Source organism: Girardinichthys multiradiatus, chromosome 20, assembly GCF_021462225.1.
Source record: "Girardinichthys multiradiatus isolate DD_20200921_A chromosome 20, DD_fGirMul_XY1, whole genome shotgun sequence".
Taxonomy (NCBI): Eukaryota; Metazoa; Chordata; class Actinopteri; order Cyprinodontiformes; family Goodeidae; genus Girardinichthys; species Girardinichthys multiradiatus.
In genome coordinates this window covers 11,328,046-11,904,761 of record NC_061812.1, presented here as the reverse complement: position 1 = coordinate 11,904,761, position 576,716 = coordinate 11,328,046, and the positions used below count along the sequence as shown (strand labels likewise).

The following is a 576,716-nucleotide window of genomic DNA, read 5'->3' as shown; positions in this document are numbered from 1 at the left end:
TTCTCAGTTCCCTTGATTACCTGCCTTTGTCTTTCCCCAGTATATTAGTTGGTTTGGTGTCTCTCTTCATTGCTGGTTCCTTGTGTTCGTCACTACCCCTTTCCCTACCATGATTATGCTTTGTTTATGCTTCGCTTGGAAACTTATGCTACGTTTTGCCATAGTACCTGCAGTGTTTTGTTACGTTTTTGACCTTTTGAGAATAAACTAAGATGCGGCTGCCAAGCTCTTGTCTGCACTTTGGTCCGACCCAAAATCCCTTTTTGACAATATAATTATATAATTCATTTGGTCATTACATGTGCAATGGTACTTGAAACAGTTCCACAAATTTTGTTTTTTTTAATTGATTCTGAACAATGGTGGAGATACGTAAAATAAAACAAATTACAAACTGAAATGACTTCACAGGGGTTGGCTTATTTATAGCTCTGATGTTCACTTAACATTTATAGCTGCAGCACCACAACTTTTTTGATCCCACCTACTTGGCTATTGGAGCCGCATTAGTAAAACTTTAGTTAATTCAAGTTTCAAGTTTACTATGTAAACATTTAGAACTAAGGTCCTAATGTGAGTTCTGGTTTGTTCATCCTTTTATTTTTTTATATAAAGTTTAAACAAATTGATTCATCATGATGTAATCTGCCAGTTAGCATTGATTGTCACCCTATAACCATTTTTTACCTATGTTCACTTGGACTGTACCAGCAAATTGTCCTGGTGACCTCTTACCTTCAGCAGACAGCTGTGCAGTAACAAGAGTGGGGGGGCCTGGATACGTTTGGTAGGTGCTGGACGATAAAGGGGCTTTGTGGAAAAAAATATGAGATTTGGTCGTAGAGTAGGTTGTATTTTGATCTTGGAAAGGTTTTTCATGTTGTCAGTGAAATCTAGGAGAGGGTAACCAGCACTCTTGAAAAGATGCCTAAGTTCCTAAAAAGTTTTGAGGTTGTCAATAAAACACTTTATTTTGCAGTACAACCTTTTTTAAGCCATTTTTTGACCATCAGCAGTCTGCTGAATCTTTCATCTCCACGGCTGTCGGTAAAGGTCCAAAAAAAACACCTTGATATTGAGACCTTGAGACCTTGTTTAGCAAATGAACAAAATTCTCTTTTAAGATTTCCAATTTTTGCTTTAAACGTTAAGAGCTCCTGTGTGTATGATGAGGTTTTTTACTGTCAGATTCTCATCTGTGATCATCTATATTTTCAGAAACCATAATATTTACAAAGCTAAGTACTTTGTGTTTTTCTTGCTGCAAAAGTGTTCAATCTCATTCATGGCTCCATCACCCACTATTAGAGTTTGTGGCCTGGTGGCTGGCTCTTTTTGAAACCGTTTAGGAGGAAACAGTTCAGGACACAGTGGTCAGTTAACTCTCATTTACATCAGCCTGCTATTTCTTGGTAGTGCTAGTTAGAATCATCAGTGGGGTTGTTTCATTTCCATACCCAGCATTTACCTTGACATTTACTTCAACCAAATACATTTTCATTTCCATCACTGCTATTTTCTGGAGAAGTTTGTCCCAGTCTGAGAAAAAGTGATGCATCTTGTGCTGATTAGCTTGTGTTGCCATGAAAATTGCAGCTGCTCCTAGCGCCATCTGGTCCTTCTCTCAAAAGAGATTAAAATGAAAAATTCTTGGAAAATATCCTCTGAAACGTTCCTGAGTGTCACTGATTTAAAGTAGTTTCATCTAACTTTTCTGTAGTTTTTGGCTACAGCAAACAGAGAGCTAGGGGTGGAAGTGTCCAAGCAGGCAAAGAGCAAAAAACGGACATATCAAACATCTAGTATGGCAAAAATAAATGTACTCTGTTCTATAAGATTTCTGTTAGAATTTACAAAAAAATTTATTTTGAATTTAAAATGTTTTCATTTATTGAATTTTTTTTCTCACCCTATCTCTAAGGGAGTGCCCGGCCACCCCACGGAGGAAGCTCATTTCAGCCGCTTGTATCCGGGGTCTCGTTCTTTCGGTCATGACCCAAAGTTCATGGCCATAGGTGAGGGTAGGAACGTAGACCGACCGGTAAATTGAGAACATTGCTTTTTGGCTCAGCTCTCTCTTCACCACAACGGACGGGCACAGTGCCCTCATTACTGCGGCAGCCGCACCGATCCGTCTGTAGATCTCCTGCTCCATTTTTCCCTCACTCGTGAACAAGACCCCGAGATACTTAAACTCCTCCACTTGAGGCAGGAACTCCCCTCCAACCTGAAGGGGCCATCTGGCCATCCGGGAGGGGCTCGGAGTAGAGCCGCTGCTCCTCCACATCGAGAGGAGCCAGTTGAGGTGGCTCGGGCATCTATACCGGATACCTCCTGGACGCCTTCCTCGGGAGGTGTTCCAGGCACGTCCCACCGGGAGGAGGCCCAGGGTACGGCCCAGGACGTGCTGGAGGGACTATGTCTCTCGGCTGGCCTTGGGTTCCACCCGGAGGAGCTGGAGGAGGTGTCTGGGGAGAAGGACGTCTGGGCGTCTCTGCTGAGTCTGCTGCCCCCGCGACCCGGTCCCGGATAAGCGGAAGATGACGAGTACGAGTACGAGAATTTTTTTTCTTGATCTTTACATTTCAACTGTGTGTAACTTAAGCAAACTAAAGTTATTTAGAATGTAACCTGAATGTGGTGAACTGTTGCTTTGTCACATTCCTCCTGTAAGAATTATGATTATTGATTAATTAATATTTATCAAGAATTATAATTTACAATCATAATTTGAGAAACATTTATTTCTTAACCAAAAATCTTTACTTACGAATTGAAATCAGATATGTCCTCTGGTGTTGTAATTGTGGCTCAAAGCCCTTAATAATTACAATTATTAAATTCTCAGTAATCATTGATAACTACGTATTACTAGAGGTTACTGTTAAATCAACCGTTACACCAAAACGTGGGGAACTTTGACCTTATTTTGACAGACAAATCACTCTTGCTCAAAATAAACACAAACGCTTTCTCTTTCTCTACGTGAATATTTATTAAATCAACAGCCCTGATATACCTTGCTCTTCCGAATCAATAATCTTCACCTAATCAAGCATGCAAAGTTCTACACAAAAGGGGTAAAAAAAACTAACTAAACAAGATAAAACAGCATTGAGTGTGTATGAAAATCATGCCAGCAGTTGTGGCAAAACAAGAGGAAATATGGTGCTGAACGGAGCTTTGGGTGAGTTTCCACCATGAGATTCTAGCAGTCCAACTTTCAAATGCACCTGAGTCGGCTCTTAGGTGTTCAAACAAAACAGCGAGACACACACAGCTTCAAAGCACAGCGGCTTTCAGAGTCCCACAGGAATCAAAGTTTCAATAAAACATGGCATGGACATACAACTTAGAACACATTGGACTATAAGGGGCGATTCTAAATCGCCCTAAAGTCCTACCCTATCCTGCCCAAGCTATTTCAAATAGAAATGAAATGAAACGGGTTACTTATTGTTGTCTTCTGTGAAGAAGGGGGAAGAGAGAGAAGGGGGGAGTTGTTGTGCGTCCGCGATTAACTCGTCAGGAGAGCGGTCAGTCTTCGTCCTCTGGCCTCCTTTGGCGAAAGAGGAAAATATGTCTGACCATCAGTAGTCGACTGGAACAAAGACAAGGATGGCAATTTCGACTCCTTGAAACCTCCTTGGGGTTTTTGGTCACGTGTTGAATTCACGTTTTCGATCGGTAAAGTGAAGTTTCCTGGCCTTCCTATTCCAGGAACTTCTTTCATGAATTTTCTTCTTCTTGGCCAACGGGGGAGAATGAATGAAAGTCCACATGGGATTTTCTTCTCCAGAATGATGTGCTTCAGTTGCCAGATACCGGTCCAGTTTCCAGCATGAAAAGCAAAGCTGAGAGATATCTCATATGGTTATATAGTCCACTGTGACATCAGAGCTGCGACGACCCCTTCCTATCAGCCGCGATTCCTGCTGGGAGTTGTAGTAGCAGACTATCCTGGAGTACAAAATGGCTGATGACGCTGGAAGGCATAGCAGCTCCAGCAGCATACAAACGGTCCAACATTCAGCAATCAAATGGTCCAACACTCCATTACCATTGCCATTGCAGTGTTATAAGCCTAGAATGTATGACATTTGCAAAAGTTAGTTCTTAATGTGTCTTTTTCCAAAAAGGAAGGTAGAGATGTATAGAAGAAGTATACACATGGCACAAGTTGTTCTTGCTGAGCTTGATTTCAACATTTCAGTGAGCTTGAGTAAGCACGTAAGCCTTTTATCCTACAAATGAAAATGTTAAAACAAGAGGAATAAGGGTAACCAGGCGATTCAAAATGGTAGACTGCCTGAAGCAGAAAAAAGCAGAAAAAGAAGTTTATTTCCAAAGGTTTAGGGGGACAGAATTTACATGCAATCCTGGATTTTGACTAAAACAAAATGTAATCTACATTATCTTTCCATTACTTATTTATATTCACGTCAAATATTTGTCAAAATGTATATTTTTCTTTCTTCTAAATTTACTTGCTCAGGCCCTGTGATAAGTGGATAGGAAACATATTTTTGAAAAGATTGTTCTAAATAATCAGAACTAATTTTATATTGATAAACTAAGATGAACTGAAATGTAAACATTGAGACCACAAACTGTAAAATATTAAATGTAACTTGCTACTTCCATAATGCAATACAAATATGGTATCTAATTTAATTGAAAATATTGTGATGTATTATATTCATAATTACTTTGTTTCTGTGACTCGCTAATAATATATATACGGCAGACATTCTGTTGTATTTTCCATGAGAATGTAGACAAAGCAAGTCATACTTTGAAGCCTACTGGCAAATATTTTCCATAAAACGTTTTAAGGTTTCAAGGCAAAGTGTGACCTTTTTTGAATTCACGTTTCTCTAAAGGTCTGAGCACAATCAAAGCTAATTGAAATACTTTTGATAAGTGGGATGGTTGTAAGGACATGGGAGCTAGTTCCCATGGGCACTGTGAAGCACCTTGGAGCTCTAATGATGTAAACTAGTGGAACAGAGTACAGTAGGCAGTGGCATCAGGGCTTAATTGTTCTTTCAACGAGACAGCACATGCAGCTCTTCTCTGTCTCCAGGACTCAATGAGAAACCAATGTGCTGCAGTCAACTTACCTCTTTGTGTGTTGTGATGATAATTTGAAATCACTTGAGTGTGTACTGGTTTGGAGTTGTTCAAGTCAAATCAAGGTCATCACAATAATTGTTTGTGGTAATACTGGTTTAAGGGAATGGGCATTTCAAAAATAAAAAGAAAGCACAGTCCTGTACGTTCGTTCGTTCGTTCGTCGTCTTCCGCTTATCCAGTCCTGTACGATAAACGGTAAAAAAAAAAAAGTAACAGTAATGTGCTGTTTTGCTCTACTTATTTCTTTCCAAAACTCCAACTGCTTCAATAATAATAGCCCTAATACACTCTCATAATTAAAATCAACTTTTGAGCTCTTCTGTGTATACACAAATGATGAACTGAAGCAGATTGTGCACCTACAGGTGCAATATGCTATTTAAAACTGAATATGTTGAAGCATGAAATAACCTTAAAATTAGAAAGAAATGGTGTTTAATGGTGTTTTTAGCCTTTAATATATTAGATGATTAGCAAATTTATGTTATTTTATATTTGTGAGTATTTAAACTGTTTGCTTGATCTTTGTTTTATTATAGTAGGTTTTAATCAGAAAGTAAATAATTGATTAATTTAAGATGCCATCTAAAATAATTGGTAAAAGCTGGTGAGAGTTTATTTTAAGTTGTACTAATAATTGTCCCTCTCATTCTGAACTTGTTGAGGGAAATATCACTCTGTTCTGTTCACCTGTTTACAGAGGGATGGATTCAGGGAATAAAAAATATTTTTTTTCTTGGAATTGCCAAGCCCTTACTGCCTAGTCATTAACAGTGGAATGTTTTCTGTCTCAGCTCTCTGTAGACTTCTATGAACCTTCTCGATCTGTCAGTCTAGTGTCAAAATACAGCCGCTTAACTGATGTGTTCTGTAGATTTACACTTGAGAATTTATCACCTAGTGTGCTAGCTTTACATAATTCAATGAGAAGGGAGAGAGAGACTGCACTCTGAATGCATACAACATTATATTCGCACTGCCATATGACAGCACAGCCATCACAGCGTCTCTGTTAAAACTCTACTTTGGGTAATAGGATGAAGAGACCAATCCATAGCCTCATTATGGTTTTGCTGTATTTCATTCATTCTTTCAATTGTATTTCCTGCATTAATTTCATTGTTGTTTTCAAAAATGTTACATATATTTACATGTGGAGTCATCCACATGAAGCTTATATTTAACACCCACTCAGTCAATGGAAATATGCTCAACTGCAATAAGAATATAAATAGCAATATCTGTACATGTATTAAACATGCTAAACAGCTGTAACAGATGTAATGTCAGACCTTAATGGGTCTATAACCCCTGAAAATGTAAACACTGCAATGCCAAGATGTTTACTCTTGTAACTCATTACCATATTTCACACTTTGTTATATGTTTTGCAATTTATATTTATTTTATAGCTATAATGCAATGACTACTGGAATTCAACACCAGCAAAATGTTGGCAGTGTTGTAGCAGGCAAAGGGGATGTAATATAAATGCATTTTGGTTTGTTATTGGAACTACAACATTGTATATCTATATAACAGTTATAAATTAAAATAAACTGTAGTTTTTCCAAAAAACTATAATTAGGAAGATTCAAACAAGAAACATAACACAAAGGCAAAAGATTTTTTCTGCGCTCACATAGAACTTATTGCACATTAGGAGGCACAGAAACATTTTTCCAAGAAGTGTGTTTTACTTGGCCTGACATGGTTGCATTTTTCTGTTTCACCATACTTATATGTCTACTAGATATATAAGTTGTTTTGGAAGCGTATTTTCTAAGTACCTGTAAAACATTCACAGTTTTTCTTCAAGAGTTTTGTTTCCATTTTGGAAAACTGCTTACTCTTCAACCATGTGAGACAACTGTATAAAATAAATATTACACCTATCTAAATACGTTTATTGTGCTCCTTACAGTCTCATCATTACAATATGTTACAACTACTGCTTCTGCCCTAAGTCTTGATGGGATTTTGATCTCTAAAGAAAGACAATGCTTCATTGATATCTTCCGGAGAGGCACATTATTTATAAATATATATTTATTATATCCTTGATATTTATGAATTGGAAATTGACTATTTGTTATTTATGCAACAAGAAGAATTGCATTTTTTATGTACACTGTGCAAAAAAAAAAAAAAATGAAGGAACACTTTTTAATCAGTGTAGAACATAAAGTAATTTAAACCTCTGAAATATTGATTTGGTCATATGGAGCTAAATTGGGGCCATAAAGTTTGTTCAAACGAAAAACATTTTAACCTAAAAAATAAAAGTTTGTTCAAAAGAAAAACATTTGAACCTGAAAAATTATTTTAGACCTCCCCCCAAAAAATTGGAAAACTGGAAAAAAAGTTTTGCAACTGAAAAAAAGCCAGATGTGAAACTGGAAAAAAAAAAAGTTCAAAACTACTTTTCAAATTCAAGTTTTTTTTTTTAAACTTGCAGATTTTTTTTTCGGCTTCAAACTTTTGGCCCTGGCTGCATGGTGGCGCAGTTGGTAGCACTGTTGCCTTGCAGCAAGAAGGTCCTGGGTTTGATTCCCGGCCAGGGGTCTTTCTGCATGGAGTTTGCATGTTCTCCCCGTGCATGCGTGGGTTCTCACCGGGTACTCCGGCTTCCTCCCACAGTCCAAAGACATGCCTGTTAGGTTAATTGGTCACTCTAAATTGCCCTTAGGTGTATGAATGAGTGTGTGCTTGGTTGTTTGTGTGTTGCCCTACGATGGACTGGCAACCTGTCCAGGGTGTACCCCGCCTCCCGCCCATAGACTGCTGGAGATAGGCACTAGCTCCCACTCGACCCACTATGGAATAAGCGGTAGAAAATGACTGACTGACTTTTGGCCCTGTTTTGGTGTGTGGGGCGGGGCCTCAGATCACGGGGTGTGGAATCATGACTGACAGCTCAACACAGCGGCTGAACAACATATTCCCAGCTGTTGCATTCAGGGACCGTGGGAACTGGAATTATTTGTAATACATCATCGATATTCTATATATATGTGATTGGTTTTGAAAGATAACATGCTTCACCGATAGAAGCAGCTTACGTGAATACACGACGTGCATCTCAGAGGAGAAAATATGATCTTGACAGATTTGCACAGCATTTTAAGTCCATGTTGGAGATTTCCCATACTCTCAACATCAAGCAAAAGAACTGCCAGACTAAGCGGCGGGAATGAAACCAGATGCAAAATGAGCCGGTATTTTCTGAATATGCTTGCATAATTAAGCCTGGACTTGTTTTCACATGGACTGGACTCGGGTTTCGGTTTCTGGTGCATTTTTGATTAAAACGTGTTTGGTCTCCTTTTAGTGAAGTGACTCACAGCCAGGGGCAAACTGGCATACAGGGCAACCGGGGAAATCCCCGGTGGACCGCTGGCTTAGGCATTTCTTATTTGGTGAATGTTTAGTTTTTAATAACCGGCTTTCACAGACGCAGGGCGCTGAGCCGGTGGTTCACGGGCTGAACCACCGGCCCACCGCCCTGCACAGATGCAGGGCTAGCCCGACATCAAGTACGGAAGAGGCGACAGTTTCTGGGGCACTGATATTTTTCTGGACCATTGTGCCCTAAACTATGCCATATCAACCTCTTAAGGATAACCTTTTTTTATATGACTCATAGCAGTTTTTCCCATTTATACCATAATGATATAAAGCATAAATTCTAATGTTTCCTTTTTGTTACAATAGGATAAGAATGCTCATCGACACACATTACAAGGATAAATGGCCCAAGGTTTGTCATAAATGACCTGTGGCTGGGGCACTGGGTTTGATGGTGGAGCAAGCTGTAACTGGTTTGATTAGATTAAGTATGGACACCCGCTACTACACAACCTACCAGATAGACATCACAATGGTGACACATAGTCTACTGATAAACACTGAGGAGGGAACATCCATTGCATTGGAGTGCCAGATATAAAACTACATGTGACCTTCTATCGGGGCTCTTCTTCATCCTTTCACAGACGCAACGGTCCGAGACGAGCCTCGGCACTCATCTTTGTAATCATTCCTCTGCCTAATTTAGATTAAAGGAGCTGAAAGTTAGAAACTGTTTGAGAGTCGTTCCTTTAAGAGTCAGTGTTAGATAGAGTGTGATCACTTCTGGGGACCAAGGATTGGAGAAACTCCGAGAGGTCTGACCGCCAACAGGGTGCGGTAGCTCGGACAAACCTCTCCTCTGTTCCAGTCAGGCAGATCAGCTCTGCTGTGCGCTGGCGAACAGCTGATCTGTAACACATGAACATGCGCTGCAAGGTGGAGACAATAAAGAGCGGAGATCAGAAAAAAAAGCCTGCGCTACTAAAACAAACAGTCGCACTTGTTAAAAACTATATATATATATATATATATATATATATATATATATATATATATATATATATATATATATATATATAAATATAAGTGAACCACTGTTCCACTAAGCCAGCGGTCCACTGGGGATTTCCCCGGTTGCCCTGTACTTTGATTTTTCAGGTTAAAATTTTTTTCGTTTGAACAAACTTTATGGCCCCAATTTAGCTCCATATAGTTAGTTATGTATTAGAAGGGGGAGTGAATCAGTGTCAGCTGTTTTGGTGTTAATGAAATTAACAAAAGGTGCACTAAGGGGTAACAATGAGACGACCCCTAAAGGAGGAATGGTTTTGCAGATGGAGGCCACAGACATTTTCCCCCTCCTCATTATTATTGACTATTTTTCAGTAGTTTTATGTTTGACCAGGATCAGTGTCACGACTGGTAGCATCAGGCAATACCTGTACCCTACAGAGGTTGCCCAGGCAGTCCAACTCCACCAGGATGGCACGTCACTAGGTACCATTGTACAAAGGTTTGCTGTGTCTCCAGCACAGTCTCAAGATCATGGAGGAGATTCCAGGAGACATGCAGTTACTCCAGGAGAGCTGAATAGGGCCTTTGGAAGTCTTTAGCACATCACCAGGACCGGTGTCTGCTCCTTCATGCAAGAAGGAACAGACACTGGTCTTTGTAGGGTCCTGAGTACTGCCAGGGCCCTATTAAAGTGACCTCCAGTTGGCCCCTACCGTTAATGTCTCTGACCAAACCATTAGAAACAGGTTTCATGAGGGTTGCCTGGGCCAGATGTCCTCTATTTTGCCCTATACTCACTGCCCGGCTTGACTGGCATTTGCCAGAGAACACTGGAGTTGGTTCGGCACTGCAACCCTGTTCTTTTCACAGATGAGAGCAGGTTCACTCTGAGCTTATGTGACATGAAATAGTCTGGAGAAACTGTGGTGAACATTATGCTCCCTGCAGCATTGTGCAGCATTATTGGTTTGGTGGTGGGTCAGTGTTGGACTGGGGAGGCAAATCCATGGAGGGACACTCAGACATGTACAGGATAAACGATGGTACCCCTGACTGCCAGTAGGTATCAGGAAGAAATCCTTAGAGCCATTGTTAGACCCTTAGCTGATGCAGTGGGTGCTGGGCTCCTCCTGATGCATGATAACGCCCAGCCTCATTGCTATGAGTTGATATTTTTTCATTTTCCATATCAGTTATCATTTATCAGTTATCATTCCGTATCACTTTGGATATCTAGCATTATTTTGTTTCCCAAATGAGAGCTAATGTATTTTTAAATTGCTCCATTATTTATTTTTTTTATTACATTCCAACATAACAGATATTTCACATTAGAGGTGGACAAGATTTTGAAATGATTTATTAGGCTCTCATTTTTTAACATTACAAAAACCTGACTTTTTAACAGGTTTGTGTAAACATTTGAGTGACACTAAAAAAGAAGAAATATACAACAGTGAGCTGCCATGAATGACTAAATAAGAAAAACAATGCAAACTTAGTGAACACCATTTATAACAACTATATGTTATACAACCAACAGTAAAATAAACTTACTTTAAAATAAAACAATATATATTCAAATCTTAAAATAAATAAAAAATAAATGAGAATATAATTATTTGTGTTATAATGTTGAATTGGGGCAATATGTGTCTCACAGATAGATAAACATTTGTACCACATGTTTTACATTTCATATAAAACTTTCAAAACATAAAATAAAACAAAAAAAAGCTTGTAACAAATAAATGTTGAGGAACCAACTTACTTACATGAATATGTAGGCCCAGATAATACCCAATTCAAAGCTTAAAGACATCTGGAGATAGACAGACAAACCAGTTTTTGTGGAGCAGTACCATCCAAACCATTGGTTAGATTCAATGGTACAATCATTGCCGTAAATGTAAAGTATTAAGAAGATCACAAATGCTTCAAAATCACTGATGTGTTGGTAGAATCACACCATCTCTAGTCAGTAGTATTTGAAAAAGATCACTGACGAGTGTCTGAAAGGTACCGGCAGTTCCAGTCAGGCTGAGAGAAGATCAGCAGATTGTTCTTTTCCATTGTTGGATCATTATGACAGCTGTGGTCCCAGGCTGTTTGAGCCAAGTCTGACTGACAGGGTTGGTGCCATGGAGCTGACAAGCTTAGCACATCCATTGGCAGATACAGATGTCACCCGCACCACAGGTCAATCTTACAGCTGCAAATGGAGAACAGGGTGGTCATCAACAGAGGACCAGGAGAGACACGGGGCAGACTCAGAGGGAAGGAACTCAGAAGGCGGAACACTAATCTTTTTGGAGTTACTAATGGGGGTCATAATTAAATTGAAATATTCTTAACAGTGCATGTTTTACTCACAGCTCAAAAGTATGCTAGATGTGCTGCAGGCTGAGCATGCTAATAAGTACACATGGCATGTATTTGCTCTATCCTCCTGTCAATGCTGGAAATGTATGGACATGTTTCAATCCAGGAATGGGCCACCAATTTTCTAGAATATAATGAAGAAGTTGTAAAAGCTGCCTCAGACTAGCTGACTCGTGTGACCTAATTAGATGTGACAAAGTTCAGCATCTCTTGGGGATTGGATTAAAAACACGGTGTGAATTGAAGAGCGCTCAGACAAAATCGATTATGACACTAATCCCTGATGAATAATGAATATGGTCATTTACCAAGAAGGCTGCAGGAGGAAGTCCAGTATACGATGAAAAAAAAGATGCTTGGAGAGGAAAGCTGAAATGAACCATTTACTAATACCTTCTCAGTGTGGATAATATGTCATGCCCCGAGGCACCATCTTAAAACCTTTATCAACCCCTGGAAGCAGATGAGCATTGGGCAAAGCCATTTAACTAATACAGTTGAATATGTGTGAAATACTTGATGCAAAATACCTAGTGACACAGGTAAGTTGCCTGCTCCTTAGGGAGGATATAAATTCACTTCCCTGAAGCTGCTGTTCTTAAATAATTTAAGACATAAAAGACTTTGTGAGCGATGTGTTGACTGAAAATCAATTGAATGTCCACAGTCTCATACATCTCTTTCCCAGTGTTGGCACCAGCACTTCTTTAAAATGGTGCAATAGGTTTTTCCTGCAGGTACTCCTTTCAGGAAGTACTTTATGTGTCCAGCACAGGGTAATACGTCACACAAACAGAGTCATTTAGGTGATCCTGAATTTGCCCTTTTAGTGACAATAAAGATTTTTTTTCGATTTGATTCTTTTTTTTGTTGTTGTCAATTATTAATTATTGATTGAAATTAAATAAATGGAGGCGCTACCTTGAGCTTAATCAAAATCCAAATCCTTCTATAAAACACTTGATACAATGCTTGACATTAACAGATAAACCTACACTGCAAAACCTTTTCCTAAATGTTGAAGTGCTGTTTTATATGTGAATAGAACATGCAAAAGCAATGAAATTCCTGAAATCATGAAAAAAATATATTTTTTATTAGTTGTGTGCAGCAGTTGCTCTTCTTTGCAGCAAGTTTCTGGCTTTAAATCCCGCTCAGGGGCTTTTCTGCACAGAATTTGCATGTTCTCCTTGTGCATGTGTGGGCTCCCGTCTGGTACTCCCCTCTTCCTCCTATCGTCCAAAAACATGTGCGTCATGTTACTTGGCCTCTCCTAATTGCCCTTAGGTTTGAGTGCGTGTGTGTAGGGTTTTTTGTCCTGCGTCTCTAACCGCTAAGCCCCCTCCACGCACACACACACACACACACACACACACCATAATCGTGGCCTTGCAAGGATTAGGTGGGTTTGAGAATGGATATGGAGTTCATGTTGAGCTCATGTTACCACTTCCTTTACAATACATTGTCAAGCCCCTCTTCTTTATTTTATAAATGCAATAGAAGCACGCCGTATTTGTGAGACTGTTTAGCCAGCCTGATTTCGTCTGGTCCTTTTAGATGTTAAAAAAAATGGTGTCATATTGCATCAAACTACAAGTACAGGCCTTAATGAGATAATCAGCTTAAATTATGGTATTTCAAGTTAATTTGGAAAATGTTTCATTTGTAAAATACAGGCTGATTATTTGTATTAAATTTGGTCTTACTTGCCTTTTAACATTTACACAATTATGCATATCAGAAAGAACACTCTGACATTTTTTCAAAACTGGCTCATAAGAGGAACTCACTTAGGATCAATGCTGTATTAAAAAAAAAACTTTAATGCTATAACAGGACTAATAAAAGTCAAATTCACAAAAGTAACCCACACCCCACACAGGATATGACACAGCAGCATCACAATCTTCTTTAGGGCTTGTTGGCAAAATTATCTTCATTTTACAAAGTATATCTACAAATGAATGAATGGAACCATAATATAGGGAAAAGACAAAGGATAAATTCCTGCTTTCATCATTATAAATATTTTATTTTTTCAATCAAGATTTCAACAATGATTCAATATTTGAGTTGAAAGAAATGCACACGTGCTAGAATCAAACTGAATTGTATGCATACCTGATTATAAATTAAAATGGGGTACAGAAGACTATTTTGTTCACACTTTTGCATCTCTGCACTCTAACCAGTGGGTTCACGAATAGAGCAGTACTCACTCGAGTTGTTGCATCATAAGAACTAAACACATTGTGTATCGACAGTCCAGTGTGTGACGGAGGTTATTAACTGAAAGAAACAAACAAATGTACACAGACTCATAAGGAAGATCTAGCTTTGCGTTTTCACAAAAAAATGTAACTTGCACATAAATGATTACATTCCTTTCCTATGTAATGATAAATGTGACATTACTAACAGTCATGGAGTACTGAGAGTCTAATTCCAGACAGAGAAATATTCATGCTACACCCAGTATGTTTTTGTTCTCAGTATTTATAAAATTATGTTTTGGTTTCAGAAAGAAAAGGTTCCTGTTTGTGTGTTCACTTAAGTCTGGGGGTGGCTTGTAAGCTCAACTTCATGTAAGGGTGTTGATTTTGATTTATTTCTGCAGGTTTGGACAGAAACATTTCACAGAGTATAATTCTGCCTTGCAGAGACACCAAAATGCAGTGAGGCAAATTTTCGAGGCCTTAGACGTTCCACAACGTCAAAGCGCTGATACAAGCATTTCCATCTCAACAATGGTTGTAGTAATTTAAATGATTTGACAGGTACATCCTCTTTCTTGACAGAGGCAAGCTATTACAAAGAGTCTGTGATACACATATGTGCTGATCTGAGGACGCTTTGCTGGATACACAAACACATAAAGCTTTCCTTTCGGGTCTATTATTTTGAATCTGCAACCAGGGCCACAAAACAAATTTGACTTTGATAAGGCGACAGGTAGACTTCACAACAGATGCTCAAATATATATGCTGTTTCCTGGATTAGCTGGCTGCTTGGTGAGAGAGCCACAAGGGTCAATAAATCTGGCCACCATTCTGCATATGTCAAATTAAAAATGCGGTCTTCCAAATTAAAAAACTACAGTTTGCCTTTTTGTTAATACTAGCAAAAAGCAGTACCTCTGACTGCTATGCAAGCATTGCCTTGATTGTTATTTTAGTAATTTTCTCTAGAATTAAATAATTAATTAGAATTAAAGAAATGTCAGAACCACTGTAAAAAGTGACTACATCACTCAAATAAATCCTCTTTATGGGTTTAATTTGATAGAGGAACATCTGGTCAAAGTTCACATTCAAGAAAATTTTAATGTTTGGAAATAAACCACCAGGATGACTAAAAGGGATATACTGTATTTTTAGCCAAACTAGTAGCATGTCACAGCGTTGTATTAATGTACTGACTACACACACAAACACACAGTGATTCTCAAACGTTTACACAGCCAGGGTAAAAAAAAACGACACCATGAAAAACAACTTAATTGAAAAACAAACACAATTATACTGGGAAAATATAAAAAATAAAACAGCTGCAAAATTATAAGTGTGCACACCCTTAAATACTTTGTTGAAGTACCTTTTGATTCATTCACAATGGTCTTAATTGGAGTCAGCATCACATTTTCAATTTACATTTGCCCACTCTGACTTACGACGTTTCTTGTCAATAGCTCTCATCAGATGACTCTGCAGAATGTACGTAAAATGTTGACATAGGCTTGGCTAAGCAGATTTAAACCTTTAATTTTCATTATGTGAAGACATTTTATTGTGTATTTGGATGTATGCTTGGACTCACTGTGAGGCTAAAAAAAATAAATTTCACCTTAGCTTTCCAGCACAAAACTTAAAGTTTTGGGTGAAAACTGGCTGGTATATGGAACTGCTCCTAATTTATTTAAACTTGATGAAAATCCCAGTTCCATCGGCAGAAAGGCAATCCCAGATCAGATGCTACTATTACCATGGGCATGCTTTCTTTTGGAGATAAGCAGTGCTGTATTTTGGTGGCACATATACCCTTATAGAATTGTGGTCCAAAAATTTAAGTTTGGCTTCTTTAGAAAATAACACATTTTCCCACAAACGTTTAGAATACCTAGATGTTTTATTTCAAAGATACCACTTCTGTCTACAACCCTAATTCTTAGTCTAGACATAGAAAGAATACAGGAGTTTGCTGTCACATGTAGAGCACAACCAATATTTGGCAGAAATTCTTGCAGGTTCTTCATTGTTGCTTTTTACCTCTTGGTAGCCACATGCATGTACTTTTACAGTATTGAACTAGCTTGCAGTTTTTGTTATGTGACTACTATCCCCATATAATCTCCAACTGCTGAGGACAATGTTTACCACAGGGTAACACAAATACAAGCAAACTAGTACACAAACGAAGTTATGTGTAAAAAATTGGAATAACACAAGTACTTAAGGAAATGTATGAAATAATTTGGGTTGGAACCTTTTTGATAACCCCAACTTTTAGAAATCTCATGTAAAGAGAAACTAGTTACATACATTGTTCAGTGTGATTTTGTCCCATTCTTCAACACCACCTGTCTCCTAGGCTTGAAGGCTTTGGCACCTCTTCTTTTATCTTCAGTTCTTTCACTAGATTTTTAATTGAATGCCAGTCAGGTGACTAACTGGGCCATTCCACCAGTTTTATTTCTGTCTCTGAAACCAAATAAGAGTTTCCCTGGCTGTGTGTTGGGAACTATTATCTTGCTTGAAAATTCACACTTTTTTTTATCTTCAAATTCTTATTGCGAACATCCCAGTACATTTCTCTATTTATCCTTTCCTATGCCAGTACCATATACCCATACAAAGGTGTTTCCCCCTGTAAATTTTATCTTTGGAATTTTGCTTTTGGGGTGATCTGCAGAAAAGCCATCCTCCTACCATGCTGTCTGCAATAACATCCAAACAGTTTAGCTTTGGACTTATCAGACTAGACTATATTCGCCCAGTATTTCATGCTTTTCCAATTCTTCTATAGCAAACTTTAAATAAGCTTCAACATGCTTTTTCGTCAGCAGTGGAGTCTTGCACAGTTAGTGTGCCTAAAGATCTTTGTGGTGAAGTGCATTACTCATTCACTCATTCATGGAGGTAAGTGTACCTGCTATTTGAAGGTCTTTCTGAAGCTCTCTGTAAGTGCTTCTTGTCTGTTGAAGAACTCTTTTGATTATTCTTTTGACTCTTCTTTCAAAAATCTTACAAGGGGCACCTGATTCTGGCTGGTTTATGGTTAAATTATGTTATGTCCACTTCCAGGTTATTGCCCCAATTATTGTTCCTATCTCAGGTGTTCACTGGACAAGAGGTACCTCTCTATGAAAACCCAAAATACAATCCTTTTTAGAAAAAGGCAAGTGCTCTAAGTGTCTGCAACAACATCATTACAGCGCTTATGCGACCACTTATACCACCATGTGCTTGTTCTCAATGTGATTTCTAATTGTACTTAATTGTAAGTTGTGCGTATTCAAATGTATGAGTCACATACATTTGGATTATTCCACTTGGAAAACAAAAACGTTTTTGTCATGTTCATAGCACATCTTTTATTGATATTAAATCACAATAGAAATCACAATGTGCGGATTTTTACAGTCCAGTGAGAACTTAAAATACAAGAACCCTAACCCTAAAAAAATGACATATAAAACCCACTATATTATTATTAGGGGCAACTATGCACTTTTATTTCAAACTGTAAAAAAGTATAGCTTTCTACATCATGTTTAATGCCTTAATCCAACAAATGGACTGCAAAGACCATTGCACAGCTTGGAACATGTAAAGTTTGCATAATAGATCTAGATGGTGGTCTTATATTCCGGTCCTCGTGGGTTGATGCTGTTCAAAATTTAGATGTGTCCCTGCTCTCATACACCTGACTCAAATTGTTTAATTATTTCCTCAGCATGCCAACAGATTTTGTAGAGACCTGGGTAATGAGCCATTTATTTTATCCATCTGTGTTGAAGCAGGGAAACATTTAACTTATGCAGGACACTGGCCCTTGAGAACCAGAGTTCAGTACCATTGCAAAAATGTCTCAGATTTGGTTGATTGCTTATCAAACATTAAACATTAATTCAGGGAAACTACGTTTTATTAAACTCTGAAAAACTGATCTGATTGTCTCCAACAGCATGATTCCACAAATTAAGCAACAAACTCCCTGTCCTAAACTCTGCTCTCCTAAGTGTTTGACCATTGGATTTGGATAACTATTTTTAACTTCTAATCCAAAACATTGCTTTATTTCAGAAAAAAGATCTAAATTAAGAAGTTTGCTGCCTAAACATAAATTGGAAATGATTATCCATGCGTACTTAACAGGTTCTATATGCTTGTGTTACAGGTTTCTATAATGCTCCAAATAGAATATTGTTGAAAGTGTTGAAGGGCTTCTCTGAATAGATAAATAGGGACAAATAGAAACACTGCACACACTCATTCACACACCTAAGGGCAATTTAGAGAGACCAATTAACCTAACAGGCATGTCTTTGGACTGTGGGAGGAAGCATTTCGGTGTTAATTTTTTTATTTGCATTTTCACTTTGTTGTAGTTGTATTTTAAGTTTTATTATTGATACATTTGCTCTATTTGGAGAGAAATATTAGTTCATTGTATGTGTTTAATTTTATTTTTTTTTGTAAGTAAATACAAGCTTGGTGTCATTTTTGCAAACACCCAAAACAGTTGTATGAAGGAATTCCTTTCTATGGTAAGATATAAGTGAGGAAAAAAAAAACTGCATTGTGCCAAAATGGCTCATTTAAAAGGTTCGGCTACATTTTTAACAACTATTACCTTTCTAAAACTTCTATGCTTCATTGTTTTTGCCTGCTAATGGTCAAATTCTGTATTGTGGTTTGGTATATATTTTGGATCAACTACATCCTTTAAATGAATATTCAGATTATAAAGTTTTTTGGTGGAAGTTTTTTTTTTTTTTCTTCTGCTAGGGGCCATATTCATTTACTCTCACTCACTAACTTAGGCATTGATTTTTAGAGATCTGAAATATTCTCTGGAATGTTAATTTTATTGTAATACCAAGACCATTTAAATAAACGTAGTTCCTGAGATAAATTCAATTAATTTTGTGCATGACTTTTTTGAGCAGAACCCTCAGAAAGAGGTTTAGGGTTTAAAAGGTTGAAGGGAAAAAAAACATAAAACAGTTTAAAGGTAGAACGTGGTAAATATGAGAGAAATTTGTAGACTGTAGTATTTTAAGTATAGACAGTAATCTTTAATTCTGGATTGTGAAAGGCGGACAGACACAAAAGGGTTATTAGGGGGATAAATATAATATGTCGAGTGTTGTATGAATAACAAATCATGCCTACCTAATGAAAACAATATAGTGGTTTAAACTGGTGCCCAATAAATGGGTTTTAGGTTCAAGTCCGGCAGCCAGCTGGATCTCTGTGGCCTACCCTATCTCCCTCTGGGTTGTCTGTGTGTCTAAAGTCCTGCATTTTAAGTAAATTAGGTTCTTCATAGGTTACAGAGCCTCTCGCTGTGTGGTCAAAGTCAGTTCTGCTTGAATCCACCCTGCATGCTGCTATTCTGAACAAGATGAAACATGATGACTGGTTTATGTGGACTTTATGAATTGTTTGTTGCTAACTGATGAATGTTACTAAATTTAACTATTTAATTGCTTAAGCCAGCAGAAGCAGAGGCTAATTATAATTCATTATTAATTAGCACTTTGGAACGCAACAAAAGTTATCCAACAAGATTTAGCTGACATGTTCTTGTTTTGAAGATAAAACAAAAATGTGCAAACACAGCACCCTAAGCAACCTTTAAATATTTCAGGCACTGTATGTAGAGTCATGGAATAAGGCCTAGTTAAGTTATGCATTCTTGAGTGGTGAGTTCATTAACCCCCTGGAGTTCTTCCTAAACAGTCCCCAGGCCTAATCTAATCCTTCATTTGGAGATTGTATGAAAAAAATAGCTCTTGGTATCATACTAATGGTTTACAACCTGATGAAAGAGACCTGGTAATAGCACAATACCTACATAATGACACAAATTAGATGCCTCCAACTCATATTGTACCATTCATTTCTAACTGCAGGCTTAATATCCACCTGTAAGTGATTCATAGCAGCTCTTTGAGTCACAACTCCCCCAAAAGACTGTGTGTAATGAAGATAGCTGAGGAGAATAAGTGTTTGATCATGTATCATTCCCATGGTATGGTGACCTAATCCAATAATGGCTCCTTCAGGAGGTCATACTGAAAACTTCAGGGCAAGTTGCAGACAAAGCAAAAGAAAATATGGATGGTTATTCCCCATATTCACCAATACAAATATGACCACAGAGTTAGTAAGGCAGATATGTCATTCTGTAACTGGTAAGAAGATTCATTTATAGACACACAGTATGACCTGCCTCTAGGGGCCTGCTGACATGAGGAATCTGTATGATGTAATAAGCAGCAAGAATCCTCAAGTCTACTCCAAAAAACACTCACTCCAATGTATTCTGTTGTACAACAACAATTCAACAGCCTCCTGTAGCTACTGTCAGGACCAGCTATCTGTTACTTCCTAACTGATGCAAACTTGCACTCATTGAAGCTCTAAAGTCAGTACTTGTAAACAATCTCTAAGTCTCCCTACTCAGCAGGTAGACGCCTGTTATAATATACCCCTTCATATTAGCCCTTGACAGAAAACCTGTTTTGTTTTGAGGATGTACGCAAGGGCAGAAATTCTATTTCATTGTTGGGAGGGACATTCACAGGGACATTTTTCAAGAACCAAAGAAAAACAGCACATCACCAAAAAGGTAATGCTTACCATCTGAATCAAAATTGGCAAATATCCAATCAAGTAATTCAGCCCCAGTCAAAAACGGTTTAGACATTTTGTGTGCTTTAGCTGTTTTTGGCTATATTTCTTTCTCTATCTGCTGTCATTTGCTCTGCTCTCTCCTTTTCTCTTAGCTCTCTCACACACAACACGGCGCTCCGCTGCTTACAATGCTCGGGCCCTCTCTCCTGTTTCAAACGTATTGCTCATAGGGTTAAATATTTCAGAAAGATTGTTTACTGTCAACAAAAAATCTCAAATCTGTCAAAAAAAAAAAGAGAAGAAATTAGCTAGTTTTACTATTTTTAATTTACCTGGCATTACATCCCAGCCTTTCACAAGATTAAACCGAGGTAATGAGGGGAGCAAAAAATGAATGTGTGCTGTACTTTATAAACACAGTTGTGTCTGTTTGTGGGTGTTAGCTGTTGGTACAATGGCCAAACCATTGTAGCAACAAAGGTGGCAGGAAATGCATTAATGCATCCTTTTGCTCAGATGAATGGTGGATTTCATTTTTTTCATTTTTATATTGCAAAAGGGAGGGGGTTCACATTTGTTTTGCTTTTCCTGAAACAAACAGCATAATTCAGTGTAGATTATTTTGATTATGGAGTACATAAAAAATCTTGTTGATCTGCCCAAATCTTTCTCTATCTTAGACTCAAAATGCACCTGATTAACAACTTACACAAGCAGGAGCCTCTAGTCTAATAAATATTATATGGTTGTGTTGCCTCACTAGCATGAGCTGCCAGCTATCAACAGTTAAACAGTCGCAAAGAAAACTCCAAGACAAGGGAATCATATTTATTGCATTTACTTCAAGAATCTGTAAAATTGAAACAATACTATAAATTGCATTTTGGTCTATATGGCAACTTCAATTGTCAAAAAATAAATAAAGCATACCAATCAATTCCAAACATAACGTTTTCAACATGCCACTACAATTCAAGCTAAGGACATTAATATCTAGGCCTGAAACCTGTCCTACATATTAATCAAACACATTACAATTTAGCTTAACACAACCATTCATATGGTGACCTTGACAAAAAACTAACATGTAACGTATAGCTTGTGCTATTGGCATTTTACAGTCTGCAAACCGTTCTTGTTAGAATAATACTTACAGGCATGCTTTAACCAGGACTGGAATGACTGGCAGTCTTCACCCAGAAACTACCACCACTAGCATAATACGAGAACAAGGAAATGGACTCAATAACATATACATGAAAGCCATGCACAAAGCATAAAATCACTATAAATGCCCCTCTTGTCAAAATGATAATTGCCAACTGAAGTGTGGGTGGTTTGTATCAGTTTTAGAAATTGGGAGACCTGTACAAACTGTATGAAAACAGACACATTACAAAACTCAAACAAACTTTAACATTTAGATGAACAATTACCAAGGGAATTTTTATAAATAAAAAGACTTGAAAGACAACTTGTCTTTTGCTATGAATAAGAAAACGATATATAAAAACAGGATAAAATGTTTAATTTGGATTTTAAATCCCACATGTACTTGCCCATTCACTTTTCCGGTTAAATCTTGGTTTCATAGTTAGGTCATTAACATTCTTGTGGTTATCATACTAGGGCTTATTTTCTAACCTTTACCTGCTAAACATGCTTGGTTTTGAATTGCTCTTTAACATAATTTCTCCAGTAGAGGGAACGTACAACTCAGTGTATTATATTGTTTGGACTAATTGTGTCACGTTTCTGTCACGGTTTACTTAGAATTGGACCCCACAATGCAGACAAGAAGGCAGCGTGATTTTAAGTGAAAAAAAAAAGGTTTAATTACGAAAACTCAAACCAAAAACAGAGTTCAGGCGGGCTACCAGGAGGTCGTCCCGAGCAGGCACAGAGTTCAGGCGGGCGACCAGGCCTGCACCAAAGACGTGGAGGCCGACTGAGCAGAGTAGAGGACTTCCCAGACACTCTGTGGAACTCCAGAGGCGTGGAGCCTGGCGAACCCTCAGAGGCTGAAGCAGAGCCTGGCGAACCCTCAGAGGCTGAAGCAGAGCCTGGCGAACCCTCAGAGGCTGAAGCAGAGCCTGGCGAACCCTCAGAGGCTGAAGCAGAGCCTGGCGAACCCTCACAGGCTGAAGCAGAGCCTGGCGAACCCTCAGAGGCTGAAGTAGAGCCTGGCGAACCCTCAGAGGCTGAAGCAGAGCCTGGCGAACCCTCAGAGGCTGAAGCAGAGCCTGGCGAACCCTCAGAGGCTGAAGCAGAGCCTGGCGAACCCTCACAGGCTGAAGCAGAGCCTGGCAAACCCTCAGAGGCTGAAGCAGAGCCTGGCGAACCCTCAGAGGCTGATGCAGAGCCTGGCGAACCCTCAGAGGCTGAAGCAGAGCCTGGCGAACCCTCAGAGGCTGAAGCAGAGCCTGGCGAACCCTGAGCTCTGGGTTCAAAAGCCAGAACGAGGACAAAACGTTCCTTAAACTCCTGCAGACTAGGAACAGGAGCTGATGTGTCGACGGGATCCTCCGTGACGTGAGCAGGAGCTGAGGCGTCGACCGTACCCTCCGTGACGAGAGCAGGAGCTGAGGCGTCGACCGGATCCTCGGTGATGCGAGCAGGACCTGAGGCGTCGACCGGACCCTCCGTGACGGGAGCAGGAGCTGAGGCGTCGGCCGGACCCTCCGTGACGTGAGCAGGAGCTGAGGCGTGGCCGGACCCTCAGTGATGCGAGCAGGAGCTGAGGCGTCGGCCGGACCCTCAGTGACGCGAGCAGGAGCTGAGGCGTCGGCCGGACCCTCAGTGACGCGAGCAGGAACTGAGGCGTCGGCCGGACCCTCAGTGACGCGAGCAGGAACTGAGGCGTCGGCCGGACCCTCAGTGATGCGAGCAGGAGCTGAGGCGTCGGCCGGACCCTCAGTGACGCGAGCAGGAGCTGAGGCGTCGGCCGGACCCTCAGTGACGCGAGCAGGAGCTGAGGCGTTGACCGGACCCTCAGTGACGCGAGCAGGAGCTGAGGCGTCGACCGGACCCTCAGTGACGCGAGCAGGGGCTGAGGCATCGCCGGGGCCCCCGATGACTTGAGCCGGAGCGTCCCTCTTACGACGTCTTCTGCGCCGTGTGGAGGGGGTTGAGGCTGACTTAGGGTCAGGCTGTGGTGTGTCTGGCCTTGAGTCAGGCTGTGGTGTGTCTGGCCTGGAGTCAGGCTGTGGACCTGACGAGGGCAGCAGCTCCCTGGAGTCCTGACGTGGGCTGCTCTGCAGCAGCAGCAGCGCCCTGGAGACTTGACGTGGGCGATGGAGGATGGCAGTAAAACAGCCTTACTGCCGCTTCATACTCCATCTCGATCTGCCTTATCCTCTCCATCACCTCAGGAGAGGAATACATGAGACCAATCGTCCTTAGGATCTTTATTTGGCTTGTAGTGAACCTCAAGCGCTGCTCTAGCTCGGCAGGTGTTGCCCCAGAATACCGGGCTGAAGCGAGCGCAGACGGCATGGGTGGAGGTGCAGCGAGCCTGGGAGACAGTGCTATAGCAGACGAAGATGCGGGCTTACTTGCTGCAGCCCTCACGTCAGCTGGCAGGGAAACCACCTCCTCGCCAGGCGACTGGCTGGGAATCCCTGCGTGATGGTGATTCTTGCGGCGGGAGGAAGATGACGGCTTTGTTGCCGGTACGGAAGCAGGTGGGGAACGTCGGAGCTGAGGCGGAGGGACAGAACAGCCCTCCCGAACTCTCTGGCGCTGGGCCGCCTCACGCTCCATCTGTTCCAGCAGCAGAGGAGACGGCAGAACCTCCAAATCAGTTGGCAGAAGTCTCATCGCCTCCATCTGCTGCTTAACCCAGCGATCCCTGGCGCTCTCCTGCCTACTGTCCGTGAGGTCCATGTTTGGCGGAAACATACTGTCACGGTTCTGTCACGGTTTACTTGGAATTGGACCCCACAATGCATACGAGCAGGCAGCGTGATTTTAAGTGAAAAAAAAAGGTTTAATTACGAAAACTCACACTTAGCAGGAGGCAGGAACCAAACAAACGGGCAGGCAAGACAGGCATGGCATGATCAAAAAAACAAGACTTGGTTTTAGAACAAGACATGAGCATGCGAATGAAAGATGTTTCTGCGAAGACTAACAGAACTGGTGTGAATATATGGCGTGAAAACCAGGTGGAGTAAGGAGACAGATTAACTTGAAGCAGGTGAACTGAATAAACTTAATTAACAGAACAAAACGTGACTGGAGCAAAACAGAGACTCTTGAATACAAACTAGAAAAACATGAAGCAAAAGCATAACCAGATCCGAAAACCAAACTTGACAAAACATGAACAAGACGACAAAACAAAAAGCATAACCAGGAAAATAAACAGAAACATAATTAAAAACTTGAACAGTGAAAAACATAAGGAAAAACCCCGAAACCAAAAACCAAACAACCCTACATCATGACAAATTGCCTGTACTCATGACCAAGCATCTAAAACAAATGACAGCAGAACACAGTTAAACATTTACACATTATCCTTTCATGCATGCTCACCTTTTCATGCCCCCTTCCTCCTCATACACATATCCCCTTAGTCATGTCTGATTGTGTAGAACTTGTATATGGTATTAAAAAAAATATTTTTGTAAACATTCTATGCCATTTTCCTGGTCTGTGTATCGTACATTTCTACAAATATGACTGACTTTGGAATCATGGTATGTATATAATGCAGTGTTGGAATCTATTCTTATACTCTTTCATTCAATTGACTTACTACAGCTTTTATCCAGCAGTGCCAGGTGCTGACTGAAAAGCAGGTCTATAGAGCCCTGAGTATGCTTGAAGCTATTGATCTGTGATCACTGAAGATTCTTTAGAGTTGGAGCACTGTGGTCCTGAGGTTTTCTGTTATTTACCCAGGTAATATCCCATTGAGGTTAAATAACTCTTTTCCAAGGGAGACCTGACCAGGAAGGGCAGCATAACATAAAATGATAAGTGAATTTTACTTCATTTGTGTGTGTGTGTGTTTTTTTGTGTGATTATGACTTAATTAGGTTCAATTGTAATAATTAAATTCAACCAAATTGCAATGTAAACTGAACTACATTCACATACTGTAAATAATATCGTACTCCTAAAAACTAAATTGTTTTGTTTCTGTTATTAGGTTTATTTGTCTGCACTGATTTCACAACACAGATTAAACTACATACATACAGGTCCTTCTCAAAATATTAGCATATTGTGATAAAGTTCATTATTTTCCATAATGTCATGATGAAAATTTAACATTCATATATTTTAGATTCATTGCACACTAACTGAAATATTTCAGGTCTTTTATTGTCTTAATACGGATGATTTTGGCATACAGCTCATGAAAACCCAAAATTCCTATCTCACAAAATTAGCATATTTCATCCGACCAATAAAAGAAAAGTGTTTTTAATACAAAAAACGTCAACCTTCAAATAATCATGTACAGTTATGCACTCAATACTTGGTCGGGAATCCTTTGGCAGAAATGACTGCTTCAATGCGGCGTGGCATGGAGGCAATCAGCCTGTGGCACTGCTGAGGTCTTATGGAGGCCCAGGATGCTTCGATAGCGGCCTTTAGCTCATCCAGAGTGTTGGGTCTTGAGTCTCTCAACGTTCTCTTCACAATATCCCACAGATTCTCTATGGGGTTCAGGTCAGGAGAGTTGGCAGGCCAATTGAGCACAGTGATACCATGGTCAGTAAACCATTTACCAGTGGTTTTGGCACTGTGAGCAGGTACCAGGTCTTGCTGAAAAATGAAATCTTCATCTCCATAAAGCTTTTCAGCAGATGGAAGCATGAAGTGCTCCAAAATCTCCTGATAGCTAGCTGCATTGACCCTGCCCTTGATAAAACACAGTGGACCAACACCAGCAGCTGACACGGCACCCCAGACCATCACTTACTGTGGGTACTTGACACTGGACTTCTGGCATTTTGGCATTTCCTTCTCCCCAGTCTTCCTCCAGACTCTGGCACCTTGATTTCCAAATGACATGCAGAATTTGCTTTCATCCGAAAAAAGTACTTTGGACCACTGAGCAACAGTCCAGTGCTGCTTCTCTGTAGCCCAAGTCAGGCGCTTCTGCTGCTGTTTCTGGTTCAAAAGTGGCTTGACCTGGGGAATGCGGCACCTGTAGCCCATTTCCTGCACACGCCTGTGCACGGTGGCTCTGGATGTTTCTACTCCAGACTAAGTCCACTGCTTCCGCAGGTCCCCCAAGGTCTGGAATCGGCCCTTCTCCACAATCTTCCTCAGGGTCCGGTCACCTCTTCTTGTTGTGCAGCGTTTTCTGCCACACTTTTTCCTTCCCACAGACTTCCCACTGAGGTGACTTGATACAGCACTCTGGGAACAGCCTATTCGTTCAGAAATGTCTTTCTGTGTCTTACCCTCTTGCTTGAGGGTGTCAATAGTGGCCTTCTGGACAGCAGTCAGGTCGGCAGTCTTACCCATGATTGGGGTTTTGAGTGATGAACCAGGCTGGGAGTTTTAAAGGCCTCAGGAATCTTTTGCAGGTGTTTAGAGTTAACTCGTTGATTCAGATGATTAGGTTCATAGCTCGTTTAGAGACCCTTTTAATGATATGCTAATTTTGTGAGATAGGAATTTTGGGTTTTCATGAGCTGTATGCCAAAATCATCCGTATTAAGACAATAAAAGACATGAAATATTTCAGTTAGTGTGCAATGAATCTAAAATATATGAATGTTAAATTTTCATCATTACATTATGGAAAACAATGAACTTTATCACAATATGCTAATATTTTGAGAAGGACCTGTACAGAAGCAAACATGCCCAGCATGGCCATTAGATGAGGAGCACAGTCTCCCCAGTGATCATCAATTGCAAAATACAACCGGATTATCTTTATATAGTGTGAGTTCTTTTTATTCATGTCTTTGCATATGATATATCCATTGGGATGTTCAACAATCATAAGGTTCAGATTATGTAATTTAAAAAAGCAACAACATGATCAGAACACAGTTTTGACATTATATTTAAAATACGAAAATATTTGTAAAACTTTTAAACAGGCCACGATAGAAGATAAAATGATTTCTACCTCGTGTGCCATCACAGACCCATTTCTTTATATAGTCAGCAACCTTTTCTTCTTCTGTGACAAATTTGACAATAGCTTTCAGCTGATGGTATTTTTTTCTGTGCAATCTGCATAACTCTAATAGCTTTGGTCTTCAAGAATGCCAGGCAATTTGCTATGGGTGCAATTTACATAAATATGAATAAAAATATGAAAAACTGTTGCCTTAAAGCCACGTGGCTTACCTCATGAGCAAATCCAGTGCAGATAGACTTAATTTATTCGGTATAGCTACTTTAGGAACAGTTCTGCCTCTGCATCTAGATCATGAAATAGAAACACACACAATCTCAGGTTTGGCTACAATTAGCACCCAGAAATACCTTTGTGAGAATGCTGCAATGTACTTAACCATTTGGAGATGCACTTGTAATCCCAGAGTTTTAATGACTGTCTTTTTCTCATTAGCAGAGGCACAGCCACGAATTTTAGGCCCATGACAAAGAATCTGATTGGACCCCATCCATGTAGCTGCTGTCACCACATCTCTCAGGATCTAACTGACCCATCAAACGCTTTACATAACTAACCTTAAAGGCTTACAACTGTCTTACTTCCTGTGGTTCAATACTAGTAGACAGACTGCATACGGTATTAAATTCACTATTTGATGCACGATTCAAAGCAGTCATAAAAAACTGTGCTAAAGGCCATCTTTTACAGTCTCTTTGTATTTTTTGTTGTGAAAATTTAAAATGAAAAAATCTTGAAAGACTGAAAAAAAATTAAGAAACTTAAATTTTCATTTTTAACTATAACTTAAAATTACAGCATATAACTTTGGTTAACTGTGTTTAGCTTTTCAATCAAAATAAATTAGAATATATTAAAATCATCATCTCAAAATAGTGAAAACAGGTGATTTTTGAACAAGATCAGAACAAAGAACTCCTGGAAATCCAAACTGTTCTCTTAAACATGACATTTGGCAGCTATCAATGCACTTGCTCAGCCTGACTCACCAAGAGCCCAGCACAGAGCCTTCTTGCTAGCAGATTCATTGATCAAGACACAGGGCAATCAAGACCCAGGGAAAACAAACATGAACACATCCAGCAGTTATACCTAAGGGCGATTTAGAGACCCATTAACCTAACAGTCAGGTTTTGCGACTGTGGGAGCACGCCAGAGTGCCCGGAGAGAACTAACAAATGCAGGACAAGAGAACATGGAGACTCCATATAGAAAGACCCTGGGATTCAAACCCAGTACTTCCTTGCAGCAAGGCAACAGTACTATTAACTACACCAACAATGTAAGTTTGATCAAGATATTCCTCAAACAAAAGTTGAATTTGTCTTAAAATAAAGCATGCATAAACATACATTGGATTTGTTAAAAAATGCTAAAATAATTACAGAATTTTATTTAGAGGGTGTCCTAAAGAAAAAAAGTGCTGAATTTTTCTGCCTATAAATTTAAATCTTTCCCCATAAGTTTTCTATTTTAGGAGAATGGGCTGCAAACAGTAATGTATGACATTCCTCTTGTATGTTTTTGCTAGGATCTTGATTTATGTTTTGTAATGACATCCAAGTCTTTAAGTTTGAAAGGCCTGCTTGCGATCACCTTAATCTTTAGTTCCCCTGCAGATTCTTTATCACATTCAGGTCAGGACTCTAGCTTGGCCAAAGTAAAATCTTAATGTTAGTCCAGTAAGAAACATTTTTGTAAAATTAAAGGTTAATTTAAACTTGAATCTGCCACTGCTATGAATAATTTTGGGCTTACCTATATACTACTAGGACTTATAGTTGTTTTTTTTTTAATTACACGAGGTTAACATACTAGAGCTACCTGGGCAAGTTACAGGAAAAATGGCAAGTTTAATAAAAATTGGCAGAATTGATTCAGTGCAAAGTTCTATATGTAGGGTCCACTATACGAATGCCAGGCTTGCAAAAATATATCTTTTCGTTAGTGAGGAGTGTCCCAGATGTCACTCGTCTTCAGCAAATCATGTTCATACACTGCCTGGCCAAAACAAAAGTCACAACCAAAAAAAACAAAAAGTCACACACTAATATTTTATTGGACCGCCTTTAGCTTTGATTACGGCACGCATTTGCTGTGGCATTGTTACGATAAGCTTCTGCAATCACAAGATTAATTTCCAACCAATGATGCATTCATTTTTCACCAAGATGTTGCATTGATGATGGTAGAGTCTGACCACTGCGCCAAGCCTTCTCCCGCACATCCCAAAGATTCTCAATGGAGTTAAGGTCTGGACTCTGTGGTGGCCAATCCATGTGTGAGAATGATGTCTCAAGCTCCCTGATCCACTCTTTCAAAATTCGAGCCCAGTGAATCCTGGCATTGTCATCTTGGAATATGCCCGTGCCATCAGGGAAGAAAAAATCCATTGATGGAATAACCTGGTCATTCAGTATATTCAGGAAGTCAGCTGACCTCATTCTTTGAACACATACTGTTGCTGAACCCAGACCTGACCAACTACAACAACCCCAGATCATAGCACTGCCCCCACGGGCTTGTAGAGTAGGCACGAGACATGATGGGTGCATCAATTCACCTACCTCTCTTCTTACTCTGATGTGCCCGTCACTCTGGAACAGGGTAAAACTGGACTCATCAGACCCTGTGACCACATGAGTCCAATCTTTATGCTCCCAAGCTAAATTGAAGCATTTTACTCAGGTTATTCTTACTAGTTAGTGGTTTTCTTAAGGGTACACAGTTGCTCAGTCCCAAACCCTTGGGTTCCCTTCACATTGTGCATGTGAAAACGCTCTTACTTTCTCTATTAAACATAGCCCGGAGTTCAACTGTTGTTTTTCTTCGATTTGATTCCACCAAACGTTTAAGTGATCGCCGATCACAATCCTTCAGGATTTTTTTCCAGCCTCATTTCTTCCTCAAAGATGATGGGTCTACTATCCACTATCACTCCAATTTGTAATAATGCATTGAACAGTTCTTAACCCGATTTTGGTAGTTTCTGCAATCTCCTTAGATGCTTTCTCTGCTTGATGCATGCCAATGATTTGACCCTTCTGAAAAAGACTGACATCTTTTCCATGACCGTGGGATGTGTCTTTCCACATGGTCGTTTAAGAAATGAGAAGCAACTCATTGCCTCAGTTGGGGTTAATAATTTGTTGCCAGCTGAAACATAAACGCTCATGCAGTAATTATCCAATGGGAGGCTCGTACCTATTTATTTAGTCAAATTCAGGTGGCGACTTTTTTTGGCCAAGCAGTGGATCTTTTGGTCTTGTACAAAGCTGAGGTCATTTTGGTCTAATATTGTCACCACGTTGGGCATGGCCTATGATAGCAACATTTATCCAAATCCTCTGTTTGCTATTTTTGGCTTGCCCCCAATACAGACCTGCCCAGAACTTTTAAACTTGTTATTTCATTTTCAACTTTGCTGGCCCGCAGGTTAATTCTGCTTAGTTGGCCATGTCCCCCTTCACACATTTGGTGGGTTCAGGAAATGCCCTACAATCTGAAACTTGAGAAGCTTTGATTCTCCCTCAAGGGCTCAGTGGAAGAATTCAACTTCACATGGAGCACCTTCCTAATGCATGCACAGTGTCTTTCTATACTGTACCTCTGATAGATGGTTTTAGTAGAGAGAGTTTTTCTCTCCCTCCCCCCAGCTTATTTATTTAATTACTTTTTATTTTTTTATTTATTTGTTTGGGCTGGGTGGCTTATTAGGGTGGTGGGGTGGGTAATGTGGGATGTTCACATGCAGTATTGTTTTCCCCTAACTTCTTAGCTTCCTTTTCTTTTGTGTTACGCATCTACTGTATGTCTGTTAAAGTGCAAAAAAAAGCGTTCAACAAAATAAAATGGAAAAAAAAAATGACAGAATCATGTGGTGGAAAACTGAATGCAAAAACTTTGGTGTGATGTTGTAGGAAATGACTCAAAGAGCTAAATCGTTTACCCATCATTGTTACTTTTACAAATTTGTCATTTTAAATCTTTTTTGAGGACAGTTAGCTTTTTCTTTAACATGTGTTTAGGCTAAAATTAGTTTTAGCAAAGGCTTTTGCTTTGCCAGTCACCAGTAATTGTTAATTTGATAAAAGTCAGGGAGTAACTCATAAATGAGCTGTGAAACAAGCTGGGTGTGCATTTTTGTCACCATTGCTTGCCAATTCCTAATTAACCGGAGCACATTTCCTCAGAAGACATCTGTTTATCTTGGACGATTGCTCAGAAGGATTTTTATCTATACTTTAATTTTAGTAGCATGCTAGACCTTAGACTGAAGTTTTTTAAAATAAACTTCAACCTGAACAAAGCTCAGTTTAGACCATAATGGATGCACACAATATCCTTCACTGTCTAGCTCTTTGTAAACATTTTATTACATCTTGCTTCAAAATAAGAAGACAAAGTAGCTATTCTTTTATTATTTCTGCACTCTACAAGCCTCGAAACGTTTAAGTTCTTTGCTTTTACATTTCAAGGTAATTACATTTCTTGTAACATCCCCTTTTTCTTAGTGGAGTGGTGAAGTTGTTGAATTTAAACATCTCAACTTAGTATTCTACTGATATGTGTCATGATGTAGGGTTGTTTGGTGTTTGGTTTCGGGTTTCTTCTTATGTTTTTCACAGTTAAGGGTTTGACTCATGCTTTTTGTTTTGTCATCTTGTTCATGTTTTGTCAAGTTTGGTTTTCGGATCTGGTTATGCTTTTGCTTCATGTTTTTCTAGTTTGTGTTCAAGTCTGTTTTGCTCCAGTCATGTTTTGTTCTGTTAATTAGGTTTATTCAGTTCACCTGCTTCAAGTTAATCTGTCTCCTTGCTCCACCTGGTTTTCACACCATATATTCACACCTGTTGTGTTTAGTCTTCGCAGAAACATCTTTCACTCTCATGCTCATGTCAAGTTTGATGCTCAAGTCTTATTTTTGATCATGCCATGCCTGTCTTGCCTGCTCATTTGTTTTGTTCCTGCCTTCTGTAGTGAGTGAGTTTTCGTAATTAAATCTTTTTCACTTACCATCACGCTGCCTGCTCATCTGCATTCTGGGTCCAATATCAAGACAGAACCGTGACAGATATGACTGCTGATATACTTCACTTTTTGTCAGTCAAAACATTTGGCCCAGAGAGAAACCAAAGGTAAAAATCTAATTGGTAGGCTGGTAGAAGAGGAACTGATTATGAAGCAATGCACAAAACAAATGTGCAACTGAATCAGGGAGCAAACAAATTTAATTAGAAAGCATATAGGTGCCAAAAAAGACCAAGACCAGGACTGACATTGCTGAACAATAACTGACAGCATTTCACCTGTCAAAATTACAGCACTATGTCTGCAGTCAGAGCAGTTTAGTAGATTCAAACCAGCTGGTACAATTAGGAAAACCAAAGTGGGTGTGAGGATAGAGCCAAAAGCAAGACTAGGAGAAACAAGCCAAGAAACATAAAGAACATACAACACTTGAATGAAAACAAAACTTAAACAATAAACATGATTAAGATTAACCTGAAGCTGCATTCCCAGTGTGAAACCAACCTTGAAAAAAATATTTTATCATTAAAGAATCAAAAGAAACTGATAATGAGCTTGACATATGCACCGACACCCGATCTTTCACGACTAAAGATTATCTATGATAAATATCAAGCATAATAAGAGGATTAACACCCACTTGCTTTACTTTTTGACTGATACCTCTGTCAGATATTTCTGATTTGAATCTGCTGCAGCAACAAATTATGCAATCTGTTATCTTTCATCGCATGGTGTGACGGTAGTTTTTTAAAATTTGCACATCCACAGGCTGGCATTTTGAAATAGCACATTGTGGGCCAGGTATAAGAATACAGATCAAAGTATCACAAATTGAAAGAGGCTTTCTTGCTCCTGAAATGCATGACAAGGCTGTTGTTTTCAGGGGACCTTGGAGAAATTATCCAGAAAGCAGAGTATTTAATGCAGTGTTTAAATTTGGCTCATGGTTTCCTTGTTGCTAAGCTAACTGTAGTGTATTAGTTTTGAAGAACTTAGTGTTTGAGGCTAGAACCCTGAGGCAACATCTAAAGCTCAAGGTTCAACAGGTGCTTACTGTTACACAGAATGGATTCTGCTTCCTTTAACATTTTTTTTTCTGAGCACAACTTTCACAGCTTTTAATTAAACTCAAAGTGTCTACTGAGGAAAAAGTAATGTGCTGACAATCACAAACCGTTTACTTCAAACCCAGGTTCATCTTTGCAACTGTGCACATTGCAATTAAACCCTGTAGAGCAGTTTAGGACATCTGTTCATTTCTTTTACAGTCAGAAGCTCCTTGTGGTGCAAATAAATACATTCTTTAAATGCAATCTCTGTCTTTTGTAAATCTAAGAAATAGTGAAAACTGAACTCAGTCTTCATGTGCAGGATGGTAAAATATAATACACCTTTCAAGGGGAGGTGCTTTGGCAGAATGTCGTTCTGCTATCTGTCAAGGGGGCAAAATTAAACAGTATGTGTTTTATATAAACTGTTCTTGCAAACTTTTCCAGAACTTAAACAATTATTTTTCAGTGTCTAACCTTAAACATGGATTTTGCATGACAAAAAACAGCAGGAACAAAATCTAAAGAAAGTAATACTTAAAGGGGACATACAGTATTATACACTTAAATATATTGTGTTGTGTACTTGGAGCCTGTAGGAGTGCTGAAAAGTTGAATTTATTGTCTCCAAGTGCTGCGTTTATACCCGTATATTCTGTTTGGGTCATAGTTTTCAATGCGTTCAGTTTTTTATATCCTCTAATATGTGTTTTGAACTCTTATGTCACAGTATTTGCTGCGAAACAGCAGAACAAGGTCATGGATTTAAGCATTGTTATTTCTCGCTGCAATTTTGCAGTCCAAGCTCAAGTATGCCAAAGCTGCAAATTAATAAGTCTAAATGTTGAGTTGTTGGGTGTATTAACCCACACAATTCCTGAAACCATTACCCAGGCTCAAAGCCTCTTCAAAGTGTCTAGTTAAATTTTATTTTTCATGGAAATGTTCCCACATCAGTGGGGAGATTCCTATTTCCCCACTTCAAGGACGAGTGCCTTCAGCAACCTCCGCCAGTATCTGAAGGATTTGCTGAAAGACTTAATCTAATTAAGCGTCCAGTTACTTCTGTCTATGGAAACAACAAAGACAGCAAGGTGATAAGCTGCAAATAACGCTAAAATGACAAAAACATTTTTTTAGACATGAATTTATTGTGTTGATATGACATCCTTGCCATTGTTTTGATAGCAGCAGCATTTTGCCTTCTTCTTATGTTAGTGTTGTGTGCTGCTTTTAGTTCCTTGAGGACAGAACTGTACTGCGTGTTTGGAATAGTAGTATTACGTAAACAGTTTTGCATTGTTTTTATTTTTGTCTTGTTTCTGTGCTGCTTGATAATTGTAAATTGGATAAAGACAGTCTGTTCTGTCTTCATCCATCTCAGTGTGGTTTGGCTCATCCAGAAAACAGGACAGGTACAGACTGCAACAAATAATCAGGGCTGCAGAGAGAATAATCAAGGCTGACCTTCCCTCCATCCAGGACTTATACAGGTCTAGGGTCAGAAAAAGAGCAGTAAAAATCTCTGCAGACCCCACACACCCTGCACATAAACTATTTAGAGTTTTACCTTCAGGCCGCCGCTACAGAGACAGTTTCTACCCCCAGGCTGTTTCTCTGTTGAACATTTAATCGAGTACCAAACAACAGCATACAGATCAGATGTTGTAAATGCACCTTTTATTTATATACAGGTCCTTCTCAAAATATTAGCATATTGTGATAAAGTTAATTATTTTCCATAATGTCATGATGAAAATTTAACATTCATATATTTTAGATTCATTGCACACTAACTGAAATATTTCAGGTCTTTTATTGTCTTAATATGGATGATTTTGGCATACAGCTCATGAAAACCCAAAATTCCTATCTCACAAAATTAGCATATTTCATCCGACCAATAAAAGAAAAGTGTTTTTAATACAAAAAACGTCAAACTTAAATAATCATGTACAGTTATGCACTCAATACTTGGTTGGGAATCCTTTGGCAGAAATGACTGCTTCAATGCGGCGTGGCATGGAGGCAATCAGCCTGTGGCACTGCTGCGGTCTTATGGAGCCCCAGGATGCTTCGATAGCGGCCTTTAGCTCATCCAGAGTGTTGGGTCTTGAGTCTCTCAACGTTCTCTTCACAATATCCCACAGATTCTCTATGGGGTTCAGGTCATGAGCGTTGGCAGGCCAATTGAGCACAGTGACACCATGGTCAGTAAACCATTTACCAGTGGTTTTGGCACTGTGAGCAGGTACCAGGTGGTGCTGAAAAATGAAATCTTCATCTCCATAAAGCTTTTCAGCAGATGGAAGCATGAAGTGCTCCAAAATCTCCTGATAGCTAGCTGCATTGACCCTGCCCTTGATAAAACACAGTGGACCAACACCAGCAGCTGACACGGCACCCCAGACCATCACTGACTGTGGGTACTTGACACTGGACTTCTGGCATTTTGGCATTTCCTTCTCCCCAGTCTTCCTCCAGACTCTGGCACCTTGATTTCCGAATGACATGCAGAATTTGCTTTCATCCGAAAAAAGTACTTTGGACCACTGAGCAACAGTCCAGTGCTGCTTCTCTGTAGCCCAGGTCAGGCGCTTCTGCCGCTGTTTCTGGTTCAAAAGTGGCTTGACCTGGGGAATGCGGCACCTGTAGCCCATTTCCTGCACACGCCTGTGCACGGTGGCTCTGGATGTTTCTACTCCAGACTCAGTCCACTGCTTCCGCAGGTCCCCCAAGGTCTGGAATCGGCCCTTCTCCACAATCTTCCTTAGGGTCCGGTCACCTCTTCTCGTTGTGCAGCGTTTTCTGCCACACTTTTTCCTTCCCACAGACTTCCCACTGAGGTGCCTTGATACAGCACTCTGGGAACAGCCTATTCGTTCAGAAATGTCTTTCTGTGTCTTACCCTCTTGCTTGAGGGTGTCAATAGTGGCCTTCTGGACAGCAGTCAGGTCGGCAGTCTTACCCATGATTGGGGTTTTGAGTGATGAACCAGGCTGGGAGTTTTAAAGGCCTCAGGAATCTTTTGCAGGTGTTTAGAGTTAACTCGTTGATTCAGATGATTAGGTTCATAGCTCGTTTAGAGACCCTTTTAATGATATGCTAATTTTGTGAGATAGGAATTTTGGGTTTTCATGAGCTGTATGCCAAAATCATCCGTATTAAGACAATAAAAGACCTGAAATATTTCAGTTGGTGTGCAATGAATCTAAAATATATGAATGTTAAATTTTCATCATGACATTATGGAAGATAATGAACTTTATCACAATATCCTAATTTTTTTAGAAGGACCTGTACTTCTGCACACACCTTCATTCCTGCTTGGAACTGTCAGGTTACAGGTTGGACAGGTCACTGGTCTGTTACTGGCTTACGAAATATCCTTTGGATTCTATTGGTTTAATCTAGGGAATACTGCATGTAAACACTGCTTTATTTCATTTGGTGCTCTCATTCCGATTATTTAAAACACAAAGTTTTAGCTGTCATGTAGACTCTGTCAGGATTTGTTGCTGTTTTGTAAAACTTTTGTATTGATGTCGTGCTGATGCTGCATTCACGTCTGTGATTCCACCTGAGGACTTCTAAACTAAATGCTTTCAACAGCCATCTTTCTTTTGAAAGTAAATAGTTCATTTTACCTATGTAATTATGAATTGGATAAATGTTTGGATAAATTGCTGTATGATTTTAAATATGCTTGCATTGTGGGTTTTGTGACTGACTCACACACTGAAGCAGCACTATTTGAAAGTGTTCACACAAGATAGGTTACGTAGCCAGAACTTTCTGAATGTCTTCAAATCCAAAAAGCCCCACTCCATCACAGTTTAGACTGTTTTAGACCTCCAAACATCTGGTATGCTATTTGACACTAAGCTTTTAGTAGCAGGTATAATATTTTCTTTGATGAAGGACCCAAAAGCAGAGCTTGTTAGAGGTAAAAAAGGGTTATTTAAAGACACAAATGAGAATTTACTGGCATTTGACAGGAAAAACAAGACATCTAACATGGGCAGAAATACAGGCATGGAGCAGGCAAACAGTAGAATGCAGCAATGAGCAATGAAAACCAGATAGTTGAAATACAGAGGCAGGTTGGGGAAATGGCCAATGAACCAGAGGAGCTAATCAGATTTAATGTGGAGCAGGTGTGGCAGGGAGAATGCAGTGCAACTGAATGAAGGAGGCTTATTAATATAGATGAGCAGGAACACAAATAAATCCAGGGGCCTCATGTACAAAAGAGTGCACAGCTTTCATACTAAAAGTTGGCAGTAGTGCGGCGCACAAAATAATTCAGATGTACAAAACCATGTGTAGACATTGGTGATGTTCTCCATTTTCATTGCAGGTCAAATGTTTTTGTGGATTACCGCACACTTTCACACATTTTTGTGTATGACAAGTTGTGCATTAACCATTGTGACACAAGGTTTTTTGTGCAGAGAAACGCTTCATACCTGAGGCCCCAGGGAAGGAAAATAAATCTCACAGGAAATCAACTCTAGTTACATTTAGAACAATAAAACACAAAAGAATAAACTAATAAAGAAAACACCTAAAAACAAGAATAAGGAAAATAACATAAGAAGCAAAACCAAGTAAGAACCAAGTAAACAGTAAAGAAATGGCCAAAATACCCACAAAAAAACCCCCACCAAAACACAAACACCTAAAATCATGACAGCAAGTCTAGTAAACTATTTAATTGTGGATTGGGGTCCATAATGATGACACTTGTTTGTCTAACAACAAACAGAAGCCTAACTGGATGATGGTCTGGAAGCAGAGAATTGTGTGTTTCTTAAACTATGTTTTAACCATTTTTGCAGAGTTCTGCTAAAAGAGATCACTGTGTATGTGTAAAAAAGAAACTGAAGAAACGTCTTTTGTCAGTTCATAACTTAGTATGACTGATGAGACTAAATGGTTCAAGGGTAAAATCTCAGGGGGGCTCCTGAATTTTTAGCACACCCCCACCACTTTCTGTACACCTTGCAGCTTAATTAATTAACACTTTTGTCCTTTGAGTAGCCAATATGCAAACTATCAATTTTAAAAAACCAGAGAGCAAAGTGTACCGGAGTCAAATTCCTTGTTTGTATGTACGAACTTGGCAATAAAGCTGATTCTGATTCTGATCTGTTATTAAACTACGAAAATGGGCGAACGGGGTGGAGTGGAACGCTCTTTGACCTCAAGGGGTTGGAGTGTAAAGTGCTTCAACAGCAGTTAAAGCGAGTTGCTCTCAGACGTACAACCAAACAGGAGTAAAAGAGGAGCCTGTGGAGCTACAATAACAAGGAATTCATACCAAAGCATTGCAGTTCAACTTTATATAGACCTCAACTATATGATTTAAGGGTGAAACGTAAGAATTTAAAAGCATGATATGTCCCCTTTAAGCAAAAAAAAAGACAAACAAATATATTAACAACATCATCAACTGTAATAGGACTAAACAGTAAGTAGCACTATATAATAATTGAATGACATGACTTTGATAATATTGATTAATTTTATTCTCATATAATTTACAAGTTAGAAAAGTATTATTTGGTTACACACCTTTACATTGTATTAATATAATTTGATTTATTTTGAACTTCAATCAATGCTTTTTTATCCATGAATGATACAATAAACCAGAGCTATACCTCCAATGACATTCTACAACTTTAGAAACACCATTTAATTACATACATTGCATTAAATATAACAGGCTCAGTGTATAATGAACCTGCATTATGTAAAACATTTTCGAAGAAATACTGACATTACCATTCCTCCTCTTGGTAGTCACCCAAAGAGGACCCCGACTTAGGCTGCATCTCATTAGGAAAAATAAATTTAAAATATCCTACTGTATTTATGTACTTGTTATTTATTTATAGGAAAATTTGAATATTGAACTATATACGTATTTGATATTCACAGCATTCAGAAGGGTAATACATTTTTAGTTGGTGGGCAGTGATGTAATCAAAGATCAACACACAAATCTCAAAACTAAGTACAATTGCAGAATCACAGTCATCGTTTAAGAATGAAATAAAATAGGACAATTTTAATACATCTGCAGTTTTAATTTTCTATATATGACATTATAAATCTTATTGATTGTTGATCTACAATATCAAATCTCAGTCCAAAGCAATCAACAAAAAACACAACATCAAAGCTAAAACATCAAGCTATCTTAACTATAAAGTTAACTTTGGAAAGTAAACATAGTTTTGTCAACATATTTAGCTATTTTGCCACACACAAATGTGTCAGATGATCAAATTTAGTATCAGAAAAAAAAACATCTGAGATAAAACAAAATGCAGTTTTCAAATGACGACTTTAGAGACAATGAGGGAAAATCCAACTTTTCTCCAACTTTTAGCCCAACACTCTGTAGGCCAGACAGAAGTAGGCCAAAAGATCTGAAAAAGAAACACATCGTGTCCCAAAATAAACTTAATCGAGAACAGACATAAAATCCAAGTCAATGACATCTATCAGTTTGTAAAAGACTACAAAGCTCTATCTAAGGGTTTGGCACTCAAGCACTCCCAGGAGCGGCCAGCCTTACTCTAAGACCACAACGGTGATTCATCCAGCAGAATTCACCCAGGACCGTATTTAAAGCACTTCAGGCCTTTCCTAACTGAGGCATGCTAAGGTCAGTGTTCATGATTCAATTATAAGAAAGACGTTAACAAAAATTGCTAATTTTTCAAGGCAAAAACCACTGCTTATGTGAACTGAAGAGACAAAAAAGTGAAACATTTTGGAAAGCATGCATCCCATTGCACGCAGAAAAAAACAAAAAACATCACATCGACAGTCAAACTTGGTGGTGGTAGTGCTGCTTCAGTACCTGGACAACTTGTAAGGAACCAAAAATTATTCTTTACCAGTAAGACCTAAAAGGAAAATACATACAATCGTCCTTTGAAAACTTTGTTTTGTATTTTGTCAGTCGGTCATTTTCTACCGCTTCTTCCAAAGTGGGTCGCGGGGAAGCTGGTACCTATCTCCAGCAGTCTATGGGCGGGAGGCGGGGTACACCCTGGACAGGTCGCCAGTCCATCACAGGGCAACACACACACACACAGGACAAACAACACACACAGTCATTCACACCTAATGGCAATTTAGAGAGACCAAATAACCTAACAATCATGTTTTTGGACTGTGGAATCGGAGTACCCAGAGAGAACCCTCATATGCATGGGAGAAAATGCAAACGCCATGCAGAAAGACCCCCGGCCGGAAGTCAAACCTAGGACTTTCTTGCTGCAATGCAACAATGCTACTAACTACACCACTGTGCAACCAGTTTTGTAACCTCTGTCACCACAGATGTATTTACTGAGGTTATATTTTTTGGATATTACAAGTTTTTTGATACGATGCAACTTGTAAGCGTGACAAAAAAGCAAAAACTGAGAAAATCTGAAACAGGGCAAATACTTTTTCCACCACTTTGCATGTGTGTTAGTACTACGGATAAAATAAACAGTCAGTCAACAGTCTGCTCTTTTGCCAACATTATAGTATTAAAACATACACAAAATACTATGTTTCTGCCAAGGCAAAGATAGAAATACTGTCTATTGTCTAGTTAATGAATGACAGGTCAAAATGGAAAAAAATATATACTTTTCGGCGGTTAGCAAATGAACACAGCTAGTAATCCAGTATTTTGGAGCAGTTAATGATGGGACTGCTTAGTGAGATTTTCTTTATCGGGTCCAGCAGGGGTGCCACTGGCCATCCTTTCCATATTCCAAACACCTTGTCTGAGCTCCACTTATCTTTTTACCCAGAATAGTCGCAGGCTTCAGTCTAGCTTTATCCTCTCCATCCCTTCATACCCATCCACTGAATTCCTTTGTCATGATGTGGGAAGGCTAATACCTGTGCTATTTTGTGATGCTCATGAGCATCTTATCACATACAAGCAAAAGCCCTCATCTAGTAGGGGAGTAGCTTGGCTAGATTTGCTGGGCAGGAACTGAGACTGTGGTAACCAGTGGCAGGAAGGCAGCGTTATCACAGCATGAACAGCCTCGGCGGCCCTCCCTATTCCTCTTAATGCCACACAGCGTCTCAGATTAACAACACCCGCCTCCTTACTGAAACCCCCTGCCTATGCCCCTATCTACCTCCCTTTCTTTCAAGTGCCCTTGAACAGACATCATTACTGTGATTATTGCTGTTTATCAGGCTGATGAATGCAGAACAAAGCGTAGTCTTACTTTATTTATATTCAGCATTGTTCTGTTTTTTGAGCTTGTTCCTGGTTTTGTCACAGAGGTAACGAGGAGCGCTATCAAATGTATGCTAAGAGGCCTTCTGGGGCAAAGTCTTCCGTTGTGCGCCGAGCTTAAGGTGAGATGACATGCATCCCTCCTTATATCAAAAAGAATACTCTTACCTTCATCTTACCTTCTTATCTTCAATCCTAAAGTCTTTTGTGTCATATGTAGGAATACATTGAAATTAAACATGGATGCTTTATCATATTCTAATTTTTTTTTCTTTTTCACAATGTGCCTATTAATTTTCCTGGTCTGTAGAAAATATCATTACACTATCATGACTTATTAAAATGACTACATAAATAGATTCAGAAATTCTAGACCTGATGTTACATTTACAGCTTTCAAAACAATGTATGCAAAGTAATGAAAATAACTGTTTTTATTTTCATTTTTTTTTTCAAATCTATTCTGGGTTTTCATTATGCAATTATTCTCCACTGAAAGCTAACCTAAAGGCATTCTGTCATCATAATGTGCACCACTCCCCTGGCAGCATGATTTTCTATGAAGCATCTGAAATCTGTTGGAGTGTTTCCCCTCGGAATATACTGTATGTATTTACATACCTTCTTACCAAGATCAGTCTTGTACTGCCAGGGAGAGTATTTCCCATCTGACAGCCAAGCCGGGTCAAAACTTGTCACCCGGTGACGTGGAGATTTTTAATGCTTGTAAAGGGCGGGGCCTGAACCACTAATACTATTTTCTTTAGTTGGATACAGAGTAGGAGGGTTATTGCTGATACTCATAGGAGAGTAACCTCACTAATCTAGGTTTCATTGAAAAAACAGATATTGTAGCTTGTTTTGCAGGTTGTTGTGACATCCTTTTGGGCGCGGTGTGTGTTCACTTTTGCAGATGAAGATCTTGTGAATGCCTGATACAGAGAGCACAAAGTTGTAGTGGCAGGTCCAGGTAGAGGCAAAAATTATATAACGTATATAATGACATGGAAAACACTGCATTGTACTAAAATATGTAATGATGTGTTATCTACAGAGGAAGAAACAGTAATGCAAAATCTTAACGATTCATATATTATGCGGTGTCCCTATACTCCCTTAGCAACAGACTTTGCAACACACAGTCAGTATGTTTTAATTTTTTTTTTTTGTGGCTGGCAAAACCCGTTTTTAACTCTGAGTGGAGGATCTGTTGATTTTTGCTGACAAACATGCTTCTTAATTAAATTCAAAGTGGTTTATGCAAAGACATTATTCAAATCATACCGTCGGAGAAATTAAGTTGGAATGCATGTGAAATCTGAAGTTAAATACAGTGAAAGGGGAGGAAAATCATTTAATTAAATCCCTATAGTGCACATCAGCATGCAACTGTCTGGTGCCTTGGTTCCAGATTACATGTGATGTTTTAAAAAGCTGACAAGCACTTTTATTTAAAAGTTATTAACTTTTAAGCACCCAATTACATCTGCAGGCTACCAAGCACAGAACCTATAATCTTCTGAAGCAACTTTGGCTAAGGATCATTGTCCCTCTGATATATGACCATTTAATCCTTGTTTAGGCTGACAGATGAAACATAAATGTTGTCATATTAATGAGATTTTGTCTTTTTTTCTGAAGGTTAAAGCATAACTGTTAATACAAGAAGCGATGCATTCTCTAAGTGTATACTGATATATTTTTCATGCACAAGGAAATGAATTGAAAAACTGTTTATACAGCTTTCTTTTTGATGCATGTAACATAAAAGAAGATAAGACTGTGGAGTAGATTTCCAAAGATTTTGAGGGATTTGCCATCATGACAAGGGATAGACTAAAGAGAAAAGCCAGATTTACCTCGAGAGATAGGTAAACTTTGTTTTTGATATATTCACCTTAACAGAACCCTAAGAGGCTTGCATCTGTCTCTGTACCAATCTTTTCACTACAGTATATTTTGTCAGTTTTTCATCTAAGAGTTTTTGAAAATGTTAAATTTGACACATTTGTTATCTGTTATCTGTTTGTAAAAGGAGTGCTCCAGTTTATGCCAAATTCATGAGGGAAATTTGGATCTTAAATGTGTGCAAACTACAGTTCAATTCAACTTAATTCAATTCAGAAATACTTAATTAATCCCAAAGGGAAATTAAGTGTTGTTGTAGCTAATATTATGCAGGTTTCTTCAGAGCCATTGTAGATGCTGATGGTTGTGGGCAGGAAGGATCCCCTGTAGCGGTCTGTATTACAGCAGATCTGAAGCATCCTGACTGAAGACACTCTGGTATTGTACAACAGTCTCATGAAGAGGATGCTCGGGGTTCTCCATAATATTCTTCATTTTATAAAGAATCCTCCTTTGCACAATGATCTCCAGAGGTTCTAGAGGAGTCCCCAGAACAGAGCCAGCATCCTTTGTAAGCTTGTTAAGCTTTTTAGTCCCTGGTTCTGATGCTGCAACCCTAGCAGATGATGGCAGAAGAGTTTACAACAGACTTATAGAAAATGTGGTCTGTTTGGCAGGTAGTCTTCCATCCAGGTAACTGTTGAGGCCTCCACCAGCGTATTTTGGAAATTAACAGGATGTAATCACACATTTGTTTCTTTCTTTATTCTGATATAATTACAATTCAGGTAAGCATTATTGTGTACACACCTTTATATTGTATTATTATAATCTGATTATCTTGAACTTGAATCAATGCCTTTTCATTTATGAATGAGACAGCGCTATTACTGCAATGTCTTTAACAATCTGCAACTTTAGTTTTAGAATTTAGAAACACCATTTAAACACAGAATCACCAATTGGATGTTTTTCTTCAGGTTGTGATTAACGCTTCATACAGTCAGGATCTGGAGTTCATTATGACAATGTTAATCAAAACAACAATAAAAAAAACAAAAAACTTTCCTCTCTGATTGTTGCACTGTATTTGCTGTATTTCTGGAACAAATGAAGACAGCTGCAATCTAATGCAAAATATGTGCAAATTATTGCCTATCTCTTAGACGTGATGGATGTGTTTGTGTCTTGCATGTATTTATTGCAAATTACTTCGTGAATCTGGTGCAGAAATAAAGCAAGTGTAAAACAGGTACCAGAAATAGAAAAGGTTGCAAAGCTTTGTGTATTCCCAAGGGACAAGTGTGATTTTAGTCATTTTATGTCCTCTGTAGGCAGAAACAGTGCAGCTGTACAGAACTGCTTTCTTGGGAAATAAAAACAACGGTTCTTTAAAAAAACAGGGAACAACATAAATACACTGAAACATTAACTAAGACAAAAAAAACAAACTTATTGCACTTGTTGGAAAAGTTCGCTCTTAAAACTTAAGCAACATCACTTCACTAATGTTTTTTTTGTAAAAGCTTTGCACCTTGTTCTGGCCTGCCACTTCATTTTTCAAACGTCAGTTCTGGTATTTGTCAAAGCAGTGGATTTCTGCAAACTAGGTTTGAGAGAGGGAGCCTGTGGCGTAAAATTGTCATTGCAGAGACTGCAGGGGATATGATGGACTTGGGTCAGTTGTCAACCAAATGACAGGTTTGTCCAGTTCTTGACTGGCTCATAGGGTGCATATCTCAGCTGCAAAAAAAACTCCCCTGCCATGTTGTACTGTGGTGTAACCATCCTAAACCTTTCCGGCTTTTGTCTGCAGTTGTTCAGCGCTGCATTGTGATATTTTTTCAGTCCTCAAAAGGACCCGTGTCACAATAATGAGAATATTCTGGTAAAATATCGATGGACTTAAACAAGGTAGCATGTGCAGAAAGATGTATTTGTTTGTATCTATTTTATATCCTGATCCTGAAAACATTTGGATAGTATTTCACCTGAAATCACAACGAGATGTAATGGAAAATGTATATTTGAAACTAAAACTAACATTATTTATAACAACTATGTTTTCTTATTAAATTTAACTATTTTCTGTCAAAAGAACAGCTTTCTAGAAGTCCAAGTCTATGGATATGTTCTCCCTAGCAAACATCAGTCTGGCCCTCATATTTTTCGCAGTTAGAAAGGTTTTCCTCCTTGACCAACACTCATGGAAATTAAACCTTTGCAGGCCGTTTCTGTCAACAGTAGCAAGAGCCTGTGGTTCCCAATATGAGATTTTGGGGTTTTTGGAGACTTCTTTTAGTACACGATGTCTGTTCTTGAGGGTAATTTTCTAGAAAGACCAGACCAGGGCATGTTGGCAGTTGTTTTGAATGTGGAAAGTGAAAAGTTTTGGGTTTTTTTTTCAAATTCTTCTGAGACCTCTTTAGATCACTCACCAGGCTCGTTTGCTCCTACAGCTTTCTTTCTGGACTCCTCAGACAGCTCTTTTGACATCACCATTTTGTTCACTCTCACTTTATCACTCAGGAGCACACCAACAGTTTAAACAGTGCAAACATCCTTCAACATGGTAATGGTTTCATCATGTGCACCTGATGTGAAATCTCAAAATTAATAAAACTATGTAAAAAAGTGTTTCGAATTCAAAAAAGTACTTCAAAAATAAAAGATCTGTTTATATCTGCTTGTTTGTTTTCTTTTGTCATGTTTTGTTTTCAAAGTTGGCAGGGCCTCTTGCCATCACTCTAAACTTAAGTTCCATGCACAGATTCTTTTTTAGATTCATGTCAGGACTATTTCTTGCTATAAACATTATACGATTACTTTAAACCTAAGTCTGTGAGGGCTATGAATAATTTGGGGATTATAAATATAAATATAGTTCACAACCTGAGTGTAATTTCACTTTTTCCATCCCATAGCTCACATCTTAGCACAGACTTGAAATAACACAGAACTCAGTTTGCTAAAAATCCTTGGGCTAAAAGACCCTTAAATCCCCCAGTCTGCAGCCGAAGCCACCAGGCTTGATGATAAGTCATAGTCTTAAAGCTGACGTGAAAGTGAATAACTTCCACCCAAGCCGATGGTTTGTCAAAATACACTTCCTTTTAATCTTCTTATTGGAGCCCCATTCCGGCCATTTAAGGAGAAACAGAAAAATGTAAATGACATACAAATGAGGAGTAATTCTGACTTCCTCAGTCTGCTTGTCCCTCAGTGACCATATCCAATTTTCAGAGTTTTATTATCTGGCTTGGTGGAGTGGTCAGCCCAATAAAGGAGCTAATATCACCCAGACCAGCTGTTCTGTTAAGGCTCAGAGAATGTTTGATTCATATTTTGCTACATTATCCTATTTAAATGGAAGGACTAGAAGTCATTTAAATTTTGTGTAATTATAAATATACTTTTAGGCCAATAGATACACAGGCTGGGACCACCATGCAGTTGAAATTCTTCTGTGGTAAAATGCATCTTTACAAGACTAAAACAGACTTATGATTATTTGTTCTGTAAACTATCTTTGCCAGGAAGCCAAAGTTCATGGCTAACATAGTAATTATTTGAATTTTGAAATACTTTGTAACCTGTGTGATTGAAACAATAATTTAAAAGTATGTCCATTTTTTTATTATGAGGATTTCTAAAATGACTAATAAAGTAACAGGAAATTTTAGATTTTGCTTATAAAATAAGTTGTCAGCAGTAAGAATTGTATGATTTTTAAGTTTCCATACTGGTGCAATAACTATTGTACTAATTATCTTATTTTTTTTCACAGTGACACTATATGCTTTAAACTTGTGCCGTTGCAAGCACACTTGAACAAATAATGATACAATATGAACTATTCAATGAAGTCATAAGTAATGTTTTAGGTACTGAACTATGAACATGAATGAATCTATATTTAAATTTCTTGAACTTGAATTTCAGAGTCTGCTCACTTGCTTTTGCCCTCCACTTATCCACTTTTCAAATGTTTTGTGCATACTTTACAATATACTACAATAAACTACAGAAGTATAGAGCAATGCGCTTTGGACATAGAACAAACTTTTTACATTAACTTTTAAAACTATTAAGTAGTCGGGACATGTGTAAAAGTCACAGTGCTGTGAATGTGTGAAAATGAAAGGTACGTTTCTCATCGCAGAAAACCCACATATGGCTGATCATGTCTTTCACTACACCTGCCATCAGCGTCCTATAAATAGGTCTAATAAATAACTTTTTTAGGGAAATATAAGGTCATTCACGTCACTCATCACTTTGGGTTACCACTGCATAATGGTCTTTCTAGAAACACAAATGGTTGTTCCTCCCTTTGGGGCTCTGAAATGCTTCGAACTGTCAAGGCGGCCATACTGAAAGTTTAAGTGTTGACGTAAAAAATAAACCGTGACCTCTGTCAAAATGAAAGGTCAGAATCCCAGATGCTCTTTCCCAAATGGCGTCCTGTCAGCAAATATCGCAAACAGCATTAACCCAGCTTGGTGGCACTCCTGTGGAAATCCCACTAGCAATTTTCACCATCTAAATGAACTGTCATTCTCGTGTCATAGTTAACTCTAACTGATTCTGGGCTGCTAATCTCCTAAGCAGATATTCTAAAATGACACAAAGATGAAACATATAAAAGAGGGGGGAGAGGAAATCTCGAGGAATAATTTATAACAAATTCATATTTAGGTCCTTTGACAGTCATTGTGGTTCATTTCTGAAGGTTTCAGGCTTATGTCAGAAATATTATTCAGGATTCAGTGCCTTCTTTAACAGACATTTTGACATAATCTGCATTAGGCACAGATTTTAAGTGTACAGCACAGAGAAGTTGTTGATACTGATGACCATATTTCTTTGGTATTCAAATGTCGTTCATATTTAAAGGATAGTCCCTCTACTCTGTTGCTTGTAACTAACTTCCTTAACAGTTTAAAATGAACCAATTACACAGTTGGATGACCATTATGACTACATAAGTGAGCAGAATGACTAAGCCATTGAAATTGCTTTTCCAGTATGAAATAATCTTAAATCCAAATAGAGTAATGCAAATGATGACGACTATTAAGACAAAGAAAGCAGATTGATTGGTGAGTAGCTCTGCCACATATAAGCTTAGAGTTTCCCTCAGCATAAACCCAATATAATAAACGATAAATGTGAAATAAAGCTTATCCAAGGAAAAAAAGTGCAGCCAGAAACAAAAACTTTACACTTTCTCTTTGTTTCCTTTCTCAAGTTTATTTGCTTGCCACATCTTGCTGAGGGCTTTATTCATCCCAATCCACATCTGTGCCATATATGACTGATGCATGTGTTTTATGGCAGCCAGCTGAAATAAGAGTTACATCAAAAATGGGGATGTTCTTCACAGATTGGCTTCACTTCTTCTATTGTTTGCCACCAGTCCACCACCCCACTATTGCCAAATGCTTGCATAAGTCACAACAGGGCAGCCTCTGTCTTGGTGAAGACTCTGTAATTACTGTAAACAACCCTTCAAACACAACATTAACCATTATTTCTTCTAAAAACAGATCTTTCTTTTTTGAATTCTATGACAATTCTACTTATGAGTTGCATATTTTTACCCACGATCACCAGCATCTATGGTAAAAGCTGATGTAAAAGATGCAGATGGTGTATAGAAACATCCACCCACACATAAACATTTCTCTGCATATTTTTCAATAAGAATTTGACAGTTTAGAAAAGTTATATATATTATAAACCCAATCCACCAGAGATAGATTGGGCTTTTTTTCAATTTTTAGCAACATTTTTACCCTAATGATCTAAAAACATCTCTGCTAGATTTGTTTGTTGTGTAGCAATAAAACTGACAATTGTTCTGCTTGGTGCAAAATGTCTGGATTAATTCTTTTTCAGAATACTCTTTCTAGCATGATTTATCACACAATATCAGTTTCAACTAAATGCTGCAAAAAATATTGGTTCAAATATTTTGTTTTTATGATACACATTTTCATTACAATGCATTTCATGTCACTGATGGATACAATTTGACCCCCTATTACCATTTTAATTACAGTATATTGCCTTCTACCGTCAATCTTTTCCCCATGCATCTTCTACAAAGGAAAATGAATTAGATTTATTTATGTTTTTAGAAGCTTGTGTTGAGCTGCTTCAACTCCACTAACCTATGCTTTTATCAAATTATGCTGGAGCGCTGATACTTTTGTCCAAGTTCCTTTAAGTGAATGATACAAGTGCTCCTCAATTAAGGAACTCATTAAAGACATTTGATAAGTCCCCCTTTCCCCAGGGGATATCAAGAAACTAATTAAATCCCAAGTTAGGATAAAGTCCCCAGCACTCACTGTCACATTACCACTGCAACAGATCTAATGCAGTATATGTGGGGAGTTGCTGAATGAGGCAAAGAAGACATGACAAGCTGTTAGGTAGCAGAAATTAGTTTCTACAGTGGATAATGTAATACTGTGGATACACACTTTGTACAAAGCAAGGTACACTCAGTCTCCCTGACCTTATCCAACAGAGGCACTTGACTAAAACAAATGAGGAACATCTGCTTTGTAGTCAGGATAGGTGGCAGAGAGACACAAACTCATCAGGAAGCCTAGATAAGTAGTAGACTTTAACCCAGGGTACAATACCCTCTACAGGTCTTGATCCAATATGTAGGGAAACACACAGACAAAGATTTTGACCTTGTCTGAATTATTCTCTTTTTGGCCCCAGAATATTAGGGGGTACACAGCATCAGCGAATGTAAAAACATACCCCATGTTATGTGATATCTTTTTTTTTTTTTGATTTTCTGAATAGAAAATAAAAGATATGATCATACAGCTTAACAATATATTGTGGGTTCACGTGTGTCAAGATATTTCACCTCTCTGCTAAACAACTTCTTCAATTGGGTGATCGTTTGGAAATATCAGGCTATAACTTCTAAAACAAAGCAAGTATGTTTATGTAAATAAACCAAAATATTTGAATGAAACAAGATCCCTCACATAAATAGGTTCTTGCTTTAAAATAAAACAGGATACTGCTATGAATCAGAAAAAGGCAGACCCAAGATTCAGCCAGACACAGTACTGAAAGTTTAAAAGATTTATTCAGCCACAGGAAAACGTCACACATGTAACACTCCTCACAGCTTCCAGGAATCACTGAGGCAGAAAGAGGGATTAGTGACTTGTAGTCTCTCCAGATTTTGCAGGGATCAGAAAAGTCACTAACCTGCTTTTGTCTTGAGTGGAACTTGAAACCCAGAGGGGAAACCTCAGTGGGCGGCAGGCGGTGATCTCCACAACACAGGTAAGAAGTGACTCCAGGCAGAATAATCCGAGGGCTAGGCTGGCTCAATAATCCAAGGACAGAAACAGGGTCAACGATCGGAACAAGAAGCGTCAGGCAAGGGGCAGGAAGAGGCATAAACCAGATGCAGGAAACAAGGTCGACAACCAAAATCCAAATATTCCGACAAGGAGCAGGTAAAGGCATACATCCAAAAGGCAAGGCAAGGTCAAGAACAATGATCAGACAGGAAGCAACGCTGGATATCTACTCACACAATGGCTTTCAAAAATATGGCACCGTCTGCTTGTCAGAGTCAGTATATATCAGGGAAGACACAGGTGTATGGCATTCCACAGATTGCACTACATTGCAGCAGCCACCAGGTGCATCTAATCTGCTGATTGCAGCCAGGGAGACAGGGTAGAGCAGACGTGCCAGAATCATAACAGATACAATGTCTTAAATTTTTCAGGTCGATTGTTTTCTAATATCTTTCTCTTGTTTCGTATGTCTTCTCAGTAATTAGAACAGGATGTGGTTCAAGTCACAGGATGTTTGTGGATCTATTTAATAATATGAAATTATATTAAAAGCAAATAACTAGTTTGATAAAAGACGAATGCCATAGAATTTGTCTTCTTTTAAAAGGCAAAATTTTTCAAAATATTTGTAATGCCTCAATCATCTGAGCTAGAGAATCAAATTTGTGGCAGTCTTGTATTGTGGTTGAGGGCCCCTCAAAATCATTTCAAGAACTGTAAATGGCCCCTGGGCCACACTGAACACCCAAGCTCTACATGGTTCATACTTGACAAGCATTTTGGCCCATGACCATTTAGTGCTTTATAGGCTTGTTCCAGTATTTTAAATATATTGCTTGAGAAACAGGGAGCCAGTCTTGTTAGGAATTTCAGCAATATGTTTGTACACGTATCGATAAATTGTTAAAAATTATAATCAATAAATGTTTTTATTTTACTGTATTAGATTTATGCATATATGATCTACTTATTATTAGTTAACAATCTTTAAGCCTTGACATTTTTACATTTTTTAAGGCTGAAACATTTCTTTGGCTGCTTTGTTAAAAATAGGTTTGGTCCTCTAACATTTGCAGTGCAGGAATAAAATATATAACTAAATGTCACTGCTGCTATAACATCAACCATCTCTTCTAAACATATTATTCAATGTAGGTTTTAGTAAGAATAAAGGTTTTAGGAAATTGTTCAATGGGATAAACATTTTTCATTTTTAACAGGGCTGAGAGTATATCTTAAATGCAAGCAGATTTTTTGTTCTTTATAGATAGCACAAATAAGCTAAATTAAGCAGCAGGAGAGCGTTATTAAAGTGCAATGGTCTTATCATGCACATCTGGTTTAATAATGCTTACAGCTAAATTATAAATAACTCATTACCTCGGCTAGAATGAGAAAATAAATTAAGTACATGAATTAAGTAAATGCTGCAGACCCGTACTGCTTACAAAAGTGTGTTTTGAAACACAAAATGCTATTAATGCCTCAGAAAAGTTGTCTCTGCTGACATTGCATATCTTATTTTAAGAAAGAGATGGAGTTTATTCATTCAAGCAGGTGGTTTAGAGCAGCCTTCCTGATCCCAGCTCCTCTACAGTGATGCATTCTGATGTTTGAAGGAGGAAAATGGGAATCTTACATTCATCATCACAAAACACCTGCTTCCCAAGTCACCTTTGTTCATGCATTCTGTGTGGTATTCAAAGACTTTATTCAAAACAGCTTAGAAGCTGAGACTTTCAGCAATAGATAACAAGGATTAGACATATGTAATTATAAATGTATGTGAGCAAGCATAATGTATTCATGAATACCAAAATGCTTCAACAATGAAGCTGTTCTGTCACAGCACGGGAACAAAGTTGCTATTGTAAGTGTTTTGTGACCTTTTCATCGCTGTTGGAGAAGTGCCTGAGTCCAAAAACAGGCTTATATGTGGGAGATGTTGCTGTTTGTACATATGCATAATTTGATCCAGCTGTGAAGAGAGATAAACTGCTATTTGAATTTTACTTCACCCATTTATAAAACCATAACAGCTGTTTGTTATATTCTAACACGCTGTATATTTAGTTCACTGAAAGACTAACAGTGAGTAGGCAAATAAATTGGCACAGCTCTTTCAGACTAGTAGGCCATATATATATTTACAAACGTCTCACATAGAAGTTCTTGGTATAAAAAAATTAGTAGTTCTTAACCCTATTGACCTGCATTGAGTGTAGCTAACATAATGTGATTAAAAAAGGCAAAAAGGACTGCAGACACAGCCAAGTAACATGCTTGTGCAAAGGCTGTACAAATGAGAATATAATTAGCACACACAGTGATTTTGCCAGCAGACGGGACATCAATCTAATGAATCTAATTACACTTGACACCGTTGGTAATCATCCTTTCTCTCAGGTGTTGTAAATGATCTGCCTTCACATTGTAATAACAAATGTTTATTTGTCTCCTCCTCCCAAAGGATACCTTTCATAATGGGAAGAGCAGTTGTCTCTGTTGAAAATACCTATTAGGTGTTAAAAGAATGAGCAATTGTCATAGTAAATGAAGTTACCTAACATGTATTTATCCATAAGTCAAACAAGTATGCACATTCTCAACTCACCCAAGACCCTCTGTATTTGTACTTACCTCATCTTAACAATATACACTTCCCATTGACTGCAGGCTATGCATTTAAATAAGATATTTAACAGAACTGCACCAGGATTTTGCTGTGTGTGGTGTTCAGTCTTGGAAAGTCATGTATACCTGTTTTTAAATTAATTTCATAACATGTTATTGAAAGGCAGTATTTCTCAGATAGAGTAGGTAAAAATGTGCCTATTAGTTTCATTTGATTTGTTTAATTTAACATTTCAATAATAAACTATGCTTTATCATTTAACTATGTGAACATTTGATGCTGCTAATTGAAATTACTGGTCTAATCCACACAAAAACATATTTTCACTTACAAACTGCCTTGAATTAGTTTTTTTCTTTTTGAAATGGCATCGAGCTTGTGATCGTACACATTACTTGTGTTTTAGAAAATGAATGTGTATAGCAACATTTTACGCCTTAGTAAATTCTGTTCTATATGCCTTTTTTTTTTTACAAATTTATGCAACTTCGTGCATAAAACAGCCAAATGTTTTTCATTTTAGGCACAATGTAGTGATCTGCTGCATGAGAGCTGTGCTATCTGGCATACAGAATACTTCTCTCTTTTTGGAGACCAAATGCAAATGTTTGCTTTAACCTAACTTTAATAACGTGGTTTATCCATCAAAACTGAAGGGTTACATATACCTGTGCCTGCAAAGATGGTTGTCAATATAGTGCCCAAGCTAATTAGTCCAACCCAACTGGGTTTGGAGTAGTAGTAATAGTAGTACTAATAGGAGTCTAGCAAGAAAAACAGAGAATAATATGTGTTAATGGGACTTTGTTGTTGTTGTGTTTGACAATATGGCCATGTTTAGAGTGCAAGGACAGTGTAAAAACAGGTTCATCTCAGTAAACTGGAATAGGTGTTCTGATAAGGCGCATCAGTCAGATTAAAGATAAAGATAAGATTTTTTTTTTGTCTGATGTAATATCCTTATCTTAAATGTTGTGTCTTCATTAGCTGTAAGTGGAAAACCCTCATAATTAACAGAAATAAAGGCTTGAAAACATAAGTATATGTGCAATTAATCTATAGAATATGTTTCACTTGGTGAATTGAGTTACTGAAATAACTAAACTCTTTTATTTTAAGAGGTTAGCAGAAAACTGTCAGGATCTGGAGTCATCTGCTGCCTGCTGCCAACACCTTTCCAACACTAAGTGCCGCCAGTAGGAGAGTCCTGAGGCGACAGGTGTTGCGCATCTATTCATCAGCTGGGAAGCATAAAGAGGATGGTTGCCAACACTTCTTCGCCTGAGTGTTTTGCCTTCGTGGTAATCTTCTGGCCAGCTCTGAAAAACTTTGCAAGAATTGCTGTGAAGGATTTTTGAAGTTTTTTTCTGTGTGAATTCTAACTTCCCCTGTTACCTGTTCCAGGTGCGATTTCTGCCTGACCTGTCCCAGTCTTCCGTTGTGGTACTGGCTACTTCCTGGAATTGGACTGAACCTGGCAAGCGGGGCTTCTTTCCTGACACTTATCCTCTCCCTGGTGGTTTCCCCGGAGTCTCCAGTAAGAGAATGTTTCAGTTGGATCATGTTCTGAGGTTCAGCCACTAATCATTTCTCTTTGTGTTTTCTTTTAGTGGCGAGAGATTAGATTCGCCGCTTCTGCTGAGCTTGACCAAGTTTGCAATAAACTTCTTTATTTTACAAGTTCTCTGAGTGTCTCTGCATGTGGGTTACGTCGGCTGTAGAAATCATGACAGAACACTCAGGCCAGCCTAACCCAGCGGAGACCCTTCAGAGAACTTTAGCTGAACATAGTCAGCAGATTCATGCGCACGGTTCCACTCTCCAAACCCTCCTAGACCGGCAGCTGCAAACAAACCAGCAGCTAGAGCATTTGGCATCGTTGTTTTGAGGTGCTTGTAGTCCCGAGTCCGCCGCACCCATTGGGGGCGCTGCAGAGCCCCTGGAGGCCCAACATCAGCCACCTTTCTGAGATGTTACTTCTCCTCACCCTGAGAAGTTCTCCGGAGATGTGGCTGAATGCCAAGAATTTTTACTCCAGTGTAAATTGGTGTTTAACTGGTCACCCTGAGCGTTTTCTCACGATGAGGGTAAGATCTCATATGTCTTGGGCTTGTTAACCGGGAGAGCGCTCCGGTGAGCGGAGGCACAATTTTCCAACTGTACTAGTTTTGGTGTGTCTTATGAGGCTTTCATTAGGGAGTTTAAACAGACTTTTGATGTAGCTTCAGATCAGTCCTGTACTGCCCGCAGGTTGTGGGAGCTAAAACAGCGGAATCGTCCTTTAGCTGATTTTTCTATTGATTTCCGTACATTAGCGCGTTAAAGGCGGCTTTTTTCCAGTCTCTGGACGAGACCATTAAGGACGAGTTAGTCCTCTTGATGAACCAGAGGGGTTAGATAAGTACATTGATTTGGCTGTCCGCATTGATTCTCGCCTACGGGAGAGGAGGGGGATCGCTCCGAGAGGGCAGTGGGGCCGTCTTCCCCGTTTTCCTCGTCCCCATTACCAGTGTCGTTAGAGCCTCAAGTCAGCCACCCCGAGACCGAGCCCATGCAGGTAGGGAGAGCCAGTCTCTCGCCTGGAGAGCAACGACGACGCCTGGAGGCTAAACAATGTTTTTATTGTGGTGCCTCCGGCCATTTCATTTTCGCTTGTCCTGTCCGGCCAAAAGGGCGGGTCCGTCGGCTGTGATGGGGCAACTGACGGACCAATCCTCCAGTAGTAAAACCCCTCGATTCACGTTACCGGCTGCCTTATTTTTAAACCATCATGCTGAGGTTTTATCTGCCCTAGTTGACTCTGGCTGTGATTTGAACTTGATTGACTATGATTTTGTTTCCAAGAAACAAATTGCCACAGAGAAGTTGGCCCAGCCCCTTCGGGTTTTAGCCTTGGATGGGTTATCACTACATGAGATCACCCATCAGACACAGCCACTTGAGCTTATTTTGTCCGGTAATCACCGAGAACAGGAGTCTTTTTATGTTTTTCCTATTGCTCAGAGTACGTTAGTTCTCGGTTTCCCCTGGCTCCAGCGTCATAACACCTATATTAATTGGGTGGATTTGCGGGTGGAGGCTTGGTCTGAGGGTTGTCTCAGTTCATGTTTGCAGTCAGCCGTCTGCCCTACAAACCCTGGTGAAGAAGGTGAAGAGGAAGAACTCCCAGATTTAACCAGTGTCCCCTCCGAGTATCACGACCTCAAAATGGTTTTTAGCAAATCTCGGGCTCTGTCTCTGCCACCTCATCGACCGTACGACTGCGCCATTAACCTCCTCCCAGGTGCTCCTTTGCCCTCCAGTCGGCTCTATAGCATCTCTGGGCCAGAGAGAAGGGTAATGGAGAAATATATTGCGGAGTCTTTAGCTGCTGGAATTATCCGTCCTTCTTCATCTCCTTTAGGGGCAGGTTTCGTTTTTGTGGGGGAAAAGGACGGAGGTTTACGCCCCTGTATAGATTACAGGGGTTTGAATGCAATTACAGTAAATACTAAATATCCTCTTCCTTTATTATCTTCTGCAATTGAGCCTATACATGGCGCTGTTGTTTTCTCAAAGTTGGACCACAGAAATGCCTACCACTTAGTCAGAATCCGCCAGGGAGATGAGTGGAAGACGGCATTCAAGACTCCCCTGGGACATTTGGAATATCTAGTTATGCCTTTTGGCCTAAGTAATGCCCCAGCAGTTTTTCAGGCACTCGTCAACGACGTGTTGAGAGATTTTTTAAATATTTTTGTATTTGTATACCTGGACGACATTTTGATTTTTTCCAGAAGTCTCGAGGAACACCGCCGCCATGTTAGACAGGTCCTACAGCGCCTCCTCGAGAACAGACTGTATGTTAAAGTGGAGAAGTGCGTCTTCCATCAGTCGACCGTCAGCTTCCTGGGGTTCGTGTCGGAGGAGGGACAGGTTCGTGCTGACCCAGAGAAGATTCGAGCAGTGATGGACTGGCCAGTACCTGACTCCCGGAGGAAGTTGCAGCAGTTCTTGGAGTTCGACAACTTCTACCGAAGGTTTATTAGAAATTACAGCCAGGTGGCGGCCCCATTAACTGCACCGGTTCTGATCCATCCTGACTCTACAAGGCAGTTTACACTGGAAGTAGACGCCTCGGATACCGGGGTGGGAGCGGTTCTCTCCCAGCTTTCAGACCTGGATGGAAGGCTTCACCCATGCGCCTTTTTCTCCCGTTGGCTGACCCCTGCTGAACGGAACTATCAGGTTGGAGACAGGGAGCTGCTGGCAATTAAGTTGGCCTTAGAGGAGTGGAGACATTGGCTGGAGGGCGCTGAACACACCGTGTTGGTCTGGACAGACCATAAAAATTTGTCGTACATCCAATCAGCTAAGCATCTTAATGCACGTCAATCACCTTGGTCACTTTTCTTTTCCCGATTTAATCTGTCTATTTCTTTTAGGCCAGGATCCAAGAACTTCAAACCTGACTCTCTGTCCCACCAATTCGGACCTGGAATCTCAGAAAAAAAGGCAGAGTCGATCCTGCCGCTAAGCTGTACAGTGGGCTCGTTAACCTGGGAGATAGAGGACCTGGTGCGGCGAGCACTTCCTGATGATCCTGGGCCAGGAACTGGACCCCCTGGAAGGACCTACGTTCCAGCTTCAGTGCGATCCAGATTGATCGGCTGGTTCCATTCGGCCAAGTTCTCCGCTCACCCTGGTGTCAGTAGGACCATCGCCGCAATTTCCAGACGTTATTGGTGGCCGTCCCTTCACAGAAACGTTGGGGAGTATGTGAATGCCTGCGCCACATGCGCTAGAAACAAGTCCTCAAATCGACCTTCCGCAGGTTTGCTCCAGCCTCTCAGCATCCCCGGCCAACCCTGGTCCCGTGTGGCCGTGGACTTCGTCACGGGCCTACCAAGTTCTCAAGGTATGACCGTAATTATGACCATTATCGACCGGTTCTCCAAGGCCTGTCACCTGGTTCCCCTCAGAAAGCTGCCGTCGGCCCTCCAAACAGCTAGATTGATGGTCAAACATGTTTTCCGCCTGCATGGCATCCCCAGTTGCCTGTTGTCCGACAGGGGCCCTCAGTTTACTTCCCGTGTCTGGAGACATTTCTGTGACGCCTTGGGGGCGACGGTGGCGGTAACGTCTGGTCATCACCCCCAGTCTAATGGCCAGGTGGAGCGCCTCAACCAGGAGCTGGAGGCGGCCCTGCGGTGCATAACGTCCACCTGTCCCGCTGAATGGAGCGACCACTTGGGGTGGATCGAATACGCTCACAACTCCTACGTCTCTTCAGCCACTGGCTATTCCCCTTTCGAAGCCTCCTTGGGATACCAGCCCCCGTTGTTCCCGTTGGAGGAGAAGGACATCACTGTTCCTACTGTACGACACTACATCTGGAGATGTAAGCGGGTATGGAACGCCGCCAGCAAGGGCACTTCACCGGACAGCAGCCCAAAACAAGCACTACGCAGAGTTACCTCCCTGGTCAGAAGGTTTGGCTCGCCGCACGGGACATCCCACTTAAGTCCCTGTCCAGAAAGCTTTCTCCCAGGTTCATCGGGCCCTACGTGGTTGATTCTCTTGTCGGTCCTGCCTCTGTTCGCCTCCATCTGCCTCCCAGCCTCCGTGTTCACCCTGTTTTTCACGTTTCTCAATTGAAGCCTGTCCAGACCAGCCCGCTCTGCCCTCCAGCCTTGCCCCCTCCGCCCGCCCGGGACTTTCAGGGCCACCCTGTCTACTGTGTTTGCCGCATTGTGGCCTCTCGACGATGGGGACGTGGATGTCAGTACCTCGTCAACCGGGAGGGGTACGGTCCGGAGGACCACTCCTGGGTTCCGGGTTCCTTCATTGTCGATCCCTCCCTGAGCCCAAACTGCGTCTTCTGGGCCGCCAGGAGGCGGCCGTTGAGGGGGAGGTGGTGTCAGGAGTCATCTTCTGTTTCGGTTAGGTCATATTCTGAGGTTCAGCCACTAATCATTTCTCTTTGTGTTTTCTTTTAGTGGCGAGAGATTAGATTTGCCGCTTCTGTCGAGCTTGACCAAGTTTGCAATAAACTTCTTTATTTGACAAGTTCTCTGAGTGTCTCTGCAAGTGGGTTAAGTCGGCTGTAAAAATCATGACAAAAACAGAGCCCAAATGTTGTCTAATAACGTAATGACTATGCAAATTACCTGTGTATGCTAAATTGTTCGTTTTAAGGATATCATCGTATTTCTCTTTTTATTTAAAAAATTTGAATATAAATGAATTAATTCAGTTGTCATATGCGTAAACTGAGTATTGAGCTAGTTTCTGTTTACATTCTGCTGAAAGAAAGACACTGTGGGTAAGAGGCCAACTTTTCATTTGGTTCCAGGATTGAGTTGCAGACATTTACAACTAACCTAAATCCTTTAGAAGCTACTTTATGACCTTAACAATTACATTTTATCTGTATTTTAGGTAAAGGCGAGTAAATAAATTGTAAACCTTTTTCATGTTTCAGTACGTTATATTTTAAATATTTGTATTATCCAGTTATTAACATTCTTAAATTAATTTCAAAATTACCATCCTTCCAAAGTTACTCATTAAACACCACAAAATCTGAGAAGTGTTACCAACCATTAAGCATGCAGGCTTATAGTGCCTTGCGAAAGTACTCGGCCCCCTTGAACTGGTCAACCTCTTGCCACATTTCAGGCTTCAAACATAAAGATAGAAAATTCAAATTTTTTGTGAAGAATCAACAACAAGTGGGACACAATCATGAAGTGGAATTAAATTTATTGGACGTGTCAAATGTTTTATAAACAAAAAACTGAAAAGTGGGGCGTGCTATATTATTCGGCCCTTTACTTTCAGTGCAGCAAACTCACTCCAGAAGTTCAGTGAAGATCTCTGAATGATCCAATGTTGTCCCAAATGACTGATGATAAATAGAATCCACCTGTGTGTAATCAAGTCTCCGTATAAATGCACCTGCTCTGTGATGGTCTCAGGGTTTTGTTCAAAGCGCAGAGAGCATCATGAAGACCAAGGAACACACCAGGCAGGTCCGAGATACTGTTGTGGAGAAGTTTAAAGCCGGATTTGGATACAAAAAGATTTTGCAAGCTTTAAACATCCCAAGGAGCACTGTGTAAGCAATCATATTGAAATGGAAGGAGTTTCAGACCACTGCAAATCTACCAAGACCCAGCCATCCCTCTAAACTTTCATGTCAAACAAGGAGAATACTGATCAGAGATGCAGCCAAGAGGCCCATGATCACTCTGGATGAACTGCAGAGATCTACAGCTGAGGTGGGAGAGTCTGTCCATAGGACAACAATCAGTCGTGCGCTGCACAAATCTGGCCTTTGTGGAAGAGTGGCAAGAAGAAAGCCATTTCTCAAAGACATCTATAAAAAATCTTGTCTAAAGTTTGCCACAAGTCACCTGGTAGACACACCAAACATGTGGAAGAAGGTGCTCTGGTCAGATGAAACCAAAATCGAACTGTTTGGCCACAATGCAAGACGATATATTTGGTGTAAAAGCAACACAGCTCATCACCCTGAACACACCATCTCCACTGTCAAACATGGTGGTGGCAGCATCATGGTTTGGGCCTGCTTTTCGTCAGCAGGGACAGGGAAGATGGTCAAAATTGATGGGAAGATGGATGGGGCCAAATACAGGACCATTCTGGAAGAAAATCTGTTGGAGTCTGCAAGAGACCTGAGACTGGGACGGAGATTTATCTTCCAACAAGACAATGATCCAAAACATAAAGCCAAATCTACAATGGAATGGTTCACAAATAAATGTATCCAGGTGTTGGAATGGCCAAGTCAAAGTCCAGACCTGAATCCAATCGAGAATCTGTGGAAAGAGCTGAAGACTGCTGTTCACGAACGCTCTCCATCCAACCTCACTGAGCTTGAGCTGTTTTGCAAGGAAGAATGGGCAAGAATTTCAGTCTCTCGATGTGCAAAACTGATAGAGACATACCCCAAGCAACTTGCAGCTGTAATTGCAGCAAAGGGTGGTGCTACAAAGTATTAACGCAAGGAGGTCAAATAATATTGCATGCCCCACTTTTCAGTTTTTATTTGTTAAAAAAGTTGGACACATCCAATGAATTTCATTCTACTTCTCGATTGTGTCCCACTTGTTGCTGATACTTCACAAAAAATTTGAATTTTATATCTTTATGTTTGAAGTCTGAAATGTGGCAAGAGGTTGACCAGTTCAAGGGGACCGAGTACTTTCGCAAAGCACTGTATTTTAAAGACAGCTATAATCAGTGTGTGTAAACACAGCAATAGGATCAATAGTAGAGAAATGTCCAAAGTAAATTATTACATCAAAGATGTGTGGTTAACTTTTACCTCCACAGTAGGAGCAATAGGTTGGCCAATTTTAAAATCAAAAATGCCTTCAAAGTATGTCTTTTTTACATTCCAGCTATCTTACATTAAGGGATAGCTTGCTTTAATTAAAGTTACTGATGTGATCATTTTAAATTGTTTTTGTGAATAAGCAGGTCATGCCAATTAACTGGCAGTTGAATAATGAATGTATCCATTCCTTCAGCAGCCTTGTATAACAATTCAAAGCAACAGTTTGACAAAAGCCTGTGGCACTCAGAAACCTAAGAGACTAATAATTTATCATAGGAGCAGCAGTAGAGGGATTTGGCAAAGGTTAAGTGAGATAAACTTTATATTTTAAATCAAAGCAAAGTTTTCAACCTCATCTGCTGTCAGTACTTTGCTTGTCACTGCCACTTTTCTATTTAATCTAATTTCCTGAAACCATTAATGTCACTTGTATCGGCAATTATCTGTTGCTCAAATTTCTTGAAACATTCAGTGTCTAAACCTTGAATAATATTAATACTTTTCTTTCTCGTTGTTGCAGGTTTACTAATCTGCAGCTTTTCTCTGCTATTTTACCACCTTGACATTCGGAATGACCTGCTTGATTTACTTGAAGGTTTCCATCAACCTCCTACTGTCTTTGCTCTACCTGCACCATTTTTTAAACTTTAAGTCTTTGCTTCATTCTCATAGATAATATTTAAATCTTTCTTAGCTACTAATCCAAAAATAATTGGTAAAGGATATCCAGTAAAATAAATTCCAATTAATAATTTATGAAGGGAGATTTAAGTGTTATTTTTATCTTAATTATTCATCAGTCTGGATGAAATCAAGAGGAATTTTATAAAGGCAATTTGATTACAAAAATAGGCAAAGCAAACTTGAACCTACAATGATGTGAGAAAGTATTGTCCCCTGACAAATTTCTCCTACTTCTATTCTGTTTTGTAACACTTCAGACTTGTCAGTCATTTTCTATAAAGTTTCTTCCATAGTGGATTGTGGGGAGCTGGTGCCTATCTCCAGCAGTCTATGGGCGAGAGGCGGGGTACACACTGGATGGGTTGCCAGTCCATTGCAGGGGCCCTTTAGAGAGACCAATTAACCTAACAGTCATATCTTTGGACTGTGTGGCGAAGCTGGAGTACCCGGTGAGATCCCATGCATGTACATGCCAACTCCATCGAGAAAGACCCAGGACCTTCTTGCTGCAAGGCAACAATGCTACCAACTGCGCCACCGTGCAGCCACCTCACACTTGTTTCAGACTTTTTTCAGATCATGAAGACTAATCATATCAGACAGAGTAAACCTGAGGAGGTGTAAAAACCAGTTTTAGAACGATTTTATTTAAAAAGCTGTCTCAACCAACCTCACCCAATACAGCCACATTGGTTTTTGAACAGCCTTTGTTTTTTTAAAGAATTTTTTCAGCTCTAGTGGCCTTTATTTCTGACAGTAGGTAGACAGGAAAGGGGGTAGAGAGAGGGGGAGACATTTGGTAAATGTCACTGGGTCCGGGACTTGAACCCGGGACAGCTGCCTTGAGGACTGTATCCTCCGTACATGGTCGCGCACTTAACCCCTACACCATCAGCGCCATGCCCAATGGCCTTTTTAAGGCCATGCCACAACATCTCAATCAGATGTAAATTCAGACTTTGACTGGGCCACTCCAAAACTTTAATTTTGTTTGGAGTCATTCAGAAGTGGACTTGCTGGTGTGCACCAAGTTCCACTGTCAGTATCCAATTCTTTTTTCTGCATTGTTGTATTGTGCTTTTCATCCTAGAACTCTTACATGAATGACATTTTTGCCGCGTCGCTTTCTTACTGTTGAATCTCGAACACAAACCTTAAATAACACAAATTAGGCCTGCAGTGCTGTAGGTGTTCTTCTATGTTCTTTTGTGATCTCCTGGATGAGTCGTCCATCTAATTTTGGTAGGGAGGATCTCCTTGAAGGTCCACAACTGCTCCATGTTTTTTTCTTTTTATAGAGAAAATATCAAACATCATTGTAGGGATTATATTAAGAAAAAGTAAGAAATAAAAGAAAGAATTTAATATGAACAGAAACAAGGAAGCTGAAGAATAACCGGGACACTGACTGATGAAATAAATCATTTTCAAAGCAGTTTTTGTATTTCTCATGTTGTTTTTGTAAATTTAAATGTTTGGTGATCTTAAACATTTAAGTGTTAGAAAACAAGCAAATAAAAGCAACTATGTAAGAACTGTTTTCATAATAGATCCATTTATTCTCTCTTTGCATCACTATATAATATTCTTATACACAGAAAAGTTCTTGGCAAAACAGTTACAACTTGAAGACAAACTTGAATTGAACTAAAGACTCAAGTTAAATCTGTTGAAATGTATGGAGTATTGTACATTGAACTGGGTTTCTTTGCATCAGTGTTTGCTTAAAAAATCCACTGTTTACTTTTTTCTGGCAGCATGATGAGATATTTTGAGCAATAAGCCAAGAAGCTAAGGATGTTAGTTATTTTCTTTGCACATAATAACCAGAGCTCATTCAGTCAGCCTTTAAAGGTATAGTGAGTAAACTATATGCAGTAATAAACTGCAGGGAGCTCTATTCAACAGCTTACAGGGGTTTAATGGTTGTATAGGAGCTGCATGAAAGTAGAGAATATATAGTTATCCGGTTAAGACATTGTGGCAGACTGTATAATGTCTTCCTTTTTTTTTTTTTTTTTAGAAAGGAAACGGGTATATTATGGTTAAAGGAATCCAAGATTAAGATTCCAATTTCTGTTTTAAAAGGGAGTATATTATTGAAATCAAAAGCTACAGTACACCAGCTTTGTCAAAAATACTAAGACCTAGTAGCTGGGAATTGAGATGACCAGAATAATACTTAAAGCATAACAGGTTTACAAGATAAGAAGGGTGCAAGGAATCTCTCATTGTGCTCAAATGAAAACTGCCATCCTGTGCTTTCCAATATGTGGAGTAAGAAGAAAACCCAGAGGGAGCATTGGTCTATATGCCTTCACCCTGGCCTCCCTAATGCCTAATCAGCCACCCAGTGACACAGACTCAGCTGAAACAGTGGCTGTCACAGTGAAATCTAAAGAGCTGGTCTGACTGTTTCAAAATTGCTGCTAACATTTAGCAAACACCCCGTAGCTTTAACTTGCACATGCTGAACCTAGTGAACTCATACATGTAAAAAAAAATTATTTTATATAAATGGAGAGCTTCTCTGGTGTAGGGGTGGTTTTTGCCTTGAATTATTCGTTTTGGAATAAGGAAGAAAACTGTACATGCAGTGGTAATGTGGCAGGCTGTGCACCTGAGCTGAAAATGGGCAGTTTAAGAGAAATGACGAATGGAAAAGGAGGAAAAATAGTTTGTTGAAATTTAATTCATGCCTCAAGCTTTTTTTCAAGATAACCAAGGCCATATGATACAGACATCAACTGGTGGTACTTGGGCTGCCTTTAGTTGGACTAAGAAATGATGGCAATAATTATTACTAATGTAAATACAAGTGTAGAAACTTTGATGTAGTGAACGACAGAAACTAGGAACAATTGCTGGTGGGCACCTGCGCTGTGTTCGATTTACCTGTGAAATCCAAACTCTGAAATTATATCAAACCAAACTTAAATGTATTTCTGTTCCAAATCGTAAAAATAGTTCAATTTTGTATTTGACATGTTGCGTGACCAGGCTAATTGTGACTAGTCATACAAGCTAACAACAATGTCTGTACAGGCATTTTGTATTTCTAAAGTTACGCAGAATGACTGTCCAACTTCTAGGTACAGTTCTGTTAATAATTACAACTTCACTTGGAAATGTCGATATTTAAGTAAAATGTTAACATATAGTTAAACTTGGACCTAACACCTGAAAAAGTCCAAGTGTTGTTGTATAAAATGGTGATACTTGGGAAAACTCTGGATTTACTCAGATGGTACTTGTTTTAGAAAGTCTGAAAGGGACTGGTCTCCAACAATCAATAACTAGAAAAGAACTCAGAGCGCAGACCTCTGCCAAAGCAATAGGGTCGTAGACGCAGGTCAGCTTTTTATTATACTGATAAGCTATACTCTGGATGACTTCGGGCCGCTGCATGTCAGCTGCTGACAGGGTAACGAAGCATGTGGGAATTCCAAGTTGTTGCACCATGGTCTGGTAATTATAAAGAATCCTTTAAAAAAATCCTGGATCCTGATGGTGCTTTGCATCACCATGACAATCTAATCATCTGTTCCTTTTCCTCATATGCACCTTGTCTGAACATGTCATCCAAATACATAAAAATGTTTTTAGATAATTTGCAAATAAACAGACAGATATTCAGAGAAAAGCAGACAAAAACATGACCTTCTAGGCAGACATATTTAAAAAGTGAACAAGGTCAAAACATTTAGCACATAGAAAGAAACAAAGCACTTTGACTGTTCAAAGCCAACATACATCCTCAGCTCATGAAAATTTAGCCTAGATATAGTGTCTTGCAAAAAATAAAATCACAATTATTCAATTTTTTGTCACCTTTTGCAGTGTTGCAACTACATATTTTTATGACCAACACAAAGTAATGCAGAAATGTGAAGTAGAATGATACACGATTTTGAAAAGCTTTAAAAATTGAAATCTCAGCATTTTGTGTATCTGTTCAGTCCGCTTGTAGTATGAGTCTTCAAAATAAAATAAAAAAGTGCAAACAATTGCCCCCAGAGGCCCCATCAATAAACACAGTTCAACTGTTTGAAGTTAAACTAAACATACAATTGTACTGTAAAGCCATCAGATGTGTGATAGAGAATATTTGTGAACAAAAAGCATCAACCAAAAATTGCAAAAGAATATGGCCCAACTGCAAACCTACCAAACAAACTACAAAACTGACAGGTGGCATAAATCCATAGTCCAGATGGTAATATTTGTTTTAGGAGAGCTCTTAGTTGTGCACTCCACAAATCTGGCCTTTAGAGAAGAATTGTAAGAAGTTAGCCATTGTTAAAATAAAACCATTAGAAACCCTCAGTTTGACCCAAATCATGTAGGGGACGCAACAATTATAGTTAGTCCCAAAGGTTTTACAGCTGTGGAAGATTTGTATAAACATTTAGTCTTTTTAAAATGTATACTCCTTTTAGATTTTTATTATCCTATGACAGATGCCTCTCTCATTTCCACTCAGAAAACAAACTTTTGGTTAATTCTGCAAGAGGTATGAATACGTTTGGGCTTCATGGTATATATGGTTTCACTAAATATTGTTAGGCATTTTGCTTAATGTTATTTAGCATGTAGCATGTGACTGCACAGTGTGACAGTGTACAAGGAACTGGGATGTTTGTTTTAGTACGGACCATTGCTTAACCCTATTCCTAATTTGTTTCCATCATCACAAGGAGATCAATCAGTTCATATTGTTGTACCTGTTACAAGTCTTTGTTGAGGCTGTAAAATGTGGCTCAAAACAGCTTTCAGTGTTCTCTTTCTTTTAATTATGCCCATGTGATGTACTGGCTGTAAGCTACACTTCGCCTAGCTTCCCCCAATCTGATGGCAAATAAGGCTGACATCAATCTCACCATGTCAGAAAATGTAATGGCCTCACTCTTTCTTCTCTCTTTGGTCTACATTGATGCAAGACAGCTATTCAGCCCGAACTCCCCTCTCATCCCTGCTTTACTTTTACCATTCATCACTGGAACTCCCAACAGATGAGATCGTTTAACACTGGGCATGAATGCTGAAGTGCACTCTCTCGTACTTACTAAGAGGAGCCTCTGTGATTTGGAGTTCAGTGCCTGGCTTCAAAGGAATTTCTCACTGGGATGGACATATTAATTGAACCATTAACTTTTGGAAAGACGCTTCCTGATATCTTGATAAGTGGGTTTTTCTGCCCAACTCAAAATTCAAATATAGCTCTTTGGATACACTTCTGGTAACATCTTCATGCACACTTTCTACTTACAAATTTTTACTCATTTCACATTTTCATCTTTCCTTAGACTTTTTCTCCTAGGTGCATTAAGCTGTACCCTTGTTTCTGGGATGTGTAGAAATTTGTGTAAATAATGAAAAGCAGTTATGAAGCATTCTTTGTGGAGTAAAAATATCCAGCATGACATTTAACATTTGAAAGTATTTTACATCTATGCAACAGGCAAAGTAAGTCATTTTTTTGCTTTTTTACAAAAATTCTCAAATATATGACAATAACTAATAATGATAACACCCTGCCTCTTTCTTGTTTTTCACAGATCTGCAATTAAGCTAATTAAATGAGATTTCATAAAACAAAACAACTATTTTTGTCCCTATCTTTTCACAACTGTTAAATTTGCTGACTGCAAATCAGACCAAAGAAAAGCAATTTAGAACAAAATGTTCCTTTCTGAAAGTTAAGAACGCCACAGAGCTAGCAATAAAATAAGATAAATGAGAAGGACAGAGACTGGTAGTTGTCAATGGCTACTAAAAGTATCTCTAACCTCTTAGATGAAGTGAGAATAAAAAAAAAAAACAATAGATTGGATGATTTCTTTTCTTCCTTTCGTCTACAATCTGTAATCACGGAGAAATAAAAAAGAGAAAGATATCTCAGAGATGGTCTAAGTCTGTCCATCCTAAAATTACAATATTTTCCCAAATTGCAGGTAAAGCCTCTCAATCCACTTGAGGAATAGTCCACAGGGAAAGAGATATATGATGTTCATTCTAAGGCTAGAAATGTGAGGCTTTTTGTTAGGGTATAGAATTGGTAGTAGTTTGCATGGAACATGATTGTAAAGCACTGCTGAAACAGAACATTTTCAGAGAACCTTATTAAAAAGTTGCAGAGCAGAACTTCTAACTCTATTTGGCTGATTTGTCAGAAACCCACACATCCAAGTAAATATTGGCATACGACTTAAAGTAGCAATGCTTTGTTTTACTGCTGACCTTTTCTGTGAAGTAGCATGAAAAGACAACTTGAATATTTTTTCATATATCCTTTTAAAATAATCCATATAGATTTAAAAGTTGAGGTTTGACATCAGTATATAAAACCAGCAGGTAGTTGGGAAACATTATCAGTGAAGTATAAACATGTCAGAACTGGGTTAAGTGAACTATTTGCGTACCATTGCGTAGCATCTTTCATCTCATTGGTCTGGTCAGGTGCCTCTTATCTTCCTCTTGACAATATCCCACAGATTTCTTTTCATAGATTTTAGGTCAGGCTGGTTTGAGAGCCAGTAAAGCACAATGGTACTGAGGTCATTATCGGTTCCCTCTGAAATGCTCTAAAATGTCGTGGTAAACAGCTGCTCTGATTTTGAAATTGATGAAACACAGTGGAACAACACCGGCAGTTGACATGGCTTCCCAAATAATGTGCTTCTCCACTCTCCCTCCAGAGACCTTGATTTTTAAATGGAAAACAAAATTAAGCAACCCAGTCTTTTTTCCCCTTTAGAACAGATAAGACACTTCGGATGTTATATCTGGTTCAGGCTTAACACAAGAATGCCACAGCTGTAGCCCTTGCCCTGAATACGTCTGTATGTGTGGTAGCTCTTGAAGCACGGACCACAGTTGCAGTCAATGCTTTGTGTATCTCACCAAAATTTTTTAGTGGGCTTTGATTCACACTTCACTGAGGGCTGCAGTTATCCCTGTTGATAGTGCACCTTTTTGTCAAAACCTTTTTTCATCCACTCAACTTTCAAATAGCTTGAATACAGATCTCTGAACAGTCACGTTGTTTATTAATTACCTTTTGCAGCTTACACTCTCTTTGGATGGTGTTAGTGAGTGTCTGCTGGATAACTGTCAAGTCAACAGTCTCTTCTGTTGGTCATAACATTTCTAGGTCAAAAGCGCATTTTAATGGTGCTATGTAAAACTAATTTTCTGAGAAACAGAAATAAATGGAAGCTTGAAAAATCTCTGTCTATACTAAACCTATGTAATATATATTTTCCATTTTTGAATTGAATTGCTATTAATTAATTATTTCCAATTTATTGTGATTAACCCACATATATGGATTCTGAAGAAACTTTTTTATACTTTTAAATATCCAAGATTTTATTTTGCGTACATATTTACAGTGCATTTCATTTCTGCAATATAAATTGCATAAAATGTTTGCTTTTTACTCATACTTCTTACATTTTATAGAAAAAGCCAGAATACATACAAATAAATATTTAATATTTCCCTTGACTGTGATCGAAAAAAGTATCTCCATAATTTTTCAAAAAACTCAAAGTTTCATATTTCAGATTGTTCCCTTTATGACTTTGATTACATATTTGGTGAGAAGCAGAAATGAGTTACATTTACTGAGTGTTTTAAATAAAAAGAAAGTAGTTGTTGGAGTAGTTTCACTGCACCATACGTTTTAGTTCTACTTTAGTAATATTTTGAAGTAGCGCTACTATCAAGCACAATTTTGACTTCATTAACTACTGCTGCCAAGATGGCGCCTCAGATGGTCGCCTCGGCGTGTTGGTGCGCATTGTTTTGTTTTGTTTTTTGCTTTAAAACGGTCTTCTGTGATTGTACCCGGAGCTCTCTCACCAGAGAAGAACTCATGAACATCAGGGCTACTACACCAGAGGAGTTATTTCCAACTTTTCTGCCTGCTGCTCTGGAATTTTTGGACATTCTGGTCAAAGGTGCCCTCACCTTTGTTCACGCGGTGAAACGCCGGAAGAGAGGGAAACGGGCTGGGGTGCTGGTACGACTTCGCCAGCGTGGACTACGAACACCGTTACCTGGAATATTTCTCTCTAACGTGCGCTCACTTCTCAACAAAATTGAGGAACTACAACTGCTGTTGGGGAAAAACAGGGACTTTTATTCATCGGCAGTTTTGTGCTTCACGGATACGTGGCTGTGTAGATTAATACCAGACTCTGCGCTGCAGCTGGCAGGATTCCAGCTCTACAGAGCGGACAGAGACACGGAACTCTCCGGCAAAGCAAAAGGTGGAGGAATCTGTTTTTACCTCAACAGTGTTTGGTGCAACGACGTGACAGTGATTCAGCAGCACTGTTCTCCAGACCTGGAAGCCTTCATCATAAACTGTAAGCCTTTCTATTCCCCCCGTGAGTTCGCTTCGTTCATCCTGGTCGGTGTTTACATCCCGCCGCAAGCTAACGTGCAGGTCGCACAGCGCATGCTCGCCGACCAGATACTGAGTGTGGAGCGGACCAACCCGGACTCCTTAGTAATCGTCGTTGGTGACTTTAACAAAGGTAATCTGACCCACGAACTCCCCAAATATAGACAGTTTATAAAATGTCCGACCAGAGAGGACAACATTCTGGATCACTGTTACACCACCATCAGAGACGCTTATCATGCCGTCCCACGTGCTGCACTGGGCCAATCCGACCACATCATGGTCCACCTGATTCCTGCATACAGGCAGAAACTAAAGCTCTGCAAACCTGTTGTGAGGACGACAAGGAAGTGGAGCAGTGAGGCTGTGGAGAATCTCCAGGCGTGTTTAGGCTGTACAGACTGGGATGTGTTCAGGACTACTACCAACAGTCTGGACGAGTACACAGAGGCTGTGACTTCCTACATCAGCTTCTGTGAGGACAGCTGTGTACCATAATGCACCAGGGTGAGTTACAACAACGACAAACCCTGGTTCACAGCTAAACTCAGAAGGTTAAGACTGGATAAGGAAGAGACCTTCAGGAGTGGGGACAAAGACATATACAGAGAGGCAAAGTACAAGTTTGGCAAGGCAGTGAAAGAGGCCAAACGACTGTACTCTGAGAAGCTCCAAAACCAGTTCTCAGCCAACGACTCTGCGTCTGTCTGGAAAGGGCTCAAGCAAATCACCAACTACAAGCCGAAAGCCCCCCACTCCATCAACGACCGACGCCTCGCCAACGACCTGAACGAGTTCTACTGCCGCTTTGAAAGACAAAGGGACAGTCCTGCAACCATCCCCCACGACACCCCCCAACAGCTGCAGCCACAATCCACCACCCCCATCTCTCCAACCTCAAGAGGGGCCTTGGCACCTCCAACCCCCACCCTAAAGTTCCCCCCCACCAGCCCCCTACCCACGCCGAGGACGGCTCTTTCCATCCAGGAGAGGGACGTAAACAAACTCTTCAGGAGACAGAACCCCCGGAAAGCTGCTGGTCCGGATTCTGTCTCACCAGCCAGCCTGAAGCACTGCGCTGATCAGCTGTCTCCAGTCTTCACAGATATTTTTAACACCTCACTGGAGACATGTCATGTGCCAGCCTGCTTCAAGTCCTCCACCATCGTCCCTGTCCCCAAGAAGCCAAGGACCACAGGGCTTAATGACTTCGGACCCGTCGCCCTGACCTCTGTGGTGATGAAGTCCTTTGAGCGCCTTGTGCTCTCACACCTAAAAGACATCACCGACCCCCTCCTGGACCCCCTGCAGTTTGCCTACAGAGCCAACAGGTCTGTAGACGATGCAGTCAACCTAGCCCTTCACTTCATCCTCCGGCACCTGGACTCCACAGGAACCTATGCCAGGATCCTGTTTTTGGATTTCAGCTCTGCCTTCAACACCATCGTCCCAGTTCTGCTACAGGAGAAGCTCTCCCAGCTGAGTGTGCCCGACTCCACCTGCAGGTGGATCACTGACTTCCTGTCTGACAGGAAGCAGCGCGTGAGGCTGGGGAAGCACGTCTCTGACTCCCTGACCATCAGCACCAGTTCCCCCCAAGGCTGTGTTCTCTCTCCTCTGCTCTTCTCCCTGTACACCAACAGCTGCACCTCCAGTCACCAGTCTGTCAATTTTCTGAAGTTTGCGGACAACACCACCCTGATCGGACTCATCTCTGATGGTGACGAGTCCGCGTACAGATGGGAGGTGGACTGGTGCAGCCAGAACAACCTTGAGCTCAACGCTCTAAAGACAGTAGAGATGGTTGTGGACTTCAGGCAGAACCCAGCACCACCTGCCCCCATCACCCTCTGAGACTCCACAATTGACACTGTGGAATCTTTCCGCTTCCTGGGAACCATCATCTCCCAGGATCTCAAGTGGGAGCCAAACATCAGCTCCCTTATCAAGAAAGCCCAGCAGAGGATGTTCTTCCTGCGGCAGCTGAAGAAATTCAACCTGCCAAAGACTATGATGGTGCACTTCTACACAGCCATCATTGAGTCCATCCTCACCTCCTCCATCACCATCTGGTACGCCGCTGCTACAGCCAAGGATAAGGGCAGGCTGCAGCGTGTCATTCGGTCTGCCTGACAGGACACTTGTAACCTGTAACTCTATGCGTTACATTAACGCTCAGCTTGGACTCCTGCTTTACTTGCACAATGATCACCTGCACTGTTGTATTGCTCTTGCATCTTATACTGCTCTACTTTTACTCTCACTCACTTAAAGCTGTGCACATATATTTATATTATATTGTAGATATGTTTATACTGTTTAATTTGTACTGTATTGCACCGACTACGCCAAAACAAATTCCTTGTATGTCCAAAAACGTACTTGGCAATAAAGCTTTTCTGATTCTGATTCTGATTCTGATTCTGATACCTCTGATCATTCACTGAGTGAAGAACTAGTACATTTTAACCAACCAGATACATACACACAGCTACACAATTTATGGTAAAGTGGGGCTCTACGTATGTCCTCAAACATCAACAAACAATATCATTTTCCATTGGCGGAACCTGCTGTGCCCTCAGGAAGGCAAGTAAATGTAGACAATTCAGTGTATCTGGAAGTACTTCAAACTGTTTAACCATGCATCCTAGAAGCTACACCTGGCCTGGCTCTGTGTCTACCTGTGACACCTTTCTGGAGAGGGGAATCGTCCGAGCTTCTGCTGGCAACAACTTAATGCTCACCATCTACTGATGATCCACATAGCCCTGTCTTTTAGTGTTTAACCCTTTCTCGCTCCTAGACATGGCGATTGACTGAGCTTAACTGTAACAAACTCTATGTGCTCTCTTTCAGACTCTAACCTTGAAAACTGGCTCAGAGTTTATCTGTTCTTTCTTTCTAGGTGAAACGACTAAAGGAGCTACATCCATTAACATTTACTTTTCCATCCCATAGAAAGTACTCCTGGATCAGTGCTTCTGTGTTCTTTTTGTGTCTCTGCTCTGTTCTCTCAAACCCCCAGTCGGTCGTGGCAGATGGCCGCTCACACTGAGCCTGGTTCTGCTGGAGGTTTCTTCCTGTTAAAAGGGAGTTTTTCCTCTCCGCTGTCGCTACATGCATGCTCCGTATGAGGGTTTGCTGCAAAGTCAACGCCAGTGACTGTCCACTGTCTCTACGTGCTCATCTTGGAGGAGGGAATGCTGCAAGTCACTGACTGGATGCAATCTGCTGGGTTTCCTTAGATAGAAAAACTTTTTATCCAATTTGAATAAAAAGCTAACTCTGACTGCACTGTTCAATTGTTAGTATTAATTGGAATGTATGTACCTGACTGTTGTGAAGTGCCTTGAGACATGTGTTGTGAATTGGCGCTATATAAGTAAAACTGAATTGAATTGAATACACAATAAATAATCTTACTTATTTTAATGTTATCATATATATATATATATATATATATATATATGATATTTGTTGCAATATGTTGTTTTATACTGTGAAAATATATTGAAAGTATTCTTTATTTTTTGTTGCATGAGGTTTTCTATGTGCCAGATACACAGTGCTGAGACACCATTAGTAGAAATAGAGAACAATCTTTCTGTCTTGCAATTCAGCTGAAAGAAAAACAAACATGGGGTGCAGTGTATAAAGAACCTAAGGCTATTTTTAAAAAATAAAGTTAACTTTTAATGTGTTTGCCATTCTCTATGCTCATTATTGGTGTTTCTTGGGGATTAGAAAAATGACAATTTTCATTGAGTTAAATACAGGTCCTTCTCAAAATATTAGCATATTGTGATAAAGTTAATTATTTTCCATAATGTCATGATGAAAATTTAACATTCATATATTTTAGATTCATTGCACACTAACTGAAATATTTCAGGTCTTTTATTGTCTTAATATGGATGATTTTGGCATACAGCTCATGAAAACCCACAATTCCTGTCTCACAAAATTAGCATATTTCATCCGACATATAAAATAAAAGTGTTTTTAATACAAAAAACGGCAACCTTCAAATAATCATGTACAGTTATGCACTCAATACTTGGTCGGGAATCCTTTGGCAGAAATGACTGCTTCAACTGCTGAGGTCTTATGGAGGCCCAGGATGCTTCGATAGCGGCCTTTAGCTCATCCAGAGTGTTGGGTCTTGAGTCTCTCAACGTTCTCTTCACAATATCCTACAGATTCTCTATGGGGTTCAGGTCAGGAGAGTTGGCAGGCCAATTGAGCACAGTGATACCATGGTCAGTAAACCATTTACCAGTGGTTTTGGCACTGTGAGCAGGTGCCAGGTCGTGCTGAAAAATGAAATCTTCATCTCCATAAAGCTTTTCATCAGATGGAAGCATGAAGTGCTCCAAAATCTCCTGATAGCTAGCTGCATTGACCCTGCCCTTGATAAAACACAGTGGACCAACACCAGCAGCTGACACTGCACCCCAGACCATCACTGACTGTGGGTACTTGACACTGGACTTCTGGCATTTTGGCAGTTCCTTCTCCGCAGTCTTCCTCCAGACTCTGGCACCTTGATTTCCGAATGACATGCAGAATTTGCTTTCATCCGAAAAAAGTACTTTGGACCACTGAGCAACAGTCCAGTGCTGCTTCTCTGTAGCCCAGGTCAGGCGCTTCTGCCGCTTTCTGGTTCAAAAGTGGCTTGATCTGGGGAATGCGGCACCTGTAGCCCATTTCCTGCACACGCCTGTGCACGGTGGCTCTGGATGTTTGTACTCCAGATTCAGTCCACTGCTTCCGCAGGTCCCCCAAGGTCTGGAATCGGCCCTTCTCCACAATCTTCCTCAGGGTCCGGTCACCTCTTCTTGTTGTGCAGCGTTTTCTGCCACACTTTTTCCTTCCCACAGACTTCCCACTGAGGTGCCTTGATACAGCATTCTGGGAACAGCCTATTCGTTCAGAAATTTCTTTCTGTGTCTTACCCTCTTGCTTGAGGGTGTCAATAGTGGCCTTCTGGACAGCAGTCAGGTAGGCAGTCTTACCCATGATTGGAGTTTTGAGTGATGAACCAGGCTGGGAGTTTTAAAGGCCTCAGGAATCCTTTGCAGGTGTTTAGAGTTAACTCGTTGATTCAGATGATTAGGTTCATAGCTCGTTTAGAGACCCTTTTAATGATATGCTAATTTTGTGAGATAGGAATTTTGGGTTTTCATGAGCTGTATGCCAAAATCATCCATATTAAGACAATAAAGACCTGAAATATTTCAGTTAGTGTGCAATGAATCTAAAATATATGAATGTTAAATTTTCATCATGACATTATGGAAAATAATTAACTTTATCACAATATGCTAATATTTTGAGAAGGACCTGTACATCCAAGGGTGATTTGCAGAAATATGCATACAAATAAAATAATACAAAAACAAATTACAAAATAAGCAAACATTATCTCCAACAAATTATAAAACCAATTACAGTTTAGATTAAACATAAACAGGTCACATTTGGAGTTATATGCAGAGCAATTGAGCCTTTAACCTGATACTGATTGAGTTAACAGTATTTCTCTCTAAATCTCCTGAACTCATTAAATATGTTAGTTGTTCAATGTTAGTGTTTATGAAAAACCGAATGAATGATGCTCTTAAACCTTTCAATGGTGATAGCTCTCTAAATAAATCAAAAACAGTTTGGGTTCAAAAATACTCTGTAAGACTGAATCTTTGGAAAGAGCAGCTTGTCGGGGTTTTGGATTGTGTGTGTGTGTGTGTGTATTTGCTTTCCAACATTGTGTTCAGTTTCCCAGATGGTGCTGGAACTCTCAGGTGCACTGGTTGACAGGTGTGCCTTGTTATGCTGATTGCTTGGAGGAGGATTTAAGCAGGAAGCTGCCAGCACTTCGATGTGAGAGTGTTTGCCTACAGTGGTTATTGAACCTGATCTTTTGGATTACTGTTTTAGAAGACTCTGTGGCTAAAGGCTACCTACTAGACTTCGCTTCCTGGATTATTGCCTTCGACTGGATTTTGTTCTGGCTGGCAGCCATCCTGATTCCTTCATCTCTCAGCATCTGGACATTAAGCGTATCCTGTCCACCCTCCCACGTAAGCCATCTCAGTTTGGATTACCTCACTGTTTTTGCTCCACCTCAGAACAACACCAGGAGGAAACATCAAGACGAATATTGCGTCTATGGAATTAAACCCCGAATCCCTCAACCCCTGGCGACCTAACTACTTCAAACCAGTAAGTCGTTTACTATCCCAGTTTAGAATTTTAATCATTAGCTTTTGTTTAATTGCAGTCCTTCGTCTCATCAATTCTCTTCCCTTTCCTTCCATACAGTTGGAGATTTACCGGTTCTCGTTCCTGATAATTTGTTTCACTATAAACATCATTTTACTGATTCTAGTTCTCTGGAGTGTCCTTCTGTATGTGGGTCAGAGCTGTTTTGAACAAAATGACAGAACACTCTCGCCAACCAGACCCTGCAGAGGCACTCGACAGAACACTTTCTGAACACACTAATCCGATCCAATTTCATGATTCATCTCTCCGTTCCCTTTCAGAGCAACAACGACAAACAAACCAGCAGTTAGAACAGATAACCGCCATGTTACAACAGACTCAAAATCCTCTTTCCGCCAAACAGATGGCGTTGCCGCACCACCAGAGTGTCAACTACTTCCGCATTCCCGTGACGTCACCTCCCCAAACCCAGAAAGGTTTTCTGGTGAGGTGGGTAATTGTAAGGGGTTCTTGCTACAGTGTAATTTAGTTTTCAACCGTTCTCCCCGTTGTTTTCCCCATAATGACATAAATATTTCTTACATTATTGGTTTACTAACAGGCAAGGCTTTACAGTGTGCTGAAGCCCGTTTCTCCGATTGCAGAGATTTTGGTTGCTCTTTTGAGGATTTTGTTAAAGAATTTAGACAGACTTTTTCTTCTGTAGAAGATAAATCAAGTATTGGCTGAAAGTTGAGAGCTTTAAAGCAACGACTAGAAATTCAATGGAAAACTCTGTTTTCCATTGAATTTCATACCCTAGCTGTTGCTTCTGGTTGGAATAACGATGCATTAAAGACTAACTTTCTTCATGCTTTAGATGATGCCCTAAGGGATGAATTAACCTTGGTGGATGAATTTCCCACATTAGATAAAGTAATATCTTTGGCAACTAGAGTTGACAATGGATTAAGAGGAAGAAGAACCAGAGCCTTGAGATCTAGACCGTTAGGGACAACAAGTTTCTCACCCTGTGTTGGGACACCTACTCAACAATCCACTTCTGATCCTGAGCCTATGTTGTTGGGATGAACCTGTCTCTCGTTTGAGGAGAAACAGAGACATAAACTAACCAGACAGTGTTTTTACTGTGGCTCACCAGATCATTTTGTAGCTAACTGCCCCACGGTTCCCGGGTCGTCAAAAGACAGGGTCCACCAACTGTAAAAGGGGAGTTGGTGGACCATTCACAGATTAAGGCCCCCAGATTCAGCCTCCCAGCAACCATCATAGTAGATCAACATACTTTGCCCTTGTCTGCTTTAATTGATTCCGGTTGTGAGCAGAATTTGGTAGATTCTGAGTTAGTAGCTGAGGCAGGGATTGAGGTAGAGGCCCTCACTTCACCATGTTCCGTCTTAGCTTTAGACGGGAGAAGACTGTAGAAAATAACTCTATGAACCAAGCCACTAGAACTTTTGCTTTCAGGAAATCAAAGGGAAATGATATCCTTTTTTGTGTTTCCAGTATCTCAAAGTGCCATCATATTAGGATTTCCCTGGTTATAAGAACATAATCCTCATTTGGATTGGTCCAAGTATCGTGTTGAGTCTTGGTCCACTAAGTGTCATTCATCTTGTCTCCAGTCAGCCTTCTCCCCGAGTTCTCCCTTGCAGGCTAATTTAGAGGATGAAGAGATTGATTTGTCTCACGTGTCATCCGAATATCATGATCTAAAGAGTTTTTAGTAAGAACAATGCCCTTTCGCCTCCACCTCAGACCCTATGACTGTGCGATTGATCTCCTTCCAGGTGCCCTTCTAGCAGACTTTACAACATTTCCCGTCCAGAACAAAAGTCTATGGCTGATTACATTAATAACTCACTGTGTGCAGGTATTATTAGGCCTTCCTCCTCACCACTCGGGGTGGGGATTTCTTTGTTGGGAAGAAAGATGTTTCATTGCATCCCTGTATTGATTACAGGGGCTTAAATCAGATCACTGTAAGGAATAAAGATCCACTTCCACTTATTACACCTGCTTTTGAACCGGTTTATGGTGCGACTATCTTTTCAAAATTAGATCTCAGAAACGCTCATCACCTTGTCAGGATTCGCCAGGGGGATGAGTGGAAGATGGCATTCAAGACTGCTGGGCCATTTTGAGTACTTGCTCATGCCTTTTGGACTTTGTAATGCTCCTGCCATTTTTCAGGTCTTAATCAATGACGTTCGCAGACTTTATGAACATTTTGTATTTGTATATTTGGATGACATTTTGATCTAGTCAAGGAATAGACAGGAGCATCAGACACACGTTCGCCAAGTGCTTCAATGCCTTCTGGAAAACCGCCTTCTTTGTGAAGGCCAAGAAATGCAAATTTCACTAACCGTCCATCACATTTTTGGGATCGTTGGGACCACAGCCATGGATTTCAACATTAAAACTCCGGTACCAACTTTTCTGGAACTTTCTAATTAAATTGCATTTATCCAACCTTTCAGCACAACTTCAGAAGGAGGAAACGGGATAACTGCGGACTTCAATGACACTGCCCAAATAAAAGCACCGCTCTTGCTACATCCTGCCTCTTCCACGCTGGTGATCATCGGGATGGGGGAGGCAAGCGTGCTAATGTTTCTTTCCTGGCAAACAGACATAAACTTTTCAACTGGATCCAAGGGTGTCATACGATCCCACGATCATATGCACAAGTTAAGTACTGATGAATTACTGTTGAAAGAATCCGGTATTCATTCATAAAAAGGGGTAAATTAAGGTATAAGCATTGCTTACTTTCTCTCTGAGGCCTGCCGAAGCAAACTGTCCCAGAGAAGTCCCCAGTAAAGACGCTATCTCCGCAAGCCGAGTGAAGCGGTTTTTCCAGTGTGAAGGAAGGACAACCGAGACCACATCACCATGGTAACATGCAGTTTTGGCCGGCCGACCGAACGGCCGCCACTCCCCACAGCTAAGGAGGTTAGCTGTAGCTAACAGTTTGACTGTGGACGTTTCTTCAAACATCACCGCCCTGGACAACGTTTCCCCACCACGGTTCATGAGGTTAGGTGTTTGGGCAGAGAGATAGAAGTCATTTGGATTGAAATGATCTAAATGGTTTTCATTTTATGAAGTTTTGTTTGTGTGAAACTCCTGTCTTGGTGCTGGCAGGCTATCTGCTTAGCACACGTGTTCAGGATGTGTTCCGTGCTTGTGGGTTTTTAAAGTTAAGACAAACTTTATTTAAAGGGTGATATTGGACACAGAAGATCGGCTATAACGCACTGTCCGCGCTTATGCATTTTAACCCTTTTATTTATGGTATTTTTAAAGGTGTGTGTTGATTCTGGTGCTAAGCTATCGGCCTCCTTTGTTAGCTTCAACTGCTAACAGGTAAGAACACGTGCTTGCTGCCAAATATTATTTACCCAGAAAGGTTTAGTTTTCCATCCAGTAAATGTGTCCCTAACATCATTTTATTAAATTTGATAACTAAACACCATTAAGCCCCATTTCCCCAGAAAGATTTTGCTCGTTTCCAAAATATTCCCTTAATAATTTAAATATTTTAATAAATAAAGGCAGCTAATGAGACCTTGTTGAGAATTAGTCATCCAGAAGGTTGGTTTTATTCAGCAGATCATTCTTTAAAACATTATTTTAATAAAATATTTTATCTGATCTTATATTGTGAAGGGTTGTCTAAAGGTATGCTGATTATTGCCTAAGTTAGTTCCAAGACAAAACTTAACTTCACTTCCAGGTTCTTCAAGATAATTCTTGGTTCTCAAACATAAATAACATTGAATAGTAATGTTGCATCACACCTTCAGTCATGGTTCTCAGTCATCTCTAATCAACTTGTTTATATTGTACATAGCCTATTCTTGTTTTAATTTTGCTTGGTAGTTAGTTGGATTGTTTTAGCATAGTAAAGAGTTTGTTGATATATGTTTGACTTTGAGTTGACTTATTTTTGTTAAATTCTTGTATTTTAAGAAATTGTGTGAATTAATTCCATGTGTGTGCAGAGTTTTTGCTGTTCAATGTCAGAGTTCATCTCACACCTCTATTTTGTCCTAATACCATCGCCTTACCGGGCTGGTATTCACAGACTAACCTTTAACAGTCCAAAATATTTGATAAAATATTAAATATTTTCAGATTCATAATAACAGGATACATCCTTGAGATTGGACAGGTACGATCAGATACCGAGTAGATCAGAACAGTCCTGGAGTGGCCTGTGCCAGACTCTCGCAAACCTTTGCAGCGCATCTTGGGATTTGCAAATGTTTATAGACGATTTATCAAAGACTATAGTCTGACTGCCACCCCACCCACTGCACGGACTTCTTCCAAGGTCACCTTTTCATGGACAGCTGAAGCCGATACTGCTTTTCAGGCTCTAAAGGAGAAGTTTTCTCAAGCCCCCATCTTGGTACACCCAGATTTCTCTAAACAGTTCCTCTTGGAGGTTGACGCTTCTGACATTGGTGTGGGTGCTGTCCTGTCTCAGAACTCTGAGGATGGGAGACTTCATCCGTGTGCTTTCTTTTCCTGCAGATTTAGCAGCGCCGAGAGAAATTACAACGTGGGGGACCGAGAACTACTTGGCATAAAACTAGCCCTCGAGACGTGGCGCCACTGGCTAGAGGGGGCCGAGCATCCTATCAAAGTCTGGACAGACCATAAGAACCTGGCTTACCTTCAATTTGATGGTCCTTATTCTTCTCTCGTTTCGATTTTTGTGTTTCTTTCAGACCCGGATCGAAGAACGCCACACCCGATGCCCTCTCTAGACAGTTTGCTACTGATGACTCGGTGAAGGAGCCAGCTCCCATCCTGCTGCCCAGCTCGATGATAGGGGCACTCAGGTGGGAGATGGAGGACACCATTCTTAGGGCACAACAACAGGAGCCAGATCCTGGCACTGGACCCACCTACTGTATTTGTTCCCTCCCAAGTTCATTATAAGCTTATTGATTGGCTTCATACGGCCAGGTTTTCGGCTCATCCAGGAGTTAGCAGAACTATTGCTTTGATTCAGAGGAGGTTTTGGTGGCCATCCCAACATAAGGATGTAAGGGAATTTGTTCAGACATGTACCACATGTGCTAGAAACAAGTCTAGTAACCAACCACCGGCAGGTCTTCTCCAACCCCTCACTATTCCTAGCTGGCCTTAGTCCCACATTGCACTGGATTTTGTTACCGGACTACCACTTTCATCAGGTATGACAACCATTCTTACGATTGTTGACCGGTTCTCTAAGTCTTGTCTTCTCATTCCACTCAGGAAACTCCCGTCAGCTCTGCAAACCACCAAATTACTCACCAAGCATGTTTTCTGTTTACATGGCATACCCTAAGACATTTTGTCCGATCGAGGTCCGCAGTTCATCTCCCAGTTCTGGAAACAGTTTTGTTCATCTCTTGGAGCAAGGGTTTCATTGACTTCTGGTTACCACCATCAGTCCATTGGCCAAACCGAACAATTAAATCAACAGCTGGAATCCACACTACGATGTCTCACATCTACAAACCCCACAGATTGGTGCTCCCATTTACCATGGGTGGAATATGCACTTAACTCACATGTATCTTCTGCTACAGGTTGGTCCCTGTTTGAGGTTGTCTTGGTTACCGGCCTCCCTTGTTTTCAGGTGACTAGAAGGACATCACTGTTTCCTCGGTCCATCAGCATGTCCGCTGCTGTAAATCTGTCTGGTCTTCAACCATCCAAGCTCTTCAGCGGACTGCCGAGCAAAACAAGTGTTTCGCGGACCGGAAACGCCGACCTGCACCTACATGCCAGCCTGGACAGAAGGTCTGGTTGTCGGTGCGTGATATTCCACTGAAGTCCATGTCCCGAAAGCTGTCACCTCATTTCATCGTACCCTATGAAATAGAGTGTGGTCAGTCCCTCTGCAGTTCGCCTTCGTCTACCCACTAGTCTTTGCATTCATTCTGTTTCATGTGTCCCAAATTAAGCCTGTGATCGTTCAATTGCAGTCCCTTGTCTCATCAGTTCTCTTCCCTTTCCTTCCATACAGTTGGAGATTTACCAGTTCTCATTCCTGATAATTAGTTTCACAATAAACATCATTTTACTGATTCTCGTTCTCTGGAGTGCCCTTCTGTATGTGGGTCAGAGCTGTTTCGAACAAAATGACACAGTCAAGTATTCAGTGAAGCCTAATCATTTGTAATGGTAACCTTCAAAAGGAAAAACTATTTACAGAGTAAATTACTCTGTAGTCGATGCAGATATGGAATGGAAAATGAAAGGAAAAATTATCTGGTATGTATTAGATTTATAAATGATGAACAAATCTGTAAAATATTCTTTCATTGTGCCTTCACTCACACTGGTTGGTCAATGACGGTGCAGCTAGAAGGGGAAAAAAAGATTGAAGCAGTCATACAGAATATAGAGAAGAAACTGGTTAATTTTCCATTAGGATGTCAGACAGAATCCAAGGCTCATTACAAGACCTGATTTGCAGCTATTTATGGATAACTGAGGTGATATTTCTAGTAATAGTATTTTGCAGTTTTCAACTGGTAAAACAAAAGAATTAATGATGAGCAATAACTAGTGTTCAAATGTTATGAAGCAAAGTCTGTAAACAGTCAGGATGCTTAACTGCAAAATTTAAACTTTTCATAAAAAAAGTTTATCCCTTTCCACTTACTGTGCAAAAAAAAGACCTCAACCGCTTTCAGATTTCTTCTGTTTTAGATTTTTTTTTTGGAATATGTAAATGTTTCAGATCATCAGATAACAAATGTAATTTCACAGAAACTGAATAATGAAACAATTCTTTTTTTGATATTACAACAAGAGTGATTCAAATACAGTTACAGTAAAGGGCAAATTAACTATATGAGAGAGAGAGAGTAACTCACATTGCTGTGGGTCTAAACAAATTTTAGACTCTTCAGATGTTTTAGAAATGCCTTATAGATTACCAGTATTCATATGGTGGACAAATTGACCCAGAGAACCAGTTAGGGACAAATATGGAATAAACTTCAAGCTTTCTTTTAGAAATTTGAAATTTTGAGGTCAGCAACACTCCCATAAAATGGGATGCACATTCTTGAAATTATTTCTCAAATAAACAGATCCCATCAAATTAGTCTCTTAGAAGATTATTTATAGTGCTTGGGCTTGTATACAGAATCCTCTGACATAAACAATGACTATTTCTTTGACCTTCATTGCAAATTCATCATGAAGTAAATGGCCTGCAAACTTAGTGGTCATACTGTTTTCTTGCACAAGTGACAACAAAGATTGCATTTTAATCAGCGTGAATGTTGGAGAGGGTAAAAAAACAACCTTGATTGCCCAGTGTTGGCAATGTGAGTCAGATGGTGACAGAGACTTATCTCGTCCACCATGGAGACAGGTCAATCTGTGTGGCGGTTGCCAAGTACTTGTTGTCACTCGCTGTCTGTGCTGGGGGAAGGGTCACACTCATCATGCTGTTAATATATCCTGCTCCTCACCTTCCCTTAATAGTCTGCACCATGGCGTATGTATGTATGTATGTATGCATACATACATATATATATTTTTTATATATATATATATATATATATACATACACATATATATATTTGTTTATATATATATATATATGTATATATATATACATATATATATATATATATATATATATACATATATATATTTGTTTATATATATATATATATATATATATATATATATATATATATATATATATACATATATATATTTGTTTATATATATATATATATATATATGTATATATATACATATATATATATATATATACATATATATATATACACATATATATATTTTTATATATATATATATATATATATATATATATATATATATATATATATATATATATATATATACATACACATATATATATTTTTATATATATATATATATATATATATATATACATACACATATATATATTTTTATATATATATATATATATATATATACATATATATATATATATATATATATACACATACATACATATGCTGCATTGTTTTGCTAAATTGGAAAAATACATCAAAGTTACTGTTGGAATTATGATCATTGATTAATTAATATTTATCAAGAATTATAATTTAAAATCATAATTTCAAAAAATGTATTTCTTAACCAAAAATTCTCATTTATGAATCGAAACCAGAGATGTCCTCTGGTGTTGTAATGGTGGCTCAAAGCCCTTGATTACAATTATTAAATTCTCAGTAATAGTTGATAACTATTACTAGATGTCACTGTTTAATCAACCGTTTCTGCTGAAACGTGGGGAACTTTAACCTTATTTTGACTGACAAATCACTCTTGCACAAAATAAACACAAATGCTTTCTCTTCATCTGCGTGAATATTTATTAAATCAACAGTCCTGATACAACTCGCTCTTCCGATTAAATAATCTTCACCTAATCAAACATGCAAAGTTCTATTCAAAAGGGGAAAAATTATCTAACTAAACACAATAAAACAGCCTTGAATGTGGATGAAATCAAACCAGCAGTTATGACAGTTATGGCAAAATACAAGAGGAATATTATGCTAATCGTAGCTTTGAGTGTAACGTCTCCCACCAGGCGTCAAAGGTCGTAAAACCTCCCCCAACGCTGCAAGCTCAGCGCACACAAAGAGTTATAAAACCTTTAGCGGCAACCAATAAAACATGAAGTTGAAGACAAAGAAAATGGTTGATTTTCACCATCAGGTTATTATAGCAGCTCAGCTTTACAGTGCCTTCGATCGATAAAGTTGAAACTTACAAGCCTTCTTATTCTTGTAAGCTTAATTTTCTGTCCAGTGGGAGAATGAATGAAAGTCCACGTGGGATTTCTTCTCCAGAGTGCTGCGCCCCAGATGCTGGTCCGGTATCCAACGTGGAAGCAAAGCTGAAAGGTTTCAGAGTATGTTATATAGCCCGCTGTGACATCAGAGCTGCGACTCCCCCGTCCTGTTGGCCGCGGTTCCCGCTGGGATTAGTAGTAGCAGACCATCCTGGGGTACAAAATGGCTGATGACGCTGAACAACATAGTGGTGTCCAGCAGTGTACAAATGATCCAATATTCAGCAAACCAATGTTCCAACAGTTACTAATAGGGTTGATATTCGAATGACTTTTATATTTGTGAGTTAGGCTTTAAAATTACTTTCTATTTTCATGGTTAAGAAAAAAACTCTTTCTATTTATGATTAAATTTATAGTAAAATATAAAAAAATCTACAGTCACTCATCCAATTATGTAAGAAGAATAGGACTCTTAATTATTTCTATAGCCAGCTGTTTGTATGGAAATTTCTAATGTTGTACTTGTGGTTTATTTTGTGAAACTGCTCTATGTATCAGTGTTCACCAAGTTTTAAATTTTTTCAGCCCAACTTTTGCAGCCCACAAGGTCAAAGAGCAGTGCCTGCTTCTCAGCTTGGAGAGCTGAACTTTCCAGAGGCAACATAAGGTCATGGAAAGCATTGGGTTCTAACAGCGGTCAGAAGCTACCTTTCACTCCAGACCAGAAAATGACGAAGCTTTCATAACTGCAGCTCTGCATGGACATGATTGAACAAATCATCAGTCACATGGGTGCGATGAGGTGTAAGCGGTGGGCGCATCCAGATCAGGATTGAGAGCTGACTGATGGGTTTTTGCAGTAAAGTTCTGTCACTGAGGCAAGGTATCTATTAATGTCAGTTCTACTTACTGAGCCCAGGGTCAGGGGTCCTCATAGTGTGATGGAAAATTTTCTTTCACAGAACATCTGATGGTTGAATCAATCACATGAGTTAAATCACACCTCCTCAGAAGTTTGAGGGTTAAGAGCTGCAAATAAATGATTGTGAACAAATGCTACACAGAGAGTTGCAGAATCTTTTCACAGCTTTAAATGACAATCCCTTGGCCTGTGTGTTAATGTATTGCTTTAAATGTAGGCTATATTTATGGTTTATTAGATGTTGGTAATGTCACCTATTTTAATTTAGGCCAAAATAAAAACAAAATAAATAAAATGTATTCATTATCAATGTTTTTATGATATACCCACATCTTAGTTTCATGTTAATTTGCTTCTAGTTTTGCTGTCCTTACCTTGGAAAATTATATATACATTATATATACATGCAGACCTATTCAATAAATTGGAACATTGAATATTAGAATATTGTTAAAACGTTAATTCATTTCAGTAACTTAGCTCATTAAGTGAAACACATTTTATAGATTAACTGCACCCAAACTGATGCTTTCAAACCTTTATTTCTGCTAATTATGAGGATTTTCTGCTTACAGCCTAATGAAAGCATGACATTTAAGATCAGAATATTACATCAGACCAATAAAAAAAAACTTTATAAAAAAATGTTTTTGTCCATATTAGCATGATAGCATCATGAAGTAGCTGTAGATTTTTATGCAATATATTAATGTTGAATCTCCTGTTCCATCATTTCTCTACTGTGCTTTATTGGACAGAGATCTGACTGTGGAGGCCATTGGGGTACCTATTGTGTTCAAAACACTGAGATGATTTGAGCTTCGTGACGTGATGCAAAATCCAGTAGGAAGTAGTTGTTAAAGAAAAATACACTGCAGAAATGATAGTAAACAATGCTAAAACATCATCTGATAAAGATGTTTTTTATTATCATATTTTGCTTTTGTTGCCCATCTCCTCAAACCCAAGTCATTCTGCACGTTAAATGCTTATTTCCGCAGACAATTCCAAACTCTTTTACAAAGATTTCATCTTGCTGTATAGCTCCTATGATGACTTCTAGCTCTTGACATGACTCATAACTGTAGGAGATGCTTTGAGATATTTTCTTTGCAACGGACATCAGCATACGATGCCACCCACTGACACCTTGAGCTATAGCGGCTAAAGCCCCGCCTATGGCCGTCAGTGAAGTGCGCTGTGCTGTTATTAATGTTACTGTGTGACATTGCTGTATTAAAGTAATCCACGTCTAACAATTAAAAATAAATACTTACATAGAAAATAAAAACATAACTAAACAAATACGAATAATGTTTCTATTATTGTACATGCAAGAATGTCAAATATGTTTTTTTCATGTATAAATGATCCACTGGCATAATTATGCTGTCTGGACTGGTGATGCTCCACAGTTTGCCTAAAGAAGTTACAATTTTGGGCTTTATGAAGATGTTTTTGTCTCAGCCTTCAGGCATGGCTTATAATTTGTAAATAGTAAAATTATACTTCAGTTTGACCAGCTCCTGCAAACGTGGTCCTTAATATTATAGTTACTCATGAGTTTAATTAACCTTTAACCTTTAATTCTCCTGGTCCCATGGCCAATCGGTGAACTGTAGTCTGTTCACATCACATGTAGTCCCTACTCAGCCCTGGTCGTACCTGCTCAGGAGCAGGGACCAAAAAACTAGGCATTCGTACGGAAAAAAAGCTTGCAAAGTGAGCCGAGTGGAGTCGAGTAGGGCCAAATCGAGCCAGTGGAAAAGGGGCATTAGAGGACCTGGTTCAGTGTAAACTGGTTCAATCCCCACAATCCACAAAAGTCATGATGACATGGTTAATACTGTAATCTTAAGAAAAAAAAGAGAAGCTGCTTTTGCACTGCATAAACATACAGTTTAAAGTTTGAAAGAGGTGATTATGTAGCTTCTCAAATGCAAAAGCAGCTATTACTTAGTATTGGTTAACACTTTTTTGTACAAAATAGTCAAGAACAAATAGAGTACAGGGAAATGAATTTGTGTTTTAAAGAGTAACATGATGTTTTTTCCACCATGCAACAAGCTAAATACTGTTGGAAGTGTGAAGAAAATGAAAAATCTTAACTTCTGCTTAATGAGATTTAGTAATTCAATAAAAATAACTCAATGATGAGCCTTACTGTCCTCACAAGTTGCGAATGGGAACCACAACAAAAGAGGTCAGGGTCCCGGTTTATGTCTGGTAACAATATATTCAACCAGGTATTATTTCATCTTTTCAGAATATTCTTGCAACTCAAACGATAAAGGAATATCAAAGGTAAAGTTTATTATCCCTGAGGGGCAATTTGTTGGGCAGACAGCAGTCATAAACACAAACACGCAACAACAACATACAAAGAAAACATTTTTTTTAATAGCTAAAATATATACATATTTTAAATAACTTAGGTTCACCTGTTTGCATGGCAATTTTTCCTTTCTGGATAATATTCCTTTCTCTCTGCGTCAAAAGGGCTTTATATGTCCCCAGCTATTTCATTTTTAATTTGTATTATTGTAAAATGTCACCCTCAATGTGATTTCCATATCTAACTCAAGCAGTCTCAGGCGAATATTTGTTCTTTCCTTCCTCCATCTTAGTGTTTTCTTTGTTGTGCTGTCAAAGACCCTGTGTGTTAATTGTTTTGATTAAAACACTTCTAATTAAATGTACGGCAACTTCATTTGAGGAAGACGTTTTAATTGTTTGCAGTGGCCTGTATAATTTAGGGTCTCAAAGAGGAAATTGATTTTGTAATGGGGCACCCACTGCTTATTGTATTCAGTGCTACTCACAAGAAAAAGAAAGGAGTTTTGCATATGAAAATAAAACAACACCATAACTGTTTTAGTGCCGATATTCACTGTGAGCTAAAAAAATAAAAGTCAATGATAGCCAGGACCCTGGTTTACAGTTTCTATTTCTGTTTTGTGTATGTTTTACAGTGAATGACCACATGTATATTTCCTTGTTGAAAAATGTAATATTGTAATTAAACAAAATATAAAAGGAGGATGAAAAAAAGAAAAAATTATTTCCAAAGCGGAAGTTAACAAAAATATATACATTTTTAAAAGGTGTGCCAAAAATACTGTTTATAGTGAACATCTGGGTCGCCTGATATCACTGGGGGTAGTAAATGGGTAACAACCCAAAGAAACAAGTGTAAGATGATTTATTGATTTTAGCAAACCTCATGCTGGGCAAACGACTTCTGATTCCCATGCTGAAACATTTTCATCCAGTCTGACCGCTTTTTCCCAGGTATACAACTCAGACAGAGAATACAACAAAGACGGATGGAGTGTTCCAGCTGCAGGGAGTAAAACCTCAGATGTTTGAGCCAGAACATAACTTTGATGATCAACATACCATGATAGATGCTAATGTGGATCCTAAGGCTCAAACAATAGGTGAGGAGCATAATAATCTTCTTTAGTTTTTAAACTGATATTAATTTATTAATGTTCCAGTTGTAATTTGTTAATTTGACTTTTTCTATGCATGTTCACCACTCAGGGCAATACTGCTGCTGGTATTACCTCAGTTATTTGGCAGGTAAGTACAGCTATTATACAAACCCACATTGGAGGATGTACATTGGTGACTTCTGAATGCTGACCAGATTGTTGTGAAGGGTGTCATTTATTTTTGGTATGCCATTCAAAGAAACATGGAGATACATGTTTTTTTATGTATTGTACATTGTAGTTTTTGTATAATAATGTTTTCCCAAAACTGATACTCATTTAGTTTCCCATCAGAAAAAAAAAATCTTGACTGAATGAAAATTATTTTAAATCCACATTTACCAGGGGGGTAAAGATGCCTTAACTGTATGTTTAAAGTGAATCCTATGGATTTTTAGGCAAGTCTAGGGAAATGTGGATAAGTTGAAGGAAAAGCTCAAACACAGAAAAATAAAATTTGTTCTGATGTCCTAAAATGTTATAATCCTTTCAGGCAGCGTTTACAAATTATCAAGAAGGCTTGATGCGCATAACATTTAGTGAAAAATATTTAAATGATGTCTGCATTAACCAAAGTTAAAATTACATGGCACACCAGCCATGTCTAGTCTGATTTGGAGCAATAAATTCAACTGACTGACAGCCCAAGTATACACACAGATACAAAATATTGCTTCCTTTGTGCTATGGATGTCCCACAAAGTTGTGATTTGTTTTTGTTTTTTTGTTCAGTTTTTTTTTTATTAGGACAAATGATTTGCCATTACCCTCTTTTGACACCACACAACCTACTTTATTCACTTCAAACCAGTAAATGGAAAAGCGATTTGCGTTTCTGTTTTGTCACTGTTTGAGGATCACTTCACTTTTACTTTGTAAGTGAATGGAATCCCAACTGGAGAGTACTCTCTGTGCTATACCTTCAAGTTATAGCAAAAAATATCATGCCTTTTCTGGATGTATGTGCCTCGTTACACTTAAGCCTGGGGACAGTAATCTGTGGGATTACAAATAAGTGGGCCTTGCTGCTGGAAGGCAGGATCTGTGCATTTTTGCGTGGGGAGAAAGAATTTGGCAGGCTGCTGTCAAGCCAGTGGATCAAAGTCCTTTTTCCACTGCAGTGGCTCATCACAACAACAGAAAATGAGAGAGAGAGAAGGGAGGCAGAAATAAGGGAAGACAGAGATCTTGGAGGAAGACAGCTTACGCCACTCATGGCTGGCTTAGTGTGCACACTTGCCTCACATTTTAGATCCAAGGCCCATACTGAGCATAGCTCAATAAAGCACTCAAGTCAGCAGGGGAGACTAGACGTGCTGTCAGCGTCAGTACATCCAAATGGGTTTTGACAGTGACACATGAGCATGTAAAGAAGCAATGTCTCCATGCAAAATGTAAAAAAAAAAGAGATGTCAACATTTGAAAAGCTTATGTTTAAAAAATTATTTCAGACTTTTAAGATGTATCCCTGCAGAGAAAATTATACAGCCCTCTTTAAAAACAAATTGGGTTGCTGTTTCAAACGTAAATAAAACAGTATGTATTGATTCTCACATGACTTAAACCTAGTCTGTTATGTGGAAATTGTGAAAACAAAAATAAACTGAGCAAACGGAGCCGTTCATCATCCTTATTTCTGAACAACCACTTGCTGAGATGATTTTTTTATACTGAATCATGTTATACAGTGGTTGCCAATTAACTTAGTAAGCTGGGACATGTTCCACCAGGGAAACATGTTTCTTTCTAAAAACAGATTCTCTGTCTTGTTGACCTTGTTCAAACCTTTTAAAACTGTTGCTTGAATGCAATAGAATTACTATACATATGTCATTAAAAAATAGAATAAAGAAAAAGGTGTGAATATAAAAAGCTTATTATTTTCATTATTTTTAATATTTTGTCATAGTAACCTTTAAAATAAATAAATATTTGAATGACTTGCAAGTCACAGTAATTTGCTATATTAACATATGGAGCAAACTCACTTAACTGGACACTCAGGTCAAAATGAAATAAAAAATCATTTTCATTGTTCATCACCAAAATATTTTTGAATCAATTTCGCAGTTCCAACTTTAGCTAGTTCTTGTTTATTTATCATATTTGTCAAAAGTTTTAAAAGGTTTAAAAATATATATGTAGATCATGTTGTCATAAACAAATTAACATATGGTTTATCCCATAACTACATATGTTAATGCTGTTATCAACAGAAAAGAAATCTTAAAATATGGCTGTAATTTGCTCCATTTAGACTAAGTTAGTAACTGCAATCACTTTTAACCCTCTTATTACCATCGGGTCAATGGAGATTGGATTTTGCTGGATTTTTTTGTCCTCTAAACTATTGCTGCACAGTCAAAAACCCACTTTAGTTTTAATTATCTGCAACATATTGAAAGTCCAAGCTAAATTGATCTTGGACAAAAGCAGCCACATTTCACATTTCCTGAAACTCTAGAATCATAAAATCTAAATAAATTCAAGTAATCTTTATATAATTTGGGCAAATGGGAGTTAACCCACAATGATGTTCCTCTACAACAAAATCCTGATTATGTTCAAGCACATTAGGGGCCTGATCTTCAAAAGGTTTGCGTGTACTAAACTGCACACGAACCTGTTTGCATCCGCAAAGCTGATCTACAAATGTCGTGGTAATCGGCTTGCACATGCAAAATCAGGAGAAAACGTTTTAGCGTGTCTGCCTTCATGAATATGCAAAACACATGATAATGATCCAAACGCACAAATTCATGGGAGGAGGATATGCAAATATCATCCCTTACCACCCGCAATGTGATTTTCAAAGCCTGAAACGGTTTGCGGGCGCAATTTAGCATGTTTGAAATGCAGGTGCTAACTGGGACGCAAAAATGTTTGCTGTCACTGGCCAGAAGGAGGCATAGATAGAATGACAGACGACAGAGAGAGAGAATATTTTGTACATTTGCCAACAGATTTGGGTTGGAAAAAATAAAAATAAAAAATAGATGTGTATACAGGATTTTATGTAGGATTATCTAAGCTCTGATTTTGAGCCAATCACAAACAAAAGCCACAATATATATATAGCCTATGACATATCTCCTATTGCAACATTTTATTCAACACAAGAAAAAACTGTAATTCCAGCCTAACAACGCTGTCAGTGTCTATAATACAGATTGCCAGGTCCTTTAACAAACTATTTTTATGTTGCTAATATTACGTTCAAATATTGTGGCTGTTTATCATAAACTCTGAACTCTTTAAACACAGACTCTCAAAAAAACAAAAGGTGAGTCTCTGAAAATAATTAAAAGATTAAGGGAGGCAAACCTCTAATAAATTAATTAACAGACATATTTGTCTTTTATATTGTTAATATTGATTGGCCAATTTGTTGCGAGTTATGTTGAGCAAGATAAGTGAAATAAACTCGTCAGGGCAGAGCCTCTGCTCTGGCGACAACTAAAGTTAACTAAGTGTAGCAGTCCGCAAAAGCAAGAGCCGAACGCAACAGAAGGAAAAAATCAGCAACTGGATCATTTATGCAGCGTAACAATCCCTGCATATTTCTAGCAACAAAGCAGAAGATCTGTTTGCTTGTCCTCTTGTTCCGCTGGGGGCAGTAGCAGCCAGCCAATAGCACACGCAATTTCCTATTAAAATTTTTATTGGTAGGTCTCCACCTGTTTTGCACCTGTTATCCATTGTAGGCGCAATCTTTGAAGATTGCATGCAACACGGCCACTTGTTGCACGTGCAATTTATTTGTAGCACACGCATATTAGCACCTGCTATTTTGGGTCTTTGAAGATCAGGCCCTAAGTGTCAGGCCATGGAGCTGAGTGCAGGTTTGTTGAATTGTGTGGAGCAGTGCTTATTTCTCTCCACTAGGGTGTGAGAGGCAGGTGCAGTTACACAGCTGTTTCCTATTAGAGCAATCACCTGAAGAGCTTCAAAAGCTGCTGAGACCTTGGAGGTGATGTTGGATTGTTTACTCTGCCGAGTAGTAATCAGGCCAACTAACCTTGCTCCGCTCTTGCCTTTGTCCTGACCTGTTGGTTTCCTAACCCTAGCTCTATTTTCCTCCAAATGTTGCTGCCAGCTGAACCCTGCCCTGGATTTACCTCCGAGGATCTGCCTCGTTCTCTGTTGGTTGCCAGCAAACCCTTGTCCTGGATAACCCACCGTGGTTCGGCCTCATACCAAATAGGTAAATACTTAAGTGAATTTACCGCAACCCAAGGATCTCCCCAGATCCACTGGATCAGACTACAGAATAATTCCTTGCTCTACCTGCCCACCCTCCAAAGTCACTCACCAACTGGAGAGGCCTGCTCACATAGCCTACCAATCTGCCAACCTTAGCTTCCTAAATTATCTAAATTTTGTTTCAACCACTTCCCGTCTCCGAGTCGTGCTGCACAAGAGTCACCCAGTTCAAGTTAATTATGACAATTACGTAAGTGGGGAAAAACAACTTCCATTAAAATTTAACACATCTTGGTTGTTCTTTCAGTTATTTACCTGCAAGACAATTGAAGAGAGGCGTTCTAAGGTGCAGCTTCTCTGTGTGTCTTTGCTCCATCTACCATTCATACCCAAAAACATCAATGTAACCCGATAGTTTTAAGTATAGGATCTTGGGCGTTTGGTTAATATCCTAATGGATGAAGCGACGCTGAAGGTGGCAAAGTTGAGTTTAAAGCGGTAGGAAACACATAGGTCTAAATTACCAATATAGGTCCTTTTTATAAAGCTGAACCCACACAGACACTCAGAGACTGAGGATGTGCCTTGAGGGGGGAAAAATGTGGCAGCTCTTTCACTGTGAAGAATGAACAGTTTACCCCCAAAAAACTTTGTAGATGCTTTGTTCACCATTAAATGACATAATGAGCAGCATTACCTTTCATGTCCTTCATTTAGAAAAATAGCACTGTACAGTTCTTAAATATGGTCTTGAGACATGGTAGAAGATCCTTTCGTTAAATTTGCAGTGCAAGGTGGATTATATCTGTGACCCATATCTAAGACTTTTGTATGCTTCCAAAAGGCTATGCATGCATATAATTCTGTCTTTGGCCAACAGCATTTTCTTGTGAGTTGGTCTTTGAATATTGAACATTTGAATTTTGCCTTGATTGTGGATCATAAAAAAGGCATAGAGCCAAAAATTTACTTTAAACTGTAGGATAACTTCACCACTATTACCATGCTCTTGAGCATGTTACTTTATCCGCCCTAGTTCCAACAGAGCCACACAGGTCATGGACAATCCCAGTGAAATGGCAGCCTAATGGTTCTGTGGTTGATTATTTGACTTTTTAATCAAAGAGAATAGCGATTTGCTACAGTCGTAGCTTAACACCTCTCAACACAGGAGCTTTCACACAAACACAAAGGGAAAATCCACCATGGTTGAATTTTGCAGCAGATTTATATTTTTAAACAATCTCTGCACACCTTCAGTATTTGTTGAAAGTTTGTTTCTGAAGTTAAGTAGCATCTGCAGAGTCTGTCACAGTTTAGGAGGGCTCTCTCTTCCTCTGAGTGCATGTGTCTCTTGGCATTCATTAGTAATCAGTCATTTTTTTCTGGTCTCATAATTGCTTTGACAATCAAGGTTCCTGATAGAAGAGCAGACCTTTAAAATTGATAGTTTGCGTATTGGCTACTCAAAGGACAAAAGTGTTAATTAATTAAGCTGCAAGGTGTACAGAAAGTGGTGGGGGTGTGCTAAAAATTCAGGAGCCCCCCTGAGATTTTACCCTTGAACCATTTAGTCTCATCAGTCATACTAAGTTATGAACTGACAAAAGACGTTTCTTCAATTTCTTTTTTACACATACACAGTGATCTCTTTTAGCAGAATTCTGCAAAAATGGTTAAAACATAGTTTAAGAAACACACAATTCTCTGCTTCCAGACCATCATCCAGTTAGGCTTCTGTTTGTTGTTAGACAAACAAGTGTCATCATTATGGACCCCAATCCACAATTAAATAGTTTACTAGACTTGCTGTCATGATTTTAGGTGTTTGTGTTTTGGTGGGGTTTTTTTTGTGGGTATTTTGGCCATTTCTTTACTGTTTACTTGGTTCTTACTTGGTTTTGCTTCTTATGTTATTTTCCTTATTCTTGTTTTTAGGTGTTTTCTTTATTAGTTTATTCTTTTGTGTTTATTGTTCTAAATGTAACTAGAGTTGATTTCCTGTGAGATTTATTTTCCTTCCCTGGGGCCTCAGGTATGAAGCGTTTCTCTGCACAAAAAACCTTGTGGCACAATGGTTAATGCACAACTTGTCATACACAAAAATGTGTGAAAGTGTGCGGTAATCCACAAAAACATTTGACCTGCAATGAAAATGGAGAACATCACCAATGTCTACACATGGTTTTGTACATCTGAATTCTTTTGTGCGCCGCACTACTGCCAACTTTTAGTATGAAAGCTGTGCACTCTTTTGTACATGAGGCCCCTGGATTTCTTTGTGTTCCTGCTCATCTATATTAATAAGCCTCCTTCATTCAGTTGCACTGCATTCTCCCTGCCACACCTGCTCCACATTAAATCTGATTAGCTCCTCTGGTTCATTGGCCATTTCCCCAACCTGCCACTGTATTTCAACTATCTGGTTTTCATTGCTCATTGCTGCATTCTACTGTTTGCCTGCTCCATGCCTGTATTTCTGCCCATGTTAGATGTCTTGTTTTTCCTGTCAAATGCCAGTAAATTCTCATTTGTGTCTTTAAATAACCCTTTTTTACCTCTAACAAGCTCTGCTTTTGGGTCCTTCATCAAAGAAAATATTATACCTGCTACTAAAAGCTTAGTGTCAAATAGCATACCAGATGTTTGGAGGTCTAAAACAGTCTAAACTGTGATGGAGTGGGGCTTTTTGGATTTGAAGACATTCAGAAAGTTCTGGCTATGTAACCTATCTTGTGTGAACACTTTCAAATAGTGCTGCTTCAGTGTGTGAGTCAGTCACAAAACCCACAATGCAAGCATATTTAAAATCATACAGCAATTTATCCAAACATTTATCCAATTCATAATTACATAGGTAAAATGAACTATTTACTTTCAAAAGAAAGATGGCTGTTGAAAGCATTTAGTTTAGAAGTCCACAGGTGGAATCACAGACGTGAATGCAGCATCAGCACGACATCAATACAAAAGTTTTACAAAACAGCAACAAATCCTGACAGAGTCTACATGACAGCTAAAACTTTGTGTTTTAAATAATCGGAATGAGAGCACCAAATGAAATAAAGCAGTGTTTACATGCACTATTCCCTAGATTAAACCAATAGAATCCAAAGGATATTTCCTAAGCCAGTAACAGACCAGTGACCTGTCCAACCTGTAACCTGACAGTTCCAAGCAGGAATGAAGGTGTGTGCAGAAGTACAGGTCCTTCTCAAAAAATTAGCATATTGTGATAAAGTTCATTATTTTCCATAATGTCATGATGAAAATTCAACATTCATATATTTTAGATTTATTGCACACTAACTGAAATATTTCAGGTCTTTTATTGTCTTAATACGGATGATTTTGGCATACAGCTCATGAAAACCCAAAATTCCTATCTCACAAAATTAGCATATCATTAAAAGGGTCTCTAAACGAGCTATGAACCTAATCATCTGAATCAACAAGTTAACTCTAAACACCTGCAAAAGATTCCTGAGGCCTTTAAAACTCCCAGCCTGGTTCATTACTCAAAACCCCAATCATGGGTAAGACTGCCGACCTGACTGCTGTCCAGAAGGCCACTATTGACACCCTCAAGCAAGAGGGTAAGACACAGAAAGAAATTTCTGAACAAATATGTTGTTCCCAGAGTGCTGTATCAAGGCACCTCAGTGGGAAGTCTGTGGGAAGGAAAAAGTGTGGCAGAAAACGCTGCACAACGAGAAGAGGTGACCGGACCCTGAGGAAGATTGTGGAGAAGGGCCGATTCCAGACCTTGGGGGACCTGCGGAAGCAGTGGACTGAGTCTGGAGTAGAAACATCCAGAGCCACCCTGCACAGGCGTGTGCAGGAAATGGGCTACAGGTGCCGCATTCCCCAGGTCAAGCCACTTTTGAACCAGAAACAGCGGCAGAAGCGCCTGACCTGGGCTACAGAGAAGCAGCACTGGACTGTTGCTCAGTGGTCCAAAGTACGTTTTTCGGATGAAAGCAAATTCTGCATGTCATTCGGAAATCAAGTCTGGAGGAAGACTGGGGAGAAGGAAATGCCAAAATGCCAGAAGTCCGGTGTCAAGTACCCACAGTCAGTGATGGTCTGGGGTGCCGTGTCAGCTGCTGGTGTTGGTCCACTGTGTTTTATCAAGGGCAGGGTCAATGCAGCTAGCTATCAGGAGATTTTGGAGCACTTCATGCTTCCATCTGCTGAAAAGCTTTATGGAGATGAAGATTTCATTTTTCAGCACCACCTGGTACCTGCTCACAGTGCCAAAACCACTGGTAAATGGTTTACTGACCATGGTATCACTGTGCTCAATTGGCCTGCCAACGCTCCTGACCTGAACCCCATAGAGAATCTGTGGGATATTGTGAAGAGAACGTTGAGAGACTCAAGACCCAACACTCTGGATGAGCTAAAGGCCACTATCGAAGCATCCTGGGGCTCCATAAGACCGCAGCAGTGCCACAGGCTGATTGCCTCCATGCCACGCCGCATTGAAGCAGTCATTTCTGCCAAAGGATTCCCGACCAAGTATTGAGTGCATAACTGTACATGATTATTTGAAGGTTGACGTTTTTTGTATTAAAAACACTTTTCTTTTATTGGTCGGATGAAATATGCTAATTTTGTGAGATAGGAATTTTGGGTTTTCATGAGCTGGATGCCAAAATCATCTGTAGTAAGACAATAAAAGACCTGAAATATTTCAGTTAGTGTGCAATGAATCTAAAATATATGAATGTTAAATTTTCATCATGACATTATGGAAAATAATGAACTTTATCACAATATGCAAATTGTTTGAGAAGGACCTGTAGATGGACAATTGTTTTCAATTCTTCTACATTTATATTACATAATCTTTATCACTGCATACATACTCAAGATGACATATCAAACTTAAGTGAAGAACTTTAAGGACTCAAATTTAACTAATGCCCTAAATGTGATTGTACTGAATTTGTTTTGCTCATATTTTAGATTGAATTTGGTTCTATTTGACTGGATAGTGACTGAAGTTTCAAAACCCATGTTTTTGTGTGATTTTTGCAATGCATCATGTATCTTCACTCTGGAGAAAAATAACAGTACTTTTAAGTAGTAAATAAGTAACTGTTCAAACTAATACTGAATTAAACAAATATTTTCCTATACCATTTCCAAGAAATGTATTTTCCGTCTCTAGGTGTGAAGTGTCTGTTGTCTGTTTGTTTATAGCTAAAAGACTTTCATTTCAAGAAGTTGCATTATAACACAGCATTTTTCCAATCAAGTACATGCATGGTAAAGAGATAAGCACCACAGACAAAAAATTATTACATGAAGGACAAGGCTGTATAATGTCAGTGCTTTCAGAAGAAATAGGCCTGTAAATGTACCCATTATGTTTTCTAGTCAAGGGCCTTTGTCCAGCAGAGCCTGAAACATGCCTCACACAAACAAAGCTGGCACCCCATAATAACTGCAATTTGTTTGACAGTTAAGATGCAAGATACTTAGTAGACTGTCAGGGTATAAAAGTCTTGAGGCTTTTTTTGTTTGTTTACAAGTTACACAGGTGATTTTTGAGACAGAGCACTATAGCTGTAAGAAAAGTTATATAAAATCTGGTCAATTTTGTTTTAAATTGTAACACATATGGTGACTTACAGAAGTATTCATACCCCTTGTACTTTCCCCCATTACAAACACAAACTATAATGTATTTTGAGATTTAAAGTAAAACTATACACAGTTTTCATATAAAAAAATTAAGAAGTTCGGGGTTGTATTTAGCCCCCTTCATTCTGATAACCCTAAATAAAGTCCAGTAAAACTAAGGCTCTTTTTACACAACAATTTTACTGGTGAAAACAAAATGTTTTGTTGCATTTCTGCTGTCCGTCTACATGAAATCAGTGCATGATTTCTCTGAAAATGGCACAATTTGAGAAGGGGTTCCACAGGGTAAACATTTAAAAATGTCCTGGTCTCCGTTGTCCTGTAGACAGTTAAAACAGAATATCCCTGTATGGGGGAAGCACTACCGAAGTCAGTAGAAATCAATGCGAATGCACACAACAAAATGGATCACGACCAGTCTAAAACCTACAGAATATGAACGTATGAACAATAACAATGGTGGGTTGCATAGTACTTACCTGTGTTGTTTACTCATTTGAATCTAACAACAGTTCTCCAGCAGAGTGCTTCTTTTCTATCTAGTTTTCTAAGTAGAAAGTGTTTGCACATGTTGCGTTTTAAAGAACATACTGTCTACTAGTGGCGTGAACAGGGAATTACATCAGTTTCAGTTTATCTGTGCACACTAGTGCCATGTGCACAGAGATTGTAATTAAAGCATAATGTAGATGTGTAAACAGAAACAAGAAAAAAATCCAGTTTTCAATGGATCATTGTCATGTAAACAGGGCCTCAATGCCTGCAATGGTCACCTGATTAGTAAATGGAGTCCTTTGTTGTATATTTAATCTGAGTAAATTATAAACTGTCCTGTGAAGGCATCGAAGGACATCTCACAAAGCACTGCTCAATCCATCATCTGAACATGGAAAGCATATGGCTCAACTGCAAAACTAACATGACATGACCACCCTCCTAAAGGTAGAGACAAGGCAAGGAAAACATTTTCTAGAGAAGCAGTCAACTCTGGAGGAGCTTTACAGATCCACTGCTCAGGCGTGAGAACCTTTCAACAGGACAATTCAATTCAATTCAATTCAAAAATACTTTATTAATCCCAAAGGGAAATTAAATGTTGTTATAGCTCATATTATGTAGGTTTCTTCAAAGAGCCGTTGTAGATGCTGATGGCTGTGGGCTGGAAGGATCTCCTGTAGCGCTCCGTCTTACAGCAGATCTGAAGAAGCCTCTGACTGAAGACACTCTGCTGTTGTAGGACAGTCTCATGAAGAGGATGCTCAGGGTTCTCCATAATGTTCTTCATTTTATGAAGAATCCGTCTTTCCACAATGATCTCCAGAGGTTCCAGAGGAGTCCCCAGAACAGAGCCAGCCATTTTTATCAGCTTGTTGAGCTTTTAACTGTTTCAACTGTTAGTAGTACCATCCCAATAGTGAAACATGGTGATGGTAGCATCATAGTGTATGCATATGTTTCTTTTTTAACCAGAAACATGGAAGCTGGTCAGATTTGATGGGAAGATGAATTGAGCTAAAAACAGAACAATCCATGAAAAACCTAATTTAGGCTATGAAGAATTTGAGTGGGAAAGTTTCAATTTCCAATTTGAAGATGGCCAAATGCACATTCACATGTTAGGATGGCTTGGTCAACATGCAGATCTAAATCCAAATAATAACCAGTGGCAGTACTTTATCTACTGTCAATTCAACTGAATTGAGCTTGAGCTAATTTGCAAACAAAAATTGGCAAAATGTTCATTGTCTAAATGTGTTAAACCCCTAAAGGCTTGCTGCTTTAATAAAGCAAAAGGTGGTGGAAAGAACTGACTGAGCGAGATAAATTGAAAAGCAAGCCAAACTTATGAGAATAATTGTTTTCTTCCACTTCACAATTATGTGCCTTTTCTTGTGGATTTCTCACATAAAATTACATTAAAATTTGTTGATTTGTAGTTGTAACATGACAAAATGTGAAAAAGTTCAAGGGCTATAAGTAATTTTGCAAAACGCTGCAAATGCAAATGAATGTTTTTTTTTTACAGTAGAAAATATCAGGTTATGATGCTCTCCTTTATCCTTCTTTAATGGTTGAGACATTATAATGTTCTCTTTTTGATTCTAAGAGTAAATAATAACTCAATGACCATGAGAAAACAATAAACATATTGAAAAGAACACTTAAAAACCTTGCTCCATCTGTTCTGAGCCAGAAGGGCTGTTTGCACTGTCCTCACAAGATGTTTTTTGTGAGAACCAGATACCTTTTAAAATGTCAGTCAGTCAGTCAATTTTCTACCGCTTATTCTATAGTGGGTCGCGGGGAAGCTGGTGCCTATCTCCAGCAGTCTATGGGCGAGAGGCGGGGTACACCCTGGACAGGTCGCCAGTCCATCACAGTCCTTTAAAATGATTTCATTTATTTCAGTAAACATACTCTGATTCTTGACAAACTGCTGACCATGTGTTGCATCTGAAACCAAAACATAATTGTGATTGTACATATCACGCAGGCTTTGTTCCCTGTGGATATATTGCATTAAAACTATTTCTCACTACTAATTGTTTTATAAAGTGTGTTGTGTGTTGAAAATGTTATTCAGACCCTGTGACAGCATATGATTGCTCTAATTTGCTTTTTCAATTTTATTAACACTCAAATAAAGCAATTAAGAGCTATATTTTTACCTTTAAGCCTGTTATCCTGTCCTCATATAGGTCAGTCTTGTTATGAACAAAATCCTGTGCTGTTCTGATGTAAATTCTAACTTTGGAATTTTGTGTCTTAAACTAGGTAACAAGATGTGAAGTAGCTGTGTGTTGAATAAATGTATATTATTAAACAGTGCAAGAATAATACATATTTTAAGTATGGGTTAAATATATCATGATGACTCGCAACTAAAAGTCAATTAATTTTGCTGTTTATTTTGCCACCTTGGTTGTGGTCCTCTAGCTACTGGGAGATAATGTAGTTATGAGCAGATGGTTGGGTGAGCTCAGGTGCTGGCACCACATGCAGATTAGTGAATGTCAAGATGTTGCTGGAAGAAAATTGAGCTCCAACTGTTGCAGTGTCTTAAGCCTGGTGATTAATTGATGTGAAAGCAAAAGCTTTTTGGTTGAGGTCTCCAGAAAAAAGAAAAATAACATGCCCCTGCTAATGTGTTGTATAGGAATATTTCTGCTGATTTTCAAAGTATGGGACTGCTGTCTTTTTAATAGAACATAAGATACCGAGTGACTGGAAGGACATCTGAGGTAAACGATTTGAATAGGGTAATGTATCTTTAGTAAAAGACAGGCTGTCGGGTATTTATCTGTAACACAGCTCCAATCCTAGCTAAATCCATAATCAAGCTATCATAATGAGGTACCTAAATTACCCTTTGTCACCACTTTTTTCAAAATCTCAAGAAACAATGTTTAGTCACATGTGAGTGTAAATCTCTTCCATCTACCATTATATTGGGTTGATGTGGGGCCTCCTACCCACTTCAATGAGTCTGTTGATGTCTAACACTAAACTAATACAACTACAAAAAGGTAAAATATGATTTTAGGTAAGGTATGGTAAGGTAAGGTAAGTTTATTTATATAGCGCTTTTCAGCAACAAGACACTCAAAGCACTTACAATGCACATACAATTACAATGCAATCACAAAGCAAATAAACACAGATACAGACACAGAAAAACAAATCAAATGATAAAATCAAACAACAGAGGTAATTTAAAAAAGTAAAATAAAATAAAATAAAGAGAATAGAATGATGGACAAGAAAATGAAAGGAAAATTGGACTGAAAGCGCAACTAATCAGGCCTCATTGGCACAGTCAAAGTCCACTCTAAACAAATAAGTTTTTAATCTTGATTTAAAGTATCTAGGGTTTCGGCGCTTTTACAGTTTTCTGGCAGTTTATTCCAGATTAGTGGAGCATAAGAACTAAAAGCTGCTTCTCCATGTTTGGTTCTGGTTCTGGGTATGCAGAGTAGGTTTGAGCCAGAAGACCTGAGAGGTCTGGGTTGTTGATACACTGACAACAAATCTGTTCAGTGATTTATAGACTAACACAAGTATTTTAAAGTGTATTCTCTGATCTACAGGGAGCCAGTGTAGGGACTTTAGAACCAGGGTGATGTGCTCCACTTTCTTAGTTCTAGTGAGGATGCGGGTAGCAGCGTTCTGGATCAACTGCAGCTCTCTGATCGACTTTTTAGGCAGACCTGTGAAGACATCGTTGCAGTAATCAATTCTACTAAAGATGAACGCATGAATTAGTTTTTCAAGGTCCTGCTGAGACATTAGTCCTTTAATCCTAGAGATGTTCTTTAGGTGATAGAAGGCCGACCTTGTTACTACCTTTACTACCGTTACTACCTCTGAAGGTTCAGGTCTGAGTCCATCACTACGCCCAGGTTTCGAGCCTGACTGGTGGTTTCTAGCTGTATTAAGTGAAGCTGTGTGCTAACTTTTAAACGCTCTTCCTTTGGTCCAAAGATTATTACTTCAGTTTTGTTTTGATTCAGCTGAAGAAAATGTAGGCCCATCCATGCATTGATTTCTTCTAAGCATTTACCCAGCGCTTGAATGGGTTCATGGTCACCTGGTGACATCGTAACGTATAGCTGTGTGTCGTCTGCATAGTTATGATAACTTACGTTGTTGTTTATTAAAATCTGAGTTAGGGGGAGCATGTAGATATTGAATAAGATGGACCCTTGGGGAATGCCACATGTGATTTTTGTGCTCTCTGATGTGAAGTTACCTACTGACAAAAAAAGGTCCTTGTCCTACAAGTAGGATTTAAACCAGTTGAGTGCTGTACCAGAAAGGCCGACCCAGTTTTCCAGGCGCTCTCATAAAATGGAGTGATCAACAGTGTCGAATGCTGCACTAAGTTTCAATAATACCAGCACTGTGGTTCTTCCACAGTCTGCATTTATACGGATGTCATTGAACACCTTGACAAGAGCAGTCTCTGTACTGTGGTGAGCAGGAAGCCTGACTGGAAGATATCGAAGCGGTTGGTCGTTGTTAGGAAGTTGTTTAACTGCTGAAACATAGCTTTTTCAATAATCTTACTGATGAAGGGGAGGTTTGATATAGGTCTGTAGTTCTGTAGTAGCAGCTTGCCCAAGTTGCTCTTTTTCAATAGAGGTTTGATAATTGCTGTTTTTAGGGCCTGGGGAAAATATCTGACAAAAGGGAAGTGTTTATTATTTGAGTTAAATCAGATGTTATTACAGGCAAAACTTTCTTAAGGAAAGCTGTGGGTAAAAGATCGAGACAGCAGGAAGAAGAGCTTAGTTGTTGTACGATTTCTTCTAAGATTTTGTAGTTTATTTGGTGAAATTGGGAAATTTTGTCAAAATCGGTTCTAATTGGAGACAACATTGGTACTGGAGTTGATGTGGATGTGTTGACTGCCTCTCTGATAATTTTTTTTTTTTTTTAAACTATTATTCCACTGAAAACCTCCCTAACCTATTTTGGTGCGTTACCAGTTTTCAACACATTTCTTTTGTTTACAAGACCGAAAGTCAGCAGTTTGTAAAGTTAAAGTGCGGAAACTAAAATTACTGTTATAAAATTTAGCTTAGCCAGCTCAGCCCATAGCAAGGCTTGTTAACTGGCTAATATCAGCTTATGGTACTCTAAAGAGCAAAGTGTCAGAAACAAACAATATTTTGTGAGATAAACTTCTACTAAATTTAAAGGGTATTTATTCAATATTTTTGCTTTAGTTTAACTAATTTAAACTTAATTTAACTCACTAGCTGCGACTGAAGTGGAATTTAATTTATATTTTTTCTATATATTTTTAGCTGAGAAAAACTAAGCAATTCATTGGCATTAAAATACGAAACAACCGATTCTTATTTTAAACATCACTCACCTGTGTTTTTTCACTCTCTATTACAACCAAGAACAAAGTTCTTCTTCATATTGTCTGCTGGAAATGCAAGTCACTTACTTTTGCTTAAATTTCACTCAAAAAAGTTAATGTAAATTGTTAAATAAATGTTTTTATATCTCCAACAACTTTTAGCACTTTAATTAGAAATTATACGACAACCAACGTGAGTATTCTTCTTAGACTGTTATTTAAAACCTGGCTCTTGAGTAAATATTACTAATCATAGTTTTCCTGTGCCTTCTACACAAATTTGGCATGGAATGTTTTTATTAAAACTTTTAAAAGACGCTAGGATGTTGGAGAGAAAATAGTTCTCTACACATCTAGTGAGGTCCCACTAAATTTGGAAAAATAGTCTACTGTTGTATAAATATACCCTTCGCCAAGCATAGGAATAATCTTAGATTTCCTTTTAGTACAGTTGCCAAACTCACACAGTCATAGTTCTGTTGAACCGTCCATTCCATAAGCTCTCAACAGTAATGACTCTATAGGATTCTTTCTAAATAAAATTGATTCTGTTAAAAATAAAACCAGTATGCAAGGCAGCCTTAGAAATAATTTTAGAAACTGGCCTGTTTTGGGCTGTTTTGATCCAGTTGAACTTTTTGAGTTAGCAAAAACAGTACCTTCATCTAAACCTTTAACTTGTATGTTAGACCCAATCCCAACCAAATTATTTATTGACGTGTTACTGGTGATTATCAACTCCATTTTAGATGTAATTATTATTTTCTTAGTATACGGACATATACAACAAGCTTTTAAGGTAGCTGTTATTAATCCTTTGCTTGAGAAACCTTCTCTCGATCAAGATGACTTAATAAATCACAGACCTGTATCTAATCTTCCTTTCTTATCTAAAATTATTGAAAAACAATTTTGCAAATCAAGTTTGTGAGCACTTACACAGTAATGACCTGTTTGAAGACTTTTAGTCAGGTTTCCGAACTCATCATAGTGCTGAAACAGCACTGGTGAAAGTCACTAATTCTCATGGCCTCAGGTAATTGTCTGGTGTACTTATCCTGTTAGATCTCATTGCTGCATTTGATACAGTCGATCACATTACTCTGATAGAATAGCTTAAACATAGGGATCAAGGGAACAGCACTAGGCTTATTTAAATACTATTTATCCATCAGATTCTAGTTTGTTCATGTAAATCATTAATCATCTTCACACTCCAGGGTTACTTGTGGAGCATCATAGGGTTCAGCATTTGGGCCAATTGTCCTTACTATATACTGTAAATGCTTCAAGTTGGTAAAATAACCAGACAGCATGAAAAAAATTTCCACTCTTATACTAATGATGCTCAGTTATATTTATCAATAAATCCTGATTAATCAAATCAGTTAGGTAAACTACATGCACGTCTCGAAGACATTGAAGCTGATAGTGGTCAAATGGTCCGGTGGGGCCAATTGGATGTGTGTATGAATGGATGGATGACTGATTGTAGTGTAAAGCGCTTTGGAGTCCTCAGACTTGATCAGAATCAGAATCAGAATCAGAAAAGCTTTATTGCCAAGTACGTTTTTGGACATACAAGGAATTTGTTTTGGCGTAGTCAGTGCAATACAATACAAATTAAACAGTATAAACATATCTACAATATAATATAAATATATGTGCACAGTTTTAAGTGAGTGAGAGTAAGTATAGAGCAGTATAAGATGCAAGAGCAATACAACAGTGCAGGTGATCATTGTGCAAGTAAAGCAGGAGTCCAAGCTGAGCGTTAATGTAACGCATAGAGTTACAGGTTACAAGTGTCTTGTCAGCAAAAAAAAAGGGGAGGGGGAGTGTCAGTGTGGTTTCCGGGCTTTGTTAACAAGGCTGGTGGCAGATGGGAAAATACTGTTCTTGTGGCGTGAGGTTTTGGTCCGAATGGACCGCAGCCTCCTGCCAGAAGGGAGAGTCTCAAAGAGTCTGTGACCGGGGTGGGAGGGATCAGCCAGAATCTTCCCGGCCCGCTTCAGGGTCCTGGAGGTGTACAGTTCCTGGAGCGACAGTAGACTGCAGCCAATCACCTTCTCAGCAGACCGAATGACACGCTGCAGCCTGCCCTTATCCTTGGCTGTAGCAGCGGCGTACCAGATGGTGATGGAGGAGGTGAGGATGGACTCAATGATGGCTGTGTAGAAGTGCACCATCATAGTCCTTGGCAGGTTGAATTTTTTCAGCTGCCGCAGGAAGAACATCCTCTGCTGGGCTTTCTTGATGAGGGAGCTGATGTTTGGCTCCCACTTGAGATCCTGGAAGATGATGGTTCCCAGGAAGCGGAAAGATTCCACAGTGTCAATTGTGGAGTCACAGAGGGTGATGGGAGCAGGTGGGGCTGGGTTCTGCCTGAAGTCCACAACCATCTCCACTGTCTTTAGAGCGTTGAGCTCAAGGTTGTTCTGGCTACACCAGTCCAACAGATGGTCCACCTCCCATCTGTACGCGGACTCGTCACCATCAGAGATGAGTCCAATCAGGGTGGTTTCGTCCGCAAACTTCAGAAGCTTGACAGACTGGTGACTGGAGGTGCAGCTGTTGGTGTACAGGGAGAAGAGCAGAGGATGTCTGGGTGATATGCTTCTTTGGGGCTTCTCCACACCGGAACTCTCCCGGATGTGGGGAAAACAGTAAAGGTGGAGTCATCAGAGAACAGTACATGTTTCACATTGTCCACACCCCAAGATTTGCGCTCCTTGTACCATTGAAACCGACGTTTGGCATTGGCACGAGTGACCAAAGGTTTGGCTATAGCAGCCCGGCCGTGTATATTGACCCTGTGGAGCTCCCGACAGACAGTTCTGGTGGAAACAGGAGAGTTGAGGTGCACATTTAATTCTGCCGTGATTTGGGCAGCCGTGGTTTCATGTTTCTTGGATACAATCCGGGTTAACACCCGAACATCCCTTTCAGACAGCTTCCTCTTGCGTCCACAGTTAATCCTGTTGGATGTGGTTCATCCTTCTTGGTGGTATGCTGACATTACCCTGGATACCGTGGCTCTTGATACATCACAAAGACTTGCTGTCTTGGTCACAGATGTGCCAGCAAGACGTGCACCAACAATTTGTCCTCTTTTGAACTCTGGTATGTCACCCATAATGTTGTGTGCATTTCAATATTTTGAGCAAAACTGTGCTCTTACCCTGCTAATTGAACCTTCACACTCTGCCCTTACTGGTGCAATGTGCAATCAATGAAGACTGGCTACCAGGCTGGTCCAATTTAGCCATGAAACCTCCCACACTGAAATGACAGGTGTTTCAGTTTCATTGTCCAACCCCTGTATATATATATATATATATATATATATATATATATATATATATATATATAACCTTATTAGAACCTTATTAGAAACTGCTTAGGGATTAATTTAATTGCAAGGGACACTGAGACAGAAACAAAGGGTAAACATAAAGGAAGCAAGAAAGAGAGAGAGGTTGGGCAAAAAGGAAAAAGGGGGAGAAGGAGAAAAGAATAAAGCAGAGAAAGAAGGGTGAAGAGAATACAAGATAACACCCTAGAAGTCTGCTTCTACGCCTGCAGAAACGCATATATAAACAACTGCAATGTTACCGAAAGTGCATGGAGATTATGAATGTGAAATGCATTTAGTGGCAACTGCAGCTCAAGATAACAGCAGGTAGGTTTTCCAATTTCACTTCATTTTATTTTCACAGACTCTGGAAGTCAGAAGTGTATTTGTCAAAAACTGTGTTCATCCTCAAATCTTACATAAATGCTCCAGGATCCCAGTTGGTGGTTTCCTATATCAGCATTCCATGGTTTTTTAAAGATGTAATTGCAGTGGAAGAAAGCAAAATGAACTTCTTTATTTATTATGAAGTCTTGATATGTTCTCACTTTGTATGCTTTCAAGTATATTTACACCTGCAAGGCTAATGAAGACAAGCACATTAAATTGATCCATTGGGGTGCCTGGGGCTTCAGCCAGACTGATCCACATCCTCCAGTTGTGATGAGCCCTCTCGACCAGTTACCAGGTGCTCTAACACCGGGATTAGAAAAACCACAGACTTTAAACGGTCAGCCAAGTGGACACAGAAAGTGACAATTGAAATTCTTTTGAGCATTGTTTCTGTATTGTTTACTTCTAGAGTGTAAATAAATAAATAAATAAAAGATTTCATTGTTATTTCTCCAGATACAAAGTAGAAAAAACCAAAATGATGTCTGTCCTCAGGCAAATGCAGGGCAAATATTTAAAAAAGATCAATAAATAAATCACAAAAGAACACAACAAAAGAATAAGCCAAATTGTAGCAGCATTCTCACAAAGGAAATGTCAAATGCAAAAATAAAATTGGAAAAGAAAACATTTCTTTGTACACTTTGGGGAAGGGCCGTTGAAAAAAGAGGACTGTTTGTACACTTTGGGGAAGGGCCGTTGAAAAAAAGAGGACTGTTTGTACACTTTGGGGAAGGGCCATTGAAAAAAAGAGGACTGTTTGTACATTTTGGAAAATGTCGACAATCGTGAATCAACCCTTAGCTGCGTTTCTCTCCTAGATGAAGCCACTAAAGGAGCTTCTGAGATTAACTTTTTCATTTTCTTTTACATAGAAAGTACTTCTGGATCAGTGCTTCTGTGCTTTCGGTATGTATGTTCCGTCTTTTTAAATCCCCAGTCGGCAGCTCAAACTTAGCCTGGTTTGGCAGGAGGATTCTTCTTGTTAAAGGGAAGTTTTCCTTTCTGCCATGCATGCTCGGTATGAGGGATTGCTACAAAGTCCATGACACAATGCAAGCAACACTCCATTGTGTGTAGATGTCGGGGGAGGATCTTGGGTTGGACCAAATGCAGACAAGAGCTCGGTAGTCGCATCATAGTTTATTCCTCAAAGGCAAAAACGTAACAAAAACACTGTAGATATGAATCAGAGTCCAAAATACAAAACTTACAAAACTCGGCAGGTACTAATGGCAAAACGTAGCATAAGATCAAAGCGAAGCATAAACAAAGCATAGACGTGGTAGGGAACGGGGTAGTAACAGAAGGAACCAGCGAGGAACTAAGCAAACAGAACAACTAATATACACAGAGCACATAGAAGGGAAACAATAACCTAAGAAATAAACAAAGAGCCATAAGGAAAATCTAAATTACAAAATAAACCATCAAAGAACCCACAAAGTCCAAAATGTCACTCCATGACAGTAGATGCTCGTTCAGAGGGAGTAAATGCTGCAAGTCTGACTAAATGCAATAAGTTAGGTTTCCTTTGAAAATATTTTATTCAAGTTGAATAATAAACTTAACTGCATTGTTTGTTTGACAACTAGGATCAATTTGGAATGTAGGTACCTAATTTGAAATTTGTCTGTATGATTGGTTTGAATTAAATTTGTTGTTGTAGTAACCTTCCTTGAGACAACATGTATTGTGAATTGCTGCTATATATTGATTCATTTATTTATCCATCTTCTATACTGCTTATGTCATGTTTTTGGACTGTCGGAGGAAGCCAGAGTACCCGGTGAGAACACATGTATGCAAACTCCATGCAGGAAGACCCTTGGCCAGGAGTCAAACCCAGGAACTTTTTGCTGCAAGGCAACAGTGCTAGCAACTGTGCCAACGCCCTTATAGAAGTAAAGTGAAATTCATTGTTTGAGTGATATTTGTATGGAACGGGACTTCAGTAATGTAGGTGCTACTCTGGTCTGTTGTGGTGTAGAAAGAGCAAAACTCTCAATTTATAGTTAGGTCTAAGTTTCAATGCTCACCTATGGTCCTGAAATATGTATCATGCCCAAGAGACGGATATCTATGAAAGAAGTGGCCAAAATTAGCTTTGTCTGTAGGGTGGCCTTAGAGATAGGGTTTGCCTAAAGTAAAGCTGCCGCTTCTCGGCATCAAAAGGAGTTAGTTGATGTGGTTCAGGCATCTGATCAGGATGCCTCCTGGACGCCTCCCTTTGAAAGGTTTCCCAGAAGATCCCACTGGGAGGAGACCTCAGGGAAGAACTAGGGACTATTTATCCTGTCTGGCCAGGGAGCTCCCTTTGATCCCCCAGAATGTTGCCAGGGATAGGGGTGTCTTGGTTTTCCTCCTGTTACCTTCACAACCTATTATTAGATAAATGGAAGATGATGGATGGGTGGAACACACTTCATGCCAGATTATGAACAATTGGTAAAATAAATTGTTGAAATTCACCATTTGGATTTATTATTGAATTTGGTTAAGAAAATACATTTGTTTCATCTGATCCCCTGTGCTGGACTCTGATAAAATTATATATCAAAGCTGTTACACCAAAATGTGTTACATGGGTTTGAAACTGCATACACTGACTAATTTCCTGTAACATAGTTTTATTTTATTTTTTCCATCTCCGAGAATGCAAAATCCACAGTTGGCATGCTATGTAATCTCTGAAATTGAGGATGATTAACTGCTCATGTAATGATTTTTAAGATTTCCTTTTTCCTCTACGGGTTTTGTATTGTTGTGTGGATATAAATTTATACCATCTGAAATTACATCTTGGCCAAGATATTTGTAAAAAAAAAAAAGCAAGACTACTCTAATACTCAATGAAACTTTGTTGGGTAGGCAAACAGTATGCAGAATTGTAAAAATCATAAAAATGGCTCAGCTGAAATTATACAAAGAGAAAACTGACACTCACACTCCTACTCAAAGTTCTAGTTACATGTCCCCTTGTCGGAAGTTCAGTGAAAGAGTGTTCTTGCTCGATGTATAAGGCTAACTTCCACTGGAAGTAATGTATTGATCCAGGTCGTATTGTTAATGCTAACCAAATGCACAGTATTATTACAGCCAGCTGAGCTGGATAAAGCCGGTTTCAATCTTATCATCCTCAGGATTCCTGATGGTACATTCCCATTTGATTTTGTCCAGCTTTTACAAACTAGCATTATACCATTACCATTTTATTTAACCATTGTACCATTCTGTATTATATGGCAAACTAATAATCTTCCCATTATAAATGCATTATGAAAGCAAACTTTGAAGGTAAAGTGATTTTCCATTTATGTGTTTAATGGTTTTTTTCAGATTTGTTTTATTGGCTACAGACTTCAAGTAGATAATGTGTGAATTTTTCATTTGCCCTCTACAATACATTGTTTTTTACTGGTGAGTGTTTGATGGTAATGACTTTCTGATATAGTAAATGGGCCTGTATGGATTTTAGTTTGACAGTATGTTTTGACAACATATTGTTGATCCTCAGATGAGCTGTTGGCTCTGGATTTATTGATTTTGTTTCTCTGTGTTGTAGTTCCTGGACAGCCTTATATGAAGTTGTTGCAGAAGGTCATACCCTGTTACAAATTTAGACACCCAACTCAGTCAGAAAAATAACAAAACAACAAATTCACTTTTAGCAACATTGTAGGGTTTTATTACTTATCTCTGTTTGCTTTCTTTTTGGACAAACACAAAGATGATATCTGATAAGATGTGTGATGGTTATTTACCTCCATTTTACATTTGCACTTATGCAATAATTTATTGACATTTAATGCGTGTTTTTTTGTCTTTATAAAGTGTGCAATGTTTTCTTTCATGCAGATTATATTGAACTACATAAAACAGAAAATATTTGTTATATTTTTTGTGCCATTTGCAGCGCTGAGTGGGAGAGTTTGGAATGAATGAAACGGGTGGAATGGAGGATTGATTTGATATATGTGAGTCCCCACAGGAAAATCAATATGCTCTCCACAACCCATGATTGACTTAACAGCACATGCTAACCACCTCAGAGTAGGTGAAGCTGAGAGTTGATGTCAGCAGCCAGCACTGTTTGTTACAGAGTCTGTGCAGATATGATCTTGTTGCCCTGCTTTTTAGTTCAGGACACCACACACCAGTAGAACACTCAATCAGCTCCTCCTCAGTTGGGCTATAGCAACATTGTTGTGGTGGTGGATTTCTTCTTACACTCCTTGTATGTGTCTGTCAAGCTCCAGCATGTGTCAATTAGCTTTCTTTTTGTGGAGACCTATTGACCTTTACATCAGACAGAGTAAAATGTTATTTATGTCACTGGCTCTATTTTAAAACACAGCATATCATAGTTTCAATTTAAACTTAGTTAAATAATGTGTCTATTAAGCAGTTTATTTCCTATAAAGGTTTTTACATTGAGAAACATTTAGACAAAATGTCAAACTCGCAGGTTATAATATCTCCCTTTCTAACTTAAGCAGACTTTCTGTCTCAGTTTCTGCATGAAGTGAGTTGTAACACCTCCATTTCATACTAATTGAACTTATGGAGGCAAATGTCAGTCTGAACTCGATTGTATTCTTCATCTGGGAATTCTGCTTCTGTCTGCACTAAAATGAAAAAATAAAAAACATCACAAGAGCAAGCGGCTTTATAACAAATATGGATTATCATTGCTTTTTAGGGATGAAATGAATGCCAGTGTTTGTAATAAAATGAATCTTCTTAGTTGTGGTAGAACGTTTGAAAATGTTAATGGACAGTGCAAAACCTCTGGGTTGTTAACTCCATCAGGAAATTAAGCACGAGCATGAAACGATTCTGCCCGACAATATATGGAGCTGGCTTTTTAAATATAGCTAAGCCACATTTTGAGGATGAGACCTAAAACATCTGTTACTGGAACCTATTTTCCCCGAACCTTTTTTTGCCTTAGATGTTTTGTTGTTTTGTGATTTTTTCTTTTTACACCATGGAGTCTAAAATAGGCCAAAACAGGTAACTTCTTCCACTGGAGCAGTGTTGACCAAGGAGTAGACTTCCATTGTATAACTCCTTGAAAGGTGAGGGTGTAACCGATTTTTAAGATTCATAGATATTTAATAAGTAAACCCTAAGAGCCATGTCCCAAATGAAAATAAATAACACACACACACACACACAAACACACACACACAACTCCAAAGTTTTTCTTTAAATAAAGGATTTACTAGAAAATATGGCCTGTTCAACAAGTTTAAAATGATACAACTGAATTATAATATTGAAAATAATTAGCCAATATGAAATGCTTAGTGCTCTGCCTCCACAAAACTTTATCCAACAATTCTGGTAAATAAAAAAAGTACTACCTCCCAAACTTTTCCTGTTCTGGATTAATTTTCTAACCTTGTAACTTGTTTTTACCTTCATAAATGCTTGTGAAATGCAGTGGGGTAATAATGGCCCCAAAAAAACAACCTGGTTCCTGGAAAATTAAAGGACTAATGTCTCAGCAGAACCTTGAAAAACTAACTCATGCGTTCATCTTTAGTAGAATTGATTACTGCAGCGGTGTCTTCACTGACCTGCCTAAAAAGTCGATCAGACAGCTGCAGTTAATCCAGAACGCTGCTGCCCGCGTCCTCACTAGAACTAAGAAAGTGGAGCACATCACCCTGGTTCTAAAGTCCCTACACTGGCTCCCTGTAGATCAGATAATAGACTTTAAAATACTTCTGTTAGTCTATAAATAGCTGAATGGCTTAGCACCAAAATACATTACAGATTTGTTGTCAGTGTATCAACCACCCAGACCTCACAGGTCTTCTGGCTCAAACCTACTCTGCATACCCAGAACCAGAACCAAACATGGAGAAGCAGCTTTTAGTTCTTATGCTCCACTAATCTGGAATAAACTCCCAGAAACCTGTAAAAGCGCCGAAACCCTAAGTTGCTTTAAATCAAGATTAAAAACTTATTTGTTTAGAGTGGCTTTTGTGTTATCTAAACATTATTAGTTAAGTTTTCAGTCCAATTTTCCTTTCATTTCTTATTCTTCATTCTATTCTCTTTATTTTATTTTTATTTTTATTTTTAATTACCTCTGTTTCATTTTCTGTATCATTGTAATGTTTTTCCTTATGTACAGCACCTTGAGTGCCTTGTTGCTGAAAAGCGCTATATAAATAAACTTGACTTGACTGCAATACACATGTCTGCTGGACTGAAGCCGGCTGAAGACTGATTTTATGAGCATATTCTGAATTCCACAGCATAAACCTCATGAATTAAACAGCTTTTTAAGCATTTGTCTGCAAAATTAAACAATACACTCTAAGTGGATTCATGAAGAAGAATTTATAGTGTAGGATCTGTTCATGTGTTGCAGGCCAAGCAAACAAGCTATAGAGACACCAGAATTCCAGTAAAAATGTATGTTTAGAAAGATGAAGTCAGGGAGCAACAGATCTGAACATCCCATCTCAGTGTGAAATATATGTGCATGAGTTAAATGTCTAACCTTTGCCACATAAATTTACAGTAAAAAACATAAAATAAATGCAACAGTAAATGTGCAAAACACAAAATGTGAAATGGTTTCGTCATTTGCAGTAACATTAAAAATGGATGAAACGTATTGCACACTAATGTTTAATTCTTTGCTGTGGATTTTTTTAACTGCAGTCAGGAGATTTATTTATGAAGAGGTAATTATTTAACTGATTTCTTAAGTATGGTCTGATCTCATCTCATCTTACATTTTTAAGGCACTTACTGTAAGTGAAAGATAATGACTTTGGATTCTGCATTCCTTTTTGCCATCCAACCTAAGTCTGAGTGATCCACTTGATGTGAACAGTTATGTGGCGTTGTTTGCTTGGGCTGCAGAACAGTTCTGTGGAGCAGAGTGCTTCAAGCTAATTCCAAAACATTTTGAAAAAGGCTGTCCTGATTTGTTAAGGGTCCTAGTTTATAAAAGCAAATTCTCTTTTCCCTATTGTGTTGTATGAAAAAGAAAAACAGTTTATATTAAATTATTTACTTACACGGGTTGGACAATGAAACTGAAACACCTGTCATTTTAGTGTGGGAGGTTTCATGGCTAAATTGGACCAGCCTGGTAGCCAGTCTTCATTGATTGCACATTGCACCAGTAAGAGCAGAGTGTGAAGGTTCAATTAGCAGGGTAAGAGCACAGTTTTGCTCAAAATATTGAAATGCACACAACATTATGGGTGACATACCAGAGTTCAAAAGAGGACAAATTGTTGGTGCACGTCTTTTTGGCACATCTGTGACCAAGACAGCAAGTCTTTGTGATGTATCAAGAGCCACGGTATCCAGGGTAATGTCAGCATACCACCAAGAAGGATGAACCACATCCAACAGGATTAACTGTGGACGCAAGAGGAAGCTGTCTGAAAGGGATGTTCAGGTGCTAACCTGGATTGTATCCAAAAACCATAAAACCACGGCTGCCCAAATCACGGCAGAATTAAATGTGCACCTCAACTCTCCTGTTTCCACCAGAACTGTTCGTCGGCCGGGCTGCTTTAGCCAAACCTTTGGTCACTCATGCCAATGCCAAATGTCAGTTTCAATGGTGCAAGGAGCACAAATCTTGGGCTGTGGACAATGTGAAACATGTATTGTTCTCTGATGAGTCCACCTTTACTGTTTTCCCCACATCCGGGAGAGTTACGGTGTGGAGAAGCCCCAAAGAAGCGCACCACCCAGACTGTTGCATGCCCAGAGTGAAGCATGGGGGTGGATCAGTGATGGTTTGGGCTGCCATATCATGGCATTCCCTTGGCCCAATACTTGTGCTAGATGGGCGCGTCACTGCCAAGGACTACTGAACTATTCTTGAGGACCATGTGCATCCAATGGTTCAAACATTGTATCCTGAAGGTGGTGCCGTGTATCAGGATGACAATGCACCAATACACACAGCAAGACTGGTGAAAGATTGGTTTGATGAACATGAAAGTGAAGTTGAACATCTCCCATGGCCTGCACAGTCACCAGATCTAAATATTATTGAGCCACTATGGGGTGTTTTGGAGGAGCGAGTCAGGAAACGTTTTCCTCCACCAGTATCACGTAGTGACCTGGCCACTATCCTGCAAGAAGAATGGCTTAAAATCCCTCTGACCACTGTGCAGGACTTGTATATGTCATTCCCAAGACGAATTGACGCTGTATTGGCCGCAAAAGGAGGCCCTACACCATACTAATAAATTATTGTGGTCTAAAACCAGGTGTTTCAGTTTCATTGTCCAACCCCTGTATGTTGCATCAACTGTTTGTTGTGCCGGGCTCATTTTAAGAGTCTGACCAAGCAGTTGGAGAACAGATTCTGAAAGAGCAGAAATGTGACTTTATAGGTTTTAACATGTTTTTTGGTTTATTTAATATAGTCTCTACACTTCTAAAAGGTAAATATTTACACCTATATAAAGTAGTATATTTTAAGTAGTATTCATGCTTCAATGATGATTATATATTCACATGCAAACTAAACAGAAAAATAATGCATTTTAAATTTAGAAGAACTAAATATTTTTCTATTGCATTAATTTAATGAGGTGTCAAAAATTTCTAAATTAAAAAATAGGTAAAACAGAACAAGGAACAATGTGGTGTTGGGAGTAGGCAGTTCTGTTCCAGTTTGCAAACGTATCAACATGGACATGCTTAGCAAACTTAAACAATTGACAACAGAGTCTACACAGAGCGGCGCTCATAGCAATCCAGATTACCCCTACAAGCAAGCATAAAAAGTCTCATTAAGAAAGTAGAGTCTGTCATAGTAATGTGATCTACACTGATCCAGTGAGCACTGTTCTGCACGCAAACCACATCTGCCAGTTTCTCATGTTGCATGTTTCAAAACATGTGAAGAATAAATAAGTGGGATGGAAGACCTCAAAACAGGACACACGGACCAAATCTAAACAGGGATTGACAAAGACACTGAACATCTAAATGAAAAGCTGTTTAATAGGTTTTCCTGTCAGCTGTTCAAAACAGATATTGCTTATTTTCTTAGCTAACAGATCTTTACATTCTTCAAAGTATTAAGCCTCAAAGGGGTCTTATTATTAATCATTTTATTCAGTGTGTGATGGCATTTACAGTATCTGGCTGTCTGTATTCATTACCAACTAAAAAACAACACTGACTTTGGTTTGGGTTAAGAGAACAGTATTGCTTCTTCAACTATACTTTGTCCTGATAACAATCTTAGATCATTTTGCATTTATTGTAATCCCATATTTATAAATCAAACCTAAATGTTCCCAAATTTCAGAAAGACATTGGCATTTGATGCTCATTTAGCATCTTGTCTTCCTTTTTTTAAACATATTCAACAATAGGTAGATATGACAAATTGTTAACTATAATAACAACTACTATTCTTAATAGTTACACACATCCATCCATCTTCTATACCAGCTTCTTCCATACTGAATCGTGGGGGAGCTGGTGCCCATCTTCAGCAGTCTACAGGCAAGAGGCATTCTCCCTAGTCCATCGCAGGGTAAAACACAGTTCAAACAACCATGCACACACCCATTCGCACCTAAGAGCAATTAAGACAGACCAAAACAGACATGTTTTTGGACTGTGGAAGGATGCCGGAGTACCCAGAGGGAACCCACACATGCATAGGGAGAACATGCAAACTCCATGCAGAAAGACCCTGGACGTGAGTCGAACCGTGGACTTTTTTGCCGTGAGGCAACAGTGCTACCAACTGCGCCACAGAGCAGCCCAGTTACACACAATTAACAAAATACATACACGCATTTTTAAAGGCTTAAGGGGGACCTGAAATAATCACAGGTGTTTTATGGACCTTTATGAAAAGAGACCTACGTCAGGTAATCTAATGTCTGTATTTGATTGGCCGGCTAACATTTATAGACTATCCTATCCCAGAAATACGGGCTTAGTCAGGTGCCAGAAGAAACAACCACAGGATCAAGGTGCATGCATGTTTCACATGCAAGCACCTTGTTCTGTCCTAAATTCATGACATCTCTTCTTCAATTAATCAGAGATTTGGGCATTTATTCTGGGCACTGTTTGAGCTTTGGAAAGCTCATTCAGCTAATCCTGAGAGTAAACAACTCTCCCAATGCTATGGTAACTTGTTATAACAAATTCTGAAAAGTACCAGCAGATCTGTGATGTATTATTTGCTCAACTTACCCAAAAATCTAAATCAAATGTATCTATAGTTCTGGAAATGTTTAGGTCTGTACCTTATTTGTTTTGCTTTTGTCTAATATAGCAAAATATGAGTCATCTGAAAAATTATCAAAGAGTGATATGTAAAAGATTTTAAAATGTGTGAAGGAAGAATCTCTATATGGAGATGCATTAATATACAAGTATCAGGATCCCTTTCTCACTCAAAGTCATGAATAAAAAGTCTGGTTATTTGACATACCATTTTCAAAGCCACATGCAACAATAAAACAATTGAAAAACTATCATGCATTTTCATTGATCAAGTAGAGTATCCACATATTTTACTCAATAAAAGTAGAAGGCAGGCAAATTCTCATGTGATAATTTAAAGTACTGCTTTATAGTCTTATTGACTCTGCCCCATCTTTGTCAACGTGAACTTTACTATTCATTGATACCAATTCTCTGCCAAAAACATGTAAGAATTGCATTTTTCTTTATTTCATGAAACAAATACATTTCATATTTTACTGAGTCCATAAAGTAATATATTAATTAAAATTCTAATCATATAATTGAAACTGTATATTTACTTACACTGTTTACAAAGACAAAAAGATTATCATGTTTCATGATTCAAAAATGTTTACTCTTAAAAGGTTATGCGTCTTTTACACAATATATGTAAATATCTGGTTTCAGATGTATTTATCATCGAGAGAACATAACAAAATACTTTATACTAAATAATTTGTATTTAGAATTTTCTTTTCTTTGCTTTAAGAGTGCTTTCAGATTTAGGAAATTAACTTTGATATAGTAGTTTAATATATAGCTTTTAAGTCCATAAGACCATGGATGCATTACATAAGACAGTGTAAAAACAGTTGATAAGTAACAATCTAATGCTGCTTGTGAGTTACACAAATGTCTGATTCTGTCATGTTTTTTAAAAGGTGGACCCAAGCACAGATCTACCGGCAACAGAGATTTTTAATAAACAGATCTAAAACTTATAGGCAGTGTGATACAAGGAGAACAGAACCAAAAGCAAGGGCAGAAAAACAGGCAGACTGACCGAGAAGAAGGCAGTTAAACTGAAGAGTCCAGCAGTAAACAGAGAGAAGTCAGGGGTTTCAATACTGAACTAGAGGTGTAAGATGATAAATAAACCAGATAGGCAAATCAGAGGAAAAGTGGAGCAGGTTTGGCACAGTGAAAGCGAGAAAGCTAAATGAGTGAAACTAATTAACACAGATGGAGCTGAACTGATACCCAAAGAAATGATCAAACCAAGGGGAAACAATTTGGCAGATATGTAACAGAAAAAATACCAAATATACAAGAACAGAACACAAGAATAAAGTAAGATACTAAAGAATCAAGAATGTTTACTCTTAAACACTCAGGAATTAAATATGTCAACACCTTACAAAATATAAACAACATGGAGGTGGTTAAAACAGAAAGAAAAAAGAGAACCAAAACCCAAACACCTAATGATCACAGCAGATTTTAAATCAATCACTTGCAAACATGCATAGTCCAAAGTGTAGTCCTATTTTATTTCTTGCTCTGTACATTGGCAGCTGAATCAGTTTTGTTGTAAAGTGATGTATAATGGCAGTTATGGCAATTATACAATTGTATTCTATTTTATTCTCTTTCCTAACTCTGCCATGGCAAAGTTTCACATTCCTGACCAAACAGTCAGATATAATCATGTGAGTATTAGATTAGTTTTTAGGCCTTTCACAGGTGGAAAAATCTTAAAAACAATCTTTTTGAAAGATGTCTACAAGGTATCCTTAGTGGAAGCAAAAACCACAACTGGGCAACCTATTATATACCGGTGAGGTCATTACACTTTATTTTACAATGCAAAAAAGTGATAACCAAGACAGCATATTTCATTCAGTTCCTTCAACTTGGTGATTTTCTTTCATTTGAAATTAAAACAATCCCTAACAAATAGCTATGTACTGTTTAAGATCATTTTCAGCTTTTGAGAAACAACTTGCTCCCAGTTGGTGATGGATGTTACAAAATATAGTGTAATGTAAAGCAATGCATTCTAAGTTTGTGAGTTGTAAAACTGTTTTAAAAAGATGTACTCATTAAACCAGAACTCCACCTAATTGTCCAAATATGCAGTAAAGATCAGAACAGCCTTGAGTGAAATGTTTTTGCAGATATACTTGGCACAGTTCACAATCAGTCAGTTCAAGGTACGCATTAGGTTTGAATGTTCCATTACCTTCCTCTCCCCATTTATTTCCCACCATCAGCTGTGGCTATAACATCAGTCAGTACATTACTAGTGGGGGTGAGGCAGAAGGGAAAAACAGATTTCATATATGACAGGTCTTATCTGTCCTTCACTAAACACATTTGCAGGTAGGAAAGGGTATGCTAGATTAGTCTATGCATCATGTGGAAGATGAGCGACAAGGGCAGCTGCCAATAGCCCTATGCTTTATTAAAAATTGAGAATTTTGCCGTTTTGTGACACCTGAAAACTGACACCGTGAGACACATCATTCCCAATCACTGGGGAGTTGGTTGGTTTATAAACGGAAACAGATCTTTTTAAAAAGTAGAGCATGCACAGATTCTGTTTTTTCTACATTTGTTTGTTTTTATTACAGTTTTACAAATGTACAAGAAATCCTTATCAGTCATAAAAGTTGTATTATTACAATGTAATCAAGGGGAACATCTGTATTAGAATATACTAAAAACAGACAAATATTTTTAATGATTACAATAATAAAATAAAAAAACGGAAAGTTTTTTTTTAGCAATTTTGAAATATTGCCTATTAAAAAAACACTCTGCATCCTCATGATGAAGCTAGGAACTGCATTTTAGTATAGAAAATGTTGGAAAATGTTGGAAAACATCTAGGCCCACTAACTGATTCATTTTCTGTACCACTTAATCATGTTCATGGTCAGAGGAGCTGCAGGAGGTTGGAGTCTAGCCTAGCAGTCAATAAGTAGAGAGCAGGTTGCCAGGCTTTCAGGGGGTCAACAAAGCGAACCACAAGAGAGACATCCCTGCATGTGCCAACTTCAATTTAAATTTATAATCCTCAGTTAGGGTAACATGTATGTATTTGAACTGTTGGAGGAAACCAGAGTACCCAGATAAAACTCACACATATATAAGAATGCATAAACTCCACACATAAGGTTCCCAGCTAAGGTTTGAAACAGAAATACCCCATACAGCAGCTGAGGAAACCTGTGAGCCACCTAGAAAATCAACTTCCAGGCATAAAAAATAATCAGAATTTAACAATGTAATGAAGTTAATACTATGGTTTACGTTATAGATGTACTTTTTACAAACTTTTACCTGATTTTTATGTTTAATAAGTTTTAGATTTACTAGCAACAAGTAAATTCCTATGTGGTGATGGACTTAAGAATGAATCATTCTTCAGTCAAAAGCTAGTTCCTTATGTTGTTCTAGCTATTAGAATCATGTTCTTTTTCACCTACCAGACAATGCCTGTGGTTATAGATTTCCTACTTGCGATATCTAAATTAGTCCTCCCTCTTGACATACTGAAGTTGTGCATTCCCATTTGTATATAATTGATTATAATGTAATATAGATATACCGTAATGTGCGGACACTCAGGAAGTTTGCATTTGGCAGTAATGGCTTAAGGAGCTTTTAAGCTTAAATAAAATAGGACCCATAAAAGGCCTTGCACACAATTTGTACAAGTAAGGTTTTTTAAGCTTTTTACATTGGTAAAATATTTATATGTCTGTAAATATGTACTTAAAGATATGTGATTATTTTTAGAGAATTTCTTTAAGAAGATACTGGGTTTAAATCCTAACCAAAACATACAGACTGTATGTTCTCCCCATGCATGTGTGGGTTCTTCCCAAAGTCCAAAAACATACATACAAGTTTAACTGGTGTCATTAAATTGTCCTAACATGTGAGTATGTGCATTAAGCATTGTTTGCTTGTTTGTCTCCATGTTGCCCTGTGATGCACCGGCGACCTGTCCAGGGTGTACCTGCCTAATGCCCATTGACCACTGAAGATAGGCACCAATCCTACCGAGACCTTGCATGGATAAGTAGGTATGGATGGATAAATGAATTTTACTTTTTTTATTTAGAAGTTTACATATTCTGTAGAACTGCCTCTAATACTGTTTTACTTGGCCAAAAGGTTTTGGGTTTTCTTCCCCAAGCTTCTCACAATCGTTGACAGAACTACTATAATTAAGTCAGGTTTGTAGGACAACTTGCTCTCACGCACCTTTCTTGGCTCTGTTTCTAAATTGTTTATGAGGCCTACAAGGCTATCAAGGCATGATGGCCCACTGAAAACATAGATTTTCTTGTTGATAAACTACTGTTAATAATTTGGCTGTATGTTAAGGGTCATTGGGCATTTGGGAGACTCATTTGCTCCCGAGGACAACTGGGACAACTTAAATTCCTCATATTATAACTTTCTGTATTTTCAGTTTTTTTTTTTTTTTTTTTTTTTTGCCTGATATTAAAATTAGTTTGATGACCTGAAACATTTAAGTTTAACAAAAAATGCAAAAACAGATAAAAATCTTTAGGGACTGAAATCCTTTTGTAATATCAAAAAAATACTTTTTGTTTGAAATAAAGTTTAAAATGCAGGTAGCACTGATGTTGTAGAACAACTGCTGAGTATTTCTCTACAAGATTAAACAGAAGAAAAGATAAATGTGAATTACGGTAATACAATTTTACAGTAATACTGGACAATTGATAAATACCACTTAAGTACTGCTCATTGTATTATTGGAAGGTAAGTCTGTATAAACTTTTTTTTTTTCATATAATTATTAACAATTCAACTTCTAAAGCTTAGAGATAACACTAACCCTTTTTGTTTTTACTTTGCATCATCTGATGTGTTACTGTCAAGATAAATCTATCTTTTCTATTGCCAAATTAAAAAAGTCAGTTGAAGTTATATTTATAATGAAATAAAATGACTTATTCAAGATGAGGAGCACTGTATATCCACCATTTACTGTCATTGGATATAGGGAAAGTGTTTTAAAATATAATTTCTTTATTTCATTTTTTGCACGTGACAGAACGCAACATTTCTGGCATACAGTACATGTACTATATAGAGCAGATGGCTGCCTACCTAAACAAAGGCAGTTTTGCTCTGAAAATAACATCTCAAGACAGTAACCGAAATGTGTGATTGACTATTAATTTCATCCAGGGATCGGGCCGCTGAGGTCTCCACCTTCGACCGCCACCCAATCCTCTTTGCACCAGTCCCTCACGGTTCCCCCTGCAGGTGGTGGGCCCACTGGGGGATGGCCTTGCGTCTCTCGTTCGGGCTTGGCCCGGTCGGGTCCCGCGAGGAGCAACCCGGCCACCAGGCGCTCTCCGACAAGTCCTGACCCCAGGCCTGGCTCCAGGGTGGGACCCCGGCTCCGCCGTACCAGGCGACGTCACGTGCCTCGATATTTTGGTCCTCATGAGGGATGCTGTCAAGCTGAAGAAGGAGTCCTATCGGCTGTGGTTGGCTTGTGGGACTCCTGAGGCGGCTGACGGGTACCGTGAAACCAAGCGTGCTGCAGCCCGGAATGTGGCAGAGGCAAAAACTCAGGCCTGGGAGGAGTTCGGTGAGGCCATGGAGAAGGACTACCGGTTGGCCTCGAAGCAATTCTGGCAAACCGTCCGGCGCCTCAGGAGGGGGAAACAGTGCTTCGCCATCACTGTTTATAGTGGGGGCGACTGCTGACCTCGACTGAGGACATTATCGGGCGGTGGAAGGAGTACTTCGAGGATCTCCTCAATCCTGCCATCACGCATTCCGTGGTGGAAACAGAGGCTGGGGACTCTGGGTTGGACTCTTTCATCACCCAGGCTGAAGTCACCGAGGTGGTTAAAAAGCTCAGCGGTGGCATGGCTTCGGGGGTGGAGGAGATCCGCCCTGAGTACCTCAAGTCTCTGGATGTTGTAGGGCTGTCATGGTTGACACGCCTCTTCAACATTGCGTGGCGGTCGGGGACAGTGCCTCTGGACTGACCAACAGGGGTGGTGGTCATAAGAAGGGGGACCGGAGAGTGTGTTCCAACTACAGGGGGATCACACTCCTCAGCCTCCCTGGTAAGGCCTACGCCAGGGTATTGGAGAGGAAAGTCCGGCCGATAGTCGAACCTCGGCTTCAGGAGGAGCAGTGTGGTTTTCGTCCCGGCCGTGGAACACTGGACCATCTCTATACCCTCTACAGGATGCTTGAGGGTTCATGGGAGTTTGCCCAACCGGTTCACATGTGTTTTGTGGACCTGGAGAAGGCATTCGACTGTGTCCCTTGTGATGCCCTGTGGGGGTGCTCCAGGAGTATGGAATCTGGGGCCCTTTATTAGGGGCCATCCGGTCCCTGTACGAGCGGAGCAGGAGTTTGGTTCGCCGGCACTAAGTCGGACCTGTTCCCGGTGCATGTTGGACCTTTGTCACCGGTCCTGTTCATAACTTTTATGGACAGGATTTCTAGATGCAGCCAAGGGCCGGAGGGGATCTGGTTTGGGGACCAGTGGATTTTGTCTCTTCTTTTTGCGGATGACGTGGTCCTGCTGGCCCCATCTAGCCAAGACCTACAGCATGCACTGGGGCGGTTCGCAGCCGTGTGTGAAGCGGCTGGGATGAGGATCAGCTCCTCCAAGTCCGAGGCCATGGTACTCGACTGGAAAAGGGTGGCTTGTCCTCTTCAGGTTGGAGGGGAGTTCCTGCCTCAAGTGGAGGAGTTTAAGTATCTCGGGGTCTTGTTCATGAGTGAGGGAAGAATGGAGCGGGAGATCGACAGACGGATCGGTGCGGCTGCCACAGTAATGGGGGCACTGTGCCGGTCCGTTGTGGTGAAGAGAGAGCTGAGCCGAAAAGCAAAGCTCTCAATTTACCGGTTGGTCTACGTTCCTACCCTCACCTATGGCTATGAACTTTGGTTCATGACTGAAAGAACGAGATCCCGGATACAAGCGGCTGAAATGAGCTTTCTCCGTAGGGTGGCCGGGCACTCCCTTAGAGATATGGTGAGGAGCTCGGCCATCCGGGAGGGGCTCAGAGTAGAGCCGCTGCTCCTCCACATCGAGAGGAGCCAGTTGAGATGGCTCGGGCATCTATACCGGATGCCTCCTGGACGCATTCCTCGGGAGGTGTTCCAGGCACGTCCCACCGGGAGGAGGCCCAGGGGACGGCCCAGGACACGCTGGAGGGACTATGTCTCTCGGCTGGCCTGGGAATGCCTTGGGCTCCCCCTGGAGGAGCTGGAGGAGGTGTCTGGAGAGAGGGACGTCTGGGTGTCTCTGCTGAGTCTGCTGCCCACGCGACCCGGTCCCGGATAAGCGGAAGACGACGAGTACAAGTACTATTAATTTCAGATTCAATCCAACAACAATGTAGGCAGGGCACTTTGACATAATAGTAACCTGTGTTTACATAACCTTCAACCAGTTGGATAATTTGTGTTGATCCATGGGTATTTGTGTGCATGGATAAACGAGTGTATTTGTAGAAATACGTTGGTTTGTGTTGAGTGGGTGTACATGAGTTTGTCACCTGGAGGTGCACAGTTTTAAGTAAGACAAGAATGGTAGACAGCCCATAATATCCCATAACGCACAGCACCTAAGCATAGCAAAAGACAGGTGGACCCGGCTTTGTAGGGCCGCAGCAGTCCCAGCTGCCAAACAAATGGCATCGCCTCAAGTCAGCCATACACCTTGAACTAAAGTAGGTCATCAGTAAGGCACAGGACCCGCAGCCCTTAGGCCAAAGAGGCACAGATTGAGACACAGGGCACCGAGCTCTCCCTTCTCAGCCACACCACCACCCACAGCCGTGCAGGCCAAGCCCGGAAACCAGCTTCTCAACTGGCCCCATCATGTCTCACCAGCCCACACCAGCATAGTGCCAACCCAAGCCAGGAACCCCCAAGAGTTCCCCAAAGAGACCAGGAGGGAGCCCCATCAGAGCAGCCTGGGTGGGACCCCCACTAACCCAAATCCCTTCACCCTATTCTGTCTGACCTATGCCACTACACCCACAACCAACTGAGCCCCAGCCACCTTGACAAAACCCCCCCACCCCCCGGTGCACAGGCCGCCACTCTACAAGCTTCTCAGGTGTGCTGGGTGACAGGTGCGACTTATCCTGCTGATTACTTGGAGGAGTACTTAAGCAGGAGGCTGCCAGTACTTTAACGCCAGAGTGTTTTGCCTTCAGTGGTAACAAGCTTAGCCAACTCTAAGTCTATGCTTTGTCCTTTTTTCTCAAGTAACTTTGTTTATGTTCCTTCGCAGACTGAAAACCTGAATCTTGGATTTACATTACTGAACACTGACTTCGTGTCTGGACGTTTCCAGACGATCAAGAATATCTACGTTTTGAGGATTTCGTTTCCTAACTACTGTTTCCATCTGCTCAGACCAAGCTGGCAGTTTCCTCCTTCCTCTGTTTCCCAGACCAAGGCATAAGCGTACCCTGCACACCCTCCAACGCAAGTATCTGCACATTGAACTCTCTCCTGAAATCTCCAAGCTCACTTGAACAGCACCTAAGGAAACATCTGAACAAATTCAGCTTCAACAACCTGGACTCTGAATCTCTCTACCCCTGGCGACCTGACAATACCCACTTAGTAAGCAGTCTACTTGATTGTCATAATTACTTATTGTTTGCTCAGTTTCATTTAGTTCCGTGTTTTCACCAGTTCTCTTTCCGTACAGCTGAAGATTCGTCTGTTCACGTTTCCCGATTATTTGTGGCACAATTTAAAAACATAATTTTTACTTATTCTTTTTCTCTGGAGTGTTCTTCTGTATGTGGGTCAGATCTATTATGAAAACAATGACGGTGTTATCTTGCTTTCTCATTAAATTTGAAATATGAAGTATAGATGATCAAAGCTTGACAAAACGGCACCATGTCTTTAGGTAATCTTTAACTTTAGAAGTTAGAGATTACCTCAGAACAAGATTCATTGACAAAGGCTTTACACAAATAGAATATTCTGGTAAACTGGTGAATAAAAGACAAGGTATCTTGGTTGCCATCTTACTAATGATTGTGTTGACATGGATGTTCCAATTTGTAAATGAGAATGTGATGAGATTTATGAGCAGGAAAGAACTTGCTGAGTAAATGTGGCCTGTCTTCACAAGGGCTGTTATGAAACCACTGCATAAGGTTGTCCTGCCTGCAATGTCTGAGCTGCATTTAAAAACAAAATTCATTGTCACATTTCAAGAAGATGGTAGAAGAGACGTTGGCAGATCATATTGTTTTACAAGACCTTATGATCTCTACAATGATCTCCACACATTTGGTCCAATTTTATTTTAGGTAAAGTCTAGACTGACGATGAAATCTGTTATTTCTGTTGCTTCATCAATCTCTATCCTCAAAAATCAAGCAGTCACTTAATAAAAATATAAAGTAAAAAATATTGCATATGTTTCCATAGTCTTGGGCAGTGACATACTTGCTCTAAAGATGATTTTTGAGGATGCTACACACCAGGCAGTGTAACAGACAGCAGCACAGCCAGTAAACAATGACATGAATGATGGGCACAGTGTGTAAGCTGTCAGATCTTAGGCATTCTATCCCTGTGCTGTCTACAGTTGTTCCCACATATCTCTACAGGTGTAACACAGCTCAGCTGATGGAATAATCAATCCACGAGCAAACACAAGCATGTTACTTTGACAAGGCCAAAAGGCCAACAATAAACAATAACGTATTATAAATGATTAGTGAATATGCATTTCTAAATATTTCTAACATACTGTATATTTATTTTTCTTTTATTATTCCCATTATAGCTGTCTGTTGTATCAGAGGTTTTGCAACTGGATAAAAAAAAAAAAAAAAAAAAAAAAATAAAAAAACCACAGTTAGATGAGAAATATGTTTTTCCTTAAAGTATGTTTTAAACTGGTTAAATCTCACAATTTTACACTCTAAGACTGTTTCATTCTGTGCTGCTGCAGGACCAGTGAAACTAAAACAGGGATCTCTCCAACTTCTTTTCTTTACCTTTATTTTTAAATGTGCTTTCTAATATAACATTAAAAGTTCAACCTACTATTATTCATCTTACCAAACAACAGTCAATTTTGCATTTTCAGTTTATGATCATTTTGGTTGGTACCATTCAACGAAAGAGGTAAGAAAATAAAAGAGTAAACATCAGCTTGATTGTCAAGAAAAATAAAATAAAAGAAGCTCCTTGTCTTGGTTATAATTATAATGATTGACAAACAAAAATGTATGATTGCTCCAAACAAAACAGGTTAAAATAAAAAAAAGTTAATTTTCAGTAAACTAGACATTTTGTCAGGATAGCAATAACAGCCAAAAGTCTTCTCAGTAAAAACATTTCTGTGGGGAACAAAAGGAATAGGGACAATGAAAAATAATCAGCAGTAGGGCAGGCACAAAAGGTTTGTGTTGAAACTTATAACATGCCCCTGAATTTCAGAGCTCTACACAACTGTAAAAACAGACACAAAAAAAACTTAAGTATTAAGAAGGATAAGCAGATAAGCAACATATACAAAACTGGAAAGGAATGTCAAACAATGGAGAAACAAATATATTGATATAATTTTTAAGTTTAACCAAAGATAATGTTAATAGGAATGAATTACTTTCATTATATTTATGAAAGCATTTCCATAACAGTATCACAAATGTTCATCTAAAAGCTGAAACTTAGATAACTTACATTATTGTTGAAAAACAATAAAACGACTCATTGTTATGAATATATTTAATTTGATTTCATATCAAGGTCCCGTTTTTCTTATTGTGTGCACTTTAGACTGCAAGAACTGGACTTGCGTTGACAGTTCTGTATGAAAACCCAAACATGAAATGTAAAGTTCATGATTGGATTTAGCTCCATCATACATCAGAGATCTGATTGTTCCATATGTTCCTAACAGAGCACGTCATTCTCAGACTGCAGGTTTACTGGTGGTTCCTAGAGTCTCTAGAAGTAGAATGGGAGGCAGATCCTTTAGTTATCAGGCTGCTCTCCTGTGGAACCAGCTCCCAGTTTTAGTCCGTGAGGCAGACACCCTGTCTACTTTTAAGGCTAGGCTTAAAACTTTCCTTTTTGATAAAGCTTATAGTTAGAGTGGCTTAGGTTATCCTGAGCTATCTTCCTTATTTTTTAACTCTGTCTTCTTCCCTCCCTGTTGAATGGAGTAAGGGGGAGTCAGGTTTAGCCTAAACTGGCTCAGTTATGTGTGAAGTGCAAATACACCCTCCATTTCTGCTACCTGTATGATCCCCTCTTTTCCAATGGTTATGGTCAATCTGACAGAGAGAGGTATCCCAATCGTTGTGGTTTTTAGTATAACAATGGCCATCAGTGGGCTCTAGATGGACAAACTGTCTACTTTTAAGGCTAGGCTTAAAACTTTCCTTTTTTGATAAAGCTTATAGTTAGACTGGCTTAGGTTATCCTGAGCTATCTCTGTAGTTATGCTGCTATAGGCTTAGGCTGCTGGAAGACATAATGACCACTTTCACCCTTTTCGCTACATTCTTACACTACTCTCCAATTTTGCATTATTTGCTGTTATTTCAGCTTTTAACTTTTTTCTCTCTCTTTTCTCTTCCTAGAAGCTACACCTGGCCTGACTCTGTGTCTACCTGTGACACCTTTCTGGAGGGGGGCATTGTCTAAGCCTCTGTTGGCAACAACTTAATGCTCACTCTCTACCGATGATCCACATGGCCCTGTCTTTCAGTGTTTAACCCTTTCTCTCTCCTAGACATGGCAATTGACTGAGCTTTTACTGTCACTAACTCTATGTGCTCTCTTTCAAACTCTAACCTTGAAAACTGGCTCAGAGTTTCTGTTCATTCTTTCTAGGTGAAACGACTAAAGGACCTACAATCACTAACATTTACTTTTCCTTCCCATATAAAGGACTCCTGGATTAGTGCTTCTTTGTTCTCTTTGAGTCTCTGATCTGTTCTCTAACCCCCAGTCGGTCATGGCAGATGGCCGCTCATACTGAGCCAGGTTCTGCTGGAGGTTTCTTCCTGTTAAAAGGGAGTTTTTCCTCTCCACCGTCGCCACATGCATGCTCAGTATGAGGGATTGCTGCAAAGTCAACGCCAGTGACTGTCCACAGTCTCTACATGCTCATCCGGGAGGAGGGAATGCTGCAAATCACTGACTGGATGCAATCTGCTGGGTTTCCTTAGACAGAAAAACTTTTTATCCAATTTGAATAAATTACTGAATCTGACTGCACTGTTCAATGATTAGGGTTAATTGGAATATACCTGACTTTTGTGAGGTGCCTTGAGACAACGTGTGTTGTGAATTGGCGCTATATAAAAAAACTGAATTGGCTTTTATTTTGTTGAATTACAATGTTACATAATACAATTTTCCTCGTAAAAACAACCAACAAATGTGACAATTTCCTTCTCCATCACTTGATGAAGCATAAAATATAATTTTGATAATCTATGAAAAGTTACAACATGGTTGACTGTTACAGTCTAATTGATTGTCCTCATGTTAGAGAAATATATGATGAAAATTACTGCTACTACTACTACTACTACAAGCTGCTAAAAGATACTGACGAATGCCAAGCATTAGTCACTTATCAGTTTTCTCTTGCTTTTAAATGTTTTACTCCAGACTATGGCATGATCTGATTGCTTGAGTTGGAGTCCTTTCTGTTCTCTCTGTTTCATTGTTTTTTGGTTTGGAGTGAGCAGAGCCCATCAGCTCAGTCAGGACACTAGACCTGAGTAATTACTGCTAAAGGCTAGTTTATCCCACCACATTCCCTTTGTATCATCTCTTGAGTGATTGGAGCTGCAGGGGGATCACCGATGTAACAGGTCATTACTCATAAAAGTCTGGATAGGCAATATTGTGGCGATACTCTGCAGAGTTAAGAAAAAACATCCTCCCTGCTTCAAAGAAAAAAAAGGTGGATTGCTCATCTGAGATGGTGGATAGCTCATGGATCATACTGCTGTGGATCATGCATTAACTCATCACAAGTAGAGGGATTTCTTTGTTCCCAGTATAGTCCATATGAAGTTACCTTAATACAGCATAAACATATGGATTTTTTAACTGCTAAATGTGGGAGGCATACTACTTACTCTGTAGCTTTATAAACAAACCTTTCAACAACAAGTCATTCATGTGAATGGGTTGTTACCAAATAAAGACCTTATATACAAGAAGGATATGTTCTTAATATATGTAATATGCATACTGGGAGGAACTCTATTAACATGAATGTTTAAAAATGAACACCTTTATCACAGAAAACATAACGTTAGGCTTAAATGACACTTGTTTAAAAAATTCAAAACTAGCATATATACATAAATGTTGTGTGTCTATTCATTATCTAAGATCATGAAAGGATTATTGGAAACTTACAAAGGCTGTTTCTTTACTATGAATGTCTTGAAATATTAACAGAAACTGGAGACCTATTGGAAGTAGGACTCCAGTTGTTAAATTGATATACACTCCCTATTTAATTTGGTGCACCTTGCTACTACCAGGTTGGACCTCCTTTTGCCTTCAGAACTGTCTTAATTCCCTGTGACATACAGGGGTTGGACAATGAAACTGAAACACCTGTCATTTTAGTGTGGGAGGTTTCATGGCTAAATTGGACCAGCCTGGTAGCCAGTCTTCATTGATTGCACATTGCACCAGTAAGAGCAGAGTGTGAAGGTTCAATTAGCAGGGTAAGAGCACAGTTTTGCTCAAAATATTGAAATGCACACAACATTATGGGTGACATACCAGAGTTCAAAAGAGGACAAATTGTTGGTGCACGTCTTTCTGGCACATCTGTGACCAAGACAGCAAGTCTTTGTGATGTATCAAGAGCCACAGTATCCAGGGTAATGTCAGCATACCACCAAGAAGGACGAACCACATCCAACAGGATTAACTGTGGACGCAAGAGGAAGCTGTCTGAAAGGGATGTTTGGGTGCTAACCCGGATTGTATCCAAAAAACATAAAACCAAAGCTGCCCAAATCACGGCAGAATTAAATGTGCACCTCAACTCTCCTGTTTCCACCAGAACTGTCCGTCGGGAGCTCCACAGGGTCAATATCCACGGCCGGGCTGCTATAGCCAAACCTTTGGTCACTCATGCCAATGCCAAACGTCGGTTTCCATGGTGCAAGGAGCGCAAATCTTGGGCTGTGGACAATGTGAAACATGCATTGTTCTCTGATGAGTCCACCTTTACTGTTTTCCCCACATCCGGGAGAGTTACGGTGTGGAGAAGCCCCAAAGAAGCGTACCACCCAGACTGTTGCATGCCCAGAGTGAAGCATGGGGGAGGATCAGTGATGGTTTGGGCTGCCATATCATGGCATTCCCTTGGCCCAATACTTGTGCTAGATGGGTGCATCACTGCCAAGGACTACCAAACCATTCTTGAGGACCATGTGCAGCCAATGGTTCAAACATTGTATCAGGATGACAATGCACCAATACACACAGCAAGACTGGTGAAAGATTGGTTTGATGAACCTCGAAAGTGAAGTTGAACATCTCCCATGGCCTGCACAGTCACCAGATCTAAATATTATTGAGCCACTTTGGGGTGTTTTGGAGGAGCGAGTCAGGAAACGTTTTCCTCCACCAGTATCACGTAGTGACCTGGCAACTATCCTGCAAGAAGAATGGCTTAAAATCCCTCTGACCACATTGCAGGACTTGTACATGTCATTCCCAAGATGAATTGACGCTGTATTGGCCGCAAAAACACCATACTAATAAATTATTGTGGTCTAAAACCAGGTGTTTCAGTTTAATTGTCCAACCCCTGTATATTCAACAAGGTGTCAGAAACATCCCTCAGGGATATGAGCCCATATTGAAATGATAGCATGATGCAGATGATTGTGGAGGCCATTGGGGTACAGTAAACTCCTTGACAGGTTCAGGAAACCGGTTACAATAATTTGAGCTTTGTGACATGGTGCATTACCCTGTTGGACGAAGCCTTCCAAAGATGAGTAGAGAGTGGTAATTTATGGTGAGCAACAATATTGAGGTAGGCTGTGTTTTTTAACTTCACTTGGAACTTAGAGGCACAGTGTGCCAAGAAAATATCCCCTATACCAAAGCAGGATGGATTCAGGTTGTTTACGCCAAATTCAGATCCTGTCATCTAAATGTTACAGATAAAATTGAGACTCTTTGGACCAGGAAACATTTTTCCAATCTGTTATCGACCAATTTTAGTGATTATAGTCACCGTTTCCTGTGCTTAGTTCAAAGGAGTGGGTTCATACTGCTGAAGTCCAGTTACAACCAAGAGCTTTTGTTGCCTTTCTATCATCTCAGTCTGTTTATTTTCCTCTTACATCTGACTTCAGTTAGGCATTTTCATTTACAGGGCTCCCACACCTGGATATTTTGTTTTTTCAAACAATTCCCCATAAACCCAAGAGACGTAAAACTCCTTGTAGTTTCTGAAATACTCAGACCAACCCTTTGGGCACCAACTGTTACATATAATGTCACTTAACCTATTATTTCCCCACCGGACATCAGTAAGTTGTCTTTACCATTCCCACATGGCTAAATGCATTAAGATGCTGTCATGTGACAGGTTGATTTGTTATATGTGTTCACAACCTGTTGAATGGGTGTAGCTAATAAGTGGCCGATGAGTGTATATGGAAATTGAGTATATAATAGACTCTAAAACAGAAAAATTAGAATTATTTTTCAAAGAAATATTGATCCTTGAATGGAGGTTTGGAATAATGCTTTGATTTTAATTATCAGTTGGTATGAAGTCTGAAAGACATGTTTCTGGATTAGATTAAACTATGGTCAAATGACCAGATAGGATCACAAACCAGATCAGATTCAGTCATTTCTAAACCTGCTGTATTTGATAATACATCAGTGACAGTAGTCAGGTTGCCATCGATTTTTATTTTTAGAAGGAATATTTTGTTTTTAGAAAAGTTAAAGTCATCACTACAAAGGAAAATATTGTTCAGCATAGCTGATTATTTTTCATCCTGGCTTCACTGCAGAAAAAGATCTTTATTTTTTGTGATATTGTTAGTAATATTATGAACTTGTAAGGGAGTAAAGTTTAGGCAGAACTATAAATTTTTATTGAAACATGCGACTGAGAAAAATATTAAGATAAATTATTTTATTTGGTAAAACGGTGGAACCGTGAGAATCCAAAAAATACAGTAATTTCAATGTTTTCAATGAGTCTTGAGATATATAGGATAGGCTTTTGGGGAAATAGTGTAAATTACTTATGTTGCATTTTATTTGGTGTGTGATAGGGTAGACTTCCTTTGACCTGTACCCAAACCATCTTCTATGCTACAATAAGGCAGAAAAGTACATAAGGTTAGTGTGTCTGTGTGTAGTAGTTAGTAACCATGGCAACGTAGGAGTTTATAACTATCCAGAGTGAAAAGAGATAAACTCAAAGTCAAAAAACCCAAATCTTATATGGCAGTTGCCACAAGAGCACAAAACATGTGCACTGCAAGGTGTACAAGTATTAAATGTGCCAATAAACCAAAGTATTCATTGATAGAAAGGCAAAAGCCCCAGTTGAAAATGCCAGTAACCAGTCATGAGATTCTTATTACCTGTCATAAATGTAAAACGCTCTGGAAGGACATGGGCATGATTCTGCTGTGTTTAGGACTGAAAACATCAAATCAATGCAACTCTGCTGTCAACAGCAAATCACTAGTGTAATCAGATCAGTTCACTGTTATTATGATTAGAAATCTACAGTCTAAGCTATATGACATGACATATATGCTTTTCAGATTGTCAACTTGGATTTCATGCATGTAAATGTTTTCATCCAGTAAACAGCGAGCAGTTAGTCACAGAACAAAAAACTGGAATGTGGTTTACTGCAAACATTTGTACTTTAGGTTTAAGCTAAATGATATCAAATAATGCAAAGCATACGTTTGCAAATAACTATTGTAAACAACCCTAATCTGAAATAATATTATGTCCACTGACTGGTAAAGTTTCTAACACTGATAATCTCCTTATCATGGCACCTTTTAGTGGGATAGGCAGTTAGGCAGCAAGGTAGCATCATATTCTGAAAGTTTATGTGTTTATGTGTAAAACCTTTACCAGCTTAAACACTAACATATTAACTTACAGAACAAAGTTTAGATCTAATTATTTGTAGAGCGTAATGATAATAATTAATAAACCAAACATTAACAATGGATCATCATCTGACTTAATTACCGTATATCTGTATTTAACTTCCACCTATTAGGGAAAGCCAGCACGAGTTTGAAAACGTTGTGCCAGGAGTCAGCTGTTCTCTACGAGTTTAGCACATCAACCGCCCAGTCAGCTGACAGCTGGCAAGGTGAGCCGGCTATTAGCACAGCAGGAGCGGACATCTCCAAACATGTCAGAGCACTTTGTAATTAAGCGATATCTTGATTAACCAACCAGAAATTTTAAGTTTACACAGCTACATTCAATTTTGTTTCATAGAACGCGCAATATATCCAATGTTATTCACAGCTTATCTCTCTCCTCAACAATTGTTCCTTCCGTTTGAGAAATCCATTTCTACCAGCAATTAATCGTGGTGTGGGCAACGAAGGATACATCGGACCCATCCTTTAAATCTAGGAAAAGAAGGATACATTTGTCGGCCGCATTTGGAGGAGCCTTTGAATTTGGACCTTCGTTGCCTCGATTTGATGTAATTGTCTTACAAATGCGGCCTTCGAAGAATGCAGCCCCTGAAGTTGGACAATGCATCTGTCTGCACTAGCAGAGGGGTGGAGGGTCGGTAGTTATACACATTGGCTGACTATTTGGCAATGGGTGTGATCAGTGCTGCAACACCATGAGCAAGGCTGCTGTTAATTAATAGGGTCTTTTCTGATGGCTGCACGTTTAATGAATCAGTGGATTTTCACACTGTAAATGAAACTTTCCTAGCATTTTGATCTCGCTACATTTTAAATTGTACTTAATTTCACGTGTATAATTATGTTATTGTGGGCAAGAAATAATTCAAGTAACAAAAATCTAAAGAGCTAAAAGAGTCAGCCTTAGGTGAGCCAAGCCAAAAGAACCGGTTCTCTAAAAGGAGCATGATTTTTGATCACTATAATCCTGGTTTTGATTGATAGATGTCATAATACACAGTGCATGACAGTTTCCTGCATGGGGCTGCATACCTGCCGACCTGTCAGGGTGCCTATGCTAGTCATAATGTTTTGCCCAATAGACCTGATGGGCACTTACATGGGTTCCATTCCATTAACATGTTGGGTTATGAGACCTGGTAAAATATTTGAATTGTCTTTTTTCTTAAATATATTGTTACCTGTCATATTACATTGAGGCCTGAAATCACACAGTTTATCAGCTTATCAGGGTGATGCACTAAACCAGATACTGACAATAATAAAGAAATTTGCCAACAAAGGCCTCAGAAATTATTTACAATATAACAGACATTCCAAATTCTGAAGGGCAACTAAGTAGGCAAGTGCAAAGTTTCTTTTTATGACACAGCACATGCCTTCTATGTACTTGATATTTTTGTAAATTGTCTAAGTTGACGTTTGATTAAAAATGCTCTGTAGAGGCAGTGTGTTGCCAGTATGCTTTCACCTTGCAGAGCAATACTTTATCCTGCCATTTTGGACATACGTACATTAAGTAGAGTCATGTTGAGATAATGTCCACAATAGTGATTGGAACACAGTTCAATGACTGTGCTCTTTGTCATTGTTTGCTTTTTCCACTTATTAAGTGTATTGCCCATCCTGCTTTAAACAAAACCCATGCAAACACAAAAAACACTTAAATGCTTTTCATGTGCAAATATGCCCTAAACAGAAAATATTTGCACACAAATATCTTATTTGTGTGCAAATATGGACCCATGTGCACAACACTTAGCAGTGTTAGGTGATTTAACAGAAAACTTTTTATTTTTTGCAGATTTTGTTGTAGATATTTTCAGGCTCATTCTCACAGACACTGAAGCAAATAGTGTTACATTAACATTTGTAAACTATTTCATATTTTCTGTATTTTTGCATTAAAATATTACTATATAAATGGGTTACTGTTTCTGAATATGCCAAATTCAAATAATAACTTTTGTTAGAGTTTGATTTGTTTTTAGTGTGTGGTGTGAGCACAGTTTGGAAATGACTACAAATAACTGAAAACTGTCAGTCAGCCCAGCACCTATGGCTGCATGAATTTTAGACACAGAGAACGTTTCTGCTCTGGATTTGATTTATTTATTCCGGAGCAAGTTATTGAACAGTTTTAATGACAACAACAACTTGTGTGCCTTGAGTTACTTGCTTCTTAATGATCTACTTTTTCTTCTCATTCAGTTCTGCAGAGTCACCAGTGAGACGTTTCTGCACAAAGCATGACTTGTTTGTTTAAAAGTAGCCTGTGGGTTATTGTTTTCTTTCTCTGTCTGGAAGCAAGCAAATCTTTGATATACTGACACTTTGTTTAGGAGGTATTGATATTACAGTTGAAAATCTTTCCCAGTCTTTATCCCTCCCTCCTTAATTTTTTTTATTTAGAATGCTCTTTTCCTTTTTCTTTAATTTGTGATTTTTATGCACAGTTTGTAAAATCAGCAGGTAACAGATCCATAGAGTCAGCTAGTAATATAAGACACCAGAGAGCATTACGTAAATATACTCCTAAAGGTGCAACTGACATCAAACCTGCCAGTCCATACCTGCAGAGAAATCAAACCATAGATGGCCATAAATTACATTATGTGTAATTTATAGGAAAAGGTATAAAACAGACACTGACATTTACGTAATACTTAGACTCAGTAATGAGCTAAGCTTCAAGACGCTTCTTGTATGGGCAAACTAGTTGTTCAGGGGCCCATTCTCCTGCGCAAACACTCTAAAGGAAGATTCTGTGGGCCCGGTCTATGAACTCTGAGCTTCAGCTATTTCCATAGATTTTCTATAGGAATTAGGTCAGGTGATTGCCTGGGTTATGTTAGTAGCTCTATTTTCATCTTCATCATCCTGGTAGAGAGCAGCAGATTTTTATCAATAATGTCTCTGTTCATTTTTACATTCATTCTTCCTTCAATTATATGAAATCTGCCTGTGCCATCTGCTGAATAATAGCCCCACAGAATGATATCTCCACCTGAAAACTTCACGGTTTGTGAAGTTTTCAGGAGATATGCAGTGCCTTTTGACCTCCAAACATGTTGTGTCTTATGGCATCCACAGAGTTCAACTTTTGTCTCATCTGATCAGAATATAATTTCACAAGTTTGTCTGAATGTTCAGCAAACTTTACACACACACTTAAAAATGCTCTTTCTTCAGCAATGGAGTTTTGTGCGATGAGCGTGCATACAGGCCATGGTGGTTGAACACATTACTTATTGTTTTCTTTGAAATAATTGTACCTGCTAATTCCAGGTCTTTCTGAAGCTCTCCAAAAATCATCTGTCTGAGGTCTTGCAAGTAGTACCTAGTTGTGGCTGATTTATGGTATAATGATGCTTTTTCCACTTTTCCAGGTTGGCTCCAACAGTGCTCACTGGAACCTTTTGTAGTTTAGAAATTCCTCTGTAACCAATAACATCAGTAGGTTTTGCAACAATAGAGCTCATTGGTTCTGCCTATCATAAGATGTTCCTTTTGTGACACCTTGGTAATGAAACATATTTTTATAGTCCATCAGTTGGGACTTAATCAGCTTATATTTATATGCAATACGTGGCAGGAGTGCTTTCCACATATTTATACATTTTAGTTTGTCTTATGTATTTCAATGCCTTTTTGCACCTCCCTTTGTTCATTTGTTTAATACTTTTACCCTGTGTCATCCCAAGTTATTACACATAACCTAATTTATGAACATTTATGGCTTGATATCTTTGCATGTCTGGATTGGATAGGTTGCTACCAACACCTGGTGAGAATTCTAAGTTAATTCCATTTTTAAAATTATTTTTACTTAGCAAATTGTTTGTGTTCAATATTTATTTTAGCTTTAGGAGAATTTGAAATCTGCAAAACATTTAGAAATGTAGTGGAGGATACATTATAATATTAACATCAATTATTATGATCCACATAATTAGTCTAATAATCTCATTTTTACTGTCTAAAGAACACCATTGTTTTATCCCCCATGATTCAGCCTTATAACAAATTTAAAGAAGCAAAGAGATTCTGTAAATTTTAAAGAATATGGTTATTTATTCATTTATATTTGCCATTGGTAAGTTATTGCACATAATGAAGAATTATATTTATAACGATATATAAAGTATGACAGTGATGTCTATTATCTAATGATTTCTCCATGATTTTAAGAATTAAATAGCAAAACTAACAAGATAAATATACTAATACCTCCGTCACACTATTCTGTCCCAGCCTTTTATTTTAATGTTGCTGAAAGACACACTATTATAGGAAAATAACGCTCCCACTTTGCCGTCCTATGTATATGACACTGCAGCTTAGACAATTTAACTACATAAACCAACCTCATACTGATTTTTTTTAACATGTTGAAAAATTGAGTGCCACAGCACCCACACATCATACAGTATATACCGCATCTATGCACCACTGCTAAAGAGTCTATGCATCTGCAACCAAAATGTTGGAGCAATTATTTAATAATTCATAGTATTGTGTATACTACATTTATGCATAAATTGCTAAGAGAAAAAGTTTTGAAATTAACCTGGTGTAGGTTCATCATACACCATCATGTAACAGAGTCATCAACTCTGGCTCAAATTAAGTACACTGTATAATACTTTGTTATTAACATTTATATAGAACAATAATATCCTTAGTGTTTACTAGTAACAGATCATATTACTTGTCAAAACTGAAACAAATTGTACATTTTTCATATCGGGTCAAATTTTGGTCCCAGTCTAGCCTTAATGACACAGTTTTGTCTGTGTGTTTGTCTTAATAAACCTAAACACTCAACATGATATTGAATTATTAATGTGCAGATTATTTTATTTTTAAAATATGAGCATAAAATTATCTTTTTTTTGAAAAAGCAGTTTTTCTTGTTTAGAGTTTATACTTTGAGTTGTAATAGAAGAGCCAGACAGCGCGTAAAGGCTTTTTAAATTTTATTTATTTCTCTAACTTCTTTATCTGTGACCTTAAAAATCAATCACAGCATATCATATTGGTGGGTTGTTTTAATTCCTGAAATGCAAAGAATGGAGATGGAGCAAAGAGAGAGCAATGAGAAGATTTAATTCCCATCCAACAGCGACTGTAAAAACACAGCAAATAAACTGTGTGAAACTTTATTTTTTATTGACACTGAATGAAAAGGATTTCTTCAAAACAAGGACATCAATTTGTCAGACCTTTTTTAAGACCTTTGCTTTGGCTTTCATCTTCTTGACTCCCTCACCTTTTTAACTCCCATAAGAGGCAGCAAGGATTAGCACATAAGGAGAGGACCTGAGAATATGTTGACAGTTTATCTATTCCAATATAGGATGTGTGTAGAACAAATGAAACCTGTAATTTTATAGGACTGATCTCTGAATATCCTGTCAATCATTAAATTGAATCTAACATGATGTCTCTCTTGAGACTTTTAAATGATTTAAATAAAGCTACTAGCTTCTTGGATAACTGTTGATCCTGTATTTGCCATTCATGAACACAACCTTAATCAGTCTGCATTTATTACAACCGCAAATGATTAGAGATGCTGAATGAAGAAATTTGGTATAAATGTAGTTGAGCTTGCTTTAGGTTTCATAAACAGAGTAAAACACCTAAAGGAGGAGATTCAAGAGCTGTTAAGTCAACTATTAAAGTAATTTCTGATTCCAGTTTTTCAGCAAGACCTAATAATTGAGTAACTCCCATTGTTTCGTATGCAGCTTGACTCCTTTAATGACAGTCGCTGCCGATTTAACCTCAGTTAGCACTGTAATTAACCAGTTGATGTTCACATGCTCTCTAACAGCATCAACACAGCGTCTGCTAGTTCCTGCATGTGAGGGTGTAATCAAAGCCTGTGTCTTCAGTCAGCATGAGCAGTATAAGTATTGGTTTTGCTCAAATTATTTGCCAGCTCTCCGGTCATTAACCACTCCTAATACATGTGTCTTGGTTATGATCCTGACTGCAATTAGCTGTAATGTGGTATGAGTGTTAGTGAGTCGCTGGAAACAGCAGCAGTAATGAAGATGAAGCTAGCTGAACATCTGGTCCATCTTAAGATATTATGGATTAAGAAAGCTCAATAATATTATTTAAAATTTGCTTTAGAACACATAATAATCCATGTTTTGAATTCAGTTGAATACATGTCTGATATTAGACAGCTTCTAATTAGTGCTTACTCAAAGTTTTTGTAGACACAGAAAACAGGATGGTCAACAAACAGGATATTGTTTATTATTTTTAAAGAATTGTACAATTATGCTTTAATACACAGAGCGGCGCTGTTTAAGTACAGCTGGTGAACTTCAGTTCCATTTAGCCAAGCACTGATGCCACGGTGTCCCACTTTCATGGCCTTAATCTCTGCCCTTAGCTGAGCCAGATTAATCTCTACAGCACTGACATTATCTGCTGTTTTACTTCACTACACTACATGTAGAAGGAACTCCCCGCTTCCTAATTTCTAAGATCAAACATCACATCTGATGGCAAGATGTTGATACCAAACCAAGAAATGTTTGCATGTATTTATTACCACATTGCACATCCAGTATACCATTTACCACCAATTACTTAAATTCTCTGTAGTTTAAATACCCCAAATAAATTATGTGATATGACAATTCCACATGAGTATTGTGGTCTCGAGTCTGTTGCATGTCATGTACGTCTTAAAACCAAGGTGCTGATATTAACCAGAAAAAGCACACAAATGCATTCAATAAATCACACAACCATGATCAATGTTGCTTTCCTCCCACGCTTTACCTTCACACTGAGCCTGTGAAGTATTCAAGCAGCACAGTGCATGTCAAGCCAGCTAATTAAATGCATTGGGTGGTAAATATTTACCACTTCATGTGACCTGTGCAGGAGGTGCTGTGGCAACTACTGTGTTCCTGCTGCTCTCTGAAAACAATTTTCCATTAATTAGCTCTGTCATTTATGACACAGGAACTGTTTCAAATACCTTGTCAGATTTTAGAGCATATAGGAAGGCATTCAAATGAAAAAAGAAAACATTTATGACAAGGATGTAGTTACCAGCTACTTTTAATAGTAACCTTAAATAAAAACAGCCAAAACAAATTTCCCCATTAAGTCAGTGCATTCTGCCCTTCCACCGTTACCAAAAGAATAAGTATATATGCAAAACTGTGTAAAGAAATTGTTAATATTTTGTGGTTTTACATTGTTTAATTTAATTAATCGGTTTTGTTCTGTAAAATGTGTGTTGAAGCTCACCGCATATGTCAGCTTGCAAGAGACAGAATACTCTCTTAACATGTTGTCAGTGACATACAACTGCAAACAAAAATGCTGACTCCAAAACCAACAAAAAGTAGGCACAAAACACCCTAACTGCAAAGAGAACCATCTGCATGCCTGATTTAAACTAGAGACCTTTAAACTACAACTCCACTCCGCTAATCAACATGAGACTTTAATTTCATTCTGATTTAAAAAATAGATTGAAATTTGTGAAAATTGTGTATTTCTATTCTTTAGCCTCCAAATTTTCAGTTGATGCTACTTTTGACGAAATTGCTTTTAGTGTAATATTGTAGTATGAAGTGAAAATTTTAAAAAAGGACACAAAACATAAATTTAAACAAAATGTTGCAGATTAGTACAGAAAACAAAGACACCTATGATTTTTCTACTCAGTCACTTGCCAAAGACTGTAATCTTCATAATTTTGGGGGGAAAGATTTTTCTCCGCTATGAAAAAAGTCCCTATATATCTGCTTAGTATTCTTTGTGGCATGTTATTAATCATTAATTTGATGTCTTTGTAAATGCAAAATAAACATCTTTTTAAAGCTATTTCAAAATAAACTTAGAATAAAAAATTTATGTAGTTCTATGTATATCTTTCGCATGAAGTTAGACATTAACCACACACTGTGCCACACATTGTCTTATATTTCCCACAAGTCAGTTGAAAAAAAGACTTATTTGTGAAACCACTGTGACGATTTACATTTGCACCGATCCTATTCTGTCAGAATTTGGCGGTTAACAGGATCACCAAACCAAAAGAGCTCTATTTTGCACGACAGAGACTGGTCTGCAGAATCTGAAAAGAATCATTTTCACACCTTCCCACACTGTTTCATTTGCATAGTTTTTTTTTAGATTAGGCCACAGCTAACTGTTTCATTTTTTCTATTTACTTTATTCATGCAGTGTATTAAAAGATTACATACTGAAAAAATGTCAAGGACATTTTTCAATATATATATATACTTATTTAAACATGTGACTTCTTTCCAATTTATTTATTTATTTAGTTGTCAAAGAACATTGTGCAGGATAAGGCCGGAATCTATTTGGTCTTCCTGATCCCAGTTATGTCACCACTAGTTTCCCTATGGCAAAGACCTCTTTTTTGGCTATGCGCTGGCCCAGTTGCTAGTACAATTGCCTTGCAGCAAGAAGGACCAGGGTTCAAATCCTGATGCATGGATTCTCTCCAGCTTCTTTCCAAGGCCAAACACATGACTGTTAGATTAATTAGTGTCTCTAAATTGCCCTTAGGTGTGTGCATGGTCATTTGCCCTGGTTGTCTCTGTGATGGACTTGTAACCTGTCTAGGGTGTACTGCCTCTTGCACAGTGACCACTGGAGAGAAGCACCATGCATGGACAAGTGGACATAAACAATGGATAGAAAAGCCCTTTTTGTCCAGATGTGGTATTTACATTAAATCCCATATATATTAAAATGGTGAAAGAGATTGCAAATTGTTATTCCTCACTTTCATATAGTCTTAGCATGTTTTCCTGCCATTGGCTTAAACTTGTCCAAGCCTCATATTATTTTCCAATAACTTCTTGACAGAAAAATAAACACAGACACTGTTTTGCAGCTTCAGAATAATACTTATTGAATTTTAAGGTACTATCCAAATAATAAATATCACAGTTTTACCTATTTCGCATCAATCGTGCTTATAGAAGTTGAACTGATTCAATTGAACGAACTAAATGTTTTATTTACATTTCTCTGATTTTAAAATGGCCTTGCACAGTGGTGAAATCCACTTGTGGCTCATTAATTGTGCCATTTTTTAACATAAAGGTGACATTTCTTACTTCTTCCCCCAGGCTGTTTATTAAATGTTCATCAGAGAGAGTACCAAACAACTGCATACTGAAGTTGCAAATGCACCTTTGTATATATGTATATTTAAGGACATAAAAATATATGTATAAATATACCTTACAACACACCTTTGTATATATGTATATTTAAGGACATACAGATATATGCATAAATATCTTATAACGCATTAAACAAAAAACAAAACAAAAAAAAAACCCAGAGAGCATAGTGTACCGGAGTCAAGTTCCTTGTTTGTATGTATGAACTTGGCAATAAAGGTGATTCTGATTCTTAAGACTATTAGACATGTAAGTCTCTTTTGTGAATCTATGCTGGAGCTAGGCATCTGCTGCTTTGTTGGCTGTGGGTGTGTAATTTTTTTAGCCATTTAAAAGAAATCCTTCTATATAATCAACAGACTCTCAAACAGAAAAAAAAAAACTATTAGAGGATGACAGCAGGTTTAAAATTAGAATGACAGAGAAGTTAAGCTTGACAAAGGGTTGAAGCATAGACTGAGTTGAAGGAACCGAAGTAGGTGTTTATAAAGAACTAATTCTGAGTAGGATGCAATAAAACATTCAAGAATTCAAGGGAAGATAATGCGATTTGAAAACCAGTTTTGCAGTATGCAGAAGACATTGCTTGGCAGTCTGATACTGGAAGAACTAGATATTTGAGGAGCCTAATGACTGTAATAAGGTACATCTGGTGAGGCTTTGCTCCAGCTCCAACACACCTGTGTCCACTCCTGAAACTAAGCACATTCTTTGACAAATGCATACAACATTATTTGTTTTTGGATCAAACTAATACTTGAAGTTGGCTTTCAGGATTTTGTCACACTATGTGCTTGCAAAGTTTTGTGCTTGCATGGTGCACTATCACAACACTGATGCCCTTCTGTTGTGAAAACATTCTTAGATTAGCAAAAGGAATAATTACAATAATAGCAATTTGTGTTTGTGTATTTTGTATTATTTGAGGGGAGAATCACAAAGTCAGTGACAAATGTGACATCTTAGTTTACTTAAATGATTTGGAGGAAGGCAGTTTGAGCAGCATTTAACTTCATTTAATGAGAAATGATTCAAGCATAATCTTTGACACTTTGAACCACACAGCTGACTCAAAATTCTTGCTACACTCAGGACTATCATATTTTCTCTATATGACAACCAAACTTTGAAGGTGAAATCAGTAACAGCTGTACAGTAATTGTCACAAGATGTTCCACTCACTGTCAAACATGTGTCTTTTGCCTTTATTATTTTCAGACCTCATGTCACTACTATGCATCTACTTTAATCAGGTTTTTTTTTTACCTGTTGCCCCCAAAAAAAGACAGATATAGAACTAGCCAAACACCAAGAAGGTGCATTGTAGTGAGAAGAATACAGCACCATAATGGGTTTTTATAGTCAAGATAGTGAGCAAGGGCACAATATTTCAGAATACAACATAGATTTATATAGAAAGTTGACTGATTAGAAAAATAATGAGTGACCAGGATACATGAGAGGGTGCAGCCTTAAACATAAGGGTCACAACATATTATAAACAGAAGATGACATGACTGCTTCCTGAGTTGCTAAAACATGCTAAGAAGTCACCTTGGTCAGCTACGTTCTGGGTAATTTTTTGTACTTTCTGTTATAAAGCAAGATAGGATTCTGGTTTGGTAGGTGTTAAGCAAATAAAATCACTTGGTGGCTTTATTTTCTGATACACTTAAATGTAATTTTAATTGATACTTCACATTTATTGGCACATGTTTATATAAGCAAAACTCATGGGATGGCCATGGCTGTCACAGTGGTGGCATACAAGTTTAATTAGAATGGGTTGTGAATTAATATTGTTAGTCATTTAGTAGCTGAATGATAAGATTAACAAAAGTATACTATAAACAGTCTGAATAGCATAGCAATTAGCCAGATGCAGCTTAGAGCACTGAACAAATACTTCACAGCTTTTTATTAGTATTGTTGCTCCAAAAATATTTCTCTTTTTACCTTGATACTTATTGTTAGTTATGAGGATAACAGAAAACTCCTGAATAAGTTTGCAGCATATTTATCAATGTGACATGGAGTTTTGGTGCATCCCTCTGCTAAAACCAAAAATGGCACTAAAAGCTGAGGAGTGCTGTTGTGACAATGCCCTCCACACATCATGTAATGTTAGAATGCCTGGATGTGTGAAAATGTATATGGTGTATTAACCCAGACAGGGCCTGGATGAATTTGCAACTGGACAGAGAAGCCACCCTGAAACGCAGGCAGGAGCAGCCTTTATAGGGCAAAAGTACACCGGGCCCAGGTGCATCTCATGCCACTAATGGCAGGTTCCAACCTGAGAAAGAACAAAGAGAGACCCCCCTAGTGGTGGGGTTATGACACACTTATCTATTAAATGGATTCCTAGTGGGAATCCAATTAACACCTTGTGTGGTCCAATTAACCTAAGTAGTACTTGCCAAATTTTAAAGCAGAAATATTTACAATCAATAGCTGACATTTCCATACTCACCAACTCAGGTACCCTCAACCAACCCTCCAGCCATAACCTGCAGTCCAACAATCCCTGGTGCCTCAAGAAAGCACTTCAATGACACAAGTGGGGAAACAGAGATTTGGTCAACAGGCGCAAAGTGATGACAGAGCTTGAGAGCATAAATGTGATGGGAATATGTGGCCAACAACAGGAGTCTGGACTCTACATAAAAATAAATATGTTGAGGTGTCCAGACAAGAGCCATTGTTTCCTTTGCACTGACAGAATAGTTTAGCTAAATACAAGGTAAACTTCCTGGAGAAGAAACTGACAGGATTTTGGACATTTCCATTATACTGCAGCAGCACGGCACCTGTGATAACATCGCTCACATCCACCTGCAGCTCAAAAGGATGGTCCATTTGGGGCGCTGCCAAAACAGGAGGTTAATATAAAACTGTTTTAATGTTTTCAAAAGTCTGTTGATAAGAAGTTGACCAAATATATTTAGCATTTGTTTTTAAAAGGTCAGCCAAGGGAGCTACCACAGTTGAGATGTTTGGACAGAAACTGTGGTAGTTGCCCCCCAGGCCCAGGAATCTCCCTTTTGGTTGTTGCCACTGGGTATTGCTCAATAGCAAAAACTTTAGCCTGAACTGGCTGCACACATCCTTGTCCAACTACTTTTACTAGGTAGCTGACAGTTGCCTTCGCAAGCTAACACTCAGCCAAATTAATGGTCAAATGTGCATTTCCAGATGGTGAAACAATTTCTTCATCCTAACAACATGATCTTCCCAAGTGTCGCTGTAGACCACAATGTCATCCAGGTATATAGCCACACCATTCAGATCAGACACCACCCTATTCATGGGATGCTGAAATGTGGTAGGAGCATTCCCTAACCCAAAACTCATTAAAGGTGTAATGCAAGCAGAGATCTCTTTTGCCCAGTGGGTTAGTGAAACTTACCAGTATCCTTCCAGTAAATCAAATTTACTCACAAATCTCTGTCAACACAGTCGACCAAGTGGAGGTAGTGGAAAAGAATCTGGCATTGAACCAGCATTAACTATGCAATAATCTCTACAAAGACACGTACTTTTGACAGCCTTTTCCACTAATAAACCAGAAGAGTCCTAACTTAAGCATGAAGGATCAGCAATGTTGTTTTTAAGCATCTATCTTATTTTACTATCCATTGCCTTACGTTTTTCTGCAGAAACTCTATAAAATGGTTGACAAATACCATTTTATGGCATCACCAACAGTAATGTCATGCTTCACAAGAGTTGTCTGAGTTTGAACATCACCAAAGAGACACATATACTCTGTGTAGACAGCTCAACACGGCACTCCTGTGCCAAGTATTTGAGTACAGACTCGAGGTAACACAATGTTTTTGAGTTCTTTAACCATCTTTGCAACACACAGTCTGTGTGTGGATGGACCATTATCCTCACAAACAGTAGAAAGCCGTCAGTCCAAGGCATCTAAAACAAGCACCATTTTAACTTTATGCTGCAGCACTCTTTCCCCCGTTTCACAAGACTGTGTAACCCTGGAGTTATAGGGTTCAAGGAGATAAATGTGACAGAGCTAAGTTTTCTTTTTACTGTCTGGTGGTTTCAAGACATAATTCTGCACTGAAACCTAATTCAAAACTTTGTATGGACCACAACATTTAGCCTGAAAATCACAACTAGGAAGCTGGAACAAAGCAAGAACCTAAACTCCAGAACTAAACTTACAACATTTTCAGTTTTTTAGCCCTCTCACCAGCCAAGAACTCCCCTCCAACCTGAAGAGGACAAGCGACCCTTTTCCGGTCGAGAACCATAGCCTCGGACTTTGTGTCAGCGTTACTGTGTTAAACCTGATCATGACTGGGAAGATGGTCTGTCGATCTCCCGCTCCATTCTTCCCTCACTCGTGAACAAGACCCCGAGATACTTAAACTCCTCCACTTAAGGCAGGAACTCCCATCCAACCTGAAGAGGACAAGCCACCCTTTTCCGGTCGAGAACCATGGCCTCGGACTTGGAGGAGCTGATCTTCATCCCAGCCGCTTCACACTCGGCTGCGAACCGCCCCAGTGCATGCTGTAGGTTTTGGCTAGAGGGGGCCTGCAGGACCACGTCATCTGCAAGTAGAAGAGACAAAATCCTCTGGTCCCCAAACCAGACCCCCTCCGGCCCTTGGCTGCGTATAGAAATCCTGTCCATAAAAGTTATGAACAGGACCGGTGACAAAGGGCAGCCCTGCCGGAGTCCAACATGCACCGGGAACAGGTCCGACTTAGTGCCGGCAATGCGAACCAAACTCCTGCTCCGCTTGTACAGAGACCGGATGGCCCCTAGTAAAGGCCCCTGATTCCATACTCCTGGAGCACCCCCCACAGGGCATCACGAGGGACACAGTCGAAAGCTTTCTCCAGGTCCACAAAACACATGTGAGCTCTCCAATACCCTGGTGAAGGCCTTACCAGGGAGGCCAAGGAGTGTGATCCCCTGTAGTTGGAACACACCCTCCGGTCACCCTTCTTATGTAGGGGGACCACCACCCCAGTCTGCCAATCCAAAGGCATTGTCCCCGTCCGCCACGCAATGTTGAAGAGGCGTGTCAACCATGACAGCCCCACAACATCCAAAGACTTGAGGTACTCAGGGCGGATCTCATCCAACCCCGAAGCCCTGCCACCGCGGAGCTTTTTAACCACCTTGGTGACTTCAGCCCGGGTGATGAAAGAGTCCAACCCCGAGTCGCCAGCCTCTGTTTCCACCAGGGAATGCGTGATGGCAGGATTGAGGAGATCCTCGAAGTACTCCTTCCACCGCCCAATAATGTCCCCAGTCGAGGTCAGCAGCTCCCCACCCCCACTGTAAACAGTGTTGGTGAAGCACTGCTTCCACCTCCTGAGGCGCCAGACGGTTTGCCAGAATCGCTTCAGGGTCAACCAGTAGTCCTTCTCCATGGCCTCATCAAACTCCTCCCAGGTCCGAGTTTTTGCCTCTGCCGCCGCCCGGGCCGCGGCACACTTGGCCCCACGGTACCCGTCAGCCATCTCAGAAGTCCCACAAGCCTATCACAGCCGATAGGACTCCTTCTTCAGCTTGACAGCGTCCCTTACTGCCGGTGTCCACCACCGGGTTCGGGGATTGCTGCCGCAACAGGCACCGCAGATCTTACGGCCGCAGCTACGGGCGGCAGCATCAACAATAGATGCGGAGAACATGGTCCACTCGGACTCTATGTCTCCAACATCCCTCGGAATCTGGTCAAAGCTCTCCCGGAGGTTAGAGTTGAATACATCCCTGGCCAAGGGCTCTGCCAGACGTTCCCAGTAGACCCTCACTATGTGCTTGGGCCTACCAAGTCTGTCTGGCTTTCTCCTCCCCCAGCGAATCCAACTCACCACCAGGTGGTGATCAGTGGACAGCTCTGCCCCTCTCTTCACCTGAGTGTCCAAAACATGCGGTCGATGGTCTGATGATACGACAACAAGGTCGATCATTGACCTCCTGCCTAGGGTATCCTGGTGCCAAGTGCACTGATGGACACCCTTATGTTTGAACATGGTGTTCATTATGGACAATCCGTGACTAGCACAGAAGTCCAATAACAAAACACCGCTCGGATTCAGATCGGGGAGGCCATTCATTCCTCCTGAGCACGCCTCTCCAGGTGTCACAGTCGTTTCCCATGTGGGCGTTGAAGTCCCCCAGCAGGATAATGGAGTCCCCAGGAGGGGCACTATCCAGCACCCCCGACAGGGACGCCAAGAAGGCCGGGTACTCTGCACTACCACTCGGCCCATAGGCTGAAATGATATTCAGAGGCCTTTCCCCAACCCGAAGGTGCAGGGATGCGACCCTCTCATCCACTGGGGTAAACCCCAACACGAGACGGCTGAGCTGGGGAGCAACAAGCAAACCCACCCCAGCCCGCCGCCTCTCCCCGTGGGCCACTCCAGAGTAGAAGAGAATCCAGCCCTTCTCGAGGAGATGGGTTCCAGAGCCCACGCTGTGCGTGGAGGCGAGCCCACCTTCATCCGCCGCCCAATCCTCTTTGCACCGGTCCCTCACGGTTCTCCTGCAGGTGGTGGGCCCACTGGGGGATGGTCTCGTGTCTCTCGTTTGGGCTTGGCCCGGCCGGGTCCCGCGAGGAGCAACCCAGCCACCAGGCGCTCTCCGACGAGTCCCCCGACCCCCAGACCCCCAGGCCTGGCTCCAGGGTGGGACCCCGGCTTTTGTAGTCGTCATGAGGGGTTCTTGAACCGCTCTTTGTCTGACCCGTCACCTAGAGCCTGTTTGCCATGGGAGACCCTACCAGGGGCAATTAAGCCCCGGACAACATAGCCTCTAGGATATTTCGAGCACTCAAACCCCTCCACCACGTTAAGGTGGCAGTTCAAGGACAAATGTCACATCCCACTTAAATGTTCTTGAGGAAGCCAGATACATCATGATTCTCTCCATTTTGTGAGACATAACTGAAGCATGATCTCTGCTACTTTGAACACTACAGTTGACTCACAATTCTTTAAATAAATAAATAAATAAATAATAATGAATCCGCCCTTATCCATGATATCTGTATTTATGCTGACATCATGCCACAGTGATTAATGGAAATGTAAACACTTCAGCGCAGTTAGCTCACATCATCCCCATATTTGTTGAGCTTTTGGTTGGGCTTCTATTTATTTTGACACTTATTGATTTTACAGCAGCTAAAATGACAGGCTGGCTAAAGAATTTTAATAGACCAAAATAAAATGATGTAGTAGTCTTTCAAGAGCCACCGAGTCACAGTCTATTATGATTAGTGGAACAATGGAAATTTTTAACTGTAGCTGAACCTGGTGCCTGACAAGGAATATTTAAAGCTTTTGCCCCTCTTAAGACAAATTCTTCTTCTTTGTAAAACAAACCATTCAGTACGTATGTTGCCCATAATTCTTAAAGAAGTAAGTGCAATTAAATTAATTTGCTTAATATTGTTTCATTTTCATATATTATGCATAGCCTCTTTTACTGTCCCCTCATAACGCTGCAAAGACAAACCCTCTCTGAGTTGTTTCTGACTATACTCTCCACAGCTGTATGTGTTTAAGCAGAAGCACTTCAAAGAACAGTGTCCGAGCATAGCCATCAAATCCATTCCCATGGTGCGACCCTTAGATCCCTCTTAGAACAACAGCAACAGACGAATCAGCAGATGAGACAAATTGCAGCGCTGCTCCAACAGAGGTTAGGTAATGAGACCGCCCAACCTTCAGGAGGCGCTGCGGGGCCTCCCGCTTCTCATTGACTTCCACATAGTCGAGAGATTACCTCCCCCAATCCCGAGAAGTTCTCGGGAGAGGTCGGGAGTTGTTGTGGTTGTCTTTTGCAGTGTGGGTTAGTGTCCAATCGCTCTCCACAGAGTTTTTCCCACGCAGATGGTAAGATATCTTATATAATCGGTTTATTGACCGGCAAGCCAAGGCAAGGTTCACTAATCCCAATCAGTTTGGATGCACATATGAGGAGTTCATTAAAGAGTTTAAACTCACCTTTGACTTAGATTCGGACCTGTTGGGACCCACAGCCATGGATTTCAACATTAAACTCTGGTACGGACATTTGTGGAACTTTCAAAATAAAGTGCATTAACCTTCTTCCTGCACAGCCAGGAAACGGGATAACTGCGGACTTCCTGTGACGCCACTACCCGAATAAAAACACAGCTGTTGCTACATCCGCCCTCTTTCCACATGGCCTTCGGGAGGGACTGGTCAGGGGAGGCCCAGCGCGCTAATGTCTCTTTGCTGGCAAAAAGACATAAACTCTTCAAACTGGATCCAAGAGTGTCATAAGATCACGCAATCATATGCACAAGATAAGTATGAGTGGGGCACTGTTTGTGTACCCGGTGATTTCATTCATGAACGGGGAAATTAAGGTGTAAGAGTTGCTTACCTTTTCTCTCTGAAGCCCCCGCAGAAGCAAAACTGTGTCGCAGAGAAATCCCCAGTAGAGAAGCTGTTTCTACAAGCCGAGTCTGAAGGAAGGACAACGGCCTGCACCACCGTGCAATGAACAGCTGGTTGACGGACAAAACGAGTCGTCTTTCAAGCCACAGCATTAAGCCCATTTCTCCAGAAAGATTTGGCTCGTTTCCAAATTATTCCCTTAATAATATTTCTTCAAATATTATTTGAATAAATGAAGGCAGCTAATTAGACACTGTTGAGAATTAGTCATCTAGAAGGTTGGTTTTATTCAGCAGATCATTCTTTAAAATATTATTTCATTAAAATAATATTTTATCTGATCTTGCATTGTGAAGGGTTGCCTAAATGTTGCTGATTATTTCCTAGGTTGGTTCCAAGACTAACTTAACTTCATTTCCAGATTCTTCAAGATAATCCTTGGTTCTCAAACATAAACATTGCATGGTGATGTTGCATCACTCTTTTGGTCATAATTTCCAATCATCTTTAATCAACTTGTTTATATTGTACATAGCCCATTAATCTTACCTATTCTTTAATTCTGCTTGGTAGTTTAGTTGGATTGTTTTAGCATAGTAAAGAGTTTGTTGATTGAAATATGTTTGACTTTGGGTTGACTTATTTTTGTTAATAAATGCTTGTATTTTAAGAAATTGTGTGAATTCATTCCATGTGTGTGCAGAGTTTATGCTGTTCAATAATGTCAGAGCTCATCTCACACCTTTCTATTTTGTCCTAATACCATCGCTTTATTGGGCTGGTAAATGGGCAAGATGGCGCCTGTGTTTGGCCACGCCATTGCCGTTGCTCGTCTCCTTTGCAAGATTTTATGTACTGTTACAGCAAAATCTGTGGTTATATCAGCACGATTTTCACCTGGATATGTTACTGCTCTACTGTTCTATGATCGTAGCTCTCTTTTTGGTTTAAAGGAGTCTATGGAATCTCTTTTTAGTGATCGGGGAAAGTACAATCAAACTTTTCCTCCTTTTATTGTTTTGCCCGACTCACCTGAGTACGTGTTCCTGTTTCGGGCACCTGGGAGGAAACGCAGGAAACGTGGCCCTAGGTCCGGTGTCCAGGTAAAATGCAGACATGCTTTACGACGATTTAGTCCCGGTCCCTACCAACGTGTCAGGTGGCTGCGGTGGATTCTTCTCCTCGATGTGTGTTGTGGTGGCACACCCCTGCTGCTGTCATCTGGGAGACCCGCAGCTGATGCTCAAGAGCCAGTGAAATGCTGGGATTGCGACTGGTGGGATGCTCCGGGGACGTGCTTTCCCGTATCCACGGCAGCCATACAACAGCTGTTTTCCCGACCCAGCTGGAGAGAGTGTGACAGCGCCGCGTGCCTTCGACTGATCCCGCTGTGTCCTGTTGATGTGAAGATTGTGACGTCATCATCGCCTCGCATTGGTCTTCTAAATGTCCGTTCAGTTGCAAATAAATCATTTTTATTGAATGCACTTTTTAGCAGACGAGACCTTGATTTCTTGTTTCTTACGGAGACTTGGCAGAGAGAAGGGGAGTTCATTCATCTAAATGAACTCTGTCCCGATGGATGCTCAGTCTTCGGGTTATCCCACCCCTCGCGCCGTGGAGGGGGTCTTGCGGTGGTGTTCAGAAACAGTTTCACCTGTAAGATGATGAATATGCAGTCCTTTTCTTCGTTTGAATTCATGATGGTCAAAGTGGGCTCCAAAGACTCTTTCCACTGTGTGCTGGTCTATCGCCCTCCTGGCCATGCAGCTGTCTTTTTAAAGGATTTTAGTGACTTTTTATCCTCAATAATTAAGTTGGATAATGTTGTATTAATTGGTGATTTTAATATTCATATTGATAATATGCCTTCTAGTGAAGCATTGGAATTTTTAACATTGACTGAAACGTTTAATTTTGTGCAACATGTCTCTGGTCCCACCCACCAAAAAGGCCATACCCTTGATTTACCGTATTTTCCGCACTATAAGGCGCACTTAAAAACCTTTAATTTTTTCAAAAAATGACAGTGCGCCTTGTAATCCGGAGCGCCTTATATATGGATCAATTGGTTAATTGGTTGATCCATACTGGTTGTACACGGCGCTCTGTCAAAATGTTTCAGTACGACTGGTAAACTACAAAGCCGCACCGCTTGCAGCATTACGGCTACCGTAGTCAGGGGTGTCGCCGAAATAATAGCGGTAAACACCTGTACTGTGCTTACTCCTAGTCCAACACCACTTGTGTGTGTATAACGTTTGAATGTACTGTTGCAGGAATTGCCTGAACTATATGTGATTAGAAGCTCAGTGTGTGGGGTGTATGTTTTGTGTGTGTGTATGGAAGATGTTGACATTACTCCTCCGGACAGAGGTGGCGCTGTGTGCTGCCGTAGCTGAGAATCAAGAGTGAAGGAGTGACGTCGGTATTATTGTGTGTGGGGTGGGTAGAGACGGCGACCGGAGCAGCGGTGTATGAGTCTGTAAGCCCTGTGTTTTTACGTGCTGCAAAGTCATTAAAAAGAACCCCGAATCTCGTCAACAACTCAGTGTTTTGATGCTGTTTCTTCATGCTCAACTCAGCAACGTACGAGTGAGGGAGTTAACCCTGAGGAAACAAGTAACTTCGGCCCTGGAGAAAGCGTCTCCCCTGTGTCATCAGACTACGGTCAGGGGACAGAAACAGGAAAGGTTAACAGTACTAACGTTTGATTTAGTGCATCAAACTGTTTCTTTTACGTGTTTACTGAATCAGGGAAAAGTTCCCTTTCACGTTTTAACTAACGTTTGATTTCGACTTCAACTTCATAGACTCCAATGCATTCCTAACGTGCGGTTGGCTCTATTCAATAGAATTCTATGTAGAGGAGACCTTACCATGAGAGTGAATGGAGTTATCAGAACGCTGGTTTGTAGTGTATTAATAAAGTTTGACTGACTGACTTATCTGACATTCTCTTTAGCACAGCTCCATCTAGTGGATTCATAATGCAACCCCAGTCAAACATTTGACTGCAGTAGCTTCTATTCTATGCGCTTTATAATCCGGTGCGCCCTATATATGAAAAAAGTTCTAAAATAGGCCATTCATTGAAGGTGCGCCTTATAATCCGGTACGCCTTATAGTGTGGAAAATACGGTAGTTTTTTCTCTTGGCCTAAATATTGCCAATCTATCTGTGGAGGATGTCCTTATAAGTGATCATTGTTGTGTTTTGTTTGATGTATTCTTTTCTCCAGATCCTAAGCCTACTTTAATTAGGTTGCAGAGGCATATTATCTCTGACAATTTAGCTACTAGGTTTTCTTCTATATTTGATCCAAAATTGTTTGTGGAATGTCATGATGTGGACAGTTTCCTTCTTAACTTTAACAGTCATTGTGAGGCCATTTTGGATCAAGTTGCTCCTGTTAGATCTAATTTGGTGACTAGGAAGACCATACGCCCTTGGATTCGGGAGCTAAAGCGTTTATGCCGTAGAACTGAGCGTTTGTGGAAGTCCCATAAACTTGAGGTCCACAGATTGCACCTTAAGGAACTTATGTCTTCTTTAAATGAAACCATTAAAAACTCTAGATCTGATTATTTTCGCCAGCTGATAATTTTGAATAAGAGGAGACCACAGGTTTTGTTTGATACCATCAGCTCTATTGTGTGTCCCACTGTTCCTGTTACCCCCATTTTTTGCAAAGCAGACAGTAATGGACTTTTAAGGTTTTTTGTCTCCAAAAGCCAGGATATTACATTTTCACCTCAAACTCAGTCCATGCTTAGCACTGCTGCTGTTGAGCCTGCTTGTCATAACTGGTCCTCTTTTAAGCCTGTATCTCAGGCTGATATCTTAGCCCTGGTAGCCAAGATGAAGCCTTCTTCTTGTCCTTCAGATGCTCTTCCTTTTGGACTATTCTTAAAAGTATTTGATGTTATCGGCCCCTGGGTTACCAAGTTAATAAATTTGTCATTATCTTCTGGCATATTTCCCAGCTTTTTTAAGCATGCCTTTGTGGAACCTCTTCTTAAAAAACCCAATTTGGACCCTACTGTGTTAGGTAATTTCCGGCCTATTTCAAAACTTCTGTTTTTGTCCAAACTTTTGGAGAAGGTGGTCTCTGAACAATTTATTGTGTTCTTAGAAAATGTTTAGATTTTTGACCATTTTCAATCTGGTTTCCGTAAGCACCATTCTACGGAAACTGCCCTGATCAAAGTTTCAAGTGACTTTATGATGGCTGCGGATGCCGGGAAATGCACTGTTTTGGTCTTGCTGGACCTCTCTTCAGCATTTGACACTGTAGTTCATGAAATCCTGTTGAGAAGATTGCGTGATCTGGTTGGTCTAACAGGATCTGTATTAGCATGGTTCTCATCTTATTTGTCCGGTAGGAGCTTTAGTGTCTCAGCTAATCAGTTTATTTCTGGCTCTGCAGATTTGGTGTGTGGAGTGCCCCAGGGTTCTGTGTTGGGACCTATTCTATTTTTGTTATATGTTCTTCCCCTGGGTAATATTTTCCAAGAGTTTGCTGATGTCTCCTATCATCTTTATGCAGATGATATCCAGCTATGTTGCTCCTTTAAGCCCACTGAGATTCATAAACTGGACTCTTTAAAGAACTGCCTTGTGAAAATTAAACAGTGGCTTGGCGATAACTCTCTGCAGTTAAACTCCGATAAGACTGAGGTGCTGGTGATTGCTCCAGACGATGTCGTTCCTGGAATCAACCAGTATTTGGGTGACTTGAGCTCGTCTGCTAAACCAAGCCTAAGAAATCTGGGCGTTATTTTTGATAGAGAGTTGTCACTTGAGCATCATTCAAAGCAGCTCACTAGGAACTGTTTTTTCCAGCTCAGGAATATTTCAAAACTAAGAAGATTTCTTTCCAAAGATAATCTTGAGCTGATCATTCATGCTTTTGTGTCTTCTCGTTTAGACTATTGTAATAGCCTTTTCTCTTGTCTTAACAAAAAGGAGCTGTCTCGTCTGCAGCAGGTCCAAAATGCGGCGGCTAGGGTGCTGACTCGCACCAACAGAAGGGCTCATATTACCTCAATTTTCAAATCTCTCCATTGGCTTCCAGTGGTTTTTCGCTTTAATTTCAAAATCCTGGTTCTGACTTTTAGAGCTCTCCATGGTCAGGCTCCCCGATACATTAGAGCCCTGTTGTGTCCGTATATCCCTTCTCGAAGGCTAAGGTCATTTGGATCAGAATCTTCTTAAGGTCCCGTACACCCGTTTTAAGACTAGAGGAGATTGTTCCTTCCAGGACGTTGCGCCAAAGCTTTGGAACAATCTCCCGCTCTCGTTACATTCTCTTGATTCTGCGGACGTTTTTAAGAGAAAACTTAAAACCTATCTCTTTTGCAAATCTTTTTGTTCTTGTCACGGTTTACTTGGAATTGGACTTCATAATGCAGACGAGCAGGTAGAGTGATGGTAAGTGAAAAGGTTTTAATGACAAAAAACAAAAACTCACTCACAGCAGGAGGCAGGAACAAAACAACGGACGGGCAGGCGACACAGGCATGGCATGATCCGAAAATAAGACTTGAGCAACAAAACTTGACATGAGCATCAAAACTTGACATGAGCATGAAAGTGAAAAAATTTTCCGCGAAGACTAAACAAAACAGGTGTGTATAAATGGAGCATGGTACAGGTGGAGCAACAAGACTGATTAACATGGTGCAGGTGAACCGAATAAACTTAATTGACAGAACAAAACGTGACTGGAGCAAAACAGAGACAAAAACAAAAACAGAGTAGGCACAAAGTTCAGGCGGGCGACCAGGAGGTCGTCCCGAGCAGGCACAGAGTTCAGGCGGGCGACCAGGAGGTCGTCCCGAGCAGGCACAGAGTTCCGGTGGGCGACCAGGAGGTCGTCCCGAGCAGGCACAGAGTTCCGGCAGGCGACCAGGCCTGCACCAAAGACGTGGAGGCCGACTGAGCAGAGTAGAGGACCTCCCAGATGCTCTGTGGAACTCCAGAGGCGTGGAGCCTGGCGCACCCTCAGAGGCAGAAGCTGAGGTGTCAGCCGGACCCTCAGTGGCGTGAGCAGAGGCTGAGGCAGAGGCTGGCGAACCCTCAGAGGCGTGAGCAGAGCCTGGCGAACCCTGAGGCGTGAGCAGAGCCTAAAGAACCCTCAGAGGCGTGAGCAGAGCCTGGCAAACCCTCAGTGGCGTGAGCAGAAGCAGAGGCGTCGGCCGGACCCTCAGTGGCGTGAGTAGAAGCAGAGGCGTCGGCCGGACCCTCAGTGGCGTGAGCAGGAGCTGAGGCATCGGCCTGACCCTCAGTGACGTGAGCAGGAGCTGAGGTGTCGCCCGGACCCTCAGTGACGTGAGCAGAGGCTGAAGCAGAGCCTGGCGAACCCTCATCTCTGGGTTCAAAGGCCAGAACGAGGACAAAACGTTCCTTAAATCCCTCAGGAACAGGGTCCAGCGGCGCTTCCTCCTCAAACCCCTCGTCGCAGGGTTCAGAAGTCAGAATGATGACTAGTTCCTCCTTGAACCCTTCTGGAACAGGGTCCAGCGGCGCTTCCTCCTCGAACCCCTCGTTGCAGGGTTCTGAAGCCAGAACAAGGACCAGTTCCTCACTGAACCAATGCAGGCTAGTGACGTGAGCTGAGGCGCCGCCGGGGCCCCCGATGACTTGAGCCAGGGCGTCCCTTTTACGACTCCCTCTGCGACGTGTGTCTGTCCTGGAGTCAGGCTGTGGTGTGTCTGGCCTGGAGTCAGGCTGTGGTGTGTCTGGCCTGGAGTCAGGCTGAGGCTGTGGTGTGTCAGGCTGAGGCTGTGGTGTGTCAGGCTGTAGACCTGGCTGTGGACCTGGCGTGGGCTGCTCTGCAGCAGCATCAGCAGCAACAGCTCCCTGGAGTCCTGGTGTGGGCTGCTCTGCAGCAGCTCCCTGGAGACTTGACGTGGGCTGCTCTGCAGCAGCAGCAGCACCAAAAGCTCCTTGGAGTCCTGGCGTGGGCTGCTCTGCATCAGCAGCTCCTTGGAGACCTGACGTGAGTTGCTCTGCAGCAGCTTCCTGGAGACCTGAAGTGGGCTGCTCTGCAGCAGCTTCCTGGAGACCTGAAGTGGGCTACTCTGCAGCAGCAGCAGTTCCCTGGAGACCTGGCGTGGGCTGCTCTGCAGCAGCAGCAGCTCCCTGGAGTCCTGGCGTGGAAGGAGGTGGACTGCAGTAAAACTGCCTTACTGCAGCCTCATAATCCCTCTCCATCTGCCTGATTCTGTCCATCAGCTCAGGAGAGGAATACATGAGGCTGGTCTTCCTGAAGCCCTTTATCTGTCGTGTGTAGAACCTCAAACGCTGCTCCAGCTCGTCAGGTGTTGCCTCAGAACACCGGGCTGGAGCGAGCGCAGACGGCATGGGCAGAGGTGCAGCGAGCCTGGGAGACAGTGCTGTGGCAGACGAAGATGCGGGCTTACATGCCACAGCGCTCACGTAGGCTGGCTGGGAAACCACTTCCTCCCCAGCCGAACCACAGGAAGGTGCTCCACGTCGGCGTTTCTTGTGGCGAGAGGAGGGCGAGGGCTTCACTGCCGGACCAGAGTGCGCAGCCAGGGGAGCAAGCGGAGAAAGGCGACGAAGGGGACTTGTCCCCGGAACTGGAATCGCCAACCTGGATCCATCATAAGCCGACTGCGGCACTGACAGCCCCGCAGAACGGCGCAACGACTTCTCCGCCTCCCGAGACAGGAACGTAAAGAGGTCAATGGAGCTAGCCTGATGCTCATCCGCGAGGTCCTTGTCTGTGCAATAGACCTGCTACCCGGAGCTCCATTGCCTTCCAGCCGATTATATAAAATCTCTCAGCCTGAGAGGCTTGCAATGGAGAAATATATTACTGAGTCGCTAGCTGCCGGTATAATCCGGCCTTCATCGTCATCACTTGGGGCTGGGTTCTTTTTTGTAGGTAAGAAGGACGGGTCTCTTGGCCTTGATAGATTAAAGGGGGTTAAACGCAATCACAGTGAAGAACAAATATCCTTTACCACTTCTCTCCTGAGCGTTCGAACTAGTCCACGGTGCAACTGTTTTCACGAAATTAGATCTCCGAAATGCTTATTTAGTCCGGATCTGCCAGGGAGATGAGTGGAAGACAGCATTCAAGACGCCCCTTGGACATTTTGAATACTTAGTCATGCCTTTTGGATTATGCAATGCCCCAGCAGTTTTTCAGACTGTTGTTAACGACATCTCGAGAAATTTTCTAAACTTGTTTGTGCTCGTCTTTTTAAATGACATTCTGATTTATTCCAGAACTCTTACCGAACATCAGCGCCATGTCTGCTTGGTGCTGCAGCGGCTGCTGGAGAACCAGCTCTGTATAAAGGCGGAGAAGTATGAGTTCAACTGGCCATCGGTCAGTTTCCTCGGCTTTATCCTAGAGGGTGGACAGGTCCGTGCCGACCCGGAGAAGGTCAGGGCAGTGGAGGAGTGGCCCACCCCGCACAACCGGAAGCAGCTACAGCGATTTTTGGGCTTTGCCAATTTTTACCGCAAATTTATCTGCAACTACAGCCAGATGGCGCCAGCCCGCTCATGGCCCTGACCTCAACTAAGACCACCTTCATCTGGAGCCCGGAGGCCAAAGCAGCCTTCACCAGACTGAAGAGGAGTTTCTCCCAGGCTCCGGTGCTCATACACCCCGACGCCAGTAAACAGTTTATCTTAGAGGTGGACGCCTCAGACTCCGGAGTGGGGGCCGTGCTGTCTCAACCCCAGGACCTGGATGGAAGACTCTATCCGTGTGCCTTCTTCTCCCACCGACTGTCACCTGCAGAGAGGAATTATGACGTCGGTGACCGAGAACTCCTCGCCATCAAGCTGGCTTTGGAGGAGTGGTGGCACTGGCTGGAAGGCGCTGAACATCCCGTGCTGGTATGGACAGACCACAAGAATTTGGCTTACCTTCAATCTGCTAAACGCTTAAATCCCCGTCAGTCACGTTGGTCATTATTCTTTTCAAGGTTTAACCTGTCCATCTCTTTTAGACCCAGGTCCAGAAATATTAAGCCTGATGCGATGTCCCGTCAGTTTGCCTCGGATGACTCAGAAAGACTAGCGGCCTCCATCCTGCCACCTAGCTGTACTGTAGGTTCCATGACCTGGGAGATCTAGGACAATGTGCAGCAGGCCCTCGTTACTGAGCCTGGGCCTGGTACCGGACCAGCCAACCACACCTACGTGTCTTCCACAGTACAATCTCGGCTCATCAAGTGGTTTCACTCTTCAAGGTACTCCATCCACCCTGGCATCAGTCGGACCATCGCCGCAGTCACCAGGAGGTTCTGGTGGCCCACGCTTCATAAGGACATCAAGGACTTTGTAAACGCCTGCCCCACCTGTGCACGGAGCAAGTCTTCTAACCGTCCACCCGCAGGCCTTCTGCACCCGCTTGAGGTTCCTAAACGACCCTAGTCCCACATAGCGTTGGATTTTGTCACTGGGCTGCCAAACTCCCAGGGCATGACAACTATCCAGCCCATAATTGCCCACTTTTCCAAGGCCTGTCATCTGCTTCCCCTCAAGAAGTTGCCCTCTGCTCTTCAGACTGCAAAGCTTCTCGTCAAGCACATTTTTCGCCTCCACGGAATTCCCCAGGACGTCCTCTCTGACTTGGGCCCCCAGTTTGCCTCCAGGGTTTGGAAGGAGTTTTGTGCAGTACTGGGGGCTAAGGTGTCACTAACCTTAGGCTACCACCTACAGTCCAATGGCCAGGTCAAGCGGTTGAACCAGGAATTGGAGGCAGCCCTCCGCTATGTCACATCAGCTGACCCGACCAAATGGAGCAGCCACCTGCCTTGGATAGAGTACTCCCATAACTCCCACGTCTCTGCAGCTACTAGTCTCACACCTTTTCAGGTCTCTCTTGGATACCAGCCTCCTTTGTTCCCATCAGATGAGAGGGAGGCAGCCTCGGTTTCAGTGCAGCATCATGTTCGGAGGAGCTGGCGTATTTGGGACTTAACAGTCCAGGCTCTTCAGAGGACCTCGGAGCAGAACAGACGCTATGCGGACAGGCGCCGTGTCCCAGCTCCCGAGTACCGCCCCGTCCAGAGGGTTTGGCTAGCTGCACGGAACGTGCCTTTCAAGTTCCTGTCCAGAACGTTGTCTCCCAGCTTCATCGGTCCCTACCTCGTCGACTCTCTGGCTGGTCCTACTTCAGTCCGTCTCCGTTTGCCTGCTCATTTTCATATTCACCCCGTTTTTCATGTTTTCCAGCTCAAGCTTGTCCATACCAGCACGCTCTGCCCTCCAGCCCCCTCGACCCACCAGGGACTTCCAGGGTCATCCGGCCTACACGGTTCGCCGGATCGTGATTGCAGTTCTGCTTCTCCTGCTAACCATCTTCCACCACCAGGTGCTGCTGAGGTCTGTGTCTCCAGGGTGTGACAGGTGTTTCTCCTGATGATCATTGGGAGGAGTTTAAGGGGACGGATTGCCAGCACTTATTTGCCTGAGTGTTTTGCCTACAGCGGTACCAATACCTGGCCAAGTCTTGTGTTTTGAAGATTTTGAATCACGTACTCTTAGATTGAAGGAAGTCTAACTTACCTTTTTGTCTCGCTCCTCCTAGGCTCCAAGTCCAGTCAACGCCTCTGTCTGGTGACAGATCACTTCCAAAAGAACCCAGATCAAGCTCCAGCTGGCAGTCCGCTTCTCTCGGTACTCCTTCCCCGCATGCACGCATCCTGTCCACCCTCCAATGTTCCACTTCGCTCGGATCACAGAAGCTCCAGGTGGATTCTTAGAGGAGCCTCCCAGGATCTCCAGACTCATCAGCCATCCTCCCTGGCAGATCTAGCCCTCCCTGCACACTGTAAGGTTTCTGAATCAGAGACTGTTAGCTGTCGTACGCCTGGTACTTACCAGACCTGTTTTCTTTCCCCTGCAGTCCTCTGGTTCCCGTCAGAAGGGTTGCCTTGTTTGTTATTGTTTCTGATTACTAGAAATAAACTATCAACCATCCCACTGTTCTCTGAGTGTTTTCCTGCATGTGGGTCAAGTCGGCTATTAAAACAATGACAACGTCATCGCTATCACTCCCTCGAACTGCATAGCCGGCTTGCTGTAATAGTCACCTGATGCAGGCTCGTGACTACCTCACTTGGTAAATCAGGGGCACCGCTGACTTCTAACCCCCCTTGAACATTATCCTCTTCATAAAACACATGGAAACAACATAAAAGCGTCTTATTAATGACTAAGAAGTATGACATATAATATTACATGACTACTTTTACACCAAAAGGGAAGAAAAAGTGTAAAGAGAGCTTGAAGAAAAAAAATAAGCACATACTGTTATTTAACAGATTGTATAAATAGCTTTAGCAGCAATAACTTAAAATGTATTTTTCATCTTAATTGCATAATTACTTCTGCGAATTGTTGTGGTGAAAATTTTGGGTACTTGTTTAAAATTTAGCTCTAGTTTGTTTAGCTTTACATGTAATTATTACACTGGTTTTTAGAGATAGGACACTTCTTTTAGCCCTAACTGCAGCGATGTAACACCTTACTTTTGTTTCTATTCGATGATTCTGGTGTAGATTTGCTACTTGGATTGAAGACATTTTGCTATTGCATGACCCAATTTCAGCCAGGCTTCAGCTGTCTGACAGATGGCCCCACATGTAACTCTCAAATGATTTGATATACAGAGGATTTTAATACTGACTCTGTCACTAAAAGGCATTGAGGACCTGTGCCTTCGTAAACGGGCAAAGCCATTTCCTCTCCAGAAACGTATTTGACAGCTGTTTTGTGCTAAAAGGTCTTAATTGTTTTCTGTTTTCTTTTTTTTTATTAATTGCTGTGCAGTGATTTGGTACACACATCCAAATTTTGGCCTCATTTCTCTATTAGACATTGGCAGACGTCTTGTGGTTTTCTGACATTCAGTTTTGCGAAACTAAATCATGCTGTCATCTCCTTAAAAGAGGTGGTATCTTAGCAACTATTGTACATGAATGCTCCAGACCAGCCAACGTTCAAAAACACCAGTAGAAGGGTTCACACATATAGTAACCTGGTGATTAAATGAACTTTTAGCAACACCAGCATGAGTAGACAGTATCTTGCCTCAGAAAAATAGCACAAAAAGCGATCCCAGTTTGACGTCCACCCATCAGCTTTTGAGACCTGGGCTTTTAAAATATTTTTTTAATTTAATACAACTAAAACCTTGCATCAGATGATTATTATGCAACACACTTCATGTGCAACACTGTGGTGCTAATTGTAATGTGTAAAGCTGTAACTATCTCATGTATATTGTGGAGGTCTAAATTGTTTCAGAAGGCAGAACTTTGCTGTAAATGGTCCATGCTCTGAGTAACTGTAATGTTGACTCCTTAATGAAAACATCTTGATTTCCCAAAGTGATATTGCTGTGATTGTTGTTTATTGCAAGATAAGATTTTCATTTCTGTGTATAAAGTAAATATCTGTGCTTTTTTACTGCAGCATTTTTTGTCTTAGCTTGACTTAGTTTTCATTAGGACAAGTTTCCTGTTTTTAACCCTTGATAAGGATCACATTACATTTAGCTTTGCCCTATGCATAAAACCCCATGGCTGAAAAGGGATATTCTTGCATTTTATTATGACCTGTCTGATATTTACATAAGCATAGACAACACAGAAATGTATCACTTTTAACAGAGAAGACTACCAAAGACAACTTGGTGGTACACAAACACAAGGTAAATGGTATCTTTCATTTTCAGAGCCCACCTTGAAGTAATCCAATTTGAGGGTTTAGCTACACTGTGCACAGCAGAATTCACTTGAACTAATCCGTACCACACCCACATACTTTTGCACAGAGTGTGTGCATATATGCGGTTAAACACACAAATGGGTGCTTTCACACCTGCTTGTGCTACACTTTCATGAAATCACTCATGCACACCCACGCACTACAAATGCCAGTTCTCTTATGTAATAACTTCCTCAAAGCTATTTCTATGAAAGTTTATTTGCAAGGAATGTTTATCTACAAGAGGAAAAAAGATATTCAGTAGGTACTCTGTTTTGAGATAAAAAACATATCCAGGCAAAAATGCTGAATCCCTAAATCCATGTTGCCTTTTACTGTTAAACATAAATAATTTCAATTTGTGGTCCAACTATTCAATACCATTATTGATTATACCAATACTATGTACTTTTTTCATATGTCTTTTCTTAGTTTTTCATTATGTGAAGCATTTTAAATTGTCTTTTTGCTGAAATGTGCTATACAAATAAACATTTTTTGCCTTGCCATTCATCCCTGTTCTATCCTGGCTTAGTCCTGTTTAAGGTCATGGGGGGACTGGTGACTATTTCCAGGTATGAAGACTGAGATGGAGAAATACCCTCTCCAGTCCATTGCAGGGCCAATACAAAGCATGAGACAAACAACCAGTCAAAAACACACTAACTCGAGCAAATTAAAATCTTTAATGAACCACACATGCATATTTTTAGGCCATAAGTGATTGAGTACATGATTAAAAACTATTCAACCACAGGAAGAACATCCAGCCTAATTCAGAAAATACCGTAGCATAGGTTTATATCCAAGACCTTATTTCTGTGAGTTAACAAGCATAACTGCTGCACCATCATGACGGCCAGACCCAAAACGGCGTCCTTCAAACATAGGTTGCTGCTTAACATAATGAATACAAATATGAGGAATGATTCAACTTGGTACAGAGCTATGAAATCTTTACTAATGTTTTCTTCAGTATTAAAATAATACTACCCTATTTTCATTTTCAGAAAATAAAAGCCCCATTTAAAAAATATATGTATTTCCATATAAGGAAAATTTTGTCATGATTAGAGATAATAATATATATACACAGTACAGACCAAAAGGTTGGACACAGCTTCTCATTCAAAGAGTTGTCTTTATTTTCATGACTATGAATATTGTAGCTTAACACTGAAGGCATCAAAACTATGAATTAACATATGTGGAATTACATACTGAACAAAAAAGTGCTTTGATTACTGCTCTACACACTCTTGGCATTCTGTTGATGAGTTTCAAGAGGTAGTCACCTGAAATGGTTTTCACTTCACAGGTGTGCCCAGTCAGGTTTAATAAGTGGGATTTCAAGCCTTATAAATGGGGTTGGGACCATCAGTTGTGTGGCACAGGAGGTGGATACAGTATACAGCTGATAGTCCTACTGAATAGACTATTAGAATTTGTATTATAGCAAGAAAAAAGCACCTACGTAAAGAAAAACGAGTGGCCATCATTACTTTAAGAAATGAAGGTCAGTCAGTCCGAACATATGGTAAAACTTAGAAAGTGTCCCCAAATGCAGTCGCAAAAACCATCAAGCGCTACAAAGAAACTGGCTCACATGAGGACCGCCCCAGGAAAGGAAGACCAAGAGTCACCTCTGCTGCGGACGATAAGTTAATCCGAGTCACCAGCCTCAGAAATTGCTGGTTAACAGCAGCTCAGATTAGAGAACAGGTCAATACCACACAGAGTTCCAGCAGCAGACACATCTCTAGAACAACTGTTAAGGGGAAACTTTGTGAATCAGGCCTTCATGGTAAAATAGCTGCTAGGAAACCACTGCTGAGGACAGGCAACAAGCAGAAGAGACTTGTTTGGGCTAAAGAACACAAGGAATGGACATTAAACCAGTAGAAATCTGTGCTTTGGTCTGATGAGTCCAAGTTTGAGATCTTTGGTTCCAACCACCGTGTCTTTGCGTGGCGCAGAAGAGGTGAATGGATGGACTCTACATGCCTGGTTCCCACCGTGCAGCATGGAGGAGGAGGTGTGATGGTGTTTGGATGCTTTGCTGGTGACACTGTTGGGGATTTATTCAAAATTGAAGGTATACTGAACCAGCATGGCTTCCACAGCATCTTGCAGCGGCATGCTATTCCATCCAGTTTGCGTTTAGTTGGACCATCAATTATTTTTCAACAGGACAATGACCCCAAACACACCTCCAGGCTGTGTAAGGGCTATTTGACCAAGAAGGAGAGTGACGGGGTGCTGCGCCAGATGACCTGGCCTCCACAGTCACCGGACCTGAACCCAATTGAGATGGTTTGGGGTGAGCTGGACTGCAGAGTGAAGGCAAAAGGGCCAACAAGTGCTAAGGATCTCTGGGAACTCCTTCAAGACTGTTGGAAACCCATTTCAGATGACTACTTCTTGAAGCTCATCAACAGAATGCCAAGAGTGTGCAGAGCAGTAATCAAAGCAAAAGGTGGCTACTTTGAAGAACCTAGAATATAAGACATATTTTCAGTTGTTTCACACTTTTGTCCAGTATATCATTCCACATATGTTAATTCATAGTTTTGATGACTTCAGTGTGAAGCTACAATATTCATAGTCATGAAAATAAAGAAAACTCTTTGAATGAGAAGCTGTGTCCTAACGTTTGGTCTGTACTGTATATATAATCATACAAAATGCCCACTATTTAGATGAATATTCAGCATTCAACTACTTGGTGTGTGAGCAGGGGGCTATATGAATCTATTCATAAAACACAAATGAATGAAAATGTAGCATGACTGTCTCTGGGGCTCTATACCCTACCTTTAGCATCAGCATGGCCTCAGGGCAAAATAGATGAGAGAAACAGCCTGCAAGACTGCAAAGGAAGCTAAGAGGCACCAAGTAAGTACTCAAGGTTAGATTTCATCTCACTTCTTGAACACATTTTCTATTCAAATAGCAAGTTAGGCTTGATTAAAACATTCCTTTAATCTCTCACATGTATTGCACCCATGGTAACAAGGTATACAGTTAGCACACTTGGAAGTTGTATGTACATGTATGTACATGTAAGCTTGTAGAGGGAAAAACATACATTACGTGAAACAAAAAGATTGTGTGTCTATAATTGTGTGTACATATATACACACATTAGTAGAAACCTCCAATAAATACATACAAATCTTCTCCCAGTGACCGTTTTCAAGGAGGGCACGAGTGGGTTTTTTTAAGCTTGACGGCTATTCATGTCTCTGCAATTCCATTCCTTTTTCTGCCTTCAATTGAACTATTTCAATGGTACATTGAATCTCATTGAAAAGGTACTAAGTGTGCTATAAAATGCCTTTAATGTCAAGATAGATCAGCCATTGTATCTCACAGTGTCCAATTTACATTCACCAGAGAGAAATCAAATAGGTGAATGTCAGAAAACACCATCATTGATTGCTACAGCCTACCTAACTATCGCACAAAGTCACTTGTGGTGCATGTATCCCTAGATATCATAATTGTGGGTTTTGTGATGAAAAAGGGGAAAAAAGTAAAGATTATAAAAGAATGTCAAAATAGTGCCAGCGGTTTCAATTTTGAATACCTTCTTATCAGATCAGGCCTATTTCATGCCTCTACCATACCTACCTTTTGTCATTGACTATTTCAAGAGATTACATCATAAAATGTATCTAAAAAGCTGAGAAATGAGTGAGCATGCAACACACATTGTTGTGCCAAAATGTCTGTCTATCATGCCCAAAAGTGCATCAAAAAAATCATTTAAATTTCTGTATAGTTTTAAGTTATTGTCAAAAATTAAGAATATTTGATGTCCACCAATAGCCTAAAAGAGATAAATCAAGTTATCTCCAAAGAGCCTTCATAATAGATCATTAGCAATATCTAATTTATCTCCATGTTCTTTATAATCCTTCTTCGGCCATCTCACCTTCAGTCATCAAACTGCAACATTTGGCATTTAAACATGGGCTATAGAAGACACTGACTAATTAGTTCCCAAGGAAGAAGCAATCCATCTTCCCTGGGAAGTGATGTGTCCTCTCCAACAGCTGTAGTCAGTGCTCTTTGAATTAAAATGTCTCAAACTCAAAAGCCAAAGTGCACAAGATATAGAGCATGGGTGGCCAACTCCAATCCTCGAGAGCTACTATCCTGCAACTTTTAGTTGTCTCTCTTCTCCAACACACCTGAATCAAATGCATGAATTCCCTCATCAGCATGTAATTCACCTCTACAGAGGCCTGGTCACGACCCATTCATTAGATTCAGGTGCATTGAAAAGAAATGTGTCTAAAAGTTGATAGTAGTGCTAGGGGACTGTAATTGGGCACTAGAAATCAGGGTCTGGTATGTACCTTGGTTTTAAAGTTAGTGCTTGGTCAGTATTTTTATATATTTCAATTCAAATCAATTCAGTTTATTTATATAGCACCAATTCACAACACATGTTGTTTCAAGGCACTTAACAAAGTCAATTGAATCGAACCAAACAGATTTAAGTTGGGTACACACATTCAATTAATCCTAATTATCAAACACTGCAGTCAAATTTAGCTTATTATTGAAATTGGTTAAAAAGTATTTCTATCTAAGGAAACCTAGCAGATTGCATTGAGTCAGTGACTTGCAGCATTAACTCCTCTTGGATGAGCATGTAGTGAAAGTTGCTAGCACTGACTTTGCAGCAATCCTTCATTCTGAGCATGCATGAAGCGAAGGTGGACAGCAAAACTCCCTTGCATATATATACAGGTACATTTACAATATCTAAAATATATTGAAAAAGTTAAATATTTTTGTCACTCATTTGAGAAAGTGAAACCCATATGTAATATACAAGGGTTGGACAATGAAACTGAAACACCTGTCCTTTTAGTGTGGGAGGTTTCATGGCTAAATTGGACCAGCCTGGTAGCCAGTCTTCATTGATTGCACATTGCACCAGTAAGAGCAGAGTGTGAAGGTTCAATTAGCAGGGTAAGAGCACAGTATTGCTCAAAATATTGAAATGCACACAACATTATGGGTTACATACCAGAGTTCAAAAGAGGACAAATTGTTGGTGCACGTCTTTCTGGCACATCTGTGACCAAGACAGCAAGTCTTTGTGATGTATCAAGAGCCACAGTATCCAGGGTAATGTCAGTATACCACCAAGAAGGACGAACCACATCCAACAGGATTAAATGTGGACGCAAGAGGAAGCTGTCTGAAAGGGATGTTCGGGTGCTAACCCAGATTGTATCCAAAAAACATAAAACCACGGCTGCCCAAATCACAGCAGAATTAATGTGCACCTCAACACACCTGTTTCCACTAGAACTGTCTGTCGGGAGCTCCACAGGGTCAATATACATGGCCTGGCTGCTATAGCCAAACCTTTGGTCACTCATGCCAATGCCAAACATCGGTTTCAAAGGTCCAAGGAGCGCAAATCTTGGGCTGTGGACAATGTGAAACATGTATTTTTCTCTGATGAGTCCACCTTTACTGTTTTCCCCACATCCGAGAGAGTTACGGTGTGGAGAAGCACCAAAGAAGCGTACCACCCAGACTGTTGCATGCTCAGAGTAAAGCATGGGGGTGGATCAGTGATGGTTTGGGTTGCCATATCATGGCATTCCCTTGGCCCAATACTTGTGCTAGATGGGCACTGTCAAGGACTACCGATCTATTCTTGAGGACCACGTGCATCCAATGGTTCAAACATTGTATCCTGAAGGCAGTGCACCAATACACACAGCAAGACTGGTGAAAGATTGGTTTGATGAACATGAAAGTGAAATTGAACATCTCCCATGGCCTGCACAGTCACCAGATCTAAATATTATTGAGCCACTTTGGGGTGTTTTGGAGGAGCGAGTCAGGAAACGTTTTCCTCCACCAGTATCACGTAGTGACCTGTCCACTATCCTGCAAGAAGAATGGCTTAAAATCCCTCTGACCACTGTGCAGGACTTGTATATGTCATTCCCAAGACGAATTGACGCTGTGTTGGCCGTAAAAGGAGGCCCTACACCATACTAATAAATTATTGTGGTCTAAAACCAGGTGTTTCAGTTTCATTGTCCAATCCCTGTAGGTTCATTACACAGAGAGTGAAATATTTCAACCCTTTAGCATTATATTTTTTCCCTGATTTTCACCCTGATTAGTTAATTATTATTGATTTAATTAGTTAATCAGCTAATTAACCCAAACATGAGCAAAGGTTTCCTGAGCCTTTTTTTTTCCTGAGGCTCTAAATGGTCTGAGTCAGTAGGCTACATGATCATGAAGTAGATTTTGACTTGAAACAGAAGTCCAGAAGTCATTGACATCCACCACAAGGAAGGTAAACCACAAAATGGTAATTGATAAAAATGCTATTTACAGAGTGCTGTATCAAGCATATTCAATGAACATCAAATGGAAGGAAAAGGTGCAGTAAGAACAGATGCACCAGCTCCAGGTACCCCCAACAGGGGTAACTGTTGAGAGCCACATAATTCATGTTACATGAAGTGCAGTGTGAAGTTTCCACAGTCAGTGATAATTTGGGATGCCATGTCATCTCCTGGTATTGATCCACTATGTTTTCTAAAGTACACAGTCAACACAGCCATCTACCAGGAAATATTAGAGCACCTCACACTTCCTTTTGCTGACAAGCTTCAGATGCTGATTTCCTTTTCCAGCAAGACTTGGCACCTGCTCAAACTGCCAAAGGTGCCAAAAGCTGGAACACAGGAGACACCAACAATGGAGATGACCTGAAGTCAGCTATCAAAGCAACCTGGGATTTCATTACACCACAGCAGTACCACAGGCAGATGCCACCACTCCATGCCATCACTGCATTATTGCAGTAATTCATGCAAAAGGAGGCACATCCAAGTATTGAGAGCATAGAAAGGAACAGACTATTCGACAGCCTGACATTACTGTGTACAATATAAATTTTCTTGATCTTATGTAAAATTCTAATTTCCTGAGACACTGCATTTTGGGATTCCATTATCTGTAAGCCATAATCATCAAAGAAAATAAAATAAATAAAGGCTTAAAATATTTCACTTTATGCGTAATGAATCCATATAATATGTGAATTTCACTTGCTGAATTACGTGAAATATTGAACTTTTTGAGGATATTCACATTTTAGGAGACATGTTTCAATTCTCATAATTTTCAAGGAGCCACTGAACTGTTGGTCAAAGGTGCTCTTAGAGGGATATTTTGAATTAACAAATTATTTAAGGTAATTAAAAATGGCAAACAAATGTACCTTTTTTGTTTTTTCTTTGTCACACCTCATAATATTTATTTCACATCACCCACGGAGAATCATAATAAGCCAATATACAGGTCCTTCTCAAAATATTAGCATATTGTGATAAAGTTCATTATTTTCCATAATGTCATGATGAAAATTTAACATTCATATATTTTAGATTCATTGCACACTAACTGAAATATTTCAGGTCTTTTATTGTCTTAATACGGATGATTTTGGCATACAGCTCATGAAAACCCAAAATTCCTATCTCACAAAATTAGCATATCATTAAAAGGGTCTCTAAACGAGCTATGAACCTAATCATCTGAATCAACGAGTTAACTCTAAACACCTGCAAAAGATTCCTGAGGCCTTTAAAACTCCCAGCATGGTTTATCACTCAAAACCTCAATCATGGGTAAGACTGCCGACCTGACTGCTGTCCAGAAAGCCACTATTGACACCCTCAAGCAAGAGGGTAAGACACAGAAAGAAATTTCTGAACAAATAGGCTGTTCCCAGAGTGCTGTATCAAGGCACCTCAGTGGGAAGTCTGTGGGAAGGAAAAAGTGTGGCAGAAAACGCTGCACAACGATAAGAGGTGACCGGACCCTGAGGAAGATTGTGGAGAAGGGCCGATTCCAGACCTTGGGGGACCTGCGGAAGCAGTGGACTGAGTCTGGAGTAGAAACATCCAGAGCCACCGTGCACAGGCGTGTGCAGGAAATGGGCTACAGGTGCCGCATTCCCCAGACCTGGGCTACAGAGAAGCAGCACTGGACTGTTGCTCAGTGGTCCAAAGTACTTTTTTCGGATGAAAGCAAATTCTGCATGTCATTCGGAAATCAAGGTGCCAGAGTCTGGAGGAAGACTGGGGAGAAGGAAATGCCAAAATGCCAGAAGTCCAGTGTCAAGTACCCAATGTCAGTGATGGTCTGGGGTGCCGTGTCAGCTGCTGGTGTTGGTCCACTGTGTTTTATCAAGGGCAGGGTCAATGCAGCTAGCTATCAGGAGATTTTGGAGCACTTCATGCTTCCATCTGCTGAAAAGCTTTATGGAGATGAAGATTTTATTTTTCAGCACGACCTGGCACCTGCTCACAGTGCCAAAACCACTGGTAAATGGTTTACTGACCATGGTATCACTGTGCTCAATTGGCCTGCCAACTCTCCTGACCTGAACCCCATAGAGAATATGTGGGATATTGTGAAGACAACGTTGAGAGACTCAAGACCCAACACTCTGGATGAGCTAAAGGCCGCTATCGAAGCATCCTGGGCCTCCATAAGACCTCAGCAGTGCCACAGGCTGATTGCCTCCGTGCCACGCCGCATTGAAGCAGTCATTTCTGCCAAAGGATTCCCGACCAAGTATTGAGTGCATAACTGTACATGATTATTTGAAGGTTGACGTTTTTTGTATTAAAAACACTTTTCTTTTATTGGTCGGATGAAATATGCTAATTTTGTGAGATAGGAAATTTGGGTTTTCATGAGCTGTATGCCAAAATCATCCGTATTAAGACAATAAAAGACCTGAAATATTTCAGTTGGTGTGCAATAAATCTAAAATATATGAATGTTAAATTTTCATCATTACATTATAGAAAATAATGAACTTTATAACAATATGCTAATTTTTTTAGAAGGACCTGTACACTATCGGTCAAACGTTTTAGATACACTTTCTGACTTAATGGAGCTCTTTATTTCCATAAACACAGATGGAATTGTGTAGTAGACACTCGGACTCGTCGTCTTCCACTTTATCCGGGACCGGGTCGCGGGGGCACCAGACTCAGCAGAGACGCCCAGACGTCCCTCTCCCCAGACACCTCCTCCAGCTCCATCGGGGGGAGCCCAAGGTGTTCCCAGGCCAGCCGAGAGACATAGTCCCTCCAGCATGTCCTGGGCCTTCCCCTAGGCCTCCTCGCGGTGGGACTTGCTTGGAACACCTCCCGAGGAAAGCGTCCAGGAGCCATCCGATATAGATGCCTCAACTGGCTCCTTTTGATGTGGAGGAGCAGCGGCTCTACTCCGAGCCCCTGCTGGATGGCCGAGCTCCTCAACCTATCCCTAAGGGAGTGCCCAGCAACCCTACGGAGGAAGCTCATTTCAGCCGCTTGTATCCGGGATCTCGTTCTTTCGGTCATGACCCAAAGTTCATGGCCATAGGTAGTGGTAGGAACGTAGACCGACCGGTAAACCGAGAGTTTCGCTTTTCGGCTCAGGTCTCTCTTCACCACGACGGACCAGCAAAGTGCCCCCATTACTGCGGCAGCTGCAGCATTCCGTCTGTTGATCTCCCACTCCATTCTTCCCTCACTCGTGAACAAGACCCCAAGATACTTGAACTCCCCCACTTGAGGCAGGAACTCCCCTCCAACCTGAAGAGGACAAGCCACCCTTTTCCGGTCGGGAACCATGGTCTCAGACTTGGAGGACCTTATCTTCATCCCACCCGCTTCACACTCGGCTGCAAACCGCCCCAGCCCATGCTGTAGGTTTTGACTAGAGGGTCCAGCAGGACCACGTCATCCGCAAAAAGAAGACTCGGCTTGTAGAAACAGCTTCTCTGCCGGGGATCTCTCTGCGACACAGTTTTGCTTCTGCGGGACTTCGGAGAGAAAGGTAAGCAACTCTTACACCTTAATTTCCCCGTTCATGAATGAAAATACCGGATACACAGACAGTATTTCATTCTACTTAACTTTGCATATGATCGATGATCGTATGGCTTTAGATCCAGTTGAATTTATGTATTTTTGCCAGCAAAAGACATCAGCGCGCTTTGTTCCCTCCTATCCCGATGGTCATCGGTGTGGAAGAGAATGACTTGTGGAAAGGTGGGGCCTTATATCAGCAGTGTCATCGTGGGAAGTCCTCTGCTACCCCCCCTTCCCCCTTCGGAGTTTTAATGTTGAAATCCATGGCTGTAGGTCCCAACAAAACAATAAGTGTGAAATACCTCTAAACTTTTTTATATTTTAGATTCTTCAAAATGGCCACTATTTGCTTTGATTACTTCTCTGCCCTCTTGGCATTCTCTCCATGAGCTTCATCAGGTGGTCACCTGAAATGGTTCTCCAAAGAGTCTCGAAAGAATTTCCCAGAGCTTCATTCAGAAACGGTCAAATGTTAATATTTCAGTCATCACAGCAAAGGGCGGCCACTTTAAAACATTTTAAATATAAAACATATTTAAAGTTATTTTACAATTATTGTTTGCTACATTATTCCATATGTGTTCAATCACAGTTTTGATGCCTTCAGTGAGAATCAATGTACAGAAAACCATTACTTGATAAAGGGGTTGTAAAACTTTTGACCAATAGTGTATCTAAGACTGGGATTGGCATATTTGGAAGAAAAATTTAATGATGTAACAAACATTTTGTAAATAACACCTTTTTCTTCAATTCTTTTTTTAATGTGCACCCTGCTTTGTGTGTAACGTGTGGCATTACTGTAATAAAAGCCACAAACTGCTACAGGGTATCTCTCATTTCATGTGAGGTCAGTCGCTCAAGGAAAAACTGTTAACTGACATGGATGTTTTAGTTTTCCTTAAATACGTGTGCTGCACATAAAGAGAAATTGTGTAGCTAAAGCATGTTTACAGTTGGCTCCAACCTAGGCAACCCCGCAAGCCAGTTCTTGCCCCATTTTAATCTCTGCTGATGGTTCAGGTTCTCTCCAATGTGCTCCCTAACAGCTGGCTTCTGAATTGTCCCCCAATGACAATAGCCATGCAGTTCTGCATCTGACAGATATGTGTTGTAATCTCTTGGAAAATAAGCATTAGCAACATGTACAAGCAAAGCTGACGGTCTCAGAAGTCTTGGGAGAGAAAATAGCACAGAAAAATGCAGTGTAAGAAAGAATCTGCCTTAAGAGTGGTTTTTATGTATGGATTTACAGTTACATTTTTTTTTCCTTCTAAATACTCTTATTGTGTATTCGCACCAGTAATTTGGAAATAACTTATGTTTTGTCATTGGTGGTCATTTCAGAATTTTGCTCAGTTCAAGTTAACTGAATAATTTGGGCATTTAAAAATACAGGTATTGAGATTTTTAAAACTGAAAACATAGAAAAATGTTGAGGGACATTTGAAATAACATGCTTTTTTGTGTTTTGTTAAATTCCCTATTCAGTTTTTTGTATAAATAAACTCATTAGAATTCTAGTAAAAACCATAAAAAGAAACAGCTTTAGATTTTAGTAGATGAAAAGTTTTTCAGATGATCTGGGCCCGTATCCTCAAAGATTCTCAGAGTCCTCACAGAAACTCACAGAGAACTTAGCCTAAAAATTTCTGCCAAGGAGTCTTAGCTTAAGAGAAATTCAGTTGGTTGCTGAGAGCGACTCTGAGCAAGGAGACAAGAGAAATTCCTATCTTAGTGAGGAGGTGTGGTTGACCCCGTTGCTAGGTGTGGCGCTGTCTTTTAAGAGCTGTGATTGGTTGTTGCAAAAGACAAAAAACAAAGCAAATGCACTCCTAGTAATCAAAGGAGAAAAATTAACCGATCATAGAATTTAGACAGCAAACTTAAATCACTTGTCACACAGCCTCAAAACATATGAATGTACCTTATTTACATCCTTATCCTTATTTTTATTTGCCTATTATTATGTTTACTTGCCATGTTGGTCGTTTTTCTACTTCATCAATTTGATATTAATGCGGACTCTCAGATGTCAACGCTTTACTGTGATTGCCTTTCTGTATAAAGAGGTTTGATTGGCAAAACGTTCACAACAAAATGAAGAAGAAAGGTTGGAGAAAACTAAACAGGACAGAGGAGCAGAGCCTGGTGTTGACACAGCTCGTGGAGAATAGAGGAGTGTTGACTTGGGAGCACATTGCTGAGCAGATCGATGCATCGTTCTCTCTGCTTTCACGCACCAGCCTGGGATGTGAGAAGGACAGCTGCAATCCGAAGTTAGAAAGGAGATTGCAGCACACAAGCGAGCTTCTCTGTAGACAGGTGTTGATGACCATTTAGGCAATGGCTATTAACATTATCATGTACAATATAATACATACTTATTCACATCATTTACATCTTCCTTCTGTGCATAGACCGTTTAGATTATTGTACTTTATCTTGTTCAGAGTGTGTATTGATGTATATACATTTTTTTTCAACTTTTTCAGTTTTTTCCAAAGGTTTATTTTTGAAAGGATTTTACATTCTGGCATTGCTAAATGAACTGACTGCTCACAGAGAGCTTTATACCAGCATATTAATTGAAAATTGAGTGGAATGAAAAAGTGAGGTAGAAAAAGGTGCATATGTAACATCCAGCCTTGAGAGTACTGTAAAGCAAAGCTCATTCAAGAGTTTGAAGGAGAGTTAAAAGGCATGGACTGCGGCTCCAGTCAGTGCTTCAAGAGCCATCGCACACAGAAGTATCCAGTGTATGGGCTACAACTGTTGCATTCCTCGGGTTAAGCCACCTCTGAACCAGAGACAATGTCAGAAACCTTTTACTGGGACAAAGAGTTTCTACAATCAGTGATGATATGTGAAGACATTCCACCTGTTGTTGTTGGTGTCCTGTTGGTTATCCAGTACAAAGTCTGGATGTTGTCCACCAGAACAATTTTGAGCACTCCATGCTTCCATCTATTGATATAGTTTGTCAAGATGCTGGTATGATTTTGCAGCAGGACTTGGCACCTGATCATACACCTGATCATAACAGCTAAAATATATATTTTTGTGTGTAATGAGTAAATCATCCATACCTACATACATACATACATCGTCTATAGCAGCTGGTTCTCTATGCTAGTCTATCCTTTGTAGGGTTGCAGGGAGGCTGGTGCCTATCTCCAGATTTCATTAGGTGACAGACAGGGTACACATTAAACAAGACCACAGGTCCATTACAAGTGTAATGAATCTACGTAATGAATAAGTTTCACTTTTTGTATTGAATAACTGAAGTACATTTTTACTCATCTTATTTATTAAGCTGCACTTAAATGTCTGCTAAATAATGGAGATGAATAAAATTAATCTTAATAAAAACTAAGCTAATCAACATTGCAAGTTACCATAAACCTGATTGGTTAACACTTACAGCAAGTTGACATTTGGGTAAATTATTCAGAAAGGGTCCTTTCCTACTGCATGTTTGGATAGTAATTTACTTTAATTAGTCGTACACTATTGAGTGAGATAGCATCATTAAGCTGTGTTTGCTGATGTTTATCAAAAGCACTGTATTCTGAAAAGGATTCCTACAAAGATTAATGACCTAGACACCTGTTAAGATTGTAGATGTCAGTCTGTGGCCCTGAAACTAAACTGTCAAGGCCCTTACACACAAAGCTCACAGTAAGTTAGTGAACATCACCAAGTAGAGTGAATGTCTGCTTTGACTTTTTGGTGGTATGTCCTTCAGAAGATCATTACAATAGATGCATACAGTGATACATACAGTGCTATTTAGCAGTTTTTTTATCTACATTTCACTGGGTTATTTATCCAGAATTGGTATAGCTGTTTTACAGCAGACAGGAGCTTCTGGACATTTGGACAGTTTTATTGCCAATCTCCAACTCATCCCGGAGATCTCCAGAACACCAGAGGCTGCTTACTATTCCTGGCCAGGCGGAAATGCACGCAGACGGCACCGAGAACGCAAACAAAGGCAGGGTAGGCGCGGAGGGCTATGGGCTAAGCTAAAGCTTACACCACACAGATTGCCCTTACCCAGCATTTTCCTCGGCAATGTCCCTTCTCTGGCAAATAAAATGGATGAAATTACGGCTCTCCATCACCGACAACAGACGGATTGTGGACTCAAATGTCATGATTTTCACATGGCTAAACAACAGCTGCCCAGACAATGCTATTAATATAGCAGGATGCCAAGCACATCGAGCCAACATGATAGCAGAGGACTCTGGCAAGACCAGAGGTGGAGGTTTGTGCATTTATATCAATAAAGCTTGGTGCACGGACTCTGCTACTACCGAGAGACAGTGCTCACCTAATGTGGAGTTTATAATGGTCAGATGCAGACCTCCCCAGAGAACTCACTTCCATTATACTCACTGCAGTATATATCCCCCCGGATGCTAATGCTAAGCTGGCTATGAAATAACTTTATGCAGCCATTAGCAAACACCAAGCATCCTGAGGCTGCTTTTATTGTTGCTGGTGAATTTAACAACTCCAATTTGAAGACAGTCCTCCCGAGATTCCACCAACATGTCTCCTGTCACACCAGAGGGGACAAGACTTTGGACCATGTTTCGTTGTCGATGAGCTAACCCCTCCCTCCTACTTCCCCACGTCTAAAGGGATTGCTCAATCCATCTCTCCATCTCCAGTCTCTCAGCTCCAGAATATGAGAACATGCTTGTTTCACTCCCCACTGCTTCAACTGTGTGTTTTTAATAATTATTGCATGGATTACTCATAAGGATATAAGGATATTTGTTGTAACTTTTATGGAGTTAACTGTGAGCAGTTACTAAATGTTGCATGGATTACATGGAAAGATCTCACCTTATTTTGACACATGTTTACTTTAACCTGGCTGGAGCTTACAAAGCAACACCCCTGCCCCACATTGGACAATCAGACCATCTCTCCCTTTTCCTCACACCCCAGTATTCACCACTTATCCAACGTGTGAAACCTATTGTCAGGACAATTAAAGGGTGGCCAGAAGGGACAGATGCTGTGCTCCAAGACCAGTTTAAAAACACTGATTGGAATATGTTCACTTGCACAGACTTGGAAGAATACGCCACATCTGTACTGGACTACATTTCCACCACTACAGATAGTGTGACCATCCAGATACAGATCTTCATGTACCCCGACCAGAGGCCTTGGATGAATAGGGATGTCCGTCTCCTGCTGAAGGCCAGCAACATCGCCTTGAGGTCAGGGGATGCACAGGCCTACAGTACAGCCAGGGCTGAAGACGGCCATCAAAAAGGCCAAACACTACTACAAGGAGAAGATAGAAGAACACTTCTCCAACTCCATTCCCGATGTATGTGGCAAGGACTCCAGATCATCACAGATTACAGGACCCTCAAACCTTTCCCCGCCTCCTCTGATGTTTACTTCCTCAATGATCACACCAATTTGTATGTTCATTTTGGCAGAAGGAAACCAACAACTGCAACCAAGGCAGATGTGTCTCCAGACCAACCACTGACTCTTTTTCCCACCGAAGTAGGAGCGGCACTGAGCAGGTTTAAAGTCCACAAGGCTGCGGGGCCTGATGGCATCCCTGGACATGTTCTCAGAGCGTGTTCTGGGGAGCTGGCAAGAGTGCTGACGGACAAATTCAATCTGTCCTTAAACTGTGCTGTGGTACCTACCTGCTTCAAACCCACCTCCATCGTCCCGATACCTAAAAACTCTAACCCATCAAGACTCAGTGACTACCATCAGTTAGCCCTCACCCCCATCATCACAAAGTTCTTGGATCAGCTGGTCTTAGCTCACCTCAAATCTCGCTGACCCACATCCACCCATCCAGATCAATGGGATGGCGGTGAAGCGTGTGAACAGCTTCAAGTTCCTGGGTGTCCACATCTCTCAGGATCTCACCTGGACGACTGCTGCTCCAAGCTTGTCAAGAGGGCTCACCACCACCTCTTCTTTCTGAGGACTATGAGGAGGAACCACCTCTCCTCAGATATTCTAGTGAATTTCTACCACTGCACCATCGAAAGCATCCTCACCAACTGCATCACAGTCTGGTATAGGAGTTGCTCTGCCTCAGACCGGAAGGCGCTGCAGAGGGTGGTGAAAGCCGCCCAGCATATCACCGGAGTACCACTTTCTGCTATAGAGTACATCTACAGGAAGCGGCGTCTGAAAAAGCTGGGAAAGTCATCGAGGATTCCAGGCACCCAGCACACAGACTTTTCATCCACCTGCCCTCTGGGAGGTGCTACAGGAGCCTCCAGACTAAGACCAACAGGTACCGGAACAGCTTTTTTCCCACAGCTGTCATATTCCTGAACTCTGCCTCCTGACATTTGAACAACAACGGACTGTATCCTTATACACACAACAATAGCATACGGATTGAAACACTACCCCCTGCATTTTTTTTATCTTTACACACACACTAATAACACATGGACTTAAACACCACATACCTGCACTTTAATCTGACAGCCCTCTATTGTATATATTGTATAGATAATCTACCTATGTTTATAGTCTCTACATTCATAACCTGCATATACTTATACTTACATTTATAGCAAACTGCATTTTGTTGCTTTGTACTTGCGACATGGGCAATGAAGATAAAGTTGAATTCTATTCTGCTCTGTTCTACTCTAGTCTACTCTATTCAGGGACAGGGATGCAATTAGATTAGATTATTAGAGAATGTTTATTTCTTTGGCACTCGGACCCCAGTGGAAGACGTAAATGCTGAGGATGACATGCGCTTGAATGAACATCTTAAGGTTAGAATTCAAGGTGTCTTCCCGCCTTGGGATTCAATCCTGGTGGTGGAGTGGAGGCATGAGGAGAATTGGAAGGAGTTTGAAAGCCAGATGGTGGAGATGGGGTGGAGGAGGGTCAAAGTTCAGCTGAAAAACGGAGGGTTCCACGGATTAAGATCTTATGAAGTGAAGCCTTGAAGGATGATTGGCCAGGGAGAATGCAGACTTGATGCTGATTGGTGGAGCAGAGTCGCATGGAGGAGTAATTAGACGAAGATGGAGGTGATGGTGAGTCTTCCATGTTGAATTTTTGTTTAAACTCCATTTCAAACTGGAAAGACTCACAAAGAGAAGACAGGGATGCAATTAGAAAGGTTTATTAGTCAATGTTTATTTCTTTGTTGCTCGGACCCCAGTTAGAATTAAAGGTGTCTTCCCCTCAAAAACAGCTGAGGCAGTGGCCGAGGCCGGAAATAAGAAAGAAAGGGAAGTAGAGAAGTTGACAAAGATTAGAATAACGAGCGTGGAGAAGGAAAGGTTAGTGTGCCTGACAAGGCGTAAATGGGCTGTGCCTGACGAGGCGTCGACGGGGCTGTGCCTGACAAGGCGTAGTAGAGTTAATTAACGATGATACCTGTAGAGGGACTGAGGCAGAGAATGAGAAGAATAGGAGTGGAGATGGAACGGATCGCAGCTGATGGATGTCGGGGGATGAGGACCTAGGATGATAAGCGAGGTCAAATCAGCAAACTGAATAGAAAGAAAATACAGGTTGAAAGGCCTAGCACCACCAGTTAGTGGAGGGGCTCTTACCTAAGAGCTGATAAACCGTTGAGCAGCGAACACAGAATTTAAAGTCTGGTCGGACATACGAAGAGAAAGCAGTAGATGACCAGCGGCCAAGCTGTTGGAGAGAGGCGGATGAGACACCTTGAGTCGCAGCTGATGTAGCTGCCCCGATTCTGAATGAATTACCTGAAAACTTGCTAGGGGGTACATTGCATTGAACTAGAATTTGTCTCAGATACTTAAGGAACCAGGAGGCGGTAATAGGAACTCCTTCAGGGTGAGGAAGAGAGGCAAGCTGGATGGGTTGAGTTTGTGGCGTTTAAGAGCAAATTTAGCCATGGCTTGGAAGAGGCAGAATTGGCCATCTAAGCGTGCAATGAAAATGTTGCAGGGACAATTCCCTTTTAGAACGTTTGAGATGAATTTTAAAGTGGTCAGTATAAAACTTAAGATCAGAGATTGATAGGTCTTTAGCAGGGTCGAATTAATTTGAAGGGGTAGTAAATTCACCTAATCTGAGGAAGCCATAAAAAGCGAGAAGCCAGGCCCTGGAAAGGAGAGTTTTTAGGTAGAGAGAATAAGGGCCGAAGCGAAGGGCTTTGAGCAGAGTTTTTAAAATTGGTAGAGTGATGGGTCTTCGGGAATCAGGCTGAGTAAGACTGTGTTTAGCAATGCCTTTTAAGAAGAAGTTTAATAGAATGGTTTGCAAAAAGACTTTGAGTGAGTTCGGTGAAGGAGTCTTTAGAGAAGAAAATAACACCAGCCAATAAACTCCTAATGTAGGGGAGTTTAAAGTGGCGACAGTCAAAGCAATAAGTTATAAAAGCTAAAAGTGTAGGAATGCGGACAGGGAATAGATGAGTGTTATGGGCAAGGCAGAATTAAGAAAATGTTTGCCGTGCAAAGGAATAAGACCTAAAGGTGGAGGGAGCTAAACCTGATTTGTGATAATAATTGGCTGATTGAAGCAGGGTGAGAAGAGAGGGGCTTAATCGAACTTCAGATCTTTGAAGTGTGGGATCAAAGTTGGAAAAATATTGGCTGAAGGGCAGAGTCGGCGGAAAATCTGAAATCTGAAACTGGCAAGTGTGTTAGAATAGCCTGGAAAATATAAAGCCCTTAATGATCTAGTTCCATCATACATCAGAGATCTGATTGTTCCATATGTTCCTAACAGAGCACTTCGTTCTCAGACTGCAGGTTTATTGGTGATTCTTAGAGTCTCTAGAAGTAGAATGGGAGGCAGATCCTTTAGTTATCAGGCTCCTCTCCTGTGGAACCAGCTCCCAGCTTTAGTCCGTGAGGCAGACACCCTGTCTACTTTTAAGGCTAGGCTTAAAACTTTCCTTTTTGATAAAGCTTATAGTTAGAGTGGCTTAGTTTATCCTGAGCTATCTTCCTTATTTTTTACCTCCGTCTTCTTCCCTCCCTGTTGGTTGGAGTAAGGGGGAGTCAGGTTTAGCCTAAACCGGCTCAGTTATGGTTGAGGTGCAAACACACCCTCCATTTCTGCTACCTGTATGACCACTTCCCTTTTCCAATGGCTATAATCAGTCTGACATAGGGAGGTATCCCAATCATTGTGGCTTGTCCTCTTCAGGCTGGAGGGGAGTTCCTGCCTCAAGTGGAGGAGTTTAAGTATCTCGGGGTCTTGTTCACGAGTGAGGGAAGAATGGAGCGGGAGATCGACAGACGGATCGGTGCAGCTGCCACAGTAATGGGGGCACTGTGCCAGTCCATTGTGGTGAAGAGAGAGCTGAGCCGAAAAGCAAAGCTCTCAATTTACCGGTCGGTCTACGTTCCTACCCTCACCTATGGCCATGAACTTTGGGTCATGACCGAAAGAACGAGATCACGGATACAAGCAGCTGAAATGAGCTTCCTCTGTAGGGTGGCCGGGCACTCCCTTAGAGATAGGGTGAGGAGCTCGGCCATCCGGGAGGAGCTCGGAGTAGAGCCGCTGCTCCTCCACATTGAGAGGAGCCAGTTGAGGTGGCTCGGGCATCTATACCGGATGCCTCCTGGACGCCTTCCTCGGGAGGTGTTCCAGGCACGTCCCACCGGGAGGAGGCCCAGGGGACGGCCCAGGACACGCTGGAGGGACTATGTCTCTCGGCTGGCCTGGGAACGCCTTGGGCTCCCCCTGGAGGAGCTGGAGCAGGTGTCTGGAGAGAGGGACGTCTGGGCGTCTCTGCTGAGTCTGCTGCCCCCGCGACCCGGTCCTGGATAAGCGGAAGACGACGAACGAATGAACGAACGAACGAACGAACATTTGCCATATGCATCCAGCTTTAGTTAAACTGAATAAATTGAACTGAATTGGCGCTATATAAATAAAACTGAATTGAATTGAATTGAACATGACGGGGAGAGATGATAAAATTATGAGAAACAGCTTGCCAGGTGATGCGGCGGAGGTAGGGCATGATGGATTTTGAGGAGGAGCAACCTTTATTAATTGCTTCGACCACTGCTGCGTTATCACAGAGAGCGGCGAAGCGTTTTCTTTTCCAAAGATGGCCCAAACGCAGCAAGCGATGGTGATGGGGATAATTTCATAGAAAGCTGAAGATTCAGCTTGGGGAAAAGAGAGCGGCCATACACCTGCAAACCATGAGCCCCCAAAAAATCCCCCAAAACCCACGGACGGTGCTGCGTCCGTGAAAAACTGAATTGAATCAGCTGAAAGGACGACATCATCATAAAAGAAAGATATGCTGTTCCAGTTTTGAAGAAGACAGGACCAGAAACCCAGACTAGAACGGCAGCCTTCATCTAAAGAAACCAGATCGAGCAGAGAGGGGACGGAACTAGCTAAGTCCAGCAGACGTGAGATGAAAGAACGACCTTGGGGAATAATACACATGGCAAAATTAAGGTGACCTAAAAGTGACAACAGTTGACGTTTAGAGACGACAGAGGAAGAAAGGAAGAACTGAGAGACCTCTCTAATGTGGGACAGCTTATCTTCAGGCAGAGAGGCAACCAAAAAAACAGAGTAAAGGGTGAGGCCTAAGAACTCAAGCTTTTTGGCTGGACCCGTGGTCTTTTCCAAGGACAGGGGCACGCCAAGTTGCTGAAACAGCTGTTGTAGTTTCGGTAGGGAGGGGCCAGGGGAGGGGTTGTGGGGGTCGATGAGGAGGAAGTCATTGAGGAGGTGGAGAGTGGAAGGAAGCTTATAAACGTTAAGAAGAATCCAGCACAGAGCCTCAGACAACTTGTTGAACAGACAGGGGCTACTCTTGTAGCCTAAAGTAAGTCTGACAGCAAAATAGAAACAACGGTCCCATTTGACGATGTGGGTTGCCACTGGGAGGGGTGCACTGGCATGAATTCGAAAGCATCCTTAATGTCAGCCTTAGTGAGCCAGGCACCATGCCCCGCAGTTTTTATAAGCGAGATGGCGTGATCCACTGTCGCATAAAACAGAGAAAAAGGGGACTTGGGAATAATAGAATTTATGCTGGGATGGGGACCAGAGTGAGGAGCAGAAAGATCGATAATGAGGCGCTTCTTCCTGGAATACTTCCTGGTGGCGATTCCCAGGGGACATAAACGGACATGAGAAAAGGGGGGTGATTTAAATGAGCCCATCATGTAGCCTTTAGAAACTTCTTTTTTAAGGAGTTGAGCTACAACCTCAGGTTTGCAGAGAGCTGACTGCAGATTTGTGCAGACGAACGAGGACATAGGGGAAAGAGGTGTCAGGTTCAAACAACCTAAAATACTTATAACATCACAAAAAGAAGAGAAAGACAAAAAATTTGTTTCTTACTTGCTGCGAGGAGAACGGACAGAGATGTGCTTCAGTTACAAATGTTCTACCGCTCTGAAAACATCTATCCGAATCCTCTTTTTATTATCTTTAGGGTGGTCCCTAGTTACAATATACGTTGCTGCTCTGAAGGGTGGGATAAACAGCCGCAACGTAAACAGGTCATATACACCATCTTAAGATCTGTGTGTCCTTTGTTCAGCACAATCAGCCACCATCTTTATTACATCCTCAACTGTGACTGCTTCCTTCCTGGCTTTACCTTTGATCCTTGCCTGCAAACAACTCATCACATCCTTATTCACACATACATGGAAGGTTATAAAGATCAAATAGTAAAGTTAATAAAAAAGGAAAAATATAAGATAAATCTATATACTATTATTCCAACATTTCCCCCCTGTTTATCTTATATTTGCTCATATTCTCATATCACTTAAACAGCCACTTCCTTTGGATTTTTAACTGAGATAATTTTTCATGAGCACAAATAAAATTACACTCAGAGGCACTTACTGACATTTAACCACAGAATCATATAGAGATGGATCTGGGTACAGGTCAGAAAAGTGGTCAGTCGGATCTTCATCATCCTCATCATCCTGATGTTTAAGTAACGGATAGAGTTGGGTAATTCTGTCTTCCATAGGAGAAATAGCTGTGGTGATGAGACGGTTAAGAAGAGAACGAAGTGTTGTGGAATTTTCTTATCAAAGTGGGTAGAAGTTGACTCATAACAAGAGAAAATCTGGACTTTGTCTTTATAAGTTTTATTCAAAGGCATTCAGCGTTTGAAGACCCTGACACTGAGGTTAGTCAGTGAAACAGAGCCCCGATCAACATTTACACACAGTATTTATACCAGAACATGACAGTGTTATCTCAACACTTCAAAGAGTCTGTGTTTTATGACCCCAGACCCTTCTCGGGTTCAGAGGTGACTAGGTTACCTAGGAACAACCATCTACTCTCCCTGAGGCATCACCCTAACAAATGTCCTTAACCATTAAACTTCTGATAATGGCTTTTACAGCTTCCTCCTCTAACACAGATGTTCACTGGAGTGAGGTAAACCAAAGATCATACACTGTGGAATGCTTACTGCAAGAATTTCCATCACAGAAGACAGGGAATACAACAACATCCACACAATGTCAAAATTGCAGCAAACACTGCAAAGGAAATTATTACTGATGATACTAAAACTTTATACTTCCCAAACACATCCAGGCAGGAGTCCCACATCGAGGTGTCTACTCCAGAATGCTCCTTCATTTTGCCATTTAAAGATCTCAAACCTTCTATGGCTTTAGTGAGGCTGCCATCAGCAGCAGTGTTGTTAGGTATGAATGTGCAGCATTGTTCTCCGAACATTGCACAAACTCCTCCTTTTTCAGCTAACAACATGTCTAAAGCAATTCTATTCTGGAATGCCATCAGGGAAGTTGAAGCCAATTGGTCATGGATAGCTTCAAACCCGCTTTGTGTCCAATTTTCTAGTTTTTGAACATTGTAGTGGATATAGTTGATCCTATGTACGATTTGTCCATTGTACACCACCAACAGATACTTGATTCAAATCCTGCAGCTACTTGATCAGCGAATTTATATGAATCTGGCACCCCTCGATGTACACCTATAGCATCGATATACGTAGGATCTCCCTCAGTCTGCCAAGCTATAGCTCTACGCTTTCTGTTACGCCAGTCCTGTGGTATTACACTAGATACCACATGTGTTACCTCATATACTGACATAGGATATACTGAAACTGGTAACAATAAAGTAACTAGAGCACAGAGTCCCGTTACATTTGAAGGTAATGGATCAAATAACCTGTCGTCACCACACCACCACCAAATGTCTCCTCTAGAGACTGGTTTAAAATACTTATTTACTTTTACAATTGTAGTACACCATAATGCAATAAGATTTCCCTATTTATTGCCTTTCTCTGTCATATTTATACATGTGTAGTTTCCAGTGGTGACCCGTTTATGGAATACTGGTTTGTTCTTATCTGCTCTAGTTACAGGAAAAACAGAATCCCAGTGCTGACACATTTCATTAGGATTGGTTTAATTCATTACTTCCATCATACAGGGTTGTGGTATCACAGCTGGAATTACTTGTAACAAAGGCCTGGGACCCATACACACAACACAATCTCTTTTAGTTATGTTAGCTGCTTGCTCTACCATCAATAACCAGTTATTATTTGTTCCTGATACCAGTCATCTGTGGTTGAGTTTCCTAGCATAATTTATACACTCTTTGCTGTGGTCTTAGGGGAGAGAGTTGTTTCAGTTTTTACTTCACAAACAAAAAGGTCAAAGTTTGGGTCTGACCCTGAAACCCAGGCCCACAGGAGCCATGTTGTTGAACCAGAACTGAAGTCATAAAATGTCCCTTGCAATCTACCATCTGAACAAACGGTTTACTACAGTCTGGTAATGCTAAAGCAGTACTGGAAACTAGAACTTGTCTATGTTGGTAAATGCTTCTTCAGCTTCTACACTCCATTTCAGTTCAGACGTCATTTTCAGCTCTTCCTCATACATTAGTTTGTTTAATGGAGCTGCTATTTCTGCATAATTTGGCACCCAGTTTCTACAATAATTAGTTAGTCTGAGGAAGGACATTATCTGCTTTTTTGTTACTGGTTTTGGAACTTGTAATATTGCAGTCTTTCTTTCTTCTACAATTTTGCGTCCCCTGCGCTAAGATTGTGTCCTAGGTATTTAACCTCATTTTTGCAAAACTGTAGTTTTGACTTTGTGTCCCCCTTCTGCTAAATGTTTCAATAATGCTATTATGTAATTTTTACAAGTCTCCTCATCAGGAGAGGCTAATAGCACATCATCAACATATAGTAAAACCTGACTACCTCCTGGAGGGTCAAACTTGGCCATGCTTGCACTCATTACCTGAGAGTATATAGTTGGACTTTCACAATAGCCTTGAGGTAGTCTGGTATAAGTATATTTTTGTCCCTCAAAAGTGAATGCAAACCAGAACTGACTATCTTTATCTATAGGTACACAGAAAAATGCATTGCTAATATCAACTACAGTAAATATTCTAGCATCTGGTCTTAGGGAATTTAATCATGTATAAGGATCAGGAACACACGGTGCTCTCTGAACAACTGCATTATTAACTGCCTGTAAGTCTTGTACCATGCGCCATCCTGTTGATGGAGCTTGTTTTTTAACTGGAAAAATGGGGGTGTTACATGGTGAGTCCTCACATTTTATTATCACCCCTGCAGTTATTATATCCTTTATTACTGGTTTTATTCCTTCCTGTGTATCATGTTTCAAAGGGTATTGTTTTACACTGGGCCTGTATTCTGTTTTTGCCCTGATTTGGACAGGTAACACTCCTTTTACTAAGCCTACGTCAAGGGGGTATTTTGACCATAACTTATCAGGGATTTCACTAAAGAACTGTTCATCCTATTCAGTAAGGTATATTTGTCATTGTTGCTTTGTATGCAAATATATCCCTTCCTGCACTGTCATTGTCCAGAATAATGGCTTCCTAGTTAATCCTGTGGATGCACTGATTTCTGTATTCATTGTTGTTGCAAACCAGTCTGTGGCATCTTTTCCCCTCTGCACTATTCTTCCCATGTTCTGCCACTTGAGTTCTTTATCCTTGAATAAAGATATGTGTGGAGGTGTCCACATTTTGCAGAGCTTCCAAGTGTCTTCCACTAACACTACTTCAGCAACTGACGTACTGTTCCCATCTGCATAAACATAAGTTACCATGACTTTGGTAGGGGTTACTTTAGTTAATGCTTCTTCATAAGTTTTATCTGGTCTGGGAGTATTTTTATACCACATGGTAATATGTAGGTCATCTGGTGTCACCTGATCTTGTAGTTGAGTAATGACATTTCTTCCTTCTGCTAATAAAGCTGTCCCTATGTCTAGGGGTGGTTTGTTCGGAACATCTAGTGAGTAATAGTAATAAGGTGCTCCTACTCCTTTCAACACGAAAAATTCTCCTTGACTGAGTTCTGCTTTTCTCTTTACTACAATATGTCCTTCTGAGGTCGGAATTAATGCTAACCCCAGATGTAGTAATCCATCTCGTCCCAATAGATTCACCAGACACTCAGGGAACATTAGAATAGATAGCTGACATGACTGTCCATTGGGATCTCTTATCCAAACTGGTTCAGACTCACAGACTTGTGTCAATTTCCCACTAAGTCTGGAATTTGGGATTGTTTCTCTATAGGTGGTCCTGCATGCTCTGGTATCACAAAGAAAAGTAATTGATTTTCCATTCAACAGTAAGGTAACTTCAGGTTTAATGCTATCTAGGGAGAGAAGGTCCTGGAAATTTAGGAGGACATCCTGCCCTTGTGTTTTTGATTTTTTGTTTTCATCTGTGTCTGAAGTACTAGGAAAAATGTATCTTGTTTTCTGTCCTACTCATGCTTAATTAATATTTCTCCTTTCAGGACAGTCTTTAGCCAGATGTCCTTCTTTTCCACCAGCACCCTGAGGTGTATTGTCTGTAGTTTCCTCTGCCTATTCTTCTTCTCTGACCCCTGCGATTTTGTCCTGTGCCTCTAAATCCTCCTCTTCTTCTGTTGTTCTGATAATAAATCTGTTCTTCTTCTTGCTGAAAAAAGGTGCTGGCTATGTTTTTCTGTTTCTTATCTTTCATTACTTTCTCTGCATGGAGAGCATGATTAACATAGTCTTCTAGAGATGCTGTGCGGAACCCTATAAAATGTCTCCTTACCCAGGTATTTATTGCATCCCTGGAACCAGCATGTAGTGCATTTTTTAACTGCTGTCGATAAGCTCCTTGCTCGTTTTCATCTTCTTGTAGACCACTATGTATTTTAAACACTTGTCAGTCTAATCCTATATTCTTCAAAAGGCTCTTCCTCTTTTTGTTTCACTCTGGCTATTTCTGTGTAGTCAGTTATGCGTCTGTATCTAACTGTAAGCCTATCGATTAATCCCCTCACTTTGTTTGTTAGTTCCTGGTCATCGAGTGCAAGTACTGCTTTATTGTGTATAGGGTTCCAGTTTCCGCTAACGTGATGCCAGTCAGTCCCTGTGACTGTCATCCATACTTGTTGAACTTCCTCACCATTCAAATGATAAGATCTCCTAAGACTCTAAATCTTCTCCACACTGAATGGGATCCTCACTGGGGGAGGTTACTCCCTCCACGGCCTTTTTAACATCCTCCATTGTCCATGTTCTATATACCAAAATGGCAGGAGGTTGATTATTTCCAACGTTTGGATTGGCCACCTGTATCATGGGATATGCTTCTGCTAGACTAGGGTTTTCGTCATGAGATCATTTAGGAGCTGTGGGGACTACTCTTGGGGAGTGAGTTAAAATTGGAGAAAAAGTTATCCCATATTGTCTAGACCATCTTAGGGAGATCTTAGTAGATCTAGTCTGCGGTGGAGTGGGGTATTCAGGTGATGGATCTCGTAGGGGCAAGCCTGGATAACTAGATGAGGTTACAGCTGTTGCATGTGCCCGTGGTTGCTCATCTATCTGTTCTTCCTGCTCTTGCTCTCCTTGTGGTAGTAAAGCTGCATTTCCTGGTTGTCTCCATCGAGCCCCGACACACCCAGTCTCATTATCTTCTGTTCTATGAAACATTAATTGTTTCCTACAATTTTCTTCTTCCTTTTCTTTCTCTTCCTCCTTACGCTTCTTTACTCCTTCCTCTCTCCTTTTAGCTACTTTTAATCAATAATCTACATCCTATTAACCTTCTTTTTCCATTTTTCTTGGGTCACATTTTGTACTTTTAATTATTGCATCCTGTAGATTAACAAATTTTTCAAAGTTTAATCGACCATCATAATTATATGTGGTTATCCATTTATCTATATATTTTAATTTGTTTGGATCCTGTGCTTCTATGAATTTCAAATCTTTGCATTGTAATTCATATTTCAGTTTATTTTTACTCGCCCCTTTTCTTTTTTTTTTTTTTTTTTTGGTCCAGTATCTCAATACCTAGGGTATTCTAAATGCTGGATTATTCTGCTCAGTAGGGTGACAGGAAAAATCTCCTTTTGTGGTAATTCTCACTTCAACTCTTTCGAGTGGAGAATTCTTGCCTTTGCATCCACAAACGTTAGTCACTTACAATCCTACTGTGGCAGGTATAGCAGAGAAGTCCTGGAAGTGTTGGGTAAGGGATGCAATAGATCGTTGAAATGAGTCCATGGATGCTATGAACGAAGCGGGGATGTCCGGCTTTGATGAGGAAGCTTGAGGTAGTGGGGGCTCTAGGAGAGGAGCAACTGACATTGAAGACGGACCAGGTGGAGTGGCAGCGGGAGCTGGAGAGGACACTGGGCTACCTCGGTGGCGCTTCGCCGGGGGGTTGGGGTTTTCCTGAGGCATTTAACTGAGGCAGTGAACGGTGGAGGTGGTTCAAAAGGAGAATGACGAGGTAGGAGCTCAACGAGCTGGGCAAGCTGGGCGAGCTGAGAAGTGTCCAGGTCGGAACCAGGAGAAATTCTGCTCGTCTTGAGCTGGGATGAAGGGGAAGGATGGACACGAGAAGAAACCAGGCGAGGGCTCCTTCGTGGAGGAATGGGTGGAGGAGGGCAAGGGCCCAACAAGAGGCCTTGCGGGGACTCGAGGTCATCGGACTTGAAGTCGGACATGATGCTCATTGTCAACGTTCAGCTGAAGAACGGAGGGTTCCATGGATGAAGATCTTATAAAGCGGACTAACTTGATGCTGATTGGTGGAGCAGAGCTGCATGGAGGAGTAATTAGATGAAGCTGGAGGTGATGGTGAGTCTTCCATGTTGAATTTTCGTTTAAACTCCATAAAGACAATATTTATGTAAAATAAGCACACACCCAGTGTGCATTAATTCAACTTAGTAGCATGAGTCAGTCAGTCATTTTCTACCACTTATTCCATAGTGGGTCACGGGGGAGCTGGAGCCTATCTCCAGCAGTCTATGGGCAAGAGACCGGGTACACCCTGGACAGGTCGCCAGTCCATCGCAGGGCAACACACATACAACCATGCACACACTCATTCATACACCTAAGGGCAATTTAGATTGACCAATTAACCTAACAGGCATGTCTTTGGACTGTGGGATGAAGCTGGAGTACCCGGTGAGAACCCACGCATGCATGGGGAGAACATGCAAACTCCATGCAGAAAGACCCCTGGCTGGGAATTGAACCCAGGACCTTCTTGCTGCAAGGCAACAGTGCTACCAACTGCACCACTGTGCAGCCCCAACTTAGTAGTAGTAGTAGTTTTTATTTTTTCTTTGTTTGCTTCCTCCTGCAATTTTACATACAATCTTTCTTGGCAGGATAATTCTTAAAAATGAGGTAGTTCTGTCTATCTTCAATTCCTTCATAAATCCCTGCATGATTGCATCACTGCTGTTTGCAGTTGTCTGAAAGACAAACAAATACAAAGGTCACATCAATGTTTTGTGTGCTCAACATCCACAATTGATTCATGTCATCTTGTTAGATAGTCCCAGTGACAGACCAATTTAAGTTCTGTATGCACCTCCTCACAGCAAACACTTTCTGCTGAATGAAGAGATGGAAGCAATTGAAACAGTCTGAATCCACACAACTGTGCACATTTCTCAAAGACATTTGCAACAATGTATCTAGCATCAAGATATCATATAGGAACTGTAAATTTTAAACAATTTGGTGGTTTTATAATTCCCTTCAAATTATAAATTGTTAATATTGCATATGGACTTTTAATAGCATCATTTTTAGACTGTCAGATCCATGGTGGCTGTGTGCAGTTTTTGTGTGTGTGCTGTATTTTTTCACTCTGCTCAGGGTCAGACTGGCCGGTGCTGCCGCACAGGTGTTCCTCATCTCAGTATAATCAGCTGGGCTTCATATGGAGCTGGAACCTGGAAGGAGGGGTCAGCTCGTTGTCTCAATTAACGTGGTAAACAGACCGTGATCTGCAGCTCTGCAGTTCTCCTGAAAGCTTTCTGATTACCTTTTTTTTCCCTGCCTTGCAGATCTGATTCTGTAGAGACAGTTTTGGATTCCTAAGTTCCTGTTTCATCGTGTCATGCTCGAACGAGCATCTGAACCCAAGCCCTGTCGATCCAGCCATGAGTCTCCATTCCATTCCAACCTCCAGCCCAGCTGCTCAAGAGCCTCCTCGTGGGAACACCTGACTCTCACTCACCTGCCTTTCCACCCTTCAACACTGCCTACCCGGACACAGCAAAGTTACCTAAGAAATACACAGTGGGAACTGTTCCTCACTCTCTGCCAACATCAGCCACCGTGGAAAAGACTTATTCTCCCCTAACAAGTTTCCAGCTTCATCATCCTGGCAATTCTGATCCCTCCAGCAGATCCAGTCTGGGCTCTGATTTATTTCAACCCATGTTTTCTAAATGAACTGTTAAAATATTGTTTTTGTCCTCGTGATTATGTCACTTCTAGAGTCCCAGAAATTATATTATGACAGACTGAGCTGACCAAAGTGACTCTGGGGCACAATTACAAGGCATTCTATTAGGGCAGCATGAATCCCTGCTCCCCTCACTGGCTCAGCAACAAACCCAGATCCAACAAACTGTTAATGTCATGGCTCACCAGTTTCAAGAGATCATCTCCAGACTTCCTCCTCCACCTTCTAATCCTGCTCGTCCCCCCGTTCAGACCTCGTCTAGCCCTGTCCAGGCCCGACTCGTGAGCCAAGAAATTATTTCTCCACCTCCAGAACCATTTTCAGGGGATCTCAAGAAAAGTAGAGGTTTTCTCCTACAATGCACTCTTGTTTTTCGTCGTTCTCCACAGTCTTTTCCTGATGACACAAGTAAGATCTCTTACATTAGTGGGTTGCTCAGGGATCATGCATTAAAATGGGCAAAGGCTATTATTGATAAATCTACAATCCAGTATTATTCATTTCAGGACTATTAACCTATTTAAGTTAACCTTTTCCCTTAACCAGAGTTGTGAGACCAGCTCTTTAGAAGAGCTCAATAATGTAGCTATATGTATTGACAATTGTACACGAGAAAGAGCCAGAGCAAAAAGGTTCCAGAAAACATCATTTCCCAAACAGCCAATTGTTTCACCTCTTGTGACGTCATCATTGTTCAAAGACACCGAGTCTGAGAAAACCCTGCCGTCTGAACCAATGCAGGTTGGAAGAACCTGTCTGTCTCCTGAGGATTGATAGAAATGGTTAAAGGCATGTCAATGTCTGTATTGTGGCTCTTTAGGTAATTTCCGTCTCAGTTGCTCAGTGCGCCCAAAAAAGCCAGCCTGCCAGTAGCACAGGGGGCTATAGCAGGTGCTATCCAACAGTTAGACTACCTATCTTCAGACTACTTTATGTACCAACCAAGAACAGATCCCTTTAATGGCACTCATTGACTCAGGTTCTGAACAAAATTTAATAAGTCCTGACTTGGTTTAAAATTATAATCTCCCGGTTATAGAGCTAGATTCCCCCATAAATGTTACTGCATTAAATGGGCGAGCTCTCAACCCAGTTTCCTAGAAAACCCAGCCTATTGAGCTAGTAACATACGGTAATCAGCACAAGACTATTTTCTTTCTGTTATTTCGCACTAAAGAAACACACACCCGTGGCTCAAACTTCATAACCCACACATTAATTGCGCTGATTCACGCATTGAGTCCTGGAGCTCAGGCTATCATGCATCTTGCCTTCGCTCAGCTGTTCCTACTTCGATGTTCCCACAAAATACCATGATCTTTAGAGGGTGTTCAGCAAGGAACTAGCTCTGTTCCTTCCTCCTCATCGCCCTTGTGACTGCGCCATAGATCTCCTTTCAGGAGCACCATTACTTTCAAGCCGGCTTTTTTGCTTGTCTGAATCAGCTCAAGGTGCCATGGAACAATACATAATGATTCACTCAAAGCAGGTATTATCCGCCCTTCCTCATTACCTGTAGGAGCTGGATTTTATTTTTGTTTTGTTTCCAAGAAGGACAGAACTCTAAGACCTTGCACAGATTACCAAAGCCTAAATAGCCTAACCATTAAAAACAAGTACTCTTTCCCTCTTCTCACATCCGCATTCAAATCAGTCCAAGGAGTTACTATCTTCTCCAAATTGGATCTGCAAAACGCCTACCATCTGGTTTGGATTCGAGAGGGAGATGAGACATTTCTAGTATCTGGTCATGCCATTTGGATTGACTAATGCCCCCACTGTTCTCCAGGCCCTGGTGAATGACGTTCTCAGGGATTTAATTAATCTATTTGTGTTTGTTTACCTAGATGATATCCTGATTTTCTCTAAAGATCCAACTGAGCACTCAAGACACGTTCGATCAGTCCTCCAGAGACTTGAATAAAACCCCGTTTGTCAAGGGGAGAAATGTGAGTTTCATGTTCCTTCAGTGACCTTCCTGGAATTCATCTTCGAGGATGGACAGTTGAAGCCAGATCCAAAAAAGATTTTAGCAGTGGTGGACAGGCCCATTCCCACGGATCATAAACAGCTTCAACATTTTCTGGGTTTTGGAAACTTTTACTGCTGTTTTATCTGTGATTACAGTCTCATTGCTTCTCCCCTCATAGCACTCACTTCAGTCAAACAGCCCTTTATATGGTCCCCTGAAGCTGATAAGGCATTCTCCTATCTCAAAAAGCAGTTCTCCACAGGTCCGATGCTCAACCACCCCTACCCCAAGGAACAGTTCACCATAGAGGTTTATGCTTCTGACACACCTGACTCTCGCTCACCTGCCTGTCCACCCTCCAACACCGCCTACCGAACACAGCGGAGCTACCCAAGAAACGCAGTGGTAACTAAAAAATCTCACCACTCCGTTCCTCACTCTCTGCCAACCTCAGCCACCATGGAAAAGACTTATTCTCCCCCAACAAGTTTCCAGTTTCGTTATCCTGGCAATCCTGATCCTTCCAGCAGATACAGCCTGGACTCTGATTCATTTCAATCCGTGTTTTCTAAATAAACTGTTAAAACGCTGTTTTTGTCCTCGTGGCTGTCACTTCTAGAGTCGCAGAAACTACACTATGACATAGAAATTTTCCTTTTTCTTTTAAAAACTAAAATGACTATAGCACAACATATTCCAAATGTATAGATCACAAAAACTATTAACAACTAATTCTTAAGTAGTTTTTCACCTGATATAAAATATTCAACGGTAAGAAGATTAGTCTTGTGTCACCCTTCATTCCTCTACTAGAAATACCTCTGAATGTGTGATGTCACATCTGTCGATCCTGAGACTTGACAGCCTCCTCTGTTACTGAGTCATGCAACTTAAACAGATGTAACAAACTATAAAAAAACAACTAACCAAGCTTTTTGAAAATGAATGTTTAAGAAATGCGAAGCAACTCATTGCCCCAGTTGGGGTTATATAACTTGTTGCCAGCTGAAACATAATCTTTCATGCAATAATTATCCAATGGGAGGCTCGTACCTTTTTGCTTACTTAAGTCCATGTGGCAACTTTTTATTTTTGGCCAGGCAATGTATATTAAAGAAGCGTTTGTGTTTATTTCATGCAAGAGTGATTTATCTGTCAAAATAAGTTCCCCCAACCTTCGGTGAAGCGGCTGATATTTAGCGTGGTTTGATTAATAATTATCAATTATTAAAGATAAAGGGCAGAGGCAAAAACCCAGGCCTGGGAGGAGTTTGGTGAGGCCATGGAGAAGGACTACCGGTTGGCCTCGAAGCGATTCTGGCCAACCGGCAACTCAGGAGGGGAAACGGTGCTTCGCCAACACTGTTTACAGTGGGGGTGGGAGGCTGCTGACCTCAATTGGGGACATAATCGGGTGGTGGAAGTAGTACTTCGAGGATCTCCTCAATCCTACCATCACACATTCCCTGCTGGAAACAAAGGTTGGGGACTTGGGGTTAGACTCTTCTTCAGGCTGAAGTCACCGAGGTGGGTAAAAAGCTCCGCAGTGGCAGGGCTTCAGGGGTAGATGAGATCCGCCCTGAGTACCTCAAGTCTCTGGATGTTGTAGGGCTGTCATGGTTGCCACGCCTCTTCAACATTGGATGGCAGTCGGGGACAGTGCTTCTGGACTGGCAGACTGGGGTTGTGGTCCCCCTTCATAAGAAGGGTGACCGGAGGGTGTGTTCCAACTACAGGGGGATCACACTCCTTGGCCTCTCTGGTAAGGCCTTCGCCAGGGTATTGGAGAGGAGAGTCCGGCCGATAGTCAAACCTCGGCTTCAGGAGGAGCAATGTGGTTTACGTCCCGGCTGTGGAACACTGGACCAGCTCTATACCCTCTACAGGGTACTTGAGGGTTCATGGGAGTTTGCTCACATGTGTTTTGTGGACCTGGAGAAGGCATTCCAGAGGAGCTGGAGGAGGTGTTTTTTGAGAGGGACATCTGGGGCGTCTCTGCTGAGTCTGCTGCTCCCACGACCCGGTCCCGGATAAAGCGGAAGACAACGAGTACGAGTATTAAAGATAATTAACGAATTGTAATTATTAAGTGCTTTGAGCCCATAATCACAACACCAGAGAACATCTCTGACTTCTATTTGTAAGCAATCATTTTTGGTTAAGAAAATTATTTTTCCGAATTATGATTTTTTATTATAATTTTTGATAAATATTAATTAATCAATACTCATAATCCTTACAACACAATTAACCTATTTCCTTTTTTTTTTTTTTTTTGTCTTGCGATCGTGTTTCTTCAGGTTGGAAGTAATATTAACTTTTTGGAGCCAGACTCATGAGGAACCCATTCAAGCTAAAATACAACAGAAAAGATGAATTGTCAAAAATACTTGTGAAAACATGCAAAAATTTGTAAGGATTTATAATAAGGATTCGTATATGTTTATTCATCCAGGATATGAAAATCATAAGTGCTAAGATAGAGGAAAGTGGACCTCTTCTCTTGAAGACATTCAATCTCTCATCCACAAGGCTTCTTTAGTTTTACCTTGCTTGGATATAAAAGGGCTTATAAAGTGTAGTCTGAACAATCACACTAATGGGCCATTAAGATATGTGAGTCCCTCTATTCAGCTCAATGTTCAAGTCATTGTTGCTTGTGGGTCCACATCTCCTAACAATATAATTTCCCAAGGTATGAATTGCTGGGGAGAAGAGTCAAGTCACCACTGAAGGTGTTAGAAACATGAAACCAGAGCCCATGTGCTCCATTTCCCCCTGCATGAATTTCAACCCAGGACCTCAAATAAAAATAAGAAAAAACAGGTAATTCTGAAGGAAATTGTTACATAAATTACTCATGCAACTTTCTTGTGGGGGAGTCCAGTTCTGTGTACAGTGCTATGTTTAACTTTTTTGGTCCGTAAATGATCAGTGAAACTTTGCAGCCATTGTAATAAATATGAATGCAGCCTAATTTCTCAATAATATTACTTTAGTTATATGGTAGCGTTGTTTATAATTTCCATAAAAAATAGTAATTCATCACACAAAAATATTTGAAGGCACTGCTTTTGGTTGCATAGTAGTTGTTTTGCAAGGAAGAAGGGGCAAAAATTTCAGTCTCTCGATGTGCAAAACTCATAGAGAAATACCCCAAGCGACTTACAGCTGTAATTGCAGCAAAGAGTTACAAAGTATTAACGCAAGGGGGCTGAATAATATTGCATGCTCCACTTTTTAGTTTTTTATTTATTAAACAATTTTGAGACATCGAATCAATTTCATTCCACCTCACAATTGTGTCCCACTTGTTGTTTATTCTTCACAAAAAATTTGAATTTTATATCTTTATGTTTGAAGCCTGAAATGTGGCAAGAGTTTGGAAAGGTTCAAGGGGGCCGAATACTTTTGCAAGTGTACATATATATATATATAGTATTTTTAGTTATATTCCAATTTTAACTTATTTTCCAATTTTAATCATTCATTCATCATTTGTTTTAATTACATATTTTTCTCAATCTGCTTCACTTTGCTGTGCAGGCCTTTGATCCAGCCTCTTAGTTTTTTAATGGGGTTTACAAATAAATTGACATTGACATGTTTATGTAACCATGTCAATTTTATATTCTGGTAAGTTATGATTCTGTTTTTCAGTTCTTTCTTTTAAATATAAACCATAACTCTGCAAAGGAACTTTGCCACATTTCACATGATGGAATGCAGTATTGGTGTTATTTGGTGTGTTCTGATTTTAAACAAACACCCTACGAATAAACATGTTGCAGTGGGGTGGGCCCAGGTAACGCTTCAACATAATTTAAAGCAACAACTTTCTAATGAAAATAGAAAGCTTGAGTAACTCTCACAGTTTGGTCAGGTTTCTCCTTCTTCTCAAGTCCTCAGATTCTAAATAAGCTTAAAATAGTTAAAGACTTATTAATTTGTACCTGGTACAAAGAGGAAAGTACATTCATGATGAGCTAGCAAGGGCTGTTGCAAGACAGACCGCCCTGTGTTAGGGGTTTAGATGCCATATGGGCAGCAACATGTTCAGCTCTATTACCCTAATAAATTGTTGTTGACAGTGTCCTCTAGAGATTTGTGATGGTGGATTAGTACTGCAGACCCTAACCATAAAAGCACCTTCTGAACCGCATCAGTGGTGATAGAAAGGATTCTGGGAAAACACAACATTTAAGGTCTGCAGGAGCTTAAATTTATGCATTAGGAGGTGATTTCTCTGTTTATGTTGTTTTATGAGGAACTCCTTGTTCAAGTCATGATGTTGATCTTTATAACAAAGGGTTATGAAGATTGTTTGGACCACCATAACTCTATCTTCAAGGAAACCACCTTCCTCGAGTTCCTATATTACTAAAGGTCTCCCCAATGCAGTGTTGCGCAAATCAATAGAAGTATATAGTTTGATATATTGAGTCAGCTTTCCAGGAAATGGGAAACTGATGACTTTATTCATCAGAGTTTATATATTTTGAGAAGAGATATAACGTGCTGGTGGCTGGCTTCTTGAAAAACGTATTGCCTGGACTTTGACGGCCTTCTGTGAATGTGTCACAAAGGGCTCATGATGCTACGACGTCATTGCCAGAGAAATAGAGTTGTATAGAAACGCTGGCCTTGTTAAGGTCATGCTTATTAGTATGAAATAGCCTGAAGCACCTGTCAAACTTTGAAGGCTCTCAAAGGCTTAATATACTTTTAGTTCATTTTCTTTAGAATCTGTGATATGACTGAATTACATAAAAAATACACAATTTAATTTCAGTATTTACAGTGCCTTGCAAAAGTATTCACCCCCCTTGGCTTTTTTTATGTTTTCTTGCCACACAATTATATAATTAAATAAATTGGATTGTTCGAGAGTTTGTACCATTTAATTTACAGAACATATCTACAACTGTGAAGATGGGTTTTTTTTTTTTTTTTTTATTGTGAAGAAAACAACAAATAGACCAAAGTAACACAAAACATCAGCTTGCATAACTTACCATATCTTGTCACTGGAATTTTAGCCGATCCTCAAGGCAAAGTTACTTCAGCTCCTTCATTGCTGGATGGTTTTTGCTTGTGAACAGTGATCCTCAAGTCACTGTAATTGGTTTCACCAAACCTTTATAGGGGCTTCTTGGCAAAAGGTGTGGATATACTGTATATGTACGTTAATGTTCCGCTATTTTCTTATTTGTTTTTTTAAATAAAATTTTTTTCCTTTAACTTCACAAACAGAGAATTATGTGTAGAGCTACCACATAAAATAAGATTCAAAAACATTAAAATAACAGGTAGGAATTTAACAAAATAGGTAAAAAGGCAAAGGGGGTGAATACTTTGGCAAGGCACTGTTTTCAACTTAGACATTTGAAACTCTGTGTGAGATAAATCTACATCTTCTTTTTTAAAATGAATTTAGTGAAATGAACAAATTTATTTATCTTTGTTAATGTTGATGATCATGGCTTACAGCTACTGAAAATGAAAATATCACATAATGCCAAGAGAAACTCATTTTGTTGAAAAGGATATGCGCTCAGTTCTAGGTCTCGGCCCTTTTTGCATGAAGTAGTCCAGCTTGTGCTTTGACATGAAAATGATTAGCATTGACACTGCTGAGGTGATAAGGATGCCTAAGTTGAATTTATAGTTGAATTTATAGTCTCCTTCAACTCACCTGCACTTTTAAAAGCTGGATTTTCTCATCTTCTATTTGACAATAGCCTATAGATTCTCTATGGGTTATAGGTCAGGTTACTTTGCTGGTCAATCAAATATAGTGATGCCATGGCCAGTAAACCAGGTACTGGTACTTTTAGAAGTATGCAGCTACCAAGTCCTGCATAAAAAAGAAAATGAGCATCACTATAAAGCTTGTTACCAGGAAGAATCATGGTGTTGTTGTGACTGTGAATCTGAAAATATTATTTAATATTTAATATTAATAATTTAATATTTTATTAAATAATATTTCGGTCTGTTAAGGGTTGTCCTGTGAATACCAGCCTAGTAAGGCGGTGGTAATAGGATAAAATCAAAAGGGTGAGCCAAAGGTGTGTGCACACATGGAATGGATTCACACAATTTCTTAAAATACAATGTACAACATAAACAAGTTGATTAAAGATGATTGAAAATTTTGACCAAAAGAGTGATGGAACATTACCATGCAATGTTTGAGAACCAAGGATTATCTTGAAGAATCTGGAAGTGAAGTTAAGTTAGTCTTGGAACTAACTAAGGCAATAATCTGCATACCTTTAGACAACCCTTCACAATGCAAGATCAGATAAAATATTATTTTAATAAAATAATGTTTTAAAGAATGATCTGCTGAATAAAACCAACCTTCTGGATGACCAATTCTCAAAGGTATCTCATTAGCTGCCTTTGTTTATTAAAATAATATTTAAAGAAATATTATTGAGGAAATGGTAAACTATTTAAGAAAATATTTTGGAAAAGAGCCAAATCTTTCTGGAGAAATGGGGCTTAGTGGTGTTTACTTAGTTATCAAATTTAGTAAAATAATGTTAGGGAAATATTATTTACTGGATTGAAAACTGACAACCTCTCTGGGTAAATATTATTTAGCAGCAAGCATGTGTTCTTAGCTGTTAGCAGTTAAAGCTAACAAAAGAAGCTTATAGCTTAACACCAGAATCAAACACACACCTTTAATAATACCGTCAATAAAAGGGTTAAAATGCATAAGCGCGGACGGCGCATTATGATCAATCTTCTGTGTTAAAATCACCCCTTTAAATAAAGTTTGTCTTAACTTTAAAAACACACAAACACAGAACACAAAACTGAGCACGTGTGCTGCAGATAGCCTGCTAGCACCAAGATAGCTGAGTTCAACGCAAACAAAACCAAACTTCATAAAATGAAAATGTCCAGATAATTTCACCCTAAATCTCTCTGCCCAAACCCTAACCTCATGAACCATGCTGAGGAGTTGTCCGGGCAATGACGAAGTTTGAAGAAACATCCACTTTGAACAAAGGTTAGCTTCAGCTATCCTCCGAAGCTGTTGGGGGGGCTCGCTGTCGGGCCGACCAAGCTGCACGTTACCACGGTGAAGCGGTCTCTGTTGTCCTCCTTGAGACCGGGAAACTGCTCCACTCGGCTTCGTAGAGACAGTGTCTCTGCAGGGAATTCTCTGGAACACAGTTTGCTTCTGCAGGCCTCAGAGAGATAATCAGGCAATGCTTGCACCTTAATTATTCTTGTTCTTGAATGAATACCGGATACACATACAGTGATTCATTCGTACTTAACTTGTACATATAATCGTGTGATCTTATGACACCTTTGATCCAGTTGAAGAGTTATGTCTGTTTGCCAGCAAAGAGACATTAACGCGCTGGGTCTCTCTGTCCAGGTCCCTGTGTGACCCGCGTAGAAGAGATTGAACCATTGGAAAGGTGGGAGTTTTATACGGCCAGTGGGCATCAAGGGAAGTCCGCTGTTATATTCTTCAACAATGCTCTTTAAAAGCCATTGGTGGCTTACATCCTTGTAGGTAGTGTCAATGACTGTGTTGTCAATGACCGTCTGCCAGACAACTGTCGAGTCAGCAGTTTACTCTCATGATTGTGTAGGCTTTCACATAACATTTCTGATTTAAATTACATAAGATGAATTTATTTTGTCTTATATAATATTAAGTTTTTTTGAGATATTGAATTTCAGTTGTAAGACATAATTATGAAAATAAAAAAGATTGAAAAATATCACCTTATCTGTATAATATATGAGTTTTGAATTGATGATGACAACATTAGAAAATATCACAATGACCATAAAATTTGTAAATTTTGTTATGATGACATCAGTTGTCATTTTTTTCTTTTCTCTCTTTCTCATCTGTCCTTCTATCACTCTGTGAGCTTTAGCAATTTGATAAGTTCCATTTGTATTTAATGTTAGCATCTGCTGCCTTTAGACTATGTCCAGCTGGCTAAATATTATGTAAAATGAAAGTTCATAACACTTGTAATATATTAGTCAACAATTATTGCACCTCATAACGTCTTTTGCAACATGAGTATTGCGCACACTGATATTGTGATGATGATTTGCGATATATTGTGCAGCCTTAACTGAAACAAATAAACTTTTCTTTTGCTTAATCGTCAAATTTTTATGTCAGTTGCAATGGTATGCAAATGTGCAGGTGGGGCTTTTAATGATTTTCATTCATTTTTCTAATACTAGGAAAAGGAAAAATATAAGCAGTATTACATGTTACAAATCAAAGTTTAAAAATACTTGGAGATCATTTGCGTAAATACAAAATTAAGACTACAACTGAAAGAAATTTGGAGTGACATTTACTTGAAAAAATCAAGGAAAGTTTTTTCAAAAAGAAAATCCAAGTAAAATTTACAAAGGGAATTCTTAAGTAAATTTTAGTTGAATATATTTGTTTTTCTAACCCTATAATTTAAGTGACACTTACTAGCAATCATCAATTAAATTTCATTGAATTTTACTCTCTCTTTATTAGTATTCTTTACTAATAAAACTGTCCTGAATTAAATTCTAAATCTTACCTAAAAAAATAAATAGCTATTCAGTTTCTTAAAAACCTTTATTACTTACTTTAATGTAAGAGGGATTTTAAAGTAATTTTTATACAGAATTTTGTCTGTTAATATTCTTTCTATTTACCTACATTAGTTTTTTTTTAATAATAAACAGCAATATGACATACATACAAATCAAAAAGCAGTTCTCTTTAAACACATTTGTATGTTTTATTTTAAACACGTGCATGTCTGCAAAAATACATTTTCCAACAATCCTGCATGAACAAAATAGTAAATTATTGGTCCCTGAGAGAATTACTTTAAGTAAGAGCACTTTAACACAAACATGCTAAACAGGACCCTTTAATACTAAAACCAGTTTTTGAACCATTCTTTTACATTTTGTTTAACAAGAAACAAAATGACAACTTCAGTGCATTCAAATCTAAAGTTCTATGCCTTTTTTGTCCTAAACTCACATAAGAATTTAAAACGAAAAAGTATGACAAATAACAATTGACACACTTTCTTTTGGCCCAACAGCCTGTGGCAATACTAATATTAGATAGATGCTAGATAGTTTAAAACAGTGCAAAATGCAGAAAATATAAACATCCATACACCCTAAGTGCCCTTTTTCTTTTTTCTAGGAATGCACTCTAGATGACACCAACACAAACCATGGCAGTCTCTTCAGCGAAACAATAAACCAAAACTATAAAACTGAACCTGCATTCCAAATAAACAATGACTCTCTCATAAACATGTTCAGTTACACTGGAGTTTTTTCCGTAGGGACTGGACTTTGGGTGACAGTTTCAGGACATCTAGCTCAAGGAAGAGCTTCTGAAATACTTCAAACGTCTACTTCAGTTTTGATGGGTAACTTAAGTTCAGTGCGTAGATGATCCCCATAAGCGGGAGGCTGGCCTTCGCAACACTTGGACAACTGTGAAGTACCTCAGTTCCCTCAACGACAATGGAAACATCAGCATGTGACAGGCCTTCATGTCCCTCACTTACATGGAAGACACAGATCTTCATGACTTGCTCGACCTGCTCCCCTTTGGCTTCTTCCCTGCTGACATTCTGTAAGAGCATATGAATCCATGGTTAGTTGCATATTTTCCAACAATGTATGTGTGTGTATATCTCACTCTAGATAGATAGATATAGATCTATGTATCGATAGATCAATAGATCTATCGATAGATAGATTGATAGTTTGTGGTATGAACACCAAACGCTGTCAAGTATCATCACTGTAAGGGTAAAGATTAAGCTTTACAGTCTATCAATACCACTATTTATTTTGCGGAAAAAGTAAAGTATGTGTGCTGTTACATATACATATGCATGCATATAAGTTTACCTTTATATGCATGCATTTAAATTCTCCAACATAAATCAATATAAATGTTCTTAATTATGATATTAGTGGAAACAGTTGCACTTTCTGTTCCGTTTACAAGTCATTGTTTTGACCTGAATTTGAACACATCCTGATGTGACCTTATGTTGTTATTAAGCCAACTAGCATTTATCTACAATTTTTTAATTAACTTTAAAAAACTGGATGTTGGAGATTATGTTTTTTTTAATTTATCTAAAGAAAATCAAAAGTCTATGCTGCTGCCCGTAGCTGCAGCCGTAAGGTCTGCGGTGCCTGTCGCGGCGGCAATCCCAGAACCCAGTGGTGGACACCGGCAGTAAGAGATGCTGTCAAGTTGAAGAAGGAGTGCTATCGGCTGTGGTTGGGTTGTGGGACTCCTGAGGCGGCTGACGGCTCAGGAGGGGGAAGCAGTGCTTCGCCATCACTGTTTATAGTGGGGGTGGGAGACTGCTGACCTCGACTGAGGACATTATCGGGCGGTGGAAGGAGTACTTCGAGGATCTCCTCAATCCTGCCATCACGCATTCCGTGGTGGAAAGAGAGGCTGGGGACTCTGGGTTGGACTCTTTCATCACCCAGGCTGAAGTCACCGAGGTGGGTAAAAAGCTCCGCAGTGGCAGGGCTTCAGGGGTAGATGAGATCCGCCCTGAGTACCTCAAGTCTCTGGATGTTGTAGGGCTGTCATGGTTGACACGCCTCTTCAACATTGCGTGGCGGTCGGGGACAGTGCCACTGGACTGGCAGACTGGGGTGGTGGTCCCCCTTCATAAGAAGGGTGACCGGAGGGTGTGTTCCAACTACAGGGGGATCACACTCCTCAGCCTCCCTGGTAAGGCCTATGCCAGGGTATTGGAGAGGAGAGTCCGACCGATAGTCGAACCTCGGCTTCAGGAGGAACAGTGTGGTTTTCGTCCCGGCCGTGGAACACTGGACCAGCTCCATACCCTCTACAGTGTACTCAAGGGTTCATGGCAGTTTGCCCAACCCGTTCACATGTGTTTTGTGGACCTGGAGAAGGCATTCGACTGTGTCCCTCGTGATGCCCTGTGGGGGGTGCTCCAGGAGTATGGAATCGGTGGCCCTTTATTAGGGGTCCGCATTGCCGGCACTAAGCGCGTTTTTTTTTTTTCCCACATGATGTCACTTATCAGATTTGAATGAGGTTCTCAGGTTTGCTTTGTAACATTTACTTAATTGTAACAGTTTTAATACTACATAGATTGACTGAGTAAATTTAACCTGATAATGCCTTTAACAGATACATTCTAAAATGCTGTAAAAAAATTACAAGTAAATATCGAGTAGTACATAAAAGAAAATACATATTATTTTAAAGTAAATGTAGAGAATTAAAAAACTATTGTAAATATAATAATCAAATCAAAGTATTATTTACAGGGCCAAAAAATCATTTTTATCAGTGTACAACTGAAATCCTTGAACCCACACTTGCTGCTTGCAGGATGATGTTCTTTAATAAAAGAAATTATTGCAGCCAATTTAAACTGGATGACTAGCCTTCATTAACCTCATTTGGTCCATTAAACATATGGGCTAATTATGAAGTTTAAAGAAGTTTTAATAGCCATTATATTCTTTCAACAAGATATTTTGGGGCTTATTTTTTCACTGGTTTGTTGTATTGAGATTTACTGGTTATTTTACCATCAGACAGCACATCAAATTAAGAAAACTGTATATAATTGTTCTTACAAAAAGAAATAAAGCACAGGGATTCTGTTATAAACCACCTTTTATATTTCAACATTAGCTTTCCTTTTTCAGTTCTCTGAACAAATAAATAAAATCACCCTTTGAAATGTTTTCAAGGGATGACAAGTGCACAGCTGGGGACATCTTTATGTATGCAGTTGAATCATTATAATTTCAGCTATAGGGCTGCGGTATACCAACATATAGTAAACGTTGTTTTTATAAGGAAAAAACATCCAACGGAAATAAATCGGCTTAATGGGCAGAATTAGAAGGGTCTGAATCCAGGGAAGGATTAAGGAAAATTGTGTGAAATAAAAGAACGAGTGATCAGAAATGACTGTGCGCCTGTCTGGAGGGCGGGAGGAGAGGGAGAGGAGAGAAAGGGAGAGAGATGCACTCGTTTTTATCCAAACCTCTGTTTTTTCCACAGCCTATCGCTTTGCGGCTCAGCTCAGTTAGCTATTGTTTAAGCTGTAAGAGCAGGCAGAAACAAAACACTGCGCTTGTTCATAAACGCATGCAGTGAGACATTTTTTATCTGATGCTCGGTGTTCTGATGTTCTGAATGCTGCATCCTTTGTCAACTTCCCCGATTTCTCCACTTAGACTTGAGCTGGATCATGAATAGTTTGGGGACATCTTTCCACCTTATACCTCTGGAATGCTCGGGATTACACGGCCAAAACCAGGAGGGCATGTAAACGCAGATGGAGTTTGGGATTTATTACAAAATAAGGGAAAGATGACCGTCTTCTCGTTGTGCTTGCTTCTGTGCGCAGATCTGCTGGATTTAGCCGTCGGTAAGTCTGACCCTCATGTCATGTTTTTTATCCTCGCAGCGGGAGTCTCTCGCACGCCTCCTATCTGTGCTTGGGGCTTTTACAATAGCCAAACTGTCAAAGAGTTGAGGGCTTTCATATGTCAGAGTGAAACATGGCTTCTAACTAGCCATGAACCGGACAGTCGGATGGAGGCGATAGGTGCCGCTTTCCTCATGGCAACTTTCCCCGCCATCCGCTCCCAGCGAGTGGTGAAAGAGCGAAATCAATGAATAAAGGTCGGATTCAGCTCAGGGTATAGATGAGCGGGATTGATGAGCCCAAAGAAAACACAAGAAAAGCGGTGGCGGCAGGCCTGATTATGTATAAGTCATGATACATCTGCACCGACTATCAAAACCAGCACGCATGAAAGCATCTACTTTTGAAAATGGTGCAACTATAGAAATAATTGCCCAAGCACACTCAGTGATGCGCCTTGTAAACACCAGATTGTGCCGGAACTCAACAGATTTGAAAGTTGTACTGACAGACATGAAAGTGCTGCATTATGAGCCGGTTTGTTCCTTCTGCTCGAGCAGCGGTGCTTCTGTGGTCCATGTCCGTGCGTATAACCTCCATTAGTATGTTTCATTAGAGGATGGAAAACGACATTTATGTTTCAATCGGCTTAAAGTAGTAAATAATGGCCATAGTTTACAGAATCAGACAAACTGACAATTTTTATTGGTATACTGAAATGCGCTTATGCCTACTCCGGGGCGGCCAGAAATGAAACATGTCCCTTGAATTGCTTGCTCTTTTTCAGCGTCAGCGTCTTGCCTCCTACATTCTGATACTCATCTTAGAGGAAGCATGTATAAGCACTTGCGTCTTTTTTTCGAAAAAGAAAAAGTCAGGGGTCCTTTAATCATTCTGGAGTTAACATACAGCGTGTTGTGTAAAAGCACTGTGGTCTTTAAAGGAGTTCAGCCCTTTCTAAAAAACCCATCAGAGCAGCCACCCGTATAAACTCACCTGTTAACCTGCTGTTGGTGAGCATTTGTTTTGAGGTTTTTATTATGCTTCTGACCCATATCGAAAATCATTCAGCTGATCTTTGTGTAATGTTAAGAGACAACATGTCACAGACTCTTTCTCTGCTGGGAGAATAATGAAGTGCACACAGGTGCTGTGCTTTGCCGGTATTTAGGATAAGTGCACCTCAACAATGCAATCAAGGGGATTTCAAACAGCTCAACTGTTAAGTGACTGTGGAATTTTCTATGCGGGTGTAACTGAATAAGAAACACAAAGGTAGTACTAATGTCTGGGATAAAAAAAAATAATGTTTAACAGCAGAGCGACCCCAAACATTTCACCTATGGTTTTTTGTATTTATTTTTTGACACATTTTGCCCCTAATATGACATTTTTTTGAAAGCCGTTATTCACACAATGTTTACTTGTATGTGTTTTGTTTCATGAACATTAAGATCAGTCTGTTTCAGTGTATGAGTATTACACCTCAGCAAGATGTTGAATAAAGCTAGGTTTAACCATTTTCCCCTTATTTCTATCTAGCAATACCAAATATTTTTAATTTTCCCATTAAGCTGTCTACAAAAATATTAATATTTATAATTCAATGAAACTTTTTATCCTCTTAATTGCAGTTGACAAGGTATTACTGTCTTTCAACTTTGTGCTTTTTGTATTTTATAAAATAATTGCCACATTTGTCTGGTACACAGGTCACATTACAGTTGTACTGTTTATCATACTAACTGCTTGTTCAGATGTTGCTTAGCTATATTTCTCCAAGAGTCTAAGGTTATTTATGGATCAATTTATTTTTCTATAAATGTATTAAAAAGTTACATAAGTCTGGAGATGCCAACTTTTGAATGGAGCTTGGAGGGCTACAAGAGTGGGTCAGTATTTTAAAAAGTTGGATGTTACTGTCACCTGTTTGTTTTTAAGAAACATGTGGAACATAGGGTTTTGGCCATTAACAATGTTAGATGAACAGATGAACAAGCTGTCAGTGTGAATTGTTTGTGGTACACTTTTAGATTGTATTGTCATTGCTAAGGTGCATATCTTATTTCCTCTCTAATTATGAAAACCTCCCACGAGCAGAGTGACAAATCAAGACTAAGCTTTAGTCTCACTCCTAAAGAGTATGAGTTGGCAACCATGGAAGAGTCACACCAAGTTGGTGACATCTCAGTCTTTGTCTTATCAGGGTCCAGTTTTGCATTTATCAACTTGTGTTTTAAATGGTGATAGTTATAGCATATAACTATCACCATTTAAAACACAAGTTTTAAACCTCAATGTCACTTTACAATTTTTATAAATTATTGTTGTCACTTTGATTGTACTGAGTCTTTGAGAATTTGGACATCTGTAATCTTGTACTGATTAAACATTCCTCTTCTCTTTCACGCTTGCAACAGTCTTCCCAAACACAGCCAATTATATTGCTTAAAGTGTTTTTTTTTTTTTTTTCATGTTTTTATATTAAAAGATTAACAACAAACTTTTTAGTCTCAAGCTACTTTGAAGTAAAATTTTTTACAGGGTTATATCTTGTTCAGTATGTTATTTATTTGTAGCACTCCGGTGATTTGCTGTACATCAGAATTGGGGTAAGACAGCTTGCCAGGCTCTCTCAGACAACAAAATCATGCTGATGTCTGTAGTTGCTTGGCAACTTCACACTTAGACAAAGAGTTTTGGAAACTAGCTTACTGGCTTTGGCCAAAAAAACAGTTATGCTATGTTAACTATTTATTAGATGTAACAGCATCATAGGAAGCAGTAAAACACTGTTGTTAATCTTTAGAGAGTTTTACAAGAGTCAAAAGAAGTGGGTTAGTGGTTTTCTTCAATGTCGAAAAACATCACACAAGGTAAAATTTTAGGGTGTTTTTTTTCTCTTGTTAGATATTGCTTGGAAGAGGAAGGCTTTGAAAAAAATGAAGTAGAGCAAAAAGCAATAATACCAACCTAGTGTTGTCTTACTGTAGATATTTGATGAAGCTCTTAATATATTCTCATAGAGCATTTTTGATCAGGACATATTGCATATTTAAAAATGATATGGTGCATATTTTGGAGACCTAGATATTTTTTTTGCCATTGGTAAAATGCATTAATATTTTATTCTTCTTTTCTTTACCATTTAGTATTTTCAGGATTTTATTTTAGAGGTATATCCAGTGCATATTTCAAAGTAGCCCCATTAAAAAACAAATGTGAACACTTGCCTCACAACCTGTAATTAAGATAGCTCTGGTAGTTTTCAATGCAATATGCAGGTGTTTACTGCGCTATAAGAAATCCAAATGTTATTGTTTGTTATTCTTATGCATCCACTTCTTTTTTTAATTTGCTAATTAGCATTATTTGCAGAGAGGTTACAGATTATCAAAATGTGTATTGTATAAAGGTATCAGTCAGAAGAAGGGTACAAAGAGATCATATGGTGGTACACCGAACATTCAAAAATGTGACAACAGTAATATTACAAAAAGAATCGCAAGGCTGATGTGTTTTATTTAAAATAAAATATCCAGGCCTGGTTAAAATCTTCCAAAACCTTGTGGCAGAATGTGTTATGGTCTAATGAAACCAAATGGGGATTAGGAGGGATTCGATTTTCAGCATCAGAGTGAGTCCTAGCATACAGTACATCCAAATTGGAAAGGTCTAGCCGGAGTCCACAACTTAATCTGACAGAAAATCTTTAGGGTCAATGGGAGAGGGTTGTGGACAAGAGAGCTTAAAATCTGATATATTCAGAAACCTTTGCAAGGTAGAGTGGGCACATTTTACCAAGTCAAGATGTCGTATGCTGATAGACTCCTAACAGTGAAGACTGAATCAATCACATGTCGCATGTGCACTCTTATGCAACCAGATTTTTATTTTATTTAATTTTTTTATTATTTGTTTTTCCTGTGGTGGATATGCCCATATTCAGACACAGGGCACCTTTTGGAGAATATTTCAATCAAAACACTTTTTTATTCATTCAGTATCTGGGTCATGAAGGTTACCTCAGCTCTCAAATGTATGATCCCATTCACAGATCTCAGTTGCAGTAATTTCTTTCCCTGTTGTGTTTGCACCATCCACATGAATGAGATACTTGCATTTTCTAAAAACATTTTCCAAAAGTAGTGGTTGTCAAAAACTCAAAATTTGATTTATGTATGTTGAGTTAGGAAATTAATAATTTGAGGAGTATTGAGTTAAAGCTTATTTTGTGGATGCCCATAATTGGCTTGTGTTCTAGAAGCCAGAATGACAGTGGAGCTGTTTTTATTTTGATTCTTCAAGCAAGATTTGTCCTCAGCCAAACTTTGTTCCGGAACTGAAAACAATACCCCCCCCAAAAAACATGCTGTTGGTGTTTTGTGAGTGGGTTGTATTGTCATCATTATCATCACCTACCTCCGCAGCATGGGTGTTTTTTGCTTGAGTTTGTGTTTAAAATATCTGTCTAAAAAGAAGCAGAGGATAAAAAATGTTTAAAAATACATTTGAAGTACTGTGGTCAGGACAACTTTTTTCACTGAAAGTATTTAAGATGAATGCCTTTTTCTATTGTAGTGGTATTACAATATCCATGTGGTACTGCTGTGTGTTCCAGTGAACTAGGTGATGTTAATTACATGTAATTTCTGAGTGGGCTGGCTAAATATGCAAAATATTAAGCCTATAATAACTATCTTGAACCTGGTTTTGATATTATTATTTGTCAAAGATAAAAACATGCATTAATTGTGTTTATATGATAGACTGTATTTCACAGCAATGGCTAAAGGGGTTTTACATTTTTATTTTTATTTTTATAGTTTTTACAATTTTTCTAGTGCAGTCAATCAGGTGTGAAAGCAGACTACTGTATATATATAAACTAGTTTATATATTAACATGCATTGAAATACTGCAAAGCCATCAAGCACATATGTGAATTAATGTTTGTAAAATTTGATATACTAATAATGTAAGGTTAACAATGATGTACATATGGAAGAGAATCAGATTTAAGATTTGATATGTTCCACTGGTAAGAAAAGTCGCTTTGCAGATCAGATTTTTGGAGGATTTTTTTTTTCCATAGAAATCTGATAAATGATTCCACATTTTTTGATGCCCGTGTACAAACAAAAACATTTAAGGTGATGAATTTTTAAATTCAGTTTTTTATACAGGTTTTAGGGTGGTACAAGTTGGTATTACCGACATACAAGATTCTCCATTTAGAAAATTGCTTCAAAGAGCCTTAGATAATTCTTCAAGAGACAAAAACCAAAGATTACAGAGTTCAGAAAATGAAATGAAATTATATTGACCTGCTGCTTTTGAAGCTTTTTTTCCTCTTTAAAGAAGAGTTGGCTTACATTCAACTAATATCCATCATCTTTTCTTAATAAAAATATACTCATCGTCAGTGTTGGAAAAACAATTCTTCTTTTCCATTTTAGGCCACACCAAGAATAAAGTTTCTATAGAATCTGTAGAATTTCCTTAAATATTTGGCTGTAGAACCATATGATGCCAGGTAAACAAGATCTGACATGATGTAGACATAAGGTAATTTATTTTGTTTACATTGTCTGTGCATTTTGACAGCAAGTTCATTCAAAAGCCATCTGTTGAAGGATGCAGGAAAATGTTTTGCTTCACATGGCAACACTGTAGGTTGGTTTGCAGATGGTGTATCATAGCAATGTTGACAGATTAAACAAGCCCTGGATCTAGGTTAGACTTCCGGTGGAGTGTGGCAGTCTGCTATTGACAACTGGTCCTGCCTCATAGGATGTTGGAAGAGATATTCGCTGTGGTGTTGGTTGTAGTTAGGACACACTTTAACAATAATCAAGCTTTGCATTACACTGCGTCTTTCAGGAGTTACATAAAGTGATTATCTGCAGGTTTTAGAACCCTTTTTGTTTAGGCATTTTTTGTGTCTTTGGTCAATCATTGTGGCTGTTAAGATAATCTTATACGTGCTTGTATGTTGTTCTTACACAACACACATTGGCTCAGCTAAAATATACTAAAACCTCCAAGTCTCATACAACGATCTGATTTATTTATTGTTTTCTCATCATTCCTTTTCTCTCATTTATAGAATGATTTGTAGCGGGAAGTGCCAATATTGTTTGTCAGCCTTGTGATTTATCCAGACAACTCTGCAATTCGCAGAAAAGTAAATAGAAAAACATAGTTCAGGTCACTATCTCGGACTGATGTCTTACACCTGCTGAATGTACTGTGACAGAAATTAGGACATCCAATTAAAGGAGAATTTATTTGCATCTTAATGCCTAAGTGCGAAAATAGATCCTAAACCCTGAACCTGTCCAAATATTATTATCTGCACATGAACAACAGTTGGCTTCTATTGCAATCAACTTCAATTGAAGTGTAATTTGTTATTCTCGCCTTTGGTCTGGATCTTTTTTTACCTTAAAATCCCATTTAATGTAACAAAAGAGCCAGATTAAAACTTGAAGAAGTCAGTGACCCAGAAATGACAGCTTTTGTGGAAGTAATATAGCCAGCTTAGTCCATGCAAAACCATGCTTCTAAAAGTGAAATAGCTTTCACAAAAAAAAAAAAAATCAGAATGACCTGAAATTGTCGCTGCGGTTTCTTTCAGCTCCCACGAGAATTTATATTTGAAATATATTTTCTGATTATAATTAAAAGGGCTATGTGTGATGCTATATGTAAACATAAACATCTTATTTTCCCTGTTTGTGACAGAATGTTCCTCTAAAATGTTTGTGTGGCCTCCAGTTTACAAAGCAATATATTATTGTGGTGCATAAAAATCTGTCTAGACATACGTTTATTAGAATATGCTTTCCGGCTCGTTTGTCAGATTAAAAGCACCTTTTGACAAATAACTTTTTAACAGGTATTAAACATAGTTTTATTATTGATCCTTTTTTAGGCTTTTTAATTTTTTAACTATATCAACATTTGATTTTACAGCAGCCTCTTATTCTTTTCTTCATTGAAAAACTAGCCTTTGTTGTAATCAGTGGTTTTTTTCCCAATAGCATGACACTCAGAAATGTCTTGCAACATCATGAAGCACATGTGATAGGCTAACACATGCAAAGAATTTGAATAGTGGGTTCTTTGCGAGGGAAAAAAAAATCATCTGCTTGACATTTTGGATCTGTCAGTGGATCTGTCGGTTTGCAGTTACGCAGTAACCAAATAGACATTACCATGTTTTTTACAGTTAGTATTCTAAGCTATGCAGTTTGCATGCAAAATCACTTCTTGCCTTGTAGCTTCAGGGCTTAGGGGTTAACCACAGGGTGAATGTATACCACAATATAAACAATGCAGCCAAATTAGAAAACCACCATATCAGATATGTCCTTTCTTGTTTTCACTATATAGACCACTGGCAGCTAAGGTTGTTAGGGGGTAAAACTGGGGAAAATGAACAGGAAAAATAAACGTTCCTTTTTTTTGTAAAACTTAAAGTAATCTGTAATCTCAAGCGATGAAGCTATAAACTGATCAAATGTTAAAACGTGATTAAAAAAGGAAGATAAACACTTGGATGAAGAAGTTCAAAAAGCAAAAGTAACTCTTCTGATAGACCTTCATATACTTTGCTGATATCTTTGGTTTGCGTGGGAGGTAGAAGAAACTAAATCTGATTCCCTCAGCAACTGGTGATTTTAAAGAATAGAAGGAATAAAACCTGTGCTTAGCTCCCAAGACATCTGCACAGAGGAAGAGTAACAGTCACTTTTGTGAGCTACAATAAGCATTGGTTTTAATAAATAGTGCAAAATGTTCCACTACCAAAAGTATAATTTCAAAACCTTTTTTGTAAATTTTGAAATTAGAAAGTAGTAAAACCAGAGACTCAAGAGGATTTTATTTTTTTTGTCTTTGCAATTATGTTTAAAATGTTCGAAAATAATGCCAGGTCTTTTTGATACCGTTTCCATATATCTTCCCTCTCTTTGCAAGTTTTGTGAACTCTTTATCATGACATCTTAACTCAGTATATGTGCTTCATTACATTAAGGCTTAAGCTTCCAAGTACAAAGATGAGTTCTTTAGAGTATTTTTGTTCTTGGTATAGAGACAAGTATTTTTTAAGAATTTGACAGAAGTAAAATTACTCAGGGTCACTGTGACCTCACCCTGAAAACAAACCGAGTTTGTCATTTTTATCACAGTTTGGACAGTATATCAAGGTCATCTTGAAAAAGTATAAAGTATGGGGAGTCGAAATGACATCCTGAATAAAATGAGACATGGGGAATAACAGCATTCTAAATTGCAATACAGAAACATCGATTGCATGCTGTCATTACATTTTGTTTCCATTAGCTAGCTTTTTATTTGTAAAATAAATTAGATGGTAAGGAGTTTCATTCATTTTAGGATCTACTAAAACCCAAAATACATCAGATATATGCAAGCCATCACCATTATACACCATCCCTTTAAATGTTGCTGTGTTAAGTGAAAAACATTTTTTATTTCCACTTATAATTAAAGCCCTCTTTTATTAATGTGTGTTTATATCTGGTTTTAACTGTAAATATCACACATTTCTAATTTACTTGTTTTGTTTGTTAAACCTAGAGCAAAGGGCCTTTGAGGCAGCATACAGCATCTTGAAAAGTCTTGATCAGGCGTGAAAAAGGAAAGAGATGGTAAAGGGGTTGAGGGGGTGGGGGTGCGCACTCTAATCTGCTCATTGACGTCACTCTGGGTGGGCTGATGCTGTGCTGATGGGAGTAAGGATGGGTTGTGTGGGCTATGTGTCTTATAACAACAGATTATTTCCTTTTATGCATCCTAAATTCCTCTGTATGACCCTCAGAGACACTTTTTCCCTCGAGGACAGCATCCTACATTTTCTCTTGCCAAAAAAAGGAAATAAATATAAAGGCATCTGTCTGAAATTTCTGAAGCAGGTATTAGTTAAATTTCAGAGTGAGTCTATAACAGTGGAAGTCAACGTGTTTCTCCTCCTATAACATCTGTCGTTTTTGATAACATTTATCAGCAACCCTTTGATCCGCCGCAAAACTTATCATGCAAGTTCAGAGAATTAATCTCTTGAACATGACACATCTTACACAATGATAGCAACCTAATGCCAAAGCAAGCTTCACATGTTTATTTATCTCCAGTCTATTCCCAAGATAAAGCTTAATATGGGTAGCTTTAAGGATGATTACACTCATGTTTTGGCTTCTTGCTCCTTCATTGAGTTTTCTTATATATAGAATGAATTGTGATGATCTAATTTATTTTTGCTTTATAAAACTGTCAGCATTCATTTAACTCTGGTTTAACCATAGTGTTTGACTGCTACCTGGTAACTCTGCTGCTCTCAGGGAATGTGAAGTGAAATACAATCTGGGAGTAGCTGTAATGACTAGTCAGTTTCAGTTTCTTGTGGTGCTGTTATTTCTGGAGGTGTTAATGTGTATGAAAGTACATAATTTTAGGACATAGTGTGAGCTGTTCCATATCTGATTGTGGTCTTTTGAAGCATGTAAGCATGAAATTCCAAGCTGTTTACATTTACAAATACTGATGGCTCACCTTTACTCAGGTACTATATAGCCCTCATTGTTCAGTTTCTTGTGGTCAATAGGCAGTGACTTTCTAAAGATCTAACTCTCCTTTAAATTACTTAAATTAAATCATCTTTATTGGTCAATGCACATGTACATTACAACAAAATTTGTCCTCTGCATTTAACCCATCCTTTATAGGGAGCAGTGAGTTGCCATTGTGCAGCACCCAGGGAGCATTCTGGGGCTAAGGGTCTCAGGGACCCAGAGTGGCAATCTTTGGGATACAAACCCGGCCCCTTGTGTCCCCCTCTGGAACGCAAACCTCCTGTTCTAACCTCTAGGCCACCACTCCCCTAATAATTATCCTTACATAGCTTTCCCCTGATGAAAGCATATCTTGCTAAACTGGAATACCTTCTGTTAATGCAAAACCCTCTTTCTTTGAAGTTTGCTTTGCAGCATTCTATGACCTTTTCTATTTCTATTTATCACTCCAGTTATTTTTTCCTAACCAAAGATTTTGTGCAAACTTTATTTTGTGTTGCTATGTGTCTATATTGATTAATGTTATGTTTGGTATGCCATCCAGATCCTGCATTGCCAGGTCTCTAACCTGAGGTTGGCACTTCTGTCTCCTTTCATTCATCACACCTAGATGGATTTTCTTTTTCTTTTTTCTCCGTTTTTGCTATTATCTCATTTTAATTTGTATATCCCAGCTGTATTTCCCGTCACACATTAAATTTTTTTAAACATTCTTAGCCAAATCAAAAGCTCTAATTTTTCCATTTCCATTATGCATCTGCTTGTATTTATGTATCCCCGGTTTCCAGAAACGGTTGAAGCAACAAGAAACCTGTCACACTCTCTTGCAGATTCAATGTGACCTTCATTGTCTGCAGAACAAGTTAAAAAGGCCCATATTTGCTGTGAACAGTGTCGTCTTGGTAAAGGAAAGTGCAGTATCAGAGAAAAGTGTTTCATCAGTGTCAAGCTTTACTGCTAAAATGGGATACCATTAGCCTAACTGCTGCTCTTGATGCCAGGGCAGTTACAGCTATTCAACACAATGCATGCTGCAAGCCGGTAAGAGTGTACATTTCCTACAAATGACATATGAGTTTAATTTACCATTTTGCTGACACACTATTAAATGAAGAAACAACAGATTCATGGACTAATTTAACATTGTATTGTTTGTATATTGCTTAACTATTGGTATTTCAAATATTGATTTATTGATTACAGTTAATGTAAAATGTTCTACTCTTACTTTTGTTTTATACCTTGGTGGTTATTTATCTTGAGAGTTTAGGGTAAAAGAGGAGAATATATTACTCTAATGGCATCTTTTATAAAAAAAAAAAAAAATTAACAAATCCTAATGCTGTCTTTCCTGAGGATGAAAGCTGTTTTGATGAAATCCTTTAGCAGTGATGACTTGGGATGATTAACTTCAGACAATATGTAGAAAAGCTCAGCAGACCTAGAAACTAATTTATCTCCTCTGTTATTATGTCTGTCATTATACTGGGATTCTGTGTATCTGGCATGTAATGAAAGTTAAAAATATCCTGGGAAAAAGATTGTGGAAAATCATTATTTTCTGACATGCAACAGTCAAGTTAACTCTCAGCCAAGTTTCTTTTGCCATATCCCCACTGAATTGTGTTAAATCTAACCTGTTTAAAATAATTTAAACTAAAACTGCATTGTTTCCCTATGAACTTGATTATTTACATAGTCAAGCTTGTGTAGTAATTTTACAACATAAACTTTATTTAGGCACCTGTTTCTCAAAATGATAAGCAAAGTTAAAGAAAACTCTGTTGCTACCAATTCAGCAGTTCGATTTAGGTACCTTAGATGCTCAGTTTTCTCATGTGACATCTGTTATGTCTCTTATGCAGCTGAGAAATGATAAGAGAATTATTAAAACAACTTTATGATTTGGGAACGTTGAGCTACATTGTCAACAAGGATTCGCCCAAAGTAAGATGTTATAGAATTGAGTGGTGACCTTTAGTTTATATTTTTTGAGTTAGCTTTTTTGAGTTCTTTTGGTAATTTATTATAGTGATTTGTGAACTCCAGCTGAGGGGTGTTTTCTACTCAGTTTGGACATATAAAAGTTACTGAAAGGAGTCAGTAACAGGGAAAGTGAATGAGGCAAGAAATGCATAAACTGAGAATGATGAGGAGGGAGAAAATCACCTGGTTAAATTTGCATTTCTTCTGTTGAATTAGCCTGCAGCTCCAAGTAAAAAGTTTTTTTTTGTTTCTGTGCTAAATATGGCAATTTTGATATTTCATCAACTGATAAATATATAGTTAAATAATAAAAAGATAGTTAAAATTCATAGGATTACCCTAGTTTCCTAGTATCTAAAAATAACCAACCTCCAAAGGGTATCTGAAACAATTATTTTATTTGTTGAATTGTAATTTTTCAGTACAAGTACGAGTAATTTTTCAGTATGTTATACGTTCTAATGTTTTTGGAGAGGATTTTGATTATATTATGCCTCTGTTTTAGAATAGTGAACGTCTGATAGAAGAGAGGAGGAAAATAGAAAGACTGGAAAAAGAATGATAGAATAGGTAATTTGGAAAAGTTAGAGAGAGAAGGAAAATAGACTGATAGAAAGAAAAGTAAAGCTAAGAGCAGGAAAAGAGCAGAAGAGTTATAAAAAGGAGGAAATGAAAGAAGGCAGACATTACTATTGCTATGTATTTGTTTTATTACTCTTAGGAAATGCTAACAACAATGTGAATAGACTAAACTGCTATTACACTTGATTTTAATAGGTTAATTAGGAGTATATATTTTAAAATAAATGAAACTATAACTGTACCAATGTTTCCATTATATCTTGATAACATTTATTTATTTTAATCTCTGAGCTGGAAATGTCCCCGGATTTCATTTCAGAAAAAAAGACTAAAATTATAACTGAAACTAATAAAAACTAAACTAAGCATTTAAAAAAAAAAATAAACTAAACTAGCAGACAAATGCTAAAAACTAAAATAGAATTGAAACTGTGAAGTCAAAAAATAAAAACTAAAACTGAAAGAATTAAAATCTTGGTCAGAAAGCCAAAGAATGTGAAGTATCGGTTTTGTTTGCAGTTGCATGAAAAGAAATGTGTATACAGTAAGTGTGACAAACATGCAAGCAAAAAAAAAAAAAAAAAAAAGAAATCAGGAAGGGGGCAAACTTTTTTTACACCACTGAGTTGAGTAAACTATCCCCAATTCCTGTCTGCACTTTGGGCCCACTCCAAACACACAGTACACAACAAAAAAGGGCCGTTGCAGAATATGCATATAATCTTCATTTATTTATTTATAATGCGCTTTACAAACCAAAACGGAACCAAAGTGCTGTACATGTAAATCAAAAAGGAAGATAAAGATAAAAAAAGCAATTAAATACAAGGTTGACAATATAAGCAAAAAAAAATAAATCAGCAATAAAATGCATAAAACAATGGTTGTGGTTGTGCTCTCTGGAATTAAAAGTCAGTTTAAAAGATGAGTTTTAAAGAGTGGTTTAAGATCAAAGTTTCTGGGAATGGAAAGATCTTTCCTTGAGTTGAAAAATTTTTAAATTAACATCTGTCTCTCGTCTCTGCCTTTTAGCTTTTATTATTTTGCATTCTTTTTCTGTTCTTACTTTTCATTCTAATATGACATTGCATTAAGCTAATGGTGTTCAGAGTAATAATCCCAAAATAAAATGTAACATAAATCACATCCATAGGAGGTGTTGGCTCCTCGTATTGCATATTCCTTATTAACACCATCTGAGGCTGCACAGCGGTTAATATTAATCCTGTAGGTTAAGCGCCACCCATCAGTGAAGGAAACAGCTGACAAAAGGATTAAAACACACTGAGTCAAAAGAAGATCTGCCTGAAGCAACAAATGCATTGTTTTGTTTATAGAAGTCATACAATTGAAGGTTAAAATGATATTAGTTAATAAAGATATTCCAACACAAGATTTAAACAGTGAAAATGGGAAATGAATCATGGAAAAAATAGCTCAATAACATCATAAAGCAAAATGTACATGCGGGGTAATAGAAATTATTATTTGAACAGAGGTTGCAATAAATCAATTAAATTTAGGCATGTTATTATGAGCACAGATTTTACAAAAACTCTTTGGGGCTTAAAAGGTTAAGAACACTTTTTACCCAACTTTACTTCTGACATTTACTTGTCATACACTTAAAAATATTACTCTCTAACCAATGCTTACTACTGGTGGTTCTGTCCTATTAAAACCATTATTGGTTAGTCCATGGAGCATAGGTCATAGATCAGAAAGTAAGAATCTCTGACTTAAAATATAGGACATATGCTATACCACAATACATAATAATTACATGTTTTACAATTTGAAAACAAAAGGATGAAGTTACTTGAATATTTGATGCCAGTATTTTGTGATATTGTATTTTAATCAAGGTAAAAAATAAAAAATAAAATTTGAGCTGTTGATATGTTCTGTACCTACGAGTGGGTGATATGGCAAACATATCTTTTTACAATAAAATTACAATCCTGATTTTAACAAACAGTTAAAGAAAAACATTATTTAGGCCCAATAAACATTTCTGACAGATTTTAATCTGTTTACACGGTATCTTCAACTTGTGTCAAGTAGAGTTGACATTTAATGAGTAAATACAGGGGTTGGACAATGAAACTGAAACACTAGTCATTTTAGTGTGGGAGGTTTCATCGCTAAATTGGACCAGCCTGGTAGCCAGTCTTCATTGATTGTACATTGCACCAGTAAGAGCAGAATGTGAAGATTCAATTAGCAGGGTAAGAGCACAGTTTTGCTCAAAATATTGAAATGCACACAACATTATGGGTGACATACCAGGGTTCAAAAGAGGACAAATTGTCGGTGCACGTCTTTCTGGCGCATCCGCGACCAAAACAGCAAGTCTTTGTGATGTATCAAGATTCACGGTATCCAGGGTAATGTCAGCATACCACCAAGAAGGACGAACTACATCCAACAGGATTAACTGTGGACGCAAGAGGAAGCTGTCTGAAAGGGATGTTCGGGTGCTAACCCGGATTGTATCCAAAAAACATAAAACCACGGCTGCCCAAATCACGGCAGAATTAAATGTGCACCTCAACTCTCCTGTTTCCACCAGAACTGTTTGTCGGGAGCTCCACAGGGTCAATATACACGGCCGGGCTGCTATAGCCAAACCTTTGGTCACTCATGCCAATGCCAAACGTCGGTTTCAATGGTGCAAGGAGTGCAAATCTTGGGCTGTGGACAATGTGAAACATGTATTGTTCTCTGATGAGTCCACCTTTACTGTTTTCCCCACATCCGGGAGAGTTACGGTGTGGAGAAGCCCCAAAGAAGCATACCACCCAGACTGTTGCATGCCCAGAGTGAAGCATGGGGGTGGATCAGTGATGGTTTGGGCTGCCATATCATGGCATTCCCTTGGCCCAATACTTGTGCTAGATGGGCGCGTCACTGCCAAGGACTACCGAACCATTCTTGAGGACCATGTGCATCCAATGGTTCAAACATTGTATCCTGAAGGCGGTGCCGTGTATCAGGATGACAATGCACCAATACACACAGCAAGACTGGTGAAAGATTGGTTTGATGAACATGAAAGTGAAGTTGAACATCTCCCATGGCCTGCACAGTCACCAGATCTAAATATTATTGAGCCACTTTGGGGTGTTTTGGAGGAGCGAGTCAGGAAACGTTTTCCTCCACCAGTATCACGTAGTGACCTGGCCACTATCCTGCAAGAAGAATGGCTTAAAATCCCTCTGACCACTGTGCAGGACTTGTATATGTCATTCCCAAGACGAATTAACGCTGTATTGGCCGCAAAAGGAGGCCCTACACCATACTAATAAATTATTGTGGTCTAAAACCAGGTGTTTCAGTTTCATTGTCCAACCCCTGTATGTAAGACTTTTAGTATACTCTTTGGCAAACCACTTTGCCTTACTTAAAAATGTATTTTAATTTAAACGTAACCAACAACAGCAATATAAAATACAGCTGCGCTTCGTGCATGCAGTTAGTTCGTTTTGGTAGGTGAAATATTTATTTTTACAGTCTACTCTTCAGATCTGCAGTGACATGTCTGTAATGCTGTGTTTGGTGGCCAATCTGAAAACCTGGAGATTTTAGTAGTATTAAAACTGAACACAGTTTTAATTTCAGTTTTATTTTAAAATGGTAATGCTAACAAAATATAATCACTCAATTTTACCATGGTAATCAGTGAAACCTGTAACCTTTTCATATCTACAACATAAAAGTTAGTTAATGAGACTGAAGTACCCGGGGCAAAATCAATTAATCTTAGCAAGGGTTAGAACTACAATTAATAGTCTCCCTATAGGTAATTCTACAATAACTCTGCTTTGGCATATTGCCATCTCATTCTAAACCTTCACAATTTAACATTGTTTACTTGCCCTCTCTTTTTTTCACTTTTTGCTAAGTTGGCCCAGGACATGATAGAAGCTGAATTATGTTAGGTTCTGTACATTTGAGACAGATTTAATGACTCATTAAAGCATGAAAATGACTGAGGGTATACTTTCTTTTTTTCCATGTCTGCAGATATATCCTACATTCATCAGTTGCCAAGAAGCTTTCATCATATGCCTTTTTAATACTGAGCATATTCTTCTTTCAACTTTAAATTTCACATGTTTCTTCTTTGAGCTGATCTTTGCATATATGTTTACTTTGCTTAAATAATTTGTCAGAAAAAAGGAATTTCAACCAGCAAAAACCTCCATCACTGCAGAAGGTGTTGCAATGAATCGTAAAGAATGGTAATTATAACTTGTGGACAAGGACTGACATACGACATATGGACAGAAAAGACAGAGAAGTCCTGTTGTAAATTTAAAATGGACAGGTTCTCAGGCACATAATTGCCAAAAAAGTGGTTGTAATTATGACGAGATTGGTAAAGGCTTGGTTTGTCTCTACAAAACAAAGAGTTGCTTTTCCTGTAATGAGACTGAACAGCCACCTTGGCCAAAGCAAGATAATTTTGGTCAAGACAAATAAGATGTTGTATTGTCTTGTTAACCAAACTGAAAAATCATATGCAGTTTTTATTAATTAGAAATAGAAATCAATGTGAATATAGAATTCCACTGTGTTTAGCAGTTATTCCTTTACCTTTATACTTCACAAAAAAAAAAAAAAAAAAAAAAAAATATATATATATATATATATATATATATATATATATATATAAATAAAATCTGACAAACATCTTAAGTTTTCTGTTCAGTTTCATTTCATATACAAAATAGTTGAAGAAATATTTGCACTAATGGGTTATTGACCAAATTAGGCAAAAAAAATAAATAAAATAAAGTGATGACACTATACCTAATATTTGTAGTGCACAAAAGTGGCAAAGAGCACCAGGTATTATATGATGTCTGGGAAGAGGACCACTCTGTCAGCGAATGTTGATTGTTCGTAGGACCAAAGCAAAAACAGGATATTGGGAGCCGCCTGGTGAATCGAAACGTTTTAATGATAACTGAATGAAAAACTTACTAGTAGATGCAGGACACAGAACATAGACAGGGGGGTTAGGTGATAACGAGCATGAACAGGCAGGCAACAGTTGAATCCAGTAGTGAACAATGAAACCAGAGAGTTTAAATACAGAGGTGGGGTGGAGAAATGACCAGCTGTGGCAGGGAGAATGCAAGGCAACTAAAGAAGGGAGGCTAATTACAGTTTTTCTCAATTGCTAAGACAGTTCTCAAAAGCTGCTCTCCTTTTCTCCAAACTGTGAACACAAAACCCAATTTTCAAGCTACATTCACAAAACCTCAGACTTTTCTTGCAAAACCAAACTCTCACCTAAAAACAGTTCAATCTGTGCTCAAAACTGAACTATGTTGTCAAATCGTGCCCTGAGCCAATCAAAATTAAAAACATTACTGAGCAGTCTCTAAACACTATATAGAAAAAAACAATGCTCAGGACACAAAGCTATAGAAATAAATGTTTATTGTTCACTTTAGGCTAAATGCATGTTGCAAAACAAAAAAACCTGTCTATTTAGCACTTGTATATAGCTAGCCAATGTAAAAATAAAGTACAAAATGAGAAGTGCATTACTCAGCCACAGCAATATTTCTCCATACTGGGTCAGGCCACAGGACTGGGGTGGGTTCTTTCCCCACTCTTCTTCTCTCTCTACACAAATGACTGCATCTCAGCAGACCCATCTGTGAAACTCCTGAAGTTTGCAGATGACCACTGTTATTGGTCTGATCCAAGACACTGATGAGTCTGCATATAGACAGTAGGTGGATCAGCTGGTACAGTGGTGTGGTCAGAACCACCTAGAACTTAACCCACTAGAACTTAACCCACTAAAGACTGTGGAGATGATGGTGGACTTTTGCAGAACGCCACCCCCACATACCCCCCTCACCATCCTCAACAACACTGTATCTACCGTGGACCACTTCTGGGTCCTAGGAACCACCATTTCTCTAAACCTACGATGGTTCTCACACATAAACAATGTTCGGAAGACGGCCGAGCAGATATTGTACTTCCTGAGGCAAGTCAAGAAGTATAAGCTTCCACGGGAGCTGCTGGTTTTCTTGTACACTGCCATAATTCAGTCTGTCCTGACTTCGTCCATCTGAGTGTGGTTTGGCTCATCCACAATACAGCACAGGTCCAGACTGCAAAGAACAATCAGGTCTGCTAAAATCTCTGCAGACCCCACACCCCCAGGCACACAAACTGTTTAGACGTTTACCCTCAGGTCAGCGCTACAGAGTGCTGTCTGCTAAAACCAGCCACCACAGAGACCATCACAGGCCAATTTTTCTGGGCAGGCAACAGGGAAAAAAAAAAAAGTTAAAAAGGTTGAAAAAAAAAAGTTGAATTTTATATCTTTATGTTTGAAGCCTGAAATGTGGCAAGAGGTTGAAAAGTTCAAGGGGGCCGAATACTTTCGCAAGGCACTGTACTTATAGTATACTGTGGTACAGTATATAGTATAGCCATACTGTAATTGCTGTCAACATTTACATACTATAAAGTCAAAAAAGGTAATTACCTGTTCTCTTCTCTAAATCTTCAGATTATGGTGGACACAGTGAATCTACTGATGATTGGTTGTAGCCTTGGTCTGGCCTCCCTCAACAATATGTTGTCCATCATATATGGACAACATATATGAGCTACTGTATATAATAACGGTAGCTCTCGTTTCATTAGATACTACTGTTCTTTGTCTTCACAGACCACTTCTCACACAAACTCCTCCTCCTCCTCCTCCTCCTCCTCTCAGATTTCTATCCATTGTAGTGCCTCATAAACCAGGGCTTTCTGAACTGGCTTATATATGTTCCGTCACATCATTGGCCACAAGTGTGATCAATTTTGAGTTGTTGTGTTCAACCGGTGACACCTGTGCTTTAACTGTGTTTACATGTTGCTACCTGTGCTCATCATTATGCAACACAGGTGCATCACAATGAAAATATGTTGCCAAGTTGTGTCTAAACAGGTGAAAAGTGCTTATTTTGCCAAAAGAGTGTCTGTTTCAATCAGTGGGTTCAGGAAACTGAGCATTTGGTTCAGACAACAGGGTTTAGTGTTTTGGCAAATGAGAAAAAAACGTAACAGAAGAGCAGGAACACAGAGAAGTCCAGGGAAGTAACAGAAATCTAACAGGAAATTAAGTTTAGATGGATATAGAACACTAAAACATAAAAGAATAAACTAATAAGGAAAACACCTAAAGAACAAACTAAACAGTAAAGAAATGGTAAAAAAATACACACAAGAAAATCTAAACGCCAAACACCTGGAGATTGTGACACTCTGTCATACTTGGATGAGTAAAAATAATTATGAATGTGTAATTTATGAAGTGCATTAAAATAGGTGCTTGTCAAGTGAGATGGTGCTTTGCTTGTTATCGATGCAATGTGCATCCTCCTTTACTCGCATGTATTAAGTTTGGATGAGACTTGATGAGAAATGTGACTAACTATGCAAACTTGTCCTGCATAGGTCAGTTTTGCATATTAAATCTTTCAACTCTCAAGAGAAGGTGTGTCAAAGCTTTAGTAAAAATAGACTTAATTTAATAATATTGTAAATAATTTTCAGATTAATAACAGAATAAAAGCATTATAAATGAGTGCAAAAACACGAGTTCTGATAAAAGAAAAAAATAAATAAATGTTATACCACAAGTGTGTATTATTCTCTTGGTTCCTAATTGATCTGTTTAAGAACTGCTATACTGCCGCCTCCACATTCTTTAGAGTGGGTGGAGTGAGTTCTAATGCAACTATTTTTTTCTTTTACCCCTGAGAAATCTTCTTTCTTTAAGCTTTTTTCTAGTTATTTTCCATGTTCCTGGACTTCATGTGTGAAAAGTTCCTCAACTAACTTATAAGTTTACAAGTCTCCCTCAATTTGTCATGTTGAAATATAGTGGAGTGTGATTTTAAAGTCTCTTACTCAATGAAAGTTGTTTAATTAGGTAAATTAAGGAGGAATACTTTATTTTCAGTGTTCATAAAATTAAAAAAAGAAAATTGTATATTTTTACTGCTGTACATTTAGTTGTAGTCTAGGGAAAAAGGACAAACTGTGTAAAACTCAATAAATTGGAAAGCATATTCCCCTCCCATAAGGATGCCTATTATTTTATGTACTATGCACGCCTTAAAATTGTGTTTCCTGTTAAACATTTTTTCTTTTCTTGGTTGGAGTTATGCAGATACTGCATGTAGTTAAGAGGTCAGTTTAATACCAGATACCTGTGACAATGTCCAAAGCCAACTAAAATGATGGCTCTTTAAATTAAAAAGCATTAAAGCATAAATTGGAAGATAGACTAGACTGTGCCTAGAGTGCCTACAGTTGTTGCTTTCTAAAGCATCATTATTTAAAAGTGAGTGTTTGTTACAGATATAAATATTTTTGGCCAGTCATATCACCAAATTGCATCGTTTAAGTGATGCATATTTCAATACTAAAAAAACGAAGAAAGACCATGAGGAACTAATAACAGTGCTTTAATTTCTCACATGACATTCAGAGAGCTTTTTAAAAACTTTTTAAAGACTTCAAAGGAAACAGCTTTGCAATTATTTTAAGAAAAAGAGTGTGAATACATCATTACCTGGCCTTTTTTCATTTGGAGAAAATATATATTCACCTAAATGGTGAGAAAAACCTCAATTTTAAAATCAGTCAGTCATTTTCTACCGCTTATTCCATAGTGGGTTGCAGGGAAGCTGGTGCCTATCTCCAGCAGTCTATGGGCGAGAGGCAGGGTACACCCTGGATAGGTTGCCAGTCCATCACAGGGCAACACACAAACAACCATGCACACACTCATTCATACACCTAAGGGCAATTTAGAGTTACCAATTAACCTAACAGGCATGTCTTTGGACTGTGGGAGGAAGCCAGAGTACCCAGTGAGAACCCACACATGCACGGGGAGAACATGCAAACTCCATACAGAAAGACCCCTGGCTGGGAATTGAACCAAGGACCTTCTTGCTGCAAGGCAACAGTGCTACCAACTGCGCCACCGTGCAGCCCTCAATTTTAAAATGTTTTTTGATTTTTGTTTGCTAAATATAAATATTATAATTTGCTAAAATACAACTACTGCAGTGAGCCAACAATGTACCATTGTGGAAAATTTGTGTTGTTCCATATGTTGTCTAGTGCAACATGTGATACATTATGGGTTACCTGACCAGCTTTTGTCCAAACTTAGAACAACACTATGGGTGGAGTGGATCTTCTCACTCACTAGTTTCTCTCTGTATAGTCAAGATTAGGTCTGGGAAGTTGTGCCACAAGATGAGGTTCTATATGCTGGATTTTGCTCTAATGAATGAGTGGCTATTGTACCAGCGGTATTGTAACTGTGGCATCCAGATGAAATGTTATTACAATTTTAATTAAGATAACATCTTCCAGGCTTATTTGAGTGAAGAAAAAGGGACAAGGCAATACAGTGCATAACGTTGACTGCATCGTGCCTGTGATCCAGTCACATCAGCTAGCTTTTGCGTTTTTCTTTTGTGATGTTTTTTCTAGGCTTTCACCACAACCTCTTTCAGTAGTTGCTTGTTTTTAATGGGTTAATCCCATCAGTCTAATGCAGGTAAAATGCATGCATCATGGGATTTAGTCTGAGAATTGAGCTCAACTTTGCACTTCTTGTCCCTAATGAATTGCTATGTTAGTTCTACATTTTGTTATGGGGTGATTATCTCGCTGCATAATTATGCAATCAGTTTGGTTGGACACTTCTTAAAATTCTTCATTTGACTTCTGAGTTCTCTTTGCTGCTGCCATCGTGTGTTATATTCAATTCAATTTATTTAAATAACACCAATTCACAACACATGTCATGTCAAGGCACTTCACAAAGTCAAGTAGATATATTCCAATTAATCCTAACCATTGAACAGTGCAGTCAGATTCAGGTATTTATTCAAATTGGATAAAAAGTTTTTCTATCTAAGGAAACCCAGCAGATTGCATCGAGTCAGAAACTTGTTGCAGTCACTCCTCCTGGATAAGCATGTAGCGACAGTGGACAGTCACTGGCGTTGACTTTGAAGCAATCCCTCATACTGAGCATACATGCATGTAGCGACAGCGAAGAGGAAAAACTCCCTTTTAACAGGAAGAAACCTCCAGCAGAACCAGGCTCAGTGTGAGCGGCCATCTGCCACGACCGACTGGGGGTTTGAGAGAACAGAGCAGAGACACAAAAAGAACACAGAAGGACTGATCCAGGAGTACTTTCTATGGGAAGGAAAAGTAAATGTTAATGGATGTAGCTCCTTTAGTCGTTTCATCTAGAAAGGAAGAACAAATACACTCTGAGCCAGTTTTCAAGGTTAGAGTCTGAAAGAGAGCACATATAATTAGTTACAGTTAATCTCAGTCAATTGCCATGTCTAGGAGAGAGAAAGGGTTAAACACTAAAAGACAGGGCCATGTGGATCATCGGTAGAGGGTGAGCATTAAGATGTTGCCAGCAGAAGCTTGGACAATTCCCCCCTCTAGAAAGGTGTCACAGGTAGACACAGAATCAGGCCAGGTGTAGCTTCTAGGAAGAGAAAAGAGAGAACAAGGTTAAAAGCTGAAAAAACAGCAAATAATGCAAAATTGGAGAGTAGTGTGAGAATGTAGCGAAGAGAGTGAAAGTGATCATTATGTCCTCCAGCAGCCTAAGCCTATAGCAGCATAACTACAGAGGTAGCTCAGGATAACCTAAGCCACTCTAACTATAAGCTTTATCAAAAAGGAAAGTTTTGATGAAAATATTGAGACTCTAATGGAAGATGCCAATGCAAAACCCACACCATAACAGTACCTCCACTTTGGTTAAGATTAATCTTAACCTTTTCAGCAGATTCCAGTCTGAACTTCATAGTCTTCATGCAAATTAGTGATTTACATTTTTTTAGTGTAGCCCCTGCGCTTTGTCTTTAATCTCTTCTGCAAACTGGATTGTTAGACCTTTACGCTGGAGGTTGTTGCTGATGTCACGAAGGCGATGTTCACACTGCTGGTCGGATTTGTATTTAGTACCACACATGAAACTGGCAAAATTGGGATTTTTGTTTTTTGGAAGTGAAAAGATCAGAATTGGGCCGTGCTGAGTGCCGTGAAAAAGTCAGATATGGGTAGCATATGGATAAAAAAAATCAGATTGGGCCACATATGCCTGTAGTGTTAATGTAGCGTAACTCCTGTTTTATGGTTGTTTTGTCATCAACTGCTGATATTTTCACTGTTCTAACTGCCTGACATCTCTTTCTTCATTTCATATGGTTGTACTGGCAAGGGCCAGTGTTTGTACGCCTCTGTTTAATTTTCCATCTTCTCTCAGCTTCACAATTGATTGTTTTTCACCAAACACAGCTCTGCTTTTATAATCAGATACACCTCTAACTATAAGTGCAGTGTGCATGGGCAAAATCTATCTGGTAGTAGACATTCAGTACCATTTATTGTTTGAATAATACATGTAATAGGACAGCTAAGGAATGACAAACATCTCAGTCACATGTTCTAATAGTTTTTTTCACTTAATTGAAAAAATGGTTTTCAATTTTACATAATAGTATATTATGAGCTGTGCATCAGTTTTAAGCGCAAATACCTTAAAATAAATGCCGAAATATTTATCTTGTCATGTGGGGTATAGTCATTGCAGGACAAAAATGCAAACGGGAGCTTGGTATCCGCATTGTGAGTACAAACATTTAATGATGACTGAACTGGTAATTTACACGGAGATACAGGACATGGAACATAGGCCGAGGCTCAGACACAAAAACTGCCATTGAAGGGGGAGGAAACAGTAGAATCCAGTCATGAACAATGAAAACCAGAGTTTAAATACAGAGGTAGGGTGGAGAAATGACCAATGAACCAGAAGAGCTAAACAGATGAAATGTGGAGCAGCTGTGTCAGGGAGAAGGCAGTGCAACTGAAGGAGGGAGGCTAATTATCACAGATGAGCAGGAACACAGAGAGGTCCAGTGGAATAACAGGACTTTAACAGGAAATTTACTCCAGATGGATTTAGAACACTGAAACACAAAGTAATTAACTAATAAGGAAAACACCAAAAACAACAAGTGTAAGGAAAATAACTAAAGAAGGTAAAACTTAAAGAACAAACCCACAAAGCAAAATCAAAAATGAAACACTTACAGATCGTGACATATCTAATGTTCATCTTTTGATGTCAAACCCAAATGTTTAAAATCTGCATGAGTAATTAAGAAAGATGCCTCACTTCTGGATGGAGTATGTCATTGCATAATTGTTGTGTTTTTCAATGGGGTCTGTGACTTTCTTTATCAGCACATATTGCAGCAATTGTACCAATGAGAAATGAACAAAAAATTACATAAACAGTCACAGCCTCTGAAAATCCGTCCGTCCGTCCATCCATCCATCCATCGACAGGTCACCAGTCCATCACAGGGCACCACAAAGGCCCCGTTCACACTGCAGGCAAATGTGGCCCAAATCAGATTTTTTGGGGGTCAAGTGACCAGGTCAGACTTTTTAGAACAAATGTGAAGGTTCATGTCTGGCCCTTATCTTATCAAGACTTTTTAAGTCACATTTGAGCCACATTCATATGTGGTCTTGAATCCGAATCGTATCTGATCTTTTGGAATGCGACTCCAGTGGGAATGACCAAGGCGGATTAGATGTGACTTTGACATCATTTTCTGTCACATTCGTCACAACTTTGCACCTCCCAGCAGGAAACAGTAGCAGTTAGAAAAACAGACGGGGGGGCTAGAATAGTACTGCACAGTGGAAAGGCAGCAAGACGTTAGAGCTTTTTAATAAACAGATAAAACTTTATTCATCCTAATTGAAAGGCTCATAGTCTGGATGTGGGGTATAGTTTGTAAAATTCATATACAACTGTTCAAACATAGGACTTTAAAATGCTATCAAGGTTACCGAGCATGTGATGATCTGCCCCTGCCGCAGTCCGATACACAGGATTGCATCAAGTCTTCTGCCTATGGAGTTGAGAAGAGAGACGCTGGCATATATGATTAAAAGTTGCCCTCGACATGATAAAGTTCTGAATAAACTCCATTGCTGGTTGTGTCTCCACATCCAAACATTTTGATGTGCTGAATTGGCTGTCAGATCTCACCCTAAAACAGCACAATAAAAAGTTTCACTCTCTTTTATTCATGTGTTTCCCACACAGCACCCGCTGATAATAAATAGCTTCTGTTGTGTACTTAAACCACAACACCTATTTTTCCATGTTTACTGTTGTGCTGCGCTTGACGACGCTCGTATTGTTCTTATGTGCGTGTGGGTCAGTTTTGAGCCGCAAACAGTTCATACTGAAGTCAGATATAGGCAACATTTTCAAAGTAATGTGAACCACCACAAAAAAAATCAGATTTCTGAAAAAATTGGATTTGAGGATTAAGACCTGCAGTGTGAGCGTAAACATAGACACACAGGATAAGCGACCATGCATGCATACTTTCACTTCTAACTGCAATTTTAAAAAGACCAATTAATCTAACATGAATGCTTTTGGACTGTGGGAGGAATCCAGAGTACCTTGAGAGAATGCAGGCATGCAAGGAGAGAACATGCAAACTCCACACAAAAAGATCCAACCCAGGACCTTCCACTGCAAGGCAACAGTGCTAACAACTGTTCCACTGTGGATGCAGCAATTTATATCTCACTTTCTGGACAGTAAAGAGTAATGAAAAGATTGAGTGAATATTACACTATCAAACATGTTTCTCTCCCATTTTCAAGGTGTTGCTGTTGTCAGACTTTGGGAGTAAAAAATGCTTCTTGTCTGCATCTCCTTCATAAAAAGCTTAAAAACTCATTAATTATAAATTAAATGTGTAAATTTAAATCAAAGTCTTACATTAAGAATTCATTAAACATTCTAGTATTGTAACAGCATATTCTGTTTTGTATTCCAATGGACTGGAAAAAACACGTAAGGTTGGAATTTGGTTTTAATTGCATTCTTAAGCAAGAATATAGTATTTTAAATGAATTAGACTGCTAACAGTACAGTTACACACTGTAAAACTGTGATCTCATAAAATCCAAGCTCCAAGAGCTCTGACCAGACAGCACTGTGATATGTGAAGTTACTGCCAAAGAAAAGGGCAAGTGACAAAGCGGCAGACTATTTGATATTCAAAAGAGTTGTCTTCTTCAGAGTGACCTGAGCAAGCAGTAGACGCCCTTGCAGTTCAGTCACCAGGGGACGATGTAAAAAGTTTGAATTAACTGAATCGTATCACACTTATTGATCAAAATGACCTAAAGGGAGGCCCGCAACTCCATATGCTTGTGATATTTGGAATTTAACGTTAGCAAGAGCCCCTGTCGAACAATTGTGAATACCAACCATATTTGGAGCCTAAACCTTAGAAAATGAACAATACCTTTATTATCTAATTAATGGATTACCTTTTTAGTTTTAATGTCCCACATTGTTGAAGCTGTTATAAGATACAAGTGTTACTTTGAATAATGTGGGGTGAACTCTGTGCTGTCTTGCCTCCTGTTTGGATTTGCAGTCTGTCCTCACGGCGAATTGCCATTTCAGATTTGCAAACTGCTGAAACTCTCTTCCATCACAAGATGTATTTCTGCTTTGAACAGCACCGAGACAAAATCAACCTCTTGCCAAGTGCTCTGCGGCCAAGAGTAAGTAATGGATAATCAATAGAGATTTACAGGACTTTTCCAAGGCATCTTTGCATAACATCTTTACTGTCCTTTAACTGTACAAATATCAAAGCTCGGTTATTGAACTCTCATGAGGCCAGATACCTCAATAACTCTGCCCACATGTAATTATTTAACACATGTGTACATAAGATGAGCATGGAAAACGTTTATTTAGCAGAGTCAGAAAGCTCATTTATGTTCTATGATCAAATGGCAAATTGGAATTATTTATGATTCATATGTTCACGTTTTCTTAACTTTTTGACGTTTTCTTGTTTTTAAAACAACAAATACTCTTTATTAAAAAGCAATGTGGCCATTCAGTATTGAGTTGTGCAAAATGCAAACTGAAGTAAGTTACTAGTTTAAGCATTAGGTGTGTAAAAGACATGTATGTTGAAAACATACAGATAAATTAGTTTATGCAAAGAACACATAACTGTAATTAAAATGTTTACTTTAAATCCAATGCATACATAGGTACAGTAGTCATTAGGACTTTCCATGCATGAAAAGTAAACAAATGCATGCCACATTAAACATCAGCGCCTTTAGAAAATGTACTGATCACTGGCTATTGTGCTGACATTTTCATCAGAACTGATGTTTGCTCCACCTACTGGATGAAAATCAATTGGTGGGCCCTCCCCATCTCTGTTGCCAAGATGGTATTCATTAAGGGTGAAAAATGCCCACTGTACCATAATGAGCACATAATAAAGGTACTTATAGTCCACCACAGTGCTTTCATGCTCTCAAAATATCAAACACAGGCTAGGAAATGCTTTGATATTTCTGAACGCAGGTGTCACTTTAATTCTTTTACAATATTTTACATAAAACCAGATAAAAAAAAATTTAAAGGACATTTAAAGAGAATGTCTTGAACAGCAAAAATCAAAGGTCAGATTCAATTTATGTTAGGTCTAAGAGTTTAAATGAGGTATCTAGTAAGGTTATAGCACTAACTTTTTTTATTCAGTGCATTTTAGCAAACGTCCCCTGAGACCAGGAAACCATGTCAGAACTTAAAAGTGAAAGATCTGCTGTCTCTCACCATCACTTTGTAGCCTGAGAATTACTAAGAACGCAGTGTTGCTTTATTCTTAATTACAACTTTACTCAGGGGATTTTGACCTGTAATCAAATATGAAACACAGCAGCTTTGATGATTTCTAGTTCATGATTTCTCATTATATATCAAGTTTGCATTAACTACGTCTACCATTATCCAAGCATTACTCCACTTATGACAACCCCTCTTTGATATATAGTGAATAAGCATGAGCCAAAATATCCGTTTGATATCCTCTCTTTTTTGTGGTGGTTTGCTCATAGTGTTGGATGTCCCTTGCTTCATTTTGCTTGCAGCTACTGCAGTAATGAAGATGGTTACTGTCATATAGCCCTGAATCATATACAAAATCATTAGCTGTCATTATGCTATCTTAAGCTCCTTCTTTTTTCCTAAATCTAGGCTACCTATAGTTTCTGAGCAGTTATGTTTGCTGGTATTTTCATTTCATATTAGGGTATGCTAACATTTAGTCACTTGTTGGCATTTAATCATAATGTTGTAATAAAGCCAGTTTTATAACTTAGGATAGTGATTTAAATTTAGGAGTGTTTTGTTTTATCCCAATCTTGTTTAGAGATGTTGTTTTATTAGTTTTAATTTCAATAAACAAGTTTACATTGTAAACTGTCCTTATTGCCGAGTTAAGTTGTAACAGCATAAAATCTGTTTAAAGCATGTGTCTATACCTTAATAAACATTTGTCTAAAGTTGACAACCATGATTTGTATTTTGAGGAACTTTATGTTTCCAACAGTGTTTATGTAACATTGTATCTATTTATGGGTATGGGTGGTTCTTTTAATTTGTCTCTCAAAGCCATTATACCTAATTTTTTGGTCTGGGTTAAAATTACTTGACTACATCTCTATTGACATTACTATTGCTTGATAACTTGACCGCTGCTTTTTGTTTTTCAGCTTGAATGAAATAAAATTATGCAAGTGGCAAGGACAGAGGCATTTTTTTTTGATAGTGTAGTTAGCAATGATGGTGGGTAAAACATTCTAGCATTAGATGATACATACTGTGCATTCATCAATATTTGTTTACTTCAAATATTGTAAACTTTCACATGTGACACAACAGACACAATTGCACTAAAATTTAACCAAAAAGTGTATGGATCGTCACTGTACCTTTGCCTGTATTTATATTGATCATGGAGTGATTACTGGTATAAATCTATGCTGAGGTTTAAAAAAATAATGGTTTCAATACTGCAAAAACTTTCTGCCGTACCTTCCACGTTGACACACTGACCAGTTTTCTTCAGCTAGATGGACCATGAGCATTTCACTCCCCACCAGTTCTTGCACATTATCGTTTAGCTGAAGGAAAGATGTAAATATAATTTTTAATAAGGCTAATATACAAACCTGGCACTATGGAAAATTTCCATCTCTAAAAACACACTCTTGAATGATAACTACAGGGACAGCCACATCAACCTATCGCTGTTTTGAAGCTGCAATAAAAAGATCTAACATTTTGCACAATAAATTACCGTGTTTATTTAAAACCACTACTGAATTTTGCTGATGTTCATTTTATATTTCAAATACCATGAATATAACTTCAATAATTAGTTGTTGGATTAGTTTTACAGTCATAGAAATAATTTCCTGTTTGAAAAAAATGGAATTGTGTTATATTTGACATGTTTGTATAAATATTGGGATTCCATAAAACCATGGTATATTTACTCATTGTTGTCATACTGTGAGAATCTCATATACTCTCATACCTAATTCATATGATTTTTGCATACGTTAATTTTATGTTGAAAACTACAGTTTCAGCAGATGATAGTAGACACACTGAAAATGTGAACAGAATACAGTCATTATACGCAGATAATTAGGCAGTAATGTATATTTACAGAAAGTGTATATTCCAAGAATATATTCAACGCAACAAATGTGGCCAGGGCATTCTTTGCATGTAAACACATCATCTGTTGGAAACAGATGTCTAAAAATATAATTTAATATAACAAAGTTTAAAATGGAACCATTTCACCACTTAAAACATTATGAATTCCCAGGAGAATTCAATTAGCATAAAGATAGACACAAAGCCTTACCTTCAGATTAACCTTTTAAAACATGTTTTACATTTGTTTAATCTTTATCCATCTTTCTTGGCAGATGTCTTTTAAAATTGTGTCTGGTTTGCACTGTATTGGAGAACAAAAGATAATAAAAATGATCTCAGAATGTCTTTGGGCCAAGATGGAGATAAAATTTTCTGAAACACGTTGTTTAATGAGTCATTATTGCGGTCAGCCACTGAAAATAGATGAGATAGACATTTTTATCCTGATTAACGTGTCTAATGGGTTTGCCCATAAAACCAAACTGCTCCTTCAGTGAAGCATGCTGAGGCTGTCTCTCTCTCATATTTTCAGGTCGATAATGCATACACTAATCCATCACAATTGACAGTGATCATTAGAATAATAGGGAGAGCACATATTTGATAAGAAATGTCTTGCTGGCTGTTGCCAGTTGAATAAAATTTTTGGAGACAAACTTGCAACTTGACTGGTGGATCCAATAATTAGAAGCCAAATTTATAGGTCAAAGCCTGAAAGTTCATTCCCAAGATAGCACTTTCATTTGCAAATAAATATTCTTTTTTTCCACCTAAATCTGGCGTAGAAACAGGCATTGCTTGTGGTTCCAACCATTTCCTCAGTAGACAAATAGACACAGTTAAGAGTCTACAATGTACTACCTATGAACAATTTCTATTTACAGAACAGTTATCAACTCATTGCTAAAGGCATGAACATAATTTGTAATACAAGCTGCAGAGTTAAGGTGTGTGCATGAACTTGTGTATGTGCTGCACATCTGTGTGAATTTTAGTTTTCAGACATTCTAGTGTGTCTGAATCTTGTGCCAAAGAGAGCTAGACGATGTTTCTCTCAAAGCAAGATTAAGTTTCTCACCCTCTTAAACATCAGTAGAGTTTGCAACTCACCTTCAACGCCAAGAAATGTGACTTCTTAATAAAATTACCATAGGCAATAATGAAACAGATTTTAGAGAAAAGCTAGAAAAGGCAAGGTGAAATTGCACTTGCCGTTGTACACAGGATAATGAAGACCAATGGACACCCATGTTGAATGGTGTCTTAATTTCATGAGCAAGAACTGTACTAGCTATGTTGGGAGTATAATGAACTAATTGAACCAGAAATCCTCCATGTCTCAAGTACTTGTAACAGAAAATGAAGCATATCATGATACACATTTATTAATAAGCTCCTTCCACTCAGTAAAACACCATTCAAATGGGCTGTTGAAAATGAAGAGGTAAGTACTTCAGATACAGACTAAAAGAAAGAAAGGGACAAATACTAAAAGTGGAGCATTTAAAAGAAAAGTCATGTAATCGTCTCAAGTGGGCAAGTTGAAGACAGCTTTCTTCTCTCAGCAATACATGTGAATCTTAACAAATTAGAATATCAGTGAAAAGTTCATTTGTTTCAGTAACTCATGTCACTAAGTTAAACACATTTTATAGATCAATTAGAGGCAGACTGATGTTTCCAAGCCATTATTTCTGTTAATTATGAAGATTTTTCACTTACAGCTATTTAAATCATGACATTTAATTTCTTAGCAGATTAGATTAATACATCAGACAATAAAAACATTGGGACTACAGTACATGTTAAAAGGTTGCTATTTTCAAAACGTACTTAAAATCTTACAAAAAAAGTTTCATTGGAAGGTGTATTACAAATGACTAAGAGTAAAGTAAGTTCCAAGTTGAGTAACAAAATACTGCTTTTACCTACCTACTTTACATACTATTAAGAAAAAGGCCATTATTGTTGTCATCCACAAGAATGGTAAAAAGGGCCTAAGAACTACCATGGTCTTAGCCTGCTTCCCTTCATCAAAAAGTTGTTTTCGATGGTTATTCAATCATGGCACTAAAACACAGAGAGCAAGCCAGCAGAGCAGAAGAAGTTAGCTTTTGAACCTAACAAGGAAGCTGTAATCAAATTTTCACACTTTGTCAGCTATTTGGAAAATAAGACGTATTGAAGGACTTTATGCATGCTTTGATAGTGTTGACCAGGCCACTTTGTGGAGAAACTGAACCACAAGAGATAAATGTGCTTCTCAAATCAATGAAAGTTTAACCAGTCTGGTACAGATCTGACACGACCTTCCTGAAAACTTTTCCATAAAGACAGGTGTGTGCCAAGAAGATGGGATTCCCCCACTTCTCTTCAATATTAACATCAACCTAATCATGCAGATGACTTACTTTAAAATCAGAGTGGACAGGACCATTATTCAGATTAAAAAGGTGCAGAGGTTTAAATATCTCGGCTCACGGATTATAGGAGAATAAGATAGCTTCAACAGTGGATATGCTCTGTTGAATTAGGTCTGGGACTCTTATGATGCATTTATGAGAAACCAAATATCTCTCTAAGCACCAAGATTCACCTCTTCTGCACTGATATTGTCTATCATTCTCAAAGGGTCTTAGACCTGCACAATTCTTAAGCAAGACTTAAACAAACCTGGGATTTTTCTTCATAAGATAGTTGGAGTTGTTCTACATAAAATCATAACTAACAGTATCCAAAAACAAATGCAACAGCAGTAAACTATTTAAAAAGTCCAGAAAAGACAGCTGCAGTGGTTCGGCCTCATCTGCTGAATGAAGGCTGAAGGACCATCACTCAAACAAGGCAGTGATAAAGGCACCCAAGGCATGGGTGAAGCATATTAAAGACACTTTAGGTCTAGATCTCTTGACCTCAAACAACCAAAGGCAAGTGTGGAAAGCTTCAAGATCCAACAGCACACACAAATGATTACAAACTGCTCATTGTAAAGAGTCTGTTCCTAACTAAAATAAGCAGGAATTCAACTTTATTGTCCTTTCCATCATTCTTGACTGCAACTTAAAAAAAACAAAGAAACATCTAAGCATATTTACATTTTTAAAACCATGATTTAAAATTTAGGCTAAAAGATAAAAATTTAGAAGGCAAAATCATAAGCAAATAAGCTACAATAGCAATGTCACAAAATAATCCAATAGGAAAACTCAAGAAAGAAACCTGTCAGGAAACATGATTGTTGATGTTTTCATTCTGTCTTGCATTGTAAGAAGTCCTATTGCTAAGAAGCAAAATAGGTAAGGGATTTAAATAGATATTAATGCCTATATCATAACCAGTTTCAAGACCGGCTCCTATACTGTAAACAACAGTTTCAGTTTCTTGTTTAAAATATGTACCTAGTCTTACTGATTACTTTTATTTGTTGTTCGCTTTGCCTTATTAATGTTAATCACAAAATATTACCTTGCAATGCTAAAAATATTCTCTTTGACTTTTTGACTTGCAACATTCAAAAAGTCACTTTGAAAACTGGAAAAATGCAAAGTTTTCAAATAAAAAATTCAGAAAAGGCCATGTATCTCACTGTTCTCACTTTTTCCAACATTTGTGACATGTTGGTGTTGAGGCTCCTCATTAGAGGAAATACACGGAGTAGCTGTCACAGCTGACATAGGTATGAAGTGCACACAAGGGCATAATTTGTGCTTGTGTTGGCACCCTGTCTTCACTGTAACTGCCACCCAATCTAGATTGTCGCTGAGTAGGGTTGTAAGCCATATGACCACTGTGCTGACCCTTAGGAATTATCACATCTTGTCTGAGACCCGCCTGTCACAACGGGACGCATTAGTGTGTGTGTATTACGAACTGACCCAATGCTGACAACGATAGTCTCATTGATTCGCTAACGTTTACGTGTGGTCTCCCATCACTAGCTCCCAGTGTTCCAGCCTATTACCTTTACTTAAGAGTGATTTCCTTGGAGACACAACGAAAAAGCAGTTTTTTTGGCAAGTGAGCAGGCATGTCAAATGACTCAATTAATCAGTTTTAGTGGCAAATTGACAGCATTTAACGTTTGTAGTTTTATCATAGCTGCCTGCTGTTTCCCATTACATTTATGTTCACACCTTGAAATTCAGTTTGAATTGCAAATATAGGAACAGCTTTGCATGCACTAAGGGCAAATAAGGCTTTGCCAGCAGTATTTCCGAATTACAGATTGCTCACTGCATGTTCTGTGCCATCAGAAACAGGTTATCATAATAGACCTCTGGATATGTGTTGAAAAAGCCATTGGTTTGTCAATGAATCCTGACTGGCTGGATAATTGTTTCCAACTGACTGATCTGCAAACATGGGATCTGCATATGTTATTTTGGATAGTAGCTGTTAGTGAGCTGAGCCGCAATCATCTGTTATCCCTTCATTACATTAATTTGCTCACTTAATGTAAACTTTGTGCACAACAGGGCAGGCTTGATAGCATTTCAAATGTAGCAATAAGGAAACTGTGGTAGTTTTTACTTGTTCCAAATGGTCCCTCTATGAACTCAGTCAGACACTGTGAGCAAGACACCAGTAGCATAAAATACACATTACTGCTTTGATATTTTATGAATATAATGTCGACATAGTCTCCATCAGTACATCTGTAATATAAGATGGAATACTGAGATGTTTGATAAATCTTTCTTTCACTGCAGCTATTTGTTGTATTGGTAATTTTTCAGCTTGCAATTGTAATATACTATGGACTGTTGGTCTAAATGATGATTACTCTATATGAGTAATGTGCAGCATCAAACATCTTAATCCATCACGGAGTTCAAGCAACCTCACTGTTCCCCTGGCTTCTGCAGTCCTTGATTAATCCATGGTTTTTCTTTGGGTGCATTGTAACATTGTGCCTTTAACAGTAAGGTCTATCCTTAGAATCCTTTTTCTTTCATTCTGTTATATTTGAAGAATGTAGACTTCACACTTCACATTCAGCTGAATTTCCAAATGCTGAAGCTGTTCAACTCAAGATTATCACAACATAGATTTACTGCTCCTGCAAGATCATTTGTTTTACCACTTGATCAGTTTATGAACAGTTATGCAATCTTTGAACTTGTATAAGAATATTCTTAGGTATTAACCATTGTCAGAAATTGTTGCTTTTAAACCTTCTTTTAACAGAAAGTGAAAAATTAAAATGCAGCAGGATTACCAAACAGTAACACAATATCCATTAGCATTTGACTTGTGTAATAATCTATGTAATACAGGGCTCTGTACTAGCTGCATTTGCCAACATCGGGAAACAGTTGATTCAAATTTTACTTATTTATAAATCTTTCTTAAAGAAACGTTTTAGTAGTTCGGCATATGCAAGTGGCAGAGATAACTGAATCACATAAATGCTAGTGTAGGTTTCTTGTTTATTTACCTTTTGCTGTGAATTTATAAAAAAAAAATGCAAAGAGTGTTCAACTTTACTATATTGATAGCTGTGGTTATCTCACCATCAGCTGCTCCTGGCATTGTGAGATGTCATCAGTTAAGTTGCTGCCAGAATATAAGCTCAAAACTTAAATGCATTAATGGCAGCGAGCTCTGGAGATTTCAGTTAAAATAAAATGACTGGAAAAACAAATATAAATTCAGCTTTCTTTTATTTTATTTAAAAAAAAAATAGCTAAGCACTCAAATAATTATATCAGGTGCCAGTGCACTGTAACGCTGTGACAGACAAGTGTCAACAGACATGTTGGCACTGAATTGCTGTTGCACTGCAATTGACTGGTAGTTTTCAAGAGAGGTCTTGAAGAGAAGATAATTGCATCAAAAGGTGTCTGAAAGGCAATATGGAACAAAGAGAAAAGCTGTACTGCAAGACATTAAAAGCCAACATTATACTGAACTTTATGCTTCCATTATTAAAGCTTGACACTTACTGTAGATGAATTGTGTGAAGCTTATAATGCCCGCGGTTTTGATTCTTTCAGCTTGATTGAAAACAAAATCATATTGTTTGGGAGTGAGAAATCTAAATACCATATGCTTCTACATGTCTAAAGAGGATATTACAATCATTTACTAGATTTAGATTGAAAACATTGCTCATCAGCAAAGTTGTCCCTAAAGTTGATTAAAATCTACACAAGTTTCTTAGTTACAGATATATTCAATTCAATTCAGTTTATTTATATAGCGTCAGTTCACAACACATGTCGTCTCAAGGCACTTCACAAAAGTCAGTTACATACATTCCAATTAATCCTAACCATTGAACAGTGGATAGAGTCTGAAAGAGAGCACATATAATTAGTTACAGTAAAAGCTCAGTCAGTAGCTATGTCTAGGAGAGAGAAAGGGTTAAACACTGAAAGACAGGGCCAAGTGGATCATCTGTAGAAGGTGAGCATTAAGTTGTTGCCAGCAGAAGCTTGGACATTGCCCCTCTCCAGAAAGGTGTCACAGGTAGGCACAGAGTCAAGCCAGCTGTAGCTTCTAGCAAGAGAAAAGAGAGAGAACAAAGTTAAAAGCTGAAATAACAGCAAATATTGCAAAATTGGAGAGTAGTGTGAGAATGTAGCGAAGAGGGTGAAAGAGGTCATTATGTCCTCCAGCAGCCTAAGCCTATAGCGGCATAACTACAGAGATAGTTCCAATTATTTATATAGCGCTTATTTACAACAATGTCGTCTCAAGGCACCCCACAGCATCCGGAGCGGGGCAGGTGGGGAGGCATGACCAAACCACCGAGTGCCAGAGCCCGGCTACCCCAGAACGGGCCACGTGTAACTGATAAAGTTTGTCCATCTAGAGCCCACTGATGGCCATTGTTATACTAAAAACCACAAGGATCGGGATACCTCTCTCTGTCAGACTGATTATAACCATTGTAAAAGAGAAGGGGTCATACAGGTAGCAGAAATGGAGGGTGTGTTTGCACCATAACTGAGCCGGTTTAGGCTAAACCTGACTCCCCCTTACTCCATCCAACAGGGAGGGAGGAAGGCGGAGGTAAAAAATAAGGAAGATAGCTCAGGATAACCTGAGCCACTCTAACTATAAGCTTTATCAAAAAGGAAACTTTTAAGTCTAGCCCTAAAAGTAGACAGGGTGTCTGCCTCATATATACAGGGGTTGGACAATAAAACTGAAACACCTGGTTTTAGACCACAATAATTTATTAGTATGGTGTAGGGCCTCTTTTTGCGGCCAATACAGCGTCAATTCGTCTTGGGAATGACATATACAAGTCCTGCACAGTGGTCAGAGGGATTTTAAGCCATTCGTCTTGCAGGATAGTGGCCAGGTCACTACGTGATACTGGTGGAGGAAAACGTTTCCTGACTCGCTCCTTCAACTTCACTTTCATGTTCATCAAACCAATCTTTCACCAGTCTTGCTGTGTGTATTGGTGCATTGTCATCCTGATACACGGCACCGCCTTCAGGATACAATGTTTGAACCATTGGATGCACATGGTCCTCAAGAATGGTTCGGTAGTCCTTGGCAGTGACGCGCCCATCTAGCACAAGTATTGGGCCAAGGGAATGCCATGATATGGCAGCCCAAACCATCACTGATCCACCCCCATGCTTCACTCTGGGCATGCAACAGTTTGGGTGGTATGCTTCTTTGGGGCTTCTCCACACCGTAACTCTCCCGGATGTGGGGAAAACAGTAAAGGTGGACTCATCAGAGAACAATACATGTTTCACATTGTCCACAGCCCAAGATTTGCGCTCCTTGCACCATGGAAACCGACGTTTGGCATTGGCATGAGTGACCAAAGGTTTGGCTATAGCAGCCCAGCCGTGGACATTGACCCTGTGGAGCTCCCGACGGACAGTTCTGGTGGAAACAGGAGAGTTGAGGTGCATATTTAATTCTGCCGTGATTTGGGCAGCCGTAGTTTTATGTTTTTTGGATACAATCCGAGTTAGCACCCGAACATCCCTTTCAGATTGCTTCCTCTTGCCTCCACAGTTAATCCTGTTGGATGTGGTTCGTCCTTCTTGGTGGTATGCTGACATTACCCTGGATACTGTGGCTCTTGATACATCAAAAAGACTTGCTGTCTTGGTCACAGATGCGCCAGAAAGACGTGCACCAACAATATGTCCTCTTTTGAACTCTGGTATGTCACCCATAATGTTGTGTGCATTTCAATATTTTGAACAAAACTGTGCTCTTACCCTGCTAATTGAACCTTCACACTCTGCTCTTACTGGTGCAATGTGCAATCAATGAAGACTGGCTACCAGGCTGGTCCAATTTACGCATGAAACCTCCCACACTAAAATGACAGGTGTTTCAGTTTCATTGTCCAACCCCTGTATATATACATATATATGTGAAGGGTAACCTGTTTGTGTATTATGGATTTTCTAAAATATAAAAATCCAACTGGCCTTACCTTTTCTTCATGATTCTCTGTTGAGGTTTTCACCCAAACAAAATTGCTAACCCATGACAACAGCTTTGTAACTAATTGCTTGAATAATATAATTAGGGTCTTTTAGAGTCCATTGGTCCTGAAGGACTTACAGGAATGCTCTTTTTAGTGGATCGCAAAGATGGAGATGTTTCTGCATCAAGTATAGGGATGCAAAGTGGCCTCTTGCATCTATTCATCATGCCCACTACTCAGAGGCTTTTTCCTGCTCATTAGAGCTTCACTTAGACTCTAATGAGGAAGCGGGAGGGGTGTTAGCCATGGGGTGGGGACACACTGTGGTCATTTTATTTTACTTTGAAGGTGACCAGTGTTTTTAATGGAGGTGTACCACTCACTACATGTAACCTTTCTCCTTTGAGCTGTTAAAGTCTTCATCACTTTGTCTCTTAATTGTCTTTTTGTTTTTGGTCTTTGACTGTATCTTTGATTTGTTTTTTCCTCTCTGTTTTTCACTGTCTGTCATTCACTCACCGGTGCTCTTTTTAGCTCCTCCGTCTCCTTCACCGGGGTGGAGGCTCTTCCTGTCATGAATAACACGCATCAACTGCAGAGGTCAAATGAAATGGGTTTTGCAAGATAATGACTGGAATGATGGTACCTGGGCGCCACCAGATTGTGGTGTGTCTAAGCTTGTCATAAAACGACAGGGGAGGAGGATGCTGGTTGCTTCTGTGTCCTTTGGGTATTATGAATGTCAGTAAAAGCAATGTCAATATGCTCCTGTTTTTAAATACTGTCCCTGTAGCTCTCTGTACCTTTTTATCTAACACAAATACTGAGTTGATCATTTTCCTCTTCATTCAAGCAGAAAAAACACAATTTCATTCATAGGTCACAAAGTCATGCACGTTTATGAACTAAATCTATGACTGACTGACTTCCATATCTGCCAGCTCTGTGTCATCATGTTCTAAAAGCTAATATTTAATGTAACTGTCTCCTTGGTATTGAATGACTTTGATACCTCTCTCCATCTTTACAAAGTCAAGTTCCTACTTTTTTATGTTGCCCCCCTTCTTATCCGCATGAGATTTACAGCTCTATTGAGCATTTCCCTTCTTTACCTCTGACCGCCATATTTAAAACCCAAGGAAACATATCAAGCTAACAGAATTGGGGGCATCACTCTGCTGTCTTCTTCCACTTTGCTGCTCTAAACACTGAGTTTCAGCTTAAATTACATCCCATTAAAAGTCAATGAGCTGTTGGCACATTATAACAGGCCTTGGACTTGACAGCTCACAGAATAATCTGTTAAACCTTATGAGTCACTGAGAAGTGTTTGCACCCGGTGAGTAACAATAAAAATTATTTTTGGGACAAATGATTAACTGTCATCAGAAAAGTGGGTCAGCTGTGAATAAGAATATTAATGAATAATGACTGAACAAAAACATAAAACCACAAAGAAAAATTAAATTAATGAGTAAAAGTTTTGTCTTGAAAATGTCACACAATGAATCTTTAGGATTGTCATGAAAAGAGAGATATTTCAGACAAAAGAATAAGGGAAAATCAACTTGTACCAGGCTTTAAAACCTCCCATTCAGTTTCTTCACACATTTTCAGAGCATCATTGCGTTTCTGGGATGATTTATGGATTAGGGTTTCAAAGAAGACGAATGATTAAAGGTGCAAACTTTGAATTTATTTATTTTTCTAATATGTACTTAGTGCTAGAAAATAACTTGTTCAGTGCAGGAAAATATGTATAGCTAACAGATTGATTATACTACCATAGTGCTAACTAGTGCTGCTCGATTATTGCAAAAATGATAAATTATAATTATAAATCGATGATTATTTGGATTGAAATTATTTTGATTGAAATTGAGATCTCTATTATTTAACAAGATTATTCATTAACTTTGATAATATGAATTTATTAAAAATAAACAATGTTGTTAAACAATGTTTTCCTTAGGATTTAAAACTTTTTTTTATAAGAATTAAAGTGAAACTTTAATTTGTTTTATCCAACAAATAAAGTGCAAATACTGCTAAATAACAAAATAGGGATATACAGTGCAAAATGTACTGAATAACAATGAATAGAAAAATATAATCACACCGTTTGTCCAAAGTGCTTATTAGGCCTTGTCCACACGTAGGCGGATATCTGGGAAAAGAATAACTTTTTATGTGTTCTGGCCTTTCATCCACACATAAACTCCGTTTTACATCACTAAAAATGAAATATTCTGAAAACTGAAGCCAAAGTGGAGATTTATAAAAACTAAATTTTTGAGCCTGCGTGTGTACATGATCAAATGGACTTTTACAGTTCAGTGCATCACTGTCTGCGACAAATATCGCAGGGCTGATGTCAAATGTGCAACCATTGTTTATAGACCCGGCTGCATAGTGGAGTAAAAATCAATGATGAACGATTCCCAATCGACACTATCTTGTGTTTTATCAGCTTTATATTCTAAAACTGTGTTCAAAAGAACTTCAACTTCTTTTTCTGTCCACACAAATGAACCTCCTGGCGCCATGTTTTATACCTAAAAGGAAGTTGTGATTATTTTGAAGGATTCTGATTGCCTGAAATAGGTTTAATTTTTGCAGTACACTGCCCCTTATGCATCTGGAGTGTTTAACACAATGCTCAGTGGTGTATGTTTGTGGGTTGGTTGGATGAAAACCTTTCTGAAAAACCTCACGTGTGTACAATATTTTCAAAAATGATGAAGGGGAGATATTCGTTTTTGCTAAGGCCACAGTTTCTTGAATCCCGGTTTACTCACTGAGTTGATTGAGCACTGGTCTTTAGCGAGAAAAAAAGAGCTGGTTAAATATTTTATCTCATTGTAAAGGGTGGCCTGAGTGGATGTCTGTGAAGTTGAAGCAGGTGTCGAGAGTAGCTTTTGTCTGTTTGTTCCTTCATTGCTTGGCCATAAACCATTTAGTGAGCGGACTTCAAATGATTGAACAGATTCGTAGTTTTACTCTGTGGTGCAATTACAATAGCATAGCAACGGTCGCACATTAGTGCTACTTGTTCCACGTCTGATTCTGCGTACCCATAATGTTTCCACACCACTGAAGTCATTTCTCTTTTCTACGAAAGGCCCTCTTTCTTCGGCCATTATCCTGTTGTCTTCATCCTTGCTCAAATTTTCAGTCTTGCTCGAGAAGTGTTTATAACTAATAAGATCCTTTTATTTAAGGCCGATTTCAAAATAAAAACTCAATAAATCTCAAAAACAGGTCTCCCACAAAGTATTGCGAGATATCGCAAAGACTATTGCATGAGAACGCAAAAAGAATAGCGTGGGAACGCAAAAGTATTGCGAGCAAACGCAAACGTATTGCGTGGGAATGCAGAAGTATTGCGAACGAACGCAAAAGTATTGCATGAGGACGCAAAAGTATTGTGAGCGGACGCAAAAGTATTGCGTGGGGGCTCAAATGAACAAAACCGGTTGGGGTTCTGGGAGGAGTCTACTACATAGTGACACCCTGGCAGTAACGCTGGATTCGCAACAAAAAAATAGCACGAGAGTAAACTACAAAGGAACAAATATTGACCATTATGGTTTTATGATTGTTGGAAGCCCAAATCGTAATCAAAATCTGATTAATTGCCCAGCCCTAATGCTAACTATCTTTATCAATGGGCACTATATTTTGTCCTTGACATTTCACTTAGTTTAAAATATATTGACAAAAAAGGCAAAGTGTAGTCTAATAATGTAATAATTTTATCTTTATTTTTCATTGAGTTGCAGTGGATTTGTTAGGACTATTAGTGAGTCAGTACTTAGATCCCCCATAACTTAAAAATATAAAGATGAAAAAGACTCCTTCTAAACAATGTGTAAATATTGCTGAAAAATGAAAGGTGAACAGATGCCTACATAGACATGTACAGATGTTTAAACGCAGTTAAAAAGTTTAGCATTGTAAACATAATCTTGTCTGGCTTGAATTTGAACAACTTGATTTTGGCAAAATTTGGAAAAGAAATATAGGCTAAAACAATATACATTTTTTATGTATATATTACTGGGTAAATAAGGACAATTACTGGATGTGTAGTGGTTGGGGGGAACTCTCTTAACGTCTTTGGTTTGATGAAAAAGAGATGAGTTTTTCTGCTCACAGTTAAAGAAATAAAAGTAACCCATTTATTAATCCTTCAAGTTTTGTATTAGATGGTAATTTTCATATAAATGTATTTTGAAAGTCCTTGGTTATTTACCATAGAGACCATGGTAGGTTGCTGATTGTGGCAGTGAATGTAACAGCCATTGTGAACACATTGAAACATACACTGCAAAACAAAATGTGTTTAGCCTATATGGCCAGAGCAACTGAAACTTATCTAAGGCAATATTAAGTCCTTCAAACATCTTTGAACTTTACATGTTCCACTGTGGTAGACCAGTACTCTGGCAGTCTGATAGTGGCTGACAAAAAAACAAAAAACAAACTCAGACTACAACATACCTTTTTTAACCGCAGGGGACAAGGAGGAACAATGTTCACATTCTGAATTCATAAAGTCTATTTAAAAAGGAATAAATTAATAAACTAAGTTGAAATTTGCCTAGGCTGGAAAAGGAATGACAAAATCTGATTTCAGATTCACTTTAGATTTTATGGTAAATGCTAGTACATATAGCAAATTAAAATTATGTCTTGCATGCACCTAGACAGCACACTGTAAGGACTTGTAAATGAAATAAAAATGTGAATCTGAGCTTGGAAATACAGGAAAGGGAAGTATTTTTGGATGTATGAAAATTGCATCTTTTGTGCATTTTTTTATTGTATTTTTTTAAATATTTAAATTGATTGTGCCACTATTTTTGTTTTTACTGGGACAGTCAATGCATCATATATGTGTTTAGTTTCCTTTGTAATACATTTGCTTTTTCTTTCGTGTGCACTGCTCTTTCAATTGTTCAAAGCATAATCGTGGGTGCCCCAGGAGTATAGGCTTTCTAGGTGCAGATGTTCACAGCTGATTGCACCAGGTCCCCATGATGATAACCCTGGGCGGACGTAAGATAGCTGACCTTGTGAGCCAGTTCAGGGTTTTGCCAAGGATGTCCCTGATGTTCCTTATTTAGAATGCTTTGCTAAAGTGGGAAGCTGAGACAGATGTACAGTGCAGGGGTAGTGGGTGACATCAGGGATTTCTATCATTTAGGTTTATGCGTTTATTACACTACCTGCCCACACATCATCATTCCCACTGCTACTGGCTTCTGATTAAACAGACACATTTACTATGAGTACCTGTATATTATTTACAGCATGGATGCTTCTGCGTTAAATATATACAACATTGATACACAGTATAACACAGACATTAACCGATCCCTCAATTGTCTGCTCTCCAATGCATAAGCCATAAAGTTGTTATAACAAGAATAAACATGCAAGGAAAAAGTAGGAGAAAAATGCAGCTGCTGTTTCAGTCATGTTTACAGAGATTTTTTGGAAATTCATTTATATAAATAACGAGCTGAAGATGTTGTGTTGTTGAACCTCTGAGGGATAGTGTCTCTCTCTCTTGTAGCGGTGACTGACAGGTACTCATGGCATGAGAACACATATTTCCCAAACAGAAAATGCTTTTCTGACCTTCCTACCAATTAACATGGTTGCTTCTGTGCCTTTCAATGGTTTCTCTTTTTTTTTTATCCTCTCCGAGCTGATATACACCCGGTTTGAAACAAATTCAATTATTTTTGACACATAAGAAAAAAGGTACATAATTGCATGAACAAACAGAAGTCAAATAAAATAATGAAAATAAACAGAAGAAGTATCCAAGCATTTAGCAGTTACTGTATTTATGACACAAGTACCTGTCTGTTGTGGCTGAATTTCTCTCCTCACACTCACTACACACAATTATTGCCTTCTCAGAGGCGTGAAAAGAGCTGTCAAAAATAATATTGTCTGTAGAAGATGTTGTTTAGAAGCTTTAAGCAATTTTGATATGGACTTCTTTCAGCTTTATTCAACCAACTATAGAGCAGTTGGGTCTGAGCTTGTCAGATTGTGATGTCTTTCATTTTTTATCATTGCACAATTATTGGATCTAAAATGTAGCAGCTATGTTTTGCTGCCAATAAGATGTTTTCATAGTTTGTACTTTAATATTTCTGAAGGAGTCTCCTACCAAGGACTCCCATAATTGTTGGTCACTAAACAGATTAACCAACAGCATGTTCTTTTTAGAGCCTAATAAAATTTCAGATAAAATGTATAGACATATGTTTTATGTATTATAGGAGTAATCCCTTATTTCCTTCAATCTCTACAAATTCAAAACTATTATCTTTTTAAAGAACCCATATCACATCTTTATTCCTCCAAAATATGTTATAGTTCTTTGTAAAATAAATCAGAATCAATAGATCACACCTAAAAAGAGATAAATCAATAAAACACAAGTCAGTATCTGCTAGAAAAAACCTGATTATTGCATTTTTCAGTATATGTTCCTCTTCATTTTCAGGTTTTATTCTTTAGATGTGACACAAAGTATTTCAGTCCTCTATATTTTGGCTCTTGGGAAATAAATATTTTCTTCTGATTGATGCCGATTCCCAAGGGATGCCTTGTTTCGTCTGGAGCTAATGTAGTGAACTTCAAGGTTCAACTGCAACAATGATCCCTTATCTTTTTAAGTGAGCGGAGCTTTTGCTTATTTTTTTAAGGTTAAAAGTGTTGTTTGGCCGCTCTTTGAGAAAGCAGTTTGGCAGTACATTTAATATTCATAACCAAATACAGGTAAACATGTTTGGGAGATTTTGGGGGTTATGGGCTTTTTATGTCACTGGGTGAAATGCAACAAACATAATGAATAAAATGTAGCTATTTTTTATCTCGACAGAGAAGTGTATTAATACCAGGTTTGTGTCTTTAAATAATTCAAGTTATCACACTTCTAAAATAACTTAATAGCTGAAATTGTAGCCACTATTCTTACAGTCAATCTCATGTTTTTGTTTGTCCATGGTTGCCCAGTTCCTCAGATGTCCCTAAATGGAGCATGTTACCCAGTTCAGCTTATGTACACAGGAATTAAAATGACCCAGATAGAAGCACTCCTCATCTTCTTTGATCGCCTGAACCTGACAGATGTGATTCATCTATCCCTTTATATGGCTTTGCATTAATATCCCTTTCCCTCTCTACCACAGTTAAGAGCAATTAACACAGTAGCTCTTTTACAACAGTGTGAGGGGGAGATGTGCATGTGTGAGAGGGGCAGTTGGCTGCAGCGAAGTAACAAATGCAACCCAAAATGGAGGGACTACTATGAATACCAATTTCTTGTGCTTCCCCTTGTTCAAGACAAGTGATATCGATCACTCTCATGTTTCACTCACTTTCTTTTATAGATACTGCATGTTTTTGTTTTATTTCAGTGTTGATACATTAGCTTAAGTTGGAAATGGGAAACAAAAGAAACAAATACATGTAATGTGAAGCAACACATAAAAAAACGAGGTAATATAATTCTGGAAAATAATTTGATTGCCTCTGTTCTGTCTTGTGCTCTTCTATACAAACTATATTTCCAGTTAGTTACTATTCTCTTCCTACATTCAGCTTTTCCGCTCTAGCAGTAAAAGTGAAAGAGTTGACTTTTGAGAAAGTAGAGTGATTCCAGCTTATTTCTGCACCTTCCATCCTTGAGTCACATTTTGGCAAAATTGCCATAAAAAAGTTAACATAAGTTAAAAGAACAGGCTATTTTACCTATTAGAGATCTTTGTTGATGGGTCTTGCTATAAAACAGCCGTGCCTGCCATTGTAACAAATAGGTAGACTCCCATTGATCTTCTTTTACTTTTATCATTTTACTCTGTTCAATTAAAATTAATAATCCTTCAATAATGAGAGGATCCCAAAATTCATCTCACAGTCGATGCCCCGACAGCTGACTTTATGGCTTGGTTTTCTCTGACAGACCAGAATATGACTAAAAGAAAATAGCTGCAGGTTAGAAATGGGAAGCCCTTTGATTATCCTTCCAGTCAGTAGTCAAAAGTGAAAGAAACTGCAAATAAGTACATAAAATTACAGAATTAAGAATTTGATGTGATTCAACAGTAAATGAAAATTAAATTATGCTTGATGCTGGAGAAAATAAAACCCAGCTTATGAATGAAAGTAGAGAGGAGCCAGTCTTTGTAAAATCATTTCATTGTTCCTCATGACTATTTTATACCAAGTCTTTGCTGTCTGTGTGAGCTGATTCAGCAAGAAGACTACCAACCATGCTGGTGTAGTTGGTCTATTATACCAGAATGTAATCAGGATTAAAAACATGCTAGGGTGGATAAGCAATTCAGTTTTATGAAAGGCAACATAACTTTGGTTTAGTTTAGGTTCAGATCATTGGCTAAACCCAATTGTTCAAAAAATACATTTGATAATCACAAAGTGCTAAATATGATTATTTGACTGCTAGCAACTGTATTTATTTCAACTGAATTTCAATTTAAAAAAAAATTAAATGGCCAGGTGTGGCACGAGGGCATTCAAATTATAAGGTCTATAAGCAGATTTGTTATTTAGTACAGTCTGCAAAGGGTTTAGCAGGTATTGGACTGCTATGCAAGGAATTACAGGTATTTGCATCAAAACTGAAATAACTTGACTCAGAGATTCTGATTGCACATGAACTGACTCATTCTATCCCGCAACCCGACATATATACACCCGAGGTAATTTTTTTCCTTGAAACCACACTTATGGTACCTTTACAACTTTACACCTTTATTATTAGTAAGGTATCAAGATGGTCACTCTGCAGGCCTGACAGGACATCAAGCATTCATTATTTACATATAACTGATCATGATGTCTCATACCTCTTATTTAAACCCTACACTGTGACCTGTCAGTGTTTAAAATTATAACTTAATGTGATGGAAATTTTATCTCCCGACATTTATTCAGTTAGCCATATAATGGATTAAACTCTTTTGTGTTGGGATTGTTGAGATTCTATAAATATTACCTCAGTGTTTGCAGGGTCTACCTATATGTGGAACAGAAAGTCAATGTGAAGGTCATCATTTTGGCCACAATGACACTATATTCCCCAGAACAGAGAGGAGAGGAGCTGCAGTGGCAGCCTCTAATCCTCTTTAATTTGTTTTCAGATGAAGCTTTAGAATAGCAGCCTGCTCCCTAAGCAGATATCACATAAGAATGTGGGCTGGGACAGCTGGCTCCACTTCTAGCAGTTTTTAATACAGGTCTGGTCATTCTCCCTACCATGCAATAAATAATTATGTTGATTGGTAGAGGAGTTACTTTAAGGAGTTATTATGTTTGGTTTGCACAATAATTAGGTTCCAAATACACTGTATAAAAGTTGTTTCCTTTCACCTGTGTTACATATAGATTAAAAAAGTAAAATAATAGTCAGTGGAGACTGTCTTTTCTTTTTTTTTTTTTCCTTAGGGGTTAGTCAGGATGCCACATTCTCTTCCTCAGCTCTCTACAGAAAACACAGCTTGTAATTCAGTCTAGATGTGGCCCATCCATTTATCCTTAGCTTGACAGTAAAGGTTGAATTGTAGCTAACAGAGAAACAAGAAAGCATCTCTGTTTACCAAAACACATTTGTAACCCAACAAATTACCTACTAGAAGTCCTAACTGTAGTATAAGTCACTTTGGTGTAGGTCTTTTATAGCAACATTGGGCAGCTAAATATTATACATGATTTTACTGAAGTGAAGAAGTACATCTTGAGTGACAGAAGGGGTTTAGAATCTGCTGAGACAAAGCATGAAAGCAGTTGGTTGTGGTGGAGGCAGGGGGCAGACAGTCCTTTAATCCTTACCATAGCACAGATAAAGCTTCCAGTACGTTCCATCTTATTCCTCATACCAGTTTTTTATGCTCTGGAGCTATGAACAAACCACACTTTGCCCTTGAGGCCTTTTGATGTAACAAGCAGCCCTGGATTTCACCTTCTTCTCCAGCCAGATTAATGCTAAGACACAGCAGTACCTTGTGGATCTTCTCAGAGCCTGGTAACATTAATGTTTCAGACAGGCATAATTTTCAGGTTGCTGGTTATAGGACTGTAGTCTAGTAAGGCGATAATACAGTAACGCGGTGGCCCCCTTATAGATTTCCTTTGATTTAGTCTTTTTAAATCACACTTAAATGTTTCAGTTCATTAAACTTTTTTTTTTTTTTCCAAAAAGATGACCAGCGTAAAATGCAGTTTTGAAATGATGATTTACTTTTGCTGTTCTTCCAAGATTTATCCCCTGTACTTTGCTCTCTTGTACTTTGCATGTTTTGTGTGTTTATTCTGCTCTCTGGCACGATTCTGTGGTCACTATAGAGGAACTCTTAAACATCAGACAGTCCTCTCTAGCCATTTTTCCTGGCGAACCCAACTTCACTGAGATGCTGGTTGGCGGCGCAGCAGCTCTGTATTGGATTTACCGGAGAAGGTAAACAGGCAGGTGCACTCCTGAAACTTTGGCAGTGGGGACTCCAAGATTAGGGTGTTTTTGAAGCTTCCGCCTCTGACCTAAATGAGCTTGCTGAAACTGTCACTTAAATCAGTTTTTTGAGGACATGTGTGTACAGACAAAGACCTTTTGCACATACAACAGTAAATCATGGTTCACTTCACATCTGAGGAAGTTGCGTAGGAACAAAGAAGAGGCTTGTTCTTGGCTCTGTATAGGCAGACCAGGAACAAACTGACCGGGAGATCAGGGCATCTAAGGGAAGCTACAGCAAAAAGCCCCCATGCAGTTTTCTTAGCAGTCAAACAGGTCGGCAGAGGATGCACTCAGTTTGGGAATATACTTCTTCCTGCACCACCTGGACCACTCAGGAATGTATGGTTGGATCCTGTTTATGGCTTTCAATATCATGAACCCAGACATCTTCCACCAGGAGCTCATCCAGCTCACAGTACCGGCCTCCACCTGTCAGTGGATCACCATCAGCACTGGTACCCCCCGGGGGCAAATGACTGCATCTCTGTGGACCGATATGCAAAACTCCTGAGGTTTGCAGTTGATACCACTTTTATTGGTCTGATCCAGGACGTTGACAAATATGCATGCAGATAGGAGGTGGCCCACTTGGTGTGAGAACCATCTGGAGCTTAATCCGCTCAAGACAATGGAGATGATGGTGGAGTTCTGGAGAACACCCCACACACTGCCTCCCCCTCACTATCCTCAACAACCTTGTGTCAACTGTGGATCACTTACAGTTCCTTTGAACCACTCGTGATCTGAAATGATTCTCACATATAGACACTGTTCGGAAGCCCAGCAGAGACTTGATTTACTGTTGATACTCAAGAAGTACAATCTTCAACATGATTCACTGATCTTCTACAATGCCATTATTCAGTCTGTTCTGTGTACTTGGATCCCTTTGTAGTTTGGCTGATCCACAGAACAGGATACATCCAAACTACAATGAACAATTAGGCCTGCAGAGAGGATCACCGGGGCTGACCTTCCATCCATTCATCCATAACTTGTGAAGGCCTAAGGTAAGGTAAAGGGCAGCTAACATCTCAGACCCCACACATCCTGGACACAAACTGCTTAGAATTTTATCTTCAGGTCAGTGCTATAAAACACTATTTGCAAAATAGCTGCTGCCACAGAGACAATTTCTTCCCTCAGGCTTTCTCTTTGATGAACACTTAGCAGTCAGAGTGCCCAGATTGATACCATGCTTATTTGCACTATTTCAACTATGTCTATACATTTCTCCTTTGTGAAAACACTGTACATAAACATATTTACAAATATATATATATATATATATATATATATATATATATATCTGTGTTTTACCATCATTATGAGGACTTTTCAGTTACTTCCATTGACTTCCATTCATTTTCATTGATTTTTAGAGCCTAACCTTGACCCTAAAACTAACCCTATCCCTAACCCTAACCAGTTCATACCTAACCCTAACCCTAACCATAACTCAATTCATACCCTAGTCCTAAACTTAACCCCTGTCCCAAGAACAGAATTGGGAAAAGTAAGGACCAGGAAAATGTCCTCACCTTGTCAAAATGTCCTCACTTTGTGATTAAAAATACGAAAAATGGTTCTCACTCAGCAACAAGTAAAAGAGCGAACACACACACACATTAAGGGAGCTGCAGCCAACTGCTAACACACTCAAACGTTCATTGCTCTTTCACTGTGAACATAATTCACATGACAACAACTGTGCATGGCACATGGTAAAGAGTTTTAAGCCATGCACATGGAAATAGGCCATGATTTTTAAAAACTGGCCGTTCAAAGCGTGTCTGCACAGCAGGCCTTCTAACATTAAACCAGCAAACCACAGTGAAAGCCATTGTTCACCAATGACAAAAACAGTGAACAGTGGTGACCCTTCTAGAAGTCGCCAGCCAACAAAAATTACTCCGACAACATTAAGAACTCATATGGGAGGTCATAAAAGAACACACAAACAACATCTAAAGCACTGTAGACTTTGCTAGCATTAGTGAAGGTCATTGCTGAGAATGCCAATTGCATCAATGGGAAAGGTTTCTGTTTTTTTTCATATATGCTTCTCACAGTTTCTGTTTGTTTTCCTGGTCATGCTTTAGTTTTTGTATTCATGTTTTGCTAAGTTGTTTTCTTGGATTGGGCTTCTGGTTATGCTTTGGTTTCATGTTCTTCTAGTTAGATTTCTATTTGTTTGTATCCTTGAAGTTCTGTTTTGCCCCTGTCACGTTGTGTTCTGTCTGTTAATTATCTTTATTCGGTTCACCTGCTCCAAGCTAATCTGTCTCCTTGCTCCACCTGGTTCACACTCCATATATACACACCTGTTCTGTTTATTCCTTGCGGAAACATTTTCAAATCATGCTCATGTCTAGTTCTCTCGATCATGCTCATGTCTTGTTTTTTTGGATCATGCCATACCTGTCTTGCCTGCCCATTTATCGTTTTGTTCCTGCCTCCTCCGTGAGTGAGTTTTTGTTTTTTATTCATTAAATCCTTTTTCCACTTACCATCATGCTGCTTGCTGGTCTGCATTCTGGGGTCCTCCATTTCGCAAGCCCTGACTGTTAAAGTAACTGCTGACCATAAAGAACACAAAGGCCCATCTCCAATACAACAAAAAATCCCTCTGTCATCAAAAAATGAATACACCTGTTGGGAATATGAACTTTTTTACACACCTGCATTTAAGTAATTATGTACTTCTAACTAGACAACAATGATTTAAGAATGTACTGCCCACACAGAAATTCGAATTTAAGCCTGAAATATCTGGAAAAAGACACATCCCAATAAACCCTAAGACAGTGGATTACTAGAAAGCATCTTAAATTATTATGTGTATATTTGCCAGCTAAAGTTTCAGTGATAATAATAATAATATATAATCTCCATTGTGCTTCTTAAAATTCCCTCATATCTCAATACACTTCTTGTTGATCATATACTGTATACAGAACAAACTGCACGTCAACTTACAAGTTGCATTATGTGCATCTTGAAACTAGAAGTGATAGGTTTACTTCATGTTACTACCAAATGCAGCATTGCCTTATCTTAAAAGAAATGTCAGTCAGTTTCTACTGCTTATTCCATAGTGGGTCGCAGTGAAGCTGGTGCCTATCTCCAGCAGTCTATGGGCGAGAGGCGGGGTACACCCTGGACAGGTCGCCAGTCCATCGCAGGGCAACACACAAACACTCATTCATACACCTAAGGGCAATTTAGAGAGACCAATTAACCTAGCAGGCATGTCTTTGGACTGTGGGAGGAAGCTGGAGTACCCGGTGAGAACCCACACATGCACGGGGAGAACATGCAAACTCCATGCAGAAAGACCCCAGGCCGGGAATCAAACCCAGGACCTTCTTGCTGCAAGGCAACATTGCTACCAACTGCACCACCGTGCAGCCCTAAAAGAAATGTACAATGTGAAATGTCTGCAAAGAAACTGATGTTAACATATGTGCAAAATCAACATTTTGCATTGCAATTCCTGAACCATGTAGGCTGTTTTTGTCATACAACCTTTCACAAATTTTATAGATACTAATTGAGGTCACTTTTAACTTTTACATCTTTCTTTTTTTCGTGGCTGGGGTCAAAGGAAAGTGGAACTCTTTGGTCTCATAATAAAAAGGCAAATAAAAAAAAACCTGCTGTTTAAAGAAAGAGGAGTTTGTGAGTTTGGGGGATACAAGTGCACACCGACACAAAGATGTGGAGTTTAGTCAGTGACATAACAGAAAATGGTCTTTATGTTGCGATCCCCAAATGATAAATACCCTCTGCCCCTCCACCATGTTCAGTCTGTTTTTGGGTTACTAGGACAACTAGCTTCCTTGGTAACAACAGTAACACTTATTTGAGGCCTTTATTAATATAACACCCGGTCCCTTTTTCCTTAATTGAAACAGATTGGAATGCCTCATTTCAAGGTCCTCTGACACTGCATTAATCTTACCTCTAGATTTCTTTGCTGAATCCATTAGAAAGTAATGAAAGAATATCAACAAATGGAACCATGAAACCTTTGGGTTATTTAGTGACATTTGAGAAGGGTGTGGCATTGTTACACTCCAGTCATTTCATTGACTGTTTTAGCACAAAGTATAAATTACCCATAAATGATCTTCTGTTTATCCATATTTATACCAGTCTATTAACTGGAATGCATTTAAAGTAAGGAGAACAAGTATTTGATACACTGCCGATTTTGCAGGTTTTCCCACTTGCAAAGCATGTAGAGGTATTTAATTTTTATCATAGATACTCTTCAAATGTGAGTGAAGAAATATAAAACATAAATCCAGAAAATCACATTGTGTGATTTGTAAGTAATTAATTTGCATTTTATTGCATGACATAAGTATTTGATCACCTAACAAACAGTAAGAATCTCGGCTCTCACAGGGCTGTTAGTTCTTCTTTAAGAAGCCCTCCTGCTCTCTGCTCATTACCTGTATTAACTGCACCTGTTTGAACTCATTATTTGTATAAAAGACACCTGTCCACACACTCGATCAAACAAACATCAACCTCTCCATAATGGCCAAGACCAGAGAGCGGTGTGAGGACATCAAAAATAAAATAGTAGACCTGCACAAGGCTGGGATGGGCTACTAGAAAACAGCCAAGTAGCTTGGTGAGAAGGCAACAACTGCTGGCGCAATTTCTAAGAAAATAACAGAAGTTCAAGATGACAGTCAGTCTCCCTTGGTCTGGGGCTCTGTGCAAGATCTCACCTTGTGGGGCATCAGTGATCATGAGGAAGGTGAGGGATCAGCCCAGAACTACACGGCAGGACCTAGTCAATGACCTGAAGGGAGCTAGGACCACAGTCTCAAAGAAGACCATTAGTAACAAACTACACCGCCACGCATTAAAATCCTGCAGTGGACACAAAGTCCCCCTGCTTAAGCCAGCGCATGTCCAGGCCCCTCTGAAGTTGCCAATGACCCGTTTTCCATCTGGATTATTCATAGGAGGAATGGGAGATGGTTATGTGGTCTGATGAGACAAAAACAGAGCTTTTTGGTCTAATTCCACTCGCTGTGTTTGGAGGAAGAAGAAAGATAAGCACTGTTGGACCACTTCTTTGCTGAGTATTGGACTATCTGCACGTTGTTGGACGTCACTGTACTTCTCCAATGGCATCGGCCATTTTGTATCCAGGACAGCCCGCTCCTACATATCCCGTTGAGCATTGCAACTGATATGACGGGACGCCCCGAGTCTGACGCCACAGGGCGCTATATATGGAGGCACCCATTTTGAACACCCCGCCTTCAGCTGGAGACCGGACCAGCAACTGAAGCGCATCACTTCTGCAGAAGAGTCCCTTGCGGATTTCATTTATTCTCTCTCGTTGAACAACGAACAATTCCTAACTGAGGTTTCTGGAATGAGAAGGCCAGAAGTTTCACTTTTTCGATTGAAGACGTGAGCTTAACACGTAGCTAAGAACACACGGAGTTTCAAGGAGACGAACCGCTACCGTGTTTCATCCCAAGTCGACTTTGATGGTCAGATCATATTTTTCCTTTTCGCCAAGGAAGCCAGAGGACGAAGACTGACCGCTTTCCCTGAAGTTAATTGTGGACGCACAGTTAACCTCCTACCCTCCCCCCCCCTTCCTCGCTCGACCCCGCTCAGAAGGAAGCCGACAACAAGTAAAACCCATCCTTTATTTTATTTATTTCTTAGAAAGCCTGGGCAGGGTAGGAGGTTTTAGTGCAATGAGATTCGCTAGTTAGAATCTAATGTGTTCTGAATGATATGTGCATGTAACTTTGTTCTTGAAACTTTGATGTGCTGTGTTGATGCCTGGAAGCAGCTGCGCTCCCAGCTCTGTGCGTGTTTTGTGGGGTATTGAACACCTGAGACGTGCGCTGTGAGACTGGACTGTTAAAATAACCTCATGGTGAAATTCCCCATTTTTCTTTGTCTTCAACCTCACTGCTTGCTAGCTTGCCGCCAAAGGTTTTATAACTCTTTGTGTGCTCAGGAGTTGGGGGAGGTTTTATGACTGAGCATAACTGAGTTACAGTTGGAGCTGCGCCCCCCACTCTCCACTCACCACCACACCCCTTTTGCATATTCTCATTTTTGCCATAACTGCTGGTTGATTCAATACACACCCACTGCTTTTTGCTTTATTTTTGCTTAGTTAGATATTTTACCCCTTTTATGTAGAACTTTGCATGTTGAGTAGGTGAAGATTATTAAATCGGAAGAACGGATGGTATCTGGCTGTGATTTAATAAATATTCACATAGATGGTAACAGAAGGCGTTTTGTGTTTATTTTGTGCAAAAGTGATTCGTCAGTCAATATAAGGTTAAAAGTTCCACACATTTCGGCAGAAATGGTCGATTAAACAGTGACATCTCTCTCCAGTAATAGTTATTAATTATTACGGAGTATTTAACGGTTGTAATTGTCAAAGGCGTTGAGCCACAATTATAACACCAGAAACATCTCTGGTCTCGATTCATAAATGAGGATTTTGGTTAAGAAATTGATTTTGTTAAATTATGATTTTTAATTATAATTATTGATCAAGATTAATCAATCAATAATCATAACTCCCAACAGCACAACCCCAAGAACACCATCCCTACCATAAAGCATGGAGGTGGAAACATCATTCTTTGGGGATGCTTTTATGCAAAGGAGACAGGATGACTTCACAGTATTGAGGGGAGGATGGATGGGGCCATGTATCAGAAGATCTCAGCCAACAACCTCCATCCCTCAGTAAGGGCATTGAAGATGGGTCGTGGCTGGGTCTTCCAGAATGACAACAACCCAAACAACCAGGGCAACTAAGGAGTAGCTTGATAAGAAGCATCTCAAGGTCCTGGAGTGGCCTAGCCAGACTTGAACCCAATCAAAAGTCTTCGAAGGGAGCTGAAAGTCCATACTGCCCTGCATCAGCACCAAAACCTGAAGGATCTGGAGAAGATCTGTATGGAGGAGTGGTCCAAAATCTCTGCTACAATGTGTGCAAACCTCATCAAGAACTACAGCAAAGTCTGAGATCTATAAATGCACAAAGGTTTCTGTACCAAATATTAAGATTTGTTGTTCGGATGTATCAAATACTTATGTCATGCCATAAAATGCAAATTAATTACTTAAAAATCACACATTGTGATTTTCTGGATTTTTGTTTTGTTTCTGTCACTCACAGCTGAAGAGTACCTAAAACGAAAGAGTTCTACATGGTTGGGAAAGTGGGAAAACCTGCAAAATTGGCAGTGTATCAAATACTTGTTCTCCCCACTGTTTATGACTCTGCATGTTTACTATTTAAATTAGAATTTTCTTACCTTTAATTCTGCTGGCTTCATGTGGAACACCTACACTCTTAGCACCAAATGAGCTTAAAACAGTTGGAGTAGCATTTGGGTACACACCTCATTACGTTATTGTGCCCATTAATTTTTCTCCATGTAAAAAAATACATTTGCAAATAGGGTAAAACTATGTAGCCAGTGAACTTTTTTCACCTGATAAGTTACTTTGTATTCTAGTTTTAATATTTTAGATAATTACTTGTTCCCCAAAATGACTTCCTGTGTTTTGGTGCACTGTTCTGTGTTATACAGACCATGGGTGATGATGTAATTGTGCTTGATGAGTGTACTATTTTCTGTTACCAAGGTAAATAATTTCCTTAAGGCCAGAAATGGCTTAGAAGTTGAGTGGATAAACTTGTTCCAAAACCTTCTTATCATGTCTTCACACATTTCCACCATTGAGTATCTTTCTCATGTTTGTAAGATGCATGATCATCTGAGTCCAATCATAAAAAATAAAAAGAAGCAAAAGACAGATATAGCAATTCCTTAGCAAAGATTGGTTCATTTATCTATACCTTACCGAGATTGGCAATTACAGAATAATGATAACAAATAATCTTCAAAGCTGCAATGTTATTGATATACTGGACATACAGGTCCTTCTCACAATATTAGCATATTGTGATAAAGTTCATTATTTTCCATAATATCATGATGAAAATTTAACATTCATATATTTTAGATTCATTGCACACTAACTGAAATATTTCAGGTCTTTTATTGTCTTAATATGGATGATTTTGGCATACAGCTCATGAAAACCCAAAATTCCTATCTCACAAAAATAGCATATTTCATCCGACCAATAAAAGAAAAGTGTTTTTAATACAAAAAACGTCAACCTTCAAATAATCATGTACAGCTATGCACTCAATACTTGGTCGGGAATCCTTTGGCAGAAATGACTGCTTCAATGCGGTGCGGCATGGAGGCAATCAGCCTGTGGCACTGTTGAGGTCTTATGGAGGCCCAGGATGCTTCGATTGTGGCCTTTAGCTCATCCAGAGTGTTGGGTCTTGAGTCTCTCAACGTTCTCTTCACAATATCCCACAGATTCTCTATGGGGTTCAGGTCAGGAGAGTTGGCAGGCCAATTGAGCACAGTGATACCATGGTCAGTAAACCATTTACCAGTGGTTTTGGCACTGTGAGCAGGTGCCAGGTTGTGCTGAAAAATGAAATCTTCATCTCCATAAAGCTTTTCAGCAGATGGAAGCATGAAGTGCTCCAAAATCTCCTGATAGCTAGCTGCATTGACCCTGCCCTTGATAAAACACAGTGGACCAATACCGGCAGGTGACCCGGCACCCCAGACCATCACTGACTGTGGGTACTTGACACTGGACTTCTGGCATTTTGGCATTTCCTTCTCCCTAGTCTTCCTCCAGACTCTGGCACCTTGATTTCCGAATGACATGCAGAATTTGCTTTCATCCGAAAAAAGTACTTTGGACCACTGAGCAACAGTCCAGTGCTGCTTCTCTGTAGCCCAGGTCAGGCGCTTCTGCCGCTGTTTCTGGTTCAAAAGTGGCTTGACCTGGAGAATGCGGCACCTGTAGCCCATTTCCTGCACACGCCTGTGCAGGGTGGCTCTGGATGTTTCCACTCCAGAATCAGTCCACTGCTTCCGCAGGTCCCCCAAGGTCTGGAATCGGCCCATCTCCACAATCTTCCTCAGGGTCCGGTCACCTCTTCTCGTTGTGCAGCGTTTTCTACCACACGTTTTCCTTCCCACAGACTTCCCACTGAGGTGCCTTGATACAGCACTCTGGGAACAGCCTATTCGTTCAGAAATTTCTTTCTGTGTCTTACCCTCTTGCTTGAGGGTGTCAATAGTGGCTTTCTGGACAGCAGTCAGGTCGGCAGTCTTACCCATGATTGGGGTTTTGAGTGATGAACCAGGCTGGGAGTTTTAAAGGCCTCAGGAATCTTTTGCAGGTGTTTAGAGTTAACTCGTTGATTCAGATGATTAGGTTCATAGCTCGTTTAGAGACCCTTTTAATGATATGCTAATTTTGTGAGATAGGAATTTTGGGTTTTCATGAGCTGTATGCCAAAATCATCCGTATTAAGACAATAAAAGACCTGAAATATTTCAGTTAGTGTGCAATGAATCTAAAATATATGAATGTTAAATTTTCATCATGACATTATGGAAAATAATGAACTTTATCACAATATGCTAATATTTTGAGAAGGACCTGTACTTGAAGGCAGAAAAATCTATGTTTAGCTATGTTAGCTGGAATAAGACATTTTATATCCTATAAGGTATTAATGTAATTGTATCATATTGCAATGTAAAAGGGGGACTTTAATATATAGAACTAGCTTTTGTATATTACACATCTCATTATATTAATTGGCTTTAGTTACTCAGAAGACTGTTAATTAGTGTGTTGCATCTTTTTGAATTTGCTTCACAGCATTGTTTTTTTATTTGTTTTTGTTTTTTTGCACATTGATCCTTCTTAAGCAAAGGGGATAAAAAATTAATTGCATCATTAATTTCACTTTTTTTATAAGAACAATCCAAACCCTACAAGGGTTCAATTTTAGGGCTTTCAGAATGTCCACATCAAACACACAAGCTAATGACACATTTGTCCCTGCACATACAAGTTCCCAGTTGGATAATATGCACCAGACCTCCCTGCATGTATCATTTTTTCAGATGTCATCGCCATAAAAACTTGGTTGGGCAAACTACTCTCCAGGGACCACTTGCAGGCTTCAGCAATGGTCATCTTCTTTCTTTATCATGCAAGCCTTATGTGACTGCCCCTCAGCTAATAACTACTGCATCCCAGGAAATCCTTTTTATGTTTTCTTTCTGTTGAAAGAAAGTGCTTTCTTGTTGCTGTTTATTTCCTAAAATGGTCCTGAGAACCGTGTAACTGCTCAACAATAAATATTAAACAGGGAAAAACAAGGAAAAGCTGTGAGTTTTCTGTAGCATTTGTACTTTTCTGCGCTAATTTATGCCAATATAAAGACATGAAAAAAAAATAGGTTTTAAAGAACTGAATATCCTTTGCTTCCTAGTTGGCCAGCTAAAAATGGAAGATATAACACCGTCTGACTAAGCTATGTGGGAGAATTGGCTGTATTTCCTTTCTGGGTCCAACTCTCTTCACCATTGACATTATAATTCCAAACGCCTAAGGCCCTCCAAAATGAGGACTCACTGATAAGGTTCCTTGTGATTGCTATCCACCACAGCACTGGCATGTGGGAGGGCGGTGGATTACAAAGGACGGCTGCTGACACTCTTGAAGCTGAAGCATGTCATTAAACAGTAAATCACTCTGATTGAAAAACACACCAGCTTCCAGCTTCCATCTTTCTGTTTACAAAGAAGGACATTCTCTACAGGCACAGATTGTGTTCTTGACCAGAATAAATCATCAGCAGGTCATCTAGATGCTCCTGTCATGTTACTCTTCCTGAGCCCTGCTTATATTTACAAATTACCACCTGAGATGTTTTGACTGTGTTGAAGAGTTTTTCCTTCTCTGCAATTGCTGACATGGGATGGTATTGGCCAACCCAATACAGGTGACACACATACAATTGAAACCAGATATTTACAGTATTTGCACTGCATCAAAACCATACTTGTTTTTATCCTCAATGTCTGACTTTAAGTCAGACTAAAAGGCCAAGATGATGTGAACGCTTTTCGAGCTTGTGATTCTCAACATCTTAGGTAAATGGATGCACAACTGAGGATGTATTTCAAGGCATGCCTCAAACATGCTACTTCCTTGGACGACATGAAGGAAAAATGAAAAGAAAACAAGCAATATATCCCTGGGTTCAATTTCCAGAAAGGTGTCAGGTTCCTCTGTTTAATCAGTTATACACAAATATAATCAGCACTGAAACATCCAGTCAGCATATTGTTTAGAAAGGAGTAGAGTGTGTGTGCCAGGGATGATTGAGTTTCGGTGCGATATGTGTGTACCAACCCAAAAACAAAAAACCTTCTGAAGATGCTGGCTGAAGGTGGTATGAGAGTGCCATTATACATATAAAATAAGTCCTGAACCTATAGAAACTGAAAGGCTACTCCGCAGAGAATGTCCATAAAAAGCCAGACAAGAGTCTATCTTTGAAGACATGTCCCTGTGCTCCGGTGACATGAAAATTAAGGTGCTTGGCCATAATGACAAAATTTGAATGAAAAAAGGGGGAGCTTCTTAGCCTGTGAAAACATCCCAAATGAGAAGTACAAGGATCACAGGATTATTCTTTGTGGGGTTGCAGCTGCGGGAAGCCCTAAATCTTATTAAAAAAACAAAAAAAAACATGATAGATGGCTTCATGAAGAAAGAACGTTATGTGGAAAAATTGAATCAAAATCTCAAGATATTGACTAGCAAGATAAAACTCGAGCACAAATGAGTCTTCCAGTTGGACAGTGATCTAAAGCATACCACATTAGTTTCAAAGTGGCCTAAGAACAACAAAGTCCATGTTTTGGAGTGGAAATCACAAAGCCCTGGTTTCAGTCCCATAGAAAACTTGTGTGAAGAGATGAAAAGGTATATGAACGAAAGGTGACTTAGAAACCTGACTCAGTTCTTTTTGTGGACTGGACCTCAATTTCAGCCAAATATTCAACGAGAAGCTTGTGGAAGGGTATCCAAAACAGCAAATGTTGTTATGTTTGAAATGTATGTGCACTTCAGAACTTTAATTAAATTACAAAAATGGCAATCCTAATCAACTTGAAGCAGAAAACATTTAGTGTGATTTAATGTCAGACAGTGACAAGAACAGTTATATGTTTCTCTCTCTCTCTCTCTCTCTCGCTCTCTCTCTCTCTCTCTCTCTCTCTATATATATATATATATATATATATATATATATATATATATATATACAGTATACTGGATGTAAATATCTGGCTAGAACTGTACGTAGAGTAGAGCAACTTTTATCACATTTAATACAGTTTGACATTTTAGATCTTTAGACATAGACAGATGACAAAGCTAAAAACAACAGTGTAAAGCACAGTGTGTCTTTGTTGGGAATTTGGCTGTCATGTGCTCTAAAGCAGCTTGAACATGCCCAGGCAGGGTTTGCTCAAGTCTTCCGAACTCTGCTATAAAAACAGGAAACCATTCTTCCAAAACATATTACCACATTTGGAGTTTCTGATTTGCTGTTAGAAAGCACTGTCGAACAAACCAACCAAAAAATCTCCCACAGGTGTTTCACTGTGTTGAGACCTTGAGAATGTGAATCCCATAACAAAAATGTATTTTCATCCATTTTCATAGTCATTAAAGTATTTGGTGACACTGCATGCCCTGTAGGTGAGGCTATTATCATCTTAAGAGAGAAAACCCACATAAGTAACTGAACTAAAATGTTTCAGCCAGAAAAAAAGTGATTGATTTATTTGATCATTGGATAGGTAGAGAACAACATGCTGTCTACAGCAAAACCTAAGCAAATTTTTTCATTGTATTTAGCATGATCTCAAATAAAAGAAAAAAAAAAGAACTAGAAAATTTTTAATGAAATTAAGACGGAGCCTGCCTCTTGGTGCGTGCTTCTCAGACCAGAGCCAAAGGTTCTGTGGCTGAGGTAGTCCCGGTGTGCATCAAGATTTAGGGTAGAAGGCAAAGATATCCATCTAGATTATTAGTAAGTAATTACTGGTTAAGCATCTTTGCATTGGTTTGGCAGTCCCCAATAAATAAAGAGTCCTGTTTAGAGGTGGATAATAATAGGTGTCTTTATCATGCAACCCTTCATTGCTATGGCAGGTCCCAATTAAGGAATGTTGAGGCTTTTATTTTGTAAATATCAGTAAGCTTTATTTTAAGAGCATAAAGTAGATCAATTCCCATCACTGAGTCCCAGCAGTACTTATTAAGCACAAGGCTGCAAATATCTGCTGTTTGAAATATGAAGGGTTTTACTTTGTAGAGTATGTTTTGGTCTTATTTTGAAAATCCAGCATAGTTGTCCTTTCAGGTCTGGATTAGTACCATTAGTTATATGGAACATGCCCGCTATGCTGAATTGCCAGTTTACTATTTTATCTATTTAAATATAGAAGGTAACCATTGAAAATGTAAGCTTTTATTTTGATATCCCAGTAAGCCTTATTTTAAAATGCCAACATGGTCCCATTTCCAACACTGCTTGAGTCTCAGCAGTAAAGTTAAGCGCAATACTGCAATTATTTGCTGTGTGAAATATGAAGGGTTTTATTTTGTAGAGTATGTTTAGTCTTATTTTGAAAGTCCAGCATAGTCCTTAGTCCTTTCAGGTCTGGGTTGGTTGCATTAGCTATATATAACCTGCTTGCTATGCTGAATTCCCAGTGTACTATTTTATCAACCTTAAATAAAGATAGTAACTATAGCAAATGTAAGCTATAAATTTGAAAGTCCTAATGACTGAAACTGTTGAGCTCTGTTGTAGGCCCACTTGGAACAGTTTATATGTTCATTATCTGACAACTACATGACAAAGGCTCTGATTTTAAATAGCGCCTGGTACACTTAGATTGAAAGCATGAATCATAAATCCTGTTTTCCACTGCTGGTTTGAACTCCTTAGGTATTTAGGGACAGTATGAATCCTGCCTGTTGCTGAAATATGGCCTAAAACTGTACAACTGTGTTATTCTGTACAGTATCTGTCAGTTTGACCTTCTAGAGGCAAACTGAGACCTTCTCCTCCTTCAGCAGAGACAGAGTTCTGTTGCTATGATGATGGCTCCCCAGCTGGCAGCACACGCATGTGTGTGTGAGTGTGTGTGAAACTGCACCTGATTGTCTCCCCTGAGTGTGCATACCTTAGGCTAAGTTCCCAATGCAGCTCTTAATGCTCAAATACGATTTTTTCAGGAATCTGATTTTTTTGTGTGATCGCTCCCATTACTTTAAAAATGTTGCAGCTCCAAACTGACCCGCATTCGCATAAGAATAAGTGCGTCATCAAGTCAAGTAATCATATATGTCAGCGCCTCTCTTCTCAACTCCACAGGCAGAATACTTGATGCAGTCCAGTGTATTGAAATGGAGCAGGGGCAGAACATCACAAGCTCGGTAACCTCGATAGCATTTTAAAGTCCTCTGAACAGTTGTGTACGAATTTTACAAGACAAACTACGTCCCATATCCAGAGGCTTGAATAATGTTTTATCTCTGTTTATCTTGTTGTCTCTCCACTGTGCAGTACTATCCTAGCCCCTAGTCTGTTTTGCTAACTGCTACTGTTTCCTGCTGGGTGACGCAAAATTGTGATAAATGCAATGTAAAGTGAAGTCAAAGTCACATCTAATGCGCCTTGGTTGTTCCCACTGGAGTCACATTCCAAAAGATCAGAAACGAGTCTGATTCAGGACCACATATGAATGTGACTGACTTGAAAAAGTCAGATACAAGCCAGATATGAGCTTTCCCATTTGTTTTAAAAAATCAGACCTGGTCACTTGACCCCAAAAAAATCAGATTTGGGCCACATTTGCCTGCAGTGTGAACGGGGACTTTGAGTTCCCAATGGGGTCCGAACAAATCTGCGCTGTATGACAACAGTACAACAGCCGCTCCTTGTCCTCGATTGTGAAGATTTTCATAGCTTTAATTCATTTACAGTATAAGAGAGGACGATGGAAAGAAGTGTTGTCGCTCATTGATTCCTGCTCAAACTGTCACTGAAAATACATGAGAAAGTGCTTCAGAAATCTTTGACTCCTGGTGATCGAGAGGGGTTTGACAGAAAACTGTGAGACCTAGAGGAATTTCCAGGAGATTGTTTGAAAACAGAGGCCTGGTCCTACAAACTGACCGAAAATGGTTAATGTAGAGGAATATTTGTGAGGTCAAGTTACAAATTATTTTTCCTGATAAAAAAACACCCTCCTCCACTCTAGCACTAGCAGTATTATTTTGGCACAAATAGTCTAAATTTAACACACTGTTTTTGCTCCTGAAAAGATGACGGATTTCTCTTCAATCTGAAAATTAAACTGGAGATATTTCACAGCTGTGGTACCTTCCCCAACTTCAGGCTCATGTTGGACTCGAATCCCATAATTCCACACAGTTGGTCTGTGCAGCAACTCAGAAACATTGACCTGATGCCATCTCGACCTGCAACATTTTGCAACATGATCTTTCACAGTTTGCTCCTCACCTGGATTATTGAGAGCAATAGGGTGGTGGAAGGGTTGTGTTTGTAATTGTAAATGAGAAGGAGTCTTCTGATGCAGAGAAAGTGGGGGTGGCAGACACCTGACAAGTGTGAAGTCTTGGGATAAAAAACAGGCAGGGGTTGAAAATATGTTTGGTTGCAGCAGCAATGACTGGGCTGGGGCAAGGGGAGGGGTCCGGTCAAACCTGTTGAAGAGCTGGTTTAAATAATTTCCCCACCCTATATTCCCTAGAGCATGGGAATTTGGTTTGTGGCCTGAAATCACTTTCAGGCTCTTTTAAATCCCACTGGAGCAGATTCATCATCTTTTTCATGTGGATGTTGTTTCAATTATTTTCAGTTCATTCAGCACAGTTCTCAGCCCCTCCTGGATTCCTGATCTAAAGACTCTCTAACACAATAAGCAATGAAACATGTCGTGAAAGGACTCTTCACTGATGAAATTTATCACGCTACACAATAAACTTGCAAAAGTGCTGCAACTTACTGTTGCACAAGACTGAAGACCTCAATTGTCTGAGTATTTACAAGTTTGGCAAACAAACAAGGGTAGAAAGGTTTGTGCCATCAAAAATGTAAAACAAAAATCTACGTCATGCCCTACTTCAAAAATGTACACTACTGTTAGCCTTTCGCTGTGCCCATTTTTTTAAGATGGGCAAAAGGAGCATTGACTCAGTCCTCATATTATGAATAGAAAAGGACATTATGAGGTTCTATCCATGTCCTCTTTCACAGTTTTTCAAACAAAGAAACAAACAAAAATCTTTTTATGTTTTTGAATGTGATAGTGTTCATATTTGTATACTGCTAAAACTGGCTTTGTTTGTTGACATTGCTTAGAGGCATTGTTGAGGAGGGAAGTAAAGAAACACAAAGCAGATTTTCCTCATACTTTTAGTTGCAGCAACATCTAAGCCAAGGTTTGTCTGTCTTCACAATAAACTAATATGAGCAAATTAAATGCCCTACACTCAGACCATTTCATGCTTGCATATGTGCTTAGTGATATTTAAGAATTTAGCATCCGGAACAAAGTGTTTTTTAAGAATATATATTTGAAAACATCTGCAGAATTGGGATGTTACATTCCTTGATGGAAAAAAAACAACTGTTCTCTTAAAATGGTTTCTGAGGAAGCTGACTGTAGCAGATCAAGGATGTAACACCTTCGTAAACATTTTCCTCAACCCATCCTCACACTCGTAGAAGCTGTTCATGGCACAAAGACTTGTGGTTTAACTTGCTCTGCAAGTCATGTTGTGCTTTTTGAGACTTAGACTGAGATTGGATAGGAAGGTATTTCAGTTCAAGACTGGTAGGAACGCTGAGTCCCAGAATGCACAGTTTGAACCAATCCTCCTGCATAGCTCGCAGGAAGGAGGAGTCACAGCTGGAATCCCCGTGACATAAAAGGTCTATAGAACCCTGGCATGCAACCCTGTTCATTATCTTTCCCATGGCTCTTCACTAGAGCAGCATAAAAGGGGGACAAAGTGCATGGATGTCTGACTTTGCTGGCCGAGTTAGACTACTTCTTTCAAGTATCTTGGATCCCAAAAAAATAAGTCCGGTCTGTTTGTGCATCCACCGATTGTAAACGGTCCACAATAAAGACCAGCTGTTTTAGACCTTTCTTAGACCTTTCCTTCTGAGATCCTGCAGGACACAAATTTGAGCCAGAGATGCATGTGGACAAAGCAGTTTTTTCCTCACTGTCTGAAGAAGACGGCATTAAAACCGCAGCTCTGCACGCCTTACACGTACCGTCCGAGCAGAGACTCATCCCAAAACTGCACGCCTATTTTTATTTGTGTTAGCTGAATCGGTAACTCCAGCTGTGACATCCTCACATCTGTCTATTCGTTCGCTAAATTGTGACTATATCAGCTTCAAGCCGCCATTTAAGCTGCCATTTTTAGTAGTCCATCACTCCTTGTGATGGCTGATTACACAGCATTAAGAATCAGTTGTCCAAAATGTTATTGATATCCCATTCGACAAGTATTACTTACCTTTCTGATTTGCATTGTGAACTGGTTGTTTTAACACATACAAATTGTTCCTAATTTGTTAAAACTAATTTGGCCTCATTCCAAATTCCTCAAGAAAACCTTGGTTTCTTAGCAAATATTTTCACGATGGACTGTGATATTGTATAATTTAACATGTTACTGGTTTCACTTTTGTTCCTTTTTTGTAGTTTTTTAGTTTTCTTCATTTTTCCTTAGTGTGTATCAATGTTATTAGCCTAGTTAAAGAGTTTCACTAAATGGTTTTATAACCGGAAGAAGGAATTATTTTGTTAATAAATTCTTGGACACTATTGGGTACAGTATTGGACACTCATACTGTCACACACTAATCAGGTAATTAACCTAAAACACCTGAAAAAGTTTTCCTGCGCCTTTAAAGAGTTTCTCACTCTGGGTCATAAGCTACACAATCATGGGGAAGACTGCTGACTTGACAGATGTCCAGAAGACAGTCATGGACACCCTTCACAAGGAAGGTAAGCCACAAAAGGTTTTTGCTGAAGAAGCTGGTTGATAACAGAGTTCTGTATCCAAGCATATTAACAGAAAATTGAGTGGAAGGAAGAAGTATGATAGGAAAAGATGCACCATCAAAAGGAAGAACTGCAGCCTTGAGATGATTCCCAATTGAAATCCATTCAAGAATTTGGGGGAGCTTCACAAGGAGTGGACTGAGGCTGGAGTTGGTTCATCAAGAGCCACCACACACAGACGAATACTAGACATGGGCTTCAAATATCGCATTCGTTGTGTCAAGCCACTCCTGAACCAGAGACGACGTCAGAAGCATCTGACCAGGGCTAACGAGAAACTGGACTGTTGCTCAATGGTCCAAAGTCCTGTTTCCAGATGAGGGTAAATTCTGCATTTTATTTGGAAATCAAGGTCCCAGAGTCTGGTTGAAGAGTGGAGAGGCAAATAATCCACGTTGCTTGAAGTCCAGTGTGAAGTTTCCACACTCAATGATGGTTTAGGGTGCTATGCCATCTACTAGTGTTGGTCCACTGTGTTTTCTGAGATCCACAGTCAATGCAGCTATCTACCAGGAAATTCTAGAAAACTTCATGCTTCCCTCTGCTGACAAGCTGTATGGAGATGCTGATTTTATTTTCCAAGCAGGAGTTGGCACCTTTCCACAGTGCATAAGGCACCGAAAGCTGGTTCAGTGACCATGGTGTTCCTGTTTTTGATTGGCCAGCCAACTCCCCTGACCTGAACTCCATAGAAAATCTAAGGGCTGTTGTCAAGAAGAAGATGAGAGACACCAGAACCAACAAGGCAGATGACCTGAAGGCAGCTATCAAAGCAATCTGGGCTTCCATTACACCTACGCAATGCCACAAGCTGGTCGCCTGAATGCCACAGCACACTGATGCAGTAATTCATGCAAGAGGAGGCCCAAATAAGTATTGAGTGCATAGAAATGGGCATAATTTTCAGAAGCCTGACATTTGAGCTTAAAACATTCTGTTTTGATTGGTCTAATGTGATATTCTAATTTTCTAATTCCAATTTTGGGTTTTCTTTACCTGTAAGCCATATTCGTCACCATTACAAGGAATAAAAACTTGAAATACTGTACTCTATGTGGAATGAATCTCTATAAAATGTATACATATATATATATATATATATCTCATCTCAGAAAATAAAATTTTATATATATATAAAATTTGATTTTCTGAGATGACTGGAAAAAATATTGCACTTTTATGCAATATTCAAATTTCTTTAGATGTACCTGTATGTGTGCAGGGCTTGCTGTTTGAGAATGCCAGTGCACAAATTCTCTCTTTAACTGATGTTCTATAATATTGCCTCATTGGATTGTTATTCACAGGACAATACCTGACAGATCGAAAGTTGCTTGGCTAAATTAAATATTCAAACTCTGTTGTAATTATAATTATTAATAGCTGCTGAAAACCAACCAAACCTATTTTGTCACAGCAGAAGGGGTGAATTAAAGCTTGCATTTTTACTGCAAACAATCCTGACTCATATGAGTTACTACTAACTGTATAAAACACTTGCACCATGCTGTTTCCTACATTCAGCATGAATCAGTGCTTACTTGTGAATTACGTAAATATTGCCTATATTAACCAAGGTTTTAACAGGGGCATCAAGCATAACAAGACTTATTGCTCTGTTGGAGCACTTTCAACAGAGAACTGGCAAATAAAATGTGTCTAATTTATGTGGTCATTTCAATTGATATTGGATTGCGTGGGAATTATGCCCTCATGTCAATTTATGTGCAAACTGTAACTGTTCCTGATTATCACAGGGATTCTTTGAAATGTGAACTTTCCCTGACATAAGTGATCCCCCTCCCTTACCACCAGCACAGAACCATTTTTCTGTCATTGTGTATACTAAATATTACACTGTGCTACATAGTCAACGAATTGTTAAGAATTAATCCCTGCAACCACAGAAGAAAACAACCATCTGGAAAGTGCAACGAACGCTTTACCACTTAGCTAAACGCTTGTGTCCATTACTGGAGGCAAAAATATAGTTTTGCACTGATGACTTACTATATTCCAGGAGGGCAGTTGCCATTTCTTTTTTTTCTCTTTTGTCATAGGCATGGTTTTCCATCACCTCACAAGGTAGCTCCCAAAGAGAGATTAATCAAACCAGACTGCTCCTCTTTTGGGTTCATAAAAAGTGGTGAGGATTTTCTCTGAGACCATCATCTCACTGTTACTGACATGCAGTTTCCAAAAAGGTCTATCCATATCAATTTGACACTGAAGAAAGGAACTCTTCAGCCAACTGATTAAATTAAGATTTTATAATAAGCATATCTAGGTGTGTAGACACGAGAGACAGGCTGTTTTGTGGCTTGGCCATTAATGCTAATATCACAAAACTGCTTAAGATGCTGCTCAGATCTTAAAATATGTAACTTTCCCTTGGTTTTCTATAATTTCAATTTACTAAAATTAAAGGAAGTCTTATTGTTACTGAAAATTAGGTAATGATCTCCTCAAACAGATTTTAGAGAACTGACATGACATCATTTAAAAACATGGGCTATAGGATGAATAAATTTATTCATTTTTTAAAATTTGCAACAAAGTTTATTAATGCAACTGTTAAGTTAATTGATGTAAAGCTTGTATAATCATTATGCAAATATGATTTCTTTATTGTTTAAGAATTTAAGAATTAATCTGTAAAAAAGAGTTTAAAATTGGAAACTAATGTGCACAGAAGTGAGTCTGGATATGTGAGACTGATACTTTTTAAAAGTAGATGTTAGTCAGAGGTCACTTCATGGGAAAGACAGAAAGGGAGAGAAAAGAGCAAAATGCTTTTGAAAGACACAGTCACCAGTGATGGTTTGTTGTGTTCTGGAGCATTCAGAGAAGCGAACAACTGTTTAATTTGGTGAAGTGGTATTTTTATGGTGCAGAAACAGTGCAGTTTATTTATTACAAGACACAAACACAATATTAAATGTGGTTTCTTCAAAAATTATAAATGTGTTTTTTCTCATTTTATGTATGTGGATAAATCAATGTGAACATTACTGTATAGCTAAAGGAGGGTAAGCCTTTTCTCTTCCTATTAACCTTGAAGTGGATCCAGCTTTTCATGAGTTTACTGACACAACATGCTAGGTTAGAGTGACCAGATTTGTTAGTTTTGAACAATTAATGTCAAACGTTCTTGTTCTTATATTCTTATATTAAAATATCTCTGATCATGTAAGGTGCTGAATTTGCCTTTGGGACTATGGGCACAGATTCATGAGGAGCTGCATTTTCGGGGATATACATTGGGAACTTGTGTATTTAGGCGTTGTTTTTAGAATCATGTCCAAAAATACAAATCAGTGATTAAAAGCTTTTGAATTACATGTTGTCTTATGTTTTTTGTACAGTGACTCATTAAAGAAAAGCAATACCTATCAAGGTGATCCAGTGGCTTTGGGTCCTATGGCATGCTTTTAGTTTCACTTGATGCTTTAAGAATGAGTCACAGGAAATTACAGAGTTGTTTTGAGTGACAACTACATTTCTGTCCTGATGGAAGTGGTCTGTACTGATATAATGTTTCCTCTATCCATGGTGCATGAGAGGTCAGAGAATGTTTCCTCAAAATTGAAATTAATATTATCTAGAGTCTCCATTGCTTACGATCACCAGATTTCAACTGAGCTGAAAATACATGTATACTTTTTAATCAATATAGTTGTCTACAAATAAATAAATATCTTTTGATGTTAGGTCAGAACTTTTCAGCCTAGATCCAAAGATGTGTAAATACAAAACACATATGGTGTTGTATTCTGCCCCAATGTTTTCTTATCTTATTTTGTTGTATCTGTTTTGCTAGATAAAATATTCTCATTGAATAATGAAAAAATGAAACTGTTATCATGTAGTGAAGGGTTGCTTTTCTTGAAAGGTAAACAAGCCCACATGTTGGCTCACTCAGATATGACTAGACACAAGGAACAATGCTTTCACAAATTTCCAAACCAGGTTTTTGCTCAGACAGCATTCCTTTTAGGACATGTTTGTTTTCTCTCAGGTCTACCTATTATCACAAGTTAATTGCCTTTGTACTCCCCTGCTGCACTTTGCAAGATCTAATCGTCTGTTTCTTCAGACATTAACTGGGTATGTTTAGGGTTGTGACACCTTATCTGCAAGTTTCAGGTGAGGTGTAAGCTTTTTTTGCAAATTGCTGATGATCAAACTGTAGAGTATCCTTTCATGAAGAGTTGGCCATCATATTTTGTTTGGATTTTGTTTCTGTCTGGTTTTTAAATAATTGATCATGAAAAGAGCTGAACAGTGACACAGTTGTTAGCACTATTGCCAACAAGAGAGTTGAATCTGGTCTGTTAGTATGTGGATTTTTCTTGTTAGGTGTGAATGTGTGCATGTGTGGTTGTTTATTGTTTGTGTCTCCATGTACAAGGTGTACCCCTCTTTTTGCCCTTTGATCATTAACATGCCCCCCAGTCCCCCACAAACCTGGAAGAATTAAATGGGTAAAGAAAATGTGTGTATGTATAATCATACATATGGTTAATGTGTAACACATGCCTATAACTTCTGTTATGTATTTTTTACATAAAAAAGCATAATCACACTAACAATACATTTTTGTTCTATGTCATTAGCTCATGTTCCTTCTTTCTCAAATGCCATTAATGCACAGTTCATTTAGCTGTTGTAGGAGACATACACAATTTTGGTGAAAGCATTTGTCTGTCTACTTTTACATGTTCATGAACTTTGATGACATCCTATTCTTAATCTGTGAGGTCCAGTTTGTTGCCCGTTGCCAGAAATAGCATCTTTAACTACACCGTAAACATCTTCCTCAAAGTTTAGGAGTGTGTTCATAGTTAAATGAGAGAACAAGAATTGTAGTCTTCACTCTAAGTCATCCCAAGGGTGTTCAAGAAGGTTAAGGTCAGGACTCTGTGCAGGTCAGTCAAGTTTCTCCCCACCAAACTTTATACACCTGCAGCCATGTAGGTGATGGGAACACTAGAATTCACTGTTTTGGTGGTGTGACCCAGTACTTTTGGTAATATAGTGTAGGTTTTCAGTTTACACTAGACCGAATAAAAACATGATATCGCTGGGGTGCTATTCATTCAAGGTACACATATGCAATTTGAACATTTAAAGTTATGGAATTGGAAATTGTGGATTCCATTATTCTACGTTTATGTGGTAACTTGGAGGTAGACAAAGATATTGTTGTTTCTTTAAGGGTTAAAAATCAGCAGTGAACTCCATCTGTTGGCATTAAATATACCCAAATGGGAAATTGTGGTTAATAAACTTTAAAAGTATGTGTTCCAGAATAGAGTTGGTTGAGATTTAGTGCTAACACATTCTAAGTGATTATTTACTGACAGTCAGGAAGCACTTTAACATGACTTTCCAGCATGCATGGAACTAACGTGAAGCTGGATCTTGCCAATGGCTCTTAAATGATAATACAACTCTACAACATTTATTTATTTAAAAAGTGACCTTTTTGTAGAGGCCAGTGAAGGACTGGAGGGTATTCTGATATAAAACTAACTTTAGTTTATCAATTATTTAGTCTTTACTTTTACTTTTCATAAATTTGTGTTTGCTGTATCCACATTTAACAGTTGATTGTTTTGTCATATTTAAAACTATTAGCTTTATTTTTTGATTTGGCAACAAGAAAACTGGTTGGACTTGTGAAAACATTTTGGACTAGAGATTAAAATCCTTAATTTTACAGTGGAAAGATGATCATATATTTTCCTAAGATTACGTTGACATTAAGTGCCCACTTACTCTTATATCATGGAAAATATCCTGCTGGTCAAAAACCGTTGCTATAAAGAGTAAACAGATGGCAAGGGTTGCTACTAAGTGCCAACTTCTGATGATGCGGGGGGGAGGGAATAAGTGGCTACTGACCAATCTGACGTGCAATTCACATTTGCGAAGTGAAACTGTCTTTTGACAGAATTTAGTACTATCCGTAGGAACAGAAAATGATATGCTAATGCAGGAGTTAAATAAAAAATTGAAATAAGTCAATAACAACAAATTTGTAGAAAGTTTTGACACTTGATTTGACAGTACATTGCATAATAAAATGTGTAAAACGTACCATGATGAGACACAAATATGGCATATGAAAAACACATTTATTTTTATTTAAATGAAAATGATGTTTCAATTTAAGAAGGCAGAAATACACTGTATAAGAGTGGTGAATACATGCTTGAAGTTTTTGTGCACATTTTATGAGCTATACTTGTATTACTTTGCATAACCAAGCATGATGTTGTTGATGATGACGATGAAATTAATTGAGTCTTTTTTAATATACTTTGACTACTTTTTAAAGAATACTTTTTTTTCTCAGTCCAATATTTTCCTTTTCATAAAAAAAATATTGGGCAATGTGATTTTGTGGCATGTTAAGTTATTAAAAGGGTTTTCGCTCCTTTTGTGTTTTGTTTTTCAGGATATTTGACAGTTACCATAGAGCCACTGCCTCCTGTTGTTGTGGGTGAGACTGTAACCCTCAAATGTAACTTCAAAACTGATGGAAGGCTGCGAGAAATTGTCTGGTACAGGGTGAGTATGCTTTCAAAGCCATTAGGCACTAGATAGGTTTTGCAACATCCATATCTGTTATTTCCAGCTACACAATCAATACCAAAAGCTATTTCACATGTTTATTTTGGCATTAGGAAACCAGTCATGCATGATCATTCAGTCAATACCAGAAGCCACATCACATGCCTATGGTTGTATTAAGAGAGCAGCCATGCCCTGTCATGCTACAGTTTTTAGGAGACAAGCAATTATTTGGGCCAGCTGTAAAGGTCGCATGGCAGAATGCTGCTTGGGAATTTGATTTCACCATCTGATGGTCATCACCATCATTTCCTAATTGTTCACAGCTGCTGCTTCAACAGTCATTTAAATCCATAATGTGTAAGTGCCACTAATAATTAAATCTGTATTGAATTAGGAAAAAAAAACTTTGTGTATAAGAGTTTCTTTCAAAAAAACAGGCATGCTTTGAAGTTGTGCCAAAACAAACATTTCTGAAATGTCTGCCAAACATTACACTTCAGCGAAAAGACATTTGTTTCCCTTCAAGAGAGTGATAAGCACTTAAACAGAAAAGTTGAAAAATTTCTGCTGCCACATCCTTGCACAACCATTTGTTTTTGCCAAAATAAACACTCAAATCACTGTTGAAAGCAGTTGTGCATCTGAGTTTATGTTAGTGAACTTGCTAAATGTTGTTTGTGGGATGTTGAGACACTGAAAAGTTAATAAAATGTCTGCTTTTTTATAAAATTTTGTCTTTGTATAATCACATATGTTGCTTGAGACACACAAATGACTATTGCCTTTCCCAAATAAACAGGTGCTTAGACACATTTACTGGAAAGCTGGCTTTGTTGATCCCTTTTGAACTATTGTATCTCTTCTGCTCCGAATTCAGTGTGGATGGTTCAGACTTCCTCCAGATGATTATTTTATTGGAGTTTACTTAATAAATTAATTCTTTAAACAATAATGCTACGTAAGACATTTTTGCAGCCTCTGTAACATGTACTGCATAAGTTCACTTTGGCTCACTTGGTGGTTTCTCAGTATTTGCATAGTTTGAAGAATGCAGCTATGCCATCAGGCAAATTTGATTTAGTTTGATCCATTTTTAACAAAAAAGTCAGAGACCTTACTGCATTTTGAAATAGCTTCATATCTATCCCCTGCAAGTGCACAAACTTGCGTCCTACTGCAAAATGTAAAATATCCTGAGCAAGCAAAATTAGTTAGTGACAGACACAAAACTTATAAAATAAATTAAATAGTGATGGCAGAGGATTCTTTTAAATTTAATATACCAAAACTACACAATTAAAATCCATAGTCATACAATATAACTCATTTTGCAGTGTAGGTTGTCAGGAATACAATCTATTATAGCTTACATTTGATTGTAATACTACCTTCTATAAATGGCTGAATTGATAAATTGACTGTTGAGAGTCATGATCTTTTCATGATCAGTCAGTAGGTTTACACAAACTTCTCCATTGTACAATTATTGCCACTCTTTCATGAAATCAGTAATTATTTTAAACAAGGTTTGATAGTCACAACTGTACAGCACCAGACTGTGGTGACATTACCTCGGTTTCACTCCTGCAACCTCAACGAAAAACTATTCACTAATGGGCAGAATGTTATTGCTTAGCCAGGATTTCGTCCTTAGACTTGCCTTTGCTTTCTCTCTTTTATACAAGTGTATCTGTACTTATCTTTCCAAATGCTGACCTTTTGAGGTAGGAAATAAAGAGATTTATGGCACCTTGCACATTCCCCTTGACATCATAGGTCACTTTCACTGCTGTGACAATTTCATTTAATCAAGCTGGGTCTGCATCATAGTGCATTGTTTTGCCTAAATTCTGTCAGCTTGCTGCAGTGTCTATGAATATTTGTGCTTTAAGTAACCACTTTGAGAATTGAGCTGCCTTTATTAAGTATTCTCATGAGGAAAGTACAGAGGTTGCAAGAGAGATTTGCTCCATGTCTCTGGGGTCTGCTGCTCAGCACAACTTCTGATGAATTATAAATCAATTACTCACACATGGCTGCCAAAGTTTCTTTAATCTCTGCCTTTTATTTGACTAAACACTGTTGACTCCTCCTGTTCAAATGGACCGTGGGGTGATCTTACCTGGGGAATCCTTGCTGTTTAAAATTCAGCCAATAACATTAAAGCCTCAATTAAGTAAATATTTCAACATGCTCATATTTCGTGCACGTTTGTGACATATTTTCTTTGAGGATAGTACTTTCAGAGCACAAGGATGAATATTGTTGAAAAGCTTTTAAACCAAACCTAGTACATTGTTTTTGTGTCTCTAAAACCTCAGAATTATATCATTTAATCCCTTTAATCAAGAATACATGGTTTTATTTTGATATGACATCATTCTGTCTTAGAGAAAAATTACACTTCCAGTTAGCTTCGTTTAGTCAGTAGCTACACAGTTAATCTTTTAAGCTTTTAGTTCAGAATCTGTAGGCTAAAGACATAGCCTACAGACTACTACCACTGCTGTCTTATTTAAACATTTTCAGACTTAATTGATTTATTTTTTTACCTGAGCTGCTGAAGAGAGTCCCAGGTTAATGGATCCTGTAAAGTTGACATCGGAGAATCATGCGCTTTATCTTTACCCCCATACTGGATGGCAAACTTGGTTTATTGTTAATTAATCATCATGTTTTATTCTTTTTAAAAACATTCTCTCTAAAACCAGCAACATGCTTGTCTCAGACAATCAACTGGTACAAAGCACAGGTGGTAAAAACTACACCACTGATTCCCAAATGATTATCTACAATTGAGGTCTGAATAAATAGCTGTGATTTTAAGAGAAAATTAGGAATCCTGCCATTCTGCTGTAAAATGCAGAGCTTTTATTGCAGAATTAATACAGTACAAAACTATTAATCCTTTTTGGTACGAAGAATAACAACTCCATGTCTCCTGACTACGGCTGTTCACCCTTGTGCCATTGCTTCAAATGTGAAACAAAATGTGTTTATTGTTGACTTGGATCTCTAAAAATTGTTTATGTCAGAAAAGATGAAGAAAAACACAACTGGAACAACAAACAAAAATATGTAGCTTTGGAGAACACATTGCCATTCACATGTTCTTCGTCTGAATGGTTAGATTTGAACACGTTTAATAAAGCTGTATGAGACCCTTGTGTTCTAAGAAACAGGTGTGTATTTGTTGTGCAATTTTCTTAAAATAAATAATAAAATGTAAACCTTAACTATGTTTTTTGGAAAAAATATCTACTTTTATTGTCAGATTAAAACGTTTCTGGTTTGAAGATTTTTTGAGTCATGCTAAAAGTTGGAAATATTGACTGTTTTGTCTTCTTTTACTTAGTGTTATTATTCTGTGTATTTTATAATAAAAGTAGGATGATTTTAATGTTTATTTTAAGTAAGCAAGAGTGCTCCAGAAAAAAAACAAGGACAAAAAAGGAAAAAGAAAAACTTTTTCTTAATAAAATATTTTTACCTGGACATTTTCTATCTTGAACAAAAATTTTTATAATCCCAAGGTTAATGAGAAGTTAGCATCTGCCTCGAAATTTTATTGTTTTAGCAAGATTATGGCATGTTTATGGCATTATAATGTCAGTGTTGTTTGTATTGAGGAATTCAGCTGCCCCAATGCAGCATGCAAAGGAATATAAAATTCAAAAATGAAAAAGTAAAAGTACAAACAGATGTAAATCTAGAGGTAAAAACCTTCTCCTTGTGTATCCTGCGCTGCCTCTTTTATTCGGTCATAGCTTCCTCACAGCTCTTTGTGCGTACATGTTTGTAATTTCTTTAAGCCTGTCTCAGTTTTCCTTTTCATGAATAGTTGTGGAACTATGGTCACTCACATATGCATGTACAAAAATAGACTTTTGCTGAAAAATGACAGATGGTGCATAATAGGAAACATTTTGACAAAAATAGTCACAGTGGTCTGGGCACGAATAAGTGTGATAAGATCTGCATGCACTGGTGCCCAAGAATATTTAGTTTAACTTCTTTTATTATTATTTCTTTACTATAAGTGGACTTTATTTGGGAGTCATTGGGCAGGGAAGGCAGGGGGTCGTTATGCATTCTAATGCTGCAGTGACCGTTTGCTAGCTAAGACAGGAGTGTAAATGGTCTTGCTCAGAGGTCCTAAGCCCTGCTCCTCAGCACCCACTGCCTTGCATGTTTTAGGTGTGTCCATGCTGCCACACACATAATGAATGATTAAAACGCTTCTGCAGCAGTTGATAGTATGCGATGGAGGTAATGCGACTGTTTGAATAAGGTGTTCTAGAACAGAGGCATATTTAAAACATAGAAGGAACTGGGCCCTGAGTTGGGGAACAGTAGTCCTGGTGATGTTACTTTACTTGCTGTATTGGAGTCCCAACAGGTCAGTAGCTACTGGGCATTATGTTGAGACATCTTGTGTTAAACTGATATTGCAACTAACTTAGATGAATTAAAAATGCCAAATTTAATTCAGCGTTGGGTTGGTCCCCACTGGTCTACAACCATAAGTTTGTTGATGGAAGGTATAGATATGTTAATATAAAACAAAAATTTAACTGTTTCCAGCTTGCAAAGAAACAACATTTCTGTTTTGTCATTAGATTTCTGTTATTTTGTGGTGACACAATAAATATCAAACAGGAAAACCTTTTTATATAATGCGTGTAACTTTTTTGCCTCCTACAACCTTTCTGATCGTAATCGTAAACGGATAAAAACCTCTTATAATGCTCTTATTTTGTTTTACTCAAGATTACAGTGGAGACGAGAAGTAAAAGCGAGAGAGAATGAGAGCAGCCTCAATAATGGATGTGGTATAGCTCTGTAGCTAATGTTTCAAGAGCAAATGAATGAGAGCCTCTCAACTGTATATGGTATTGCACTACATGCCACATGACTGTTTTAGTGAATGGTGGACTGACAGATGGCAGATTAAGCCAACAAGCTTTCTTCTATGCTTAACAGCATCGCACATAGTAATGATGGATGTTTAGATAGTGTGATGGCTCTTTGGAAGAAGAGCTTTAGAAAGGCAGTGCAGGGTTAGATGCAACCCCTAAAAGACAAGAACACTCATCGTATGCTTGTTTTAATTTGTGTCATTCTAATTAATACGCACATATGAAACTTCTCCCAGTGGGCACCCAGGTGTGCTAAGCTGACGGCACAGGAGCAAGTTGTGTCTTGCTTGTTGAGTGCTCCTATGTGCTGTGCTTAATTTTAATCACAGTCTCAGCCATCTCTTTTCTCCAGTCCACCCAACCCATTTTCAACTGTGCCCATTATAGAATCTCTCTGTTGTAGCTGACTTTACTCCTGTGGGATCCTTCTCTTACCACCATAAGTATCTTACTGTAAACATTTCCTAATTTAACCAAAGCCTGCCTACTAGTTGAGTTACTTTCCTGAATCATTTACATTAGCTAGGTTTGTCTATTTATCCAATTTATTCAGGCATACTTGTATTTTTAATCACGTTCTCTTCTGAATCAGAGACATCTTCCATAATTTCATCATGTTAAGTGTTTTAAACTACATGGTAGCATTTAATATCAGCAATAGTAAAAAGGAAAATATGCATTATCACTTTGCAACATTAAAAGTGCAGTAGGGAGTTGTGAGTAAAGGTTGGACTTAGCCTGAACATTTAAACAAGCACACCTTACAGGTCCCTCCCCCTTTCAGGCAGTAAGCAGGGCCACCTATGACGGCGGATTAACAGCTATGGCACATTCAGTGGTAGGAATGAAACATCAACGATGTGCTCTACATTGACTATAGCCTGCCCATACTTTAACTTGTTCCTGAAATCATTAGCACATTGTCATTACTTGTACTCGTCGTCTTCCGCTTTATCCGGGACCGGGTCGCGGGGGCAGCAGACTCAGCAGAGACACCCAGACATCCCTCTGAACAGACACCTCGTCCAGCTCCTCCGGGGGGAGCCCAAGGCGTTCCCAGGCCAGCCGAGAGAAATAGTCCCTCCAGCGTGTCTTGGGCCATCCACTGGGCCTCCCCCCAGTGGGACGTGCCTGGAACACCTCCCGAGGAAGGCGTCCATGAGGCATCCGGTATAGATGCCCGACCCATCTCAACTGGCTCCTCTCGATGTGGAGGAGCAGCGACTCTACTCCGAGCCCCTCCCGGATGGCCGAGCTCCTCACCCTATCTCTAAGGGAGTGCCCCGCCACCCTACGGAGGAAGCTCATTTCAGCCGCTTGTATCCAGGATCTCATTCTTTCGGTCAAGACCCAAAGTTCATGGCCATAGGTGAACCATAGGAATGTAGAACAACCGCTTTTCGGCTCAGCTCTCTCTGAACCGATCCGTCTGTCGATCTCCCGCTCCATTCTCCCCCCCCCCTCATGAACAAGACCCCGAGATACTTAAACTCCTCCACTTGAGCCAGGAACTCCCCTCCAACCTGAAGAGGACAAGCCACACTTTTCTGGTTGAGAACCATGGCCTTGGACTTGGAGAAGCTGATTCTCATCCCAGCCGCTTCACACTCGGCTGCGAACCGCCCCAGCGCATGCTGTAGGTCATGGCTAGATGGCGCCAGAAGGACCATGTCATCTGCAAAAAGAAGAGACGAAATCCACTGGTCCCTGAACCAGACCCCCTCCGGCCCTTGGCTGCGCCTAGAAATCCTGTCCATGAAACTTATGAACAGGACCAGTGACAAAGGGCAGCCCTGCCAGAATCAAACATGCACCGGGAACAGGTCTGACTTAGTGCCGGCAATGCGAACCAAACTCCTGTTCGGCTTGTACAGAGACCGGATGGCCCCTAATAAAGGGCCCCCGATTCCATACTCCTGGAGCACCCCCCACAGGGCATCACGAGGGAAACAGTCAAATGCTTTCTCCACGTCCACAAAACACATGTGGACCGGTTGGGCAAACTCCCATGAACCCTCGAGTACCCTGTAGAGGGTATAGAGCTGGTCCAGTGTTCCACGGCCGGGACAAAAACCACACTGCTCCACCTGAAGCCGAGGTTCGACTATCGGCCGGACTCTCCTCTCCAATACCCTGGTGTAGGCCTTACCAAGGAGGCTGAGGAGTGTGATCCCCCTGTAGTTGGAACACACCCTTCAGTCACCCTTCTTATGAAGGGGGACCACCACCCCAGTCTGCCAGTCCAGAGGCACTGTCCCCGACCGCCACGCAATGCTGAAGAGGCGTGTCAACCATGACAGCCCCACAACATTCAGAGACTTGAGGTACTCAGGGCGGATCTCATCCACCCCTGACGCCCTGACTTTTTAACCACCTCGGTTACTTCAGCCTCTGTTTCCACCAGGGAATGCGTGATGGCAGGATTGAGGAGATCCTCGAAGTACTCCTTCCACCGCCCGATAATGACCCCAGTTGAGGTCAGCAGCTCCCCACCCCCACTCTAATAGTGTTGGCGAAGCACTGCTTCCCCCTCCTGAGGCGCCGGACAGTTGCCAGAATCGCTACGAGGCCAACCGGTAATCCTTCTCCATGGCCTCACCGAACTCCTCCCAGGCCCGAGTTTTTGCCTCTGCCACCGTCCAGGCCGCGGCACGCTTGGCCTCACAGTAACCGTCAGCCGCCTCGGGAGTCCCACAAGCCAACCACAGCCGATAGGACTCCTTCTTCGGCTTGACAGCGTCCCTTACTGCCGGTGTCCACCACCGGGTTCGGGGTTTGCCGCCGTGACAGGCACCGCAGACCTTACGGCCGCAGCTACGGGTGGCAGCATCGACAATAGATGCGGAGAACATGGTCCACACTATGTCTCCAACATCCCTCGGAATCTGGTCAAAGCTCTCCTGGAGGTGAGAGTTGAATACATCCCTGGCCAAGGGCTCCGCCAGACGTTCCCAGCAGACCCTCACAATGCGTTTGGGCCTGCCAAGTCTGTCCGGCTTTCTCCTCCTCCAGCGTATCCAACTCACCACCAGGTGGTAATCAGTGGATAGCTCAGCCCCTCTCTTCACCCGAGTGTCCAAAACATGTGGCCGAAGGTCTGATGATACGACAACATTGTCATTAGCACAGACATTAGCACAGCTGCAGCACACCAACAATCTTTAGCTTGAATGGTACACGTGCAGAGGAATGGTGTGAGCAGTTTATCCATTAGCATGATTGACACTACTAAGACACTCCTCCTGGTTCTGATTGGTTGATCTGACCAGGATCGGTGTATTTCTGCAAATAGCAGTAGGACTACTGGGAGGAGACAGAGAAGCTTGATTTTTTTGTTCACAGATCATCTGTTTCATATTGTACTGTCAGGATATAGTTACAGTTTTTAAAAAAATGTAAAAAATACATTTTTACAAACTACTGCAGCTTTAATTCTATTCATGCTTACAAACTATGTACCAGTTCACTTGCCAGAATTGAATCTGCACGTTTAACTTTCACTTGACACAATTTTTCCCATAAATTTGTTTATATAAAAAGAAATGGAGGTAAGAGTCTGTATCAGAAAATTTCCCCTTCACACCCTCAGAGAGGCATCACTGTTTTGGAACTAGGTGGATGCCATAGAAATGTTCCAGTTGTGTCAATCTTTACAGTGCTTCTTTGAATTATAAATGTTTGCATTCTCTACTTATCCACATGTTTACCTAAATTGTTTACTTCTACATTTCTGTCTTCATTGAAACATTGTAGACGAACAGTTTATCTTTGTTTTGAAGGACAATTGTTTTGGTGGCATCTATGCACTGAGGATTGAATTGGTGCATGTTTAGGATGTTTCCTATAGTGAGTGTCAGTGACTTGATTGGGCATAAATATTTGAAGTTGTAGCACAAAAAGCGCAGTGGCTTCAAGTACAGGCAGCATGTGAAATACAAGGAACAGTGCTACTTTACCTGCTGCTGAAAATCTCTCTACCCATTTTCTTGTAATCAGAGCTGGCATATTAGACAGTGTGCAGCAATAAAACAGCTATTATGTTTCATCTTCTCAGTTTTTGTAAAAGTGAAAGAACATGTGATGTTGGTTTACAACTTTTCACATAGACTAATATTTATGTTTAGCCTTTTAGAGAAATCATTTGGTTATGACATCAAAAAAGGACAATAAAAAAATACAGCTATAAAATGTAATTTTTAGACTATGAAATCTCTGGATGCTTTCAAGATTTAATGAAGCCATCTGCCTCCATAAACGTAGCCTTGAACATTTTGCTAGTTTCTTACTGCTCAAAAAATTAAAGGAAGACTTTAAGAACATATCAGATCCCAACTGAAAAAAAAAAATCGTGATGAAAACCCATACTGACATAGAATGGGTAATGTGTTAGGAACAAAAGGATGACACATCAGTAATGAAAATGAAAACCATAAACTCACAGAGGGCTTAATCGGTAGTCACCAAATATTTAAACTGACAAACTGATGCGGGAGGTTAGTCCAGTTTGCTGAAATGATATTGCAGCATCTCAAAATGGATATCAGTGATATGCATTGGATATGCATTGCCCCCATGTGCTTGTATGCAATGAGGTGGCATGACAAAACCGGGGTATGCTCCTTATGAGATGACAGATGGTGTCCTGGGATATGTCCTCCAAGATCCTGACCAGGGCATCACTGAGCACCTGGACAGTCTGAGATGCAACCTGGTAGTATCTGATGGAACTCAATATGATGTCCGAGAGATTCAATTCAATTGAGTTTATTTACATAGCGCCAACTCACAACACGTCGTCTCAAGGCACTTTACAAAGTCAGTTCAATCGAATCATACAGATTTCAAGTCAGGTACATACATACTAATTATTCCTAATTATCAGACTGTACAGCCGGATTCAGTTTGTTATTCATATTGGTTAAAAAGTTTTCTATCTGAGGAAACGCTGCAGATTGCATTCCTCCTGGATGAGCATGTAGAGACAGTGGACCGTCGCTTGCATTGGCTTTGCAGCAATCCCTCATACTGAGCATGCATGTAGCAACAGTGGAGAGGAAAACTCCTCTTTAAGAGGAAGAAACCTCTAGCAGAACCAGGCTCAGTGTGAGCAGCCATCTGCCAGTATGTTTATTGCATTTAGGTAAGGGGAGTGTGGAGGCCAGTCAATGGTATCAATTCCTTCAATACTCTTGTTACATGAGGCCAGGCATTATCATGCACCGGGAAGAACCCAGAGCCCGCTGCACAAGGAAAGGTTCTAACAATTGGTCCAAAGATTCCATCCCAAAAAAAGATTTCATCTAAAAAAGTGCTCAATCTTAGGCCACCAGGTTAATTTTTAACTACATTCAATCAGCCTTTGTATTTACGCAGAGTTGGTGAATGAGAACGACTCTGTCAAAGTTCAGACATAAATCCAATTTAGAATCTGTGGCAAGACTTACATATTACTTTTCACAAGTGCTGTTTTTGCCAATATGACAGAGTTGAGCTATTTTGACAAGAAGAATTGACAACAATTTCTGCCTCTAAATGTGCAAAGCTGGTAAAACCACACCACAAAACAGTTGAATGGAAATGGAAGCCACACACACACAAAAAAAAACATAATACACTGAAAAGCATGTATCATTCACCTACTCCTTTACACATATTAGTTACTTTGTGTTAGTATATCACTTAAAAGCACAATAAAATACATTTAAACTTGTGGTTGTGATTTTACATAAATATTGAAAAAGTTCAATAGGTATGAATACGTTTGCAAGGCACTATAATAAACTGATCCCCATGTAATTGTTATACCCCTAACTATTTTACAAAATTGCCATGTATTTAGATTTACTTGTGGCCCGTAATTGATAAATCCTATTGAAGATGCTGACACTATCTAAGCATGATATAACAGCTATGCAAATGACTAATCTCTCGTCGTAGTCAGCCAAGAAATGGAGAAATGCATTACCTGAGGGCGACGTGCCACTAGATTTATGCTTCTTCCTGTCATGTGCTGCTGCCAGATTCAATGGAAGATATGTTGCTGGATACTCGCCTGAAAAGTGGAGTGTTTTTCTAGCCGATAATCCTGTTGCTTGACTGCAGAGAAACACAGGAGGCGTCATATGTTAAATCCAAGTTCAAATTCTTCAAGACAGTGTTGCCTGGGCAACTGCAATCCCTGACTTCACAGAAGAGCTTACAGAGCGAGTTCGCACAACACACTCCTCTGGGGATTTTGGGTGTCTAGCTTCCTGCTGTTTAGTCCCCAGGTGTGAATGTCTAGCTTCAGAAATTTCCTCTTTCAGGTGTCATCTGTGTTTTTAAAATCACATATGAACAATCCGTCTACCATTATGTATATTTTCTGACCTGGTTAAAAGTGCTATTTATTACCATAAAGAGTAGCACATATCAGTATCAGCAGAACTGATCAGGCTCCAAATGTCAGGAAAATAAAAATCACTTCCATCATTTGTTGCAGAAATTGCTCCATTGATTTGTATTTTGTTCTTTTTTGTTCTATTTTTCACAGTACAAAATTTTCATATTGATGCTGTATATAACCAACATTAATGGTTCTGTATCTTACTGTGATTAGGGTATTGCGTCTTCCTTTCCTGTTTCTGTTTAGCAATTAACATGACAATGTGCTAAATGAGACATTTAATTTGTGTGCTCTGCTCTGCTGTAGCATTTTTTGCCTTTCTCTTTAAACTGCTTTTTTGACCATCTAACATTATTAAAGTGAGGGAATGAGCATTACACTGCCTTCATTTCCCCCCTCTGCCTGACTTGCAGCTGTGATCTAAAGTGTATCAAAAGAAGTAACCTTAATTTATGTATATTTATGATTTTCATACAAATATTACATTTTATCTATCTTAGTTGGGGACAATATCTATTCTGAATAGGTCAAAGAAGAACTTAGTGTAAAGTCTGAAGATTATCCAGCCAGCATTTTAAGAATTTACCTGACACAGAATATGGACATAGTCCTGCCTTTTTATACTACTTTTGTGGGCTGTTGCATTCTTAAGATTTTTTATTTAATTTACTAACTAAAAATTCAAAGTGCTGACATTTTTACTTGCACTATGAATGCGATTTTGGTAGAATGTCAGGTGTTAAATACATAACATGAAGCCATATATTACCATGACGTAAAAATATTAAGATTCTCGTTTCAGTGCAAACAAGCTGAAGTCCTGTTTTGGTGGTTAAATACATAATGTAATTTGCCCCCCGAAACTAAGGTACAGACCTCTGCCATCTTTATTAGCCTGCTACTCCATGCCGAATGTGGTGCCCCCAGGGGAACAGGAGATAAGGTGATATGGATCACTGCACTGCAACCTTCCCCTTTTAAGGATGTCAGTGGGGCAAATAAGCAGCCTGTTATACAAGGAATGATAATTACACACTTCATGTCGCCAAAGTACAGGATGACACCCTTTTGTTACCCACAAATGCTAATGGAAACAAAGGGACAGATCATTACTATTCCTGTCTGAAAGCTTTTGGTTCTAGTGACTGTGATGACAATGGGATATTTTGTCTCCACGCTGCTTGGAGTGTATAATACCTCCCTATTGTCAGCATCTCCCAGAGCTCCTGAAGCATCTATCAAAAACATACTCTGGATCTAATTAATGAGGTAAATGAACAAATGATTGTATGGAAAAAACTATCTGAGGTCACTTGATTGTTCTTCCCCTACTGACTACTTTACCTCATCACAATATAATTAAAACATGCTATAGTTCAATAGCTATACCAAACCTATCATTTACCAGGGAAAATGTATGGATGTGATGGTTTATTTATGGTTTCATCTTAAAATAGATTGTTGAACTTTCCAAGACAGAAAGAAACAGTACAAATGGTGATATGATGACACAAAATTACAAAAACCACTAAGGGCAGCATTTTAAGTTAGACTGCAAAACACTGGCTTCTGCTTGTGTCTTTTCTAGGCTTACTATCTTTATTTTTTACATTCTCAACAAATCTTGAAAAATTATAATCCCCCAAGCAGAATATCAGATTAATATCAGATTTTTTAAATCTATTCTTACCATCAAATAATGATCAAACAAGAAAGTGATTACTTAGCGATTAGGAGTAGATCAGAGCCTCTTTGTGACATTTGCATTGGAGGAGGAAGTCATTGTCATGCCAGAGGAGTCCTAGCTCTGGTCTCTTTTTTGGCTCAGTGACACTCTCTGAGGTTCTATGGGGGCATAAATAGAGCAAAACAATTACTCATTTAGTTTATGTATTTGGTAGCTCCCTCTCTTTGCTTTTTTGATGCAGTTTTACATGCTTAACAAACCAATAAACACAGAAGACTGATGTGGTTTTTCTCTTTTCACTTTATATAAGATATCTTTGTGCCATCAGGTTCTTTTTTCAGTTATTTTCTTGTTATATAGACTTTTTAAGTAGTACAAGTCTGGATTATAGTAATGCAGTTTCAGCATGTGGACAAATTATGGAGTGATTCTTATGTTTATCCATATTGTTTAGCATTTATGTGACTTTTGAAGCCCCTTCCTCCACACACTAATCTATAACCATCACAGAGAAGAGCTTTTGAACTCTTTGCAAGTAAGATCACAGACTGCAACTCACCTCTTTATCCCACAGAAAGATTTTCTAATTTCAATTTGTAAGACCATAGGTGAGTTTTTCATTTTGCTTTCTTAAGCAATTTCAGACTCAGAAAATGTGGTTGCATTTCTAAATCTTGTTTGTTGTATCACTGCATTTTAACTCACTTTTGTTGATGCAGCAGCAAACTGTTTTCACTGGCTCTCATTTTCAGAAGTGCCCATTCGGACATTTACACTTCACAATCATGCTTTCAATGCAGTGCTGCCTCAGGGTTTCTTATTCATTTTGTCATAGAATTTTAAATGGGGTTATAAATAGTTGTCATATATTTCACAGCATTCAACCCTTTTTACAAAGATGGGGAAAAGTACTTTAAAGAATTCAGGCAGTGCCTCGCCTTCCTCAGCAAGTCATTTGTCTTTCTCTAGTGACACATTATCCTACTGGTTTAAGGTTACAGAAATGACTTAGAAACTTTTTCACATGCTAGCATTCTTATTCGGATTAGCAAACATGTGAATATATGTCATATCCAATCTGCTGTTACATCACAGAAACTGCAACAAAATGACAACGATAACATTGTAATATTACTTAGTAATAAAATAAAGACTACCTACTGTTACTTGCACTCAACATGTAAATATTAATGTTCGTTAATATAATATTAATGCATTGATGGTTACAATAACAATCACCATGGTTGTGTCTGCAATACATCCTCTTCATTTGCTAATTGTCAAAATCTCACCTTGAAGCTGACATAAAAATTCAAACTAATACATTCAATTCAAATTCAAATTCAAAAATACTTTATTAATCCCAAAGGTAAATTAAATGTTGTTGTAGCTCATTATGAGGGTTTGTAGCCTCAAAGCAACCTTGCAGAGCTTCTGTGACCATTTTCTCACAGTCCTCTTTATTACAGGTTGCCTCTGAACAAGGGGCTTATATTTATATTATATTTTATTTATATTTATATTATATTATATTTATATTTATATTTAAGGGGCTTATATTTCGAGCAGAGAAAAACAAGATTGTGATCTGATTTGCCTAGAGGAGGTCTTGCTGTAGAGATGTATGAGTCCTTGACATTTGCATAAAACAAATCCAATATTTTGTTTTCTCTGGTAGAGCAGCTGACAAACTGTTGAAACGTTGGAAGTGTAGCAGAGAGTCAAGCATGGTTAAAATCACCAGAAATTGCCACAAAAGCATTGGGGTTTTGTGTCTGTAGCTTAGCAACAACTGAGGTGATGGCATCACATGCAGTGTCGGCAACAGCGGAAGGTGGAACCTAAACTGTTGCCAAAATAACACTGGTGAACTCTCTGGGTAAATAATATGGATGAAAACGTACTGCCAACAGTTCAATATCTGGACTGCAGAGATGACACTTCACAGTAACATGTCCTGGATGACACCATCTGTTGTTCACAAACACTGCCAGTCCACCTCCTTTACATTTGCCGCTCCTCTTTAAATCTCTGTCTGCTCGTATGATTAAAAAGCCCGGCAGAGAGATGCTGGAGTCGGGGATATGATCCTGCAGCCATGTCTCAGTAAAACACATATTACTGCATGCCCGGTACTCTGGCTGGGTCCTTTGTAGGGCTTGGAGTTCATCCAACTTGTTTCCCAACGATCTCACATTGCCCATCATAATCGACGGAAGAGATGGTTTGAACTTCCTCCTTCTCTCTTTTCTCTTAGCTCCTGCTCTGCATCCACGGCGTCTCCTTTTCAACTCATCGGGGATTTGGGGTTGTAGTTGAAGTATTATTTGAGCTTTTGAGATATTAATCAGCTGCTCCTGGTTGTAAGAAACCCATTTGTTATGATGCATTGCCTTGGCAACCCCAATGCATCATAACAAATGTCCAAAAATACAAAGTATTAGGAAAATCCTCCAAGCTGCACAGCATCTGACACCGGAGAGGACAGTCTTCCAAAAAAAAAAAATCAACATTCATCCAGAAACACAATAGATAGCTTATAGTGATTACTTATCTGCAAAAAAGTTGGTCAGTTTGTTTTAAACATATGCCACATTTATATTACATACTCTCCCTTTTATAACACAACACAAATTATTTTAGAACAAGTGTGTGGCCCTCAAGCTGCCCTGTGGCATAGTAAAATGTTTTTTTGTACTGATTAAATGTTACCGAACAAGTATCCCATAAATGTACCAAATGAGTTGCTGGCTACAAACAAAGCAAGAGGAGTACGGGACTTCAACACAGTAGATAATTTTTCTCCAGTCATTTTATTTTTTATTATTTCACTTTAGGCACCTCAGACAGATGTTGTCTTGGGACACACTAGTATCAGATTCCATGTGTGTGTGTGCGTTCGCTTTTCTTTTATTACATTTAATTCAATTCAGTATAGTTTTCTTTAGTGCGAGTTCACAAAACATCTTGTCTCAAGGCACTTTACAAAAAGAAGTCAATTCAATTGAAATTTACAGAATCCAAATCATATACATACATTTTAATTTATTATAGTTAAACAGTGCTTTCAAATTCAGTTTATTATTCAAATTGGTTTTAAAGTTCTTTATCTAAGGAAACATAGATTGCAACCACCTGTTGTAAATATGAATCTGAGAATATTATTTAATAATTAATATTAATATTTTTATATTTTATCAAATAATATTTTGGTCTGTTAAGGGTTGTCCTGTGAATACCAGCCCGGTAAGGCGATGGTATTAGGACAAAATAGAAAGGTGTGAGACGAGCTCTGACAATATTGAACAGCATAAACTCTGCACACACATGGAATGAGATCATACAATTTCCTAAAATACAAGAATTTATTAACAAAAATAAGTCAACTCAAAGTCAAACATATTTCAATTAACAAACTCTTTACTATGCTAAAACAATCCAACTAAACTACCAAGCAGAATTAAAGAATAACGAAGACTAATGGACTATGTACAATATAAACAAGTTGATTAAAGATGATTGGAAATCATGACCAAAAGAGTGATACAACATTACCATGCAATGTTTATGTTTGAGAACCAAGGATTATCTTGAAGAATCCGGAAATGAAGTTAAGTTAGTCTTGGAAATAACTTAGGCAATAATCAGCAACATCTAGACAACCCTTCACAATGCAAGATCAGATAAAATATTATTTTAATAAAATAATGTTTTAAATAATGATCTGCTGAATAAAACCAACCTCCTGGATGACAACGGTGTCTAATTAACTGCCTTTATTTATTGAAATAATATTTGAAGAAATATTATTAACAGAGTATTTTGGAAAAGAGACAAATCTTTCTGGAGAAATGGGGCTTAATGGTGTTTACTTAGTTATCAAATATAGTAAATGATGTTCAGGGACTATTATTCACTAGCTTGAAAACCAACAACCTTTCTTTTGAATAGTCTTTAGTAGCACATGTTCTCTACCGGTTAGCCGTTAAGCTAACAAAGAAGCGGATAGCTTAGCACCGGAATCAACACATACCTTTAAAATACCAGGATTAATAAAAGGGTTAAAATGCATAAGAGCGGACGGCGCGTTATGAGCAATGTTCTGGTTAAAACCACCCTTTAAATAAAGTTTATCTTAACTTTAAAACATACAAAGAACACAGAACCGGCACGTGCCGTAGCGAGCCTACTAGCACTAAGATAGCCAGGTTCCACAAAACAAAACTTCATAGAATGAAAACGTTCAGATTATTTCATCCTAACTGTTAATCTGCCCAAACCTAACCTCTGACCATGGTGAGGGAATGTTGTCCAAGGGCGAAGTTTGAAGAAGGTATCCACAATCAACACGCGGTTAGTTCGGTAGCTAACCTCTGCGTTCGCCGCCAGCTCCAGAGAGGTTTCTGCCGTCTTCCTTCAGGCCGGGGCTTTCTCGAACACCGTTTGCATCTGCGGGGCCTCGGAGAGACAGTCAGCAATGCTTGTACCTTAATTATCCCCGTTCATGAATGAAAATACAGACAGTATTTCATTCTACTTAACTTTGCATATGATCGATGATCATATGGCTTTGGATCCAGTTGAATTTATGTCTTTTTGCCAGCAAAAGACATCAGCGCACTTTCCTCCCCTATCCGGTCCCTCTGGAAGGCCGTGTGGAAGAGAGCGATATGTGGGAAGGGTGGGGGTCTTATTCGGGCAGTGGCATCATGGGAAGTCCTCTGCTACCCACCTTTTCCCCTTCGGAGTTTTAATGTTGAAATCCATGGCTGTAGGTCCCAACACACCATCTGCCACGACCGACTGGGATTTTGAAAAGACAGAGCATGCACACAAAAACACAAAAGCACTGATCCAGGAGTACTTTCTATGTTAAAGAACAGTTAAAGGTTAATGGCAGTAGTGGCTTCATCTAGGATAGAAGCCCAACTAAACAAATAAGCTCTCAGTCAAGTTTATAGAATGGAAGAGAGCACATACAATTAATTGCAGTAGAAGCTCAGAAAATAACTATGTCTAGGAGAGAGACAGGGTTAAACACTGAAAGACAGGGCCATGTATCATCTATAGAAGGAGAGCAGATAGTTGTTGGCAGTAGAATGCCAGACCAGATGTAATGTCAATAAAGAGGAAAAACAGAAAGAAACTGAACTTAAAAGCTGAAATAACAGAAAAGAATGCAAAATTGCAATATATGAGAAGAATGTGTGAGTGACGGAAAGTGGTCATTATGTCCTTTAGCAGTCTAAGCATGAAGCAGCATAACTACAGAGATAGCTCAGGATAACATAAGCCACTCTAACTACAAGCTTTATCAAAAAGGAACGTTTGAGGCCTAGTCTTAAAGGTACGTGGTGTGTCTGCCTCACGGACTAAAACTGGGAGCTGGTTTTACAGGAGCGGAGCCTATAATAACTAAAAGATTTGCCTCCCATTCTACTTCTAGAGACTCTAAGAACCACCAGTAAATCTGCAGTCTGAGAACAAAGTTCTCTGTTAGGAATATATGGAACAATCAGATCTCTAATGTGTGATGGAGCTAGATCATTAAGGACTTTATATGTGAGAAGGAGCCAGTGAAGGGAAGCTTAAATAGGAGAAATATGACCTCACTTTTAAATTTTCATCAGAACTCTTGCTGCTGCATTTTGGATAAGCTGAATGCTTTTAACTACATTTGTGGACATCCAGATGGGAAAGAATTACATCAGTACAGACTTGCAGTTACAAATGCATTAAATAGTCACTCCTGGACAGGATGTTTCTAATTTTGACAATATTTCGAAAGCGAAAGAAGGATATCCTAGAAACCTGTTGTTGGGAGTTATAATTATTGATTGATTAATCTTGATCAATAATTATAATTAAAAATCATAATTTGACAAAATCAATTTCTTAACCAAAATCCTCATTTATGAATCGAAACCAGAGATGTTTCTGGTGTTGTAATTGTGGCTCAACGCCTTTGACAATTACAACCGTTAAATACTCCGTAAAAATTAATAACTATTACCAGAGATGTCACTGTTTAATCAACTGTTTCTGCCGAAACATGTGGAACTTTTAACCTTATCTTGACTGACGAATCACTCTTGCACAAAATAAACACAGAACGCCTTATATTATCATCTATGTGAATATTTATTAAATCACAGCCTGATACAATCCGTTCTTCCGATTTAATGATCTTCACCTACTCAACATGCAAAGTTCTACATAAAAGGGGTAAAATATCTAACTAAGGTGTGTATGGAACCAACCAGCAGTTATGGCAAAAATAACAATATGACAAAGGGGTGTGGTGGTGAGTGGAGGGTGGGGGCGCAGCTCCACTGTAACTCAGTTATACTCAGTCATAAAACCTCCGCCAACTCCTGAGCAGACAAAGAGTTATAAAACTTTTGGCGGCAAGCTAGCAAGCAGTGAGGTTGAAGACAAAGAAAAATGGGGAATTTCACCATGAGGTTATTTTAGCAGTCCAGTCTCACAGCGCACCTGCCCTTACTCTCAGGTGTTCAATACACCACAAACACGCACAGAGCTGGGAGCGCAGCGGCTTCCAGATGTCAACACAGCACATCAAAGTTTCAATAACAAGGTTACATGCACATATCATTCAGAACACATTAGATTCTAACTGCACTAAAAATCTCCTCTACCCTGCCCGGCTATTCCTAATAAAGAAATAAAAAGATTAAAATAAAGGATGGGTTTTACTTGGTGAAGCCTCCTTCTGGGGCAGCGAGTGAGAGGGAAAAAGGGGGGTGAAGCGTTGCTGCGTGTCCGCAGTTACACTCCAAGAAAGCGGTCAGTCTTCGTCCTTTGGCCTCCTTGGCAAAAAGGGAAAAAAACGTAATCTGACCATCAAAGTCGATTTAGGATGAAACACGGTGGCGGTTTGTCTCCTCGAAACTCTGTGTTTTTAGTTACGTGTTAAACTCACATCTTCGATCGGCAAAGTGAAATTGCTGGCCTTCTTAGTCCAGAAACCTAAGTTATGAATTGTTCGTTGACCAACGAGAGGGAATAAATGAGATCCACTCAGGACTGTTCTCCAGGTGATGCTTCAGATGTTGGTAACCGAACCCGCTCTCCAGCTGAAAAGCGGGGGTTCAAAATGGAGGCCCTGTTATATAGCATCTTGTGACGTCAGACTTGGGACGCCTCGTCATATCAGTCGTAGTGTTCGACGGGATATGTCGGAGCGGACTGTCCTGGATACAAAATGGCCGATGCCGTTGGAAAGGCATAGTGACGTTCGACAACATGCACATGGTCCAATATTCAGCAAACAAGTGGTCCAACACTGTTTACTTTAGGATTTAAATGACATGTCCTGGTCAAAAATAACACCGAGGTTTTTTACTTTTATTACCGGAGGCCAGTTTAATGCCATCCAGATTAAGTGATTGACCAAGGATATTACATGAGAAATAGAAATGCAAGTATTGTTTTTACATGTGAATTTTCAGGTGTTGTACAGATTAAACCATCAAAATGTCTAAAAACTACATTGCACATGTAAAAAACAAGTTTTACCTGTGAATGTATATCATCTTCTCTCACATTGCATTGCAGAGAACTTCTTTAGGGTTGTAAAGCAAAAGGAAGTATTTCAATTCCTTAATTAAATCTTTATTTTTCACAGAAAGAAATGAAAGCTTTTAAGCTTTTTTGTCCATTTTAAATAGAGTTCAACACAATCTTCAACCATCTGATGGGTTTAACATTTTTATATGTTGGTATATTCTAAAAAAAAGCCTTAGGTTTTTCTTTATCATATTTATAAAAGAACAAAAAGGTACTTGATAAAAGTGTTGCTAAGCAGCTAATTGTGTGACATTTTGACAGTAACACTTCATTTTACATGGACATGCATAATACAAATGAATGGAGAATAAAATCCACCTGAAAGTGTTGATGTATTTGTGATGCCATTGTAAGTGTATGAATTAGTATTTTATAATCTTTCTCCTAGTCTGTGTGGTATTAATCAATAATTAGGGCTATTAACTGGATGAAATGGTTGCTTTTAAAAGTTGCCTTGGAAATACATGTGCTGTGTTATTCATCTTCACCATTCGTAGTTCGGATCAGTGTTTTTGAACCCTGGTCCTCAAGGTACATTGGCCTGCATGTTTCAGATGTTTTCTGGTTCAGCACACCTGATTCAAATTGATGGTTGATTAACAGCCTTTTGCTGAATTGCAATCTGAATCAGGTTTTTCAAAGCAGAGAGACATCTAAAGCCATAAGGGCAGTGTGCCTTGAGGACCAGGGTTGAAAAACACTGGTTAGATACAGTAGAATAAAGTGGCTGATGAGTCCAGCATGTGTATTTGTAAAATTAAAAGGGTTTAATTTATTCACGGTTAATTTGCAGAACCAACGGCGCATTATTCTTAGAATGTGAAAGGAACACTATGAATGTTTAAATGATGGGTTTAGATGACCTAGTCACAGATCAGAGCAATAATATAGACTTGGCCCTGTCATAACCAGACCAACTCTGCAGCCAAGGAAAAACAATTAGAGGAAAGCTTCTCCTCCCCAGTGGGTTAAATGCAAGTGGAAAGAGATAGATTTTGTAATAGATTTTTATCCGTGTAAAATGAGATGCTGACCTCTAGGTTCAAGACACTCAAAGGCAACACAGAAGTGGTATAGCACAGTCCCACCGGGGCTAAACGATATTCATCCAGGACATCATTCTTCTGCTGGGTCTGAGTCACACTATCAGCCATGACAGATGCTCATCATGGCACTTATCGCCAGAGGGCCTCTAAAGGTTTTGAAAGAGGAGATTGCATCCAAGCAATCAAGTTCTTTTTTTTTAAATGCCATCTTGTGGCTGTTGAGTTGGTCTTGTTATCATGTCATCTTCATGCATGAATGAAAGGGCAGCGCTTAAAAAATTGTATATCTTGTTTGTAAAAGCAAACTTTTTATCATTCTATTCCCTAATATGCCTGAGAACTGACCCTTGTCTTTTGCAGCAACAGCCCAACATACATTTAAATTAACCTTAAAAAGGCTAGCAAATGTTTTGCTCTTGAACTACCCGACAGCTTTGGGATATACCATAACTAACATAAAAACTAATTTGTGTAACTCATACAGCTGAAATTTCACGCATGCTGATCTAATGCCATGTGGATGGTAAAATAATGTCATAGGTCTTAACAAGTATAATAAACAATGAAAAACTTTTGACATTTTCAGTGACCTTAAAACAATACATTCTAGGATTTTCAATTGAAATAGTATTTTGGAAACAATTTCTTTGTTTTTTTTTTCCTAACAGCTTCTCATTTTCTTCTCTTTTACAGTTATTTAAATAAATAAAAATATTCTATCATCAAAATCTGTTAAAACTATAACAAGCGTTGTCAAACATTTTGCCAGACATTCAAGGCTAAGTCCAATAATAATTTTATTAGTGTCATTGCCAGTAATGCATTCTGTAAATATTGAGCCATTTTTACAGTGCAAACATTTTTTTCATTTACATCTTACATGTTTACATATTTCCTTTGGCATTAATCAAGTGCAGCTCATTTTCTGCCGACACCACTATAAAGATTGTAATTAATTTCAAAATTTAAATCTGCAGTTTCTCTTCAAACATTCTGGTTTGTAAGAACTTCTGCAATCTAGTTGGAGTCCTTGAGACAAAGCAAGGCAAGGAAATTTGACTTATATTGGGCCATTCATCCATCCATCCATCCATCCCTCAATTATCTTCAGCTTATCCGACATTGGGTCTCAGGGGCAACAGGTCCAGCAGAGAACCCCAGACATCCCTCTCCCCTGCCACATCCTCCAGCTTATTCTGGGGGAGCCTGGCCAGATAGAATATATAGCCCCTCCAGCAATTTCTGGGTCTTCCCCGTGCTCTCTTCCCAGTGGGACCTGTCTCCAAGGCTGAGTCCAGCCATCCTCCAAAACAAGCTCATTTTGGCCACTTGTATCTGGGCTTTCGTTCTTTCGGTCATGATCAATATCTCATGGCAATAGGTGAGGTTCAGAACATAGACGGATTGGTAAATTGAGAGCTTTGCTTTTTGGCCCAGCTCTTCCTTCACCACAACAGACGGGAGCAGCGCTCGCATTACTACAGATGAAGCCCCAATCCATCTGTCCATCTCTCGTTCAATCCTACTGTCACTCATGGACAAGACACTGACCCCCATCCCAGATGGGTCAGTCCACCTTTTTCCGGTCTAAAACTATGGCATCAGACTCAGAGGGGCTGACTCTCATCCCACCCACTTCACACTCAGTGGCATACTGCTCCAGCGCACGCTGACCTAAAGAAGCCGACAAAACCACATCATCTGCAAAAAGGCAAAGATGAGTTTAACATTTTTATATGTTGGTATATTCTAAAAAAAAGCCTTAGGTTTTTCTTTATCATATTTATAAAAGAACAAAAAGGTACTTGATAAAAGTGTTGCTAAGCAGCTAATTGTGTGACATTTTGACAGTAACACTTCATTTTACATGGACATGCATAATACAAATGAATGGAGAATAAAATCCACCTGAAAGTGTTGATGTATTTGTGATGCCATTGTAAGTGTATGAATTAGTATTTTATAATCTTTCTCCTAGTCTGTGTGGTATTAATCAATAATTAGGGCTATTAACTGGATGAAATGGTTGCTTTTAAAAGTTGCCTTGGAAATACATGTGCTGTGTTATTCATCTTCACCATTCGTAGTTCGGATCAGTGTTTTTGAACCCTGGTCCTCAAGGTACATTGGCCTGCATGTTTCAGATGTTTTCTGGTTCAGCACACCTGATTCAAATTGATGGTTGATTAACAGCCTTTTGCTGAATTGCAATCTGAATCAGGTTTTTCAAAGCAGAGAGACATCTAAAGCCATAAGGGCAGTGTGCCTTGAGGACCAGGGTTGAAAAACACTGGTTAGATACAGTAGAATAAAGTGGCTGATGAGTCCAGCATGTGTATTTGTAAAATTAAAAGGGTTTAATTTATTCACGGTTAATTTGCAGAACCAACGGCGCATTATTCTTAGAATGTGAAAGGAACACTATGAATGTTTAAATGATGGGTTTAGATGACCTGAGGTTCCCAAACCAGATACCCTCCTTTCCATGACTATGCCTTGTAATACTCCATTGTGGTGTTAATGTCCATTAACACCACAAACAGGATCGTTGACAAGATGCAGCCCTAGAAGAGTTGATCATGCTCTAGGAACAGGCTCGACTTTGTGCCCAGAATGTGGACACAGTTTTCCTGTTGGGCATACAAGGATTGGATAGCCCTTAAAAGCCACCAACATACCCCATACTGCTTCAGCACCCCACACAAAATATCTCGGGGGACACGGTCATAGGCTTTCTTCAGACCCACAAAACAGAAGTAGACTGGAGAAGCATTCTCCAATGCCCCCCGCAGCAACTCCAGCAGGGTAACGATTGGGTCCACTGTTCCATGGCAAGCACTAAAGCCATATTGCTCATCTTAAATCCGTCCAAGCCTGCTCTCCAACACCCCAGAGTAAACTTTCCCAGGTATTCTGAGAAGTGTGACCCTCAATAATTGGTACACACTCTCCGGTCCCTTTTTTAAAAATTGAGACCACCACCCGCAGTCTCCTACTCCAACAGTGTTGTCCAGGTCCTCCATGCAATATTGAAGGGCTGTGTCAACCATGACAGCCCCAAATTTTGCTGAGCCTTCAGAATCGCAGGCTAAATATCATCCACACCTGGCACCCTGCCACTGGGAAGCTTTTTAACTACCTTGGCGACCTATCCCACAGTGATGGAATCACATTCAATTCAATTCAGTTTTATTTATATAGCGCCAATTCACAACACATGTCGTCTCAAGGCACTTTACAAAGGGTTTTGAATGGTGTAGGGTTGTTGGGGAGGTTAGATCAAACTACTGAGTTTTAGAGTTTAGCCAATTTAGAATGGGCTATGTGTAGGGGTACTAAGTATAATAATAAACTGATGCAGTTTGTCCATGTAGAGCCCACTGGTGGCCATTGTTATACTAAAAACCACAAGGATTGGGAGTACCTGGAAAAGAGAAGGAGTCCCACAGATAGCAGAAATGGAGGGTGTGTTTGCACCTCAACCATAACTGAGGTGCAAACGCACCAAGCTCTGCCTCCTCCGTGGAGGACATGGTGACCGGATTGCGGAGATCGTCAAAGCGCTCCTTCCACCGCATGAAGATGCCCTCAGTCCAGGTCCACAGTTCCCCTTCTAATCAATCAGTCAACCTTTATTTATACAGCACTTCACACACCCAAGTGAGCAAATCGTTGAACAGGTCCAAAAATAAAAAGAAAGCAGTAACTTAAAAATAACCAAAAGACACAAACACCGGGTGGAACTGTGGAGCAGTTGGTAGCACTGCTGCCTTGCATGTTCTCCCCATGCATGTGTGGGTTCTCTCCTGGTACTCCAGCTTCCTCCCACAGTACAAAAACATGACTGATAAGTTAACTGGTCTCTCTACAATGCCCTTAAGTGTGAATGAGTGTGTGCATGGTTGTTTGTCCTGTGTGTGTCTGTGTTGCTCTGCAATGGACTGGTGACTTGTCCAGGGTGTACTCTGCTTCCCACCCATAGACTGCTAGAGATAGGCACCAGTTTCCCCACGACCCACTATGGAAGAAGCGGTAGAAAATGACTGAATGATTGACTGACACAAAGACCAACAATACCACAAAAAACCAAGAACAAAACAACTGCTAAATACAATTAAAATATTAAGAAAAAATAAAATTAAAAGTCTAATAATTACAAACAGCCTGATATATCTGATCACATGGAATTAAAAGTTAAAAAGATGTGTTTTTTAGGCACTTAAAATCATTCAAGGGGTTGGCCATCCTTACAGCAAGACGAAAATTCTAGAACATCTAAAAGCAATAGAAGTTCTGACCTCAAACTTCTCCTTGTGCAGAATATCTGTTAGGTAAGGAGGTGCCTGACAGTTTAAACACTTAAAAGCCAAAATAAAAATCTTAAAATCAATCCTGAAATGTACAGAAAACCGGTGCATGGAGGACAATGTGGTAATATGCTCACATCGCTAATCAGCCATTAGCAGGTGGGCAGCAGCGTTTTGGATGTACAGGTCCTTCTCAAAAAATTAGCATATTGTGATAAAGTTCATTATTTTCCATAATGTCATGATGAAAATTTAACATTCATATATTATAGATTCATTGCACACTAACTGAAATATTTCAGGTCTTTTATTGTCTTAATACGGATGATTTTGGCATACAGCTCATGAAAAACCAAAATTCCTATCTCACAAAATTAGCATATCATTAAAAGGGTCTCTAAACGAGCTATGAACCTAATCATCTGAATCAACGAGTTAACTCTAAACACCTGCAAAAGATTCCTGAGGCCTTTAAAACTCCCAGCCTGGTTCATCACTCCAAACCCCAATCATGGGTAAGACTGCCGACCTGACTGCTGTCCAGAAGGCCACTATTGACACCCTCAAGCAAGAGGGTAAGACACAGAAAGAAATTTCTGAACAAATAGGCTGTTCCCAGAGTGCTGTATCAAGGCACCTCAGTGGGAAGTCTGTGGGAAGGAAAAAGTGTGGCAGAACACGCTGCACAACGAGAAGAGGTGACCGGACCCTGAGGAAGATTGTGGAGAAGGGCCGATTCCAGACCTTGGGGGACCTGCGGAAGCAGTGGACTGAGTCTGGAGTAGAAACATCCAGAGCCACCGTGCACAGGCGTGTGCAGGAAATGGGCTACAGGTGCCGCATTCCCCAGACCTGGGCTACAGAGAAGCAGCACTGGACTGTTGCTCAGTGGTCCAAAGTACTTTTTTCGGATGAAAGCAAATTCTGCATGTCATTCGGAAGTCAAGGTGCCAGAGTCTGGAGGAAGACTGGGGAGAAGGAAATGCCAGAAGTCCAGTGTCAAGTACCCACAGTCAGTGATGGTCTGGGGTGCCGTGTCAGCTGCTGGTGTTGGTCCACTGTGTTTTATTAAGGGCAGGGTCAATGCAGCTAGCTATCAGGAGATTTTGGAGCACTTCATGCTTCCATCTGCTGAAAAGCTTTATGGAGATGAAGATTTCATTTTTCAGCACGACCTGGCACCTTCTCACAGTGCCAAAACCACTGGTAAATGGTTTACTGACCATGGTATCACTGTGCTCAATTGGCCAGCCAACTCTCCTGACCTGAACCCCATAGAGAATCTGTGGGATATTGTGAAGAGAACGTTGAGAGACTCAAGACCCAACACTTTGGATGAGCTATAGGCCGCTATCGAAGCATCCTGGGCCTCCATAAGACCTCAGCAGTGCCACAGGCTGATTGCCTCCATGCCACGCCGCATTGAAGCAGTCATTTCTGCAAAAGGATTCCCGACCAAGTATTGAGTGCATGATTATTTGAAGGTTGACGTTTTTTGTATTAAAAACACTTTTCTTTTATTGGTCGGATGAAATATGCTAATTTTGTGAGATAGGAATTTGGGGTTTTCATGAGCTGTATGCCAAAATCATCCGTATTAAGACAATGAAAGACCTGAAATATTTCAGTTAGTGTGCAATGAATCTAAAATATATGAATGTTAAATTTTCATCATTACATTATAGAAAATAATGAACTTTATCACAATATGCTATTTTTTTTAGAAGGACCTGTAGAAGGGATTTGTCCAACCTTGCATAAAGAGAGTTGTAGTAGTCCAGTCAAGAGGTAATAAGCATGGATCACCCTTTCAAGGCCACTATAAGGCAAATATACAGGGGTTGGACAATGAAAGTGAAACACCTGGTTTTAGACCACAATAATTTATTAGTACGGTGTAGGGCCTCCTTTTGCAGCCAATACAGCGTCAATTCGTCTTGGGAATGACATACAGGTCCTTCTCAAAATATTAGCATATTGTGATAAAGTTCATTATTTTCCATAATGTCATGATGAAAATTTAACATTCATATATTTTAGATTCATTGCACACTAACTGAAATATTTCAGGTCTTTTATTGTCTTAATACGGATGATTTTGGCATACAGCTCATGAAAACCCAAAATTCCTATCTCACAAAATTAGCATATTTCATCCGACCAATAAAAGAAAAGTGTTTTTAATACAAAAAACTTCAACCTTCAAATAATCATGTACAGTTATGCACTCAATACTTGGTCGGGAATCCTTTGGCAGAAATGACTGCTTCAATGCGGCGTGGCATGGAGGCAATCAGCCTGTGGCACTGCTGAGGTCTTATGGAGGCCCAGGATGCTTCGATAGCGGCCTTTAGCTCATCCAGAGTGTTGGGTCTTGAGTCTCTCAACGTTCTCTTCACAATATCCCACAGATTCTCTATGGGGTTCAGGTCAGGAGAGTTGGCAGGCCAATTGAGCACAGTGATACCATGGTCAGTAAACCATTTACCAGTGGTTTTGGCACTGTGAGCAGGTGCCAGGTCGTGCTGAAAAATGAAATCTTCATCTCCATAAAGCTTTTCAGCAGATGGAAGCATGAAGTGCTCCAAAATCTCCTGATAGCTAGCTGCATTGACCCTGCCCTTGATAAAACACAGTGGACCAGCACCAGGAGCTGACACGGCACCCCAGATCATCACTGACTGTGGGTACTTGACACTGGACTTCTGGCATTTTGGCATTTTCTTCTCCCCAGTCTCCCTCCAGACTCTGGCACCTTGATTTCCGAATGACATGCAGAATTTGCTTTCATCCGAAAAAAGTACTTTGGACCACTGAGCAACAGTCCAGTGCTGCTTCTCTGTAGCCCAGGTCAGGCGCTTCTGCCGCTGTTTCTGGTTCAAAAGTGGCTTGACCTGGGGAATGCGGCACCTGTAGCCCATTTCCTGCACACGCCTGTGCACGGTGGCTCTGGATGTTTCTACTCCAGACTCAGTCCACTGCTTCCACAGGTCCCCCAAGGTCTGGAATTGGCCCTTCTCCACAATCTTCCTCAGGGTCCGGTCACCTCTTCTCGTTGTGCAGCGTTTTCTGCCACACCTTTTCCTTCCCACAGACTTCCCATTGAGGTGCCTTGATACAGCACTCTGGGAACAGCGTATTCGTTCAGAAATGTCTTTCTGTGTCTTACCCTCTTGCTTGAGGGTGTCAATAGTGGCCTTCTGGACAGCAGTCAGGTCGGCAGTCTTACCCATGATTGGGGTTTTGAGTGATGAACCAGGCTGGGAGTTTTAAAGGCCTCAGGAATCTTTTGCAGGTGTTTAGAGTTAACTCGTTGATTCAGATGATTAGGTTCATAGCTCGTTTAGAGACCCTTTTAATGATATGCTAATTTTGTGAGATAGGAATTTTGGGTTTTCATGAGCTGTATGCCAAAATCATCCATATTAAGACAATAAAAGACCTGAAATATTTCAGTTAGTGTGCAATGAATCTAAAATATATGAATGTTACATTTTCATCATGACATTATGGAAAATAATGAACTTTATCACAATATGCTAATATTTTGAGAAGGACCTGTATACAAGTCCTGCACAGTGGTCAGAGGGATTTTTAGCCATTCTTCTTGCAGGATAGTGGCCAGGTCACTATGTGATACTGGTGGAGGAAAACGTTTCCTGACTCGCTCCTCCAAAACACCCCAAAGTGGCTCAATAATATTTAGATCTGGTGACTGTGCAGGCCATGGGAGATGTTCAACTTCACTTTCATGTTCATCAAACCAATCATTCACCAGTCTTGGTGTGTGTATTGGTGCATTGTCATCCTGATACATGGCACCGCCTTCAGGATACAATGTTTGAACCATTGGATGCACATGGCCCTCAAGAATGGTTCGGTAGTCCTTGGCAGTGATGCGCCCATCTAGCACAAGTATTGGGCCAAGGGAATGCCATGATATGGCAGCCCAAACCATCAATAATCCACCCCCATGCTTCACTCTGGGCATGCAACAGTCTGGGTGGTACGCTTCTTTGGGGCTTCTCCACACCGTAACTCTCCCGGATGTGGGGAAAACAGTAAAGGTGGACTCATCAGAGAACAATACATGTTTCACATTGTCCACAGCCCAAGATTTGCACTCCTTGCACCATTGAAACCGACGTTTGGCATTGTCATGAGTGACCAAAGGTTTGGCTATAGCAGCCCGGCCGTGTATATTGACCCTGTGGAGCTTCGTCTTGCGTCCACAGTTAATCCTGTTGGATGTGGTTTGTCCTTCTTGGTGGTATGCTGACATTACCCTGGATAGCGTGGCTCTTGATACATCACAAAGACTTGCTGTCTTCGTCACAGATGGGCCAGCAAGACCCTGTGGAGCTTCCTCTTGCGTCCACAGTTAATCCTGTTGGATGTGGTTTGTCCTTCTTGGTGGTATGCTGACATTACCATGGATAGCGTGGCTCTTGATATATCACAAAGACTTGCTGTCTTCGTCACAGATGCGCCAGCAAGACGTGCACCAACAATTTGTCCTCTTTTGAACTCTGGTATGTGCATTTCAATATTTTGAGCAAAACTGTGCTCTTACCCTGCTAATTGAACCTTCACACTCTGCTCTTACTGTTGAAATGTGCAATCAATGAAGACTGGCTACCAGGCTGGTCCAATTTAGTCATGAAGCCTCCCACACTAAAATGACAGGTGCTTCAGTTTCATTGTTCAACCCCTGTAGGTTGATTTTACCTTATAGTGCCTTATAGTTCATTTTCACCTTCTGATGATACACTTAGTATTTCTTTCAATGTTTAACCCTATTTTTAGCTACTGACTAAGTTCTTACTGTTACTAACTGTATGTGCTCTCTTTCATACTCTATACTTGAAAACTGGCTCAGAGGTGATCTGTTTTTTCACTCTAGATGAAGCCACTGAAGGAGCTACATCCATTAACATTTTATTTGTCCTCCCCATAGAAAGTACTCCAGGATCAGTGCTTCCTTGTGCTTTTTCTGTCTCTGCTCTGTTCTCTCAAACCCCCAGTCAGTTGTGGCAGATTGCCTCTCATACTGAGTCTGGTTCTGCTGGAGGTTTCTTCTTGTTAAAAGGGAATTTGTCGTCTCCACTGTACTACATGCACTACATGCATGCTCAGTATGAGGAATTGCTGCAAAGTCAATGCCAGTGACTGTCCACTGTCGCTACATGCTCATCCTGGAGGAGTGAGTGCTACAAGTCTCTGACTCAATGCAATCTGCTGGGTTTTCCTAGATAAAAAAACTTTTCAAACAATTTGAATAAATAACTGAATCTGACTGCCCTGTTCGACAGTTAGGATTAATTGGAAAGTATGTACCTAACTTGAAATCTTGAATTGACTTTGTGAAGTGCCTTGAGACGATAACGTAAATTCCGGATCATAAGCCGTTACTTTTTTCACACACTTTGAACACTGCGGCCTATACAAAGGTGCTGCTAATGCATGTTTTTTTTTCATGCCGCCAAAAACATTTTGCCTGGTAACAGTAGACCAATCAAATGGATGAGTAGTTCAAAGAGGTCCAATGAACTTGTGTGATAAATCAAGAGCACTTTCACAATTCAATTACCAGTATAGTAAATCAGACATTTATATTCACCCTCATCAACATGGAAAATCACCAACGGGTTTCGAAAGGCTGGACTGCTGCGTGATTAAGGGGACCGGGTGCGCTCAAGTGAGAGCGTCAACGAAGAGGCTGAAGTGAATGACGAGATCCTAAGGCTGTTCAATTCGGACACTGAAGAACAGGACTTTGATGGTTTCAGTGCGCAAAAAAGAAGATGAAGAAGACGATCAATTACTTTTGACCTGGTAGGCTGCAGTGTATATCAGTTAGGAAATATTGGAATGTTGTTCGTGCACTGTTCAGCAAAAAAGCATTAGCAACAAAATTTGTGTGTTACTGACAACGTACGTATATTTAATGGTAGCCGTGTGAGCCACTGTTCGAAAAAAGGCATTTGCAATATGAAAATTTGCAAAAATTGGTTTTCTTTCTAAAATTAGAGCATGCCGTTTTTAATCAGGTGCGTTCTGTAGTCCGGAATGTACGGTAAATAAAACTGAATTGAATTGAACTGAATTGAATTCTGTTGATTAACCTCAAATGATAAAACCTAGACTTGAATACTGTACTGACTTATCAAATTTAAAACAGTTATCAAAAACCACTCCAAAATTGGTCCATTGTTGGCGGAAACATTCTGTTACGGTTTGTGACATATAGGACCCCAGAATGCAGACCAGAAGGCAGCATGAAGGTAAGTGCAACCAATTTAATAACAAAAAACTCACTCACTACAGGAGGCAGGAACAAAACAAACGGGCAGGCAAGACAGGCATGGCATGATCAAAAAACAAGACTTGAGCATGAAAACAAGACATGAGCATAAGAACTAGACATGAGAAATGTTTCCGCGACGACTAACTGAACAGGTGTGTATATATGGAGTGAAAACCAGGTGGAGCAAGGAGACAGATTCACTTGGACAGGTGAACCGAATAAACTTAATTGACAGACAGAACAAAACGTGGCTGCGGCAAAAACAGAGACTCTAATATACAAACAAAAGCAAACTTGAACAAAACATGAACAGGACGACAAAACTAAAGCTCGTACTCGTACTCGTCGTCTTCCGCTTTATCCGGGACCGGGTTGCCGGGGCAGCAGACTCAGCAGAGACGCCCAGACGTCCCTCTCCCCAGACACCTCCTCCACCTCCTCCGGGGGGAGCCCAAGGCGTTCCCAGGCCAGCCGGGAGACATAGTCCCTCCAGCGTGTCCTGGGCCGTCCCCTGGGCCTCTTCCCGGTGGGACGTGCCTGGAACACCTCCCGAGGAAGGCGTCCAGGAGGCATCCGGTGTAGATGCCCGAGCCACCTCAACCGGCTCCTCTCGATTTCTCACAGCAGTACAATAAAATAACTCAAAGGACCAATAGCACTGCTGCAATCTGAGCCAGTCAACTTTCTCAAAAATAGTCACCTCTGTCTCTATTTTCATTTAAATGTAAGACATTTATCTCCATCCAAGTTTTAATGTCATTTAAACAGTTAACCAGATTCTGTACAGCCTGGCTTCCTCTGTTTCTCAACAGGAGATACAATTGCAGATCATCTGCACAACAATAAAAATATATGCTATAATTCATAAACTGCAAAGAATAAAGTGAGAGAAAGAATAGGTCCTAAGATGGAGCTCTGAGGTACCCCACAACTCAAAGGGGACTCAGAGGAGGAAAACTTACCCAGATTGACAGAACATTTTTCTGCCAGCCAAATAGGAGCGAAACCAATTAAGAACTGTGCCTTCAATTGGAGATAACCCACTTTCTCTAAATGATTGGAAAGAAGAGGCAACTTAGAAATAGGCCTTTTTGTCAGAACAATAGGATCTAAGTTGCTCTTTTTAAGAAGAGGTTGGACCACAGCATGCTTAAAGGCAGCTGGGACACAACCTTAAGAAAGAGAGGTGTTGATTAAACTAACAATGTAAAGACATACAGCGCTAAAGGCCTCCATTAGTAGTCTTAAAGGAATACTGTCATCTGGAAAAAATGAAGGCTTCAGCTTCCTGACAATCTCAGACAAGTGCTAGATCGTGACAGATCCAAACTGGTCTAAAACAACTTGAGTAACACGGGTAACGGCAGGATCAGGGTGTAGAATGGGAGAGTGAGGACCTGACAGCAAATACTTTGTTACTAAAAAACTTTAAAAATAATTCACAAAGTGAAGCAGGGAAGATGAATCACAAGGATTCAGCAAATAATTCAGTGAGTTAAAGAGGACATGAGGCTTGTCACTATTATCAGACACAAACTTAGAACTAAACAGAGTTTTAGCACTTTTCACTGCAGCCTGATACTCAGCTGAAGAGTTTCTTAACATTTCTAAAAATATGTGGAACCTGTCCTTCCACCTTCTCTCGGCATGGTGGCAGGTGCATTTAAATGCACAAAGTCTGTAAAAGCAGCTCTAAACTGTGACACTGACTGTGGGTTGATCAGGCAACCGGAGCGTGCGGCCGCTCGCTGGCCAAGTGCAGTAGTAGAAAAAGTAAACTCAAATAAAACTGGCAAATGATCAGAAATACCTGAGTTACAAATATCATTTCCATCTCCATCCAAACCGAAAGTTAAGACTGTCATGATCTGCCCTTTTGGAGTGTATCTTTTGTTTACCTTTTTTGTTTAAAAGTGTTTTTGTTGTTTACTTCTGTTGGTTTTTACCTTCTAGCTTCTTGTGTTCATTTTAGTTCATTTATGTGTTTTGTCATTTTGTATTGTTTCTTAAGTGTCTGTCCTCATGTTTGTTTTTCTCCCTCAGCAGCCCAGTCTCGTTAGTGTAATCAGTCACTTTCCCTCAGTTCCCCTGCAACCCGGTTCTACACCTGTTTCATGTTTCATCTGATTACCTGTCACCCATTTTCATTGGTTCTCACTCCTCTCTCCCTCAGTATATATGTTTGGTTATTGGGGCCTGTTGGGGCCTGCCATAGCAATGCAAAGCAATGCAATGCACTGCCTCCCATGCAATGCATGGCAGGCACCTATTGTTATTCACCTGGTCAAAACCTATCCACTTTAATGCGGCCCGAACCGCAGCGTGCACCCCCACAATATATACATCAAAACGTCCGGCTCGGTCCCAGGAGGTGTGCTATTACTTTTATTGGCGTTTCGAGTTACCATGGCGACGTAATTTACGATAAACCACCCCCCAAAATCCCCATAGGAATGAATGGAGTCAGGGGCGGAGGAATCCTCAAAATTCACTGTTTTAGAGGCTCTACTGTATCGCCATACTTTCACCTAGAAACACAGTTTGACTTTCAGTTTATAGAAAAATCCGCCGGCTTTTCAGAAGTGAAAACGGTTTGTTGATAACTGCTACGGTTTCGCTAAAATTAGACTCCAAGCGACACAAAGTTTGCGAGAAAATCACACTCGTAACAGTGGAGATGGCAGTTACTAGAGTGTAGAAAGAGGGGATTTTTCCAGGAAAAATGAGTTTCAACTGGCCCTCACGGCCACAGATTTCGCTCTACAGTCACAATTTTCGTTCAGATTGTAGGGCCGGGCCTCTGCTTTCACACAATAATTTCAAAATTGTTCTAGGTCTCATAGATTTCTGTCAAAACCCCCTCGATCGCCAAGACTCACAGGAATTCTGTAGGCCTCCCATGTATTTTCAATGAGAGTTTGACCAGTAATCCATGAGTGACAGCATTTCTTTCCATCATCCTATATTATATTGTGAATAACATAGAGCTATGAAAATCTCCATGATTGGGGACGAGGGATAGCTGTCGCCCACAGTTTAAAAACATTTCAAATTCCATGTACGGTTTCCGAGATATTAGACTTTGTTCGGGAGCATGTTCAGGCATTTTTCTCTTTTTCTCCATTTTCCCCCTCTTTTCACCCAGTGTTGTGTCTTTATTATTATATTTTCAAAAATAAAGGATAAATATTAATGTTCCCCTGTCCGTTCTGATAAAAATGGTCCAAGAATGACATCGATCGCCCCTACGGTTTCAGAGTTATGGCCAGTTGTTCGGGAGCATGCGCCTCCATGTTATAAAGCCTAGACCAGGGGAGACACAGAGTGAGATGCTGCATGAGTGAGAAACAGCAGGTGTCAAGTTACACTGACGCTCTTTGCTGATTGGCTGATTCATTCCTCACTGTTCTATTTATAGCTCTGTGTATCTCCTACAGTATATGTCTGGATGTGATTCTGTCTTTCTTTCTGCCTCTCTTTGTCTCACACTGGGACACACACCCACACACACACACACACACATAGACCCACCCACACACACATCCATGGATTACTATCTTTGTGAGGAATTCCCTTTATTGTCTTCATGTCTATGGCTTAAACATGACCCTACCACTAACTCTTTTCCAGCGGGAAACACACACACACCCACACACACAGACAAGCACACACAAACACACACACACACACACACATCCATCTATCTTTTTAAGGACTTTCATTGACTTCCATTGATTTACATTCATTTCTATGGCTTAAACATGACCCGACCCCTAACCCTTTGACCATCTTCATAGGAGGCAACTACATGGCGGCCATGTTCTGTGGGATACTTAAACAGCATGTACTGCTGTTTCAACACCCAGACAACAGTGATTAACCCTAAAGGGCAATTTCTTTCATAACCCTTCCATGGTTACTAAAGATTTTAGAAAGCTGATAATAGCATAAACAATGATTTCAGAAGAGCACTAAAACTTTCAAAATAAAAGCCTCAACCTTCCATAATTATTATTGATTTTGTTAAGCTAATAATAGCATACACAATGATTTTAGAATAGCAAGCAGGTTCTATATAACTAGTGGAAGTAACCCAGACCTGAAAGGACAACTATACTGGACTTTCAAAATAAGACAAAACATGCTCTACAAAATAAAAGCCTTTGCATTTTAAACAATAGATCATTTCAGGACTGGGCTTCACAATAATGTTGGAGCTCACCCAGTGTTGGCCTTTTAAAATAAGGCTTACTGAACATTTTAAAATAAAAGCCTCAGTCTTCCAGAGTTACTAGTCATATTTTAAGCTGATAATAGCATAGACAATGAATTTTAATAAAAATAGCAAGCTCCGGTCCGAGAAGCACGCACCAAGACGCAGGCCCCGTCTAAATTTCTTCCGAAATTTTTTAGTTTTCATTGTTCCTCGCTCAGTCCTCCTGTTTACTTCCCTGTTGATTCCTGTTCCATGTCCTTGTTTGATCCTTTGGAAAATTCTTGTAAGTTTGTCTATTTTTGTTATTAAAGCCTTAAGATTCTCAAATCCACTATGCTGCTGCCAAGTGTTTTTCTGCACTCCGGTTCCGTTCAACCTCACATTATGACAAAGACGAAGTCCAGGGTGCTTTTCATGAGTGGGAGCACTCACTAACTGACTAAAGTTAAAAGAGTTGATCCAGTTTAAAACGTCTCTAGTTAGCGGCTTGGTTTCACAACAGACATGAATGTTAAAATTACTTGCGATTAAAATACGATCATAAATCAACACAAGTCCAGATAAAAAGTCAGCAATGGGGATTTACCTTTAATCTCCACCAGTTGGACCTCAAAGCTGGAAGAGCCAGCTGGGACCTGCTGACATAGGAATCTGGATCGGAACACCACAGCGACTCCGGTGGAAAAGGTTCAGAGAAGGGGGTTACCTCATCAGCCCAGAGCCACGTCTCCATCAGACACAGAGTCCAGCTCCTGTGACGTGAAAAAATCATTCAGAATAAAAGTTTTATTTACTAGAGACCTTGCGTCGCCTCCTCCTTAGCCACTAAAGAGACCCAATTCAGGTGAGAAAGGTTGCAGAACTCAACGTTGAAAGCAAGGAATGCTTTTTCTTCATAAAGATGACAGGTGTGCGAAGCAGGAAAGACGGTATTTCAGAAATGAGTGGTAGAGGTCTTGAGGGTTTGTAATTGGATGTACATGGTAAAATTAACTTATGAGAATGTCCGATATGTTGGAGAGCTTTGCGATTATAAATCAGAATAGCACCATCAACAACATCATGTCGGCAGATAAAGTAAAATAAAAGTGTGACATACTGTGAGCCACACATACTGGCTCCATCTTGTCATGTTTGACATAGAACTTTACCTATTTACATCTTGAAATTGTCCATTTGCCCTTTCTGAGTTGCCAAAATGTTTTTCCAGAACTTCCTTGAGGCCAACTAAAAGTCCCTTTCCATAGCCTCTTTGAATGTGCAACATTGTTACGCCCCAAAAATCACAATCATTAAAAAAAATTTTGAGCATAACCTCTTCTAATTGTATTTGCAAAATTAGCTTTTACCTTCAGAAAGACACACAAAATCTAAATAAAAACTAGAGCAAGAGCTTATCAGATTATCTAAATAGGCCTACTGAGAAAACAAACCTAAATTTTGCTTTAGCATGCTGGCTTATTGTGTTTTTCATTCCAGTCTAATTTTGTTTGTGAAGCACTTTCAACAAAACGACGTGAACCAAGATGCTGTACAACAAAAACAACATTAAAATACAATAAAAAACATACGCAGGCAAAATTAATATGCACCTTCCATTAAATGTAGGGTAAAAATCCAACTCAATTTGTCACTTTAAAGACAAAAAGTAACATCTCATTCAGTATTGAAGGCCAAAGAAAATAGGTTTGTTTTAAAAAGGTAATTTCCCTTTTGTTACCCGTTTCCTCTGAATTACATATCTTGCAAACACAACAACAAATCATGAGAATTGCTTTTTTAAATTCTGTTTGGTTTGGTTTTGAGCACACACCATGTCCTAGATCATCTTGATTCAGGTACAATTATTAACCAGAAGAAAAATTTTTATTCATTTTAAGAATATTGTTGATTTCTTTTTTTTTTTTTTTTTTTTTTATTAGGATCAGCAAAAATCATCTATGATTTAAAAAAAAAAAAAAAAAATACGAAAAAGAATATAACTTTTTCAAAATAAGGGATCCAGTTAATTAACCAATCTCTAATGTTTTGCTAGATCATCACAACAGGATACAATTAATTCATAATGAATATGTACAGTAGCTAGAATAAGCATTTGATACACTGCTGATTAAGTACGTAAGTACACTGTAAGTACACTGGCGATAAGTTCAAAGTTGCAGTTAATACAGGTAATGAGTGGAGAACAGGAGGGCTTCTTAAAGAAGAACTAACAGGCCTGTAAGAGCAAGGAGTCTTACTGGTTGTTAGGTGATCAAATACTTATGTCATGCAATAAAATGCAAATTAATTACTCAAAAATTAAAATGTTTTTATTTTTCTACATGCTTTGCAAGTTAGAAAACCTGCAAAATTGGCAGTGTATCAAATACTTGTTCTCCCCACTGTAAATATCATAACATGTCCCCCTGACCTATTTGATCTTTGGGGAGATGGGAAGAAAATCACACCAGTTAGTTTTGGATTAACTGGAAACTTTCTATATATTTGCCTAATGAAAGCTCAATTTTTATTCCGAAATTTTGTATTAGCTGTGTCAAGCATTTTGCCTCTGCTCCAGGAAAGAGTAAAATGTGTTGAGTCAGCATTGTGGAGTCTTCATCCAATACAAAGTGAGCATACAAAGTGAGCAGCACTTTAGGCCTTTATCAGCTGAGACAGACTGACGTAACTTTGAGCCTGGCTGGATCATCCTACCCTTTTTACACATTTTCTGCACCAGTTTCTTCTAATTTACAAATTGCACACTTTGTTTTACAACCCACCACTCCACCGTATTCTGACATGAGTGTCAGAGTTGTTGTTGAGGTCGGACCAGGATGCAGAGAGACGCTAGGCAGCCAGATTGTAGCAGGGATCATGGTTTAATGAAGAATGAGGATAACTTACAGGGGATGGTAACTTGGCATGAAACACCGGAATGAGCTGGAGCAAAACTGACTGGAAAGCAAATACATTGCAGGAGATACTGGCTGAGAATCGGGAACATTGCAGACGTGGCGACAGGGAACACTGGGAACAGAATCAGAATCAGAATCAGAAAAGCTTTATTGCCAAGTACGTTTTTGGACATACAAGGAATTTGTTTTGGCGTAGTCGGTGCAATACAGTACAAATTAAACAGTATAAACATATCTACAATATAATATAAATATATGTGCACAGTTTTAAGTGAGTGAGAGTAAATATAGAGCAGTATAAGATGCAAGAGCAATACAACAGTGCAGGTGATCATTGTGCAAGTAAAGCAGTGCAAGTAAAGCAGGAGTCCAAGCTGAGCGTTAATGTAACACATAGAGTTACAAGTTACAGGTGTCCTGTCAGCAAAAAAAGGGGGGGTGTGGGGGAAAGGGAGAGTGTCAGGGTGGTTTCCGGACTTTGTTAACCAGGCTGGTGGCAGATGGGAAAAAACTGTTCTTGTGGCGTGAGGTTTTGGTCCGGATGGACCGCAGCGTCCTGCCAGAGGGGAGAGTCTCAAAGAGTCTGTGACCGGGGTGGGAGGGATCAGCCAGAATCTTCCCTGCCCGCTTCAGGGTCCTGGAGGTGTACAGTTCCTGGAGCGACAGTAGACTGCAGCCAATCACAGGTGAGTATAAATACAAGGGAAGTGAATGATGAAACAATGGGCAAGATAGAGGCAGGTAATCAGAGTGAATGATTGCGGGTGCGCAGGCCAGGTGAAGGGAACTGAGGGAATTAGTTACTATGGGAGCGGGAGCTAGAGAATGCAGAGACAGGAGGGGAAAACTAAACTAATGGAAAACAGACCTTAGGAAAACCCCTAACATAAAACACAAAACTAAATCCAGAAGAAACACTAACTAGACAAAGCAGCGACATGAAGAACTATACTAAAGAGCAAGGCTGGGAAAGAACAACTAATCATAAGGGGACAAGCAACTGGGTAAATAATAACAAAAAGGGGTCTTAGGCCAAAGGGGAAAGGGAACTAACAAACTAGAAGAATGTGGCAAGAACAAATAACCTAACGGTAAACAAGCACAGAAACACTAAGCGAGAAACTAAACTAGAAAACCCAAAGAAGCAAAGATAACTGTACTACTAATACTAATACTAATAATCAGAGGAGAAAACCATTCTAAGTAATAAATAAATGAGAAAGCAACCACCAAGGGAACTATGGGCAAGGAGAGAAACAACTACTAAAACTAGGGGGCAGGAGAGAGAACAAAACTATCAGGATGACAAAAGGAATAAACAAACATAACTACTAAACCCAAAGGAATAGAAACACCTAACTGAGAAAGTAAACAAACACAAACCCCAAAATGGCAGATCCTGACAATGAGTCAGCTTTTTACAATTAAAATCCTACAAAGATATATTTGTAATTCAGGATTTCATAGTCTCTGTCTCCCCTGATGATGAGGCACATGTGTTGTGTATTCTGATCAATCACCACAGAGAAAAATGTTATGTCAGAGATCTAAAAGTTAAGTATTGACAAATAAATGCCCATATTCTCTCTTCGAATGCCAGAGATGTTTGTTTGTTGATAAATGACAGATAAATAGAGTTTAATATATTTTTGCCATTGTTCCCTACTTGCTGACAGGTCAATAGGACCTTATTGTAAATAAAAAAAATAAAAAATAAAAACAGGTATCTAAGGAGAAGCTAGAAAAATGAAGGCTACAACCAATCGACCCTCAACTTCTGCGGTAGTCTTTAAATGCCAAAGATTTAAACATACGTACCTTTGGCACCCGTTTGATAGGATTGAATCTGCCTAGTTAAAACGCAGATATTTACATACTCTGTATGTAAAGCAGATGTTTACGTACTCTGTATTAAAGGACACAACATTGTTTTCCTTACTGTTTAACATTAAATCAGACTAAGCCTTTCCTGTTTTAAATGAGTTCACCAAAAAATACTGTTATTTGCTAAATGCCAGAATTGCTCACAATTCAGAAGTTTACATACACTAAGGTTACTACTACAAAGTGGGTTAAGGTTAATGAAGTCGATGTTTTGGAGTGGCCTTCATAAAGCACTGATCTCAACAGGTTGCAAATATAACTGAAAAGGTGTGTGAGAAAAAGGCTACCTAGAAAATTTGACTCAGGGCAATTCTTTTCTGGTTCAACCCTCCCACAGACTAGATGCAATATTACAACACATACATTTCCTCAAGCTAAGTATAATCTTCTGACTTGTTATTGTTATTGTTGTTTGTTATTTTATGTCAGTTGTTTTACTATGTTTTATAATGCTTGTGGGTTGACTGGATTGAAACAATGCACTGATTGTATTTATTTTCAGGACATGTTTTTACTTTATTTTTGATAAAATCATGCTCTGTGTAAGTCAATTCTTGAGGCTAGCTCTGACACAAAGGCATGCCCATAAACGTGGTGACCAAAAAGGAAAGAAAGAAACACAACAGTAAAATCTTTTGCTTTTTCATTTTGCTTACAGTCACTCTTTTGCTCTTATTCATTTCCATCACTTTTGGTTCAAAAAGACTGTATAAAAATAAACAAACATTGATTTGAAGTTGGGACACTGGATTTGTGGGCCAGAGTTACCTTAAAAAGATAGTCATGTGTTTGTTAGAGAGGAAATGAAGAAAGCTTTAAATATCCTTTTCTCAACATGTAGAAAATTCAAATAGCTCATGTCACTGCTGCGACGTAAATACTTCAGGTTCATTTTACTCGGTTAAAAAAAATTCAATGGTGCATTTAAATATGTTTGTTCTTTTGGTAAAGAAGGTTGTGCATCTCTGAAGTCCCTGCTTTATCATTAAATTGGAGACTACTCAACCAAGCTCACATAGCTCACATAATTATATATAGTTCTAAAATTACTTTAAAATAGCTCAGTTTCGGTTACATTTTGTATAAAGCTGTGACTTTGGCTTTGTGCTGTGGGAAGCTTTTCTTATCTATCTGTAGAGGACCCACAAGTAGTCATAATCCTGGCATTGCAGATGCCACTAGGTCACACTCACTAACTGCATCACTCATATTAAGTGAACATGTCTACTAGCACAATGTTACTGGTAGAGTTAAGTTTGCATTTCAAGCAACAACCCAAATTTAGCATAACACATCTCTTGAGTCTTCTTGGCATTAAGGAATGCTGAGGCACTTGCCTTTTTTGAGTTTACTAATTCATCACGGCAATCAACTGTAAAATACACTCAGATTAAATGCCAGTAAATCCTCTGTGCTTTGCTTTCTTTCCCTTTTTAAATATTTTAGAACATTGCCAACTGATGTGTTTTATCATGTTAATGAACTTGTCAGTGTCTGGATGGTGCACACCGAAGCAAGGTTCTTATTTATGTTTTTTTCATATCCTGAAAACACTTACATTTTAGCATATTTCAATAACAAATGTTTAAAAAAAACACAAAAAATTATGTTTAGTAATTGCAACTCAAATGAGTTGTCCAACAAAAGCATAGAAGCTTTTTTTCCCTTTTACTATCTTCATTGCAGGCATAGTGCCACTCAGGAGTTTATCCTGAGCACCAGCCAGCTGAATAGTTTCATATCTTAGTTTCTTATAAATTTCAAAGTAATCACCTTAGAAAAATGCTAAAAGTCCAAGAACTCCCTTTCATCTTTAGGCTCCCTGATAATTATTCTGAAAGCCGTGATAATGTGCTGCATTTAAAGGCCTGCATCTCAACTGGGAATTTATATGGTCGGGGTAAACTGTTTTCTTCACCAAGCTTCTAACTGAGGCTTTCTAAATAAGGTAGCATCATGCACTCTGTTGCTGTTTTTTTCCCCCATAAACACAGCAAAAGAAGTTGCGTCAATGTTGTAATTTTTAACACTTTGTTTTATCATAGTCCTAATTTGTTACCAAAACTATCACTGAAGCAAATCAATGTTGACTAATCATAGCAGATTTACTGAAAACAAAAGTTACACTAGTACAGCAATACAACATATTTCTGGGCTTACACTGTAGCTCCATGTTAGTGGTCAATATATGTTTTGCATGAAGTTTTTAGAGTAGCTATTTGAAATCCTTTTAAGTCCTCTGTTAACTTTTAAGAAACCAACATGTAAGCATCTTGGTGTAAAACAAGAAATACTGATAAGCATGCCCTGTTAGATAAGCATCCTGCACTGGTGTGGCAAATATTTTTTTATCTGACTAAAGCAATCATCCAAGAAGTATGAAGGAATATTACCAGACATGGTTTAGAATAACACCGCAGTAGTTATCTCAATTAAAAGCTGGTTGTTCTAATCTTGTTTGATCCAGCCTGATGTAGCCATGCTGACATGTACACTCAAGTGGAAAATCACAAAAACATAAACTTTCATAGATGGTTGGTTCCAAGGGGTGAGTTCCAAATTGCTGTCAGTTCCGCAAGCTAGAAAACGTAAGTAATAAACAGTAGGTAAGGTAAGGTAAGGTAAGGTAAGTTTATTTATATAGCGCTTTTCAGTAATGAGAAACTCAAAGCGCTGTACATACAATTACAATATAATCACAACGAAAATAAACACAGATACAGACACAGAAAACCAAATCAAATGATACTACAATCCTTTTAAGAAATCTAAAAATCTATGAATCCTTCTGAGAAATCTAAAAAGCTCTGGCCAACATTACAATGATACAGAAAACATTAATAATCCTTTGGGTTTTCTAAAGAGGTAATTATATCATTAAGTCCTCTATGTAGGGTAAAGTATCTTGTGCTAAGAGAGAATGATCCTTGGGTTCGCTGGTATAAATGCAATTGTAGTCCAATAATAACAGCCATTTGTGTCCATTGAAATTTAACTAAGCAATCACTGAGTTCTAACTAAGGAAGCTGAGTCACTTGTGTAAAAACAGCTTTTGTTCAAATTTTTAAGAAACTAGTATTATTTTCCTTTCACTGGTAAATCTAAAAATGTATGAAAAGGAGAAGAAATGAAGAAATGAAATCCACATTTAGGTAACAAAATAAGGAGCCTGGGAAAGTAACACACATAAGCAAAGATTTTGCAGGGGCATGGTGAACTCGTTATCGTGCCAATATTTTAGTATGATCATGTGTGGAAAGAATTAGACTGTCAACACTGACGAAGGTGCCATTGTCCTTGAAAAAGAGATGGAAGTTTTATCAAATGGCCATACAGTTCAGTTCACAGATGAAGGGGGTTGCTGTGGTAGAGCGTCGTGTTTACAGAACATCCAGGAGAAAGGTTTTGACAAGAGGCCTGTGAAGGCCATATCAGGACGCCTAATTAGACAAACAATAAATGTTTTGGTTCAGGTCGGCTGTGATTTTCCACCTGCCTTCAAAGTCTTACTGGCATTCTAATTTCAAATCCAAATAGCCACATTTCTGGTACTTTCAGTAGATCCTGAGCAAACAACTTTCTCCAAGATTAAATCATATCACCTTTGAGTCCGGGAAACGCAGCCAGCCTGCGATTCTGGATCGGGTCCAGTTTGCGATTCTGCTCTCTTAACATATCAGTCTGAGTGCTGAGAGCTCTAAAGATCCCTTCAAACATCCCAGGCAGCTTTGGAGTGCTTTGAAAAGCTGCCGATGTTTTACGAATCTTTCGATAAGCCAGGTAACCGGTAACTCCAAAAAGCAGAAATCCTGTTATCAGAAATCCAATTATGTACAAATCTTCCACGTCCTCGACTGACATTGTTTTCAGGCACACAATCTTTCACTGCTGCCAGGAATCCATTGCGTATCTGGAGAAGAACGTCCCGTCTGGACAAGAGGGTTCCCCTTTACCCTGTCTTCCCGTCGAGAAATTTTGATTGATTGCGTTGAGAGACCAGCTGACCAAATCCATAATGAACAAATTAGGAGGATATGCGAACGGAGGCTCTAAGAAAAACAGACAAAAAGCTGAAGCAGGGCAAAAAATGGGGGAGGATCAAGGAGAGAGTGGAAAATCGTCTGACCCCACCAAGAGCAGAAGAGAAGAGAGTAAGCTGCAAAGGTTTACTGTAGTTCTGTATTGTGTTTACCTGGTGTCATTCACAGTGAAACAATTCATTTTTTTTATAATTCTTTACATGATTTTATTAACATGCAATCAAGTTGGTTGCCTTTTTTTTAACAATATACTATAAAAAGTTAATGAAAATACATGCTTTCATTTTGTCAGTCAGTCATTTTCTACCGCTTATTCCATAGTGGGTCACAGGGGAGCTGGTGCCTATCTCCAGCAGTCTATGGGCAAGAGGTGGGGTACACCCTGGACAGGTTGCCAGTCCATCACAGGGCAACACACAAACAACCACGCACACACTCATTCATACACCTAAGGGCAATTTAGAGAGACCAATTAAACTAACAGGCATGTCTTTGGACTGTGGGAGGAAGCCGGAGTACCTGGGGAGAACCTGCACATGCATGGGGAGAACATGCAAACTCCATGCAGAAAGACCCCTGGCCAGGAATTGAACTCAGGACCTTCTTGCTGCAAGGTAACAGTGCTACCAACTGCACCACCGTGCAGCCCTGCTATATACAAAATGTGTGAAATTCTATAATGTATTTGCCCATAATCAAGTCTGGTGTAATTCAACTTTCTGTTCATAAAGAACTGAGTCAAAACTAAACTGCGCCACCGTGCAGCCCGCTTTCATTTTGTTTAATACCAAATTCTGACACTAAAATCTAAATGCCGCATCTGAAATCCTGACTCATCTGACCGTGCCACGTTTTTCAAATATGTTATTGTCCAATGTTAGTGAGCCTGTCCAAATTGTAGCCTTAGTTTCCTTTTCTTCTGCTACTATAACTCATCTGTTTCAAGGTTCAACTTGTTGTGCATTTACAGATAGCATTTCAACTATCTAGGTTCTAGCAAGTGTTTTTTGAACTACCATTGCTTTTGTATCACCTTGAACCTTTCTGCCCAATCTCCTCTAACCTCTGACACTGGGCATTTTTGCTCATTTTTGGACCAGTCTGATGGTTGAGTGTGAAAATCCCGGTAGATCGACATTTTCTGAAATACTCAGACCAGCTGTCTGGCACCAACAACCATGACATGTACAAAGTGACGTAAATCCATTTTCTAATACATCAAACTTCAGGAAGTTGTCTTTCTAACAACTAGATGCCTGAACGCATTGGGTTGCTGCTATATGATTGGATGATTTGTTATTTGTTTTCACAAGGGAATGATTAGGTTTACCAGAAAAAAACATCTACTTAGTGTATGTGTCTAATCTGCTCATGTATATTTGAAGATGTGTCTCTGACTTTTGCATATGTGGCTGACATTACACATTACAACTATCTATACATATTTTATTTCAAGCTCTGTTTGTATTGTTTGGCATTCATTTTGGAAAGCAAATTAAGAACCTCATTATGCAGAAACACTGGTTTCCTTAATTAGCATATCGTTAGTCTCATAGCATAATTGCCTAAGTCATATTTAGGCTATGAGGCTAACACTATTACTATAAATTTGTTTTCACTAATGTATTATTTCAATCATTCATAAACTGTGTTTGAACTATGAAGGATAAATTGTTCTCTTTCACCCAGTTTAAGCAATTTAATTCAAAATTCTACCTTCTACAAATTGATTAATGTGTAGTAAAGTGGTGTGCCATTGCTCATCAGGTATTTAAAATGTCTTAATGTTTACTGGTTCACAGTTCAAATGAGCACATACAAGACAGGGATACATTAAACCAGTTAGAATGTATTGCATTAGATAAATCTGTCCGCAGGTTTTTTTATTCGTCTTTAGGAAGCAGTTAAGCTATCACTGAGGAAAGCCATTTTCTCACTGTATCAAGAAACAGGCACCAAACAAACTGCTCAAACAAACTTGCTGATAAATTAAGAACAATGATAGTGAGATAAACTGAATTTTAAAGTGCTCAGATGACACCAGTCTCTTGCAAACATCTCTACTGTGCCACTTTTGTTAAAGATAAAAACATCTGATTAGACCATCAATTGGACTTTATTGCATACACAATCATTCTCTACTTTTCAGGGCAACAAATACGTTTTGCAAATGTCTCCAGATGAAATTGTCATCTCTGAAGCGCAATAAATGTGTAATGTTTTGCTAACCAAACTCACCTCTGCTAAACTGAATTTAAGAAGTACATGAAGACTTCTAAATATAGATATCTAGTAATCCTGCCTTTGCATCAGATCTACTTAAAATTTATCAGCTTGTCTAACACTCAAAACAGCTAAAATCCTTGACGATACGATCATGAAAAAAATCAATCTAGTCAGTATTCAAAAAAATACTTGTGGTTTTGATAAAAATGTTTGATGTGGCTAAGATAAACAATATTCTTAAGGAAAAGCAAAACAACGCAAAGACCACAACCCAGTGTTTGTTGCATATTGCTTTGTTATGTTTCTAAAAACGGAAATAGAGACTTTTCTTAATGGATTGATGTCTTTAAAGCTTCGTCAGTGGACATTTTGGCTGGCAGCAGTTTAGTAGGCATTTTTCTAGTATTTGCTGGTTTGATCTTTGGCTTCTAGTGAAAAGATTAGTTGTTTTGCAATTGGAAAGGTCTGTTACATTTCAGCTTTCTCCTTTGCTGCCAGTTGATGTACTCTTGAGCACTGAAGTAAACCCCGACTTCTCTACCACTCTGCATATCAATAAGAATGTGCTATTTGTAAGAGGAACCGGTAGTATGGTTCTAGTGTAAAAAATCATTTGGAGTGTTCAGAATGACTAGAAAAGCTCTGTATGTCTTAGGAATATCAAAGCATAGATTGAAAAAAAAAGTTATTTTAATATATTGTTTGTATATGACCTTTACAGCAGATATAGGAACTTTGAGGCTTGGTTTAGGCTGCTTTTTAGACTTGAGACTCAATTTAGAGTTTTGCCCTAAAGACTTGCAACCTGACCTTGAATGAATTTGAGCTGTTTCTGAAGGAAAAATGCCTAATCTTTCCACCATCACCCTCTTATTGTTAAGCTATCTGCGTTATAACAAAGACACCTCTGGCTGTTCATTCACAAATTTGATATTCTTTCTCATTTAATCACTACACAGCACTTCATTCATTGTAGTGTAATTTTTAGCGTACTGGAAAAACATGTTTAAAACTACATTTTAGGCCTGACAATAAATGCTTTACATTCAGAACATGGTTTGGTTTGAAAATATATATATAAAACGTTTGAATTAGAGTGAGGAGAATGAACATTGGCAATAAGATTTTCACAATTTGTTACATTGCAACCACAAACCTTTAAGTTATTTTATTGTTATGTGACAGACCAGCACAAAGTAGCTGCATAATGCATTATTGTCAAGTGGATAGATAATAGTGGATGGTTTTAATTTTTTTATATTAAAATCTGAAATGTGTGACTTGCATTTGTATTGAGGTTCCCTGAGTTAGTGTAGAACCAGCTCTTGTTGTTTCACCCACTTTTCTTTGCAAAATAGCTGATGCACACCTACCACATTTGATCCAATTTAAACAGACCAGAGTTTGTTTTCCATTCACGACCCATATTCAGAAGCTTCAATCCTCGAGCTTCAGTTGTCGTGGGTTTGACTCCTGGCCCAGGAGACCTTTGGTGCATGTCTTCCCCCTCACTCCACCCCATTCCTGTCAGTTTCCAGTCAGATTTGAGGAAAAAGTCCATTTAGTCATTACAGAGGCTTGAGGCTCTGAAGTTGGGCAAAAGATTTAAGACTTGATTTTGACTTGAAACTGAACTTGCCTCTCAAAAAATTAAGACTTGACTTGGACTTGGAAAAATGACTTATAAACATCTCTGGATGTTTGTTCCCTAGTGTTCTCAAACAAACCTCTATGATCTTCACAGAACAGCTGCCTTTATACTGGGAGTAACTTACTTACAGGTGTTTATTAATAAAGTGACATTTTAGTACAATTGAGTGCACTACATTTTATTTAGAGGTTTTGGAGTAAAGAATGATGAATACAAATGCATGCCTCACCTTTTAGTTATTATTTGTAAAGATTTAGAAAACTGTGTATCATATTCCTTCTATTTTCACTTCATATTGGTATATGACATGAAGTCCAATGAATTTATGGTTGTGACAAGACGAAATGTCTCAAAACAATACTTTTGCAAAGGTACTGTAAGTACCAACTGAAAAAAAGCCTGAATTATATTGTAATTTTCTATACCTTTCGCAATTTTTTAACATAAAAGGGTACTGTTCCACATAAGTCACTAGGTTAAACAGTGACATTAAACACATCTACTTTGACTTTTTTTCCCTTTATCCTCTTATAAATGACAAAAGACTTTGAGGTATGTTTTATCTTATACTTAATTCACAAGCATGACTTTTGTACTAACAGATGTCTGGACAGGCACACATTACTACACCAGAAGGGTGAGACTTTTAAAAGCATTTCTTTTCTTCCTTTTTTCCCACGGCTCAGCTGTGGTCCAGACCACTGAGTGCATGCCAAATGCTCATGTTTCATTATTATTAACACATAGCTGAAGTGTTCCTGACAAGCCTTCAAATACATTGTCATGTAAAACCGTTCTCTCATACTTTAAAAATTCTCTGCAACACTCAATTATTACTAACCTCAACAGATTACCTCCTTAGGTTTGTTTTCTCCTACAACCATGTTTATAGGGGCTTAGCAAAAGTACTGTGTACTGCACTCAAATAGCTCCCCAAGGCCTGTCAGAGTCCAAACGATAGCTTTTTTCAATCATGTATTTTGACAACCTATGCTTGCAGCAGACTTAAATGAATGCGTGGAACACAAGAAACCCAACTAATGAGAGGAGATTTGTAGAACAATCAAAGTATACAAAGAAGATGGGACAGATTCTCTGCTGAACCTAGCTCCCTTTTTGTCTTATTTTTTGTTTCTTCTGCTTCATTAGCCAGTTGTTTCATCACACTTGTAAAATCTCGAAGTCCACACTGGATGACTAAAACCTTCTTGAAACGTGTGTTATGCTATCTTGATTCCCAGATTGAAACAAGGTCTCTCTTGCTCCTCTACCTTTTTCCTTTTGTCCCCCATTTCTATGCTTTCATGATTCATTGTAACCTGCAAGTAAACACTCATGGCTTGATGTGCACATTGTTGTTTGTTGCTAAGTTTCTGTACTCTAATTGGGAACCATTGTGCTTGGTGGTTCCAAGTACCAGCTTCCTTACTGATGAATTGTATTTCCAAATTATTTTCCATACATTGTACCTTTCTATGCACCAAGTATAATAACTTATTGGGAATTACCTCGAGAGCGACTCACTACTTTACAAAGTGCTTTGTGCAGCACTGCTGGGCTGAGATGTGTATTGTGCTTGTCATTAGAGTGGCTGATGGCTCTTCTCAAGAAGAATGTACCCAGGAGGAAAAGGACAGAGATCAAATGAGTGCCTAGTCTCTCAAGTCATATCTGATTAGTTGCTATGTCCAGACACCTCATGCTGCGAGGCACACTGGTTCTGACTTGTGTTTTAGCTGTGCAGGGCATTTTTGTTGTTGTTGCAACAAAAGACGTATTTTTAAGACAAAGGGTTGAAATGGGTAATTTCATGACTGATTCTGCAATATGCACAGAGGCATGAAGTTCTATTCAGCACATTTGTAAATGAATTCCCTTTGAACATTTTAATCGTGGTGTAATTATGTCATGATTTCTTCTCTGATCTGATCTTAAGCCATCAATAATAGTAGTCACTCCCATACTTTGAATAGAATAGAGAACAATAGTATCAAACAGAATAAAATAAATTATTCTTTATTGTGCCTCAGTGGGGAAATTCAGGTGTACCAGCAGCAAAGTGACAGGCAAATGGTGGCATACAGAATTACAAAGAGGTAACAAATATAAAAACAGAAATAAGCCACTGTGCAGTAAGGGCAAATCACAGCAAAAATACTGCACAGGTTTTAAAAGTAAATTAAAAATAGCATACTCAGATTTCAAGACATGCAACTCAGTAGGATGATTTAAAAAATAAACAAAATGGGCTTGTATATTTTTAAAGATTATTTATAAGAAATGGAAAAACTGCAAATAACAGCAGAGATGTAAATACTTATTGAATTGGTTGGGAACAGCTGCTGGGAGGACAGATCTGCAATAACATTCCTTTGTGCAACTAGTCTGTCACTGAAGGAGCTCTCTTGTCTGCAACAGCTTCATGCATTGGGTGGGAGACATTGTCAAACAATGATGTTAGTTTTGCTAGAATTCTTCTGTCTCCCATCACCTGCACCAGGTTGAAGGGGCATTCTAGGACAGAGATTCCCCTCCTGATGATCTTATTTAACTGCTTCCTCGCAGCTGTAGATAAGCTGCTGCTACAACAGACAGCATCATAGAAGACGGCTACAGAGTCAAAAACGGTCTTCAGTAGCACTCCAAAGATATCAGTCTCACTAGCAGTCTACTCTGACCCTTCCTGTAAACAGCATCAGTGTTTATTGTTTAGGTGTACACTCAGGTACTTATAAGAGTCTACTATCTCAATGTCGGTGTCATGATTTGTGAGGCAAGAGCTGGACCAACTTGCAGGCAGGTTTTTGGGAGCGGCATTTTGAGTCAAAATAGTTAATGACAAAAAGTAAAAACACAAAAACTTACAGACTAGCACAAGGAGGAGAGCTCAGAGCAAGGACTGAAGACTGGATTGGAATGAGGGGAAACAATAGGCATAGTAATAGAAGCATATAGCGGAGAGCAGACAGGTACTGGTAAGTATATATATATATATATATATATATATATGTATATATATATATATATATACATGCTAAGGCAGAGGTGGAGAAATGATAGGGAAACCGGAAGAGCTAATCAGAGGACTGAGTAACAGCTGAGACCAATAAGGCAGAGGAGCTAAAGGATTAGAGAAAATGAGCAGGAACAGAACAGAGACACAGCAAATAATTCTAACAGAAATAAAACAAAATGTACATAAACACTAACCCTAAAAAAAATAAACTAATAAGACAAGCACTTATAATGGACACGGAGAAACGAGAAAGAGAAACATGAAAGAATTAATAAAATCTAACACTAACAGATCATGACAGTCAGTACCCTGGATGTTCACTGGTGTGAGTGTGGTAGGTCTGTTTCTGTGGAAATCCATTCCACACCTTCTATGGTGCTGTCGGTGTCCTTCCCATGAGGAGCGCAGAGGTCCTCCCACACAGTGCAGCTGAAACTGTCCCTCAGAGATTCTTCAGTCTCCTCAAATCATCTCTTCACCATGCTTGTCACAACTGGGATCTTTACACAAGCTGGGGATGAACCAGGTTGTAATCTGAACTCCCCAGGGGAGGGAGAGGTGATGAACTGTATGCCTCTTTGGTGTTGGCATTTAATAAGTCCAGCTTTTTATTGTCTCTGGTGTGGCAGTTAACATACTGGCTGAAGGTGGGAAGAGTGGAGGATAGGGAGACTGACTAAAACCCCTGGAGATCAAAAAAATAGCCTGGGGATGTTGTGGTTGGAGTCTGTTGGTAACAGTGTCAATACAATCACATGGTGCTGAAGCATTAGCAGACAGAGGAATGAATATACACCATTATCACAATACGGTAGATAATACGTCCACATGCTAACAGGTAGCAGCTTAATGCCCTTACTGCAGAGCATCTCTTTGAGAGTTAAATGCCCAGAGTTGCACCATCTATCATTTATAAATACAGTCCGACCCCCTTCTCTATCCTTACCACTCACTGTGGTTCCGTCAGCCCAGAGGAAATTAAATCCATCCATGTTTATGCTTGTGTTTGGACAGTTAGCCACGTTACTGTCAGGATACCCAAGTTGTTCTCTTGATAAGCCTGCTGATGCCTGGTAAATGCAGCCAATTTGTCCTACATTTCCAATGATGATGAATGGTATGATGAGTTTGTACCTTCCCCTCCTGGTGCGACATTCGATGCTGGCGTGGGTCCCGCATCTCTCCCTTCTAAGCTTGTGGGAAACATCAGGCCTCTTGCTGGGATGCAGCACCAGAAAGCTACCGAGAGCTAACAACTGATCTCTGGTGTAAACAAGGAAGTGTGGCTGCTCATGTGGTCTCAAAACACAAGTGCTTTAAGTAAACAAATAAAAACAAAGTTTAAAAGAGAAATCCTCAGGACCATATGGGAAATGCTGACACAGACTATGCCAAGAACAAGACAACACCAAGAACCGAACGGATATAACAATAAAAGAAACAGCAAGCTCAAAATGTGAATTCACTGAACATAAAACTGAATCAAACAGACAAAATCAGATGTGCTTTATTGGATGTTGTTGACTCTGAAAATCTCAAAAAGAACAGAATTGCTAAATGTAAAAAGAATAGCTATAAAATAATCAGCTCTATCATTTCAGAATGGTTACATTATAATAGAACAGTGGAAAAAAAGAACAGATCACAAAAAGTCACCATCATGAGTAGTAGACATGCAGTTTAAAAGACAATGTGCATCTGTAAGAATATATACATTTGGTTTTGTGTGGTGGAATTAATCAAACATTTACCTAAACCTCTGCTTTGTTTGCTGCTTTTGGATGCTGTTTTATTGAAGCCAATAGGTACATTTTTGTGGGGCACCACATGGCTCAGTGGTAGAGCAAGATAACCATATATCAGAACCAGCTGTATTGGCCAAGTTTACGTGCACAAACAAGGAATTTGATTTTGGTTTCCACTGCTTACCAACATTAGCTTCAACTCTATAAACTTTAGAGGAAATAAAAAGATAAAAGAGTGGTAGGTATATATATATATATATATATATATATATATATATATATATATATATATATATATATATATATATATATATATATATATATATATATATAATGTGTGTATGTGTGTATGGACAGACAATTTTTATTTATTTTTTTATATACAGAGAAAACAGAAAGGCAGGTTGTGACAGGCTTATGCGTATGGTTATTTTGTTTGACAGCAGACTACTCTGACCATCAAGTGTTCATTGTGGAGGATACAGTCTCCAGTCTCTACTGTAGCCTGCCTGTATGGAGGTTCCTCGATGCAGCTGTCCTGTTTGCGATTCACTATGCTGTTTGTCCTGTCAAACTATGAATTAATTAAGGCCACTATTGTCACAAAATTCTTTGATGGTTATGCTTTGTTATTTTATTTTATTTTTTCTTTGCTGTATATAACTCTAAATTCCTTTATGTATGAATTGGGCAATATAAATGAACTTGTTTTGTCTTGCCTACAAAAAAGGCACAGGTTTGCCAACTATAATTGAGAAAATTCCATTTGAGTTTTTCCAAATTTTTATTTTTGAAAGCATTTTACAGTCTGTTTGTAGTATTTTAATTATTCTGTACTATATTGTTTGTAATGTTTTTTAACCTTTATTCATGGTTATTTATTATTTTTCCTATTATTTAATTATCCTTTCTAAAATTACCTTACTAGAGGTGCACCTTTAAACTCTCCTGCTGCTAAAACTATTTAATTTCCCCTTAGGGGAATATATATATTAATAATTGTATGATTATTATGGAAGTTTGTGTTCATTTCTTCGACTGTTTAGTGGCTGGATTCCTGCACGATCGAGGCGGTAGCGTTTTATTAATTCACTGTCATTGTTCGGAGAATATCTCCGAATATCTTCTTTTATAGGGGTGCAAAAATATTTATGAAACAAATTGTGAAGTATCTTCTCAGTAAGTTACTGTGAGAACAGACTTTGTTTATCTTTGTCCTCTGCAGCTGCCTGAAATCAGTCCTGGCAGATGACCTTCAGTGTACCAGATGCTGATGAGTCTAACCCAGAGTCTCATCAGCATAATATAATACAGATAAACATAACCATAAGTTCACAGTCATAAGGTTAGGAAAGTAAAGTTCAACCCAGTCGTGAAATTTTTTAGCAAGCTACAAAGATTTTTATCACACTGGCCAGTCAAGCACTGTGGTATCAAGGTCATTAAGCTGGTATTTGTACTTTTGATAGTGTGGGCAATCTAGGAGTCTAGTTCTGCTGGAAATTAAAATCAGCATGTCCATAAAGCTTGTCTGCAAGGAGCGCTCTAACATTTTCTATTAGACTGCTGCACTAATTTTGTCTTGTTAAAACACAGTGGACCAACACCAGCAAATGATATGGCTTCCCAAATCATCACTGACTGTGTAAACTTCACACTGGAGCTCAAGCAACTTGGGAATTTGTGCCTCTCCATTTGTTTTTCAAACTTCATGAGCTTGATGTACAAACAAAATGCAAAAAAAAATACATTAATCTGAAACAAGGACCACTTAGCAAGTCTCTAGTCATTCTTCTTAGCCCAGGTAAGACTTTTCTGACATTGTGTCAGGAAGGCTTAAAATAAGGAAAGCTGCAGTTGTTTTCCAAGTCCTGGATATGCCTGTGTGTGGTGGATGCTTTCAACTGCAGTGTCCATCTGGTGTATGTCCCCCAAACTCTTGATGTATTTGCTTAAAATCCTCCCAAGGGTGTGGTTATCCATGTTGCTTGTGTCATTTTTTTCAACCACACTTTTTTATTCGTTTTGCAACCCCCCCCCCCCATCTTTTGGTGGGTGTCACAATAACAGGACCATAAGATTATTTAAAAAAAAAATTTTTTTTTTCATTGTATCATTTATTCTTCTAATTTTCTAAGAAATTGTTGGGTTTTATTTGCTAGCAACCATCTTCATCTAAATAATCACACTGTATAATGAGTCTATATCATGAGTTATACTTTTTCAATGGATAACTAAAATTATTTTTTCAATTGTGATATAATTTATTAAGATGTGCATATCTCTCTCTTGCTTTTAACTATTTTCTTGTTTCTTTTTTAAATTGTGTAATTGTAAGGATATATATATATATATATATATATATATATATATATATATATATAATATAAATGGTATTGAGTAAAAAGGTACTGTAGATTTATTTGATTACATCACAACTTTGCACTATAGCATTTACCTGATTTATTGTTGCACTACAGTGAAACCTTGACTATCAAGCTGAATTGTCCAAACAGGCAACAAACCCGATGAGGGAGAATTTTTTTTTTCTAATTTTTCTTGTACCTCATTTTTTGAGGGTCACTTTTCTCATCCCAGAAATATTTCTGCTGTTTGACACCACACCAGGGAAATGCGGAACCAATGTGCTGCAGCGGAAAATTAACTCTCTCTGGAAACTGTTTCATGTCAACAGTGCTGGTGTCAACATTCCCACAGGACAGTCATTTTAAATTATAATTATTACTGCTAATATTACTTTTTATGAGCGATAATACTTTATTCAAATGGCTTGAGGCATATTTTTCTCAGGCTTGTGAGAATCTGTGTTTGCTGGTATTAATACTAGACTTTGTGTTGGGTTATATAGTGATGTAAAACATATTACTTAATGTAACTTAAGCAAACATTTTGCTTCTACTGTGACTGCATAATATCCCTGTTGATGGGCACATTATGTATTGTTTCCCATGTTTATCTCCCATTTGACTTTCTCAATGGGTTGGCATCAGATTGCCTCAACTCTACTCATGGTGTGATATATTTGGCTATAAGACATCCTTAACATAGCTGCATCTAAACCTGTGGCAGTGATATGAGGTAATAGGTGAATTTTGACAACATTAATAAAGTGATAACAATACTGACTTATTTATGTCACTATAATATAATTATCAAATTTTTTATGTGTTTTGATTATCCTCCACCCATTGTTAAAGTTAGGGCTTCACCTGGGTCAAATTTAGTAAAAAATATCTTGTTAAGCACCTATTGGTATCTGATTATGAATCAATTCATTGAATAAAAAATGGTCGACAGATTAATCGATCAGCAAAATAATCGTTAGTTGTAGCCCTACTAAAGGATCTAGCACCTGTTTTGAAACTTGTTGGGTCAAACTTTACTGTCAAAAGAAAAAAAATCATCTCTTTTTTTCTTTAGGGTCTTGGTGCCTTTCTCCCTGTTTTAGCAACAAGAACAAAGTGTAAACATTTAATATAGAAAAGGTACAGATTTTCTGTATTTGTGTGCATAAGTGTTATTGTTTTTGTGTTAGATTCAAGATTTATTAAAAAAAGGTATACCCTCAAATCCTTTTTTCCATGCCTCAAACATGTAAAGACAAGAAGATAAGCGAGTGGAACACAAGATTAGCACTGAATATGAAAAAAAAAAAACAGTGAGGTTTTAATACAGAATTAAATGCCTTGTTCTTTAGTGCTTAACCTGAAAGAAGAGAAAAGGTCACCCTGGAAATAAGCATTAGGAGTAAATAATATCAACCAGTGTCAGCTGTGGTTATTTAAATTCAAGCAATGACTTATTAAAAAAAAGGGTCCATGTCACATTAAGGATTAGAATTTTCTATTTAAGCATGAAATTAGTCCTATGCTATTTGCTGTAAAGACAAATAATGTTTCATTTCAAGTCAGATCCCTGCACTATGGATTCCCACAAAACGTAGGATCATTTGTTTCATATAAATGGTCAAATAACGTGTAACGTAATTATCCATAAAAAATCTAAATAAAATGTATTTAGTGTTGAACCCTATTGGGATGCAGTGATATTAGCTACATGAAATTTATTTGAGAAATAAACTCAGGCACCCCACATACACTGTAAAAACTTACACATACAAAATTCTTTTACCACTGTCTGTCATGTAATCAGATCTATCTATCTATCTATCTATCTATCTATCTATCTATCTATCTATCTATCTATCTATCTATCTATCTATCTATCTATCTATCTATCTATCTATCTATCTATCTATCTATCTATCTATCTATCTATCTATCTATCTATCTATCTATCTATCTATCTATCTATCTATCTATCTATCTATCTATCTATCTATCTATCTATCTATCTATCTATCTATCTATCTATCTATCTATTCTATTTTTCACCGTTGATATTCAGATGTTCATATACCCGTCCACATGCAGTTGCTGCAGGAATGCGGATAAGAGTTCAAATGTAGGAAAAGAAACTATGAACCTTCAATTCAATTCAGTTGAAACTTGCAAAACCTATGCAGACTGGATATGTCCAGTTTGGCCTTGATGTCTTTTAAGACCTGTTTTTTTTTTTTTTAACTCACGTGCCTATTGGAGTCATAACCCAATCTGTGATATTTGGCATTGAATTGCCAAAATATTAGTCGCCATTGGTCTTGTGGCTATAAACACCTATATTTTTTTCAATAACTGAGTTTTGTTTTATTATTCAATGCTAATTAAACAAATTTTTAAAATTCCTTTACCAATATGATGCAGGTAATTATTATTGTTCTGTGCTTTTTTTTAACATCACTTACCATACTGCAGCAATATTTTATGAATCATGTTGGCTGAAAAGTTACTGAGCTCAGAAAATAGCTTGGGAGAACATGGTTAGAGTTGCACACTATCACTAAAGCTACTAATGAGCAATGAGAAGTACGGTAATTATTATGTGATACGCAGTCAGTTTAAGTGAGTAAGACAGTGTTAGACAGAGTAACAAGCAGCACACATGCATAGATTCAACTCACATCTTCAGCTGTCAAATTATATGCTTCCATGCAGTCTACATTTCAAGCTTAAAAGATGGACTTTGACACTGTAGATTCAGTGTTAAGTGCAGTCATCCTTATTGGTTGAAATTATGTAATATGCATATTGTGCAACAACCATGTGCAGTAACAGACAAGGCTCGTTGGGGTAATTTGAGCCAGTAGTAGTCTTTAGAATATATAGAAATATATTTATTTTAGGCAGCTTTTCCTCTGGTTCCTTGATTACCAATGTAGCAAAATACAGCAACAACCATTTATTTTTTGTACATGTGACATTCTCACACAACTGCCAAAAGCTGATTTGGAAAACACTGGTGGTTTTTGTGCAGTTATTTTTTCACAACATACTATAAAGAGACATATTTGTCTGCATAGGGACCCATAAAGTGTCCCATGTTGGTACCAGATAACAAGATTTAATTTCACATTCAGCATATACTAAATGATGTAGACAAAAGCAGGAAATCTTTTTGGGGGGTTAGGGAGGTAATAGTACAGAGGCCATTTAAAAGTTGTTCCAAAGAGATTCTGGGTAAGTTTTACAATGTGTGACTTTTTTTGTCTTAGTCATTGAATAATATAGGTGCCATCCTATTAATAATCCAGGCTGGGTGGACAGACCCATAAAATGAAGACAGCTGCTAAACATTCTTCAGCTCAGTTTAGTTTTGACTCAGTTCTTTATGAACAGAAAGTCGAATTACACCAGACTTGATTATGGGCAAATACATTATAGAATTTCACACATTTTGTATATAGCAGGGCTGCACGGTGGTGCAGTTGGTAGCACTGTTGCCTTGCAGCAAGAAGGTCCTGGGTTCAATTCCTGGCTGGGGGTCTTTCTGCACGGAGTTTACATGTTCTCCCCATGCATGCGTGGGATCTCACTGGGTACTCTGGCTTCCTCCCACAGTCTAAAGACATGCCTGTTAGGTTAATTGGTCAATCTAAATTGCCCTTAGGTGTATGAATGAGTGTGTGCTTGGTTGTTTGTGTGTTGCCCTGTGATGAACTGGCAACCTGTCCAGGGTGTACCCTGCCTCTCGCCCATAGATTACTGGAGATAGGCACCAGCTTCACTGCGACCCACTATGGAATAAGCGGTAGAAAATGACTGACTGACTGTTCTCATTGGTGTTTTGCCGTTCATTCTACATCTCCTTACCTGTCTGTCCTTGATGGAACCCTTTGATATTTGATTGAAGTTGCCTTAATGTATGTATATTGTATTATGCTGCCCTCTTTTGTGCTTAAATTTGCAATATGTGTGGCCATTAGATGCTTACACAGTTATGTTTGACAGAAGATTCAGTTCTGGCTAATAGTGTACAGGTCCTTCTCAAAATATTAGCATATTGTGATAAAGTTCATTATTTTCCATAATGTCATGATGAAAATGTAACATTCATATATTTTAGATTCATTGCACACTAACTGAAATATTTCAGGTCTTTTATTGTCTTAATACGGATGATTTTGGCAAACAGCTCATGAAAACCCAAAATTCCTATCTCACAAAATTAGCATATTTCATCCGACCAATAAAAGAAAAGTGTTTTTAATACAAAAAACGTCAACCTTCAAATAATCATGTACAGTTATGCACTCAATACTTGGTCGGGAATCCTTTTGCAGAAATGACTGCTTCAGTGCGGCGTGGCATGGAGGCAATCAGCTTGTGGCACTGCTGAGGTCCTATGGAGGCCCAGGATGCTTCGATAGCGACCTTTAGCTCATCCAGAGTGTTGGGTCTTGAGTCTCTCAACGTTCTCTTCACAATATCCCACAGATTCTCTATGGGGTTCAGGTCAGGAGAGTTGGCAGGCCAATTGAGCACAGTGATACCATGGTCAGTAAACCATTTAGCAGGTGCCAGGTTGTGCTGAAAAATGAAATCTTCATCTCCATAAAGCTTTTCAGCAGATGGAAGCATGAAGTGCTCCAAAATCTCCTGATAGCTAGCTGCATTGACCCTGACCTTGATAAAACACAGTGGACCAACACCAGCAGCTGACACGGCACCCCAGACCATCACTGACTGTGGGTACTTGACACTGGACTTCTGGCATTTTGGCATTTCCTTCTCCCCAGTCTTCCTCCAGACTCTGGCACCTTGATTTCTGAATGACATGCAGAATTTGCTTTCATCCGAAAAAAGTACTTTGGACCACTGAGCAACAGTCCAGTGCTGCTTCTCTGTAACCCAGGTCAGGCGCTTCTGCCGCTGTTTCTGGTTCAAAAGTGGCTTGACCTGGGGAATGCGGCACCTGTAGCCCATTTCCTGCACACGCCTGTGCACGGTGGCTCTGGATGTTTCTACTCCAGACTCAGTCCACTGCTTCCGCAGGTCCCCCAAGGTCTGGAATCGGCCCTTCTCCACAATCTTCCTCAGGGTCCGGTCACCTCTTCTCGTTGTGCAGCGTTTTCTGCCACACTTTTTCCTTCCCACAGACTTCCCACTGAGGTGCCTTGATACAGCACTCTGGGAACAGCCTATTCGTTCAGAAATTTCTTTCTGTGTCTTACCCTCTTGCTTGAGGGTGTCAATAGGGGCCTTCTGGACAGCAGTCAGGTCGGCAGTCTTACCCATGATTGGGGTTTTAAGTGATGAACCAGGCTGGGAGTTTTAAAGGCCTCAGGAATCTTTTGCAGGTGTTTAGAGTTAACTCGTTGATTCAGATGATTAGGTTCATAGCTCGTTTAAAGACCCTTTTAATGATATGCTAATTTTGTGAGATAGGAATTTTGGGTTTTCATGAGCTGCATGCCAAAATCATCCGTATTAAGACAATAAAAGACCTGAAATATTTCAGTTAGTGTGCAATGAATCTAAAATATATGAATGTTAAATTTTCATCATGACATTTTGGAAAATAATGAACTTTATCACAATATGCTAATATTTTGAGAATGACCTGTATATTTGGGTATTATGTCATGATATAATTTCTTTATAAACAGGAAGCAACAAAAAACAAGCCAAAGGTCCTTTTTAACATGTAAACATATAGTAATTGTACGGTTGTTAAAAATAGAATGTGCCTTTTCATTAGGGATGCACGATATATCAGCATTGACATCGATATTGGCCGATATTAGTCGGTCTTTAACATATCGGTATCGGTCTGATAAGCAAAACTGGGCCGATATTAATAACCAAACTTTATTACCATCTTGTTTGTGTATGTGTTTCTGGAGCATGAGGGGAGGGGGTTGGCCATGTGGTATTTGGGCATGTGACAGTGATACAGTGCAGGACTGTGGAGTGTTTAACTAAAGCAGAGAACCAATGTCAGTGGTGTGGTCGTTTTTTCACAGTGTTGAAAGGGTAGTGAGATATACACTCACCGACCACTTTTTTAGGTACACCTGTCCAACTACTCGTTAATTCAAATTTCTAATCAGCCAATCACATGGCAGCAACTCAATGCATTTAGGCCTGTAAACATGGTCAAGACGATCTGCTGCAGTTCAAACCGAGCATCAGAATGGGGAAGAAGGGTGATTTAAGTGACTTTGAACATGGCATGGTTGTTGGTGCCAGACGGGCTGGTCTGAGTATTTCAGAAACGCACAACACGTCGAACCTTGAGGCAGATGGGCTACAGCAGCAGAAGACCACACCGGGTTCCACTCCTGTCAGCTAAGAACAGGAAACTGAGGCTACAGTTCGCACAGGCTCACCAGAATTGGACAATAGTAGATTGGAAAAAAGTTGCTTGGTCTGATGAGTCTCGATTTCTGCTGCAACATTTGGATGATAGGGTCAGAATTTGGCGTCAACAACATAAAAGCTTGGATCCATCCTGCCTTGTATCAACGGTTCAGGCAGGTGGTGGTGGTGTAATGGTGTGGGGGATATTTTCTTGGCACACTTTGGGCCCCGTAGTACAAATTGAGCATCGTGTCAACGCCACAGCCTATCTTAGTATTGTTGCAATCCATCCCTCTTTGACCACAGTGTACCCATCTTCTGATGGTTACTTCCAGCAGGATAATGTCATTATCACTCATAGGACCCAGCATTGAAAGCTTAGAATAGTAGCTGTTGGTTGCTAGCTCATCTGCAGCACTAATTTATATTTCCACCAAATCAGTTTCAATGTTAAAGTGGTGTTAATTCTTGCCGTACTGAATCCATTAACACAATTTCACAATAACACAATCTCTGTCTCTCAATATTACCATGCAGTAATGATTAATTTTCGGACATTTAACTGTTTTTGCAGCGCTGTTGGTAGCGAATCGGATCAGAGATTGGCTGCACTCCTTCACAAAACAAAGAGTATAAAACAGTATTTATCATTATGCAGTAATGTGGCTCCAAGCTGTTTTCTTAAGTGGTGGACGATTTATAGGACCAGTTAGGAATTGGATCTGGCACCAGGTCTGGGTAAACCCTGGTTGAGCTTTGGTGGTAAAACTCAGTATTTTGTTACAGATGATATTCTTTTTGGCAACTTTGTGCTAATTTTTATGTTGATACAAGATTAAAAAAATAATAATTAAACCTAGAATCTTTCCACCTTAAATTAAAATAGCAAAATTTTTGTCTTCCTTAAAGTGTTTTCAACAAACCTGTCAAGTTGCTGCATACATTAGCTTTATAAAAAGCAATATGGTTTAGAACCGCAGTCTCCTACAAGACTGAACTGGTGTCATCTCATTAGGTCATTGTAGGTCAGCCCACAGACAGCCTGTCTCCCATGAAATGACAGCCATAATGACTATTATTGTTAGGCTGCATGTTAGATGCTTTTAAATAACATGCTTGCATAACACTTAAGTTTCTGAATTTCAGCCTACCAGTCCATGTCCTCAACCTCCAATTTGCAACTGAGTTCAGCTGGTCTATTCCTGTCGGTGCCACAGTTTTCATGAAACTCAACTCTAATCCATGAATGTAATCTGTCAGGTCAGGCAACAGCCAATCACAAGCTGCTTGTGCTCTGAAATGTTGGAATCAAAATGCCTGACAGCAGAGTGATGCTGATAACACTGCAGAAAATATCTGCTATGATGGTGCTGACATTCTTCCCCCTATGTGGGCACACAAACAATAGTACTAATTGAAAACCACTCACATGCAAAACATCTGCTGTAGACATGTAAAACCTTCAGATTAAATAGACTGTCTATAGTACTACATGTACTGAACAATGATGAAAAATGTTAGTCCATTGCATTGATCTACATTGATCTACATGATGACATTGCTAGCTTCAGCATCAAAGGTATTGTACATGTTTGCATCATCAGTTATCACCCAGCCTGAATTAGCTGTGCCTTCCCACCAATAGTGGTGAGAGACAGAGAGAGGAAGGGAACCTGTCATTCGAAGCATGAAATCCCTTTAGCCGTGTCCACTGTCACTCAGCAGTCGGCAGGGAAGCACAACATGCAGAGCTGTAAACTCACAAGTTAAGAGCCAAGACCACCAATGTTGCATGTTGAATCTGCTTACTGGATACAGATCAACCGAAAAAACATATGCACAAATGTAGCAGTAGCATGTGGACCTTCTCAGTCAGTAGACATGCCATACACCTTAGCAACCCTCCTATTTACATTTGGCAGCTGCAATCCTGCAGACTAATAAACCTAACACACGGTGCAGTCTTATCCCATTGCATATTAAATAGGTTAATTTATTACACTTTGTTTAGGTACACTGCTTGGGCCCTAGTGGATTTTGGTTAGTACTCTATAAAAGCAATGGCAGCAAATTTCAGCTCTTACTTCACATGGGCATGGAACATTATTGCTATACTTTAGCACTCTTGTCTCTGACACACTAGATACTTCCTATAGTGCAGTACTATTGTCTTCCTTTTGTGGAAATAGCTTAAAAGTATAGAGATTCCTGAATAGGGAAAGGTGCTGTGCCTTTCACCAAATGCCCATTGTCATTTTTTGATTTGTTCTGATATTAGAATGTTGTTTTGGTTTTTTTTTTTTTGGTTTTTTTTCATTAATTGCTTGCGTTTTGTTACCATCTGAATGACAAGATCTATAAAAAAAAAAAAATTTCACCCACTCAATAACATTTGCAAATGCATTTGGTCACGAAATCAGACTAATAAGATACAATAGACTGTAAAAATATTTATGTTGCATTCTTCTGTCATTTTAGTTGGAGAAAAACTATATCTTTGCATTGGTAATTTGAAATTATGACCGTTCTAAGGAAATATTTTATATAAATATAATTATAATTGAAAAGAAAAGAATAAGTAAACCCCCAAGACATAAACTCAGAATTGTTCAATCCAAGTAAATGATTTTCCTAAATTCAGTCTAATTTGGATGTAGTACAGTACCCCTCAGTTCTAGGTCCAAAAACGGAACTTTGCAAGGTAATATTATACAAATCACCAACAATATGAAGGAACATGCTGGATCTGCTCTTGACAGTACTCTGGACATCTGTTATTGCTACATGGTTAAGTCTTGAAATGAACTAAATCGAAAGACATGTAATTAAGGCATTATTTAGTTGTAATGCTGAGGTAAAATACAAGTCTAAGATTGTGATGACAAAGTAAAGTGAATAAAATATCAATGTAAAGTTACTTATAAGGCATTATTTAAAGGACTTTTGGTTTTTACTTCCAAATTTTTTTGGGGAAAAACACTCAATAAACTGATGAAAGAAAAGTAGAATTGTATGGAGGTAATAGAAGATGGTAGTGATATAATGATTGTCTTGGCCTACTTTGCTGCTTCAGGACTTAGACAATTTGCCCTAACTGATGAAATCAATCAATCAATCAATCTCACTATCAATTTGTGGCTTTAAGCTCAAGCAATCTTGGGTTATGCAGCAATACAATGATCGAATACAATACATGTCCACCTCTCAATGGTTGTCAAAGGCTCAAAAAATATTTAGGGTGTTGGAGATACCTAGTCAAAGTAAGATTCTGTAGCATGACCTTAAACACGCCATTCAGGTTCAAAAGACATCATGTGTGAATGAATAAAGCCACTTCTCCAAAGAAGAGTTGGCCTACGTTTCTCCACAGTGATGTAAAAAGACCCATTGCCAGTTATCAAAGACACTTGATGGCAGTTGTTGTTTCGAAGGGTGCCACAACCGATAATTAGGTTTTGAGGGTAATTACTTATTTGCATTCATGGAAATGGTAAATAACAAAATTTCTATAGTGTTTTCGAGTCATACTGATTACTCAAAGCGCTTTACTCTAGAGGCACATTCACCCAATTGCACTCACTACCGTACACACACACACCAATAAGCAGATTGGTAGCAACCGGGGGTTAAGGACCTTGCCGAGGGGCACACTGGCTTGCGGTAGAAGTAGACTGGATATAGGGTCAGATTGGTTTTAATAGTAAATAAATGTATTTGTATTTCGAAAAATGCATTTTGTTTTTACTCAGGTTATCCTTGTCTAGTAGAATTTGTTTGATTATCTGAAACATGTAATTGTCACAATAAAGCAGTGGAAATTTGACACCATGTTTTGACAGCACTATGTCTAAAGAGACCAACATATTTTAATAATTACATAACGATTACATTTAGTGCCTTCTCCTGATTAATTTAAAAATCCTATGAAAAGCTGTTATTGTCTCGCCTTTGTTTAAACCATGGAGTAGGACTGTTCTAGCATGCTGTTTGTAAACTGTATTTCCTCCACTGGCTGCTGATGCAGCTGCAGCCTATAAATAGGCCTGGCCCAGACAAACTGAGGGGGGAGGGCTTCTGTTAACCCCTGAGACCCAGGCTTAATCTGACCCCAATAATAGGAGCCATCATTATAATAGCAGTTTTGCTGGATTGCCAGGAAGGATGCAAGTTACCCGCTGAGAGAACCTGGCATCTTTAAAGCTCTGGGGAAGCATGGCATCCTGCTTTGAGCACCTTTAAACCCACCCCATTGTCAGCTACCTGTCATGGTCTTTTCTTTTTCCTCACAACTATTACCTTTGCCAACATCCACTCTCTGCCACAAAGCTGACAGGGAAGGGGTGGCTAATTCTCTGCCATTCACGCATGCCTTTTCATATCTCCAGACGGCCACGCATTGGGGAGGTTTGGTGCTTCTATTCCTCATATGCATTAAATGGCCTGGCTTCAACAATGCAGTTGTAGCTAAGCTTTGCTTCCCTAACAGTGCTTTTCTGCAATCAAAGAGTATTCATCTCCCACTTGTACAGCCATTTTGGCACTGTTTGGTCCTCTTTTTATTTGCTCCCTCTCTTTCTCCTTTCCTCTGTTCTATTTCTCTTTGTCAGAGATTTATACTGCAACCAGTTCCACTTTGGGAGACATTCAGTGATGTACAGATACTTTTAGATTTATTAAACATAGGTTTATAGATCAGACTTCATTAAAATGTAAAACCATTGAAGGGGTATATATAAGGAAAATGTACTTTCAAGAAGAATTGTTTAAGGTAAAAAAAAAATAAAAATAGATCCCTCCTCTCCTTGGGGCTTCAGAAAACTAAAAAACAAATTGTTGCATTATTCGCAATGCTCCTCAAAGTTTTAGGGGCTGGTGAAGTAGAATCAGCTTATCTATGATAAAGGGGAAATGTTCAGAATGTGCAAAAGGTGAACAGGTGTTTATACAAATGTATGAAATCCTGTTACTTGCAGAGGGAAAGTAAGAATTGTTTTTTATTTTTATATGGTGTATTTGACCTTTTTTATAGTCATATGTCTCCAAATTAGAAAATCTATGCCGTTTATTTCTCTATTATTTGCTTAAGGCTAAACATTGTGCTAAATTATGATAGTATCAATTAATTAGAAGGATAAATATTTTTTAAACATGCAATCACCCACACAAAGCAGACTCAAATAAATAAATAATAATAAATATAAATAAACACTGAGTTTATGTAATGTGTGTGTGCCTCTTAACAAAATATTTTGCATAATGTTGTGTGAATGATAAATAATCCCTTGATAAGGTTTTTGAAAGGACCACTGCCATAACTGCTGTAGTGGCACAACTTTGGCTGATTATCAAAAATATTTTCAAACACATCTTTGCTTTACTTGTTACTTCTTCCTGTGTTTCCTTTTAAAATAAAAACACAATTTCTTCGATTTTAAATTGTTGCTAAACATCTAAACTATAGGGCGTACTCCAAAAAGTATTTATGGGAGATGACTGTGGACAAGTCTGAGTTTTTTGCATGCTTCAACTTATGAAAGTAGACAATTTATGAAAACAGAGCTGCTCCTAAAATAGCTTCAGCAAGCAAATGGCAGATCTCTGCAATGGTTAGGTTTGCCCACAATTAAATGAAGTATCATGCATGCATTTTGAGAAAGTCCACCCATGTTTATTTATATTTATGTTATTTAGAGCCAAACTCAATTGTTTACCATTCTTGAAGACTAGTGCTAGTTGTGTTATGCAGATTACATGGAAAAAATGACCACTGCGAACAACTGGTAGTAAATTTAGAAGAAGGAGAAGGAAAAAGGAGAAGAAACAAGAAAGAAAGTGAACTACTGTCTGGCTAGATTTACAAAAAAAGCATCAGAGATGTTGCAGAAAGAAGAATTCATTCTCTATTCTAGTGAGGTCTGCCTTTTGTTTTTGCAAATAGTTATTCTAATCCAATGAACAACATGAGAACAACCTTATGCTAAAATAGGTGTAAACTGCTTCGATCTGCTGGATGTCATGCGTGTGTTGTCTCCTCTATGTATTTAGTGCAATCTGCTTTGTGAATCCAGTGCAGAAATAGAGCAAATAGCAGGTATGAAACAGTTGAAGAAATGTAATAAAGACTGCTTTGTGAACCCTCTTGCACCATGTGAGGATTAACTTTGCTTTGACAAGAAGACAAACTTTTCTACACCCATGCGTGTTGCAGAAGTTTAGGATTTGTTTTTTGAAAACAACTTGTTGACTTGTAAACTGTAAAAGCTAACTGCTGAATGCAATTAATTTATACTATACCTACTTTCGGTCCTGCAATTTTAACTTTCAAGGCAGTTCCATGTACCATGTACTATGATAAGCCAAAGGCAGCAGTTTTATTTTCAGAGGGAGGAGATTATAATAGATACCTCACTTCTAAAGAGAACAATCACTCCTCACATAAATACAATTTTGCTTTGACGCCTCATGTGGCAATGTATGGAAAAGCTTATCCTGAAATGCTTTGACGATGTTTACCTGCTGGGGGATTTATTGGATCAGAATGACAGCATCAAATAAGGAATCCTTGGCCTACCAACAATTTTCATCTTCAAAGCAGTATTAGTGGCTCCATTAAAATCCTGTCACAAGTTTTACTTTATGGATGTCGTAGCTTCTGAAGAAAGGAGAAATCATATTCATTCAAATGCTAAGTGACTTTAGCACTCCTTTGAATATTAGAAAGGGGAAAAAAAACTTCACTGATCAGATACAATGCTTAAAAAAGAAAGAGATGAGACCAGTGTTTTGAACATCCACCTCTGTAGAATCTTGTTAGATGCCATTACATCTGTGGAAAGCAGACTTCTTCAAGGTTTGACTCAAACAGATCACTGTACTTTGTCCGTCCTCATTATATTTAGTCCATGTCTGTTGACACAGACCATGGGGGGATGAGATACCTTCTCTATGACATTCTCTATCAAGCCAGCAGGTTTTCAATCTCTTAGTTTAGGTATTATTATAATTAGTGATTTTAGTGTCAACCCATAATATACAAGAAAAAAAGCAGAGTATTGGCTAAACTCAAGACTAATGAATAAAAGGAGATATATGGTTTGTATGGTTATTTTCCATTCTGATAATGGGGTTTCTGTTTTTTACAGGTCACTGATGGAGGTACCATCAAGCAGAAAATCTTCACCTATGATGCCATGTTTAATACAAATTACTCTCATATGGAGGACTACCGCAGACGTGAAGATCTTGTATACCAATCAACTGTCCGGTGAGCCTAACTTTTAACTGTAATTCAAAGCAAAGAGTACTTCTTACTCAATTTCTGAAATATGTTTTATTCCATATTTACACATGTATGTGACACTGGGATTTTAAGTGCACAGTGTGTCCTCTCAGCATATGCAGTTTGCCTAAAGTGACATGGTGATGGGTTTAGTCCATTACTGTAGAAGATCAGAACCATTAATGAACACTATGCAGGATAAATAACATGGTGGTAAAGGTTTACTTAAAATCTAGTCACAATGGTGCCATTTTAAACCAAAGTAGAGAACCTATTCATCACTCATCATTGGCAAATTAAGATAAACACCTGCCACAGCAGTCTATCAAGTATTTCTGGTTTACTAGATAGATAGCATGAACAGATTACAATGAGAGCAAAAGAAGAGAAACAGAGAGACATAGGAGGAGTCACCTGTTGCTTCTTGGCTTGATTACATGTTCAGTGCATCCTAGAAACTGCCTTCTTTTACCCAAGGGCTCAAAAATATGGCTGGCAATCTATCCCCCCAAACACATAATTTTGGCTCTACTGTTGCTTTGGCTCTACTGTTGTGATCAGAATGTGCAGTAACAGAAAGGACAACTGGGCTTTTCATCTTAGCTACAACATTCAAAACTAGAATACTTTGTAGTTTGCATTCTTCTATAATGATTCCACTTTCATCATTTCATCTTTGTTCAACTTCTGTTTTTTTGCAGCTTGATTCATCTTGTGTTCCTTACTTATATATTTCACCTATCTTTTGTGTGGTTTGGCTGCCCATCTGAAGATGATTTATCTGGACAATCCTACTATCCCTTTGGGAGAATAAGCATCATTGAAATGGAATGGTGTACACACTTACAAACATGGAAACACATCTGCACACAAAAATAAATGACATGACCCCCACACAACAGCAAATGGATAACAAAGTGAGAGAAAAATCCCAACAAAATCAGGTGGATGGTACCTGCATCTGCATATTTATAGGGATGGAGAGTTTGAGTTTGATGCCAGCAGCCAGGATTTTTCTGAAAACAATAAAAACTACCATGGTCACCCATAACAGGGATATGTTGCATCAAAAAAGAATAAAAAAGGACTGGATTTATTTGTTCAGAGTTCAGGCGGGCGACCAGGAGGTCGTCCCCAGCAGGCACAGAGTTCAGGCGGGCGACCAGGGAGTCGTCCCCAACAGGCACAGTTCCGGTGGGGGTCCAAGGGGTCGTCCCCAGTGGCGGCCTGCGACGGGAACCTGCAGGTAGGTCAGGAGGCCGACAGAGGAGAGTAGAAGCCCCCCCAAAAACTCTGTGGAACCCCAGAGGCGTGGAGCCTGGCGAACCCTCAGAGGCTGAAGATGAGCCTGGCACTGGCGAACCCTCAGAGGCTGAAGCTGAGCCTGGCGAACCCTCACAGGCTGAAGCTGAACCTTGCAAACCCTCAGAGGCTGAAGCTGAGCCTGGTGAACCCCCAGAGGCTGAAGCTGAGCCTGGCGAACCCTCAGAGGCTGAAGCTGAGGCATCGCCGAGACCCTCAGTGGCGTGAGCAGAGGCTAAGGCGTCGCTGAGACCCTCAGTGGCGTGAGCAGAGGCTGAGGCGTCGCCGAGACCCTCAGTGACGTGAGCAGGAACTGAGGCGTCGGCCGGACCCTCAGTGACGTGAGCAGAGGCTGACTTAGGGTCAGGTGTCATGTCAGGCTGTGGTCTGTCAGGCTGTGGTGTGTCAGGCCTGGAGTCGGGCTGTGGTGTGTCAGGCCTGGAGGCAAGCTACTCTACAGCAGCGCTCTGGAGACCTGACATGGGCTGCTCTGCAGCAGCAGCAGCTCCCTGGAGTCCTGGCGTGGGCTGCTCTGCAGCAGCACTCATGTGGCTTGGTGTGGGTGAAGGAGGACGGCAGTAAAACAACCTTACTGCCGTTTCATAATCCATCTCAATCTGCCTTATCCTCTCCATCAGCTCAGGAGAGGAATACAGGAGACCAGTCATTCTGAGGCTCTTTATCTGGCATGCATAGAACCTCAAGCGCTGCTCCAGTCAGGCGTTGCCTCAGAACACCGGGCTGGAGCGAGCGCAGACGGCATGGGCGGAGGTGCAGCGAGCCGGGCAGACAGTGCTGTGGCAGACGAAGATGCGGGCTTACTTGCCGCAGCCCTCACGTAGGCTGGCTGGGAAACCACCTCCTCACCAGCCGAACTACAGGAAGGTGCTCCATGCCGGCGTTTCTTGCGGCAAGAGGAGGGCGAGGGCTTCACTGCCGGGCCAAAATGTGCAGCCAGGGGAGCTTGCGGCGACGAAGGGGACCTGTCCCCGGACATGGAATCGCCAACCTGGATCCACCATAAAAAACCGACTGCGGCTCTGACAGCCCTGCAGAGCGGCGCAATGACTTCTCCGCCTCCACTCATTCAGCAATGTGACGAGTCCCTCCGTGGTCGCCAGTGTTAACCTTTCCTGTTTCTGTCCCCTGATCATAGTCTGGTGACACACGGGAGACGCTTTCTCCAGAGCCGAAGTTAATAGTTTCTTCGGGGTTAACTCCCTCACTCATACGTTGCTGAGTTGAGCATGAAGAAACAGCATCAAAGCACTGAGTTGTTGACGAGATTCGGGGTTCTTTTTAATTACTTTGCAGCACGTAAAACACAGGGCTTACAGACTCGTACACCGCTGCTCCGGTCGCCATCTCTACCCCCCATGCACACAATAACACTGACCTCACTCCTTCACTCTTGATTCTTAGCTACGGCAGCACACAGCGCCACCTCTGTCCGGATTAGTAATGTCAACATCTTCCATACACACACAAGAAACATACACCCCACACACTGAGCTTCTAATCACATATAGTTCAGGCAATTCCTGCAACAATTGTATCCTGAAGGCGGTGCCGTGTATCAGGATGACAATGCACCAATACACACAGCAAGACTGGTGAAAGATTGGTTTGATGAACATGAAAGTGAAGTTGAACATCTCCCATGGCCTGCACAGTCACCAGATCTAAATATTATTGAGCCACTTTGGGGTGTTTTGGAGGAGCGAGTCAGGAAACGTTTTCCTCCACCAGTATCACGTAGTGACCTGGCCACTATCCTGCTAGAAGAATGGCTTAAAATCCCTCTGACCACTGTGCAGGACTTGTATATGTCATTCCCAAGATGAATTGACACTGTATTGGCCGCAAAAGGAGGCCCTACACCATACTAATAAATTATTGTGGTCCAAAACCAGGTGTTTCATTGTCCAACCCCTGTATATATATACACAATTATTTATAAAGCCCAACAACTGAGTACTGTACACTAAAAGAATAAGCAAAAATAGTAAAAACAAACAAGAAGATGTTTGATACAAAAACCTTTGCAAAAAAACGAATAACTCGTGCTATTGCCAGGGAAAAAGCTTTAGAAGATTCTTTAAAAAGGATTTCAAACAAAATAGTGAAGGAGCCTGTCTTATATGTAGAAGAAACCCTTTCCATAACTTAAGGGACACAACCGCAAAAGCCTGATCACATCTGAGCGTCGGCCTCATCTTACAGGTGAACCAAGTCTGAAAGATAAGGTGAAGGCCATTAAAACATACAACAAATGAAGGTATTTTAAATCAACTTTTGACAGCAACCGATCGTATTCTGCTGCCATCATCAGCGTGTCATTATCCCAGCTATCAGAATTTTCCATAATGATATGAAACACAGCACCCAGATCATTGTGGTGCATGCTTATTGTCTGCAGCAGCCTAGAATTAGAATTCCACCTTGTAGTCGCTGCTCTGGGTAAACGGCGCTTGACTATTATCCAATAAGTGAATGCGCTTTGTGGACTTGCTGAAAAACGTCCCTAGTCCCTCAGCTCTTTTAAAAAATGCGCGGCACACTGGCATGCACGAATGCAATAGCACCAGGTTCAGCTTGTGTGCGTAACAGTGAGTAAACATGGCCTGGGCCACCTTTTCTTTAATTTTAGCCTGCACCCCATTAAGCTCTGATGCCATTACAGCTGCCCCATCATAAGTCTGAGCTATAAGCTTATCAACACAGCCATATTTCTCCAAAACCCAAGGCCATACTTCGCTATGGCAGGAGCACGTCTGTCCGCACTCACATCATCGAAGCCCAAAAACGCCTCCTTTAACCTCAAAATCTACTTCAGTTTTGGTCACATATGACAGAGATCTGAGCTTTGCCTGTGACATCTGTGGTCTCATCTACTTCTACAGCAACAAATTGGGCTGCACAGATGTCCTTTTTAATATAATTTCTAATGACATCACTGACTGCTTCAATGAAATCATTCTGTATTCTGTTAGACAAGCCAGAAAATACAGTAGATGTCTTCAAATGTCAAGCTAGCCTGTCATCTTTCTCAGCAAAAACATGTAAAAGTTCAACATAGTTGCCACGATTAGCAGAGCCCATGCTCTCATCATTTCAACGAAATGCTAGCTGCTGTTTAGTTAGGAAGCAAGTTGTATTGATGAGATCTTTTAAAACCTCTCGGTTCTCCTTTGCCTTAGCATTATGGATACTGATGTTGAGTCTCCACTGTTCATCCAAAGCCAAGTCTATCCTCGACATCCCAGACATTGTCAGTGCGATCTGGCTTTGAATATGAGCGGTCGACCGCTCATGTTTGGTGAGGCTACTTTGTAAATTCTTCTAGTCACAAAATCCCGCCTGAGTCCACACAGTGCCACAAGTTGAAAAAAGAAGGCAAGGGAAGCAGAAAAGGCGATTTCTGGCAGAACATCCACAAAGCCAGTCTTTTCTTGAAAAGAGCGGGTGCCCTTCTGTTTCGTCCTTTGAAGCAAACCTTTCAGCTCCGGTGTTGTTCTTCCTTTACTTATTATTTCCTGCTTAGATTGAAAGTCCACTTTAGAAAACTGTTTAAGTTTAGTAATGTAGTCATCCATGTTGACGTGAGAAGAGGCGAGAAAACAATAAATCTATTGCTGCACTTGACTTATTCTGTATCGCTAGCTCGCCATCACTTACTCTGCAGTCCTGGAGTCACAAGACCAATGTCTGGGATCACGAGCGCCCCTGCCATGAGGCAAGAACACTGCCTGCCTCACCTCGAATCTGTTCTCTGCCGTTTAGGATCACTCAGCACACAAAACACGTTACACACACACACACACACAGTTGGTGACAAAAAAAACACTGCACATTATATAAATAAGCTAAATTATGGAAAATCTGTTCATATGTTCAATGTTTTTTAAAACTTTTATTGGCGACGTACAGACAGGAGGAACATGCTCCCATAGAATGGCAACCAGCACAGTTAGCGAGAGGTTGCGCAATCGAAGGTGAGGCTCAGCTCGCTGCTGCCTCTCCAGCTTCGCTTCCGAGCATTTAAATGGGGAATTGGGAAATTCAGCGATTTTGAAGAAAAAACAATTCAAATTGGTTAAGCTAAATTAAAAATAAATACCGGGTGAAGATAGCAATGTAAATTTATTTTATCATTATATATTATTTTTCAATTTTGGCTGGTGAGGCTGTGCATCACCTGCACAGCCTCACCAGCCAAAATTGAAAAATAATATATAATGATAAAATAAATTTACATTGCTATCTTCACCCGGTATTTATTTTTAATTTAGCTTAACCAATATATATATATATATGTGTATATATATATATATATATATATATACACACACAGAGTCAATGAAGCCGGGAATTATTCATACCCCTGGCAAGCTTTTGAATAAAGTTACTTATATTAAACCAGCAACTTTTTTCTTGATCTAATATGGCACACGTGTCATTGTGGAAAAAAAAACCTGTGTCATTTTTAATCAAGAAGAAACTTGCTAGTTGAGTAAAATAAACTTCAAGTCAAATTATATTTAGTGTAGTGTCTTTTGTCACCCCATGTTGGCTTCCACTTTAACATTAATCTGTCTTCCTTTCAGTATTTTCCGTCATTATATTTTAAAAAATGGAAGCAGCTGTGACTTCCTCTGCATTCAAGTGTGAATAAATACAGGGGTTGGACAATGAAACTGAAACACCTGTCATTTTAGTGTGGGAGGTTTCATGGCTAAATTGGACCAGCCTGGTAGCCAGTCTTCATTGATTGCACATTGCACCAGTAAGAGCAGAGTGTGAAGGTTCAATTAGCAGGGTAAGAGCACAGTTTTGCTCAAAATATTGAAATGCACACAACATTATGGGTGACATATCAGAGTTCAAAAGAGGACAAATTGTTGGTGCACGTCTTGCTGGCGCATCTGTGACCAAGACTGCAAGTCTTTGTGATGTATTAAGAGCCACGGTATCCGGGGTAATGTCAGCATACCACCAAGAAGGACGAACCACATCCAACAGGATTAACTGTGGACGCAAGAGGAAGCTGTCTGAAAGGGATGTTCGGGTGCTAACCCGGATTGTATCCAAAAAACATAAAACCTGCCCAAATCACGGCAGAATTAAATGTGCACCTCAACTCTCCTGGTTCCACCAGAACTGTCCGTCGGGAGCTCCACAGGGTCAATATACACGGCCGGGCTGCTATACCCAAACCTTTGGTCACTCATGCCAATGCCAAACGTCGGTTTCAATGGTGCAAGGAGCGCACATCTTGGGCTGTGGACAATGTGAAACATGTATTGTTCTCTGATGAGTCCACCTTTACCTTTTTCCCCACATCCGGGAGAGTTACGGTGTGAAGAAGCCCCAAAGAAGCGTACCACCCAGACTGTTGCATGCCCAGAGTGAAGCATGGGGGTGGATCAGTGATGGTTTGGGCTGCCATATCATGGCATTCCCTTGGCCCAATACTTGTGCTAGATGGGCACGTCACTGCCAAGGACTACCGAACCATTCTTGAGGACCATGTGCATCCAATGGTTCAAACATTGTATCCTGAAAGCGGTGCCGTTTATCAGGATGACAATGCACCAATACACACAGCAAGACTGGTGAAAGATTGGTTTGATGAACATGAAAGTGAAGTTGAACATCTCCCATGGCCTGCACAGTCACCAGATCTAAATATTATTGAGCCACTTTGGGGTGTTTTGGAGGAACGAGTCAGGAAACGTTTTCCTCCACCAGCTTATTTCGCAATAGAAGGTGTTGTTTTTGAAGACATAGACAAGTAATACCTTTTCTTGTTGACTGGAACAAATGTAATAAAAATGGTAATATTGCTAAATGTAAATTATATGCTGACTTTACTGATTTATCCAAAAAAAGGATAACCTCATTTGTTGACAGACATTACAGCCATAGTTACAGGGGATGCTTGTGCTTGATGAAGGGTAAAAATTTGTTCAAATGGACAAAATGTATATAATGACACCTTAAGGTTAAATGTTAACAAAATTACAACACCTGCTGGTTGAGCATTCAGTTTACATTTTATTAGCTAAAGTAGGCTTTTCTTAGTTGTTCATTAGTAGAAAAACTAAAAACTACCATGGTCACCCATAACAGGGATATGTTGCATCAAAAAAGAATAAAAAAGGACTGGATTTATTTGTTCAGAGTTCAGGCGGGCGACCAGGAGGTCGTCCCCAGCAGGCACAGAGTTCAGGCGGGCGACCAGGGAGTCGTCCCCAACAGGCACAGTTCCGGTGGGGGTCCAAGGGGTCGTCCCCAGTGGCGGCCTGCGACGGGAACCTGCAGGTAGGTCAGGAGGCCGACAGAGGAGAGTAGAAGCCCCCCCAAAAACTCTGTGGAACCCCAGAGGCGTGGAGCCTGGCGAACCCTCAGAGGCTGAAGATGAGCCTGGCACTGGCGAACCCTCAGAGGCTGAAGCTGAGCCTGGCGAACCCTCACAGGCTGAAGCTGAACCTTGCAAACCCTCAGAGGCTGAAGCTGAGCCTGGTGAACCCCCAGAGGCTGAAGCTGAGCCTGGCGAACCCTCAGAGGCTGAAGCTGAGGCATCGCCGAGACCCTCAGTGGCGTGAGCAGAGGCTAAGGCGTCGCCGAGACCCTCAGTGGCGTGAGCAGAGGCTGAGGCGTCGCCGAGACCCTCAGTGGCATGAGCAGGAGCTGAAGCGTCCGCTGGACCCTCAGTGATGTGAGCAGGAGCTGAGGCGTTGGCCGGACCCTCAGTGACGTGAGCAGGAACTGAGGCGTCGGCCAGACCCTCAGTGACGTGAGCAGAGGCTGACTTAGGGTCAGGTGTCATGTCAGGCTGTGGTCTGTCAGGCTGTGGTGTGTCAGGCCTGGAGTCGGGCTGTGGTGTGTCAGGCCTGGAGGCAAGCTACCCAAACCTTTGGTCACTCATGCCAATGCCAAACGTCGGTTTCAATGGTGCAAGGAGCGCACATCTTGGGCTGTGAACAATGTGAAACATGTATTGTTCTCTGATGAGTCCACCTTTACCTTTTTCCCCACATCCGGGAGAGTTACGGTGTGAAGAAGCCCCAAAGAAGCGTACCACCCAGACTGTTGCATGCCCAGAGTGAAGCATGGGGGTGGATCAGTGATGGTTTGGGCTGCCATATCATGGCATTCCCTTGGCCCAATACTTGTGCTAGATGGGCGCGTCACTGCCAAGGACTACCGAACCATTCTTGAGGACCATGTGCATCCAATGGTTCAAACATTGTATCCTGAAAGTGGTGCCGTTTATCAGGATGACAATGCACCAATACACACAGCAAGACTGGTGAAAGATTGGTTTGATGAACATGAAAGTGAAGTTGAACATCTCCCATGGCCTGCACAGTCACCAGATCTAAATATTATTGAGCCACTTTGGGGTGTTTTGGAGGAACGAGTCAGGAAACGTTTTCCTCCACCAGCTTATTTCGCAATAGAAGGTGTTGTTTTTGAAGACATAGACAAGTAATACCTTTTCTTGTTGACTGGAACAAATGTAATAAAAATGGTAATATTGCTAAATGTAAATTATATGCTGACTTTACTGATTTATCCAAAAAAAGGATAACCTCATTTGTTGACAGACATTACAGCCATAGTTACAGTGGATGCTTGTGCTTGATGAAGGGTAAAAATTTGTTCAAATGGACAAAATGTATATAATGACACCTTAAGGTTAAATGTTAACAAAATTACAACACCTGCTGGTTGAGCATTCAGTTTACATTTTATTAGCTAAAGTAGGCTTTTCTTAGTTGTTCATTAGTAGAAAAACTAAAACACTAAAATGCTTTGCTTTTAGCATTTCTGTTTTAAATGTAAAAACAAATAGCTGTAGTTTTAACATGGATAAACAAGTTGGATGCATTGGTCTTGGAACCTGATTTTTATAATTGCTAAATTAATTTTATTTATCCAATTCCGATGTTGACTATTAATATTTTAAATTAAATAATTAGATGGCCAAAAGGACAGGCATTTTAAGAAAGTTTTCAAAGTTTATTAAAGCAATTCTTATGTAAGGAAGTAAATTGACAGAAGGAGCTCTTGACACTGGAGACAAGACTGAAGGAGTAAATTGTGGTCAGGGTGGTCAGGCTGGGAGGCTGGGTAGGGTTTCTCTGGAGATCTGGAGATTAAAGTGACGATGAAGAGGTGGCACTTGAGTTGAGCAAAGTGTTTGGCTGCAAAAATGAACCCTGAGCACCTAAGAAGCAATGAAAGACAGGGGAAAAATGGAAGCAGTAAGAACAGGTTGCCCTGACAACTCTACTGCTTGCGTGTGCCAGATGCTCTGGCAGAGTGTGGTATGAATGCCAGGGCTGATAAGCTGCTGTCATTGATAAGTTAATGCGGAACAAGTTTTACAGCCACAGGAATCCCACAGTCCCTCACTTTCAACCAAGCATGTGATTAAGTTAGACTTTATAAGCACAAATGGACAAAGACAACTTTGATCCACTCGGAACTACAGTATTTGAGTGATAGCAATTGAACATGATGAAAATAAGAAGGGCTGTTCTTAATTAGTGAACTAAATTCCACAACATACACCAGTAACAATGATTTCCAGTTAGTTAAGGTTTCTTGATTTAATTTTAAACCTGTTATTTTTGGGTTGTAAAGGTACCCTACATACTCAATTGAGTATGTAGTATAATCCATGTGCTCTGATTAGTCAAGTCTATGAGCCTAAAATTTCTGCTGTATACATAACATACTTAATGGGAACAGAATGAGCCCTCAGAGGTACTGTAATCAGTGAAAAGCTTCCTTTTGTGTGTGATTTCTTTGTTAGCTTTACTTATTTCTGTAATTCCTCCATCTTTTATGCTGTTATCAATAAGCTATGCCATTTTTTGGATTTGAATTCATGAATGTAAAAATATAACCAATGATTTGTTAGGGGAAAAAAGATGAGCTTCATCAGCACATTATAAGCAGTCAGTACTATGCCAATCACACTTCTTTTGGCACACACTGAATCACAGCATTATCCTCGTCTTGCTGTTTCATACTCATTCCTTGAGGAAACATGGCTGATTACATCCATCCCTCTGCATCTGGTCCACTAGGTTATTTGTCTCTGGTTTTCATTGAGTGCAGTGACTTGTCACTGCCAGTCCTCGCCCATTCACTCAAAATGTTTAAGGCCAGAAAAAGTATCCGACAATGTGCTAGTTAATTTGATGCAAAGTTTGGCTGGATGAGGTATCAGAAGCTTCTTTGTCAAAACAACTTTTTTCGACTCTCCATCTAAACTGTGACATTTGTTTGCATTTGTAGGCAAGATGGGTTTTTGAGGAAAGCCTTCACAAGAGAAAAGGGCTTTAGATGCATCTCCTCGGCAGCAATCAATCTCTTTTTGCTGTGTCTTTTTTTTTACTTACACCTTCTTGGGAGCCCATTACAATTGATTAGTGAAGACCTGATGTTTTGTTGTGTGGTCAGTCATGTTTGCAGAACATCATTTTTGTACAAATTTTATTAAATTTGTGCTCACATGAGATTTTGTTCATAAGACTCTCAACCAATAATGTTCTTTAATATTTTTATGCTTATATTCAAACATCTGTCGTGTAAATTCATGCTAATATGTGGCAAGATCCATTGTTTCAGCACAAAATTAAAAACACAAAACAATAGAATAATTTTGTAACATTGTATATAAAATATAAAAAAAGAATAAAAGGAAGGCACAAGGTAAAGTTGGGCATAAAAGATCAGAAGGAATTGGTTGATTTCCAGCAAATCAACAGGTAGAATATATACATTCTCTTGGTAGAATATAAAGCCCATGTCTGCATTGTACAGTTGATGCTTCTAGGGAGAAATAAATGGCATGATAAAAGGCACTATTTTAAATAAAATTATGTAGCCATTCCAAGTAAGATTTCAAACATTAGCTGGCCCATTAAAAGTGACTAACACCTGCAACAGAGTTTTAATACACTCAAAGTCCTGTGCTTCATTTCTCTGAACAAATTCTCAGTGGACTGGCACCTCTGAAAAGCTTGACATCAAAGATTAGAGCAGTGCTGAAAAATTAATTCCTCCAGTTTTAATATTTAACCAAAGTCTTAGTGTTAGGAGTGCAACCTCTCCTCTTTTCCCACTCCTAATTTTGGTGGACATGACTTGCTGTCAAACAGGAAGGGACTACGCAAGCAGGCAGCAACTAAGAAACACTGCTTCTGGTTTTCTTGCTAAAGTCATACATATTCTAGCTTTTCTTCCACACCTAAAATGATCTTGTCTCTGCTCTCCCTTCTTTGAGCTTGGTTTGTTGCTTTTTTTTTTCTTTGTCTTGATTTGAATCCACGAATGCGGCAGTCATTGTGGATCACTAAACCACGGCTTTGTTTGTAAAAACAAAGCATCGGGCTACATCAGCATTTCCCAAGACAAAACCAATTACGCTACCCCTAGCCACCAGCCCAGAGTCAGATTTACAGTGCTATTCTCATCACTTTCACTTTGTGGTTAATAAAAAAAATGCTTATTTCATCTTACCCTTATCCCCGAAGAAAGCACCAGCAGGGAAAAGCATTTTTTTTATCTTGAGATGTTTACCCTTTTTGTCTTCTATATTTAGCTTATTCAAACATTTACTTGTAATTGCAATATTTATCAATTCACAGCTTTGTGCTTTGGAGCTAGATTGTATTTTTCATGTTTTTTTATAATATATTTCCTTCTTAGTCAGATATAATATTTAACTTTTTAGCTGTAAGTTTCATTGAATATTAACAGACTAAAACAAACTGACCATGTGCTTATATGCTCTTTGAAAAATATGCTACTTTTGAACTAAAAAGTCCCAGCAAAGATCCATGTCAGCTAAAAAATTACAGATGGTTATCCAAATAACAATTTATCTCTTAAATTTTGGAAATAATAAACTACAATTGTCTGAGTGAATCTTTATCCTAGCATGATTTAAGCTATACTTAGGATCTTCTTTTAAATTTTATTGTTGCTAATGTTGATATTATTACAACTTGCTGACCAGAGGTATACATCACTGGGTTTTTGACAGGAATCACAAATCAGTGGAAATGTAAATTTCTAAAAAAATAAATAAATAAAAATAAATATAATACAGAAAGAAATTACATTTAGCTGTCCCACGGTGGCACAGTTGGTAGCACTGTTGTCTTGCAGCAAGAAGGTCCTTGGTTTGACTCCTGGCCAGGGGTCTTTCTGCATGGAGTTTCCATGTTCTCCCCATGCATGTGTGGGTTCTCTCCGGGGGTACTCCAGCTTCCTCCCACAATCCAAAAACATGACAGGTAAATTGGTCTCTCTAAATTGCCCTTAGGTTTGTGATTGGTTGTTTTTGTGTTGCCCTGCGATGTACTGGCGACCTGTGCAGGGTGTACTCCACCTCCCACCCATAGAATTATACAATCATAATTGATGCTTTCATCAAATTTGATGACTGTAATTAACATTTTTACCCCTCTTAGCAAAAATGACCTGAAACATCTCTAGAAATTAATAAACTCTGCAGCAAGATTCCTAACTGGAACCACTAGGAAGACACAAATATGACTCCTTTATTAAGTTTTTCATCTCCTGTGACCAGTTACTTTCAGAATTAGCTTTAAAATCATGGTGTTGACCTTAAGGGCTTTGCATGATCAAGCTCGTGAATAAATCTCTGACCCGTTAAAGCCTTACACATAAACTAGAACCCTCAGGTCAGCTGTCTAGAGACAACATATGAATCCTCAGCACCATTTTAAAACCAATGGAGATCACCATTTTCAAAAGTTACACATCAACTGTGGAATACATCTCCCTTGTCTTTTTGCAGCTGAAGACTTTTATCAGGCAAGCTTGTAGTTGCTGCATGTACCTTTTAATTTTTATGTTTATTTTACTTATCTTTTTATGACACTTTTTGCTCTTGTATTGTATCATTCAGATTTTATTATAAAGCACTTTGTTGTTTTTCATGGGTATATGTGCTAAATAGGGTTCTTGCTTACTTAGAATGGGAGCCTCAGGAATACAGTGAGGGTTTTATTATATCCAGGAAAACAGTCTTGTTAGACAATAATTTCCTCTGTTTATCTGCCTGATATGGAGAAATTTCTACACCTGCAACTTCACAGGCTGACAGCAGTTGTGAGAATGCTACCACACTACCTGCAGACACTCAATGGTGATTGAGATTGTACAGTCATAAATGTTTGTTAAAGGAAGTAAATGATTAAGATAATAATTCACAATAGTGGCTTTAACATTCAGATGTAGAATCTGGTAATTAATTTGAAAAATTTGATTGGTAACAAAAGTAGAAGTACTGCATGTGCTGCATTATAGTGTAACATTTATTGTTAAACTATGACGTCATCACTGCCCTCGCCTTCAGAATGCTTGCCGTCAAATTGACGGGTTTGTGAGTTCTAGTAATGTTAGAATTCTGAGAGTCCTAGTGTTGAATCTTGGATTTGGACCTCAGCCAGAAGGCTGAAGATTGGTGATGTATTAGTTTTCCAGTGTGAAAATGACAAAATTAAGGAGCAAATGACTGTCTAAAGAAGAAGGATAGTGAGGTGACAGAGTGGCCTTGCCTGACTTAAAACTTAAAAATCAGAAAATCTGTGGTCAGAGTTTTGATTTAGCAAAAAGTACCTAAGAAAGATTTAGAGCATTTATGGGAAAAGGTGCTTGCATAAAACCTGGTTTTGAACAACATAAAATGAATGCTATGGTTGCTAGTAAAGGTTTCTCCACAAGCGCAAAGTTTTACTTATTGATCCTAATAATATGTAATAATTTTCTTTGACCTCTCTTTGTGACACCCTTTCATTGTTGCATCTGCAATGATGCAAGTTGGTATACTGAGCAGGGGAGCTTGTAGAATACAGCTGGGGCACAGATTTGATTCTCCTCCAAATAAGCTGAAGTAGTGTGCAACCACTCCTTAAGATACTGACTAACACAAAAGGCTGAAATCATAAAAGCCCAACTGCAGTTAGAACAACAATAATGTTTCAACAGTGGTCCTCATCTGAAACACCCATGCTGCAAAGACAACTGTTTCTTTGTGCAAGTAAATCACAAGAGCTAAACGTGACTTGTGGTGTCTAACTTTGACCATTAATGGATCTTGACAAAGAAGTCAGAAAATGAATACAGATTGCAATCCCAGTAAGCTGTTGTTCTAGACTTGTGCTGAAAATGGCAGCATGTTGGAGTAGCTCTCTTACCTTCATTTGCATGTATTCCTTTTAAAAACAACAGACTGGACTGGAGACGCAGCAGTGAAGCTGTGTGCAGGAAGGGACAGAGCAGACTGTACTTTAAAAGAAAAATTAAGTCCTTCCATGCTTGCAGCAAGATGCTGCACATCTTCAATGAGTCAGTGGTGGAGATTGCAATCTTATCTGCCATCACTTGTTGTAGTAGACACATCAGAGTACATACTGCTCTGGAACCTCTGGAGATGATTTTGCAAAGAAGGATTCTTTATAGAATGAAGAACTTTACAAATAACCCTCAGCAACCTCTACATGAGCTACAACAACCAATTGTCTTCAGAGGCTTTATCAGGTCCACTGTAATACTGACTGCTTCAGGAGATCCTTCTTGCCCACAACCATCACCATCTACAACTACTTTTTGAAGAAATGTGGACAATATAGGTTACAAAATTTTCTTTTCTTTTGGTATTAATGAAGTCTTTTCAATTTACAATATACTCTTAATATTTTCAGAGATCCATCTTAGTATCATAGTATTTTTGTTAAATTAAAACTGTGTTGTTTTTATGAAATTGTTTTCTGTTGTTTCTAAGTCAATTACAACAACAAAAAATATTTTCACTAAACACTAAAATGCTTTTTTTTGTGTGTGTGTGTGTACTTCACAGGCTCCCAGAGGTACGGATCTCAGACAATGGGCCTTATGAATGCCATGTGGGCATATATGACCGGGCAACAAGGGAGAAGGTTGTCCTGGCTTCAGGAAATGTTTTTCTTACAGTTATGTGTAAGTACCATCACTAAATTGACTTTATACACACGTGGACAAAATTGTTGGTAGCCCTCGGTTAATGAAAGAAAAACCCACAATGGTCACAGAAATAACTTGAATCTGACAAAAGGTAATAATGAATAAAAATGTATGAAAATGAACAAATGAAAGTTTGCTTTTCAAACATGCTTCAACAGAATTATGTTAGAAAATAAACTAATGAAACAAGCCTGGACAAAAATGATTGTACCCTTAACTTAATATTTTGTTGCACAACCTTTTGAGGCAATCACCGCAATCAAACGATTCCTATAACTGTCAATGACTTCTACACCTCTCAGCAGGTATTTTGGCCCAATCCTCATTAGCAAACTGCTCCAGTTGTCTCGGGTTTGAAGGGTGCCTTTTTCAGCTCCTTCCAAAGATGCTCAATAGGATTTAGGTCAGGGCTCATAGAAGGCGACTTCAGAATAGTCCAATGTTTTCCTCTTTGCCATTCTTGGGTGTTTTTAGCTGTGTGTTTTGGGTCATGATCCTGTTGCAAGACCCATGACCTGCGACTGAGACCAAGGTTTCTGACACTGGGCAGCACATTTATCTCTAGAATCCCTTGATAGTCATGAGATTTCATTATACCCTGCACAGATTCAAGACACCCTGTGCCAGATGCAGCACAGCAGCCCCAGAACATAACAGAGCCTCCTCCATGTTTCACATTAGGGACAGCATTCTTTTTTTCTATGCTTCATTTTTCCGTCTGCAAACATAGATCTGATGTGCCTTGCCAAAAAGTAAAATTTTGGTCTTATCTGTCCATAGGACATTCTCACAGAAACTTTGTGGCTTGTCAACATGTAGTTTGGCAAATTCCAGTCTGGTTTTTTAATGAATTGTTTTCAACAATGGTCTCCTTGGTCATCTCCCATTAAGTCCACTTTTCCTCAAACAATGTCAGATGGTGCGATCTGAAACTGATGTTCCTTGAGCTTGAAGTTCACCTTTAATCCCTTCAGACGTTTTTCTTAGCTCTTTTGTTACCGTTCGTATTATCCGTCTCTTTGTTTTGTCATCGATTTTCCTCCTGCGGCCACATCCAGGGAGGTTGGCTGCAGTCCCATGGATCTTAAATTTCTGAATAATATGTGCAACTGTAGTTGCAGGAACATGAAGCTGCTTGGATATGGTCTTATAACCTTTACCTTTAACATGCTTGTCTATAATTTTCTTTCTAATCTCCTGAGACAACTCTTTCCTTCGCTTCCTCTGGTCCATGTTGAGTGTGGTACACACCATTTCACCAAACAGCACAGTGACTACCTGTAGCCCTGTATATAGGCCCACTGATTGATTACAAGAATGTAGACACCTGTGATGCTAATTAATGGACATACCTTGATTTAACATGTCCCTTTGGTCACATTATTTTCAGGGGTACCATCATTTTTGTCCAGGCCTGTTCCATGAGTTTCTTTTTTAAAATAATTCTGTTGAAGCATGTTTGAAAAGCAATGCCTGACTGTCATTTGTTCATTTCATTGAATTTTTATTCATTATTACCTTTGTCAGATTCAAGTTATTTCTGTGACCATTGTTGGTTTTTCTTTCATTAACCAAGGGGTACCAACATTTTTGTCCACGTGTGAGCTGCTTCTTTCTCAAAGGAGTAAATGTATATTTTAAAACAGAATAGTTGGGTGGAACATTGAATTTACGTAAAGGGACTATTTAAAGTCAGCAGGCCGAAGAGAAGGTGAGAACCCAAAAGCAGGAGAAAAATCTCAAAACATGTAAGGCTGTAAATGTTTACGTAAGGTGCCCGAGGGGTAAAAACCTATACTGTTGGGTGGTAAAGGTGGATCTGAGCTCGAGTGTATGGATTTTGATTTAAAAAAACAAGATTAAAATGTTTTGTCTTGATTTTCATGAATGGCTAGCTTAAACTGGTCTCTTTAGAATACAGCTCGCTCTCTGGTGCTTTTTTTTTGTGTATTAGAAAGAAAAGATGTTCCAAATAAATTGATGTTTTCTCAGAAAGGGAACCAATGTTACTACAGAGGGCAAGTGAACAATAGAAATAATTTTTGTCAAATATATTTTACCCAGAGGTAATTTTTAAGAATAATGTATTATTCTTCCTGGCTTCCTTTATGTATTTCATCTCTGTGATTTGGCTTATATTTGTTTTGGCAATATTCCCTACATGACATAAAAATTATGAAGAGATTTTGTTTATATTTTGATATTTGCAAACTGATAAAAAAAACTGTTGTAACTGATGGTGATTTTAATGTGAAGGGTCAGCCTTTTGATAGTTATGATGTTTTTAATCAGCTCAACAGGAAAAAAAAAGAAGCTGGAATAAAGAAATCAATCCCACTAAGGCATTTTACAGCTATATATGTTTTATTGCTGTTTGTAATTTCTGGATCCACATTTTCAGGCAATACATACATACATTATTTTTGTTGCTTCGCATATTCCTATTGCTTGAGCGTCACACATTTTCTTTTCCATGTCACTATTGTTTTGCTGTTAACATTATTAATTAGTGATAATTCTGTAATTAATTACACTCAGAAGAGGAGGGCTTTGCGTGTTGTGAAATGTTTGTATTTTAGTCTCCCTCGTGACAGCTTTTTAGCTTGCCTGATGTATCAATTCCAGCTACAAAAAAAATGCTGATCTCCATGCGTTCTTTTGGCTAATTAGCATTTATTTCAGCTGGAACACTGGAGAGAAACAGCATGTCATAATATCACCTCATTATCACATTTTGTGACCCTGAAAACTGGCTAATGCTTCATGGTTTCCTTTTAAATTATGCATACATTTCTCTTTAAATAACTCTTTGCCTTTATACTGTTCATTTTTTATCACCATTCCATAGTCTTTGTTTTACTCTCCCCTATTATCAATGAAAGGGGATTTACTCAGTCAGTTGTTTCTTGTTTCAGTTCTGGGTGGGAAGAAGTGAATGATGTGGTCCTGGGATAGCTGCAGAGCCCTATCTCAGCTGGGTCCTAAATCACCACAGAGAGAAAGAAGAATGACTTCTGGCATTGTGGCTAATTGCAGTCTAAACTGAAACAGAATTATTCATAACCTATTAGTGTGTCAAGTTCAGTGGGAAGTAAAGAGAAAAGTTGAGCAGAAAAAGAGAGAATATTAGAGGAACAAAGTTAATTAATAGGAAACAGTACACAGAGAGTATTTTAATTTTTAAAGGGTTTCACAAATAAGAATTATCATTTTAATGAATCCCCTGCCAAGAACTCCAATCCGTTTTAAAACAAAAACATGAACTCTGGTAAATCAGTTGCTGTCCTTCACCCTGAAAAGTTTTAAAAGTCCTTTCTTTTTTCCTAAACTAAATTGGCAAATGTTGATTTTATTAGGCCTGCTCGAACAAAGGAAACAACTTCTGAAGTCATACTGGAATCTGACTCAGGTTATGCTGTCGGATTATTTAAACATTTCACTTTTATTCACCAATTTCTGGATTTTGCATAATTTTAATTTTCAATTACAACTACACAAAAAAAATGTGTTATGGTAACACAACGTTTTTAACCTGATGAGTGGTCAGGCATTTGATTACATTTGAAGTAAGCACAATTTTATCTCATACCCTGTATAAACTGTTATGTCTTTCTGTTTTGGTGTCCTGTTTTGTAGTTCATGGTGAGGCATCCTGCTGTTTTCAAAGTTCAGAAACAAGACTTTAACTGAAAGATTAGGGATGCAAAGTTCAGTTATGAGAAAACACTGATATAAAGTGACAGACAGAATCATAGACTATTGAATTTTGTGTCAAATCACAACCAGTTACAGTCTGCTGGGCATCTATTCAATAAGATGTAACCCTTGGGGGTAGAGACAGTACAATGCATTGCACTTTGGCCATGCATTTGTGCAGCTGAATGAGGACCAATTTTGTACTTCACCAGCAAATTGAAGGCCATTTGTTATAAAGTGAACCCATTTCAGAGGTTTCAGGATTAGGTTTAGGACTAAGGTGTGAATTGAGTTAAGGTTAGGGTTAGGAATGTACTGGTAATGGTTTGGTTTGCTGTGTGGACAGTCAGCATTGTGAGGAGTTTTTGCCAGATACTCAAAATGACAATTGAGTTATTGCTTAGGTTTAGGGCTAAAGTGTGAATTGAGCTTAGGTTAGGTTTAGGGTTAGGGCATGGAAATCAATGGAAAATTAATAGAAGTCAATGCAAATTTCTCAGAATGATAGGTAGACATGAGTGTAAGGGGAAGGTGTGGGTGTGTGTGTGTTTCAGTGTGTCTAATCTCAAGTGATTTCAAATTGTTTTAACCTTATCAGTGGGAGTTTCAAGTGACATAATTATAACTTAAAATGTAAACTCCTTCCTTCAGCAAGAAAAAAAGTTGTATAAGTGCTCTATTGTTGTTTTTGTTTTTTTATAAAAATAAAGATTGTAAAAACAAAAAAATTATTAATTAAATTTTAAATAAAAATAAATCTGCCATTTAGCTGAAAAATGTTTCTAACAAACACAATGTTTGCTTACAGTTATAACACAGAAAAAAACTGTTGTTTTCAATCGCTATGAAGCCAAGATCATACTTTTAGCCTTTAGCAGCGGGACAAAAAAAATCTATTCCTCTTTGGAGTGGTAAACATCTGGTCGTTATTTGTCATTACCTGATGTGATTCTTTTATGATGCTGCAAAGATTAAGAAGAAAGGTTGTTTATGCCCCTAGAACAGGAAATGACCTTGGGAAGCCAGTACATGCTTGAATTGTGTACTGTCTGAGGCACCTTACCCTGTTATTGTCTGTATTAAATGGCTGTTTGACTGTGACTTGTCAGCATGATAAAGGACATCTTAATAGCCATGTTTTTAAACATCTTGTCACGTAAGTGGAGAAATTCTTTCATCTAACCTTTGAGAAGTGTGAGGAGTTAATTTAAAGAATGCCCTTCAGTAAGCAGCAAAGTTGTTGCTTACATCCTCCAGATACAGAGATGAGCACTAAGGTGTAGAGAGACTCAATTGCCCTCTTATCCTATGCAACTTAGATTTACCACCATAATAGATGTACAACTTTAATAAAGCACTATGTAAATTTAGGTGCATGTTTAGAAATGGATGGGATTATTGACAAATGATGAAGACAGATTAGACAACAGTATTTGCAAACAGCGTTTTTGTTGACAAAAAGGAAGAATTGATGGCACGCTAATAATGTACATGTCAGGTGTGTACCGAGTTGTTTAGATTTGATTTCAGTTGACATGCATTTTGCATTATATTATTTAGGAAGCTTTAACTTTAACTTCACACAACAATGGCAGTTTGACAAGCTCAGAGTGATTGCTATCTGTATTTTTACCTAGTTACATGTCATTTTTTGTTGTTTTGTTTTTGTTTAAACTACCTACTTAGTGATGTAAAACATCTATGCTTTTTGTAAATTATAGGTGCAACTTCAGATCATTAAACTGGGATACTTTTTATTTTACATGTAAAACAACTGTAGCTATCTGCAGAGCATATAATAAATAAGTAAATAAATATGGAAACATTATTTTCTACTCCTTAAAGGAGATAGAACAAGCTCAACAAGCTGATAAAGAAGGCTGGCTCTGTTCTGGGGACTCCTCTGGAACCTCTGGAGATCATTGTGGAAAGAAGGATTCTTCATAAAATGAAGAACATTATGGAGAACCCTGAGCATCCTCTTCATGAGACTGTCCTACAACAACAGAGTGTCTTCAGTCAGAGGCTTCTTCAGATCTGCTGTAAGACGGAGCGCTACAGGAGATCCTTCCTGCCCACAGCCATCAGCATCTACAACGGCTCTTTGAGGAAACCTTCATAATATGAGCTATAACAACATTTAATTTCCCTTTGGGATTAATAAAGTATTTTTTAATTGAATTTAATTGAATAGTGTAATTCCAGGCACTTCATCATTCAAAGATTTGAAGGAGATTCTGAAGAAATGGGCTTCAATTACATGTGTGGGATATTCATCTACTTCATCAGCTCCATTGCTGTGGATGGATAAGCCATGAACAATCTAAAAAAAATGTTTTGATAGTAATACAACATTTTTTATGCTTTTAAATCAGCCAGTTGAAAATGCTGTGATCAAGACACTGGGAAACTGGAACTTGGACATCGTTTTGGGAGACACAAGGGCACCGGGGGCCAAAACGACCTTGGATGTGTACTGATAAGCAAATGGAATGTAGGACATGGAATAATGTAGAAAAAAATGATTGAAATTTCCTAATAGGTTTAAATGCTTCTCCATAATTTATTCAGTAAAAAAACAAATAAAAAAAAACTCCACGTCAACTGCATAAAATGTAGAGATGCCAGATAACCATCATAAAATGACATAACTTTATTTCCTAAATGTAAAATCAAACCTGATGTTCTCTTAGCAGTGCTGATAATGCATGTCAAAAGTCAGTGTTTCTTTTTTGGTGGTCGGTCGCAGCAAAACCACAATGTAGGGTAAGAATTTTACTCAGTAGGCTTTTTCTTGACAAGCAAGAGGGGCAAACATACAATGTTTTCTGTGGTCCCTTAAAATTTACATTATTTGGCCACGTTTGTCTTGGTTGCTAACTTGTAGGTAACCAGTGGAAACTAAATCACTGATTGGAGGAACAATCTTTTTCTTTGGGTGCATGTTCAACACACATTTGTGGAGGTCAATGGTTTCATCTTATTATCAGGCAACTAGAAACAGTGTAAGAAGGATTGGAGCTTCACAGGGCCATATCTGTAAGTTTGGGACTATGGTAAAAGAAAAAAAATAAGAAACCTAAGTAAACTGCAAACCATTTACTTAAAAAATATAGCTCCCTACATTTTAATAGCTACCAAGGCTAACCAGTTTACTGCAACTACAGAACCGATGCCAGGATTAAGGTGAATAGAACATTACAATGCCACAAGTGTCACATGTGGACATTTTTAAAAGGATAGCAATTGTTTATGAAAATGATCAGATGGAGCAACTTCTTTTATTAGAAAACACACATGCCTATAAATTGTATAATCTTTGTTGCTTCTTACCCTAGTATTAGGTATTACTAATAAAGAGCAATTCAGAATTCACCAAAATTATCTTGTCTCTGGTCTCTTCCAGTAAAAAGAAGAGAATTGAATTAATTCAAAGAACAGATGAATTATTAAATGTCTGTCTTGAACTAAACTCTGGGGTAATACTTGAAGCAAAAATAAATAACCCATTGTCTCCCTCAAGGATATCCAACATCGACCTGTTAAGAAGTGCATCTTTTATTTTTTGCAAACAACATTTCTTAACCACCATGTCATGTTATTATTTTGTCAGTATATTTTTCTTTCCTGTTTAGTTTATTTAATTTTTTCTCAAAAGCCACTGAAGCACAAGATCTTCCATCATTGTAGCAGCCACATTTTAAATCTTCATTTGACAAACTGTGAAATCTGTTGGTGCTATCTTACTTCTAATTACCTTCAACTGGCTTGTGGCACAAACTCGAAAATCATATTTGGAGTCATACTGCATCTCCTTTGAGGCCACATTAATGACAAGCCATTTTTACCCTGTAGCTCATTCGGTGCCTCATTCAGTTGACATTCACCAGGCGCTTATCAGCAGGGTAGCCGGTGCATGCCAAGAATGTAGCCTCATGAGTAAGCCTGTTTTCATACCCAGAGATTTAACGTTGCAAACAAAAACCCAAGCATCAGATGGCTGCTGCTCAGATTCTGGCTGCTGAAAAAACCTTGAAGTAAAGAAGTTGGCCTGATATAGAACTTTTAAGCTGAATTTATTTTGCTTGAAATCAAATGTAAAAAAGTCTAATATCTATTTAGCAGTTTTGCCTAATGTATTACATTAAGCAACAAATATTAAACATTTTCATCTACCTTGTACATCACCTTAATTGCATATGGTTGGTTTCTCTTAGTGGACAAGCCATGTCCAAGGCAGACCTTTCTGCTACCACTACCATGTGGGTACATGAGCAATAGAGCTTTGCAATGACAAACACAACAATGCATACTGTTTTTTTGTTTTTGTTTTTCTGTGGCATCAAGGGATTTTGATAAAAAAAAAAAAAATTTGACTGGCCCGCATTGTATTTAGCATTTATGAATACCCTTTTACGGAAGCATAATTCCAGTAAGGATATTCTGCTACCATTCTGTATTGAGCAGTTCTATACGTATTAACACAGAGAAACAAGGAAGATAGTGTTTTGATTGAAAAGAAAAAAGGCAAACATACTGCATACATCAAAATGTTGCCACAAAAAAACGAGATTCCACATCTTGAAATGGTTCCAAAAGTTTTAATTCCATCGCTTGAGAACCACCCTGATGTCTTTCAGTATACAGCCATTTTTTCATTTCTTCAGTTTTGCTTCTACACCAACATATATACAGGGGTTGGACAATGAAACTGAAACACCTGGTTTTAGACCACAATAATTTATTAGTATGGTGTAGGGCCTCCTTTTGCAGCCAATACAGCGTCAATTCGTCTTGGGAATGACATATACAAGTCCTGCACAGTGGTCAGAGGGATTTTAAGTCATTCTTCTTGCAGGATAGTGGCCAGGTCACTACGTGATACTGGTGGAGGAAAATGTTTCCTGACTCACTCCTCCAAAACACCCCAAAGTGGCTCAATAATATTTAGATCTGGTGACTGTGCAGGCCATGGGAGATGTTCAACTTCACTTTCATGTTCATCAAACCAATCTTTCACCAGTCTTGCTGTGTGTATTGGTGCATTGTCATCCTGATAAACGGCACCGCCTTCAGGATACAATGTTTGAACCATTGGATGCACATGGTCCTCAAGAATGGTTGGGTAGTCCTTGGCAGTGACGCGCCCATCTAGCACAAGTTTTGGGCCAAGGGAATGCCATGATATGGCAGCACAAACCATCACTGATTCACCCCCATGCTTCACTCTGGGCATGCAACAGTCTGGGTAGTACTCTTCTTTGGGGCTTCTCCACACCGTAACTCTCCCGGATGTGGGGAAAACAGTAATGGTGGACTCATCAGAGAACAATACATGTTTCACATTGTCCACAGCCCAAGATTTGCGCTCCTTGCACCATTGAAAGCGATGTTTGGCATTGGCATGAGTGACCAAAGGTTTGGCTATAGCAGCCCGGCCGTGTATATTGACCCTGTGGAGCTCCCGACGGACAGTTCTGGTGGAAACAGGAGAGTTGAGGTGCACATTTAATTCTGCCGTGATTTGGGCGGCCGTGGTTTTATGTTTTTTGGATACAATCCGGGTTAGCACCCGAACATCCCTTTCAGACAGCTTCCTCTTGCGTCCACAGTTAATCCTGTTGGATGTGATTCGTCCTTCTTGGTGGTATGCTGACATTACCCTGGATACCGTGGCTCTTGATACATCACAAAGACTTGCTGTCTTGGTCACAGATGCACCAGCAAGACGTGCACCAACAATTTGTCCTCTTTTGAACTCTGGTATGTCACCCATAATGTTGTGTGCATTTCAATATTTTGAGCAAAACTGTGCTCTTACCTGCTAATTGAACCTTCACACTCTGCTCTTACTGGTGCAATGTGCAATCCATGAAGACTGGCTACCAGGCTGGTCCAATTTAGCCATGAAACCTCCAACACTAAAAACAGGTGTATGGGGTAAGAACGCTGTCAAAAACAACGTGTATGTAAAGACGGAAATGTGTGCATATTAGTCAATAGTTGTGCATAAGTAAAATCCAAAAGAGGTATTGTATATTTTCTCTATAAGAATACAAAATAAAATGTTACAGCTTCAAGAAATTACAAACACAAAGTTCAAGTTTACAGTTGTGTTTTATTCTTTATGAATACAATATGCTATAACAGTTTGTGAATACGATTTCTTTTCTATGAGAATACGAATTTACATCAGCGACTTGGTGTCACGTGATTTCAGGCTCAGAATATAGTGGGTGGAGTTATACAATGATGTACAGTAGGTGACAGTATGCACCTCTGAATTTGTTGCGAACCGCCAGCAGAAGAAGAGAAGAAGAAGAAGCACTAGCGCCAAATAAACGGACCAAGAGCATATATTAACAACATTAAGACATATATAAACTTTTTAACATTACCTGGCTTTGTTTCGTAATTTCTTGGTCCGTTTATTTGGCGCTAGTGCTTCTTCTTCTTCTTCTCTTCTTCTGCTGGCGGTTCGCAACAAATTCAGAGGTGCATACCGCCACCTACTGTACATCATTGTATAACTCCACCCACTATATTCTGAGCCTGAGATCACGAGACACCAAGTTGCTGATGTAAATTTGTATTCTGATAGAAAAGAAATCGTATTCACAAACTGTTATAGCATATTGTTTTCATAAAGAATAAACCACAACTGTAAACTTGAACTTTGTGTTTGTAATTTCTTGAAGCTGTAACATTTTATTTTGTATTCTTATAGAGAAAATATACAATACCTCTTTTGGAATTTACTTATGCACAACTATTGACTAATATGCACACATTTCCGTCTTTACATACACATTGTTTTTGACAGCCTTCTTACCCCATACAGGTGTTTCAGTTTCATTGTCCAACCCCTGTATATATATATTTGATGCTGAACATGATTGCTCCCAATAGTCTTCATGTGGATTTTCTGTGAGCTGTGAAGTGTGAACTTCCTTTCCCTCACATCTCTGCACTAACAATGTCGTCATCACTTGCTGCGCTCTGCTTGCCACCAAGGTCCCTCCTTTTGTGTAGATGACAGAAGAGGTGACAGAGAAGAAACAGCTTTGACTTCCTAGAAACAATCTTCTGTTTGTACTGCAGAAGGAGAAAAAGTATTTCTTTCTTTTACCTCACCTCATATACCTTATATGATAACTGTAGTTTCCATACCCATTAATTTATTTTCAGGCTAGAAAAAATATTTTTTACAACTTTGTCAGAAGGTACCTGTCATATTAGTTTCTTTAGAAGTTTTTCGATTTTTTTTAAAACACAAACATGGTAAGATGAAAATGTGAATTTATGTAAAGAAACAAAAGAGGGTGAAATTAATTTTATTGTAAACTATGATATTATTTCTAATCAATATAATGAGTATAATTTAGTTTTTATTTCATCCAAAAATGACAGCTAGTTTTTAGTAAGATCAGGGCATTTAGTTTTGAGAATGTTTCAATTAAAAGCACCAACAGGCATGTGATATCTCAGTTTTATTTTGTAGCATAACAATGAAATACACATTTTTTATTTGTATACATATGCATAAGAGACAATGCCCATGTTTAGCTGTTGACATGTTTTGTACAAAGTAAACTGTGTAAATATTTAAAAAAAAAGTTGTTTCTCTTCAATCCCACTACTTTTAAATCAAGATGTCAGTTAGTTAAGCTGGCATGTCTAGCTTTCAATATTTAAACATTTATGTTGGTAATGGTAATATTTTCTGCTATGTTATATTGTTAAAGAGCTCATGTGCATCATTTAAATATTTTAGACCTGGAGAAAAACCCTGTTAATGTAATTTAGTTTGATTATTCTTTTTAGGATACTGTGACCCTTCAGTATAGTTTGTTTGAAATTTGACCGTCATCTGTGCTCTTGCACAAAGTACCATGAGACAGGCGATAAATTTAAGGGAAAAGAAAAATGCAGGTTTAGGAGCCCCTGAAAGCAGCCTCTGGGTATGGAACGAAAGGATTTCTTCTTTGTGTACCCGTTTTTTGAAACTTGAATTTGAATATGAGCAGGAGGGACTGAAGGGAAACTGGAGAAATATTTTATTTTGAGGCTCTCATATATGCTGTATTCATATTTCCTTTTCCTCCAAAAATTATATTATATTCAGATAAGGATTATACACTATAGCCACATTCACCCAACCACATGAAGAGAATACAAGATAATACCCTGCTTGCTTCTACACCTGCAGAAACATTCATATTAGCTTTTTTACCAAAAGGTGCATTGTACTAATGAATGCAAGATGTACTTTGTGGTAAATGTGGCTCAATATATAACATTTGTGCATCTGTTAACACCTGAATCTAAACAGCTGTGGGTCTGAGATCCGAGTCATAGACATCCAAAGGTACCACAGAGCACAGGAACTCCAGAAGAAAGGTTCCCTGGGGCTGCAGTTTGGCGGGGAGGAAATAGACCACAGTCCCCAACGACCCCCATCTTCATCCAGAGAAGGGGCCATGTACAAAAGAGGGATTCATCATGGTCCAAACTAGCCCGCCAACCAGAGCCACCACAGGATGAAACAGTCCCAACCCCCCAATAAATTCCAATCCTAACTCTGTGAGCCCCGCTCCAAGCACCCCCGCTGCATCCTGCCCCCACCACACAGCGCACCGCAATGGCTTGCAATGCAAGGGTCCTGTGCAATGCTACTCCAGCCCCCACCCACAGGCGCAACAGGGCAGACACCACCGAGCACCGCACCCACAATAGAACCCCCGACCCCACACCAAAATGGGACAATCTCACCCTGCAAGAAGTACCCCGCCAGCGGCAACCACATGGGTCTGGCATCCCCACCACGTCCCTGCAACCACACAAACACACCACATCACTGCCACTGCAAAGATAGCCCAGGGAGAAACATTATCCAGCTCAGGTCTACCATCGCTGCTCAGTCAATCCAAATGCCGGTGACCCCACATCCACGAAGAGGACACAACACCCCTATCCCACACGCTGCAGCCAGCAGAGCAGTACACCGCCAAGCCTGTCCCACCATCCGGCCAGCGCCGGCAACTCCAGCCTGTCAGTTCATTAGAAGGAAACATGCACCAGCCAAGTAACCGGGCCAGGCCAAGCCAAGCCAAGAATTTGTAAATATAAACTAAAAATTATTTAGTCACGTAATGTTGCATTGCCAGTTATTTTTAATGGCAGATAACAGCACTAACACTGAAAAATAAAGACATGAAAGTGAAGGAAAATAAGTTGTGACAGTTAAAGAAACATCTTAGGAGAATATTTGGTTTTATTTTAGTATTTACTAATTAATTGGCAGACTCTATTTCTCATTTATTCTCTCTGACTTACTATTTTTGTTGGAATAATTGTACCACTGGGACATATTTTACAAACATTGGTGTTCTGAAAGTAAAAGGAAAAGAAACTATTCCGAAGACTCTATACAAAGACAGGTAACATTGCTCCAAGCTTTTGAAAAAATCTTGCCACTGTCTGGCACGTATTTAGAAGAGGGCCTACGTACTAGATTTTAAAGGCAAGAGGTTAGCAGATAATTAAACTTCAGCATTATTTACAAAACAAAAACACTGCAGCAGTGGAATTTCAAATAAAGGCAAAGCTGAGCAAGGAAAGATACATTTAAACAGAAAACAGAGGAAAGACAAAACAATATGTTGCAACATGGGTACAGCTGTTTAATTGTAGAAGAAAAAAAGAAAGAACAAATTGTGGTACAGCAATTGAGGGGGATTAGAAAGGCAAAGGATACCTAAATATGATAAAGAACATGAAATCAAACTTAGACAGATGTATTTACCAAGAATAAGAAATAACAATGATCTAAACTATTCTGGCACAGTCTTTATAGGCCGGTGGGGCACAATGGCTGTCACCATAAAGGCGTATATTAGACACTGTTTTGGTGTAAGGTGCTGTTCATTCCCAAAATAGTTTTATCATGTTATACTTTTCAAAACATGTTGTAATGCAATAAGTACAAGAAAAAAATATTTAGTGTTGCAATCCTTTCAGTGTTAGAATGTTTGTAGTCTCGGTTTCTCTTGTCTGTATGATGTCCCAGCATGACTTGATTATCTTGAAGGCTATTTAGAGGCCACTCTATCTCCTGCAAGTCTCAGTGTTTCCCATTTTTTGTCAGTCCCTGTCACTGTAAAAGTACATTTGGAGTAGCATGCTGTGCAGTGAATCTAGGACTGATCAAATTCCTTGCTGATAGGGCTAAAATCTTTTTTACTCCACTAGTGTGGTACTAAGGTTTCACTAAAGTAGTTTCAAAATCCAGGACAGCCATCCAAGGTCGATATACTCATAGTTGCTTTGCTTTAAAGAAGACAGTGACATGACACACAATACCTATCTTTTATTACTCTTGCACAGTCGGCATTACCACACTAAAGCTGCAGTTCTTCTACTTCAATAATACATTCACACAGCAAGAAACAGTTTGAGGTAAGTCTGTGGTTAATTATGAAAATAAGCTTGCAGATGCAGTTTGTGTGTTCAAACACACACACACACACACACACACACTGATACATAATGTTCTTGCTATAGAGAAGCTTTGTGTGAATAGACAATAAAAATTACAAAAGCTCATGTGCCAGTGTGGCTGATGGAGCTGATGCAACACCTGCCAGTTCTGAGCCCACATTTAGCAGCTTGGTCGGTGTTCATTACAGACCCTGCTGGCAAAACATTTGCTCTGGCATAGGTAAGGGTGAGCAGGTGTTGCCTAGATGGGACATAAAAATATTTTCCCCTGTTCCAAAAGTTAGGTCTCTGCCCACTAAATATTGTTAGAGCTGACATAATTAACATGATGAATTACACAGCTAGTATATGTTTGACCTCTGAAAACATACAAAGACCATTTTTTGAGGGACTCTGTGGGAAAATACGCTGTATTAAAAAGATGCACAGACAAAAGATGTTACGATTGTCAGATGTAGACACCAGATCTGGCTATGGACTAACGGATACAGATATAGATAACTCCACATAATATAAGGTGGACAAGGACACAAGATGTCAAAACTGTCTATCTTTTTTGTTTTTTCACCAGAAACTTCTAAAGAACATGAACCAAGAGGTCACTTCTCTGTTTCAAAGCAAACTCTTGGCTTGTATTTTGGAATCTTGTTCTTTGCCTAATTCCATAACTAAAACAATTTTACAGTTTTGAGAAAATTGTAATCACAACCAGCCAGCCAGCATATGACTCCACAATAGTGTTTCACATTTTTTACTTGTAGGACACAAATGAAACATGCACGTAGTGCAATAAAACAACACTATGTAGTGACTTGATATAACTGAATGTGAATTACACTCTTTACTTTTTGTTCTCTGAGAATCAGTTTAAAACCCTGGAATAAATGGACATAAGGACGACGGAATATATGCTTCATGCATTAGCATTTTACTGTATGCATAATGCTTGGTAGAAGGCAAGATGGGAGGTGGTGAATACAATTAAAAAATCTTTTGTGATTCAAATCCCAAACACATGCTTTTTAAGTATGCAAGATGTAATGTCTGAAATGGTACAGAAAATCTTAAAATCTGCTTCAGGCATGATCTTTCCCTGACAATACAGTAGTCACTGCAGGTTTTAAAGGCCTAAAGCCATATTAAGCAACACTTTATATATTTTCATTTGTTTTTTTTTCAAAATGTATTTATTTATTGAATAATTTGTTGGTTTATTTATGTCTGAGTGCAAATTATATTATTGATTAGATATGATTAGACATTTGGTATACACTGAGCAGGAAATTATGTGATCTGACGTAACTCCAAACCATTTTATTTTTGTATCCAAAGGCATTTAATTATCAACAGAATAATTAATGACATTCTTTAACTAGGAGCCTGTATGTGGACAACCAGGGACAATTAGCAAGCTAAGAAACAATACTGTAGGGTTTCTGGGAAGTGACTGTCTCCTCAGTGTTAGTCTGTGTAAAAATGGCACCTTCAGTTAAGAAATCTGAGTGTAAATACACAAGGGACATGATGATGAACTAATTGCTTATGTGTTTACTAGGAATCCACAGATATGTACTGCATTTGCATGTGTCCATGAGTATTTTATAAGTATTTTAGCACCCACTGCAAAACAGAACAATGACATACGAGCAGATGAAGATGTTTAAATTTCACTTGGTGTCTATTGACAGTTACTGATGACAATAAAGTACAATGCTTGTACTCCTCTGAAAAGGCAAGACAGGTTGCTTGAAAATTGTCACCAAGTTAGGGCAAACTTTGTCTTCCAGAGTTGTGTTTCAGTCTACATGAGGAGAAGATGGTAGGTGTTTGCTTTCCAAAAGCTCTCCCACAGTCTGAAAGAGATCGACCCTTCCACTGAAGAGGTTTTGCTTGTATATGTTTGCGGTGCTACCTGTATAGGTATCAAATTCTGTAAATTCTCCAGAATTACAGCTCTCACACACAGTGTCTATCTGCACCGCAAATATTTAAAATTATAACAAATACCTGCTTAAAGTCAAAGGTGACCAAGTTACATACAAAACAAAGGCAGAAAAATGTAATGCTTAAAATTAAAACATGCAACATCGTTTGCACTGAATTGTGGAATTAGGTATACAAGTCAAAATGTTTTTTAGTTCTGAATTTTGTGACATCTGAAATGTGACTGTAATGTCACAAACTGGTTCAGCTTCTTCATAGGAAAGCCCATTTCCCAAATAAAATAATTTTTAGAACATGGACAATGTACTTAAATTGCAGGGATGTTTATAATTTAATGAAGTAGAACAGGGATGAGTGACATTTAAATGTGGCACTGCAGATGTCAGAGGTTCCAAACACGAGCTCAGGGAGTCACGTTTATGCCTAATTAATTAGAGTGCCAAGTTAACAAGTTCGTTCCACAGTTTCATACGCACATACTTTCTGGAGACACACACTGTTTAAAAACTCTGAAGGGCCAATGTGGCACATTGAAGTTAAGAAAATATGTCCACTAACAAAATTGGAGGAACAACTGAAGTTTCAGTTGCCATGCATGATTTTGTGCAGTGCAGTGATACCGTTGAGGACCTCATCCACACACTCATCCAGTTTCACCAGTGTTACAGTAACTTTTACTTAGACGGCTCTAAATAATGGATTTGCTGCTGTTTACCATTGTCAGATTTACAATTTTTAACATACTGAAAACATGTTTGTATTGTAGGGTGGGCATGCTGGTCATGCAAGTTTAGGCTAGGAAATATTACATGTCTCATTGTGCAGCTAAAACGTTGACCAAGATATTTACACTTCACACTGCTCATTTATTGATTTTACATCCAAGCACTGTTTTAAGTACTGTTGATGTTTTTCAGCTTAACACAACTCTGGTCTGTCAGTCTGGGTTTTCAGCAGACAAACTGTGTACCCATTTGGAAAACCTTGTTTTAGACAGTGACTCTGTGGGAGGTGTAGAGGTTATGCAACTGAAAGGTTGTGGGTTTGGCTCCTCTTTTTGCCCCTTCCCCTGCCACATGTTGATGTGCCCTTGACAAAAGATGTTGGTTTGAATGGTGTAAAATCTTTATGTTGTTTTTTCTGAAGGAGAAAGAGCACAGTTCAAATTAAAACATAAAAAATAGAATCTGGGACTGCTCAGGTTATTATGTACACCTTTCAAGACTTTCAACATGCCTGCTTAAGAAGAATGCATTCTCCCACAATAACAGTTTATGATGTTAAATCAGAAAACAGTTTAAATTGGGCAAGTTGTAAAGTTGTAAACAGACAGCTTACAATATCTTTCAATTTTCAAGCTAAAAAACTGGAGCTACTGCTCTGTTATGCTACAATGGAAAGTAGCAACAAATATATTGCAACTTTATGTGTGCCATATTCAATATGTTCGTCTGATTGCCACTGAACTGTGAAAGAGAGCACCATAAATGAGTTCTTGTTCAATATAATGAAGACTCATTCAGCTTCCTCTTGCTGTTGGCTTTGGTTTTGCCCATGAGCGTATTCTCGCTTGTTCTTTGTTATTGCGACTGAATGGTTGTGGAAGAAAAACAGGCTCACAACCTGACTCACAATTATAGTTTGGCTATTTCTGTCAAACCACAAGGGTCGCTCTCTCTGCCTCTGTGTTTCTGCTCTGCTCATATGAAGACCAACACTGGCAGATTTCTTAAATTTGTTAAACTGGTAATTTTGCTGTGCAGAATTATGTGGTGTTGTCTTTAAAAGTATGCATCCATTAACTCTGTTTATGTCCCAACCGCATTTTCATGTTATACCTCTGTAAAACCTTGATTAGAGAGTATATATCAATACCATTTTTTAACAGAGTGAGATAGTTCACTCAGGCAGAAATATTAAGCATTAAAATTATTAAATTCTAAATAGTGGGTAAAAATGGCCATTTAATAGATGTGTGTGTGAACTATTTAGTGGATTTTCTTTTTATTTTCCCTTTAATCACATTGCCAGTGGCATTTTCAACAGGTAATATAGTGAGTGTCCTGGGGTTCTGTTTACTAAGGGACACTGCATAAGCAAGCAAAATTTTTCTTTGGATATGTAATGCAGGTTTCCTCCATTTCTGCTACCTGTGCGAGCCCCTTCTCTTTTTCCAATGGTTATAATCAGTCTGACAGAGAGAGGTACCCCCAATCCTTGTGGTTTTTAGTATAACAATGACCATCAGTGGGCTCTACATGGACACACTTTATCAGTGTGGTATTTAACTTAGTACCCCTACACAAAGCCCATTCTAACATGGCCAGACTCTAACACTCAGTAGGTTAATCTAACCTCCCCAACAATCCTATACCATTTCAACCCTTTGTGAAGTGCCTTCAGACAACATGTGTTGTGAATTGGTGCTAATAAAATGTCAGAGCATGCTCCTGTAAAAGCCACCAGAGATTAAAGTGATTTCTAAACTAGAATGAATGCAGTGTTTTATTTAATGTATGAAAAAGTACATGCTAGGATTACCTTCAGATATTTGACCTATGGTACCTGATCTACTGGACCATACAACATGGGGCAGCCTTTGTTCCACAGGTGCATCAATTACTCTTGGCTGCGCATGACCCTGTCGCAGGTTGACCGCTGTTATTTTCATGGACCACTATTGACAGATCCTAGCCACTGCAGACCAGAAACCCCACAAGAGCTTCACTTTTGGGGATGCTCTGATCCTGTCATATAGCCATCACAGTTTGGCCCCTGCCAAACTTGCTTAAATTCTTATACTTCCTCATATGTCCTGCTTTTAACACATCAACTATATCAGTATACAATTTTCACCTCCTGTCTTAGGTGAAAACAAGCTTTTACTCTTTAGTAAAGGACACCTGCAATTGCAGAGATTTGTACACTGCTGTTTGCTTACAATGCACTTGTTATATCCAGCCAGTGCCTGTGTTTTGATTTTATGTTTTTGTTTATTTCTCGTGGTCTGGTCCTTAGTTTATCCTTAGTTCTGTGTTTTTGACTTGTTAATTGGTTTCACTCCCTATGTCTTCCTGCAGTCTGTTACACACCTGTCCTGAGTTTCCCCTAATTATCTGGTCTTGTTCTTGATTGGTTCTCCCTGTACTCTCATTTGTATTTAACCTCTTTAGTTTTCAGTGTTCCTCGCTGGTTCCTTGTTGTGTGTTGTTTCCCATGTTGTCCTACCACACACCTGAATCATGACAGCACTCTATCATTGGAATGTGCATAAATTTAACAGTGGCAAGATAATTTTTCACAAAAAAAATATTTTTGGAAAGATTATACAAGCAAGCCTGTCCAGGGTCTTTCCCGCCTCCCGCCCATAGAATGCTGGAGATAGGCATCAGCTTCCCTGCGACCCACTATGGAAGAAGCGGTATAGAAACTGACTGACTGACTCTACAGGCAAGCAGGAGTATAGAATCTTACAATTTTAAAAAGAGATGACAATGCAAATAGCAGTATAGTAAGGCACAGATTTAGTGAATACTAGAATAGCAGAAACTTGGAGATGGCCTAAAAGAAAAAATTATTAAATTACAGAAGCAATACAAATAAAAAACAGAAATTTTTATGCATGTCTGTTTACGTAAATATTTAGCTAAAGTGTTCTGGGTGATGAATTTAAATATTCATAATCACCATGCAGTTGAATTAGGACTGCTGTCAATAAATGGCTAATTCACAGCATTATTTTAAATCAGCCAGCAGAGTTGAACTGAGACAACACTGGGGGCTGTTATTTCTGTTTTCAAGCTGAGACCTCATACTTCAATGCCCTGCTAAATATATAAGGCTTTATTTAAAGTGTTGCACCCTGACTAACTAGACCAGAACTGTTTCTCTGACCTTTTTTGCCATTTCTGAAACACATTTAACAAAGCCTTAGCCCAGTTAGACACCGCCTTCAAGTTAGATTTGTTAGCAAAATGAAGCTGGAGTCTTCCATTACATCAGTCACATAGTTAAAAGGCAATGACACTGGATTTGCTCAATATTCCTGAAACCACGTGAGATTTATTGTATTTCACCCACTGTATTGGAAAATGTTATCCATATTTTGCTACCAGGAGTCCCACTGAAGTGTGCTTATCCATTTGCATGTTTTGCCTCATGTTTTCTTCGTTTGCAAAAAATAAACTCCTTTGTTGTCTCTTACTAAGGTAAACCTTAAATGCATTTTACATTTTGTGGCTTAAAGGATAATGTAATTTTCTATTGTGTGATTAACAGAGTATAATGAGAATTAGTAGTAAAAATTACTGATGTAGGGGAATTAAAAGTAGCTTGTTAATATGCAAAAATGCACAGGATGAAGCTTCAGTTTGGAATCGTGATTTCACACAAGGAAGAAGTGCGTGACCTTTAAAAATTTGTGTTTTTTTACATATACAATTATCCATGAATATGATATGATGATATAGGTATATTGCTAAATAATTTTTTCATAAATCGTAAATCCTTGTAGAAAGGTACTGGCTGGGATTTAAAGCCAAGACAATGCTACTGTAAGGTAGCAGTTCTAGCTACTGCCCAACATGCATAAATGCTCATTATAATAAACATGGAACATGATGAAGTAGTGACTCGGAATTAATATCAGGAACTGTTTAAATACTCATTCCAAATGCATAAAAATAAAACAAGCCAGTGGGTGTTAATTTAGTTTCAGGTTGCTTAAAGTTTAAAGTAAAATCTAAAGCATATTGCTCTACCTAAAAGAGATCTAAGTGATTCTAAAGAAATTTAAGGTTAGACACAACCATCCCAGCCTCAAACAGATTTGACCTCAGATGGATATTTGTTGAATATCATAGGAATTGCTCAATTGTAATATGTTTGCTGGACTTCGCCCTCAAGTCCTTGGAACCTCCAGGTGAAATTTTCCGTTTGCTCCAGAGCCTTTTCTTGGTTGCTGTTTGATAAGTAGAGTTTGCTGGTCACTGTGGAAGCCCTGCTTGTGGAACAGATCAGCTCTCTGTCTGCTGGGCCAGTTTTAAATAGCTGCATCAGTGTTAAATGTTTAGTGTCCAAGATTCCTGTTCTCTTAAAGTTAGAAGTAAATGCTGCATGTCTGACAAACTGAAGTCAAGGAGATGTGGTAAAATTAAAATGTTCCTTTGTGGTTTTGGTGGAAAAGACCTGGCAACCTAAGATTTGTTAACCTTTTTGAGCTCATCTGTCAAAATTCAAATGTTCAAAAGGGAGTGGAGCATATCCTATCTAATTCAGTTTAAAAGAGTTGAAATCGCTGTATGGATTGATAATTCAATTAATAATTACCGCACTTTGGGTTGCACAGTGGTGCAGTTGTTCACAAAGCTGCCTAGCAGCAAAAAGGTCATGGGTTCAAATTATTTTTCAAGTTTGCATGTCCTCCCCGTGTATGTCCAGGTTCTATTCTGGCACTTTGGCTTCCTCCCACAGTCTGAAAGCATGCATGATAGGTTAATTGGTCTCTCTCTGAGTGTGTGCAGGGTTGTGTGCCTCTGTAATATACCGGTGATCTACCCAGGGTGTACCAATATCTCACCCGATGAATGCTGATAATAGACAGTTGCAACCCTATGGGTATAGAAAATAAATAAATCAATTTCTCGTACTGTGAGTTGTTATTGAGAAAAGTAGCAGTTGTACAGAGGAACTTTGATTTTTGAGCAAAGATACAGTATGCCTGCTCAATTATGAAAAAAATGTCCGAATATTTTAGTCAAAGCTGAAATTACACTTATCATGGGGCATTGTGTGGAGTTGTAGTAGGGCAAGTGCCCCATATTCAGAGGCTATTAGTCCTCAACGCAACCATTCTGGGTTTGATTTCCAACCTTAGCTGCATGTCTCCCCCCCCCCCCCCCCCCCCCCCCTTATTTCTCTCTCTGCCCATTTACACTGAATAAAGGCCACTAGTGCCACAGAATCTTTAACAAAGAAATAAATTATTTAAAATGCTTACTCATTAAGTATTTTTCCAGTATTGCATTACAGGTAAAATCGAAAATACCCAATTAACCATCAGTTGGTTATACATAATATGGTCCATCAAGCAACAATTGTAGTAGCTATTTCGGCCTGTCAGCTTTTAGGTGTTTGAGACATAAATGTGCATCAGTTTTGGAGGTTAATGACTAGGAAAAATATGTACCTCCTCAATACTGAGAATTTTTTTAAATATGAAAGAATTCAGCCTTGCATTACTTGCTGCAAATCCAGTAAAATTATAACTGTCAAGATTATGGACTTGCTCCAACACTTTCATTCTCAGTACCTATTGCTACATTATTTACTGCCGGAGAAAAATGTGTGAAATTTTGTGCATGAAATTGTGGCTCTAGAGAAAGTGAAAGATTGTTACATATCTCAGAGGGCAGAAAATATGTTATAGAAATAGCTTTCCCATCACTGTGAGACAAAATGATTAATAAAACTTTCATTCTAGGTTTTTTTATGTACTAAATGAAATCTGAAATGACCAGGACGCCAAAGAGATACATGCAATTGATTAGGCACAGAAATACTCAATTGCTTTTCATGCCTTTGCTCTTTGCTGTTTCATGTTTGTTTGATCAATATTATTTATCTAACACACCATGTTGAGGTGTTTCTGGTATAATTTGTACCAGAGTTGTAGTGGAGATAAATTTCATGAAATTTCATCAAATGGCCAGAATGCTTATATAATAAAGTTAACTTATTGACACAACGTCTGGTGCCAATGCTGTTTATCCCAAAGCGCACAAAAGCAGACAAAAGACAAAAGCTATACTCTAGGCAACAATAAGAACATTAATCAAAGTTGGCCAAACCAATATCATTTATAACATGAATGAATCAATATATGGGCACGGTGGTGCAGTTGGTAGCACTGTTCCCTTGCAGCAAGAAGGTCCTGGGTGCGATTCCTGGCCGGGGGTCTTTCTGCATGGAGTTTGCATGTTCTCCCCGTGCATGTGTGGGTTCTCGCCTGGCACTCTGGCTTCCTCCCACAATCCAAAGACATGCCTGTTAGGTTAATTGGTCTCTCTAAATTGCACCTAGGTGTGGGAATGAGTATGTGCATGGTTGTTTGTGTGTTGCCCTGCGATGGATTGGCGACCTGTCCAGGGTGTACCCCACCTCCTACCCGTAGACTGCTGGGGAGATAGGCACCAGCTTCCCCGCGACCCACTATGGAAGATGCCTGACTGACTGACTGAATCAATATATCTTAAGAGCCTTTACAGATTCAATTTAAATTCAATTTAGAATCCCAAAGGGAAATTAAATATTGTTGTAGGTCATATTATAAAGGTTTCTTCAAAGATGCTGATGGGTGTGGGCAGGAAGGATCTCCTGTAGCGGTCTGTCTTGCAGCTGATCTGAAGAAGCCTCTGACTGTAGACACTGTTGTTGAACAACAGTCTCATGAAGAAGATGGTCAGGGTTCTCCATAATGTTCTTCATTTTATGAAGAATCCTTCTTTGCCCAATGATCTCCAGAGGTTCCAAAGGAGTCCCAAGAACGGAGCCAGACTTCTTTATAAGCTTGTTGAGTTTTTTTAGGTCCCTGGCTCTGATGCTGCTACCCCAGCAGATGATGGCAGAAGAGATCACGCTCTCCACATCAGACTTATAGAAAATATGCAGCATCTTGCTGCAAACACCAAAGGACCTAAGCTTCCTCAAGACGCACAGTCTGCTCTGTCCCTTCTTGTAAATTGCTCCACAGTTGCATCTCCACTCTAGTCTGTTGTCCAGTTGAACACTGGGGTATATATACTCCTCCCCCACTTCCACCTATTCTTCCATGTTGGAAATAGTGTTTGACCTATACCTGGTTCTCTTAAAATCTACAACCATCTATGTTGTTTTATTCACGTTTAAGATGAGATGATTGTTTCCACACCATGCCAGAAAGTGGTCCACCAGCTCCCTGTACTCAGCTTCTTGTCCATCTCTGATCCACCACATGATTGCAGAATCCGAGTATTTCTGCAGATGACAAGAGTTTGTCGTCTACTGGAAATCTGAGATGTACACAGTGAAAAGTAATGGTAAGAGCACAATCCCCTGTGGCACTCCTGTGCTGCTGACTACCTGGTTAGACACGCAGTCTCACAAACTGTGGTCTGTTTGTCAAGTAGTCTTTGATCCGAGAGATTGTTGAGTCCTCCACCTGAGTCTTCTAGACTTTCTGACAAAGCAATGTTAAATGTACTGGATAAATCAAAGAACATGATCCTTATAGCGCTGCCTGCTTTGTCCAGATGACAGTGGATTTGTTGAAGCAGGTGTATGATAGCATCTTTAACTCCAACTCCACAGCGAAAAGCAAACCAAAGGAGGTCCTGATAGCTATTGTTTGATTACTTAGGTGGGCCAAAAGGAGTCTCTCTAGGACCGTCATGATGTTGGATGTCAGGGCAACATGTCTATAGTCATTGAGGACGGAGGAGTGAGTTTTCTTTGGTACTGGAACAAGACAGGTCTTCCACAACACTTGAACCTTCTTCTGGGCCAGGCTAAGGTTGAAGAGGTGTTTCCTACAGATAATCCCACAGAGCTGCTCTGCACAGGCCTTCAGGACTCTAGAGCTGACACCATCTGGACCTGCAGTGTTATTCTGGTTTGAGGTGTGACAGGAAAGCTGTGGGTCAAAGAAGGAGGGTGGGATGTCTGTTTGGCTGTGAACAGGAGATAAAATGTTGAGCTTGTTTCTGAACTGAACCTACTAAAGAATGTGTTTAGTTCATTGGCTCTGTCCAGACATCCATCTGTCCGATCGTCCTTCTGCTTAAAGAATCGAAACAATTTCAAGGGTGAATCAAAGCAATGGTCATCCTAATTATGACAAGCTGTATGGGAAACTGGTGAGGCTCTTGAGGAAAACTGTAATCAAGACCTTGGGAAGCAGGGTGCAGTGATGAAGAGGCTCTCTACATCTGCAGTTAATATGAAGGCATGAAATTGCAAATTCATGACCCTCAAATGTAGTTTGCTGCAGCCGTGAGCTCAGTCTTAGTCTTTTTCTGTCTCCAAGCACTCCTGTTGAGAGGAACCATGAGCAACTTTCTCCCATAAGAATATTGAAACTAAATCATCTGATTTGAAGAATCCGGCAGTTGTATTACTGCTTGCCACCATTGTTTAACCTGCCTCTAAGAAGGGCCACAATATGTAAATCAAATACGAGTCTGTGGCTTTATACGCTTATCCTTTTGCCCATATTTCTCTCTATTTACATAATGTGTTACTGCATAGACCATGCAGGCATAAAATAAAGCACACACAGAGACTTCCAACAAGTATTTTTTATTTTTATTTTGTCATTGCCATTGTTTCCGAACCTCTTAATTCAGGTCAATTAAAAAACGCCTATCATTCTTGTTAGTATGACAATTGAAACAAAACATACCATATCTTGAGGCAAAAGCTTGCAATTTAATTGAGATGGTATGCTCTTCTATTGAGTGTGAAATAACTCAAGTAGAAAATTGAACCAGTGGTTGCTGCTATGTGTCAGCATGTGCTTGTAGTGGGATGTGATGACAAATTCAATGAACTGAAGATTATTTTCAAAGATTCAATTCTCAGAAACAGTTGTTTCATACACTATAAAAATATACATAATATTCTTTTTCTCACTGTCTGATATTAAAAGAGACTAAATGTTTCCTGATTTAGGTCAGTTAAGATTCAGTATACATACACTAAAATTACTATGCCTTTAAATACTGGGAAAGCCCAGATGATGCTGATGCCTTTCAAAGCTTATGATGAGTTAATTGACTACTTTGGGTGAATTGGATACACACCTGTGGTGTGTTTTAAGGCACTTTAACACATTGCTTCCTAGTGTGACATCATGGGAAAGAAAAATCAACCAAGACACCAGGAAGAGATCTGTGGACCTCAACAATTCAGGTTTATCACTGCATGCATTTTCAGAAGCCTAATTGTGCCACATTCATCAGTTTAAACAGTTATGAACAAGTATAAACACGATACAAATGTCAAATACTGTTCAGAGAGATTACAGTTTCTGTGATCCAGCAATGAATGTGTTTTGGTTTGAAATGTGCAATTCAAGCACAAAAAGAGGAAAAAACTAATAAGAAAGTGTTAAAATGCACATAAATACTAGTACTGCACTAACATGGGCAGAAAGGCCACTTAGTAAGGAAGAAGTAGTTAGCAAAACTAAAAGTCACAATGCAGTTTCTAAATGTACTTGGGTACAAAGAGCTTATTTTTTTAAATGTGTTGTGGTCTGATTAAACAACAATTTAAGTGTTTGGCCATAATGGCCATTATGTTTGGAGAAAAGGGGAAAGCTTGGAGGTCTGAGAACATTATACCTACCGTGAAGTACAGTAATGACAGCCTCATGATGGTGGGGGATGGTATTTTGCTTGCTACAGGAAAGAGTGGTAAACTTCACAAAATAGATTGCAAAACGAGGAAAGGACATTATGTAAAAATATTGAAGCCACATCTCACAACAAGCAGTGAAGTTAAAGCTTGGGCACAAATGGGGACCCTGAGAATACTGCTAGTACTGCTAGAAGGCTTAAGGATAACGAAGTCAGTGTTTTGGACTAGGCATCATAAAACCCTGATCTGATCTTTGTGGGCAGAAAAAGGTGTGTGTGTGTGCAACGAAGCCTACAAATCTGATCTGTTACACCAGTTTTCCTAAGAGGAATGGGCCAAAATTCCACAGCTTGTAGAATGATACCCAAAATGTTTGACCCAATTTACATAGCATAAAAGCCAATTTCAATAAATTTCTGAAATATGTATGTGAACTTCACAAATAATTAATTTTGGTAATAATGACTGACCTACAACAGAAAGAAAATGTCGGATTTATCGTGAGATAGTGAGAAAAGAAAAGGTTAGGTGTATTGTTATATGTGAGATGATCTTGTTTCAACTGCAGATTTAAATTACAAGACATATAGTAGCAACTTTACCAGATTCAAAATAGATGCTAGAAGACAATCGGTGGAACAGCTTTTGGAACGATTACAGTACACTGCTTTTGCGATCAAAAGTTTCCAAGTGATGAGGGAAAAACAGGATTTTTGTTATGGGTCAGTGGGAGGTCAGCATCACAGGGATAGTAGTCATCACATCTAGTTTGAAAAAGCTGCCTTCACCATCAGAGTTCAAACTATTTAGTCTATTACTTTCTATGATGAGAATCAGGACTAATGCATCCATGAATAATGTAAGATTGTATTTAAAATATTCCAACATGTAGCCTTCAAATGCCTTTTGATGCTAATTATAAATCCAAACTTGTATCACATTAAAAATAGTTGCACCTCATGAGGTTCTGGATTAATTTTTATCCTTCTTTTAAAATAATTATTTTAACACATTTATTTTGATTCTTCTTGTGATAGTCTAATATAATAAAGCATATGTTGTTTGTTTTTACTAATGGGAAAAAGCAAGATCCACGCAAGTTATACAGACTGATTATTCAACAATTGTTTCAAGTCAAGTCAAGTTTATTTGTATAGTGCTTTTCAGCAACAAGGCACTCAAAGCGCTGTACATGAGGAAAAACATTACAATGATACAGAAAATCAAACACAGAAAAACAAATCAAATGACATTAATAATCCTTGGGAGTTTACTGGTAAGAGCTGGTTCTAATCCAATCTTTCTAATAGAGGTAATTAGCTCATTAAGTCCTCTGTGGTAAGGAATTCATCCTGTGCTAGAAGAAAAATGATAATATTAATCCTTGAGGTCGCTGGTATGAGGCAGTTGTGGTCCCATCATTCAAATAAGCTGGGTCACTGGTATAAAATAGTTTTAGTCCAAACTTTTTAAATACTAATAATGTTTGGCTGTCACTGGTATGATATAGTTGTAATACAATCCTTTTAAGAAATCTAAAATCCTCTGGTCATTGGTGTAAAAACAGCTTTAGTCCAAATTTTCAAATACTAATAATATTTGGCTTTTGCTGGTAATCCTTATGAGAAATCTGATAATCTATGAAAAGTAATGAAATCACACATTTAGGTAGATGAGAAAAGAGACCACATTAGGTAAGAAGAGGGAAAAAAAATCATATTTCACACTTTATCCTTTGCAGGATACAGCTTGAAATAGCAACAAAAAAAAAAAACTCAGCACAAAGAAGCAACATACTGTATATACGAAACAACATTATGCAGGGGATCCGGTCAAGGGGTGCATATATTTATCTTGAGCATGTGTGTGTGTGTGTGCATGTGAGTGTGTGCAATTACAGTAAATCTGTGAAGCACTGTCACAAAGGCCATTGTCCTTGATGATACGATGGAATGTTCATCAACCGACCACACAGTTCTGAGCAGGTCCACAGATGTCCTCAGGGAAGGAAGGGGGCATAGGGAGCATGTTTACATGTTTACATAACTTCCAGGAGAAGTTGAAGATAGCCAGCCATCAAGGCCGTGCAGGGGAGCCAGATTCAGAAAAAACAACAATTATTTGGGTTAGGCTGACTCTTAATTTTAGCCTTGAGAGTCTCGCTGGTGCTTCTCAATGGTGAATCCAAACAGCCAAATTCCAGGTCCTTTCCGCCAGATCCAAAGCGATCCAGAGCGAACAACTTTCTCCCAAGATTTATCCTATTTCACCCCTGAGGCCAGGAGCCACAACATGCCTGCGATCCTATGTAAGGATCACATCCAGTCTGCAATTCAGCTCACGTAACATCTCAGTCTGAGTGTTGATCGCTCTGCAGATCCCATCATACATGCCAGGCAGCCTTACAATGGCCAGAACAGTTGCCGATGTTTTTCAGATTTCTCGATATGCCAGTTAACCGCACACTCCAAAAAGCAGAAATCCTGTTATCAAACATCCAATTGTGTACACATCTTCGACATCCTTGATGGACAATATCGACAGGCACACAATCCTCCACTTCTGCCAGGAGTCCATTGTGTATCTGTAGAAAAATGTCCCATCTGGACAAGAGGGTTCCCCTTCACCCTGTGTTCTCGTCGATAATTTTTTATCAATTGCATTGAGAGACCAGCTGACCAAATCCATAACTCAGAATTTTGGAAGATATGCAAAAGGAGGCTCCAAAAAGGATGACAGATATGGGAGGATGCGGGAGAAAGAGAAAAGCGTCCTCCTCCACCGAGTGCAGAAAGAAGAGCCTCAAAGAAGAGTTTCAAGCTTGTGTATGAAAATCCATTATCTTCTACAGTACAACATACTGTAAATAGCATTTATTTATCTCAGCTTTCTGATTTGAACCACCTTTGCACAATGTAATAACAGCAGAAAGGCAAAAAAGCAATATGTTAAGATTAGCAAAACACATGTACAACAAGATATCAAGATATAGCTAAGGGAAGTGCTGCTATCAGCGGGGTTGTCTCAACCCTTGGAGAAATCAAGTCTGTTCTGTGGATTTTAGATTGTTGTAAGAAAGAGTGTCAATGTCACTCATGATATTTCTTGTACCCAGAAAATATTAGCTGTTGCGCCATAGTTATAATGTTTCAAAGATTGTGTGTAGTGATACAGCCTCTTTCAGTGGGTGTACGCATCCTTGCTCTCCCAAAACAGCTCCTGCTGATCTGGTTTTAAAAATCATATTGTCCAAAAAATGGGAAAAAAGTAATAGAATTTTTTTTTTTTTTTATTTCAGCCAATATTTCTGATTCTAACAACTATGACTTGTCATATTCTTTGTGTACAGTGATTTAGAAGAAAATTATCATAAACATAAACTCTAGGTCTTTAACATATAAATTACCTGGTACACATAAGGTTCTGAAGTATATCCATGTAAGCTCAAGTAAACAACCCCCCATCACATACTGTATACCTTCATAGACATACATCAATCTGCAGCTAAAGGAAAAAAGTTCAAAATAAAAATAAAAGTTCCAAAATAATCAGTACTAGTGTCAATGCAATCAAGATACAGTAAAATATCAGTATGATTAAATAAATAGGGCCAGTCATGTACAGCAGCAGTTATAAACAAGGTAAGTCAAATAGCTTCATGGGATAATAAAGGAGCTTAAAACAAGACATACATAAAAAGAAAAACAGATACATGTCAGTCATTTTCTATGCGTCTGCCATTGTGAGTCGCGGGGAAGCTATCTCCAGTTGTCTATGGGCAGGAGGCGGGGTTCACCCTGGACAGGTCGCCAGTCCATCGCAGGGCAGGGCAACACACAAACAACCATGCACACACTCATTCACACACATAAGGGCAATTTAGAGAGACCAATTAACTTAACAGACATGTCTTTGAAATGTGGGAGGAAGCCGGAGTACCCGTTGAGGACCCACTAGAAGCCCGACTAGAAGCTGTCTGAAAGCCTTAACCGTAAACTTAGATCTAGTTTATTACCTGCTCTCTCTCTCTCTTGTGCAGTGTGTGAGCCTTCAGTCCCGGGGCCACTTGAACTCCTGCCGTAGTCACTGGAAACGGTCCATGTTTGCCTTGTCCAAGGTTGTGTGATTCCACGGTTGCAACTAATAAATCAGACTATACCATTCCCTGCCTTCTGGTTTCTCTGCATGTGGGTCAAGTTGGCTGTAAAGATTATGACAGAAGTAGGCTAAAAGGTTTTCAAAAGAAACATCAGGCCATTACAGAAATTCAAGAGATTTGGAAATCCAATGAAGCTCAGTGAGAGCTCTTATCTACAGATAGAAAAAAACATGGAGATGTTGGTAAAGCTTCCCAGGAGTGTCTGGAATATCAAAAAGACTGGATCGATGACACTTCCAGTGGTCACAAAATAATTTTAAAACCACATCTAAATTGCTGCTTGCTTTGCATGGCTCAGTTAAGGTCAGTATACATTATTCAGGAATAAGAAAAGCACTGAACAATAATTTCACATTTGCCAAAAACATTTTGATAACCTTCAAGACTTGAAGACTTGGAAGGTATTCTGTGGGCTGATGAGACAGAAGTGGAACTTTTTAGAAGGTGTGTTCCCCGTAACACCTGACATAAGAAAAAAATCATACAGACCGTGGAACATGATGGTAATATTGTGATATTCTGGGACTGTTTTGTGGCTTCAGAACCTGGATGACTTGGTCATTCCTATTTGATCGAAGCTTGATCGAACACCGTTTGATCTTGCCTTCGTTTATACAGTATGTTTCCATTAATCTCAGAATGGATTACTTAAACAAAGCATCAGTAAAGGGCAACAAAAGAGGCCTTACCTACATTTGATGAACACATTGAGATTATTCAAACATTTCTTACTTCCCTAGTCTCTGAACAGTTAGTAGATAGTATGCACTCTATTGATAAAATGCATAGTTATATCAGATTTGTTTCAGATGCATTAAGAACCAGCTGGTTAAGGAAATTATACAGCTGTGTGTAATATGCAGTATGTCAATGCAGCATAAAAACTGATATCAGTGACAAAAGATCAGAAAAGTTGCAAAACATACTGCAAATCTAGAATGATGATTTATTTTCTTTTTTAAGTAACAAACTATAATACATACATGTATAGAGACATCACAATTCTGTCATTAAAGAACTCCATTCACCATATTCTATCACATAAACCTCGAAAATGGTACATTATTACATTCCATGCCAAAATATTTGTACTTTTTCCAATGAACTCTTAAATATCCAGATAATAAAATGAGTATCATTATTTTTGAAAAAAAAAGGCCTGTCAGAAGAAGCCCATTTTGAAAATCAGTATTATTTTCTAATACCTCTGTAAAAGCATTTGAAATAGACTATTTTTAATCTAGTTTCTAAAAATAAAGTTTAAACATGTCAAGGTAAGATAGTTATTCTCTACTATTTCTTTTGGAGTTTCACAAATGGAAACGGTTATCCATGGACACCCATTTATCTTGATCATAAATGCCCCATCAACAGGCCCTTCATGTCAGCTTGAAATATGAATTCTACTCCCTGTCCCTGAGTGCTGCATGCAGTATATTGACATTTGTGGTGCTTGTGGCCATCTGGCTGAAGGCTCTTGATGTAGATTTTTTTAAAGGCTTCTTTGGGGATTGTTCATGTGGTCAGGGGATGAGAAGCATATGATGGATATTTTATCACAACAAGGGCCTATCTTTGGCCTCAAATAACTTTTCTGTTTATTTTACCTAGAGGAATGTTGTGTGATTTTTTTTTCATATCTGTATCAACAAGCTTAACAGAAATACTGATCACAAATTCATCGGGTGTTGGGAAATCTTAAAGGTGACTCCATGTCAATATCTGGTGGATTACCAGGCTGCTACATGGGGCCTGGATAAAGCGGGAAAGGGCTAAAGAGGCCAAATTGTAACAGATTACCAACTTAAACCCCTGCCCTTAAGCAGAAAAAAAGATTTTAGGAATGATGGTGCCAGTCACAGTATAGGGTGTCCCATCTGCCTCAGTTTGCTATTTTGGAGAAACAAAGAGAAGCTTTCTTATTTGTCCCATCTCAACCAAGCCTTCAAACTGTGCTGGCAAAATGCTCTTCCCACTCCCTCTTGTCCTCATTATAAGCACAAAGCTGTATGTCCAAATTTTGTTTGTACCCTTAGAGAATGTCAGCCTGGGAGAATCACATAAGCCACAGGCAGCAGTGACATATCAGATTTCCAATCATAATGGAACATAAGTAAAAAAAAAAAAAGAAAAGCACAATTGTGTCCATACACTAGAGTATTCAAAATGGACACATTCCTAACTAACAACCTTGTGAAGCTCAGATATGTATTTTGTTATGTGGATGGTTCTAGCCGGCATTGTGATATTGATTGCCCACCTATATTGATACTGCACTATTACGCATAAGTTAAAGCCCAGATGTGCTGACAAGAATGCAGTCTTATTTTTCACTCTCCAAAATCTAATGACCAGTCTAAGCACATAGAAATGTTGCTGCATTTTCAGCAACAGTGGTATGATTAATAGGATTTAGGACTGGGGAACTTGTTCTGTATGACACAAGCTTTTGTCTCTGTGTGTCATCCTTTTTCTCTTCCTGACATCCACCAGAGTCTCCCTCTCGTTGCAGCCATCTACACCACTAGCTGGTTGGCTGGGCGGGAGGATCTGATATGAGCTGACAGCACAGTAATAACCCATGCAAATTAACTGGGTGGGGTGTAAACACAAATGCTAAAAGCACAAACGAAATGTGATTTAAAAGCTTCTTTAAGCCTCTATCCTCTCCTGTTGTTTTTGTTGGGGAATGGATGTTTTGAAAGTAGCAGACTCAGGTATAGTGAACCATACAATGCATTTCAGCTTGACTCTTTCCCCCCTTGAGAGTGGTAAACTTTGATTGTTTTTCCAGCCTGCTGTCTCTCTCTACCAATGCCATAGCCATAGCCTATAGAACTGTGTGGCTTGTCAAAATAAGGAATGAGAAGTTTGCAGTTCCTTTATGATTCACTAAGCTTTAGAGATTCTGTACTGAATGTGCTTTTCCCCACCTTCACACCTGCATGTACATGAATTTCAAAAGCACTGCTTATAATGCATGTACATCTCCACTAGAAGAGCGAATAAAGCAGAATGTGGTCATGTTGTATTGTATGTCTGTGTTTTTTCCGAAGAATTTGCTGTGTAAGAATTTTTACATTGCCAAATCCTTGGCTAGGAGCCTGTAACTGTGGTGCATTTAAAAAAAATAAATGTTGTCTTAAGACTCTACACACATGCACATACTTGATATCTACTTACAACTTTTGCCTCAAATGAATGTTGACAGCCCTATAATTAATAATTTGCATATAAAATGTGTTGCAGCACAAGTTACTGGGAATGGCAATGGTAGCAAAACAATTACAATGCTGCTCTGCAGTCAAAACGAGAACATTTTAGTAAATTGAAAGAGTGATGCGGGATCTTAACATCCATCCATCCATTGTATATACCCACTTCTGTATGCAGGGTTGCAGGGGGGCTGGTGCATATCTCCAGTAGTCATTGAACAAGACACCAAATTTAACACACCAGCTCACCATTCACACCTGAGAACCTGTAACACTAATGTGTCACGTGACACCAGGGAGGAAAAATGGCTAATTGGGCACAATTTGGCCATTTTCACTTGGGGGTGTTCTCACTTTTGTTGCCAGCAGTTTAGACATTAAGGAATGTCTGTTGAGTTATTTTGAGGGGACTATAAATCTACACTGTTATATAAACTGTACACTAACCACTTTGCATTGTATCAAAGTATCATATCTTCAATGAAGTCCCATGAAAAGATATAATAAACAAGAACTGCAAGCAGTTATGATCGGGTTCCAAGCCCTTCCCAGCAACCCCGCCGCTGCCCCGCCCCTTCCAGACTACCACGTCACACGCCCACATGACCACATTTTCCAAAGGTCAGGTCAGATGAAATGAATGCACAAGGTTATTCTGGTTTAGTTTAGGGTTAGGGGCGCTGTTTCTTCCACGAGTGGCAGACAGCGAGTTTTCCGGAGAATCCATATTTCATCAAAAATGTAATAGGGCTGCTTCATTAAAAATGTCCCAAATATTCTTAGTTAACTCTGTCTATATTTGCAATAATATGCATAGTTTATAATGTCCCTAGATGTAGTGGGTTTAATAAAAAAAATGTGTTTGATTAACAGGCAGCATTGCATCTGATAACTGTGTGAGAAAAAAACCCATCAAAAACAAGGGTGGATACACCTGGGATCAAAACCTGAATCTGAAGGTTGGGAGGCAGACTGCTAATCCACTACACTAATCACAGCCTGTTACAAAGGGCGAAATGTTGACACATGTACTGAGTTCACGATTCCCTTTGACAGTCCTTTGACGGTACAGAAATTCCTTAAAAATACATAGTTTGTCATAAAAATTACCAAGATATTCTCATTTAAACCTGTGTATATCTACAATAATATATATTGTTTATAACAACCCTAAATGTAATAGTCCCAGTTTTTCATAATCTTCTCTGATTGTTTGGCATTGTTTTGCATTATTTTTTTATTTTTTTTTTATTGAATGACCTCTTTTAAAGAAGCCTAATCCGGATGCCTCATAATAGGTTAGATATGGGCCATAATTAATTAACATTTTTGACAAAGATCATAGAAAAGTTTTTTTTATAAACACATTTTAACAAATGACTTCACCTCAGCAAATCTGTCTTCGAAACTCCTGAAGAGGGGCTCTAGTTCTGTTATCTGCACTTATGCAATGAACAGCAGTGCAGATTGCCCAACCCACATGGAGTGTTTTTATGGTGTCCTGGAAGGAGTGCCATCTAAGGTTTCTGTAGTGCTCCTGTGAGAGTTCAATAACCCATGTGGGTATCAATGGTAGTACCTGGAGAAGTGTAATTTTAGGTGGGGTTAGATTAGATCCCGCCGAAGATGCTGAAGGTTCTTGATGTTGTAGGGCTCTAATGGTTGAAACATCTTTTTAATGTTGCTTGGAGAACTGGGATAACACACGTGCAGAGGCCAAATGGGGTGGTGGTCTCAATTTTTAAGAAAGCATATCTGAAAGATTGTTTCAACTATCAAGGGATAGCATTTCTTAGCCTTCCTGGGCAAACACAACAATGTCCATGTATTTTGTGTGCGGGGCTGCAAGAATATGGGGTATATGAGTGACGCTTCAGGCATATCTGCTCGTTTTATTGCCAAAGACGGGATGTGTCCATATTACCCGCACAAACTCAAGCATATTCCCAGTGCGGCTTAGACTCAGACAGGGCTGTACCCTGGCCAATGATGAGGAGGATGTCTGATTTACAACCATTGGGGTCTCATCTTTGCATTTTGCAGATGATGCAGTTCTGTTGGTTTCATCAGGTCATAAACTTCAGTGTGCACTAAAATAGTTCACAGAGGACATGAAACAGCTTGGATGAGAGTCTGCTCTTCTAAGTCTGAGGAAATGGTTCTTGACCAGAAAAAGGTGGACTGATCCCCCTGGGTTGGAGGTCATTCTCGGCCTTAAGTGAAGGAATTTAGGTATCAAGGTGTTCTGTTCACAAGTGATTGTAAGGTGGAGTGGCGAGATATATATATATACGGAGGGGGCTGTGCCATCAGGGGAGAGGCTCTGGTCTATAGCAGTGAACAAAGAGCTAAGTCGAAAAGCTAAGCTCTCGATTTACCAGTCTGTTTATCTTCAGACCCCCCTCCTTCGTTCAGGAGATATGGATCATGACCACAAGAAAGAGATCCCAGATACGAGTGGCCAAAAAGAACTTCCTCAGTAGGATGGCTGGCCTTAGCCATAAAACCAGGACAAGGAGCTAAGTCATATGGGGAAGCAGAGCTACTGTGATTGTTAAAACTAACATTGAAATCACTACCTTTTTAAGTCAATGTAACATAATAACTTCTCTGTTGCATTAGTTATTGTAAATGCGTATCCTGTCTCTGCAGTCAGACAAGGTGTTCGTCCTTTTTTAAAAGATGTATTTGCACACCAAAGAGTTGAAAGCAGCAGTTATTTTCTTTAGTCCTAGTAACAACACTGATATTCATTTCAATGTTTTCGTGGTCCATCTCTTGTTTGCCAACACATGTTTTTGTTCTAAATCTCTAAGCACCATTATGCTGGTAGCTTTCAAGGGGAATGTGAGAATGAAAAGATAAAACCTGCTAATGGATAAGTGAGGATACTGTGAGCCTGCTCAATGCCTCAAAGAAACTGCTATCCTTTTACAGGACATTATTTTAAGGGATATAAAATTTGAACTTCTTTCACAAAAAGAACATCCCTTTGTGCTAAGCAACCTAAGCTTGCATTAACATCTTTGTTACTATTGGGTAAATTTGTTGTGTTTTCGATGTGTTGATAACTGAAACGGACCAAAAATTAATCACTTTTGCCAACAATCTATGTGTTAGAAACCTGAGAGATGTTCTAGAGCTTTACTGCAAAGTTTTAAGTCGGTATTTTTAATTTCAATACGCTCAGAGTACAGACATATTCAATAAATTAAAATATGTGTTCCGATGAGGCTCATATGTCAGATTAAAAATTCCTTTTGCTAATCCTTTAAGCAGGTATGAAACATTCGTTTTAAGAGCGCATTTCTCTATTACAAATGTTTTTTTATTGACCTGATGTAACTTTCTAATTTTAAATGCCTTGTTTTCAGCTGTAAGTTGAAAATCATCATAAATAGCACAAGTAAAGGCTTGAAAACATCTGTTTGTGTGTCTGTGTGTAATTACGTTATATAATGTGTTTCACTTAGTGAATTGAGTTACTGAAATAAATAAACTTTTCAATAATATTCTGATTTACTGAATGGTTCTGTAAGAATGTAACTGCTTAAACATTCATTGCATATTGGCTTTTTTGTGTGTGACTTACCTGAATTCACAAAATATTGTTCCTGAAAACAAAAGAGTAAAAATGCAAATATAAATATCAAACTAAACATGAATGGCCCCCAAAGACAATCTAAATGGCACTGCAGTTTTAACAGTTTTAAAACCAAGCTGCTATGGCTAAAAAGGAACATATGCAAAATTGTTGTAGCCTGTTGATACATTTTGTCATGTACTTGAAGTCTGTAGGAGTGCAGAAAAGTTTAATTTAGTCTCTCCAGGTGCTGTGTAGATGTCTTCATATGTTGTTTTGGTCATATTGGTTTTGGTCATACTGTTTAATTTGTATTGTAATGCACTGACTACGCCAAAACAAATTTCTTGTATGTCCAAAAACGTACTTGGCAATAAAGCTTTTCTGATTCTGATTCTGATTCTGATATTGTTCAATTCCTTTAGTTTTCTCTATCCTCAATTACGTTTTTTGAACTATTACGTCACAGTATTTGCTTCAAAACAGCTAAATAGGGTCATGGACTTCTGGCTAACCAATTTTGCGAATCCGCCATTTTTATTTTTCGCTGCAATTTTGTAGACCAAGCTTAAGTATGTCGAAGGTGCAAGTGGATACGTCTAAATGTTTGGTTGTTGGGTGTATTAACACACACAATTCATTACACCATCCCTTCAGATAGGAGCCTCTTTGAAATGTAAATTAGATGAGATGGATGAAGAGGGTGTAAAAATACAGCAATAAGATCACCATTGTGATGCATTAATTTGGAGGCACGGTTCTGCAGGTTCGTTATCTTCATTCTCATCTCCCTCTGGGTCAGATTCTGGCTTGAACATGTGAGGCTGCATGGACAAGTCTTCCGTTAACATCTTGTAATCGTTTTGGGAATAAATAGTTTCTGTGGCGCTAGATAAATGTATCTCTGTTATCAAACTACAAAACTGGCCGAAAGAGGTGGAGTGCAATGCTCTGCGACCTGGAGTGGGGGTGGAGTGTGAAGTGACTCAGTAGCATTTAAAGAGACCACATGAAAACAAATTGCTTTCTGATGCACCTCAGAACAGGGGTAAAAGAGGGGCCTTGGGAGCTACAGTAACAAGGAATTCAGACCAAACCAAATATCTGCATAAAGGTTGCTTAACTGTTGTTTGAAACAGTACTTTTATTCTAACAAACAAGCCATGAAATATATAATAAGATATCATAAAAAATGTACAGGGCTGCACGGTGGCGCAGTTGGTAGCACTGTTGCCTGGTCCTGGGTTTGACTCCCAGCCGGGGGTCTTTCTGCATGGAGTTTGCATGTTCTCCCCGTGCATGTGTGGGTTCTCACCGGGGGTACTCCAACTTCCTCCCACAGTCCAAAACCCTGACTGTTAGGTAAATAGGTATCTCTTAATTGCCCTTAGGTGTGGATGAGTGTGTGAATGGTTGATTGTCCTGTATGTCCTGTCCAAGGTCTACCCTGCTTCCACTATGGAATAAGTGCTATAGAAGATGAATAAAATATTTACATAAATGTGAGGGGTGTATTCACTTTTGTGAAATACTGTAGCTATGACCACAAATCCAGATTTGTGGAAGGAGAACCTGAAAGAAGAACTAACTGAAGAAAATAAACATATACACTCCGAGAAGTAAATTAGTAGAGTGGCCCTCCCTTTTTTTGCCCCCCCCCCACAGCTACAAAAAGATACAGTTTTTATCCTCCAGTCTGTATGAAGCTTGAATCAGCATAAGCCTTTGTATCAAACTGTACCATTCTCTTGAAAAACTGCAATATTTATGTGTTATTTTCACATTAGCCTTACATTTTGACAATCTCCGTAAATCCAAGAACCCTATCACTGAAAACGGTGCTGAACCTCTAACAAGCAGAGAAGAGATCTGTCGTCTAATGAAGTATGAAAAGCTTAGACTCATCACAGACAAACATCTTAATCCTGTGCAGGCCTGTTGTGTTTGCAAATAGTCTGCTGCACACAGTAGGTCTCGGTATTAATCATGTCAAATGTTATTCCAGGGCTTATTGCTGTCTCAGGCTTAGTGTCCCATTAGGTGGCCCCTTTCCATGGACAGAATACAACACAACATCATGATCAATGCGCACCTTTCCTCACCTAGCTTGACAAGAGAGTGTAATTATTTATCTCAGCATCAATACTTATCATTCATCTAGAAACCAGCAATTTAACAGTATTCAAATAAAATTGGTTTTAATTAAAGCTTAAAATGTATTGTTTTAGTGTATAAAATGCAATAGGTTTTTACAAAATCCTGTTTCCTATTTATATATGTTAGTACTGTGTAAATGACTGCCTTTATTGATTGCCAAGAAACAGGGTGTATACATTTGCTGGAGTGTATAAAAAAGAAAACATCTCTTAATAGAATAGAGAAATCAATATTCTTTTAAATTATTTATCTCTCGATAATGTATTTTGTGTATTGGCCTAACTTGACTCTGCCAGATGAACTGCAATATGCATAGGATTCAAGTGTTGAATGCTTGTGCATGACTACTCAGAAGCAGACCTCTGACAGCTAATCATATGCCAGGATGAAACAGGCCTGTCAGTAAGCTAATGGAGTGTTCTAAGGTTAATTTACAACCTTATGAATTCTATCAATAAGCAATTAAGAGATATGGAAACACAGAGGCACCCAGGCCAGTAGCTAAATCCCCTTTCATACCCCACCTTCTTTAAATCAATTAATTGCTGTGTCGTGTCTGTTTAAAAGTGTCTGATAAATTTACTCATAAAACTGACACATTAAAAAGGCACCACTCCCAGCTTGACCTTCTTCTGTCAGCATCTATGCCCTAGAGTGACACTTGTGTTTATAAATGGTAACGTAAAAAAGGTCTTCTCCCATTCCATGACTTCCTTAATATACAGTAGGTTGCATGAGTTCCAATTGTGATTAGTTTGGACCTTTTGAAAATCTCACAAGTACCTGGTCATTAACTGCTACAATGTCACCAGTTAAAACCTAATATTTTGGCCTCAGTCCTTGGTGTAACCGACTCCGAAGACCTATGCAGCATGTATTCCTCCTCTCTCCACCACACATCCTGTCTACCTACTTTGAAAAAATGCCAAAAATAAAAGAAACTAAAGTCACAAAATAAACAAAACAATATGTTTCATTTACTCTGAAAGCTGGGAGATTTATGTTCAGTAAATTTTTTCTTCCCTGTGGTTTCTTGTATAATATTATGGAGAAGTTTTGTTCATATTATTCCTTTTTATCACACTGACATATTGTATAAACTAGTTGTTTTATAAAGATTTTCCTTGTGTCCACAGCACCTCCAAACAACATATCGGTGCTGGTAGAGAACACTCCAGCCCCCTTCAGTCGATACCAAGCCCAGAATTTTACTCTTGTATGCACTGCAAAAGGAGGGAAACCAGCTCCATCGGTGAGTTAAAGATGACTTGCTTTTTTACTGAAAAAAAGTTTTAATTTATCTGTTATATTCAGTTGGAAATATTTTTTTTCCTATCATAGGAAAAGTTAGGCTTGAACATTACATGCTAACAGCTCAGCTTGTTTATGGTGTGTTAAAAAAAGGATCACAAGGCAAGGCAAAATCTAATGGTTGCACTCAACTCAAAGCTTAGAAGTCTTATTAATTATAAACATACAAAATTAAAAGAACTGAAGAGCATGTAATCCTTAAAGGTAAGGACCAAACAGATAAACACACAATGGTAGTGCAGAGAGCAAAGGATTCAATACAGAATACATCCTGAAGAGCTGATGACAAATGTGCATCAGGTGACCGGCAATCAGTAACAGATGGGTGGGAGGGGAGAACAAAAAACAGGGCAAACTAAAGGGAGAGACAAAAGAATAATGACACAATGCCAAATAATAGAACAGAAATCTAAAGCCTCAATTAATCCATCCTATAGAAAATGCTTTGACCATGACAAGCTTTTGATCTCAGTACCGCCCAGAGTTGTTCAAATTTTGTTTCTTAACAAAGCTAGTAGTGTTGGTAATGGTCACATTCAGGACAGTTGATTTAATGAAAATGACATGCTAGTGACTATGTGTAAAATCACCACAAATCATCTTCGTGCACTTACATTTCAAGAAGCAGATTGCATACTCTTGCAGTGAAGTACATGGCACACACATGGTCACATATGCCAGGCATTTCTCTGAACATTCTGAACGACAAGAGAAGCTGTTACAAACATGCTCAGATATTTACTGGCGTACATAAGCTTATGGACGCTGCATGAGAGCATCCACTCACTGTTTGTCCTCAAAAGATCATTAATCATTGTCCACGGGTGTATGGTAATGGACCACAGACTCTGAGTACACCTATCTGCTGCAATTATGAGCCCAGTAAGAGGTGAATACAAGGTGAAAATGATTTCCGGAACTTCCTGTTTAATGCTGTGATGAGTGAGGTTCTCCCCTGTTGTGATTCATGCAGTCTTAAGTCATTTAAGCTTAGAACTGCTGGTTCTTTTTTGTTGCTTTTTCAAAAAGATAATGGAGACAAAGACATCTGACAGCTTACAGCTGGTCAGCAAGCATAAACTGTCACTGTGACATTAGATAAGTTACACTGCTATTAATTAGCTTTGTCATTGACACAGCAAGCAGATTAATGGGTTGAGAATTTCTGAAAAGAATCTTTGATTGCTCATTCCAAACTTTTCATATCAGATTACAAATAATACATTAATACATGACACTTTAAAATATTTGGGTCCAGCACCCCCAGAATTTGACTCCAATGTTTGATAACTAGGATCATTTGGAATGTTTGGACTTAGAATCTGTATGATTCTATTGAATTTATGTATTGTTTTGAAAAAGTTCCTTGAGACGATATATGTTGTGAATTGTTGCTATATAAATAAATTGAACTAAACTGTGACTTGAGCAATGGGGCAATATTATTTTCCTTTAATCTAACTATCATAGGTCAGAATGTAATAATTATATAATAAACCCTAAATAGATAAAATGCAACAATTTCATTTGCCAACTGTCATTGGATTTAGAATTGTAACAAGTGTATGGATTATGCAAGAAAGCCTCTGAGTCTAAAATGATAAACTATTGCTGAAGTACTTTAAAGTGCATTAACATACCAACTGTCGACTCAGAAAAGCCCCCAGCTCCAATGGACTCTGATTCAAAAAGTGAATCCCTATTTTTTCTAATGATATAGTAAATAAATATAACATGAACATACTATACATAATTTCATCATAGGCAAGGGTCATTATGCTGGTTGAAATTTTGAAAGTGACACAATTGTTAATTAGGTATTGAACTTCAAATCCTACAAGAACTTCGAAACACCCTCCAGCGCTACCCTTTTTTTTTAAATCCCAGATGACAACAGACAAATGTCACACTCAAGCCCCAAACCCAGTGAGTGATGTGAGCTACATCAGCTTTTGATATGTGTATGGAGAAACAAGGGGCACCACCAGTAGACTGTTTAAAATGCAGGTCATATTTAGTCACATATGGTAAAGAATGTTGATAATCACTGGAAATGCACATAGAATGGAAATGCACACAAAGTAAATAAAATAGACTTTCATTAAAGAAAAGGACGGATATAAATTAAAAACTTTAACCATGTGGGATTTTGTAACATAAATATTTTTGGGCTGATTTGGTGAATTTTGTCGTAAAGATCCAACAGCATTAAAGTTGAATTTAAAATAATTTCAAAGAAAAACTTCCTCACTGCAGATCAGTGGTAATCATAGAATGAACATTAAACTAGAACCTCTAAAGATGTGTTCTATGTTCTCAGAGTAGACCATTTTATTTACAACAGGGCTTATTTAATTCTATTTTTGTCACTGTAATGTTTACACCTTGTAAGTAAAAAAAAAAAAATTAGGAAAGAAAACCCTGACAGACTTCACACACTGTTCACACCAGTACAATTTTTATTTTAAAGATATTTTATATGTGCATTTTTTCAGAATACAAAATTAAAGAGATTTTATATACTGTAGGTAGAAGTTTATTTAAAAATAAATACATCACACAAATACATTATTTATTTATACAAAGAAATAAATAAGTAAATCAAGGGAAGACCCAGATGCAACAGCAGTCTTTCCTCTCTCAAGTGTCTTAAAAAGGGTTTAATTAGCAGGGGCAAGTGAAAACACCTATGAGCAAGTACCAGACGATGAAAACTCCTTGAAGGTTTCTAGTGCTCTTTCAACATAGAATAAAACAGGCAAAAATGTATTTGTGCATTATTGTGAACAGAACATAAACATATGGGAGAAAAAAAATATTTTACATCTTGATAAAAAAAACATTATTCTGCTTTAAATTATTGGTCTTAAGTCACATTATCAGATTTATGTTGGCTTTGGAGAAGTGCAACATACAGAGTCTAGTTAAGAACATAAAAAAACAAAAAAACACATCTGAGTTGAGAAAATAGTTTTGTTTTTTTTCTGCATATAGTCTGTCAAGATAACCTTGCAATAAACTGACACCAATCCTTAATACTTGATCTGAAAATAGAATTTGAAGCACAGGCTTAAAATCTATGATCACTTTTCTATTGGAAAGGAAAGAAAAATCCAAATTAACTGTTACTTTTGAAGCAAGGTGGGTTTAGCATTACCAAATGATATGATAAATAGTATACACTGGTTCTGATTTATCACATACTTTAATCACATAAATTTCCCTGAAAGCCTGGGTTTCTCTGTTCTACTGAAAGGCTGTCCTTTACTTGCAACCAGTGTTTTTCAGCACCTGACTGGAGTCTGGGAATTGCTACAAAATGCCATGAAAACGTGGTAGGATGTAACAGTGTAGGAGATGCTCAACAGAATGCGCAGAACGTTTCTGTCTGTACTTTTTCTCAATTGCGGCTCACAGATTTACTTAATAGCAGGGCATTTTTTGTTGCAGCTGCACAATAACAGGTTGAAATGTAACCGAAAGGTTGTGGCGGACTCTTTGTCTAGGGAAGACAGAAAGCAGGACTTAGTGCAAAAACAATTCTAGGGAAATTGCTGGATTTTCTTTCTTTGTGTTTATTTTAATACTATGTGTATCTATAACATTGGGGAGTGAGTGGAAAGCCAGGTCAGCAGAAATCACAAAGTACCAGCGAGTCATACCACAATTTATAGTGAATGCTTCAGAACACTAGCTGCTATTTTCAAACGTTGTCTTAATGTATATCTTCAGGACATTTTACTTGACATTTGGGTTGGAAAATCTATGCAAGATGGACTAGAGTAAACGGTGCAGACAAACCACCTGCCAGGAACCTTCTCCTAAGTGTTTCTGGACTGCAGTAAAATTACTTTTTACTATGAAGATGCATCTCAGTAAATTAGAATATCACTGAGTTATTTTTTCAGTAATTCAGTTTACAAAGGGAAAGTGATAGATTCATTACACACTGCAAATATTTTGAGTAATACATTTGAATGTTGCATAAGAACAAATGAAACAAATGAAACACAGAGATGTTAGGTTATGGCCCACACAGTTATAAGGAAGACCTTTGACTGGACAGTTGTCCAGCAGACAGTTTAAAACCCTAAACAAGGAGAGTAAGCCACAAAAAATGTCATAACTAAAGACGTTGGCTGTTCTCAGAGTGTTGTGTGTAAGTATATTAATCGAAATTTGAGTGGAGTGTGGTAAAAAAGAAGAAGGCATAGCCAGATCTCCAACAGAACCTGGCCCAATGTCAGCAGCCATTTCTCAACTGCGGATTTGACAAGACCGAGCATACACAAAAAACAAAACAAAACGCAGAAGCACTGATCCTGGAATAGTTCCTATGATAAAGACAAATTTCAGGTATGGCAGTAGTAACTCCTTTAGTTGCTACATCTAGGAACGAAACACAGCTAAACAGAGAAGCTCTGAGCAAGTTTTAAAGTCTATATGATCAAAGAGAGCAAATACAGTTAGTCGTAGCAAAAGTTCAGTCAGTTGCTTTGTTTAGGAGAGAGAAAGGATTTAACCACCAGACTAACCTAAACCCAAAGAGAATGCATTGAGCAGACCTAGTGTTGAAGAGCGGGCCGGGGGGGAGGTGGCGGTCCCGCCCATTCTGTTATGTGGGCCTGCCCAAGACATATTACAAACACGCTGTAAATTAAAGTGCAACTATGCAATGTTTTCACCCAAGACAACCAGCAGAGGGAGGTGTAGGCTATGAAATGGGACTTTGGAGGCAGTAAGGAAGACACTTTGATAGGATAGTATGCCAACATGGGCTTTGGCTGTGTCCTTTGAAGGCTGCATTTTAGGACGATTATGTCATAGCGAGCTGACAAAGGCTGTCCAAATTGGAAGGCTCCTCGAAAAACGGCCGATTTTAATGATGGGTCCAGTGTATCCTTTGTGGCCCACCCTATCCCATGATTCATTGTGGTCATAGTTCAAATGGAAGTAGTAATGGCAGAGGAGAGAGAGAAGCTGTGAATAAAGTTGGATATATTACGTTTTCTGTGAAACAAAATTAACTTTTGTTAATGTTTTTAGGCGACAATGTAGCTGTGTAAAACTGGATTACCTATTCAGTTTACCAAGATCCAACTGCACTAACAGCCGGCTTGCCTCGCCAGCTGTCAGCTGAGCGGGCATTTGAGGCGCACTGTACCGGAGGAGGACGCCTGTCTCCCCGTTTTCATACTCCCGCCGGTTTTCACCAATGAGTGGAAGTTAAACACAGATATATCTCAGTCAGAATATATCTGATGTTAATGTTTGATTTATTTGTTATTATGCTCTACAAATACATTTATTTAAACTTCATTCAGAAAGTTATGTTAGTGTTTACGTTTTTATATGTTTTACCAGTAAATTAAGTGGTACTATTAAATAATATACTTTATTTAGCATTATTTATCTATAATTATCTATAACCATAAAAGGTATTTTAAACATTTCAAATGGCTGATTATTGAGCGAGAATAAAATTAAAAGATAAAAAGAACAAAAATATTTTGAAGAAAACAAGCTTATAAACCATCAGGAATATAAAAAAGGGTCCATGAAAGCACTTATATACAGTGGCGACAGTGGGGTTAACCTTCGGACTCCATTTTTATGGCTTCAAAGCTCTGTGCGTCATGCTGTCACGGTTGCTAGGCGACATAAGTTACACTGCGGTTAGTGCGGGAACAGCTGGACGGTGAAAGCTAGACCGTCCAAATTCACAGCCGATCACTTCTGGCCAGCGGCCTATGAGACCAGTCCTTCGAACGATGCAGCTGCTGAATTTGGACACAGGACTCAGGCCAATAGATGGCATTTAAGATTTGTGCAATAAATAAAAAAATTAGTGGAAATGTTTAAAATGTTGATTAGCCTATTCTTTCTAAAACATTTCAACGTCTCCTCAGGAGAGGTTCTTGTACAGTTGCCTTCAGGTTTCTGGAGTTAATGTGTTTTAAACACAATGATATACAATATAATGCAGTGCTGATTAGTTTCTAAGATTTCTGCAACGCATGAGCCAAAGTTTATGCAAACCTGAGAATAATTACTCAGCATTTTCTGGTAACAGACACTCACTTACATGTCGCTGTTTAAGTCATCATTCTTTATTTTGTTGTAATAAACAACATGGTTATTTTATTTAAATGGCGACATAAATGCTTATTTACATATTTATATCAAATAAAAATACTGTTTACTGGGCCCCCCCAAAATTAGCCACAGCCTCCCCAGATAAATTCCTCTGGAGCCAGGTCTTTCATTGAGTACTGTCAAAATGAAGATGAGGGACACCTGACCCAACAAGGCATATGAGCCAAAGGCTGCTATTAAAGCAACACTTCAGAGTCACAGACCGATTGACTCCATGTCAAACTGCACCGATGCACAATGTTTTGAGCAGAAGCAGCCCTGTCACATTATTTAATGCATACATAGACTGCATAGTACACAGATATATATTTCAGTAGGCTGACATATCAGTGTTAAAATCCTTTTTTTGTTGTTCCCAATCACATTCTCTGAAAATACACATTTTTATAAACTATAACTGTCTAAACTAACAGATGTACATACTTTAAATACTGCGTAAAATGCAATTATATTTGTTTCAGTTTTTCAATTGAATTACTGAAATAGATCAACTGTTTAATGATATTCAAATTTGTTTTGAAGCATCTATGATGTAACTGAAGCTGGGATGTTTAACATCAGGGTAACAGTCTTTAATGTGATGACTGTTCTACATATGACTTTGTTCTGGTTAGGCCATCATAAACTGCTGCCTATGTGTGTGTGTCCTTTTTTTCAGAGCGTATTGATAGTAGTATACATAGAGCCACTATATGTGTATTTTTGCCTGACAACACTGGACGGTGTGTTAGTATACTGTAGGTTTTCTTTTACAGTAAATTCAAAAAGCCACAATTTTCCTACTTTTTAGCTTTGATGTGATGTGTGTAGCTGTATTATTGCTTTGATCTGCACCTTGAAATACACATGACCTTGCAGCAGTTTATTTCCTTATGTAAATCTTCCTTCTTCAAGGATACATTTCTCCTTCTAATGTTATTGCTTCTCTGCACTTCTTGCCAAATTCCAATGCTATATTTTTGAAAGAGCTGAGACTAAGACGGTATTTATGAAAACTATCTGGCATTATGTTTCAAGATCTGTCAGCATCTGATGTCACTGAGCAAGCTGGTGACATATCAATAATAGCTCCCCAGTGCCACTATTAGAACATCCTTAGAGCACAAGCAAGCACTGATTGAAAAGAGGAAAGATAATAACAGTTAATAATAAGTGGGAAAACTGATTAACTCATGGCCAGGATCTCTCTTGGTGCTTCTCTGCTGTTTTTTTTTTTTTTTTTCTGTTCCTCTACTCTTGTTGAAAAATCCTGTCACTATGAAAATTACTGCCTTGTCCCTTTGACACCACCACAATTAATTCCAGCAACATAAAGGTGTATATCTACCAAAGTATGATTGTTACATTTTGAAAACAGTTAGAGTTTGTAATATTTCTGAGGTGGGAGCAGCTTGGCAGTGTTTAGAGTGCAGGTGCTTTCATCACTGTCTATTCAGAGAGAAATGTGAAACCCTTTTCATACCATCCCAGCCTAATTTCACCACTGTCTTGGCATTATGTATGGGCTACAGCTTAGAATTACATCTTTTTTTTTTCAGCTCTAATTCATTTCAGCATGAAATAAATGGTTTTGTCTGGTTTCCTTGTGCTCAGATATTGGACTATGAAGTATTTGGGGATTTATAACAGAGGCATGATTGATAATCACTTTATTCCATGCAGTAACACTGCTTGTAAGAGAACAATAGAGCTGCAATGCCAAAAACACTACAAAATCCTCTTTTACATGGGAGCGAGCACTACTTTTCACATCCCATGACAGCTAAATGTACCACCTAACAAGCTTGTTTTTAATTTTTTTTCTCTTTTCTACATAGAAAAATGATACATAGTTTAAGACATATTCATTAGTATGCCTTATAAAGATCTGTTAAAAGCATTGAAATATATTAATCTTTTATTCCAGGAGACGCTCTTCACAATGAAATATTTAGGTACTGTATTTTAAGTAGTTGGATTAAAAAAATCCATCTTAAGAAATAACTGTTTTTAACAGAAACAACAATTATACTATTGGTGGGACCCCTAACAATCCATATGAAATAAATTTAATTTACAGGTTTTTCCAAATGTGTTGGAGTTTCTTGCAAGTTTTCATTAGTAATCCATACCTTTTTTGTTTCTCTGGGTTTGTAAATATGAATTGAAACAGAGGCCTAATTCTTATAGCCACTGGCCACTAGCCTGGACGAGGACCCGTTTTTATATTGCCACCACACAGTGCACAGGATGGTTTGGGAGGTAAAACAAATTCAAAGCCCACTGTTAGTGAACTGCAGCAAAGACTGGCCTTTTGAGGTCACCAAGTCTACATAACTATTAGATTAGATATATTAGATGTATTCTCTATATACCATCTATATGTTGTTTGCAAGTGTTTACAAAAAAAAAGGAAAAGGTTTATTTTCTACCATTAGAAAAATGTGGCATTTGCTATGCTGGATGTTTAACTGCAGCCAATTGCTGTGGTCAGATGGGACTAAGATTGAGCTTTTTGGCATCAAATACTCCAAATGTGTCCGGCATAAAACAGTGACAATGTTGTTGCCTAATGCTTATTGTTAAACATGGTGGACCGTGTTGCTTTCGTCCTGTTTCTCTTCCAAAGGCCTTGGGATCTTTAGGCCTTCAGACCTTTTTAGAAAGTAAAGCAATATGAATTATTGGAAGTGTCAAGATATTTTAATTAAGGATCTTCTGTATTCTAACAGAAAACTGAAAACAGGTTGTCATTCGGTCTCCAGTAGAACAGTGATCCAAAACATGTAGCCAAATCTACACAGAAATGGTTTACTGGACACAAAAGAAACTTATTTCATGACTCTTGACATGTTCTACAGACATCTTATAGAAAACATGTGGAGTGAGCTAAATAGAAGATAATTTATCCTGGACTGTTGGTAATTAAGAGAGATTATGCAAAGTGAATTGCAGGAGGTATGCTCCAACCCCTGCAAAATGCAAAATTATAGAGGAAGACTGAGATTTGTCCAGTTGGCAAAATGAGGTTTAAGGATATATTTAAGCTAGGGCTGCATAATGAGCAAAAAAATACAAAAGTATGTATCTTTTTTTGTCAAAATGACTTGGCTTTACCACTCTCCTGGAGCTTTAGCATCTTGTTCGATTTGATCTACCTCAGGTGTCAATGGAGATTTTGTTCAAGACAATTATTTTTTACTTTGATATTTTTTTTGTCCATTAAGAAAATGTACTGAAATTAAGGGTTTGATTTTTCTTTTTTTCAGTGTGAGATGATCCTACTGCCATAAATTATAAATTAATTTTAAGGCCTTTTAAATGTTTAGCAGGGGTGCCAATAAATGTGACCTGCACTCCATTCAGCAAGTTATTCAATTCTTTTTTCAAGTCATCTCAATGGACAAATTCACCTTGAAGCACAATAATTGTTAATACATTTTTAAACATATATACATCGTGAAGATTGTACCAAGAATGCAAATGAGATGCAATAAATTGAGTGAGAAGCTCCCAGCGTTACCCAACAAAAGGGGCCATGCCACTTTGTCGAAAGCAATAATTTACTGGAGACATGTAGTACAGTGAAAAACAGATTAAGATTTGCTTTGACGTATTTATAATCAAATGTGGAAAATTAATCAGTGTTTGCAGTCTTGCTTAAAAGAATACAAGAATGGATATCCTTTCACTTTTCTCTGTCAGAGAAACAGGATTTTTAGCAAATTAGTTAGAAGCTCAAAGAAAAACAAATCAATTCAATATGGGAAGGTGACATAAATTTAGTAAAGGAAATTTATAAATAAGTAATCGATTTATAAAGAAAAATTATGACCATAATGGTTGAATATTTTGTATAAATGTTTCTCTAATGTAACATTTTCTCTAGATGACATTTCATGTTATTTAGAAACTAAACAGAAACCCTATCTTTTTAGTCTCTGGATGCTATGAAATGCTAGTACATTTAAAAGGACTATAAAAATCATTTAAAAACATAATTTAGTACATTTTAAATTTTGGTCTAGCAGAGCTGCATGCTTGCCAGCATTTCATTACTTGGTGGCTTACAAACAAGTAGTTGCAATGAATGTTTAGTATTTCCAAGAAAGTACAAGAAATTCAAAAACCTTGTATTAATTAGGTTTAAGCTGACATAATCAACTGTTAGGATTGTTGCCACATCAGTTGCAAACGCCAAACCACAGTATAGCCTATATCAAAAAGGCTAAAAGCATATCTAATTTTGAGGGTTTTTTACTACATCTCCTACTGACAAAGAGAGGTCAAGAGATGATCTCAAATCATGACACACACAAGTATTTACTTTGTATCATTACAAATGTGACATAAATCTCAACCCTTCTAACAGTCTTATTTTTACATATGTCAGTTCATATCCATATCTTCTCTTTTCATATACATATTGTAGATTTGATCTGCCAGTGATGGAAGAGGAAATGAAAGAAGCAGGATAATGACACTGCAATAACATTTCACACTTTCCCTGCAGCAAGATGTTGTTTATCTCAGTCAGGGATTTTACGACACATTAATTTAATACTTTTTTCCCTTCTTCTACCTTAAGCAGTCCTCGATATTTAGCCGAAAGTAATACATTTGCTATAGTTTTGTCTTTGACTTTAAAGAGCAGAGGACATAGCTTTTGCATTGTAGTACCCAGGTGATGTTAACACAATATTTTATCAATAAATTAAGTTTTATATTATGGAAACCAATCGGTCATGCAGATTTACTGACTTAATTCCACATTATACCATTCTATAGCTGAACCAGGTGTTATTGCATACCAACATCATTTTGTTTAACAAAAGCTATGGAACAGGTGCTCAGATCTCACTAATCTCCACTGTTCTCCTTCCACCTGCTGTGATAATTAATGAGGTGCTTGGGTACACAGGGAAGAGTCAGACTTGCTAGCAGATGCAATGGGGTCAATGTGGATAAAGCTAATGTTTATGCTTCCTTTTGTGCTATTTGAATTTTAAGATGTGGTTCAGAGCACAAGGTAAATGCAGATAATAGGAGATGGATGTTTGGAATTATTTGTCAGAAGTTGTTAATTAGTAAAAGCTCAGTAGCAAATTAATTAATTAATTAATTAATTAATCTTTCTTTCTTTCTTTCTTTCTTTCCGCCTCCCTTCTCCACAGTCATACAGACAAATGTCTATGCCAGAATAAATTCAATACAGGTGATGTTGGGGACCCATTGAGGCTGACAGTTCTGGTCAGAATGTTTATATTTGGACACATTTATGTGTTTCAACAAAAGATTGATATCCAAAATTCGATAAACCTGAACAAGTCAACAAGCTTGTAGAAATGCCCTCCTCTTTAGAAAGGCCTTGCCAAAGCCCCTTGATCTCTGCCCTCTTCAATTTTACTATGTTGAAAAACTGTCTGTATTTGACAAAATCAACCAATTTAAATTAATCTTACCAGTTCTGATGGCAAGATAGATCAGAAATTCAACTAGAATTATGCCAATGCTTGCTCTATGCTGAATAAAGTGTTTGGATTCTCTGCAACTTGCTATGCCCAAATATTAACTGGGGTTTATGCAATTATTTAAGCCTGTATGCATGATTTTGACTCTCTATTATAGAAACAATCCACAATAGATTCAAGCTCCTGCACTCTGTTTTTATTTAATTGCAAATATATATAAAACAAAAAAATCTTTGAAGTTTTCATATTTTAGTACTAGCTCCACCACAGAGAGAGAAATAAGAGTTAAAGAAAATATTCCAAAATGTACCAAACAGACCAACAAACTGTTGAGAAATACTCAACAAAAATAAGAGAAATACCTGTATTAAACTTGAACTGGGAGGTTTGTATGAAATCTGTGCTTAATGTAAGGTGCAAGTGGGCTACGGCTCCTTTTAAAGGCATTTAATCAAAGCAAAGATTCAGGGGTGTAATGTTTTATTTTTATTATTATTATTTATCATAATTTCTAACAAGTAACAGTGTTGTGGAATCAATGCCAGCAATTTGTTAATTTGTTAATCGTGTATGTGCTCCTGCCTCAAGATGGCTGGTATCATTTGTTAGCCATAAACTCTATAACCCTACAAGCAAATGTAGCTTACAATGTTGCGTTAGTTATAGAAAATGTTCACTCAGCATCATCGGGACCATTTGTCATCATTAATTTGAAATTGCTAAAATGAAAGTTGAAACAAATGAGACCTTGCAGGTCATGCCAATTTAAAAGTAAATATTTCTATTCAGGAATGAAATCTGAGTTGGCCATTTTAAAACTAATACAAAAAAAACCTGTGTTAATACAGATTATACTGTCACTTGAAAGGTTAATGTATTTTCACAGAGAAGGACACAGAATGTGATGCTTAAATGCTGTCCAGGTAGTGTATCTATTGCAAATGTTGGCTTGAGGCATCACAGCTTGACAAGGTACATTAGAGCTATGCTTTAACAATCTGCATACCCAAAGCCTGCCTGCAAAGCTGGGAAATGCTCAGCTTATAATAGTGATTCTTTGATCTTTAGAAATTTGAATTTAGATGACCACATGTCCCCCAAAAGAGCTATGGATTGAATGGTCCTTTTATTGAAGAACACAGAAAAAGGCACATTGTTTCATAAATAGCATAACCACAGGCAAAGACTATACAACCTTGTTTCAATGCCAATATCTTCTGGCTATGTACTGGACTGGGATATGAATTCCCTGTCAAGAGATTAGGTAGTGAGAGATTTTAATAAACTCATAGGCCAATGCTAATATTCTGTAGACTCCTTTTGTGTTGAAGGCTGAGACTATATATATATATATATATATATATATATAACAGTTGGCTGTATGCTGTCAACTGTGAGAGCTTTTCTTAAGCAGGTGTATGTTGTCATAATTATATCTAATGGATTCAATTAGGTGAAAACAGACTACTGACTAGTTGTGGAAACATGTTTTGGATGTCAGAATAAAGAAGGATGCATCAGCTCTCGACTGTTGGGTCTGAAAAAAACAGGATGCTTCGGGCATCTTAGGAAATAATGAAAAGAAAATCTCTGATAAACTATTTACCCTGAAGCTAAACATATTTTGGCTTTGGTAGAGGTATAAAAAAACTTTTTGAAAAGAGTTTGGAATGTGGGAACCATATGAAGTTTTTTTATTATTATTAAATATACTTGCCATGACAACACATTTTAAGCAAATGTGTAAGGTGTGCATTGTTTCTTTTTCATAGATAATGTATAATCCTAAAACAAATACAACCTATTTTGTTTCTTTTTCTTGCCATCCCCTCAATATCCCCCATTTCAATACTCTCATCAGGTGTACTTTAAGCGTGATGGTGAGCTGATAGAGGTAATATCCTACACTGAGCCCTCCACCAGTGAGCGATCAGCCGGCTCAGCAGGATGGAGAGGAGCCAGGCCACTCATCAGCAGGGACCTTGATGAGACCAAACTGCAACGTTCCCTCTCCCTTCTTGATCCGGAAGGCCGGTCGGCCCGTCTGTACACAGAGAGCCCTCAGCGTGTCCATTCTCAGGGCCAGCAGGCCTATGAGCCGAGCCCTGCAACAGAGGTCATTCCAGAGACAGTGGTGAGCCGGGAGTTTCCCCGCTGGGTACACAGCACAGACCCTCTATACTACTTTAGCCACACTCAGATCCCTCAGAGCGATGGCTCTGTTGTGGTACAAGCTCGACTCACCTGGACCCTCAACCCTCAGCTGGATAACGATGCCCTATTCAGCTGTGAAGTTAAGCACCCAGCATTGTCCATGCCCATGCAGACAGAGGTCACTCTGGGTGAGTTAAATGTTGATCTTCTTTGCATGCTGGTTTTATTTTTCTTTCATGCTTTGCTTGCCTGTCCTCTATTCCTTTTCCAACTCACAAACCCTTTTCTCATTTCTCTGTTCTTAATCTTGTGCTGTCTTCATGCCACAGTCAGAAGCAGACTGGACCTACTTGTGTTACCTTTCAAATGTGGGCAGAACAACACTGATTTTCATTTGATGCTGTTTAATTGTGTTCCAGCTGGGCAGATCGTGGGTTTAGCAGCAAATGCACAACTCCAAGTGAGTGACAGGGCAATTCATCGAGCTGTCTGTTGCTAGATTGAGTTAACCTAGCACTGTTATTGAAAAAGTCACCCTGAATTAGAAAAGTTGAATTAGAATTTATGCACCAATGTCATATAATTGGAAAGAGTGTTTCAGAGATGTTGCACTTCATCAAACTCCAAGCTTACAGGAGGCAAACACCTCTTGTAAGCTCCTTAGTCTGTCGACATGCCATTAAATTTGATACTTTTAGTTAAGGGAGAAAAAAGGTGGGGAGTTGCAAAGTACTGCAACCAAATAATTTGTGGCTCGTACTTTCACAAGACAGGAATCATGCTATGAGAGAACTTCAAGTAAAGTTTTACGCGCGTGTGTGTAGGTGTATGTGTGTGTGTGTATATGTGTGTATGTGTGTATTTGTTAGATATACAGTCTATGTAGTGATCCATGAGAGATGCATGCACCCTGTCTTATTTTATCTAAACACAAAGATGACGTCCAGCATATCCAATTAAGACTTCAAAGGCTATACTTTGGCATAGTCTTTCTGGAAGGAAGCCATGCCATCCTCACACTATGCAAAGAATGGTTGAAGGAAGGTAAAAACTAAATGTCTGAATCTTCTCTCGCCAGATTTCATCTATTAATTAAAAGTTGTTTCTACAGAGGAACTATGGTCACTTTGCATAAATCTATAGAAACTCATTATTTTCTTTATAATTATTAATAACATAATAAAATAACGAAAGTTAAAAAGTTCACATAACATATTTGTTTGTGTACATCCAAATCTGTAAAAAAGTTATACATCATTTATTCTACATGTATACAACTTTGTAATAGATATCCAGCAAGTAATCTCACTTGCTACTCCCCCAGGGGTTAGGACAGTGTGGGGTCTTTTCCATCAAACTGGCACCAATGCCCAACAGCTGCTGGAGCCTATTAAGCACCAGTTCTTTGTCTTTTCACTGAAACAAACTCTAGCCCTACCACTAAAAACCTGCTCTATCCCAGCACACTTTCGTCAGGAGCTAGGGGTGGGATCATGGGAAACAACAGCCAACGCTGTGAGCGCCATGTTTAAATCTCCGGACTTTATTTGATTTTTGACCAGTCAAATTTAATAGCACAGCACTTCAACAATACTAAATTGTTCCAAAATTGTTCCAAACTTATAGAAAACACAAGACCACAACAAAAACCAAAGATGTCGCTTCACGACAAAAACAGAAAGGAAGAGAGGTAGAGCAGATGAGAATCCTTTTTCTAAAGAAGACCTTAAGAAAGCGCACATCAATAACATAGAATTAATATGTATCTCTACTGATTTTAAGACGTGTCATTTTTCTAAAACAGTTTTTTTAACTAATCACATAAATCATAATCTATATAAGTCAAAATTAAATTCTACAAAGTTCAACAATTTACTTCAGTATAATAAAATTAAATTATGATTTATTTTGGTTGCATGCCACTTGTGGGCTCTGCTTACCATTTCAAGTTGTTCAAACAGCAAAAGTGTCAATAATTGTGGCTAGTTATATTAATAAACAATTTATTTCTAATTTTCCTTTTTTTGACACTTACAGTTAGGAAGGGTGCCAGCTGACTCAACCAGTTGCTGAGTGAGCAGATTGGACGGAGACACAAACAACTATGAAGACATCCAGGGCTGTTAGAAGAAAGAAAATCTAAAATTAGCAATCAAAAAAAGATGATGACATAAAAAAGTGGTGTGTCATGTACAAATTATATCAAGAGCAGAATGAGGTGTTTTTTTAGTCGTTGGCCTGCAGCTGAAGCCTCTACTTGTATAACTAAAATGAATTATAAATGTTAAGTTTTTTTTATTAAAAAGGAGATAAAATAAATAAGAGTAACAAAAAGATTTTTTTGTCATTGATGCAGAGATGTCTGACGTACATGAACATGTTGAGAGCTGGTTGTACCAAAGAGAAGCATGATTGCTAAAGTCAGTGCACTCAGTGCTCTTGGAAATATCTCAAATACCTCAAAAACGTGTTGAAATCATTTCATAAATACATTGCTATTGTCACTCACTCAATTTGGAATATCACGCCATAAAAATTATCTTAAAATGTAACAGGTACCGTCTGCATATACAGGATCAAGTGAAAAGGAGTATTGCAAGAGGGAGACCTGCATTATTTGAAGGTACAGTGAAATCATTTATCAACTCAAGATGAAATATGTGAGCGTGGATTATAACTTTAACTTTTTGTCTGTTTTAAAATGCTTTTGATATAAAAGGAGGACACAATAAATAAGTGGTCTGAAATTACTGCCAAATGCCAAAGGTGCTAATATTTTGAAAAGCTTCTCTTCATCCTGAGGTAATTAATGTGTTACTACCTTTGGTCTTTTGAAGAGCTAGAAGCAGAATCACTTGCCATTCCTTTGTAATCCTAACATCTAAAGAAGAGAAAACACAAAAAAGTGCATTTGTTGATTCTAATTAGAGCTTGCTTGAAATTCAAAGCATTCGCCAACTTGCTTTGGAGTTGATCCATCTTAAAAGTAAGTTGTTTTTCTTTATTTTTTTCAAAGACAGTAAACCTTTTAATCAAGTTCAATGTGAGGTTGATTTGGAATAAAGACAGACTGGATAAGTTTTAGAGTATTTCAGCACTGTGTTATTATATCTATAAGTAAAACGAGACACATTAAAATTGCTTTTGTTACCATATCCCATTCATTTATATTTGAGTGCTCAAAAAAGGCACTCAAACACACACCCACTTGTTTCTCTCAGGTGTATGTGTGGTCAGGAAATGAATGTGAGATCTTTGCAGCTCTCATAAGTAATAACTATTTCAGAGATTTAATATTGCCTTAGGAGACAGAGTGACAGCCTGACACTTGACCAGTGTTGTGTCATGTCCCATGCATATTCATGATTCACTCTGTGCTCTCCATGCAAATGTTACTGGAGCAGGTGGTGGGTTTTGGTAAGCTGTAAAAAAACTCTGTATAAGATCAGCATCATTATATGCATAAACATACAATTATTCATGAACAGAGAATCTTAATAATTAAAAGATGTCATTTGTTTTGGATTGAAGTGAGTGAAAGTGTTTATTATTCAGCATCGACAGACATGTGAATAAATTCAGCATTCATACACTGGGCAGTGGTAGAAGATCAGCCACCTTTACACTTCAGTCTAAGCTTTGCCAAAACGTCAAACAACAGATGTTCAGTTTGTGTGAATTGGTGTGTGTCTGGTAGAAAGTGCACTTCTCAGTTGAATTTAAATGTCTACAAGAATCACTTTGAACATTTAAACTTATGTTGTTCTATGCTACGGATTATCCTAATAAAAATCAATCTTATACAGGTCCTTCTCAAAATATTAGCATATTGTGATAAAGTTCATTATTTTCCATAATGTCATGATGAAAATGTAATATTCATATATTTTAGATTCATTGCACACTAACTGAAATATTTCAGGTCTTTTATTGTCTTAATACGGATGATTTTGGCATACAGCTCATGAAAACCCAAAATTCCTATCTCACAAAATTAGCATATCATTAAAAGGGTCTCTAAACGAGCTATGAACCTAATCATCTGAATCAACAAGTTAACTCTAAACACCTGCAAAAGATTCCTGAGGCCTTTAAAACTCCCAGCCTGGTTCATCACTCAAAACCCCAATCATGGGTAAGACTGCCGACCTGACTGCTGTCCAGAAGGCCACTATTGACACCCTCAAGCAAGAGGGTAAGACACAGAAAGAAATTTCTGAATGAATAGGCTGTTCCCAGAGTGCTGTATCAAGGCACCTCAGTGGGAAGTCTGTGGGAAGGAAAAAGTGTGGCAGAAAACGCTGCACAACGAGAAGAGGTGACCGGACCCTGAGGAAGATTGTGGAGAAGGGCTGATTCCAGACCTTGGGGGACCTGCGGAAGCAGTGGACTGAGTCTGGAGTAGAAACATCCAGAGCCACCATGCACAGGCGTGTGCAGGAAATGGGCTACAGGTGCCGCATTCCCCAGGTCAAGCCACTTTTGAACCAGAAACAGCAGCAGAAGCGCCTGACCTGGGCTACAGAGAAGCAGCACTGGACTGTTGTTCAGTGGTCCAAAGTACTTTTTTCGGATGAAAGCAAATTCTGCATATCATTCGGAAATCAAGGTGCCAGAGTCTGGAGGAAGACTGGGGAGAAGGAAATGCCAAAATGCCAGAAGTCCAGTGTCAAGTACCCACAGTCAGTGATGATCTGGGGTGCCGTGTCAGCTGCTGGTGTTGGTCCACTGTGTTTTATCAAGGGCAGGGTCAATGCAGCTAGCTATCAGGAGATTTTGGAGCACTTCATGCTTCCATCTACTGAAAAGCTTTATGGAGATGAAGATTTCATTTTTCAGCACGACCTGACACCTGCTCACAGTGCCAAAACCACTGGTAAATGGTTTACTGACCATGGTATCATTGTGCTCAATTGGCCTGCCAACTCTCCTGACCTGAACCCCATAGAGAATCTGTGGGATATTGTGAAGAGAACGTTGAGAGACTCAAGACCCAACACTCTGGATGAGCTAAAGGCCGCTATCGAAGCATCCTGGGCCTCCATAAGACCTCAGCAGTGCCACAGGCTGATTGCCTCCATGCCACGCCGCATTGAAGCAGTCATTTCTGCAAAAGGATTGAGTGCATAACTGTACATGATTATTTGAAGGATGACGTTTTTTGTATTAAAAACACTTTTCTTTTATTGGTCCGATGAAATATGCTAATTTTGTGAGATAGGAATTTTGGGTTTTCATGAGCTGTATGCCAAAATCATCCGTATTAAGACAATAAAAGACCTGAAATATTTCAGTTGGTCTGCAATGAATCTAAAATATATGAATGTTAAATTTTCATCATGACATTATGGAAAATAATGAACTTTATCACAATATGCTAATATTTTGAGAAGGACCTGTATAGCATAGGGTTTCTAAGAATAGCACATTTGTTGAGTCTGTCACTGAAATAACTCAGGGTTTGATTTAATAAATTATCCAACAGTCAGCCTGGTCTTTTAAATTTAGTTGCCTGCCTCCGTAGCTTCTCTTTTTCAACAGATCCAGTCACCTAGCTAACACGACAGGTTCCCCTGTCTGTTGTGCAGCTGGGCAGACCTGTTGATTTTTTGCCTTGGCTCTACAGCACACCTGATACAGAATGCACAGTGGTTTTTCTGGGAGGCATGTTTGTTCTTCGACCTCTCCTGAAGTGAAAACAGTTCTCTTTTGCAAGGAGAAGAATTTGAGCCTTAGGAGGTGGTGTCATTGGACCGTGGCTCATTTCCCTTGTCATGTCTTCACCCGAGAGAGTCTGTGTCCATCATACTCATGCTGCCGTAATCAAAAGCAGTGACGTAGGACACCAACTGTCACTGCTGGAGCAAATCCCAGAAATTGGCCATCATCTACCGGCCATATGCCTTGCAAGTGCTGTGACTGCATGACACCACTATTTAAAAATACCTCTCTGTAAGTGTGTAGGAGGTGGGAAGGCAGTGCTTCCCACTGCCATGGCAATTTTAGCTTGTGAAATCCCATTCATCTTTAAAGGAGATGGAATACTTAGATATGACACAGTGACCCTATGATGGATGTGGTTTCATTGGTTTTGATTGATGTTTTTTTTTGTTTTTTTACATAAATCTTTAAAAAACTGGAAATTACTTCAGTTTGTACTGATTGGTTAACATGTGTGGGAGTGTGTGTGGGTGCGTGTGTTTGTTTGTGTGGGTGTGCGCATGTGTCTCAATTGCCCTTTAACTGCACATCATATATTTAGCTGTTTAAATGTCAGGTACACAGACAGACATACAGAGAACTTTGACACACTTGAGTGTTTCAAGCGGAGAATGTTCTAAAACATATAGAGACTTGCAAAAACCATTAAGGAGTATCCCCAACCTGATCTCAATTAAAAGTAAATTCTACCATTGGTCAAATGTCCAGCCATGATAATGCCAGGATCTTGTTAATGGTGAGAAAAGGCATTTATTTTTTTGCTAAGGGACATAATTTACGTTGGGGTTTGTGCATATAGTATTTGAACCTGTATATCCAGTTGTAGATGAGAGAAAATCTACCATGAATACCACCTTGAATACCATGGTTTTTGCAAACTTTGTAATTGTATGTTCAGTTGTCTTTCCACCTTGAAGAAGATAGTTAAAATAAATGATAAAATGGTCAAAATAACATAGTATTCCTACCATTGATGAGTGTATGTAAACGTCTGACCATAATGTGTTTCCAGTTGCGTCGGAACTGTTTCCAGTTGCTTTGTATTGGCATTGGTGTGTATGCTCTGTCAAGTTTGTGCACTGGCTTGAAAAAAAAAATGGCTTTATTAATAAAGAAAATCTGAAATAGTTACAAGAGAATGGGACCCAAGAAGATTCAGGCCTTAGAGGATTTTAATGTGATCATCAGCGGACTCCACCTAAAGCTCATTCTTCTACCTGTGTGGTGGCGGGGTTAGCTTTCAGCTGAATTATCTCCCCCCATGGAGAAACAGGACATTTTCGTTCTCTGGAGCAAGGGGATAATGTTGGACCATGACACTGTTGAGGCTTGCCAACCACTTTGGAAAAGAGGAAACAACATCATTATGAGATGATGGTGGGTCATAAAACATAAGACTCCAGAAAACATAAGACTGCTCTGTTAAAAAAGGCAGGTTACTGAAGAGTCAGATGTCTTCATGACCAAGCACCTGACCAAGCAGAACATCAACATAGCCTGGAAAGCCCAGGCGATGTACTGGCACTCGTCTTCATCTGCAGGCGCTAGCAGTGATCAGGTAATAATAAAAAGGATGGTTGGCATTTTACTGCACAGGGAAACATATATATATATATATATATATATATATATATATGAAACACCTGTCATTTTAGTGTGGGAGGTTTCATGGCTAAATTGGACCAGCCTGGTAGCCAGTCTTCATTGATTGCACATTGCACCAGTAAGAGCAGAGTGTGAAGGTTCAATTAGTAGGGTAAGAGCACAGTTTTGTTCAAAATATTGAAATGCACACAACATTATGTGTGACATACCAGAGTTCAAAAGAGGACAAATTGTTGGTGCACGTCTTGCTGGTGCATCTGTGACCAAGACAGCAAGTCTTTGTGATGTATTTAGAGCCACGGTATCCAGGGTAATGTCAGCATACCACCAAGAAGAACGAACCACATCCAACAGGATTAACTGTGGACGCAAGAGGAAGCTGTCTGAAAGGGATGTTTGGGTGCTAACCCGGATTGTATCCAAAAAACATAAAACCACGGCTGCCCAAATCACGGCAGAATTAAATGTGCACCTCAACTCTCCTGTTTCCACCAGAACTGTCCGTCGGGAGCTCCACAGGGTCAATATACACGGCCGGGCTGCTATAGCCAAACCTTTGGTCACTCATGCCAATGCCAAACGTCGGTTTCAATGGTGCAAGGAGCGCAAATCTTGGGCTGTGGACAATGTGAAACATGTATTGTTCTCTGATGAGTCCACCTGTACTGTTTTCCCCACATCCGGGAGAGTTACGGTGTGGAGAAGCCCCAAAGAAGCGTACCACCCAGACTGTTGCATGCCCAGAGTGAAGCATGGGGTGGATCAGTGATGGTTTGGGCTGCCATATCATGGCATTCCCTTGGACCAATACTTGTGCTAGATGGGCGCGTCACTGCCAAGGACTACCAAACCATTCTTGAGGACCATGTGCATCCAATGGTTCAAACATTGTATCCTGAAGGCGGTGCCGTGTATCAGGATGACAATGCACCAATACACACAGCAAGACTGGTGAAAGATTGGTTTGATGAACATGAAAGTGAAGTTGAACATCTCCCATGGCCTGCACAGTCACCAGATCTAAATATTATTGAGCCACTTTGGGGTGTTTTGGAGGAGCGAGTCAGGAAACGTTTTCCTCCACCAGTATCATGTAGTGACCTGGCCACTATCCTGCAAGAAGAATGGCTTAAAAGCCCTCTGACCACTGTGCAGGACTTGTATATGTCATTCCCAAGACGAATTGACGCTGTATTGGCCGCAAAAGGAGGCCCTACACCATAATAATAAATTATTGTGGTCTAAAACCAGGTGTTTCAGTTTCATTGTCCAACCCCTGTATATATATATATATATATATATATATATATATATATATATATATATATATATATTTGGAGAGAGAGAGAGAGAGAGAGAGAGAAACAGACACATTCAATGTTGATACCTGAGAGGTTTACAGAAATAGCATGACATGGACCGTCTTGCTGTGATACGTTGGATTTTCTGAATAAAATCGACAACTTCAAATTTTTTTGTTTTGAACAAACTTTATGGCCCCAATTTAGCTCCATAATAGGCGAAAGTTTTGGTCATACGTGACATTGCTGAAAAAGTGGGACAAATGGGAGCACAGGTGACACACAACCTGATACAAATTATAAGTATTCATTCTTCATCAGTATGGACACAACACTAACACCCTCAACTGCTCTTGCTGTTGATCTGCAGCTAAAGACATTCACTATATTGATTATGGTCAGGAAAGGAAAAAGGAAGTGGATCAAGATAATATTTTCTGGATATCATTGATAACCCTCCAACATCATTACAATCTCTGAAACCTGGATCAGCTCTGAAAAAAGGACTGATTTTGAACTACATGGTTATGAATTCAATTATGTCAACAGAGTGGAGAAAATCAGAGGAGTAGCTGTGTTTCTAGGTAGAAATCTTAAATATAAAATAGTGGATAACATGACAAAAGTGATGATAGATGCAGTGTTTACCAGTTGAATATATATAGGTAGAAAAATTTAATTGTTAGTTGCATATATAGAGCACCAGATTCTAATATGGAAATCTTTAGAGAATAGTTTGAGGAAACACACAGCTGCAACCCAGAAGGTGTTTTTCAACTGTGGAATCTGAAGAATTTTAATATTGATCTGCTTAATTCAAACAGTCACAAACCTACTGACGAGTTTATTAGTACCATGTACAGTCAGTCTTTTACCCAACATCACTAGAGCAAGACAATTTACATCTAACAGTGCAGCATCAATAGAAACATATTTACAAATCTCATAGATAGCAAAACAAGTGGATTATTAATTAATTAATTGATATCAGTGGGAGTCAGTATTTAAAGCTGGCACTAATAAAGCTTATGATTTGTTTTATATATATTATTATTCTATGACAAAAATTGTAAAATTAAAACATACACTCATAAAGATATAAAAAAAATGACTTCACTTTATAGAAACAAATAGAAAGCTGAGGATAGATATAAAAACATACAAGAACAAGTTAACTGTTATTTTATCTAAACAGGAATACTGCAGTAAATTGTTAGACAGAAATAAAAATGATATCAAAAGCATCTGGAATATATTAAATTGTGTTATTAACAGCAGCTTTAGACAAATCAGTCATCCTCATTATTTTACATATTATGATGATCATTTTGAATATACAAAGTTGCGGGTCATAATTGTAATAAATATTTTTAATCAGTAAAAATTCCTTTTCAATGTTTGTCACAGCAATGGAAGAAAAAAATACGATAGCATCGATATAATAGTTAAGGAGGTGATTGAGGGAATTATTCAACTGCTGGCATACATCTGTAATCTGTCATTTCTATATGGTTAAATTTCCAGAAATATTGAAAAAAGTAAAAATCATTCCACTATATAAAACAAATTACAGGCCTGTTTCTTTACTCCTACAATTTTCCAAAAGTATGGAAAAATAATTTGTTAGAAATTTGTAAAAATTATTTGGATAGATTTATTAGTAAACATAAACTAATCTGACAATCCACAACAATGGCAGTCCTTTAATTATTTGGAGTCACCAGCTCCTTAGACAAATACATTTGGTGTATTCATTGATGTCAATAAAGCATTTTATTAAATTATGAAATGTTAGTTGGAGCGTTATTGGGGGGAGACTAGCTAATCAACAAGCAACAATTTGTGAGAACAGTCTATGTTCAGTCAGTCAAAAATGTTCAGTCAGTCAAAAAGAATTATCTGGATGTAGATAAATTATTACTACATTTAGATAAAAACAACTTTATATTGTATGGGAATTATAAAAGTAATAGAGATTTACAAATTGTAATAGAAGATGTGAATTTGGAGAGAGTTACTGAAATTATGTTTTTAGGAGTGGTGATTGATTGAAAGCTCTGCTGGAATAAATTTAACAAAAAGCTGAAGCAAACTCCAAGCATGAGTCTGCTTAAGAAAAGGCTCAAACTGGTTATTATCCCAAGGGTTTAAGGAGAAAGAGGGTAGGTGAACGGAACTGGTAAGTATACATTGCTGATATGTGTGTGTGTGTGTGTGTGTGTGTGTGTGTGTTCTTTTACTTGCTGCTGAGTGAGAACCATTTTTCATATTTTACCAGCAAAGTGAGAACATCTTCCTGGTCCTCACTTTTTTAAATGCTGTTCTTGGGTTAGGGGTTAGGTTAGGACTAAGGTGTGAAATGAGGTTAGGTTTGGGTTAGGGTTAGGTATGCACTCGTAACGGCTAGGGTAGGGGTAGTGTTAGGATTAGGCCATAGAAATGAATGAAAATGAACGGAAGTCAATGGAAGTCGATGAAAAGTCCTCATAAAGATAGTAAAACATGGATGTGTGTGTGTGTGTGTGTGTGTGTCTGCTTTTGGTGGGTATTTGGACCTTCTTCACTTCTCCTGGTCCTGTTTTTACAGGTCCTTCTCAAAAAATTAGCATATTGTGACAAAGTTCATTATTTTCTATAATGTAATGATGAAAATTTAACATTCATATATTTTAGATTCATTGCACACTAACTGAAATATTTCAGGTCTTTTATTGTCTTAATACGGATGATTTTGGCATACAGCTCATGAAAACCCAAAATTCCTATCTCACAAAATTAGCATATTTCATCCGACCAATAAAAGAAAAGTGTTTTTAATACAAACAACGTCAACCTTCAAATAATCATGTACAGTTATGCACTCAATACTTGGTCGGGAATCCTTTTGCAGAAATGACTGCTTCAATGCGGCGTGGCATGGAGGCAATCAGCCTGTGGCACTGCTGAGGTCTTATGGAGGCCCAGGATGCTTCGATAGCGGCCTTTAGCTCATCCAGAGTGTTGGGTCTTGAGTCTCTCAACGTTCTCTTCACAATATCCCACAGATTCTCTATGGGGTTCAGGTCAGGAGAGTTGGCAGGCCAATTGAGCACAGTGATACCATGGTCAGTAAACCATTTACCAGTGGTTTTGGCACTGTGAGCAGGTGCCAGATCGTGCTAAAAAATGAAATCTTCATCTCCATAAAGCTTTTCAGCAGATGGAAGCATGAAGTGCTCCAAAATCTCCTGATAGCTAGCTGCATTGACCCTGCCCTTGATAAAACACAGTGGACCAATACCAGCAGCTGACACAGCACCCCAGACCATCACTGACTGTGGGTACTTGACACTGGGTTTCTGGCATTTTCCTTCTCCCCAGTCTTCCTCCAGACTCTGGCACCTTGATTTCTGAATGACATGCAGAATTTGCTTTCATCCGAAAAAAGTACTTTGGACCACTGAGCAACAGTCCAGTGCTGCTTCTCTGTAGCCCAGGTCTGGGGAATGCGGCACCTGTAGCCCATTTCCTGCACACGTCTGTGCACGGTGGCTCTGGATGTTTCTACTCCAGACTCAGTCCACTGCTTCCGCAGGTCCCCCAAGGTCTGGAATCGGCCCTTCTCCACAATCTTCCTCAGGGTCCGGTCACCTCTTCTCGTTGTGCAGCGTTTTCTGCCACACTTTTTCCTTCCCACAGACTTCCCACTGAGGTGCCTTGATACAGCACTCTGGGAACAGCCTATTCGTTCAGAAGTTTCTTTCTGTGTCTTACCCTCTTGCTTGAGGGTGTCAATAGTGGCCTTCTGGACAGCAGTCAGGTCGGCAGTCTTACCCATGATTGGGGTTTTGAGTGATGAACCAGGCTGGGAGTTTTAAAGGCCTCAGGAATCTTTTGCAGGTGTTTACAGTTAACTCGTTGATTCAGATGATTAGGTTCATAGCTCGTTTAGAGACCCTTTTAATAATATGCTAATTTTGTGAGATAGGAATTTTGGGTTTTCATGAGCTGTATGCCAAAATCATCCGTATTAAGACAATAAAAGACCTGAAATATTTCAGTTAGTGTGCAATGAATCTAAAATATATGAATGTCAAATTTTCATCATTACATTATGGAAAATAATTAACTTTATCACAATATGCTAATTTTTTGAGAAGGACCTGTATATGTATTTTGTATTTATTAGATGAGGATTGGCCTGCTCACAAAACAAACAAGAAACATAAAAATTATCCACGATTAAGATTAAATGATGGAGACGGCATAAGATTAAATCAAATTTACTTCCTACACCTTTTTTCATACATGTTCACCAACTAAGGCTGTTTGAATGTTGTAGATGTGTATAAGTAAAGAGATGTAATAATGGTGTGTTGGTATTATTTAATTGTTTAATTTGAATTTACGTCCCAGCCAAGAGACATAGTCCTTGCATCGTGTTCTGGGCTGTCCTCTAGGCCCTCTCCCGGTGGGACGTGCCCGGAACACCTCCTGAGGGAGGCGTCTAGGGTGCATCTGAAACATATGCCCGAGCCACCTCAGCTGACTCCTCTCGATGTGGAGGAGCAGTGCTTCTACTCCGAGCTCCTCTTGGACAGCTGAGCTCCTCGTCCTATCTCTAAGGGAGTGCCCAGCCAACCTACAGAGGAAGCTCATTTCAGCCGCTTGTATCCAGGATCTTGTTCTTTCAGTCATGGCCTAAAGTCCATGCCCATATCTGAGGGTAGCAACATAGATTGACCAGTAAATAGAGAGCTTTGCTTTTTTTGTGTGTTTTTAACCGTGTCCTGTCTGGCAGAGTAGCACTCAGAATTATGGTCTGAGTGCCAAGAAAAAGCCCAACAGATTTACTTTCACTAGTGGAGCATTGCAGCTAATGCTTTAAAGCTCTGCTTGATATTAATAAAATAAACTTTATTAGAAACTGCTTTGGGATTATTTCAACTGTTACGGACATCGAGACAGAAAGAAAAGGAAAAAAATAAGAAGCATGAAAGAGAGAGGGGTGGCGCAAAAAGGAAAAGGGGAGAGAAGGAGAAAAGAATGGAGGAGAGAAAGAAGGATGAAGAGAATACAAGTGTTAGGGCTTGCGAGATAGAACCCCAGAATGCAGATGAGCAGGCAGCGTAAGTGAAAAACAATTTAATATAAAACAAAAACTCACTCTCAGAAGAGGCAGGAACAAAAGAATAAACTGACAGGCTTGGCATAAGGCATGATTTGAGAAATGTTTCTGCGATGAATAACTGAACAGGAGTGTATATATGGAGAGTAAACCAGGTGGAGCAAGGAGACAGATTAGCTTGGAGCAGGTGAACCGATAAAGGTAATTAACAGACAGAACACAACATGACAGGGGCAAAACAGAACTTCAAGGATACAAACAAATAGAAAAACTAACTAACTACAAAAACATGAAACCAAAGCATAACCAGAACCCCAATCCAAGTACACAACTAAGCAAAACATGAATACAAAAACTAAAGCATAACCAGGAAAACAAACAGAAACATGATTCAAAATCTAAGAATAATAATAATAAACAAAAGAACGATTCAAAACCTTAATTGTGAAAAACATATAAAGAAAAAACCTGAAACCAAAAACCAAACAACCCCAAATCATAACAACAAGATAACACCCTGCTTGTTTCTACACCGGCAGAAACATTCATATTAACAGCTTTTTTTATCAAAAAGTGCACGGTACTTAGGAATGCAAGATGTATTTAGTGATGAATGCGGCTCAATATAGAACATTTGTGTATCTGTTAACACTTGAATCTAAACACCTGTGGATCTGAATGTGAGCGCAGTTGTGTATACAAGGTTTCTCCATACAAATATGCAGTATTGAGTGTGAGGAGCCACAGACCTGCCCCACTGGACCTGGGACAAATTTGGAGGAGATCCGAGCCTTAGACATCCAAAGGCCCCTCAGAGCACAGAAACCCCAGGAGAACCACCACCAGGAGTACCGTAACCCCCACAGAGAAGAGCAGGGGAGACTCCCAGGGGAACCACCCAGCAGCCACAGTGCAGAAACCCCAGGGAGCTGCAGCGACAAGGCCACAAGCACCGCTGGCAGCTGTCTACGCCCGAGCAGATCCAGCCATGGACCCAGAGACCTGAGACCCCGGGACATATCCGCAAGCAGAGGCCCAACAGAGCCCAGGGGTCCATGCCCCGGCAAGTAGCCCCCAGGAGTGAGCCGGCACACACCAAAACACCCAGCCCCGGACACCGAGAACTAAAAGTGCACCAGCAGGCAGAGACATCAACCACCGGCAGGTAGTTTGGAGGGGAGGAAATAGGCCCCACATTTGAGCTTTGCCTTTTTAGCTCAGCTCTCTCTTCAACACAACGGACCAGGGCAGCGTCCACATTAATGCGGTGGCCACATGATCCATCTGTCAATCTCCCGCTCCATTCTCCCCTCACTCATGAACAAGACCCCGAGGTACTTGAACTCCTCCACTTGCGGCAGGAACCATCCTCCAATCCGGAGAGGGCAAGCCATCATGTTTTCCATCAAGTCCATGTCCTCGGACTTACAGGTCCTTCTCAAAAAATTAGCATATTGTGACAAAGTTCATTATTTTCTATAATGTAATGATGAAAATTTAACATTCATATATTTTAGATTCATTGCACACTAACTGAAATATTTCAGGTCTTTTATTGTCTTAATACGGATGATTTTGGCATACAGCTCATGAAAACCCAAAATTCCTATCTCACAAAATTAGCATATTTCATCCGACCAATAAAAGAAAAGTGTTTTTAATACAAACAACGTCAACCTTCAAATAATCATGTACAGTTATGCACTCAATACTTGGTCGGGAATCCTTTTGCAGAAATGACTGCTTCAATGCGGCGTGGCATGGAGGCAATCAGCCTGTGGCACTGCTGAGGTCTTATGGAGGCCCAGGATGCTTCGATAGCGGCCTTTAGCTCATCCAGAGTGTTGGGTCTTGAGTCTCTCAACGTTCTCTTCACAATATCCCACAGATTCTCTATGGGGTTCAGGTCAGGAGAGTTGGCAGGCCAATTGAGCACAGTGATACCATGGTCAGTAAACCATTTACCAGTGGTTTTGGCACTGTGAGCAGGTGCCAGATCGTGCTAAAAAATGAAATCTTCATCTCCATAAAGCTTTTCAGCAGATGGAAGCATGAAGTGCTCCAAAATCTCCTGATAGCTAGCTGCATTGACCCTGCCCTTGATAAAACACAGTGGACCAATACCAGCAGCTGACACAGCACCCCAGACCATCACTGACTGTGGGTACTTGACACTGGGTTTCTGGCATTTTCCTTCTCCCCAGTCTTCCTCCAGACTCTGGCACCTTGATTTCTGAATGACATGCAGAATTTGCTTTCATCCGAAAAAAGTACTTTGGACCACTGAGCAACAGTCCAGTGCTGCTTCTCTGTAGCCCAGGTCTGGGGAATGCGGCACCTGTAGCCCATTTCCTGCACACGTCTGTGCACGGTGGCTCTGGATGTTTCTACTCCAGACTCAGTCCACTGCTTCCGCAGGTCCCCCAAGGTCTGGAATCGGCCCTTCTCCACAATCTTCCTCAGGGTCCGGTCACCTCTTCTCGTTGTGCAGCGTTTTCTGCCACACTTTTTCCTTCCCACAGACTTCCCACTGAGGTGCCTTGATACAGCACTCTGGGAACAGCCTATTCGTTCAGAAGTTTCTTTCTGTGTCTTACCCTCTTGCTTGAGGGTGTCAATAGTGGCCTTCTGGACAGCAGTCAGGTCGGCAGTCTTACCCATGATTGGGGTTTTGAGTGATGAACCAGGCTGGGAGTTTTAAAGGCCTCAGGAATCTTTTGCAGGTGTTTACAGTTAACTCGTTGATTCAGATGATTAGGTTCATAGCTCGTTTAGAGACCCTTTTAATAATATGCTAATTTTGTGAGATAGGAATTTTGGGTTTTCATGAGCTGTATGCCAAAATCATCCGTATTAAGACAATAAAAGACCTGAAATATTTCAGTTAGTGTGCAATGAATCTAAAATATATGAATGTCAAATTTTCATCATTACATTATGGAAAATAATTAACTTTATCACAATATGCTAATTTTTTGAGAAGGACCTGTAGAGGGGCTGCTCCTCATCTCTGCCGCTTCGCACTTGGCTGTGAACCACCTCTGGGAAAATGAGAAACGAGATCCACTGGTCTCCAAATCAGACTCCCTCTGGCCCTTAACTGCAGCTAGAAATCTTGTCCATGGAAATAATGAACAGGACAGTTGACAAAGTGCAGCCCTGCTGGAGTCCAACATGCACCGAGAACAGGTCCCACTTAATGTTGGCAATACGAACCAAACTCCTGCTCCACTTGTACAGAGACCAGATGTGATGTGGTGTTTATATTCTGCACCGAGGAACATGTTATGTTTTGACATTTTGGCCACTTTTGGTAAATTGTCTAAATATAAATTAATAAAACAAATCATAGAAACATTTTCTGCAATCAGCAGTTTGTTGCCAGTATAATAGTTAGAAAATTCTAGTTTATTTCTGTATTTTTATTCATCCATCATCTCAGCTTGTTATTGTTGAAGGACGAAGACAAAACAAAACTAATACCCCTATCATTGTATTGTGTATCTACATTCATTTATCTACTTCTTCATTTCAGTCGCATAGGAAGATATGTTGCTATAGAGAAACAATACTCTTACATCACCTTGCTGCACTGACAATGAAGCATTAACAATATGATCACAACATAAGCCAGACTGCCGCAGAATGTTTTGAACATGTAAAAAGAAATCCAGCATGTGTCACGGCTCTCATTTGCCATGAATGCAGCCCATGTGCGCCTCTCTTTCAGAGATCCTTTATTTTCCTCTCGTTTACACCCAGAAATACATGTTTTTCAACATGTCACCATCCATTGTAAAATAGGAAACAGTATTACAGTAGCATAACTGCAGAACTCCAGAAGTGTTCTACCAGGTATTTCTGGTTAAATGTCCTTAGTTTGATTTGTATTGAACGTGTCCTTTGGTCCAATGATTTCAAATATTGGAACCAGAATGAATGTAAATTAGTTATCTTTAGGGGAAATGTTAATTATAAATCGTGCAGAACATATTCATAGCCTGATGCCATGTAGTGTGCAATTTAGGGATTGTGAAATCAGATTTTTATAACTTAATGCAAATCACATATTTATTCTCAAATTTCGTACATAAGAAATAATCCCCCTCATAATTATCATTATTATTATATAATCTGTTTGTTCCTATTTCTGTTGTGACCTATTGGCAATGAAAGCCATCCTTGGCCGCTGTCCATGCCAAGTCAAGGGAAATAACTCTCTTAGTGCCCCTTATCTCGCTTTCTCCATGCTCCACCCATTGCTCTCCCATTCTTCTGTAGTAATGAGTATCTACTCAATTTAGTTCAATTTCTCTCCAAAGGGGAATAAATCCAGCATAGTCCTTTTGATAAAATAACCTGCAGATCCCTGGCCTTTTGCTCAGTGACCTTAATTGACCGGAAATTGTATTTGTCTCTCTCCGCCCTGTGACAAAACTGGTGTCCAGCAGGATTTGTCCTCCATGATCAGTACAATGACCTTTGTCTCATATGTGTCTCCTTTTCTTCCCCTTTCAGCTGCTCCTAAAGGTCCTAAACTCTTCATGACCCCCACTAGGGCAAAGGTTGGGGATACAGTCCGCATCTCTGTGCAAGGATTCCAGGTAGGATTTCCTGGGGTTTTACATAAATGGCCAGACTTGGTATAGGCAAGTATTTTGCACATTGCCAGTAAAGTCCATTTAGAGTTCCAATGTAGGAGTCAAAAAGTTGAGCATATACATATTTTTCATTCTAATGCTCATAAAACTTTAATTTTGACAAAATTGGGTTTCAAATTATAATTTTATTATTTCAGGATTCTTGGTTATGAAGACAAACATTGTATTTATATCAAACTGTTTGCATCATCTGTGAAACCAAACAGAAGTGCCTTAAATCTTTCTGAGGTCCACAGACGGTGAGACGTGTGGTAACTATCAAGCAGTTTGATAGATGTAGATGAAAAAGTGTTTAATTTTCATTGTGTGCAGTTAAAAAAAGATGGTAACAATGAAATGGTGAAGATGACAATTTTTTATATAAACTAATTGTTGACAATATCAGAAAATCTTTATTTGCTGTTTTATGATTAAAACCTTATGCAATAAAACTTAATCTAATGAAGACAAAAATCTTATTTAGGTGTGACTAGGCCCTATTTCATGTGTTTTAAGGATCACCAACAAAACACCTCTGCATCTCTCCATGATGTGTTTGGTCACTGTCATATTATCCCATATTGATAAAAATGACTTTGTGCCACTTCCATACTCTGCTAAATAGCCCCTGGTGTGACTGACCTGGGAATGTTCTGTTTGACAGTAATGCCACACCAAAATCAGTTAACCAAACCCAGTCAGGTGAAGAAAATAGGAGTAATCCTTAAATAGAACACACAGATGACAAATCTCCTTTGAGACTTCCCAAACACTGTTCAGTAATCACAAGTCAGATGTCGCGTTTGATTTATATTCCTCTTTTATGAGAAGAGATTAATATTCCATACTGTTGTTGGTTTAGGGCACTGAGCTATTGGCTGCACAGATTTATACATGCGTGTGTGTTTGCTTAGTGACCTTGGGATTCTTTTAAAGCATCTCTTTGAGCAGAGTCAAGATTGGTTGTACCAAACAGGCTCGGCCGTGAAACAAATCCACATTGGACATTCAGCAGCCTGGGCATTACATATGCAGACTGATCAAGAAGAATATTTCCCTTATGCTTCACTGGATGTAGGTTTTAGAATTTCACAAGTAGATAAAGTTTTGTGCCATAACTAATAACTTTACATTCAGCCTTTCAGATAAAATTCTTCCTTGCCAAGTTCGGCCCTGATGCTGTACTTTTTAAATTATTTTTTCCTCTATTTTTGAAAAAAAAATCAGTGGAATTCCTATCAAAAATGCTGTAATCCCTGGTGTATGTCAGCAGGTTTTAATAAAGTTGAGGTTAACTCAAAATTTAAAAGAAGAAGAATTAGAGCATGGCTAAGTGTCTGAGTTCCCATCATCAGTCGATGGGTGGATGGATGGATGGATGGATGGATTCATAGATAAAATGGATTTGCATAGGTTTATTTTTAAAAGATAAAATATAATTCGATTTTGTGAGAATTCGAACTATGATGCATGCAAACAAATAATGAACACACCAATGCAGATGGCTAAAAATTCCTCATCTAAATGTAAGCTGTACTGTTGCATTGTAAAAAAAACAAATTGCCCCAACTACCTTTTTATCACGGTCAACCATGGCACAGAGAGGATCTGGGAAAAGCTGTTGTAAAGTTAAGCATTGATTATTAATGCATGTTGTTAACTTCCCACTGCATTAAGGGGAATCGGAGCCTGTATAATTCATGTGTGCTTTGATTTCAATCTCTTCGATGAGACTCACAGTCTGTCTCTGAGCTGCCTTCTTTATCTTTGTTCTTCTCTTCCTCCCTTTGTTTTGTCTCAATCTTCCAATGGGTGTTGATAGAATGAGGTATTTCCTGAGCCACTCTTCACCTGGACACGGGTGGGAGGCCGCCTACTGGATGGCAGTGCCGAGCGTGAGGGGAAGGAGCTGATTCTGGAGAGAGTGCCAGCAGAGCTTAATGGCTCTATGTATCGCTGTACAGCCCAGAATCCTTTGGGTTCCACAGATACGCATACTCGTCTCATAGTGTTTGGTAAGTATGCTTACGTCTGCAACATAATCCAGCCCTGGTCTGAAGGATTTGCTACACTAGCACTTAAATCGACATAACATTCAGTTCTGTTTAATTATTTAACATAAAAAATAGTGAACGTTTCTTTAATCTTACAGTTGTGTCCACAAGAATTATCTAGAATTGTACAATTATGCAGTTAAACAAAACAGCTCATACTTATGCAGTTTCATTTCCTTTTTGTACAGTTACTTTAATAAAAACTTAATTTATTTGAGATTCATGTGACCACATTAAAATATAAATCATTGATGCAACTGAATGTGTGAATAATAAGAGATTGTTTTTTAATTGGCTCATACATACAAACATATTTAGGGACTATCCTATTCAATTCAGTTTATTTATATAGCGCCAATTCACAACACATGTTGTCTCAAGGCACTTCACAAAAGTCAGGTACATACATTCCAATTAATCCTAACAATTGAACAGTGCAGTCAGATTCAGTTATTTATTCAAATTGGATAAAAGGTTTTTCTGTCTAAGGAAACCCAGCAGATTGCATCCAGTCAGTGACTTGCAGCATTCACTCCTCCTGGATCAGCATGTAGAGACAGTGGACAGTCACTGGCGTTGACTTTGCAGCAATCCTTCATACTGAGCATGCATGTAGTGACAGTGGAGAGGAAAAACTCCCTTTTAACAGGAAGAAACCTCCAGCAGAACCAGGCTCAGTGTGAGCGGCCATCTGCCATGACCGACTGGGGGTTTGAGAGAACAGAGAAGAGACACAAAAAGAATACAGAAGCACTGACCCAGGAGTCCTTTCTATGGGAAGGAAAAGTAAATGTTAGTGGATGTAGCTCCTTTAGTTGTTTCATCTAGAAAGAAAGAACAGATAAACTTTCAGACTCTAATCTTGAAAACTGGCTCAAAGAGAGCACAAATAATTAGTTACAGTAAAAGCTCAGTCAATTGCCATGTCTAGGAGAGAGAAACGGTTAAACATTAAAAGACAGGGCCTCGTGGGTCATCGGTAGAGGGTGAGCATTAAGTTGTTGCCAGCAGAAGCTTGGACAATGCCCCTCTCCAGAAAGGTGTCAGTGGTAGACACAGAGTCAGGCCAGGTGTAGCTTCTAGGAAGAGAAAAGAGAGGGAACAATTGTATCTTTTTTTTATTTTCTAAAAAATGTATTTGAGCAGAGTTTAAAGTATCTTGCCAATTCAAAAATTACTGAGTGGGTCTAATAATCACACACTGTAAAAGGTAAAGAGTCACTTTAGGGAGGCATTTTGCTAGGAAGAGCACTAAAGTCTATTTAACACCCTGATGCATTCTCCATTGTCATTGGCTACGTGCATAGTATGGCCCATCTCTCTGTCTGCTTCTTGTAGATTGCTTCCACTTACACTTAGGGGAAGTAAATGGTGATTAAGTGACCTTGGCACTATCCCCCGAGGGTTAAAAATGAGACATTTCTCTCTCCCCTAGGGTTGAAGAAATGTTTGGAGACTTTGCTTTCTTTGCCAGGTCTTCAAAATACACAATCTAAAATATATATATAAAAAAATACATATTGACAGCTTTGTTTAGAGGCCTTCTACCTAAAAGCAGAATTTACATATTGATAATTTGCATCTTTAGCTGCTCTGACTGATAATATGATCTTAGAAAACTATAAAATGAGTCCGGACAAATGCAGTCTGGCAACGACAAAAAAACAGACACAGACTTTACTCTGATGCAGACGCCCGCACAGATATGTATACTTAAGCAAATTTGTTGGGTGCGGTAAACACATGGGTGCACACTGACAGTAGACATATTAATTTCACCAGGTTTCTCTAAAGAGCTGTTGTGTTAATGTGGCTGAAGTGAGACCAAAGTACTTTCACATTGTGCTTTACATGTACCTTCCATCTACTTATATGCAAAGTTAAACATCTAAAAATAGCTCACAGAGTGGAATTAAAGAGTGGTCATTAACACTCTGCAAACCCTCCCGGTGCCTCTTTTGCAATTACTTTATCCCTGCAAGAACATTGAAAATACATTGTCAGAGTGTGTTGTGCAGGTTAGACGTTGATGCAGTCTATTAAAGTAGATGATCAAAATCTCCTACCATACCTGGTGGCCCTTAGTTGTTTTTCATTGCTCTTGCTTGTTCTTGAAAGTGTTCTGGTAGTTTTGTTGCAGTGCTTTGTGCTCCCAGGTCCATTAACTAGCTTCGGTCTTCGTAATGACAGATGTGCCTTTTAGTGTGTACTTCTACAACTTTGGAATTTAGCTCCATTAGTGAAAAATAAGTTTTATCAGAGAATGCAATGCAGTTTTTGTCCTTTGTTTTTTTTCTTCTACACATTTTCTAAAAATAATTCCATTCTTCTTTTTACTGAAGTACTCGGTATCTCTATAGCAACTGCAGTATTTGATTGTTCCATTTCTCTTTTTAACAGAAAATCCAAGCATGATGAAAAACACGCAGAATCCGAACAGTAAGTATTTTAGCCCTCAAGATAACAAATCTGAATGTGTGGATGTGTTCATGTATGGAGTAGGCACAGCATAGTAAAGGTACAATTTATGAAAAGGCTTTGCCACATATAAATTGCTTGTGAGCAATTAGGCTTAGACGGTGTTCATAAGTGGCCAAAAGGCCCCTTCAGTGAATAACCGTGCATGTCACTGTTGGGCCCGTTTCTGGCTTCTCAGATTATCATATGTAAAGTGAGGAATTGTGAGGAGATGTGACAACAGCCTCTCCGTTTCTCAATCTTTCTGTCTTTCCTTTTCCACTCTAACATGTGCTCACTTTTGTTCCACTAGTGCCATTCTACAATGTATTTTGCTGCTTCAACCATTTCTATTTGTTCGTTCTCTACTGTTAACGTCTTACTTTTTTTTCATTTCCTATTCTTTATTCCCTCCTTATTTTTTCCATTTTCTCCTCTTAGCTCACAGTCTCTGATTTGATGTAGATTTTTACTCACTCAGACCTTAAGAGGAGTGTAGATCATGCTTTAGTGTGGAAAAAACATTCAGCTTTCGAAAAGTAACCAGAGTTTTCAGCCTTAACAGATGGACCTCTGAAGCATGAAGTGTTTCACAACTCACCAAGACGGAAATTAGAGTGCGACCCTATAGAGATAGCAATCAGAGCTCTGGTACAGTGGTAAGAAAACCTGAGTGAACTTTTACAAAAGACTCTTTAATGGCTTATCTAGATTAGTAAAACTAATTTCTACCCACATCCCAGCTATACTGTAAAACCCACTCACAGCTAGATTTTTGTTTTAAGTCAGAAACCATGTAATCTACATTCATTTGTTTGTGAAATGGCTGTACAGTCAACACATGCTAAGCACCTACATAGTCTGGTCTCCCTCAGCCATTATAAAAGTGGGACAAAAGATAGACATGTGCATTTTCAAAAAGTGTTACAGAGCAGTTTGCCCACAGAGTCTAAGTAATTTGAAAACGTGGTGAGTTTACATGATACAACTGTAATGAGTGTAACCAGGCTGCCACCAACAAGAGGAGTAGAGACAGACACATTTTTAGTATAGATAATACAGTATATTAAGCAACTGCTTGTTATAGCCTAAAACGGTTATTATTGTAAAACCACTGTTAGATTTCACTCGAGTTCTGCTAACCCTTCATAAAGTGCTGTGAAATATATGACAAATTTTCATTCTGATGATATTATAAAACACTCTTTTGTCACAGTTCAGAACAAGAAAGACTTTGTTGTTATTCTCCCATATAATTGTAATGAAACACATACCTTCACAATTGTCCAATGAATCAATGCTGTTGAGCACTGTAGACATCTCCCTCATTTTCAAAAACTGACCAAGCATATTTAATGTTTCATTATATTTTCAACCTATTTAAACACTCAAAATAATTTTTGGTGAAATCATGAGCAGAAGAAAAACAAGCATGTGAAAAATTATAATACCAAAGTACAGTTGCCAACAACCACCTCGTCTTCTGCTCATGAATAAAAGCTTCACGATGATCATGGAACATTTATTAGTGCAAAAACAGAACAGCATTTATTTGTGAATCCACATGAAAATGCAATTGCTAATTACTGATAAAAGTTTTCTTGTTTAGCAGTCTGTGCTAAGTAGAATTTATAACTTTAGTTTTATTTCTATTTTTTTATGTAATAAGCTGTTAATGGACTGAAGAATTAATTTTCTGTCATAATTATCTCAGTATAAGCTCCAGTGAGTGCATTCAATGCTCAATTTTGTCCTGTTTTGCAGCAGGAATGGCGTTCCAGGCAGATGGTAATCAGGGCTGTGTTTGGGCTGATCTACAGTAGTCAGAGAACAGTATATTCTATCAGGGGCTTTTTACTCACCTTAATTCCAGTTTCAGAAACATCATCTTGTTTACCTTTTAAGCATCCCACACTAACTTAGTTGTTCTGAGTCATCTTTATTTTGCTCCCACTCTGCAAGCAATATCTTAGGCATGCATATCTAAAAATGCAAATACCATGGAAACCACAGGAACAGGTGTGTCAAAGCAAGGACAGAAATAGGTCAGAATGGGCATACACACGTCTTGTATGCAAGTCAAATTGATGTACAACGTGACGCCTAAAGGTTACTTAATGCCTGCGCATTAAGGCTGAATATCCAATTGCTTGTCAGGTCGATGGGAAGAACCAACAACAATGAGTTGGTCAAGCCTATGTAAAACATTTACCAGATATTTGTATGTCAGGCTGCGTATGTTAATCCTTGTCAGTATTTGACTCCCTGATTCAGCTTATCAGCTGTTTGGCAATGAGCTGAACTTATCAGATGAGAGAAACTGAAGACCTCTTTTCTGTCAAATAGTGCTGCATTTATCAGCTCTGTCTGCCTGCAGTGTCAAATGTTTAAGGCTGTCAGGGCATTGTGGTAGTGTATTCTGTTGCCTAAGATAGATGTGTAACCACAAAAGACTAATTTTTGACTAACTCTGAAGAGAGAAACGTTGCTTTTACTGAGTCACAAATTAAGCCACATTCCTAGCACAGGAGGCTATCATCATGTGATCTGCATGTAAAGCAGTGGCATGCAAAATTCTAATTCAAATACCTTTTTGGAACATTTTAGTAATAGGAAATACAGTGCTAGGGTTACAAGTGTACAGGTCCTTGTCACTGTTAGAAATAATAAGCTTCCTCTGGATTGTTTTTATTTAGCACAGAAAAAGAAAAAACTTTGCTTTTAGCATTTTAGGTCATGCACATACAGCAATTGCTCAACATCTTCCTGCAGACATCCGTCCCACTAGTTTTAGAAAAATCAATTTGGCAGAAATGTACTGAGATCTGAGGCACAAATATGAGGGAAAACAAATGGCTGGGTGACTTCCCTCCATGACTGTAGTCTGGAGGGGCGCCTCAGATGATGATCCCATGCTTGAATGAGCCCATTACCTAATGAGAGAATGTGCTTGTTACAGCAATCCAGTTGTTGTTGAATGTTTCATGACTTGAATAAAAGTGTATTCTGATGCTAGAACTTTGATTTGTGTTCCTTCAGTCATAATTACAAAGTTGATCCAGCTTTTTGTGTCTAAACTTATGAGAAGATTTCAACAAACACATTGCAGACATACTTAGCTGTCTTCTCAAGCAGGTATAAAAGATACCAGATCATATAAAGTGCAGCCACACCCTTACATCATAAGCTCTTCAATGTGATTGTGCCACTGTCTGAATAAACAGTTTATGTAAACAAAGACTCACCTAAAGTCAGTAACAATCTTTCTCCGGCTGTAAATTTCAAAGCAGGATATCCTTTAGGGGGCAAGAAAGTCTTATATCATTCATACAGATTTAAATCAACAAGACACACCCAATAAAATCCATGAAAAATGTCATTCATTCCACAAAGCAACATTTGACATGAAGTGCAAAAATATTTTGTTCAATGCTTGTATAACTATTACATGCAGCAATATTGACACCTCAAAAAACATAAACACTTTTTCTTTATACAAGTGTTTTTGTGCTCATAAATATAAATTTTGTATATGGGTGCAATCAAAACTATTCATCAATTTTATTCTCCAGATGTCCCAGCGAGGTGCATAAAATCAAATTAAATCACAGCAGTTTAATAACCGATGCCTCTTTGGGAGCAGAATTGAGAACAGTAACAGCCTTGATAGACAAGAACAAGTAAAAAAAAGCACAGGAAGGTTCCACCAACATAACTGTAGCACAGATATTGTTATGCTGAGAATTTAGATCAAACTTAAAAACAGTCTCTTTAATGTGTTGATGTATACAGCACTGCTTCTCTTAAAATGAATTGTTTCAATTTGAGTTTTTTTTTATTGCTAAAATCTGCTAAAAATGGGAGTTCCCACTTGACTAGTTAACCTTCTTGTAATCTGATTTAATTTTGTTTCTGCAAATCCACAAACCATAAGAATTTGCCAGAACCTAACTTCAAATATTCTGAACCATACCTTCAGTGCTTCTCAGTGTGTCTCAGATTCATTCTCCTCAGGCAGGGAAGCCTCTTTACCACCAATAATTCTTGGGTTTTCAAAGTGCTCATACTTTTTGTAATTTCTAATTTCTACTGTAGGTTTCAGATTTTTGTGCTGGCATGTGCCATCAAAGGACAAACAAGGAGTACGACTAGGCTAACCTGTCCAATCACAAAATCCTCAGTGACAGTCATTTTCAAGAGTGTTCTAGAGAGAGCAAGAGAAGGAGCTCTTTATTGAATCCAGTAGAGGTATTTTCTTTTCTTAGGTTTTCAGACAATTTGTTCACCTGCAATAAGATGTTTACTGCACACACTGAAGACCAGCTGAATATCATTTTGCAAAGCAATAATCTGCTAGTAATCAATTTTCAGGTTTTATGTCTGTCCTGAAAATCATTTTGAAATTATTACCTTAGTACAAAAAACTTTTTTTATTTTTTATTCTGAAAGATTAAAATGTTTTTGTTGTACAATTAAACAACTTAATACAGCTAATACATGTTGATGGAAGATATTTGAAGAGGAAATGTGAATAAGTGTTTAAGTGTCTTGTATTAATGGGCACCTCTGTACCTTTTCAGGATATCGTATGCTTTCATTTATACATGTAAAGTATATGCATTGCTTTTAAGATGGCATGACTTTGCTGCTGCATAACCTACTGTAGTCGATTAATAGACATGCACTCAGTGTAGTGCTGAGCTAGTTTGGCTTATGATATTAGAGGAATCTAGCAAATCATATTATTATAGACCAAAGAAGCTAAATTTCAACTGTAAAGAGTTCTAAAAAGTCTGAAATGAATGTCTTAGTCATGTAAATGTGACCTTATTCAAACACGCACGCAGGCACACACACAGACACACACACACACATATATATATATATATATATATATATATATATATATATATATATATATATATATATATATATATATATATATGTGTGTGTGTGTGTGTGTGTGTATATCTAAATATATATGTATTTCTGATGGGATTTTGTGAGCTTTTGTGATGACCACTCCAAAATTGTCTTTTAGACAATTCTGTTAGTAATTTGGCTTAATGCCAAGGGTCCATCTGGAAGGCACATTTGTGCCCAGGTTTTAAGTTCCTTGCTTATGTCTTGATATGTCACTACAATATTTACACATGATTTTGTTTCTTCCAGTACTTAACACTAGCTTGGCTGGAAAATCTCGTGGTGCTCCCCCCCCCCCCCCCCCCCCCCCCCCCCAAAATAATCGAGTTGCATTTGAATGTTGTAAACATGACCTGATATAAATCAAGAAGAAATTAAAGTCTAATGTATTTTTCTTTTGTCTTTTTTGCAGATGAAGCCACTCGCAGAGAAAAGTGTGGACTGACGTGGCTTGCACTTGTTCTCACAGTTACAGTGGGACTGACGTGAAACTGCTTCTTCAAGACACTCTCCCTCACACTTATAAACACACATTTTGCCCATACAACACACAACATCTGAATATGCACACACAAACAGACATACAGTTCAAGCACCTTTCACAGTCCTACAAGCCTACTCCAGTCATCAACAAACCCTCTTTTAATCTGTCAAACAAGAAGCAGTGCCACCACATGATGGTGTTCCACTGTTGTTTTAACAAAATTATATTCAAGATAATACAAAAAGAACAATGTGATGAACTTGACAGTTACCACATCCTATATAGTTCCATCCTATTACCTTTTTTGTTTCTTGTCCCAAGTCTGCCTGTTGATAAAATAAAATCAGATGATTTAAAACGGAGAAGAAAAAAAAGCATTTGGATTTTATTTTGATGAGTCACAATGTTATTGGTGTTCAATGAAATGTGGACGATGAAACTGGTTTTGACAGCACCATCTGATCACCCATCTGCCATCTGTTAAATGTCCTGGAGTGGACTAGATTAGCAACAAGCATATATATATATATATATATATATATATATATATATATATATATATATATATATATATATATATACACAGTATATGTATATACTTTTCTTTCTGATGGCTCGGAATGTGTAAAAAAGATTTAAATGCATTGAGAAACCTGGAGAAATCTCTTTTTTGAGTGTATTTTGTGTACTACAGTGTAAATACTAAAAAATAATTAAAGACGTTATATGGATCACGGTGAGGAATGGGTGCCAAAATTGTTGGAGTTTATGCTTCTCCACCTTTGTTTGTACTTCATTCAACTTTCAGATATAATTCTTGATCAAGAGGAAGAAAAGAACATCCTTTCTGTTTCTCACTTAGGCTTTTTATATCAGTTTGGCTGATGTCTCAGGACAGACTAAAAAAATAAACCAATACTCATATGTCTGCTGTTTTGGGGTTGTGGTGCATGTGACGTTTGAAGATTATTTCTCCTTTTCATGTGTTGCAACTGACAGCACTGCAGCTCTTTGTCACTATCCTGTAACCCAGCTATTTACTTGTGACCTACATTGTGTACAATGCATAACTCTTCCCCAGACATTACCAATACGAGTAGGATCATTTTAGCCGCCATTCCAGGGAGGAGCTCACAAGAGACAACTTGTGTAAACAGGGTGGTTGCATTTGTTTCATTTCACCTGTATTAAAATGGAGAGATGATAAAACTCACAAGCCTTGACTTTACTTACAATTAAGCAAGTTTTTGACATGTTTCAAACACATATAGTGTGATTACAGATTTTTTATGACCTGTTTTGAACAATCCCACAAAATTAGATCATGCAAATACAGTTGTTGTATTTCTTGCTTACATAGAAAAATGCTATGAAAATTGTTTTCATATCTTTAAAACTGACCTTGTGTTTTACTGTATGACATTCTTACCTTTTTTTTTACTCTTTGCAGTTCACTAATATATTGCATAGTGACTCACTTGAAGCTGAGTAATCCCATGTTGTCGAGGATCAAAATAATTGCAAATTTGAAGCTTAAACCAAATATAATGCAATTGGAGAGATTTTTTTTATTTTTTTTAACCGAAAGTACAGCTACAAGCCCCTTTGTTTGTCATACTATTTAAGTTCTATACAGCTGCTTTCTAGAGTTTACTACTATGTAGCGTAAACATAAATCACAAGCAGTTTTAAGTGTTTTGGTTAATCTTCTTGTTTTTTTATCAGCGAGGGTGTGAAAGGGCACAAATCCTGGAACATCCATTGTGAACTATCACTTAATTGTAATTTTGTTCATACATTTTTTTGCCATTTCCTTTGGTAAATGGGCTAAACTTATATAGCGCCTTTCCTGTCATACCGACCATTCGAAGTGCTTTACATTAGAAACACATTCACCCAATTGCACTCACAATTGCACACACATTTATACACCATTATGCAGATCGGTGGACATGTGGCAGGTGGAATCTGGAATCAAACCAACAACTTTAGGATTGCAAGATGTCTACCCTTCCCAATGAGCCACCATCGCCTCATGCATCTACCACTTCACATTGAAGGAGGCAGCTCCGTTTCTAAATGCATTAGAATATGCAAATTGTCTTGACTTGACTTGATCATCTTTCCAGAAGAAGCACATCCTGTGTACATATGCACGTATGAGGGTTATACTGTGGATGTCCACAAATATTTAGTATGCTTGAAATTTTTCACTATACAGAAACATAGACCAAGCAGACAATGAATGTGGCATTTCTAAATATGACTTTATTATCTTTACTGCCAACTAAAAATGTTCTATTTTAATGGCCTATCTGCTGTTTACTGGTGTAGTCAGTATATATATAACAGATGGAAACTGTGTGTAAACTTTGAGACCTGGGATTTTGTCATTATTTGTTTTTCTTAAACTGGTTTGTCAGTAAAGCCATAGCAAAACAAGCAGTTAACTGACCCACAGTACCTCTTCCAAGCTATACTGACCTGTGTAGTAATTGCAGGAAAAAGATAAAAATGCATCTCGTGCTTTCTTTTCTCATGCTGTCATATACTGAACAAACATAACAGATGGTAAGAAGACTTTCAAGTGTCCCAACACAAAAAAAGCTTATAGATGGCAATCACATTGTTGTTTTTCTGCTAGGAGCAATAGTGAGGATAATACGTTTCCTTCATGGGCTATTTGTGAATTATTCAGAAGTTAACCCTGCTTGCAGAATCCGGTTTCTTTTTTTTTGTCAACAGGCTTGGCTATCAGATGACCAAGGGACACTCACAGCTGACAGTACACCTGACGCACCCTCTGAGTCCCTCGTAACCTATCTTTATAATGCTCCACAGAGGGCTGGCTGAATAAAAACTGTTTTGTTGCTGATTGTAGGCTTGCTCTAGTATGTAATCAGTAACACTGATGACAGCCTCACAGTGACGAGTGACATGTTTCATGTATGACAGAAAAACATCAGCTTTCGCCATGGAATTTCTTCCTATTGTGTTTCCATTCTCATGGCTATCTGACAGCTCTGTTTTTCTATTGCCAAGCAAGTGTCATTTACCTTCCTTGCAGCCTACCTTTGTTTCTGTAGACCTATTTTCAGAGAGTAATAATTTAGGCATGTTTGCATGCAGAGGAAAGAACCTTTGCTCTTTGTCAAAGCTATGCAAACAGATGTATCCTGGTTATTAAGCATTTGCTAAATGCCACCTATCTTAACTCTCCACCTCTTATTCAAACTAGGCTTTGCTCCTGCAGTTGTAAACACAGTAGGAAGTTACAGGAATATTATCCTTAATTATGTATTTAGCCATTTTCTTAAACAAATCGTACCCTAAGCCACTTTTTATGTGAACACTTGAAAGGTTTGCTGCTGCAATGCAAACAAAGAAAATGTTTTAATGATCAGAGTTTAAGATGGCACTTGAATGGTTACAAGAAAACAACAGTGAGTCAGCAAACCAAATATTGGCCCACTGGTATTTGTATACTATGTGGATGGTTTCAGAAACTGCATCTGACTGGGTACAGGTGGTGCATGAAAGTGTTCCGCCTCTGCGGAGCAAGGGATGCAAATAGGTACTCTAGAGCTATCATTTTACTCTTGATCCTTTGGGCAAAGAGGCGTAGTCATTGGATCATAGCAGCTCTTTTACAATGGAAACCAGACAGCTTCAGTCAGCTGAGGCATTTAGACAATAACTATTCAAAAGATCAAGTCAGCCAACCTTTGCCGACATATTCTTTTCAGCTATGCCTATTGCAGACCTTCTGGGAGTCCAGTTCGACATGCAGCTGCTGTTGAAACTAAGTTTTTCTGCTGCTGCAGTGCTGCTGGTTTCTTGGGCATACAGATTCTACAGATCCAAGGATGTAAGAAAAAATAAGCCCTGTGGCAAAGAAAACAGGGAGATACAAAATACTGCCAGCCATGACTACAAGAGGACACAACAGCATTGGTGTTTTCAAGACAAGGATGATGAGGCCAAGCAAGACTCAGCTACCGATGACTTGAAGTCTGACAGCACCAAGGGAATACTTGCTAAATCTTTACACCGAGTTGAAAAAAGCGAAGAGGCATTTAGTCCATCAAATAATGATCAAAATGCATGCACAGAGAAGGAGATGCTTCATCAGGATCAGACAAATGTTTCCCCCAGTAATTTTTCAATTGGATGTGCTTTGAGGATCCACGATCCAACAGGCAATGGGATGGCAGCTATTACTGGACGTCGCTCTCCTTGCTTATTGAAGAAGCTGGAGGGTGGTGTGGGTGTGGGCAGAGAGTTAAGGCAGGACTTGGAGCATCAGGGGGTCTACTCCAGCTTCCTCTCTAAGGCAGAGATCAAAGTAGAAGATGCCAAAGTAGTGCTGGAAGGATCAGGAGACAAGATTGTAAATGGAAAAATATATGATTATTATGTTGAGTCGTCCTCCCACTCAATTACAGATTCAAAAACATTGCATGCTCAATATGAGAGGAACACTGTGTCAAAGAAGAACTTTGGAAAAGAGGACATCAGCTTCATTGATTCTCCTTTATCTGTAAGTCCTATCATTATGCGTGATCTGGTTTTTCCACAAAGCGCTGTTGTGGAGGACTCCTTGCAAGGAAGCCTGAGGCCCCCTAAAAGGCCTGCACTCCTACGCAAGGAGAGCTATCTGTCTGCAGCAGACCAGTCTGAAGCTTCCATCCCCTTTCAGGTTTCAAGACACTCAACCCCAGTGACTCACCCTGGGGTCTCAACAGGCAATGAGACTGTCTATCTTCAAAGCTCAACACATAAAGAACACAACGTGAAGGAGACTGATCTAGAGACTACAGCAGGTGTTTCATTCATGCATCTTCCAGCTGAAATTTTCCCTGGCACAGATCTGGAAATTTTGAAAGATAAACTTGATCTTGGTAACTGTTTAGAGATACTTTATTTAGCCAAGAAAAATGGCAACAAATCTGTTCAGCAAGCGGCCCTGGGGGTCATGTCAGACAACTACCTGCAGGTTCTCCGGGACCCCAACCTCTATGGACGTCTAATGGCTGATGAGCGGGAAGAAATTCGGAAGCGCAGAATGAGAGAGAGAAGGTTTGTCACAGTTGCAGATATGGATTCTCAAGACTGGTTGAGAAACACAGCAGGGCAGAGAGCAAAATCTGAACAGAGAAGCATGTCTAGTTCAATGTACTATTATGATGACTACAAAGACGCCTGGTATTCTCTCTGTCTGATCCCACCGGAGGTCATCTCTAAAGCCTGTGCTATGTGCACAATGGATAACTACTTATTTGTGGCAGTAGGTTGTGAAGGCAGTGACAGAGAAGTGACACCCTCCAAGAAAGTGTTTTGTTACAATCCTTTGACATCCATTTGGAAAGAGATCAGTCCTATGAATGAAGCCAGGCCCCGCTGCAAACTGGCAGCACTGGATGGGTACATCTATGCCATTGGAGGGGAGTGTCTCTCCTCTGTGGAGCGGTACGACCCCCGACAGGACAGTTGGACATTTGTGGCGCCACTGCCTAAAGATACATTTGCTGTTGCACATCACGTTACTGTGTGCAGTGGAGAACTCTTTGTTTCTGGGGGTACTCTTAGATATATGCTTCTTCGCTACAATCCCAAAACCAACACCTGGAGGCCGAGTCTAATAGTAGGCAGCAAAGACAGATCAATAGATATGGTTGCTGTGGGAAGATTTCTCTATCGATTTACTATCAACCCACTGCTGGGAGTCAGTGTGTACCGCTACCATACGGTGGCACGACTTTGGTATGAGTGCAGCTCTAAGCGACTGCTGCACTGCCCAGCCTTCCAGTGTATCGCAATGGGTGGCACAGTTTACTGTCTCAGTCGACACTTCACCATGAGATTTGAGGCCGATGAGATCTTTCCTGCTTTTGCAGATGAGGAGTTCAGTGTCCTCTCTAAAGCCAAGGGCTTACTCTTCCCCTTTGTCCTTTCACTACCTGATAAGAATCCTCGACAGACAAGTGTGTAAAAAGGATTTAGTTTTTTGCTGATAAGATTTGATAGTTACTGAGTACCTCTACAAGAGACCACACTTTACATCAGGGTAATAATTCGTGGGAATTTTATGTTCTTGCAATAAATCCCATTGCAAACCTGTAAGCCTTGCACTGTTATTTATTTGAAATTGTATTACTATGCCTTCTTCATAAAGCCATGACACAGCTTCATAAACAGCTTAATTTTTTTGGGATTAGGTATTAAACAAAGATGTGTGTTTATGATGTCCTATCCTTGGCAGTTGATATAAAAGATTAGACTTTTAATGGTAGTCAAACTACTCTTAGCTTAGATTTACACAAGCATTACAGCCATGTTAATTGTTTGCTGCTTTGATTTGCCACTCCTTCCTCCCATTCTGGTAGTTTTATGCCTTCCCAGCTGCTTAACCTCTTTACGATAAAGGTAATTCATAAAAACACTCTAAGGTAAATTAGTTATTTAAATTCAAACAGAGTTTGTGAAATAAAACTGCTAATTTACTTCTGTGCTCAACTGTGTAGGTCATAAGTATAACTTATGCAGTGGTCTGGATACAATGCTGTTATCTAAAGCTGCTCTTTAAAGAAACGACAGAATGTAAATGGATATGCCATGTAAAATAAATGGTTAGCTTTCAAAACATTTGTCACATTTTAATCTATTTAACATTTACATTTTTGCAGGTATTTCTTGTCACTTTATTCTTTCAAGGAAAAAACATGTGCTTTCAACTCATTGAGTAGAATAATTTTCTTGTACCAGTCAGATATTTTTACCTGTAAACTATGTTTTTTATAAACATCAAATAAAAATGCTAATGTATCTCTCACTGCCTATGAACCCACAAATATTGATTGCCACCAAGAACCTTCTTGATGTTTTTGTCTTGAAACAGGTGACAGGAAGTTAATCATGATTTAAATACTTATTTGCAATGAAGTTTATCACTAAACGGAGGCTGTATACCTGAACGATACATTGATATGCTGCTATAGCACCATCATGTGGTTCAGAAAGCTAACAGAAGTGTGCTTTGCAGGAAGGGTTTTGAAGGCTTACCGTAACACATGCAGGTAAAACCCATGGGACACATAGGCAGTGGCCCAGCGGAGTGACTAACAAACTGACATAGGATGAACCAAACCTGTAAAGGACAGCATCAGGAAGTGAAAAAGGGGATGTAACACATGGTTGATCATCAGTCATAAGCATCTCCTAATTAAACAATTTGATTTCTTGTAGTTGAACAGTAAATAGAATGTAAAATAGCAATGCCTTCTCAGAGCTTTAGGTATTAGGGCCTCAATACCTAGCTCAGATCTATCATGAACAGTTGTTTAACATTTTGCTTCATAACTTCAATAGATCTAGTAGGATTTTGATATCAGTGATATTAGTTATTTCATCCCCTGTTTCCTTCCTACTAAAACAGCTCTTTACACAACACACTTCACTTACAAATGTTCTGGTGACCTTAAGAAAACCTTGACTAATTGTATTATATTTTGGATTTCCTAAATTACTATTTCATTTAATATTTTTATCATAAAACTAAAACTTAAAACTCCTCTTTGACAAAATAACAATGTGGTGTAAATCCTCAACCACACTTCCTTTGCCAATTGTGTTTTGTCACCACATCTTTGCTAAAACAATGATATGGAACTTGTAGGTATATGTTGTCACTCGGGTTTAGATCCGTGTTGTTATTGGGGTTGCACTCGTGGTGCCCTGGAAAAGCAGTGTTTGCAGAAGGCATCAAGTGGATGATTTTGGTATGCTGATCTGTGAACAGTCAAAGATGGAATTTGTGATTTCTGGTTTTCATAACAGTCATTCATGGGCTGCAATAGGTTGAATGGGTTGATTGAAAGCAATATAAAAAAGAGTAGAAAGGTAACTGTCATGTTACTGCTGTCAGTGATTACACACTTGACTGAATTAGAACAGTGAAATACAATTGGGACAGCCTGGTTTTAATTATAAATGAATGAGTTTCTTATTTATTCTCTTCATGCCATTTACAAAGTTTGCACTTCACTACTCGACACTGGTGCTTCAAAGTATACTTTACATGTATAATCTCTACATTATAAGATTTATTGCAGATTAAATTGTTGTCTTGCCAGAAATTGGCTTGTCAAACCTCTCAGGCTGAAAGATAATGATGGGATTTCATGGCTATAGAGCTGGCAAAGAACTGCTTGTTTTACATGCATAGTTCTGTTCATAGCCTGTTGCCAAATAATGTGTGGGTAATAAGGAGTGGTGGTCAAAGAGAATCCTGTATGGAAGTCCCTGGATAACAAAATACAAAAATATTTTATGCTCACAGCCTCATGGAATTAAGGCATGCAGAGCAAGACTGATTCTTTTTCAATACTCTTCAAGAGGCTTAACATGTAATGCCAGCAAATTGCTCTAACTAGCCTCTAAGTGCCTTTTAGGACTGATGATTTCACAGATTTCTCATGACTGCTGAGTCTTAACAGAAACTTGCTTTCACAATGAGTTTTATCACAGGCCTTTATCTTAGCCATCAATATTATGCAAAAGTCTACAAGTTATAGAAGAAAACCCTGACTCACACAGTTGTGACAGGCATTCAATTGATGTTAATACCCTGAATGAGCAGTTAAGGGCTGACCTCAGCTCTCATCAGGGCAGATCTTCTCTCAAACACGTCTGGCTTAAAGTCCCAGTGGGGCCTGTAGTCTACACGGCTGGTGCTGTTGGCTATCTTTGGCTCCCGAGTGAACTATGTCAGAAGGAATAAACAGACAGAGACAGCAAAGAGGAATGTGGGGAGGGGATATGCAGAGGCTTGAGAAATGAGCCTAGCTCCAAGATCAGCAAAGCTCACATTTCACTATTGATCCACACTCTTGCACAGTATTCCATTTCCCCTCTTAAATTCTCAAACAGCAGCTGATGGCTGAATCCCTAGTCGATGCTACCAGTTGTTTGAGCCAGTTCTACAGGTCCTTCTCAAAATATTAGCATATTGTGATAAAGTTCATTATTTTCCATAATGTAATGATGAAAATTTAACATTCATATATTTTAGATTCATTGCACACTAACTGAAATATTTCAGGTCTTTTATTGTCTTAATACGGACGATTTTGGCATACAGCTCATGAAAACCCAAAATTCCTATCTCACAAAATTAGCATATCATTAAAAGGGTCTCTAAACGAGCTATGAACCTAATCATCTGAATCAACGAGTTAACTGTAAACACCTGCAAAAGATTCCTGAGGCCTTTAAAACTCCCAGCCTGGTTCATCACTCAAAACCCCAATCATGGGTAAGACTGCCGACCTGACTGCTGTCCAGAAGGCCACTATTGACACCCTCAAGCAAGAGGGTAAGACACAGACAGAAATTTCAGAACAAATAGGCTGTTCCCAGAGTGCTGTATCAAGGCACCTCAGTGGGAAGTCTGTGGGAAGGAAAAAGTGTGGCAGAAAACGCTGCACAACGAGAAGAGGTGACCGGACCCTGAGGAAGATTGTGGAGAAGGGCCGATTCCAGACCTTGGGGGACCTGCGGAAGCAGTGGACTGAGTCTGGAGTAGAAACATCCAGAGCCACCGTGCACAGGCGTGTGCAGGAAATGGGCTACAGGTGCCGCATTCCCCAGGTCAAGCCACTTTTGAACCAGAAACAGTGGCAGAAGCGCCTGACCTGGGCTACAGAGAAGCAGCACTGGACTGATTGCCTCCATGCCACGCCACATTGAAGCAGTCATTTCTGCAAAAGGATTCCCGACCAAGTATTGAGTGCATAACTGTACATGATTATTTGAAGGTTGACGTTTTTTGTATTAAAAACACTTTTCTTTTATTGGTCGGATGAAATATGCTAATTTTGTGAGATAGGAATTTTGGGTTTTCATGAGCTGTATGCCAAAATCATCCGTATTAAGACAATAAAAGACCTGAAATATTTCAGTTAGTGTGCAATGAATCTAAAATATATGAATGTTAAATTTTCATCATTACATTATGGAAAATAATGAACGTTATCACAATATGCTAATATTTTGAGAAGGACCTGTATTAGGAGTCTGAGCTGGTTAGATCAACAAAGCCTGTTTAGTAACTTCAGAAAATATTCTACTAGCATGTTCAAAGCAATGCTACCACAACCAGTGCATAATAATAATAATAATCCAGTATTAAAACACATGTATTTCCCAAAAAAAGACAATGATAATTAGATAAACATGCAATGTTAAATTACTGCAGTGAATAAAAGCATATTGGTTAATAATAGCATTAACATTCCTAAAGTCTGTCCTCAGCCCAGTTGCCTATAAGCACCTTGTTTCCATACCTCTGCTCTATTTGCCATTCAGTGTGTGTCCATTTATCCTTTTCCATACCCTGTGGGATCATTCTATACCCAAAGTCAGACACACTTAGGGAAATCTGCAGCCTTATCTTAAGCAAGTTCGGCAAATCAAAAAGATAGCATGTAGATGTAGTCATCTGATCCCTTAGTGGAGGAAGCAAACTAGAGCTTGGTTCCCATGGATATAACAAACACTAAAAATAAGGGTAAGTTGTGTTTACTGTTAGCAAAATAGAGATATCTAACATTCTCAAAAGAAAGATAAATATATTTGATTTAAAGCATGACATTTACCTTTCAGTAGTATTACTTTATTTCTATAATTTTTACAATAGTGGTTAACATTCTGGTACATAATAGTTTATATTGGATTAAAGTTTGTTTCATAAAATATAAAAAGATAAAAGATAAAAAATAGAATACATTTTCAGTACTTTCAGAAAATGAAAAGGTGAGATTGCCCTGATCAAAAAAGTTAATAATACACTGGAAACTGTTCAATGCATGTTATCAGATGACCACATGAGCAGTGGATTTTAGAATGATATCATCATCTGTCAATGATGCAGCAAAGACAAAATCTCAATGCAGGTCTCCATGTTGTACAAAACTATTTGGTCATTTGGCTGCAAAACAATATGGCCACACTGCTATAAGGGCAGGTTGAAATCTGCTATCTGTAGGAACTGGGGAGATTAGAACCTGAGTGCAGGGAAGGGACATATGTCTGCCCTGTCTTCTTGCCAGCCTTTGGCACAGGATGGATGCCAGGGTAGCCCATGTGCTGTCCTTTCTGACTGCAGCTCTGTGAGAGTCCAGACTAAATTCTGTCACAGTCACAGACAGGAAATGACATGTTCCAGACCCACAGCCATTCGGCAGAGACCCTGTGATCAGGGGCTAATTGGTGGCTAGGAGGTGTAAAAGCAGAGTGAGAGAGAATTATGGTCAACTGTTGTCAACAGTGGCACAACAGGTGGACTGGGAAATGCACCTGTAATGAAATCATAAAACTTAACTCTGGTTGAATAACTTTGAGCAAAACATTTTTACTTGTTAGATATATTTCATATCACATTTTACACAGTAAATTAAAGGGTTCAAAACAGTAGGAATAGTTACATTGTACTGGTGACTTGTCCAGGATGTACCCTGCCTCTCGCCCATAGACTACTGGAAATAGGCACCGGCTCCCCCGTAACCCTGTACGGAAGAAGCAAGTTTAAAAATGAGGTCATTGTAAAAATTTACCACTCAGGGTCTTTATGCAGTGTGAAAAATCAAAATCACAGTTGTGTGGGACTCCTTGGTGATATGCCAAAAGACTTTATCAGCACAATCTGTTCAGATAAGGTGGGCCCAATTAAAGAAACAGTCTACAGGAGAAGGCATCTAACAATAGGCATTTATTTATCACAGACAATCACATGTTTTGTTATTTTTCTCATTATATTTTTACATTTTAAATCAATTAGCAGTCCAGGGTGGTTTTCTCATAATGTTTTTTCTGATGTGTAAATTATTGCTGATTTGAAATTATACCTTCACATCAGGAAAAAAATAAACTGATCTTTTTTAATGTATGACATGAACTGTTTTCCTGTGAAGGAAAAACATGTCAGCCAGATAAATAACTTGATTGATTGATTGATTGATTGATTGATTGATGCAGGAGAGTCCATTACTTTGTTTCAGTGAAAATTATTTTAGGCATTATTATTATTATTATTATTTTCTGAAGTAATCATTTTAATCCTTAATTCAGTCATTTTACTTTGATTACAGCTACTTAATTTTGATTATAGTTACAGACTTTTATGTAAAGGAATATTTTGTTCTAGTTGTCCTTGAATAAATTATTTGAACAGTAGCTATTCTTCCCAATGCTCATGAACTACTATGGAGGTACACTAGAGTTTTTCTCAAGCTATGATGCACAGCTGTGGATTCTTAGGTCCATTTACACCAGCCCTGATGAATTGAACTCGTACTTGCTTGCTCTTAAAGTGTGGTTTGTTTGGAAAGGTGTGATCGTGCAACTGAACTCTAGTGCGGGTGAAAGAAGCTAACTCTGTTCCACTTAAAAACCCCAGTTCTCGGCCCACTTCAAGGTAACCAGCTGCAGGAAGCAGACCACAACCGTGAGCATCGTGGTTAAACACAACCAAAATCAACAAGCGTGTAGCAAGATAGCTGGAAGAAATGGCTAGTGGTTAGATGTAGAGTGAGGACAAGGTAAAAGCTCTGCTAGAAATATGATCAGAAGAAAATATATCACAGTTGCTTGTAACCACTCACAAGACCAATGAAATTAGCTCATTAACAGGAAAATTGAGGCTATGCAAATCACACCTACAGTAGAGCAGTGGAGTACAAAGGTTGAAATGGTCACCAACAATATATACAAATAAGTGACATGCTTAGAGGATGTAGCACTTTAGGAGAAAATAATATTTTCTCGGTATAAAGAACTAGGTGCCCTTCTTGACAATCTCAGCAACACTAAAGGTTAGTAGGGGAATATGTCATCCAAAATGTCTGGTTTATTTAATATACTGCATTGTGAAAGGAAACAGAAAATGCAACCCCAATCAATTAGTCTCTAATGTGCCAGGTTTAAAGGAACAATGTGAAAACAACCTTTCTCTGCCACTGTCACTTTAGAAAATCTTTACTTGCAGATTTGCTGCACAAGTAAAAAAAAAAAAAAAAACTATGACCAAACAATGTTGGATCCAACCATAGCAGCAGGGAAACCACAGACTTACAAAAAATTGAGATATGGTAAAAACAAAAAGGAAAAAAAGTATTCTTGATGGGTAAAGTCAAACTAAAGGTTATTCTCTCTGAGAGACTGTGTTTAGTATGACAACATCAAAGAAGGGAAATACACGACTTTGTGTCTCTGAGCAGCTCTGGTAGACGTGATTTCTTATCTAAAAATTCTCTCATCTTGGTTTATCAGCTGTTGGAGGGCAAAGAAAGGACAGCAACACATAGTATAAAAAAGGAATTGGATGTTTTAAAAATATCTTGGATTTATCTTTAAAAAAATAAAAACTGTATTTTTATTTTATCAAAAACAATACTATGACAGAAACACAATGAGCACAGTTCCAATCATGCTGATGCTGACCACAATTGCCATCTCAACAACCAAACCATGAATTATGTGCAGCTTACCAATATTTGAAACCCCACGAGGAATGTCTGAATTCATGAGCTGAAAGTACAAGAGTCCAAATACAAGAAGAATGAGGGCTGCAGCAAGAGCAGAAAAGCCAATTATTAAAATTGTCGAGCTAATCTCCATGGTGTAGCCTGTCTTCTTGGCTGAACATTAGAGAAAATGTTGATCTACCTGCTTTCAGTCTCCTTTCTCCTTCCCACATCTGCATACAATATATTCTGACCTTCATTTTAAAACTGACTATCTTTGATTACCTAATATATGACAAAATAATTTAACTCTTCAGTGTTTTTAATGGCTGTGTACTAGAGTTCCAGCTATCCATAGTTGAATATTGTACAGAGTTCCAGAGGAAAGAGTTTCACACATATTTGGAAAAAGTTGCAGTTTTGGACATTTCAGCTGTTTTTTAATCCTCTCATTGCCAAGACAAACTCACTTTTTGAAACTGCTTTTGCTGCAGGGTGCCTTTTTATTGTTGGGTGTGTACGGGAAAGAAAACATTGAGAGACTTCCCTATGAAGGCGGACTGAAAACGCTTATATCTGAACTTTCACTGCTAATCTGTAGATGGCAGTGATAGCACGGGTATAAACGGGCAGCACCCTCTGAAACATGCTCATATTTCCATCTTGCAATACGTCTTAAGACAAAAACCAATTACTGCTTAATGAACAGAAATATATTATGTTATGTACTGTAATGTAAATTAAATATCTTGCAAATAAATTACCTTGGATGAGAATATTCCATAAAGTGTATACATTTCTGCACATTTAAGAAATTTCCAAAACAAGGACAGCATCTGGACTTGGGTTGTCCCAGAGTTCGTAGCAAACCCCTGAGAACCCCTCTGCTTCCCCTAAGTAGCTCAGCCTAATACAAAGCAACTATTGTGAACTTGCTCTTTAAAACCTTCACAGTTGCTGAAAACGCATTCAGTAACTCCCAGTAAAAATCACAGTGCAATGCATACATTTTTATGCAAGTAACACAGACAGACTGGGGAGCGTGAGCTGACCTATATACTAAATTGCAAGCTTACACACCATGGTTGCAGCAGGAGAGAGGTTCCGTACAGACAGAAAATACGGCTTTTTGTCCATCCATTTGTGAAAGAAAAAGACACATGGTTTAATTTATATTTATAAATCAAAGTCTGAAAAGTGTAGTGTGTATATTGCTGTCAAAATATTTCACCCCTCTCAGATTTATTTTAATTTAACTTTTTTTCCCACACCAAAATATTTGTAAACAAAGTCAGCCTGAGTAAATAAATACAAGAAGGGGTTTTTAAATGAGGATTTAATTTATTAGGAGAAAAATCTATCCAAACTCACCTAATGTGTGAAATTTAATGTAAATGTAATCAGAAAGCGACACATTATACTGTAGCTCAATTTAAACACATTCAGGAACAAATAAGAAACAAAGTCACTGACATCTATCAGTTTGGAAAGTGGTACAAGCCATTTCAAATGGCTTGGGACTGCAGTGAACCACAGTAGGAGCCATTATCCACACATGGAGAAAACATACAATAGTAGGGAACCTTTCTAGAAGTGGTCAGTCTGCAAAGTCACTCCAAAAGCTCATCAACAACTCATCCAGGGGGTCACAAAATAATATAGAAGAGCTAAACAACTGCAGGTACATCTGCACATCGTTTAAAGTAGAATGTATTGAGAGGTGTGCATCCATATGTACATCTGGCATAAAACTAACATAGCAATTTAGAAAAAGGTGGTGAAAGTGAGATAATGTGGGGCTGCTGTGCTGTTTTGGTACCTGGATGAAAGATTGTATTTGATGGAACCATGAATTCTACTATCTATCAGAATATCAAGATTAAGGGGGAAATTGCTTTTTTACTTAGCTCCAAGGTGGTTTGGATAGTTTTTGTTTTTGGTATTTTATAAATAGTATTATTTGAAAACTGCATTTCTTATTAATTTAGGTTATCTTCTGCTAATATTAAAATGTGTTTGATGAACTGAAACATTTAAATATGACAAAGCAAAAAACAGAAGAAATCTGTAAAGAGGCCAATTCCTATTTTATGAGTATGGATATTATAAGCATACTTTGTAGAATCTGTCTCTGCAATCAAGGCTACAAGACTTTTTAGATAGGTATTTTCCAGCATTGCAAGAGACTGAAATCTTTGCCCATTTTTATTTGCAAATAGGTCAAGTTTGTTTAAATGTAAAGGAATCTGTAAACAGCTATTTTAAAATCTATTTAAGACAGATTCTAAATTGGATTGAGGTCTGGACTTTGACTGGACCATTCTCACACACAAATAAGTATTTATCTAAACCACTTCATTGTAGTTCCGGCTGTATGTTCAGAGTGATTGGCCTGCTGGAAGATAAACCTCCAACTCAATCTCAGTCGTATAGCTTCTCACAGGTTTTCTTCCAGGACTGCCCTGTATTTAGCTGCATCCATTTTCTCTTAGCTCACACCACCTTTCCTGTGATTGCTAAAGAAAAGAACCCCCAGAGCAATGCTGCCATCACCATGTGTCATGACAATGATGATTTGTTCAGAGTGATGTGCAATGTTAGTTTTCCACCCCACATAGTATTCTGCACATAGTCCAATTAGTTTTTTGGTTTCATTTTGGTCTCAGGTTGTCTCCGTTTGGCATTCTGGTAGTTGCACTTTCAACAGATTCTCCTCTTGAGCTGAAGATATCTTTAGCTCCTCCAGAATTACCATGGGTTCATTGTTTACTTCTCAAATTATTGGTCCCCTTCTGCTTCTCAGTTTAGTTGGACAGCCATATCTTTTTTAGGATAGTAGTTGTGCTATGCTCCTCCTGTTTATAGATGGTGAAATGAACAGTGGTCTGTGAGATGTTGAAAGAGTGAGTTATGTTTTCATAATCTTACCCAGCTTTACACTTATCCACAACCTAATGCCTAAACCTTATGGTCTATTGTTTGTTCATTAGGATGCTGTTTGTTCACTAATGTTCTCAAACAAACCTCTCGGGCCTTCACAGAACACCTGTATTTATACTGAGATTAAGTTACACACAGGTGGACTTTATTTATTCATTGGTGGACTTCTAAGGGCAGTTTGTTGCACAGGATTTCATCCAAGGATATCAAATCAAAGATAGGGTTGAATACAAATGTATGACACACTATTTTTTTCTTGTTAAAAAATAAAAACCATTTATCACTTTACTTCCGCTTCACAGATAAGCTCTACTTTCTCTCAGTCTTTTCATACATTCAAGACTATTGTATATCTATCTATCTATCTATCTATCTATCTATCTATCTATCTATCTATCTATCTATCTATCTATCTATCTTGAATTCTCACAGCTTTATCAGATTTGTGTTTATTTTGCACTTAGCTGATTCACTAATTGTTTGTTTATTGGTTTAACTTAAATTTGGTTGGTTTATCACTTAATTGCCAAACTATTTTTGGTCATTGTCTAAAACGCCATCCAGCTATTTAACACAACAGTTTTGTACTGACTTACCGCTGTCGTGAAACCTGCGATTGCAACATTACTGTTATTTGGTAATGCAATGGGGTTAAATTGAGGTCAATGGGATTATGAAGTTAAATTTTCCCAAACTACATTGAGCACCCACCTGGGACGCACAGGGGGTTACCACTGGAGGGGGGAGCTGGACCACAGAATGAGAACCACCACCGCTGTAGACACATAATAAGGGGGTGGGGAAGAGGCAAGTACGCAACCAGTCAGGGTAGACGGGCACTGGAGCAAAATATTCATCCCCACTTAACATGTCAATCACGATTAATCCCCTTACAATCCGCCCATCTAGGTTCATCCAGGTCTTTCCACTAGTGGAAGTAGTTCGAAGCCAAGGAAGAGGAGGTAATATATAAAGCAGGACAGGACAGGAACATAACACCACAGAGCGCGGCGGTTTTAGTAGCTCACAACATACTGCGTCGCATGGATTTATCTTCTGCGTGTCACTCGGTGACTGACAAGAAAAAATGAGTGATTACTCAGACATTTCAAGAGATTGATGCGCTTCGAGGATGTCAGAGCGCTCAAAACAAACGCACTTCTGGGTTTCTTTATTTAACATTTCGCCCGCGAACTGCTCATTGACAACTTTCGTAGGCTGCAGATAAAAAATTGGTGAAGTAACCCGCGGCGCACTGTTAGGAGGACATTAGAGCTTGTCACCGCATTACTTGTCTGCTGTCTGTGGGTACTTTCCGAGATGGAGCTGAAAAGCGCCTGTCGTATGCTTCTCTTCCCGATCCAAATGTTCTATCACATAGTCCGGGCCGGTTTGTTGTCGCTGTTGCCAAGCAGCAAGAAGGACTTAAGCAAGGAGGTGGTTTTGATAACTGGTGGAGGTCGAGGCATCGGGCGTCACCTGGCCAAGGAGTTTGCCAAGCAGGGAGCCAAAAAGGTAGAGTAATAAGATAAGTTGGTGCTTAGAGTTCGATTTGTTTTCAGAGAAATATATGTTGTTGTTTATTTGTGCAAGGTGGGGTTGGAAATGGTTTGTGCACAAAACATCTCCACTCATGGGTAGGCATTCACAGACACAACAGACCCTCTAATAACCTGCTATACGTTCTTGCCATTTAGTCGACTTTCTTCAGCTGGAAAATCAACCAGCATCTCCATTGCACACCATAGAGGTCATGCTGTTTTTAATGAAAGCCAGAATGGAGTTGTTTTCATGCATTGCATGAAGACTTGGGCTGTGTTTTATGAAGTGAATGCAAACAAAGATAAACCCCCCAAAAAATGCATTATTGAAGCAATTCCTGCTGAAAGGAGTATGCTTTGTAAGCATTTCCAATTTGTCTCTTTTGAGGTAATACTTGGTACAAATGTGGCATGCTGGGAGATCATGAGAAAAGCCTCAGAACAGTCCAAGAGCAAATTACAATTATTTCATATACCTGAATGTTATGTATTACAGTACATGTAGCAGCAATTTTTTGACATAATATTCTTCATTGCAAATATTAATAAGGCAATCTTAATCTATTCCATTCATGTCAGTGACCTGACTGAAAAGACTGCCGGGTATCAACTTTGTCAGGGTCATGTTTTTTGTGAATTCTTATTTTTCTTTGTAATTAACCCCATTTTCTCCATCTCAACCATACTTCCTCACCTCCCTCACTCTTAACAATGAGCTTAGTTTTGGACCTGCTCTGCTGACTCTGTAATACTATTAGTTCAGGCTAACAATCCACCAGTGATTTGTGTACTAATCTTGAAGACGAACATTACACAGCCAAGTGCTTGGACAATTGTTGTTGTCCTTTTAATTAAAACACTTTTTGATCACTTCAGATGGATGCCTTTATTACACATGGGGGTAAAATATTTAGTAATTTCAACCCACATTGAGCAGACTGATTGGAAGCTGATGTCTGTAATCATCTGTACATGTGTGACATGGGCACTGCTTCTCAGGTGCTCCTTTTATGATGCAACTTTACCAGCTTGAAAACATTGCTGAAAGTTCACTGAAACATTAACTGTTTCCCTGTATTTTTTGATGCCACATCCTAGGGGAATGAGCAAGAAGAAACCAGTTGATTTAAAAAGCATTACTTTGCAGCTGCGCAACAAAGGATGTCACCATGTTTTTCAGCACCTCATTGTTGACTATTCTCAAGGTGTGAGGGCTTTGAAAACAACACCTTTGGTAATGTGTATAACAATTGTTCTCTGGATAAAGAGATGCTAGAAGGAAATAGGAGGGTACTTATTGATACGACTGACCTCTGTGAACTTTGCGCTCACCCAGTTTAAGCCCCATTGTGACTGGAAGTCAAAATTCTCTGATTTGCTTTTGCTCAGACCTCTGTGTGATTGAGTCTAAGATTACTCTTGATGAAAAGATTTACCAAGATGAAGAGTGGCAGACTCAACTGGAAAACAATTTATTCTGTGCTGCAAGTATGGGAATCATTGCAAAGGGAAGCTCTGAAATAATAGAGCAGGACAAAATGTTTGCAAAGAAAGTATGTGGGACAAATGTTATGAAAGTCAAAGTAAATAATTGATACATTTAAAGAATACGTTTTTAAACCAATTTTGAAAAAAAAGGACCTGTCAACAACATAAATAAATCTTCACATGGAAGGTGAACCAAAGCAATTCACAGACAACAGGTTTGTGTGGTTATGCTTGTGTTGAGCTTGAGGCGGGAAGCACACCACTCCCAGATGGGTATTGCCCTGCAACTGACCTTGCTGTCTCTGCAGTAATTAGACAGCGGCAGGCGACTGCCTCCTGAACTCCTGCTGCCCCCTCTGTGTGCTGCCTCTCTGCAGGCTCATACAATGGGTGTGAAAAGAAGGTTTCATACCTACTCATACATTGAGACTTGGGAGATAAAGTATCACTGTAATTCAGCTGAAGCGACTCAGTACACAGAGAGTTGTGCCTCAGTCTGTATCGAGTGACATGCTCTATTTCTGTCAATAAATTCTTGTCCTGTGTGTTTTGATGGTTGATAAATCTGATAAATTAAAAAATGTTTTAACAGGAGAACATAGTTTTAAGTGCTGGGTTTTAATGAGAACTGTCAACTTTATTTGTCTGGCTCAAATCCTATTAAAAGCTTTCCATTTTTTATCAAGACCTGTCTTCCTTCAGTGATTACTTGAATGGGCTTGCAAATGAAGCAAACAAAAAAACCCAATCAAGCCAAAGCTGTTCTTAGAAGGAGTCAAAACCCTAATTGCCACCAGTTCTGATATGGAATTAAAGAACACATTGCAGACTGTAATTGATGGTGTCCCTAAACGTTATCTTTCAAAATTTCCTTTTTTAAACATATTCTACCACATTTACCATTAACCACAATATTATCAAAGAGAAGCATAATTTGATTGGCTCTGAAGATTTTCAATAGCTTTTTTGACAATACTATATTTTGTTCTATTCCAATTCAGTTTATTTATAGCAGTAATTCACAACAAATGTCATCTCAAGGTACTTTATGTAGGAAACAGTTCCAATTCAGATACAGAAATATATAATCAGATCAATCCAATCATATCGAAAGATTAAAATGCAGTTATATAGTTTCCAATTCAATCCTAGTTATAATACAGTGCCATCAATTTCAGCTTATAATGCCAGTTGGTAAAATGTTACTTACGGATTGCATTGAGTTTGCAGCAATCCATACTCCTGAGCAGGCATGTGGTGACAGTGAAAAGGAATAACTCCCTTCTATCACCAGCAGACCTCCAGTATACACAGCTGACACTGTAAATAAGAATCCAGTTTATGCAACATTCTCAAAAATACTTTCTTTAATATCATATTTCATAATCAGAAATCAAAGTCAATGTAAATTCCCTCATACAGACTTACTAAATGAGTGTTTACACATAAACAGTGGTGAAACAATGGCGATGGCAGGCTGAACCTTGGGTTAAGAGACGGCCGTGCTGTCTACACACTCCCTGACTTAAATATACAAGATCACTTTACAGTGGACTTTTTGCTCAAATATTATCCTCACGGTCATAGGCGACTAGCCAAAGACCACAATGGCATTTTCCACACTTCACACACGTCTTCAGAGTCGCTTGCCAGCTATGACAAGGTTCATCTGCCCAACAGGCTGTGTAATCTCATTGAGAATTTGTATTTGAGAAAAGAGGACGGCTGACCCTGTGATTTCATTACCTTTCCCTGACCCCAAAGACTGACAGATCTAATTGCCCAATCACTGGGTCCCCTTCCATCCCCATCCAACCCCATGTTCCCTGCTCAAATGACCAGCGTTCATTTAGTGTTCGGGTGGATGAAGAGACAGTTCATTCACAGCAACCTCTAAGCCTTTAATCTTGTACGAAGACTATTTGTTGAAGTAAAATGGCCACTTTGTTCTCTTAATGAAAAGAGCAACATGTCTTGTTGCCAATAAAGTTGCATAAAAGATGTCATGTTCAGTCAAAGACTGACTGTAACAAAGAATAGGTAAATCCCATTTTCACCCTTTCATATTCCACAGTACCCTAATTAGTCTGCTGTACTCACTTTCTCTGCAGAACCTTTCATTGTTTGTCCCTAACCTTTAAAAATTGTGCTGCTTACCAGGTGATCCTTTGGGGCAGAACAGAGAAGTGTTTAAAAGAGACAGCTGAAGAAATCTCCCTCTCTGGATCAGAGTGCTGTTACTTTGTATGTGATGTGGCCAATCGGGAAGAAGTGTACAAACAAGCCAAGGTGGTGAGAGAAAAGGTAAACTGTCCTGAGCATTATATAACTTGTTTTTTGTCTACAAACAGGGATAATTCCATCTAGTTTGAAATATCTTCTTCTTGCTTGTCAGCCTTTCAGTTCTTTTTTTTGATTATGGTCTCTTGTGGTTTTTCATCCAAGGTTGGAGATGTTACGATATTAGTGAACAATGCAGCTGTAGTGCATGGTAAAAGCCTGATGGACAGCGATGATGATGCGCTTCTAAAAACTCAACATATCAACACCTTGGGACAGTTCTGGGTAAGCATTTCACAAGTCAAAGCAGAGCCTGTTTGCCCTAAAGAATTAGGGGGATTCCTTCTGGTGGATTATCCTTATTTTTATGTTATGATTATGGCATGAAAGTGTATGCAGAAGTCATCCCAGACATGCTAGTCACGTCTGCTATTATGGCAGGTTAAGTGAGGAATTTCCAAATTGCCTCTCAGTCTCTGACACATCTGAGGGGTTTTGAAACACTTGGTATTTTTTTTCTGTATAAAGATCAAAGGACTTTGTTATAAGGAGACAGAAATGGAATTATCAGCTAAACGGAATGGGAAATATAACATGTGATGACACTGCGGACTTGTTTCTCAAGTCTGTTTATCATTTTATTCTGGCAAGTACATTTTAAATTCTATTTTCACATTGCTCCTCTGCATTTGTCTTTTTTTCCCTCTTTATCTCTTCTATGTTATTGTTTTAGACAACAAAAGCATTCCTCCCTCGAATGCTGGAACTACAACATGGCCATGTAGTGTGCATCAACTCCATCCTTTCCCAGTCCCCAATCCCAGGGGCTATTGATTATTGCACCTCTAAAGCCTCATCACTGGCCTTCATGGAGAGCCTGACACTCGGCCTGCTGTATTGTCCCGGAGTCAGCTGCACCACTGTGCTTCCTTTCCACACCAATACAGAGATGTTTCGGGGTATGAGAGTCAGGTAGGTAGACACTTTAAACTGAGAAGGTATATAATCAGTAAAAAAAAAAAACTAGTTCATAATTTTTGTAAGAATGCTCTATTAATCTCCAATTCTTGATTTATTTTGTTGTAGGTTTCCTCAGCTCTTTCCACCACTCAAACCTGAAATAGTAGCCCAGAAGACTGTTGATGCCGTCAGGACTGACAAGGCCTTTCTTTACTTGCCCTGGACAATGCATGCCCTTGTTATACTTAAAAGGTAAAAAGATGTCTTTAGATATTTTCTCTTTTTTTCATTTCATCTGTACTTTATAATTTTTTTCTCAAATAATGCCTTTTACCAACTATTCTGCCCCTTCCCTTCTGAACTCTCCAGCTTCATGCCGCAGGTTGCGCTTGAGGAAATCCACAGATTCTCTGGGAGTTATACCTGCATGAACACATTCAAAGGAAGGACATGAATCTGGATTGCACACAACTCAAAAGAGACTTTCAAAGCTTTGAGTTGAAATGAAGGGAATGTGGACCTTAAAGCATTCAAAAGTGGAATTCTTTTGAAATTGAAGATGAACACTTAGGGAGCATAAAAGGTGCTGTTTATAGCATGTAGAAGTGAGGATAAACTACATGAAACACCTGCCCCTGCGTAAATGTGGAAGCATGCATATATAATGCAGAAACCATGCATAATTCTGTACAATCTGTTATTTTGGAAAGGTTTTTGTGACAAATTTACTATTTTTACAATTCTTTTTTATCCTTTTTATTGGGTCTTAAGGTAATAAAGCAATTAAACTGAGTTTTGGAAATGCACTGTCTTATATGGTCACAAAGAAAATGGCAAAACAACAGGTATGCACACACTGTTATTTGTCTGGTGGTGACTCTCACAGTGTGATAGCAATTGAAATTATTCTGAGCACGAGGCTGTGTCAAAGATGTCAGCAACATAAAACGCGCTCTTGGGAGGTGAGTGGGGCATACTCTTGTTTTCTCTCAGCTTTCAGAGAACAGTGCAAGTTTATAAGGTAATGTAATTCTCAAAGAAAAATAATGAAACCCAAATCAGATCAATCTGGCCCTCCACATGTGGTTAAAATGGTTTTGTACAAAATTAAATTAATGTGGACAGGCTGTGAGAATGCTGAAGTTATTGCACCCAGCAGTGAGAAGGCTTTCATTACTCAACTAAAAAGATTTTTTTATTTATTTAAGGGGAAGATGATAACATATCAAATTCAATTTAACCAGTTTGGCTCGTACCCTGACGAGGTTAAGATGTCTGCAAATACAGCACATTTGTGTTTGCGGATCAAACAAACCCCCAGAGGCATACATTAAAGAAAAATGAAACAATGTGGGGCATATTTTGCTTTATTGCATATGAATCTGAACATGTTTAAATGCTTTAGTACAAAACATGGGGAAAGAAGAATATTATATTTGAGATTTGACATTACCAAAGATTTACGATTACCTTTTTAATCAAGGTGTTTTTCAACCCTGAAGAATAATATTGAAAAGTTATGAGAGTTAGGTTTGGTAGATGAATCAACACTCTTTGTCTAAATTAACATCGCAGCAGAAGTTAAACGCAGGGCCTGCGTGTGCTGTAAATCTGCATGAGTTTCGAATTAAACACTGCTTTGGCACACAAGTGCCTTACACCACGTTTGAATAAATGGCCAATGATTCTATCCTATGGGAGCTGTGAATTACATAGTCAGTACACAAGTTAACTCCAGTGAGTTAGATGAATACTTTGACATTTCGGTAAATATGCTGATTAACTTCCATGCCTAGGGGTTTAAGTGAATATCAATACTGCTCTCATGTTTGTCCTATAACTGAGAAGCTAATTAGCTCACTGTAAGATTGTGGGGGTGGGGTCCGTGCTAACTTGACATTTTCCAGAGGGAAAAAAGTGCCTACTGAAAGTGTATTGATTACTTTATCTAACTCTTAGCAAGATAGCATGATAGAAGCACATTGTATATTACTTCTGTCTAAATGATGCATTGGGGGCAAATAAGCATCTCAGGCACTTCATTCTCCCCATGCTTGCGGGAAGCCCTAGTGGCAATTTGTTTTATTCTCTGCTGTCTCAAGTCACTCATTCTAGCTGATTTGGCATTCATTGCAATGGCAATTTTAAACATAACCGCATAAAAGTAGTTGAGGTTGTTTATGATATACTTAACCTGAATGTCTTTTTTGCACTAGATTCAAAATTGAGTTAAGTTATTATTTTTAGCTATACCACCACCCAAAAGGGGAAGGTCATTTGAATTATGGAGCATAATAAAGTTATATGCTTTGCATTCTGTTTTACATTCAAATTAAAAGACAGTAAATCTGAACTTGTTAATATTTGATGAGATGAGCCAAAGTTCTGCTTCACTAAGGTTTATCACAAGGAAAACAGAAGATGTAGTAAGAGGAAGCTGTACCTTTCTGAATGATGTTAAACTCATGTCCATTTTAAACTGAACCTCCTTCAGATATCTGCAATCTTCATAATAAAACACAAACTATCAAAAAGTAAATACCATGAGGCATTATATTATGTGTGTTACATTTCTATCATATCACAATGAACTTCCATATTTCATGGTGGCATTTGTGTGTTCAGGGTGTTAGTATTTTGCCCCACACAAGGCCTTGCATGTAGGACAAAATGTTTTTTTATTATTTCCTCTGACCAGACCTGTGTCCCTTATATGGCTTGTGGTTTGTGGAAAACTGACGATAGGACCTCTTATGGCTTTATTTCAGCAGTTCAGCAATCTTGCCTCTCGTGAGGCCAGATTGATTGAGTGCATGAATAATAGTTGTCGTGTCAACGGGCTCCTCTAAATGAGCTGTGGATCTCTGCAGCTTCTTCAGAGTTACCTTAGATCTCTTGGCTACTTCTCTGATTAATTAATTTCTTACCTGGCCTGTCAGTCTAGGTGGTTGGCCATTACTTGCCTGGCTTGCAATTGTCCCAAACTCTTTCTACTTTTAGATGAAAGATTAAACATTGTCCTGTTTAGATGTTGAAGGCTTGGTACATTTATTTGATAACCTAATCCTGCTTTCAACTAATCCTTAACATTATCCATGACCTACCTGGTGTGTTCCTTGGTCTTCATCATGTTATTTGTTCACTGATGTATATAACAAACCTCCAAGGGCAGAACAACCGTTTTTATACTGAAATCCTACAAAGGTCTATCTTTCTTCTAAGTTGTTGACATCTGAAGGTAATGGTTGCACCAGGTTTGTATTTGTGGTTGTACCGTGACAACATGTGAAAAACATTATTTTGTAAGGTACTGTATATATTTAAAGATTTAAAGCTTTCACACATTAAATAATATACTAGAACAGTTTAGTTAAACTGGTGAGTTTTACATCATTATTGGTTACTATAAAGTTTTACTTATCTGGATTTTCCAATTTTGTTCCTCCTGACACTGTGATCACTTGTTTACATTAGAGCAAATACCAACATTCAGGGAAAATGCACCAGAGCACAGCTTTGGGTTTATTTATCAAACATGTTTGCTCCTTACTATATGGTTAACCATAAAGCAAATATTAAAAATGAAATAGATGATGCACATGCAGTATAACATGCAGATTCTTTGATTCTGAGATAAAAGCAGCTGACACTGAGGTTGAATGTATTTCTGATCTTTCTTTTGTTCTTTGCCCTCTGCAAAATAAACACACACAGAATACACATTACAGAGAATTACTTAAACTTCTAGTGAGAAAGAAAAAGGGAATGTGACCAAAGATACAATCACACAGATAGACACCCTACATCTGAGTTCTAGTCATGGAGTGTTTTAAATGGCAGGATAGTACTTGGCCTTTGGCTGACAGACAAGAGTGATAAACATTAATTTCAATCCCAGTGAACCATAAATACCCTCCTGTGTGCTCACGATAGGCCTGTGCATGGTGATCAGTAAGTGACCCACACGGGCTTGGATGAGAGGGGAACAGGGGAGAGAAGGCACTACTGAAAGTGAATCTGAGCCTCCTTCAAGGGGCCTGTTTCTCATTCTCTCCATGGGCTGTTGCGAAAGCAGTGGGAGAAGCAGCATGGAACTAGGTCGAGGAGGCATGTTGTGCACGTATGCTGGAAAAGGAGGACTAAAATGGCTGGAAATCTCCCGAGACAGGTTCAGCACAGGGTTAGCCAAAAAACAAAATAAATCAAAGTAGGGCTTGGGATGTCTTTTCCCTTTTGAAGGCTGTCTGCTTCAGTGTTACTGACCAAGTGCAGGTGGAAGCAGTAGGGCTGAGGATGGATGACAAGAGAGAACATATGTGACTAGTTGTCCTAGCTGTGACCACATTGCCAAGTGTCTATAAATTTTACTGTGGGATTGTACTCTAGACTTCAAAACTTTGCATTGTATTTGAATGAAAAGATTGAAGACAAGGTTGTAATCAGCACTGAAAGTGTTGATTACAAATAATGTAAAACCCAATTTTAATAAGTAATCAATAGTCCATAGTGTACTTTTGTTATTAAATTCAATACAATTCTCCTTTTCTGCACTTTAAAGCTACACACTTCCTTTTTTCCTTATATGCTGTCCAAGCATATGTAATCCCAGCACTGGGGCTTAGAGAGTCAGTCTGCAATGATCCATTAAATGTATTTTAGAATCCCAGATCTCAAGTCCATTTTACTTGCTCTGCAGTGATGCCGAACGCATGTGAAATCTCAGCCAGCGCCAGATTCTGTCATTATTCGCATCACATACACTTGGAAATTCAGTGACATTACTTTTCTTAGGAGACGTTTCCCTGTGACTCTGAAGCTGTGTCTCTGTTACATATAAATACATAGATTTCTCTTTTTTTCAATATTGCTTAAACATAGGAAATGTTCATTCTTTAAAATTTTTTTACACACTATGTGTCACATACCCTGCAGCAACATTCCTGAGAAAAATCCTTTTGCTTTGCTCTAACACTTTCAAGACAAGGGCTATCAGATATGTGAGCAGCAAATTGTTACCTGCAATAAACCCCATAAGGTCTTCACGCTATGTGGACACAGCCTTAAGTGGATACCTAAATGAGACTGTAGCAAGGGGCAACAAGGAGGTAGCAGAGTTTCAGTGAAGTAATATTTGTTATAAGACCTTTCTCTGAACAATGCCTTAGGCCTCTCTCCAGTTTGGTGTTGGGTTCATCCATCACTGAGTAGGTGCTATGATAAAAAGGCTCAGCCCTAACCCACAGCAAGGAGCCAGGCGTGACACCTCAGTTGACCTGTCAACTGTAAGAGTTATTATACACAGCAGTGTTAAAGGTTAAAGGGAGCAGCAAACACGGAGAGTGTCAGTCCTCCAAAACACATTGAAGGACTTCGTATGAATACACAAAATAAGCTGCAATCAATGAATGAATTATTAGTTGAGTGAAGTAATATGTTTAGAAGTACTTTTTGAGCTTTTTCACTTTTAACTGTAAATCCTCTTGGACCGATTAAAAAAATGCTTTTTTAAACTGGGCATAATAAGAGCATACAAAAACAGGCCAAAACCATCATGCCACAATTGCTGTAATTTTGTTAGGGTCTTTGACCTCATTGATGGCAAACCTAAACCTAAGCCTCAAATCTATTGCACCTCTCACAGGTTTCAGCTTCCAGTATTTGCCAGCGCTTAGCTCCATACATCCCATCCACACGATTTGCCTTGTTTAAAACTGCAATCTACTTTTTGTTAGGCAATTTGCATTTAAAAAAATAAATGGTCCATAGTTTCTGTTTTTACAACATATTTCAAGAGTAAAGAGGAAGAAAAGGCAGAGAAGTAGCATTTTAATTGCTTGTCTTCCTGGGTTCCTATAGAACATATGTAAATATGCCTGGGGGACGTGAACCTCTACTGTGAAACCACAAGTCTCTGTTTCACATGTGGTTTCCAGTGTTCTGCTTTTGAACACTGACAGTTAACCGGGAGAAAGTGGGAGGTAAGAGCTGAGGGACAAACAAAGCAAAGTAAGGCCTCCTTTTCACTGCAAGCAGAAGGCAAACACTCACTGCGAAGGGTGTGGGAGGGTGAAACACAGTTCACTTTGCACGGACGGGCTCAAGATATTTATAAAGCCCACCAGGCATCATGTCAGGAGAAGTCTTCTGATAAATGTTGTTCCCAGATGCAGTGCTTCAACCAGACTTATGTATTACAGTCCACCTTCTTCAGAAATTACACAGCATTTACATGTGTAAACTTTGTGGTCTGGTGTCCCAGCAGGCCGTTTTACAAAAGGTAAATCAGATGTGGGTCAGAGAGAGGGCACTATTTTCATCCTAATCTGAACATCGGAGCAGATCTGAAAAGCTTAGACAACCATTTTCTTACGGCTCTGCTTCTGTCAGCACACAGAAGACTAACTAAAATACATTGGTTTAGCTAATTTAGATTAAATAATAAGCATATTCTCTTCACTTCAACATAATATTTGAGGCATTTTTTTATCCTCTGAGCTAAGAAACCCTCAATCCATTACAGAGCAATATTACACAAAGACTTTCCTTCGCCTGCATGCAAGTCATGTGATCAGCGCTTGCGGGCTGTGTGAACTACACCTGAACTTAGCTAAATGGAAACAGACCAAACACATAGTGTGCGTCAGGATGAAAGCATCCCTCTGGAGGGCTGTAACCATGGGTTTGGAAAAAAGGATGTGCCTTTTGAAGCAGGACAAGGGAGCTGGAAAGCACTGTTTTCTTAGGGGTGGGTCAGCATGTTTGTATGCCTTAGTAAAAGAAAATCATATTTAAAGTTTAACTCAATTTTTTTTTTAAGATAAATATGGTGCCCTCATATTGCAGACTTTTATGTTTTTTCCCTTGTTCTTATCTTCTTATCTGTATTTAATGGAGACAAAAAAGTGGGGAGACAGAATTAATATAAAGTGAGTGAAATAAACAATGGTGCCCCCAATATAAAGTTTAAACCAGATAATTACGTAAACTGTTTAAAAAAAATTACTTTTATTTTCCCTCACTGTTTGACATTAAATAAGACTTAACTTTTTTCTGTTTCAAGTTAGTGAGCAATACCAAATGTATTTCTATTTGCAAAATGTCTGAAAAATAAACAAGGTAAGATTTGTCCTGAAATTCAGTAGTTCCTATACTGTTTACATACTGTAGTGTTCATAGTTTACATACATTTCCTCAATATTTGGTAGAAATGCCTTTTAACTGCAAAACGTGGATCAAACATTTTGAGTATCCCTCCACAAGCTTCTCAAATTAGTTTGCTGGTATTTGCCCCATTCTTCATGGCAGAACAGGTGGTGTACCTGAGTCAGGTTTGGGGACTGAGTCGAGAAGTCACACATTTTTCATAGGACTGGGATTAGAGCTTATTGTTAGTCACTCCAAAAACATTGACTTGTTTGCCCTAAGGAAACTTTGTTATTAAGTTGGCAAAATTATTATTTTGTCATTTGGAACAACCATTTATACCCATGCTTTAACTTCCTGAACACTATCTTGGGATGATGGTTCAATATTTCCACATAATGTCAACTGGTTATAATGCCATATTCAGTATTTGTGAAATGCACCAGTGCCTCCTGTAGCAACACACCCAAACGACATAATCCTGTCACCCTGGTACTTTACAGATGGGACGGTGATCTCAGGCTTGCAAGCTCACCCATCTTTCCTCCAAATGTAATGATGGACATTAGGCACAAAATACTTACAGTTTAGGCTCATGAGAACACAGGGCATGTCTCCAAAAATGAAGGCTTTGTCTTTGAGTGCTTTTAACCTGTAATCTGTTTTTTTATGTTGCTTTGGGGTGATGTCTTCTAGTAGCCTTTCTGTCCATGTCAGTACAGGACATGTTTCTTAGCAGCTTCAGACAGCATCTTCTTATGGTCTTTTGAAATGTTCAGGGGTTGAATTGCACATTTCACTCCAAAACACATTCAGGGGTGGACATTCCTATGGTGATTATACTTGCAAATTTGCATAACTGTTTGAAAAAATGAATGATCACCGCTTTAGGTATCTGGAAATTGTACCCAATAACGAACTTACATACCAATGACATTATAATCTCGGCTTTCCTAAATTGTGTACGGGCATAGTAATGTTAATTGTGCATACTTTTGAATTTAGAGAAAGTACTGAGAAATTATCTAAAAAAAATATCTATCTAATCATTTGGGCAGTTAGCAAAAATACATAATTTTGGTGCTCCTAACTGTCTCAAAACAGGAAAAGATTAGTCTGGTTTACTGTCAGACCAGAAAACAAAATGTTACTATATACACTTTTTAAAAAGTGTATATAATAAAGTTTTTACTGTATATATTTACACTTTAAAAACAAAAACTATTTACTCACAGTCTATGTAAAAAAAAAAAAACTCACTAAAGACCCAAAATAAGAAGTTGTTTTCCTGTACGTGGGTTGTTACCTAACCAAAGGATGGGTTTGTGTGTTTATAATGCACTTGTACATTTTCTAAGTGCTTTGAAAACCCAAGAGTCCAAGATAAAGTAAGAAAAATGAGAAGTGGAAAGGTAGGAAACAGGCAGATTGTATTTGTGCCTGTCACACAGAAGCCAAGAAGAGTAATTGCCTTCTCAACAGCTCAGGGGTTAAAGGTTAGCTGGGAATGTGGGGGGTGGTTGCACAGCCTGCTGTAATTAGCCTGCAATTGAACAAATAAGTCTTCCACCAGATCCCTGTGAGCATGTCAGGTTTGGACCACTGATGACCTTAAATGATAATATAATGGCCTTTTGGAGAGCCATCTTGCACAATAGCTGGTCTCAGAAAAAACTTGGCATACTTCAGGAAAAGAACCACTTTCCCTTGTTTGAACTAGTGTATGTGATATTTGTTTTATGTAAAAAGTTATCTAACTCACCCAGACAGTCACACAGTTGGAATCGATTAAATATTCTCTTGAACTATTCCATGAAGTGCCACTAATTTAGATGGGGGCATCTGGGGTTAATCTGGTTAAAAGCAGGATTTGTACAATGACTAATGCGCAACAATTAAAAAACTGCCCCCATGAGACATGTCTGGATTAGGTATATTCTGGAGTATTTTATCAGAATAAAGAAAACTGCATACCAACCTGTTTTCAATTATCCCAAAGCCTGAAGCACCAATTTTAAAGCTCTTTTCAATGCTTTTGTTGTACCATATAAGGAAAAAGAATAAGAAGAAACAAATGTCTCTTGCTTGATTAGACCAGGTTTTGTATAACAGGATGATTAGAACTACACTCCCGCTTTCCTGCCACTGCTCTGCTGCTGGGCTTGGATGAACCAGACTGGACTGAGATTTGACTGGGCTGAGGAATTCTCCACATCTGGCTTGTATCTACAGCTTACGGTCATTTGGACGCAGTCAATAGTTTCCAGTAGATTCACAAAGACTGAATTGTTCTGGGTTTGGGTCTTGTCTGCCTTGCTTTAAGAAGGCGTGGTACTCTGGCGCCTGACTGCCACAGCTGGGGCTGTCTATCAAATCTTCATGTGACACAAGACACTGTTATCCCCTGCGTGAGAAGTGGAAGACGGAATGGTTTGGTCACCACATTTCTGCAGAGGCTTTGATGAAATCTGAGAGTTTGAAATTTAGGTCTCAAACCCAGAAACCGTTGAATGAAAAACATACTGAAAAAAGTTTGTTTTCCACAGCTTTTAAGTGCATCAGTTGAGGCAAAGAAATCAATATGCAGAACTCTTTCAGGGACTACAAAGATGACAAACACTTGCCTCAGTCAACTAAACCACACTCTAGTGCCTCTCCTCCCCCACCAAGGTCCCACACTGCACTGCAAGTTTGACAATTGGGTTCAACACCAGGTCAAGCTCTTGGTTTGACAATGGGCCAACCAGTCTTCAATAGGAGTAAAGCAGACAGCTTTCCCACAAAGAGTTCAGTCACACAGAGGGGATTCTGGCTTCGTGGCCTCTCCTATTCCACACTAACTGGAATTAAAGAAAAATCTTTTTCAGTGTGTTACAACCTCACTGTTGCTGATTTTGCTTTTGCTGGTTATGGTCATGAAATGTTAAAATCTCAGCTACTTGCTTCTCTTTGATTAATATTTGGAAGTTGTCCTACCAAATCTTGCTTGTGCAGTGTATGAGCAGAGTGTGTGAAACTAGCAATATTTATACAATCCCTTTTAATGGGATTGCTAGATTTTTATTCAGGATTTATGTTCTGCAAGTGCATCTATTTATTGCTTTTTATTTTCATGTAAGTCCATGGACACTTCTTATAGCGCAATTTGTCCATGTTTTTGTGTGTATACTGGTGTATGGCAGGCGAGCGCCGACTGAGGGACATGGATCTTGCACACTGAGTGTGTGAACTCTGGCTGAACCCCTGGGTGTACTGTTTCAGGCACGCTCTGACAACCTCGCCCCAATGACCCGGCTCGCGACTGCACAGTTCACAGGGAGGTCTTCTACTCACACACTGCAACTCCCTCCTCCCACTACCACCCATTTTCCCTCCCGTTCTTCCCTCATCTCCTATCTGCTTCCCCTGCACCCTGCTTCACCTCTCTATTCTGCCCTCCCTCTTCTCTTAACTTTTTTCAACCTCCTTCTTCGTCATGTGTTTTTTTTTTCTACACAACCTCTCTTACTTTCCCTTCTTACAATTTCTTTTTCTATCACGCTGTTGTCAACAAGACAGAAACTGTCTGCTGGCATGTTGGAGAGTCAGTCCCTGCAGATCTGCCAAAGTAGACAAAATATCTTTAAATACTCAAGCACTTTAACATCTTTATCAGCTTGGGGAGCAAGTTTCTATTGTGGATAAGCTTTTCTTGACACACAGATAGCATAGTTCTAGGACAACATTATCAATCCTGACACAAACTTTTTTAAAAAGGAGGAAGCAAACGGTTTTTAGAAAAGCCCCCTAAGTGACATGCAGATTGTACAGTGTATAATGTTCAGAGAGCCATGTTGAACATTCACAACTTAAAAAGCTAAGACTCCAATTTCATACCAACGTTTTTGCAGTTTTACCTACTTTATGATTCTCTTCTCAGTGACATTTATTCAAACAAAAAAATCTATCTTCATTCCCAACAAAACACATGTCACAATTCAGATCTGAGCAAGATGTCACATCTAGTTTAGGTGCAGTCAAGTTAAAATAGGAAAAACTGTGGGATTTCCTAATCATTATGTAAGGTCACCAGGCTTAACTATTATCAGCACAAACCAAATGCAGTATATTTCTAAGTATTTCATGCATCTGAGAAGCAAGAGAACATGTTCACACATACAGTCCTATTTGGATTATTAGCATTATTAGCATTATTAGCATTGCTTGTCAAAATTGTGAGAAAGAGTTGGTGCACTATGATAGTGTTTTGTTTAACCTCAGTGCAAAATATGACCTATAGGAGTGAAATGCAGAGTATCTTATTCATCTCCAGCTTTCGATGTTTACTTTCTCTTATGTGGATTTACTATAATTGTCATTGTCACACTATGTTATAACTGATTTAATAGTTTGGCTAGGCTGTAGTCAGGCTTATGTATTTACCAGGCCACCTGATGGAAACATGTATTTCATAAATCTATTCCTGACAAATATTTCATGTTTATCAGGCTTTCTCTTGTGCTGTGTCACAGATCTTCAAGCCTCTGGCTGTTGATCACCCTAGCAGTCATGTTAATAACTGCCAGCCAACCTCTCCCTAACCCCTGGTACAAGCTTTACTCTTGACATCATGGGAGGGACCACTTATCCACTCAAAGGGCCCATGCTGTGCTGCCTATGCAAACTGCCTGATTAGTTGGCCACCCCTGACTTGCTGTTTGGTGTTTGATAGATTGTCCTTCATTTGTCTTTTGTCTTCTTTGAAACTTTGCATGTTTCCGCTTCATCTTCACAGACAGTACATCCACAGTTTTCTAGTTGTTTAGTCAGCTATTAATAAAACCAGTCAAATATGGCTGAATGAGCAAATACAGTTTTCATATGTTGTGTTTAGAGAAAAACAATCTTGTCTTGTTTTCTCTAATCTGATGTGACCATACAGTTTGGTTTTCAAATTGCGGGGCTGTGTCAATGTCCTGTTAGGGTAGTAACACAAGCCTGTCCAGAGACACTAAGGGATCAGAGCTTTAAAAACAAGTCTTCATCTAACTGTCAGAAAAATATTTTTTGGGAAAAGTGCCTCTTTTCACCCCCCATCCTCAGAATGACCTCTGTTTACCTAGGGCATGCCCCCGTCACCCACACACCCCGCAGAACTCCTGCTGGAAATGGGTTTGTGTTACAGGGCCCCTGGAGGGCTCGCAGCAAGTACTGGAGGCCGTCAAGAGCAGGCCCCTTTAGCCACGGACAGCTCCTCCGCTCTCGCAGAGTCAGCAAGGGAAAGACCTGAACTTGGAATGACCCCATCAAGCAAGTCCCTGATGGGTTCATCTACAGGCCACAGCTCCGGATTACCTCACCCCTAAATTTTCCTGCACTTCTATTTTTTTAAGCATGTTTTTCCAACCAGGTCGATACATTTTCCAGAGAAGTATCACTGCCTCTATCCTCCCCTCCTCCCTGCAGCCCCCTCAACACCCCTTTCTGCTTCTCTTCTCCCTTCCATTTCTACTAGCACCATCACCCTATCAGCCCTTTCCTTTGAAGAGCCATCTAGCTAACAACTTTTACTCCTCTCACAAACATCTCTGAAGTTTATTGTCCCTTCAGATGACTATTCTTTTTTACACCTACCTTTTTAATCCTTTACTAGTTTCTTTCTTTTTTATTTGGCATTATCTTGATAAATGTAATTTGGTATCATTGATTGAACTGTTTGAATGTATTCAAATTACAAAAAACATTAACCTCAACTTGATGGGAGATTAAATGCTGCCCCCATTCTACAGACGTAATTATGACTTTAATCACTATAGCATATTCATAAGAACTTTTGCAGTTTATTCTTAGGTGGTTTAAAAAACGCCCTAGACATCTGCTACAGCAGGAAGCACTTAATCATATCTTTGGTCGCAATATGACAGTAACTCCACAGAGTACCTTGCAAGTATTTTTGCCCCTTCTTCACATTTCTCAAGTCACAATAAAAACTTTTTATGTATTTAATGCTATACTAGTCAGTGAGTAATAAAGTAAACTTTTCACAGATAAATTCACAAAGAGCTTTACATAATGCAAATAAAATAAACACAAATATAGGCTTAATATAAAACAAAAACAGTAAGAACAGCTAATAAAACAATAACATTTAACTAAAAGCTTGTCTAAATAAAAGTGTTTTAAGCTGCTTTTCAGAGGAGTTAACAGAGTTGGCCACATGGAGAGACAGGGGCATGACATTCCACAGCCTGGGGGCTACTGCCTGAAAAGACATGTCACCCCTGTCACGGTGTGACATTTTGGTTTTTGTTTTATGGTCTCTTGTGGTTTATTTTGTCTAGATGTTTTTTTATTTTTTATTTTTGTATTCAGTCTTATTAGGTTCACCTGCTCCCTCTGTCTCCCTGCGTCCATGTCACACCTGTTCCCTGTTTCTTTGATTGTCTGTCCTTTGTTTCCCTCTCATGACTCCCAGTATATTAGTTGGTCTGTGTTCTTTGTTCCCTGCTGGTTCCTCCGTCACTATCCCTGGTTCTGTTTTCTCTACATTTTCCTGCAGAAAACTCTTGTAAGTTTTTGTCTGGATTCTTGTAGTACCTGCAGTTACTGGCTATGTGTTTGTAAATACCTCTGGAAATAAATTCTGAAGACTCTTACTAACGTGCTGCTCCCAAGCTCTTGTCTGCGCTTTGGTCCGATGTGAACACAGAACGTGACAGCCCCGAGTTTTGAACCAGGTCTTAGGGACCTTTAGGAGGTTCTAAGCAGAGGATTGAAGAGAACAATGTCAGGAAAGGATCAATATTTTGTGGATGTCATAATATAGTGAAGTTGTAGGTGGTTGACCTACACAAAGTCATACTTAGTTTTAAAGTGGACATGAAAGTCTACATGATGTACACGTTTACCTTGTACCTTGTAGGGTATTTTTGTAAAATAACTCTGAAAAGTGTTACATGCATTTCTATTCAGCCCCAATAATTTAGTACTCTGGGGTACCATATTGCACTGCATTACAATGTCTCCCAAGCCAAAGGGTACTCCATCCACAGAGGACAGAGAACATGGTGACCGGACTAAGGAGATCCTCCTTCCACTGCTCGATTATATTCTCAGTCCTGGTCTGATACCATACATATTACTATCTGCTCACCCAATACCTGACAGCTGCTTCGAGAGTCCCCAGAGACAACCAAGGCCTACAGTCCTCTTAATTCAGCCTGATGGCTTTCATCATCACGTCCCCAAGTTCCCTCAGGACATAAGATAAAGGTCCTTGGAAGTTTGAGTTGAAGATAACCCAAAAAGTTATTTCCCCAGACCTTCCCTGCTCCCCCTCAACACCTGTTTGGGTTTTGCAGGGCTGTCTGGCAGCCTCCCCTTTTACCAGGTCCACCAACCAGGTGATGATTAGTTGAAGGCTCTACCCCTCTCTTCAGTGTCCAAGACGTAACTCTACTGGTGTGATTATACGATTGTAAAATTGTTCATCGAACTTTGGCCCAAGGTGGCCTGGTATCAAACACACTTATGAACCACCCTTTGCTTAAACATGGTATTAGTTATGGACATCCCATGCCTATCACAGGAGTCCATTAACAAAAAAACTGCTTGGATTCAGCTTGGGATTCAGCTATTCTTTCCAGTCACACCCTTTGTTAAACTGGCACTTTAACATGGTGGAGGGTTTGTCTATCACCATGATCATGAGGGCTATGTTGTCTGGAGATTCAGCTCCTGGTAGGGACTTCCATGGCAAATAGACTTCAGGGGAAGGGTCAGACTGCGAAAGATATAATGATTCTGGTGAATTGGCAGAGCACAAGAAGAAGCCAATCTCAACCAGATTGGAGAAACCAGGTCATCCTCTTGGAGCAAGGCTATGGTGGGAGCTATCCAACAAGCACTTGATGTTTGAGGCTTTACTGCTCAGGCTCGGCTGGACGCAGCCTGAAGAAGCCAAAAGAAGTCCTCTCAATTAGGGGCCGATACTTGCAGGTAGGAACGTCAGGATCAGGGGCCCTGTACCTGGATGGCAGGCATGGACCTTGGCATGGTAATTCCCAGTGACAAAACCTCACTGATGGATAAGGAGCTAGAACTAGTGGCGAGCAATACCAGTTAGATATACTTGGACTCAACTCTATGCACACCTTGGGCACTGGTTATAAACTCCTGGCGAGGGATTGAACTCTCACCTACTCTGGAGCTGGCCAAATTTGGGGGAAGTGTGGAGATACTCACAATACTTCATGCCTCGATATTTGAGTTCTCCCTTGTGCACCAGAGGGTCACCTCTTTGCTGTTTCAGGTCACAAGAGCAAACGTCCTGACTGTTGTCTGTGCGTAGGCACTGAACAGCAGTTCTTGGGGGTCTCTGAATGGCATTGTGGAAGTGGTGCTATCTGGAGCTTCTGTGGGACTTCAATGATAGACATTTTACCAATTGGCATTTCTAATTACTAATATAAAATATGTGCCTGTCTTGAGAAAGACTGTATAATTATTGCACTGAACATGAATGATTTAGATTGTAAATTACATCACATGTAACTTTTTCTTCAAGATACCTTGGAATGTCTTTTAATGTGAATATACGGTAAAACAGATTCCATGGTCAAATGTACTTTAGTTCCTTTATCAGTTTCAATCTGCCAAAGTCAATAGCAGTAATGTGTGCAGAATGGGTCTATTATGCTGTTTGTCCCTCGGAAATCTGTGTGGATACGTCACCAACTCTAGGTCAATGTCACAAAGAAATTAAGTTGTTTTTCCTTGACCTAACTCTAAACTGCTATTCAGAGTCTAACATTGCTGGACCTTTCCCATTTAGCCTGAGTGCTTCTGTGAGCTCAGAGCAGAGCTGCTGGCAGAGAACCAGACATCAGCAGTGTTAATATAAAGGCTTAGAGACAGACAGGACTCCAGAGGCTCTGGCAAGCCTTCCCTCATGTATTTTGCCTAATAAAGTCCATTACACTCAATATCCTCACCTTAGTTGTCTACCATTTATGACACCATTGAGGGGGCCTGGTGGATTTATAGTTATTAAAATGTCCCCCAGAAAATTGGATTTCTATTAAATGCTAAGGGAAGGAATTTTAACAAGCTAATTTGTTGGCAGAGTATTTTCAGCTTACCACTTGAAAGGTGAAAAAGTGAAGGAAAGAAACTGAAAGCTTGTCCATATCTTATGTGACTTTTCATATGTTACACAGTCAGATTACTTCAAATTTAAACTATTAATTCACTATGAATACAGGGGTTAAATGTAGTAAATACCCAATTTGCAAACAGCATCACCTAACAAGCACATTGAGAATGTCACAGCCACGTTGAAAAATTATGTCTTCACACCCCCTTGTGGTGCAAATAGATAATTGCATTTTTGTCCGAATGTGACAAATGCTGGTTGTATAGTTTTAAATTATGTATGAATATTTGACGTACCTTTAATATTTGTTGACACACTTAGAAGTATTCACTCTAACATCATCTGATTTTTAATTCCAGAATGAAGTCATGAGATAAAAACCTTAATTTAAAAAAATTTGTCACACTGGGTCTTTCACTATTTATTTGTGAAAAGGAGTAACCTCTATTGAAAGATAAAGCTTAGAAAATAAAATAAACAGCCCTGTGATTAAGCTGTCTAGAAAATGTTTAGAACCACTCCATTAGCAATAGCTGGGAGGTTGTTTTGACAGACTGGCAACATGTTTGAGCTTTTATTACAGAACAAATTTTATTCCACATCAACATGCTTCTCTGAACAGGAAAATACAGCTTTAAAAGCTGTCCTTTTGTTGTCATTGTGCGCTCTCAGAGAAATCGTCTTTAGAATTTATACAAATTAAGATCTGACCATTTTTGTTTTATTATTTTAGAATTGAATGACATCAGTTTAAAAAAAATGTTGAATAGTTTTAAGACCACCAATGAGCCGTTTTCACAACTCTCACTGCCCTGAACACAATAAAAAACTATTTTTTTTTAAATTATAATTTTATAATCTTGACAAGAATGCCTTGAGCAAAGACAAAAATCATTTTCTAGAAAAAATCCCCAACACTTCAAATAGTTTTTTGGATGTAAGTCATTTAAATTTGCAACACTTTTGATTGTTCTGATCGTATTTGTCCTGAATCGCTTGATTATCTGTGTCTTTCCACATAGCAAAGAAAAGGTTAATCACTTTCATCCTATTCTATTAGCCTTGACAGAATGTTACGGCCTCTGGCCTCGCAGTCTTTTCTTTTATGCAGATTCAGGTGTGGGAGCACACTCACATGATTGGCTGCCTGGAGGCTGCTGAGGAACCTGATTGGACCTGCTGAATTCACTAAGCCAATCAGTGGATGATGAGACCCACCTGCATCCTACAAAAGGCTCCTGGATTCATTCTTTCAGTGGGGCAGCTTTTGGAAGAGGATTTGTACAGCTGACCCCCGCTTTGCTTTGTGTGGTTTGTTTGGAGACTGTTTTGGCAGCTGCACATTATTTTGGTATTGCTGACCCACCTTGCTCTGCTTACTAGTTTGGTTAAATGCTTGTTTGTGTTCTAGTTCAATCTAGAGTGTTGTGTTTGAGAAGATTGGGCTGGATTGTCATTTTCTGTCAGCTGTATTGTATGTTGGAACCCTGCTCCTTGTAATAAATCCCCTTAAATGTTCTCCTTTTAACTCTGGACTCATTTTTATGTTACCACCCCCTGATCCCCTAGACCTGGGGTCGTAACACAGAAGAACAGACTTGCCTTGTTGTGGAGGGACTAGAATAGTCTGCTTATACATTTCTATTAGAACACTGAAACTACTGACATGTAAAAATGATCATTATATGTTTTGCTACATTCCAAAGGTCTTCATAAAAATTTTAAAATCTTACTCAAAAGGTACCTTTCACCTAAATGCTTAGAAAAGCTAGCACAAACCTAAATTATTAATAGTAAGAAGTGTGCAGAGGCAGACAGAGAGATGAAAAAGGAACTTAGAGCGGGGAGATGTACAGGAATAGGCTGCAGATCCAGTTACAGTAAAACAACACGTAAAAGACCACTGACTTCTAGGTGAAAAAAGATGGATAAAAATCTGGACAGAACCGACAGGATAAATGAGTTTGGAAAAGTGCAATGCTCAGTATTTTTGTGTCTCTTCCCTTAAACTAAAACCCTTTCTGGGCCTGCAGCTTCACTATATAATGACAAACACCTCTTTATTTCAAGGTTTCATCTTATAAAGTCTCTTGGTGGATCAGGTTGTCTCCTGGAAGCTTTGACTGCAAAGAAGCTGTGCTGTGTTCAAAAAGACCCCCAAAAAAAGATTTGAAAAAAAGTTTGGCCATCAAAAAAGCTGGACCTGATTCTATCATTAGGTCTAATCAATCTTTGCAGACTGTCATTCTGATAAATATTTATTTGTGTCATGTGCTACACGAAGTTGTCTATTTTTTGAGTGAACCTCTCAAAGAGCCTGCTTTTGTTTTTCATTTCCTCAGTTTGTTAAAGTGTTTACTTATTTTTTTCATGGGTGTCTTCCTTCATCAACAATTTGATTACAACTCAACCCGAGATGCAGAACCTTATTTCAAACACATTTCAAAATTATGTGTCAAAGCAAAACCCTTTCCACAGGTCCACTGTAAAATTGGCTTCCTTCCAAAAGGATAGATTAATTACAGCATGTATCAGAGCAAAGTGAGGCATCTTTCGCTATCCTAATGCTGGTGGTCTTTTACTGAAAGCTGGCGGATGATCCTGATGACTCCATAAACTCTAAGAACACCTTGTTTTCTCAGAGGTTCATTTGAGGTCAGTTGCAATGACAATACTTTTGTTTAGTTTTAGTTATTTGGTATTTTCATGTTAGACTTGATTTTTTTCATAATGTTAAATTAACGTGTTATATTCCAAGCGCATATATATATATATATATATATATATATATATATATATATACATATATATTCCCTTTAATAAATACTCATCCTGAGAAACAAAAAAAATGTGCCCTTCTTCTATAAGCAGCAACTCCTAACTTGGTGCAGCAGTAAAGAATTCATCTTTCAGATTAGTAAAATAGATTATGAGATACCATCACCATCTGGTACGCCGCTGCTACAGCCAAGGATAAAGGCAGGCTGCAGCGTGTCATTTGGTCTGCTGAGAAGGTGATTGGCTGCAGTCTACTGTCGCTCCAGGAACTGTACACCTCCAGGACCCTGAAGCGGGCAGGGAAGATTCTGGCTGATCCCTCCCACCCCGGTCACAGACTCTTTGAAACTGTCCCCTCTGGCAGGAGGCTGCGGTCCATCCGGACCAAAACCTCACGCCACAAGAACAGTTTTTTCCCATCTGCCACGAGCCTTGTTAACAAAGCCCGGAAACCACCCTGACACTCTCCCTTTCCCCCACACCCCCCCTGTTTTTGCTGACAGGACACCTGTAACCTGCAACTCTATGTGTTACATTAACGCTCAGCTTGGACTCCTGCTTTACTTGCACTGCCATACTTGCACAATGATCACCTGCACTGTTGTACCGCTCTGGCATCCTATACTGCTCTACATTTACTTTCACTCACTTAAAACTGTGCACATATATTTATATTATATTGTAGATATGTTTATACTGTTTAATTTGTATTGTATTGCACCGACTACGCCAAAACAAATTCCTTGTATGTCCAAAAACGCACTTGGCAATAAAGCTTTTCTGATTCTGATTCTGATTTCTGATGGTACATAAATGTGTGTCTTAATATAGTTTGCCATAACGTTTTAATGCTACTACTGGAATTTAAGCTGCACCTCAAAATGGAGCCAACCCTAAGACCTGAAAGCCTCACAGATGTGCTTTTTGGAGTGTTTAGGGTTTCTCTTGTTTCCTTCAGTGCTTTGAAGTAAAGCAATCCTTACAACCCAAGCTTTATTTAATCTGGACAGATTATCGTGTATTTAGATTTTTTTATTTTATGTACCTTTAATATTTGTTGATGCACTTATAAGTTATGAGATAAAAACCTTAATTTAAAAAAGCAGTCACACTGGGTCTTATTTACTATTTATTTGTGAAAAGGAGTAACCTCTATTTAAAGATGAAGCTTAGATGAAGCAATCTTTACAACCCAAGCCTTATTTTATCTGGACAGATTATCATGTATTTAGATTTGTTTCAGAGGGATCAACACAATTTAAACCTTCAGTGCTATGTCACATAGATCAAACAAAGCTTGATATGCAATTGTCTAAATCTTTTGACTTCTAGAGAGTTTGTGCAACCTCAAAGTTGTTCTTGGCCCATTGGTGCATTACATAGGGGTATACTCTCAACATTTTTCTATATTCTGTACATGTCAGAATAACAAGTGGAGTTGAATTTAAAAGGCTACAACCCGGGAAAAGCCAACAGTTTACAGGGACAGAGCAGACTCCATGACGTGAAGAAGCTCAGGTGCGTTAATGTTTGCAGCCAGATTGTGAACACATTCTAGAAGTCTGCGGCAGAAGTTTCCTTTTTCAAGCCACCTACTGGTTCTGCAGTTGCAAAACCCATCAGCACACATATCAGCAGAGCTATGGTTAAGGATTGATTGGGCCATTTTTATGTTCCAGGAAGAGAATACAGAAGTATACAGAAGATGCCAGTGTGCCCCATAACAGCTAGATGGATTTCACACATCTTAAAGTGGTAGAAAGATTCTTTGTTTTAACAAAGAGGCCAATTGCTGTATTCTGCAGGCCAGATGCAATGACAATGCTTTTTCACCAGATGGCAGTCCTTGACTAACTCCATTAATCTTTGTTGAATGTTTAAATGAAAAATAATTTACCACCTTTGATTGTGCAATAAAATACATTTGGTAATAAAAGCAGGGACAATCTTAGAAGCTTAAAGTTATATATAGAAATATATACAACATTTTTGTGTGTCTTTGTAAAACATGAATAATTTCATTTCAAATTACTTCTATGTTGAAATAAACTATAGTATTCAAGTTACCTATTGGAATTATTTTGTAACACAACATTTAACCTATGTTGACCATACCAATTTATTTGTACGACCTTAAAAATTTTGGTTTTCTGAATAATCATATTGCTTAGTTTTAATCCTGTATTATGTATAGTTCTGGTAAATATCTTAATGGGTTTTGTTTGTTTGTTCTTTAACTGATTAAATTGATTTTATCTTTTCACATTGAGAGTAAAGTATTTTGGTAAATGATCAGCCAGTAAACTTAAACTTGTCCTCTATATGACGCTGGTGCCACTCTTCCATGAAGGCCAGATTTGTAGAGTACATAACTAATAGCTTTCCCATCAACAGATGTTTCCTCCTGAGCTGTAGATCACTGCAGCTCCTCCAAAATGACTATGGCCCTCCTGGGGGCTTTTTTGATAAATGTGCTTCTGATGAAAGTTTGGATGGAGGGCCTGTCTTGGTAGGTTTGCAGTTGTGCCATACTCTTTAACTTCCAGAAGATGAATTAAACATTGAAATGTGAGACATCGAAACTTGAGATATTGTTATATAACCTAACCCTATTCTAAACCTCACAACATTATCCCTGCCCTGTCTGGTGTGTTCCGCGGTCTTCAATGTGCTCTGTGTTCATTAATGTTCTCTAACACACCTCTAGGACCTTTACAGAACAGCTGTATTCATACTGGGCATAACTTATACACTATGGTGGACTCAGCATCACTTTGTTACTAATTAGGGAACTTTTGAACTAAGACTGGATTTTATTTAGAGAGTCAGAGAAGAGGTTGCTGAATTCACACCATAGACCCATTTTTTCCAATTAAAAGAAAAAAAAAAAAAAAAAAACATTATCCTTTCCATTTCATTTCACAATTACCTATTCATTTTTTAGTAGTTAGTTGCACAAAATTCAAGTAATATACATTGAAGCTAATGGTTGCAATATGACAAAATGGGAAAAAATACAAGGTGTATGAATACTGTTGCAAAGAACTGTGAATGCAGGGGTGTTTTTCTTGAGTGGGACTAAAGTTTGATGCTGTTGGTTTGTGTGATAGTTACACAAACAAACAGGCAGTGCTACTGATGAAACTTAAAAGAGTAGATTGTGAGTAAGAAAGAAAAAACTTCAATCTTGATCTATTTCTTCTAAGTTGAGAAACTAATCAATTTCTCTAAGTGAAAGATGCCTTCTTGGAGACTCCTAAATGGGTCAATTTACATTTGTGCTCAGAATTACAGTGAGTTTGTTGATTTGTTTAAAAGTTCCATCCAATGTCTCTTTTTTTAGCTTAAACAGTTTATACAGCTGAATTCAAATTCGAATATATGTTGCAACTTATTTTAGAGTTTGCCACATATTTTTGATGAGTTTAGACTTTTGCTTTAGTCAGTGAGTCAGATTTTGTTGTGCAGTGCAGCACTATTACTTTAGATGAAATACCTTTTGACAAGTGTCCTGTCTGATGAATCAAGAGTCAAGGCCTCTCAAATCTCTCTCTAAGTATTCCATTAAAACATACTCTGGCACAGCTTTAGATCTGTTGTTTGAGTTTCACTCATTTCTTACAAAGGCACAATACACATTTCATTAGTGAGTGTGCTCGGGCAGGATTCTTTGTCACAGCAAGTAGATCTGTTTCTCTTCTTGATGAAATCATTATGTGTAATCTCTCAGGTGGCACTTAATAATGTTAACATGGTAATTAATAGAGTGCATCTTGTTTTCCCATCACAACAACCTAGTAATATACTTATCATTTGTCTTTGGAACAAAAAGAGTGCCAAAACAACCTTGGGGAAAAAGAAGCAAAACGCTGCAGTAATACAGAGATGGTTAATGTTATATTTTGAAAACTGAAAATAAAAAGACATGACAGGTCTTAAATCAATTGTTATGTCAAATCCAGAAGGCTTAAATAGATTGAGCATTTTGGGACACATGAATTCCATGATGCTATGCTAACCTTATTTTACAAAGGTAAGAACAGGCTGAGCATTTCAGGTCTGTAAATAATACAGAATCAACTGCATGGTTCATAGTAAAATACTTTAGGTCAATTCTGTGTGTGGTAAGGAAAGACGGTCAAAAATATTCAAAAAGGCTAGCACACTATGAGGATTTTGAACAGTGCCATGTGTTGGGTTTGTACATATTTTAATTTTTCTAAAGAGTCAAGCACTTAAAACTTTGCCTTGTTTTGTATGCAGTTGTGCAATATGTGTTCATCTCTGCATATATTACTAATGAGGAAAGAAACATGCAATAATGCGGTAGTTTCATCTTCTTATGGTAAATGTTAAATTTACTTGTACAGTGCTTTATTTAGTCTGAGGACAACAAAGCGCTTTACACTACAATCAGTCATCCACCCATTCACACAATGACAGTGGTAAGCTACATTATAGCGAAAGAAGTGGGGCTGCCATACAATCGCCGCCACCGGGCCACCACATCATTAGTCAAGGCATGTGAAGTGTCTTGCCCAAGGACACACCGATTGAGATGTACAGAGTGGGGGTTCGAACTGGCAACCCATCGGTTATAAGACAAACCCCTACCAGCATGTTTCTGAATGAAAATGTAATCAAAGTCTCAAGGAAAAATATATATACTTCTTTATTCGTTTATGAGGCACATTTCTCATTTCACATCTTCTAAGCTTGTTGTTTAGTCAGTGCTGTGTTCTGATATAAAGCATGTGCTCACAGGAATAAATGGTATTCAGATTTATTCTCTAATTAGCAGTGATGGGTCAGGATTAAAGGCAGGGAATGCCAAGGGCTGTTGCTTCGCTGTTTATTTATGCATGTATGTCACACGACACATTAATAAATGATGGAATAAGCATCCAATACATCATTACCAAAATGGCGGCTAGTAAAACACACAAGACAGACGTTTAGGGACAATGTTTCATATTTTTGTTGACATAATTTATGGTCACAAATAAAAAATGAACTTATAACTGTCATGACCTGTTCTGAATCATTGTTATTGAAGCTCTACACATATTTTATGATTACAATAGCAGAAACTGTGCAGGACGTCGATTCCACTTTCAATATGATTCATAAATTGAGACTTTTGTTCATGGTGACAACCTGTCTGTTCCTGAAGGGAATCAAGTCATCTTTGCTTTAGGATAACTGGCAGTGATTGCTGAGCATGCAAGCATTGTCTCACACGAACTGGTCACAATTAGCTGAACATTGCCCCAAAGCTGAAATCATTCCCTAAAATAAAAGTGTTCAAGATCAAAGGTTGTAAACTTGAGGATTTAGCAAAGTGTCTTCACTTTATTTTAAGCAAATGAGTCAGCATGAATCATAAACGTTCTATCTTTGTTTTTGTTACAAACAACATTCTTTGTATTCCTGCATTTTAACAAGTCTGTATCCAAAGGAAAAAAAAGAATTTTAATAAGAACACAAAACCAATCTGAATAAGGCTAAATTCACAGTAACTCTGCCCCAAATCATGGCAGTTTCTTTGTTAGCTCTGTAAAGAAAATCACAACAGTTTTGTTGTCCTTGTCAGTCCTCTGATATAAGTGATGCGTAGTTTTCCCTGTGGTTGTCCCATCCCTCTTCCTGCTTGTATAATCTAAACAGATGTGGACTTCCCTCAAAGTCCCCCATCAACTCTATCCCCCCTCTCACATAAACTAATCCGAACCATGGCTGTGATAGTGCAGAGTGCCATCTGCTGTGCTCGAACGCGCTTTGAGGTGTGCAGACCTCCACATCTGGACTACTGCCTGCCCATCCTGTTTTCTACTTATTATCCTCCCTATATACTGTCTCTACCACTCACTCAGAATGCAACAAGGATTTAAAAGGTCATTAGGCTTTATAGTCTTAATAAGTCAGCATCACAGTTAGGAATACAGCAGATGTTAACATAAATTTGTGTGCAGCTATTTTTAAAGAAGAAAACTGTTTTTTTCATTATGATTTCATTAAACTAAAATGTCAATTTGTTTTAAATATTCACATTTGACATTCTTTTTATTTTAGCAGCCAATGATCAAGGGTTAAATTTTGTTCAGTGTAAGGACTTGTTTCTACAAAAACAAGACAATTAGATATAATTATAAGTGCACAAATATTATTTGTACATTCTTTTAATTTGAACACTGGAGTATCAACAAATATTAACATTGTAAGAATTTAATAAAAGCCATGGCGTTATTCTTTTTCTCAGTAAGTCAATGGGCCTATTGAATGCCGTTCTGATTTAGACATCTACTGTGGTTCTGAGTATTAAATAGTAATGGATGTTGGATAAGATGTGCATCATCAGGTTTTAATCAAGAATATCAAAATCAGTTTGCCTCATAAAAATTCCTGACAAATACTGAATAAAACAGAGGACATTGCAATTAAACTACAACTAACTGCCTATAGACCATTAATTTATATTTTGTCACATTTTTCTGTCAGAAGGTTTAAAAAGATGACATCATGTTAAGCTGAGTAGTATGTACTGTATGTTAATTAGACCGATTTTTAAAAATAAATGATTTCCCAAGTGTTCTGTCAGCTGCCACTATAAGAGATTACTGCCAAATCAGAAATACGATTAATGTTATCATACATGCTCAGAGAGGCTTGGAAGTGTTTGCAGCTTATATGTTACAGTTAACATGCTGTGGTGATCAGAGGATGAACCACTGATGATAGCACTCAATGCTGTACATTAGATATTCAATTCAATTCAATTCAAAGATACTTTATTGATCCCCGAGGGGAAATTAGAATTCCAGTACAACCCAACCAAACATACATCATAACACAAGACAAGGGGGGGACGGGTCACCGAGGTTTTGCTGCCCACTCACAGGCGCTGCCCTTGCTAGATGAGAAAAGAGGCCACATTAGGTAAGTAGAGGGAAAAAATCATATTTCACACTTTATCCTTAGCAGGATACAGTTTGAGATTGCAAAAAACCTCAGCACAAAGAAACAACAAGTTGACAAAACAACATCATGCGGGGAACGGTGAAGGTGGTGTGAGGGGGTGCATATGTTTATCTTGAGCATGTGTGTGTGTGCAAGTGATTGTGTGCAAGTAAGTCCATGAAGCACTGTCACAGAGGCCATTGTCCTTGATGGTTGGTTGGAATGTTCATCAACCGGCCACAAAGTTCTGAGCAGGTCCACAGGTGTCCTCAGGGAAGGGAGGGGGCAGAAGGAGCAGAGCGTCATGTTTACATAACTTCCAGGAGAAGTTGAAGATAGCCAGCCATCAAGGCCGTGCAGGGGAGCCAGATTCAGAAAAACAATAATTATTTGGGTTAGGCTGACTCTTAATTTTCTGTCAGCCTTGAGAGTCTCGCTGGTGCTTCTCAAAGGCGAATCCAAACAGCCAAATTCATGGTCTTTCTGCCAGATCCAAGCGAACAACTTTCTCCAAGATTTATCCCATTTCACCCCAGTTTGATGCAACCGATGCAGCCAACAGATTAATTCTCAATTGTAAACAAACAGTTGTCAACTGCTAAAAGTTTCCCTTTCAGGAAATAATAGACATCCACCTACAGTTTTTAGACAAGAGTATATTGTGAGGAACTGGAAGTTTACAAACATTTGTCATGGGCATGGACATCATATTAAATTGGAGCTTTTAAATAAATTTTTAATGGTGAAATTAGTATGAAACGAACATATTCAGAAGTAGAAAACAAGAGGTGGGCATGTAAGTTTGAATTTACTGTGAAAGTGTTCTAAACTACTTAGAATAATTACACATACAGGCAAAGATGTATACACATGCTAATATTTGGTTAAATGTTTTTTAGGAAGTTAAAAAGAAACCATATGCAGTTTGTAGCCATGAACAATGTCTTAGCATAATTCTGGCAGGTTATTTTACAGTTCTATTTATCAACAATGATAAAGTTTTTTTGTAATTGGTTGGTTTCTTGGCACAAGCCCAAAAAGCACAACCATAAATTTCCAATAGGGTTAAGGTCAGGGCTGTTTTAGAAGCGAAATCTTATCCTGCTCTGTCTATTACCAGACTATTCTGATGTGTGTTTTGGCTTGTTGTTCCATTACAACACCTAATTGTTGCCAATTATCAAAAAACAAACTTAAACTAAACTATCAGGGAAAGAGAATTGGTTGGAATAACAATCTGAAATCAATCAAGATCCAGGCCTATCATAAACTGCAAGTTGTTTAAACTAGTGGGGGAATATTCCACTAGTATTATTCCAAGAACCTATTGATAGCTTTTATCTGCAACTTATTAAGAGACAATTATCCAAATACAAGCAAAGTTGTATGTGTATGCTGTATTTGAATAGGTATGTATAATTGTGATCCTGGGTGGATTAATGAATTCAGTAAAGCAGTAACCTTATATTTGATGTTTCCAATAAACAAATAAACAGCAGCACCAGTTAACTCAAAATATTAATTTTGTTCATTTACCAATTGCCTGTTTTCTTAATTAACCAAAATTCGCACTTGTGATTTATTTCCTAATGTATGGTATATTTAAGGCCCCAAAAGCCATTGCTTTGATGCTGCGACTAAAAAATGGAGAGAATTATTTGTTTAATGTACAAAAAGTCTGCACACTACACAGACTGTACACTGTTTGGACACCTTCAAGGCAAAGAAGCCTATTGATATTGATTATGCCATTAATCTGCATCATCACCTCTAGACACACACAAGATACACATTTAGACAACCAAATGGATGCTTTAGACTTTATTGCCTGCGGATTCATATTGGGTCCATATTAATTAATATATACACAGACAATGTAAGGATAAGATTTCAGATAAAGGAAGCATGAGGGAAGGCTTTATTTCATCTATCAGAAAACAATTATATTGTGGGAAAAGATGCTTAAAAGGCCAGATGGCCCTGCTGTTATTCTATGCAAAATACAATAGATGGTAGATTTGACCAAAGACTTTGACTTGACATTTATGTCATTATGAAAGGGTTTGTAAAAAGTGGGGATGTTCCAATAAGTGCAGGTGTGAGTAAATTAAATGTAGTCTCTCCCACTCTTTGTAATTAAATTTATATTTCATTATCTTTTACTCAGTCCAGTCCACCTTCAAAGTTTGAGTAGGTCACATAGACAGTTGTAAAAGTTTATAATGAATCATACATTTAATGTTGCAAATGTTGTGCTTGCTGTTGTTTTTCTTCTACTTTACAACAAATAATTTGCACAGGTACTAAAAATGAAACAAAAGACAAACAGATGAAAACTGTTTTTATGCTATAAAAGTGATACAATATTTGTTGTTGATTTCTGGGCTTGTGATATAAGTGATCTTATCCTTAAGTAATTTATAATAAAGTTCTGATTTTATATTTTTTAAGCAGACCATAAAACTGCCACTGTATTTCATGCCTAAGACAAGTGCTTAATCGGAAATTTCTAAAATGTGCATGTGAAGATACACCTATATTTTACTGGACAATATTTCAGATTCATTGATTCCCTTATAACTTCCTAGTGTCAGGATTTATGCGCAAGTTCTATCTGCTGTCACTGGTGGCACTGCATATAAATGTAGCTTCTTGCAGACAACTTTATTAATGTGGTACATTATGACCTTATTAGGTCCTGAGGGACTCTGTATACAAAAGATGCAAAGATCCATTCCCTTCTGACACTTCGAGCTACCAGCTAACTCATCCTTCATTCAATTTTAATGTGTTTACAACACCAGATTAATTTCTCCAAACACACATCTGTCAGAGTGATATCACTCCCCAGTGGGTGATTGCAGTAACCCCCATCCCGAATAAAATATGTGTTGTCATATGGCGGTAAATAATAACCAACTTTAGATATGCAAAAAAGGGTCACAGTAAAATGTAAATCCAGAATAAGCATTTGTAGGAAACATTTAATCAGACATTGTTCACAAAAACAGAACATTGCCATCACTGAATAAAAGTATATTGTCATCTTTCAATTTATTTTTCTTTCAACATTAATATCACAACAAACAATAGGATTTATTTTAAATGAGAAGACATTTTGAGGGTAAATGGATCTGCCAAACTGCCAGTCTGTCTCTTTAGATGCAGTGAATGAACATTTTTACAGGAACAGGCACTGATGCTCATAGCTGCCCAGAGCTGTACTGTCCCCAGCTCACTTCTAGCACTCTTTGTTTCAAATGACATTTCAAAGGGACAAAGAACATGGTTTTTTATGCAAATCTTCATTCCTCTGTGTAAAGATCAAAAAGTTAAATTTGGAATGCATTTTTCTAATTTGGGTTGAAGAGAATAAAAGCACTGAGATTAGTCAGACAATGAAAAACAAAAATAGTTCACCTTACAGCAGAGGAGCCCAGATCCAGTCCTCGAGAGCTACTGTCATGCAATTTTTAGCTGCATCCTTTTTCCAACACACCTGCATCAAATGAATGGCTCAGTACCAGACCTTTGCAGAGATGAATAACATGCTGATGAGGAAATTACACCATTTGATTCAGGTGTGTTGAAGCAGGGATGAACCTAAAAGTTGTAGAATAGTAGCTCCACTGGGCCTCCCCTGTTTTAACCATAGGGGACAGCACATATGTGAAACATATTGCAAAAATCTCACAAGAAGCTACAAAAATAACCAAATATGCAAACAACTAAAACTAAATCAATATACATTAAAACAATCTTCAGATTTGTAAATATTGTTTTTTAGTGAATGTATTAAAGACTGCTGTGGCCCTTTTTGAATTTTGCAATCTGACCCCAGTGCTGCTCACTTCTTCTCAAACTCTAATTCCACAGTAACTCATCAGGCCATTATTCATTCAAAGCTTCCTGTTTAGGGGTAGGTTTACATTCCTTTCTGTTGTGCTTGTTTCCTATCTTACCAAAAGTAAATAAAAACACAACTGATATGGCAGTGGCAGTATTCCTGTGCTTAAATATTGCATTATGTTACTAATTCATATTTCAGGGATTCATGGCAGTCGATCTATTTGTGCCGAATTACGCAACTACATAACCTCCCTGTTAAAGCCCAGAGTATTTTTGCTTGGATGTGATTCTTACTCTTGTAGAAAAGTTAATGCAGTGGTTTTGACAAAAAAAGGAAAACCTATAACAATAAAAATGATAAAGACAGGGTTACACTGTGTAAGTATGCCCCTTGGTAATAAGATAGATTTACTGCTGCAAGTCCAAATCCAGTACATCCACCAGTAATATGTGCCTGTGCTTGTTTTGACAGGTTCAAGTGCAACTCCAAATCTAGCTAAATGGACTTGTGGTGCTAATAGTTAACCTTTTTTTAAAACAAACAATGAAACAGCTGCTCTGCTGCATGACTGCCTAAGAATAAGACCAGAGAAAAATCTGACAACTTCAGTACAGAACCTTGAATTACCAAACAACAGTTGTCCTTTATAAGTGCCCAACATTGTCACTTTCCATATATGGTAGGGGTGAGATGATGTGATAAAAAAAAAGTTGTTTTTTTGTAAATACTCAAAAAAACTCCAAGATATAATGTAATATGTAAAGTAGTTTTCTCAGTTTATTTCTTTTTTGTCACACTTAAAGATCAACAGATTTTGACACAAGACGAACATAAGGTGAGTACATGAAAAACTTTGATTAGGATTTCATTTATGAGAGAAAAAGCTATCCAAACCAACCTGACCCCACGCATTTTCCCCTCAACTTCACAACTGTTTGTGCCACCCTTGACAGCAAAAATTGATATCAAGTCTTAGCAAAACCAGTCCTTTGCAGCACTGTGGAGGAATTCAATTCAATTCAATTCAGTTTCATTTATATAGCGCCAATTCACAACACATGTTGTCTCAAGGCACTTCACAACAGTCAGGTACATACATTCCAATTAATCCTAACCACTGAACAGTGCAGTTGGAGTTAGCTTTTTATTCAAATTGGATAAAAAGTTTTTCTATCTAAGGAAACCCAGCAGATTGCATCCAGTCAGTGACTTGCATCATTCACTCCTCCCAGATGAGCATGTAGAGACAGTGGACAGTCACTGGCGTTGACTTTGCAGCAATCCCTCATACTGAGCATGCATGTAGCGACAGTGGAGAGGAAAAACTCCCTTTTAACAGGAAGAAACCTCCAGCAGAACCAGGCTCAGTGTGAGCGGCCATCTGCCACGACCGACTGGGGGTTTGAGAGAACAGAGCAGAGACACAAAAAGAACACAGAAGCACTGATCCAGGGGTCCTTTCTATGGGAAGGAAAAGTAAATGTTAATGGATGTAGCTCCTTTAGCCATTTCACCTAGAAAGAAAGAACAGATAAACTTTGAGCCAGTTTTCAAGATTAGAGTCTGAAAGAGAGCACATAGAGTTTGTTACAGTTAAACTCAGTCAATCGCCATGGATAGGAGAGAGAAAGGGTTAAACACTAAAAGACAGGGCTATGTGGATCATCGGTAGAGGGTGAGCATTAAGTTGTTGCCAGCAGAAGCTCGGACGATTCCCCTTTCCAGAAAGACGTCACAGGTAGACACAGAGCCAGACCAGGTGTAGCTTCTAGGAAGAGAATAGAGAGAACAAAGTTAAAAGCTGAAATAACAGCAAATAATGCAAAATTGGAGTAGTGTGAGAATGTAACGAAGAGGGTGAAAGTGGTCGTTATGTCCTCCAGCAGCCTAAGCCTATAGCAGCATAACTACAGAAATAGTTTCAGTTCAGATTATTTATTAATTATGACCCACTCGGAGCAATTGTCTTAATTTAGCTACACTTGTTTTTTTTTTTGTTTGTTTCTGTAACACAAACAGCCTGTTCAAAGCCCTGACACAACATCTCATTACTATGACCATGACCATGAAACTGTCCCATGGATGCCATTTTTGCCCACTTTGGTTCTAATTGCTAAATCAGAAATACTGACGTTAACTATAGCAGCTGAGGTCTGCAAATCTTTATGTGTTGTTCTTGGATCTTCAGAGGCCTTCAGGATGAATCATCGTTGGGGTCTAGGAGTAGCTTTTTGAGATTTTCTTTTAGTCTACTTTCAGTTGTCTCACAGCTTTTTTAAAGCAATTTCTTTATTTTGCAAGTCAGGCAAGAATTATGCCTGGGTTTTGATTATAATAAAATAATTAAAATAATGTAATAAAACAATAATAGTGATAAAAATTATAATAACAAAATGTGGTTAATGACAGTTACTTTATGATTTATCAAAAAGGAGAAATTACATTGTCGCATAGGGTTGTGGTAATTTGGATGACATTTTGCCCTTAAAATCATATATATATATATATGTATGTATATATATATATATATATATATATATATATACACATACATATATATATATATATATATGTATGTATATATATATATATATATATATATATATATATATATATATATGATTTTATATATATATATATATATATATATATATATATGATTGCCCCGTCACAGGGCAACACACAAACAACCATGCACACTCATTCATACACCTAAGGGCAATTTAGATTGACCAATTAACCTAACAGGCATGTCTTTGGACTGTGGGAGGAAGCCAGAGTACCTGGTGAGAACCCACGCATGCACGGGGAAATCAAACTGTCCACTTAGGAAGCAACACTGATTGACAATCAATTCCTCATGATGTTGTGCAAATGGAATAGACAACAGGGGGAAATCTTTGGCGATTAGCAAGACACACTCAATAAAGGAGTGGTTCTGCAGGTGGGGACCACAGACCACTTCTCAGTACCTATGCTTTCTGGATGATGTTTTGGTCACTTTTGAATGTTGGTGGTGCTTTCACACTCGTGGTAGCATGAGACGGACTCTACAAGCCACACAAGTGGCTCAGGTAGTGCAGCTCATCCAGATGGCACATCAATGCGAGCTGTGGCAAGAAGGTTTGCTGTGTCTGTCAGCATAGTGTCCAGAGTCTGGAGGCGCTACCAGGAGACAGACCAGTACACCAGGAGATGTGGAGGAAGCCGTAGGAGGGCAACAACAAAGCAGCAGGACCGCTACCTCTGCCTTTGTGCAAGGAGGAACAGGAAGAGCACTGCCAGAGCCCTGCAAAATGACCTCCAGCAGGCCACAAATGTGCATGTGTCTGCACAAACAGTTAGAAACCGACTCCATGAGGATGGTATGAGGGCCCGACGTCCACAAATGGGGGTTGTGCTCACAGCCCAACACCCTGCAGGAGCTTGGCATTTGCCAGAGAACACCAGGATTGGCCAATTTGCCACTGGTGCCCTGTGCTCTTCACAGATGAAAGCAGGTTCACACTGAGCACATGTGACAGACGTGACAGAGTCTGGAGACACCGTGGAGAGCGATCTGCTGCCTGCAACATCCTTCAGCATGACTGGTTTGGCAGTGGGTCAGTAATGGTGTGGGGTGGCCTTTCTTGGGAGGGCCACATGGCCCTCCATGTGCTCGCCAGAGGTAGCCTGACTGCCATTAGGTACCAAGATGAGATCCTCAGACCCCTTGTGAGACCATATGCTGGTGCGGTTGGCCCTGGGTTCCTCCAAATGCAGGATAGACCTCATGTGGCTGGAGTGTGTCAGCAGTTTCTGCAAGATGAAGACATTGAAGCTATGGACTGGCATGCCCAGGCGTTGTAGGGAGGTCATACAGACACATGGAGGCCACACACAATACTGAGCCTCATTTTGACTTGTTTTAAGGACATTACATCAAAGTTGGATCAGCCTGTAGTGTGTTTTTCCACTTTAATTTTGTGTGTGACTCCAAATCCAGGCCTCCATTGGTTAATAAATTTGATTTCCATTGATGATTTTTGTGTGATTTTGTTGTCAGTACATTCAACTTTGTACAGAACAAAGTATTCAATGAGAATATTTCATTCATTCAGATCTAGGATGTGTTATTTGAGTGTTCCTTTTATTTTTTTTGAGCAGTGTATATATATATAAATATATATATATACATATACATATATATATATATACACACACACCTCCTTTAGTTGCCAGATCTAGTTAGTTGATAAGTAGAATGAGGCAAGGGAGCCTCTCTGCAGGACCATGCTTCCCTGCATCGCTCATTCCTCACTATTTCTCGTCCAAGAGCACAGGCCTTCGGCTGTGTAGCCATGACAACCAAATGAGGTAAATGGTTGCAGGAGAATCCTCATCACGATCACCATCCTCATAGATCTCTTTTCAGCGGTGCATGAGCATAGTATGATGATCTCTTCCGTGCATGAAAATCCTTATCCAGTGTTGTAATTCCTTAGTGGAATTGTGATTAGTGATTCTGTTATGCAGAGGACTGTCATTTTACTCAGTGTCAAGCCAACATTACATCTCCTTAGGGAGAGAGTTATTTTTGTCCTTCAGTCTCTTTACTTTAGACTCCTTTGGAAAAAAGACTATCATGTTATGTGGTTCTAAATATTGCTGCAGCATCTCTCATCAATAAAACGGCACATGTTTAGAAAGTATTGGGAAATGCTTCCTTCTAAAAAGACATAAAAAATATATACAAACATCTGCCACCATACTTGTGTAGTTTTGCACATAGGCAACCTATCAAATAGAAAATAGACATAACCAAATCCAAAGCTCAGATGTAATGCCAGTCGATGTGAGCTTATATCTATTTGTTACACTGCATTGCATCAAATCAGACTAAATTATTGACATTTGCATGAAGACCCAAAATTCTTGCTGTGCAAGTTGATAACAGATTTTTTTTCTAAATATATTTTCTTTCTAGAACATTTTCCAAATATTTTTCTATTTGCATATCTGCACTGTGATAACAGTGCTCTGTGAAATGACACGCTGTGCTGTTTACAGATGAGGATTATTTATCTGCTGTAATGACAAGGCACATCTGTAAACTCCAGGAAACGAGATCAAGAAGTTATTTTTCAAATTTTTCCACTGACACTTTATTAAAATCATCATTTCCACTGTTGTCCAAGACAGTAGGTTAAAGGAAATACACTGATCCCTTTTATCTGCTGAAAAGGAGCAAAATAAACACGACATAAAAATAGCTATAACAAAATGCATTTTCTCTCTATTGGTGCTACATCTTGTCAAATGCTACCTAGGTTTTTCATGTATGTACTATGCAAATAGATTTTATTTTGAGCAAACACAGATGAGGACAGAAGAAAGGATTTTATTACTATTATAGTTTTTAACCAAACATCAATATACAGCTACACATACAGTCTGTTTGACAGTGTCTGCTTGACATTTGGAAATGCATTCAGCAGCAACAGCATTGTTACTCACTTTTCCAACAAAATAATTTAGATTTGACCCATTCTGACATTTGTTTGACAAATCACAACAGGAATTTTGGTATTTTACGCAAGACAAGTTGCACAAAAGCAGCCACCTCTGTTTCTGCTTCCCAGGGCTGTGCAATGCCAGAAAGGTACACAGGGGACAAAGAACATAAGTAAATGCTTCATTTTGGAAGCTGTAATAAAAAAATAGACATGAATCTGAACATTATCCAGATGGTAACTTAACAGTGCATGCTCTAATGTACTGATATTGGTAATAAAATAAGAGAAAGTAAAATGTCATGCTAATAATTTTCATTCTAACAACTAATCTGACAGTATTTTCAATATACAGTAACTACACAGTAGTTGCAAATAATAATGATATGTATAAAAAATTCTCCCTGTTATCCCTTCATATAAGTTTGTGTATCTGAATAGAAAAACACAGCATATAATGGGTAAAGAAGTTCAACTAATTCAAATTACTTCAGCTTGTTTGAGGATATAAAGGAAGATTCTTGGCAGTGGGTAAAGATGCAAACTTTTAATGCAATAAAATAGTGAGGTAAAAGAAGCTAATTAGCCTTATCCTTCCGTTTTCTCATGCTTTGGGTTCATAGGAATATTATGCTATCTCCAAAATCCTGCAATACTTTCCATTGATCTTTTTCTTTCATTTTTATTTTGAAGAGGAGCATTGCTTCTAAATCAGAAAAGTACCCAAAGCTGACAAGTCCATTGCTTTCATGGACATTTTAGAAGCCAGTGTTAGTGAAGTGAAAGGTCAATTTCTATGATCTCCATTCAGCATGGTAAATCAGCGTGTACTATGTTTAGGCAATACACAACATCCATAAGTTGAATATTTACCATGTTTATACAGTGTCATTTTTGTTAATATGTGGGACATATATGATGCTTATATGAATACATACATTAACATTACAGGTAGGTTACAACAACTGTTATGATTTGAGACATCCTTTGAAATAGTGTACTATGAATCTTGTGATTTTGTCAATACTTGTTAAAAAATGACAACAATGAATAAGGCCACATTTATATTTCGTCATTTCTGCAAAATGTGCCATTGACTGCTGCACATTTAGGGTTTGAACTCTTTCTAAAGAGAAAAAGGAATATGTCCCATTTTCATGCCCACACAGAAATGACCACTAAATACAGATGACTCTTTTTATATCCATTGGTTGACATTCTTTTTGCTACATCTCAGTTTGCTGAATTACTAATGAGTTACAAGAAAATGAGAAGCAAATAATTACATATCAGCTTTTGTGCATTCTAAGTCGTTATCAAGGATGATTTGAAAACACTTAATGCAAATTCCAGAAATAAAACCCTTCAGGACTCTGCTTTATTACATATGGAGTATGTTGTACTGTCATGACTGCAGAACCTGTTGAGAACATGTTTAAACAATACCGTTTCTGTATATCAATTAAACTGTTTTATATGATTTTCAGCAAAACAAATTAAAGATCCATGTAATGAAATAAATAAAAAGGCAACTGAAAATAATCTCAAGACAACCCATTTCTCAAATGACCGATCATTTGTCTGTCATAAAATAAATAGCTATATATAACAAGGTGGCCCCTCTGTTAAAATCAGGATTAAACACTGATGTGTGAAGACTGCTGATTTAGTCAAAAACTCCTTTCAGATCAGACTTTCAGCCTGTGACTTAAATGTGTCCTGCAGGTGTTGTTCGTGATCAGATAAAAAAGTCAAAATGGAATTGGGTCAAAGGTGTCCCACTGCTGTTTAATCTGTGATCCACCTCAGAAGCTATAGTCACACAGCCAAGATGGCCATGACATGAAAGAGGGCAGCTGTGATCCTATAGTTTTGATTTAATCTGAGAAATATGTAGTTCAGTAGCATCTGATGCACACATGAACATACTAAGGATGATGCACAAATTATAAAAAGCATTGCATGTATTTGGACAGCCAGTATGTAAATTACAACTAATAAATAATACAGAAATTATTGGGTGCAGGAGACATGCTCAAAACAAATTTAATATGCAAGTAAATGCTGCTTAGTTATACACCTCGCCCCTTCACCTTCACATTTTTGGCTGCATTTTTTTGAAAGGACACGGAGCCCCATGAGCTCCCCAGATCAACTTGTAGGATCTGAAAGACAAATAAAGGGTCCTTTGTGTTTATCACAGAACTCTGATCTGAAAGATGCTATATATTGACAGGAAGAAATAGTTAATCTTTGGAGATGGTAATTGTTTGATTAAAAAGAGCGTTCTACAAAGTGCATGTTGGTTTCTATTATGTAGCTACTACTGTCTTTCTGTGTAGCACATTATCCACAACAAAGTCATCCAATGTCAGATTTCCTCTCCCGAAACCTAATCTTTGGCAAACAAGACAGTATCAGTCCTCATGAGATACCTGCCAAAATTAGGTGTACTGTTTAAAGTGCGTTGACAGAGTAACTAAATAAATTCAATTTAATACCATATTTTGCCATAATTTCCACGACTATGCTGTATATATTTTAGAAATATCTTTCTCTACATAGTTTATAGTCATAAATCTAAGGAATATACTATCATTATGATTTCTAATTATGATTACATGCCATTTACTTTAGTACATAAATTTGTAAATATATAATGAATACTGCTGAAAGTTTGAGAAGACCCACTGGAATCTACTCCTGTCTGCCAAACTCTTTTTGTTAGGCTTTGTGTCTTTGATTCATTCAGAAAGAGCAACACTATTAATGTTCAGTTCTTGAGAATAACCCTTTAAAATAAGCAAATGAGGCAATCCAGACAGGACACTGTTAAACGGTATGATATGCCAGCATATCACTTTACAAGCAGTTAAATATTCAGGTCACTGGTCATCATGACATCCTTTCAGAACTGATTTTAGGTCAGTGAGGTGTCCTGCTTTACACCGATAAAGTTCTAGTAAATGTTATTTTAAAATTCACAAAAACCTTGATCTTTCTTTACAGTTTCAGATTCCAAAGCTGATTGTTCAGCATGAGCGGATTTTGTTAGATTTTTGGTTTTTCTAAGACAAAAATGACAGCACTACATTAAAACCATTGCTATGTAATCCAGTAAAATCTTTTTCTCTTTCATTGCGAGTTGTAGTCTTGGCCTCATTACATTTCTTGACATTATTTGACACTGAGCCAAAAACGTTTCACTGACAAAAATATGATCTCTGCACATTGAGTGATAAACTTACAAACCTCATTCCTTTGAGATGTCATTTATTAGTGTTGTATGTATATCCATCTTTTGACTGTGACTGTACCAATCCATGATCCAAGGGTTCTGGAGCTTCACCAAGTAGGAATCAGCACTGACCAAACACTGTCTTGAATATATTCAAGTAGTTTGGAGTACCAGGACAATGTACGTCCTTATAAGGAAATTCTTTTTACTCCTCACTCTCTTCTTCATCTCCCTTCGTGCCTTTACTCCAGCGCTGGAAGCAATGAACAGTTGAAGCCAAAAAGAAGCTGGTCATGATGGCCACCACAGACACAGAGATGCCAGAGAAAATGATGATGAGCAAGTCTGTTAGAGTCAAGGTGGCCTGGCACTCACGAAAACTGTCCTTTGAAAGCTGTGTCAGAGAAATACGTCTGCCATCCATGGGAAGGGAGCACTCCATGCCTTCCACCCCTGAAGCAAAACAAGAAATAGGATTAGATTCAGTCACTAGATATGTTGAACAGTAATCAATGTGATTGCCTCTGCAAAGATTAGGGGATAACTCGTATTTGCCATTAAAACTTTAGCTCAAGCAGCCAACGGAGCAGAATATGAAAAATTATATCTGGTTCCAACTTTCTTGTTTGTATAAAATGCTTTGATTCTAGTTTTGGGATATAAATATCTTAGTTTTGGAAAATATCATACATTCTCGAGGCTGGGAGCTGATTTAATAATTGCAGGGTTAGGCAGATCAAATGTCCCTCTGACATTATGAGTTAAAGTTGCTTTGTGTTTACAGTACATCCACCTACTGCATGGCAGCCGGTACACTCTTACTCTTACTGGTAGAGTGTGACGTGGTTGCATACTGTGAAATAAATAGAAAATTTTAATTTAGGTAGGTAGCTTTAAATTAGCCGATTTTGTTGGTCCCCAGTGTATGAATAACATGCACTGGATGTAAATGATTTTAATAACTTAGACTGCTCGGAAACTATTTAAGTGCATTCCACAGAAATCCACCTGCTATGAAACCAGGTATGACCTAAAGATTGATTGATGAAGATTTTGTGTGTTTTTTAGTAGTGTTTTATTAGATGCAGGGTTACAATTTATTTACTGTATGTTCTTTTTAACCTACAGATAAAAAATAACTTTGCATGATTTATTTATTTACAATGTTAATCATTCAATTGGTTTTACTGATGACTTTCTTGACCTTTGAGCTTAAATTAATACAAGTGGTAATTAGACATGTAATGCAGGACAGTAGACTTTAATTAATGCACTCTCAGCATTGCAAACACAATGCTCTATGCAGCATTGAGAGGAATGTTGGCAATGCATTGTACTATAAGAAACACTGCTGTAGATATGTGGGCAGCGATGAAGGTTTGCAATGTGGGTGGCTACTTTTCACTGCTGTGTGCATGCAAATAGATACATTTTCTAAAACGTATGTCTTCACTATAAATCATTCAATGTTATAACACAAGTAATTCATTAGGTCCCCTACAATACTTCATTTTATTAATGGATTCTGTTACTATTCTGCATTTTATATAGGTGTAAATGAGATACAAATCTAATAACAAGCACAGCAAGATTGCTTGTTTAAAATACAAAGCTTTGGAAAAGTGCATTCAACATCTAAATGTTGTGACCGATAGAAAAAAAAAGTCATAGTGGAAATTTGTGAAACCATGGAATTGGTTTTCATGGTCCTCTGATTGACTTGCTACAATATTAATAAAGTTCGTAACTGAGCTCTTTAGGAGCTTGATAAAAGTTGGTGACACTTATCCCCTAATACAAAATGGATTCTCACATCTCATCTAACATTCAATTAGCAGAAAACAGAAACTTATACATAAACATAATTGCAGGAGAGAAAATTCTGAAGATTTTCACGTATTTCATGCACACAGTTAAAACCATATGTTTACATATGTTGTTTAGAGAGACACATAACCGTTTTTTTTCTTTTTCTAATGTTGAATATTAAAGTGCACTAAGCCTTTCTTGTTGTAAGTTAATCAGAATTACCGTTTATATATCTGGTGAAAGCCAGAATAATGAGATAATCTTTTTAGAAAATTTATTTATTTGCTTCCTTCAAATTCAAAGGATCACATACATTTCCTTAGTATTTGGTAGAGTTGCCTATTAAACTGTATGACTTGTGGCAAACATTTTGTGTATCCCTCCTCAAGCTTTTCAAAATTGTTAGCTGAAATACATGCATGCTGTCACTACATGCATGCTCAGTATGAGGGATTGCTGCAAAGTCAACACCAGTGACTGTCCACTGTCTCTACTTGCTCATCCAGGAGGAGGGAATGCTGCAAGTCACTGAATGGATGCAATCTGCTGGGTTTCCTTAGACAGAAAAACCTTTTATCCAATTTGAATAAATGAGTAACTCTGACTGCACTAATCAATGGTTAGAATTAATTGGAATGTATGAACCTGACTGTTGTGAAGTGCCTTGAGACAACATGTGTTGTGAATTGGCGCTATATAAATAAAACTGAATTGAATTGAATTGAAAAATATTGGCCAGTACATCCTGACAGCATTGGTGTAACTGATTCAGGTTTATTTTCATCTTACTCACACAGAGGCCTTTTCCAAAACCTAACTGATGCTAGAACTAACTAAGCACCAGCTTAGCAAAAATCAGTGCTATCTCAGCACCAGTTGCTGCTAAGGCAGAGGGACAGCCACTTGTGTCAGGAACTAGTTGCAGGATCATGAGCAACTGTAGCCAATCAAACTTTTGCGAGCATGTTTAAAACTAGAATAAAGTTGTGTTTTTGACTGGCCAAATTTAAAAGAGAAAAAAAAAGACTATAACAGTAACTTTGGCTTCAGCAAATAATTTGTTTAAGGGTGTGCACCCTCACCCTTAAACAAATTATTTGCTGAAGCACCTTTTGAATTATTTTGAACAAAACGTTTTCTTTGGTATCACTTTATCACATCTTAAATAGCATTTTTTTAACCATTTTGTCTTGCAAAAGTTGTACAAATCTGGTAGATTGTGAGGACATCTCTTAATGTCAGCCTTCTACAGGCTATCCTGCTGATTAAAAAAAAGTTATAATTTAGTTATGGACTTTGGCTAGGCCATTTCAAAGCTTTAATTTGGATTAAGCTATTCTTGTGGGGATTTAGATGTAATCTTGGTCTAAATATAATGCTGAAAAATGAAAGCCATCTTCATCTTTAGTTTATTGCAGACACCTGGGGCTTTGGGTTCAAATGTCACTGACATTACAAACCATTTTTACATTTATCCTCCTTGATAAAATCCCCCTATTCTGAAGAAAAGTCAAGTCAAGTAAAGTTTATTTATGTAGCGCTTTTCAGCAACAAGGCACTCAAAGCGCTGTATAGTAACTCCACAGCATGATGATGCCACCACAATGTTCACTGTGGTCAGAGTTTTCTTTCCCTGAATCTCAAGGATGTTTTTGAGCCAAACATATCGTTTGGAATTGTTGCAGAAAATTTCTACTGAACTTTCATCAGACCATAAAACTTTCTTTCACAATGTTATGGAAGATTTTAACACTAGGACTCCCAGAATTCTAACACTACTAAAACTCCCAAGCCCGTCAATTTGACAGTGAGCATTCTGGATGCGAGGGCGGTGATGACGTCATCGCATTACATGCAGTCAGAACACTACAGGTTTTTACAAGAATTAATAATAGTATTTGTTCAAAACCTATTATGCTTTATTATTATTTATAAATAGTACTGAAAAATAATACAGAGTAGTGGGTACATTTAAAAAAAAAAAAGCTTTACTAATCTGACCAAAAGCTGGACAGCTCCATGTTACGCCCCCCTTTCACTTTGCGGACATAAACTCGTGTTAAAAATGCCTTCAGCTCATCCACACTCATGTCTGATGACGAATCATCTCCTAAAACTCTGCGGGCCTCAGCCACCCTGCAGCCCTGAACGTGGATGAGCATTTCGGCGTCCACCAAGCAGAGGAACGTGGTCTGGGCATCTTGGATCTAGCGCTCTGTCAACGCGTTCTGGCTCTGACACCTTCCTCTACTTTCTTCCTCCCCTGCTACTGTCCACAACGTGCCATCCTTTCCCAACCCTAACCCTCCTCCTTCCCAGAAGCCATTTGTAGGATGCCAACAATCTCCTTCTCAGACGTCTAGAGTGGCGGTTTCTAGGCAAAGCTCGCGCGTATACTCAACCGCGGGAAAAAAATATAAATGTAATTAATAGGGCCGTCAAAATAGCGGCTGTGGTAGTTAGAGGTAGAAATACTTAGATCTTTTATTTACTTTGTTATTTTTTTTGAAAAGGGACATAGGAATACACAAGACACGGGTTTAGAAAAAGTCAGGATCCCAGGAAGATAAGAGTTTTAATAAACTAGAGTTATGGCATGTCAAACTTTCAAAACCTTCGAATTGACGGCCCTGGGAGGTCTAGTGTTAAACATAGACAACTAAATATGCTAGAATTGTGACACTGGAAAAGATTTCAGAAATATTGCAGTTAAAAATGAACATTGCACAATACTAAAACAGATAAGCACTGCCTCACAAATTAGAGAATTACCCAACCGCTGTGGTTCTTTGTAATTGTGACTTTCTGAAGCAAATGAAATAACGATTGTTTCTAACAATTACAATCTGTTATCCATAGGCGAGCATCAAGTTATTTATTTAACTTACCCATAAAGTTATAGGAGTTCATGAAATTATTATTTATATTAAGATACAAGTGGGACTCGATATTAAAGTCAACTTAGTAGTTACAGTAAAAGTTTAGTCATGGTGGTTTCAATACTTTTTTATTTATACCAGCTCTGTTTCACAACAATTCAATCAAACTAAGCTAAACTTAGCAAAGGTCAATTATAACACGTCGCTTCACAGAAAGGACAAGCAATTTAACTAGAAAATGTTGTACTAAGTAAATAAAACAATAATTAATGCCAATAAGATCAAAATTATCGTTAAATAAAACATAAATTACATTTTACTCATATTTTGACATTTTCTTAGAGCAGACTAGACTGGCTGCCCCAATTCAATACTCAAAAAAAAGATAAAGGTCATGTAAATTTTTTTGTGTGTTTTTTGCTACATTTACAATGAGGAAATTCAATCTTAATTAATTTCTTCTTTGTTTTCCAAACTGTGACTGCTTTGAAATCTATCTAATCTATGCAAGATGTTGGAGGCTTATAACCACTCCACATGGCCCCCACTACAGTATGTATGACCAGTACTGTATACTGACTGACTTTAAGGATGACTGTTTAGATTAAAAATTTTTGTCAGTTATTAGAAAGCCATTGCTTCTGTTAACATCAATCAGTTGCTTTTAGTAATGTTGCATTATTTATCCGTAAGCATTTGGCGCTTGTGGCTGCTAACATAAATGTTGTTGTAGTCTGATTCATGTAGGGAATAAAACTGATCAAATTATCCTTACAATTTAAATGTGATCTAAACATGAACCACTCTGAAGGTTGTTAATTAATCTTAGGTTACCATGAAGATCTAGCCTTGTTCAAACAGGACCACCTACATGATACCAAAAACTCTCACTTTCCTAGTCCAGTGTGATAAGAAAGGAAAGAGTAATGAAGTGTTTCAGACAAACATAACACCATAATTCTCCAACACTTCAGATTAGGCTTTCTATTTTTTGAGAGCCTTTTTTCATGGAAGTGGTTGGAAGGTTTTTAGTAGATGGTTGCAGTTTTCATCTAAAATGTGAGTGCATCTAACAACCAATAGTTATATTTAAAAAATATAATCATTCTATCAGTTTAAAGCATTTTCACTTAGAGTCCATCTTATTTGTCTTGCTCTTTCAGGATTAAACACCTTAGAAGGCTATCTCTCTACACCAGAGAAGTAGAATCTCAGTGAAAAACAAACAGAGCCAAAACAGAAAAGGAAACCCAACTTTGAACAAGCAGCTCGTGTATCTCCTTATCTCAGAAAAATAAAAACAAGACTGACACAGCTGACAGATCTGCTGCACCATAGGACAGAAGATCTTAAGTGGCAGCATACACTAAAGAAGAGAAATCTGATAAAATCATACAGCATTCAACACCTTAATTATTCACAGATTAAAAGAGGCTAAAACATCTTGCACATTTAATTGATTTGTGAAGAAGACACTTTTTATTAATTATTAAGAAGGGTATAAATAAGTTGACGTAAATAAAAACTTTGTTTTAAAATCGATAATTAACAGTTATCTGTTTTCCTATATTTACCTTAAAACAAGGTTGCTGCTGAAAGAATAAGGCTAAACTTTATGCACTCCTAATGTCTGGATCAGTCAGCAGGAATGATGGCTTTGTTAGATATGGATCTAACATCATACAGAACTGGTAAAAACTACAAAATTTTAACAATAATGTAATAGTTCTGGGTTTAGGCATAGCTGGCATGGTGCCAAAAAAAGCCGAGTGATACTTTGCCTCCAAGTGTCCAGAGGCATCAAATGGATGACAGCCATATTACAATTTTAAAAATGAAGAGAGTGAATTTCAGATGTTTGCAACCTTGTCACATAATTCAGCATAGTGAGTTGAAATGGTTTTTAACGGTAAAAATACAAAAACTTAGATGCAGGCATGAGAAGAACTGAGCTTGGAACACAGATCCAAAACTGGGTGAACAGCGAGAACACATGCATATTCATGGAAGGATCCAGTGGAGAACATGACAATAATTGAGCTTATACAGGTCCTTCTCAAAATATTAGCATATTGTGATAAAGTTCATTATTTTCCATAATGTCATAATGAAAATTTAACATTCATTTATTTTAGATTCATTGCACACTAACTGAAATATTTCAGGTCTTTTATTGTCTTAATACGGATGATTGTGGCATACAGCTCATGAAAACCCAAAATTCCTATCTCACAAAATTAGCATATCATTAAAAGGGTTTCTAAACGAGCTATGAACCTAATCATCACCTTCAAATAATCATGTACAGTTATGCACTCAATACTTGGTCGGGAATCCTTTTGCAGAAATGACTGCTTCAATGCGGCGTGGCATGGAGGCAATCAGCCTGTGGCACTGCTGAGGTCTAATGGAGGCCCAGGATGCTTCCAGAGTGTTGGGTCTTGAGTCTCTCAACGTTCTCTTCGCAATATCCCACAGATTCTCTATGGGGTTCAGGTCAGGAGAGTTGGCAGGCCAATTGAGCACAGTGATACCAGGGTCAGTAAACCATTTACCAGTGGTTTTGGCACTGTGAGCAGGTGCCAGGTCGTGCCAGGTCGTGCTGAAAAATGAAATCTTCATCTCCATAAAGCTTTTCAGCAGATGGAAGCATGAAGTGCTCCAAAATCTCCTGATAGCTAGCTGCATTGACCCTGCCCTTGATAAAACACAGTGGACCAACACCAGCAGCTTCCCACTGAGGTGCCTTGATACAGCACTCTGGGAACAGCCTATTCGTTCAGAAATTTCTTTCTGTGTCTTACCCTCTTGCTTGAGGGTGTCAATAGTGGCCTTCTGGACAGCAGTCAGGTCGGCAGTCTTACCCATGATTGGGGTTTTGAGTGATGAACCAGGCTGGGAGTTTTAAAGGCCTCAGGAATCTTTTGCAGGTGTTTAGAGTTAACTCGTTGATTCAGATGATTAGGTTCATAGCTCCTTTAGAGACCCTTTTAATGATATGCTAATTTTGTGAGATAGGGATTTTGGGTTTTCATGAGCTGTATGCCAAAATCATCCGTATTAAGACAATAAAAGACCTGAAATATTTCAGTTAGTGTGCAATGAATCTAAAATATATGAATGTTAAATTTTCATTATGACATTATGGAAAATAATGAACTTTTTCACAATATGCTAATATTTTGAGAAGGACCTGTATACTGAGACTCTGAAGAGAAATGACAAGCAAACCAGATGGGTAATCAGAGGAAAGGAGCTGCTGCTGAGGCAGAGAGAAAGGCGGAGCAGCTGAAGAAGGGAGGTGATCAGCACAAATGAGCTGAGCAGGAACATAAAGAAACCCAAGAAAGAATCTCACAGAAATATCTAAATGTAACAAAACACAAGAACAAACTAAGGGTGTATTCACACCAGGAAAGTCCTTTGGTCCACTTGTTTGGTCCGGAGCAAAAACTGACTTTATTTTTTTTGTTTGGTGCGGTTTGCTTTCACATTGTACTTTTTGCAAGTAATATATTACTTGTAAACAATGCCACGCGGGTGACGATCATTGCTCCCATTGGACAGAAATGACGGGGGCAGGACAGAGCACAGACGCGGAAATTTAGGAAAACCGCTGTAGACGTGCTGCGTGTAGCACCTCTGTTCTACATATTTGTGCCATTATTAGAGCTGCCATATTATTGTGAGGATGAAGAGCAGCTCATTCAACAAAGATTTTGCGACATTCTATTTATAAGTGTGGAACAGCGTTTGAGTATGCGTGCTGAACACCGAAGAAGACGGTTTGCTCTGCGTGCCCGGTCCCACATGCCTGGTGTTGCAACAATCAGCTGGCCAGATATCATTTGAGTATAACGTACACCTTTGCTATTGGCTACGGTGGCTTGTTAAGTTCAAAGAGACGTACGTTTTCTGCAATTGGTTCGGATCGGGGCCAGTTTGTATTCAGACCATAAGCGAACCGCACCAGAGTCCGTTTGGAAGCAGACTGAGACCACCTCAAAAAGTGGGTCTCGGTCCGGGGGGGGGGGGGAGGGTTGAACAAAATCTGGTCCGTTTAAAGCGAACCAAAAGTGGCAAGTGTGAATACACCCTATGAAATAGGCAAACAGTGGAATGAACTAAAGCCTTACGAACCTACACCTCCCAGTAGGCTGTTTGATTATGTCTCACACCTGAGTTTGGACATGGCCACAAGAAGGCATCAAGAGTCAGGTACGGAAAATAGAAGAACAGACAGCAGCATGATGCTCACGCATTGCTTGCAAGTAAGACAATGTTTTAAACAACAATAGCTAATTTTGTAAAATTTTGCCCTTGTAAACATCTCTATGCTCATGTTAATTCTTAAAGCTATTTCTGACCTAGCTTAACTTGTGGCTTGCTTTTTGATTTAGCCATCAGTCGTCAGACAATTATTAGCCACGTTTACTTAGCATGCTGCATTTCAGTATGTAATTGTGTGGTGAAAAAAGGTACACTACAGGTTATACGTAAACAAAGTCGAGTTGATGAATGATGAACTGTCAAAGTTAACACATAAATGTGCATTAATGCAATTTCCTTTTAACGCCATTTCTTTTTTAAATTTGTGATTAATGCACATGCTTTGGTACTTTTTGGACCTCGTCCAAATGTTATTTCCTTTTCTGTTTCAGCTGTTTCTCTCATTTCTTAAAAAGTCTGGGAGACAGCTCCAGTCCCGCCTCATGTCCAGCTCTGCTACTCGGCGAACTCTGTAACCTTCAGTAGCGGCTAAGGGGGAGAGAAACAGAAAGAACCTTTGGACTTTTTTACTGTTGTAGAAAAAAGAAATGTAGCAAAGCATCATTTCACACGCAGTTATTCACCATAAACCTTTGGGCTTAGGGCACCTAAATGGCTAGCACCACCCCTGGTTGGCAGACATGATGCACAAAAGGAAGGTGCAAAACTGTGTGTTCAGGAGACCAGGAGGAAAGGTAGCAAGCCCAGAACCCTAGTTCTGCGGTTCAAGCTGTTTTACCATGGTGTGGGTGGGAAGAGAATGATGTAGGTATTATCCTGAAGGAGGAGTTTGTCAAGAATGTTCTGGAGATGAAAATAGTGTCGGATTGGGTGATGAGTCTTAAGCTAGAAATTTAAACTGTGATGTTCAGTGTTGTTATTGGTTATGCCCCACAGGTAGAATGTAAGTTAGAGAAGGATAAATTCTGGAGTGAGTTAGATGAAGTGATGCAGAATATTGCCAGAGGTGAGAGAGTGGTGATTGTTGCAGATATCAATTGACATGTTGGAACAGAGGTGATAAAGAAGGCATGAGCAGGTTTGGGATTCAGAACAGAAAGGTCCGCTGGTGATAGACATTGCAAAGAGGATGGAAATGGTTGTAGTGAATACTTTCTTCAAGAGGGGGGATTTACAGGTAGGAGCACACAAGTGTATTGCATCTTGTATAGACAATGTAATCTGAAGAAAGAATGTTATGATTTGGGGTTGTTTGGTTTCTGTTTTTTTTTATATATGGCCCTGTCCCAATACCCACACTACACCCTACGCCCCTCTATGAAGTGTGTACTTTGTACAAGTACATGTAGGGGTTGAAGTGCGCAGGTTACAAGCGTGCAAAATTGGAGAATTGGGACAGTAGGGGTTACGTCATCAACTTGCACCTCTGCACCGTAACTGAAACATCAAAAAGGGCAGGAACCAGCACTGTTTTCACAGTATTGCTGTTAAAAAAACTATTGAAAACTGCAACAAGCAATTGTTTTGAGGAGAAGAAAGTGCAGGAAGCAAAGGAGGTTTATACACCAGACTCTCGCCGCGCCAGTGTTTGTTTGAAAGGTAACTTCAGTGTTATGGGCTACTGACTGCCCAGACTCACCCTGAAACCACTGATATCTGTTGAGCCTGGAAAACCAGTAAAAAAATATATGCTTGCTGTCTAAAATTTACGCAGTTCTTATTATTCTGATTTGATGGCCGGTTATGTTGACGGTTGTGATTGGTTTTTGCTCAGAACGTCATCTGCAGCAGTGAATTGTGGGTAATATACTTCGGCGAAGCCTGCATCTAATCGGAGTTGTGGGGCATAAAGGGGTCAGAGCTAAGGACGACTCTGGAGAATTGGGACACACTACGCACTCAACGGGAACGCGCAATTCAGGGGGGTGCTTCTGTTGGGATTTGGGGTTGTTTGGTTTCTGTTTTTTTCATATATCCTTCTCACAGTTTTTGAATCATGTTTCTGTTTGTTTTCCTGGTCATGCTTTAGTTTTTGTATTCATGTTTTGCTAAGTTGTTTTCTTGGATTGGGCTTGTGGTTATGCTTTAGTTTCATGTTTTTCTAGTTACATTTCTATTTGTTTGTATCCTTGAAGTTCTCTTTTGCCCCTGTCACGTTGTGTTCTGTCTGTTAATTATCTTCATTCGGTTCACCTGCTCCAAGCTAATCTGTCTCCTTGATCCTCCTGGTTCACACTCCATATATACACACCTGTTCTGTTTATTCCTGCCGGAAACATTTTCAAATCATGCTCATGTCTAGTTCTCTCGATCATGCTCAAGTCTTGTTTTCTGGATCATGCTCATGTCTGGTTTTTTTGGATCATGCCATGCCTGTCTCGCCTGCCTGTTTCTGTTTTGTGCCTGCCTCCTCCATGAGTGAGTTTTTGTTGTTTTATTCATTAAATCCTTTTTTCACTTACCGTCATGCTGCCTGCTAGTCTGCATTCTGGGTTCCTACATTGCTCAAGTCCTGACAAAGAAACTTCAAGATAGATGTAGGTGAGAGTATTGTCAGAGTAGAGGCAAAGTGAGACCAGCAATGTTCTATGATTTAGAGACGGCGGCACTGAGAAAGAGAGAGGAGGCAGAGTTGGAGGTAGCAGAGATGAAGATGTTGAAGTTCTCTTTGAGAGTGATGAGGATGAATATGATTTATGGATGGAGTGAAAGAGGACCTGAAGGTATTGGGTGTGAGAGAAGAAGATTCAGAAGATAGAGTTGGATGGAGACAGATGACTTGCTGTTGAGACCCCTTAAAGGGAAAAACCGAAACAAGAAGATGACGCTCAGAATATTAAATAATGTTTTAATAAAAATAAACTGTCAATGTAAAGGGCTGATATTAAATATATGATCCATAAACCCTATAATTATTTAAAGTATGACATATAAATATTTCAAGACTGCCCTGTCCTTTGTTTTTTTTAAAGAATTTAAGTAATTTAAAAAATACCTTTTGACAACAAAAAACCTTTGAATCTACACCTCTCTTAAAAACAGAAAATTATTACTATACATGGATCATTAAATCTCATCAGAATACGCAGTGTATGACAAACTATTGTTTGTACATACGTCAGGGACTGTTTTCTGGAAAACACCCTTTTGAACAGGAATAAGTGTATAATAGGTTTGCAATCACTTACTGACGACAAAAAAAAAAAGAAGATGCAGTACGCACTTGGTTCACTTTCACTCAGGTGAAGAGTATGAATTATTCCTCATCCAAAAATTAACAATCTGCTCACTAAAGACACATTTTGTCCCAGGATTTTGAAACACATGAAATGTTGGATTTAAGGATGAGAACAACCAGAATCTGAGAGTAGAGGATACAACACAGTTAATACCATGGCTAGGACAAATAATTAAAAAAAGTCAGACCTCTGAGGTGATCACAGCTGCAGTGTGTGAGCAGGTCAGGTCTATCATGCAAGAAAATGCTTTTTACGTGTCCCAGGCCAGTACAAAACGTCTGATTACGTACAGAGATAGTGTTAAATTAATAACAGCCCTCTCTAGCCAGGTTTCTTCCATGTTTAGTAATGAAAACCTCTCAAAATTGCTAATACTCTATTTGCATGTCCCACCGGTATTTTGAACCATTCATCTTTTGCAATCAGCTTCAAGTCCTTAAAGTTGGAAGGCCTTGTTGCCATTACCCTAATCTTAAAATCCCTCCACAGATTATCAGATTAATTTCAGGAGTCAGGCTGTGCCACTAAAAATTCTTGTATTTTTGTTGTATTTCTGTGTGTTTTGGGTCATTTTCATGCTGAAAAGTCTAGTGTTGCCCAAAACCAAGTTTCGATGCAGACTGCCTGGTGCTGTGGTTGAGAATTTGGTGTGTCCTCATTAGAGAAATGGCTTCCTCCTTTGTCTGCATCCACGGAGCCCAGCATAATGCACAATTTATGTTGGACGGTCTATGTTAAGATGTTGCCACTGGTATGGGCCACATTCTTTAGAGTGGACTGGGTGGTGATCATTGGATTTTTTTTCTCCTCTTGAACCATCAGCCTTGCCAGTGCAGGTTCCCAATATGTCTTCTGAGATTTTACACAGTGTGGAAAAGCTTTAATTTTTTATAATACTTATAATACCTTATGTGGCCACTGCAACTTGATGACATCTAGAAATGGCCTAGTAGCCCTTTCTTAATTTATGAGCACCCACAATATTCACTTTCGGTCCTTATTGAGCTGTTTTCTTTAGCCATGACTTGCCACACATCAATTGCAGAAAGCTGCAGTTTTCCATCTGCTAAGTTAATAAAAACAGTTGTTGCCAATTAATCAGGGTAATTAAGATGCTTTAGAACAGCATAGACTATGTGGAATAGTTCAGAACCTTGCATTTTACCACAGATCCTCACAGTTTGTGATGGTATGAATAACTTTGGACATGTTATTTTCCTAAAATGAAAAAGGGCATAGACATTGTTTTTTCACTGAAATCTATGGCACAATGTAGTATCATATTTTGAAACGCTGTGTTGGCTATGTTGTTTTTTTCTGTCATGCTTATTTTACACATTTATTGACTTAGGTCATGGACATTAAAATAAATGTGATAGGCTTCAGGCCCAATCACAGTTGAAAGATAAACGTTGTCTACTTGAAATGAACTACATAGTAGGCTGTCGCAGTTTATGAAATACCCCTTAAACTTTTGACATGGCAAGTATTATGACTTTGGAGCAAGCTACTGTTCTGTGATGTAATACAAATCACACCCTTAAACTCTCAAGTTTGTGTGCTTGCACAGATATGTTTCAGCCTTGGCACGAACAGTTGATAGATTACATTTAGGATTACAGCCAGTCAGCAGGATAGGCTATCTCCTGTCTCAGCGGTGATTGATCTACCTTGCTTCCTCATTGCACATCCCTCCCTTTAACACCTCACTATCTCTCTAGATTGATCTCTGAACCAGTCAATCCACTGTAGTCATACATCTCTGTTTATTTGGTACTGTTTACATTTAAAACACTTGAAACACAAGTGTCTAGGAACCTTTGTAGCTGAGTATTCCAACCATACAACTATGATACTTGAATAAACCTCTTCAGTGTGTCAGTAAGTATTAATAGATGTAAATCATTCAGAAATGATGGCAGTCGCAATGAAACATTATTCAGTTATAAAGGAAACTGACCTTAAACATCACTGGAAAAGTCATGAGATTAATTCATGATAAGAAAGAAAATATGAGTTGCATGATAGCACAGTGAGTAATATTTGAAATGCATGCACAAAGACAGAAGCCTTAGTGTGATTCAGGGCAAAGAGTGAATTATTCATAAGGGAACTCCGTCTGCGGAGAGATTAGGCAACCTTATACCAAGCATACACAAATTAAGTCACCATAAGAGCACAAAGCATGCTGACTGCTTACGCTTATTTAATAATACAAGACATAGTTGTTAAAAATACATATCTTTTGTTTTCAAATGCCACAAATCATCCTGATCAAATCACAAATACAGATGTTTATCAGTAAGGTGTTGTCCACTTCCCCTTCCTCCCCGGCTGGATTTCAGTTCCCTGATAAACCTCCATTCCTGTCCTTCCTGTCTGACCGCTTCAGTGGAACCTCTTCTACCCAATTATTATAATTTTTTTTTTATATTAAAACTTTTGGTTAACCATTCTCTTGTCTGGCTGCGTTTTGGGTTCTGGTTGAGTTGCTTCATCGTTACATAAGGCTTTATTTTTTTTGCACACAGCGAAGAAAACTCAAATATTGTTCAACCAGGATTTCACACGCTTCCATGGAAATGATGTGTTTTATTTTTTAAAATGGCGGATTATCCTCTTCTGCTTTTCAACATTTTCACATTTTACAAATCTGTCCACCTTTTCCCACTCAGCTCTCCCTTGCCAGCACTCTCTCTTGCATTCAAACCTTAAATAAACATTAAATTAGGCCAAGATAAAACAAGCTGTCAGGTTGTGTTAATGGAACAGATATTTTCACATCACATGCCCATGGGGGATAAAGCCAGAGATATCAAATTGAGCATTGCAGCCTAATGCTTGTGCCATGTAGAGCTGGTTAGTGGCATCCCATGTTCAGAGCTGTTTGTGCAGTGTGATAACAGGTCTCAAAGGAGCAACTCAATAGGTTGTGAAGGAAAATTCAGACTTTGACCCCAGCTGTCATATCAACTGCTACTTTGCAGATAAACTGTTCAGGTCATGACTAGAGTTGATAGCAACACCACTATGGGCCTGAATCCCTATCTGCCAAATCCCATGAGAAATTGGCCTGCCCTGCCCTGTAGGCAGCTGTAGCTCCAATTACCCTGGCCAATGTGCTGTAGAACTGTGTCAGTCTGAATTATACATGCCCTTTGTTCATCCTTAACCCAAGAGCACTGGAGACAGCAGTGGATCATGTTTACAATCATTCTTCCAATGAAACATTTATCAACCTGATTGGTGGCTAAAATAAACTTTTACATGATAACCCAGAAAGAAATATAAAAACATTGAATTGAAAGGCAGCTTTTAGTTAAGAAGCTGTTATATCCAGTGCTGCGAGCTATAGACAAGTCACAGTGATATAAAAAGGAACTGTGTTTTCTGTCTGTTTAGTTGGTCCTCAGTTTGAATGTCTAGAATTTCAAACATCCTCCTACCACCCATCATTCTGACCTGTGGTGACACAAATGGAAAAGGATGCTGTGCTGTGAAGATAAAATCATTAGGGAAATCAAGAAGTGAAAAATGAAATGGGAATTGGATTTACCACATGGATTTTGGAGCTGCTATTTTATGCAGGCATTCAGGGAGGATGCTACGAATATTTTGGAAAGTCTTATAGAGCAGAGTAAGTTTAAATTAATTTCAAAATCCTTTATATTTTTTTGGGTTCTATATATTTTAGTGATTTTTATTCAAGTACAACACCTAAACTCCAATGACGGAAAATACCTAGTTTCAAGGTGCACAGCAAGGACTCCACTGCTTCTTAGAAGTTAATCCTTAACACCTAAAAGAGGAAAAAATGCTCTGGGTCAGTCCACCTCATTGACTATGTGTATCCCAACTTACATACCCACAAATTACCATTACCATATATATTTATTCAATGTTCTCAAATCTCAATTAGAATTTAATTTAATTGCATGTTTACTTATATAAGTACCTTGGTATTGAACAAGTAGTACCTGAAGTACCTGAACAATATACTAGACTGAAGTCAAAACACTGATGCTCTTTACAGGAAGGGTCAGAGCAGACTCTTCCTGCTAAGGAGACTGAGATCTTTTGGAGTGCAGGGGGCACTCCTGGAGACTTTTTTTGGTTCTGTGATGGCATCAGCCATCTTCAGTGGTGTTGTCTATAGGAGTAATAGCTTCTCTGCAGCTGAGAGGTAAACGGTAAGTTAGGCCCATCAGAAAGGCCATCTCTGTCCAAACCCAGATGACACCTCGACCCAGTACATCACTGTTGGACAATGTCACCAATCCATGCATGAAGCTGTTGCAGAACTGGAGAGCTCCTTCAGTAACAGACTGCTGCATCCTAGATGAACAAAGGAGGGCCATCACAGATCCTTCCTCCCAGCAGCTGTTAGATTTTTAACCATCCAACATACTCAAGTGTTTACATTTCTGCTATTATTCGCACAGTTTTTATGTCTTGTAAATAGTCTGTTGTTCATTTTATGCACAAATATACATGCACATGTTATGCATTTTTTTAAATACCCCACTCATTTACTCATTTCTTTGGATCAGAGTATGCTAATTTGATTAACTGCACAGTATATTCTGTAAAATGTTCTCTTACTGTACAGTCATATTTTTACTTTCTGATGTTATATTTTTACCTTTGTTTGAATATGCATGCTACCACTATTCTATTTTACTCTACTCTTTTATTTTCTATTGTATTCTATTCTATGTTACTGAAGCTTTTATTTAATACCCTTTTTATTGATTATTCCAGGATGAACGAAATGAACAGGAAGGTGGAAGCATTAGAAAAAATTGCCTACAAATAAAAAACTGGCAAAAAATATAAATGCCAATGTGCCAAAAGACAAATGGGTAAAATGACAAACAATTCAAAAAATTGTTTTTAAATATATTTGTTTTTATTTTGAAGGTGCATTTTTTAACCAATGTTCGCAAAATCTTCTTAAATTTATTATAACATTTGGCCAAGGGGGGTAGATAAAACTCCTACATAAACGTCAACCAATCATGCTGTATATTGACTTTACAGCAGTCTCACAGGTGATATAATCAGCTGCAGATTTAAAAACACCTCTCTTGATTTGGGAAACTGCAAAGAAAGACTAAAATACTATCAATAACCTATAGCATCAGATTTGACATAGGTAGAGGTGAAATAAATAGAGACAAAAACTGCTGGTTAAATGTGGTTAAAAATTCGTCTGTTACCCTTCAAGATGTCACCAATTAGCACAAATTTCTCTTAAAAACAGTATTTTTAAAGTTTATTAAGGATCAACCATGATACCAAAATTTTATACCGTAGAAACGCATCAAACTAGATCCCTCAATTGTTGTTGCGAATATCTGAGCCTTCATTTCAACAACCAGAAACGTATTAACTGCATTGAAATCTTTTGAAAATAAATATATAGTTGCCCCACTCAAATATACAAATTCATGTGTTTAAAAAAGTGTAGAAATTACCAATTTCTGAATTAACATGTGCGTAACAGGAATAGCTTTTATTTTGAAAAAAACGTCATATCACACCTAATAAATTCATGTCTAAAATAAAGTTTGTTGTCATTATAGCATTATTTGCAGCTTACCCTTTCACTGTGTTTGTGTCATACCTGCTTGTGGTTTTGTTATATTACCTGATCTAGTCCTTTGTTTTCTTTCTCCCTGCACCCCAAGTCCACACCTGTTCTGTGTTTTCTCCTGAATGTCTTGTCACGTTTATCATTGGTTCCCCCTGCTGTTCAGTTTTGAATTTAAGCCCATTTGTTTCTGTTGTTCCCACTGGTTCCTTATGTTATGTGTATGTGCGATCTCGTGTGTTGGCTACCCTGTCTGTGTTCTGCCATGGATGATAAAGACTCATCTTACCTGAAATCTTCGAGCTTCAGGAGTTCTTCCCTGCATAGTCCAACAAGAAACCAAACTATGACAGAAGGAACCAGCCAACGGGACCAAGCGGGAGGAATGTTGAGGGAAATCAAGAGTGGTGAGATTCTGGCCAAATTATTTTCTCACCTGGTGACCTGGCTGGAAATAGCTGGCAGCCTCCAAGACTGGCTTGAGGCAAGGAGGGATTTTTTTCCTGATCCTCGGATTCACCATGCCATTGAGGCCGAGCGACAGAGGGCCCTGGGAGAAATCGCCGCTTCATTGAGGAGGCCTCCTGCCCCCTCCTCCGCTCGCCTCTCCACTAAAGCTGGAGGCGGCTTTCCAGCTCATGGTTTAGCTCCCAATCAGCCATCGGCGCTGCTTCCGACTCCTAATCCTATTCCTGGTCCAGTTCCGGAGGGGTTCATGGATGAACCGCCTCCAACACCCGATCCCGTTCCTGGTTCTGTTCCGGAGGAGTTCATGGATGAACCGCCTCCACACCCCAATCCCGTTCCTGGTTCTGCTCCGGAGGGGTTCATGGATGAATCGCCTCCACACCCCGATCCCGTTCCTGGTCCTGTTCCGGAGGGGTTCTTGGATGAACTGCCTCCACACCCCGATCCCGTTTCTGGTCCTGTTCCGGAGGGGTTCATGGATGAACCGCCTCCACATCCCGATCCTGTTCCTGGTCCTGTTCCGGAGGGGTTCTTGGATGAACCGCCTCCACACCCCGATCCCGTTTCTGGTCCTGTTCCGGAGGGGTTCATGGATGAACCGCCTCCACATCCCGATCCTGTTCCTGGTCCTGTTCTGGAGGGGTTCTTAGATGAACCGCCTCCACACCCGATCCCGTTCCTGGTCCTGTTCCGGAGGGGTTCATGGATGAACCGCCTCCACACCCCAATCCCGTTCCTGGTCCTGTTCCGGAGGGGTTCTTGGATGAACCGCCTCCACATCCCGATCCCGTTTCCGGTCCTGTTCCGGAGGGGTTCTTGGATGAACCGCCTCCACACCCGATCCTGTTCCTGGTTCTGTTCCAGAGGGGTCCCAAGCCGAGGCGCCATCACACTTTGTTCCTGTCTGTGAGGGGCTCGTGGATGGACTGCCTCCACTCCCTGCTCCTGTTCCTGGTCCTGGCATAGATTAATTGGAATGTATGTACCTGACTTTTGTGAAGTGCCTTGAGACGACATGTGTTGTGAATTGGCGCTATATAAATAAACTAAATTGAATTGAATTGAGGGCTCCGAGGACGAACTGCCTCCATCCCTGGTTCCCGTTCCGGAGGAGTTCGTGGAGGACCTTTCTCTGCTTCCTATTCCTGTCCCTGAGGGGTGCGAGGACGCACCCTCTCCGCCTGCTGTGTCTCGGTGGCTCTGCCGCAGATCTCCATGGCCTCGCCAAACGTCCAAGCGGTCTCCGCACCGCGCCTCTGAGCTCCACCATGGGTTCTCCTGGTCCCCCCGCCGGCCGTCAGATCATCGGCTCCTATGTCGCTGGCCTGCTGATCGCCTGCCCCTACGTTGCCGGCCTGCTGATCGCCTGCCCCTACGTTGCCGGCCTGCTGATCGCCTGCCCCTACGTTGCCGGCCTGCTGATCGGCTGCCCCTATGTCGCCGGCCTGCTGATCGCCTGCCCCTACGTCACCGGCCTGCTGATCGCCAGCCCATACGTCAGATGTTTGTTTTGTTTTCTGTCATACCTGCTTGTGTTTTTGTTATATTACCTGGTCTAGTCCTTTGTTTTCTTTCTCCCTGCACCCAAGCCCACTCCTGTTCTGTGTTTTCCCCTGATTGTCTTGTCACATTTGTCATTGGTTCCCCCTGCTGTTCAGTTTTGAATTTAAGCCCATTTGTTTCCGTTGTTCCCCGCTGGTTCCTTATGTTATGTGTATGTGCGATCTTGTGTGTTAGCTACCCTGTCTGTGTCCTGCCATGGATAATAAAGACTCATCTTACCTGAAAACCTCAAGCTTCAGGAGTTCTTCCCTGCATTTTGGTCCATCAGAAACCCACTTTATGACAGTTTGTTGTTTTCATAGACAGAAGGAACTGACCCCTTAATCAGATGAAATCCTTCAGCAAATTCTGCTTGATACTGGTGGAGGTTGCTGAAGGCACTCCTTGGAGGGCTTTGTGCAGACAAAGAGGAATTTCCCTACTATTGTGGGAACATTTTCATGAAAAATAAAATTTAACCAGGCACTTTGAAGAGGTTCTGATGCTGGGGGACAGTGTAATGAATTGTGTAGGATAATACACCCAACAACCGACTGAACATATTTTCTTGCCGTGAAGGCATACTTGAGCTTGGACTACAAATCATCATCAATATGGCGGATACGCAAAATTGATCAACCAGAAGTCCATGACCTTATTTAGCTGCTCCGCAGCAAATACAGTGATGTAATAGTTGAAAACATGTAACAGATGAAAGAGAAAACTGAATGGACTGAAAAAAATTACCCAAACAGAATATAAAGATATCTCTGCAACACCTGGAGAGACTTTTCTGCACTCCTACAGACTCCAAGTACACAACAAAATGTATTTAAGGGCTAAAAAGGTGAGGTGGATTTTGTATGATATGAACCCTTTAAATCCAGGACAAATGGTAAAAAAAGAACTAAGAAGCAAACCTGACCTAAAAAAGTGTGTCCTAAAATGTTAAAAATTGCCCATGCATAAGCTTTTCAATTCCTGATCTAAACTTTTACCAGTGAGAAGCTAACTAGCCACTCATGAACATGTGCACAGCTGAGTCTTACTAAGTGGTAAACACAGCTGCACTTTTGGAACTTCATTAATATGGCAGCTTCAGATACTTTAAGAAGTCATTTTAAGGACCCAATTTTAAAAATAGTATCTGATGCGAAATGAGGCTGCTAGAACAGGCAATGAATAACATTACAGCTTTTGGTTTGGTACAGACCACAGTTTTATATTTTTAAAAAGAGAGTGTAATGCTGCAGGACTAAAAAAGGCAACTCCTACACATATTTCCATGATTTCTAATAGATTTTTAGTTGCAAAGTTCCATCAACCGATGATGGTTGTTAGAGATTATACATATTGCAAAGCTTATCAAGTGAAGCTCATTCACTAACGAGTATCCATCTGTTTTGGACAACCACGTCTCTTATGTTTTTTCAGAGAATAGGTCATATCATATTTCCACTGTTGAGAGCTTAGTCATTATGTTTATTAGGTCTGGCAGTATGATGCTTGTATGTGTGAACCAGTCTTGTTTTCAGATCCAATTCATTGCTAGGCACTCTTTTTCTGTCTCTCTTTCTGTGAGATTTTTAAAAACTTTCACACCACATTTTCCTTAAATTTCTCAATTTTAATAACATGATTGTTAGAGTAACATAATGTTTTGCTGGTAATGATAAATTTACCATTAAAAATGGAGCACACATACAAGTGCCAATGCTTTTTTATCTCTGCTTAAAGCCATTAATTATTATTTGCGGCTAAACACACTACGAACCTGTTATTAAGGCAATCACACCCACTGGCAAACTTCTAACTTTGCTTATGTACAAACCCCAAACCTTTCTGCTTTGGGTGGCGAAGGAAGAAAGATGTGAGAACAGAGTAAGGACAGAATCGATAGCACAGACAGCATGGCCTATATGTATGTAAGTAGTTTAATTTTGTGGGTTGTCAGCAGTTTAGAACAGCTGAGAAGTGCTGAACCAGTTTTTAGATGAGCACAATAAAGCTAAGCTAACTTTTAGCCAGGATTCCAATTTAACTTGAAGGCAGAAATCAGGTTCTTTAGCATTTACGACAAAGAATACATTTGTTGACATGCATAGTGACGTTAACAGTTTTTAATCTCTAACAAGTCAATCAGTTTCTAAATTGCTCCCAGCTTTCCAACAACTTTTTTAATTTGTAACTATTACATCTGATGCCCATATCTAAGCACACACACACTTCTTGAGTTAGATAGTTTTAAATGAAAGCAGGTATTTGTGTGACAAAACACATTTTCTCCAACAACACCTTTGGTTTTCAAGATATTGCATCTCAACATTTTTTTAAATCATTTTTTTCTTTTTTCAAATGCAACCACTGTGGTGTAGATATATATTTTAAGCAAAAACATAACAAATGTTATCACAACTCTGTAATCAGAAAAAGGATCTTACGTGGTACAAGTCATGTGTGGCTCAGCCGTCAGAAGTGTTTATTTTTGCTTCTTTGCACCAACGTACTACCCTGCTCGCATGAGATAGCTGTTGTCTGTTACACTTGAAAAGGCATAATCTGTATTTTACAAATTTCAGAATAATACTTGTAACACAAAACATGGCTATTGACTGTTTTGGTCTTCCATATTTCCTGACTCAGTTTAAATAGCATAGATACAGTATAATGATTTCATATGACTCATTTTTATCTATGAAAAGACTGGCAGCCCCCTTTTGAATACAGAGATTTTACCCAAAACATTTATTTTATCGGGAACATGGTGATTCCATTTTTCTTCTCTAAAAAGCAAACAAACATTGAGTCTCCCTTGTAAAAACACCAAAATGTCTTTCCTGTTATGTAACTTAGCCCTCGTGGCCAAATCACATTGGTGGATGGCGTCTGTTAGCCTAAAAATCCACATGGATAAAACAATATACACACGACCGGAAAGACTAGCTTCATTCTCTCTGTAGAACAAACTAAATTTGTATGTGCCTACAGCTGAATTGCTACATGCACGAAAAGGTGAGATAATGAAGCATCTTATAATAAAAAAATTGATTAATCTCATAAATGTTCAATATTAAGGTCAGTGCTTGGTTTACATGTATGATCAAATCCTAAATGAGCTTCTTTTCTTCAACTATTTTAGAAATACTGAGAACTTTATGCCACTATTAGATTTGTAAATAACACATGATTGTCACTTTCAAAAACAAGTGCTATTGTCTCATGTTATGCACCGAGTCTCCCACATCAAGGGCTGTGGGGGTGGAGGAAAAAAGAGACAAATTTAGAACAAGGGAGGGGGAGGGGGTTTCCTCTTCCACTGGGAAAAAAACAGACCAGGGAAGTATGATGGCATTGGATTTACCATATTACAGCTGAACGTATCCCTTAGATGCAAATTATCTGGGTCATGCACAACAACAAAGAACTGACTCTAGAATGACATTACTTACCATTTGGGAGCTTGTGATGATTTTCCATCAACCATTCAAACAGGTTGGTAAAGTTGCAGTTGCACACCCAAGGGTTGCCCTCTAGTCTCACCACCCGCAAGGAGGGCAACTGACTCAGGGCCCCCACCTTTAGGGTAGATAGTGCATTACGTTCCAGTTCAAGTTCTCGCAGTGAGGTGAGGCCCAGGAAGGCGTCCTCACTCACCATGCTCAAATATGGGTTGTTTCCCAGTCTCAGTTTGATTAAGCTCCGGGATTCCCCAAAAGTCCCCTTAGGGATTTCAGTCAGATTGTTGCTACCTAGGTCAAGGAAGACCAACCTGGAAGAGGTGCTTAGGGTCCCAGGTTCTATGTAAGAGAGGGAGTTGTTCCGGAGGTCTAAGTAGACCAAGTCACTGTACAGAACCAGAAAATCTGAGGGGATGCGGGGTATCCAGTTGTCAGCCAGCAAAAGCCTCCGGACATCCAAAGGGATCTCTTCAGGAAGACGGGTTAACCCCCGGCCACTACAGTCCACAGTGTGAGGATCTGGGCACAGGCAGGTTGCTGGGCAGTTTTCGCTACAGGTCCAAAAGACAGAGGACAGTAAGATGAGGATAGGTTGAAGCCAGTAGACCCATGGCAACATGGTCGAGAGGGTCAAATGAATTAGGGGAGAGGAGGTTTAGGTTAAGGACAAATGGGAGAAAATGGATGGGGCTTGAGAACAAAAAGGTGGGGGTCACAGGGCAGATGACTGGTAGAAGGGAAGGGGAGAGATGAGTGAAGAGGGTGAAAGGGATCAATCCTCTTGAATGAGCATCCTGATGTTATGGAGAGAGATACCTGACAGAGCTTTGGAATTGTGTGATGGCAAAACAGCAGAGGAAAACTGTTTTCTAGGAAATCACGTAACCAGCTGCTAAAATAGAATAGAAGTCGGTCTGTTTTAATTGTGCAACAAGAGCCTGACAGTAACCACTGAGAATAACTGACGATAACACAGAGGGGAGCGTAGCGCAGAAGAGGGAAATTAACACGAGCAAGCTGGGAGAGAAGAGAAGTAAGGGAACCAAACAAGGGAGAGGGGGGTTGAAGAGAAAGCTGTGTCTGCCACACTATCCCACAGTTCCTCTGGCAGCAGTGATAGACAAAGACAATGAGTGCTGTGACAAAAAAGGATATATGAAACAGTAATTCAAGCATGACAAGCAAAGAGTTGCATTGCTGCATTCGTCCATTAGTCCAAAGTCTTTGTGCAGAAAAGCCCAACGGTGTTAAAAAAACAGAGCTCACGGAGCATCGCACAAATGTGTGGTGATGTTGCCCCCGCTCGCCCTCAATTCTCTCTCTCTATCTCCCAGTGCCCTGCAACATGCTGTAAAAACAAAGCCAGACTCAGTGCTTTTTTGTCCAGCACCATTTGTAAGCTGTTTGAGAGACAATCCAAATGTCCAGGCAGGAGCCTTGTGGATGTATGATGAATTACTAAGCAGCACACAGCCATGCCAATCCAATGTCTGCCTCTGAATCTACCACGGTTTATCTCATGCCCTCTCCCCTCTCCTTTTTCCAGGGGGGCGTGTCTGATTCATCAAGTCACTGTCAACATGTGATGTCACTTCCTATAGTGGGAAAATCTAAATAAAAGACAAGATAAATAGTGTTTGATTCTAAAATGTATTTTAGCTGTGTCTTTAAACATATTTACAAATACAGTGCAAAATATATTTAAGAATGTACATTCTTTCCTAATTGCATGTTCTTCATGGATTATTAATACGTTATGTAATCCTATCAAAATATCACAATTGCTTTACCAGTCTACTTTTCTAAATAAAAAAAACATCTAAATTAGGGTGTCCTAATATCAAAATAAGTGTTTTATAAATCAAAACTCTGTGGAAGAGAGATGAATTAAGAAGTGCGTTAACTTTCCTAACTTTCTCCAGCAGGGCTGTTGCAACTAAATAGTGAGCAAGACATTGAAAGATGAGTTGCATTACATTTTCTGTAAAAAAAGTTATAGCATGAACAGTAGTTTTGGGTTTCAAGGAGACAACATTGCAGCCCTTGCTTTCTTGCTTCATTATATTTCAAAAATAACTTTGAAAATTTTTCTTTAGAGCTGAAAAGGGAATGAATCAACGGAGTCTATTTAAAAATAACTTCTAAAACATGAGAAATGTGCACTTATTTGGAGGGTCCCTGTCACTGTAGAGCTTTGAAACAGAAGTTTAGACTGATTAATTTGTTTTTCTTTAAACACATTTCAACTTCAATTCTTTCATTAAGCGTTCAATTGAGATTGCATTGCTGTTACCCACAGGCAAGAAATTAGTTTTTTTTGTAATAGAATTTTTTTCTTAAAGAATGTTATGCTGATCTCTTTAGAAAGACCTATGATGAACATAATTATTCAATATGATTGACTTTTTTCAGTTTCTGTATTGCTTTCCTCATCTGACTGCTTATATGAAGAAATTGACTGTCCTATTCTTCTTAGTGATTGCAAGGACCTTGTTTTTGGTTTAATACAAGTTATTTTTCAGTTTTTTATGGCTTGAGTTAATCCTTCATTTTTGGTGTTTAGCTTTGTTCTCTTAGTTAGGCCTGAGCAGCAAAGCACTGCAAAGGCCTATTGTAATCGCTATGTTTTTATTATTCTCCTGGAAAATGAATTGGCTTTTTGGAGGCCTAAACATATTCAAAAACTCACCAAACTTCACTGAAAATTGTCCCCCTAGGGAAATCTAAGGTTTTTAATAGAATTGAAAATGGGTGTGGCCAAACGGCGCCCCCTAAAGTGAGATAGGCCAATTGGTAAGTCCTAGAAATTTGAAATTTGGTACATAGGTAGATCCCCCCAATTCATGAATAAAGGTTTCTTGGGGGGTATGCCCTAAAACCAACAGGAAGTCAGCCATTATGAGTCAAATGGTCATTTTTGGCCGTTTTTCACATACATGATGAACTTTAAGTAACTTCTCCTTGGGATTTTGAGCTATTGGCCTTTTATTTGGTCAATATGTGAGTTTTTTAAAATGCTGAAGGGGCGGGGCCAGGCCTCAAAGTTATCCTTCTCACCGCAAATTTCGAACAGCTATAACTTTCAAATAAATAGGCTGAATTGAACCAGGTATGATTGATCCCTCTCAGGTGTCCAACAATCCTATGTGGTCAAATGATTACATCATCAAAGCCACACCACCTGAGAACAGGAAGTCACTTTTTTCACTTGGAAAGGTCCCTCTGTGACCCTCTTGATCCAATCAACATGAACGTATGACAGGAAAAATTACAAGTTGGTCTAACTTCGTTTGGAACATTGATAGTTTATGCTGGAGGGTGTGCCCTTGGCATCGTGGCGAAGTCCGATGTCACTCCATGGCCATACATTTACTTCCAATTTGCAAATTTGTTATCTAATCTGCACCAAATTCAATAAGATTGATCCTAGTCCAGTCCTCAAAAGAGATCTGATGACATATTTGGTAGGTGCAGCCTAATTTTTCCACAGCACCCCCTAGAATATTTTTTAAAAATCAACCCCAAGCCATGCTTTGGCCGAGGATTGTGAAATTTGGTACACACATGTAACTTCTCAGGACCTACAAAGAATTATCTTGGAGCATTGGTCCAAAACCCACAGGAAGTGATTTTGACCCCATTTTTGCCGTTTCTAGCCTGCATATCTGAGTAAACTCCTCCTACAGCTTTTGACTTAGAGACTTCAAAATCTCTCAGTATACTCTCAAGGTACTGGGGATCAAAAGTCATCAAAAGCTTTTTGCTACATCAAATTATGTGCACGTGGCCAAGCCTCAAAATCTGACTTCTCGCCATCAAACAAGAAACTGTTATAGTTCCTACAAGGAAAGTCACAGAGACATTAAACTTTTTGGGATTGATCCATATGAGGCCCTGAACAATATTCAATTTTCAAATGCTGACATCATCAAAGCCCCGCCCCTGAGAACAGGAATTGTCATGTTGACCTTTGAATGGTCAATATTTGATGTCCTTCACCTAATCAATGTGAAACTGCCCCAAGCGACAGATAACATGATGGTCTAACTGTTATGTGTGGCCATGGTGGTGTGTCAAAGTCTGATGTCACGCTATGTCCTTACGTTTGGCTCTAAAGTACACATGCATGGTCCGATTTACTCCAAACTGAATATGGCTGATCTTTGTTATCCCCCAAACAACTCTTACATAGAGTAGGTGATGCCAGCCTCCTGCAGTTGCTACACAGGCTGTGTGGCGCTGAGCTGGGAGGGCTGACCAATATTGCTTGCAGCTTTAATTTTGATTTGTGCTTACTTGTAGTTCAATTATTCCATCTCTCTGTGTTGTCTTGTTTTGCTTTCATACTTTTGTGTCATTAGTCAATTTTCCCCTACTTCTTAGTTTGCCTTCCATCACATATTACATTAATTCCAGAAATTAACTCACGTTCCATTCCAGTCATCACTTCGCAACATTTTGTTTTCTGTCATTCCTTACTGGATTGAATGCCACACTCCCATAGTTTTAGTTGAATTCTGAGGTTGTTCCACTGAGTTTCAGATTGTTGTTTTTTTTTTTTTATTATTATTCTGCTACTACTCCAGCTGCCTCCCTACATTTGGGTCCTTGCAAAAAATCAAACATGACTGTCAATTTGTGTCCCCAAAAACCTCTGATTGTTCACAATCATACCATTTCGATAATCATCGTAATGCTAAACTAATGTTTTAAAGGGATTCTGTGTTTGCAAAAAACAAAAGCTTGAGACATTTAGGTGTTTGCCTTTTACTTTTTTGTTTTCCATTTATGAGATTGTGTGGTCCTTTTTGTAGTCCTGCTGGTTATTGTTACAACCTCATAGCACACAGACATTTAGTATAAATATATAAACATTAGATGAAATATAAAAGTATGTACATATATGCATGTACATACTTTTTGTTTCAGGACCAGTTGGAAGGCCAATTTTTCTATTGCATTTGTTCTAGCTTCCAATAATTTTTTTGTTCACCAAAATTCTGTATTTACCTGCCTTGAAGATGGTTCTTATTCTTTTCTAATCCATTTGCCTACATATCCTGGGGTGCAGACGCTACTGGTAAGACATGAATTCACTTCTGAATCACTTAATATACAAAATATTTGGCATCCAGCTTGTGCTGCTTTCATATTCATCTGTTCGTGTCATTTTGCCACTGTAGATTGCACTAAGTGACTAATGCTTGAACCTGTATTAGTCATTCACTTGTAGTAGTCCTTTTTTATTCATTGTTGTAATATTACATTACAACTGCAAGGACACAACCACAGAACAGGCTTTCCTCAGGAAAAATGATTGGCACATATAAAGCCAAGTAACAGATTTTCAGTATCCTGTTGCTGTCTGCTAATTAGTTCTTCCTTCGTTGATCCAGATTTTTGAATCTCTGGACTTCAGATTTTTACTGAATCTGGTAACTGAGTGGACTTAGTCAAAAGTTGTTCCTAATGAGTTGTTTTTATTTTAATTGAACCTTTGATTAAAGTCACTTAAAGACACATAAAATGGAGTTAATCTCACCCAGGTTTAGACCTGCTCGGCTGCCGATACTTAAGAATATATTTGGTATTCTGATGCAGAAAGCCATGATGCAGATCTCTTCTGCTCAAAAGAGAACATCAAAGTCTAGAGATTTGTCATCTTTGAAACTCTAGCATGACAGTAGAGCACGTATTAGTCTTTAGGTTGTGTGGGTTTTTTTGTCACAAATTTTAGATGTTATACTATGACAAATTCCTCTACAATTAAACATCTTTCTTTGTCACTCTAGAAATACCATACATTAGCCACACATAATCCGGCTTTTACAGTTTATTAGTTGTCAAGAAAATGGAATGTACTCACATAAACAAATGAATAGAATAATCAGTGGGACCAAATAAACAATATAGTCAACTACAGTAAAGTGTTCTGACTAACTATTTAATTCAGCTAAAGAAACACATGAACAAAGACACTTCAATTCTACTGTACAGACTAATACTGTTTGTTTGGTAAAACTAGGGAATTGTATGTTTACAATATTAAGATATAGCGTTAGTAGTCTCTTCAATCAACTAATCAGGTGATGGGCCTAGGGTAACTTAACCGGGTAATTAAACTTTTTCTCAAAACCATGTTCTTTGGACTGAGAAAGACCAATACTGGTCAACAATCTATTACTCTAGAAAACAGGCTCTAGTCCTCGAGGGCAGGTATCCTGCAACTTTTAGATGCATTTCTGATTCAACACATTGGAATCAACTGATTCTGTAATTAGGAGGACTCTGTAGAACTTCATTGCATGCTGAGAAGGCAGTTTAGTCCTGGGATTCAGGGGTGTTGGAGCATAAAACACACTGAAAAGTTGCAGGACACCGGCCCTCAATGACTGAACTTTGATACTCCTCCTCTAACCTATAAAGCTATCTCACAGCTAAGGCTGTTTTCACATAACTGCTCGTACTCGTTCTCTTACTCACTGTCTTGTGCTTGTCCAGGACCGCATCTTGGGGGCAGCAGTCTAAGCAGAGACTCTCAGACTTCCCTCTCCCTAGACACCACCTCCAGCTCCTCTGGGGGAAGTCTGAGGCGTTCACAGGCGAGCCAAGAGACATAGTCCCTTCAGGGTATTCTGGGCCATTGTTGGAATAATTGTATATAAATTTATCTTACATTTTCTCTTCCTATTACCTTTGCTATTTGACCTTCATAACCTTTCATGTTGTATGTGTAAGCAGACATGTGATGAGTTGTTTTTCAGGCAAAGGGGAAAGGTGGAATAGGGATGATGCAGTCACAGTTGGGGACTCATCACAAGGATAACAGCTGATCGTGCAGAGGAAGGGTCGCACATATCTTAAGATTATGGAGACAATGCAAGTGTGTTTGTACAAGTAAATGGTGTGCATGACCTATGACACGTTGCTGCTGTTTGAGTTTCCCCCACTCTTTAGAGCAGCAACGTTCATGTAACTAGGGACCACCCTAAAGATAATAAAAGAGAGGGTTTGGCGAGATGTGTTTCAGAGCGGTAGATTTGTTACTGAAGCATATCTCTGTACGTTCTCCTCATAGCGAGTAAGAAACTAATTATCTTGTCTTTCTCTTCTTTTTGTTATGTTATAGGTATTTTAGGTCGTTTAAACCTGACAGCCACCTCCTCCCATCGGAACGTGCCTGTAACACCTCTGCTCCGAGTTCCTCTAAGATGGCACAGCTCCTCATCCTATCTCTAAGGGAGTGCCCAGCCAACCTGCAGAGGAAGCTCATTTTAGCCGCTTGTATCTGGGATCTCATTCTTTCTGTCATGACCCAAAGTTCATGCCCATAGATGAGGGTAGGAACATAGACTGACCAGTAAATTGAGAGCTTCATTTCGGCTCTCTTCACCACAACAGTCCGGCGCACCTTCTGTATTACTGCAGCGGCCCGACTAATCCCTCTGACAATCTTCCAGTCCATTCTCCCCTCACTCATAAACCAGACCCCGAGATACTTGAAGTCCTCCACTTGAGGCAGGGACTCCCCTCCAACCCGGAGAGGGCAAGCTCCCCATTTCTAGTTGAGAACCATGACCTCGGACTTGGAGGAGCTGATCCTCATCCCCACCGTTTAGCGTTTGGCTGTAAACCGCCCCAGTGCATGCTGTAGGTCTTGGCTACAGGGGGCCAGCAGGACCACGTCATCTTCAAAAAGAGGCTGCGCCTAGGAATCCTGTCCATGAAAGTTATAAACAGGACTGGTGACAGAGGGCAGCCCTGCCCAAGTCCAACATGCACTGGGAACAGGTCCAACTTAATGCAATGCAAACCAAATTCATGGTCCGCTTGTACAGCTACCGGATGGTTCCTAATAAAGGACCCCCGACTCTGACTCCTGGAGCATCCCCACCAGGACACCGCAAGGGACACGGCCAAATGCCTTTCCTCAGGTCCACAAAACATACGTGGACCATTTGTGCAAACTCCCATGAACCCTTCAGCACCCTGTAGAGGGTGTAGATCTTGTCCAGTGTTCCACAGCCTGGACAAGAACTATACTGCTCCTCTTGAAGCCATGGTTCGACTATCGGCCAGACTCTCCTCTCCATTACCCTGGCGTAGGCCTTTCCAGAGAGGCAGAGGAGTGTGATCCCCCCTCTAGTTGGAACACACCCTGATGGGGGACCACCACGCTGGTCTGCCAGTCCAGAGGCTCTGTCCCCAACCGCCATGGGAAGTTGAAGAGGAGTGTCAGCCACAGTAGCCCCACAACATCCAGAGACCTGAGGTACTCAGGGCATGTCTCATCCACCCCCAAAGCTTGACACCACAGAGCTTTTTGACCACTTTGGTGACTTCAATCAGGGTGATGAAAGAGTCCCTAGTCTGAGTCCCTAGTCTCTGCTTCCACCAGGGAAGGCGTAACTGTAGAAATGAGGAGATCCTTGAAGTACTCCATCCACCACTCGATATTGTCTCCCAATGTCAGCAGCTCTCCACCCCCACTGTAAACAAGTTGGCAAAAACTGCTTCACTCTCCTAAGGTGCAGATGGTTGTTTTTCCAACTCACCACAGGGTGGTGATCTGTGGACAGCTCAGTCCCTCTCTTAACCCAAGGGTCAAAGACATGTGGCTAAAGGCCCAAATACACGACTACAAAGTCAATCATCAACTTACAGCCTAGGGTGTCCTAGTGTCAAGGGCACTGATGGATGCCCTTATGCTTGAACATGGTGTTCATTATGGATAATCCATGACTGGGACAGAATACCAATAATAAAACATCACTCCGCTTCAGATCGGAAGGGCTTCTTCCAGTCACAGCCCTCCAGGTGTCCCTGTCATTTCCCACAATGGTGTTGAAGTACCCCAGCAGAGTCCCCGCGAGGGGCACTGTCCAGCACTCCCGACAGGGACGCCAAGAAGGCAGGGTATAGATGGCCAGTCCTTCATGATTCCCTAATGGTTTCCCCAGTGGGCTCACCATTTGAATTTACTGAAAGTTAATTACTGTTATAATGTAGCAGTTTTGTTGCAATTTGTACTTTCAGCATACATGATTAGACATAAAATGATCTGTAGTTTGCACAGTCACAGGTATTTGTTATAGTGTTTTTTGTTTTTTTCCCTTTGGCACTATATTCCATTAATTCTACAGGAAGTCACATGTGAACAGATTTCTGAAGATATTGTTGTGTAATGCCTGAATTTCTAACAGGCAATGACTAAATTTGGCAATGATAATTACAATTTGTTTGTCTTATACATTTTTTAAAAGTAGTTCACTAAAAGTAGTGTTTTTGTTTAAAAGCAATACTTTTTTATATACATTTTTAAGATATTTTCAAGTAATGTTGAGTTATGGTGACTAAAATATAAAAATAAACTTCAAGTCAGCACTGGATGTTCCCATCGCAGATATCCAAATCTGATGAGTTACTGTGACAAAAATCCACTTACTGTATCAACATTTTTGTAGGTCATGTTTTACAAGGAGACCCACCACAATTGCTAAAATCTCCCCATATTCTGTTTGTCATTGAAACCTTAAAGGTAACCAATTGTGTCCACATGAGGAATGGGCAGTGAATTTTTTATTTTTTGTTTTTTTTTAACAGATGCTTGCACAAATTGATTTTTCAGTCTGTATATTCAACTATTGGTGTTCAAAGCAGAAAACAAGTAACACGCAAGAGGAGTTAGACCGTGCTTGGAGGTGACATGACCTTGTCAGCGGTGAAACAGTGTCAGTCTTGATTTACCTTTCTTCTGCGTGTACTCAGGTTTTCTAGTGAGTTACCCTTATGAAGAATAACTTACAGTACAGCTTTATTGGATTTAAAGTACTACAAGGAATACATAAAAATGCTAATGATAAATAATAGTTTCAAGTTGTTTTTTCTTGTTCATTGAATGATGACAATATGTTTGAAAATGTGCAACAAACAAAGCTATTTTTATCAATGCAGACTGACTGCTGCAGGTTGTACCAAACCTGCATATTATTTTCCCTTTTTAGCTTTACCTATTTAGGGAAGTGTCAGTGAAAGTTCAGCTTCTATTTATAGAAATACCAGGAGTGTGCTTACTTTCACACACTATCCACACCTGCAAACAGGCCTTCTACAGCTACAGTTTGATCTGTTGCACAATGAGCATTTCTGTTGAAGCAGTCGCTGTTTGTTGTTAAAATGAACTAATTGACTGACTACAGCTGCATTTGAAGTCAAATTAATCTGATATAGATGATATAGATTAAAATCAGATTGTCTTGTGTGAGGGGTTGTTAATGAAAGAAAGAGCACTGTGGTGGCAGGATAAACCACATGGGAGGATTAGTTTAGGTTTCCTAGAAAACTAATCTTCACAGGATGCTGATAAAGGTTCATTGCAATTGCATAACCAATGCAGTCTCATGGCTAAACATGTTTGCCAGCATGAAAATAAATTTCTCAGTTTACATTTTAAACATAGAATATATACTTTACTCATTTATACATTTATATGTGTGTTAGGGTTTGAGAAACTTTGTCTTTGTTGCTTGCTGCCTACTCTGTTTCTACACTAGATGGCGCTAAGGGCACGGTTGTGAGTGGTGACAGGTGTGCCCTATTACCTCATTAAGGAGAGGGGCATGAAGAGAGGTCGTTGCCAGTACTTTGGTGCTTCTGTGTTGGCCTATGTGATAAACCCGAGCCTCCTGACCTAGTGATAATTCTTATTTTTCCTGAAGAACTAGTACTTACCTTTGTTGTGCTCCCTCCTAGATCCCTGCCTGACTCTGGATTCCATTTGCAGCTGTTCCTGGCCACAGACACATCCACGACTCCTATGCTGAAATCCCTCGGACAAGATTCCAGCAGGCAGAACCAGGCCCCCAAAAAGGTCTATGTCCCCACCTCAGTCCGTCTTCGCCTAATCCATTGGTTCCATTCGGCCAAATTCTCAGCACATCCTGGTTCTAGTCGAACTACGGCCGTCATTGATAGGCGCTTTTGGTGACCCTCTATGCACAAGGACATTAGGGAGTATGTGCAGGCTTGCCCCATCTGTGCATGCAATAAGACCCCTCATACACCACCTGCTGGACTGTTACAACCCCTCAGTGTACCCAAACAACCCTGGTCCCATATAGCACTTGATTTTATCACTGGGCTTCCCCCCTCTCAAGGTATGACAACCATCTTCACCATTATAGACCATTTCTCTAAAGCTTGCCACCTTGTTTCCCTTAGGAGATTACCCTCAGCCTTCCAAATTGCCCAGCTGTTGGTCAAACACGTGTTTCGTCTGCATGGCATCCCCGCAGACATAGTGTCAGACCGAGGCCCCCAGTTTTGTGTCTCAGTTATGGAAACAGTTTTGTTCAGCTCTTGGTGCAAAAGTCTACTTAACCTCTGGGTATTATCCTCAGTCTAATGGACAAGCAGAAAGGATGAATCAAGAGTTAGGATCCACGCTCAGATGTCTCACATCCTCAAACTCTACCGACTGGAATAAGTACCTCCCGTGGGTGGAGTATGCACACAGCACACACATCTTAACAGCTACTGGGCTTTCGTCTTTCGAAGCTTCATTAGCTTACCAGCCCCCACTTTTCCCAGCTGAGGAGAAAGGCATTTCAGTAACCTCTGTCCATCATCATATCCGTCGCTGTAGACACATATGGTCCATTACCATCAGGGCACTCCAACGCACCGCTGAACAAAATAAACAATTTGCAGATAGGAAACGAAAACCTGCTCTCCGGTATCCTCCTGGTCAAAGGATCTGGGTCTCCTCATGTGACATTCCCCTAAAATCCTTGTCTAAGAAACTCACACTGTGCTACATAGGTCCATATGAAATCGAGTCGCTGATCAGCCCCACCACAGTACGTCTCCGCTTCCCTGCCAGTCTCTGTATCCACTCTGCATTCCACGTCTCTCAAATCAAACCCGTCCTCACCAGTTCATTGTGCCCTCTGGCCGAACCCCCTCCACCCGCCCATAACCTATGTGGTCCAATGGATCGTGGACTCCCATCGACGAAGTCGTGGTTGGCAGTACCTCGTGGACTGGTAGGACTATGGTCCCAAGGTCCCAAGGACCGTTTTTCGAAGCTTCATTAGCTTACCAGCCCCCACTTTTCCCAGCCGAGGAGAAAGGCATTTCAGTAACCTCTGTCCATCATCATATCCGTTGCTGTAGGCACATTTGGTCCAATACCATCAGGGCACTCCAACGCACCACTGAACAAAATAAATGATTTGCAGATAGGAGACAAAAACCTGCTCCCCGGTATCCTCCTGGTCAAAGGATCTGGCTCTCCTCATGTGACATTCCCCTAAAATCCTTGTCAAAGAAACTCACACTGCACTACATAGGTCCATATGAAATCTAGTCGCTGATCAGCCCCACCACAGTACGTCTCCACTTCCCTGCAAGTGTCCGTATCCACCCTGCATTCCACGTCTCTCAAATGAAACCCGTCCTCACCAGTTCATGGTGCCCTCTGGCCGAAAGCCCTCCACCCACCATAACCTATGTGGTCCGATGGATCGTGGACTCCCGTCAACAAAGTCGTGGATGGCAGTACCTCGTGGACTGGTAGGGCTACGATCCCATGGACCGTTCTTGGGTGCCCCGTTCTTTTATTTGTGATCTGTCCCTCATTGCTGACTACCGTGCTTCTCTCCCTTCCACTTCTTCTGGGTCGCCAGGCGGCGGCCGTTGAGGGGGGGTGATGTTAGTGTTTGAGAAACTTTGTCTTTGTTGCTTGCTGCTTACTCTGCTTCTACTCTAGATGGCACTAAGAACACAGTTGTGAGTGGTGACAGGTGGGCCCTGTTACCACATTAAGGAAAGGAGCATAAAGAGAGGTCGCTGCCAGTACTTTGGTGCTTGTGTGTTAGCCTATGTGATAAACCCGTGCATCCTGACCTGGTCATAATTCTTATTTTTCCTGAAGAACTAGTACTTACCTTTGTTGTGCTCCCTCCTAGATCCCTGCCATACTCTGGATTCCATTTCCAGCTGTTCCTGGCCACAGACACATCCACGACTCCTATGCTGAGATCCCCCGGACAAGAAGCCAGCTGGCAGCTCCATTGCTTCTCTCTCGTTCCTGGATCTAGACTCCAAGCGGACCCTGCTCACCCTCACCGTGCCACAATCTGGAAAAAACCCAAGGACAACTAAGAACTTGGTTCCTCTGGAACGCAGCACACACAGAGACCTCTGAATCTCACACTGACCTCAAGGCCGAACTTACTTGGATCAGTAGACAAGGATCACCACTCTCACTCCCTACATCTCTCCCCCCTGGCGATTCTTGTACAATCCACCTTCCTGCCACAGCCAGTTCAGGATTCCAGTCCTTTCCACTTCACCCTGCTGTAATAAAATCCATTAAACTTATTCTGAGACTCTCTGAGTGAGTTCCTGCTTGTGGGTCAAAGCCGTGTCCAAAACAATGACAATGTGGCCTTGAATCTCTCACATGTCAACTGAATTGTCCTTAACTGAGCTTCCAGGATTGCTTATGGATTGTTTTTTGTTTTTTTTCACTTATAAACTCAAACTGCTAAAGCTTTAGGAAGACTGGAAGATATGCCAAATATAAGAAAAACAGCCCAGTGGGTAATTTTTTTGAGTGCATGTCAAACCCATTATAAGTCAACAGTATGGGTCTCAGTGTGAGTGCAATCAGTAGGAGGGCCTTCCCCATGAATCAGCCAGTGTGAGAGCAGAAAAGCTTAGCTCTTTCCTACTGCAATTAAAGAACAGGCCATCAATAAATGATGAATGTCAAACACAGCATGATGTTTGGCCTGGTAAGAAGCCTAGTATCCAACAGTATGTAGATTAATGGTCACAGCAGGGCAGGAAACAACTGGTGGCGTGGTGGAAACAGAGATAGGAGACAGGAGGAAGTTGAGAAGACCCTGTTGCAAATGTCACTATGTTCCTTTCAACACCTCTCACCATGTGGCAGTGGGCATTCAAGATGGAGCAGCAGCTGTTATTTCCTAAGCCATTCACTCACCTTTGGGATTCTTTGCACCTTCCCTTTTGCCATGATAGGAAGTGGGAACCAGAATTATGTTTCAATCGCCCAAGGACAGAGTGGCAGAAATGGCTCAGGGCAATTAGTAATCATCATTGCAGCATCCGTAGGTAATTCAATATGGTGCAACTAGGTACAACATCCACATCCCAAAAATGTTACAGGAAAGAGCAGCTTAGCACCTTGATCCCGGGTATTTCATGTCCTTAAATGAGTCCCCAGAACTCCCACATAGCTGTTTACTTATAGTGGTGCCCAAATGAGCAAATCTGAGATCACTATTACACAGCATACTGGCTGTTTTTTTTTTTATCTATGTGAGAATGACTCCTTTATTTGCAAATATTTTGCCAGGGGTGGGAGAGATGAGTCAGACTTATTATTGTTTTAGAACCTCTCTGCGTGTACTAAAAGCCCACAGTCACTGACACTATGCAGAGACATTTGCAGTCCAGTCGAGATATAAAAAAAGTGTGTTTTCTTAGATCTCACAGTGACCGTGCAAAACATTGCTGACATGCAGCCTTTAATATCTGTTTTCCTGAGAAATGTTGGGTGTTTTATACTTGCTGCTTCTCGTTCCATTTTTAAATCTAATTGTTATTCTGTTTAATGTATATTGGCTAAAGTATTTCTGAGGGAAAAGATAAGATCAATATCTGGATAATAATTTCTAGTAAATCCAAACTTCTTTACTTTTCAACATGAAAAGAAATGTGTACTACACTATGTATTCTAACATATGTTATCACACATGGCGGATACAATCATGGTAAAAAGAAAGTATGCTCTTATCAATTTCATGATTTCAAAATCTAATTACTCCATAAATAAAGATTACTTTAATCTGACATCATGTGTACAGAAACACACATCACAGATTGTAGAATTTCATTATTTATGAAACAAAGACAAACTTAATTAAAATTAAAAAAAGGTTTAAAATTAAAAGGTTTGTGAAAAACAATATCCATACTGTTGGTCTTTAGATTCTATCTATCTATCTATCTATCTATCTATCTATCTATCTATCTATCTATCTATCTATCTATCTATCTATCTATCTATCTATCTATCTATCTATCTATCTATCTATCTATCTATCTATCTATCTATCTATCTATCTATCTATCTATCTATCTATCTATCTATCTATCTATCTATCTATCTATCTATCTATCTATCTATCTATCTATCTATCTATCTATCTATCTATCTATCTATCTATCTATCTATCTATCTATCTAGTCTCATTCAATAAATCCAAGATTAAAGATTAAAAGTAACTTTCTAAAATAACAACCTTTAAGCAGATATTAAATATACTTTTCATTAAGCCCCTATTTCTGCATTTATTGCTCTCATGAAATATTTTAATCTTGAATGTCTTGTTTTCATTAGATAAAAGTGGAAAGTCATCATAATTAACAGAAAAACAGGCTTTAAAACATCAGTTTGTGTGTAAACAGTCTATATAATTTGTTTCACTTAGAGTTACTGAAATAAATGAACTTTTCATATATATATATATATATATATATATATATATATATATATATATATATATATATATATATATATATATCAGCACTGCAATGACATGGTTTAGATATATACAAAATATCACCATATTACCAAAGATCGGCAAATGAGAAACTTAATAAATACTGTTCTCAATTTAATCTGAGTACGCTAGAGCAAATTGGCACAGACATAACCCCCAAAACTTGCAGGTGTAATTGGAGTAAATGGTGGTCCCACACCAGCCCAATTTCACCGCAACTGGGATTTGTCTCAGTTGGGCTAAAGTTAAGCTTGCATGCCAAAGAAATTGTCTCTTTTTTCCACTTTACTAGCAGTAATTTCCCTTTGTATAACCCATGGAACCTAAATAAAAATGTTGAATTTTATTTTTCTATTCTTGTACATTTTAATTGTTTTGTACTTAAATGACTTTCATGATGTTTACTTTTATATATACACCTTTTGTTTATTCTGTTTTGTGTACTGTACACCGGTGTGCCTCTTGGCCAGGTCTTCCTTGAAAATACATTTTATCTCAAGGGACTTCCTGTAGTAAAAAAAAGTTTATGTTGTTCCTACATGCCCTTGACTGTATAATGTATTTAATCAATTTCTGAAAATGTTTTTTTAAAATATAATGAAGAATTTTACACTGCAGCTTTTTTGCTAGATTGTGTTGGTATTGCAGGAGAAAACTCGCCTGATAGTTTTGTGCAAGTACACAGAAACATTTGTTGGGTGCAATCAACTAAAACATGAAGCAATGAAAGATAGAAAGGAAGTAAACATGGGCTTTTTTTAACAGATTTTGAAGATATGATATAAATGATAAATTGAGATAAAGCAGGTAAGAAAGCAAGGAAACAAAACAAAAAGAGGCAGCATAGAGGAAGCACAAAAGAGTAAATTAAGAAAAACTTTAACTAGAAATTAACAATACAATTGTGTTCAAAACTGTAGCTTCATGCACTGAGAAATAAACCCACTGAATCATAAAATTGTCACAGTTTTTTTTCCATTTATACTGTTTTTCACTTGACTGAGATTGCGCATGTTAAACCACAACAGTTGCCAACTGCCAGGGCGAAAGAGGTAGTTGGTTGATCTCACAGAAGGTTTAAATTTCCTTCTAGCATCCTAAAAGTTTCTCCATCAGCTGTGCTATTTAGGGAAGTGTTTATGTCTCCATTGGGTTTTAGCTGTACCCGGATTTGTAGAGTGTAACCCTGTCACCTCTAGATTTAGCCTTGGTGTGTATCATTTCAGCCTGTCAGCCAGCCTGGTATCATTCCAAGAGTATCATCTTCTGTAGTTTGTTTAAAACCACATGGATCTGTGAGCTTCTGAAACACCTGACACACTGGCCATGGCTGCATTCAAAGATGACGTCAAGTGTTTACCTACAACCAAGAAACACGACCTACACTGAGCTAAATGCGAACCTGGAAGCTGAGGCATTCACACATCCTAAAATGCAAAGTTTTTATCCCTATTGCTAAAGAACTAACAAAGGAGTGATTAGGAGTATTTAATCTTGCTAATGACAATATAAGGAAGAACCTAATAATTAAATAAAGTTTTCCCATAAATGGCCACAGACGTGTGTCTCCCATAACTTATGTATTCAGCAGGGCAATAAGGTGATGATATTGCTCTTCAGATTTTTTTTTTTATTGATTTCATGTGGAACACCAAATCAATATTTCAACTTTCAATAAAGTTCTAAATAATCAAACTTAATCTTATATTAAATGGTTTATTGTTTCCTTCCCAATTGTGCACTTTGATCTCAAATGGGGATACTTATAATCTTGTGAGGATGTGAGCAGGAGTTACCAGGGTCCTCTCTTGTGTCTAGACTAGTCCTAAAGACAAGTCTTAAAATTTTCTAGTCTAACTGGAGACATATGTCACCAGTTAGACTGTACTTGGCTTCAGCTTATCCTGTCATAATCTTTGGTTTGGTGTTCAGCTTTATTTTGGTTTTTCATCAGTATTTATTTTCTGCTCCCTTGTTTCCTGTGTGTTCACCAGCCTGTTTTCCTCTTTCCTCAGTTCAACTTCAGTTCCTGGCCTTCCACCACAGCTGCACCCTGTTTCTAATCAACCACCTGCTCCTTTTTCAGCAATCAACTCTCCAGCTTAAACATGTCTGAGATGCTAAAAAAGTCTTTGTGGATAGCATAGTTAGCTTAGGCCTCATGGCTGCTTCACTGATTAATGATATTCTTGCCTTGTCGGTCAGTTTAGGTAGACTTACATGCCTTAGTAGGTTTGCAGTTGCGTCAAACACTTTCCATGTTTAGATGATGGAATGAACAGTAGTCTTTGTGAAACTCAAGGCTCGGGATATTATTCTGCATACTAATTCCGCTTTAAACTTTTACACAATTTTATCCTCAACCTACTCTACTGTAATAACCTATGAGACTTACACAGAACACATGTATGTATAATGAGATCAAATTGCCCCTTTACAACAAATGTGTTGTGAATATATAAATAAAATTAAGAGAATTAAATTCAAAAGTGTAGAAGGCAGAAAAACGTATTTTATTTCTACAGAAAATAATTTTGTGCTCTTATACTATATGTTCAATATTAAGGAAAAGTATGAAAACATATCTTTCTGCATGGCAGATACACAGTAACAGATGTTGGTGTTGAGTTGGACTTAACAGGTACTAAAACCAAACACTTTGCAGTTTGACCTCACTCACAGAAAGCTTTAAGGGTGGACATGGCAGAAATTATCATCTCACTGCTCATTACATTTGACACAATGTGATTAAAATGTGTGTTCTGTAACCTTCTGCCCACACGCACAAGCTTTCCTCAGACTCACTTAATCTCTCTCTCATCTCTCTTACTGTATTTATCGCTGGTCCAATCCTTTTAATTTTTGAACGAAAGCTCAGAGGTTAAGAGTGACAGCATTATCAGTCATTCATCATCTCTGTCTCTTTGCTACACACACAGTTTCACTGAGATACATGCACAATGGATTTGGCGAATGAGCAGAACCCAAGGACAGCATCTAACATCCAGCAGCCCTCTGGCTGTGCAGGACAGTGTGAGTGAAAAGGGCAATGTGAATGGCTTTCCAATGGAAGTTTCTGTCTTTGCCCTTGGTCTGGCTTCTGTTTATATGTCGGAGATTCTGTGTATTTAAGTGCAGCTCATGACAGCAGACAATACTTCAGGACACACAGATGGTCTGACCCATGACGTTAAGATTAACAAAACATCTGTTTTCTCCAGTAAAGCTCAATCAAGAGACATACAATTACCAAAGCACTCTGCAAGACTCAGACTTTATGTAAAATGTTGGCAGGAATATTGTGACTAAGCAAGTACTTAATATTTATACCCGAAATGTATTAATGCAGAAATGTAGCATCAACAAGATAGCTACAAAGCAAATAGATTTGAACGTTATATTAGATAAATTGGTCTAATGTAGCAGACATGACTTTAAATCACGTCAGTATTCTACCAGAGCAGTAATGTTCTTTGTTCTTATTTGTCACACATCAATCTACAAGCTTTTCAAAGAGCATATAGCATTACATTATACACGATTAAAGGCTGAGTCTGACAAACCTTCATGCTTAGCATTCAAAAGTGAATATTTCAGTACTGGTGTTCTTTCTCTGCACAAGTTCACTTGAAAAGAGACTGAGGCGAAGTGAATACTGTATTGGGTAATCAATCAATATCTAATGTGCTTTTTGGACATTAAAGACACATCATTGGTGTTTAAGCAGAGAAAGAGCATTAAGCTTTTTTATAGGCTCACAGCTGAAAACCCAGGATGTCATCATGTACAGATGCTTTGAGCGCATTAAATGTATGAGTTGTACATCCACGGAATGGACATTAATGTTTAATCATATCTTTTCTGGTGTATTGTATTAGCTTTGTTTTTTCCCGTCTTCTTGTTTTTGTGTTTTTTTAGTAAAGGAATGTAAAATTTTAGATAGTACTTATGTTATTATTTCACCATATGATAACTTGGTCTCAGCTCCCAAACATTTGCAAACTATTGTTTAAATAAGAAGGAAAGAAACCTCTCAACATAATGCAAGTCTTTACCTTTACTCTTTTTTCCTTGTGTTTTTTTTCTCATGTCCTGAACCTTCATGTCAGGATGGAGGAACAAGGATCCAAGAAGAGGAATGAGGTGAGCTTCCAAGGAATTAAAAACTAGCAAATTAAAGGAGAAAAGACTATTTGCATTTCCATTTCTTCACAATACACAACCATGATCCATAGTTTTGTTAGTTTGCTTTTATCGTTCAGCATCGTCTATTCAGTTATGTGAAAGGCAGTGGAATGATGTTATTAAATGTGTGTGAACTTAATCTATGTGCAGTGGCTGATTTGGATTCGTTACAATACGGAAATAGCTGAAAGCTAAACCTTTGCAAGGCTGGCACACATTTTAAGAATGCTCCAATCATTGAGAGCAATGTCTGTGTGTACAATGCATAACCTTAAAAAATTGTTTAGGACAAGGTTCAAATGCTAGGTCTCATCAAAGGGTCTCCTGAAAAGTGGGTCTAAAGTTAACTATGGATTTTCCACAATAACATGCAGAGAATCAAATGTGAAGATGTCAGATTCACTGAGCCTAGCTTTGGCAGTTGTCCCCAAGGTTCAGACACAAGCAAAAATACAACTGTGGTGATTGACAAGCCGAGGACCAAGCACTAAGAGATTTTCACTTAGAGCTTTCTTTTGTTACACATTTGGGTCAAAGGTCATTCTATAGTTTGAACCAGGATTATGCAATAAACACATCGATTACAGGATTTAATATTTACACAGCAATGAATGTCAAGCTATAGCTATATAAATGTTACTGTAACACTGACAGAGGGTAACATGGATGCATGGTTTCATGTTCATGCCAAATTGTGGCCCTACCATCTGAATGATGAGCTGAAAATAAAAGTCTGTGGATCCAGTAGCATCTGTTAGAGTTGTTTTGGTAAAGATGTGCAAATTGTAGTCTTAATCTTCTATTCTTAGTTGACAGGAGTCACACTTTGTGTGGTCCTCTACTTCTGTCACTTAGGCTACATTGACACTGCAGGTCTTAATGCTCAAATTAAATTTTTTCAGAAATCGTTTTTTTTGTGTGGTTCACATTACCTTGAATATGTTGCGAGAAATGTTTTAGAAATAGGTGTTATGGTTTATGTGCACAACAGAAGCCATTTATTTTTAGCGGGTGCTGTGTGGGACACAAGGGGAAAAAAAAGGGAGTGAAACTCTTTATTGTTCCGTTTTAAGGAGATCTGACTGCCAATTCAGCACAACAAATTGTTTGGATGCGGAGACACAGCCAGCAATGGTGGGGGAGGGATGTTGACAACTTTACAGAGGCTGAGTTTATTCAGAATTTTATCATGTCGAGGGCAACTTTTAATCATATATGTCGGTGCCTCTCCTCTCAACTTCACAGGCAGAAGACTTGATGCAGTCCAGTGTATCACACTGCAGCAGGGGCAGATCATCACAAGCTCGGTAACCTCAATAGCATTTTAACTGTTTGAACTGTTGTATAAGAATTTTACAAGACAAACTATGTCCCACAACCTTGAACAAAGTTTTATCTCTCTTTATTAATGAGCTCTAATGTCTCGCTGTCTCTGCACTGTGCAGTATTATTCTAGCCCCCCGTCTGTTTTGCTAATTGCTACTGTTTCCTGCTGGGTGGCACAAAATTGTGACGAATGCGATGGAAAGTGATGTCAAAGTCACATCTAATACACTTTGGTCATTCTCACTGGAGTCACATTCCAAAGGATCAGGTACGAGTCTGTTTCAGGACCACATATGAATGTGGCTCAAATGTGACTTGAAGAAGTCAGATATGGGCCAGATATGAGCGTTCAAATCTGTTCTAAAAAGTCTGTCCTGCTCTCTTGACCTCCAAAAAATCAGATTTGGGACACATTTGCCTGCAGTGTGAATGGGGCTTATCCCCCTAGTTTGATGAGTAGTTCTTTGTGCTACTGTTGCCTTACTATAATCTCTAGCCAATCTGCCCATTGTCTTCTAACTTCTGTCATCAATGATGCATGTTTTTGCATACAACGTTGTGCACTAAAAATGTTACCTTTTTGTCGCATTCCTTTTCAACATGAGATTGTTACGCTAGAAAATCCCAGTAAATCACCAGACTTTAAGATAATGGCACCCGCAAACATTACATGTTTTTAGTTACTTAAAGCCCCTTTCTTTCCAATTTTGATGCTCAATTTGAATTTCAGGGGTGAGCCAAGCTCGGACATTACTGAACAGCAAAACTCTGCACAGGCAGGGAATAAACTCACAGTTTCTTAAAATACAAGAATTTATTAACAAAAATAAGTCAACTCAAAGTTAAACATATTTCAATTAACAAACTATTTACTATACTATAACAATCCAACTAAAACTACCAAGAAAAATGAAAGAATAAGGAAAACCAACTATGTACAATATGAACAAGTGAATCAAAGATGGTTAAAAACCATGACCATGAAGTGATGCAACGTTACCATTAAATGTTATTTATGTCTGAGAACCAAGGGTTATCTGGAAGAATCTGGAAATGAAGTTAAGTTAGTCCTGGAACTAACTTGGCCAATAATTGGTATACCTTCAAACAACAATTTACAATGTAAGATCAGATGAAACATTATTTATTAAAATAATATTTAAGGAAATATTATTTTGAATAAAAACCAAACCTTTCTGGATAAATGATTCTTAATAGACTTCTAAGTCACGTGTTACCTTAGCCGATAGCTGTTGAAGCTAACAAAAGAAGCTTATAGCTTGTTATCATCCCTTTTAAAATAAAAGAATTTACCTTTAAAATACCATCAATAAAAGGATAAAAATGCATAAGCGTTGACGGCGCGTTATGGCCGATCTGTGTTCAAAAACCACCCTTTAAAGAAAGTTTGTTCTAAGTTTAAAACACAACACAGAACACATCCTTAGCTGCGTTCTAGTCTGCTAGCACTTATTGTAGCTGAGTTTTCTCAACACAAACAAAAACAAACGTCATTAAACAGACATTATTTAGAATATTTAAATCTAATCTAATCTTCTCTGCCCAAATACCACCTCTTACGTGAACTGTGCTGAGGAAAAGGTTTCCAGGTGACGAGATGAGGTAGGTTCGGTCATCCATGTGTGGACTGAAAGGGACTAGCATTGCAGCTAATCTCAGGCCGGCTTTAAATGGGCCCAGCCGATCTGTAAGACAAAGGCACATTCGGCTCCTTTAGTGGCCGCAATGCAGCTGGATAGTTCTCACTACCGTGAGGAAATCCACTTCAATTAGGGTTGCTTCTGGAGGCCTTAAAAGAAAAGTCAAGTCACGCTTGTTTTATTACACCCTTTATAATAATGTTGTAACCCATGGCTGGGGTCCCAACAGGTCTCTCCCTGCTAAATGGCAGAAACATAATTGACATTCTCCATCTTACCTTTTCTATCACATAGAGTCTGGCAGCCGACACTGTTCTCACCATATAAATACTGCAATATTGAAGGGTGGTGTCAAAACTCAAGGTTAACACTGTTTGTGCTGGCAGCATCGTAAAATGTGTGCTACTGTTTCAAATCAGTCTAGGAGAAGATGAAGTTACTCGGGGCATTTCACATCGGAGGCATACAAATGGAATACATAATTTAATTCAAAGGCACATTAACTTTGAGACAGCTAATGAAAGAGATGAAAACACAAAGACTATATTGATTGATAAAAGTTGAAGCAGGTGGAGATAGTTGCCGAGGAGATAGGTCCTGAGTAAGAGATGTGACACTTGTGTGTCATCGTGGTTATTTTTTATGTACAACTCTTCCCTCCTCTCCTTTGCATGTCTGTCCTTTGTTACTGCAAAGTCAGACATCATGTTCCAGTACCCACCACCATCACAACCCCCATCACCAAGGATAAGTGGGTGAGGGACCCGCCTGCTTTCCTGTTTTCAAGATCGCCGTCAAAGTCACGGCTCCGCGAGTAATGAGTGAAGGGAAGTATTTCTGACCGTTTCATCTCCCTTCTGTCCACAGCTAGTCAGCAAGTGTGAAGATGATCCGTCAGCACATGCCAATCTGAATGTGGACAGATACACAGAAACACATGCAAACACATTAATGGAGAGAGGTGACAAGTGCTTTGAGTGGTATTTTACCCTTCCTCTGAATCATTAATATTGTTGACACTTTACCTCAATCTGTGGAGAAAGCAGAGCATGATGGCACATGCATATAATTAAACCAAACAAACACACTTGCAGAATTAAAGGAATATATAAATGCTTGCATGTCCTTCTGTTCTGTGCTGCAAAGTTACATGAGGGAGGAACCAACTTATTTGATCTTAACATGCTGTAGATAACTGTTACTGAAAGAAAGTCTTGGTTTAAACTTTACTGCAAAATAAAATGCATATCAAATAGTGTGAAATTCATCAAATTGCATCTGTAATCCAAATCCCTTTTCAAATTCCAGATTACTTTATCTGCTTTTTTTTCTCCAGCAAAAGTCTCATAAAATTATTATTTTGTAAATAAATGACCAAATTTTCTTTCACTGCGCCATTCCCTCCGGTCTTGATATTCATGCCCACGCATCTAAATTGCAAGGTGTGTGAGTTTAATTTTCAGGTATCACGAATTCATTAGATTGGAGTTCATCCCCAGATTGGAGTTCATCTAGCTCATCACCTCCTCCCCTAGGAGGTGATGAGCTAGATGCGTCCTAGGTTTTTCCTAGTATGCAATAAGTCCAGTGTTTTATTGTTGCTAGAGTGGCAGGTAACATACTGAGTGAAGGTGGGGAGAGTGAAGGACAGAGAGACATAATTAAAATCCCTGGGGATCAGAAAAATAGCCTGGGGAAGTTATGGCTTGAGTCTACTGGTAACAGTGTGGATAACATTCCAGGCTGCTGAAATGTTAGGGGGGGGGACATATTGCGATAACCTGTGTAAACTCCTGTGGCAGATATTGTGGCCTCATGCTAACAGCTAGCAGCTCAATGTCCTTACTGCAGAATAGGAAGTCAGAATTCTGCCAAAGGGGGACACAGGCAATAAATACTCATATGAGCAGTTTTGTTTAATTCACACACACGTGTATATATATATATATATATATATATATATATAGGGTTTGTTGTATTTCCCTGTCAGTTATTGTAGTGTTAATTGTCCATCTCTGCTCAATGTGTTCAGACTTTATTTATTATGATCCCCACATCCCCAAAGCAACCAGACTAAAATAGAGGTTGTATCAATGTGTTAAATGTATGCAAAAAATTGTTCACTCAGTATTTATTTTTTACAATATCACTAGTTGACAAATAGCTGTCTGTTTTGTTTGTTGGGAACATATGGTAAAAGCTGTATAGTAGTAATCCCTTCCTCTTTATCATGTTAATAACGATAGTAAATTGCATCACATTGTGTAGAGCTGCTGTTGTCGAGGTTTTGCTCCAAAATACTTTGATGAAGACTTCTGACTACATTACTGAGTACTGAGTGCTTTTACGTTATTGTGACCTGTTACAAAGGATTATGATCTACTGTTATTTCTACAGATGGCAAAGACAAAACAAGCAAATCACTGGAAAGATTACAAGATTATAACAATATGTCAGAATTACTATAGATGTAGTTTCACATGAAAAAAAAAAATAGTTGACAGATCCTATTGTCACTATGTCTATTGCAAAGAGCATGTTCACACTAATAGCAATGGGGAGTTCAGTCAGTGATACTATTCATATTCATTCATATTCAAAACTACCATTCAAGTGGAATGGTCAGTCAGTCAGTTAGCCATTTTCTATACTGCTTCTTCCATAGTGGGTTGCGGGAAAACTGGTGCTTATCTCCAGCAGTCTTTGGGCGGGAGGCGGGGTATACCCTGGACAGGTCGCTAGTCTATCGCAGAGCAAAACACAAACAACCAAGCACACACTCATTCACACTCCTAAGGGCAATTTAGATAGACCTGTCTTTGGACTGTGGGAGGAAGCTGGAGTACCTGGAGAGAACCCATGCACGCATGAGGAGAACATGCAAACTCAGTGCAGAAAGACCCCCGGCTGGGAGTTGAACCCAGGACCTTCTTGCTGTAACAGTGCTACCCAAAGCACCATTGTGCAGCCCCAGTGGAATGGTAGAATAGCTAAAATGGCAAAGACTCAGTCAGCTCCAAACTGTTAGCAAGAAGCCCATCACTTAAAAGGTTACAACATGCCACACTTAGTGGCTTAAAGATAAACCAACATCCAACATTTTATGGAATAATGGAATATAATCAAGTGTGTTCTTTTTGGGGTCTTGGGGCTGCGGTCAGTTTGTCTGATGACCTCCAAACTCTGAATTCAAGCATGGTGGCTCAGGGATCACAGTTTGGGGGCACATGTTCTGGGGTAATTTCTTGACCTACATGCATGACCACAAGCAGGACACAGATAAAGGTTTATTTACAACAAAAATAATGCACTTAGAGTAGAACTTGATGGGACTCAGGGTTTCGGGAGGCTCTGCGGTTTTGTTCGAGGTCAAGGGAGAGTGTTGAGGTGGTGTGGAGATCCTGGTGGAGAGTTCTGCAGCCAGAGTTGATGGAGAAGGATCCGAGCTGATCAGTTACCAGAGCGGTGGAGAAAACTGGAGTTAAAGGAGCCACTGTGGACGATTGTGGATGAGGAAGATTCCAGAACCAAACTGTCAGTGTGGAGTCAGCAGAGGTAATTCAGGAATGACAAGGTAACTTCAGCCTGGAGGAACAGAGAGCAAGGAGGTAACCTGGGTCAAGATGAGTAATCATAAACCCAGGTCTTTACTAGGAAACAAACGTAGCAAGAGCTTGAACTCAGAGAGCTTAGTTTTACCAACAATGTGGACCATGAGTCAGTATATTTATAGAGCGCTTTTCAGCAACAAGGCTTTCAAAGCGATGTACATGAGGAAAAACACAATGATACAGAAAATCCAACACAGAAAAACAAATCAAATGACATTAATAATCCTTGGGAGTTTACTGGTAAGAGCTGGTTCTAATCCAATCTTTCTAATAGAGGTAATTTGCTCATTAAGTCCTCTGTGGTAAGGAATTCATCCTGTGCTAGAAGAAAAATGATAATATTAATCCTTTAGGTCGCTGGTATGAGGCAGCTGTGGTCCCATTTGTTATGATTTTGGGTTGTTTGGTTTTTGGTTTCTGGGTTTTTCTTATATTTCTCTCACCGTTTTTGAATCATGCTTCTGTTTATTGTTTTTCTGGTCATGCTTTAGTTTTTGTTTGTATTTAAGAGTCTCTGTTCTTGCTGCAGCCACGTTCTATTCTGTCTGTTAATTATCTTTATCCGGTTCACCTGCTTCAAACTAATCTGTCTCTTAGCTCCACCTGGTTTACTTTCCATATATACACTCCTGTTCAGTTGTTCTTGGCGGAAACATTTTTCATTCTCAAGTCTTGCTTTCAGATGATGCCATGCCTGTCTCGCCTGCTCGTTTGTTGTTTTGTTTCTGCCTCCTGCTGTGAGTGAGTTTTTGTTTTTTTGTTATTAAAACCTTTTTACTTACCGACATGCTGCCTTCTAGTCTGCATTCTGGGGTCCTATATCTCGCAAGCCATAACACCATCATTCAAATAGTAACATCATGGGCACTCACTGAAGTCTAAGTAGAGAAGCTGGGTCACTGGTAGGTCCAAACTTTTTAAATACTAATAATGTTTAGCTTTTACTGGTATGAAATTGTTGTAATACGATCCTTCTAAGAAATCTAAAAATCTCTGGTCATTGGTGTAAAAACAGCTGTAGTCAAATTTTCAAATACTAATAATATTTGGCTTTTGCTGGTAATCCTTCTGAGAAATCTGAAAATCTATGAAAAGTAAAGAAATCACACATTTAGGTAAAGTAAGATAGGAGGAAAAAAATCATATTTCAGACTCTAATCTTATCAGAATAGAGTCTGAAATAGTACAAAAAAACTCAGCAGGGGTAAGCAACACACACATAAGTAAAGATTTAGCAAGGGTACGGTGGAATCTCGATGGTGCGAATATATATAAGTCTGAGTGTGTTTGCAAGAATTAGACTGTCAACTATGATAGAACACATTGTCCTTGAGAAGAGAGGTGGAAGTTTTATCAATCGGCCGCATAGTCCTTTCAGCACACAGCTGATAGGGGAGTGCTGGGAAAGAGCATCGTGTTTATATAACATACAGGAGATATTTTGTCGATAGCAAGTTAGCAGAAGTTGCCAAGGCCACACTGGGGCCCTGTCCACCCGCCCAGTTCTGGTTGCCTTGTTTATTTTCAATTCACTGCTCTGCTCCTGCCTGCCTGTCTGCATTTGGGATCTACTGCAAGAGTCACCTTCCTGAAAGCAATATTATTTTCCTTTTTCCTCACTGTCTGTAGAAATAACAAATTGGATACTTTTTCTTCATCTCTTAATTTGGAATAGAATAACAAGTGTTCCCAATGCAATTGCATGTTTCAAAATGCAACCCCTTCTCTTTTCCAATGGTTATAATCAGTCTGACAGAGAGAGGTACCCCCAATCCTTGTGGTTTTTAGTGTAACAATGGCCATCAGTGGGCTCTATATGGGCACACTTTATCAGTGTATTATTTTACTTAGTACCCCTACACATAGCCCAATCCAAAAAGGGCTAAACTCTAACTCAGTAGTTTAATCTAACCTCTCCAACAACCCTATACCATTCCAAACCCTTGGTGAAGTGCCTTGAGACGACATGTGTTGTGAATTGGCGCTATATAAATAAAACTGAACTGAATTGAATTGAAAATAGACACACAAAAATTCTAGCTTTACTTGCTTTTTTAAAGGCACTTATACTATTTTGAACACAACTTATCTGATTTATAGGCATATACATTTTTTTAAAGAAGCACTAGCACTCAAGTGTTCCCCTTCATAAACCTTAAGCATTTTTGTAAGAATAAAAAAGGTTTGGAGGGTGTGTTGGACGGTGCTTTGTTAAACATTTCAATGTAATTATTGTTACTACACTAAGCCTTTTAACAGTACATGTCAGGTCACACTTTACAGGAACATCCCGGGAAACAAAGTATGAGGTGGGATACAATGAGTACAACAATACATAAGTCATACATACAACGGCTGAACTGCAGCAGCATAACCAGAGATGAAATGTCTAACCCCTCCTGCTCTCTCCTCTAAAAGTCCCAATGATCTGAACTTCAGTGAAGAAAAAATGCAGTTGAGAAAGACAAATGTCCCCATCAATTTTTCTCCAATCTAATGGATGTCTCAGAGGGAGCCACAGCAAGGAGTATTGCAATCACTCACGTCTGCTTCTTTTATCATTCAACACCTTCCTACTTTGCAAATGTCAGCATGTTATAGACTAACCTAACTACACAGCACATATATGCATTCTAAGCACTGTGTGCCAGCATTACTGAATAAGGGGCATTAACACATCTGAGCATAAGATTGATTTAATGGTTGATGTGGAAGCACCAGGATAGCAAGTTTAGAGCAGACAGCTACCATGAAACATCTGCCCTATCCTATATTAGTCAAAGCAGCTCTATCTATCATCCTCTTCTTCTCAACTCACCACTTCAACTCAACTGTCACTCTACCCTAAAGAGTGTGATGGATTGACTCCACTTGCTGTTTATATCAAATTCACATAAGAGGCAATTTTGGGAAAAAAGCTATTTGGGAAAGTAGCAATGTAAATTTAGTCTTGCGGTGCCTGACAGTTTCAGCTTAGTACAGCAGCACATTTATGGAAGAGTTTGCAAAAAAATAATACATTTTGTTTTCACATTTTGAATGAAGATGTGTCTTATTTAAATTTTAACACCCTTTCAAAATATTATTCACATTAATAAACCTTATAAATAGTACAAAATTCTACCCTCGTAGAGAAAAATCCATCAACAAAACTTCTTATGTACATTACAGGTGAAATGAAGTAGTTCAGCTGATTCCCCTGTGAATTAACTTTTCTTTAAAAAAAATAAATAAATAAAAAACAACCAAAAGATGTAAATTATTACACTGTTAGCAAGAGTACCAGATGATCAAAAACTGAAAGTGAAACTGATAGCCGGATCTTTTTTCTGATTAATTTAATTAATAGCAAACTGACCACTTAGGGGCACTAACAAAGCATACATTTTTTTTTTCCTGATGGTCCAGTGATTGTTAAATATGGAAAATGAAACCGTGAAATGGTAACCATGCACATCCTGACACAGCTGATCACTGTAAATTGCACACTCTTGATCCCAAAATACACGCAGCTTTGAACCAGGAATGCATCAAAATTGATACAGATATCTTAAACATGTGACAGAACTTGATGTTCAACAAAACGTGCTACACTTCCTCCTGTTCAGATCAGTATGCCTACACACTCACTGCTGGCTTAAACATTCAGTACCTTGACCTTCTCCCTGTCAAGTTCTAGCTCTAATCCGATGATCACCAGGACACAAAAAATTAAGCACAAATAAGATGCCACTTTGGATGTCTCACCCTTCCTTTAACGACTCCCATTTGCAACAACCACCTGTTCATGTCGGCAAAGATCGATCTGCAATTCTCCGCCTTAGAAAACTAAGGGATAGTTTGGGAGACTTCTACATTAATGGTATGTTTGCAAGCTTTAAACACTAAATTTTCACCTTTGATCTACATAAATGAGACGTTTTATGGTGCTTCCAGCAGCAGGACTTTGCAAAGCGCACGCTACGACATTCCCACGTATGCCAACACCCAGGATGGATCTGGCTCTCTAGGCTAAAAGACTAACTACTCTGTAGTTATTTTGATGGGTTGCTGGCCCGGGAGGCTTCCCTGAGATTGCCCTCTGAGTGGCAATAGCTGAGTCCACACGTGTTTGATTTTATTTAATTGTAAAAGATGATTACAGTTTTGAGGAAGGAAGCACGGAGGGAAGAAGGACAGAAGGGGCCTGTTTAGTCAAGTTCATAAAATGTTAAAATTTTAAATTTGCATTCCTGTATTTGCATGTTGTATAGACTTGCATTTGATAAATAAAAGTTAAAAAAAAAATTATGCCTACATACAATACATGGAATGAACAGTTAAGGTAAGGTAAGGTAAAGTAAGTTTATTTATATAGCGCTTTTCAGTAACGAGACACTCAAAGCGCTGTACATACAATTACAATACAATCACAAAGAACACAGAAAAACAAATCAAATGCTAAGAAATCTAAAAATCTATGAATCCTTCTGAGAAATCTAAAAATCTCTGGTCAATATTACAATGATACAGATAATATTAATAATCCATTGGGTTTTACTGGTAAGAGCTGGTTCTAAACCAATCTTTCTAAAGCGGTAATTATATAATTAAGTCCTCTATGTAGGGGAAAGCATCTTGTGCTAAGAAGTCTCATCATTCCACTGAATTCTAACTAGTGAAGCTGAGTCACTGATACCAAACAGCTTTAATCCACATTTTCAGGTGTCAATAATATATTGCTTTTACTGGTGCTGAAGTTGAACTAAGTAATCTAATTAAGAAAGCTGGGTCATTGGTGTAAGAGCAGCTAAAGTCCAAGTTACTAATAATGTTTGGTTTTCGCTGGTAAAATCTATGAAAAGTAATGAAATCACACATTTAGGTAAAGTAAGATAGGAGGGAAAAAAATCATATTTCAGTCTCTATTCTTAGCAGAATGGAGTCTGAAACAGTACAAAAAAAAACCTCAGCAGGGGTAAGCAACACACACAGAAGTAAAGATTTAGCAAGGGTACGGTGGAATCTTGAGGGTGCGAATGTATATAAGTCTGAGTGTGTTTGCAAGAAGTACACTGTCAACACTGATAGAACACATTGTCCTTGAGAAGAGACGTGGAAGTTTTATCAATCGGCCGCATAGTCCTATTAGCGCACAGCTGGTAGGGGAGTGCTGGGGAAGAGCGTCGTGTTTATGTAACATCCAGGAGATATTTTGTCGATAGCCAGTTAGCAGAAGTTGCCAAGGCCACATTGGGGAGCCAGATTTAGAAAAACAATAAATGTTGTGGTTCAGGCAGTTGTGAATTTCCAACCACCTTAAGAGTTTTACTGGTATGTCTCAATTGCGAAGACAAATAGCCAAATTTCTGGTATTTTCCGCAGATCTGGAGCGTACAACTTCTCCAAGATTATATCCTTTAAGCTCTGAGTCCAACCACTGCCGGGCTGCGATTCTGTTCAAGAAACGTGTCCAGCTTGCGATTCTGCTCTCTTAACATTTCTGTCTGAGTGTTGATCGCTCTACAGACTCCATCCAACATCGCAGGCAGCTTTGGAAAGCTTTGAACAGCCGCCCACGTTTTGCGTTAGACAACAGCTTACAAGTAAACATGGTTGACAGAACTAATTCTCACATTTTGTATGTACATTAAATTGATTGTTTGATCTACTGTATGTATCCAATTACAACAATGATGTATTTTCTGTTGCTGATGTATTTTAAGTTCCATGCACCTTTTCACACCCATCCTTCTGCATCTCAAACTAGGACTGTGACAGTGCAAATTTAAATACTCACAGTGTCCAACCCCTCCCAGCCCTCAGTAAATAATACACTGCACATCATCACATGATGTTATTCATCTGTAGTCATGAACAGATGGTATGGTGTGAGTGCCATGTTAATAATGTCCTCCAATCAGTCATTTGGGGAACAGTAGTTACAACTGCTCATATAATGACACATGGGAGATTAAAGGTGAGCTATGTCCTTCCTGGGATTACACACAGGCCTAGTAATCTGTTGAGACTGGAAGATATACTCTGCTGCATCTCAAAATATTCCATCACTGTCTCCACCTGACCAGAGATCAGCAGAGAAAATATTACCGTGCATCAGCTGACATTTATTACCATGCTTTGACTGATGACCTGTTTGCCTCTTGTTTCTCCTTGAGGCCCGCTCGGAGTCCCATTTCGTTTGCTGACAAATGTCATCAGTTTGGGCAGTGGATAGACGAACATTTCTTTGTATTAAAACATTCAGGTAGAAATGCTTTTGCTCTCTCTCTCTCTGTTCGCACTTACAACATAGAGGAAAACTGCAAGATGTCTAGACAGGCTGAGACCTTGCGGGGATAAGGGGGGATGGTAAAGGGAGTTATCCCCTAGAATCTTACAGATTGACAAATTGTCAAACACTGCCCCCCTGTGGTAACCTGGGTAAATAACGTGGATTTTTCGTTACATTCAGCTGTGAGACCATAAAATACAAAAGGGGAAGAAATTGTTATATATCTATAAATATATTTAGTATTACTGGGATTTGTAATGTGTGTGTGTCATGTACAAGTAAGCTATTCTGCCTTTTAAGGTGGAACAGTTTCATGTATTTATAATGTTTTTTTTATTATTTATTTAGACAACATAGAAGACAACGATCTAAATGCAGCACGATATTATTTGCCCCTTTCAACCTTGTTAAATCAGTAAAATTTTAAAGGCATCTGAGTTTGTCATGTTTGGCTGCCGAGCATAAATATTTTAGAAGTCGCAGGCCACTGGCAGACTTAGGTATGAAATAAAAAAAAAACGATAAAAAAATGCTTTAATACCTGTAGGGACAGTACTGATAAAAGAATAATCAGAACTGTTTTTCCTGATGTGCACATTTTCAGCACATCAACCAACGCATACCAATCCTCTGTGGCCTGGCTGAAATTGAGGGTTTGGCAACAAAAACTACAACATTTGCCCATAGATTTGGCTTCACTGAGTATTTTTCTGTTCTTGGACAAAAGTCAATCCCAAAATTAAACCACAAGAGAGATTTGGTCTCTCTTCTGGTTTCAATAAGAATGTGAAAAATGTTAAAATGATTTATTGAGCAGCCAGCAGAACAGAAAGGTCTTGTATTAATCTGACAATTATATACAATCGTATTCATCTTGCAATAAAAGAAAATAGGAAAAGAAGTAATAAAAAATCCCAAACCACTTTTTAAATGTGCTCTTCTAGAAATAATCTCAATACAAAGTGGACTAAATTTTAAATCATAATTGAAACAGAGTTACAGAGTTGATGATGCCATTGAAACACTGCAAATGCTGAAAGCATTGCATTATTAGTCACATGTGATGTTAGACTATAGGGTAACATCCCCAGCTTTATGTACTGTAAATGCTACATTATACCTTATTTCCTGAAATATGTCACTGTTGTCTTCGGAATCGATCTTATAATGAAATGTTTGCTTGGATTTTCATTTTAAATTCAGTTCCAGTCAAACGTTTTGATAGAGTTGAACTTTGACTTTTCATCTCCAAATGCTCTCCTGCCCATTTTAACTGACCAGCTTTTATGTTTTCTGTAAATGAAGTGTACATCAGCTAAAATAAATCTTTCTCAAAGCATTAAGGTAGTGTCTAATAAATAAAAATGTTTTCCTTACGTTTTTAGCTTGTGCTGAAAATTTCTCTTTATATGAATAACATCCATTAGATGGCATCTCATTTGACAAAACAAATAAATGTTAATTATTTTATTTTATTTTATAAAATAAACCAAAATTAATCATTGTAATTTTCAATACTGAATTCTGTCAACGTTCCGAATGTGAAACTGATTTTATTCCGTGGAATTATTAAAATAACATTATTGTGCAAAACAACCCTTTGTAAAAATCTAATTTTATTTGTATAGGATATATTTTTTCTCAAGTCTTACAACTGTGAAACTTTCTGACGTCATTGAAAAAGAACTCACAATTGTCTAATTTAGACTGTCTTTAGTTTATTGGCTGTGTGACACTGCATTAGTCTTACATTATCTATAAATCAGCCTCTGAATTATTGTTTTCCACATGGGTCCATTTGACATGAGGAAGTTTGTTTTCTGAATAAGAGACTAAACCTCAGAAAGCACAAAAAAACCTAGTAAGGAACTGGACAAAACTAAAACACCCTGACGTGGCCAGTCTTTGGCGTTGTGTTGGGGATAAATGTTTGTTTTGCATCGGTACATTTGTGTCCTCTTTGCATTAATAACCTGGTTCCAAATCCCAAAAGAGGATCCTCCAGACTTTCCAAACGTAAGTACAAGGAATTGTTTGAGTGACCTGGGAGCAGACTGATCCATTGAAAAAAGATGATCAGTCACACCAGCCAAGAGAGGGGTTGAGGTTGCAGAGCCACTGAGAGGGAAATCAGATGGTTAAATAAACACCCTGACCCAAACTACACACAAAAGTGACGTTCTGGCCTAGTTTGTTGGATGTCCTGTCAGTTTCCAAATCCTTGAATTACTTCCTTTTCTACTTTCCCAAGGTTTTTAAAAATTACTGCCAAGTCATAACATTTAAATTAGATGGTCAAAAAAGTCTCCCTGTTGACATCTGAGCATGAACTCTTCACAACTCCTGAGCTTTTAATCAGCTTTATTGAGAGAGCTCCCATTATATTGCCACTATACAATTAATTACAATAACATTTTTATTTACTATGTCCTTTGTTTTATTAGTTATTTAGACTTCCTCTTATTTTTTTAAACAAGTAGAATTCAAAGCCAAATAAAGTGGCTGATAGTTGCTATACACTCATGATGGGTATGAATGTCATCTTAATTTGAACCAATCCTTTTCAAGATGGAATGATGATACACGCAACACACAACCACATAGATAGATAGATAGATAGATAGATAGATAGATAGATAGATAGATAGATAGATAGATAGATAGATAGATAGATAGATAGATAGATAGATAGATAGATAGATAGATAGATAGATAGATAGATAGATAGATAGATAGATAGATAGATAGATAGATAGATAGATAGATAGATAGATAGATAGATAGATAGATAGATAGATAGATAGATAGATAGATAGATAGATAGATAGATAGATAGATAGATAGATAGATAGATAGATAGATAGATAGATAGATAGATGTAATTAAAGTATTTACTGCCATCAGAAGTCCACCTGTCCAACTTATGGTAGATGAAAATCTGATTTGGGCATTAGCCATAAAAAATATATATTTTTTATTTTCAATGAAAGCCATCAAAAGTTCCATTAGCAGTTTGCCTTAAGATTAGTGGGACAGGAATTTGTTAAATGGTCCATTGGTCAGATGGAAGGAAATTTGAATATTTAGGAGTAAGAGCAAAACGTAATTTTTATGGCAGAAAAGCAGCTGGATATTGAAAGAGCATTCAAAAAATACTTTGTCTTCCAACAAGGACCACACTGCATCATAACAACTATTGACAAATATTAGCAACAATTAGTCTGGAAATATGAAATAAAACTTAGATATCACAGTATGTGCTGTGTATAAAATGATAGATGCACATGATGTTTGAAGGACATTGCATGAATTGATCTTGGCACTCATGTATATACACAGGCTCTGGAGAAACTTTGAAAATTCTTGTGACTTAAAATAACCTCAACGGCATCTATACATGTTGTCTATCTGAAGTTATTTATACCAGAGGAATATGATCAGCGTTCTGTGGTTATAAGTCCATATTTCAGTTTTTCAGACTTTGGTTTTAAAAGCCTATTTTCAGCAAAAGGTTCATATTGGCCAATAAAACTGTTCACATCGTAGTGAAAGGCGTGTCAAGGTACCACAACAGCGCCTCTGTGTTCCCAAGCTCAGTTTCAATGCAGCTGTCCTAAAGGCCCCGGACAACAATTTGTTTTTTTGAGAACAATAGTTAACAAACATCATCATGAAGACAGATCAGCAGCAACCTTGAATGGATGTGTTATGGAGTACTGTTTACTTAATCATCAGAAAATAAAAATACACATAATAAAAGTACAAATGCAAACCTATGTGTGTCCACCTGAAGGAGCTGTAGAGATATGTGGAAGAATCTGACACTGCTGCAGTTCTTTCTCATCTAGTCATGGCTAGCAGAGAAAACCTTGTGAAAGATGTTTACAGAATAGTTCAAGCTGCACTTTAACTATGTAACTTTTACTAGTAATAGTACAACTTCCCTGAATATTCAGTCAGTACTACAAGGGAATGGTTTAGATCAATGTATGTTCATGGGTTAAAATGTTTCAGTAGGAGTCCAGGCCTAAATTCTTTTGAGAAACTGTGGCAAATCCTAAACATTGCAATTCATATACACTCTCAATCCATTTTAAAAGATAAATGGGCAAACGTCCCTTAATGTGCAAAGCTGGTAAAGATATAGCACAAAATAGTTGCAGGTGTTACTGCAGAGAAATTTCGTTTGGCAAAGTATTAACTCAGAGTGGCTGAATACAATTGAAAGTCAGATCTTTTAGATTTTTATTAAAAGAAAAACATTAAAGACATTGTGTGCTTTTCTTTCTTTAACTATGCCATCCTATCACATAAAAAACCCATTAAAATACATTGATATTTGTGAGTTAAAAAAATGTTTAAGGGGTAGAAAAATGTTTGCAAGACGTTGTATATAAGCATTATTATGCCTCTATAGCTGTCTTCACAGATGTACAAGCACCAGTGTGCTCCAATGCAAACCCAAGCCATTAAAGGTACTGGCTTTTGCACTGACAACACACTGAAAAGTCCCACTCATTTCACAGCTGAACAACTATGTTGCTCTCAAATACCAACAAAAAAGATGTGCTCGGTTTTTCTTGCTAGATGCAGTAAGGTATATACAACTGATATTTACTGTATTTTCCAAATATAAAATGATTGTTAAAATTTATTAGTTGAATGACAAATGGAAGTCATGTACTTTTGACAATAATACTGATAATACTTACTGAATTCTGCCATATAATGTGATTCTGGGTTTTTGCCACTGGAGGGCAATCAACCTCTATTCTTAAAACCAGCTTGCAAGATTACAAAAACAATTTCACAGGACTTTTTAAAAAGCATTTTGAAGTTAAATCGTTTTTTTTTACAAACTTTAATCTCTAAAAACACATGAAATTTCAAATATTTCTGAAATAAACGCCAAGCCTATGTTACAGACGACAATTTAGTCTAAATTCACCTAAATCTCAGACGGGTACCATTTCATATTCAACACTGCCTGGTCTCTAAGTCATGTTTTGCATGCTGTCAGATTTGTTAGGATACATGCAGCTCAACTTAAAAAAAAAACCCACTGAGCCATTTTGCTATAGGAAAAACATACCGCCTTTAATTCTATCCGATGTGATGTGGCATCTGTGAGTTGGGTAACTGAGGTGGAAGAGAATTAGGATGAGAGGGAGTTGAGACAGTCTAAAATAGAGTCACAGAGAGTTCACATGTCTCTCTCTGTTGCTAGAAAAATACTAAATCTGTGATTTAACATCTGTGCTGTGCAGCCTAGGTAAACGGCATTGTGTGCATG

At 39.0% G+C, this 576,716-nt stretch overlaps 4 protein-coding genes and 1 long non-coding RNA gene across 6 annotated transcripts; 2 read left to right on the top strand and 3 right to left on the bottom strand.

The window, feature by feature from the left end:
* Nucleotides 1-208,720: 208,720 nt before the first annotated feature.
* Nucleotides 208,721-297,048, bottom strand: LOC124856616. The gene is made up of 2 exons (XR_007035379.1): nt 296,830-297,048; nt 208,721-209,606 (listed from the first exon to the last, which is right to left on the bottom strand). It is a non-coding gene; the product is annotated as an uncharacterized LOC124856616 (long non-coding RNA).
* Nucleotides 212,003-460,990, top strand: LOC124856613 (immunoglobulin superfamily member 21-like). 2 transcript variants are annotated; one of them, XM_047347252.1, is made up of 10 exons: nt 212,003-212,426; nt 285,827-285,939; nt 355,727-355,848; nt 371,078-371,196; nt 412,006-412,121; nt 425,648-426,128; nt 444,193-444,278; nt 446,137-446,329; nt 448,769-448,807; nt 454,161-455,445. In XM_047347252.1, the coding sequence occupies exons 1-10, from the start codon at nt 212,288-212,290 to the stop codon at nt 454,235-454,237; spliced, it is 1,485 nt and encodes a 494-aa protein (XP_047203208.1). In that variant the 5' UTR covers nt 212,003-212,287; the 3' UTR covers nt 454,238-455,445. The 2 variants fall into 2 exon arrangements, with proteins under 2 accessions (XP_047203208.1, XP_047203207.1); XM_047347251.1 differs by lacking the exons at nt 212,003-212,426; nt 285,827-285,939; nt 355,727-355,848; ... (4 more) ...; nt 446,137-446,329; nt 448,769-448,807 and adding an exon at nt 452,570-453,073 and having other exon boundaries at nt 454,161-460,990.
* Nucleotides 451,401-471,536, bottom strand: cfap107 (cilia and flagella associated protein 107). The gene is made up of 6 exons (XM_047347254.1): nt 471,404-471,536; nt 465,716-465,796; nt 462,883-462,993; nt 461,295-461,379; nt 452,071-452,121; nt 451,401-451,758 (listed from the first exon to the last, which is right to left on the bottom strand). Exons 2-6 carry the CDS (start codon nt 465,758-465,760, stop codon nt 451,625-451,627), a joined length of 426 nt encoding a protein of 141 aa, XP_047203210.1. The 5' UTR covers nt 465,761-465,796; nt 471,404-471,536; the 3' UTR covers nt 451,401-451,624.
* A 122-nt stretch (nt 471,537-471,658) lies between these two features.
* dhrs3b (dehydrogenase/reductase (SDR family) member 3b) lies at nt 471,659-477,753 on the top strand. Its single transcript, XM_047347253.1, has 6 exons — nt 471,659-472,207; nt 475,882-476,025; nt 476,167-476,286; nt 476,735-476,973; nt 477,088-477,213; nt 477,331-477,753. Exons 1-6 carry the CDS (start codon nt 472,013-472,015, stop codon nt 477,413-477,415), a joined length of 909 nt encoding a protein of 302 aa, XP_047203209.1. The 5' UTR covers nt 471,659-472,012; the 3' UTR covers nt 477,416-477,753.
* Nucleotides 477,754-512,182: 34,429 nt separating this feature from the next.
* On the bottom strand, nt 512,183-540,306 carry lrrc38b (leucine rich repeat containing 38b). The gene is made up of 2 exons (XM_047348716.1): nt 538,762-540,306; nt 512,183-516,005 (listed from the first exon to the last, which is right to left on the bottom strand). Exons 1-2 carry the CDS (start codon nt 539,387-539,389, stop codon nt 515,758-515,760), a joined length of 876 nt encoding a protein of 291 aa, XP_047204672.1. The 5' UTR covers nt 539,390-540,306; the 3' UTR covers nt 512,183-515,757.
* Nucleotides 540,307-576,716: the final 36,410 nt, after the last annotated feature.

Bases quoted from the DNA above. Each gene is read 5' to 3' on its own strand.
- LOC124856613 (XM_047347251.1), top strand. From the start codon at position 457,981: ATGCCTATTGCAGACCTTCTGGGAGTCCAGTTCGACATGCAGCTGCTG.
- cfap107 (XM_047347254.1), bottom strand. From the start codon at position 465,760: ATGGGCGAGAGGCAGGGTACATCCTGGACAAGTCACCAGTACAAT. The intron at 462,994-465,715 runs GTAACTATTCCT...CTTCTGACATAG, and splicing joins GGACAAGTCACCAGTACAAT to TTCACTCGGGAGCCAAAGAT. The intron at 452,122-461,294 runs GTAAGCCTTCAA...TGCCCCCTAAAG, and splicing joins TTTTACCTGCATGTGTTACG to GATATCCTGCTTTGAAATTT.
- dhrs3b (XM_047347253.1), top strand. From the start codon at position 472,013: ATGGAGCTGAAAAGCGCCTGTCGTATGCTTCTCTTCCCGATCCAAATG. The intron at 476,287-476,734 runs GTAAGCATTTCA...TTATTGTTTTAG, and splicing joins ACACCTTGGGACAGTTCTGG to ACAACAAAAGCATTCCTCCC. The intron at 477,214-477,330 runs GTAAAAAGATGT...TGAACTCTCCAG, and splicing joins GCCCTTGTTATACTTAAAAG to CTTCATGCCGCAGGTTGCGC.
- lrrc38b (XM_047348716.1), bottom strand. From the start codon at position 539,389: ATGTTGCCATGGGTCTACTGGCTTCAACCTATCCTCATCTTACTGTCC. The intron at 516,006-538,761 runs GTAAGTAATGTC...GTTTTGCTTCAG, and splicing joins TCATCACAAGCTCCCAAATG to GGGTGGAAGGCATGGAGTGC.